This window comes from Odontesthes bonariensis, chromosome 17, assembly GCF_027942865.1.
Source record: "Odontesthes bonariensis isolate fOdoBon6 chromosome 17, fOdoBon6.hap1, whole genome shotgun sequence".
Classification (NCBI taxonomy): Eukaryota; Metazoa; Chordata; class Actinopteri; order Atheriniformes; family Atherinopsidae; genus Odontesthes; species Odontesthes bonariensis.
The window spans coordinates 1,237,488-1,813,867 of NC_134522.1; the positions used below are offsets into that span (position 1 = coordinate 1,237,488).

Here is a 576,380-nt window from a genome sequence, read left to right on the forward strand (position 1 = left end):
CTCCTCAGGTCGTGGAGTTCCCTGCAGCCACTGCTCGCTGCGCCGAGGAGGAGGAAGCACAGGGAAGACATTGTGATGCATCTCGGGGTGAAGGCTTATCTCAAGTGTCTCAGAAGTTTTCAGAGAAAACACTTCGTTGTGGGAGTTTTTTTGCTGAGGCCCATCTTCTGCTGGTGAACTCTGCTTCATCCTGACTCCGGCTCGGAGCGCCGTCTCTGGAGCTCCAGGAGGCCTCCGGCCGCCTCCAGCCTCCAGCCTCCAGCCTCCCTCTGACCTCTGACCCAGAGATGAGTGAATATTCAGACTACCGTTAAGAGGACCAGGGCGACTGATCTCTGGGTAGCCCGGGATGAGTCCCGGCCGGAGGGGGAATGTGAGCCGAGGGCCGCACAGGAGGAAAGGCAGAGTCAGCAAACAAGCTGCAGAACAAATAAGCCTCACGGACGCTTTGTTATTAAGGTCTCTTTCACGTGTGCGTGCGCTTAAACAGCATCCTGCACAGCTCTGTCATGTTTGGTGTCAGCCGTGCTTCTGCTGAGCCCTGAAAGTCCAGTTTGCACAGCGTTTCCTCCCTGTAACAGCAGCTTGGTAAATGTTGTGTGTGCTGCTGGTTTTCTGTCCCCCCCAATCCACTACCTGCCCTATAAAAACAAAAAGTTTAGTTTAGTTGAAGTTGAGAGTCTCCTGTCACATATAAACTTTGAATGAGGTCTCTGTGATGTCGCATGGCTGAGTTATGACAACTCCAAAACAGGGCAGTTTTTGGCATTTTTGGGTCGTTAAGTGCTTTTCAATCGATTTTCCCATTGAATTTTGGGCCTCTGTGAGGCCTCTACGAGGCCCAAAATTCCTGAGACAGGTCTTCTGTAGACAGCCATGTAATTTTTATCAAGGTCCTGTTTGAAATACAGCTTTTATGGCATTTTCAAAATGCATTTTGGGGCATTAAGTGCTTTTCAATCGATTTTCCCATTGAATTTTGGGCCTCTGCGAGTGTCTAATGCCTTCAGCTTAGGCACCCATAATAACACATCTTCCATTTCCCCAGACTGCGGCTGCACATCTCGTGCTCTTACTCCTGCCACACACTGATGTCAGACAGCTCATCAGGTGTTCTTAAAGACTCAGTAACGGTCTCTAAAACATCTCTATCTGCAAAGTGAAATTCACATCTCACCCTCAGGTTCTACAGAACCTTAATGGGACAGACCTCCAGGTTCAAAAACAGCGGCTGTGTTCCAAACTGCATACTTCTCCTACTACTCCTACTAACTTTATGAGTTAGTATGTGAGTTTGAGTAAGCGAGAAGTTCCCGGATGCATACTAGATTCTCTAAATGTTGGGTATGCATCATGAGGTTACTACTCATACTGAAACTACCCAAGATGCAACGTAACGTGACGTCGCCGATCGTCATTTCCTGTCAAAACGGCAGTTTCAAGCTAGCTACAACGAGGGTAGGTTCACTTCCTGTTTTCAAAACAAAAGCACCAATTGTATGGTAATGGCTTTCCCTATGATAAAAGGCAACGGGTATTTTATTTTGTGAAAATAACAGGAAGTGCATTTGCTCACTGCGGCTAGCTTTAGCAGCACCGAATTTGTGGGAACAAAATTGTAAACAGCCGGTATTTTGTCAGGTTTTCAAAACGTTGGGGATCTAAACGACTACTTTCTCACCTGAAAATGTTTCAAATGTTGCTAAAGTTTACAGAGTTTAGAGCTTAAGGGAAATCAGCTTCAGTCCGGCTGATTTCGGCTCGGGCAGGAGCGAAATGCATTGTGGGTAAACGCTCTGCATACTGTCTGATCGATGAGTATGTAGTCTGTAGTATGTAGTATGCAGTATGTAGTATGTAGTATGTAGTATGTAGTATGCAGTATGCAGTATGTAGTATATAGTATGTAGTATGCAGTATGTAGTATGTAGTATGTAGTATGCAGTATGTAGTATGCAGTATGTAGTATGTATGCGGTATGCAGTATGTAGTATGTAGTATGTAGTATGCAGTATGTAGTATGCAGTATGTAGTATGTAGTATGTAGTATGCAGTATGTAGTTTGTAGTATGTAGTATGTAGTATGCAGTATGCAGTATGTAGTATGTAGTATGTAGTACGCAGTATGTAGTATGTATGCGGTATGCAGTATGTAGTATGTAGTATGTAGTATGTAGTATGCAGTATGTAGTATGTAGTATGTAGTATGTAGTATGCAGTATGTAGTATGTAGTATGCAGTATGTAGTATGTAGTATGTAGTATGCAGTATGTAGTATGTAGTATGTAGTATGCAGTATGTAGTATGTAGTATGCAGTATGTAGTATGTAGTATGTAGTATGCAGTATGCAGTATGCAGTATGTAGTATGTAGTATGTAGTATGCAGTATGTAGTATGTAGTATGTAGTATGCAGTATGTAGTATGCAGTATGTAGTATGTAGTATGCAGTATGTAGTATGTAGTATGTAGTATGTAGTATGCAGTATGCAGTATGTAGTATGTAGTATGTAGTATGCAGTATGTAGTATGTATGCGGTATGCAGTATGTAGTATGTAGTATGTAGTATGTAGTATGCAGTATGTAGTATGTAGTATGTAGTATGTAGTATGCAGTATGTAGTATGTAGTATGCAGTATGTAGTATGTAGTATGTAGTATGCAGTATGTAGTATGTAGTATGTAGTATGTAGTATGCAGTATGTAGTATGTAGTATGCAGTATGTAGTATGCAGTATGTAGTATGTAGTATGTAGTATGCAGTATGTAGTATGTAGTATGTAGTATGCAGTATGTAGTATGTAGTATGCAGTATGTAGTATGTAGTATGTAGTATGTAGTATGTAGTATGCAGTATGCAGTATGCAGTATGTAGTATGTAGTATGCAGTATGTAGTATGTAGTATGTAGTATGTAGTATGCAGTATGCAGTATGTAGTATGTAGTATGTAGTATGCAGTATGTAGTATGTATGCGGTATGCAGTATGTAGTATGTAGTATGTAGTATGTAGTATGCAGTATGTAGTATGTAGTATGTAGTATGTAGTATGCAGTATGTAGTATGTAGTATGCAGTATGTAGTATGTAGTATGTAGTATGCAGTATGTAGTATGTAGTATGTAGTATGTAGTATGCAGTATGTAGTATGTAGTATGCAGTATGTAGTATGCAGTATGTAGTATGTAGTATGTAGTATGCAGTATGTAGTATGTAGTATGTAGTATGTAGTATGTAGTTTGTAGTATGCAGTATGTAATATGTAGTATGTAGTATGTAGTATGCAGTATGCAGTATGTAGTATTTAGTATGTAGTATGCAGTATGCAGTATGCAGTATGCAGTATGCAGTATGCACTATGTAGTATGTAGTATGCATTATGGAAGTATGCAGTATGAAGTATGTAGTATGCAGTATGCAGTATGTAGAATGCATTATGGAAGTATGCAGTACGTAGTATGTAGTATGCAGTATGTAGTATGTAGTATGTAGTATGTAGTATGCAGTATGTAGTATGCAGTATGCAGTATGTAGTATGTAGTATGTAGTATGTAGTATGCAGTATGCAATATGTAGTATGTAGTATGTAGTATGCAGTATGTAGCATGTAGTATGCAGTATGCAGTATGCAGTATGTAGTATGTAGTATGCGGTATGTAGTATCTAGTATGTAGTATGTAGTATGTAGTATGCAGTATGTAGTATGTAGTATGTAGTAAGCAGTATGTAGTATGCAGTATGCAGTATGCAGTATGTAGTATGTAGTATGCAGTATGCAGTATGCAGTATGCAGTATGGAGTATGCAGTATGTAGTATGCAGTATGCAGTATGCAGTATGTAGTATGCAGTATGCAGTATGTAGTATGTAGTATGCAGTATGCAGTATGCAGTATGCAGTATCTAGTATGTAGTATGCGGTATGTAGTATGTAGTATGTAGTATGTAGTATGTAGTATGTAGTATGCAGTATGCAGTATGCAGTATGTAGTATGTAGTATGCAGTATCTAGTATGTAGTATGCAGTATGTAGTATGTAGTATGCAGTATCTAGTATGTAGTATGCAGTATGCAGTAAGCAGTATGTAGTATGCAGTATGCAGTATGCAGTATGTAGTATGTAGTATGCAGTATCTAGTATGTAGTATGCGGTATGTAGTATGTAGTATGTAGTATGTAGTATGTAGTATGCAGTATGTAGTATGTAGTATGTAGTATGTAGTATGCAGTATGCAGTATGTAGTATGTAGTATGTAGTACGTAGTATGCCGTTTCAAACACAGCCACTCTCTCTTTCCCAGAGAAGTTACCCATCTGAACTCTAGATCCCCCCCGCCGCCCACAATGCATCATGATAGTCTTGGGACTGAACTATTAGCAACTTATCTCTACATCACGCAGGCCCTGCCTGGAACAGTTGTGCAATATTTAATATTTTATGGAACTGAAACAAACGATCTGAAGCTATATCTGTGGTCATTAATTGTATCTCTCAATTGTGTGCAACACAGTATTTATATGGAGCCTGACATGGTGCATTAATGTCATTTTAGTTACGGTGAATGTTGATGGAGGTGCTTGCATGTCTGGTTGGATGTAGCGTGGGTTAATTTGGCTTGTATAATTCCACAAAATTATTTATAAGACTAGTCAGGTGGAACTTTTGTTTTCGTTTTCGGTTTCTGTACATTCTTTTATGGGGGAGCAACATCTTTTCTGATGTTCGGTGAGGAAAGATGAAACAGACAGTGGAGCGAGGCTTCTACATAAAAACTACAGAAAGATGCTGATGTTAAAAGTGTGTTTGCACAACAAATGTTATGGCACTTTCATTCATATGGCAGCACATTTAAAATAAAGCTAAATGCTAAAAGCTATACGCTACTTTTGGATTCTGCGTACAAATGCGATTATTTAGGGAAATCATGAGATTAATTAGATTAAACATTTTAATCGTTGCCCAGCCCTAATAAAGATACAGCCCCATGACAATAGTGATTTATCATAGAAATGGTTGATAATGTATTATCAACCATAGAGACGTAGAGATAGCAGCGTCCATAGCAACCACCTTAACAACGGCACCAAACATTTTATTCTTACCTTATTTCAACGAGACACTAAAATCTTTTCGGCGAAACTAATAAACGAAAGATCGTCTACATTCTCTGAACGAAGATTCTGAAAATATTATGCATAGTTCTCGCTAGAAATGTCATCGAAATGCATACAAATGCAATTATTTACTTAAAATGTTGTGTTTTTCACAGAAAAAGGCCGACTGTCGGCCATTTTCTTTTTTTTGCTGAGGAAAACTTGATTGTCACGTGACCTGGTTGCAAGGCGATGTAAATAAATGGGCCGAATAAAACGTGGTGTTGTCACAATTTTGGGGTCCAAATTGTGACAACACAATCAGGGAAATCATGTCATTAATTAGATTAAACATTTTAATCGTTGCCCAGACGTAGTTTTAATATCACCAAGTAAAAGTTTTTGCTCAACATAGAGCAGCATTCACAGTCATGAATGTTGATAAATCAGTATTGAATGTGAGTGAATGTGAGTCCATCCCAGCGCTGATGGGACATGCAGCGAGCTTTGCTGTGTCGCTCAGAGCATGTTCAACCATTTTCTGGAAGCAGTTTCCAAGCGTAACTCCTCCTGGGAGCCATAAAACCAGACTCCAGAGGAGGAGGTGTCACGTCTAATCCCGCTGAAAGTGAAGCAAAGCTCTCCTGGCAGGGCTGTCACATCACAGTCTGATGTTTTAGATCTTTTTCCAGAAGGAACATGAGAGAAGACAGTTTTCAGCAGCCATCTGGGCCAGAAGGCGTCCACCAACAGGGGGAATGGAAGGCGTGTTAAAAGCACGCCAACACATGAGAGCGTTCAGGGGCAACAGCTGGACTGGATGCTGCAAAGTGCCCTGACGGCGCTCATGGGCATCATATGGAAGGGCTGAAGTTCTGACCATGGAGCTTTACTTTGTCTCCATCAGCACCTGGAGCTGATGAGAGCTCCACTGAGGGGTCTCTGATGAGCCCGGGCAGAACAAAGCGGCCGCTGGACCTCGTCCTGTCTGCAGAAACCACATCTGGGCTGATGTTTCTGCTGCTTCACGCTCCGGCTGCAACAAAAAGCTGGGCCAGCCTCAGCTTGAGGATCGGGAAGGACGTGATGTCTTCATTGTTACATGAAATGATGGACTCACATCTGCACTGGGGTCATCTCACAGCGTGTCCCTGTAACGTTTACATCTCTGCATCAAAGTCTGAGTCGTAACAAACGAGCAGTCTGAGCAAAACCTCACAGAGAAACGTTATTAAGAGCAGTTCTTCACAGAGGCATCTTCTAAACTACTGCCCCCTACAGGCAGCTGGAGGGAAACATCACCTCCAAATGTGTTTCCATTAGGGTCCCTCATCGGACGGCCCTGTGCTGCGTGTCGTTCCACAAAAGCCCTCCAAAGACTTTTTTTTAATAAAAAAAAAAAAAATTGTAAAAAAAAAATTTAATAAAAAAAAAAATTGTAAAAGAAAAAAATGTAAAAAAAAAGCTCCTGCCACCGTGTCCGTGTGGAAGTGCAACCAGCCACCATCTTCTAGCCGTGCAGTCTGGTCACGTGACCGTACTCGATCCCAGCGGCGGGACGGGTTAGCTTTAGCATTAGCAGTCGTAGCAAACAAACAAAGAAACAGATGAAAAATGTCAGAACCAACGGTGGGAAATGAAGACGCAGACGAGGCCTCATACTGAAAGCATGTTTACCTTACAAAGAGTGAGAAACAGCAGCTACATTATGTGTCTTCTGTGGCAACCAAAACAAACGCACATTTCAGCAGAAACTCAACATCTAACTTGAGGAAACATGTAGCGCTAAGTTTCCTAAACTCGTTTTTTCCCCCCATGGATAGGTGAATGTTTGTTTTTTAGGTTACATATGGGTTACATATGTTTTAAACATTTCCTAAGTCTCTTTTATTCTTTATTGAAGTTCTTGAATTTACCTGGATTATTTTAATTTAAACTATTTTGTAATTAATTAATTCATTTTAATTTATTTTATCAGTTGGATGAACTCTAATTTGCCTAAAGATGATTATTTAGTATTTTTGTCTGTCTGATTGAATGCTTGTGTTAACAAATAAATCAGACGTTACTCAACAGTTACTCAGTAGCCCACTTGAGTATTTTTTTCACCAAGCACTTTTTTACTCTTACTCAAGTAATTATTTGGATGACTACTTTTTACTTTTACTTGAGTCATTTTATTCTGAAGTAACAGGACTTTTACTTGAGTACAATTTTTGGCTGCTCTACCCACCTCTGCTAGTGTGAGATGTCATACAGCTTCATGTGAAAAGAGGCAAACTGTCCCTTTAGGAGGAGGTCGGAGGCAGCAGGATGTCCCAAGGTGCTGTTTACACATACGTATTTTGATAAACGCATGTTTTCTAACCTTCGTTTGCAAAAAAAACTAGGTGCACACAGCTCCGTTTTTAAAAAAAACACGTCTACATTGATCCGCATAAATACGCTATCAGGAGCTGTTAAATTACGCCAAGCCTGACGGTGGCAGTGTTAGAACAATGAGAATTCCACACAAGCCAATCGGAAGCCTAATAGAGAACCGCTGACAGGAAGAACTTCCGGATCCTTTTCAAGAAGAAAATATGGCGCCAGGCTAATGTGTGTGGACTGATAGCGAGACTGAGCTACTTTTATACGTTGCGCTGGACAATAAAACTGCTAAAGCCGTGAAAAATGTCTTTGTTGTTCAATACATTGTATGACTGTAATTTTCAAAATCACACAAGCGAGTATAGCTCTCAACAACAGAAATGCTGCTAGTACCTCCATGCTTGCCAGATAAACAATGGACGGAGAGAATGGCGTTTTCACGCTAGCATCCTGCCAACATGGCGGATAGGGGCGGGGCTTTGTACTATCACGACAACTCCTCATTCCATTCCCAAAACTCCGTTTTTGTCTCTTTCAACCAGTTTACACACAAACGCTAAACGGAGTTTTTAAAAAATCTCCACTTTTGCCGGAGTTTTTTTTTAGCTTCGTTTTAGGAGGAAAAAACTCCGTTTGTGTGTAAACGAAAGGCACAAACGAAGGGAAAGGTCTTCGTTTATCAAAATACCCGGGTATGTGTAAACAGCACCTAAAAGTCTTCTCGCAGCACTTAGCATGTAGCTCATAAGTGTTCCTGTCGTGTTTTGTTGTTGTTTTGAACACTTTTCATTGTGAAAGAAAGGTTTATTTCCATTCCATTAAATTCAGAATGGAACCAGATGTTAAAATCGCTCCCAACGATCACTATCATGTCCTTTTTAATGCAGGTAATAAAAAGCACAGCTCTGTATTTTCTTTCTTTCTTTTTTTTAATTTTCTTTTTTATTATTTTTAATATTATTATTTTTATTTATTTATTAATTTTTAAAAAAACATTTAAAAGAAATTTTAATTTAATTTTTTATTATTATATTTTTTCATTTTTTTCATTTTAATTTTTTAATTTTTTTAAATTATTATTATTGTTTATTTTTATATTTATTTATTTATTCTTTTTTTTTTTTTTTTTTTTTTTTTACAGCTCTGTATTTTCACGCTGCATCTGTTTGCATCAGCTGGGAGAGACTCCAGGATTCAGTGGGTAGAGACTCCAGGAGAAAATGGATGGATGTGCTCAGAACATGGAAACACTGGACGGCGTGGCTTTGTGACAGCTTGGCGTGGAGCTTCGGACTTGCAACATTTATCCAGATCTGCTCACAACATGTTATTCAGAGTGTGGGGTGTGTGAGCAGGAATAAAAACAGAGCAACACGTCTTTATTTCACTCATTCCTGGCTTCAGAATGAGCAGCCCGGCACTGACACTGCTGCTTGATCTCCTCATTATGTTTACACACAATTTTACACCAGCTTGTGCTGATTTGATTTGGACGCCGAGCAGCTGTTCCGCTCCGCGCTGCTGAGTACAACGTTGAGTTTTCTGATATTAAGTGGAACCGATTACAGCACAAACACGAACCAGATGGAAGAACAATTTTTCTCCCCGAACATTCGCTGCATCGAACCTGATAAATTGGCATTCGGTGAAATTCTGTTTCGCTTTAGTAGATTTTTATCTGTGCCTCGTTCTGATTTCATGTACCTGTTCTGAACCGCGATTGTGAACAAAATAGCATCAAGCTAATAAACGTGGCTGCCAGGAGTCTCAGAGGGCTCCACGTGGAGCGTCCAGCAGCCCGGCTGGCGGCGGGCCCACATCAGGATCTGATGCAGGCAGGCACTTCCCCTTCAGCCGGGCCGGCTGCCAGCTGGACCCGAGCTGCTGGACCCGGCCGAGGCTTTGATGGGGTAGAGTGAGCCCACGGGGCATTACAGAATGCACAAGAATGAAATAATGGGAGTGTCATGCTAACACACTTATTAGAATCAGGTTTCTCATGAGCTAAGTTTGGATCTTTCCTCTTTTTGTTCTGGTTCTCAGTGATGGGGCGGCTTACGGATCTGTGAGGAGGATTTCACTGATTTATCTGCAGCAAGGGGCTGGGCCGCGATTTAAATGTTTAATCTAATTAATCACATGATTTCCCTGATTAATCACGATTAATCGCGTTTGTACGCAGAATCCAAAAATGAATCCAAAAGTAGTGTATAGCCTTTAGCATTTAGTTTTATTTTAAATGTGCTGCCATATGAATGAAAGTGCCATAACATTTGTTGCGCAAACATGAAATGAAGAACTACATGGTTAGGTTTAGTAGTAGTTTAGGAATAGGACGGCACCCTGATGATTGTTGCGTTTTCCTTTGTTCCTGCTCTCCTTTCTGTTTCCGGTTTTGCTCTTTAGTTTTCTTGTACCCTGTTTTAATTTTGAAGAGTTGCTGGTTAAATCTGGTATAAAAACGTTTTTTCAGTTTCTGCGAATTCTTGGAATTAGTTCATCAGTATATATCACTGATGTTGTATTTGTAGTTTGTTGTTGTAATCATAGTGAGACATTTAGGATGAGCATGGTTTTGTGCTGGTTTTTGCCCTTTTTTAATTAAAAACCGATCCATTGTGCCTGCATCTCGCGCTGGCTAAAGGAGCTAGCGTGCGCTGGCTAAAGGAGCAAGCGTGCGCTGGCTAAAGGAGCAAGCGTGCGCTGGCTAAAGGAGCAAGCGTACGCTGGCTAAAGGAGCTAGCGTGCGCTGGCTAAAGGAGCTAGCGTGCTCTGGCTAAAGGAGATAGCGTGCGCTGGATAAAGGAGCTAGCGTGCTCTGGCTAAAGGAGATAGCGTGCGCTGGATAAAGGAGCTAGCGTGCTCTGGCTAAAGGAGATAGCGTGCACTGGCTAAAGGAGCTAGCGTGCGCTGGCTAAAGGAGCAAGCGTGCGCTGGCTAAAGGAGCAAGCGTGCGCTGGCTAAAGGAGCAAGCGTACGCTGGCTAAAGGAGCTAGCGTGCGCTGGCTAAAGGAGCTAGCGTGCTCTGGCTAAAGGAGATAGCGTGCGCTGGATAAAGGAGCTAGCGTGCTCTGGCTAAAGGAGATAGCGTGCGCTGGATAAAGGAGCTAGCGTGCTCTGGCTAAAGGAGATAGCGTGCGCTGGATAAAGGAGCTAGCGTGCGCTGGCTAAAGGAGATAGCGTGCGCTGGATAAAGGAGCTAGCGTGCTCTGGCTAAAGGAGATAGCGTGCGCTGGATAAAGGAGCTAGCGTGCTCTGGCTAAAGGAGATAGCGTGCGCTGGATAAAGGAGCTAGCGTGCACTGCGATCAAGTGTGAGGTGGTTTAAGCGGGCTGCGTTGCCAGGTTTAACATTTCCCCCTTTAGGAAACACCATTAAGCCTTAATTAATACTTAATAAAAATACTTGATACTACAAAAATGCAAACTTAATACAAATACTTAATACTGTGCAGTATTCACTGTGTGTTATTTGAAAAAAATTGTTGTTATTGTTACCATATTGTTATAAGCTACTATGGGAGTGCGAGCCGCACAATGAGGATCTCTGGTATATATTCTCCAGGTTTTCCTTTACTCTTTGCTGGTTCGTTGCCATTTACCATCAGTCTGTTAAAGCCTCCGTGACCTTCGGCCCTTCTTTGCCTCCTTCCCTTGCCTCCTTCCCTTGCCTCCTTCCCTTGCCTCCTTCCCTTGTCTCCTTCCCTTGTCTCCTTCCCTTGTCCTTCTGTAACCATGAATCTTGACTCAAGGTTTGCTTTAAAACAGACACACTGCATCAGAATATCCTTTTCCTGGATTATTGGAACTGCAAAAAACTGCAGACTTGTGTTCAAACGCAGCTTCTTTTAACGCCTCCTCAGAGACTTTTTCAAACAGCAATAAATCTAGAGACCCAGGACGAACTTCAGCGTCTCCACAGTGAGGAGTCATCGGTGGTGTTCGACAGGAAGTGGAACGGCAGCCGCTGCCTGGTGGCTGACGGACATCTTTAACTCGTAGAAAGTACCTGACCTGTTCTGGTTTTTCTAACTTTCTCTGCGTGTGATCACATCTGGAAAAGGGCCGTAATCCCTGCACAGATGTTGTCTTTAACCCGAGCAGGTGGGGGGTTTATCGGATCACACTGCGTTGATAATAAAGTTTTTAGAAAGGCTGCTTACGTCATTCTGTCAGGTTGGCGAGCGCGTGTCGACACATCTCATTTACGTCCATAAAATGGCGCTCTGCACTCTTTGAGAAGCAGAAATGGTTGGTGTTAGCGTCTGAGAGCCGACGTTTATGTGATAATCTGTGATAAATACAGCAAACTCCTTTCACACTGGCACACTTTTACCATTCAGCACCAAACTGAGAGAAAAGATGCAACAACTTAAAGACGCTTTCACATCAGTGAAGCTCTCAGACCAGGAAGGGCCGCCCTGCACCTCCTCTCTACACCTGGAGATCTCCAGGTTTGTAGACTCCATCGTCCTGTTTATTCAACTCCTGATCAGTAACCTGACAAATATCTGCTGTTGTTGGTGCGTCACAGTTGTGTTTTATCCAAGTCGCAAAGCAATAATCATTAGCAAAATACTGACCAAAATAATCCTGATTGGGTTAGGGCTGGGTTAGGGCTGGGTTAGGGTTGGGTTAGGGCTGGGTTAGGGTTGGGTTGGGTTAGGGCTGGGTTGGGTTGGGTTGGGCTGGGTTAGGGTTGGGTTGGGTTAGGGCTGGGTTGGGTTGGGTTGGGTTAGGGCTGGGTTGGGTTGGGTTGGGTTGGGTTAGGGCTGGGTTAGGGTTGGGTTGGGTTAGGGCTGGGTTGGGTTGGGTTGGGCTGGGTTAGGGTTGGGTTGGGTTGGGCTGGGTTAGGGTTGGGTTGGGCTGGGTTAGGGCTGGTTTAGGGTTAGGGTTAGGGTTGGGTTAGGGTTAGGGTTGGGTTAGGGTTAGGGTTGGGGTTAGGGCTGGTTTAGGTTCGGGCTGGGTTAGGGTTTGGTTAGGGCTGGTTTAGGGTTAGGGTTGGGTTAGGGCTGGGTTAGGGTTGGGGTTAGGGCTGGTTTAGGTTCGGGCTGGGTTAGGGCTGGGTTGGGGTTAGAGCTGGTTTAGGGTTAGGGTTGGGTTAGGGTTGGATTAGGGTTGGGGTTAGGGCTGGTTTAGGGCTGGGTTGGGGTTAGGGCTGGTTTAGGGCTGGGTTAGGGTTAGGGTTGTGTTAGGGCTGGGTTAGGGTTGTGTTAGGGCTGGGTTAGGGTTGTGTTAGGGCTGGGTTAGGGTTAGGGTTGTGTTAGGGCTGGGTTAGGGTTAGGGTTGTGTTAGGGCTGGGTTAGGGTTGGGTTGGGTTAGGGCTGGGTTGGGTTGGGTTGGGCTGGGTTAGGGTTGGGTTGGGTTGGGCTGGGTTAGGGCTGGTTTAGGGTTAGGGTTAGGGTTGGGTTAGGGTTAGGGTTGGGGTTAGGGCTGGTTTAGGTTCGGGCTGGGTTAGGGTTTGGTTAGGGCTGGTTTAGGGTTAGGGTTGGGTTAGGGCTGGGTTAGGGTTGGGGTTAGGGCTGGTTTAGGTTCGGGCTGGGTTAGGGCTGGGTTGGGGTTAGAGCTGGTTTAGGGTTAGGGTTGGGTTAGGGTTGGATTAGGGTTGGGGTTAGGGCTGGTTTAGGGCTGGGTTGGGGTTAGGGCTGGTTTAGGGCTGGGTTAGGGTTAGGGTTGTGTTAGGGCTGGGTTAGGGTTGTGTTAGGGCTGGGTTAGGGTTAGGGTTGTGTTAGGGCTGGGTTAGGGTTAGGGTTGTGTTAGGGCTGGGTTAGGGTTAGGGTTGGGGTTAGGGCTGGGTTAGGGTTAGGGTTTGGTTAGGGTTAGGGTTGTGTTAGGGCTGGTTTAGGGTTAGGGTTGGGTTAGGGTTAGGGTTGTGTTAGGGTTGGGTTAGGGCTGGTTTAGGTTCGGGCTGGGTTAGGGTTTGGTTAGGGTTAGGGTTGTGTTAGGGCTGGTTTAGGGTTAGGGTTAGGGTTGGGTTAGGGTTAGGGTTGTGTTAGGGTTGGGTTAGAGCTGGTTTAGGGTTAGGGTTGGGTTGGGGTTAGGGCTGGTTTAGGGCTGGTTTAGGGTTAGGGTTGGGTTGGGGATAGGGTTGTGTTAGGGCTGGGTTAGGGTTCTTAATGAGCTGTTTCCATGGGCTGGAACCAGGCAGAACGGGACCGTGACACGATGACAGCATCTAGTGACAGTTAGCAGACTTTAGCTTAACATCACATTAAGAAAAACTGTGCATGATCACATTCATGAACACATGGACAGTTTTCTGCTTACAGACGCTGTTCATAACGGCCGGATCGCTGATGAGATTAACTATGAAAATAAGTTAATTACGCTCGTAAAAGATTTCAACAACAATTTCATTCCTGGTCATGTGTTTTGAATAAGGAGTAATTCTGCTCACCACCTGCATGTGCAACTCACAGCTGGATGCTGCAGCCTGTGCCTGCTCTCTGAAGGGAGCTAACAGTCATTCTGGGAAACACTGGTCATAATGTTCAGTAGGATAATAGACAGCAGACGGCTCTGTTTTCAGGTCTTTAAACAGCTTATCATGCACACATTTCCACAAACACAGTTTGCATTATGTTCCTTTAATACAATATGTTTTCATAATAGATGGAAGAATAAGCATTCCTTCAGGCTAGTCAAAGAATTAACTAAATATACAAACTAAAGGTACCCTTTAGCTTTATTCTAAAAGCAAAGTTTCCATTTGCAAATGCAATCTGTGTTTTCAACCACACTCTGAGTGTCCGTGTGGTTGTGCATGAGCCACTCACAGCTGACTGGAGCTCCACAGGGAGCCTATAATCTGGCACAATATTAAAACAGCCACAAGTGATACACCCTGAAACAAGAGCTCAAAACCAGACGATGATGAAGAATTTACCAAAGGCAAATACCATCTATGTCATGGCTGTACACAAACATCTCATTTAAGGGGGAAGAATCCATCGGGATGTTGCTCAGAAATGTAATTTTTCACGCGTAGACTAAACAAACCAAAGCACGGGCGACAGAAAAGCCTCTTAAATAAGTGTTAGTCCAGTAAAATCCATAGTTTCCTGCAGGGATGATCAGTGGGTTTCAGTTCAGGAAAGTCGTGACAGCCGGTCCTCTGGGGTCTTAGAGTCAAAGCTTTAAAGCCCAGTTAAAGACGCTGGTTTGGAGCCAGTGACACCTGGTTTGAACCAACGGGATCCAGCTTGTGGTGCAGATGCTTCAGAGCAAAGATAAGAAAAGATGAGGTGCACTTTATTATCAATGAGTTGGTTCAGCTTAATGTCTAAGATCTTGGTTTATAATTGGTTTATCAGCATCGTTTGTACACTTAACCCACAAATATACTTGGGAAGACTTTGATTTTTTCCACTCCACACACTGGAAAAAATGCCCCTCCAAAAATAAGTAAAAAAACAACAAATAAAATACGTTTTTGCTTGAAATAAGCAAAAAAATCTGCCAATGGAACTAGTGAAAATCGGCTTGTCAAGATTTCTTGAAATAAAATGTGATATTTAGGACTTTTGAGATAAAAGTGATCTTGAAATTAGCTTAAAAACCTCTTCAAATGTAAAAAAAAAGCTTGTTTCATATGAAATCCGACTCAAAACAATTTGTTTTCACTTTATTATCCATCCTTTATTATGAGGTCAATGAGCTGGTTTAGCTTAATGTCTAAGATCTGCATTGTTCTTCCACTGAAGTTTTCACATCTTTTCCTGCTTCTCTACACTTGTGTTTGGATTGTCTGAACTCAGGCACTCGCTTTCTCACTCAGAATGAAGTTTGTACTGAGGGGCTGATGCCCTACGGTGGGTAAAGAATAAAACAGTAGCCCCAAATTACTTTAAAAAAACAGCATTATGGTTGTTTAGGCTGTGATTTTACCCATTTTAATTGGTTTATCAGCATCGTTTGTACAATTAACCCATTGAAACTTAAGCCGACTCGTGAGGATAAAAGTTAAATGTTGATTTCTTGAATATAGTCGTGCAGAAACAGTTTAATCATAAGTATTCTGAGACAAATCGATTAAAAAACGTTAGAGCAACATTGAAACCACCTCGATTGGAAAGGAAACCAACACAGAACCCTTTTTAGACCCACTTGTCCTCTAAAAAAATGGTGTTTTTAAACTGAATTAGTAAAGTTTTTATCTGTAATGGAGCTGTTTATCCATCTCTAACAGAAATACCTCGACATACTGAGGACACTCCTCACACGGCCACCTAATGCGCATCGTGCTGCTGAAATCTGGTTACAGGTGAAATGAGCCTCAGCATCCTCTGAACACTGGCTAAATATGTCAAACATTTTCTCTCTGCATACCAGAACTTTTTGAATACTTTCTGAACTGGTTTACATTAAAACAGGACAGATTTTCTCAGACTGTTAGACTTCACTCTGTAACTTTAACTGCTGCAACATCAGAAAATCCTCCTAAAATCCGCCACTTTTGTCATTTTATTCCTAGTTTTGACCGAACCAGAGTTTGATCCAATTCAACCCAACCTGGCGGCAGCGTTGCACTGGAAAAAATGCCCCTCCAAAAATAAGTAAAAAAAACAACAAATAAAAGAGGTTTTTGCTTGAAATAAGCAAAAAAATCTGCCAATGGAACTAGTGAAAATCGGTTTGTCAAGATTTCTTGAAATAAAATGTGATATTTAGGACTTTTGAGTTAAAAGTGATCTTGAAATTAGCTTAAAAACCTCTTCAAATAAAAAAAAAAAGCTTGTTTCATATGAAATCCAACTCAAAACAATTTGTTTTCAAGGCTTTTTCATTTAACAAGATATTCCAGATGTATTGTCTTCAAACAAGTCCCTACACTGGAAAAAAATCAAAGTCTTACCAAGTATATTTGTCTAATTTCTAGTCAAAATATCTCATTACACTTAATATGAGACTCAATTGCCTAACAAGTTCTATTTCAGCCAGATATAGGGACTTGTTTGAAGACGATACATCTGGAATATCTTGTTAAATGAAAAAGTCTTGAAAAAAAAACCAAGCTTTTTTTTTTACATTTGAAGAGGTTTTTAAGCTAATTTCAAAATCACTTTTATCTCAAAAGTCCTAAATATCACATTTTATTTCAAGAAATCTTGACAAACCGATTTTCACTAGTTCCATTGGCAGATTTTTTTGCTTATTTCAAGCAAAAACATCTTTTATTTGTTGTTTTTTTACTTCTTTTTGGAGGGGCATTTTTTCCAGTTTATATCTGGCTGAAATAGAACTTGTTAGGCAGTTGTGTCTCATATTAAATGTAATGAGATATTTTGACTAGAAATGAGACAAATATACTTGGTAAGACTTTGATTTTTTCCAGTGTGGGGCTGGCGCCTCTGACTCAGGTGGAGAGTTTCATTTCTCAGTCATGCATCCACAAATAAAAGGTGTATTTGCTTTTTCAGATTTGTAAGGACACAGAAGAGAACACCTTGTGACCTGCAATCAGAGCGCCGTCGCCGTTCTCTTTGTAGGTGACGGCGTCTCGTTGGTGTTTGGTCAGTCAACACTGGAAGCGCTGTGCAATCAAATCATTTGGGTGTTGCCGTTATTGTACGACTTGCATTTTAACGGCTATAGATTTTTCTTTTTTTCTCCTTTGACAAAGATTAGTTTTACATTTGTTCGTGTTTGTTTAGTTCTGGGATTGATGAACAGTTGTAGGAAAGTTTTACCAACGAGCAGAAAAATACAGCTGCTGAGGCAACCAGACAGTGAAATAACAGTGATTAGGTCCTATTTTAAAAAAAGCACTGGAGCTATTTTTGCTTTCTGTGAACACTGCTAATGACTAATATTACAAAGAGAAAGCGGTGAATGGAAAACACCAGTAAGACACTGGAGTTGGAAAATTACTGAACATGACTTGTAGTTTCTTATCCTTCATTCAGAGAAGAGGAGCTCGACACACATTTTTGCTGCTATTTTCATTAGTTCCATGAATCCTACAGAACATTTTCTATGTTTTTGTGTTATTTATTAAATTTGGATATTGATTAAGGAAGAAGAACAATAAAGGGGTCAAAAAAGCACTAAAGTTACACATCAAATCAAATCAAATTTATTTGTAGAATATTTCATGTACAAAACCATTCAAAGTGCTTTACATGAAATAAAAGCATTGCAGCAGGGAGTGGAAGAAGCATTAAAAATACTTAAAAGAATATAAAGAGAAACAAATAAAATTATTTAAATGAATTTAAAAACAAGCAACAGTCCAGATAAGTTCAAAGATGTCGTGCAGATTTCATGCATAGACACATGAGAACAGAAATGTTTTTCAGCTGGATTTAAAAATGTCTCCATTGTCTATATTATGTCTACACATGTGGCATAATATGATTATGTAGATAATTGCAGTAGTCCTTCAATCCACGGATATTTTCCTCAACAGGTGCACCCCAGGGCTTGGTATTGGGGCCCCTACTCTTTCCAGTGTACACCGCCTCCGTGAGTCCAGTCTTATACTCAGATAATAATAATAATAATAATAATAATAATAATAATAATAATAATAATAATAATATATTTTATTTATTAAAGAACTTTACATCAACTTAATGACCTCAGAGTACTACATTTTAAAACTAGCATTTAAAAAATAAATAAATAAACAAACAAGATTTTTCAGGTAAACTAAAGGCTTTTCTAAAAATGATGGCGTCTCATATTATCCAGGCGATGCCCAGCTGTACTGATGACCTCACAGTCTCTGCAGGAGTCTCTGCAGAGTTATCGACATGGATAAAGTAATGTCACCTTCAACTAAACCTCTTTATGTCTGAGCCAATAAGTCCATCCATCTTAATATCAATGTAAGATAAAAACTAGAAAAACCTAGAAAATCCTGAGAAACCTGGGTTGCCCTGACAACTGAATTGAACTGATGCTGCAAAGAAAACAGTGACTTTGTAATCCTGAAATAGATAAATATTCTATAAACATTTTTATAAATTGTAGAAACTTTTTATATTTTCATATTGTATAAACATTTTTATTGCTTTATCATTATTATTATTATTATTATTATTATTTATTAAAAATTAAAAAACAAACAAAAAACAACTCTTCATACTGTAGATTTGTACATAGCTATTGTTTATTCACTATTTTTTATTTTATTCTATTTTATTTGCTTGTTTTTACTTTAATTGTTTACATATCTTTTTACTGTATGCTGCTGCAACAATAATTTCCCAAATTGGGATGAAAAAAGTACTTATCTATCGATCGATCTATCTATCTATCTATCTATCTATCTATCTATCTATCTATCTATCTATCTATCTATCTATCTATCTATCTATATGTACGATTTACGATTAAACTGGGGTTTGCCTAAGCCTGAACATGTTCCTCACCTGTAAGTCGCTTTGATAAAAGTTTCTGCTAAAAGACCGTCTTCATTTCTACTGAAGTCAGAGTCCTCTGTTAGTGTCTCTCTGACTTTTAGATATCCAGAGCCAGCTGGCTCCAGCGACACATGAGCCATTTGAAATGCATTTTTAAGGTGGTAAATTTATTTTCGCTGCAGCTTTTGAGACAACGGTGAGTCCATCCATCCATCATCCTCCTCTTATCTGAGGTTGGGTCCCCGAGGCAACAGGTCCAGGAGGGAAACCCAGACATCCCTCAACGATCCTCCTCAGAGACCCCGAAATGTTCCAGAACCACAAAGGGAATAAAATCCCACCGGAGACTTCTGAGTTCTGGGTCTGCTTTCGATACTCTACTCCGAGCTCCCCCTGAATAGCGGAGCTCCTCCCTCCGGATGGTGGAGCTCTTCCCCCTGAATGGTAGAGCTCCTCCCCCTGGATGTTGGAGCCCCTCCCCCAGGATGGTGTAGCTCCTCCCTCCAGATGTTGGAGCTCCTCCCCCTGAATGGTGGAGCTCCTCCCCCCGGATGTTGTACCCCGATCCAGAGATACTGGATCCACTCAAAGGAGGATTGCTTATGTAAATTGTGATTTGGTGTTTGCAAAGATCCAGTCCATCATTTCTTGTGCCTTGTTTGTTTGTTTTGTTTGTTTCTTTATTTGTTTCAAATCTGTATACAGAATAGAGTTTAACAATTAGCTACAACACTACGATTTGAAAAGGGGATGGAGGAAGCTTTGCTTTTAATATTCCAACCCCTCACTCAACCACTCACAACAAAAAAATCACAAAATTCACAACAAAACAAACATAAAAACACAATTCACTACAATAACTCTCAACACAAACACAGGACAAAGACAGAGACACAGACAGGCCCAGACAAACTCCAACCCTATACCCCTCGCCCCACAGAATATACATGTGTATTTACATATACATACACACATATATACACATATACACACATAACATACACAAAATCCGTATATTAAGGAAAAAAATAAATAATAATGAACAAAATAAAAAATAGGAGGCGGGCCTCCTGAGCATCTCTTTTCTCGGTTGGTCATTTCTAAATACCTCAGCTTGGATCTTCACCAGGTCCATTTTATGTGCCTCTTGTTCATATTTCAGGATGTCCCTGCGTACTCAGAGTTACTGCAGAGAACAAAGAGGCCCGTCATGTTGGCTGCAACCCACAGCGCACCATGACGTAGCTGTTCAGTCTATACAACTTGATTTAACAATATTTTGACTAAGAGTAGTTGGTGCTTTTAGCCCTTATTTCAAAGAATCAACTATTTCCTTAAGACTGCTGTCTCTCCTTCCACTGCGGTCTAAAGTCAAACGTCCGGTTAAAGCAGTCAAAGAGTCGAAGCATTGAAGCACCTGCGTCCTTCTGTGGGAGAAGATTTAAAGACGGGGATCAGCTGGACGTCCATATTGGGGAGAATTTGTCATGATGAAGAGCCCTGGGCTGTGTTCCAAACCGCATACTTCTCCTACTACTCCTACTAACTGTTTGAGTTAGTATGCGAGTTTGAGTGAGCGAGACGTTCCCGGATTTATACTAGATTCTCTAAATGTTGGGTATGCATCATGAGGTTACTACTCATACTCAAACTACCCAAGATGCAACGTAACGTGACGTTGCCGATCGTCAAAACGTCAGTTTCAAGCTAGCTACAACGAGGGTAGGTTCACTTCCTGTTTTCAAAACAAAAGCACCAATTGTATCGTAATGGCTTTCCCTATGATAAAAGGCAACGGGTATTTTATTTTGTGAAAATAACCGGAAGTGCGTTAGCTCACTGCGGCTAGCTTTAGCAGCGCCGAATTCGTGGGAACAAAATTGTATACAGCCGGTATTTTGTCAGGTTTTCAACACGTTGGGGATCTAAACGACTACTTTCTCGCCTGAAAATGTTTCAAATGTTGCTAAAGTTTACAGAGTTTAGAGCTTAAGAGAAATCAGCTTCAGGCCGGCTGAATTTGGCTTGGGCAGGAGTGAAATGCATTGTGGGTAAACGCTCTGCATACTGTCTGATCGATCAGTATGCAGTATGCAGTATGCAGTGTGTAGTCTGTAGTATGCAGTATGTAGTATGCAGTGTGTAGTATGTAGTATGTAGTATGTAGCATGCAGTGTGTAGTATGCAGTGTGTAGTATGTAGTATGTAGTATGTAGTATGCAGTATGTAGAATGTAGTATGTAGAATGTAGTGTGTAGTATGCACTGTGTAGTATGTAGTATGTAGTATGTAGAATGTAGTATGTAGTATGTAATATGTAGTATGTAGAATGTAGTATGTAGAATGTAGCATGTAGTACACGGTTTCAAACACAGCCCTGCTCTTGCTTTGTTTCTGGTTATCTTTGTTTCTGGATATCTTTGTTTCTGGTTATCTTTGTTTCTGGATATCTTTATTTCTGGTTATCTTTGTTTCTGGTTATATTTGTTTCTGGTTATCTTTGTTTCTGGTTATCTTTGTTTCTGGTTATATTTGTTTCTGGTTATCTTTGTTTCTGGTTATCTTTGTTTCTGGTTATCTTTGTTTCTGGTTATCTTTGTTTCTGGTTATCTTTGTTTCTGGATATCTTTATTTCTGGTTATCTTTGTTTCTGGTTATATTTGTTTCTGGTTATCTTTGTTTCTGGTTATCTTTATTTCTGGTTATCTTTGTTTCTGGTTATCTTTGTTTCTGGTTATATTTGTTTCTGGTTATCTTTGTTTCTGGTTATCTTTGTTTCTGGTTATCTTTGTTTCTGGTTATATTTGTTTCTGGTTATCTTTGTTTCTGGTTATCTTTATTTCTGGTTATCTTTGTTTCTGTTTATCTTTGTTTCTGTTTATCTTTGTTTCTGGTTATCTTTGTTTCTGGTTATCTTTGTTTCTTGGTTATCTTTGTTTCTGGTTATCTTTGTTTCTGGTTATCTTTGTTTCTGGTTATCTTTGTTTCTGGTTATATTTGTTTCTGGTTATCTTTGTTTCTGGTTATCTTTGTTTCTGGTTATATTTGTTTCTGGTTATCTTTGTTTCTGGTTATCTTTGTTTCTGGTTATCTTTGTTTCTGGTTATCTTTGTTTCTGGTTATCTTTGTTTCTGGTTATCTTTATTTCTGGTTATCTTTGTTTCCGGTTATCTTTATTTCTGGTTATCTTTGTTTCTGGTTATCTTTATTTCTGGTTATCTTTGTTTCTGGTTATCTTTATTTCTGGTTATCTTTGTTTCTTGGTTATCTTTGTTTCTTGGTTATCTTTATTTCTGGTTGTCTTTGTTTCTGGTTATCTTTGTTTCTGGATATCTTTATTTCTGGTTATCTTTGTTTCTGGTTATCTTTGTTTCTGGTTATCTTTGTTTCTGGTTATATTTGTTTCTGGTTATCTTTGTTTCTGGTTATCTTTGTTTCTGGTTATCTTTGTTTCTGGTTGTCTTTGTTTCTGGTTATCTGTTTCTGGATATCTTTGTTTCTGGTTATATTTGTTTCTGGTTAGCTTTGTTTCTGGTTAGCTTTGTTTCTGGTTATCTTTGTTTCTGGTTATCTTTGTTTCTGGTTATCTTTCTTTCTGGTTATCCTTGTTTCTGGATATCTTTGTTTCTTGGTTATCTTTGTTTCTGGTTATCTTTGTTTCTGGATATCTTTGTTTCTGGTTATCTTTGTTTCTGGTTATCTTTGTTTCTGGTTATCTTTCTTTCTGGTTATCTTTGTTTCTGGTTATCTCTGTTTCTTGGTTATCTGCTTTTGTTGTCATTCTGAACGTGGTGTTTTGCACCTTCAGATGTTCTGGTTTAACAGTCCGTGACTTCTGACCGCTGTAACGCCTCAATCCAAGGAGAAAAAGTCCCTCTTTCCCCTGCTGCAAAGGTCTCGACCGTTGCGTGAAAGCAACTCGCCTCCCGCCCTCCGACTCTGACATGACGCTCAAATTGTATTCAGTTGTATCAGAAACCAATTTTACAGCAATAACTTTATTTTATGGACTAAATAAGTGTATGAGACGTAGCTGTGCATAATACGGATAGATTTATGGGCTTGACAAACCCATTTCATGCAGAGTGCTTTCTCTTGATCTTTATTACCACCAACTTTATGGTGTGGCCCGCTGCAGAAAGCACTAATGGTACCAGGGGGATGACTAAATGGCTCGGAGTTATTTCAGAGGTTAGAAGGTAAACGCAGGCTGTTTCTGCGTCGTCATACAAACACTCATTTTCAACATTCCTCCTACGTTTTCTTCCCTTCGTCCTCCTCGCAACTTTCCCATGTCCTGAACCTGCATTAATGATGCATTACTTTCAATTCCAGTGTTTAGCTTGACTCCCTTTACATTGAACGTGATTTATTTTCACAATTACATTCCACAGATGATGTCTGGGCCCTTTTACCGGAGTCTGGAATCGACTCAATTACGGAGCCATTTGGCAGAGCTATTTTGAGTTTTAGACTTCATCTGAAGGAGCAAATCAATTTTGCCCCTTTTGAAACAAATTCCAGCAATTGAAACACAACAACGCTGTCATTGCTTTTTAAAGACTGTTTTCTGACACGCCCCCTTAGCCGGGCGATGTTTTCAGGCTTTTAACTGGCTTTCATGACTTATCGCTGTAATCTGAAGGAGCTCTGATTGTTGTTTGGTTGAGATTAGTAATAAAACCAGCCTGGTTTCATGGTTATTAGAGTATAAACTGTTGCTGGGCTTATGAAAATAACTCCGTAGCTTAGATAAACATGTAATCCTGTGGGAATTTAACCCTGAAAGCACCAGCTGCAGATGCACTAACCAGCTTTGGGCTGTTTGACTGTGGAAGAGTCTTTTTCAGTTTGACCAGCTGCTGATGGAATCATCCAGCCTCAGTGTGGATGTGACTGAGAAGATATTAAAGACACAAAGGAAAGACAAAGACACGTCATTTGTTCCCATTCTGTGTGACCAACAGAGCACATTATCAGCAGTAAACTCGTCTCGTTGTTCTTTGTTTATCAGCATCTTTATTTTTCTGAATTTTGAGTCAAAATGAACCGAAAGCAGTCGAAGAAAATTAGACTTTCATTGCAAATCAAAAACAGAACTCTCAAATGTTAATGTCAACCTCACATGAACTTCTGTCCAATGTGTTTATTATTATTATTATTATTAATAATTATATCTAATTTAAATGACACACAAAATGTAAACAAGAGATTCCATGCAGTGTTAGTGTATAATAATAATAATAATAATAACAACAGAGTTATTACCATGTCTCAATGCCAAAGACATTGTTCTAACCAGAGGTGGGTAGTAACGAGTTACATTTACTTGACTAAGTTTTTGAAAACATTATACTTCTAGGAGTAGTTTTAAATCTCTATCATTTTTACTTTTACTTGAGTAGATGTGTGCAGCAGAAACTGTCCTCTTACTCCGCTACATTAGGCTACAATGAGCTGGTTACTTTTCTTCTTACCTCTTTGGTATTCAACTCAACCCACTACGCCACGGACCACCCCTGTTTTATTATTTATTTTATTTTGTAAAAGTCTGTCGCTCATAGGCTTTTATTTTGTAAAAGTCTGTTGCTCACAGGCTTTTATTTTGTAAAAGTCTGCTGCTGTCTGCTGTGGAACAGGAAAAGAAAGTAATCGGCGGATCCACCAAACATGGAGAAGGGTACGGAACTTTTACTCGGCCATTTTCATGTTAAAGTTCTTCCAGACGGCGGAGTCGACAGAACCAAAGTCATCTGTAAACACTGCCAAGTTGAATTGTCTTCTCAGCGTAGTAGTTCCAGTCTAAAATATCACTTAAAGGCAAAACACACAACTGATAGCAGCAAGTCATTCAAGGAAACAGACAGTGGAGCGAGGCTTCTACATAAAAACTACAGAAAGATGCTGATGTTAAAAGTGTGTTTGCACAACAAATGTTATGGCACTTTCATTCATATGGCAGCACATTTAAAATAAAGCTAAATGCTAAAAGCTATACACTACTTTTGGATTCATTTTTGGATTCTGCGTACAAATGAGATTAATCGTGATTAATCAGGGAAATCATGAGATTAATTAGATTAAACATTTTAATCGCTTCAAGGATCAGTTCAAGGTGTTACACAGACTTCATTTTTCAAGGGAGAAACTGGCGAGAATCCATCAGGGGGCTGATCCGACTGGCCCTAGATGTAAACAGGTGCTAGCTAACATACGCCATATGTTCTGGACCTGTCCCAGACTGAAAGACTTCTGGACTGAAATTTTCAGAACTTACTCATCCATTCATAAGAAAAATGTAGAGCCTGACCCTCTGGCAGCCATCTTTGGTGTGGCACCAGGAGAAGCACAACTAACGATCACTCAAGCGAAAGCAGTTGCATTCTCTTCATTGTTGGCCAGGAGATTAATCTTATTTAATTGGATAAAGGCAACACCCACAAACGCTGGATGGAGGAGGTGATGGCACACCTTAATAGCTGGGTTTCAGTTACGTCATCACGGGAGCGCGCAAATTTCAGTTGGTGGGCAGGAAGCTTGACTGCAGCATAGCAACAACATGGAGAATATGGAGATGAGTGAATATTGTAGTGGTTCTGAGCCGGCATATAGGGAAAGGTATTTGGCGTTAGTTGAGAAATACATTGGGCGTGACACATACTTAATGAAAATGTCCGAATTTTCGCAAAACCGGAACGATTTGCCGAAAATAGAGGCTGTGGACATGACGAGCTACCTGGTTCTCCAGACGTCTTACTACACCAAGCAACAGATGAAGGTCCACAAAAGTTTGGAGGCATACAACTATTACCACAGCGGATGGATCAGCAAACTGGGAGTAAAACGTCTACAGAATGATTGTGTTTTGGTGTTGGCCTGCAGGGTAAGTTTGTTTACTGTGTTGTTTATGGTGCATTATCCCAGTGGAAAATGCAGTGTGTAGTGCAGGGCTGGGCAGTAAAGCAGAACCTAACATGTTGAATGCCGAGCTGTGAATGTTGGCATTCATGTTTTGATAAAATGCCGAGATCCAAATATCCAAATGCTGACATTGTGTCTTTGTTAGCCTAATGCACAAGAGAGAGAGCGAGTCTGTTGTCATGTACTTGGGAGCTAATGTGCGCTGTTAGCACTTCGTGGATACTACTGAAACGTGAAGATTGTGACGACGTGAAAAATTTGTTTTGTTTAGATCAACCACTGTCAGAGATCGCATGAAACACCGATGTCTGTCTTAGCTCTGTGTTTGGGTAACCCAGCTTGACCGTCGGAGCCCAGTCCACTGACTCAGTAGCTAACAACGCGCTGGGGCAGCCTTCAAAACAAAGCCCAAACGTAGCCCGTATTACATTACTGTTGATTGGCATTTAACAACATAATACTTTACTGCACTACTACAAAACCGTTAGATTTCGCGCATACCTTTGACGAAGTGGTCACCGCAGACACGAGCATTTGCAGATTCAGCTCCTCCAGTCTGTAAACGTAGGTTAGCTATCCACTTTTTGCGGCGTTGTTCTGTGAGTTTTTTCCATTTCTCACCTCTATGGGCGATTACCTTCGGTCCTCGATAGTAACCCTCTCCCTTCTCTCGGTTAGACCGATTGCTACATCCAAAAACGGCACAAAACTGAGGCATTTAGGGCAAAAAGTGGCAGACAAAACACAGTGTTTTCAATGGGCTCCAGCTCAGGTTGCCCACCACTTAGGTTCGCGCGCTTAGAAAATACGGAAGTGACGTCAAGTGAAACCCTCCTATTTAGAACACCTTAGATATACGCTGCAGGGCAAAACAAACAGATTCTCTAAGATCTGGCAGCCTTTTATTTCTCATTTTGAACAGGAGCTCTCCTCTGCAACAGGAGCTCTCCTCTGCTCCAACATACCCCCCCCCCCGTTTTTTTTAAATTTTTTAATTTGTTTTAAAATCCATGTATTTATTTTTATTTTTAATATTCTTGTATTTGTGTTGTTATTTTCTATTTGTTTATTTATTTTAGAGTGTCTGGGCCACGTTGGTGGTGGTATGTTTGATGTTTTGTATGGGGTGATTTGTCTTGTTGTTGTCTGTCTGTAGTTGAGACAGATATTTGTGCGTGTATCTTGAGTTCTGTGGTTTTGTTGTTGATGTTTTGTTGTTTGTTGTTTGAATGGAAAAATGAATAAAAACACTTTGATTATTTAATCGCTGCCCAGCCCTAGTTTTTCTGTATCCAATGGAAGGTGTGAGCACTGATAGTCTGCATCTATTCTCGTCGGCCTTTTCTGTTCTGCTTCTCTGGAAGGGAGGGGAACGGCTTTCCCGCTGGCCTTGGCTTTACCTCGGTGTCCTCTGGGCTTGGGGGAAATGTCATTCACTGCTACTGTCCTCACCAGAAGATTTAGGAAGGGCCGGCGGGGGCCACGGCGCTGCTGAGGTGGTGCCGCACACAGTAGATGTCGCTCCGCTCGGCTGACACGTTTACAGTTTCCGCCTGGCAGTTGAGTCGGAGGCTGGCAGGATGGACGCACAGCCAGCTGACAGATATAGAGCCGCCCGGGACTGACCTCTCAGGCTACTTCCAACGTGGGAGGAAAGAGGAAAGAAGCCCCCCCACCCCCCACCTACAGCAGACCAGGAAGGTGAAAGCAGGTCTTGATGAAAATCACTTCCACATGGTTGGTGGCCTCCTCGCACAGGGTTACGCAGACATAATGGGGACTCTCACCACGGCTGGGGACAGATAACGACACAACACCTGCGCTACATTAAAACTGTCCGCTGAGGTCTTCACATGTCAGCCGTGGAAGTGCAGCCCAGGGACCAGCAGGACTGTGTCCTTTTGACCGTTCGTCAGCACACAGTGACACTGAATATCAGTAAATTGGTCCTCAGAGAGTGTTTCCTAATAATTTCACGACACCACCCAGAAACCAGTTTCTGTTTCACTGGTTATGTGACCGGGAGGCTCAGGTTTACTGTATGTGTGGTCCGTGGAGCTTTAGAATTAAAACCTGACATGAAAAATTACTAAAGTGCTAAAAACAAAACTTCAAACATCTTAATTATCTGGTTCAGTTTGGCTCAATCGCAGCTCAGAAGTTGAGCCATTTGGCTCCGCCCACACACGATACCCTTTACATACGTACGAGGTCGACAGGGTGGACGTGTGTGCCAAGTTTCATGACCTCACGATGACGATAAGGCTTTCAAACCACAAACGCCATCACACGATTTTCACCGCCTGGCCACGCCCACACCGTTCAGAGTTTGGAAAAGTTTCTCCATGATTTTCCCCCCATGTCTTAAGAGTAAGCTGGCCAAGTTTGGAGTCTGTAGCATTAAATCTGTAGGACGAGTTCGATCATATGCAAGGCGTGGAATCGGTCAAAAATGGCACCAAAACGCACTTTCCATCCAAAATGGCCGCCTTCCTGTGGACGTGGGACCATGGCGGCATGAGACTTTTTTGTCCGTCTGGGCATGATGAATGAGTGTACCGAATTTTGTCGTCCCATGCGAAACTAACCCCAATGCGGGGACCATTTTTAAGCATCGTAGGGGGCGCTACAGAGTCAATGAGCGACTCCCAAAAATATAAAGTTTAGATTCTTTCATGTCGTCGACTGGCAGGTGGCGCTCGCAAAATTTCAAGAGTTTTCGAGCACCTTTGTGTTATATGTGCGCATTCAGGCTGGCACCAGCATTAACTGTAGGAAGTTTGGGACAGATTGGATAATGTATGTGGGAGTTATAAGCGACTTCTTTTTTTGTGGCGAGTAATGGCGAGTCATCAAACTTTGAGGCGTCGCCACGGCAACGCCCTTTAAGTTTTGAAAAAATTGCCCCATGAATTCCCCCCCCATGTCTTAAAGCTGCGGTCGGCAACTTTTTTTTAGTCATATTAGCTTGAACTGTCATGGGATTCTGGAAGTAGAATATTAAATAGGCTGTTTAGGAAATATATCGAAATCTGTAGCTCCCTCTGAAGCCTGTAATCATGCTTGCAAAAACCGAGCGCTCCCGGCTGTTTTTAACCAATCACGTTAGGGTGGAGGAATCCTACCTGTCAGTCACAGCTTGTGCACACGCTGCTGAGCGTGAGTCTGCCCCAGCTTGTGTGCGCTCACACTGGTGTGAACTCACGTGCACAACCTCGTCCACAGAGGGGGAGGGGCCTGAGAGTTGTGTCAGTTCGAATTTTCCGACTTCAGACTCGCAATTTTGAAAACCTGCCGACTGCAGCTTTAAGAGTAACCTGGCCAAGTTTAAAGTCTGTAATATTAAATCTGTAGGACGAGTTCGGTATGAGGCCTCGTCTGCGTCTTCATTTCCCACCGTTGGTTCTGACATTTTTCATCTGTTTCTTTGTTTGTTTGCTACGACTGCTAATGCTAAAGCTAACCCGTCCCGCCGCTGAGATTGAGTACGGTCACGTGACCAGCCTGCACGGCTGCGTCTGATTGGTGGAACACAGTCAGGTGGTAGAGCCTTTGGTGGAAGTCTCTCTCTCTGTCAGAATAAAACATTAAAATGAGGCGTACGCGGGGGGGTAAAAATAATAAGTGAGTTTTCAGAAACTTACTTAAGTACATGTAACTCGTTATTACCCACCTCTGGTTATAGGAAGTATGATCCTCAACTCTCCTAAAACAAACAAAACAGCTTCTGCATTTACTGGTTCCTCCACTTCCTTTTTTTTATCATCCTCTTAACAGTTCTATTTAGCTGTGCATATGACACCTGAAAGTATTTTATCTGCATTCTTCACTTTTAAATTAATTAATTAATGATTTTTTTAATGGGTTTTTACTTTTTTTTTTTTTTTTATTATTATTATTATTATTATTATTATTTTTTTTTTTATTTTTTTTTTTTATTATTATTTTTATTTGTATTTATTTTTAACGATTTTATTGCCTTCTTGTGATTTTATGTAGCTGTGAAGCACTTTGAATTGCCTTGTGTTCGAATTGTGCTCTATAAATAAAATTGCCTTGCCTTAACAGCACTTAGCAGAGCAATAAGAAATAAATGGTAATAAAAAACCTAAGATTTCATTCAGCAAAGTAATGATAGGTTAATATAAGAATAGTTTTAAATGGCATAATAATTCTTCCCCTGAATAAGACCAGACTGAAGCACAATACGGATCTCACGGCTGATCTGGAGTGGTGTTTGAGGACTGAATGTGACTGATACACTGGAATAAAATCAAAGTCTTACCAAGTATATCTGTCTCATTTCTAGTTAAAATATCTCATTACACTTAATATGAGACACAACTGCCTAACAAGTTCTATTTCAGCCAGATATAGGGACTTGTTTTAATACAACACATCTGGAATATCTTGTTAAATGAAAAAGTCTTGAAAACAAATTGTTTTGAGTCGGATTTCACATGAAACAAGCTTTTTTTTCACATTTGAAGAGGTTTTTAAGCTAATTTCAAGATCACTTTTATCTCAAAAGTCCTAAATATCACATCTTATTTCAAGAAATCTTGACAAGAAGATTTTCACTAGTTCCATTGGCAGATTTTTTTTGCTTATTTCAAGCAAAAACGTCTTTTATTTGTTGTTTTTTTACTTATTTTTGGAGGGGCATTTTTTCCAGTGTAACCTGCAGGTCGGTCATAAAAGTCCCAAAGTGACACCAGAACTCGTGCTTAATTTGCTTTAAATTTACTCGGAAGACCGACTCAGTGACGCAGGAGTCCACACGGGAAGATAAAGGGAGGCCCCACTGCTGAAGGAAAAACACAAAATACAATAGTTTGCTAAATGATTCCTAGTCGGTGTTGGAATGAAGCCCGTAAGGAACAGGGCACCGTACTGTAAAACACAATGCTGCTGCCTCTGGGACAGGAAGCACTAAATACCTCAAAAGGACGATGAATCATAGGAATCCCGACGCATGTACAGCAGATAGGTTCTACTCGGTGTGACCACGTTTAAGGGTGACGGTCTCAGGAGCTCGGTCCATCAGAACGGCCGGAGATGAAGACTCAAACTGAACCAATGATCAGTCATTCAAAGTGAGCTCGACACAAACTTTAAAGGGACAGTTCGCCTCTTTAAAGGGACAGTTCTCCTCTTTAAAGGGACAGTTCTCCTCTTTAAAGGGACAGTTCTCCTCTTTAAAGGGACAGTACGTCTCTTTAAAGGGATAGTTTGCCTCTTTAAAGGGACAGTTCGCCTCTTTAAAGGGACAGTTCGCCTCTTTAAAGGGACAGTTCGCTTCTTTAAAGGGACAGTTTGCCTCTTTAAAGGGACAGTTCGCCTCTTTAAAGGGACAGTTCGCCTCTTCTGACATGAAGCTGTGTAACATCCCATATCAGCAACATCATTTCTGAACATCTTCTTACCCCCTGCTGCGTCCTGTGAGCAGAGTTCCAGCCTCGTTTTGGTGTTGATGAAGGTAGTCCGGCTAGTTGGCTGGGGTTTAAAAAATAAAGCGTTTTGCTTCTCAGAACAATATGCGTTCAACAGAGTAATACATTTGCATCACAAAATCGTTCTCCAGGAAAAAGTCAGAGCTCACAATCTCTTGGCCCTATTTTCTCTCCCTTCGTATCACTGCCTGCTGTGCAGACCGAGCAGCAGTTTCCTTTCCTTTCCTTTCCTTTCCTTTCCTTTCCTTTTGTTTCCTTTCCTTTCCTTTCCTTTCCTTTTGTTTCCTTTCCTTTCCTTTCCTTTCCTTTCCTTTCCTTTTGTTTCCTTTCCTTTCCTTTCCTTTTGTTTCCTTTCCTTTCCTTTCCTTTCCTTTTGTTTCCTTTCCTTTCCTTTCCTTTCCTTTCCTCTCCTTTCCTTTCCTTTCCTTTCCTTTTGTTTCCTTTCCTTTCCTTTCCTTTTGTTTCCTTTCCTTTCCTTTCCTTTCCTTTCCTCTCCTTTCCTTTCCTTTCCTTTCCTTTCCTCTCCTTTCCTTTTGTTTCCTTTCCTTTCCTTTCCTTTTGTTTCCTTTCCTTTCCTTTCCTTTCCTTTCCTTTTGTTTCCTTTTGTTTCCTTTCCTTTTGTTTCCTTTCCTTTCCTTTCCTTTCCTTTTGTTTCCTTGTCTTTCCTTTTGTTTCCTTTCCTTTTGTTTCCCTCTCTTTCCTTTCCTTTCCTTTCCTTTCCTTTCCTTTCCTTTCCTTTCCTCGCCTTTCCTTTTGTTTCCTTTCCTTTCCTTTCCTTTCCTTTTGTTTCCTTTCCTTTCCTTTCCTTTCCTTTCCTTTTGTTTCCTTTTGTTTCCTTGCCTTTTGTTTCCTTTCCTTTCCTTTCCTTTCCTTTCCTTTCCTTTTGTTTCCTTGTCTTTCCTTTTGTTTCCTTTCCTTTTGTTTCCCTCTCTTTCCTTTCCTTTCCTTTCCTTTTGTTTCCTTTCCTTTCCTTTTGTTTCCTTTTGTTTCCTTTCCTTTCCTTTCCTTTCCTTTCCTTTTGTTTCCTTTCCTTTCCTTTCCTTTCCTTTTGTTTCCTTTCCTTTCCTTTCCTTTTGTTTCCTTTCCTTTCCTTTCCTTTCCTTTCCTTTCCTTTCCTTTCCTTTCCTTTCCTCTCCTTTCCTTTCCTTTCCTTTCCTCTCCTTTCCTTTTGTTTCCTTTCCTTTCCTTTCCTTTTGTTTCCTTTCCTTTCCTTTCCTTTCCTTTCCTTTCCTTTTGTTTCCTTTTGTTTCCTTTCCTTTTGTTTCCTTTCCTTTCCTTTCCTTTCCTTTCCTTTTGTTTCCTTGTCTTTCCTTTTGTTTCCTTTCCTTTTGTTTCCTTTCCTTTCCTTTCCTTTCCTTTCCTTTCCTTTTGTTTCCTTGTCTTTCCTTTTGTTTCCTTTCCTTTTGTTTCCCTCTCTTTCCTTTCCTTTCCTTTCCTTTTGTTTCCTTTCCTTTCCTTTTGTTTCCTTTTGTTTCCTTTCCTTTCCTTTCCTTTCCTTTCCTTTTGTTTCCTTTCCTTTCCTTTCCTTTCCTTTTGTTTCCTTTCCTTTCCTTTCCTTTTGTTTCCTTTCCTTTCCTTTCCTTTCCTTTCCTTTCCTTTCCTTTCCTTTCCTCTCCTTTCCTTTCCTTTCCTTTCCTCTCCTTTCCTTTTGTTTCCTTTCCTTTCCTTTCCTTTTGTTTCCTTTCCTTTCCTTTCCTTTCCTTTCCTTTCCTTTCCTTTCCTTTTGTTTCCTTTTGTTTCCTTTCCTTTTGTTTCCTTTCCTTTCCTTTCCTTTCCTTTCCTTTTGTTTCCTTGTCTTTCCTTTTGTTTCCTTTCCTTTTGTTTCCCTCTCTTTCCTTTCCTTTCCTTTCCTTTCCTTTCCTTTCCTTTCCTTTCCTTTCCTCTCCTTTCCTTTTGTTTCCTTTCCTTTCCTTTCCTTTCCTTTTGTTTCCTTTCCTTTCCTTTCCTTTCCTTTCCTTTCCTTTCCTTTCCTTTTGTTTCCTTTCCTTTCCTTTTGTTTCCTTTCCTTTCCTTTCCTTTCCTTTCCTTTCCTTTTGTTTCCTTTTGTTTCCTTTCCTTTTGTTTCCTTTCCTTTCCTTTCCTTTCCTTTTGTTTCCTTGTCTTTCCTTTTGTTTCCTTTCCTTTTGTTTCCCTCTCTTTCCTTTCCTTTCCTTTCCTTTCCTTTCCTTTCCTTTCCTCTCCTTTCCTTTTGTTTCCTTTCCTTTCCTTTCCTTTTGTTTCCTTTCCTTTCCTTTCCTTTCCTTTCCTTTTGTTTCCTTTCCTTTCCTTTTGTTTCCTTTCCTTTCCTTTCCTTTCCTTTCCTTTCCTTTTGTTTCCTTTTGTTTCCTTTCCTTTTGTTTCCTTTCCTTTCCTTTCCTTTCCTTTTGTTTCCTTGTCTTTCCTTTTGTTTCCTTTCCTTTTGTTTCCCTCTCTTTCCTTTCCTTTCCTTTCCTTTTGTTTCCTTTTGTTTCCTTTCCTTTCTTTTCCTTTCCTTTCCTTTCCTTTCCTTTCCTTTCCTTTCCTTTCCTCTCCTTTCCTTTTGTTTCCTTTCCTTTCCTTTTGTTTCCTTTTGTTTCCTTTCCTTTCCTTTCCTTTCCTTTCCCTTCCTTTCCTTTCCTTTCCTTTCCTTTCCTTTTGTTTCCTTTCCTTTCCTTTCCTTTCCTTTTGTTTCCTTTCCTTTCCTTTCCTTTCCTTTCCTTTTGTTTCCTTTCCTTTCCTTTCCTTTCCTTTCCTTTTGTTTCCTTTTGTTTCCTTTCCTTTCCTTTCCTTTCCTTTCCTCTCCTTTCCTTTTGTTTCCTTTCCTTTCCTTTTGTTTCCTTTTGTTTCCTTTCCTTTCCTTTCCTTTCCCTTCCTTTCCTTTCCTTTCCTTTCCTTTTGTTTCCTTTCCTTTCCTTTCCTTTCCTTTTGTTTCCTTTCCTTTCCTTTCCTTTCCTTTTGTTTCCTTTCCTTTCCTTTCCTTTTGTTTCCTTTCCTTTCCTTTCCTTTCCTTTCCTTTCCTTTCCTCTCCTTTCCTTTCCTTTCCTTTCCTCTCCTTTCCTTTTGTTTCCTTTCCTTTCCTTTCCTTTTGTTTCCTTTCCTTTCCTTTCCTTTCCTTTCCTTTTGTTTCCTTTTGTTTCCTTTCCTTTTGTTTCCTTTCCTTTCCTTTCCTTTCCTTTCCTTTTGTTTCCTTTCCTTTTGTTTCCCTCTCTTTCCTTTCCTTTCCTTTCCTTTCCTTTCCTTTCCTTTCCTTTCCTTTCCTTTCCTCTCCTTTCCTTTTGTTTCCTTTCCTTTCCTTTTGTTTCCTTTTGTTTCCTTTCCTTTTGTTTCCTTTCCTTTCCTTTCCTTTCCTTTTGTTTCCTTTTGTTTCCTTTCCTTTCCTTTCCTTTCCTTTCCTCTCCTTTCCTTTTGTTTCCTTTCCTTTCCTTTCCTTTCCTTTTGTTTCCTTTCCTTTCCTTTTGTTTCCTTTTGTTTCCTTTCCTTTCCTTTCCTTTCCTTTCCTTTCCTCTCCTTTCCTTTCGTTTCCTTTCCTTTCCTTTTGTTTCCTTTCCTTTCCTTTCCTTTCCTTTTGTTTCCTTTTGTTTCCTTTCCTTTTGTTTCCTTTCCTTTCCTTTCCTTTCCTTTCCTTTTGTTTCCTTGTCTTTCCTTTTGTTTCTCTCTCTTTCCTTTCCTTTCCTTTCCTTTCCTTTCCTTTCCTTTTGTTTCCTTTTGTTTCCTTTTGTTTCCTTTTGTTTCCTTTCCTTTCCTTTCCTTTTGTTTCCTTGTCTTTCCTTTTGTTTCCTTTCCTTTTGTTTCCCTCTCTTTCCTTTCCTTTCCTTTCCTTTACCTGCTATGCAGACCGAGCAGCAAACAGCGTAACAGGCGCGGCTGTCGGCAGGCGGCAGCAGGCAGTGATACGAAGGGAGAGAAAATAGGGCCAAGAGATTGTGAGCTCTGACTTTTTCCTGGAGAACCATTTTGTGATGCAAATGTATTACTCTGTTGAACGCATATTGTTCTGAGAAGCAAAACGCTTTATTTTTTAAACCCCAGCCAACTAGCCGAACTACCTTCATCAACACCAAAACGAGGCTGGAACTCTGCTCACAGGACGCAGCAGGGGGTAAGAAGATGTTCAGAAATGATGTTGCTGATATGGGATGTTACACAGCTTCATGTCAGAAGAGGCGAACTGTCCCTTTAAAGAGGCGAACTGTCCCTTTAACGTGTTGGAAACTAGATGCCGTTGGGTGAACATAAAAACTGTTCAGAGGTTGTCGATGCCAGAGGTTCTCCAAACAAATATTACCCATAATTGCCTCTGGGGTACATTTAGCGTTTGTGTTATTTCACTATTACACAAGTTGGGGGTTTATTTTCTCTCTCGTTCAGTCAACTTGGATAATTTCTCGAAATATTCTGATTACACAAAATTGTTTCATGGCATTTATTGTTGAGCGCAGTCCAGGTGTGGGAGCGGGTTGGACTCTTTCTGTGCATTTCTGTAACAAACAAGTTGGCAGGTTCTGCTCCAGCACCTTTAAAAAGTTTGGATTAGCAGAACAAAGACCTTTCATGGTGTAGTAAGTCACCTCTCGTTGGGTTTCCATCAGCCTCGAAAAGCAAATGTTACACTAGGAAAAATCAAAGTCTTACCAAGTATATTTGTCTCATTTCTAGTCCAAATATCTCATTACACTTAAAATGAGACACAACTGCCTAACAAGTTCCATTTCAGCCAGATATAGGGACTTGTTTGAAGACAATACATCTGGAATATCTTGTTAAATGAAAAAGTCTTGAAAACAAATTGTTTTGAGTCGGATTTCATATGAAACAAGCTTTTTTTTTTTCATTTGAAGAGGTTTTTAAGCTAATTTCAAGATCACTTTTATCTCAAAAGTCCTAAATATCACATCTTATTTCCAGAAATCTTGACAAGCCGATTTTCACTAGTTCCATTGGCAGATTTATTTGCTTATTTCAAGCAAATTTTTTTTTATTTTTGGAGGGGCATTTTTTCCAGTGCTATTAAGCCCATATGGCGTAAATTTTTAATTTATCTGGACTGTTGCTTGTTTTTAAATTCATTGAAATTATTTTATTTGTTTCTCTTTTATTATTATTATTGTTAATAAAATTATTATTATTATTATTAAACTATCACATTTTATTTCAAGAAATCTTGACAAGCTGATTTTTACGACTTCCATTGGCAGATTTTTTTTTGCTTATTTCAAGCAAAAACGTCTTTTATTTGTTGTTTTTCTTAGTTATTTTTGGAGGGGCATTTTTTCCAGTATAATCAGATACTTTTCCACTAGGGCTGAGCGAGTTAACTCGTTATTATCGCGTTAACTCGTTAATTATTTAACGCCGATAAATATTTTATTGCGCATTAGCGCAGGTTTTATTATTGTAAAAGTCTGTTGAACGCATCACATTCACACAGTTACAGCAAACACCACGAAGCATGGAGGAATAAAATAAAGATAAACTAGCAGCTAACATCACCGCTACAGGTGTGAAGCTAACGGAGCTAACCGGCGCTACTTCCTGTTTTACTTGTTTCAACATAAAAGCACGTATTTCAAAATAAATTTTAAAAAACCAAACTCCTGCATTTTCAGCCAAGTTGAATTGTCTTCTCAGCGTAGTAGTTCCAGTCTAAAATATCACTTAAAGGCAAAACACACAACTAATAGCAGCAAGTCATTCAAGGACAGACAGTGGAGCGAGGCTTCTACATAAAAACTACAGAAAGATGCTGATGTTAAAAGTGTGTTTGCACAACAAATGTTATGGCACTTTCATTCATATGGCAGCACATTTAAAATAAAGCTAAATGCTAAAAGCTATACGCTACTTTTGGATTCATTTTTGGATTCTGCGTACAAATGCGATTAATCGCGATTAATCAGGGAAATCATGTGATTAATTAGATTAAACATTTTAATCGTTGCCCAGCCTCAGTTTCCACTGATAGTTCAGAGTAAATTAACTCGGCTGTGTGGCGTCACCAGGTTGTAAATCAGTAGAAGAAGTAGTTTTCCCAGCAGGAAACGTAACCTCGAGGAGTCAAAAACAACAACACCTGTGGTGGACATCCACCAGAGGAAGGTGAAGAGAGTTCTTCTTTAGGTGTGACTTTAATGGTTGTAATTCAGTAGAAGAAGACCAGAAACATCTGTTTAATTCTCATCAGGTCAGATAAGATTAACTGAATTGTTTCCAACTCAGGCCAATTTACATTCACCGTTTGATTTTCACGTTTTTAAATGTGAAAAAGAACAACAGTGGAATGCCTGTTATTTACAGTAAGTGGCAGCTGATTGGGTTTCATATGAAAAGGTTGATAAAAGGCACATTTTGTTCTCGTCTGGCAGGAAAAGACGTGCTCACGTTTCTCCAAACAGTCGTGAAATGAGTTTGTTTTATTATCCAGGCATCCCATCAACATCTCTCACATTGTTTTAGTGTTCGGGGGCTCGTTTCGTGACAGATTTCAGCATAAATCACCCTCACAGTCTCTGAATAACCAAAGTTATCCGACAGCAAAGAAATGAAAACAATACGTGGAATTCAAGGCTAACACATATCGTAATTACGTCCAAACCCCCCCAGCTGAAGGGAGGGTCCGGTGATGACTGAACCTCACAGCAAACAATGACCACATTTACACTCTGCTGCTCTTCGGCCGGGGCCAAGTTGTTATTATTTTTCTAATCTTGATGAATAGAAATTCTAACTTCGTATTTTCACAGAACTCGGTGTTGAGTCAGTGAGTAACTTTGCAAAAACAACGTCCATCTCCACAGTTTTCTCTGGACTCCCGCCAGCCCGACCCGGGATCAGATGTACAGCTGCGCATCGTCACTCAGCCGCCGACTGTGTGGGCCACATACCTGCAGATAAGCCGAGAGACAACAGCGAGCCGGCGTCCATCCGTGCGTCCGTCTGCGGAGTGTGTGGCGAATTTACAGGGACACAGAAGTTTGTTTCATTTGTTCTCACTAAACTCCCCAAATCCTTTCAAATTAAATCCTTTTCAGTTTCAGTTTATCCATCTATAGGTTACATGGCTGAAACAACACTGTCTGACTTTATAACTCAGGTATAAGTCAGATATAACTCGGCCATAAGCAGTGGTGTAGTCCAGGGTATACGGCGTATACCCACTTCTAAATCCCCCCTGGTGCGGCCAGTACTCGCTGCCAGCGCCTTCACTGATTGCACCGGTTAACTTTAGGCACGAGGACTGGTGAGATAATCACAGGCAGTGGGGCGGGAGATGTGCTGACCACCTCTGGAACACGATTGGACAACTCAGTTGCCTCTCCAGTAGATTGACAGGTATGTCTCTTAGAAAGATGCGAATGAGAAACGTCTTTGAAATGCGTGGCAGGTGTAGAGAGTGTGGTGCTGAAGCTACTTTAATGGAATTCATCATTTTGAGTTAAGTTTTAATGTGATTTCCAAATTGTTTTTTAAAGACTGCACATTTAGAGAAGAGATTTTGTTGCCAATTGTTACACTGTGTGAGTAGGCTAAAGTTATGAAAGGCTAACGTCACGTTAGCATGAAGCTATGTAGCACTCTGAAGTGGTACCTTGAGTTACGAGTGTCCCGACATACGAGTTGTTTTAGTTACGAGCCGTTATTCCGTCGCCGTTAGTTGGCCTGGTGAGTGAATCCGGCCGGCATCCCGCCTCCTACTCGTTCACACGGAAGCATCTCGTGTTTTGGGCTCGCATTTGTGCAGTTGTGTAGCCAAACTTTCAAAGTCCATTGGGAAGAAACACCCTGAAAAAATGCAACAGGTCGCGCTGCTGCGCTATATAATGACACAGAAACAGAAACATTCTGAAAGGCAGGATTAACCAAACCTCCTTGGACAGGTTTTTATTAGAGTTGAAAGTGAGGAAAGCGTGGCGAATAAGCCAAACGTCAGTGAAGATGATTAAAGGGGAACTGCGGTATTTTCAACATTAAGCCTCTTTTCTGAGTCATCTGCAATGTTTTAGAACCCCCCTCACCGCTTTTTTGATGTTTACTGCTGTCTCCGGTATTTGCCTAATTTTGATTCATCTCAACCTGCTTCAGAACAGCAAGTCATGTGCATGTCTAAAAAGGTCCGTAAAAGCACCATAGACGTCCGTTTTCAAAATAATCAACTCACCGGAGTGGTTACTGGTGTGCACTGGTAATCCAGATCAAATTTCGTTGCGAAAAGTTGCTTCTGTCGTGTTTTATTTGACATTTTGTACTGGATGTTCGTTGATATTACTCCGCCACCGCTAAGAAAATAGTGCGAGCATGAACGAGCTGCCAAATAAAACACGACAGAAGCAACTTTTCGCAACGAAATTTGATATGTATTACCAGTGCACACCAGTAACCACTCCGGTGAGTTGATGATTTTGAAAACGGACGTTCATGGTGCTTTTACGGACCTTTTTAGACATGCACATGACTTGCCGTTCTGAAGCAGGTTGAGATGAATCAAAATTAGGCAAATACCGGAGACAGCAGTAAACATCAAAAAAGCGGTGAGGGGGGTTCTAAAACATTACAGACGACTCAGAAAAGAGGCTTAATGTTGAAAATACCGCAGCTCCCCTTTAAGTTTCTTTTTTTTTTTTTTTTTTTTGAAGTGCAAACCTCCTCCACCAGCATCTTCTGCCAGTCCAAGCGTCTGGTCTCCAAGATAAATATACTTTATAAAATCAGTATATTTCTTTACATTCTCTTTTATCATATTGATTGTAAAAGTAAAACCAAAAAAAGCTCATAACATTTCTCTCCCCTGGAACACGTGTGGTTCCCTCCTAACGGCTACGTGACCACGCGCTCGGACACCATGGAGCCCGCCGGCCGCCCTGGAGCCCTCAGAAGGCGACACTGGACCCTAACAATGCTCTTTGTTCCCCTCCATCTTCAGTTAGAGTCTGATGTTGGCATCAGGAGGCAACAACCAAGTCACGTACACCATCCTCTGCTGTGTCGGGCTGTGCACGTGCACGTGTGCGTGCATGTGTGCGTGCACGTGTGTGTTCCTGGCTACTCAGGGAGTCGGTGACAGACTGATGAGTTCCTGACTACAAGACAAACGGTGAGCAGGCCGGCCATCCGCTCAGCTCCTCTCCTTCCCCTGGACCAGCAGCTTTCTTCCTGCATGACGCACTAAGCATGGCAAAGCACACACATGCACGCTGACGTGCACACGGTATTTGTTACATCTCAGCACAGACCATAAAAACTGAGTGAAATAAGGTCAGCTGTGCTCGTTCTGTTTGATTACATGCACCTCGAACCTGTCGGTCCACGAGTCCTTCAGTTAAAAAACAGAGCAGATTGAACCCTGATATTTCCGTAGCAACCTTTAACTTTCCTGGTTAGCAACAAGTTTAGGTTCCATCTTTAGGTTCACTAACCTTTGCCGAGTCAAACTGCAGGAAATGGCTTCCAAATGAAAGTGACGGCAGCACAAATGTCTCCGATCAGCTGGACTGCAGCTTTCTTTCTTTCTTTTTTTTTGTTCAAAGTTGCTTCTTTATCTCAACTATTTCAACTACACTTTATATTTTTATATTTTTATATTTTATATTTTTATATTTTTATATTTTTATATTTTATATTTTTGTATTTTATATTTTATATTTTTATATTTTTATATTTTTATATTTTATATTTTTATATTCTTATATTTTTATATTTTATATTTCTATATTTTTATATTTTTATATTTTTATATTTTATATTTTTATATTTTTATATTTTATATTTTTATATTTTTATATTTTTATATTTTTATATTTTATATTTTTAAACAGTTTTTTTAAGTTCTTAGATTGTTTTTAAAGTGTTTATTGTTGTATAAACATTTTTATTGCTTTATTGTGTCTGCTACTGGATGCTTGAATTTCTATCTATCTATCTATCTATCTATCTATCTATCTATCTATCTATCTATCTATCTATCTATCTATCTAGCTCATCAGCTGGGGAGGATTCTCACTTTTTGCTTGGGTTATATTAGCTTCAGCCTCACTCTTTCAGCTCATTACTCTGTATGCAATCACCAAGTCCATCATACCCTGGAAATTTTCACTCCATTGGGCAGGGAACAATAGAAAAAATATGACAACTAATTAGCTGAATTAGCAGGGCAGCTACAGCTGATAAACTTTGCCAGCGACAGTTGTCCTTTCAATGAGCAACTGCAATACCAATCAAAGCCATAATCAATCTGTAATCCTCTGTTTTCTCAGATCGTTTGTGGACGTATCGCTTCAGGCATTTGAGATTGAACAGAAAATCTGCCAATGTTATCACTGTAAACTGTATTTGAGCCGTGCATCAATCAGTTCATGAAAGCTTGCCTCTTCATTTAAGAACTACACTGTAAAAAAAGATCCTAATTTTTCAGACAATAACTCTAATTTTTATAAAGTAAATTTCTGTTTTTTTTAAATAATTTTTTACAGTTAATGCATATAATGATTCATTAAATGTATTTATCATTTTTTTAATGAAAAAGTACTATATAATTTTAATTGTATTTTTCAGTTTTATTCATTTACATATTTTTTATGTAAAATTACATTAATAATCTGTGTTTAAATGTGCAATTTGTTATTATAAATTATTATTGTTATCATTGCATTTGGTTTCATATTCAAACTTCAAAACGCTAATTCTGGATGTAAATATTTGAAACCTTTTTTAATATGGAAAATCTTTTGAGTGCACAAAGCTGTTAGAGAAGAGAGTTTTAAGGATCTTACACTTCTGGACACAATCATTAAAACTAAGGTGAGTAAACTGCAAGTCAGTGAATCTAACTTAAGTAAAATGAATAGCAAACAGAAATGTTGCAAACAAGGTCCCAAAAATTAACCACAAAATTACCACAACTGGGATAAACACATTTCTTTAAGCTCTTTGTTGTCTTTTCATTAAAATGACATCAATTTCCATGTTCTGAAATGTGTCATAAGAGGTAGGTTTATTCAGTATTACTTTAAATACATGACTGATTCAGTGTGCTTTACAGAGAAAATGTTGAACAATGATGTACAAACTACAATTCTTAAAACACAGAAACTCCCCAGAACCACTTATCCTTTTTTCACAAACTCAGGCATATGGGACACAAACTTTTGAAAGGGTTAGAATGTGAATTTGTAATGTCCATAGAAATCATGTCCTGTCCTGAGTGAGTCAGAGCCAAATCTACTGTGAAACATTTGAAAATACACAATAAAGTCTGCAGCCCTGTTATGTATCAGTACTGGAAGGAAAGCAGGAAAAATTCCCACATATTCAGTCAAACCTATGGACAATCAAAAGTCCTCAATTTACTAAATGTGGAAGAAACACTGTACATGGAAGCAACGAGAAAGAACCAGGGTTGAAGCTGGACCCAGCTTCTTTTGGATTGCCTTCCACTTAGATATAAATGTATTCAAACTAAATAATAATAATAATAAATAATTAAATGTTTTGTTTATTTTGTCATATGAAATAGTCAGCAGATGAAACAAAATACACACATTTATTTTAAAAAAAAGAAAGTAATTTCCCTTCTGTTACCATGAAACAAAATCCATTGGCTGTCTCATCCTGAGCATTTGAACGTGATTGGTTGACTTGACTGTCATCAAGGCTCATGGCCAATGACTTCTGTGCGCGCCTTTCCGTCAAATTTGAAAATACGAGCTACTGCCAGTGTTGCCAATTTAGCGACTTTGTCGCTAGATTTAGCGACTTTTGGCCACCTCTGGCGACAAAAAAAATAATCTAGTGACTTAGCGACTTTCGGGCTCAATCTGGCTGAATCTAGCGACAATTTAACTTGTTTTGTGAGTGACAAATCAGTTGCCCCGCGACACCATACAAGCCGAGACAGAAGCACTGCAGGACGGCGGCAACCCGGCATACTGTCATTTCCTGTCAAAACGGCAGTTTCAAGCTAGCTACAACGAGGGTAGGTTCACTTCCTGTTTTCAAAACAAAAGCACCTTTTTATCGTAATGGCTTTCCCTGTGATAAAAGGCAACGGGTATTTTATTTATATCGCCAATAGCGACTTCTTGTGATTTTTTTTTGGCAACACTGGCTACTGCTGGTAAATTGGATGCGCGATGCTCCTCAGTCGTTCACTAGTGCCCGTCATGTGAATTGTTTTACGACACGGATAACAGAGTAATGGACAAACAGTCGTGCGGAACCTGGTCCCAAAGAGAGGTTGAGTGAATTTAAACCCAACAAAAAAGACCGGGTAAGACAATATGCCTTGTATGGTGTGTGTATGTGTTGGGCGGGCTAATGAGCTAATGTGCTAACGTGCTAACCGCCATTAGCACATTAGCTATATCAACAGTTTTACAATGTATTAAGTAGCAAATTTCAGTGTGTGATGCTATCATGTCTGTCATGTACATACACGAAGTCGGCATTGTGTGTGTGTGTTTATTACTCAGTGTACTTGAAAAGCTAACCGTCATTAGCACAGTAACAGTTTGAATTTCAGTGTTGCTATTAATAAGAATTAGTAAGGTTTATGTTTAACATGCACATGATATATGTAATTCAGTATTGTAAGTATTTGTCAAGATCATGTTTTTTATTTTTTTCTCCAACAAAATATGCCTCTCTGTCTCTCTCCAGTCTAGTGAGATCAAGAACTGCTTGGAAAGACGGTGTGATGCTGTATTGGGGGCTTTTTAATATCAACAACTACACTTGATGTCTGCCTTCAACCTGGTAGTTATCACTCATACACACATATTTGCAACCAATATGAAGAGATTTATTCACTGGTGTTTATCATATTTGGTTTTGTATGAGATTTCTAATAATGTCTCAAACAAATGATAGACATTGGTAAGAAGCATGACACATATCCTAAAGATGTGAAGTATGACTGAATATTCTTTATGTCCAACTGTGTTTTACACAGCCATGGTCACACAGCGGGGCTCTACCCATGAGATCCATAATGATGCAGAACCAGAAGGGACAATGGAGCAAAAAGATGACCGGGTATAGATTTCAACATGCAAACAGGTAGGCAAACAGACCATGATCTACAGCAAATGCAATTTTGTTCTTATTAAATAGATTCCAAAACCTAATTCAGATTTATATGTATCGCATATTTATATGCGTTGTCCTTGTTCTGCTTGATCTGACTGCTGCTTTTGATACAGTGGACCATGAAATCCTGATTGCCCGTTTGGAGCAGTGGGTGGGCATCAGTGGCACTGCTCTGGAATGGTTCAGGTCCTACCTGTCACTTCGAACCTTTTGTGTTGGCGTTGGTGACTCTGTGTCGTCCACTGCCCCCCTCTCATATGGGGTACCACAAGGCTCTGTGCTTGGCCCTCTTTTATTCTCTCTCTATCTTCTCCCCCTTGGCTCTATTCTCAGGAAAAATGGCATTTCTTTTCACTGCTATGCGGATGACACGCAGATTTACGTCCCTCTTAAAAAGCCAGATGCCTACAGTAGTAAGCCATTGCTAGAATGCCTACATGACATTAAAGCCTGGATGTCTCTTAACTTTTTAAATTTTAATGAAAGAAAGACCGAAGTCATGGTCTTTGGTGGCGCTTCTGTGACCCCCCTGGTTGATCTGGGGTTGTTAGCACAGTACCAGAAGCCGATCATGACCAATTTGGGGGTAAAAGTGGACCCTGACCTTAAATTTGACAGCCAGAATAAATCTGTGGTCAAATCCAGTTTTTTCCAGTTGAGGCAGCTGGCCAAAATTAAACCAGTCCTTCAAAAACAGCACTTTGAAATAGTAATCCACGCCTTTGTGACCACCCGGCTGGATTACTGCAACGCACTTTATATGGGGGTTAGCGGGTCCTCCATTGCTCGTCTTCAACTGGTCCAAAATGCTGCCGCTCGTCTTTTAACCAGCACACGAAAGTATGAGCACATTTCACCCATTTTAGCCTCACTCCACTGGTTGCCTGTCCATTTTAGAATTCATTGTAAAACTCTTTTATTTGCTTTTAAAGCCTTGCATGGCCTTGCCCCACATTACCTTTCTGAGCTGCTCCACCCATACACTCCCAGCCGCTCTCTCAGGTCAGCTGACCAGCTGCTCCTGACCGAGCCCAGAGCCAGGCTAAAATCTAGAGGGCAACGAGCTTTTGCCGTTACAGCTCCAAAACTTTGGAACAATTTGCCCCTTCACGTCAGACAGGCCCCGTCACTGTCTCTTTTTAAGTCCCATCTTAAAACTCACCTCTTTTCTCTGGCTTTTAACCCCAGGTAGTGTGTTGATGGTATGTAGATGTGTTATGTGTGCATTATATCTTTATGTATTTTATTTTATTTTATTTTGGATTTGATTTAGTTTTTTAATGTGTTTTTTTCTGGCTGTACAGCACTTTGGAAACCTTGTGTTTGTTTAAAATGTGCTATATAAATAAAGTGGATTGGATTGGATTGGATTGGATGTATCGCAACTTCCCATATAGAAGTAACTGAAAGTGCATTAATCTAAATCATGCACAGTTTTACTCCAGTGTGTTATAAGCCAGCCAAAACATGGTGGAAGGCAGTGACAGCGCTGCTCTGAAAAAGTTTTGCTTCCATCACTTTTTTTATACCCAAGTTAGCGAGTTTGGCCCGTTTATCAAAATTGTGTAGGATCTGATGTAGATCCTGGTGTAAAAATCAGCATACAGGACATGTGATTTATAAAAGATGTGTATGTTGCTGATTTCGGTGTAAAACTGGTCATTTAAATATCACGCCCGATATATTCCTCCTTTAAAGGCCTCATCCTGCCCCCTTAAAAGAACACCTTCAATCATCCTTTTTAGCCATTTTAAAGCATTCTCTGTGGGTTTTTAATTGTGAAAATGAAGTAACCAGAAAAATGCCACATGAACATGTGAACAACACAAGCTTCTCAGCTAACGCAACGGAGGCGCACGGTACTTCCTGCGCTCCCTCAAAACATTAAATACACAATTAATCCATCAACTCCAAAACGCTCTCTTGTACAAGTTTTGACCTGCACATTCACCACGCTACGAAATAATCGTGTCGTAGTGTTATATAATTATATTATTAGTTATATAATGTTTTTGTTTCATAGTGGATTTCATATTACCTCCTCAACTGGGGTCGTCATAGCATGGCTGCTAGAGTTGGGCCATCTTGACATTTTCAGATCACCCTCAGGGAAAATCGCCAATGTTGATATGTTTGCATGGTTTTGATCTCTTTTCTCGATCCCTCAGTCAGCCACCAAAAACAATTGTCTGCATCTGGTCAATGGACCACGGTGTGGTTTTCCACACAGCAGCCATTTCACTTATGTGAAAGAATGACAACAGTTGCAGTACAGATTAGTGAGCGCTGCTGTCGGCGTGTTCTTAAAAATAGCCTGTTTGATTCTCGTGCTGGACATCGCGCTCACAGTCTTCTCACTGGAGAAGTTAGCGTTTCAATGATGTATACTTTTCTGAAAATAACAGATTTGTCATTGTCTGTCATCACCACAGCACTTTAGAATGGGAGCGGACGGATTTTAGGCTGTTTACATTCCACAAAACCACTTCTTTCTTTTTTTTTCACAGACAGCATGCCCATTCAAACATTCACCAAGGGTTTTGTTTACTTCAAGTAAGCCAACACAAGTAATACCTACACAATGTTCCTTTGAGTTATTGCTACAATAATTCACCATTATGGGCGTTTTGCCAAAAAAAAAAACATCCTGCTACTATCCTGTTTATCACAAGCAGTGTGTACTGAAACTGAGTTGATGTTTGATGTTTAGTCAGGTTGCATCGAAGGATGTCCGATGATTCTCTGTATCTTCTACAGATAATTTAAATGATGTAGTTTTAAAGCAGCTGATTGCAAGCGACTGGAAGGTGGACTTCTCATCATCTGCTACATTGCAACATAATTTCTGGTACAGAATCATTGCCCTGTGGTATGTTTTAATTTTCCTCATTATTGCATTGCATAGTTTGTTTTCTGACATAAATAAAACGGTACAGTGTTTGTACAGATTAAACTGAATTGTGGAATATACAAGCACCATGAATTCATGTTATACTCATTATGGACTGGAATAAGCAGATAGACCAATCAAGAAATGTCAGTTTTAGTTTTTCAAATCATCCTTGGGCTGGCTCTGATGGACTGTTTGTGAACAATTGCTTTATATTGTAAATTTAAAGATGAATACATTAAATAAAAGTGCTACAAAGGCAGTAATGTTGTGTTTATTACTTGAGTTGAAAGTCTTGTCGATTTATCAATTGCATTTATATTTCTCCATTATAATTTATGAGAAATTAGTCATTAAAAATTGTTTATTTGTAATAATTTTGGATATAATAAGTCTCTTAAATAACAATTTTTACACTGCAGAAAAGCAACTGATTTTCCTACAGTCAAAGTTTTTTAATTGTATTCATTTTTAAAAAATCTTTTAAATAACAATTTTTTTACAGTGGAAACAAGCAGTTTCACTATATTCAAATAGTTTGACCCTAATATGTTTGAAAAAATCTTTAAAATAAATTTTTTTGACTGCAGAAGCACATGCGATTTCCCTATATTTAAGTGTTTTAATTGTAATAATCTTGAAAAAATCCTTTAAAAAACAAATTTTCAATGTTGAAACACAAGCCGTATCCCTATATTAAAGGTTTTGATCGCAATCATTTTTGAAAAATCTCTTAAATAACAATTTTTTACTGTGGAAATACAAGTGTTTTCCCTACATTGAAAGTGTTTGATTGTAATAATTTTGAAAAAATCTTTAAAATAACATTTTTTAAATGTAAAAACGGAGAGTTTGTTCATAATAATACAGGAAAATTCTGTAAAAATACATTTTTTTGCTTTAGAAATGATCTAGAATCACATTTTTTTAAATATTTATAATTGTAATAAGTACAGACAAAACATTTACAATAAAGGTTTTTTTTGTAAAAATATTAATGAAAAAATCTGGAAAATTGATGCAAAATCACTTCATTTGAAATACGATATTTTACTTTAATTTTAAGGTTTTTGTTTGGCAGCCGCTGCTGCCAGTACTTTGACCGTTTTTTAACGTTTTTTTTTTTTACAGTGTAGCTGGTTAGCATCTTAATTTCTCTTGACTTATATGTGCTTAAAAGTAACCATCTTTCTAAATAGAAGTCAAGAACATTCAAAACGGTGAATTCAGCTTTGGAGCAAATAAACTATCAGTAGGTGGCGGAATAAGGAATATGGTCACAGTGGCTGTAATAAGCAGAGCAGAAGGAGTAGAAATCTTTAAAAAAAACTGACCATTTCTTTCCTGAAAGCAGAGACAGCGAGTTCAATTACCTCAGAAATTGTTTGCAAACTCTCTTTCGGTCAGATCGAAGCCGACACTGGAGTAAATATCATTTATTTATTTATTTATTTATTTAACCTGCAGGTTTCTAACATGTGGTTAAGAGAGTTAAGGAAACTCAGTGATGTCATCCTAAACCTAACCAAGAGGATTTCAACGTCTAAACCGTGAGTGCAAGTGGAAAAGGGCTCCGGGATAGGTCATGTGATCAGCTTCCCCGCCGTCTCATTGGCTGTGAGACGCTGCGTTTGGTCCAAACTTTTTGGAGGTGTTGCTGGGTTTTTTACTGAGTTCTGATGAAAACAAGCCGTTGATCTCAGGCTGCGTTGTGTTCTGCACTGGACAAAATGCCCCTCCCAAAATAAGTAAAAAAATAACAAATAAAAGACGTTTTTGCTTGAAATAAGCAAATAAATCTGCCAATGGAACTAGTGAAAATCGGCTTGTCAAGATTTCTTGAAATAAAATGTGATATTTAGGTCTTTTGAGATAAAAGTGATCTTGAAATTAGCTTAAAAACCTCTTCAAATGTAAATAAAACTAGAAAGCTGCAAGCAGCTGTGAGCGGGACCGAGGTGTGCGTACGTTGGGATGTGCGCACGTTGGGGCATGCGCTGGACGCTGGAGCCGCAGCTCTGCCCACACACACGATACCCTCTGCGTACGTACGAGCACATAATAACTCCAATGCGGAGGGGTTTTTGAAAATTTCTAGGGGGCGCCACTGAGCCATTTTGCTCAGCCCACACACGATACCCTTCACATACGAACGAGGTCATCAGGGTGGACGTGTGTGCCAAGTTTCATTAAGTTGCGATGATGATAAGGCTTTCAAATCACAAACGCCATCACACGATTGTCACCGCCTGGCCACGCCCACACCGTTCAGAGTTTGGAAAAGCTTCTCAAGAGTTTTCTTCCCCCCTAGCTTAAGAGTAACCTGGCCAAGTTTGAAGATTTTAGCATTAAATATGTAGGAGGAGTTTGATCAAATGCGAGGTGTGAAAAAAAAAGATGTTTCCAACCACCAGCAGGTGGCGCTATGGGTGGATGTCACTATGATAATATGTACGCGTTCAGGCTGGGTCCAGCATTCACCGTATGAAGTTTGGGACAGATTGGATAATGTATGTGGGAGTTATAAGCGACTTAATTTGTTGTGGCGAGTGATGGCGAGTCATCAAACTGTGAGGCGTCGCCACGCCCACGCCCTTTGAGGTTTGAAAAAGTTTCTCCATGAATTTTTCCCCCCATGTCTTAAGAGTAACCTGGCCAAGTTTGAAGTCTGTAGCATGAAATCTGTAGGACAAGTTCGATCTTATACAAGGTGTAGAATCGGTCAAAAATGGCACGAAAACGCACTTTCCATCCAAAATGGCCGACTTCCTGTGGACGTGGGACCATGGCGGCATGAGACTTTTTTGTGCGTCTGGGCATGATGAATGAGTGTACCGAATTTCGTCGTCCCACGCAAAACTAACCCCAATGTGTGGACCATTTTTAAGTACCCTAGGGGGCGCCACTGAGCCACTTTGCTCCTTCCACACACGATACCCTTCACATACGTACGAGGTGTTCAGGATGGACGTGTGTGCCAAGTTTCATGACGTTGTGATGATGATAAGGCTTTCAAATCACAAACACCATCACACGTTTTTCACCGCCTGGCCACGCCCGAATTGTTCAGAGTTTGGAAAAGTTACTCCATGAATTTTTGCCCCCATGTCTTAAGAGTAACCTGGCTAAGTTTGAAGCTTGTAGCATTAAATCTGTAGGAGGAGTTTTATAAAATGTGAGGTGTGGCAAAAAATGACATTTCCGACCACCAGCAGGTGGCGCTATAGGAGGATGTCACTATGATAATATGTACGCGTTCAACCTGGGTCCAGCATTCACTGTATGAAGTTTGGGACAGATTGGATAATGAGTGTGGAAGTTATAAGCGACTTAATTCTTCATGGCGAGTCATAACTTTGAGGCGTCGCCACGGCCACGCCCTTTGAGGTTTGAAAAAGTTTCTCCATGACTCTTTCCCCCCATGTCTTAAGAGTAATCTGGCCAAGTTTGAAGCTTGTAGCATTAAATCTGTAGGACGAGATCGATCAAATGCGAGATGTGGAAAAAAAGAGATGTTTCCAACCCCCAGCAGGTGGCGCTATAGGTGGATGTCGTTATGATAATATGTACGCGTTCAGGCTGGGTCCAGCATTCACCGTATGAAGTTTGGGACAGATTGGATAATGTATGTGGGAGTTATAAGCGACTTCATTTTTTGTGGCGAGTGATGGCGAGTCATCGAACTTTGAGGAGTTGCCACGCCCACGCCCTTTAAGTTTTGAAAAAGTTTCTCCATGAATTCCCCCCCCCATGTCTTAAGAGTAACCTGGCCAAGTTTGAAGTCTGTAGCATTAAATCTGTAGGACAAGTTCGATCTTAAGCAAGGCGTGGAATCGGCCAAAAATGGCACGAAAACGCACTTTCCATCCAAAATGGCCGCCTTCCTGTGTACGTGGGACCATGGCGGCCTGAGACTTTTTTGTGCGTCTTGGCATGATGAACAAGTGTACCGAATTTCGTCATCCCACGCGAAACTAATCCTATTGCGGGGACAATTTTTAACCATCGTAGGGGGCGCTACAGAGCCAATGAGCGACTACCAAAAATATAAAGTTTAGATTCTTTCATGTCGTCGACTGGCAGATGGCGCTCGCAAAATTTCCTGAGTTTTCGCATACCTTTTGCAAAGAATAAGAAAGAAAGAATAATAATAAACCTTACAGATACAATAGGGTCCTTGCAGTTTCACTGCTCGGTCCCTAATAACTAGAAAGCTGCAAGCAGCTGTGAGCGGGACCGAGGTGTGCGTACTTTGGGATGTACGCACGTTGGGGCATGCGCTGGACGCTGGAGCCGCAGCTCTGCCCACACACACGATACCCTCTGCGTACGTACGAGCACATAATAACTCCAATGCGGAGGGGTTTTTGAAAATTTCTAGGGGGCGCCACTGAGCCATTTTGCTCAGCCCACACACGATACCCTTCACATACGAACGAGGTCATCAGGGTGGACGTGTGTGCCAAGTTTCATTAAGTTGCGATGATGATAAGGCTTTCAAATCACAAACGCCATCACACGATTGTCACCGCCTGGCCACGCCCACACCGTTCAGAGTTTGGAAAAGCTTCTCAAGAGTTTTCTTCCCCCCTAGCTTAAGAGTAATCTGGCCAAGTTTGAAGCTTGTAGCATTAAATCTGTAGGACGAGATCGATCAAATGCGAGATGTGGAAAAAAAGAGATGTTTCCAACCCCCAGCAGGTGGCGCTATAGGTGGATGTCGTTATGATAATATGTACGCGTTCAGGCTGGGTCCAGCATTCACCGTATGAAGTTTGGGACAGATTGGATAATGTATGTGGGAGTTATAAGCGACTTCATTTTTTGTGGCGAGTGATGGCGAGTCATCGAACTTTGAGGAGTTGCCACGCCCACGCCCTTTAAGTTTTGAAAAAGTTTCTCCATGAATTCCTCCCCCCATGTCTTAAGAGTAACCTGGCCAAGTTTGAAGTCTGTAGCATTAAATCTGTAGGACAAGTTCGATCTTAAGCAAGGCGTGGAATCGGCCAAAAATGGCACGAAAACGCACTTTCCATCCAAAATGGCCGCCTTCCTGTGTACGTGGGACCATGGCGGCAAGAGACTTTTTTGTGCGTCTGGGCATGGTGAATGAGTGTACCGAATTTCATTGTCCTACGCGAAACTAACCCCATTGCGGGCACCATTTTTAAGCATCGTAGGGGGCGCTACAGAGCCAATGAGCAACTCCCAAAGATATAATGTTTAGATTCTTTCATGTCGTCGACTAGCACGTGGCGCTCGCAAAATTTCCTGAGTTTTCGCATACCTTTTGCAAAGAATAAGAAAGAAAGAAAGAAAGAATAATAATAATAACTAGAAAGCTGCAAGCAGCTGTGAGCGGGACCGAGGTGTGCGTACGTTGGGATGTGCACACGTTGGGGCATGCGCTGGACGCTGGAGCCGCAGCTCTGCCCACACACACGATACCCTCTGCGTACGTACGAGCACATAATAACTCCAATGCGGAGGGGTTTTTGAAAATTTCTAGGGGGCGCCACTGAGCCATTTTGCTCAGCCCACACACGATACCCTTCACATACGAACGAGGTCATCAGGGTGGACGTGTGTGCCAAGTTTCATTAAGTTGCGATGATGATAAGGCTTTCAAATCACAAACGCCATCACACGATTGTCACCGCCTGGCCACGCCCACACCGTTCAGAGTTTGGAAAAGCTTCTCAAGAGTTTTCTTCCCCCCTAGCTTAAGAGTAACCTGGCCAAGTTTGAAGATTTTAGCATTAAATATGTAGGAGGAGTTTGATCAAATGCGAGGTGTGAAAAAAAAAGATGTTTCCAACCACCAGCAGGTGGCGCTATGGGTGGATGTCACTATGATAATATGTACGCGTTCAGGCTGGGTCCAGCATTCACCGTATGAAGTTTGGGACAGATTGGATAATGTATGTGGGAGTTATAAGCAACTTAATTTGTTGTGGCGAGTGATGGCGAGTCATCAAACTTTGAGGCGTCGCCACGCCCACGCCCTTTGAGGTTTGAAAAAGTTTCTCCATGAATTTTTCCCCCCATGTCTTAAGAGTAACCTGGCCAAGTTTGAAGTCTGTAGCATTAAATCTGTAGGACAAGTTCGATCTTAAGCAAGGCGTGGAATCGGTCAAAAATGGCACGAAAACGCACTTTCCATCCAAAATGGCCGCCTTCCTGTGTACGTGGGACCATGGCGGCAAGAGACTTTTTTGTGCGTCTGGGCATGGTGAATGAGTGTACCGAATTTCATTGTCCTATGCGAAACTAATCCCATTGCGGGCACCATTTTTAAGCATCGTAGGGGGCGCTACAGAGCCAATGAGCAACTCCCAAAGATATAATGTTTAGATTCTTTCATGTCGTCGACTAGCACGTGGCGCTCGCAAAATTTCGTGAGTTTTCGCATACCTTTTGCAAAGAATAAGAAAGAAAGAAAGAAAGAATAATAATAATAATAATAAACCTTACAGATACAATAGGGTCCTTGCAGTTTCACTGCTCGGTCCCTAATAAACCTTACAGATACAATAGGGTCCTTGCAGTTTCACTGCTCGGTCCCTAATAATAATAAACCTTACAGATACAATAGGGTCCTTGCAGTTTCACTGCTCGGTCCCTAATAATAATAAACCTTACAGATACAATAGGGTCCTTGCAGTTTCACTGCTCGGTCCCTAATAATAAACCTTACAGATACAATAGGGTCCTTGCAGTTTCACTGCTCGGTCCCTAATAATAATAAACCTTACAGATACAATAGGGTCCTTGCAGTTTCACTGCTCGGTCCCTAATAAACCTTACAGATACAATAGGGTCCTTGCAGTTTCACTGCTCGGTCCCTAATAATAATAAACCTTACAGATACAATAGGGTCCTTGCAGTTTCACTGCTCGGTCCCTAATAATAAACCTTACAGATACAATAGGGTCCTTGCAGTTTCACTGCTCGGTCCCTAATAAACCTTACAGATACAATAGGGTCCTTGCAGTTTCACTGCTCGGTCCCTAATAAACCTTACAGATACAATAGGGTCCTTGCAGTTCCTGCTCGGTCCCTAATAAACCTTACAGATACAATAGGGTCCTTGCAGTTTCACTGCTCGGTCCCTAATAAACCTTACAGATACAATAGGGTCCTTGCAGTTTCACTGCTCGGTCCCTAATAATAAACCTTACAGATACAATAGGGTCCTTGCAGTTTCACTGCTCGGTCCCTAATAAACCTTACAGATACAATAGGGTCCTTGCAGTTTCACTGCTCGGTCCCTAAAAAGCTTGTTTCATATGATATGTGACTCAAAACAATTTGTTTTCAAGACTTTTTCATTTAACAAGATATTCCAGAAGTATTGTCTTCAAACAAGTCCCTATATCTGGCTGAAATGGAACTTGTTAGGCAGTTGTGTCTCATATTAAGTGTAATGAGATACTCAATGAGACAAATATACTTGGTAAGGCTTTGATTTTTTTTCCAGTGTGGTTGATTGAGGTCATTGTTACAGGACTCAGATTACTTTGTTTTTGTTTTTAAATTCATTTAAATGATTTTATTTGTTTCTCTTTATATTCTTTTATGTATTTTTAATGCTTCTTCCACTCCTGCTGCAATGCTTTTATTTTATGTGAAGCACTTTGAACTGTTTGTACATGAAATGTGCTATATAAATAAATTTGATTTGATTTGACTTTGTTTGTGGTAGCTGGTTGCCTCGTGTGTCTCTTCTGCTGAGTCCTGCACGTGTGCACAGAGGACGATGTTGCAGACATTCTCTGATATTTGCTTAACTTGAAGTTAAAACCAACTGGATAAACAGACATATATAAGTGTCTGTCAGCTGTTTGAGGCTCAAAGAAGCACCTGCAGGCCGAGCTCAGCTCCACAACCCGGTGATTCCTCTGATGCTTCGGCCCCACACAAACAGCCGGCTTTAAACTTGACTGATTTATCATCTATTATAAGATATTAAATAGATCCTACTGGACTCCCTCCAAACTGGCAAGACTGAAACTTAGAAATAGTGCTATATGTTGGAGATGTAATAGAAAGGTGGGAACTCTGGTGCACATGTTATATGAGTGTGACTAAACTAGTGACATGTGGAATGCAATCATTTTGTTCTTGAATGAGATGTTTTGGTACGCACTTGACCAGAAACACTTCATTGTGTCGTTTGGGACGGCTTCCAAATAATATTAAAATGTCAAAACGCTGAAAATTATGGTGTCATTTAGCTATGATAACAGGGTGCAGGATAACTTTACGCCACTGGAAATCTCCCATCCTGTCCACTTTTAAGGAGTGGATAGACTCAGGTTCTAAGCTCAATGGGAAGCTATGAGCGTGTCACCTTTAGAGTGGCTGGGAAGGAAGCTCTATTTAATGAAGTATAACTGCTGGATATGTAGGGATGACACTACCTACCTCTGCATATGTATATATATACATATATATATATATATATATATATATATGTATATATATATATATATCCCCTTAACGCCTGAATTTATATAGCTGTATATAAAAAAATGTTTTGTGTGTGTTTTAGCCTTTAAGTAGATGGTAAATAATGCTGAGATTATTAATTTCACTTTTGCACAAAACATAAATAGAAATTTTGGTATGTTGCAAATTTGCGACAACAGGCATCCTAGTCAATTTGGTGTGTTTGGTATGTAATTTGGTGTGTTTGGTATGTAATTTGGTATGTTGGGTATGTAATTTGGTATGTTTGGTATGTAATTTGGTGTGTTTGTTATGTAATTTGGTATGTTTGGTATGTAATTTGGTATGTTTGGTATGTAATTTGGTGTGTTTGGTATGTAATTTGGTGTGTTTGGTATGCAATTTGGTATGTTTGGTATGTAATTTGGTGTGTTTGGTATGCAATTTGGTGTGTTTGGTATGTAATTTGGTATGTTTGGTATGCAATGTGGTATGTTTGGTATGTAATTTGGTGTGTTTGGTATGTAATTTGGTATGTTTGGTATGTAATTTGGTATGTTTGGTATGTAATTTGGTGTGTTTGTTATGTAATTTGGTATGTTGGGTATGTAATTTGGTGTGTTTGGTATGTAATTTGGTGTGTTTGGTATGTAATTTGGTGTGTTTGGTATGCAATTTGGTGTGTTTGGTATGTAATTTGGTATGTTTGGTATGTAATTTGGTGTGTTTGGTATGTAATTTGGTATGTTTGGTATGTAATTTGGTATGTTTGGTATGTAATTTGGTGTGTTTGTTATGTAATTTGGTATGTTGGGTATGTAATTTGGTGTGTTTGGTATGTAATTTGGTATGTTGGGTATGAAATTTGGTATGTAATTTGGTATGTTTGGTATGTAATTTGGTGTGTTTGGTATGTAATTTGGTATGTTGGGTATGTAATTTGGTATGTTGGGTATGTAATTTGGTATGTTTGGTATGTAATTTGGTGTGTTGGGTGTGTAATTTGGTATGTTGGGTATGTAATTTGGTATGTTGGGTATGTAATTTGGTATGTTTGGTATGTAATTTGGTGTGTTTGGTATGTAATTTGGTATGTTGGGTATGTAATTTGGTGTGTTTGGTATGTAATTTGGTATGTTTGGTATGTAATTTGGTATGTTGGGTATGTAATTTGGTGTGTTTGGTATGTAATTTGGTATGTTGGGTATGTAATTTGGTGTGTTTGGTATGTAATTTGGTATGTTGGGTATGTAATTTGGTATGTTGGGTATGTAATTTGGTATGTTGGGTATGTAATTTGGTATGTTTGGTATGTAATTTGGTGTGTTTGGTATGTAATTTGGTATGTTGGGTATGTAATTTGGTGTGTTTGGTATGTTTGGTTTGTAATTTGGTATGTTTGGTATGTAATTTGGTGTGTTGGGTATGTAATTTGGTATGTTTGGTATGTAATTTGGTATGTTGGGTATGTAATTTGGTATGTTTGGTATGTAATTTGGTATGTTGCTTATTTGCGACACCAGACATAATGGTCAATAATAAGATAACAACAACACAACAATATAACAGTGAAAAAACAATGTTTTTTTTATTCACCCTTTTTTTTTTTTACATATTTATTTATATAAATCTGCAACAGGAAATAAGTCCGTCACTTTGCGGTCCCACTAGAAACAAGTGCTTGTCGAAGGTTCCTAGGTCCGTACTGAATATGGACTAACTGGCATTGGGGGAATAAAGATGCTATCTCAGCTGGTTGATTGAGTCAAACGGTTTGTAGCATATATGCGACAATAGGCGTTAAGGGGATATATATATATATATATATATATATATATATATATACATACATATAGTTTTTTTTTTTAGGTACAGGATATGTATGCTAGGTAGATTTCCTAGGGTGTTGTGTTTTTGTTTTGTTTATCTAGGTTTTGTGTTGTAAGTCTGGCTTCATGCGTATGTTGTTGCTGGACTGTAGTTTTTTTTTGTTTTATTTATGTTTGTTTGTAAAGAAAAAACAAGACTGAGCAGATACTGAAAAAGAATACATTGTTTGCTATTATCACCATGTAACTGTAATGTAACAGTTAGTTTTTTGCATCTGTCTGAAAAAAACATCAATAAAAAAAACTTTTAAAAAAAACTTGACTAATTTAGGCTTATTCGTGGCTTATGCAACTGAACCTAGGAATAAAACAGCCGCCCGGGTCCGGGGTCAGATGCAGAGGAGGTTCCTCACCTCTGAGGGATTTCCCAGGTTAGATTAAGGTCAAACAGAAGTTGGAAAAACTCTTTGAGATCGTGCATCTTCAGGTGAATCAGTGTCTTCTTTGGAAAAACGTACAACCAGCCGACCAGGTACAGTAAAATATTTTATTTAGAAATGATTATTCATTTTGAAAATAAGTTTAAGAAATCCAGTGATATATGTCAATAATTATTAATCAGGTTAAAGTGCAAAAATACATTTTTTGATATTATGCATCTGTACAAAAATAACATTGGAATGTGGTAGTTGGAAAGGAGGGAAACGTGTCGCTAACATGGCTTTGATCGTTTTCTCAGTTTGGGAAAAAGGAAAAAAAATATATTGCATACAAGAAAAGGTCCCTCTTTGGATTATAAGCTTCAGAACAAAGTATTTGTGCTGAGCAGCCCTGGGTTTTTTAAGGTCCATTTCACATTCCACACATCCACTGGGTGCTCTGCCAAGTCAGGCTCTGATAACTAAGCATACACTTCTCCACTAAGGCTTATTTCTGTATTATTTCTTCAAGAACTGGCTGGTGAAATATTTCATCCTCGAGGAATGTTGGGACTGAGACGGCAGGCTGAGATGAAAAAGTCTTTGGTTGTTTCTGTCTTTGGTGGCAGGTTTTTCTGTCCCCTCCGAGCTGCAGGAGTAAATCACTTGATCTTGGCCGGCTTCAGTTCCTTGACCTGCATGTGTAACGTTTTGTGGACGGCGAGCGTCCTGGACTGACAGAATCCCTTCCCGCACTCTTGACATTTGAAGGGTTTCTCTTTGGAATGGATGTACCTGCAGGGGAAAACACAGCAGAGCAGAGAGTTAGGATTTCACACAGAAAAATAAAACATTTGCTTGAGCATTTTCTGTGAAATGGGGGGGATTTTAATCAGTTATTCATCCCACACACACTGGAAAAAATGCCCGTCCAAAAATAAGTAAGAAAAACAACAAATAAAAGACGTTTTTGCTTGAAATAAGCAAAAAATCTGCCAATGGAACTAGTGAAAATCAGCTTATCAAGATTTCTTGAAATAAAATGTGATATTTAGGACTTTTGAGTTAAAAGTGATCTTGAAATTAGCTTAAAAACCTCTTCAAATGTAAAAAAAAAAAAAGCTTGTTTCATATGATATGTGACGAGCTTTTTTTTTTTTTTACATTTGAAGAGGTTTTTAAGCTAATTTCAAGATCACTTTTAACTCAAAAGTCCTAAATATCACATCTTATTTCAAGAAATTTTGACAAGCCGATTTTCACTAGTTCCATTGGCAGATTTTTTTTTGCTTATTTCAAGCAAAAACATCTTTTATTTGTTGTTTTTCTTACTTATTTTTGGAGGGGCATTTTTTTCCAGTGCTATTAAGCCCATATGGCGTAAATTTTTAATTTATCTGGACTGTTGCTTGTTTTTAAATTAATTTAAATTGTTTTATTTGTTTCTCTTTTATTATTATTATTATTATTATTATTATTATTATTAATAATAATAATAATAATAATAATAATAATAAAATTATTATTATTATCATTAAACTATTATTATCTCTTTATATTCTTTTATGTATTTTTAATGCTTCTTACACTCCCTGCTGCTATGCTTTTATTTTATGTGAAGCACCTTGAATTGCTCTGTACATCTGTACACCTCTGCTGAAAAAGGACAATCTTGACAAAACACAAATGAACAACTACAGGCCTATCTCAAATCTCCCATTTTTAAGTAAGATCATTGAAAAGGCGGTTTTTCAACAGCTTAATTACTTTTTAAAACAAAATAACTGCTATGACACCTTCCAGTCGGGTTTCAGACAGCACCACAGCACTGAGACTGCTCTGACCAAAGTGTTTAATGACATATGTCTGAATACAGACGGTGGAAAAATGTCAGTCTTAGTTTTACTAGATCTCAGTGCTGCATTTGATAGAGCTGACCACAATATATTACTGAAACGACTGGAAAACTGGGCGGGTCTTTCCGGAACTGTACTAAACTGGTTCAAAACATACTTAGAGAACAGGAAGTACTTTGTATCAATAGGTAACTTTACATCTGAGCACACAAGAGTCACATGTGGAGTTCCCCAAGGTTCCATCCTGGGACCTCTTCTGTTTAACATCTACATGCTCCCACTGGCACAGATTATAAAAAACAACTAAATAAACTACCATAGCTATGCAGATGACACGCAGATATATATTACAATGTCACCAGGAGACCGAGGCCCTGTACAGGCTCTTGGTAAATGCATTGAGGAGATTAATGACTAAAATTAATGACAAATAAACTTGCCTTACCTTGCTTTGCCTTGTACATGAAATGTGCTACAAATAAATTTGATTTAATTTGTTTTGATTTGATTTGATTTGATTTGATTTGATTTAATTTAATTTAATTTAATTTAATTTAATTTAATTTAATTTAATTTAATAAATCTGACTCTAAAGGCTTTGACGGTATCTGGGAACATGTTGGTGGTCTGCAGGGCTCTGAGGGGCTCGGGTTCTCACCTGTGGTCCCTGAGGTGGTCCTGCCGTCTGAAGGCCTTGTGGCAGATGTCGCACGTGTACGGCCTCTCGTCCGTGTGCGTCCTCTCGTGGATCAGGAGGTTGTAGGATTTGGTAAAGTGGCGGCCACAGAACTTGCAGACAAACTCCTTCTTGGTCTTGGAGGGCAGGCGGCCCCGGCTGGACTTCCGCTCGGGCGAGGACAGTTTGGTGACGTCCAGCAGGCAGCTCAGGCTGGCCGCGCTCTGGTGCTGAGCCGAGGCCTGCGCGGCGGCAGCGGCGGCGGCAGCGCCCGTCATGCTCAGATCCTCCACCTTCAGGTGGTCCTCCTGAGTGGCCGCCGCCGCCAGGTTGGCAAAGTCAAAGCGGGGTTTGTTCTTGGAGCCCTGCAGCAGCCCGGCGGACTCCAGCTTGGGCTGCAGGAGGTGAGGGAAGATGGGGATAGAGGCCATGGAGGAGAAGTGGGGCGGCAGCTTGGAGATGGTGCAGCGAGGCAGGCCCAGAGGCTGGTAGCCCAGCGTCCACTGGTGCAGGTGGATGGCGTGCAGGGCGCTGAAGCTGTAGATGCTGTGGAAAGGGTCCGCCGGCAGCTGGAGGCCCGTGGAGCTCTGGATTAGGGAGCAGTTGGCAAGCTGCAGGGACGGGTGGAGGGGCACCGGGGCCGGCAGGGTCTTGCTGCCCATGGCGGCTCCGCCTAACCCAGCAGGACGTCTGATGGAGACAGAGAAGAGAAGCAGGAGAGAATTTATACAAGAAACCAGCGATAAGTCAGAGAGAATTTATACAAGAAACCAGCGATAAGTCAAAGAGAATTTATACAAGAAACCAGCGATAAGTCAAAGAGAATTTATACAAGAAACCAGCGATAAGTCAAAGAGAATTCATACAAGAAACCAGCGATGTCAGAGAGAATTTATACAAGAAACCAGCGATAAGTCAGAGAGAATTTATACAAGAAACCAGCGATAAGTCAGAGAGAATTAATACAAGAAACCAGCGATAAGTCAGAGAGAATTTATACAAGAAACCAGCGATAAGTCAGAGAGAATTTATACAAGAAACCAGCGATAAGTCAGAGAGAATTTATACAAGAAACCAGCGATAAGTCAGAGAGAATTCATACAAGAAACCAGCGATAAGTCAGAGAGAATTCATAATAGAAACCAGCGATAAGTCAGAGAGAATTTATACAAGAAACCAGCGATAAGTCAGAGAGAATTTATACAAGAAACCAGCGATAAGTCAGAGAGAATTCATAATAGAAACCAGCGATAAGTCAGAGAGAATTTATACAAGAAACCAGCGATGTCAGAGAGAATTTATACAAGAAACCAGCGATGTCAGAGAGAATTTATACAAGAAACCAGCGATAAGTCAGAGAGAATTAATACAAGAAACCAGCGATAAGTCAGAGAGAATTTATACAAGAAACCAGCGATAAGTCAGAGAGAATTTATACAAGAAACCAGCGATAAGTCAGAGAGAATTTATACAAGAAACCAGCGATAAGTCAGAGAGAATTCATACAAGAAACCAGCGATAAGTCAGAGAGAATTAATACAAGAAACCAGCGATAAGTCAGAGAGAATTTATACAAGAAACCAGCGATAAGTCAGAGAGAATTTATACAAGAAACCAGCGATAAGTCAGAGAGAATTCATACAAGAAACCAGCGATAAGTCAGAGAGAATTCATAATAGAAACCAGCGATAAGTCAGAGAGAATTTATACAAGAAACCAGCGATAAATCAGAGAGAATTTATACAAGAAACCAGCGATAAATCAAAGAGAATTCATACAAGAAACCAGCGATAAGTCAGAGAGAATTTATACAAGAAACCAGTGATAAGTCAGAGAGAATTTATACAAGAAACCAGTGATAAGTCAGAGAGAATTTATACAAGAAACCAGCGATAAGTCAGAGAGAATTTATACAAGAAACCAGCGATAAGTCAGAGAGAATTTATACAAGAAACCAGCGATAAGTCAAAAATAATTCATACAAGAAACCAGCGATAAGTCAAAAAGAATTCATACAAGAAACCAGCGATAAGTCAGAGAGAATTCATACAAGAAACCAGTGATAAGTCAGAGAGAATTTATACAAGAAACCAGCGATAAGTCAGAGAGAATTTATACAAGAAACCAGCGATAAGTCAGAGAGAATTTATACAAGAAACCAGCGATAAGTCAGAGAGAATTTATACAAGAAACCAGCGATAAGTCAGAGAGAATTTATACAAGAAACCAGCGATAAGTCAAAAAGAATTCATACAAGAAACCAGCGATAAATCAGAGAGAATTTATACAAGAAACCAGCGATAAGTCAAAAAGAATTTATACAAGAAACCAGCGATAAGTCAGAGAGAATTCATACAAGAAACCAGCGATAAATCAGAGAGAATTCATACAAGAAACCAGCGATAAATCAGAGAGAATTTATACAAGAAATCAGCGATAAGTCAGAGAGCGGCAGGGATTCAGCAGACAGGTGTTAGATATGCAGATCACTGCTGTTCTTTCTATCAGAATACACATTCAGACCGGCTGACTGAGGAAGCCCATTTCCAGCCTATCAGGGCTGCACATGTGACCGGCCTCTGCTGTTGGATCCCCGCTGAGTGAAAACCATAATAAACACCTCATTGCTCCACCAGCTTCTCGTCCAACGTCCAAGTTTTTAATTCTTTGTCTTAGTTTCCATGTCTCAGGTTTGGAATTATGGAGAAAAAAAACTGATCGGCTGTGTTCCAAACCGCATACTTCTCCTACTACTCCTACTAACTTTCTGAGTTAGTAAGCGAGTTTGAGTAAGCGAGAAGTTCCCGGATGCATACTAGATTCTCTGAAATGTTGGGTATGCATCATGAGGTTACTACTCATACTCAAACTACCCAAGATGCAACGTAACGTGACGGCGCCGATCGTCATTTCCTGTCAAAACGGCAGTTTCAAGCTAGCTACAACGAGGGTAGGTTCACTTCCTGTTTTCAAAACAAAAGCACCAATTGTATCCTAATGGCTTTCCCTATGATAAAAGGTAACGGGTATTTTATTTTGTGAAAATAACCGGAAGTGCGTTAGCTCACTGCGGCTAGCTTTAGTAGCGCCGAATTCGTGGGAACAAAATTGTAAACAGCCGGTATTTTGTCAGGTTTTCAACACGTTGGGGATCTAAATGACTACTTTGGAGCGAAATGCATTGTGGGTAAACGCTCTGCACACTGTCTGATGGATGCAGAATGCAGTTTGGAACACAGACTGCATGTTTTCGTCTCTGCTGGTGGCACAAAGACAGATGTCGGTGTCTGGATGTCATGAATGTGTCAGCGAAGTTAAACCTAAAACAACTGCAGCATTAATCCAAACACACACACACTCTGAGAGTGTTTCCTGCTCCCAGAAACATGCCCGGGGCTGCCGAGGCCTGAGAGACAGAGAGGCAGCATTCATCATTCAGAGAAATACCTGCGAGCGGTTGCATCAGCTCTGATAAGACGCAGCAACAACAGACAATAAAGCATCTTTGTTTGAGGCTGAGAGGCTGTGAGGCAGGCTGCAGCAGCTCCAGGTTTCAGAGGAAACCCAGGGGCCACACCTCAGCTCAGACCTGTTCACTGACGCACGCTGCTGCACGTTCACAGGCTGGAGTCACTCGTGCACGCCCATCTGTGCGTGCACATGCAAACCTGACCACACGTCTGTCAGGTGGTTAACATGAGAAAGGTGTGAAAGTGTTCCTGCAGGTTTCAGGCACTCCTGTCCCGTCTCTCCACAACTGATTTACACTCATTCCTCTGAATCTTTGGGGTTTTATCGGCTTTAAAGTCTTTTTTCCTCAGTTTGAAATCCTCTGCAGACCAAAAATCTGCGTTTATTTAATCTGACAGAAATCATTAAGCACAGAAAAGCTTGCAGCTCATTCTGATGTCTTTCATTAACGTGTTCGCTGCCAACATTCGCTCTGTCTCAGTCCTGCTCCAACAGACTCAGTGATGGCACTTCTGAACTTCACTTTATATTCTTAAACTGTTTTTTTTAAATTCTTAGATTGTTTTTAAAGTGTTTATAATTGTATAAACATTTCTATTGCTTTATTATGTCTGCTGCTGGATGCTTGAATTTCCTTCAGGATCAATAAAGTATCTATCTATCTATCTATCCATCTATCTATCTATCTATCTATCTATCTATCTATCTATCTATCTATCTATCTATCTATCTATCTATCTATCTATCTATCTATCTATCTATCTATCTATCAATTATTTGGCATTATTATTATTGTTATTATCATCATTATTATTATTTTTATTTAATTTTAATTTTAATTTATTTATTATTTATTATTTATTATTTATTATTTATTATTTATTATTTATTATTTATTATTTATTATTATTTGACAGTTTGATGTCCTGGAGCCGCACATTAAGCAGAAAAACACCAACTTCTACAGTCTAAATAACTCTGAGTTCTTCTATAAAACGTCTCAAAGTAACGATCTTCTGGAGAACTTAAAGAACTGATGAAAGTCTGGGAGTTTGTAGGTAAAATGAATTGAATAAATGAGATAAACACAGAATGTTCAGGACGCCAATTCATCCGAACAAACTTTAATTCTTATATTTTATATATATTAAGATGAATTTTATGCTTTATAAAGCCGCAGCTTCAGTGTTCTTACTCGTAAAGATTAAGAGATTATTCTCAGGAATGAATATGAATAACATTACAAAGAATAATCAACAGTAATAACAATTAATCAACAATAAAAGTATTAAGACTTCCAAGTAATTTAGAAGAAACATCAAACGGAAAACTGGATGTTTTTATCTAATTTCACAGCTTTAAACACACTTTCTAACTTTATTTATTCCCATATTTGAGTACAACAAACTGCGTTAAAGGCAGCAAATTGAATTTATTTCCTTTTTTTTAAACACAGTTTCCTAAATTACTGAAATATTTTCCTGGAATGCAGATAAAGAAGTGTTTAATCTTTGGAAAACTGGATGTTTTTAGCTAATTTCACAGCTTTAAACACACTTTCTAACTTGACTTATTCACATATTTGAGAGCAACAAACTGCGTTAAAGGCAGCAAATTGAGTTTATTTCCTTTTTTTTAAACACGGTTTCCTAAATTACTGAAATATTTTCCTGGAAAATACATAAGGAAGTGGGAAACTGGATGTTTTTCTCTAATTTCGCAGCTTTAAACACACTTTCTAACTTGACTTATTCACATATTTGAGAGCAACAAACTGCGTTAAAGGCAGCAAATTGAGTTTATTTCCTTTTTTTTAAACACAGTTTCCTAAATTACTGAAATATTTTCCTGGAATGCAGATAAAGAAGCGTCCCAGATCAACATGGGTTAGTTTTTTTTAAGCTTGGGGAAAAGTTGGAGACACTTTTTTAGCAAAGGTGATTCCTCAGGAGGCTGAAATCAGGCCATTCGTCCCCTGAGCTCGGCTGATGGTTGTTAATGAGGGGCTCAAAGTGCCCCCCCGCCGGCTCCCCCTCTCTGATCATCACGCAGAAGTAATAGGAGGTCATTAGAGGAGATAAGTGCTCTGCTGCTGGGCCGCCGTTAACCCTTTGATGCCCGGCTGCATACCGGGGGACCCCAGCCGGCATGTGGCCCCTCCGCTCGGGTCCAGGCTGTGAGATCAGGCACCTGGGAGGGCTTTGTTGTCCAAAACAGAGTCCGTGGAAAGGAACGTGCACTTGGCAGCAGCTCGGCTGAAGTTTTATTAAGTTTTATTAAGTTTTACCGCTTTTAAGGCGAGACACTACAGTTCATTTTGTTTACACACAAAATGAAAAAAAAATTATGGAGGGATTTCAGGATATCTGCTTTCATTTCCTAGGAAATCAAAATATACTGTCCATAGCCTAAAAACATCGATTTTCGCCATATATTTTTATTATAATGTCACATAAATCAGGCCAGGAATGATTTATCAACAAATCCTTCTGTAAATATCTTCAGAATACTGCTAAGTGTATAACTGGAAAGTTTGGTGTTAGTAGGTGCTCCAGAGGCTGAGATATTGATACTGGAAAAATACAAAAAACTGATTTTGAGAAAACGGCATTTAAAGATTTAAGGCGAGACACTACAGTTGAATAGGGTAATATTTTAAAATAATAGATATCACCATGAAACTTCCTCAGTTGATTACTTATACAAGTATGAAAAAGAAATGTATTACAAGTTTTAGAAATTTGTATGTTTAATTATGCAAATTAGGCATTATCTCATTAAATATGCGCAAATTTGCATATATTTCCTGAAGATAGATCTGAACATATGATAAAGCCAGGTGCAAAATTCTGTTTTTATTTTGTTTACACACAAAATGAAAAGAAAATTTTGGAGGGATTTCAGGATATCTGCTTTCATTTCCTAGGAAATCAAAATATACTGCCCATAGCCTAAAAAAACATCGTTTTCGCCATATTTTTTTATTATAATGTCACATAAATCAGGCCAGGAGTGATTTATCAACAAATCCTTCTGTAAATATCTTCAGAATACTGCTAAGTGTATAACTGGAAAGTTTGTTGTTAGTAGGTGCTCCATAGGCTGAGATATTGATACTGGAAAAATACAAAAAAATGATTTTGAGAAAACGGCATTTAAAGATTTAAATAGGGGAATTCAATACTTTTGTATTGGAAAGAATTGCACAAAAACAGAATAAATGCTCAGGCCCTTAGTAATACTAATATAGAATAAAATTTCTTTATAGCAGGTTGAAAAAACACATGTTGAAGGAGTAGACTGGCCCAAAATCTCAAAATTGACCACTGCATGAAATTAAAAATCACTGTTTTTGCCCGCCGTGTCTCGCTTAAACCGACGAAATGCAAGAATAAAAAAGGGAAAATGACTCAAAATAATCACTCAAACAAGCTTCTTTCCGTCTGACGGATTAAAGTAAGTAATTAGAGTGAATATTAAATGATTTTACATGTTTTGAGGTAAAAGTCTGAGTCAGATTCCCCACTTTCCAGCCCCTCTGCTGCACACCCAGCAGAGCTTTCCTCAGGATCAGGGAAATCTGAAATCTGTGATCTGAAACCAGGATCACACCAGGGGTGTGGTCAGAAACTCAGAAAGTTTCGGCCCCTGACAGCAGCTCTGCAGTCAGCTTCCTCAGGCAGCTGTGAGCCTGCGAGCTGCAGCATTTACACGGGAGAAAATCAAAGTCTTACCAAGTATAAAATATCTCATTACACTTAATATGAGACACAACTGCCTAACAAGTTCTATTTCAGCCAGATATAGGGACTTGTTTGAAGACAATACATCTGGAATATCTTGTTAAATGAAAAAGTCTTGAAAACAAATTGTTTTGAGTCACATATCATATGAAACAAGCTTTTTTTTTTCATTTGAAGAGGTTTTTAAGCTAATTTCAAGATCACTTTTATCTCAAAAGTCCTAAATATCACATCTTATTTCAAGAAATCTTGACAAGCCGATTTTCACTAGTTCCATTGGCAGATTTTTTTGCTTATTTCAAGCAAAAACGTCTTTTATTTGTTGTTTTTCTCACTTATTTTGGGAGGAGCATTTTTTCCAGTGTGATTAATGCCACCGCTGCACCCAACATCAGCCGTGATGGAAGCTGGAGAACACCACGCTCTGCAGCATCCTCACTTTGTTTAGTTTTGATTCAGTTTGACTCAGTTTCATTCAGTTTAATTCAGTTTAATTCAGTTTGATTAACTCTGATTCAACACAGCTGAAAACTACGAGGAGCAGCGCCTGTAAACCAAACTTTCATGCTCCTGTTCACACATGATTCACTCGTGTTGTGCAGAGTGAGAGACGCTGGGAATACGTTAACAAATCGCTTTGTTACGGCGCTCATCAACAATCTGATTATTAATAAAAACACAAAACGTTACAGGATTACACGGCAGTCCGTGTTTTGGACTGTTTTTTTGTTCAAAATGATGTTTATCAGCCGTATGCGTTTGAATAAAGCTCCAAATCTGAAGCTTGAGTTTCAAAACTTAATCACATTTTAACTCCTGATTTTATCCGTTGTTCTTATTTCTGTCTTTTTTTTGTTTAAAATTTAAATCGTGCTTTTTAGTTTTACTGTTTTAATGCATCTGTAAAGCACTTTGAATCGCCCTGTTGTTGAATTGTGCTGCACAGATAAACTTGCCTTGAAAAACAGCTGCAGCAGAGCTGCTGACATGGTTAATAAATGCTTTATAACTCAGGCTAAACAGATCAGATTCAGCACAAACTATTATTGTTCCATAACCAGCAAAAAGTCCTGAATCTGCAGCATATTGATGAACATGTCTCATCAATAATCCTTCCTTCCTGCAGGACCCATCCACCCTACCCTAACCCACCCATGGTAGTGTGACCTCCAGCAGCTCAGGTGTGCAGAGAGCGCCTCACACTTCAGCCCTTAAAGCCTCCAAACTCCACTCAAAGCAGCCTGATTAATGAGCTAATGAAGCAGGGAGAGTGAGAGGATCCCAGCTGATCCCCCTTTTCTTCTGTCTGCCCAGATGTTTATTCACACGAGCCCCCAGCAGCACATATTTATCAGTTGGAAACAGCGGGTTTAATGAATAAAATCTAAATTAAATCAGCCTGCAGACACACTTTCAGTTCAAAACAGCCAGTGTGTGTTTGTGTGTTTAAATTAAATGAGTTTTAAGTACTTAGTGTGAGTGTGGAGGAGGAAAATATTCAGCATTTCACATCTTTAGGGGTAAATTAAGTGAGTTATTAAATATCTTGAACTTTTACGCAAAATAATCACCTGTTTAATTCTGCTTTAACTGCGTTAAAAGGTGGTAAAATATGCATGAAAAATACTTGCCTAAACTTTTAAAACTAAACTTTGCATGTTGCATTCGTTTAGTTTTATTTCTATGATTTAAAAAGTAAGAACTCACCAATATAAAAGCTGAGAAAGGGAAACTTTCTTCTGCCGCCGGACGGTCGGGATGTGGAAGCCCGCAGAGCAGCTGTGTGAGCCGGGATGGATGCGCCAGAGAGCCGGGATGGATGCGCCAGAGAGCCGGGACAGTGAGCCGGGATGGAGCCTCAGTGAGCCGGGATGGAGCCTCAGTGAGCCGGGATGGAGCCTCAGTGAGCCGGGATGGAGCCTCAGTGAGCCGGGATGGAGCCTCAGTGAGCCGGCCGCAGCGGCAGCATGTTCCTCGGGTCCGTGTGCGTGTGCGTGTCGGTGCGTGGTGCTGACGCCTCTGCGCTCCGCCACACTGGTGCGCGGTCTGCGCCGCCGCCGCCTCTTTATGGCCGCGCGGTCCAACACCTACTGGCGCGTCACTCGGCACAGCCCACCGGCCACACAGCGGGGCGCGCGCACGCGCCTCAGCTGAGTAAGAAATATAACAACAGAGCCTCTCACGCGCCGCACCTCCTTTAATGTGCCCGCGCTTCCCTCCGCGGCCGGTTGGATCACTTCTGATCCATCTCAGGCAGAAGAAGAAACTCACAAACCCGAAACTCTGAGGGACCCGAGAGGAGAAATGTTGGAGAACAGCGCCCTCTGTCGGCGCGGCACGTTACTGCAGGTTACTGCACCGGGGGAGTTTCTGCTTTATTCTGCACCACACGTCAAGGTTCTACGGAAGAGTATTAGGGCCAGGCATAAAAAAAAATATTCTTAAAGTCAACATGTCGAGATTAAAGTTGAAATATCTTAATCTCGTTTAATCTCGACATGTCGACTTTAATCTAAAATCAAAAAAAATAAATTAATTAATTAAAACATTTTTTAAAAATTTGAAAATTAAAAAAAATAGTAAATTAAAAAATAATAATAAAAAAATAAAAAATAAAATAAAATGATAATAATAACAATTTTTTGAAAAATTAAAAACCCATTAAAAATAATCATTAATTAATTGATTTAAAAGTGAAGAGTGCAGATAAAATACTTTCAGGTGTCATATGCACAGATAAATAGAACTGTTTTAACTTAAAACTTTAAACTTAGATGTAATTAAGTAAATGTTACTTAATTTCTTCAAAACTGTTATGTTTTATGGTGAGTAAAATTTTCTTGATTTTGCAGCATTAAATATTACTTAAATCATTTTTAAGAGTGCAAATACTTACAAAGGGTTTTTTAAGTGAATCTTACGAGTTGTCTTTTTCAGTGTACAGAGCAGCTGATCAGTCAGTTACAGCAGAAGAAAATCAACATGCCGATCATCATCAGCTGTAGACCCAAAATAATAGATTTCTGCAGTAAATCTGTCAGATTTTTACATGTAGTGGAGGACAATGCACTCTGACAATGTTTAAATCCAGGCTGAAAACAGTTCTATTTAGCTGTGCATATGACACCTGAAAGTATTTTATCTGCACTCTTTACTTTTAAATTAATTAAATTAAATTTTGATTATTGTTATTATTTTTTAATTTTTTAATTTAATTTTTTTTTTTTATTATTTATTTCTTTTTAATGATTTTATTGCCTTCTTGTGATTTTATGTAGCTGTGAAGCACTTTGAATTGCCTTGTGTACGAATTGTGCTCCATAAATAAAATTGCCTTGCCTTACAAAGATGAACCATAAATCAGATAAAAACCGGGACAGTCTGTGAAATACAAATGAAAACAAATCAAATAATCTATTTATCATCTTAAATTCATCCTTAAGTGAGGATGCGTCTAGTTTGCTCTCATTTAGCAGCAAATTGGATTCTGTTAAACAGATTGAATAAGCGTCTGAAGATGGAGAAGTCAGAGATGTTTTCATCCGGCTGCAGAGGTGGAGTCGGGCTCTTTAAATCTGACTTCTCCTTTCTCAGGATGGAGCTGATTGGGTGCAGATGTGCGACCCTCCACACCTGTCACTGCAACATGCCTCCAGCTTGATTTCTTCATCAGATGGTTGCCCCGCGCTCTCTTTTACTCAGATTTAAAACTCTGCATCCTGCAGAAACCTTCAGCCTGATGAGATAAAGCTTCTCTGAGATCCTGATGTCACCCCGGAGCTCCTCCGTCAGCATGTTGGTGGAAGGAACCAGAGTCTCAGAGATGTTTGTACCGGTGGAACAACAGCTGGAACAGTGGAAAAGATGCAAGTCAAGCAGTCAGATGTGCCTCCGTTTGGATTTAGAGTCAGATGTGGTGCTTAACACCCACACTGTAACACATTTCTGTATATTTACGGTAGATTTACAACAGTATCCGACTGTATTTTACAATAATTGTAAAATACTGTTGAATATTCATCCCTGACATGTAAACAATACCAGTAGATAACTGTAATTTAACAGCATAACACACTGGCATATACTGTAAAATTACCAAAACCCACAATTCTCCTACCATCATATTCTGTAATCCAAAATACGTTATTATACTGTTAAATAAATTCAATAAATTACGGGAGATGCGCCGTAAAATTACTAAAACACAGTTATCCTACCGTCATGTACTGTAATCCAAAAACACAGTATCATACTGTTTGATAAATAACAGTTTTGAAAAATATGGAATTTGTTTTTAGTGTTTTCCAGGTCTGGATAAGGATACTTGAAGGATTGTTTGCACCTCTTGGATCAGCAACCGTTTTAAAGCCTTTAGCTTTGTTTTTGAGACTCAACTATCAGCTGAGACACCATGGACGCATGCATGAAGTGTCTCTGAGTTCCTCCCAGCAGAGCTGCATGGCAGGTCAGTGTGAATGATGAAGACACTGTGAGGCCCTTTAGCCCCACTGAGGTTAAAACATGCTGAATAAGTCACATCTATCAGTCAGAAGTTACTCAAGACTAAATGCATAACCTGCTTTGTCTAGTTTTCTGTATTTTTTACTAAATTAATATCATATAAAGAAGAAGACTTTAGCTCCAACTCTAAATGTGCCAACTTTAATCACTTTGTGCAGCCGGAGTGTCGCCCCCTGCTGTTCACTGAGGAGAATTCATCCCACAGACACTTTGACAGCAGCTTTGCTTCTCTGACCATCTTTAACTAACGTTCTGTGGTTTTTCATGGTGTCTGCAGCAGGTAACCAGCCTGGGAGCGCCATGTAAGGTGCCTCTTCCACGCCACTCTCTGCACGCCATGGCAGGTCTGCGTTTCCCTCTCTAACCGATGAAGGCCCTCCATTGTTTTCCTGGCTTTTGATTTCCTGTGTCGCTCGCCTGTTTCCGTGTCGCTCGCCTGTTTCCGTCTCGTTCACCTGTTTCCGTGTCGCTTGCCTGTTTCCGTGTCGCTCGCCTGTTTCCGTGTCGCTCGCCTGTTTCCGTGTCGCTCGCCTGTTTCCGTGTCGCTCGCCTGTTTCCGTGTCGCTCGCCTGTTTCCTGTGTCGCTCGCCTGTTTCCGTGTCGCTCGCCTGTTTCCGTGTCGCTCGCCTGTTTCCGTCTCGTTCACCTGTTTCCGTGTCGCTTGCCTGTTTCCGTGTCGCTCGCCTGTTTCCGTGTCGCTCGCCTGTTTCCGTGTCGCTCGCCTGTTTCCGTGTCGCTCGCCTGTTTCCGTGTCGCTCGCCTGTTTCCGTCTCGCTCGCCTGTTTTCGTGTCGCTCGCCTGTTTCCGTGTCGCTCGCCTGTTTCCGTCTCGCTCGCCTGTTTCCGTCTCGCTCGCCTGTTTCCGTGCCGCTCACCTGTTTCCGTCTCGCTCGCCTGTTTCCGTCTCGCTCGCCTGTTTCCGTGCCGCTCGCCTGTTTCCGTCTCGCTCGCCTGTTTCCGTGCCGCTCGCCTGTTTCCGTGCCGCTCGCCTGTTTCCGTGCCGCTCGCCTGTTTCCGTGCCGCTCACCTGTTTCCGTGCCGCTCGCCTGTTTCCGTGCCGCTCGCCTGTTTCCGTGCCGCTCGCCTGTTTCCGTGCCGCTCGCTTGTTTCCGTGCCGCTCGCCTGTTTCCGTGTCGCTCGCCTGTTTCCGTCTCGCTCGCCTGTTTCCGTCTCGCTCGCCTGTTTCCGTCTCGCTCGCCTGTTTCCGTCTCGCTCGCCTGTTTCCATGCCGCTCGCCTGTTTCCGTCTCGCTCGCCTGTTTCCGTGCCGCTCGCCTGTTTCCGTGCCGCTCGCCTGTTTCCGTCTCGCTCGCCTGTTTCCGTGTCGCTCGCCTGTTTCCGTCTCGCTCGCCTGTTTCCGTCTCGCTTGCCTGTTTCCGTCTCGCTCGCCTGTTTCCGTGTCGCTCGCCTGTTTCCGTCTCGCTCGCCTGTTTCCGTCTCGCTCGCCTGTTTCCTGTGTCGCTCGCCTGTTTCCGTGTCGCTCGCCTGTTTCCGTCTCGCTCGCCTGTTTCCTGTGTCGCTCGCCTGTTTCCGTCTCGCTCGCCTGTTTCCTGTGTCGCTCGCCTGTTTCCGTGCCGCTCGCCTGTTTCCGTGCCGCTCGCCTGTTTCCGTGTCACTCGCCTGTTTCCGTGCCGCTCGCCTGTTTCCGTCTCGCTCGCCTGTTTCCGTCTCGCTCGCCTGTTTCCGTGCCGCTCGCCTGTTTCCGTGTCACTCGCCTGTTTCCGTGCCGCTCGCCTGTTTCCGTCTCGCTCGCCTGTTTCCTGTGTCGCTCGCCTGTTTCCGTGTCGCTCGCCTGTTTCCGTCTCGCTCGCCTGTTTCCGTCTCGCTCGCCTGTTTCCTGTGTCGCTCGCCTGTTTCCGTGCCGCTCGCCTGTTTCCGTGCCGCTCGCCTGTTTCCGTGTCACTCGCCTGTTTCCGTCTCGCTCGCCTGTTTCCGTGTCGCTCGCCTGTTTCCGTGCCGCTCGCCTGTTTCCGTGCCGCTCGCCTGTTTCCGTGTCACTCGCCTGTTTCCGTGCCGCTCGCCTGTTTCCGTCTCGCTCGCCTGTTTCCGTCTCGCTCGCCTGTTTCCTGTGTCGCTCGCCTGTTTCCGTGCCGCTCGCCTGTTTCCGTGTCGCTCGCCTGTTTCCGTCTCGCTCGCCTGTTTCCGTGTCGCTCGCCTGTTTCCGTGTCACTCGCCTGTTTCCGTGTCGCTCGCCTGTTTCCGTCTCGCTCGCCTGTTTCCGCGTCGCTCGCCTGTTTCCGTGCCGCTCGCCTGTTTCCGCGTCGCTCGCTTGTTTCTGTCTCGCTCGCTTGTTTCCATGTCGCTCGCCTGTTTCCGTGCCGCTCACCCGTTTCCGTCTCGCTCGCCTGTTTCCGTGTCGCTCGCTTGTTTCCGTCTCGCTCGCTTGTTTCCGTGTCGCTCGCCTGTTTCCGCGTCGCTCGCCTGTTTCCGTGCCGCTCGCCTGTTTCCGTGTCGCTCTTCCCGCCTTGTGCCGGTTCACCTGATGCGTCTCAGCACTGGTGTTGCACTCGCAGCCAGCTCGCTGTGAGAATGTGTAATTTTATGAGCACATGAAACCACAGAGGGTGGTTGTTCAGAGAAACCAAAACACTGTTGAGTCACACTGAAACTATTTGTGGTCAGAGCTGCTTTTGATTTGGACGAAATTAGGACAGCATGCAGGTGCTGTGGCGTGCACGCACGTAAACACCAGCGTGCACGGCGCTTAGCACCGCGGGCCCAGGGTTTAGGACTCTATGACTTCAACATTCCTGTCCTAACCGCTGCTGCTGGAGAGGAGGTTTTTACTGCCTTAGAAGTATTTTACACCGTTCTGTGGATTACAATGTGCAGCTTGGAGTTGGGAATCTTTGGGCTGAGGCAGTAAACTGGGATGCATGTTGCCAAGATGCTTGTGTGTATCTGCTGATTGGGATCTTAAAGAGTTTAATCAGACCTCAGACCAAAAAAGTGACCACTCGAGCAAATCAAGAGCTTCAGACGATGTGGAGATCCAAAGAAATATGCATTAATGCACTGGAAAAAATGCCCCTCCAAAAATAAGTAAGAAAAACAACAAATAAAAGACGTTTTTGCTGTAAATAAGCAAAAAAATCTGCCAATGGAACTAGTGAAAATCGACTTGTCAAGATTTCTTGAAATAAAATGTGATATTTAGGACTTTTGAGATAAAAGTGATCTTGAAATTAGCTTAAAAACCTCTTCAAATGTAAAAAAAAAAGCTTGTTTCATATGAAATCCGACTCAAAACAATTTGTTTTCAAGACTTTTTCATTTGCATTTATTCCAGATGTATTGTCTTCAAACAAGTCCCTATATCTGGCTGAAATAGTACTTGTTAGGCAGTTGTGTCTTATATTAAGTGTAATGACATATTTTGACTAGAAATGAGACAAATATACTTGGTAAGATTTAGATTTTTTCCAGTGTGGGAAATAGATCAGTAGAAGCATTTGTCACCAGACTACCAACTAAAGTAACCTGTCAGACGGTGAGTCAGGTGGGATGCATTACTGCAGGTTTTATATTGTGTGCCATATTTTAACTGCATGTTTGGTTTAATTCATTTTTTTATATTCTTTCTTTTTATTGTTTTTCTTTAGCAGTGTATAACATTATGCAAGGGGAATGGGAGTGGGGGGGAAACAAATAAAGAACAAAAAAGTGAAAAAGAACATGTTGGATCACCATGTTTCTACAGTTTGATCAATTTTCGACGTCAATGTGATGGTCCTTGTCCTGTCATTTTTATGTATTCGGTCCATTTCTCCCACTTACGGCAGTATTGATCTTCTCGAGTCCTTATTTTATAAGTCAGCTGTTCCATAATATGTATTTCGTACTTAACTTTCAACCAATCTTCCTGGGATGGTGGGTCTGTCTTGTACCATTTTCTTGTAATTGCCTTTTTACTAGGTGACTAACACAATTTTCAACACAACATTTTCCGTGATAACACCAAGATATAATAATGTACAAGACTTGGATACAACATAACCCAAAATTCTGCACATAACCAAATGAACATCTTCCCAGAATTTTGTGATTTTAGGACAGAGCCAGAACGTTTAATTCATTTTTAGGTATGTTTTGGATTTATTTATTATTGGTGTGGTTATTTTCTTTTAAGTTTACATGCATGTTTTGGAATGGCCCATTTATGATTTTTAGACAGTAATGCATCCCCAAAGGCTGCACCAGCCAATCGGCTGCTGTCGTTTACCGACACACATTTAGCCGTAGCCTGAAGGATCTGTGCACCGGAGAGAATTGTTCCTGTATTTTTTGAGCAGATTGTTGGCCATCTTTTCTGTTTTAGGTCCACACCACGCCAGCGGAGGCTCCCAGCGAAGTGGCGGCCGTGTGACGGATGGGGGCTGCCTTGGGTTCCAGGTCTATGGTGTCGCCAGGGGACGCTTCAAGGATCAGATTATTGGCTAAATTACAATCAGACTGAGCTGAGCAAGGGTAATTCTCCTTGGATATATGGCGGTGAATGAATGGGATCAGAGGCACAAAGCGTGTCATACCCCGGTATGATAGGTGGCGCTGTACCCATTCCAGCTGTTGCTAATAGAGCCACTTCCTGTTGACCTCTTCACCACCAACAGCAACAACAAACTCAGGCATTGGAGAAAGATGGAGAACGCAGAGCCAGATGAAGCTACGTCCCTCTACATTTGGTCTGTGATGAGCTGCTTGTTGCACAAACTCGATGCCCAACGGAGCATTCTCCATCGCGTTGTTTGTTTCTTTCTGACGGCCACAACAACAGGAATATCGTCTCCTTTGACTTCCGGGTCACGACCCCGGGAAAACATCTGGAGCATGCGCAGAACGCAAAGTCTGATTCACCACGTGCTTCAGCGTCTACAAGCAGGATTAGAGTGACTTTAAACCCAGTTATCTCGGGGTCTGAATCCGATCCGATCCGATCCAATTCTTAGTCAGATTAAGGTGTCTACATGAATTTAATAACTCAGTCTGATTGTAATTTAGCCAATAATCCGATCCGATCCAATTCTTAGTCAGACTAAGGTGTCTACATGAATTTAATAACTCAGTCTGATTGTAATTTAGCCAATAATCCGATCCTATCCAATTCTTAGTCAGATTAAGGTGTCTACATGCACTTAATAACTCAGTCTGATTGTAATTTAGCCAATAATCCGATCCGATCCAATTCTTAGTCAGATTAAGGTGTCTACATGAACTTAATAACTCAGTCTGATTGTAATTTAGCCAATAATCAGATCCGATCCAATTCTTAGTCAGATTAAGGTGTCTACATGCACTTAATAACTCAGTCTGATTGTAATTTAGCCAATAATCTGATCCGATCCAATTCTTAGTCAGATTGAGGTGTCTACATGCATTTAATAACTCAGTCTGATTGTAATTTAGCCAATAATCCGATCCGATCCAATTCTTAGTCAGATTGAGGTGTCTACATGCACTTAATAACTCAGTCTGATTGTAATTTAGCCAATAATCCGATCCGATCCAATTCTTAGTCAGATTGAGGTGTCTACATGCACTTAATAACTCAGTCTGATTGTAATTTAGCCAATAATCCGATCCAATTCTTAGTCAGATTAAGGTGTCTACATGCACTTAATAACTCAGTCTGATTGTAATTTAGCCAATAATCAGATCCGATCCAATTCATAGTCAGATTAAGGTGTCTACATGCACTTAATAACTCAGTCTGATTGTAATTTAGCCAATAATCCGATCCGATCCAATTCTTAGTCAGATTGAGGTGTCTACATGAACTTAATAACTCAGTCTGATTGTAATTTAGCCAATAATCCGATCCGATCCAATTCTTAGTCAGATTAAGGTGTCTACATGCACTTAATAACTCAGTCTGATTGTAATTTAGCCAATAATCTGATCCAATTCTTAGTCAGATTAAGGTGTCTACATGCACTTAATAACTCAGTCTGATTGTAATTTAGCCAATAATCCGATCCGATCCAATTCTTAGTCAGATTAAGGTGTCTACATGCACTTAATAACTCAGTCTGATTGTAATTTAGCCAATAATCCGATACGATCCAATTCTTAGTCAGATTAAGGTGTCTACATGCACTTAATAACTCAATCTGATTGTAATTTAGCCAATGATCTGATCCGATCCAATTCATAGTCAGATTAAGGTGTCTACATGCACTTAATAACTCAGTCTGATTGTAATTTAGCCAATAATCTGATCCGATCCAATTCTTAGTCAGATTAAGGTGTCTACATGCACTTAATAACTCAGTCTGATTGTAATTTAGCCAATAATCCGATCCGATCCAATTCTTAGTCAGATTAAGGTGTCTACATGCACTTAATAACTCAGTCTGATTGTAATTTAGCCAATAATCCGATACGATCCAATTCTTAGTCAGATTAAGGTGTCTACATGCACTTAATAACTCAATCTGATTGTAATTTAGCCAATAATCTGATCCGATCCAATTCATAGTCAGATTAAGGTGTCTACATGCACTTAATAACTCAGTCTGATTGTAATTTAGCCAATAATCCGATCCAATTCTTAGTCAGATTAAGGTGTCTACATGAATTTAATAACTCAGTCTGATTGTAATTTAGCCAATAATCCGATCCGATCCAATTCTTAGTCAGATTAAGGTGTCTACATGCACTTAATAACTCAATCTGATTGTAATTTTGCCAATAATCCGATCCAATCCAATTCTTAGTCAGATTAAGGTGTCTACATGAATTTAATAACTCAATCTGATTGTAATTTAGCCAATAATCCGATCCGATCCAATTCTTAGTCAGATTAAGGTGTCTACATGCACTTAATAACTCAGTCTGATTGTAATTTAGCCAATAATCCGATCCTATCCAATTCTTAGTCAGATTAAGGTGTCTACATGCACTTAATAACTCAGTCTGATTGTAATTTAGCCAATAATCCAATCCTTTCAGTGCCATGTGACCCCACTGAGTGGGATGGCGGTGGCCTCTGCAGGGTGATGCTCTCTAGTGCACTGAAACGTGAATCTTGGCCCCCAAAAAACCACTTGATACTGATCCAACGAAGGCCCGTCCAACAACCCGAAGGATCTGCTGGTGCTGGACACCCCCAGAGGTCTGTAATCCATGCTTTGACCCTATGACAGGGACCCACACCATCCCAAGCAGGTGGTTTTAATGTTGTGGCTGGTATCAGCGCTTGGGCAGAATAATAAACGATCCGTGTTGGGCTGGTGCGGAGGCCGTAAATCAAAGCTTTGCGATGTAGCGCGTCTCGTTACCAACAGCAGAAAGATGAAAGTATTGTTTTCAGTTTAACATTAACGCGTCCAGAAGCCGCTCTTCAATCTTCAATTATTCAGCCTTCACTCAGCGCAGGAGGTTTCCTGTGAAACTACAGTTTACTGAGGAGAAGCTCTGGCTTTGATGGAGAACCCGTTCCATGTATCATCGTCATATTTCCAGCTCGGTAATGAGAACCATGTGGAGAAGGCGCTCCGGCGCAGACTTACTGCTGCAGGTGTGCGTGGCGCTCCATTTGGGCTTTATATCACCCAACACCAGGTCCATCATCCATGTGAGTTCCCTTCAGTTTCAGTTTACTCCTGAATCCAACATTGGCCGAGGGGCCTTCATGTTGTCCTGGTGGAACACAGTAAAACCCAGCGAAACCAGCCCAATCAGAGATCTCTGAGCTGCCGACACATCAAACAGACGTGCACAGAGGTGGCACGCAGCACAGCTTCATCATGGAGATCAATCCCAGGGTTTAAAGGCTCGCGTTACAGCAAAAATCATGTTTTATGTTCATTATGAATGAGTCTGTGGGATATTTCATCATTTCAGCCGGAGAGTAGAAAGAAAGAAAGACAATAACAGAACACAGGTGGTGGTGAAAAGCTCCAAATATGGTTTAAATGGCCAACATCTCTGGTAAATGATGCTTAATGATTAACATGAAAGTCAGCCCAGAGTTCATCATCTGCAGAATCCTGGTTGCATCATGTACATCTGACCCAGAGGCGAACCAACATGCAGGAATGGCACACCACTTTAGGAACTTTATGCATCATTTAAACACATTTTAAGCTTCCAGTGTGCCGCGTTAGGCGTTCAGTCACAGCTAAAGGTCGGGAAGTCGTCCTGTCGCAGCAGAGAGGGCGGAGGACTTTATTCCATTGTATCTGGGAATGTCCACAGGTACTATCATTTTGGAAAAGAGTATTAGACCTGGCTCGCCAAATCATTGGTAAGGAGGTTTCTCTTAAGCCAAAATTATGCATATTAAATCTCTGCCCAGAGGGCTTCATTACCACCCAAAGAGTCAAATCTTTGTTGAACATTTGTTTCTTGGAAGTCAGACACGCCTTGTACTACAGCACAATGGTTGAGGGGATTGACCTTTTATGTTGCTTTAGAAAAGATAAGCTACTCAACAAAGAACAAACTTGACAAGTTTTGGAAAATATGGAATATTTTCTATAATTTTCTTGAGAATAACAATATGGATGTAGATGGTTGGATGGATGACAAATAGGACTTAGTTGTCTTTATTTGATTTATTTATTTAATCTCTGGTCTTTTTAGTTTTGTTTTTGTTTTTTTTATATTATAACGTAATCTTTATTTATGATTGTAGCGTGGATTTGTGTGAGTACAAACCATATGCTTGCTTTATTTATGCTTTATTACAAGTCCCCTTTCCCTATTTTGTTTTGTTTTATTATATTTTTTATGTACCTTCCTGTGCCATTGTGCTGTTTTGTATTGATCTCTCTATAAAATTAACAAAAATCTTAATAAATAAGTGTTTTAAAAAAAAAAGAGAGGGCGGAGGACCCGCAGAACTGCAGATATGCTGAGTAATTACACATGACTCCACCAGACCAGGTCAAGCTTTCTGAGAACATTCGGTTTCCCAGCATACCATCAGCCCCCGTTTCTCTTCCTCATTTTTTAAAGGTTTGTCACGCAGCTTTAAAGTGAGCGGATTCCTTCTCCCCAGCTGACATTTACAGTGTTTAACAGGCTGACGTTCTCTGGATAACCGGGGAACCTGTGATGGATCCGGTTCCTGACAGCGGGCGACGGTGCAACCCTTCCTCCTCCTCTGCTCGGTGACTAATCGAAGGGACCGAGCAGAGCTCATAGTGTTAGAAGGATCGCAGTCAGAGATATAAAGTGAAGTGTAGGTGGAGGCTGCTCTGGACAGTTTGCTGCAGGGGTGCGTTGCTCCTCTGGAATGCGTTCAGCCTGAATATGGTCCTCCTGGGCTGCTGCATAAACCAAGAATGTCTCTGCGCATACTTGCAGTAATCTGTCATCACTTGAGAAACCCGCTGGTATCACAATGTTTATTTTAGCTGCTACTTATTGCTCTGCATCACAAATGCAAAGCACTTAACACGTAATAAATAATGTTGCTCTTCTGAAACGTCGGTTTTCATGTTTCTGACGGTTCGGTGCAGATTTGAGCCTGAGAAGAAAGTAGTGAGGAGTGTTCTTAAAACCAAGTGACCACGAAGCCGACTGACTCTGCTGGTTTCTGCTCGTTTATCACAGAAAACACAAAAAAATCTCTGCTGTGGGGGAACTTTTATGCTACTGTAACCAACTGCTGTGTATTTACGGTGGATTTACAACAGTATCCGACTGTATTTGACAATAATTGTAAAATACTGTTGAATATTCATGCCTCACATGTAAATTAACAGTTAAATCAGTCGTTTAACAATACCAGCAGATAACTGTAATTTAACAAGATAGCGCCGAATTCGTGGGAACAAAATTGTGAACAGCCGGTATTTTGTCAGGTTTTCAACACGTTGGGGATCTAAACGACTACTTTCTCACCTGAAAATGTTTCAAATGTTGCTAAAGTTTACAGAGTTTAGAGCTTAAGGGAAATCAGCTTCAGGCCGGCTGATTTCGATATATGATATGTAGTATGTAGTATGCAGTATGCAGTATGTAGTATGTAGTATGCAGTATGCAGTATGTAGTATGCAGTATGCAGTATGTAGTATGCAGTATGTAGTATGTAGTATGCAGTATGTAGTATGTAGTATGCAGTATGCAGTATGTAGTATGTAGTATGCAGTATGTAGTATGCAGTATGTAGTATGTAGTATGTAGTATGCAGTATGTAGTATGCAGTATGCAGTATGCAGTATGTAGTATGCAGTATGTAGTATGTAGTATGTAGTATGCAGTATGTAGTATGCAGTATGTAGTATGTAGTATGCAGTATGTAGTATGCAGTATGCAGTATGCAGTATGTAGTATTCAGCATGTAGTATGTAGTATGCAGTATGTAGTATGTAGTATGCAGTATGCAGTATGTAGTATGCAGTATGCAGTATGTAGTATGTAGTATGCAGTATGCAGTATGCAGTATGTAGTATGCAGTATGTAGTATGTAGTATGCAGTATGTAGTATGTAGTATGCAGTATGCAGTATGTAGTATGTAGTATGCAGTATGTAGTATGCAGTATGTAGTATGTAGTATGCAGTATGTAGTATGTAGTATGCAGTATGTAGTATGCAGTATGCAGTATGCAGTATGTAGTATGCAGTATGTAGTATGCAGTACGTAGTATGCAGTATGTAGTATGTAGTATGCAGTATGCAGTATGCAGTATGTAGTATGCAGTATGTAGTATGCAGTATGTAGTATGTAGTATGCAGTATGTAGTATGTAGTATGTAGTATGCAGTATGTATTATGTAGTATGTAGTATGCAGTATGTAGTATGCAGTATGTAGTATGTAGTATGCAGTATGCAGTATGTAGTATGCACTATGTATTATGTAGTATGTAGTATGCAGTATGTAGTATGTAGTATGTAGTATGTAGTTTGTAATATGCAGTATGTAGTATGCAGTATGCAGTATGTAGTATGTAGTATGCAGTATGTAGTATGCAGTATGCAGTATGTAGTATGCAGTATGCAGTATGTAGTATGTAGTATGTAGTTTGTAATATGCAGTATGTAGTATGCAGTATGCAGTATGTAGTATGTAGTATGTAGTTTGTAATATGCAGTATGTAGTATGCAGTATGCAGTATGTAGTATGTAGTATGTAGTTTGTAATATGCAGTATGTAGTATGCAGTATGTAGTATGCAGTATGTAGTATGCAGTATGTAGTATGTAGTATGCAGTATGTAGTATGCAGTATGTAGTATGTAGTATGTAGTTTGTAATATGCAGTATGTAGTATGCAGTATGTAGTATGCAGTATGTTGTATGCAGTATGTAGTATGTAGTATGCAGTATGTAGTATGCAGTATGTAGTATGTAGTTTGTAATATGCAGTATGTAGTATGCAGTATGTAGTATGTAGTATGCAGTATGTAGTATGCAGTATGTAGTATGTAATATGCAGTATGCAGTATGCAGTATGTAGTATGCAGTATGTAGTATGTAGTATGCAGTATGCAGTATGTAGTATGTAGTATGCAGTATGTAGTATGCAGTATGCAGTATGTAGTATGTAGTATGCAGTATGCAGTATGTAGTATGCACTATGTATTATGTAGTATGTAGTATGCAGTATGTAGTATGTAGTATGTAGTATGTAGTTTGTAATATGCAGTATGTAGTATGCAGTATGCAGTATGTAGTATGTAGTATGCAGTATGTAGTATGCAGTATGCAGTATGTAGTATGCAGTATGCAGTATGTAGTATGTAGTATGTAGTTTGTAATATGCAGTATGTAGTATGCAGTATGCAGTATGTAGTATGTAGTATGTAGTTTGTAATATGCAGTATGTAGTATGCAGTATGCAGTATGTAGTATGTAGTATGTAGTTTGTAATATGCAGTATGTAGTATGCAGTATGTAGTATGCAGTATGTAGTATGCAGTATGTAGTATGTAGTATGCAGTATGTAGTATGCAGTATGTAGTATGTAGTATGTAGTTTGTAATATGCAGTATGTAGTATGCAGTATGTAGTATGCAGTATGTTGTATGCAGTATGTAGTATGTAGTATGCAGTATGTAGTATGCAGTATGTAGTATGTAGTTTGTAATATGCAGTATGTAGTATGCAGTATGTAGTATGTAGTATGCAGTATGTAGTATGCAGTATGTAGTATGTAATATGCAGTATGCAGTATGCAGTATGTAGTATGCAGTATGTAGTATGTAGTATGCAGTATGCAGTATGCAGTATGTAGTATGTAGTATGCAGTATGTAGTATGTAGTATGTAGTATGCAGTATGTAGTATGCAGTATGTAGTATGTAGTATGCAGTATGTAGTATGCAGTATGCAGTATGTAGTATGCAGTATGCAGTATGTAGTATGTAGTATGCAGTATGTAGTATGTAGTATGCAGTATGCAGTATGTAGTATGTATTATGCAGTATGTAGTATGCAGTATGCAGTATGTAGTATGTAGTATGCAGTATGTAGTATGCAGTATGTAGTATGCAGTATGTAGTATGTAGTATGCAGTATGTAGTATGCAGTATGTAGTATGCAGTATGTAGTATGCAGTATGCAGTATATAGCATGTAGTATGTAGTATGGAGTATGTAGTATGCAGTATGTAGTATGCAGTATGTAGTATGCAGCATGCAGTATGCAGTATGCAGTATGTAGTATGCAGCATGCAGTATGCAGTATGCAGTATGTAGCATGTAGTATGGAGTACAGTTTCTCTGCTGATGGAGGAGACATCAGAGGAATGAGGGCACCTGTGCTGCTGGATGCTCTCTGTGCAGCTCTGCAAGCCAAGCAGCCTTTCAACAAGTGCGCCCGTCCAACAGCTCGCATGTTTGCATCGTGTTTAGGTTCCTCATCAGGACTCAGAGTGAGCCTCATCTCGGAGATGGAATCCGTGGTCTCACACATGGACACGTTTTGTTCTCCCAGAAACAGCTGAATCCGATCCATGTGTCCTGACACGCCGCGGGGTGAATAAACCGCTAAGACGGGCCGATGCGTCCAGAGAACAGTAGTAAGGGTGTGTCAGACATTCCTCAAAAAGATGAGCCGGACAGGGAATAATATTTCCATGTTTCTCTTTTCCCACCAGAAGTCTCGAAAGCATTTGATGGTTTTTTTGAGTTTTTACAAAAGACAGAAGAAAAATATGAATCATGTCATGTAAATGCTCCTCTTCCCACGTCAAAAAAAATCACAGAACATTCTCAGAACTTGGCCTGGGAGAGACGTTTGAGCCTGTAAAACGCTTTATGGAAGAGGAGAGAGAAGATGCGTCGGGTGCCAGATAAAACAAAATGCTTGTGTGCTGATGGAGAAATGAGGGAGAATGAGCTAAACTCTGCACAGATCTGCAAAAAGTCTGAAAGAATTCAGACTTTTTCTCGCTTTGCGTTCAGCTCGCTCATCGTTAGCAGAAGCCGACCACAGCTGTGATGTGGCACCGAAGCTTTAACTGCACGATAAACTCTGATCGCATTTCACCGAGGCCGAACTGAAGATGTGACATTAGTGCAAACGCTTCATTACTGAGGCTGGAAATTCAAAGATTCCCCAGAGTCGAACATCCTGTGACCACAGATGCTCCCACTCTGCTTCCTGCTGTCCACCGACAGTTTAAAAACTCAGTTAACAAGGTTAAAAACTTAGTTAACAAGTTTAAAAACTCAGTTAACCTCAGTTAACAAGGTTAAAAACTCAGTTAACAAGTTTAAAAACTCAGTTAACAAGTTTAAAAACTCTGTTAACAGGTTTAAAAACTCAGTTAACAAGGTTAAAAACTCAGTTAACAAGTTTAAAAACTCAGTTAACAAGTTTAAAAACTCAGTTAACAAGTTTAAAAACTCAGTTAACAAGTTTAAAAACTCTGTTAACAGGTTTAAAAACTCAATTAACAAGTTTAAAAACTCAATTAACAAGGGTAAAAACTCAGTTAACAAGTTTAAAAACTCAATTAACAAGTTTAAAAACTCAGTTAACAAGTTTAAAAACTCTGTTAACAGGTTTAAAAACTCAGTTAACAAGGTTAAAAACTCAGTTAACAAGGTTAAAAACTCAGTTAACAAGTTTAAAAACTCTGTTAACAGGTTTAAAAACTCAGTTAACAAGGTTAAAAACTCAGTTAACAAGTTTAAAAACTCAGTTAACAAGGTTAAAAACTCAATTAACAAGGTTAAAAACTCAGTCAACAAGTTTAAAAACTCAGTTAACAAGTTTAAAAACTCAATTAACAAGGTTAAAAACTCAGTTAACAAGGTTAAAAACTCAATTAACAAGGTTAAAAACTCAGTTAACAAGTTTAAACACTCAGTTAACAAGTTTAAAAACTCAGTTAACAAGTTTAAAAACTCTGTTAACAGGTTTAAAAACTCAGTTAACAAGGTTAAAAACTCAGTTAACAAGTTTAAAAACTCAGTTAACAAGTTTAAAAACTCAGTTAACAAGTTTAAAAACTCTGTTAACAGGTTTAAAAACTCAATTAACAAGTTTAAAAACTCAATTAACAAGGGTAAAAACTCAGTTAACAAGTTTAAAAACTCAATTAACAAGTTTAAAAACTCAGTTAACAAGTTTAAAAACTCTGTTAACAGGTTTAAAAACTCAGTTAACAAGGTTAAAAACTCAGTTAACAAGGTTAAAAACTCAGTTAACAAGTTTAAAAACTCTGTTAACAGGTTTAAAAACTCAGTTAACAAGGTTAAAAACTCAGTTAACAAGTTTAAAAACTCAGTTAACAAGTTTAAAAACTCAATTAACAAGGTTAAAAACTCAGTTAACAAGTTTAAAAACTCAGTTAACAAGTTTAAAAACTCAATTAACAAGGTTAAAAACTCAGTTAACAAGGTTAAAAACTCAATTAACAAGGTTAAAAACTCAGTTAACAAGTTTAAACACTCAGTTAACAAGTTTAAAAACTCAATTAACAAGTTTAAAAACTCAGTTAACAAGTTTAAAAACTCAATTAACAAGTTTAAAAACTCAGTTAACAAGTTTAAAAACTCAGTTAACAAGTTTAAAAACTCAGTTAACAAGTTTAAAAACTCAATTAACAAGTTTAAAAACTCAGTTAACAAGTTTAAAAACTCAGTTAACAAGTTTAAAAACTCAGTTAACAAGTTTAAAAACTCAATTAACAAGTTTAAAAACTCAGTTAACAAGTTTAAACACTCACAAATGTTTGAATATTTCACTCACTTTCCTTATATTTAGCACATTTTCCTGACATTTCAGATGAAAATTAGCCTAAAATAACATTGTAAACATGTTTAAAGCTGAAATATAAACCTAAATGTTAAAATCTAAATACCTAACTCTATAGATATGATATTTAGATTTAGATTTAACACGTAGATTTAGATATTTAATGTCAGATTTTCTGCCGACCGGTGATTAATACAAAAAAACGCTCCTTTTTTCTTGATATTGATGAGCAGCTGGATGCTCGGTCATGATGAAGAATGCTCTTGAAGTAGCTGTGACTAAGTCTTAATCTACTTGTGGTCACCTCCTCCATCCTGTGGGGAGCTGAGTTCCTCCTCTTCCTGTTTCCTTTTCCATGGTTTGACCCCTTCATGACCCTTTTCTCTTTCCTTTCCTACCCTCCAGTGACTGTTCTCCTTTCTTATTTCACCATTTCTGCTGCATCTCACCTGTTCCTTATTCCTAATCGTCTCGGACCACCGGCTCACTTCACCAGCTTTTCTTCCCTGGTCAATCCTCAGATAAACTACTCAGTCCAGTGTTCTGCTTTATGCCCCTTTAGCTTTGTTTACGGTCATATACTGTAGAATACCAACAGTATTTTACAATAATTGTAAAATACTGTTGAATATTCATCCCTCACATGTAAATGAAGAGTTAAATCAGTCATTTAACAATACCAGCAGATAACTGTAATTTAACAGCATAAAACAGTATTTGTAATGAATTGATGTCCAAATCCAAAAATATGTTATTATACTGTTAAATAAATTACGGTAGATGCGCTGTAAAATCACTACAACACACTGGAAAAAATGCCCCTCCAAAAATAAGTAAAAAAACTACAAATAAAAGACGTTTTTGCTTGAAATAAGCAAAAAAATCTGCCAGTGGAACTAGTGAAAATCGGCTTGTCAAGATTTCTTGAAATAAAATGTGATATTTAGGACTTCTGAGTTAAAAGTGATCTTGAAATTAGCTTAAAAACCTCTTCAAATGTAAAAAAAAAAGCTTGTTTCATGTGATATGCGACACAAAACAATTTGTTTTAACTTAACAAGATATTCCAGATGTATTGTCTTCAAACAAGTCCCTATATCTGGCTGAAATAGAACTTGTTAGGCAGTTGTGTCTCATATTAAGTGTAATGAGATATTTGGACTAGAAATGAGACAAATATACTTGTAAGACTTTGATTTATTTCCAGTGTTGGTGCCATTGATCAGCATCAGCTCTTATTGGACATCAGGAGATTGGACTGAAGTTTCGGTGCAATCTGTTGGTTTCCTTAGCTCGGAAACTGTTTTTGAATTGGCTCTATATGAACGAATTGGATTATTTTATAAATAATTATGATTACAATGAATTGAATTCCAATTGGCTTGAATTGGACTTTATTATCTAAGTGCCTTAAGATGACATTTGTTGTATTTGGCGCCATATAAATAAAAATTAACTGACTTGAATTGAATATTTGTGGCCCAGGACAAAGTGTTGGTGCCCGTGTCACCCTGCAGCGTTCTCACGTGCACTTCATGGATCAACTTCAAACATTCAACGTGAAGCGCTGCCTGATGAAAGCTGCTGGAGAAAAGTTAGCTGCTGCAGTATACGTGCACTCATTCCCCGTTTCACTCCTCTGGATCAGAGTGGGAACAAATGTGGAGAAAACGAGGGACTAAACGCACTCCGGGGGGCCTGAAACCAGATCCCCTTTTACAGCCACTTGCAAAACAAGCTCTCGTTCTAATGCAACGCAGTGTTGATCAGAGCCCCGCTGAGCCAGCAGGCTGCAGAGGCATTTTTAATTGTTGCAGGTGGCCTGGCTCGCGGAGCGTAGCTGTGATGCTCAGGGATCTGCAAATAAAACTCCAAAGCATGCATGTGTGAACGGGTACACAAACAAGTGAGCCGGGTCCAAGACAGCTGCGTCTGGGACGGCCGTGCCAAGGTTCATAGCCTGAGCGAACAGCACGGCCTCTCAAAGCCTGGAGCCCCGGATCTGGGTCTGCAGAGAGCCACCGTGGGTTCACCTCCAGGGACCCCACTTCTTGTTGTCGTGACAACACGTTAGCGTGATAAAACGTCCGAGGTTCTGAAGTTCTGTGATGCACTGGAAAAAAATCTAAGTCTTACCAAGTATATTTCTCTCATTTCTAGTCCAAATGTCTCATTACACTTAATATGAGACACAACTGCCTAATAAGTTCTATTTCAGCCAGATATAGGGACTTGTTTGAAGACAATACATCTGGAATATCTTGTTAAATGAAAAAGTCTTGAAAACAAATAGTTTTGAGTCGGATTTCATATGAAACAAGCTTTTTTTTTACATTTGAAGAGGTTTTTAAGCTAATTTCAAGATCACTTTTATCTCAAAAGTCCTAAATATCACATCTTATTTCAAGAAATCTTGACAAGCTGATTTTCACTAGTTCCATTGGCAGATTTTTTGCTTATTTCAAGCAAAAACGTCTTTTATTTGCTGTTTTTTTACTTATTTTTGGAGGGGCATTTTTTCCAGTGTGCTGGGATGAGATGTGCGGTTGCTCTGGAAACATCCAGATGTGGAGCATCGGTAAAGCAAAAGGAATCCGTCAGATTCGGAGCAGATCGGGTGAATCTAACAGCAGCTCAGTGTAACTGTTACACAATCTGCTGAACACAACAGAAATCCTCCCGTTTGGTCTCACACCAGCGCTCAGAGTCTGCTGCCTGCTTCTGGACTCAGAGTGTCACTTTTAGTGGGTTTATCTTCATAGATGGAGGGAAACTGCACAGAAACACGAGTATTTAAAAGAATGGTGTGCAGGTCAACTTCCAGCCGGGTCCGGCCCAAAACTACTGATGTCGGTGTTTGGTTCTGTGACGTTTGAACTTTGTTTTTCACTTTCCAGCTTTGGGGTCGAAGGTCGAGGGATTTCATGGTGTATTCACCCACATGCACTCGGCGTTTCCCTCTCTCCTGGGTTTGGTTCTGCAGATACTAAGATGAGCCGGTCGGTGCCATCAGTCGCTTTCTTTAGTTTGAGTTTGAGTTTATTTATTTAAAGCAGGGACAATGCATATTAATGAACATATACATGTAAATATGCAAGATTATAGCCAATGGCTAATTTCCATCTTTAGTCCCTTTGGCAGAATGATGTCAACAACATAGGACAGTAAAATCAATAAAACAATAGTAACAACAATCAGAATAGTTAGCCTTCATGGCCAGTGTGAAAAGAGGGAATAAATTACAGAGAGAGAAAACCCAATAGGACAGAAAAGAAAAAAGAAAAGCAAGAACAATGAAGAGTTTAGTGGATCATGAAACACATATACATACATGTTTAGGCAGGATTGTGGCAACAGTGCTGTTCCTCCAGTAGCCGAGCTTTAAGATGTTCCGTAAAAGAGGTCAGAGGTCAGAGGTCAGAGTCGGGAGTTCACGTATTGTGTGTGGTGTTGAATCTTTGCCGTGATCTTCAGATCCTCTTCTGTTCGTCCCATATTCACCGTTTATCAGGAAAACGTTGGATTACAGCCGTCTCTCACTGTTGGGCTCATACCCAGAGGTGGGTAGTAACCAGTTCCTTTTACTTGAGTAAGTTTTTGAAAACATTGTACTTCTAGGAGTAGTTTTAAATCTCTATACTTTTTCCTTTAACTTGAGTAGATGTGTGCAGCAGAAACTGTCCTCTTACTCCGCTACATTAGGCTACAATGAGCTGGTTACTTTTCTTCTTACCTCTTTGGTATTCTACGCCTCATTATTTTTATCCCCCCGCGTACGCCTCATTTTAATGTTTTATTCTGACAGAGAGAGAGACTTCCGCCAAAGGCTCTACCACCTGACTGTGTTCCACCAATCAGACGCAGCCGTGCAGTCTGGTCACGTGACCGTACTCGATCTCAGCGGCGGGACGGGTTAGCTTTAGCATTAGCAGTCGTAGCAAACAAACAAAGAAACAGATGAAAAATGTCAGAACCAACGGTGGGAAATGAAGACGCAGACGAGGCCTCATACTGAAAGCATGTTTACCTTACAAAGAGTGAGAAACAGCAGCTACATTATGTGTCTTCTGTGGCAACCAAAACAAACGCACATTTCAGCAGTATATTTGTCTCATTTACAGTCAAAATATCTCATAACACTTAATATGAGACACAACTGCCTAACAAGTTCTATTTCAGCCAGATATAGGGACTTGTTTGAAGACAATACATCTGGAATATCTTGTTAAATGAAAAAGTCTTGAAAACAAATTGTTTTGAGTCATATTTCATATGAAACAAGCTTTTTTTTACATTTGAAGAGGTTTTTAAGCTAATTTCAAGATCACTTTTAACTCAAAAGTCCCAAATATCACATTTTATTTCAAGAAATCCATTGGCAGATTTTTTTGCTTATTTCAAGCAAAAACGTCTTTTATTTGTTGTTTTTCTTACTTATTTTTGGAGGGGCATTTTTTCCAGTGTATATATTAAATCTAATCAAGGCCTCAGATGAAATTATGTGTTATTATCTCTTCAATAATGTTCACATGCATATTTTTTTGTCTTCCACAATCAACATATTTGTTCCACCTCCCATCATCTGCCCCTGAGAGGGCCAGTCACTTTTCTGGGCCACTTTTTTGCCCCTGCCACGGACTGAAAGTGAAAGTAAACCTTAAAAACGTCCCAAACACCCTGAACACTGAGGAGCTGAGAGGTTTTTAGAATCCGTGCAGCCTGAGTTCAGGGAGGGAGTTCAGGGAGGGAGTTCAGGAGTCCGGCGTGACGGATCCTCAGATTGGCTGGTGTGGCGCCGGTCCAGCATGTGACCGTGATTCATCAGGAGGAGGCGGCGTGTTGTGTTTATTTCATGCGTTTCTGCAGGATCGGGTTGCTCCAAGTATGACGTGCAGAGTTATTTCTCCCAGTGATTTGTTTTCCGCTGCAAACTTCCCAGCGTGCACGGGAGATTTATTTTTTTGCCGTGACAGCACACTGTATGGAAATGATTTGAAAGAGCTCAACCAAATACATTAGTTCCACTCTGCGAGTCCCACATTAACGCACTGAACTCACATGTGCGTATGAACTCAACATTTCAGCAGATTGCTCGCGCTGAAAAGGAGTGAAATGATCTTTTCAGGCTTCAGACCGGCTTCTCCAAATCGCTGAATAAGTGTTCACCTCCACGTTATTACCTCCCACACACTGGAAAAAATGCCCCTCCAAAAATAAGTAAGAAAAACCGCAAATAAATAACGTTTTTGCTTGAAATAAGCAAAAAAATCTGCCAATGGAACTAGTGAAAATCGGCTTGTCAAGATTTCTTGAAATAAGATGTGATATTTAGGACTTTTGAGATAAAAGTGATGTTGAAATTAGCTTAAAAACATCTTCAAATGAAAAAAAAAAAGCTTGTTTCATATGAAATCCGACTCAAAACAATTTGTTTTCAAGACTTTTTCATTTAACAAGATATTCCAGATGTATTGTCTTCAAACAAGTCCCTATATCTGGCTGAAATAGAACCTGTTAGGCAGTTGTGTCTCATATTGAGTGTAATGAGATATTTGGACTAGAAATGAGACAAATATACTTGGTAAGACTTTGATTTATTTCCAGTGCAAGCATTCCTGTGAGCGTCCAAACTGCTTTCTGCACAACTTTCCCTCCCTGAGACGGTTCCAGAGGCCGTTTTTATTAGGAATCATTGGGAATAAATAAGCTTCCCACCTTTGTGTGCTACCTGCCTGGAGGTTGGAGGGTCCGGCCTGTTCTGCTGCTGCTGAAACGCACACTGCGTGATGAACAGCTTCCTTTTCCTGCCGTTCTGCAGCTGCTGCCGGGCCCGCGGCCCACCGGGGCCGTAAATCACAGCCTTTGTACTCCAGAACGAGCCTATCAGCCACAGGTGTGGGCTCCGCCTGGGGATTAGACAGCTCCGTGGTGGAAACGCTGAAAACTGGAGAGCAACCGGAGAGCAACAGCAGAAGTCCGCCAACAAAGGGAGAGAGAAGCGTTTTCTGATGCATTCTGCTCGGGATCGGGTTCACTTTAGATCAGATATACTCACTATTTATTTCACAAGAGCCACATTAGCATAGCAAAACCAAGGGAAGAGCAACTTTTACCACAACATACAAAGGCTGTGTTCGAAACCGCATAATGCATACTGCCTACTGCATACTGCATACTGCATACTGCATACTGCATACTGCATACTCCATACTCCATACTGCATACTGCATACTGCACACTCCATACTGCATACTGCATACTCCATACTGCCTACTGCATACTGCATACTGCATACTGCATACTGCATACTGCATACTCCATACTGCCTACTGCATACTGCATACTGCATACTGCATACTCCATACTCCATACTGCATACTGCACACTCCATACTGCATACTGCATACTCCATACTGCATACTCCATACTGCATACTGCATACTGCATACTGCATACTGCATACTCCATACTGCATACTGCATACTGCACACTCCATACTGCATACTGCATACTCCATACTGCATACTCCATACTGCATACTGCATACTGCATACTGCATACTGCATACTCCATACTGCATACTGCATACTCCATACTGCCTACTGCATACTGCATACTGCATACTGCATACTGCATACTGCATACTCCATACTGCCTACTGCATACTGCATACTGCATACTGCATACTCCATACTCCATACTGCATACTGCATACTCCATACTGCCTACTGCATACTGCATACTGCATACTGCATACTCCATACTCCATACTGCATACTGCACACTCCATACTGCATACTGCATACTCCATACTGCATACTCCATACTGCATACTGCATACTCCATACTGCATACTCCATACTGCATACTGCATACTCCATACTGCCTACTGCATACTGCATACTGCATACTCCATACTCCATACTGCATACTGCATACTGCATACTCCATACTGCATACTCCATACTGCATACTGCATACTCCATACTGCCTACTGCATACTGCATACTGCATACTCCATACTGCATACTGCATACTGCATACTGCATACTGCATACTCCATACTCCATACTGCATACTGCATACTGCATACTCCATACTCCATACTGCATACTGCACACTCCATACTGCATACTGCATACTCCATACTGCATACTCCATACTCCATACTGCATACTCCATACTGCCTACTGCATACTGCATACTGCATACTCCATACTCCATACTGCATACTGCACACTCCATACTGCATACTGCATACTCCATACTGCATACTGCATACTACATACTGCATACTCCATACTGCATACTGCATACTCCATACTGCATACTCCATACTGCATACTGCATACTCCATACTCCATACTGCATACTGCACACTCCATACTGCATACTCCATACTGCATACTGCATACTCCATACTGCATACTCCATACTGCATACTGCATACTCCATACTCCATACTGCATACTGCACACTCCATACTGCATACTGCATACTCCATACTGCATACTCCATACTGCATACTGCATACTCCATACTGCATACTGCATACTCCATACTCCATACTGCATACTGCACACTCCATACTACATACTACATACTCCATACTGCATACTGCATACTGCATACTCCATACTGCATACTGCATACTGCATACTGCATACTCCATACTGCATACTGCCTACTCCATACTGCATACTGCATACTCCATACTGCATACTGCCTACTCCATACTGCATACTGCATACTACATACTGCCTACTCCATACTGCATACTGCATACTCCATACTGCATACTCCATACTGCATACTGCCTACTGCATACTGCATACTGCATACTCCATACTGCCTACTGCATACTGCATACTGCATACTGCATACTGCATACTCCATACTGCATACTGCCTACTCCATACTGCATACTGCATACTACATACTGCCTACTCCATACTGCATACTGCATACTCCATACTGCATACTCCATACTGCATACTGCCTACTCCATACTGCATACTGATTACTGCATACTGCATACTCCATACTGCATACTATATACTGCATACTACATACTGCATACTGCACACTGCATACTGCATACTGCATACTGCATACTGCATACTGCCTACTGCATACTGCATACTCCATACTCCATACTGCATACTGCCTACTACATACTGCATACTACATACTACATACTACATACTGCATACTACATACTACATACTGCATACTGCATACTACATACTGCATACTGCATACTGCATACTGATTACTGCATACTGCATACTCCATACTGCATACTATATACTGCATACTACATACTGCATACTGCATACTGCAAACTACATACTACATACTGCATACTACATGCTGCATACTGCATACTACATACTGCATACTGCATACTGCATACTATATACTGCATACTACATACTGCACACTGCATACTGCATACTCCATACTGCATACTGCATACTACATACTGCATACTACATACTACATACTGCATACTGCATACTGCATACTGCCTACTGCATACTGCATACTGCATACTGCATACTACATACTACATACTGCATACTGCATACTACATACTGCATACTGCATACTGCATACTACATACTGCATACTGCATACTGCATACTCCATACTGCATACTATATACTGCATACTACATACTGCATACTGCATACTACATACTACATACTGCATACTACATACTATATACTGCATACTACATACTACATACTGCATACTGCATACTACATACTCCATACTCCATACTGCATACTGCACACTCCATACTGCATACTGCATACTCCATACTGCATACTCCATACTGCATACTGCATACTCCATACTGCATACTGCACACTCCATACTGCATACTGCATACTCCATACTGCATACTCCATACTGCATACTGCATACTCCATACTGCATACTCCATACTGCATACTCCATACTGCATACTCCATACTCCATACTGCATACTGCACACTCCATACTACATACTACATACTCCATACTGCATACTGCATACTGCATACTCCATACTGCATACTGCATACTGCATACTGCATACTGCATACTCCATACTGCATACTGCCTACTCCATACTGCATACTGCATACTCCATACTGCATACTGCCTACTCCATACTGCATACTGCATACTACATACTGCCTACTCCATACTGCATACTGCATACTCCATACTGCCTACTCCATACTGCATACTGCCTACTGCATACTGCATACTGCATACTCCATACTGCCTACTGCATACTGCATACTGCATACTGCATACTGCATACTCCATACTGCATACTGCCTACTCCATACTGCATACTGCATACTACATACTGCCTACTCCATACTGCATACTGCATACTCCATACTGCATACTCCATACTGCATACTGCCTACTGCATACTGCATACTGCATACTCCATACTGCACACTGCATACTGCATACTGCATACTGCATACTGCATACTGCCTACTGCATACTGCATACTCCATACTCCATACTGCATACTGCCTACTACATACTGCATACTACATACTACATACTGCATACTGCCTACTGCATACTGCATACTCCATACTCCATACTGCATACTGCCTACTACATACTGCATACTACATACTACATACTGCATACTGCATACTACATACTGCATACTGCATACTACATACTTCCATACTCATCGATCAGACAGTATGCAGAGCGTTTACCCACAATGCATTTCGCTCCTGCCCGAGCCGAAATCAGCCGGCCTGAAGCTGATTTCCCTTAAGCTCTAAACTCTGTAAACTTTAGCAACATTTGAAACATTTTCAGGTGAGAAAGTAGTCGTTTAGATCCCCAACGTGTTGAAAACCTGACAAAATACCGGCTGTTTACAATTTTGTTCCCACGAATTCGGCGCTACTAAAGCTAGCCGCAGTGAGCAACGCACTTCCTGTTATTTTCAAAAAATAAAATACCTGTTGCCTTTTATCATAGGGAAAGCCATTACCATACAATTGGTGCTTTTGTTTTGAAAACAGGAAGTGAACCTACCCTCGTTGTAGCTAGCTTGAAACTGCCGTTTTGACAGGAAATGACGATCGGCGACGTCACGTTACGTTGCATCTTGGGTAGTTTGAGTATGAGTAGTAACCTCATGATGCATACCCAACATTTCGGAGAATCTAGTATGCATCCGGGAACTTCTCGCTTACTCAAACTGGCATACTAACTCAGAAAGTTAGTAGGAGTAGTAGGAGAAGTATGCGGTTTGGAACACAGCCTAAGTCCCCTTTTTGCAAATATGCATTTCTACATATAAAACATCCCACAAAAAAAGAAACAACACAGCCAATACATTTTCTATTCAGACCACATTTACCTTAATACTGGGATGAGCAGAAGCTGGCGTGCATGTTCTCGACTTTCTTCATGTTGTATTTGTAGTTTGTTGATGTAATCGTAGTGAGACATTCAGGATGAGCATGGTTTTTGTGCTGGTTTTTGTGCTGGTTTTTGTGCTGGTTTTTGTGCTGGTTTCTGTGCTGGTTTTTGTGCTGGTTTTTGCCCTTTTTTATTTAAAAACTGATCCATTGTGCCTTCATCTCGCGCTGGCTAAAGGAGCTAGCGCGCACTAGCTAAAGGAGCTAGCGTGCTCTAGCTAAAGGAGCTAGCGTGCACTGGCTAAAGGAGCTAGCGTGCACTGGCTAAAGGAGCTAGCGTGCTGTAAGCGGGCTGCGTTGCCAGGTTTAACAGAGCCCCCTTTAGGAAACACCATTAAGCCTTAATTAATACTTAATAAAAATACTTAATACTGTGCAGTATTCGCTGTGTGTTATTTGAAAAAATGTATTGTTATTGTTAGCATATTGTTATAAGCTACTATGCGAGTGTGAGACGCACAATTAAAGCTTGAGGAGCCGCACAGTGAGTATCTGGTTTAGATGACTGGAACTGCTTAAGAACGGGTAATAATCAGAGAGTTTAGGTTCAGATTAACTGCTCTAAACTGTGGATCCTCCGTCCACTTCTAGCAGTTTCTTCCTGTTCGGGGTCACGGATGGTCGGGGCATTTCCCAGCTGTCACAGGGCAGGAGGCGGGGGGGCCGGTCAGAGAAGTGAGTCGTTTAAAGGTTTCCTCCATATAAACATCAAAAAGGCTTTGATGAGGAGGAAAAACAGCTCGATGCACACGCTGACGGACAGATTCACCCAGTTCAGGCTTCCTGATCGCCACATTTTCACTCATTACATATTCTTTCTGTGGTTAAGATGCTTCCTCACTCATGCTCCGTGTGTTTAGCTGTGCACCTTTTTAACTTTAATGTCTTCACGGTCGCAGGTGAACCCTGTAAGTTTGAGGGTAAAATCAGTCCAACATCAGATAAATGGCGGCCTCTGCCATCGGTTTCTGCTGAATAAAGCTGAATAAGACAGCAGAATAAAACTGAATATTTTTGCACCTCCAGCTTAAGCCTGTTAGAAATATATAATTCGGATAAATTCATTGATTATTTGTAGGGCTGGGCAAGTTAACTCGTTATTATCGCGTTAACGCATTAATTATTTTACGCCGATAAATGTTTTATCGCACATTAACGCATGTTTTTTTGTTTTTTTTACTTTTTTAAATTAAAAAAAAAAACATTTTGAGGGCTTTTGTGCCTTTAATGGAAAGTTCAGAGAGACAGGAAGTAGAGGGCAGAAAGAGGGGGAACAACATGCAGCACAGGGCCGTCCAATGCGAGAACTATAGCCTCTTGTACGTGGGCCATAGTCTAAAAGTCTGTTGCTCACAGGCTTTTATTCTGTAAAGGTCTGCTGCTCACAGGCTTTTATTTTGTAAAAGTCTGCTGCTGTCTGCTGTGGAACAGGAAAAGAAAGTAATCAGCGGATCCACCAAACATGGAGAAGGGTACGGAACTTTTACTCGGCCATTTTCATGTTGAAGTTCTTCCAGACGGCGGAGTCGACAGAACCAAAGTCATCTGTAAACACTGCCAAGTTGAATTGTCTTCTCAGCGTAGTAGTTCCAGTCTAAAATATCACTTAAAGGCAAAACACACAACTGATAGCAGCAAGTCATTCAAGGAAACAGACAGTGGAGCGAGGCTTCTACATAAAAACTACAGAAAGATGCTGATGTTAAAAGTGTGTTTGCACAACAAATGTTATGGCACTTTCATTCATATGGCAGCACATTTAAAATAAAGCTAAATGCTAAAAGCTATACGCTACTTTTGAATTCATTTTTGGATTCTGCGTACAAATGAGATTAATCGTGATTAATCAGGGAAATCACGTGATTAATTAGATTAAACATTTTAATCGTTGCAGTTCCACATGTTTGAATGCTTCGTGCTACGGCCCCCAGCTCAGATATCCAGATGCTTCTTTATTCAACTTGTGTTTTTAAATGTTTGCACGGCTGTAACAGCTTTCACTTGTTGGGTGCCACCACAGCTCAGCTCTGGGATAGAAGCTGTTTTTCAGCCTGTTTGTGATTTTGAGGATTCGGTAATGCCCCCCAGAAACAGGCTAATGTTCGGGGTGGGAACGGGTCTGCCAGAAACGCTGCGGAGAAGTCAGAGCGCCGTACAGTTGTTGGCTGGAGCGCAGCAGCAGCGCACATCTGGTCGGGTGGTGGTGGCAGGGTTTAAATGGAGGTTTGATTACAGAGATGAGATGCAGCTGCCGAGCTCCGGCACACCTGTTCCTTTTGGAGGCTCGCGGTGGAAAAAGACCTGAAGGAGCCCGTGTTATGCTCATTTATGGGTTAATAAATTTATTCTGGGGAGTTTACGAGGAGGAGCTGAGAGGCTTTAATGTTTGAAAGCGTTGCTTTTTCTTTTTCTCTTGCTAAAGTGCTGCATCATCCACCCCCCAGCGGCAGCCGAGATGAGCCAAATTAGATGTGAGGCCGACGTTAGATGAGCGCTTTTCATGGTGATGTCATCATGCACGTGATTAAAGAGCCACGCTGGAGGGAATTCAGCATCTTCTCTGGGAACGTCTCCTTTTGGTGTCAGCTTTTAAAGCTCCAACACTCTGAAACAAAAAGAGAAACAAAAGCTCCAACACTCTGAAACAAAAAGAGAAACAAAAGCTCCAACACTCTGAAACAAAAAGAGAAACAAAAGCTCCAACACTCTGAAACAAAAAGAGAAACAAAAGCTTCAACACTCTGAAACAAAAAGAGAAACAAAAGCTTCAACACTCTGAAACAAAAAGAGAAACAAAAGCAAGGCTTTTACGAGTAGATTTAGCTTTAAGGTGGTCTCCATGGCTGTGTTCCAAACCGCATACTTTTCCTACTACTCATACTAACTTTCTGAGATAGTATGCGAGTTTGAGTAAGCGAGAAGTTCCCGGATGCATACTAGATTCTCCTAAATGTTGGGTATGCATCATGAGGTTACTACTCATACTCAAACTACCCAAGATGCAACATAACGTGACGTCGCCGATCGTCATTTCCTGTCAAAACGGCAGTTTCAAGCCAGCTACAACGAGGGTAGGTTCACTTCCTGTTTTCAAAACAAAAGCACCAATTGTATGGTAATGGCTTTCCCTATGATAAAAGGCAACGGGTATTTTATTTTGTGAAAATAACAGGAAGTGCGTTAGCTCACTGCGGCTAGCTTTAGTAGCGCCGAATTCGTGGGAACAAAATTGTAAACAGCCGGTATTTTGTCAGGTTTTCAACACGTTGGGGATCTAAACGACTACTTTCTCACCTGAAAATGTTTCAAATGTTGCTAAAGTTTACAGAGTTTAGAGCTTAAAGCAATACTATGTAACATTTCTACCTTAAAATAACAGCTTTAAAAAATTGTGGGGCTAGAATGAGTTTTAATATTACGATTGGCCTGTCTCCTATGCCCTTCGGGGGTCTGAGTTGGAAAAACTGCGCTATGTAACTTTGCTGGAGCGGCCCGGGAGCTGAGCGGAAGTACTTCGACTTGCTTTCTGGCACACCTACCGCAAAAACAAATAGACCCCTCTCACGCTCCCAGGTACATTTGATTACTCTTACCTTCTCGGTCGACATAGCTTGCACCTTCTGACTCCTCGCCGGTTCGTTAACAAACGTGAAAGCGAAAGGGTGTTGTATTTACGACAGTGTAACCATACATTACCTCCAAGCCTGTAGGGGGAGCTCCATAGTGGGCTTTTTGAGAAGTTACATTGTATTGCTTTAAGGGAAATCAGCTTCAGGCCGACTGATTTCGGCTCAGGCAGGAGAGAAATGCATTGTGGGTAAACGCTCTGCATACTGTCTGATCGATCAATATGTAGTATGTAGTATGGAAGTATGCAAGTATGTAGTATGGAAGTATGTAGTATGGAAGTATGCAAGTATGTAGTATGGAAGTATGTAGTATGGAAGTATATAGTATGGAAGTATGCAAGTATGTAGTATGGAAGTATGTAGTATGTTTTATGCGGTTTCGAACACAGCCCATGTGAGGATTACTGACTCAGTTTCTAACGAACAATGTGACCCGACGACAAGAAAACTGGCTGCGAAGCCGATTGATCATTATTTCAGATCGATGTGGAGAAAGAAAACTGTCCATCCAATAAAAAGCTGCACCGCAGACCTTTGAATTCAGCAGAAACAGAGTTTGTGTATCTGGGTTTCTGCATTAAATGAGCACATATACTGAAGGGTTTCAGGACCACAGTGAGCCAGAAAACAGCAGATGGTCATAACATCTTCATTAATGTGAAGAGAACAACACGTCTCATAACAGTTGGGAGCGCTCCATGTTTACCACTGACCACAATTAATACAGAATTCAGCTGCACGTGTGCTGACGAGCACCAGAGGGCGGGAACACGTTACACGGTTTAAAATGGCTGCATTGGCTCCCCGTGCGTTTCAGGATTGATTTTAAGGTTCTTTTAGTGGTTTTTAAATGTCTTAATGGTCTCGGGCCTTCTTATCTATCTGATCTGCTTTTAAATTATGAGTCCTCGCGGACCCTGAGGTCCTCTGGTACCGGCCTTTTGGTTGTTCCTAAAGTTCGAACAAAAACTTATGGTGAGACCTCGTTCCACTGTTATGGACCTCGTCTGTGGAACAGCCTGCCAGAGAAGCTCAGGGCTGCAGAGAATGTTGATGTTTTTAAAAAGAGGCTCAAGACCTAGCTTTTTAGTTTAGCGTACAGCTGAATTTTATTTCATTTATTAATTTATTTGTATTTTTTTTTAGTTTACTTTTATCTATTCATCCATTATTTAAAATATCTATTTATTTTATTTTTATTTATTTATTTACTTATTTGTTTATTTATTATTAAATTATTTTATTATATACTTATTATACACTTATTTATCCAGTGTTTTTCCTCAGTGAGTTTATGCATGAATTGATTTGATTATTGATTTTATTATGTAAAGCACTTTGTGCTGCTTTTTAGTATGAAAGGTGCTATATAAATAAAGTTTGATTTGATTTGATTTGCAGCAGCGTCGCCTCTTCCTTCAGCAACAGCCTGCGAACCGGAAACTTCAGGAAACAACTCAAAGCAGATGCATCACTTCCATCTCACTCCAGCATCACCTGAGAGCGGTGATAACCGCTTAATGTGACGGATGTGGGAAACGCTGCACCGGGGAAGCTGCTGGAACTCTGAGCTGAGGAATAAAAACCAGCCGCACAGCATCTGAACTCATCACCACAACAGATGCACTGGAAAAAATCCCCTCCAAAAATAAGTAAGAAAAACAACAAATAAAAGACGTTTTTGCTTGAAATAAGCAAAAAAATCTGCCAATGGAACTAGTGAAAATCGGCTTGTCAAGATTTCTTGAAATAAGATGAGATATTTAGGACTTTTGAGATAAAAGTGATCTTGAAATTAGCTTAAAAACCTCTTCAAATGTAAAAAAAAAAAAAAGCTTGTTTCATATGATATGTGACTCAAAACAATTTGTTTTCAAGACTTTTTCACTTAACAAGATATTCCAGATGTATTGTCTTCAAACAAGTCCCTATATCTGGCTGAAATGGTGCTTGTTAGGCAGTTGTGTCTCATATTAAGTGTAATGAGATACTCAATGAGACAAATATACTTGGTAAGCTTTAGATTTTTTCCAGATACAGGGACTTGTTTGAAGACAATACATCTGGAATATCTTGTTAAATGAAAAAGTCTTGAAAACAAATTGTTTTGAGTCACATATCATATGAAACAAGCTTTTTTTTTTCATTTGAAGAGGTTTTTAAGCTAATTTCAAGATCACTTTTAACTCAAAAGTCCAAAATATCACATCTTATTTCAAGAAATCTTGAAAAGCCGATTTTCACTAGTTCCATTGGCAGATTTTTTTGCTTATTTCAAGCAGAAACGTCTTTTATTTGTCGTTTTTCTTACTTATTTTTGGAGGAGCATTTTTTCCATTGTAAAAGCTTTTTAAATCGGCTTTAAGTTCAGAGTCTGTAGGAGAATTCTGAAGGTTTGTGCCTCTCGAGCAGCTTCAGAATCGGGTTGTTCGTGTGATGTGGTGACGAAAGCAGCGTTTAATCAGCCTGCAGAGCAGCAGCCGGCGGAGGTGAGGCCGAGCAGAGGGGGGGTGTTAGGGGGGAAGCAGGCAGCCAAGCCCCCTTTTTGGACACCAGCGAGGGGAAAATTCACTGATGAAATGTGGCACGGGCCCCAGAATGCAATTTCAAGCTTCCACATCTGTGAGATAGATGAAACCAGGTTCCTAATTTTACAACCATGATGTCAGCGAGGATACGTGACAGCGCTCCATCAGGGCTCCGTGCACAGGTGGTCAGCGCGCACGTGCACCCGGCCCGACGTTTCTGCACCGGTTTGAGCCTTTTTCATCTGTTCATCAACATGTCCAGGAAACAATCTGCATTAAGTAATTACTCTGGCATTCCACCTCCTTTAAAACACAGAATCTGAGCGTTAAGGGAAATAAGTTCAGCAGGAAGAAGCTCTGAACTCCAAAGAAAAACTTTAACACTTTAAACTTTAAAAACTTTTAGCAGCTTCGTGGGCTGAAAACTCAGCTGATGGAATATCTAAACAGAACTACTATTTACCCAGAAAGTGACTTTTTGGTTTTTCTGTCTCCTTTTTCTGTGTTTTACTTTCTTTTCCTCAACTAACATGGGGGGGAAGGAATAATGGGTAACTAAGGTTCAGTCATTGAAGCAGTTCTGGCTTTAAAGGGACAGTTCGCCTCTTTAAAGGGACAGTTCGCCTCTTCTGACATGAAGCTGTGTAACATCCCATATCAGCAGCATCATTTCTGAACATCTTCTTACCCCCTGCTGCGTCCTGTGAGCAGAGTTCCAGCCTCGTTTTGGTGTTGATGAAGGTAGTCCGGCTAGTTGGCTGGGGTTTAAAAGATAAAGCGTTTTGCTTCTCAGAACAATATGCGTTCAACAGAGTAAAACATTTGCATCACAAAATGGTTCTCCAGGAAAAAGTCAGACCTCACAATCTCTTGGCCCTATTTTCTCTCCCTTCGTATCACACCATCAAGGTAGATGTACACTGTAAAGAATTTCCCTGTATAATAAAATGTTATTTTACAGTGCAACTAGTTATTTATCAAACAGTATAATACTGTTATTTTGGATTACAGTACATGACGGTAGGATAACTGTGTTTTAGTAATTTTACAGCGCATCTACCGTAATTTATTTAACAGAATAATAACGTATTTTGGATTTGGACATCAACTCATGACAAATACTGTTTTATGCTGTTAAATTACAGTTATCTAAATTGACTGATTTAACTGTTAATTTACATGTGAGGGATGAATATTCAACAGTATTTTACAATTATTGTAAATTGTTTCAGAGTTTCTTAATGTTCACCATAAATAGAGTTAAAGACGGGTGAACTAACGCTCTGGAACAATAAGCCACACTTCTTATTCAGGGTGATTAAATCAGATGATAAAACTTCTGAGTATTTTGTGGAAAGTTGTTTCCAAGCAGCCCAGCTCCATCAATCATCATCACAACCGTTAAGCTGCACTTCATCATCTCTGAGTCCAAACACGACTCCTGTTTCTGTTTTCAGACGCGTTGCTCTGAGCTTTCTGACTCTTCGACGTCTTCCTGCATGTTTTCCTTCTGCAGCCTCCACATTTCAGACCCAGCTGACTGGATAACCGCCGTCTTCTGCCACTCTCTGAGCTGAGTTACCGAGCTTTATAATCCTTCCCTTTGTTTCCTCTGACGGCTCTGTTCACTGGAAAAAATCAAAGTCTTACCAAGTATATTTGTCTCATTGAGTATCTCATTACACTTAATATGAGACACAACTGCCTAACAAGTTCCATTTCAGCCAGATATAGGGACTTGTTTGAAGACAATACATCTGGAATATCTTGTTAAATGAAAAAGTCTTGAAAACAAATTGTTTTGAGTCACATATCACATGAAACAAGCTTTTTTTTTCATTTGAAGAGGTTTTTAAGCTAATTTCAAGATCACTTTTATCTCAAAAGTCCTAAATATCACATTTTATTTCAAGAAATCTTGACAAGCCGATTTTTACTAGTTCCATTGGCAGATTTTTTTTTGCTTATTTCAAGCAAAAATGTCTTTTATTTGTTGTTTTTCTTACTTATTTTTGGAGGGGCATTTTTCCCAGTGTATTTGGGACTTTTGAGTTAAAAGTGATCTTGAAATTAGCTTAAAAACCTCTTCAAATGAAAAAAAAAGCTTGTTTCATATGATATGTGACTCAAAACAATTTGTTTTCAAGACTTTTTCATTTAACAAGATATTCCAGATGTATTGTCTTCAAACAAGTCCCTATATCTGGCTGAAATAGAACTTGTTAGGCAGTTGTGTCTCATATTAAGTGTAATGAGATATTTGGACTAGAAATGAGACAAATATACTTGGTAAGACTTTGATTTTTTTCCAGGACAATAAAAAGAACTCGCTTCATGGTGCATCACTGCAAACTGCTGTAAATTAGAAGATGATAGCCTCGGGCACGCCTGTAACAATGCAACACAGAGGTAAATGAGTCACGGCCTAAACAAACAAACCAACAGGTGTGATACCGTAAAAACCGTCCCGGGGCACAAACAGCAGCAGGACCACAAGCCGAGAGCTTCGCTGGAGTCTGAGGATGAGCTCAGACGGAGAAAAGTGTCGCATGCTGAATCACTTAGCTGCCAGCTCGCTGTGGTAAACACAAACAAAGGCTTTCAGTGGACATGTGCCCACGATTAGCTCCCATCGTTAACTCACGAGTCGGCTATCCAAACAACACGCTGCAAAAAAGCCAGCTTTCAAAAACAAGAAAGAAAAGTACAAAAAATTAGGTGTGTTTTGCTTAAAAATAGAAAATTATCTGCCAATGGAACAAGAAAATGTGGCATGTCAAGACTTTTTAAAACAAGTAAAATTATCTAATGTCAATTAACCCACAAATACCTTAGAGTTAGTGTATTTTAACTAATAATAAGTACATTTTTCTTGATTCTAATTAAATACACGTGGACTATTCTCTCAATATATTGAAAAATATTCTTGAATTAAGTAAATGCTAGAGCCATTATCTTGAGATAGTGGCATGCACTAAGGCCTTATGTTTCTTGAAACCAGCTTGGAAACTGTTGATAATCTAGCTTCAAGCATGTACAACTTACTCAAAACAGGTCATAAAATCTCCTAAACCTAAAAAAACTGCTTACTAAGAACTATCTTACAGGACAAAAAATAAGCAAATATCCCTTTGATCTGAGATATTTATGTTTACTTAGATTTCACTTTTTTGCAGTGCAGCAAGGCGAGCGTCCATTATGTCACCGAAAAGGTTGTTTTACAATCCGAGCGAACACTCGTTGTTGGTCATGATCCACGAGGCGCCTCGGGCTCGGCCGGATTGATGACGGCACCGGTGAAATGTTTGATGGAACCTGCAGCTGGCAGATTATAGGGCCCGAAAACAGGCCCGATACATAAACAGCTGGTACCGTACGCCTGGAAAAACGGGCTCAACGGGTCGTTTATGGCAGCACAAGGTGGTTTTAATGTTGTGGCTGATGAGTACACGGAGAAATCGTTGCTGTTTACGGCCCCATAAAGTTTTTCTGCTGAGGACACACCGACCCGAATACAGAACAGCTTCTATGGGCCATGGATCCGGTTCGTTGGCCTAAATTTATTTCTATTTAATGATGAAAAGCAGGACTGCGGGACAAACCTGCCATCTCCTCTGGTCCTTTACCTGCCATCTCCTCTGGTCCTTTACCTGCCATCTCCCCTGGTCCTTTACCTGCCATCTCCCCTGGTCCTTTACCTGCCATCTCCCCCGGTCCTTTACCTGCCATCTCCTCTGGTCCTTTACCTGCCATCTCCCCCGGTCCTTTACCTGCCATCTCCCCTGGTCCTTTACCTGCCATCTCCCCCGGTCCTTTACCTGCCATCTCCCCCGGTCCTTTACCTGCCATCTCCTCTGGTCCTTTACCTGCCATCTCCCCCGGTCCTTTACCTGCCATCTCCTCTGGTCCTTTACCTGCCATCTCCCCCGGTCCTTTACCTGCCATCTCCTCTGGTCCTTTACCTGCCATCTCCCCCGGTCCTTTACCTGCCATCTCCTCTGGTCCTTTACCTGCCATCTCCCCCGGTCCTTTACCTGCCATCTCCTCTGGTCATTTACCTGCCATCTCCCCTGGTCCTTTACCTGCCATCTCCTCTGGTCCTTTACCTGCCATCTCCCCTGGTCCTTTACCTGCCATCTCCCCTGGTCCTTTACCTGCCATCTCCTCCTGCCATCTCCCCCGGTCCTTTACCTGCCATCTCCTCTGGTCCTTTACCTGCCATCTCCCCTGGTCCTTTACCTGCCATCTCCCCTGGTCCTTTACCTGCCATCTCCCCCGGTCCTTTACCTGCCATCTCCTCTGGTCCTTTACCTGCCATCTCCCCCGGTCCTTTACCTGCCATCTCCCCCGGTCCTTTACCTGCCATCTCCCCTGGTCCTTTACCTGCCATCTCCCCCGGTCCTTTACCTGCCATCTCCTCTGGTCCTTTACCTGCCATCTCCTCTGGTCCTTTACCTGCCATCTCCCCCGGTCCTTTACCTGCCATCTCCTCTGGTCCTTTACCTGCCATCTCCCCCGGTCCTTTACCTGCCATCTCCCCCGGTCCTTTACCTGCCATCTCCTCTGGTCCTTTACCTGCCATCTCCTCTGGTCCTTTACCTGCCATCTCCTCTGGTCCTTTACCTGCCATCTCCCCCGGTCCTTTACCTGCCATCTCCTCTGGTCCTTTACCTGCCATCTCCCCCGGTCCTTTACCTGCCATCTCCTCTGGTCATTTACCTGCCATCTCCCCTGGTCCTTTACCTGCCATCTCCTCTGGTCCTTTACCTGCCATCTCCCCTGGTCCTTTACCTGCCATCTCCCCTGGTCCTTTACCTGCCATCTCCCCCGGTCCTTTACCTGCCATCTCCTCTGGTCCTTTACCTGCCATCTCCCCCGGTCCTTTACCTGCCATCTCCCCCGGTCCTTTACCTGCCATCTCCCCTGGTCCTTTACCTGCCATCTCCCCCGGTCCTTTACCTGCCATCTCCTCTGGTCCTTTACCTGCCATCTCCTCTGGTCCTTTACCTGCCATCTCCCCCGGTCCTTTACCTGCCATCTCCTCTGGTCCTTTACCTGCCATCTCCTCTGGTCCTTTACCTGCCATCTCCCCCGGTCCTTTACCTGCCATCTCCCCCGGTCCTTTACCTGCCATCTCCTCTGGTCCTTTACCTGCCATCTCCCCCGGTCCTTTACCTGCCATCTCCCCTGGTCCTTTACCTGCCATCTCCCCTGGTCCTTTACCTGCCATCTCCTCCTGCCATCTCCCCCGGTCCTTTACCTGCCATCTCCTCTGGTCCTTTACCTGCCATCTCCCCTGGTCCTTTACCTGCCATCTCCCCTGGTCCTTTACCTGCCATCTCCCCCGGTCCTTTACCTGCCATCTCCTCTGGTCCTTTACCTGCCATCTCCCCCGGTCCTTTACCTGCCATCTCCCCCGGTCCTTTACCTGCCATCTCCCCTGGTCCTTTACCTGCCATCTCCCCCGGTCCTTTACCTGCCATCTCCTCTGGTCCTTTACCTGCCATCTCCTCTGGTCCTTTACCTGCCATCTCCCCCGGTCCTTTACCTGCCATCTCCTCTGGTCCTTTACCTGCCATCTCCTCTGGTCCTTTACCTGCCATCTCCCCCGGTCCTTTACCTGCCATCTCCCCTGGTCCTTTACCTGCCATCTCCTCTGGTCCTTTACCTGCCATCTCCTCTGGTCCTTTACCTGCCATCTCCTCTGGTCCTTTACCTGCCATCTCCCCCGGTCCTTTACCTGCCATCTCCTCTGGTCCTTTACCTGCCATCTCCCCCGGTCCTTTACCTGCCATCTCCTCTGGTCATTTACCTGCCATCTCCCCTGGTCCTTTACCTGCCATCTCCCCCGGTCCTTTACCTGCCATCTCCCCCGGTCCTTTACCTGCCATCTCCCCTGGTCCTTTACCTGCCATCTCCCCTGGTCCTTTACCTGCCAACTACTCTGGTCCTTTACCTGCCATCTCCCCTGGTCCTTTACCTGCCAACTACTCTGGTCCTTTACCTGCCATCTCCCCTGGTCCTTTACCTGCCATCTCCTCCTGCCATCTCCCCCGGTCCTTTACCTGCCATCTCCTCTGGTCCTTTACCTGCCATCTCCCCTGGTCCTTTACCTGCCATCTCCCCTGGTCCTTTACCTGCCATCTCCCCCGGTCCTTTACCTGCCATCTCCTCTGGTCCTTTACCTGCCATCTCCCCCGGTCCTTTACCTGCCATCTCCCCCGGTCCTTTACCTGCCATCTCCCCTGGTCCTTTACCTGCCATCTCCCCCGGTCCTTTACCTGCCATCTCCTCTGGTCCTTTACCTGCCATCTCCTCTGGTCCTTTACCTGCCATCTCCCCCGGTCCTTTACCTGCCATCTCCTCTGGTCCTTTACCTGCCATCTCCTCTGGTCCTTTACCTGCCATCTCCCCCGGTCCTTTACCTGCCATCTCCCCTGGTCCTTTACCTGCCATCTCCTCTGGTCCTTTACCTGCCATCTCCTCTGGTCCTTTACCTGCCATCTCCTCTGGTCCTTTACCTGCCATCTCCCCCGGTCCTTTACCTGCCATCTCCTCTGGTCCTTTACCTGCCATCTCCCCCGGTCCTTTACCTGCCATCTCCTCTGGTCATTTACCTGCCATCTCCCCTGGTCCTTTACCTGCCATCTCCCCCGGTCCTTTACCTGCCATCTCCCCCGGTCCTTTACCTGCCATCCACAGACTCATTTACATAAACGTAAACAGGTTTATTTTCTAAATTAAACTCCTGATTCCTTGTTTTTTCTCTACATTTATTCCAAAAACAAATCACTGCCATTACCTACGATAACTCGATCTAATTTCTTTGAGGTATGTTTTACAAAACCAAACATTTTCTTATACACACACGTGCATAATTATCCTAATTAATTCATTATTAATTATCTGATGAGGTAACAGAGCATAAGGTTGGCAGGGTCACTTAAACACAGAAGTGTGTTTTGGTTCTGATTTTGATCTGGATCCAGTAGTTTTTCCTCCAGTCTTGGCAGCGGTTCGCCGTCTCCGGCTGCTCCCGTTCTGTGCCGGACGGATTCATTCGAAGGTCAGTTTAATTAAATAAATCAAGAAGTCTTGCTCCTCTGTTTACAGTCGCTGCACTCTCAGGGTTATGCTGTACAATCCAAAGCAGATACCATCTTTTCTTTGCTTTGGTTTCCTCCCACAGACCCTGGTGGACTGATTATGGATGTTCTGCAGGTGTGAGCGAAATGTAAATGTACTTTATTTCTACAGCCCTTTACAGACGATCCTTACGATGCACCAAAGTGTTTTACAGCAGGTAATAAATAAAGAGAAGAAGAAGTAAAAACAAATAAAAACAATAAAAGAACAGTGAAAGCAATAAAATACAACAAATAAGATAAAACAAGATAAAAGTGTCATCTCACTGGAAAAAAATCAAAGTGTTACCAAGTATAAAATATCTCATTACACTTAATATGAGACACAACTGCCTAACAAGTACCATTTCAGCCAGATATAGGGACTTGTTTGAAGACAATACATCTGGAATATCTTGTTAAATGAAAAAGTCTTGAAAACAAATTGTTTTGAGTCACATTTCATATGAAACAAGCTTTTTTTTTTACATTTGAAGAGGTTTTTAAGCTAATTTCAAGATCACTTTTATCTCAAAAGTCCCAAATATCACATTTTATTTCAAGAAATCTTGACAAGCTGATTTTCACTAGTTCCATTGGCAGATTTTTTTGCTTATTTCAAGCAAAAACGTCTTTTATTTGTTGTTTTTCTTACTTATAGATAGATAGATAAATACTTTATTCATCCCAATTTGGGAAATTATTGTGTTGCAGCAGCGTACAGTATAAAATATATGTAAACAATTAAAGTAAAAACAAGCCAATAGAATAGAATAAAAATAGAGAATAAACATTAGCTATAAACAAATCTACAGTCTGAAGAGTAGGGTAAATAATAATAATATTAATAATAATAAGCATCAGTAAACTAAATAAAAACAGATTTGTACATTTAACAATAAAGGTAAAAATAAATGTAACTGAGCAGACTGAACCAATGAGAAATATAGGGTATATGGATAAAATTATTTTTGGAGGGGCATTTTTTCCAGTGCGTACTACTGGGTATTAAAAGCTAAATAAGTAGGTTTTTGAAGAGGCCCAGGTCAGAAATAAGTACAATAATAATAAATAAATAATAATAATAATGATACGGTGTACCAAAGTGCTTTATAGCAGGTAATAAATAAAGAGAAGAATAAATAAAAACAATAAAAGAACAATAAAAGAACAGTAAAAGCAATAAAATATAACTAAATCGAATAACATAAAATAAGATAAAATAAGTGTCATCATACTACTGGGTATTAAAAGCAATCCTAAATAAGTAGGTTTTTAGCCTAGATTTGAAGAGATAGTTATCTTTATCTTTTATATATTTGTTATCTTCAAATAGATAGATTTAAAGATGGTTGTTATGATTTGTCCCGATGTAAGCCAGGATCTGACCCCATCAGAGGCTCATCAGCTGCTCAGAGGGCAGGCGGGATGAGCGGCTTCTCCTCCTGATGTAAACAGCTCGCAGTCAGGTGGGACTCAGAAGGAGAATGATGCCAGTGAGATGAAATGCATGAGAAACGCTCCCCCTGCTGTTACAGTGCTGAGAGAAGGCGAAGCCTTCGGGGCCGCTGGTCACATGACGGTGACGGCATGGCCTCTCACGGAGGTGTTTTACGAGAATTATAACGGCGTGCATGAAGGGGGTTAATTAGTAGGCAGTGGAGTCACAGGGCCGGCAGAGGAATGTCAGATGGAAGTTTGGTGATGAACTTTAAAACATGAGTCTGACTCTGGTTTACCTGGAAAACCTGCAGAGCGGGCTTTAATCCGCCTGGCGGGGTCCTCGCTGCAGAGCGGGCTTTAATCCGCCTGGCGGGGTCCTCGCTGCAGAGACGGTCGCTTTGGTGAGAGCCGTGAATCATCTTCATGGTCCAGGCTGCAGTTCAGGGCACAAACTGATGAAGAAGAGTTTGTTCTCATCGGGAGTCACTCGTCTGTCAGCAAATACGTTAATAGAGCAATAAAAAACTGCTAAACCTCTGTATAAATGATACTTTAGTTGTGAAAAGGTATAAATATTTGCATTATTTCTCACCAAAATAATAACTTTTCGCCTCTAAAGGAGTTAAAGAGGAGAAAACCAACACTTCCTATCAGGGAGTTTAATATAAAAAGCCTCAGATTGAACTCTGGATCATGTGGCAGAAACAAAGAGGTGGAACTCTGACTCTTTTCATGCTGAGTGAAAGAGTTGAAGGTGAGAAAACGGCGGGTTTTAAACAGTTTGCAAGTCCATGAAACTGGTCTGCTAGATTCTTGATATGTTTGGAAAGTTCAGACTAAATGCCATGTGAGAGAATCCGTCTGGCCTCTGCTGCTCCATCATGGTCTGTCTTTCTTAAAGGTTCATTTTCTTCTCTTCATCCTGTAGAATGCAGAATCTTGATTTAATAATTAAGTCATACACATATATGCTACAGTCTTTAAAGACTTTAAAGTTCTGATGCTGCTCTATAAAGCTCTGAAGGGTCCAGGACCAGAATGCATCAGGGACCTCCTGACCCAGTATGAACCTTCCAGACCCCTCAGCTCATCTGGATCCGGTCTTCCATCAGTTCCCAGAGTCAGAACCAGACATGGAGGAGCTGCATTCAGCTTCTATGCTCCACATGTCTGGAACAAACTCCCAGAAAGCCTCAGATCAGCTGAAACACTCAGTGTGTTTAAGTCCAGGCTGAAGACACACCTATTTTCAGCTCCAAATCTGAAGCTTGACTTTCCAAACTTAATCACATTTTAACTTCTGATTTTATCTATTGTTCTGATTTCTTTCTTTTTTGTTTAAAATTTAAATCCTGCTTTTTATTTCTACTGTTTTAATGTCTCTGTAAAGCACTTTGAGTCGCCTTGTTGTTGAATCGTGCTGCACAGATAAACTTGCCTTACTGCCAAAACGCACTTATTAAGTGTTTGGCTCAACTTACCCCAGAGCTACCATTTTGAGTTTATTAGTCCCCACAGCTAAAATGTTGTAGCTCATAGATACCACAGCTGATGTGTGAAACAAATCTAAAATTATCTGTTTTGGTCAAAACACAATTCTCTTGAAACTCATGATAGACTAAATTCACTTCTTTAGAAATAATGTCTTATCCGTGTGGTTCTTACCTTCACAGACTCCATGAAATGATGCCTTCCTGCTAAATATTTGGTCATTTTTTAACCTTTTTCTAGCAACAAGGGGTGGCTAAACTCAAAAGAAAAAGCTAAACCTCTGTATAAATGATCCTTTAGTTGTGAAAAGGTATAAATATTTGCATTATTTCTCACCAAAATAATAACTTTTCGCCTCTAAAGGAGTTAAAGAGGAGAAAACAAACATTTCCTCTCACAAAGTTTAACACAAAAAGCCTCAGAACTTTCTCCAACTCTCCTTCAGAGTTCTGATGAAGTCATCAGGACGTTCAGCTCATCTTCACTCAGAAACTAAATCAACAACCAACAAATCATTTTCAAACATCTGCAGAAGACCTGAAAGGATCATTTTATATTCAGAAAGCTCATAAAACAAACACACATCGTGCTCTGTGTGGTTTAAATGTCCCGACAGGATGTCAGTGGGACGAGGAAGGATTCGGGTTTGATTTCCTGTTGATGTGCTGCCATCTAGTGGACATAAAGGGGTACAGCCACCTCAGACAGCTTAGTTACTCAGTGTTCTTATGAGGAAAGAACTGCCAGCTCAGTGAGAAACAGAAGAAACACGGAGGAGAAACCGGTTTGAGGTGCGTTTCCTGAAGGAAAATGATGTGACGCATCATCACCAGAAGACGTCTGTGTCCTCATGTTGTTTAAAGAACTTTGAATAAGAACGCTGCAAACATGGCCGACTTGTATCCAAAAGTAGAGACAAAGGCTGTGTTCCAAACCTCCTACTTCTCCTACTACTCCTACTATTCCTACTAACTTTCTGAGTTAGTATGCGAGTTTGAGTAAGCGAGAAGTTCCCGGATGCATACTAGATTCTCCTAAATGTTGAGTATGCATCATGAGGTTACTACTCATACTCAAACTACCCAAGATGCAACGTAACGTGACGTCGCCGATCGTCATTTCCTGTCAAAACGACAGTTTCAAGCTAGCTACAACGAGGGTAGGTTCACTTCCTGTTTTCAAAACAAAAGCACCAATTGTATGGTAATGGCTTCCCCTATGATAAAAGGCAACGGGTATTTTATTTTGTGAAAATAACCGGAAGTGCGTTAGCTCACTGCGGCTAGCTTTAGTAGCGCCGAATTCGTGGGAACAAAATTGTAAACAGCCGGTATTTTGTCAGGTTTTCAACACGTTGGGGATCTAAACGACTACTTTCTCACCTGAAAATGTTTCAAATGTTGCTAAAGTTTACAGAGTTTAGAGCTTAAGGGAAATCAGCTTCAGGCCGGCTGATTTCGGCTCGGGCAGGAGCGAAATGCATTGTGGGTAAACGCTCTGCATACTGTCTGATCGATCAGTATGTAGTATGCAGTATGTAGTATGGAGTATGCAGTATGGAAGTATGTAGTATGGAAGTATGTAGTATGGAAGTATGCAGTATGTAGTATGGAAGTATGTAGTATGGAAGTATGAAGTATGTAGTATGGAAGTATGTAGTATGGAGTATGCAGTATGGAAGTATGAAGTATGGAAGTATGTAGTATGCAGTATGGACGTATGCAGTATGGAAGTATGCAGTATGGAAGTATGAAGTATGTAGTAGGCAGTATGTAGTATGGAAGTATGTAGTATGGAAGTATGCAGTATGGAAGTATGAAGTATGTAGTAGGCAGTATGGAAGTATGCAGTATGGAAGTATGTAGTAGGCAGTATGTAGTATGGAAGTATGCAGTATGTAGTAGGCAGTATGTAGTATGGAAGTATGAAGTATAGAAGTATGCAGTATGGAGTATGGAGTATGCAGTATGGAAGTATGAAGTATGTAGTAGGCAGTATGGAAGTATGCAGTATGGAAGTATGTAGTATGGAAGTATGTAGTATGGAGTATGCAGTATGGAAGTATGAAGTATGTAGTAGGCAGTATGGAAGTATGCAGTATGGAAGTATGTAGTATGCAGTATGGAAGTATGTAGTATGGAAGTATGTAGTATGGAGTATGCAGTATGGAAGTATGAAGTATGTAGTAGGCAGTATGGAAGTATGTAGTATGGAAGTATGTAGTATGTAGTATGCAGTATGGAAGTATGCAGTATGGAAGTATGTAGAATGGAAGTATGCAGTATGGAAGTATGTAGTATGGAAATATGTAGCATGTAGCATGTAGCATGTAGCATGCGGTTTCGAACACAGCCTTATTCTCTTCTAAGCATCAGGATAATCTTTTTTTTATTTTAGCGGCGACATCGGAGCGGCGCCGGCGGCGTTCTACTCGTGTTGACGTGGGAATCTCGCTTTGTGCAGAATGAGCAGCAGAAACCTTTTTCTTTTGAATATAGAATCAGGCCGACAGCTTTATGACCTTTTATTCTGAATCCAGTTTCCATTCAACGTTAGAAACCAGTTCATCAGAACCTTCAGGATCATGAGCGTCTCTCCACTAAGTTTAAAGTCTTAAAGTCGCCCTGATCGGGTTCCTCCATCACCCGATGACGCCTGAATCACAGACACTCAAACCCACATCACATCATCACTAACAAACAGGTTTTATTGTTACTTTAGGGTCCGTTTCGCTCGCTTTGAGAAGCTCCAATCTCCCCCTGAACTCGTTTTGGAGCAAAGAGGAAACAGTTCTCAGGCTGTGAAGTCCTAAAACATCCCAATATCTGTACAGGGAGGACCAACATCTGTTCAGGGAGGACTAACATCTGTACAGGGAGGACCAACATCTGTACAGGGAGGACCAACATCTGTTCAGGGAGGACCAACATCTGTACAGGGAGGACCAACATCTGTACAGGGAGGACAAACATCTGTACAGGGAGGAGCAACATCTGTACAGGGAGGACCAACATCTGTTCATGGAGGACAAACATCTGTACAGGGAGGAGCAACATCTGTACAGGGAGGACTAACTTCACGTCTCCACAGCATCATCAGAGCCACTGTTCCTCCTCTTCCTCTTCCCAGCGTCGCCCCCTGCTGGTCCATCACGGTACCCGACCGTCGGCCCTCCTTCGGTCCTCAGGAGAGACGGCGGCGGCGTCCCCGGGAGGCTGCGTCCCGGCGCCACCACCTGTCTGACGGTCACGTTCACCCTGGAGCTCTGGATGTACCTGGAGCAAACCGCCCAGTCTGCGTCCGACACCGGCTCCAGCACGCCGCCGCCGCCCTGCTGCAGCGAGGCCGCGCCGAGGTGCTCTAAAACCTCCGCCCGCTCCTGCGGCGCCGGGAGGATGCGCGGGACGGCGTGGTAGAGCAAGCGGCTCGGCCCCGACATCACCATCACGTCCCCGCTGTGCATGAACATGGCGGTGGGGGCGTCCGTTCTGCGGGCGCCGCCCAGCAGGAAGATGGCCGACTGTCCGAAGCTGTCGGAGAAGCAAACAAGGGTCAGGAAGCTGGAAGCTACGCTCTGAGCGGATGGAGACGCTACGCCCTGACCTGATGGAGACGCTACGCTCTGACCTGATGGAGACGCTACGCTCTGACCTGATGGAGACGCTACGCCCTGACCTGATGGAGACGCTACGCCCTGACCTGACGGAGACGCTACGCTCTGACCTGATGGAGACGCTACGCCCTGAGCTGATGGAGACGCTACGCTCTGACCTGATGGAGACGCTACGCTCTGACCTGATGGAGACGCTACGCCCTGACCTGATGGAGACGCTACGCTCTGACCTGATGGAGACGCTGCGTCCTGACCTGACGGAGACGCTACGCTCTGACCTGATGGAGACGCTACGCCCTGAGCTGATGGAGACGCTGCGTCCTGACCTGACGGAGACGCTACGCTCTGACCTGATGGAGACGCTACGCCCTGACCTGATGGAGACGCTACGCCCTGACCTGATGGAGAAGCTACGCTCTGACCTGACGGAGACGCTACGCCCTGACCTGATGGAGACGCTACGCTCTGACCTGATGGAAACGCTACGCCCTGACCTGATGGAGACGCTACGCTCTGACCTGATGGAGACGCTACGCCCTGAGCTGATGGAGAAGCTACGCTCTGACCTGATGGAGACGCTACGCCCTGAGCTGATGGAGAAGCTACGCTCTGACCTGATGGAGACGCTACGCTCTGACCTGATGGAGACGCTACGCCCTGAGCTGATGGAGAAGCTACGCTCTGACCTGATGGAGAAGCTATGCCCTGACCTGACGGAGACGCTACGCTCTGACCTGATGGAGACGCTACGCCCTGAGCTGATGGAGATGCTACGCCCTGACCTGATGGAGACGCTACGCCCTGACCTGATGGAGACGCTACGCTCTGACCTGATGGAGACGCTACGCCCTGACCTGATGGAGACGCTACGCTCTGACCTGATGGAGAAGCTACGCCCTGAGCTGATGGAGATGCTACGCTCTGACCTGATGGAGACGCTACGCCCTGACCTGATGGAGAAGCTACGCTCTGACCTGATGGAGACGCTACGCTCTGACCTGATGGAGACGCTACGCCCTAAGCTGATGGAGACGCTACGCCCTGAGCTGAAGGAGAAGCTACGCTCTGACCTGATGGAGACGCTACGCCCTGAGCTGATGGAGACGCTACACCCTGAGCTGATGGAGACGCTACGCCCTGACCTGATGGAGACGCTAAGCCCTGACCTGATGGAGACGCTACGCTCTGACCTGATGGAGACGCTACGCCCTGACCTGATGGAGACGCTACGCCCTGACGGAGACGCTACACCCTGACCTGATGTAGACGCTACGCCCTGAGCTGATGGAGACGCTACGCCCTGACCTGATGGAGACGCTACGCCCTGAGCTGATGGAGACGCTACGCTCTGACCTGATGTAGACGCTACGCCCTGACCTGATGGAGACGCTACGCTCTGACCTGATGGAGACGCTACGCCCTGACCTGATGGAGACGCTACGCCCTGACGGAGACGCTACGCTCTGACCTGATGGAGACGCTACGCCCTGACCTGATGGAGACGCTACGCCCTGACCTGATGGAGACGCTACGCTCTGACCTGATGTAGACACTACGCCCTGAGCTGATGTAGACGCTACGCCCTGAGCTGATGGAGAAGCTACGCCCTGAGCTGATGTAGACGCTACGCCCTGACCTGATGGAGACGCTACGCTCTGACCTGATGGAGACGCTACGCTCTGACCTGATGGAGACGCTACGCCCTGACCTGATGGAGACGCTACGCTCTGACCTGATGGAGACGCTACGCCCTGAGCTGATGGAGAAGCTACGCTCTGACCTGATGGAGACGCTACGCTCTTACCTGATGGAGATGCTACGCCCTGACCTGATGGAGAAGCTACGCCCTGACCTGATGGAGACGCTACGCCCTGAGCTGATGGAGAAGCTACGCTCTGACCTGATGGAGACGCTACGCCCTGACCTGATGGAGACGCTACGCTCTGACCTGATGGAAAAGCTACGCCCTGAGCTGATGGAGACGCTACGCTCTGACCTGATGGAGACGCTACGCCCTGAGCTGATGGAGAAGCTACGCTCTGACCTGATGGAGACGCTACGCTCTGACCTGATGGAGACGCTACGCCCTGAGCTGATGGAGAAGCTACGCTCTGACCTGATGGAGATGCTACGCCCTGAGCTGATGGAGACGCTACGCCCTGAGCTGAAGGAGAAGCTACGCTCTGACCTGATGGAGACGCTACGCTCTGACCTGATGGAGAAGCTACGCTCTGACCTGATGGAGACGCTACGCTCTGACCTGATGGAGACGCTACGCCCTGAGCTGATGGAGACGCTACACCCTGATGGAGACGCTCTGACCGGATGGAGACGCTACGCCCTGACCTGATGGAGACGCTACGCTCTGACCTGATGGAGACGCTACGCCCTGACGGAGAAGCTACGCTCTGACCTGATGGAGACGCTACGCCCTGAGCTGATGGAGAAGCTACGCCCTGAGCTGATGAGACGCTACGCCCTGACCTGATGGAGACGCTACGCTCTGACCTGATGGAGACGCTCTGACCTGATGGAGACGCTACGCCCTGACCTGATGGAGACGCTACGTCCTGAGCTGATGGAGAAGCTACGCTCTGACCTGATGGAGACGCTCTGACCTGATGGAGACGCTACGCCCTGACCTGATGGAGACGCTACGCCCTGACCTGACGGAGAAGCTACGCTCTGACCTGATGGAGACGCTACGCCCTGACCTGATGGAGAAGCTACGCTCTGACCTGATGGAGACGCTACGCCCTGACCTGATGGAGACGCTACGCTCTGACCTGATGTAGACGCTACGCCCTGAGCTGATGTAGACGCTACGCCCTGACCTGATGGAGACGCTACGCTCTGACCTGATGGAGATGCCCTGACCTGATGGAGACGCTCTGACCTGATGGAGACGCTACGCCCTGACCTGATGGAGAAGCTACGCTCTGACCTGATGGAGACGCTACGCCCTGAGCTGATGGAGAAGCTACGCCCTGAGCTGATGAGACGCTACGCTCTGACCTGATGGAGACGCTACGCCCTGACCTGATGGAGACGCTACGCCCTGACCTGATGGAGACGCTACGTCCTGAGCTGATGGAGAAGCTACGCTCTGACCTGATGGAGACGCTCTGACCTGATGGAGACGCTACGCCCTGACCTGACGGAGAAGCTACGCTCTGACCTGATGGAGACGCTACGCCCTGACCTGATGGAGAAGCTACGCTCTGACCTGATGGAGACGCTACGCCCTGACCTGATGGAGACGCTACGCTCTGACCTGATGGAGACGCTACGCCCTGACCTGATGGAGAAGCTACGCTCTGACCTGACGGAGAAGCTACGCTCTGACCTGATGGAGACGCTACGCTCTGACCTGATGGAGACACTACGCCCTGACCTGATGGAGACGCTACGCTCTGACCTGACGGAGAAGCTACGCTCTGACCTGATGGAGACGCTACGCCCTGACCTGATGGAGAAGCTACGCTCTGACCTGATGGAGAAGCTACGCCCTGACCTGATGGAGACGCTACGCTCTGACCTGATGGAGACGCTCTGACCTGATGGAGACGCTACGTTATGCCCTGATGGAGACGCTACGCCCTGACGGAGACGCTACGCCCTGACCTGATGGAGACGCTACGCCCTGACCTGATGGAGACGCTACGCTCTGACCTGATGGAGACGCTACGCTACGCCCTGATGGAGACGCTACGCCCTGAGCTGATGGAGACGCTACGCCCTGATGGAGACGCTAGGCTCTGACCTGATGGAGACGCTACACCCTGATGGAGACGCTCTGACCTGATGGAGACGCTACGCTCTGACCTGATGGAGATGCTACGCCCTGAGCTGATGGAGACGCTACGCCCTGAGCTGATGGAGACGCTACACCCTGATGGAGACGCTACGCTCTGACCTGATGGAGACGCTCTGACCTGATGGAGACGCTACGCCCTGACCTGATGGAGACGCTACGCCCTGACCTGACGGAGAAGCTACGCTCTGACCTGATGGAGACGCTACGCCCTGACCTGATGGAGAAGCTACGCTCTGACCTGATGGAGACGCTACGCCCTGACCTGATGGAGACGCTACGCTCTGACCTGATGGAGACGCTACGCCCTGACCTGATGGAGAAGCTACGCTCTGACCTGACGGAGAAGCTACGCTCTGACCTGATGGAGACGCTACGCTCTGACCTGATGGAGACGCTACGCCCTGACCTGATGGAGACGCTACGCTCTGACCTGACGGAGACGATACGCTCTGACCTGATGGAGACGCTACGCCCTGACCTGATGGAGAAGCTACGCTCTGACCTGATGGAGAAGCTATGCCCTGACCTGATGGAGACGCTACGCTCTGACCTGATGGAGACGCTCTGACCTGATGGAGACGCTACGTTATGCCCTGATGGAGACGCTACGCCCTGACGGAGACGCTACGCCCTGACCTGATGGAGACGCTACGCCCTGATGGAGACGCTACGCCCTGAGCTGATGGAGACGCTACGCCCTGATGGAGACGCTAGGCTCTGACCTGATGGAGACGCTACACCCTGATGGAGACGCTCTGACCTGATGGAGACGCTACGCTCTGACCTGATGGAGATGCTACGCCCTGAGCTGATGGAGACGCTACGCCCTGAGCTGATGGAGACGCTACACCCTGATGGAGACGCTACGCTCTGACCTGATGGAGACGCTACGCTCTGACCTGATGGAGATGCTACGCCCTGAGCTGATGGAGACGCTACGCCCTGAGCTGATGGAGACGCTACACCCTGATGGAGACGCTACGCTCTGACCTGATGGAGACGCTCTGACCTGATGGAGACGCTACGCCCTGACCTGATGGAGACGCTACGCCCTGACCTGACGGAGAAGCTACGCTCTGACCTGATGGAGACGCTACGCCCTGACCTGATGGAGACGCTCTGACCTGATGGAGACGCTACGCCCTGAACTGATGGAGACGCTACGCCCTGACCTGACGGAGAAGCTACGCTCTGACCTGATGGAGACGCTACGCTCTGACCTGATGGAGACGCTCTGACCTGATGGAGACGCTCTGACCTGATGGAGACGCTACGCCCTGACCTGATGGAGACGCTACGCCCTGACCTGACGGAGAAGCTACGCTCTGACCTGATGGAGACGCTACGCCCTGACCTGATGGAGAAGCTACGCTCTGACCTGATGGAGACGCTACGCCCTGACCTGATGGAGACGCTACGCTCTGACCTGATGGAGACGCTACGCCCTGACCTGATGGAGAAGCTACGCTCTGACCTGACGGAGAAGCTACGCTCTGACCTGATGGAGACGCTACGCTCTGACCTGATGGAGACGCTACGCCCTGACCTGATGGAGACGCTACGCTCTGACCTGACGGAGAAGCTACGCTCTGACCTGATGGAGACGCTACGCCCTGACCTGATGGAGAAGCTACGCTCTGACCTGATGGAGAAGCTACGCCCTGACCTGATGGAGACGCTCTGACCTGATGGAGAAGCTACGCCCTGACCTGATGGAGACGCTCTGACCTGATGGAGACGCTACGCCCTGACGGAGACGCTACGCCCTGACCTGATGGAGACGCTCTGACCTGATGGAGAAGCTACGCCCTGACCTGATGGAGACGCTCTGACCTGATGGAGACGCTACGCCCTGACGGAGACGCTACGCCCTGACGGAGACGCTACGCCCTGACCTGATGGAGACGCTACGCCCTGACCTGATGGAGACGCTACGCCCTGATGGAGACGCTACGCTACGCCCTGATGGAGACGCTACGCCCTGAGCTGATGGAGACGCTACGCCCTGATGGAGACGCTACGCTCTGACCTGATGGAGACGCTACACCCTGATGGAGACGCTCTGACCTGATGGAGACGCTACGCCCTGAGCTGATGGAGACGCTACGCCCTGATGGAGACGCTACGCTCTGACCTGATGGAGACGCTACACCCTGATGGAGACGCTCTGACCTGATGGAGACGCTACGCTCTGACCTGATGGAGACGCTACGCCCTGAGCTGATGGAGACGCTACACCCTGATGGAGACGCTCTGACCTGATGGAGACGCTACGCTCTGACCTGATGGAGACGCTACGCCCTGAGCTGATGGAGACGCTACACCCTGATGGAGACGCTCTGACCTGATGGAGACGCGACGCCCTGACCTGATGGAGACGCTACGCCCTGACCTGATGGAGACGCTACGCCCTGAGCTGATGGAGACGCTACGCCCTGACGGAGACGCTACGCCCTGATGGAGCACAAAGCAGCTCCGCACCTGAACGACAGCAGAGGCCGGGTGCGATCCAACTCCGACTCGTCCACGTGGATCCCCAGAGACGAGTCCGGTCGGTAGAAGTTGAGGATCGCAGCTTCGGAGCTGAACTCCGGGAAGCCGCAGGCGGCGCTGATCTGCACGGACAGCGAGTGGAGATCCGCCGGGAACGGAGTGTGACTGTTGGCCGAGTAAGTCTGAGAAGGGAAGAACGGAAGGTAAAGTTTGGGCCTGTTGCACAAGACCAACAGTGTTGCAACACGCTGTGGAAACCTAGGAAACAATTCTCTTTCAACACCTTTTCAGAAACAAATGAGCAGAGAGCCAGAGAAGCCGGAATAACCCCGAGGGGGCAGGGACTGAAAACAGGGTGAAGAAACAAGATGTCCGCCACCGTCCAATAAAACCATTAAACATGCGGGATCAATAAACCCTGAAAGGAGGTTTTTTTTTTTTTGTTAAATTTAGACTTAATTGTTTTTATCCAGATATTTCACATTGATTAAAAATAGTGTGAAGTATTAAGGAAGAATATACAGCCAACAGCAGGCAGATGAAGATGTATTCACTAATATTCACTGAAATTCACAAAAAAAAAATTCACGGATGTTCATGCCGTCCGTGCACTGCACAGCTTCCCATCATTTCAGAGCCAACGTTGGCTAAATGTGTTTAAAACGCAGAAATCCCTCTGACTCTGAAGCTGGAAGCTTTTTATTTATTTGGTTTATTTAAGCAGGAAATGGATCCCAGCGCCAGGTTTAACCCCTCGCCTGGTTTCAGTCTGAGTCGGAGGCTGACGGAGAGGACGGTCTGAAGGCGTCAGACTGCTGGTATGAACGGGTTAACGCATTGAATGTGCAGCTTTTTAAAGAAGTGGGAGGCCGTCCAGTGTTTGCTGCCTCTTCATGAGATCCCAGACCGACTCGGTGGTGTTGAAACTCTGACGAAAGGCCCATTTTTCTCTGTTGCTAAAGATGATTCTGCCTGTGTGTTTGTGCTGGTTATCGAGCTGCAGACTGAACCTGGAACCCGATCAGACACTGAAGGGATTCAGTGATGGATGATCTACATTCTTTGCTGTGTTACAATCCAAACAGATGTACTCAACATCTGCACAGAGCCCACCTTGGTGTCCCAGTTGTAGTGATACCCCAGAGTGACCCAGCGCAGCTTCTCCAGCAGAGTCTTGGGTTGTCTCTTTCCGGAGGAAGGAGAACTGTGGAGGAGACCAAAGAGAGGGCATTTTAGGAGGCCATTTTACCCCCAAAACATGCCAACAGTGGGGTGGAAGGACTTCTGCTTCCCTATGGCTCCCCCTGCTGGTTGGAAGTGAGATCAGCCACGTTTATTTCCAAAGATATAGGCTGTGTTCGAAACCGCATACTGCATACTACATACTACATACTGCATACTGCATACTCATCGATCAGACAGTATGCAGAGCGTTTACCCACAATGCATTTGGCTCCTGCCCGAGCCGAAATCAGCCGGCCTGAAGCTGATTTCTCTTAAGCTCTAAACTCTGTAAACTTTAGCAACATTTGAAACATTTTCAGGAGAGAAAGTAGTCGTTTAGATCCCCAACGTGTTGAAAACCTGACAAAATACCGGCTGTTTACAATTTTGTTCCCACGAATTCGGCGCTACTAAAGCTAGCCGCAGTGAGCTAACGCACTTCCTGTTATTTTCACAAAATAAAATACCCGTTGCCTTTTATCATAGGGAAAGCCATTACCATACAATTGGTGCTTTTGTTTTGAAAACAGGAAGTGAACCTACCCTCGTTGTAGCTAGCTTGAAACTGCCGTTTTGACAGGAAATGACGATCGGCGACGTTACGTTGCATTTTGGGTAGTTTGAGTATGAGTAGTAACCTCATGATGCATACCCAACATTTAGGAGAATCTAGCATGCATCCGGGAACTTCTCGCTAACTAAAACTCGCATACTAACTCAGAAAGTTAGTAGGAGTAGTAGGAGAAGTATGTGACACCCTCAGGTGGTTCGATTTTAGACGCATTGGGCCTTAAAGGGGAACCAGGTTTTACCCGAGCTCGTGCGCGCTCCTGCCCCAGATGTCCTGGGTGTCGGCGGGACACATGTGCATGTCCAGGTTGCAGATGTTCGGCTTCTGAGGGTAAGTCTTCAAACACTGTCTGACCCAAAAGGCTTGGGAGCCCCGCAGGAACGGATTGGAGATAAAGATGAACCCTAAAAAAACACACATTAATGTCGTTTACTGAGGAACAGAGCAAAGTTCCTCCATTCTTTACGCATTTCTATGAAAACAGGAACGACCTTCAGAAGCTTTAAAGATTATAGAATAGGGGTGGGCGAAAAAAATCGATTCATGTACATATCGCGATTTCTTTATGGGATGATTTTAAAAATCGATTTTTCTCCCCTGAATCGATTATATTACGTCATATCCGTGCCCACTCAAAACTTTATCAATTCATTACATTAAGGCGCCGTTTACACATACCCAGGTATTTTGAAAAACGCATATTTTCTAACCTTCGTTTTAAAAAAAAAAACCGTGCACACAGCCCCGTTTTTAAAAAAAACACGTCTACATTAATCCGGAAAAATACGCTATCAGGAGCTGTTAAATTACGCCAAGCCTGACGGTGGCAGTGTTAGAACAATGAGAATTCCACACAAGCCAATCAGAAGCCTAATAGAGAACCGCTGACAGGCAACTTTCTTCACAACATCAACAGAAGCGCGCATGTGAGTACTCTCACCCTGGATGTGCGGGCGTAGCAGTTCTGCTAGGGAAAGGAGTGAAAATCGTGACATCCTGAAATTTTCCCTCCATTCCTCCGGGACAACAAAGCCATTTTCAAAATTTTCCCACCATAAAGCAGTCCGTCCGGGTCTAATCCAGAATCGCCATCGCTGGCGGTGGTATGGCCGGGCTCTGTCTGCCAACAGAAGCTCCGCAATTGTTGCCCTCCGCGCCGTAATGCGCCTTTGTTGTTCAATACTTTGTAGGAGTGTAATTTTCAAAATCACACAAGCGAGTATAGCTCTCAACAAAATAAATGCTGCTAGTACCTCCATGCTTGCCAGATAAACAATGAATGGCGTTATCCTGCCACTATGGTGGATACGGGCGGGGCTCTGCACTATGACGACAACTCCGCATTCCATTCTGAAAACTCCGTTTTCGTCTTTCAACCAGTTTACACACAACCGCTAAACGGAGTTTTTAAAAAATCTCCACTTTTGCCGGAGTTTTTTTTTAGCTTCGTTTTCGGAGGAAAAAACTCCGTTTGTGTGTAAACGAAAGGCACAAACGAAGGGAAAGGTCTTCGTTTATCAAAATACCCGGGTATGTGTAAACGGCACCTAAGTTATGTTAAAACTAGCCCACATTTGTGCTGTGTGGACATTTCAATTCATTTTGTAACTGTAAACTTTAAAAAATGCTGTTCATGATAAGTACCTCTTTTTGTCTCAGTTGAAATAAATGTCATCGTGTTTATGGGAATGATGATTCAACTTGTTCGTTTTTTAAGGAGGAAGAAAATTGCAATTACACTGGAAAAAAATCAAAGTCTTACTAAGTATATTTGTCTCATTTCTAGTCCAAATATCTCATTACACTTAATATAAGACACAACTGCCTAACAAGCACCATTTCAGCCAGATATAGGGACTTGTTTGAAGACAATACATCTGGAATATCTTGTTAAATGAAAAAGTCTTGAAAACAAATTGTTTTGAGTCACATATCATATGAAACAAGCTTTTTTTTACATTTGAAGAGGTTTTTAAGCTAATTTCAAGATCACTTTTATCTCAAAAGTCCTAAATATCACATCTTATTTCAAGAAATCTGGACAAGCCGATTTTCACTAGTTCCATTGGCAGATTTTTTTGCTTATTTCAAGCAAAAACGTCTTTTATTTGTTGTTTTTTTACTTATTTTTGGAGGGGCATTTTTTCCTGTGTACTGATTATTTCGAATCGCAATTATCAAGAATCGTGATACAAATCGAATCGTGACCAAAGCATATCGTCCCACCCCTATTAATGAAAGTGTGAAAGAAACGAGGGCTGGATCAGGAGCATGACGCTCTGAATACATCCGTCTTTCTGTCAGAGGAAATATTAAACCCACTCACCTGGGTATCCCTGCAGGCCGAAGGCCCGCCAGTCCCTGACGGGCTTCAGTCCGACCCCGGCAGCCGCCTCGTCGCTCACCGCAGCAGGATCCAGTTCAGCTGGAAAAATCTTTCACACGCAGACATCCATCACTGATAGGAATGATGCAGCTGTGACATAATCAACTGGCTGTAAATAAGGAGCCGAACTCATGCGTAGAAATGTGCACGTGCAGGGCTCAGATTGGTGTTAAAAACAAAAGGATTGTCAGGATTATAGATCTTATCTTAGATTACAGATTCATTATAGATGAATAAAGTATTTTTTAGTTCTGGGCAACGATTAAAATGTTTAATCTAATTAATCTCATGATTTCCCTGATTAATCACGATTGATCGCATTTGTACGCAGAATCCAAAAATGAATCCAAAAGTAGTGTATAGCTTTTAGCATTTAGCTTTATTTTCACCGAAAATTATTATCGTTATTATTATTATCATCATTATTATTATTACATTACGGTCATTCTGCAGATGCTTTTATCCAAAGCGACTTACAATCAGTGTGTTCCACATCGGTAGGCAAAAGAACTTCAGCTCACAAGAAATCATAAGTGCATTTCCTTCCAAAACCAAACAGCTAAGAGCATAACTAGTGCTAGAGTAAGTGCGGTAAGTTAGGTACCGAGACAGCTGGGAAGACAATTTAGGAAACAAATAAGTGCGTAAGGAACTAGGACGAAACAGGTGATGTCCTAAGAGGGCGGATCAGGGTAGTGTTTCCTGAAGAGGTGGGTTTTCAGCCTGCGGCTATTATCATCATTATCATTATTATTATTATCATCATCATTATTATTATTATTATCAATCTTCTTCTTCTTATTATTATTATCATTATTATCATTATTGTCATCATCATTATTATTATTATTATTATCATTATTATTATTATTATTATTATCATCATTATCATTATTGTCATCATTATCATTATTATCATTATTGTCATCATTATCATTAATATTATTATTATTATTATTATTATTATTATAGCTCGTGAAACGCGGATCAGTAACTGTGGAAAAGCTTTTGGTGCCCCCGGTGGTCATCGGTGGTATTGTAGTTTGAGGCAGCGTTTCAGCTCTCATTTAAACCCGTTTTGTTCATCATATCAGTCTCCTCCGCAGCTTGACCCCTCTCACCTTGTCTCCCGGTACTCCGCGGCAGAAGTCGGTAACGTCCCTGAGGTCGGGCGGAGGCTCCCTCCTCTTGTAGAACTTGAATATTTTCCTGAAGGCGTCTTCTCCACTCTCCACCACGGAGGCCGCCATCTTGGCCATGACGTCACTGACCTTTAAACTGCAGCTACTTCCTGTTTAAAAAATTATTTTCCCGAGTAAGTTTACAAAACACGAGCAGCTGAAATTAAAAAAACAAACATTTTAAAAACAAGCACCTAAAACGAGGCTCTATATATAATATATTATATATATTAATATTTACATTACATCGTTTATCAGGCTTACGTATACACCATCACGTGACCCGCGTCATAGGTCAGAGGGCGAGTGAAGGACGAAACATGGCGGCGTCGTCGTCTAAGAAAGTGCTGGAGGTTTTCGTGTCTAAAATCCCGTGGACCGTGGCCAGCAGTGAGTCTGTTTTCAGCCTTTAATGAGTCTTTCTGTTTAGTTTTACCACCGGAACGTGATTCTGCCGCAAATGTCTCGAAGTTTCCTGTTTTTATTCGTCACGTAACACGATGTGAGGAGACACGCGTGACGTGAAAACATCAATACAGGCTGCATTTGTGCTTTTAATGTCCCTTCACCAGAGTTAGTTAAGTTCTGAGCAGCTTTAAAGTGAATATCTGCAGATGTTTCCATGGTAACAGCATGGTAACTACTTTTAGACGTGATAACGTTCATTATTTTGGGATTAGGATTTTTTTAAAAACTGAATTTCATGTATTAATTTGACTCTTTTGGTAACTGAAAACAGTTTTTTTTCTGTTATATTTCCTGATAACCCGTAGCATTCAAACCAATATGCTGTTTGTGTTCATCATGTAGAACTCCTGTTAGTTTCTGCTATTCAAGCCATAAACTCGGTTTGTGTTTGTTTTTCAGGGGAGATGAAGGAGTACTTCACACAGTTCGGCCCAGTGAAGAAGTGTCTTCTGCCATTTGTAAGTTTCACTCGTGTTAAAGAGATCAGACGTCGGCCAAAGTGCTCCCGTTCTTCTTCTTCTAATGTTTGGAAACCAGCAGCAGAAGCAGCAGAACACAGAGATTAGCCTCCTTATTCTGACCATTAATCCAGAAACTAGTCTTTGTCAATTATTTCAGACAGAATTCATCAAATTTTGTGGAATTTTGAGTAAAGCTGCTTTGTACAAAGTTGACAAACAGCCTCACATTTGTTGGTTTTTATATGATTTCTGGTTTATCTGTTCATGGAGCCTCTGGTTCGAAGCCCGAACAGCCTAAAGCTGTGTTCGAAACCGCATACTTCTCCTACTATTCCTACTAACTTTCTGAGTTAGTATGCGAGTTTGAGTAAGCAGAAGTTCCCGGATGCATACTAGATTCTCCTAAATGTTGGGTATGCATCATGAGGTTACTACTCATACTCAAACTACCCAAGATGCAACGTAACGTGACGTCGCCGATCGTCATTTCCTGTCAAAACGGCAGTTTCAAGCTAGCTACAACGAGGGTAGGTTCACTTCCTGTTTTCAAAACAAAAGCACCAATTGTATGGTAATGGCTTTCCCTATGATAAAAGGCAACGGGTATTTTATTTTGTGAAAATAACCGGAAGTGCGTTAGCTCACTGCGGCTAGCTTCAGTAGCGCCGAATTCATGGGAACAAAATTGTAAACAGCCGGTATTTTGTCCGGTTTTCAACACGTTGGGGATCTAAACGACTACTTTCTCTCCTGAAAATGTTTCAAATGTTGCTAAAGTTTACAGAGTTTAGAGCTTAAGGGAAATCAGCTTCAGGCCGGCTGATTTCAGCTCGGGCAGGAGCGAAATGCATTGTGGGTAAATGCTCTGCATACTGTCTGATCGATGAGTATGGAAGTATATAGTATGCAGTATGTAGTAGGGAAGTATGCGGTTTCGAACACAGCCTAGTTCTGACTGAAGGAGTGGCGTTCAGAAGGACTGATGCTGTGAGCTGACTCTGTGCTGAATGTGTGTGAAACAGGACAAGGAGACGGGCTTCCACCGAGGCTTCTGCTGGGTCGGGTTCTCCACAGAAGAAGGACTGAACAACGCTCTCCAGAAGGACCCGCATGTTCTGGAGGGAGCCAAGGTAAAACTGTCCGTTAGATTATTTTAACCTCCTGGAAGAGAAGCGGCAGTCGGCTGTTTCACTGTGTAACATTTTTCTTTCTTTAATCCAGTTCAGTAAAACATGCTGCTTTAACACGGCCAAACGGTTTAGTCTTTGATTTACAGCTCCCCATATATTCCCCATGCGTTCCCCATATTGTTTAAATTGTTCACCTTTAAGCTTAAATTTTGTCTTAAAACAAACCAAAACTGTACTCACTTGTAAAAATGTGAGAGTGAAGGAATGAGATGAAAGTTTGAACTGCACTGTTGTATTTATAGATTAATGTTCTTATGTAAATTAATGTCTATTTTAGGTCTTGTGTCAGCATAGAAAAGCCTAACCAGGGACGGGAGTTGTAAATTAGCACTTGTTGCTATACTCTGTATGCATCACACCAGCTACAAGCTTTGATTTGTAACCATGTCTGATTGTATTTTCCCTGTCAAATAAACGACTAAATAAAAATAAAATATGTTCTCATGTTCTTCATGTGTTCCTCATGTTCTCTGCTTTCAGCTCCAGGTTCAGAGGAACAGACGCCCATTTGCAGGACAGAAGCCCAACAAAGAAGGCGAGTCAGACTGAAGCTGCTGGTTCTGCTGGTTCTGCTGGTTCTGCTGGTTCTGCTGGTTCTGCTGGTTCTGCTGGTTCTGCTGGTTCTGCTGGGTGGAAGGACAGACTGACTCTGCTTTGCTTATACCAGCGGACCAACGTTTGTTGTGTACATATCTGCTCTGAAGAGTTTCAGTGAATTTGGGATTGAGCCTCATTGTCGGTCATCGTTTTAATGTTTTGTCCAGTAATGAAATCTTTATTTATTACCAGTTACACATCAATACTGCAAGTAAATTCCAGCTTGTAAGTTTGTGAAAACTTCCATGAAAAGATTTCAGCCAATAAAGATGTTGAATACGGTTTGTGGCTTCTCTTCACGTCATGTTTGAGTCACCATTTATATCTGCTTGTACACAGAAGAAGAGTAATTTTTCCCACCATAAAAGACCCGTAGAGGAAGAGTTCCGAAGCTGAAGAAGAAGAAGAAAGTGGAGGAAACAGCGGTTTTAGATGCAGTTTTTATGAAAAGTTTGAGGATCATACTTATTAAATAATGTGAAAACAGTCAAAGATGCTTGAATCAACCTCATGAAAAGTTAGAAAACATGATGAAAAGTTAGAAAACACAAATAAACGTTGGGTGTGAGCGGCTGCTTCTGGATGGAGACAGAAAGCTTTTTTTTTTATGGTCATAATGTCGACTCAATCCCACCCTGTGGGTTGTTATAGTTGGTGATGAAACAAGGTAATTGTCTTGTGTTATAATATTTTGAAATGATGTTAACTAACGAAGTAAACCAGTATTTATTTTTACATTTGCATTGATGGGTTTAAACATAAAAAATGTGAATTAAAAAGTAATAATATTATCTAAATACTAATGGGTGTCTTCAACATCACTTTGGTTGTTCTGGAACAATAAGTTCATTAAATTAGAATAAATTACTCATTTATAAATAGAATAATATAAATACTGTGTCTACACTTACATTAGGAGAAGGATTCTAGGAGCCCATGATTAAGAGCGGCCCAGAGAGGCCCTAATAAAATTATAACAATGGCAAAAAATAATATGACACTAAGTTATTAACCAACTTATAATCACAAATATATTTTATTTACAATTTACTGGTAACAATAACTTTATTTGTTTTGGAAACATTACGTTTATGTTTTGTATTTTTCAGGTAGCCTAATTAAGAGTTTAGAATCAGAGTATCAGTGTTGCAGCAAATAAATGAATTCCATTGGATTCCTCGTGCTCAGTGTTTACCTACCTCAACTGTCATGTTTTTATTTTTTCACAAATATGAGAACGATAGTCAGAAATACCATTAAAAATGCATAGTTTTATGTAAAATAACATCACAAATTTTCGCCGACCTCCTGGCCGACTGTTTGGGGGGGGGGGGGGGGGGGGGCAGTAAAAATTATTTTCATGGGGCCCAAAAACCCTAGCGGCGCCCCTGCTAACAGCTGTAACCGTGACGCACGTCTTAAGACGTAATCACAGCCGCCGGAAATGTAGTTTAAACTTGTCCTAACCGATACAACCCATAGCACAGCTTCCATCTACTGAAAACATCCGGAACACATTCCCAGAGGTACTGAGTGTATCCCGCCGCTTTCACACGTCCTCAGGGCTCAACAGTAACTGTAAATTCAGCCACTTTCAGCTCAGGTAGGAAATACATCTCCCAGAATTCCTTGCGGCCGCGTCAAAAAACTGGCGAAGAGGTCAAAAACAAAACCGGTAAGTGAGCGAGAGACGCGGCGCGTGCGGAGAAGCGGTAAGGTGGCAGTTTGTTCTGATTGTTCTGTTTGTGCCCGCGAGCGGTTCGGCGTGGCTCTGACCGTTGTCTCCCGCATACCCGCTACAGCACGCGCGCGTTACAAAAGATGTTGCGTAACACACATGCATAGGCAGTGTTTAGGTCACATCCGCCATATACTGTGCGGTACTGCGGTCCTGTGTGAACCGGGCACTTCTGTTGGGATTCACAGGTGGTCCTGTGTCTGGCTGCCTGGGGGTGAGTGCCGAAGTGAAGAGTGGGGTCTGTTAACTTAAATCATCTGTGGTGTGTCACTTAAAAGCACGCGAGTGTTCGCCCACGAACAGGCAAACTTTAAATTAGTCGTTTTTCTAATGCAACGCTGCGATGTCCACAGGTGAAGTGGAGTTTACTGTCATAAAATGACCTTTATCAGGGTTATTTTACCTTAACTGCGAGTTATAAAAAGGTAGAACGTTTTTAAGCTCTTTCAGTTCTGTCCACTGAATAATGACACAGTGTAATAATAATAATGTCATGTGTTGGTATCTGAGGCTGTATTTACCTCAGATAATTTTCTCATATTTCCTGATGACTTTACAATAGAAAGGGGGCGTTCTTTCTTTTTCCCAGGATAGATAAGCTTGTGGACTTTCAGAAATGATAAAGCCCACATTTTATTTCCCAGTGTTTTGCTGTGATATGTTTTTTTATTCTATTCTATTTGCTTGTTTTGCCTTTAATTGTTTACATATCTTCTATACTGTACGCTGTTGCAACACAATAATTTCCCAAATTGGGATGAATAAAGTATTTATCTATCTAACTGGACGTCCGGCTGGTGATGTTTAAGGTGTGGAGCAGCTGCCAGGTTGGCTGCAGACTCTGTTCTTCACTCTTATCCACACGTTCCTGTCGGCGTGACATTGTTCGGGCGGCCTTCACACAGTTATTTTCTCAGTAATCGCTCCGAACATTGAATGAAAGCTGCTTTTATCTCGTCCTGCAGTCCTCTGATGGCGGGCCGGCTCCTGAAAGTCTCCTCTCTGGCCTCGGCGGTGTTGGCCTCCTCCGGGTTTTACCTCTACAACAGACCGCTGGACCTCAACGACCTGAGCGTCGTCCGCTTCGGACGAGCCGCGGCCGCCGTGAGTGACCGCGCGTTTCTGACCCGTTTGGCTTTCAGATGCATCCTGAAACGGGTTTAAACGCTTTCGTGTTTGCTTTCAGACGGCGGTCATCAGCTACGACTACCTGACGGCTTTCAAACATGTGGAACACGGCACAGAGGAGTACTGGACGCTCAAGTCCGAGGTAAGGCCACCGCTCATCATCAGCAGGAAACCGTTTCATTTAATGAGTATATGTGTAGTGGCCATAAAAAACTAATTAAACTTAGGCTGTGTTCGAAACCGCCAACTACATACTGCATACCACATACTACGTACTACGTACTGCATACTACGTACTGCATACTACATACTGCATACTACGTACTACGTACTTGCAAACTGCATACCACATACTGCATACTACGTACTGCATACTGCATACTGCATACTACGTACTACGTACTGCATACTACATACTACATACTGCATACTACATACTGCATACTACGTACTACGTACTGCATACTACGTACTACGTACTACATACTACATACTACATACTTCCATACTGCATACTGCATACTACATACTGCATACTACATACTACGTACTGCATACTACGTACTACGTACTACATACTACATACTACATACTTCCATACTGCATACTGCATACTACATACTACATACTGCATACTGCATACTACATACTGCATACTACATACTACATACTACATACTGCATACTACATACTACATACTGCATACTGCATACTACATACTGCATACTACATACTACATACTGCATACTACATACTACGTACTGCATACTACGTACTACGTACTACATACTACATACTACATACTTCCATACTGCATACTGCATACTACATACTACATACTGCATACTGCATACTACATACTGCATACTACATACTACATACTGCATACTACGTACTGCATACTTCCATACTGCATACTACGTACTACGTACTGCATACTACATACTGCATACTACGTACTGCATACTACATACTACATACTACATACTTCCATACTGCATACTGCATACTGCATACTACATACTACATACTGCATACTACGTACTGCATACTACGTACTACATACTGCATACTGCATACTGCATACCACATACTGCATACCACATACTGCATACTACGTACTGCATACTACATACTACATACTACGTACTACGTACTGCATACTGCATACTACGTACTGCATACTGCATACCACATACTGCATACTACGTACTGCATACTTCCATACTGCATACTACGTACTACGTACTGCATACTACATACTACATACTGCATACTACGTACTGCATACTGCATACTGCATACTGCATACTACATACTACATACTGTATACTGCATACTACATACTGCATACTACGTACTACGTACTACATACTTCCATACTACATACTGCATACTACATATTTCCATTCTACATACTGCTTACTACATACTGCATACTACATACTACATACTCATCGATCAGACAGTATGCAGAGTGTTTACCCACAATGCATCTCGCTCCTGCTCGAGCTGAAATCAGCCGGCCTGAAGCTGATTTCCCTTAAGCTCTAAACTCTGTAAACTTTAGCAACATTTGAAACATTTTCAGGTGAGAAAGTAGTCGTTTAGATCCCCAACGTGTTGAAAACCTGACAAAATACCGGCTGTTTACAATTTTGTTCCCACGAATTCGGCGCTACTAAAGCTAGCCGCAGTGAGCAACGCACTTCCTGTTATTTTCACAAAATAAAATACCCGTTGCCTTTTATCATAGGGAAAGCCATTACCATACAATTGGTGCTTTTGTTTTGAAAACAGGAAGTGAACCTACCCTCGTTGTAGCTAGCTTAAAACTGCCGTTTTGACAGGAAATGACGATCGTCGACGTCACGTTACGTTGCATCTTGGGTAGTTTGAGTATGAGTAGTGACCTCATGATGCATACCCAACATTTCAGAGAATCTAGTATGCATCCGGGAACTTAAAAAAAGTTAAAGTTAGTAGGAGTAGTGGGAGAAGTATGCGGTTTCGAACACAGCCTAAAACCAAACAAAATCAAAAGACCACTGATGCACCATGGGGGATGTGGTTTAACGCAGGCAAAAGAAGATGAAAGTCCAAGATGAATTCTGGCGTTTTTCTGATTATTTATTTCCAAACAAACAAAAGAACAAAGAAAACCTGCTGCTCTCTCCTTTTTTCCCTGGTAAAAAAACATTGGCCCACCCAGGTGCATGCTGGGACTCCAGGTGCCCAGTGGGACCCAATTACCAAAAATATTCTAAACAAATAACTAACAAGGAATATTAGCAAAAAATCTAATCGAAATAAAGCGCTGAAATTAATCAAATAAAGTTAGTCATAATTAGCTAATTAAATTTACAACTAGAACCAAAAAACAAAAACTAACCTTACAAATAGCTCCTTCAATATGGTATATATTAATTTATAGGGATAGTTATATATATATATATATATATATATATATATATTTTTATATTTATATTTACAAGGATATGTGTGTAGTATATATTTATTTTTGCGATTATATATTTATGAAGTGTATATATGGCATATATTTATATAGGTGTATTGTAGTTGGGATATTTACAAATTGAAGAGTAGTTAAAAAGTGGTGTGAAACTAAAAAAGTATTGTACTTCTTCCGATTCCTTTTTCCAACAATGTGCGGTTTTGTTTTGTATTAGCACTTTATGTGATTGAATTTTTTTAATTTTTTTTAATTTCTACGTATAAATAGTTACATACATTTTCTTTTTTACACATGTTCGAAAATAAAAATCTATCAATCAAAAAAAAAAACAACTCTACATACAGATACAGATAGTTCCTCTGTTGATCCCAGAGGGAAACCGGTTAGCATGTTAGCTGTAAGCTAGCAGTAGATGCTAGCAAACAATGCTTTCTCATCAGCAGTGATGGAGCAAGCCGGAGATGTACACAGCGTAACTCGTAGTAACGCATGTGTACCGTTAATTACTGCCTTTAAACACTTTGGATATATTAACCTCATTAAACAGTTGTACTCTGAGACCATATTTATCAGAAACATGCCGATAATGGAACGTTAGCACGCCGAGAGCGGTACATGGCGTTCAATGTAGCAGCGTTTGTCATCTATGATCAGGTAAAAGTTTGATATTCAGACTTTAACTGCCTGAGTTGGCATCGGATTGATGAAACCGTGCAGGTGTGAATGAAAACATTACTGTTACAGTAACCGTGTGGACTGTGAGCTGCTGTGTGTATGAAGCAGTTTGAGTGGTGGGCAGGATCGTGTTGCATCAAAGTTTGTGCAGGTGTTTGTTAGAAGGTGGCGGCTCAGCCGGGCTCGCTCAGGTGGGCGCCGCAGTAAAGGTCAGAGACCAGCTGCTCCGGCTGCAGAGCGCTGCAGTGACCCCTGAAGAGCGGCGTTCAGCCCGGCTGGCCTCGCTCTCAGGCGGCTGGTTGGCCCCTCGGGCCCCGCCGGTCAGGCCCGGCTGCACATGCTGATTAGAATTAATGCAGAGAGGAGGCCCAATTATCCCCGAGCCGTAGAGGTGAGGCGGCAGAGCTGCAGGGTTAGTTTTCTGTTTAAGTTTTCTGTTGCGCGCTCAGAGGACGGCGGGGGGAGATGAACGTTCACCTTTACTTAGTCACGCTCTCATTCCAGGCAGTAAAAGAGTAAGAATCTGCGTTCTGTTGGTGCAAATATAAAACACACTGAGCACGAACATGGCGGCAGAATAAAGACGAGTAACAGAAACTCTGAAACCATTTTTATGGGTGCCAGTAAGTGCGTTCCTCACCGTATCATCATCATAAAGGAACAAAGAGTCCTCAGATGGAAACTTTGTGTCCTCTGACTTCATGCGTCTCAGATTCTCTTCTTTGATGAAGTCACTTCGCACTCTTCTGATTGCTGTTGCATGATGTGATAACGACGCACCTTCAAACGTCTCACAAAACAGCGTCCACATCAACTTCTTCTTCTTCTACTGTTAAACTTGTTAAACTTTCACCAAATGGAGACATTTTTAAATCCAGGTTAAAGACATTTCTGTTCTCATGTGTCTATGCATGAAATCTGCACGCTATCTTTGAACTTATCTGGACTGTTGCTTGTTTTTAAATTCATTTAAATGATTGTATTTGTTTCTCTTTATATTCTTTTATGTATTTTAATGCTTCTTCCACTCCCTGCTGCAATGCTTTTATTTTATGTGAAGACTTTGAACTGTTTTGTACATGAAATGTGCTACAAATAAATTTGAATTGATTTGATACGCCTTTTTATGGCGGTAACTCAGCTGTTCTCTTGTGCAGAAGGTCACGCTTCTGCCTCCCGGACACCTTCTGAAAAAAGATCTTTAACAGAGTCTCCTGACCCCAGATGTTGCAGGCTCACTGTTTGTAAGAGTCGAGCCCAGCGTTCTGCTCCGACTGAATCAGAAACGTTGGTTCTCTGTCGGTGTTTTGCTGTAAATGACTCGCTGCTATCGGCCGCCCTGCTCTCTAATGATCCGTTCACTCTTCCAGCTAAATTGGCCTAAATCTGATTTTCTTTTGATCCTGATACCGGTGCAGATCACGTGATCGCCCTCCCAGGTTCAGGGTAAATATGTGGATGGGCTCTGGCTCAGAAACGGGGCTGAAGATGCTCTCTGAGCTCCGACTCTAACCCGGTTAATGAGCCCTCGGGCCTGCATCTCATCTTCCTGCTCGTGCTGTTTGTGTTTCAGCCCGGCGTCCCTCAGCCGGCTGCTTTCAGCTCCTCTTTAAGAGCTCGACTCAAAAGCCACTCGAGCTGCCATTCTCCCAGCCTCAAAGGCTTCCGAACCGAGGGGCCATTCACCGCCAATTAGAGCGCATCGCAGAGCATGTATGGGAGCCCTGTGAGCCCAAACATGTCTGTCTTTATGTTAAATAACAGAGGAAGGACCGGATCCACTCAGCTGGGCTGAATGTTAAACATGTTGAACAGCAAAGCTCGCCTCCTGGAGCCTGGATGTCTCTTCCTGCCTGGTACATGGATGCTGGCCTTCCATCCCATCCTCTGTCGGTTCCTTTCCCAGCTTCAGTACCGGGTCTTCTGGGCGGGTTTCCACCCGCAGGTTTGTGAGGCAGTAAAAGTCCACCCTCTCACACTGGAAAAAATGCCCCTCCAAAAATAAGTAAGAAAAACAACAAATAAAAGACGTTTTTGCTTGAAATAAGCAAAAAAATCTGCCAATGGAACTAGTGAAAATCGGCTTGTCAAGATTTCTTGAAATAAGATGTGATATTTAGGACTTTTGAGATAAAAGTGATCTTGAAATTAGCTTAAAAACCTCTTCAAATGAAAAAAAAAGCTTGTTTCATGTGAAATCCGACTCAAAACAATTTGTTTTCAAGACTTTTTCATTTAACAAGATATTCCAGATGGTCGTTTTTCTGAATTAAAGCACCCTGATTATAGGAATGTAATTTCTGAAGCTGTTGCTCGTTATGAACTCAGATCTTTGTTCGGTCCGTGCGCCCTTCGGAGCTGCTGGTGCAACAGATTAAAGACAAAACAAGGAGAGAAATGAAAACAGTGGAAGAATAAAAGCAGCCTAAACACCGGCTGATGGAGACGGGTCCTTATCTCTGCCCTGATTACACAATCCCCTCCTTTTACCCCTTTTACCCCTTTTACCCCTCCTGCTGCTCAGTTCAGGCTTCTGTTAGAATCTCATTACAGGCCAGCAGCTGATGGGGAAGTTAGCTGTAGCTTACTTAGCTCGCATGAATAACGCATGAGTAACGTTTGAGGGGGTTCGATGCCTCGAATGTATAGATTTCAAACTACAGCAGTTCAAAATGCGACATTTAAAGTCTTTGATTTAAAGAGAAAAGATGCGTTCAGGTTCCTTTGTTTAAAGAGAAAAGATGCATTCAGAAAAAAATTCAACTTCAAAAAATTCAACTTCAGAAAATTCAACCTCAGAAAATTCAACTTCAAAAAATTCAGTGGAAAAAGAACCAGACTTAACATCCGGGTAAACAGGGAGAAGCAATCGATCCCTGTCTCAATTCATCCAACGGCAGCCAATCAGGTTCCGCTCCATTGGACAGATTGGCACAGAAAAACTTCCATAGAACTCCCAGATAACTGCAGGTCTGCTTCTGCTTCTGCTTCTGCTTCTGCTTCTGCTTCTGCTTCTGCTTCTGCTTCAGCTTCTGCTTCAGCTTCTGCTTCTGCTTCTGCTTCTGCTTCTGCTTCTGCTTCTGCTTCTGCTTCAGCTTCTGCTTCTGCTTCAGTTTCTGCTTCTGCTTCTGCTTCTGCTTCTGCTTCTGCTTCAGCTTCAGCTTCAGCTTCAGCTTCAGCTTCTGCTTCTGCTTCTGCTTCAGCTTCAGCTTCAGCTTCAGCTTCTGCTTCTGCTTCTGCTTCTGCTTCAGCTTCAGCTTCAGCTTCAGCTTCTGCTTCTGCTTCTGCTTCTGCTTCTGCTTCAGCTTCAGCTTCAGCTTCAGCTTCTGCTTCTGCTTCTGCTTCTGCTTCAGCTTCAGCTTCAGCTTCAGCTTCAGCTTCTGCTTCTGCTTCTGCTTCTGCTTCTGCTTCTGCTTCAGCTTCTGCTTCTGCTTCAGCTTCAGCTTCAGCTTCTGCTTCTGCTTCTGCTTCTGCTTCTGCTTCTGCTTCTGCTTCAGCTTCAGCTTCTGCTTCGGCTTCGGCTTCGGCTTCTGCTTCTCCTGCATCAAACCTTCAAACTTTCCTGCGTTTGATGGTTTGTTGTCAGACTGAACAGTTTTCCCTGCACCTCTCCCTCTGTTTTACTTTTTAAAGCGTCCTATCCAAAGCACTTTGAACCGCCTCGCTGTTGAGGACAAACACGCTGATGTGTAATGATCCCTTCGCTTCATTCGCTGCGGGAGGCAGAGCGGCTTCGGGGAAGCGGCCATTTTGAAGGCGGCTTTTCATGTTTGAGATGAAAAGCAGAAACAAAACGCCGATTCAGTCGGAACATCTGCGCGGTGTCGTGCACATTCTCCATCAGCTCCGCCTCGAGTTACAGATAAAGCGCCGCCTTTCACCCCCGTTAGGCTGGATGTGTTTCTGAGGAAATCAAAGGCTCGGCTTCTCATCGGCTTCTCTGCCTCTGAGCTCCTGTTTCTCCATCGTTTAGCTGACTCACTGACTCACAAACCTGCGCAGACCAAGCACACACGGACCAGACTTCCTGCTTAGTATGAGCAGAGCGAAGCTGTTTGTTCCTCAGACTGAACACACTCAGGAGGAAGCGGCTCTCAGCTTTAATTATCAGCTGCATTCGGACATCAGGTCCTCCTCGAATTTTGTTCTAATAACTGCCCTTCTCCAGGGGAACTGTTTCAGTTTGCATTCAAACTTCAAATTGCAATGGTTCCAGGAACTGAGGGCCGTGGTCCCTAGTTCCTGAAGGCCGTGGTCCCTAGTTCCCGAGGGCCGTGGTCCCTAGTTCCCGAGGGCCGTGGTCCCTAGTTCCTGAGGGCCGTGGTCCCTAGTTCCCGAGGGCCGTGCAAGTCCTGTAATAGGTCAAGTCAAGTCAAAGTCAAAGTCACCTTATTATTGCAATTTTACCTGCAGAATCTGATCTTAATAAAGTGAAAACACAAAGATATAAGTAACTGTCAGTAAACATCATTGGCCAATGTGTCCAACCTGTCCACCCCGTATCATATCAAGCTAACGTTAGCTAACTACCGACTAGGCTAACAGGATAATATTAGCTAATATGACGAGCACTCACTGGTCAGAACGGATCTTCAAATGACGAACAAAGTTGGAAGTTGTCGTCTGGCTGTCTGAGATGTTGATGCCGCATGTCTTGCACTGAGCTGTTCGTCTTTTGCCGTCAAAATGGTGATTACGAAAGCCGAAGACAACGACTCTCGGTCCCGCTGACATGTTGATGCATATCTGATATGAGTTTATTCTCTCCAATAAACACTAAGGTATGCAGAGAGGGCATGGCTGACTGACAGGGTAGGGATCCAATCAGGACGCCATTCTCAGCCTGCGCTCCCACCGGGTAATCCATGTTATTTTTTTAATTATTAATTTTATATTCAAACTGAAAACATGAACTGAATAATTCTCAAGTCATTCAAGTCATCGTGTCTCAAGTCAAGTGCCGAGTCTTTGACTTCCAAGTCCGAGTCGAGTTTTTTTTTGTCAAGTCACAAGTCATCAAAACAGCAACTCGAGTCCAAGTCGAAGCCCCTTTCACACTGAGGAAGAACCCGCGTTTAATTCGCGAATTTAGTGTGTCCGCTGTTCCTTTCACACTGACGACCCGGGCTGGCGCGTCAACTCGACTCGCCATTCAACCCGCGTCGGACCCTAGTCTTTTTGCCGAGCCGAATTTGATGTGAAAGTAATTGACGCGGGGTGGGCGTGGCGTACCACCACAAAGCAATTGCAAGTTTGAGACGTGGTTCCAGTGGTTGTCGAAAGTTTGTTACCTAGTTTCACAACAAAGTCGAAGGTTTGCCGCGACATCCGAAAATGCTTTCTCCACTCGTCGTCGTCAAAACTGTTCAGAGCATTGGACCGAAACACCAACCCTGGTGGTCTTGCCATCTTCCACACTCTTCTTGCAGACACTTTTGTGTTCAGAGCCCCGACAGCTAAACGTCTTCGTCGATTGCGTCGACGCTGTTCGCGTTCTTCTGCTTCAAATTGTCGAAGGATTTCCTCAACTTGGAGATTATAGTGCTCTTGTATTCTCCGCATATGTTCTTCGGCGGCATCCCACGTTGTGACCATCCACACCCTTTAAAATAACATCTCCATGAACTGCATATACAATTGCAAAAACAAGTCCTCAAGGTGTCCCGCCATCGTTGGTTTGAAACATTTGATGCAGACAGGTGTATTTAGGACAATTTGGACTCGCGATGGTAGCGGGTCTCAGTGTGAAAACAGCTAGTGACTCGAGTCCCCATCTCAAGAAGGATCTTAAAGAGAAACTTTCTACTGATGATGCTCAGCTGCCGTTCAGCTGTCCGCCAGCAGATGTCAGCGTTGGACCGCCACATCGGCCCTGCTCACAGGGAGGGGGCTCGGCTGGGATGAGTGGCCGCTGCCACTCCTGGAGTTCTCCCTCTTGTGAGGAACATGTAAATACCGGGTGGGGCCAGATAACTGCCGACCTTGACGAGCTCGTGGCAGCAGCTTATCAGCCGAAGAGGTCCGAGGCGGGAAAATCCTTCAGGGACGTGGAGAGGAGGGAGCGTTTAACATTTGCTTCCCAGCTGCCTGCTGTGGTTATATCATCGCTGACAAGCCGGCGTCCTGCAGCAGCAGCACCAACACGCCACACCAACACGCCACACCAACACGCCATTTCTCCTTGGCTGGCGTTTTCTGCCAGCCCCCCCCCTGCTCGGCGCCTCGGAGAACCAGACTTTCCACGTACTGTGTTTTTAAAGGAGGGGCCAAGAGAGGAGAACCTGGATTTAATTAGATAAAATACTCCACGTTTCACTTTAGAACAGTTTGATGTCAGATCCTCCAGATTTGAATTGATTTTCAGTTGCACAGAAACATCTTTGCAGCAGAGATGTGTCCAAAGGGCACGTCCAGGGGACGTGTTGTTTCCATGGTGATCCACCAAGTCAGCTCTCTGTTAGCGATGTGTTTGTTTGTTGCAGAGATGGGGACTCGAGTCGCTGTGACTTGGACTCGAGTCGACTCGAGTCGCTGCTGCTGTTCTTAAAATTTGATCTACTCGTTATTTGGTTTCCACTGTAATGAACTTTTTATGTAAAAGTCATCACTTAGTTTCCTTCAGATGGATATATTAAATAAAACACCAGAGAGTCAGTATTTTGGTTTTTGTAGCACGGGAGAAAACTCTGATAGTTCTTTAGTTTGATCGACAGTCTGACTCGCATCAGTCCAGTTGGTTTGACAGTATGCAGAGCGTTTACCCACAATGCATTTTGCTCCTGCCCGAGCCGAAATCAGCCGGCCTGAAGCTGATTTCCCTTAAGCTCTAAACTCTGTAAACTTTAGCAACATTTGAAACATTTTCAGGTGAGAAAGTAGTCGTTTAGATCCCCCACGTGTTGAAAACCTGACAAAATACCAGCTGTTTACAATTTTGTTCCCACGAATTCGGCGCTACTAAAGCTAGCCGCAGTGAGCTAACGCACTTCCGGTTATTTTCACAAAATAAAATACCCGTTGCCTTTTATCATAGGGAAAGCCATTACCATACAATTGGTGCTTTTGTTTTGAAAACAGGAAGTGAACCTACCCTCGTTGTAGCTAGCTTGAAACTGCCGTTTTGACAGGAAATGACGATCGGCGACGTCACGTTACGTTGCATCTTGGGTAGTTTGAGTATGAGTAGTAACCTCATGATGCATACCCAACATTTAGGAGAATCTAGTATGCATCCGGGAACTTCTCGCTTACTCAAACTCGCATACTTACTCAGAAAGTTAGTAGGAGTAGTAGGAGAAGTATGCGGTTTCGAACACAGCCAGTAAGATGACACAACATGTTGTGATGATCTTTGACCTCTCTGAGTTGTGGTGTAAACACTCTTCAGTATTTTTTTGTCTTCATCTCGTGTTGTTGTTGTTGTTGTTGCTGTGTTAGCTGCGTTACCATTCAGGATCCATCATGACGTCTCACCAGGTGAGTGTTCACACCTGCCCTGTTGCTGCTGGACCTAATCCACGCTCTGCAGACTTTGATCAAATGTTCCTTCTTATTAAATCCAAATGATTTCCAGGTGCTAAATGTGATGGTTCGTTGTTAACTGTTACGGTTTGTGGGAAGAATGTGGTTGAAGGACCCAAATGCTGGAGATAGATGCCGACAAAACATGAAAAGACGAGACTCATCAGAACACTAACGAAACTAGAACTGCAATAAGTGGTTGTAACGGCGAGGATCTGACAAAGACTGAAGATCTATGTAGAATAAATACTGTGGGGACAGTGACTGGTGAGCAGCTGGGAACATAGAACACAGGTGTGGCAGCGGAGCTAATGAGCCGAACAGGGAAACTGAGGAAAACTACTGGAGGAAGGTTGGAACAAGAACAAAACTGGCCTGAGACAAGACGAGACACAAAATGAAACGCACAGAAAAAAAGGAACAAAGACAAAACATTAGTATTATCCCCTAAAGACTGAAGAGACCCAGATAACTCAAGAACGCAAACAAACAAAGTTTCAAGCAAAATGCCGAAAAAGAACAAGAACAGAGGGCAACAAATCAATCAGACTGAGTTATTAAGTGCATGTAGACACCTTAATCTGACTAAGAATTGGATCGGATCGGATTATTGGCTAAATTACAATCAGACTGAGTTGTTAAGTGCATGTAGACACCTTAATCTGACTAAGAATTGGATTGGATGGGATTATTGGCTAAATTACAATCAGACTGAGTTGTTAAGTGCATGTAGACACCTTAATCTGACTAAGAATTGGATTGGATGGGATTATTGGCTAAATTACAATCAGACTGAGTTATTAAGTGCATGTAGACACCTTAATCTGACTAAGAATTGGATTGGATGGGATTATTGGCTAAATTACAATCAGACTGAGTTATTAAGTGCATGTAGACACCTTAATCTGACTAAGAATTGGATCGCATTATTGGCTAAATTACAATCAGACTGAGTTATTAAGTGCATGTAGACACCTTAGTCTGACTAAGAATTGGATCGGATCGGATTATTGGCTAAATTACAATCAGACTGAGCTGTTAAGTGCATGAAGACACCTTAATCTGACTAAGAATTGGATCGGATCGGATTATTGGCTAAATTACAATCAGACTGAGTTATTAAGTGCATGTAGACACCTTAATCTGACTAAGAATTGGATTGGATGGGATTATTGGCTAAATTACAATCAGACTGAGTTATTAAGTGCATGTAGACACCTTAGTCTGACTAAGAATTGGATCGGATCGGATTATTGGCTAAATTACAATCAGACTGAGTTGTTAAAGCAATACAATGTAACTTCTCAAAAAGCCCGCTCTGGAGCTCCCCCTACAGGCTTGGAGGTAATGTACGGTTACACTGTCGTAAATACAACACCCTTTCACTTTCACTTTTCACGTTTGTTGACGAACCGGCGAGGAGTCAGAAGGTGCAAGCTATGTTGACCAAGAAGGTAAGAGTAATCAAATGTACCTGGGAGCGTGAGAGGGGTCTATTTGTTTTTGCGGTAGGTGTGCCAGAAAGCAAGTCGCAGTACTTCCGCTCAGCTCCCGGGCCGCTCCAGCAAAGTTACATAGCGCAGTTTTTCCAACTCAGACCCCCGAAGGGCATAGGAGACAGGCCAATCGTAATATTAAAACTCATTCTAGCCACACAAATTTTTTCAAGCTGTTATTTTAAGGTAGAAATGTTACATAGTATTGCTTTAAGTGCATGTAGACACCTTAATCTGACTAAGAATTGGATCGGATCGGATTATTGGCTAAATTACAATCAGACTGAGTTATTAAGTGCATGTAGACACCTTAATCTGACTAAGAATTGGATCGGATCGGATTATTGGCTAAATCACAATCAGACTGAGTTATTAAGTGCATGTAGACACCTGAATCTGACTAAGAATTGGATCGGATCGGATTATTGGCTAAATTACAATCAGACTGAGTTATTAAGTGCATGTAGACACCTGAATCTGACTAAGAATTGGATCGGATCGGATTATTGGCTAAATCAAAATCAGACTGAGTTATTAAGTGCATGTAGACACCTGAATCTGACTAAGAATTGGATCGGATCGGATTCAGACCCCGAGATAACTGGGTTGAAAGTCACTCTAAACCTGCTTGTAGACGCTGAAGCACGTGGTGAATCAGACTTTGCGTTCTGCGCATGCTCCAGATGTTTTCCCGGGGTCGTGACCCGGAAGTCAAAGGAGACGATATTCCTGTTGTTGTCGCCGTCAGAAAGAAACAAACAACGCGATGGAGAATGCTCCGTTGGGCATCGAGTTTGTGCAACAAGCAGCTCATCACAGACCAAATGTAGAGGGACGTAGCTTCATCTGGCTCTGCGTTCTCCATCTTTCTCCAATGCCTGAGTTTGTTGTTGTTGTTGGTGGTGAAGAGGTCAACAGGAAGTGGCTCTATTAGCAACAGCTGGAATGGGTACAGCGCCACCTATCATACCGGGGTATGACACGCTTTGTGCCTCTGATCCCATTCATTCACCGCCAGATATCCAAGGAGAATTACCCTCGCTCAGCTCATTAGGGACCGAGCAGTGAAACTGCAAGGACCCTAATGTGGTTGGTTGGTTGGTTAGTTTCTTGGTTTCTTGGTTGGTTGGTTGGTTGGTTTCTTTTCTTTCTTTCTTTCTTTCTTTCTTTCTTAAAGGTGCTCGAAAACTCATGAAATTTTGCAAGCACCACCTGCCAGTCAACGACATGAAAAATCTGGACTTTATATTTTTGGGAGTCGCTCACTGACTCTGTAGCGCCCCCTCACTGGGGTTAGTTTCACGTGGGACAACAAAATTCGGTACACTCATTCATCATGCCCAGACGCACAAAAAAGTCTCATGCCTCCATGGTCCCACGTCCACAGGAAGGCGGCCATTTTGGATGGAAGGTGCGTTTTGGTGCCATTTTTGACCGATTCCACGCCTTGCATATGATCGAACTCGTCCTACAGATTTAATGCTATAGACCTCAAACTTGGTCAGGTTACTCTTAAGACACGGGGGGGGGAAAAATCATGGAGAAACTTTTTTCAAAACTCAAAGGCTGTGGCAACGCCTCAAAGTTCGATGACTCGCCATAATTACCCTTGCTCAACTAAGGAGCATAACCCAACTATAGCTATAATGGAATTAATCTCACCATGTAGACCCACTGACTGCTGGTCTGGTTTCTGCTGGTGTAATAAAGGTGTTTTGATCTGTAGCAAAACCTTCATCAACCAGATTTTAAATGTAGAATGAGGCCATCGAGCGGTTTATGGCTCATTTTATTCCAACCAAGGACCAACATTGTAATAACATTGTTGATGTTAGAATTTGCTTCGTGGTCTTTACGGCACTCGCGCTCAGTGTTCCACATCTCACTTCTTTCTACACTGAATTAATCATTTTCAAATAAAACTCATCTGATGTGATGAAAGCAGAGGGATATTCTTAGCATGCATGACTCGGATGCTGACTGGAGTCCAGGCATCGGGAGTTCAAACACGTCTCCGGATCCAATGTGAAAGCGTTGCTATTCGGAGCTGTTCCGCCCTACTATTACCACCCACCTTTGTTTTAGTCCAGGCTTTCTGTTGGCCTCCTAAATGTGTGATTTAAAAGCAGACGGCGTGCGGCCGCTATCTTTCCACATTACTGCAGTGAATGAAAATGAGTAAAAAGTGAAGATGGGTGCAGAAGGAGGAGGTTTCTGGGGAGAAAATCAAAAAGGTTTATAGATAATTATTCTAAAAGTGTGGCAAAACAAGCCTCTGGGTGACTTTTTTTCACTTTCAGAGGTTTAGTGAAATCATCACATTTACATTTTAAGCTTTTTTTTAACAGAAGAAAGTCGAGAACGAGCAGCAACATCCTGCCTGTGTTGGTTTATAGCATCAAAGTTTGGACTTTCACTCGGTGATCCTGTTGAACAGGGAAAGTTTGATGGTGGTGGATAAATGGGCCACAGAAAGGATTCGTGTTTCAGAGTGGAAGGACATTTCTGTACCCGTATAAATTATTTTGGATGTGTCTTATGTTCAATATAATTCCCTGACAAGGATTCACAGGCTGATTTTTGGCCAGTTTAACTGAAGAAAAACTGTTTTAACCTTTAAATTAGGGCTGGACAAGTTAACTCGTTATTAACGCGTTAACGCATTTATTATTTAACGCCGCTAAATATTTTATCGCGCATTAACGCATGTTTTTTTTTTTTAAATTTAAATTTATTATTTTTCTTTATTTTTTTTTAAAACAAACATTTTGGGGGGCTTTTGTGCCTTTAATGGATAGGAAATTTCAGAGAGACAGGAAGCAGGGGGCCGAGAGAGGGGGAACGACACGCAGCACAGGGCCCTCTGACGCGGGACTCGAAGCGGGTTTTTATTTTGGCTTCTATTCTGTGAAAGTCTGTTGCTCACAGGCTTTTATTCTGTAAAAGTCTGTTGCTCACAGGCTTTTATTTTGTAAAATTCTGTTGCTCACAGGCTTTTATTCTGTAAAAGTCTGTTGCTCACAGGCTTTTATTTTGTAAAGGTCTGCTGGTCACAGGCTTTTATTCTGTAAAAGTCTGTTGCTCACAGGCTTTTATTCTGTAAAAGTCTGTTGCTCACAGGCTTTTATTATTGTAAAAGTCTGTTGGTCACAGGCTTTTATTTTGTAAAAGTCTGTTGCTCACAGGCTTTTATTATTGTAAAAGTCTGTTGGTCACAGGCTTTTAATTTGTAAAAGTCTGTTGGTCACAGGCTTTTATTTTTGTAAAAGTCTGTTGGTCACAGGCTTTTATTCTGTAAAAGTCTGTTGCTCACAGGCTTTTATTCTGTAAAAGTCTGTTGCTCACAGGCTTTTATTTTGTAAAAGTCTGTTGCTCACAGGCTTTTATTTTGTAAAAGTCTGTTGCTCACAGGCTTTTATTCTGTAAAAGTCTGTTGCTCACAGGCTTTTATTTTGTAAAATTCTGTTGCTCACAGGCTTTTATTCTGTAAAAGTCTGTTGCTCACAGGCTTTTATTTTGTAAAGGTCTGCTGGTCACAGGCTTTTATTCTGTAAAAGTCTGTTGCTCACAGGCTTTTATTCTGTAAAAGTCTGTTGCTCACAGGCTTTTATTATTGTAAAAGTCTGTTGGTCACAGGCTTTTATTTTGTAAAAGTCTGTTGCTCACAGGCTTTTATTATTGTAAAAGTCTGTTGGTCACAGGCTTTTAATTTGTAAAAGTCTGTTGGTCACAGGCTTTTATTTTTGTAAAAGTCTGTTGGTCACAGGCTTTTATTCTGTAAAAGTCTGTTGCTCACAGGCTTTTATTCTGTAAAAGTCTGTTGCTCACAGGCTTTTAATTTGTAAAAGTCTGTTGCTCACAGGCTTTTATTTTGTAAAAGTCTGTTGCTCACAGGCTTTTATTATTGTAAAAGTCTGTTGGTCACAGGCTTTTAATTTGTAAAAGTCTGTTGCTCACAGGCTTTTATTTTTGTAAAAGTCTGTTGGTCACAGGCTTTTATTCTGTAAAAGTCTGTTGGTCACAGGCTTTTATTCTGTAAAAGTCTGTTGCTCACAGGCTTTTATTTTGTAAAAGTCTGTTGCTCACAGGCTTTTATTTTGTAAAAGTCTGCTGCTGTCTGCTGTGGAACAGGAAAAGAAAGTAATCGGCGGATCCACCAAACATGGAGAAGGGTACGGAACTTTTACTCGGCCATTTTCATGTTAAAGTTCTTCCAGACGGCGGAGTGGACAGAACCAAAGTCATCTGTAAACACTGCCAAGTTGAATTGTCTTCTCAGCGTAGTAGTTCCAGTCTAAAATATCACTTAAAGGCAAAACACACAACTGATAGCAGCAAGTCATTCAAGGAAACAGACAGTGGAGCGAGGCTTCTACATAAAAACTACAGAAAGATGCTGATGTTAAAAGTGTGTTTGCACAACAAATGTTATGGCACTTTCATTCATATGGCAGCACATTTAAAATAAAGCTAAATGCTAAAAGCTATACACTACTTTTGGATTCATTTTGGGATTCTGCGTACAAATGCGATTAATCGTGATTAATCAGGGAAATCATGTGATTAATTAGATTAAACATTTTAATCGTTGCCCAGCTCTGGTTTAAATTGATCTTTAAATTACTTCAAGAATCATAAAACGAAACTAAAACTAAAACAAAGTTTTCTCATCACTGTGTTCCCAGGATAGTGCGCGTTGAGCTCGGCTGATTCTCAGTGATCCTCATCCTTCTCGGGGAGTTTAGGAACAATTACCGAAGCATGACAATAAGATGCAGAGCATGAAATTAGCTGCAGCTCCGCTCCTCACTCTTCATCTTTCCCCCGCTCTCCGACTCTTCTACTGGTGTCGCAGCGTGCACGCTCAACTCCACCTGTGTTTTCCCACCGGGAAATAAACGGCCTTTTTACACTGGAAAAAATCAAAGTCTTACCAAGTATATTTGTCTCATTTCTAGTCAAAATATCTCATTACACTTAATATGAGACACAACTGCCTAACAGGTTCTATTTCAGCCAGATATAGCACTGGAAAAAATGCCCCTCCAAAAATAAGTAAGAAAAACAACAAATAAAAGACGTTTTTGCTTGAAATAAGCAAAAAAAATCTGCCAATGGAACTAGTGAAAATCGGCTTGTCAAGATTTTTTGAAATAAAATGTGATATTTAGGACTTTTGAGATAAAAGTGATCTTGAAATTAGCTTAAAAACCTCTTCAAATGTAAAAAAAAAAAGCTTGTTTCATATGATATGTGACTCAAAACAATTTGTTTTCAAGACTTTTTCACTTAACAAGATATTCCAGATGTATTGTATTAAAACAAGTCCCTATATCTGGCTGAAATAGAACTTGTTAGGCAGTTGTGTCTCATATTAAGTGTAATGAGATATTTTGACTAGAAATGAGACAAATATACTTGGTAAGACTTTGATTTTTTCCAGTGAGGGACTTAATTGAAGACAATACATCTGGAATATCTTGTTAAATGAAAAAGTCTTGAAAAAATTTTTTTTAAAGTCACATATCACATGAAACAAGCTTTTTTTTTTACATTTGAAGAGGTTTTTAAGCTAATTTCAAGATCACTTTTATCTCAAAAGTCCTAAATATCACATTTTATTTCAAGAAATCTGGACAAGCCGATTTTCACTAGTTCCATTGGCAGATTTTTTTGCTTATTTCAAGCAAAAACGTCTTTTATTTGTTGTTTTTTTCACTTATTTTTGGCGGCCCGAGCCGATTCCAGCAGCAGGATTCCTCCTGAATGCTGGGGCACTCGCAGACGAGCGTTATCGACTACAGAAGCTTAAATCTCAGCATAAACACGCTCCCCCCCCCCCCCCGTGACAGGCGGCGAGATGAGCCTCAGTGAACTGAGTAACGAGCTAATCATGAGCATCCCGCTAATAAATAGGTCTTGTTCATAGTCCAGTAATCCCGGTCATTTAGCCCTGGTGTGGCTGCGGAAATCAATTACTGCAGCTGGTCTCCCAGTTCAGCTGCGCACGGCACGTGCGCACTTTTAACTCCCATCGCACGCGGTCTGTTCTGGGTGTTTCTGTGCCATGCATCATGTTTATACGTTTTTAACTTATCTGTCAAACCACACTGGAAAAAAATCTAAATCTTACCAAGTATATTTGAGTCGGATTTCATATGAAACAAGCTTTTTTTTTACATTTGAAGAGGTTTTTAAGCTAATTTCAAGATCACTTTTAACTCAAAAGTCCTAAATATCACATCTTATTTCAAGAAATCTTGACAAGTCGATTTTCACTAGTTCCATTGGCAGATTTATTTGCTTATTTCAAGCAAAAACGTCTTTTATTTGCTGTTTTTTTTACTTATTTTTTCCAGTGCAGGGTTCATCGTACAGTTGTAAAAGAATAAGAGAAAAACCTGAAGGCGGTTGGGCTGATTGATCGCGTCGTTGCTGTGAGGATCTGTGTCGAACCGATTGAACCACTGTGTGTAATCTTCTGCATTTACTCTGCAACATGATGGGAGAGCTCAAAGAGAAGGGAGCGGGGGGGGTGCTCCCAGAAAACAATTTGCCATCTGTGCTTAATGGCATCTGAAGGCTGTCCGCCGACCGGGCGCCGCAGGGACCTGGCCCCGAGGCCCCGAGCTTTCACATAAAATACCCACAAACACCGAGTCCTCCTTAAACTGTTCTTTAAAAACGAAAAAACCAGAGGCATGTTGGTGAGATTTTAGCCTCGACAGCAGAAGAGATGAAGCAGATGGTGGTCTGAGCCACATTCATGCTGGAAAATCAGATTAATTTGGAATGACCTGAACGCTTCTCTTCTGGTTTTGGTGGATTGTTTCGCACGCCGGTTCCAGTCAGCAGCAGAATTATTCTCAGAGAAGTGTAGACTTCAGATAAATGTGAAGCTTGCTATCTGTGACAGAAGTTCTTCAAACTGTAGTCGGATGAAGATCACAGCCTGCTTCTGTGATGAACCCTTTTCCGTGGTCTGCCTGAACAATGCAAAAGATGTGTTCCTGAAGGCAGCACGTGTTGCTGTAAAACCTCAGCGAGCTTTTGACTTTGGCTGGATAAGATTGCCACCTTTCATCACTGGAAAAAAAGCCCCTCCAAAAATAAGTAAGAAAAACAACAAATAAAAGACGTTTTTGCTTGAAATAAGCAAAATAATCTGCCAATGGAACTAGTGAAAATCGGCTTGTCAAGATTTCTTGAAATAAAATGTGATATTTAGGACTTTTGAGTTAAAAGTGATCTTGAAATTAGCTTAAAAACCTCTTTAAATTAAAAAAAAAAAGCTAGTTTCATGTGAAATATGACTCAAAACAATTTGTTTTCAAGACTTTTTCATTTAACAAGATATTCCAGATGTATCGTCTTCAAACAAGTCCCTATATCTGGCTGAAATAGAACTTGTTAGGCAGTTGTGTCTCATATTAAGTGTAATGAGATATTTGGACTAGAAATGAGACAAATATACTTGGTAAGACTGATTTTTTTTCCAGTGATGTAGGTGACCTGGGTTCAAATCCCCTGCATGAAAGGTGCTACTTCCAGTAGGGGTCCTTAGGCAAGACCCCTGTTACCCTACCTGCCTACCTGTAAGGCGCTTTGGATAAAAGCGTCTGCCAAATGCATAAACATAAACATAAAGCATTGCTCATTGGGGCCCTGATCCAGAGCCTGGCTGCAGGGACTGGTTGCTGACAGCAGGCTGGATGCTCCTTTGGCTCTTTGGCTCTTTGCTCCATTTCTTCCAACAAAGATCTGGAACTCTGATGGCTCTGACCAGTGTGGTAGAAGATCAGAGAGGGAGGGGAGAGGTAGAGGAGCCTAGGTGCTGGTGGATTTTGTTGACCTTCTCATTGAAAAACAGGAGGAGAAATTTGCAGGTTTCGGAGGAGTAGAGGTGGGGGGGTAGGGAGTCAGGGGGGTTTAAAGATGCTGTTGAATTCGGTAAAAAGAGCCCTGGGCTGTGTTCCAAACCGCATACTTCTCCTACTACTCCTACTAACTTTCTGAGTTAGTATGCGAGTTTGAGTATGCGAGAAGTTCCCGGATGCATACTAGATTCTCCTAAATGTTGGGTATGCATCATGAGGTTACTACTCATACTCAAACTACCCAAGATGCAACGTAACGTGACGTCGCCGATCGTCATTTCCTGTCAAAACGGCAGTTTCAAGCTAGCTACAACGAGGGTAGGTTCACTTCCTGTTTTCAAAACAAAAGCACCAATTGTATGGTAATGGCTTTCCCTATGATAAAAGGCAACGGGTATTTTATTTTGTGAAAATAACAGGAAGTGCGTTAGCTCACTGCGGCTAGCTTTAGTAGCGCCGAATTCGTGGGAACAAAATAGTAAACAGCCGGTATTTTGTCAGGTTTTCAACACGTTGGGGATCTAAACGACTACTTTCTCACCTGAAAATGTTTCAAATGTTGCTAAAGTTTACAGAGTTTAGAGCTTAAGGGAAATCAGCTTCAGGCCGGCTGATTTCAGCGAATACTGGAGGAGTCCTCTAACGTTATAGAGGCAGCGGCGGGTAGTCGGGCGGTGTGCTGAGGAGATGGGACGCGTTCGCCAGCTATAGCAGAAGCATGGCGCGATAACAGCTCAAATGAAGATAATCGAACAAAAAGAGAGGGTTAAAATACTAGTTTGAGTTAGAAATACGGTCGCCATAGAAACACGATTTTTAAAAAAGAGTAGCGGCAACAAACACGCCAGCGTTCACTCAGAAGAGCTGCTGATGAACGAGGGTTCTGGGTGCAGCGCCGTCTGAGGGGTCAGAGGTCACGGGGGTCCAGCTTAGGCTCGCTCCCTGAAACTGCTCCAGATTCCCTGAATGCTTTCATGATATTCTGCTCTGCAGAGGCAGAAATACGCAGATCCCTTCCAGTCTTTCTCTGAGGAACTTTGTTTTAAACACATTTGTGGACAAACTGGAGCTCCTCTGAGCATCTCTGCTCCTCACAGACTCCAAATATTCACCCTTAATGTCCCTATAACAGCTGTTTTTGGATTGTGTTGCAGAATTGAAATGCTAAAGTGATTTTATATTCATTGATTTGAATATAAAATGTAGTTTAAATGGACGTATTAATTGGCTAATTAACTTGAGAAGACGAAACATCAAATATCTTAGTTTCTTACGCTCTGCAACGAGATAAAAGCATTTCTTTTTCCACATCGGAGATGGAAGATGCCGCTTTAGGGCCAGATCATGGTTATAATCAGCTGTTAGAAATAACATCATTCTTATTGTTATTCTTAATTTGTTTTTTGTTACTTGTTGCAGACCTTAAATGCAAAAATTGATGTTTATTATGAGACGAAACGTGAAATATTATTCTTATTTATTATTATCTATTATAATTTTTTATTATTATTATGTATTATTATTATTATTATTTTTTTTTAATTATTCTTATTTTTTATTATTTTTTTTTTATTCTTATTTGTTATTATTTATCTCAGACGGCTCCTTCAGATTTCCGGCTCCACCTGAACACGCTGTCCGGAGGTTTTGCTCCGCGCTGCAGTGCAGATCATCGCTGCTCGTCTGCAGACTCTCCATCGCTATCAGATCAGAGTCGGGCGTTTCCATGGCAGCGACTGAAGCTGCATGATGTGTGTCTGCTTTAGTTTCGGGTTTAACTGATTCTTATTCCATCCATTTGATTTTAGGTTTCCATCTTTGCTTCCTTTATCTCCACCCTGCTGCCTCCTTTCCTCTCCGCCTCTCCATCCTTTTCCTTCCCTTCCTGCCAGCTGTGAGCAGAGGATGATCGTGGTGAAACCCGGAGGCTTCGTGCCTCACGCTAACCCGTTAACGGCCCGGTTTGATTTACACCGCGCACGCGTGGAGGCGGTGGCCGGCCTCAGCCAATCCCTCGCCACCGTTTCCCCTCGGTCTCTCAAAGAGCAGCATCGCCATGGTGATGTCATCCTCAAGCTTTGATCCCAAACCGATGCAACGTTTTTCTTCAGCATGAGCTTCCAAACACGATCCCTCAGAACACGCCGCGGCTCGTTGGCGGCCGATGATCAGGCGGCGTGACGGCGATTCGATCTGCTGAGGGTTAAAAACCGTCTGAAAGGAAAATAATCGCCGAAGGCCCGAAACCAGATGCAGAGCTGGACAACTTCTCTGTGTGAGCCGTGCTGTTTGTGCACGTCGCGTGTGCACGTTTCCTGTAAAAACAGACGAGGCCTTCTTCTTCTCTAAGCATCCCGGCCTGCTCTGATTGGTCAGCGGCCTGAACAGGCCCCTCCCACCATCTCACTTCAGCTCAGATTTAATAATCTGAAAATGTTCGTTTAAGCATTAAAGTTATTATTTTCTATCAGTTTGTAAAGATAAATATATATAAAGATAATATAATGTATATATAACTAAAATATAAAATACCAGCTCCATCAATACCGATTGATTAATAAATAAACCGATGAAATGATCAATTTAGCACCAAAGTAATTAAGAATGCCAGTGAAATAAATTTAAAAAAGAAATAAATCAAATAAAATGATAAAAATGTTGTAAACAAATTATTTTTTATTTCAGAAGTGACATTTTTCAGTGAATGTGGGTTAATTTTATTCTAATTCCTTTAAATGAGGAGTTTTATTAGCTTAAAAGTTAAATGTGGACAGTTTACACTGCGCTGTCCTTAACTAAAGATTTACAGGTCTACAGTTTAACCTCTGCTAACCAGAATGTTTAACCTTTAATCATCCTGATTTAAAATACTTTTCTTAAATGGAATCAGGAGAATTTTAGCCTTTAATCGTATTTCACATGTTCATCCACCCATAGAAAACAGCTGTGAAGAAAACAGCTGCAGATGTTTCAGGCCTTTGGGCCTTTTTAAGGGATTTAATGTGTTAATTAAGAATTTATTCAACATATTATTATTTCACATTATATTAACTTATTATCGATATATGAACTTGTTACTATTATAATAGTATTAATCACAAACATGCTCTCTTATTTATTAATCAATTTCATTGAAAAGTACAATATTGGTTTTATATGACGGTTCAAGGCACATTTAATCAATATTTAAATACAAAGTTACAGTAAATTGTTGAATGTTAATCATCCAAAATGGCTCCAGATCATTTTCTTTTATATAAAAAACAATAGTTTTTTATTTCTTCTTCTAAATAAAAAGGTTTAGATCAGATGTAGAAAAACTGGATGCAGTTTTAATTTAAAAGCTGAAAATAAATACTTTTTCTTTTGTATTCTCTTTGCTCTGAAATAATCACAGCAGTTAATTCTAGTTGATTAATAACTTCAGGTATTTGGATTTATTTTGATTTAATTTAATTTGCAGTTTTTCATTCAAACCTTCTTTACATTCAAAGTACGAGTTAAAGACTTTGTAATTAATTGCTGCCTGGTCATCGTCTCAGTTCCGCCGGCTGGGTGTCTGCGAGCGCTTCACGTGCACTGCTACGTGCACTGCTGCGTGCACTGCTGCGTGCGCTCGGGCAGGGGAAGGTGGCGCTGCCGCCCTGGAAAGCTTTGGCTGCGTTTCCTGAGCAGAAAAAGACTCATCTGGGAGTCTCTGGTGGCTTGTTTCTGTCGCTGCTTTGTCATCATCGCCCAGATGACACTCGTGTCAAACGGCCCCGTGGGAGCCTGCTGTGTGTGTGTGTGCGTGCACGTGTGTGTGTGTGCACGTGTGTGGGGGGGTTACAGAGGTTAAGGGGAGCTAATTTCACGCCTTTTTATTTGCTCTGGTCTCAGGAGAGGAACTCTCTATAAGCATTATCACTTCCAGCTGGTTCAAATGGGACAGACGGGACACATGCACACACACGTGCACATACACACACACGTGCACACACACACACACACACACACACACACACACACTCTTTGTGTTCGTCCTGCTCCTGTTTCATCATGACGATGCCTCCGAGCACAAAGTCAGGTACATAAAGAAACTATTATTTTTTTCCCACAATGCTTTGGGGGGGATGGGCGAAAGGAACCCGGCGTTCGGGGCTCGGATTGATTGATTTTCACTGTCGCTGCAGCACATCCTCCTGCTTTGGAAGGCGGTTTGAAAACCAAAGGGACTAAAATCTGTTTTATGGCATTAAAACACCAGAAAATGAAAATAAAAACTAGGGCTGGGCAACGTTTAAAATGTTTAATCTAATTAATCACATGATTTCCCTGATTAATCACGATTAATCGCATTTGTACGCAGAATCCAAAAATGAATCCAAAAGTAGTGTATAGCTTTTAGCATTTAGCTTTATTTTAAATGTGCTGCCATATGAATGAAAGTGCCATAACATTTGTTGTGCAAACACACTTTTAACATCAGCATCTTTCTGTAGTTTTTATGTAGAAGCCTCGCTCCACTGTCTGTTTCCTTGAATGACTTGCTGCTATCAGTTGTGTGTTTTGCCTTTAAGTGATATTTTAGACTGGAACTACTACGCTGAGAAGACAATTCAACTTGGCAGAGTTTACAGATGACTTTGGTTCTGTCGACTCCGCCGTCTGGAAGAACTTTAACATGAAAATGGCCGAGTAAAAGTTCCGTACCCTTCTCCATGTTTGGTGGATCCGCCGATTACTTTCTTTTCCTGTTCCACAGCAGACAGCAGCAGACTTTTACAAAATAAAAGCCTGTGAGCAACAGACTTTTACAAAATAAAAGCCTGTGAGCAACAGACGTTTACAAAATAAAAGCCTGTGAACAACAGACTTTTACAAAATAAAAGCCTGTGAGCAACAGACTTTTACAAAATAAAAGCCAGTGAGCAGCAGACTTTTACAAAATAAAAGCCTGTGAGCAACAGACTTTTACAAAATAAAAGCCTGTGAGCAACAGACTTTTACAAAATAAAAGCCTGTGAGCAACAGACTTTTACAAAATAAAAGCCTGTGTGCAACAGCGCTTTTACAAAATAAAAAAAATAATAAAACCTGTGTTAATGCGCAATTAAATATGTCAATAAATTATATTAACAAATATTTAAATATTTAAAAAAATATTTTTATATATTTTTAAAAATATATTATAAAATATAAAAAATATATTATAAAATATAATTATAAAATATATTATATAACAAATATTTTAATATATTTGAAAAAATATATTCAAATATTTGTTAAATAATTAACGAGTTAACCCGCCGATTACTTTCTTTTCCTGTTCCACAGCAGACAGCGACAGACTTTTACAAAATAAAAGCCTGTGAGCAACAGACTTTTACAAAATAAAAGCCTGTGAGCAATAAAATTAAAAATTAAAATAAATAAATAAATAAATGAATAAAAAAACGGGTGGTCTTATTATTATTATTATTATTTTTTTATTATTAATAAAAAATATATATATATATTTTTTTTAAATAATTTTAAAAAATTGCAGTTTTACAGCAGCAGAGGAATAGTCCAAAAGGCTTTTATATATAGATATAAATAGATATCTTTCCAGCGTTTTACCTTTTCCTGCAGACGTGACGTATTTTCTTCCCTTCGCCCGTGTCTGCAGGTGCATCGGCGATCGGCCGAGCGTCTGCGGGACTTGTGCTGCGCCAACCGGGGGACCTTCATCAAAGTGGGGCAGCACCTGGGCGCCCTGGACTACCTGCTGCCCGAGGAGTACACCTCCACCCTGAAGGTGCTGCACAGCCGAGCCCCTCAGAGCAGCATGGAGGAGATCCAGCAGGTCATCAGAGAAGACCTGGGACAGGAGGTGAGGCTCCGCCCTTAGTGCTGCCTGTTGTGGCAACACAGGAAGGCGGCCATTTTGGATGGAAAGTGCGTTTTGGTGCCATTTTTGCCCAATTCCACGCCTTGCATATGATCGAACTTGTCCTACAGATTTAATGCTACAGACTTCAGACGTGGCCAGATTACTCTTAAGACATGGGGGAAATCATGGGGAAACTTTTTCAAAACTTAAAGGGCGTGGCCGTGGCGACGCTTCAAAGTCGCTTATAACTCCCACATACATTATCCAATCTGTCCCAAACTTCATACGGTGAATGCTGGAATCAGCCTGAACGCGTAAATATTATCATAGTGACATCCACCTATAGCGCCACCTACTGGTGGTTGGAAACATCTTTTTTTTTTTTTTTTCCACAACTCGCATTTGATCAAACTTGTCCTACAGATTTAATGCAAAAACCTTCAAACTTGGCCAGGTTACTCTTAAGACATGGGGGGAAAAAATCATGGAGAAGCTTTTTCAAACCTCAAAGGGCGTGGCCGTGGCGACGCCTCAAATTTATGACTCGCCATAAAAAATTAAGTTGCTTATAACTCCCACATACATTATCCAATCTGTCCCAAACTTCATACGGTGAATGCTGGACCCAGCCTGAACGCGCACATATAACATAGAGACATCCACCTACAGCGCCACCTGCTGGTCGTCGGAAACGTCTTTTTTTTTTTCACAAATCGCATTTTATCGAACTCCTCCTACAGATTTAATGGTAACAGCTCCAAACTTGGCCAGGTTACTCTTAAGCTAGGGGAAAAATCTTGTTCTTCTTGTAATTTAGCCAATAATCCGATCCTTTCAGTGCCATGTGACCCCACTGAGTGTTCGGGGGAAGGAAGTCGAATAAAGGTCTGAAGCTTTTATCTGAGAAAAAAAAACATCTGAGATATTATTAACACTATAAGTAATGATGATAAGAATGCATTTCTTCAGTTTGAAGGTGAGAACGCACACGCTTCACGTGCACTTTGTGGGCAGTGTTTGGTTTTATAAGCTGAAGAAGCTGTTAAAGCTGCTGTTGGCTCTCACACCGGTGGTTATGACAGCGTTTCAGGGCCCGCAGGAAGCCAAGCAATCATTTTTCGGATACATGGGTCCTCTTCCACAGCTGCTGTGTGCGAGTTAAAGACATAAAATCAGGGAAAATGTGCCTCTCATGCAGCAGATTCAGTCCCCGAATGCTCAAATGAAACAAAATATAGTAAAATAGGTTTTTCAGCAGGTCGACTCGACCTCTGCGAGCTCCATCAGACGGTTCCCGAGCCGCAGATTTACTCTGGTGGAGGATTTCTAAATATCTTCAATCAAGAAGCACTTTCCTCTGATTCACTGCTTAAAACACTTCTTCTGTCTGTTGTTATCAGGAATATTTGGAATTAAGAACCCAAAAAAAGGGGGTTTTAGTGGCTTTTTGTTGAAGCACGAAGGCGGGATTCATGATGCTTAAACGCTCGGCGGCGGGCGGGTTACACGCCTGGAAACAAAGTGACGCTCGGGAGATCAAACCCACGATTAGTCAGGTGGTTTGTTTGGCTCGTTGTGGCTTTAAAAACAAACTTTAATCACAAGATTTACGAGCAGTGCAGATCAGCAGATTTCAGTTCAGCAACACAAACCTAACCCCTCAGAGCACCAACACAAATGGCTCTGCTTTTCTTCCCACTGATGTATTTTCTGTGATTAAACTGGAGGAAAATCAAACAGGTAATTAAACATTTGGCGAGGAACCAGGAGTTTCTCTCAGAGCAGACGGACTCGATTCATTCCAACCTGACGCTGTACTTTAAACCTCCTGCTGAAACCCGAAAGATTCTGAAACCTTCTTGTAGTGGCGATTGTTTGTCAAACCAAACATCCTAAAAGTTCAAACAAGCCATGACTGAACTGGGGTTGGTTGGTTTGTACGCAGGCAAAAGAAGTCCAAAACTTGAAGATTGCGTTTGACGGTTTATTTATCCAGCTGACAAGCAAATAATACAGATCAAACTTTTCTTTGTTCTCTGCTGCTTCTCCTGCTCTGGTAAAAAAACAAAATAGGCTGTGTTCGAAACCGCATACTTCTCCTACTACTCATACTAACTTTCTGAGTTAGTATGCGAGTTTGAGTAAGCAGAAGTTCCCGGATGCATACTAGATTCTCCTAAATGTTGGGTATGCATCATGAGGTTACTACTCATACTCAAACTACCCAAGATGCAACGTAACGTGACGTCGCCGATCGTCATTTCCTGTCAAAACGGCAGTTTCAAGCTAGCTACAACGAGGGTAGGTTCACTTCCTGTTTTCAAAACAAAAGCACCAATTGTATGGTAATGGCTTTCCCTATGATAAAAGGCAACGGGTATTTTATTTTGTGAAAATAACTGGAAGTGCGTTAGCTCACTGCGGCTAGCTTTAGTAGCGCCGAATTCGTGGGAACAAAATTGTAAACAGCCGGTATTTTGTCAGGTTTTCAACACGTTGGGGATCTAAACGACTACTTTCTCACCTGAAAATGTTTCAAATGTTGCTAAAGTTTACAGAGTTTAGAGCTTAAGAGAAATCAGCTTCAGGCCGGCTGATTTCGGCTCGGGCAGGAGCGAAATGCATTGTGGGTAAACGCTCTGCATACTGTCTGATCGAGTAGTATGTAGTATGCAGTATGCAGTATGTAGTATGTAGTATGCAGTATGCGGTTTCGAACACAGCCTTAGGCCCCACCCCATTCCATACTGGTCCTATACCAGTCCCTATACTTCTAGGAAATGGACCCACAGTTCTTCCCGTCTAACTTAACACAAAGAAAGAAAAACCAAACAATTATTAACCTACAAATAAACTCTGTAAATAACCCCCCAAAATAAAAAGTAAACCAAGAATAAATTTAAACAAAATTCAAAGTAATGAAGATCAAATCAAATCAAATCAAATTTATTTGTAGCACATTTCATGTCCAAAACAGTTCAAAGTGCTTTACATAAAATAAAAGCATTGCAGCAGGGAGTGGAAGAAGCATTAAAAATACAAAAAAGAATATAAAGAGAAATAAATAAAATCATTTAAGTGAGTTTAAAAACCAGCAACAGTCCAGATAAGTTCAAAGATATCGTGCAGATTTCATGCATAGACACATGAGAACAGAAATGTCTTTAACCTGGATTTAAAAATGTCTCAATTTGGTGAAAGTTTAATCTCCACTGGCAGTTTGTTCCACTTGTTTGCAGCATAACAGCTAAATGCTGCTTCTCCATGTTTAGTCTGGACTCTGGACTGGACCAGCTGACCTGAGTCCTTGGATCTCAGAGCTCTGCTGGCTTTATATTCTCTGAACAGATCACAGATGTAAACCATCAGCAGGCTTTTAAAATCTATTCTGTGACTGACTGGAAGCCAGAGTAAAGATTTTAAAGCTGCTGTGATGTGTTCAGATCTCTTAGTCCGGGTTAAGATGAGGAGTAAATAGCTCCAACGCTTCTGAAGAAAAATCAGTTTTATTGTAACGATGAAACAGCCGTGTTTCATCAGGTTTCACCTGCATGACGGCAGGAAGCATTTCAGTCCACACGGGGTGAATAAACATGAAGATAAATCCCAAAATAAAGTGTAAAACACTGTATTTACATCAGAATGTAGGTGTTTATTTCATGCTTACACAGGCAGGAGGATCCTGGTTACACCAACAGTTAATGAGAACTAATAACCGCCTCTTTCAGAAAACCAAGCCGGGTTCTAAATGTGGCGTCTTCATCCTCCCAGCCTGCGTTTAGGCGCGTTTAGGCACGTTTCTGAGCATTTCTGAGCGTTTCTGAGCGTTTCTGAGCGTTTCTGAGCGTTTCTGAGCGTTTCTGAGCGTTTCTGAGCGTTTCTGAGCATTTCTGAGCGTTTTCTTTCGGCTCCTTCGTGCTTTTCCCGTTCAGGTGCTCTCGGGTCGGGCTTCTCGTGGGGCGTCATCACGCCTGAGAAGGCGGTGATAAAACGGCGGGATGAGTCGGCCCTCCTCCCTTCGGAGAGGCTGGGAAAGAAGCTGATGAGCTGCAGCTTTCCGTTCCGCTGCACACGCTTCTTTTTTCAAAGCGTGGATGCTCTGGCGTGTGGAGCCGTGCTGCTTTCAGCTCCATTTGTGGTGACACATGCATTCCCGCTGTGCACGGGCGCTGTAGTTCTGGCTGAAAGGCAGGCCCGAGCAATATGTTGTTTCCCCCCGCACCATCCTGGAAGAGTGGCAACGCTTAGCCGAGGCGTGACACGAGGACGCACCGGTGCATCGTGGGTATTTGGGGTCTTTTCAAAGTCGGGGGGTGTAGGTGTTGGGGACATCTGCGGTCACTGCGTTTCAGGAAGTGGAGGTGGGATCTGACACCGGACCAGAAACCAAAACATGAGCTGGTCACATGTTCTCTGACCACGTTAGTCAGACTGGTTAACGCTGCCTGGGATACTGGGAGCGTTTGGAAGCTGCTTGTTACGGTCAGGCTGGGAGATTCAAGTCATTTCTTTATGTGGATTACACCAAAATCTTGAGATTTATGCAGATTTGATTAAAAAGCTGCTGACAGATGTCTCACCTCTTGTCTGAGAGGTGAAGAAGATGTCCAGCTTTCCTGGATGGCCGATAGTATGAGAAGTAATGGAATATACATTACATCCCAAAAGCAACTCAGGGAACACCTGTAAGGGAAATATGCAGAAATGGATCTAAATATTTCATTTATCCTCAATAACAGCCATCAGTGGCAACTTTTCATGAAAACGAGTCGGATTTGACTTTACCTGGACTTCAGGGAGGCTGCAGAGAACAGGGGATGTTATTCCTGAGACCAGAGATCCTCATTGCGTGGCTCCTCAAGCTTTAATTGCCTTAATGCATTCTCACAATAATCTCGCGGGCCAGATATAATTGTACGGCGGGCCGGATGTGGCCCGCGGGCCTTGAGTTTGTAGAACTGGAGGCAGCCATCACCTCACATGTGAACTTAAAGCCCGAAGTCCTCCGCTCTGAAACCAATAATCTCATATTTACAGCGCATCCTCTATGAAGTCGTTACCGGACTCCTGGAGGTCCATCTCTCAGCCCCTCTGCTCGGGGAAGTCTTTCATTTCCTCTCCTTCCAGCTGGGGAAGCGGCAGACCGCCAGCAGCCGAGCGGCCCACCTTTCCGCCGCCGTCCAGCCGCGAGCCCTCGGGGGCCATTTTTATTTTTGCCACGACTCATTTCAGGGGAGGCGTGTCGCTGCGGGTCGGCCCTGCGGGAGCAGCGCCGCTCGCATGCATCTCCATGTTTACCGACTCCGCAGCTGAGCTGAGCGGCGTGCTAAACTTTCAAATTCTCCGTGTTTGGGCTCTCAGGGGCCCCACGGTGCTGCCCAAAGTGACGGCTCAGCTGAGGAATTACACGTTCTTTAACCCGCAGAAGCACTCCTGGCCCGTCGGGTCCCTTTGGACGCTTGTCAGCATGGACTCCGGTGGGTGCAGACGATCTCATTCCATTTAGCATATTTGCATAATGAATAACTCAGCTGGGCCCACACTGGATCCTGCGCCGCTTGTATAATTCATCATCTGATGGCGTTCCTCTGCAGGGCCCGTGTCCTGTCTGAACCCAACGGGCCGACATCGTGTCACAATTAGCCTCTTTCCAGCTGGGGAATGTTCCCTTCTGCAGCAGCTGGAGGTGTGGGCATGAGGCGAGGCGTCCGGGGGAGAGGAAGGCCGAGCGCCGCCTTTCACCGCCACGCCGCCGCCTCAGAGCCGCGTTCCATGGAAAAGAAATAGAAAAGAAAAAGACTTTATTCATCCCCCAATGGGGGAAATTCAAATTAGTCAAGCAACTCAAAAAATTATTAATATTTACAATGATTGTATATTGATAACAACAATAATAATACCAATTCTAGTAAAAAATACAACTACTTACTAATAATAATAAAAATAAATGACTAAATAAACAAATAAATTTTAAAAAATCCATGGATCGTATGCAGAGTTGTCAGGTTCTGATCGGGGAAAATCTCCAATAATGGGTTTATAAACCAGCAGAAACGGAGAACGTTTACTTCTCTCTGTTCTGAGTAACCGTCCCATAATCACTGGCTCACTTTTATCCAAACTAACAATCCTATCCAGTTTTATTTATAAAGCACTTTACAACAACCTCAGTCGCCCAAAGTGCTGTACAGAAAAATAAAAACAATAAATTAAAAGACATAAAACAGCTATTTAATTTAAAACAATAATAATACTAGAATATATAAAAATAATCATACATTGAACATCTCACATCGTGTGGAAAGCCAAGGAGAAGAGATGTGTTTTAAGAGGATTTAAAAACAGACGGAGAGGCTGGACGTTCCGCAGTTTCGGACAGAGGTGAGCGAGCCTTTCCACAGCAAAGCTCACCTCTGAGCTTCGCTTTGTTTTCGGCACACTCACGCCCAGCCAGCGTGTCCATGTGGGGCCCATAAGGTTTAAATTTGGGCTGCAGATGAGGGTCCCAGGTGGGTTTGTCCACAGTTTCCACGGTGGCCTCACCTGTGTTTGCCCACATGGGTTTCAAAGTGCAACTTGAAGGGTTAGGGTTACTCTAAGCCTTAAATGATTCCAAAGGCAATACAGATAAACACAAAGTAAAAGAATGTTCACATTCAAATTGGCTGAATGCAAAGTCCAACTAAAGCCACAGCAGCTTGAAACCCATGTGGGTGTACATAGGGCTGTGGCAGCTCGGAGAGGTAGGATGGTACGAGACCATTGAGGGATTTAAAAGTAAATAAAAGAATTTTAAAACTCATCCTAAAATGTACGGGCAGCCAGTGAAGTGAGTCTAAAATGGGGGAAATGTGCTCGTATTTACCAGTTAAAAAACGCGCGGCAGCATTTTGCTCCATCTGAAGACGGGCGATGGAGGAACTCCCACATAAAGAGCATCACAGTAATCCAGCCTCGTGGTCACAAAGATGTGAATTACTGTGTTTATTATGTTTTAGGTTTATGTCTTGGTTTTTGAGTTCATGTTTTGCCATGTGTCTTCCCCACAGTTTCTGTTCATTGTCCCCAGCTGCACTCACTCACCAATCACTCTCAGTTCACTATTTAGTTTCCAGGCTCCCCTTTCAGGTTGTGATTTCTTTCCCCGATCTCACCATTCCCTTGCCAGGCTACGACTTAAGCCTCCCTTAAGTCTTTTGTTTTGTTTTCTAGTCCCAGTTATATTCATGGTTTTGTTCCCACAGTCTCAGCCGCACTTTTTGTTAATCCCTGTGTTTTCTTGTAAATAAACCAAGTTTGCTTTACACCTCTGGAGTCCGCATCCGTGTCCTGCCAACCCGCCAACACCTGACAAGTGTTGCTGTGAAAGAATGGGTTTTATTTTGGCAAGCTGCCTCCAGTGGAAGAAACTCGATTTAAAGGGGAACTCCGGGGCATTTGAAGCGTGTTTCCATTGCTAGAGGTTGTCAAATACTGACAGTAGGACACAGAGAGGTGCAAATCTGCGCTCCCTGTGCGGCGATTGCGCTGTTCGCACACCCTGTCATGCGAGGCTAATACGTGGTGGCTAAGGGGCAAGCGCTAACCCTTCCACGTAAAACAACAACTTGCACACTGCAGAAACGTCACACCACTTTATAAACCATCCGACAATAAAGTCACAAGCCTTACCATCAAAACCATATGCATGGTTCTCACATTACTGGCATGGGGACGTTACAAAACAACTTTATAAACAGCATGTAACTCACCGGCTGGTTGTACGCTCGCGCATGTGAAAGCCCAAAAGAGTCGATGGAGAATAATCCCATATACAAAACAATTATATTCTGTAGAAAAACTGCGTTCAAGTATTTAAAACATTACAACAATACATGCCCAGTAATATTGTTGTAATGTTTTAAATACTTGAACGCAGTTTTTCTACAGAAGATAATTGTTTTGTATATGGGATTATCGTCCATCGACTCTTTTGGGCTTTCACATGCGCGCGCCTACCGACAGGAGGTAAGTGACATGCAGGAAGAGAGAAACTGATGCAGATGCCCTTCCATCTGCATCAGTTTCTCTCTTCCTGGACATTTTGGGATCATTATTTGTATTTCTCAATTCAACTTGTTGGGAAAATCGCATCGATTTGGAAACATTGCAGTCCAGTGGCGGGATGCCGTCACTTCGCGCGTAACGTAATCGGCACACTGGAAAAAATGCCCCTCCAATAATAAGTAAGAAAAACAATAAAAACAAAATTAAGCAAAAAAAATCTGCCAATGGAACTAGTGAAAATCAGCTTGTCAAGATTTCTTGAAATAAAATGTGATATTTAGGACTTTTGAGATAAAAGTGATCTTGAAATTAGCTTAAAAACCTCTTCAAATGTAAAAAAAAAAAGCTTGTTTCATGTGAAATCCGACTCAAAACAATTTGTTTTCAAGACTTTTTCATTTAACAAGATATTCCAGATGTATTGTCTTCAAACAAGTCCCTATATCTGGCTGAAATAGAACTTGTTAGGCAGTTGTGTCTCATATTAAGTGTAATTAAGTGACATTTTGACTAGAAATGAGAGAAATATACTTGGTAAGACTTAGATTTTTTTCCAGTGCATGCATTGTGGGAAATGTAGTTTTTGGTCACTGCACATATTTGACTTATTTGTTTTTGGACAATCAGACCTTTTAAGCTCTTGCGGGCCACATAAAATGACGTGGCGGGTCACATTTGGCCCGCGGGCCTCGGGTTTGACACATGCCGTAGACCGTGAGCTCACAGCTTTAGAGAATATTGATTTCACTTTACATTCCCGATGAAGCTTTGAATCATTATTGGGTTCGGCGGGCTCGTTAAGAGTTGTGGAGACCGGAGAGCTCCTCGAAGGTCCGTGGGCTCTCTGCCTGATTGAAGACGAGTCGAAGCCAACAGATCTTCACCAGGCGGCTTTTTCCTGTGTTTGTAGAGACGTTTGGTGTTCAGCCAATCACCATGCAGCTGTGAGGAAGAAAAGTTCCTGAACTCTGGAAGGATCTCCACTCAGATTCCACTTATCGTTCCCTTAGATCAGAGATACTCACTATTTATTTCTCAACAGCCACATTGGCAGCAAAATCAAGGGAGGAGCCACTTTTACCACAACATACTGAGTCCCCTTTTCTACATATAAAACATCCCACAAAAAAAGAAACAACACAGCCAATACATTTTCAATTCAGACCACATTTACCTTAATACTGGGATGAGCGGAAGCTGGCCTGCATGTCCTCGACTTTCTTCATGTTGTATTTGTAGTTTGTTGTTGTAATCATAGTGAGACATTTAGGATGAGCATGGTTTCTGTGCTGGAGCTATCGTGCACTGAATAAAGGAGCTAGCGTGCACTGCCTGAAGGAGCTATCGTGCACTGAATAAAGGAGCTAGCTTGCGCTGAATAAAGGAGCTAGCGTGCTCTGGCCAAAGGAGCTAGCGTGCGCTGGCTACAGGAGCTAGCGTGCTCTGCGGTCAGGTGTGACGGTGGTTTAAGCGGGCTGCGTTGCCAGGTTTAACAGTTCCCCCTTTAGGAAACACCATTAAGCCTTAATTAATACATAAGAAAAATACTGAATACTGTGCAGTATTCGCTGTGTGTTATTTGAAAAAATGTATTGTTATTGTTAGCATATTGTTATAAGCTACTATGAATGTGAGCCGCCAGTTAGAGCTTGAGGAGCCGCACAATGAGAATCACTGGTTTAGATGCTTATAACCATCTCCTGTTGGATTTGGTTTAATTTTAATGTCACAGATCTGTTTAAACTGGAAAATTACTCTTTTTCTTCTACCTTCTGGTGAAAGAAATTGTTTAAAAGAGGCTCAAGTGTTTGTGTAAAGACATCAAGGTCAGTTTTTTGTATTTCTCCTCATTACGGATTGAATAATTGATGCGGCGCGTTGGTGGAAGTTGTTTCCCCGAGGCCGCACGCCGTCTCCTTCCTCGCCGACACAACAGATCTGTATCCGTGAGGCCGGGCGGCCTCGGGGCGACTCGGAGGCTGCGGAGCTCACAATAAGTCTGCTCTAATAACGGAGGGTCCCTCGGGGACGTCTGTTTAACCTTCAAACCCACACACTAATTACTGTGTGTGTTCTGCGAGTCCACAGAGATGAGGGGGAGCTAATGAGAGACCACCTCCGCTCAGAGGGCTCGCTGGGTGCTGAGCGCTCGGTGCTGGGCTGTGAAAAGTGCCATAACATTTGTTGTGCAAACACACTTTTAACATCAGCATCTTTCTGTAGTTTTTATGTAGAAGCCTCGCTCCACTGTCTGTTTCCTTGAATGACTTGCTGCTATCAGTTGTGTGTTTTGCCTTTAAGTGATATTTTAGACTGGAACTACTACGCTGAGAAGACAATTCAACTTGGCTGTAAATGCAGAAGTTGTTTTAAAATTTATTTTGAAATACGTGCTTTTATGTTGAAACCAGTAAAAACAGGAAGTAGCGCCGGTTAGCTCCGTTAGCTTCACACCTGTAGCGGTGATGTTAGCTGCTAGTTTATCTTTATTTTATCACTCCATGCTTCGTGGTGTTTGCTGTAACTGTGTGAATGTGATGCATTCAACAGACTTTTACAATAATAAAACCTGCGTTAATGCACGATAAAATATTTATCGAAGTTAAATAATTAACGAGTTAACTTGATAATAACGAGTTAACTCGCCCAGCCCTATTAGAAAAACCCAGATGAAATCCAGAGGTTTACATCCTCCCAACAGACTGAATATGAACCCAAAGTCTGGGCAGACTTGTTTCATTAACTTCTCCTCTTTTAAAGAGAAAATGTGCCGATGTACAGTTCATTTGTTTTTAAGGTTCTTTTAGTTGTTTTTAAATGTCTTAATGTTCTCGGGCCTTCTCATCTATCTGATCTGCTTTTAAATTATGAGTCCTCACGGACCCTGAGGTCCTCTGGTACCGGCCTTTTAGTTGTTCCTAAAGTTCGAACAAAAACTTATGGTTAGACATCGTTCCACTATTATGTTGATGTTTTTAAAAAGAGGCTTACAGCTGAATTTTATTTAATTTATTATTTAATTTATTATATATATATATATATATTTTTTTTTTGTTTGTTTTTTTTGTTTTTTTTGTTTTGGTTTAGTTTACTTTTATCTATTCATCCATTATTTAAAATATCTATTTATTTATTTATTATTGTTATTATTATTATTATTTTTGTTTTGGTTTAGTTTACTTTTATCTATTCATCCATTATTTTAAATATTTATTTTTTTAATTATTTTTATTATATACTCATGATACACTTATTTAGCCAGTGTTTTTCCTCATGGGGATCTTCCACACCTTCCCTACTCGATTCTCCAGTCCAGATGCAGCGTTTTAGTGGCACGTTTGGGGAAAAATGTTGATGAACATTCGAGTTTCAACGATAATTGATCCTGTTTAACCGTTTTAATGGCATGTTATAAATGTTCCATGATACATAATCTGTTATTATTCAGAAAACAGATGGTTTCAGAGCATGCTTTAAAGCTGAGGTCTTAATGAGGTAAAGGAAGAAAACAGAAAGGCCTTCCTGATATCCACCCTGATGGTGTTAGTGTCTGAGGAACAACGTGCTGAGGTCTGACTCCAGGCTGAACGCCACTTTTCTCCCCTCCTGTTGTCTCCGTCCCTTTCTGTCCTGCAGCTGTCGGAGATATTCGTGTCCTTTGAGGAGAACCCTCAGGGGGCGGCCTCGTTAGCTCAGGTCCACAAAGCCGTGCTGCGCGACGGGAGGACGGTCGCCGTCAAGGTCCAGCACCCCAAAGTCCAGAGACAAAGCTCCAAGGACATCATGGTGATCGAGGTGAGTGTGGAGAAAGATTCTGAAAACACGAGCCTCAAACACGACATACTACATGCTGCATACTGCATACTGCATACTACATACTGCATACTGCATACTACATACTGCATACTACATACTACATACTGCATACTGCATACTACATACTGCATACTGCATACCGCATACTACATACTGCATACCGCATACTACATACTGCATACTGCATACTACATACTGCATACTACATACTACATACTGCATACTGCATACTACATACTACATACTGCATACTGCATACCGCATACTACATACTGCATACCGCATACTACATACTGCATACTGCATACTACATACTACATACTGCATACTGCATACCGCATACTACATACTACATACTGCATACTACATACTACATACTGCATACTACATACTGCATACTACATACTACATACTGCATACTACATACTACATACTGCATACTGCATACTACATACTACATACTGCATACTACATACTGCATACTACATACTACATACTGCATACTACATACTGCATACTACATACTACATACTGCATACTACATACTACATACTGCATACTGCATACTACATACTGCATACTACATACTGCATACTGCATACTACATACTGCATACTACATACTGCATACTGCATACTGCATACTACATACTGCATACTTCATACTACATACTGCATACTGCATACTGCATACTACATACTGCATACTACATACTACATACTGCATACTGCATACTACATACTGCATACTGCATACTGCATACTACATACTGCATACTTCATACTACATACTTCATACTACATACTACATACTGCATACTGCATACTGCATACTACATACTGCATAATGCATACTACATACTGCATACTACATACTGCATACTGCATACTACATACTTCATACTACATACTGCATACTTCATACTACATACTTCATACTACATACTACATACTGCATACTGCATACTTCATACTGCATACTACATACTGCATACTACATACTACATACTGCATACTACATACTACATACTGCATACTGCATACTACATACTGCATACTACATACTGCATAATGCATACTGCATACTGCATACTACATACTGCATACTGCATACTGCATACTACATACTGCATACTGCATACTTCATACTGCATACTTGGGTAGTTTGAGTATGAGTAGTAACCTCATGATGCATACCCAACATTTCAGAGAATCTAGTGTGCATCCGGGAACTTATGGCACACTAACTCAGAAAGTTAGTATGAGAAGTAGGAGTAGTAGGAGAAGTATGCGGTTTAGAACACAGCCTCTGTTTCCCTTTGCAGGTGTTGGTGAACGCCGTCCACTGGCTCTTCCCAGACTTTGCCTTCATGTGGTTGGTGGAGGAGGCCAAGAAGAACATGCCCCTGGAGCTGGACTTCCTGAACGAGGGACACAACGCCGAGAGGGTGGCCGACATGCTGGCGCATTTCCCCTTTCTCAAGGTACTTTTTTTTTTGTTTTCTGGACTCAAACCAAGCGTAAACATGCTGTACTCCTTTAAACCGTTTTATAAGTTGTTAAGTTAAAATGTTTCTTGCAGGGCTTTGTTTTCTTTTTCTTTTTGTTTTCTGAACTCAAACCGGGCGTAAACATGCTGAACTCCTTTAAACTGCCAGTTTTATTGTAAAGCAGCTTTATTTTATTTTAAACATTTATTTTAATAAGCTTATTTAAATATTTGAATAATAATAAAAATAATGAAAATAATTTTAATAATAATATGTTAATAAGCAGCTTCGCTGCCGGAGTTTAAAATGTTTTGTTTTTGTTTTCTGGACTCAAACCGGGCATAAACATGCTGAACTCCTTTAAACCGCCGGTTGTATTGTATAGCAGTTTTATTTTAAACATTTATTTTTATTTTTTATATTTTAACGGTTTTGTTTTCACCAAAAAATTTTGTTTTAAAATTTTTTTTATTTTATTTTATTTTATTTTAAACATTTATTTTAATAAGCTTATTTAAATATTTTAATAATTATAATTTTAATAAGCTTATTTAAATATTTTAATAATTATAATTTTAATAATAATATTTTAATCAGCAGCTTCGCTGCCGGAGTTTAAAATGTTTTGTTTTTGTTTTCTGGACTCAAACCGGGCGTAAACATGCTGAACTCCTTTATACCGCCGGTTTTATTGTAAAGCAGTTTAAAATGTTTCCCGGCGCAGTTAATGGAGGTCAGAGTCTCAGATCCTCCTTTGTGTCGCCCGTCTGCTCTTCTTCTTCCTCACAAAGCGTCTGCAGAATCCCATAAAACACATTTCCTTTGCTGGACAGAATTGGGCTTCATGTCCATTATCATTTAATTTCCTGGTGTCCTTTTCTCTTAATGCGTTTGTTTGAGAGCTTTTATTAGCCTGGGTGGATGTGAATTGGACGTCTTTCTTTTTTTAAACCCAGAGAGCTGAAGCGGCTTTTGTCCTTTTTCTGTCATTTGCATGTTTCTTCTTCTGCAGATTTTAATTACACGACGTTTAATAAAGACATGAAATATAAAAACAGCTCCATTATTAGGCTCCGGCTCTTTGTCTCTGAGTGAGAAACTAAGTGAACCCCTGATCCAGCAGCTGGTAGCAGCAGTGAGTGAGAAACTAAGTGAACTCCTGATCCAGCAGCTGGTAGCAGCAGTGAGGGAGAAACTAAGTGAACCCCTGATCCAGCAGCTGGTAGCAGCGGTGAGTGAGAAACTAAGTGAACCCCTGATCCAGCAGCTGGTAGCAGCGGTGAGTGAGAAACTGAGTGAACCCCTGATCCAGCAGCTGGTAGCAGCAGTGAGTGAGAAACTAAGTGAACCCCTGATCCAGCAGCTGGTAGCAGCATTGAGTGAGAAACTAAGTGAACCCCTGATCCAGCTGCTGGTAGCAGCAGTGAGTGAGAAACTAAGTGAACCCCTGATCCAGCAGCTGGTAGCAGCAGTGAGAAATTAAGTGAACCCCTGATCCAGCAGCTGGTAGCAGCAGTGAGAAACTAAGTGAACCCCTGATCCAGCAGCTGGTAGCAGCAGTGAGAAACTAAGTGAACCCCTGATCCAGCAGCTGGTAGCAGCAGTGTGTGAGAAACTAAGTGAACCCCTGATCCAGCAGCTGGTAGCAGCAGTGTGAGAAACTAAGTGAACCCCTGATCCAGCAGCTGGTAGCAGCAGTGAGTGAGAAACTAAGTGAACTCCTGATCCAGCAGCTGGTAGCAGCAGTGAGGGAGAAACTAAGTGAACTCCTGATCCAGCAGCTGGTAGCAGCAGTGAGGGAGAAACTAAGTGAACCCCTGATCCAGCAGCTGGTAGCAGCGGTGAGTGAGAAACTAAGTGAACCCCTGATCCAGCAGCTGGTAGCAGCGGTGAGTGAGAAACTGAGTGAACCCCTGATCCAGCAGCTGGTAGCAGCAGTGAGTGAGAAACTAAGTGAACCCCTGATCCAGCAGCTGGTAGCAGCATTGAGTGAGAAACTAAGTGAACCCCTGATCCAGCTGCTGGTAGCAGCAGTGAGTGAGAAACTAAGTGAACCCCTGATCCAGCAGCTGGTAGCAGCAGTGAGAAATTAAGTGAACCCCTGATCCAGCAGCTGGTAGCAGCAGTGAGAAACTAAGTGAACCCCTGATCCAGCAGCTGGTAGCAGCAGTGAGAAACTAAGTGAACCCCTGATCCAGCAGCTGGTAGCAGCAGTGTGTGAGAAACTAAGTGAACCCCTGATCCAGCAGCTGGTAGCAGCAGTGTGAGAAACTAAGTGAACCCCTGATCCGGCAGCTGGTAGCAGCAGTGAGAAACTAAGTGAACCCCTGATCCAGCAGCTGGTAGCAGCAGTGAGAAACTAAGTGAACCCCTGATCCAGCAGCTGGTAGCAGCAGTGAGAAACTGAGTGAACCCCTGATCCAGCAGCTGGTAGCAGCAGTGAGTGAGAAACTAAGTGAACCCCTGATCCAGCAGCTGGTAGCAGCAGTGAGAGAGAAACTAAGTGAACCCCTGATCCGGCAGCTGGTAGCAGCAGTGAGTGAGAAACTAAGTGAACCCCTGATCCAGCAGCTGGTAGCAGCAGTGAGTGAGAAACTAAGTGAACCCCTGATCCAGCAGCTGGTAGCAGCAGTGAGAGAGAAACTAAGTGAACCCCTGATCCAGCAGCTGGTAGCAGCAGTGAGTGAGAAACTGAGTGAACCCCTGATCCAGCAGCTGGTAGCAGCAGTGAGAAACTAAGTGAACCCCTGATCCAGCAGCTGGTAGCAGCAGTGAGAAACTAAGTGAACCCCTGATCCAGCAGCTGGTAGCAGCAGTGAGAAACTGAGTGAACCCCTGATCCAGCAGCTGGTAGCAGCAGTGAGAAACTAAGTGAACACCTGATCCAGCAGCTGGTAGCAGCAGTGAGAGAGAAACTAAGTGAACCCCTGATCCGGCAGCTGGTAGCAGCAGTGAGTGAGAAACTAAGTGAACCCCTGATCCAGCAGCTGGTAGCAGCAGTGAGTGAGAAACTAAGTGAACCCCTGATCCAGCAGCTGGTAGCAGCAGTGAGAAACTAAGCGAACCCCTGATCCAGCAGCTGGTAGCAGCAGTGTGTGAGAAACTAAGTGAACCCCTGATCCAGCAGCTGGTAGCAGCAGTGTGTGAGAAACTAAGTGAACCCCTGATCCAGCAGCTGGTAGCAGCAGTGAGTGAGAAACTAAGTGAACCCCTCATCCAGCAGCTGGTAGCAGCAGTGAGGGAGAAACTAAGTGAACCCCTGATCCAGCAGCTGGTAGCAGCAGTGAGTGAGAAACTAAGTGAACCCCTGATCCAGCAGCTGGTAGCAGCAGTGAGTGAGAAACTAAGTGAACCCCTGATCCAGCAGCTGGTAGCAGCAGTGAGTGAGAAACTAAGTGAACCCCTGATCCAGCAGCTGGTAGCAGCAGTGAGTGAGAAACTAAGTGAACCCCTGATCCAGCAGCTGGTAGCAGCAGTGAGAAACTAAGTGAACCCCTGATCCAGCAGCTGGTAGCAGCAGTGTGTGAGAAACTAAGTGAACCCCTGATCCAGCAGCTGGTAGCAGCAGTGTGTGAGAAACTAAGTGAACCCCTGATCCAGCAGCTGGTAGCAGCAGTGAGTGAGAAACTAAGTGAACCCCTCATCCAGCAGCTGGTAGCAGCAGTGAGAAACTAAGTGAACCCCTGATCCAGCAGCTGGTAGTAGCAGTGAGAAACTAAGTGAACCCCTGATCCAGCAGCTGGTAGCAGCAGTGTGTGAGAAACTAAGTGAACCCCTGATCCAGCAGCTGGTAGCAGCAGTGTGTGAGAAACTAAGTGAACCCCTGATCCAGCAGCTGGTAGCAGCAGTGTGTGAGAAACTAAGTGAACCCCTGATCCAGCAGCTGGTAGCAGCAGTGAGTGAGAAACTAAGTGAACCCCTGATCCAGCAGCTGGTAGCAGCAGTGAGAAACTAAGTGAACCCCTGATCCAGCAGCTGGTAGCAGCAGTGAGAAACTAAGTGAACCCCTGATCCAGCAGCTGGTAGCAGCAGTGTGTGAGAAACTAAGTGAACCCCTGATCCAGCAGCTGGTAGCAGCAGTGTGTGAGAAACTAAGTGAACCCCTGATCCAGCAGCTGGTAGCAGCAGTGAGTGAGAAACTAAGTGAACCCCTGATCCAGCAGCTGGTAGCAGCAGCAGTGAGAAACTAAGTGAACCCCTGATCCAGCAGCTGGTAGCAGCAGTGAGAAACTAAGTGAACCCCTGATCCAGCAGCTGGTAGCAGCAGTGTGTGAGAAACTAAGTGAACCCCTGATCCAGCAGCTGGTAGCAGCAGTGTGTGAGAAACTAAGTGAACCCCTGATCCAGCAGCTGGTAGCAGCAGTGAGTGAGAAACTAAGTGAACCCCTCATCCAGCAGCTGGTAGCAGCAGTGAGAAACTAAGTGAACCCCTGATCCAGCAGCTGGTAGTAGCAGTGAGAAACTAAGTGAACCCCTGATCCAGCAGCTGGTAGCAGCAGTGTGTGAGAAACTAAGTGAACCCCTGATCCAGCAGCTGGTAGCAGCAGTGAGTGAGAAACTAAGTGAACCCCTGATCCAGCAGCTGGTAGCAGCAGTGTGTGAGAAACTAAGTGAACCCCTGATCCAGCAGCTGGTAGCAGCAGTGTGTGAGAAACTAAGTGAACCCCTGATCCAGCAGCTGGTAGCAGCAGTGAGTGAGAAACTAAGTGAACCCCTGATCCAGCAGCTGGTAGCAGCAGTGAGAAACTAAGTGAACCCCTGATCCAGCAGCTGGTAGCAGCAGTGAGAAACTAAGTGAACCCCTGATCCAGCAGCTGGTAGCAGCAGTGTGTGAGAAACTAAGTGAACCCCTGATCCAGCAGCTGGTAGCAGCAGTGTGTGAGAAACTAAGTGAACCCCTGATCCAGCAGCTGGTAGCAGCAGTGAGTGAGAAACTAAGTGAACCCCTGATCCAGCAGCTGGTAGCAGCAGCAGTGAGAAACTAAGTGAACCCCTGATCCAGCAGCTGGTAGCAGCAGTGAGAAACTAAGTGAACCCCTCATCCAGCAGCTGGTAGCAGCAGTGTGTGAGAAACTAAGTGAACCCCTGATCCAGCAGCTGGTAGCAGCAGTGAGAAACTAAGTGAACCCCTGATCCAGCAGCTGGTAGCAGCAGTGAGAAACTAAGTGAACCCCTGACCTTTGCTCTCTCTGCAGGTTCCTGCGATCCACTGGGATCTCTCCACGAAGCGGATCCTCACCATGGACTTCGCAGAGGGGGGGCAGGTCAACGACAGAGACTACATGAAGGAACACGGCATCAATGTGAACGAGGTGATCGTTTGTCTCTCTGCAGCTTTGATGTGATGTGTTCCTCGAGCTTTTTAAAGATGTGTGACACATTATTTTCAGCTGAATACTTTCCCCCCGTCCCCTCTGAGGGCGGACGCGGCACAGACCCTCGGTTGCTCTGTTTGGTGATGCTGCCGCCTTACATCAGACGCACGTCGTCTTTGGTTCAGCTTCCAGGCGGGAAACTGTGTTATGATCACACGCTTCTGTTTTTAACCTCGTGGGTCACATGAACGGACATTCGCATCACAGCAGCCGGTCGCTCCTCAGGCCTTAAACAAACAGACAGTTTCTGCACAGATGTGTAACAGCAAGAAACACGAGTTACAAATGTGTTACAACATACTGCATATTGCATACTACATACTGCATACTACATACTGTATACTACATACTGCATACTACATACTACATACTGCATACTGCATACTACATACTGCATACTACATACTACATACTGCATACTACATACTACATACTACATACTGTATACTACATACTGCATACTACATACTACATACTGCATACTGCATACTACATACTGCATACTACATACTACATACTGCATACTACATACTACATACTGCATACTGCATACTACATACTGCATACTGCATACTGCATACTACATACTGCAAACTACATACTGCATACTGCATACTACATACTGCATACTGCATACTATATATTACATACTGCATACTACATACTACATACTGCATACTACATACTGCATACTGCATACTACATACTACATACTGCATACTGCATATGGCATACTACATATTGCATACTGCATACTACATACTGCATACTACATACTACGTACTACATACTACATACTGCATACTGCATACTACATACTACATACTACGTACTACATACTACATATTGCATACTGCATACTCCATACTGCATACTCCATACTACATACTGCATACTGCATACTACATACTGCATACTCCATACTACATACTACATACTGCACACTGCATACTACATACTACATACTACATACTGCATACTGCATACTCCATACTGCATACTACATACTACATACTGCATACTACATACTACATACTGCATACTGCATACTACATACTGCATACTACATACTGCATACTACATACTACATACTGCATACTACATACTACATACTGCATACTGCATACTACATACTGCATACTGCATACTGCATACTACATACTGCATACTGCATACTGCATACGGCATACTACATACTGCATACTACATACTGCATACTGCATACTACATACTACATACTGCATACTGCATACTATGTATTACATACTGCATACTACATACTACATACTGCATACTACATACTGCATACTACATACTGCATACTGCATACAGCATACTACATACTCCATACTACATACTACATACTACATACTGCATACTACATACTACATACTGCATACTGCATACTGCATACTACATACTGCATACTGCATACTACATACTGCATACTACATACTACATACTGCATACTGCATACTACATACTGCAAACTACATACTGCATACTGCATACTACATACTGCATACTGCATACTATATATTACATACTGCATACTACATACTACATACTGCATACTACATACTGCATACTGCATACTGCATACTACATACTACATACTGCATACTGCATATGGCATACTACATACTGCATACTGCATACTACATACTGCATACTACATACTACGTACTACATACTACATACTGCATACTCCATACTGCATACTCCATACTACATACTGCATACTGCATACTACATACTGCATACTCCATACTGCATACTGCATACTACATACTACATACTACATACTACATACTGCATACTGCATACTCCATACTGCATACTACATACTACATACTGCATACTGCATACTGCATACTCCATACTACATACTGCACACTGCATACTACATACTCCATACTCCATACTGCATACTGCATACTGCATACTACATACTACATACTCCATACTGCATACTGCATACTGCACACTGCACACTACATACTACATACTACATACTCCATACTGCATACTGCATACTCCATACTACATACTACATACTGCACACTGCACACTACATACTACATACTGCATACTGCATACTCCATACTGCATACTACATACTACATACTGCATACTGCATACTCCATACTACATACTACATACTGCATACTGCATACTCCATACTGCATACTACATACTGCATACTCCATACTGCATACTGCATACTGCATACTGCATACTGCACACTGCACACTGCACACTACATACTACATACTACATACTCCATACTCCATACTGCATACTGCATACTGCACACTGCACACTGCATACTACATACTACATACTCCATACTGCATACTGCACACTACATACTCCATACTCCATACTACATACTGCATACTGCATACTGCATACTGCATACTACAATACTACATACTGCATACTCCATACTCCATACTCCATACTGCATACTGCACACTGCACACTGCATACTACATACTACATACTCCATACTCCATACTGCATACTGCACACTGCACACTACATACTACATACTACATACTCCATACTCCATACTCCATACTGCATACTGCATACTGCACACTGCACACTACATACTACATACTACATACTCCATACTCCATACTGCATACTGCATACTGCACAGTGCACACTGCATACTACATACTACCTACTACATATTCCATACTCCATACTGCATACTGCATACTGCATACTGCACACTGCACACTACACACTCCATACTCCATACTCCATACTGCATACTGCATACTGCACACTGCATACTACATACTCCATACTGCATACTGCATACTGCACACTGCACACTCCATACTCCATACTCCATACTCCATACTGCACACTGCACACTACACACTCCATACTCCATACTCCATACTCCACACTGCACACTGCACACTGCACACTACATACTCCATACTGCATACTGCATACTGCACACTGCACACTGCACACTACACACTACACACTACATACTACATACTACACACTGCACACTGCACACTACATACTACATACTCCATACTCCATACTGCATACTGCATACTGCACAGTGCACACTGCATACTACATACTACCTACTACATACTCCATACTCCATACTGCATACTGCATACTGCATACTGCACACTGCACACTACACACTACACACTCCATACTCCATACTCCATACTGCATACTGCATACTGCACACTGCATACTACATACTCCATACTGCATACTGCATACTGCACACTGCACACTACACACTCCATACTCCATACTCCATACTCCATACTGCATACTGCATACTGCATACTGCACACTGCACACTACACACTCCATACTCCATACTCCATACTGCACACTGCACACTGCACACTGCACACTACATACTCCATACTGCATACTGCATACTGCACACTGCACACTGCACACTACACACTACACACTACATACTACATACTACACACTGCACACTGCACACTACATACTACATACTACATACTCCATACTCCATACTCCATACTCCATACTACATACTGCATACTGCATATTGCATACTACATACGAGCAGCTTTCGATCCTCAAACTTTCACCTGCAGCCAGCGATAGCTTCCAGTCTCCGCTGAGCTCAGATTAAAGCGAGCCCCACCCTGCAGGAAAACGATGTGCAGAGGTTAGATTTCTGCACTGGAAACACAAAGAGGCTGTAAGTTTGGGTCTTAAATCCCACGCCGGGCATTAGTGGAGCCGAGCGTTGGAACACTTCATGTCATCTGAACGGGCTTGTGTTGAGCAGAATCCGGATTTTAAGTCAGTGTTTTCTGTGTTTTCTGTGTTTTTTGTGTCCATTAGCCATCGGAGGAGCTCTAATTAGCGGCCATTAGTGTCTGCATGTTCCCCTCTCAGATAATTTCTTGGCTCTCTGCTAAATAAGTGTGTGTGTGTGGGTGCGTGTTGTTGCCTCTGTGAGGACCGCTTTCAGTTTAAAGTCCTCGTGGGGACGCTCGCTTCCAGCTGAACGCCTGTTTTCCTGTCAGCCGACGGCTCGGCGCGCTTTAATGAAGCTGTTGTTGCTTTTCTGTTGCATGAAGACACCTTTTTCAGGATGATTCCAGCCAGACGGAGGAAAAACGGAGCCACTCTTCCTCAGCAGGCAGCACGTTTCAGTCTGAATCATCTTTAAACAGAAACACAAAGCTCAGCCTTTTGTTTTCAATATTATTAAATTAAAAAAAATCAGTAAAAGTAACAAATAAGTCAAATTAAACAGTTAATTATAAAAAATAAATGAACAAACAATGAGCAAAGTGCACGTTTAAAACACGCACACATTCAAAGTGCACGTTTAAAACATGCACACTTCCAAAGTGCACGTTTAAAACACGCACGCATTCAAAGTGCACGTTAGACACATGCACACTTCCAAAGTGCACGTTAGACACATGCACACTTCCAAAGTGCACGTTTAAAACACGCACGCATTCAAAGTGCACGTTAAACACATGCACACTTCCAAAGTGCACGTTTAAAACACGCACGCATTCAAAGTGCACGTTTAAAACACGCACGCATTCAAAGTGCACGTTTAAAACATGCACACTTCCAAAGTGCACGTTTAAAACACACACGCATTCAAAGTGCACGTTAAACACATGCACGCATCCAAAGTGCACGTTTAAAACACGCACGCATCCGAAGTGCACGTTTAAAACACGCACGCATTCAAAGTGCACGTTTAAAACATGCACACTTCCAAAGTGCACGTTTAAAACACGCACGCATTCAAAGTGCACGTTTAAAACACGCACGCATTCAAAGTGCACGTTAAACACATGCACGCATCCAAAGTGCACGTTAAACACATGCACGCATTCAAAGTGCACGTTTAAAACATGCACGCATCCAAAGTGCACGTTTAAAACATGCACGCATTCAAAGTGCACATTTAAAACATGCACACTTCCAAAGTGCACGTTTAAAACATGCACACTTCCAAAGTGCATGTTAAAAACATTACATTTTAAAAAATCACAAGAGTAAAGGTAACAGGAGTGAATTAAACAGTTAATTATACAAAAATAAATTATAAAAAAATGGAGAAATTTACCTACAATGATTCACAAATCTGTTAAAAACTCAATGAGCACTAAAATGTTGACAGATATCAGTGTTTAAGTTGCTTTTATTTTATTCACACCAGCTCACTTTCACCTTTAAACACGATTCGTCATAATGAAACAGCGGTTTTCATGTCTCTGTCCCCACTTTGTTGGCATGAAATCAAACTGAAAACAAAGTATTTGTTGTTTTTTGTCATGAACTCCATGAATATTTGCTTTCTGTATTTCTTCGTCTCTAAAAACAGCTTCTTTAAAAAGCGTGTTAAGCTACTTTAATCATTTTAAAGTGAATCTGTGAGAGCAGCACGTATAAAAACCCCGCTGATGGATATTTAAGCAGACGTTTCCAACGGCAGCTGCTGGAATTAACGGCTGAGGACTGAAGGAAGAAGCCTGAATGAGGTCCCCATAATTACACTTCCACTCAGCTCCAGGTTTTCCTCTCGTGTTCGTGCTAATTTAATCTGCTGGATTCAGCCGGAGTGTTTAAAGCCAGCAGATGTGATTCGTGCTCAGTCAGAGAGTCGCAGGATGTCTGCATGAATCTGTGTGCGGACCCTCGGTGACCCCGTGACCCCCGACACGTTCTACCTGAGCCTTCCCATGATGCACCTGTGCTGGCTCAGAGTTTATTTTCATTTAGTCGTCTCAGATCTGCAAAGCTTCTCCAAAAGCACCAAAATAAAAGAATAAGAAATTCAACTAATAAGAGATAAAAGCAACTTAAACATTTTAGTGCTCATTGATTTCTGCAGACACGTTTTTAACAGATATGTGTATCATTGTATGTAAATGTCTCCATTTTTTTTTTTTATCAAATCAAATCAAATCAAATTTATTTATATAGCACATTTCATGTACAAACAATTCAAAGTGCTTTACATAAAATAAAAGCATTGCAGCAAGGAGTGGAAGAAGCATTAAAAATACATAAAAGAATATAAAGAGAAACAAATAAAATAATTTAAATTAATTTAAAAACAAGCAACAGTCTAGATTATCATTTATTTTTGTATAATTAACTGTTTAATTCACTTTTAAAATGATTAAAGTAGCTCAACACGCTTTTTAAAGAAGCTGTTTTTAGAGATGAAGAAATACAGAATTCAAATATTCATGGAATTCATGACAAAAACCAACAAATACTTTGTTTCTCAGTCTGATTTTATGCCAACAAAGTGGGACAGAGACATGAAGACCGCTGTTTTATTATGACGAATCGGGTTTAAAGGTGAAAGTGAGCCGGTGTGAGCGGCCGAATCTCTGAAGGAATGATTCCCCTGAAGGGTTTAATGGGTGAGGACACGATGGTTGAAGCAGCCGTTTAAAGCTTGTCATCTCTTCTTCGTTGGTGTGAAATCAGTTTGGGTCGAAGCTGACATCCATGTTTGTTTTTTCCCATCAGATCTCGGAGAATCTGGGTAAAATGTACAGCGAGATGATCTTTGTTCACGGCTTCGTCCACTGCGACCCGCACCCGGGGAACGTGTTGGTCCGGAAGTGTCCTCGCAGCCAGAGGACGGAGATCGTTCTGCTGGACCACGGCCTGTATCAGGTGCACGTTAAACACATGCACGCATCCAAAGTGCACGTTAAACACATGCACGCATCCAAAGTGCACGTTAAACACATGCACGCATCCAAAGTGCATGTTAAACACATGCACACTTCCAAAGTGCACGTTATAAAAAACACACAAACACACACACGCATCCAAAGTGCACGTTAAACACATGCACACTTTCAAAGTGCACGTTATAAAAAACACACAAACACACACACGCATCCAAAGTGCACGTTAAACACATGCACACTTTCAAAGTGCACGTTATAAAAAACACACAAACACACACACGCATCCAAAGTGCACGTTAAACACATGCACACTTTCAAAGTGCACGTTAAATACATGCACTTCCAAAAGTGCACGTTATAAAAACAAACACACGCACGCATCCAAAGTGCACGTTAAACGCATGCACACACACACACACACACACATACAAAGTGCACGTTAAACACACATGCACGCTTCCAAAGTGCACGTTAAACACATGCACACATCCAAAGTGCACGTTAAACACACGCACGCATCCAAAGTGCACGTTAAACACATGCACACACACATCTAGATGCACGTTAAACACATGCACGCACACATCCAAAGTGCACGTTAAACACACATGCACACATCCAAAGTGCACGTTAAACACATGCACGCACACATCCAAAGTGCACGTTAAACACACGCACGCATCCAAAGTGCACGTTAAACACATGCACACACACATCTAGATGCACGTTAAACACACATGCACGCACACATCCAAAGTGCACATTAAACACATGCACGCACACATCCAAAGTGCACATTAAACACACATGCACGCATCCAAAGTGCACGTTAAACACACACACAAAGTGCACGTTAAACACACATGCACACACACACACACATCCAAAGTGCACATTAAACACACATGCACACATCCAAAGTGCACGTTAAACACATGCACACATCCAAAGTGCACGTTAAACACATGCACGCACACATCCAAAGTGCACGTTAAACACATGCACGCACACATCCAAAGTGCACGTTAAACACTTTTATTGGAGCTTCTGCAGCATAAAAGCTTTTTGATAAACAACTCATTTGTTGTTCTCAGCAGAGTGCTGCCTTCTGTCTGAATGCAACCTTAATCATACAGGGCACACGTGCACGCTCATCCAGCACACACACACTCACACACACACACACGTGCACGCTCATCCAGCACACACACACACACACACACACACACACACACACACTTACAAATATCCACAGGCTAAACACGGCTCTTACATGACTTATTTACTGCTTCTTGAAACTGCACATACGTGCACTCACGCACGTGCACTCACACACGTGCACTCACTCACAGACTTCCCTTGGTCAATAATGGCCCCAATTTATTCTTAATGACTTCTGATTTCAACTGTCACTTTGGAGTAAAAACATTAATCCGACCAACACACACACACACTCAGTGTTATTACTGAAAGGTAGTGCACGTTGTGTGTGTGCACGTCGTGTGTGTGCACGTGTGTTTAAAGTGCTGCCATTTGTCTGGCACAGACATCTCAGTTGAGGTGATAAAAGCTGCTGAATGAGATGTCGGCGCAGTGAGGAAACATCCAGTTTTATTATTATTTCAACACATTTTATTAAGGTTGTGTAAATTACCAGAATTCAGAATTGGTTACAAAGAAAATGTAAACTCACATGTGTGATCAGCCCTCGTTTCTTTATAAATTTCCAGAGAAACATTAAATAGTTGCAAAGATTCTTTCTTAAGGACATCACATTCAGATCCTGTTCAGATTTTTGTTTTATTTTGTGTTTTTTCTGTTTTATTTTGTGTTTTTTCTGTTTTATTTTGTGTTTTTTCTGTTTTATTTTGTGTTTTTTCTGTTTTATTTTGTGGGTTTTTTTGTTTTATTTTGTGTTTTTTTTGTTTTATTTTGTGTTTTTTCTGTTTTATTTTGTGTTTTTCCTTTTTATTTTGTGTTTTTTCCTTTTTATTTTGTGTTTTTTCTGTTTTATTTTGTGTTTTTCCTTTTTATTTTGTGTTTTTTCCTTTTTATTTTGTGTTTTTTTTTGTTTTATTTTGTGTTTTTTTGTTTTATTTTGTGTTTTTTTGTTTTATTTTGTGTTTTATTTTGTGTTTTTTCTGTGTGTGTGTTTTTTCTGTTTTATTTGGTGGCTTTGGGGCAGATTTCCTCCTGTTCATCTGCTGGAGATAGTTCTTTAGGCCTGACACTTCTTCTTTTGTCCTCCACTTGTCCAGTTTCCTCAAATGTTTTAAGGACACACTGCACACCATGCTGAGATATGCCAAGTTTTCAGCTAACAGCTCTTTGGGAATCACCTTGTTGCTGCAGAAATCCTGTTTTCTGTCTGTCACACTGTGTTATCTTTGCTGTTTTTCACACATGCAGCTAAAGAAATGGGAACAAATCTTAATTCCAGTCTAAAACCCACAAAGAGCTTCTAGATTATTCATTTCTGGTGGCATAAAACAGTTTAATCATTTCATTTATATTAATTGTTCCATAATTAGTCATTAGATTATATCTTATGTTCCTTTTTTAAGCTTTAAATTGAATCTTATTTACTTCTTCTTGATGTTGAATAACATATAATTCTTATTATTGTCTGTTTTTTCCTACTTTTCTACTTTTAGACGTGATAAAGTTCATTATTTTGGGATTAGGATTTTTTTTAAACTGAATTTCTTATATTAATTTGACTCTTTTGGTAACTGAAAGCAGTTTTAACGTAAATGTACCAAAAAGTTGAAACTATGAAGCTGTTTTTCACAGATGCAGCTAAAGAAATGGGAACAAATGATGTGTCTCTGTGACAGGCTGCTGGGAACAAAGTGCCTAAAGATCCAGTTTAAAATGTGGACACAGCACTGGTTCATCCCTTGAGTTAGGAGCCTTTTTCCTGCCTGAATGGTTCATAGCTCAGAGTTAAGTGGCTTAACAAAGAAAAACTGGACTGAAAATGAGGAAAAAAGCAGAAAATGTCCAAATAAAAACTCTGAAAGAGCTTCAGGAAGCTGCAGAACTGCTGATCAGGACCTTGGAACAGGACTGTAAACTCAGCTTGTGTCTCGCTCTCTGCTTCAGGTCTTGCAGCCAGACTTCAGGATGGACTACTGCCGGCTGTGGATGTCTCTGATTAAAGGCGACATGTCGGGGGTGGAGCGCTACAGCCGCAGACTGGGAGCCGGGGATCTGTACCCGCTGTTCGCCTGCGTGCTGACGGCTCGGTCCTGGAACGCCGTGAACGCCGGCATCAGTTCTGTGCCCGTCACACACGCCGAGGTAAGATCTGCTGCGCTCGCTTTCTGCAGAAACATGAGCCGAAGCCTCAGAAAGGAAGCAGGACGCCGAGTTTCACATGTTTCAGACTCTGTCGCTGTTTCCTTCGCTGTGACTGGAGAATAACTGATGTCACACATCAAAATTACATTAATTCTGTCCAGAAACTCTCTGAATGTGTGCAAGTTGCCAGCAGGAAATCATCCAACTCAGCCGGGAGTTAAAGGGCATCTAAAGGGTTAATTTTTTTAAAATAATTGAAAACTTGGTAGTTATGATCAGAACTGAAGTGGAAGAAAAAAAGTGGAAAAAAAATACTTATATATGATGTTTTTAGGTCATTTTAAAAGGGGACAAAAATATCCTTTTTCAGAAATGAAGGAGTTTTTTTTTTTTTTTAAATCAGGCATAACAAAAAAATTAAAAATCCCTAAATCCATATATTAATATTTTTTCCGCTTTTTTTTTCATAGATCTTTTATTCCACCAGTTCTAATCATAACTACCAAGTTTGCAATTATTTTAAAAAATTTAACCCTTTAACTCATTGGCTGCCAGCCATTTTCAGTTCAGAGACACCCATACTGCCAAGTGTTTTTCAGTATTTTGACTGATTTTCCAAGACCCACAGAAAAGTGTGTCTTATGACTATGTACACACCGAAATGACCAAATGAAAGAGTAGACTCTCTTCTTTCATCAGGAAAAAAGTTTGTTTCTACCATTTTCAGTCTTTTAGTAATAGACAGTAGAACATAGGTTGGTTTCACCAAAAACAGCTGTTTGACCCAAAAAATGGAGAAAACGAGCTCTTTTTTTTTTGTGCATAGTGGCACTGCTGCCACCTAGCGGGTAATTTTGCCAGTATATTCTCTGTTTAGTGTTTACAAGCTTAAGATTTAGTGACGAACTCCGTTAGATTGTCCCCCAGCCCGCTCCGTTAAAAAACGCAATTGACGTCTATAGACGTCAATGGCACCGAAAGAGTTAAATACTGGTATATATGATGTAAACGCCAATTTCTGTTAAAAAAAACAAACAAAAAAAAATATAAGCTGTAATTTTGTAATCTGCCATTGCAGAAAAACTACAAAGATATAAAAACTGATGTTGTTGGTCATCAATGACATATCTCAGACCTAATATTCCCCATAGAATATTTCACTTTGCATACATTGAAAATACAGCAGTTTTTGTGTGTGTGTTTTAACAGAAATTGGTGTTTACCTCATATAGACTGGTATTTAAAGGGTTAATTTTTTAAAAAATGATTGAAAACTTGGTAGTTATGATCAGAACTAAAGTGGAATAAAAGATTTATGGAAAAATATTTATATTTGATGTTTATAGGTCGTTTTAAAAGGGGACAAAAATGTCCCTTTTCAGAGTTTTATTTAAAAAAAAAAATGTTGCTGATCATTGACATATCCCAGAACATAATTATCCCTACTCAATAATTCCACTTTGCATTCCATATTTTAAAAATACTGGCACCAAAAGGCTTAAAATTTGGGCTAAAAAGTTCAAATTGGCATCTAAAGGGTTAATTTTTTTTAAATAATTGAAAACTTGGTAGTTATGATCAGAACTGAAGTGGAATAAAAGATTTATGAAAAAAAAGTGGAAAAAATATATTAATATGATGTTTTTAGGTCGTTTTAAAAGGGGACAAAAATGTCCCTTTTCAGAAATTAAAGAGTTTTTTATTTAAACCAGGCATAACAAAAAAATTAAAAATACCTAAAAATCAATGTTGTTGCTAATCATTGACATATCCCAGACCATAATTATCCCTAATCAATAATTGCATTTTGTATTTCATATTTTGAAAATATTGGCACCAAAAGGCTTAAAATTTGGGCTAAAAAGTTCAAATTGGCATCTGAAGGGTTAATTTTTTTTAAATAATTTAAAACTTGGTAGTTATGATCAGAACTGAAGTGGAATAAAAGATTTATGGAAAAAAATATTAATATATGATGTTTGTAGGTCGTTTTAAAAGGGGACAAAAATGTCCCTTTTCAGAAATTAAAGAGTTTTTTTTCTACATATTGAAAAATTGCATTGTATCCGATTTGTGTTTGAAATTCGAAAATAATAGTCAAAAATGCATAACTGGACCAAATATGATGAGTATCACTATTTCCAGTGTGAAATGAGAGGATAAAGTACACCTCAAGTGGAGAAAAATGTCCCCTATCAGGGCCTACTGCAGCTGTTATGCTTTTTTTATGATCTTTATCTATTCTATGGCCTGATCGCACCCTTTTAGGATTCTTAAATTAAATCATTAGCAGTTTCATGCCTGAGTTTGCTGTTTCATTTATGAACGTGAAGCGTTTTATCTGCTCTTCTGTGAACCTGTTGGGCTTAAAGCTGGCCTGGAGTCAGCAGGGTGTGGTGAGATGCTCCTTTCTTGTTGTTTTTACAGTTTTTTGGGGTGTTTGCAGTGTGTGAAGCCTCAGGGAACACCTGTGGGATCACCTGGAAGCTGAAAAGTTCTGCTGGTCGTGTGGTGTGAGCGTTTATCTTACAGTAAAATGATCATTTCTGATGAGATCAGTTTGGGAGCTGGCCCTGTTTGCGTGTGCCTTCCTACCCACAGGTGTTCTACAACACCATCTGTCTGCATCAGAGTGTATTTATACCTCTCTTATGCAACGTTTTGAAGCTGGCAGAAGCACCACACAACAGTCTGCTTCAGCGTGCCGCCCCCTCACAGGACGGGCGGAACGTGGCAGGAAAACTCCGTCAGTACTTCTGAAAATCAATCCTGTATTTTTAGCTGTGGAGTTGATGTTGAGACGAAAATAATGCGAAAAACAGACAATAATAAGAATTATATTTTATTCAACATCAAGAAAAAGTAAATAAGATTCAATTTAATGACACAAAAACTTAAAAAAGGAATATAAGATATAATCTAATGACTAATTATGGAACAATTAATATAAATGAAATGATTAAACTGTTTTATGCCACCAGAAATGAATAATCTAGAAGCTCTTTGTGGGTTTTAGACTGGAATTAAGATTTGTTCCCATTTCTTTAGCTGCATGTGTGAAAAACAGCAAAGATAACACAGTGTGACAGACAGAAAACAGGATTTCTGCAGCAACAAGGTGATTCCCAAAGAGCTGTTAGCTGAAAACTTGGCATATCTCAGCATGGTGTGCAGTGTGTCCTTAAAACATTTGAGGAAACTGGACAAGTGGAGGACAGAAGAAGAAGTGTCAGGCCTAAAGAACTATCTACAGCAGATGAACAGGAGGAAATCTGCCCCAAAGCCACCAAATAAAACAGAAAAAACACAAAATAAAACAGAAAAAACACAAATAAAAAAAAAAGACAAAATAAACACAAAATAAAATAAAAAATAAAATAAAACACAAAAAAAAACTGGAGAAGTGAAGGACAAAAGAAGAAGTGTCAGGCCTAAATAACTATCTACAGCAGATGAACAGGAGGAAAAAGAAAACAGAAAAAACACAAAATAAAAAAAAAATAAAAAAGAATAAAACACAAAAAATAAAACATAAAAAATAAAACAAAAAAACACAAAATAAAACAGAAAAAATAAATAAAATAAAAACACTAAATAAAACAGAAAAAAATAAATAAAATAAAAACAAAATAAAACAAAATAAAACAAAAAAACAGGACACTGGACAAGTGAAGGACAAAAGAAGAAGTGTCAGGCCTAAAGAACTATCAGAAATGGGCTCCATGGAAGAGTGGCTGTCAGATCTGCCGCACATGTTCAGTCAAAGACTTGAATCCTTATCGGCCTGCGAGTCGGAAATGAATCCTTCAGATTTTTGTTGCTGAAACATTAGATGGTCACTGACCTTTTTGACATTTTGGAACCTTTAACTCGGATAAAAAGCATTCGGTCACTGTGTTTGTGTGTATTTTTTTATTCATTCTTTCATATTTACCTGTTTACGTGTCCACTGTGGTTTCTTCTACTTGAACACTTGAAAAGCTGAGACATTTCTCTGTTTCCTTGCCTCGTCTTTTCTTTCTCTTCTTTCTTTTCGACGCTCTTATGCACGGATCGTTTTAAAGCCCGGCTTCTAACCGGCCGTGATGCGTTCCATTAGCGGTAATGAAATCTCTCTTACGCAGCCGGTGCTGAGTGCTTTTAGAGCTGCCTTTCTTTCACATGCAGGAATATTTTATCTCTTTAATGAAGGCCCAAAACCTCTGGAAACAAAGCAATTAGTCAGAAACACAACCAGCCGGAGTTACTGCACATTCTGACACATTCGTGGAAACAGAAAAGCAGAATTAAAAACTCCGGGTGAAGAATTAATGAAGCATGTTCAGAGTTCTTCAGACCCTGAAATAGTTTGTGTAGAAACGATTGTGTTCAGTCCCAGTTCAGAGTCGGTTCGGACGGATTTACACGTCTCAGTTGGAGGCAGCTGTGTCTCCAACCTGCTCTCAGGCTGAAACGGGAACCCGACCGGCGACCGAACACGCTGGAGCTGACCGTTACAGTTTGACTAAAATCTGCAGAAACATTCTCCTCTTTCATTTCCCCTTCAAACAGCGTATGCCACCTTCGTGCGAGTCACTAACTGACATTTCCCTGACGTTTTCCTGTTTTTCGGACATTTTCTTGACGTTTTACTGACATTTTCCTGCAATAATTTGCTGAAAGACGAAGTTTCACGTTTGATTTCCTCTTATGTCGATGCCTGATGAGGAGCCCCCTAAATGGATCCGTGTTTAATCTTTCATTTACGTCTGAATGCAGATGGTCACAGCTCACCTGTTTCAGTGTCCATGAATCATTTTTTACTCCAGCATTGTAGACATGTGGAAAAACCTACTAATCACACATGTTCCTGTTAGACTGAGCTGGAAATGAGCTGGAAATGAGCTGGAAATGAGCACCCGTGCACCGTTCTGAGGTTCCATTCTAACGCGCGCCGTGTTTAACTAACCCTAACCGAGTAGATCTTAATGCCTAAAGCTAAACCAGCAGTGAAAGTCGAGCCCTAACCGAGACAAACTTGGTTCTTTGGGTCGTGTAAAAGCAAATAAAGCTGCTGGTTGAGATTCTTCCTCTGCGACTCTCAACACTCTGCCAGAAGAGAAATCACCGGGCGGATCCTTCCTCCCCCCCCAAATGAATCCCTTTGCCTTTTGCACAGCCTATTATTGCGCCACTCACAATACAATATGTCCTTATTGAAGCTTTCAGATGCAAATGAAGCAGCGTCACCTTCTCTGTGTCCTGCTGACAGCTGTGAGCCGGCTACCCGGCCGCCAGTAATTGCTGCTAATTGTTATTCCCCGAGCAGAGGACTGGTGGAGACCCGTCACCCCGTTATTTGGACTGGAGGGGGGGGGTGTCAGGAGCTTGGTAATTCTTGGCTTGGGTTTTTTTAAATGTAAAATAGAGGAAATGAAGAGGTGGAAGTGTGAGGGTCAAAGGAGGGTCGCGCTTATTTGAGGAAAATGAGTCAGAAGGGATTTAAGGGAACAACTGAATCTCTTTAAAGAGGACGTTGGCAGCAGATTCAGACGGGCTGGAGGCCCGTTTGTAAAGGAACGCCCTCTTTCTGGGGATACTGTTGTTTTGTCAGGGATTCATGGTGCTTTTGGAGTTATTAATGCATTAAAAATCCTAACACTGTGTCCTTAACTGGCTCTCCTGCTGCGTTCTCTGGTTTTAGAAACTGACCCGGCTGTTTGTAGCTGGTCGTGACCTCCGTTTATGGACACAAACGCTTCATGTTTTGAGCTTTTTTATGTTCCTGTGAGCTGCAGTTGCCCCTCATTCTGCTTTTTTCTGCCGCATTGTGTCCGTTTGCAGAAGCTGTTTGTTGTTGTGACTTTGGTGCTTTCAGGCTGAGTGCCGCTTTGTGCGGCTTTTTGAGGAACTTGAATAGAACTTAGCACTATTTAATGGTGCAGTGCGTTGGATTTAGTGACATCTTGCAGCTTTAATTGCAGATGATTTGCAGCTGATGTGTCCTCCCCCTCCTCACCCGTCCAATCCAAACATTAAGGAGAGGTTGCAGTGGCTGGGAGTAAAGCTGGTGTTTGTCTCTTCTGGGCTTCTGTAGGAACATGGCTGCAGGGTAAACGGCTCAGTTTAGGGGGATAAAAAAACTTATCAATTTGAATTAAACTCGAGACAACAATCCTTCTTGTAATCAGTCTACCGTCTTCTTAGGTGTTTTTAAAATGATCTAGATACTGCAGCAGTATCATTGATGACAGTGGCTGTGTTCCAAACCGCATACTTCTCCTACTACTCATACTAACTTTCTGAGTTAGTATGCGAGTTTGAGTAAGCAGAATTTCCCGGATGCATCCTAGATTCTCTGAAATGTTGGGGCTGCATCATGAGGTTACTACTCATACTCAAACTACCCAAGATGCAACGTAACGTGACGTCGCCGATCGTCATTTCCTGTCAAAACGCCAGTTTCAAGCTAGCTACAACGAGGGTAGGTTCACTTTCTGTTTTCAAAACAAAAGCACCAATTGTATGGTAATGGCTTTTCCTATGATAAAAGGCAACGGGTATTTTATTTTGTGAAAATAACCGGAAGTGCGTTGCTCACTGCGGCTAGCTTTAGTAGCGCCGAATTCGTGGGAACAAAATTGTAAACAGCTGGTATTTTGTCAGGTTTTCAACACGTTGGGGATCTAAACGACTACTTTCTCACCTGAAAATGTTTCAAATGTTGCTAAAGTTTACAGAGTTTAGAGCTTAAGAGAAATCAGCTTCAGGCCGGCTGATTTCGGCTCGGGCAGGAGCGAAATGCATTGTGGGTAAATGCTCTGCATACTGTCTGATCGAATGAGTATGCAGTATGTAGTATGTAGTATGTAGTATGCAGTATGTAGTAGGCGGTTTCGAACACAGCCATAGTCTCCGATGTAAATATCCACCCCCAGCTGTAGGGATGGGAAATCTTAAGAATTTAGCGATTCCGTCTCAATTATCGATATCTCTTATCAATTCTCATCCAGTTATAATCAGTACGAATTTAGTACAAATGGCTTTGGTTGCAGTAACACTTCATTTCAAGCCTCTTTCATTTTACTTTTCCTGCCTCTATGAAAGGGGCAGCTGCAGGTATGCAGGAGCCTCTGAGCCTTTTAGCTACAAAGCTAATAGCTGCTGTTCTATAGTTTTCAGTATCAGGAGGAGGAATGTTTGCAGATAAATATCGTATATAAAGGCAACAGAATCCCTGATGAACGACAAAGGTTACTGCAGAAGCAGTTTGCCGTTTAAAAGTAGGTTTGAGATCGTTGCAATCTCCAACTTGGCCACTAGATGTCAGTAAGTGTTCTATATTGTTGCTTAATGTTAAGCAGACCCAAAGACTGAGTAACGGATCTTATGAAGATGATATATGGAAGTTTTTCTGTGCCATCAGAGTCTGAATACGAATTTCTAATATTGAATTTTTACAGCATCAAAATCGAACTTTGAATTTTAAAAACCAACAGTGTAAAAAAAAAAAATCAACTTTAAAAAATTGTGGAAAAAAAATTAAACTTAAAAAAATTCAGATTTTGAAGTTTAATTTTTTTCCACTGAATTTTTTGTTAGATGTTGATTTTTTTTACATTGATTTTTGTTTTTAGAAATCGTTTTTTTTTTTTTTATACTGTTGGTTTTTCAAAATCAAAGTCCGATTTTGATGCTGTAAAAATTCAATATTAGAATTTCGATATTCAAACTCTGATGGCACAGAAAAACTTCCATAATGACAGAAAGACGCCAAACTCTGAAAACTTACAGAACTCAGAACCAAGCTGAAGCATTTCCATTAAATAAAGCGAGTTTCATGTCAACCTGACTGTGATTTAACATCTATCCGCCCGCCACGACCACCTGCCACACTCTGAAAAGCCACTTCCATGCACTGCATTAAATACACGTTTGTAGATATGAATGATCGGGGGTCCGGCTTTGGATTCCTCCAGCCTGTGCACGTGTGCTGCTGTGCATGTGACGGCGACATATTCAGAGCTGTCAGCTCAGATAAACGGAGATTTGAGCCTCGCAGAAGGAGACAGACAGCCAGTCAACACTCTGACACAGATAAACCGAGTCTCTGATGCCCACAGGAAGTGGTGAGAACACACGTCTGATTCGGCCACATTATCTCAGAGAGATTTATTTATTTATTTACCTACGCTGCGCTTTAATGACCAACAGACAGCGCCGATCCACATCACGGGTCAAAAGAGACGTCTCGCAGAATCACTCGTTACTTTGGGAGTGAAATAAGCCGGTAATATGGAGCTGATAGAAAACAAATGGACTTGTTGACAGGTATGTTGGACAGATTTCACTGGATGGAAAACCTTTCTGCCCGATTCCACCGGAGAAAAGTCGTGCAAATTCCTGAATTTTAAGAATTTTGTGATGCAGGCGACAATAAAGCCGTGAAATGTTAATCCAGTTTGCAGCTTCTACGACATCATAGCATCGTTTACTGGTGCGTAGCAAAGGTGTCATAGGTTGCATACTGCATACTACATACTGCATACTGCATACTACATACTACATACTGCATACTGCATACTACATACTGCATACTACATACTGCATACTACATACTGCATACTACATACTGCATACTGCATACTACATACTACATACTGCATACTGCATACTACATACTGCATACTACATACTGCATACTACATACTGCATACTACATACAACATACTGCATACTACATACTGCATACTGCATACTACATACTGCTTACTACATACTACATACTGCATACTGCATACTACATACTGCATACTGCATACTGCATACTACATACAACATACTGCATACTACATACTGCATACTGCATACTACATACTGCATACTACATACTGCATACTGCATACTACATACTACATACTGCATACTACATACTACATACTGCATACTGCATACTACATACTGCATACTACATACTACATACTGCATACTGCATACTACATACTCTATACTGCATACTACATACTGCATACTACATACTACATACTGCATACTGCATACTACATACTGAATACTGCATACTACATACTACATACTGCATACTGCATACTGCATACTACATACTGCATACTGAATATTACATACTACATACTGCATACTGCATACTACATACTGCATACTACATACTGCATACTGCATACTACATACTACATACTACATACTGCATACTGCATACTACATACTACATACTACATACTGCATACTACATACTGCATACTACATACTGCATACTGCATACTACATACTGCATACTACATACTACATACTGCATACTGAATATTACATACTACATACTGCATACTGCATACTACATACTGCATACTACATACTACATACTGCATACTACATACTACATACTGCATACTACATACTACATACTGCATACTGCATACTACATACTGCATACTACATACTACATACTGCATACTGCATACTACATACTGCATACTGCATACTACATACTGCATACTACATACTACATACTGCATACTGCATACTACATACTGAATACTGCATACTACATACTACATACTGCATACTGCATACTGCATACTACATACTGCTTACTACATACTACATACTGCTTACTACATACTGCATACTGCATACTACATACTTCCATACTACATACTCATCGATCAGACAGTATGCAGAGCGTTTACCCACAATGCATCTCGCTCCTGCCCGAGCCGAAATCAGCCGGCCTGAAGCTGATTTCCCTTAAGCTCTAAACTCTGTAAACTTTAGCAACATTTGAAACATTTTCAGGAGAGAAAGTAGTCGTTTAGATCCCCAACGTGTTGAAAACCTGACAAAATACCGGCTGTTTACCATTTTGTTCCCACGAATTCGGCGCTACTAAAGCTAGCCGCAGTGAGCAACGCACTTCCTGTTATTTTCACAAAATAAAATACCCGTTGCCTTTTATCATAGGGAAAGCCATTACCATACAATTGGTGCTTTTGTTTTGAAAACAGGAAGTGAACCTACCCTCGTTGTAGCTAGCTTGAAACTGCCGTTTTGACAGAAAATGACGATCGGCGACGTCACGTTACGTTGCATCTTGGGTAGTTTTAGTATGAGTAGTAACCTCATGATGCATACCCAACATTTAGGAGAATCTAGTATGCATCCGGGAACTTAAAAAAAGTTAAAGTTAGTATGAGTAGTAGGAGAAGTATGCGGTTTGGAACACAGCCATTGAGAATCGGTGTTCATGTACACATCTTATTGTTAATGATGGATCCAAACCAGCAGCTGGTCTCCTCCGTCTCATAAACAGATCAGCTGCAAACAAAACCTCGCGGTGTGGGAGAGAAACCGTCTGGAAGGTCTTTTTTCAAATGTTTCCATCATTCTTTCATGTCGCTGAGTAATTGCCGAGTTGATTCTCTGAAAGCAGAAGCAGGTGGTTGATAATGTGATTGGTCACATCAGTTCTGATTTGTAAAAGCTGTTTCCATCCCCGCTGATGAGCATCAATCCTTTTAAAAACAGTTTTTTAACGTCAGAATTCCACACATGGATGAAAACGTGCTGTTGGAAAACATAAAAACCCATCAGAACGTCCTCAGCTGTAGAAAGTTTACGCAGTTTTAATGTTTTAAATCCAAACGCGTTGTTTCTTCTTCTGCATTTGTTTGCAGTGGCTTTGTTTCCTGTAAGGTCTGAGCGTACGTTCACGCACAGATTGTTTTGCCCTCCGTCTTAAAGCAGCTGAAGGTCTGAATGGCTGTGAGCTGGCGGTCCACTTTGTTCCATGACTAATAGAGTAATTTGGGCCGGCTGATGTGCAGCAGCGAGAGGCCTTTGAAGTAGAGTGGAGTCAGACTCCGGCGCTCGCATTGCGGCTCGAGCCGCCGTCTTCAACATCAAAGGGAACGAATAGTTGCCATGGAGGTGAACGTCGCTCCCTTTCCTCGAATCATCATTTACAGCCAGTTTTTATTCGTGCGGCGGTCATCTGTGCACATCTTTCCCTCGTCTTGCTCTCAGCTCCTCTGGTCCTTTCTGACTGATCTGTACCTCACGTCCTTCCAGCTTCAGCGTTTTTAAACTATGGCTGGGCAACGATTAAAATGTTTAATCTAATTAATCACATGATTTCCCTGATTAATCACGATTAATCTCATTTGTACACAGAATCCCAAAAATGAATCCAAAAGTAGCGTATAGCATTTAGCTATATTTTAAATGTGCTGCCATATGAATGAAAGTGCCATAACATTTGTTGTGCAAACACACTTTTAACATCAGCATCTTTCTGTAGTTTTTATGTAGAAGCCTCGCTCCACTGTCTGTTTCCTTGAATGACTTGCTGCTATCAGTTGTGTGTTTTGCCTTTAAGTGATATTTTAGACTGGAACTACTACGCTGAGAAGACAATTCAACTTGGCAGAGTTTACAGATGACTTTGGTTCTGTCGACTCCGCCGTCTGGAAGAACTTTAACATGAAAATGGCCGAGTAAGGGGCGGTCGGTGGCGTAGTGGGTTAAGCAGGCGCCCCATGTACAGAGGCTTAGTCCTCAATGCAGCGGGCCCCGGTTCGACTCCCGCACCAAGTGGCCCTTTGCTGCATGTCTTCCCCCTCTCTCTGCCCCCTGCTTCCTGTCTCTCTCACACTGTCCTATAATTAAAGGCATAAAAAGCCCAAAAAAATACTTAAAAAAAAAAAAAGAAAAGAAAATGGCCGAGTAAAAGTTCCGTACCCTTCTCCATGTTTGGTGGATCCGCCGATTACTTTCTTTTCCTGTTCCACAGCAGACAGCAGCAGACTTTTACAAAATAAAAGCCTGTGAGCAGCAGACTTTTACAAAATAAAACAGGGGGGGTCCGTGGCGTAGTGGGCTGAGCAGGCGCCCCATGTGCAGAGGCTATAGTCCTCGCTGCAGCTGGCCCCGGTTCGAGTCCCGCATCGGACGGCTCTGTGCTGCGTGTTGTTCCCCCTCTCTCTGCAACCCGCTTCCTGTCTGTCTGAACTTTCCATTAAAGGCACAAAAGCCCCCCCCAAATTAAAAAAATAAATAAATAACTAAATAATACTTGCGTTAATGCGCGATAAAATATTCATTGCGCATTAAATAATTAACAAGTTAACGCGATAATAACGAGTTAACCCTATTTTAAACCAAACATCTCCAGTTCTGACTTTTTTTCCTGAAGTTTTCCTCTGGTCTCGGGTCCGTTTCCTGGGTTCCTTATTCTCCTCCGACAGCAGGTGTCTCCATGCGTCTGCTGCTTGAACTCATTCACAGACGAAGTCTGAACTTTTCTGCAGCAGAGTTCGGGTCCAACTACTTTTCCTTAAAGCGGCAGTCGGCAGGTTTTCAAAATTGCGAGTCTGAAGTCGGAAAATTCGAACTGACACAACTTTCAGGTCCCTCCCCCTCTGTGGACGAGGTTGTGCACGTGAGTTCACACCAGTGTGAGCGCACACAAGCTGGGGCAGACTCACGCTCAGCAGCGTGTGCACAAGCTGTGATTGACAGGTAGGATTCCTCCAACCTAACTTGATTGGTTAAAAACAGCCGGGAGCGCTCGGTTTTTGTAAGCATGATTACAGGCTTCAGAGGGAGCTACAGATTTCGTTATTTTTCCTAAACAGCCGATTTAATATTCTACTTCCAGAATCCCATGACAGTTCAAGCTAAGATGACTAAAAAAAAGTTGCCGACCGCAGCTTTAACCTCACCGAAGTTCAAAGGCAGATGGTGGGAGGATCTGCTCTCACACTCAGCTCTGATACTTCAGTTTTATACTTATATAAAATATATATCTATAGTTTTATACTTTTATCAGCTTTATTACACTCTGTTAGGAACCCTCCAAAAATGAGCCTCTTTTCCTTTTTCTCAGAAGAAAGCCAGTTTCTTTGCTCTCTGCTGGTTTTATGTCTGTTGGTTTGTCCATAATGTGGATTTCTAAGCTGTTAAATGGCCTTTTTTTCTATATTCTGACTCAACAAGTGTACATAAAAACCTTTGCATGTCATTTTATATCTAATTAAATATGAGAAAACCTACAGATAAGGCATTACAAGCTCCTTTATTATGGAATTGTTATGATTATTAGGAGGTTTCTGCATCGTATTCTCTGTCTGAGGTGTTTTCAGATGATCATGCATAGCATGGGGTAGGATAAGCTCTAAGGTGACAGTTGTGTCTCTGTTGGCAGGACGTGGAGATCCGGACCAACGCAGCTCTGTACCTGCCTCAGATCAGCGACCTGTTGAACAGAGTTCCCCGACAGATGCTGCTGCTGCTGAAGACCAACGACCTGCTGAGGGGCATCGAGACCACTTTACAAACCAGAGCCTCCTCCTCGTCCTTCATCAACATGTCGCGCTGCTGCATACGAGCCATGGCCAGGTCAGACCCCCCGAGCACCCCCCCCCCCCCCGCCGCCGCCGCCGCCTCTTTGGTCTGAGCCGATCTCAGATTTAACTTAACATGTTCTGTCACGTATGACGTTTAGAAAGCTGTTAATGTCTGATAAAAGGTGCATCATCATCATCATCACATAAACCTCTCAGACCGCAGCTATTGGGCTGTGTTCCAAACCGCATACTTCTCCTACTACTCCTACTAACCCGGATGCATACTAGATTCTCTGAAATGTTGGGTATGCATCATGAGGTTACTACTCATACTCAAACTACCCAAGATGCAACGTAACGTGACGTCGCCGATTGTCATTTCCTGTCAAAACGGCAGTTTCAAGTTAGCTACAACGAGGGTAGGTTCACTTCCTGTTTTCAAAACAAAAGCACCAATTGTATGGTAATGGCTTTCCCTATGATAAAAGGCAACGGGTATTTTATTTTGTGAAAATAACAGGAAGTGCGTTAGCTCACTGCGGCTAGCTTTAGTAGCGCCGAATTCGTGGGAACTAAATTGTAAACAGCCGGTATTTTGTCAGGTTTTCAACACGTTGGGGATCTAAACGACTACTTTCTCACCTGAAAATGTTTCAAATGTTGCTAAAGTTTACAGAGTTTAGAGCTTAAGAGAAATCAGCTTCAGGCCGGCTGATTTCGGCTCGGGCAGGAGCGCAATGCATTGTGGGTAAACGCTCTGCATACTGTCTGATCGATGAGTATGTAGTATGGAAGTATGCAGTATGTAGTATGCAGTATGTAGTATGCAGTTTGTAGTATGAAGTATGTAGTATGCAGTATGGAAATATGCAGTATGTAGTATAAGGTATGCAGTATAAGGTATGTAGTATGGAAGTATGTAGTATGCAGTATGCAGTATAAGGTATGTAGTATGGAAGTATGTAGTATGCAGTATGCAGTATAAGGTATGCAGTATAAGGTATGTAGTATGGAAGTATGTAGTATGCAGTATGCAGTATGTAGTATGGAAGTATGTAGTATGCAGTATGTAGTATGCAGTATGGAAGTATGTAGTATGCAGTATGCAGTATAAGGTATGTAGTATGCAGTATGTAGTATGCAGTATGGAAGTATGTAGTATGCAGAATGCAGTATGGAAGTATGCAGTATGTAGTATGGAAGTATGCAGTATGTAGTATGGAAGTATGCAGTATGTAGAATGCAGTATGGAAGTATGGAAGTATGCAGTATGAAAGTATGCAGTATGTAGTATGTAGTTTGCAGTATTGAAGTATGTAGTATGCAGTATGGAAGTATGCAGTATGTAGTATGTAGTATGCAGTATGTAGTATGGAGTATTGAAGTATGTAGTATGGAAGTATGCAGTATGTAGTATGGAAGTATGTAGTATGCAGTATGTAGTATGGAAGTATGCAGTATGTAGTATGGAAGTATGCAGTATGTAGTATGGAAGTATGTAGTATGCAGTATGTAGTATGGAAGTATGCAGTATGTAGTATGTAGTATGGAAGTATGCAGTATGTAGTATGGAAGTATGCAGTATGTAGTATGGAAGTATGTAGTATGCAGAATGCAGTATGGAAGTATGTAGTATGGAAGTATGCAGTATGTAGTATGCAGTATGTAGTATGTAGTATGCAGTATGTAGTATGCATTATGTAGTATTGAAGTATGTAGTATGCAGTATGGAAGTATGCAGTATTGAAGTATGTAGTATGCAGTATGGAAGTATGCAGTATGTAGTATGCAGTATGGAAGTATGCAGTATTGAAGTATGTAGTATGCAGTATGGAAGTATGCAGTATGGAAGTATGCAGTATGTAGTATGCAGTATGTAGTATGCAGTATGTAGTATGTAGTTTGCAGTATTGAAGTATGTAGTATGCAGTATGGAAGTATGCAGTATGTACTATGCAGTATGGAAGTATGCAGTATTGAAGTATGTAGTATGCAGTATGGAAGTATGCAGTATGTAGTATGCAGTATGTAGTATGCAGTATGCAGTATGTAGTATGCAGTATGTAGTATGCAGTATGTAGTATGGAGTATTGAAGTATGTAGTATGGAAGTATGCAGTATGTAGTATGGAAGTATGTAGTATGCAGTATGTAGTATGGAAGTATGCAATATGTAGTATGGAAGTATGCAGTATGTAGTATGGAAGTATGTAGTATGCAGTATGTAGTATGGAAGTATGCAGTATGTAGTATGGAAGTATGCAGTATGTAGTATGGAAGTATGCAGTATGTAGTATGTAGTATGGAAGTATGTAGTATGCAGTATGCAGTATAAGGTATGCAGTATAAGGTATGTAGTATGGAAGTATGCAGTATGTAGTATGGAAGTATGTAGTATGCAGTATGTAGTATGCAGTATGCAGTATAAGGTATGTAGTATGCAGTATGTAGTATGCAGTATGGAAGTATGTAGTATGCAGAATGCAGTATGGAAGTATGCAGTATGTAGTATGGAAGTATGCAGTATGTAGTATGGAAGTATGCAGTATGTAGAATGCAGTATGGAAGTATGGAAGTATGCAGTATGGAAGTATGCAGTATGTAGTGTGTAGTATGCAGTATTGAAGTATGTAGTATGCAGTATGGAAGTATGCAGTATTGAAGTATGTAGTATGCAGTATGGAAGTATGCAGTATGTAGTATGCAGTATGGAAGTATGCAGTATGTAGTATGTAGTATGTAGTATGCAGTATTGAAGTATGTAGTATGCAGTATGGAAGTATGCAGTATTGAAGTATGTAGTATGCAGTATGTAGTATGCAGTATGGAAGTATGCAGTATTGAAGTATGTAGTATGCAGTATGGAAGTATGCAGTATGTAGTATGTAGTATGCAGTATTGAAGTATGTAGTATGCAGTATGAAGTATGCAGTATGTAGTATGCAGTATGGAAGTATGCAGTATGTAGTATGTAGTATGCAGTATTGAAGTATGTAGTATGCAGTATGTAGTATGTAGTATGCAGTATTGAAGTATGTAGTATGTAGTATGTAGTATGGAAGTATGTAGTATGGAAGTATGCAGTATGTAGTATGGAAGTATGTAGTATGGAAGTATGCAGTATGTAGTATGTAGTATGGAAGTATGCAGTATGTAGTATGGAAGTATGCAGTATGTAGTATGGAAGTAAGTAGTATGCAGTATTGAAGTATGTAGTATGGAAGTATGTAGTATGCAGTATGTAGTATGTAGTATGCAGTATGTAGTATGTAGTATGCAGTATGTGGTTTCGAACACAGCCCGGTTATCCAACAGATTTGGGTCCCTCTGATGGATTCAGACTCCACAGTTACTGAGTATAAAAGGCCAATGTGATGATGTTTGAGTCATGAAAAGTGTCATTTCAGCCAGGAAGTAAATGTAAATATATTTTATTTCTACAGTCCTTTACAGACAATCCTTACGGTGTACCAAAGTGCTTTACAGCAGGTAATAAATAAAGAGAAGACGAAGTAAAAACAAGTAAAAACAATACAAGAACAGTGAAAGTAATAAAATGTGTTAGAGTCCAGCTCCCAGCTGATTGGCTGAGGGACGCACAGCTGGAGAAGTGCATCCTGTTAGATATGAAGCAGCTGTTTGGTAACACAGTCACCGTTTTCTGTGCTCCCAGCTGCTCGGTCTCTGACTCAAACTGTTCATGTGTCACAGCAACTTCTGCTTAATAATCTGACTCTGTATCAGCTGTCATCAGTGCGTAGAACTGACATGAAAGTGGTGCAATAAAGAAGGTCTGATGACTAAAGCTGCTCAGAGATGTAGAAACCGAACATCCAGGTGAGAAAGAGAGTCTGCAGGAAGTGTCAGTGCCGGATCCCAAAGCTCCGAACCGCTCGACTTACTGACACCCGCAGAAAGGATTAGTGCTGGTTACACAGAACGTGCAAATCTGCTGCTTCTGCTGTAAGCCCGGCTAATAGTTTGTTCCTCCTGCAAAGCAAAGCCGCAGTGGAGCTTTGGAGTTGTTGCAGTTTGTCTGTTTCACTACAAATTTACACCGAAAACCTGAAATCTGAAAGTCATCAGAGCTGGAGAGCGAGCCGAGGAGGAACCGGTTCCAGCTGGGTTCACCTCCACATTTATTCACAGCAACAGGTGGGCCGTGCAGACTGAACGTTTCAGTCGTTTCTTAATGATTTGAGCTTCTCAAAGAAAGGGAGATTCACACATCAGAGCAACGATATTAATGGAAATACTAAAAAGAGCTGTTCCTGCGAAACAGCTGTGAGAATGCTTATGAGCTGAATGGGGATAGCTGACCTTGCTAAAAAAAAGCTGAAAATAGTTCAATTTTAGCAGAAGTCAAGTGAATAAAACTTAAAATGTCTGCAGCAGTGTAATATAAGAGAGATGGGCTGTGTTCCAAACCGCATACTTCTCCTACTACTCCTACTAACTTTTTGAGTAAGTATGTGAGTTTGAGTAAGCAGAAGTTCCCGGATGCATCCTAGATTCTCCGAAATGTTGGGTATGCATCATGAGGTTACTACTCATACTCAAACTACCCAAGATGCAACGTAACGTGACGTCGCCGATCGTCATTTCCTGTCAAAACGGCAGTTTCAAGCTAGCTACACGAGGGTAGGTTCACTTCCTGTTTTCAAAACAAAAGCACCAATTGTATGGTAATGGCTTTCCCTATGATAAAAGGCAACGGGTATTTTATTTTGTGAAAATAACCGGAAGTGCGTTGCTCACTGCGGCTAGCTTTAGTAGCGCCGAATTCATGGGAACAAAATGGTAAACAGCCGGTATTTTGTCAGGTTTTCAACACGTTGGGGATCTAAACGACTACTTTCTCGGCAGTATGTAGTATGCAGAATGTAGTATGCAGTATGTAGTATGTAAGTATGTAGTATGCAGTATGTAGTATGTAAGTATGTAGTATGTAGTATGCAGTATGTAAGTATGTAGTATGCAGTATGTAGTATGCAGTATGCAGTATGTAAGTATGTAGTATGTAGTATGCAGTATGCAGTATGTAGTATGCAGTATGTAGTATGCAGTATGTAAGTATGTAGTATGTAGTATGCAGTATGCAAGTATGCAGTATGTAGTATGTAGTATGCAGTATGCAAGTATGCAGTATGTCAGTATGTAGTATGCAGTATGCAGTATGCAGTATGTAGTATGCAGTATGCAGTATGTAGTATGTAGTATGCAGTATGCAAGTATGCAGTATGTAGTATGTAGTATGCAGTATGCAGTATGCAGTATGTAAGTATGCAGTATGCAGTATGTAAGTATGCAGTATGTAATAGGCGGTTTCGAACACAGCCCATGTCCTCACAGTGATAGGTAAATAGGTGCGGCTTAACGAGAACACACCCAGCAGAACTGCAGGAGAAGGAGCAGAAAATGGGATACTCTGACCTCCTGTGAGAAAAGTTGAAGAGCCAGGAAAATAATTTGAAGACCGTCAGAAGCAGAAGGCTTAGAGGAACACGGCAATGTAGTTTTTATATCAGTGGAGTGAAAGATTTTTAAACGGCAGCAGGTTGAACACACTTTGTGTTTTGAGTTCTACCAAGCTGTACATTGGAGTTGGTGAGAGGATTTGAGAGATTGTTCTCGCTTCAAGGCTCATAGCTGAAATTCTGTAATTGTGAGATCTTTAGTAGTTACACTGGCTGAAAGACATTACATTTTAAGGTATAATTTGTCTCTTTACGCTCTTCTACTTCTTCTGCTCCAACAGGCACAGGAGGAGCAAGGCTCCGTCCCGGAGGCGGCGTCTGCAGATCACGCTGTCGGAGTCCGTCAGTCTGTGGAAGCTTTCCGTCTACGAACTCTTTCTGTGGCTCAGCGGCTCCCCGGCGGCGCGCTGGCTGACGGCGCTGCTGGCGTTCCTGCACTGAGACACATCTGGAACATCAGGCCGTTCCACATCTGGAACATCAGGCCGTTCCACAGAACACTCACACACTGATGCGGTCTGTAACTCTGCGGGACATAAAGTCTGTTCTTCAGGCTCAGCCAGACCCACAACCCTCCACTCAGCAGAGTTTTCATCGGTTATTTTTCACGACGGTGCCATCAAAGCAGAATTCATGGATCATTACACATTACACATTACACTCTGAGAAGAAGAAGAAGAAGAAGAAGAAGAATAAGAATAATAAGAAGAAGAAGGGAACCCCAGTATGTGTAACGTGTGATGGAGAACCAGCTGCTATTTATTCATAAAGTAAATTATTATTATTTCTGGAGAACGTGAGTGTGATCTGTTGTTGAAGGTTTGGGTGTCTGATCGCGCGCTGCCTTTAAACAGGCTGTGAGACCACGTGCACGCACCAACGTGCACTGAGCTGCAGAAGAAGAATGTTTTCTGTTTCCCACCTGAACCCGAGCGTTCTCCGGCCGCCGGTTTGTTCCTCAACATAATACCTCAGAAAGGATTTCCATCTCAGCAGTTCTCTGCTGATGCGCCTCAGTTCGTTTTGTTCGTTTGTTCGTTTGTTCGTGGTGTTTCGTAGCGATGGATCATGTTTACTGTCAGTCTGAGGTCACACGGCGTCTGTTCCTCGACCTTCAGAGCCTCCTGAGGCCGCTCTCAGGCGCTCGGCGACTGTTACGGCCTTATTTCAGCATCCAGCTTCTCTGGATCGGCCCACCACACGTTACCTCGTGATGTTCGTCTTTTAGGGCAGAATCGTAGCTCTCAGGGTCCCGACGGGGTCCTGTGAGGTGGGGTCCGGCGTCTGATTGGACCCCCGGCTCCTCAGGACTCTGTGGACGAGACGTATTTAAAGCAGCAGCCAGAAGAACAACGAGGCAAAACTAAAATTCTTTACCAGGCGCTCCAGCTCCATTATTTTTTCTGGAGCTTTAGGAAACACCCACAATGCAAAGCTCCAGCTGTGGCTCCAGCTGTGGTGACATCCGGTTAGGCTGTGGCGTATCCTTCAGCAGCCGGCTGTTCACTGATCATCTTTGGTCTCATTTGATGTTTTATTTCTGTAATCTTTGAGCTGGTGTCAGCTGTTTGCCAAACGGAGGGATGATGCATGAACAGAAAGCATGAATTAAAAAGGAAGCATCCATGTTTCAGGTGTTCGGTTTTTATTTCTGCTTCGGTTCTCAATGGTGCACCGGGTCAGAGCCTACAGAACCAGCCTTCATTTAAACTGCAGCACCACTTAAAGCAAAGAGACGTTAAAGGGACAGTTCGCCTCTTCTGACATGAAGCTGTGTAACATCCCATATCAGCAGCATCATTTCTGAACATCTTCTTACCCCCTGCTGCGTCCTGTGAGCAGAGTTCCAGCCTCGTTTTGGTGCTGATGAAGGTAGTCCGGCTAGTTGGCTGGGGTTTAAAAAATAAAGCGTTTCGCTTCTCAGAACAATATGCGTTCAACAGAGTAATACATTTGCATCACAAAATGGTTCTCCAGGAAAAAGTCAGACCTCACAATCTCTTGGCCCTATTTTCTCTCCAGCTAGTCCGGCTAGCGCCATGCATAAAATATATTTTATATATTTTATGAAAATATTATATTTTTATGTAATTTTATAAAATATCATATTATTTTAATATATTAAAATATATTATTATTTTAACAATAATAATATTATTATTGTTAAAATAATAATTAGTATGTCATTATTATTATTTTCCCTCCCTTCGTAAGAAGATGTTCATACATGATGTTGCTGATATGGGATGTCATACAGCTTCATGTCAAAAGAGGCGAACTATCCCTTTAAAAGAAGAGGGGAAACAAGGAGCCGTCCCAACATTTATGAGACATGTTGCTGCCATCAGATCATTTGAATAAAAGAGTAAAACACTTTTCTATGTTCTGATGTGAATAAAATGTTGGTTTGTTAGATTTTAAATCATTAAATTCTGTTTTTATTTATATTTATTTACAAAAGTTTAATTTTGTTTTGGATAATTCCACTTTTTATGTTTTTCTGTTTATTGATGTTTGTTGCCTTATAACTTAACTTTTTATCTTCATCGTTCTGTTGCTGTTTTTCGCTTGGCCCTATTTTCTCTCCCTTCGTATCACTGCCGACAGTGTTACGCTGTTTGCTGCTCGGTCTGCACAGCAGGTAAACAGAAGGAAAGAAAAGGAAAGACAAGACAAGACAAGGCAAGGCAAGGAAAGAAAAGAAAGAGAAGGAAAGGAAAGGAAAGGAAACAAAAGAACTACCTTCATCAACACCAAAACGAGGCTGGAACTCTGCTCACAGGACGCAGCAGGGGGTAAGAAGATGTTCAGAAATGATGTTGCTGATATGGGATGTTACACAGCTTCATGTCAGAAGAGGCGAACTGTCCCTTTAAGCTCCGGCACAGCGGCGTCCGGTCGGTTACTTTGGGATGGTTTATGCACCGACGCTCACAGGTGCTGCTTAGCTGTTCCATCGGTTCTGTTCTCACTGTGTTGGTTTTCAACAAAGTAAATGTAAAAAGCCGTCCTTCAGTGAAATAAAACGATTAAAAAACGAGCGTCAAATCAAATCAAATTTATTTGTAGCACATTTCATGTCCAAAACAGTTCAAAGTCTTCACATAAAATAAAAGCATTGCAGCAGGGAGTGGAAGAAGCATTAAAATACATTAAAGAATATAAAGAGAAACAAATAAAATAATTTAAATTAATTTAAAAACAAGCAACAGTCCAGATAAGTTCAAAGACATCGTGCAGATTTCATGCATAGACACATGAGAACAGAAATGTTTTTAACCTGGATTTAAAAATGTCTCCATTTGGTGAAAGTTTCATCTCCACTGGCAGTTACACCAACCGAGACCCGATGGGATTCAAACCGAACTGGGGTTGAAGGCCGAGGTAAAAAGGTGAGTTTGTAAAAGACTTTACGGACTCTGCAGGCGGGTTAATCCAGAGTCTGTGGGCTGATCCTGCCGGCTGTTGCCTGCTGGAGGACCTGCAGATGTTAGCAGCTAAGTTTCTCTAATAAAATGTAATTTACTGTCTATCTCAGGTTTTAACTAGGGCTGGGCGAGTTAACTCGTTGATTATTTAACGCCGATAGATATTTTATCGCGCATTAATGCAGGTTTTATGTTTTTTATTTAAAAAAAAAACATTGTTTTGGAGGGCTTTTGTGCCTTTAATGAAAAATTCAGAGAGACAGGAAGCAGGGGGCAGAGAGAGGGGGAACAACACGCAGCACAGGCCCGTCCGATGCGGGACTGGAACCGGGGCCAGCTGCAGCGAGGACTATAGCCTCTGTACATGGGGCGCCTGCTCAGCCCACTACGCCACGGACCCCCCCTGTTTTATAGGCTTTTATTTTGTAAAAGTCTGTTGCTGTCTGCTGCGGAACCGGAAAAGAAAGTAATCGGCGAATCCACAAAACATGGAGAAGGGTACGGCATTTTTGGATTTTGCGTAGAAAAATCACGGTTAATCAGGGAAATCATGTGATTAATTAGATTAAAATAGAGCTGGGCGAGTTAACTCGTTATTATCGAGTTGCTTCCAGGCTCGTGTTTAGCTGCAGCTAATGGAGCGTCTCCTCGGCCAATCGGTGAAGACTTTAAACTCGTTTAAAACCTGGATCTGTAGCTGGTGCTCGAGCAGTTGTGCTAACATTACCCCCACAGACGGACTCCCAGATGGATTCATGTGTTTCAGCGAGACGACTGAAGCATCCGATGTTCCAAAAACAGTTTTCTCTCTGCCGCACGGCTGTTTGTGGTGTTATTAACCTAATTTACAGGGATGTCGGGCTCTGCAGGTCACTCTCACGTCATTGTGCGGCTCATTCTGAGTCAGACACCATTTGTAATCGTTGTGAACAATCAGCAAAGGGCCACAAGCTTTTTGTTGGTTTAATGGAACCCAAATTGAGTCTATTTGTGGGGAAATTGTAGGAAAATCACCGTCGGCTCACCGGTTCTTTCTGTTGTCAGTCACTGCGGAGGTGACACATGAGAGGCCGTGCACGTGAGAGGCCGTGCACGTGCAGCCGCAGTGGGTTGGCTTAATTACCTCAGAGGTGCACAGAAAATCCAGATTAGGAGTACGGCCACGCTGTGAGGAATTACCGCGGCCCAGCGGGGCTTCGAGTTACAAGCTAATGGCAGCAGGATCGTAATGACTTCACAACGTTCTCATGTCTGCCAGGTGGAAAGTTTCCCGTTTAGCTTCAGATGAAGCTGATGGGGAAATTCAGAGGCTTTTTGGTCTTCCCTCTGATTTAAACCTGACTGTCTGCTGCAGGGACACAGATTAGGGGAGTTCCAAACTGCCAAAAGGGACATTTTTGTCCCCTTTTAAAACGACCTAAAAACATCATATATTAATATTTTTTTCCATCCCTAAAAATCAATGTTGTTGCTAATCATTGACATATCCCAGACCATAATTATCCCTACTCAATAATTCCACTTTGCATTCCATATTTTGAAAATACTGGCACCTAAAGGCTTAAAATTTGGGCTAAAAAGTTCCAATTGGCATCTAAAGGGTTAATATTTTGAAAATAATTGAAAACTTGGTAGTGAGTTAACTTGGTAGAACTCAAGTGGAATAAAAGATTTATGGGAAAAAAAGTGGAAAAAATATTAATATAAAATGTTTTTAAAAGGGGACAAAAAGGGCCCTTTTCAGAAATTAAGTTGTGTTTTAAATCAGGTATGAGGGTTAGGAGTGTTCCAACAAGGGTACCTCACCATTCGATTCGATTATGGGAGCTTTGATTCTTCGATTCTAATGATTGTCGATATGATTTGATTATTGGTGCCACGATTCTTTGATTATTGCTATTTTTAATTATTTTTTTTCCATACAAGATGGATTTTGTCTTCATCTGTGCCTACATTTGTAAATAAATAGCCTATCAATTCACTCAATTCCTCTAAAACTACAGTCAATAAGTAATTTTGTTTAACATTTGACACAAAATATTTTCTTTTATGACTGTTCTGTAAACATTTTCACTTTGACCTACTTAACTGTGACCAGGGAAAGCTCCAATTGCACCAGAGTCCCCTCTATTAACGTAAAACACTGAAAGGCCCGTGTTCTCCTGCCGTCAGTGACACGTAGATCTGAGTGTCATCTGCATAGTTGTGGTAGGACACAGTATAGCTGCGTATTAGCTGGCCTAATGGAAGCATGTACAGATTGAACATTAGGGGTCCCAGGATTGACCCCTGGGGAACCCCACAGGTCATAGCCATTTGACCTGAATAATTCAACTTATTCAGTCTGGAATATAGATGGGATAACAAAAAGCTGCCATATTCCAAGGTAACAAATTGCATTCTCTTCACTCATCCCTCAAATTTTAAGAACATGACTCACCAACTTCCATCTGTTCTTGTCCGACGCTGTTACAGAAATGAAGGATTTCAGCCTGAGCTCGGCTGAACTCTGAACAGTCCTGATAAAACAAACCACTTCCAGCTTGTTGTTTTCATTCAGCCCGACTCTGAATATCAGCTTCTCCTTTCCTGCCTCGCATGTTATTATCCTCCAGCAGCCAATCTGAAACGCACTCATTCTGCTGATAATTTGCCCCTCTGTTGCACCTCCTTCAGCCAAAGTGCATAATTGCATAAATGTCCGAGAGGGGGGGGGGGGGGGCTGTTGGTGGACGCTGTGGACACCCCGGCCCCTGTAACGGGGAGGTTAACAGAACTGTGCTTTTTTTCCAGGGGAATTTGATTTTAGTTTTTAGTTTTGTTGGGAAACCCTCTCATTTTAAACAGCTGAATCCTCTCTGTGGCTCATTTCTTCTTATGAAACCCACGTTTTACCAGAGGAGTGAGCCCACAGTACTGTGTTTGTGTGAGAGTGGGATCATCCATCTGGATCACACAGAGCCACCCAGGACTGCCACTGTTAATAAGAGCAGCTCTCTCTTTCTCCGCCCTCTGTGAAAGTGGTCTGGAGGAGGATTAAAGGTCACAAACCGAGCAGAGACAACATTAAAGTGAGTAATTCCACCTTAACGTGGGGGCAGACTAACTAGCTCCATCTGAGGGGTGGCATCCATCCCCACACAGAGCCATAAACCTGCTGAATCATGAACCAGAAAACAGAAAACCTGCCCAGAAAGAGCTGGAAGGACCCAACAAAGAGCCCAAAGGGTTGACATTCTGGGATTTTTCTTCATTAATTTACTCAAATAGTGGCCTAAAATGAACAGAAACACACATTTAATTATAATTTCTTGTATAACAATTCATTTCCAACCACATTTGTATGATTTTGACAGCCATATTAAGTATTTTATGTGGTTTTTGAAGCATTTTGGTCATGAGACACACTTTCTGAAGGTAATATAATAAGAATTATATGTTAGTCAACATCAAGAAAAAGTAAATAAGATTCAATTTAATGACAGAAAAGCTTAAAAAAGGAAAATAAGATTTAATCTAATGACTAATTATGGAACAATTAACATAAATGAAAGGATTAAACTGGTTTATGCCACCAGAAATGAATAATCTAGAAGCTCTTTGTGGGTTTTAGACTGGAATTAAGATTTGTTCCCATTTCTTTATCTGCATGTGTGAAAAACAGCTTCATAGTTTCAATTTATTTTGTACATTTACGTTAAAACTGCCCCGCGACCCGACCAACAGATTCAGCGGTATAGATAATGGATGGACGTTAAAACTGCTTTCAGTTACCAAAAGAGTCAAATTAATATATGAAATTCAGTTTTAAAAAAGTCATAATCCCAAAATAATGAATGTTATCACGTCTAAAAGTAGAAAAGTAAGAAAAAAACAGACAATAATAAGAATTATATGTTATTCAACATTAAGAAAAAGTAATTAGAACCCACAGGGGGTCAGAACCCTTTGACCAAACTCAGCCTGAGCGCTTCCAGCTGAGTTTTCTGTCCTTTATGATGATAAAGATGTTTTTCTCACGCTGCATTGGGCTCTGAAGGCCGACCTGAAGACGACTTCTACGCTCCCGTTGGGTAATCTGCTGGAGAAACGTCGGGCCGGTGGGCGCCTCGGTGTGGGCGGCGGCGTGTCACTGCGCCTCCGTTCCACCGTGTTCGGGGTAATAAACGAGGTGTCACAGCGGATTGGCCCACGCTGCTCAGACCACACTTTTTCTCCTGACAGGAAGTTCGCTCACTCCGGCCTGGTGCTAACGCCGTCTCAGTTCCACCCCGGCTGGTATTTTCTCCTGATTAAAAATCCAATATGCCCCTCAGAGCCGCCCACCCCCGGCCTGATGGATGTGATGCAGCTCGTTTGATTTGAAATTTATCGTGGAATAAATCATCGTGACTTCTTCTGTCTTTGTGAGGAAGCCGGTGGAATTGATTCCAGCTCCACTTTCGGCCGTCTTCATCACACTTACACAAGGGAGGGTTCGCCGCTCTTTGTCTTTATTTTGAGGATTTCTGAGCAAACTGATGCAGATTGATAGTTTCCAGATGATGCTGCGTTCACTGAGCTCCGTACCTTTCCTCTCTTTGGTGCCTCAAACCCAAACGGTTTGACTCCTGATTTCCCTGAAAGTTTCTGGTTGTCATGGTTTTTAGGATGTTATTTGACCCACATGCAAAGATTCTCTCAGGATATATAAGATGGAAAATAAATAAAGTTTATTATACAAAGATAGTATGAAGAGTCTCTTTGTCCGGGGAAGCTGGGGATGAGGTCGGAGTTATTTGGGTTCTGCAGTGGGAAGTGGAAAAGGAGAGTTCCAGAATGTTTTAGCCAGGAAGATTTTGTGAATGGACGACTTACAGGTGGTGAAATGGAAGTCTGCCAGGGAGAGGTGAGAGGAAGCCAGGGGCTCGGGTCCAAGGGAGGTTTCAGGTGAGTTCCAGAGAGTCATTGGCTGTGTTCCAAACCGCATACTACTCCTACTTCTCCTACTAACTTTCTGAGTTAGTAAGCGAGTTTGAGTAAGCAGAAGTTCCCGGATGCATACTAGATTCTCCTAAATGTTGGGTATGCATCATGAGGTTACTACTCATACTCAAAGTACCCAAGATGCAACGTAACGTGACGTCGCCGATCGTCATTTCCTGTCAAAACGGCAGTTTCAAGCTAGCTACAACGAGGGTAGGTTCACTTCCTGTTTTCAAAACAAAAGCACCAATTGTATGGTAATGGCTTTCCCTATGATAAAAGGCAACGGGTATTTTATTTTGTTAAAATAACCGGAAGTGCGTTGCTCACTGCGGCTAGCTTTAGTAGCGCCGAATTCGTGGGAACTAAATTCTAAATAGCTGATATTTTGTCAGGTTTTCAACACGTTGGGGATCTAAACGACTACTTTCTCTCCTGAAAATGTTTCAAATGTTGCTAAAGTTTACAGAGTTTAGAGCTTAAGAGAAATCAGCTTCAGGCCGGCTGATTTCGGCTCGGGCAGGAGTGAAATGCATTGTGGGTAAATGCTATGCATACTGTCTGATCGATGAGTATGTAGTATGGAAGTATGTAGTATGTAGTATGGAAGTATGTAGTATGCAGTATGGAAGTATGTAGTATGCAGTATGTAGTATGCAGTATGGAAGTATGTAGTATGCAGTATGTAGTATGTAGTATGTAGTATGCAGTATGGAAGTATGTAGTATGAAGTATGCAGTATGGAAGTATGCAGTATGGAAGCATGTAGTATGTAGTATGGAAGTATGTAGTATGGAAGTATGTAGTATGCAGTATGAAGTATGCAGTATGCAGTATGGAAGTATGCAGTATGGAAGCATGTAGTATGCAGTATGGAAGTATGTAGTATGCAGTATGGAAGTATGTAGTATGGAAGTATGTAGTATGGAAGTATGTAGTATGCAGTATGTAGTATGCAGTATGGAAGTATGTAGTATGCAGTATGGAAGTATGTAGTATGTAGTATGCAGTATGGAAGTATGTAGTATGTAGTATGCCGTATGCAGTATGGAAGTATGCAGTATGGAAGTATGTAGTATGGAAGTATGTAGTATGCAGTATGGAAGTATGTAGTATGCAGTATGGAAGTATGTAGTATGTAGTATGCAGTATGGAAGTATGTAGTATGCCGTATGCAGTATGGAAGTATGCAGTATGAAAGTATGTAGTATGGAAGTATGTAGTATGCAGTATGTAGTATGTAGTATGCAGTATGGAAGTATGTAGTATGTAGTATGCAGTATGGAAGTATGTAGTATGCAGTATGGAAGTATGCAGTATGGAAGTATGTAGTATGTAGTATGCAGTATGGAAGTATGTAGTATGCAGTATGCAGTATGGAAGTATGTAGCCTAAGTCCCCTTTTGCAAATACGCATTTCTACATATAAAACATCCCACAAAAAAAGAAACAACACAGCCAATACATTTTCTATTCAGACCACATTTACCTTAATACTGGGATGAGCAGAAGCTGGCGTGCATGTCCTCGACTTTCTTCATGTTGTATTTGTAGTTTGTTGTTGTAATCATAGTGAGACATTCAGGATGAGCATGGTTTCTGTACTGGTTTCTGTGCTGGTTTCTGTACTGGTTTCTGTGCTGGTTTCTGTGCTGGTTTCTGTGCTGGTTTCTGTGCTGGTTTCTGTGCTGGTTTCTGTGCTGGTTTCTGTGCTGGTTTCTGTGCTGGTTTCTGTGCTGGTTTCTGTGCTGGTTTTTGTGCTGGTTTCTGTGCTGGTTTCTGTGCTGGTTTCTGTGCTGGTTTCTGTGCTGGTTTCTGTGCTGGTTTCTGTGCTGGTTTCTGTGCTGGTTTCTGTGCTGGTTTTTGTGCTGGTTTCTGTGCTGGTTTCTGTGCTGGTTTCTGTGCTGGTTTCTGTGCTGGTTTCTGTGCTGGTTTTTGTGCTGGTTTCTGTGCTGGTTTCTGTGCTGGTTTCTGTGCTGGTTTCTGTGCTGGTTTCTGTGCTGGTTTCTGTGCTGGTTTCTGTGCTGGTTTTTGTGCTGGTTTCTGCCCTTTTTTAATTAAAAACTGATCCATTGTGCCTGCATCTAAAGGAGCTAGCGTGCACTAAGCGGGCTGCGTTGCCAGTTTTAACAGTTCCCCCTTTAGGAAACACCATTAAGCCTTAATTAATACTTAATAAAAATACTTAAGACTACAAAAACGTAAACTTAATAAAAATACTTAATACTGTGCAGTATTCGCTGTGTGTTATTTGAAAAAAATGTATTGTTATTGTTAGCATATTGTTATAAGCTACTATGCGAGTGCGAGCCGCTCAATGAGGATCTCTGCTTTAGTGTGAGTTAGAGTCCAGAACTCAGCTGGCAGGAGACGTTTCATACCTCCGTGACAGAGTGCCTCGCTGCATTTCCTTTTGGCCGTCACATCTGCAGAGGCGGTCCGTCTAATTTCACAGCTGACAGTCGGCGACCACACAAGCTCAAACTGTGAGTGTGAGTAACCATGTTTTTTTTTAACTTTGTTTATTAATATTTTTTCACAGTAGAACACAGGAACACTCAGAAAAGAATCCCATCCCCATAAAGTAAAAAAATAATTAAAAAATACAAAGATAAATCACAATAAAAAATGATAAATAGATGAGTAAATCTATTTAAAAACAGAGAAAAACAAACGAACAAACAAGCAAACAAAAAACAGAGATACAGTACATACAGAATAAAAAACTACATTCAATAAGTGAGAAACAGCAGGAACACTCAGAACAGAATCCCATCCCCATAAAGTTAAAAAAAAAATAATTAAATAATACAATTTAAAAAAATAAATAAATTAATACATAGATAAATCACAATAAAAAATTATGAATAGATTAGTCAATCTAAGACAGTATATGTAAAGCATGTTGTAAAAGAATACATATAAATATAAAAAGGAAAGAATGGTACAGAAAACAAACAAACAAACAAACAAGCAAGCAAAAAATTCATTGTATTCGCTGCCGCCTGCCGCGCCTGTTACGGTGTTTGCTGCTCGGTCTGCACAGCAGGCAGTGATATGAAGGGAGAGAAAATAGGGCCAAGAGATTGTGAGGTCTGACTTTTTCCTGGAGAACCATTTTGTGATGCAAATGTATTACTCTGTTGAACGCATATTGTTCTGAGAAGCAAAACGCTTTATTTTTTAAACCCCAGCCAACTAGCCGGACTACCTTCATCAACACCAAAACGAGGCTGGAACTCTGCTCACAGGACGCAGCAGGGGGTAAGAAGATGTTCAGAAATGATGCTGCTGATATGGGATGTTACACAGCTTCATGTCAGAAGAGGCGAACTGTCCCTTTAAAGTGTTGATTTTGAAGTTAACACGGAAAAAAAAAGTCACACTTTTAGGAACCGTTCAAACCGTAAACACCGGATGGTGTAACCATGTTTTTAATACCGTTTGGTCTCAGGTATCTGAGAACCGAACATCTGGAAACCAACAGCCTGCAACTCGCTCAATTAGCTGTAAAAACGGGGAACAGATCTGATGAACAGCTCAGGTTTTCTTCTGTCTGCAGTGAAATAAAAGTCAGGATATCGTTGCTGTTCCTTCCCGTATCTTTCCTATGAGGCGGTGTTCCTGCAGCCCAGGTGTGAGCGTCAGGCTGATGAACGACGGCGGAGACGCAACAATCAGAGGGAATGATATCAGAAAGGCGTTTGTTGAGCTGGCAGATGACTGGAATGAAAAGTGAAGCCGTGTCATTGGCTGATTAGCTTGATGCAGAACTACAGAGTCGCGTTTCTGGCTGTGAGCACAGATGAAACCCACACTGGAAAAAATCTAAATCTTACCAAGTTTCTCATTGAGTATCTCATTACACTTAATATGAGACACAACTGCCTAACAAGCACCATTTCAGCCAGATATAGGGACTTGTTTGAAGACAATACATCTGGAATATCTTGTTAAATGAAAAAGTCTTGAAAACAAATTGTTTTGAGTCACATATCATATGAAACAAGCTTTTTTTTTTTTTTACATTTGAAGAGGTTTTTAAGCTAATTTCAAGATGACTTTTATCTCAAAAGTCCTAAATATCACATCTTATTTCAAGAAATCTTGACAAGCCGATTTTCACTAGTTCCATTGGCAGATTTATTTTGCTTATTTCAAGCAAAAACGTCTTTTATTTGTTGTTTTTCTTAGTTATTTTTGGTGGGGCATTTTTTCCAGTGTAACCTTTAAAACCCGGATGCTCCTGGTTCAGATCGGGGTTCTAACATGGCGGCCGGACTCCGGTTTGATCCGAGGTGTGAAATGTGTGTTCTGCGGCGTGCATTAAACATGTCGCGTCCCAGAACACAAACACGCATCATTCCAGGGGAAACGACGGTGGTTCAGATCGTGTCAGACATCTCTCAGCTGAGCCATCCGGACAGAAAAAGCTCTTCAAAGCAGAAGCAAATCAAACAATATTTGCATGAAATTGAGTCGTCTGTGCTGTGTTTCATGCATGCTGAAGTGCTCCGTGTGAGTCAGACAACATGAGCAGATTTATAGAGTTTTTATCTTTCATTTCATGACTTTGGGTCAGATTTCCTGGTCTTGTTTGTTCTGTTTCTTCTTCTTTGTGTTCTTTGGAGTTCTGGGTCTGAGTCAGGATTTATTCTCCATCTATATTGGTTTATTATTAATGTTTCTAGTCTCTCTATTTTGTGATTTGCTTTAGTTTTATATTTATCTGACTCAGTCTCAGTCTCATTTGCCTTTTGTTTCACATCCAGTTTGGTTACAAACACACCTGCCTCCACTTAACTTGTCGTCGGTCCCTTCAGTCTTCAGGCTTCGAGTTAATAAAACCTTCAGTTAGTTTTCCGTCTGCCTGATTTACCGCCACCACCCACCGGTCTACGTCAGGTTGAGTTGAAGTGACTCTGTTCATGGAGCTGGTAGTTACGAATTTCTGTGTATTTATGGTGTATTTACAACAGTATCCGACTGTATTTGACAATAATTGTAAAATACTGTTGAATATTCATCCCTCACGTGTAAATTAACAGTTAAATTAGTTATTTAACAATACCAGCAGATAACTGTTATTTAACCCTCCTGTTGTCCTGTTTAACCCTCCTGTTGTCCTGTTTAACCCTCCTGTTGTCCTGTTTAACCCTCCTGTTGTCCTGTTTAACCGTCCTGTTGTCCTGCGGGTCCAAAGTGAGCCACCACCATGTTTAGCTGTAGAAAAAATACCTTAAACTATCTTTTTCCAACTTGTTGGGACTGTTATGACTTTTCCTAAAGGGACCCCATCATTAGAAAAAGTCAGACTTTATTTTTGTTTATGTCTCCATGTGGGCTGTACACCACTAGGGTACAAAGATTGTCTTATGGGTCATTTTTGACCCGTGAATTATAAAAACATTTAAACACCAGAAAAAAGTTCACTGTTTTTTTCCCTTTCAATATAATTAATTCAGAAGTAATTACTTCACATTTATATAGGAGCAATAATAAACCTTTATTATGTCAAAGAAAACTGAGAAAACAAGAAAACTGTTGGTCCAACTGACCAAAAAAAAGAAAAGTGTAATCCTGAAAACTGCTGATTGTCTTTTTGTATTTTGTAACAAAAAAACATGATAAAAAATGTATTGAATTGAGTTGAATAGATAAATAACAGGTGGTTTCATCATACAAAATAGATTTTAGATTTAAAATTCAATTAAGTTGCTTTATTTTGGGGCTTTGGTAGGGCGGCTCATTTCTGACCCGTAGGACAAAGGGAGTAAACACAATGTTAAGACCGCACAAAGGGTTAACAGCATAAAACAATGTAATGAATTGATGTCCAAATCCAAAATACGTTATTATACTATTAAATAAATTACGGTAGATGCGCTGTAAAATTACTAAAACACAGTTATCCTACCGTCATGTACTGTACTCCAAAAAAACAGTATTATACTGTTTGATAAATAACAGTAGTTGCACTGTAAAATAACTACAACACCTACCGTTATCCTACGGTCATATACTGTAATCCAAAGTGCTGTACATAAAAATAAAAAATAAAAATAAAATAATAAAATACAAGAATGAATTAAAAGACACACAACAGCTATATAATTTAAAATAATAATACTAAAATAAAATAAAAAATAAATCCAAAATACGTTATTAAACTGTTAAATAAATAACAGTAGTTGCACTGTAAAATAAGAGTAAAATACTGGGACGCCAGTATTTTACTGTTATTTTACAGGGAAATTCTTTAATGTCGGCAGGTTTGTGATGTGACTTTAACATTTTGGTGTGTTTTCACAGCTGTCGGCCGGTTTAACAGGAACACACGTTATTCATCTGAGCTCTCACACAGCTCCATCATGCAGGGATCTTAAATGCACTGCAGATTATATGTATTCACATCCAGCTCAGCTGAGCTGTTGTCCTCCCTGTGCAGAGGCACATCTTCCTCCTCCAGGGGCAATTATCCCCCACGCCGACTGTTCTCCACAATGACGCTGCTTTCTGTGGAAATCATTGATATTTCGGCCATGTGAGCTCTCAAACATAATCTCTGCCTCTCCTGCGTAATGGACATTTTTCAATCGATGCGCTGTGACGCTGCTCTTTGGTTCAGAGGAACAAAGGAAAACGATCCAGCGTCGGGTCTGAAACTCGCCTGGGTCTTTGTTCCGTCTCAGTCTCAGTGGACGATGAAATGTGACTCGTGTGGAGGGGAAGTCTTCATACCTGGCTTCATATTTACCCGGGACATCAGTTTAGCTCAGTTCTGTTTGTGCCAAACTATCAATCCTGAACAGGTGTTTAACATTGTTTAACGCCGATAAATATTTTATCGTGCATTAACGCATTTTTTTTTTTTTTACAATTTAAAAAAATTAAAAAATTATTTTGAGGGCTTTTGTGCCTTTAATGGAAAGTTCAGAGAGACAGGAAGCAGGGGGCCGAGAGAGGGGGAACGACACGCAGCACAGGGCCATCTTTCCCCCAGAAAATGATGTAATCGTATCGAACCGTATCATATCACACCGTATCGTATCGAACCGTATTGTATGGAATCGAATCGCATCGAACTGTATCGCGTTGCATCGTATCATATCGTATCGTATCGTTTTGTATCGTATCGTTTTGTATCTTATCGTATGGTTTTGTATCTTATCATATCGTATCGTTTTGAATCGAATCGTATCATATCGTATCTTATCGTATCAAATCGTTTTGTATCGTATCGAATCGTTTTGAATCGAATCGTATTGTATCGTATCGATTCGTTTTGAATCGTATTGTATCTTATTGTATCGAATCGTTTTGTATCGTATCGTATTGAATCGTTTTGAATCGAATCGTATCGCATTGTTTTGAATCGATTCATATCCAATCATATCATATTGTATCTTATCGTATTGTATCCTATCGTATTGAATCGTATCGTATCGAATTGTATCGAATCGTATCGTATCGAATCGAATCGCATCATTGGCTGAATATCGTGTTTCATACCGTATCGTGACATTAGTGTATCGACAATGTGTAGAAATGTAATAATTCTCTGAAAGCTGACTTTGTTCTCAGGGTTATTGTAGTTACACTTTGAATTATCAAAGAAAAATAAATCTTTTAGTGGATTATCCTTTAATCGAGCCTCTCAAACGGTGAAGCTTTTGATCCGATTTAAAGTTTGTTTGGGGCTCTATATCAGCCGGTTTGCTCAACCGTGGTGCTGCTCCCCAAAATGGTAGAACTCACCATGGAAACCAAGTGACTCATCAGATCAATACGTTCCACCTGCAGACCACACTTGTCCGGGCCCCGTACTCGGACCCATCGGATCTGAGCACAATAGCAAGCTCACGCCGTAAGAATGGACACGATTGATTTAAACTCACCGAGCAGCTTTTGATTAAAGGAGGAAACCTGCAGAGCCGGAGCGATAACAGCAGCTCCAAACTCAGAGGTCTCTCAGTGAGGTGGCAGAACTCACCACACCTGCCCTGAAGGGAAGTCACCATTTGAAACATTCTGCATGATACAGTCTTAAAGGAAACATTCTGCTTTTGATTTGCAGATTTTAACGTTTTCTTCAGTAGATGCTGATTATTTCTGTAAATTTTGCACCTCCGGATCCAAACGGAGAAAAGAAGAACAGGAAACCCAACTTCAGCTGTATGATTGGGCAGTTTGTGCTGCATTTGAGCTGTTCTGCTGAAGTAATTACATCTTTTAATTTTTAAATTGGGTTTTGATCCGCATGGTTTAATCTTTACACCACTACCAGGTGCTTCTATGTGTAATTACAAATTCAGCCATCTGAATCGTGGTAATAACAAGAGTTTACAGTCTTTTTTCCCTTTAACTTCTTCCAGTTTTATCCTGCGAAATAAACGAACCGTTCTGAACCGACCCGTACCGGACTGCATAGTGGAAACTGGGCTATACTGGATGTTTCTGCTGTTTCCGACCAGCTGGTCCTGCTCAGACTCTCTGTGATCTCAGAGGCTGACGCTCGACAACCTCTGAAGGGAACTCATTTCAGCCTCTTGTCCCAACAATCTAATTTGTTGTTATCATTTTTTTTTTTTTTTACTCCGAAGACTTTGACCCCACACGAGTTTTGGAATGTAGATCGATTGGTAAATCTGAAGCTTTGCCTTCTGGCTCGGCCTCTTCCCAACGGTCCGCTGAATGGTCCAATCACTGCTGACATGCTGTAACCACAGATTCCTCAGCCCGAGGCCTCCTTTCACAGGCTGCTGTTGATTATCGATGACTATTGCACCTGGAAACTACAACAGTACAGGAAATTTACTGAGATAATTGGTAAAAACTCCGGCTGTGCCGGTGTGTGACACTGTTGGTGTGGGACTTATGGGAGTGAATTAACACGGCCGTGTAATCACTCTGCATTACGGAGCAGCTCAATAAACTGACACTGCAGCTCATTGGCATGTCAAGCTGCTCCTGTCGATATGTTTTTCAGCCAGATACCGAGCACACGAACTAACCCCGCGCACACGGCCTCCCTGTGGGCAAGCGTGACTTATATACTCTGAAGTGCAGGAGATAACACGGCGCTGTGATCAATAGCACTTTAGTTGCGGCGCCCTCAGGATAGATGCTGTCAGAGGGCAGTAAAAAATCCCGGAGAGTTGAGACTCTCTTCTCTGTTTATTTGGCCCGATCGTCATCAGCGTCGCTGTCGCTCAGGGCTCCAAATCCATCTTTCTGAGAGCCGCCACCAAGAAGACATTTCAAATCTGCAGGAAGATCCCCTCAGAGCTCAGGTTTCATGTCACGGCGGCGGAAGCGTCAGCATGTGGTTTACGGAGAGGCCGAACAAAGACGTTTTCTCTGCAACAAACAGAATAAATTCAGACTTAGGCTGTGTTCGAAACCGCATACTTCTCCTACTACTCATACTGACTTTTTTCCCGGATGCATACTAGATTCTCTGAAATGTTGGGTATGCATCATGAGGTTACTACTCATACTCAAACTACCCAAGATGCAACGTAACGTGACGTCGCCGATCGTCATTTCCTGTCAAAACGGCAGTTTCAAGCTAGCTACAACGAGTGTAGGTTCACTTCCTGTTTTCAAAACAAAAGCACCAATTGTATGGTAATGGCTTTCCCTATGATAAAAGGCAACGGGTATTTTATTTTGTGAAAATAACCGGAAGTGCGTTGCTCACTGCGGCTAGCTTTAGTAGCGCCGAATTCGGTGAATTGTAAACAGCCGGTATTTTGTCAGGTTTTCAACACGTTGGGGATCTAAACGACTACTTTCTCACCTGAAAATGTTTCAAATGTTGCTAAAGTTTACAGAGTTTAGAGCTTAAGAGAAATCAGCTTCAGGCCGGCTGATTTCGGCTCGGGCAGGAGCGAAATGCATTGTGGGTAAACGCTCTGCATACTGTCTGATCGATGAGTAGGCAGTATGTAGTATGGAAGTATGGAAGTATGTAGTATGCAGTATGTAGTATGCAGTATGAGTATGCAGTATGTAGTATGTAGTATGCAGTATGTAGTATGAGTATGTAGTATGAGTATGTAGTATGTAGTATGTAGTATGCAGTATGCAGTATGAGTATGTAGTATGTAGTATGTAGTATGCAGTATGAGTATGTAGTATGCAGTATGCAGTATGAGTATGTAGTATGTAGTATGTAGTATGCAGTATGCAGTATGAGTATGTAGTATGTAGTATGTAGTATGCAGTATGAGTATGTAGTATGTAGTATGTAGTATGCAGTATGTAGTATGCAGTATGCAGTATTAGTATGCAGTATGAGTATGTAGTATGCAGTATGTAGTATGCAGTATGTAGTATGCAGTATGCAGTATGTAGTATGCAGTATGTAGTATGCAGTTTCGAACACAGACTCAGTCCCATCATTCATTCATCCACTTTCACCGGCGGTCTATTTCTATTCATGAGTTATGTTAAACACTGAGAAACCACCGGCGCAGGCTGTCAGCGCCACAAAAACATTTTGTGGGATGCAGCAAACAATGACCTCAGTCCTGCGAGGCTCAAACCTTCCGAATCTGAGCGAAGACGTCTGGAGATTACTTCGATCAGCGTGGTGACGCAGTGAGTGACAAAAGGACGAGTTTTTGAAGAGGAGGTGGTGAAAAGGTTTGTTTGTGACGTCCAGGGAATAACACGACGTTAATGAGGTTAATGTCGGATGTTTCAGCTCCTCAGTAGGTGTTAAAACTCAATAAATCCAACAATGCATGACATGTAACACTGTGTGTGAGAAACTAAGTGAACCCCTGATCCAGCAGCTGGTAGCAGCAGTGTGAAAATAACAAAGTGAACCCCTGATCCAGCAGCTGGTAGCAGCAGTGTGTGAGAAACTAAGTGAACCCCTGATCCAGCAGCTGGTAGCAGCAGTGTGAAAATAACTAAGTGAACCCCTGATCCAGCAGCTGGTAGCAGCAGTGTGTGAGAAACTAAGTGAACCCCTGATCCAAACAGGGCAGAGTCAGCTGTTGCCCCCACATCCTTTTATGTGTGATGCTGTGGTGACGGCGCAGTAAACATTAATGGACCTGTCTTTGCACGGTGATAAAAGCGATGTGTACTTTCACACTTTTGCTGCTTGAGTCCTTTTTTACCCTGAAAAGCTGCTTCACTTCATCTCGACTGCTCTCCACAGGTGTTAGGAAAGCTATAATCTTGTAGAGCCGATAGATAACGACTCATGAGATGCTTGTACTCTGCGACGTGTGAGGATCATCGGGTTCCCTTTCCTCTGCAGAGACGGAATAATCAGGATGTGCAGCAGCCACTTAAACGCTGTCAGAGATGAATTCCAACGGGCCAACTTCCATTAGAGTCTGTGCTGGGCTCTTCAGCTGACGCTGCCGGTGATTTATTCAGATGAGTGGATGTTCTACATGCCAGCGCATCGAGTCTGAGCTTTCAATATTCATTTAACGAGCGCACCTGGAGGCTCTGCGAGGTTCTGCGAGGCCACATGGTCGCATGGAGGTAACATGGAGGTCGCATGGTGGTCGCATGGAGGTCGCATGGAGTTCGCATGGAGGTCTTATGGAGGTAACATGGTGGTCGCATGGAGGTCGCATGGAGGTCGCATGGAGGTCGCATGGTGGTCGCATGGTGGTCGCATGGTGGTCATATGGAGGTCGCATGGAGGTCGCATGGAGGTCACATGGTGGTGGCATGGAGGTCGCATGGTGGTGGCATGGAGGTCACATGGAGGTCGCATGGTGGTTACATGGTGGTCATATGGAGGTCGCATGGTGGTCATATGGAGGTCGCATGGAGGTCGCATGGAGGTCACATGGAGGTCGCATGGTGGTTACATGGTGGTCATATGGAGGTCGCATGGTGGTCATATGGAGGTCGCATGGTGGTCATATGGAGGTCGCATGGAGGTCACATGGAGGTCGCATGGTGGTGGCATGGAGGTCACATGGAGGTCGCATGGTGGTTACATGGTGGTCATATGGAGGTCGCATGGTGGTCATATGGAGGTCGCATGGAGGTCGCATGGTGGTCACATGGAGGTCGCATGGTGGTGGCATGGAGGTCGCATGGAGGTAACATGGTGGTAACATGGAGGTCGCATGGTGGTCACATGGAGGTCACATGGTGGTGGCATGGAGGTCGCATGGTGGTCACATGGTGGTGGCATGGAGGTCGCATGGAGGTCGCATGGTGGTGGCATGGAGGTCGCATGGAGGTCGCATGGTGGTGGCATGGAGGTCGCATGGAGGTCGCATGGTGGTGGCATGGAGGTCGCATGGAGGTAACATGGTGGTAACATGGAGGTCGCATGGTGGTCACATGGAGGTCACATGGTGGTGGCATGGAGGTCGCATGGTGGTGGCATGGAGGTCGCATGGAGGTCGCATGGTGGTGGCATGGAGGTCGCATGGAGGTAACATGGAGGTGGCATGGAGGTCGGATGGAGGTCGCATGGAGTTAACATGGAGGTCGCATGGAGGTCGCATGGTGGTGGCATGGTGGTCGCATGGAGGTCGCATGGAGTTAACATGGAGGTCGCATGGAGGTCGCATGGTGGTCGCATGGAGGTCGCATGGAGTTAACATGGAGGTCGCATGGAGGTCGCATGGTGGTCACATGGTGGTCGCATGGAGGTAACATGGAGGTGGCATGGAGGTCGGATGGAGGTAACATGGTGGTCGCATGGTGGTGGCATGGAGGTCGCATGGTGGTGGCATGGAGGTCACATGGAGGTCGCATGGTGGTTACATGGTGGTCATATGGAGGTCGCATGGTGGTCATATGGAGGTCGCATGGAGGTCGCATGGAGGTCACATGGAGGTCGCATGGTGGTTACATGGTGGTCATATGGAGGTCGCATGGTGGTCATATGGAGGTCGCATGGTGGTCATATGGAGGTCGCATGGAGGTCACATGGAGGTCGCATGGTGGTGGCATGGAGGTCACATGGAGGTCGCATGGTGGTTACATGGTGGTCATATGGAGGTCGCATGGTGGTCATATGGAGGTCGCATGGAGGTCGCATGGAGGTCACATGGAGGTCGCATGGTGGTTACATGGTGGTCATATGGAGGTCGCATGGTGGTCATATGGAGGTCGCATGGTGGTCATATGGAGGTGGCATGGAGGTCGGATGGAGGTAACATGGTGGTCGCATGGTGGTGGCATGGAGGTCGCATGGTGGTGGCATGGAGGTCACATGGAGGTCGCATGGTGGTTACATGGTGGTCATATGGAGGTCGCATGGTGGTCATATGGAGGTCGCATGGAGGTCGCATGGAGGTCACATGGAGGTCGCATGGTGGTTACATGGTGGTCATATGGAGGTCGCATGGTGGTCATATGGAGGTCGCATGGAGGTCGCATGGTGGTCACATGGAGGTCGCATGGTGGTGGCATGGAGGTCGCATGGAGGTAACATGGTGGTAACATGGAGGTCGCATGGTGGTCACATGGAGGTCACATGGTGGTGGCATGGAGGTCGCATGGTGGTCACATGGTGGTGGCATGGAGGTCGCATGGAGGTCGCATGGTGGTGGCATGGAGGTCGCATGGAGGTCGCATGGTGGTGGCATGGAGGTCGCATGGAGGTCGCATGGTGGTGGCATGGAGGTCGCATGGAGGTAACATGGTGGTAACATGGAGGTCGCATGGTGGTCACATGGAGGTCACATGGTGGTGGCATGGAGGTCGCATGGTGGTGGCATGGAGGTCGCATGGAGGTCGCATGGTGGTGGCATGGAGGTCGCATGGAGGTAACATGGAGGTGGCATGGAGGTCGGATGGAGGTCGCATGGAGTTAACATGGAGGTCGCATGGAGGTCGCATGGTGGTGGCATGGTGGTCGCATGGAGGTCGCATGGAGTTAACATGGAGGTCGCATGGAGGTCGCATGGTGGTCGCATGGAGGTCGCATGGAGTTAACATGGAGGTCGCATGGAGGTCGCATGGTGGTCACATGGTGGTCGCATGGAGGTAACATGGAGGTGGCATGGTGGTGGCATGGAGGTCGCATGGTGGTAACATGGAGGTCGCATGGTGGTGGCATGGAGGTCGCATGGTGGTAACATGGAGGTCGCATGGTGGTCGCATGGTGGTCGCATGGTGGTGGCATGGAGGTCGCATGGTGGTGGCATGGAGGTCGGATGGAGGTAACATGGTGGTCGCATGGTGGTGGCATGGAGGTCGCATGGTGGTAACATGGAGGTCGCATGGTGGTCGCATGGAGGTCGCATGGTGGTAACATGGAGGTCGCATGGAGGTAACATGGAGGTCGCATGGAGGTCGCATGGTGGTGGCATGGAGGTCGCATGGTGGTTACATGGAGGTCGCATGGAGGTCGCATGGTGGTAACATGGAGGTCGCCTGGAGGTCGCATGGAGGTCGCATGGAGGTCGCATGGTGGTAACATGGAGGTAACATGTTGGTGGCATGGAGGTCGCATGGTGGTAACATGGAGGTCGCATGGAGGTAACATGGAGGTCGCATGGAGGTCGCATAGTGGTGGCATGGAGGTCGCATGGTGGTTACATGGAGGTCGCATGGAGGTCGCATGGTGGTAACATGGAGGTCGCATGGAGGTCGCATGGAGGTCGCATGGTGGTAACATGGAGGTAACATGGTGGTGGCATGGAGGTCGCATGGAGGTAACATGGTGGTCGCATGGAGGTCGCATGGTGGTGGCATGGAGGTCGCATGGAGGTAACATGGAGGTGGCATGGAGGTCGGATGGAGGTAACATGGTGGTCGCATGGTGGTGGCATGGAGGTCGCATGGTGGTTACATGGAGGTCGCATGGTGGTCGCATGGAGGTCGCATGGTGGTAACATGGAGGTCGCATGGTGGTCGCATGGAGGTCGCATGGAGGTCGCATGGTGGTAACATGGAGGTCGCATGGTGGTAACATGGAGGTCGCATGGAGGTAACATGGAGGTCGCATGGAGGTCGCATGGTGGTGGCATGGAGGTCGCATGGTGGTTACATGGAGGTCGCATGGAGGTCGCATGGTGGTAACATGGAGGTCGCATGGAGGTCGCATGGAGGTTGCATGGAGGTCACATGGTGGTGGCATGGAGGTCGCATGGTGGTGGCATGGAGGTCGCATGGAGGTCGCATGGAGGTCGCATGGAGGTCGCATGGTGGTGGCATGGAGGTCGCATGGAGGTAACATGGTGGTCGCATGGAGGTCGCATGGAGTTAACATGGAGGTCGCATGGTGGTCACATGGAGGTCGCATGGAGGTAACATGGAGGTGGCATGGAGGTAACATGGTGGTCGCATGGTGGTGAAATGGAGGTCGCATGGTGGTAACATGGAGGTCGCATGGTGGTCGCATGGAGGTCGCATGGTGGTAACATGGAGGTCGTATGGTGGTAACATGGAGGTCGCACAGAGGTCGTATGGTGGTGGCATGGAGGTCGCATGGATGTCGCATGGAGGTCGCATGGTGGTAACATGGAGGTCGCATGGTGGTCGCATGGTGGTAACATGGAGGTCGCATGGAGGTCGCATGGAGGTCGCATGGTGGTAACATGGAGGTCGCATGGAGGTCGCATGGAGTTAACATGGAGGTCGCATGGAGGTCGCATGGAGTTAACATGGAGGTCGCATGGAGGTCGCATGGTGGTCACATGGAGGTCGCATGGTGGTCGCATGGAGGTCGCATGGTGGTAACATGGAGGTCGCATGGTGGTTACATGGAGGTCGCATGGTGGTCGCATGGAGGTCGCATGGTGGTAACATGGAGGTCGCATGGTGGTAACATGGAGGTCGCATGGAGGTAACATGGAGGTCGCATGGAGGTCGCATGGTGGTGGCATGGAGGTCGCATGGTGGTTACATGGAGGTCGCATGGAGGTCGCATGGTGGTAACATGGAGGTCGCATGGAGGTCGCATGGAGGTCGCATGGTGGTAACATGGAGGTAACAAGTTGGTGGCATGGAGGTCGCATGGAGGTAACATGTTGGTCGCATGGAGGTCGCATGGTGGTGGCATGGAGGTCGCATGGAGGTAACATGGAGGTCGCATGGAGGTCGCATGGTGGTGGCATGGAGGTCGCATGGTGGTTACATGGAGGTCGCATGGAGGTCGCATGGTGGTAACATGGAGGTCGCATGGAGGTCGCATGGAGGTCGCATGGAGGTCGCATGGTGGTAACATGGAGGTCGCATGGAGGTCGCATGGTGGTCACATGGAGGTCGCATGGTGGTCGCATGGAGGTCGCATGGTGGTAACATGGAGGTCGCATGGTGGTTACATGGAGGTCGCATGGTGGTCGCATGGAGGTCGCATGGTGGTAACATGGAGGTCGCATGGTGGTAACATGGAGGTCGCATGGAGGTAACATGGAGGTCGCATGGAGGTCGCATGGTGGTGGCATGGAGGTCGCATGGTGGTTACATGGAGGTAACATGTTGGTGGCATGGAGGTCGCATGGAGGTAACATGTTGGTCGCATGGAGGTCGCATGGTAGTGGCATGGAGGTCGCATGGAGGTAACATGGAGGTCGCATGGAGGTCGCATGGTGGTGGCATGGAGGTCGCATGGTGGTTACATGGAGGTCGCATGGAGGTAACATGGAGGTCGCATGGAGGTCGCATGGAGGTCGCATGGTGGTAACATGGAGGTAACATGGTGGTGGCATGGAGGTCGCATGGAGGTAACATGTTGGTCGCATGGAGGTCGCATGGTGGTGGCATGGAGGTCGCATGGAGGTAACATGGAGGTGGCATGGAGGTCGGATGGAGGTAACATGGAGGTGGCATGGAGGTCGGATGGAGGTAACATGGTGGTCGCATGGTGGTGGCATGGAGGTCGCATGGTGGTTACATGGAGGTCGCATGGTGGTCGCATGGAGGTCGCATGGTGGTAACATGGAGGTCGCATGGTGGTCGCATGGAGGTCGCATGGTGGTAACATGGAGGTCGCATGGTGGTAACATGGAGGTCGCATGGAGGTAACATGGAGGTCGCATGGAGGTCGCATGGTGGTGGCATGGAGGTCGCATGGTGGTTACATGGAGGTCGCATGGAGGTCGCATGGTGGTAACATGGAGGTCGCATGGAGGTCGCATGGAGGTCACATGGTGGTGGCATGGAGGTCGCATGGTGGTGGCATGGAGGTCGCATGGAGGTAACATGGTGGTCGCATGGAGGTCGCATGGAGTTAACATGGAGGTCGCATGGAGGTCGCATGGTGGTCACATGGAGGTCGCATGGAGGTAACATGGTGGTGGCATGGAGGTCGCATGGAGGTAACATGGTGGTCGCATGGAGGTCGCATGGAGTTAACATGGAGGTCGCATGGAGGTCGCATGGTGGTCACATGGAGGTCGCATGGAGGTAACATGGTGGTGGCATGGAGGTCGCATGGAGGTAACATGGTGGTGGCATGGAGGTCGCATGGTGGTGGCATGGAGGTCGCATGGAGGTAACATGGTGGTCGCATGGAGGTCGCATGGAGTTAACATGGAGGTCGCATGGAGGTCGCATGGTGGTCACATGGAGGTCGCATGGAGGTAACATGGTGGTGGCATGGAGGTCGCATGGAGGTAACATGGTGGTCGCATGGAGGTCGCATGGAGTTAACATGGAGGTCGCATGGAGGTCGCATGGTGGTCACATGGAGGTCGCATGGAGGTAACATGGTGGTGGCATGGAGGTCGCATGGAGGTAACATGGTGGTCGCATGGAGGTCGTATGGAGTTAACATGGAGGTCGCATGGAGGTCGCATGGAGGTCACATGGAGGTCGCATGGAGGTAACATGGTGGTCGCATGGTGGTGGCATGGAGGTCGCATGGTGGTCGCATGGAGGTCGCATGGTGGTCGCATGGAGGTCGCATGGAGGTCGTATGGTGGTAACATGGAGGTCGCATGGTGGTCGCATGGAGGTCGCATGGAGGTCGTATGGTGGTAACATGGAGGTCGCACAGAGGTCGTATGGTGGTGGCATGGAGGTCGCATGGATGTCGCATGGAGGTCGCATGGTGGTAACATGGAGGTCGCATGGTGGTCGCATGGTGGTAACATGGAGGTCGCATGGAGGTCGCATGGAGGTCGCATGGTGGTAACATGGAGGTCGCATGGAGGTCGCATGGAGGTCGCATGGTGGTAACATGGAGGTCGCATGGAGGTCGCATGGTGGTAACATGGAGGTCGCATGGAGGTCGCATGGTGGTAACATGGAGGTCGCACAGAGGTCGTATGGTGGTGGCATGGAGGTCGCATGGATGTCGCATGGAGGTCGCATGGTGGTAACATGGAGGTCGCATGGTGGTCGCATGGTGGTAACATGGAGGTCGCATGGAGGTCGCATGGAGGTCGCATGGTGGTAACATGGAGGTCGCATGGAGGTCGCATGGAGTTAACATGGAGGTCGCATGGAGGTCGCATGGAGTTAACATGGAGGTCGCATGGAGGTCGCATGGTGGTCACATGGAGGTCGCATGGTGGTCGCATGGAGGTCGCATGGTGGTAACATGGAGGTCGCATGGTGGTAACATGGAGGTCGCATGGAGGTAACATGGAGGTCGCATGGAGGTCGCATGGTGGTGGCATGGAGGTCGCATGGTGGTTACATGGAGGTCGCATGGAGGTCGCATGGTGGTAACATGGAGGTCGCATGGAGGTCGCATGGAGGTCGCATGGTGGTAACATGGAGGTAACATGTTGGTGGCATGGAGGTCGCATGGAGGTAACATGTTGGTCGCATGGAGGTCGCATGGTGGTGGCATGGAGGTCGCATGGAGGTAACATGGAGGTCGCATGGAGGTCGCATGGTGGTGGCATGGAGGTCGCATGGTGGTTACATGGAGGTCGCATGGAGGTCGCATGGTGGTCGCATGGAGGTCGCATGGAGGTCGCATGGAGGTCGCATGGAGGTAACATGGAGGTAACATGGTGGTGGCATGGAGGTCGCATGGAGGTAACATGTTGGTCGCATGGAGGTCGCATGGTGGTGGCATGGAGGTCGCATGGAGGTAACATGGAGGTGGCATGGAGGTCGGATGGAGGTAACATGGTGGTCGCATGGTGGTGGCATGGAGGTCGCATGGTGGTTACATGGAGGTCGCATGGTGGTCGCATGGAGGTCGCATGGTGGTAACATGGAGGTCGCATGGTGGTCGCATGGAGGTCGCATGGTGGTAACATGGAGGTCGCATGGTGGTAACATGGAGGTCGCATGGAGGTAACATGGAGGTCGCATGGAGGTCGCATGGTGGTGGCATGGAGGTCGCATGGTGGTTACATGGAGGTCGCATGGAGGTCGCATGGTGGTAACATGGAGGTCGCATGGAGGTCGCATGGAGGTCACATGGTGGTGGCATGGAGGTCGCATGGTGGTGGCATGGAGGTCGCATGGAGGTAACATGGTGGTCGCATGGAGGTAACATGGAGGTCGCATGGTGGTCGCATGGTGGTCACATGGAGGTCGCATGGAGGTAACATGGTGGTGGCATGGAGGTCGCATGGAGGTAACATGGTGGTCGCATGGAGGTCGCATGGAGTTAACATGGAGGTCGCATGGAGGTCGCATGGTGGTCACATGGAGGTCGCATGGAGGTAACATGGTGGTGGCATGGAGGTCGCATGGAGGTAACATGGTGGTGGCATGGAGGTCGCATGGTGGTGGCATGGAGGTCGCATGGAGGTAACATGGTGGTCGCATGGAGGTCGCATGGAGTTAACATGGAGGTCGCATGGAGGTCGCATGGTGGTCACATGGAGGTCGCATGGAGGTAACATGGTGGTGGCATGGAGGTCGCATGGAGGTAACATGGTGGTCGCATGGAGGTCGCATGGAGTTAACATGGAGGTCGCATGGAGGTCGCATGGTGGTCACATGGAGGTCGCATGGAGGTAACATGGTGGTGGCATGGAGGTCGCATGGAGGTAACATGGTGGTCGCATGGAGGTCGTATGGAGTTAACATGGAGGTCGCATGGAGGTCGCATGGAGGTCACATGGAGGTCGCATGGAGGTAACATGGTGGTCGCATGGTGGTGGCATGGAGGTCGCATGGTGGTCGCATGGAGGTCGCATGGTGGTCGCATGGAGGTCGCATGGAGGTCGTATGGTGGTAACATGGAGGTCGCATGGTGGTCGCATGGAGGTCGCATGGAGGTCGTATGGTGGTAACATGGAGGTCGCACAGAGGTCGTATGGTGGTGGCATGGAGGTCGCATGGATGTCGCATGGAGGTCGCATGGTGGTAACATGGAGGTCGCATGGTGGTCGCATGGTGGTAACATGGAGGTCGCATGGAGGTCGCATGGAGGTCGCATGGTGGTAACATGGAGGTCGCATGGAGGTCGCATGGAGGTCGCATGGTGGTAACATGGAGGTCGCATGGAGGTCGCATGGTGGTAACATGGAGGTCGCATGGAGGTCGCATGGTGGTAACATGGAGGTCGCATGGAGGTCGCATGGTGGTAACATGGTGGTGGCATGGTTGTTACATGGAGGTCGCATGGAGGTCGCATGCCAGAGAGCCCGAGCTAGCTCCCACAGACTCGATGGGTCCCACACAGTTTTTGGGATGTCTGGGATCCATCCCTTGAGGGGGGGGTCTCTGTCATGTCACCAGATGTTTTGGTAAATTAAGTTTGTTTACCATGTCATTTTGTTAAGTTTTAGGTTCAGGTCTTGGGTTTCGTTTTGCCATGCCACCTATTTCCTCTGTCCTTCTCCTGCCTTTCCATCAGCTTAACTTCCCTCACCTGTGTTTTCCCCATCAGCTGCACTCAATCACCTTCCACAGTATTTAGTCTCCAGGTTTGTCCATGCTCAGAGCCAGATCCTCATTCGTCACTCGTCACCTGTCACTCCAAAGTTAATTACCTTTCTTGCATTCATAGTCATGTTTTGTTTTTGTCACAGTTTAGTTTTTGATATCCGGCTCAGCCGCGCTTTTTGTTAAAACCTTTTCTGAAAATAAACCGAGTTGTGTTTTTCGAAAGCATCCGCATCCTTCCTCACACCCACCCCACCTGACATCTGTGAACTTGGCTGACCTTTCAAAGATTAAAATGATGTGACTGACCAGCTGTTTCCGGTCTGAGCCGACAAACGATAAACAGGGACTTCCCAGATGTGATGTGAGATGAAAGGAATTCCTGAAGAAGAGCTCTCTCTGTTTTCCTCTTGTGGATGTCCACCACAGCTGTTGTTGTTGTTTTTTACTGCTCAAGGTTTGTTTCCTGTTAGGACAACTACTACTTCTTCTGAATTACAATCATAAACAGCTAACTGACACCATGCAGAGAGTTTATTCACCGTCACGTTTTTTTTTAGTGGCTTCAGATTAGCTTTGCTGATGAATTTAAACCTGACTAATATCATCCAACTTGCTCAGCTGTCTGAAAACAGAAACAGAAAAATATAAGGACTTCTCCATCTCTGGGTTCTTTCCATCTTTATATCTTTTGATCTTTAATTATTTTACCAGTGAGGTTCAGAAAGATCTCTGCACAAAGAGAAAAACTGCACTTAGATGCATGAATTCTGGATTTCTAACTGCGATGAACCCTTGTTGAAACATGAATTCTTTCTTTTCAATGTGCAATCAGCCCGTCTTTAATGCTTCATTCACTCTCAGATACGGTCACATGCTGCCTCCCAGCAGTTTAGTCAGTGTTAACTCCGCTGTGAGAGACAGTCAGGACTGTAAAATGTTAAATTATTGTGGGCAGAAGCAGTCAGAGATGAGCTAAAAAGTCCAGCTAAAATAGGTTAACATTTTGAGCTGAGTCATGGACAAAACATAAAGAGTAGGAACTGTTCAGACCTGCAGGAGTGAAGCTGTTCAGACAACAGTTGGATCAGGGGCGTGGCTACTAATAAATGCAGGTGGTGATTTAAAAAAAGCATATATCTGCAAAGTTTATAGTTTTTCATTTATTTTTTTGTTATTGTGTCCCCCCCCCCCCCCCCCCCCTCCATAACCTTAACCACTTGCTGCTGAAAAAAAAGGCGATTTTCACATTTTCGGATGTTCTTGTTGTATATAATGATCTGAAATGTAGACTTAATGAAGGTAATAAACAGCTGGAGTTGGCTGGATGTCTTGCCCCAAGTATCTACTTGAATTTAAACCCTCAATGGAGAATGTGGAGCATGTTAAACAAAAGCTATGGCATCCTGGTCCAAAAAAAACAAAAAACAAACAAAATTGATGGTCATGATTTATACTGGTGTGACCATATTTTATAACCGAATTGAATTATTACTATTATTATTGTTATTATTATTATTATGCTTGGAGTTATAGTAGTGTTTTTTTCTTTTCAGGTATTGTTTTCTGCCCCCCCAGATGAGCTAACTGCCCATCCACACATGCCGTTCTGCCCAAACCTCTGAGTTAGAGGCTCTTTTTCAAGGTTAATGTAGAGAAGGAAGATTGATGAAATCCCAAAAAGTGAAACTGTAGTCGTGCAGAGAGCCTTCACGCTCCTGTTTTCCCTCGCAGTAAAAGCACTTTAAATGCCCTGCAGCAGTTTGAGAGGTTTATGTAAACAATCTAATTGCCAGAAAACATTTTAACGACACTAATATTAATGATAATGCTGAAATAAATTAACGGGAATTCCTAAAAGCTAAAATGCTGCCAGCAACAATGAGTGAAGAGGCCAAGAGAGAACACCATTCATTAACGCGTTTCCATGGCGACACGCTCGTCCTTAATCAAGTGTGCACATGACGAGCTGCACAGAATAATAACTCAGATTTTATCCTACATATTACATTAATATTAATACCGCTGATGTTCCCAACACAACTCACGCTGCAGCGAAGGGGATTTGGGCCAAACTTCATCATTTTCTGTTGCCAAACCGAACCAAACAGTCAGTGATGGGTAACCGTCTGCAGAGGAGCTCTGAAGCGCCACTGGAAACACGAGGAAGGTTAAAAAAAGTTGCCCAAAACAAAGATATTTGCAGTTTAAGAGCCTGATTAATATCTGAGCCCAACTTAACCTAATTTCCTGTATTGTAAATAAACATCTGGCATATGTAAGAACTAGAGCTGGGCGAGTTAACTCGTTATTATCGCGTTAACTCGCTAATTATTTAACGCCGAAAAATATTTTATCGCGTATTAACGCAGGTTTTATTATTGTAAAAGTCTGTTGAACGCATCACATTCACACAGTTACAGCAAACACCACGAAGCATGGAGGAATAAAATAAAGCTAAACTAGCAGCTAACATCACCGCTACAGGTGTGAAGCTCACGGAGCTAACCGGCGCTACTTCCTGTTTTACTTGTTTCAACATAAAAGCACTTATTTCAAATTAATTTTAAAAAAACTCCTGCATTTACAACCAAGTTGAATTGTCTTCTCAGCGTAGTAGTTCCAGTCTAAAATATCACTTAAAGGCAAAACACACAACTGATAGCAGCAAGTCATTCAAGGAAACAGACAGTGGAGCGAGGCTTCTACATAAAAACTACAGAAAGATGCTGATGTTAAAAGTGTGTTTGCACAACAAATGTTATGGCACTTTCATTCATATGGCAGCACATTTAAAATAAAGCTAAATGCTAAAAGCTATACGCTACTTTTGGATTCATTTTTGGATTCTGCGTACAAATGCGATTAATCGTGATTAATCAGCGAAATCATGTGATTAATTAGATTAAACATTTTAATCGTTGCCCAGCCCTATTGTTTACCTTACAAAGAGTGAGAAACAGCAGCTACATTATGTGTCTTCTGTGTCAACCAAAACAAACGCACATTTCAGCAGAAACTCAACATCTAACCTGAGGAAACATGTAGCGCTAAGTTTCCTAAACTCGTTTTTCCCCCATGGATAGGTGAATGTTTGTTTTTTAGGTTACATATGGGTTACATATGTTTTACACATTTCCTAAGTCTCTTTGATTTTTTTTTTTGAAGTTCTTGAATTTACCTGGATTATTTTTAATTTAAGCTATTTTGTAATTAATTAATTCATTTTAACTTATTTGATCAATTGGATGAACTCTAATCTGCCTAAAGATGATTATTTAGTATTTTTGTCTGTCTGATTGAATGCTTGTGTTAACAAATAAATCAGACGTTACTCAACAGTTACTCAGTACTTGAGTAGTTTTTTCACCAAGCACTTTTTAACTCTTACTCAAGTAATTATTTGGATGAATACTTTTTACTTTTACTTGAGTACAATTTTTGGATTTTGCGTACAAATGCGATTAATCAGGGAAATCATGTGATTAATTAGATTAAACATTTTAATCGTTGCCCAGCCCTAGTAAGAACACAAAGATCCACGACTGGATCCACCATCACACCTCCTGCCTCCACACTACGATCTCCGGTGTTGGTCCCTGGAAAAATATGCAGTTATGGAAGAATAAAGGCTCAAAAGATTGTTGTGCTTCTGGTGACGTTTCCACATGCAGGGACGGATTTACTCACCAAACTAAAGCTACTTTATTCCTGCTTTGTAACCATTACTTATCGAAGACTATTTGTAGCTCATTGTTTTTAATGAGTTTTCCCTCAGCCAACTCAAACTAAATGCCCGGCTACACATTTCTGTCTACATGAAAACAAACAGATACTTTTTCTGGTGAAAACCACCTCGTTCTCAAAGTTCTCCGACTTCATTTGGCACCAGAACGCTCAACGATGGCCTCAGGTTCTGTTTCATGAAGCGGTGCACTCCATAATATGTTCTGATCTCTCTCATTTAATGCAGAATGTGGCTGGAAGCGGCTTTGAAAAGTGCTTTGAGTGGCCAACAGGACTAGAAAAGTGTTATACTATTCCATTTTTTTTTTTTTTTTTTGCTTTTCTTCCCAACATTATCTTTGAGTTTTCAACATGTTTCCAAAACACACATATATTCAGAAATAAGAGTGCTCTCATATACAAGGAGATATCAGGTGCAAAGTTATTACACATTAAATTAATTTAAATGATTTTATTTGTTTCTCTTTATATTCTTTTATGTATTTTAATGCTTCTTCCACTCCCTGCAGCAATACTTTTATTTTATGTAAAGCACTTTGAATTTGTACTATTTGTACATGAAATGTGCTATATAGATAAATTTGATTTGATTTATCCAACATTCAAATTGTCCTTCCTTGCAAGTCAGATATTTATGAGTATATAATATAGAGCAACACTTAGTACAAGTATAAAAACAAAAAGAAAAGAAAAAAAAAAGAAAAGAAACAACAACCAGAACAATAAACGTTTCTCTATCTTGTCAAGAATAAGCCCATATTATTTCGCTATTGTACCTATATGTCCATATACTGTCTATTTGTGATATTGTTATGTTTTTGTTTTTTACTATTTGTGATTTTAATGTGTTTTTATCTACTTTATGTACAGTGACCTTGAGTGTCCAAAAAGGCGCCTTCTAAAATTTAATTTATTATATTATTATTATTTTTATATGGTTCAAAAATACAGATTCAGATGTACAATCCATACAGAATAAAAAAAAAAAAAAATGAAATATCAAAAGAAAATAGATCACAGAAAGGACTACCAACAACTCCGCCTCTACGTCTTCGTTACCCACATTACTTAAATCTACACTCTCCATATATTCTATAAAAGGACCATAAATGTTTTGAAATAGTGATATTTTCCCTTTTTATAATGTAAGTTATCTTCTCCATAGGTACAGTTTATTATTCCATTATTAGTCCATTTATAGAAGGAAAGCTTTCCTGTTTCTGACGGCAGCTCCAGCTCAGGTGGAAGTGCTGTTGATGCTCTGTAACACTCAGTAAACTCTATTATTCTCCAGTTTTGCTTTGTGGCTGAGGTTCACAGCGCTAGTCAGCCTGTAGTCTGTGTTTCCATTGTTGTTGTCATGCCCATTCATCATCTGGCACACAAAAAAATAACATCCAATTGGTCTCGTTTAGTTTTCTTCCTCACACACACAATTTGACGCTCGCGGCTTCATTTGAAATGCTTTGTGTCTGCCCTCCAATTTCTTCTTTGATTAAAAACAACGAGAAAAACGCTCATAAACGCGTTTATAAACGCAGAATTCTGCGTGCGAAGCTGACAAGATTACATGCGAGAGCCTTAATAAAGGTTTGAGTGCAGAACACGGAGGGTGTCTGAGCAGAGATAAAGGCCATCACAGCAGAGAGGAAGCGCCACAACAAGCTTATTAGCAGCTGCCAAGATAACGGGAGACTCGGTTCACTGCGAGGCTGGAATGAACTCCAAGTGAGGAGCTGACATGTGTGAGATATGTTGATGAGGTGGAGAGATGCATCTCTGCAGCTCATTGGTGAAAACCGACACATTTACCGTTAGAAAGGTCAGAAAGCGACGTTTTTATTTCCTATATCATCACAAAGATCCGTCAGCGCTCTACATCATGAAGCTCCGGGACAGACCATGGCTGTGTTCGAAACCGCATAGTACATACTGCATACTACATACTGCATACTGCATACTACATACAGCATACTGCATACTGCATACTACATACTGCATACTACATACTGCATACTGCATACTACATACTGCATACTACATACTGCATACTGCATACTACATACTGCATACTGCATACTACATACTACATACTTCCATACTGCATACTGCATACTGATCGATCAGACAGTATGCAGAGCGTTTACCCACAATGCATTTCGCTCCTTCCCGAGCCGAAATCAGCCGGCCTGAAGCTGATTTCTCTTAAGCTCTAAACTCTGTAAACTTTAGCAACATTTGAAACATTTTCAGGAGAGAAAGTAGTCGTTTAGATCCCCAACGTGTTGAAAACCTGACAAAATACCGGCTGTTTACAATTTAGTTCCCACGAATTCGGCGCTACTAAAGCTAGCCGCAGTGAGCAACGCACTTCCTGTTATTTTCACAAAATAAAATACCCGTTGCCTTTTATCATAGGGGAAGCCATTACCATACAATTGGTGCTTTTGTTTTGAAAACAGGAAGTGAACCTACCCTCGTTGTAGCTAGCTTGAAACTGCCGTTTTGACAGGAAATGACGATCGGCGACGTCACGTTACGTTGCATCTTGGGTAGTTTGAGTATGAGTAGTAACCTCATGATGCATACCCAACATTTCAGAGAATCTAGTATGCATCAGGGAACTTCTGCTTACTCAAACTCGCATACTAACTCAGAAAGTTAGTATGAGTAGTACGAGAAGTATGCGGTTTCGAACAATATCTCATTTGTATACTTAAAAGAGATTTAGAGACTTAAAAACTTAGTCACTTAAAAGACTTAAAGGCCTTTCCCGGACGACTACAAATCAGGCTTTGGTCACTCTTACATTTGTGGACTGCTGTTTGACTGCTGTTAGCTTGTTTTTTTGGAGCCAGAAATGACGTCCACGATGGGTGGGATGAACCATCGACAGACCCTCACACGTTTAATTCTCCCTGTTTGGAACCCTTAAGTGGCCATTCGAGGAACTGCAGCTTTCATTATTTCCACCCCTGAGGTTTCTCCTCAGTCTGACCGCACTCTGAACCCTCCGACTCGTTCACAAACTCCGGTTTATTTGTGTGAAACACAGTTTGAAGTTTGGAATATGCTGAACGGTGTGTCGGCTTCGGGTCCAGGTGGAACGCAGCTTTGTTTTCCCACACAGAGAATTAGAGAGAATTACTGAAGACGTCGAGGTAACTTAATCCCAGCGGGTGACAGGTGTGCTATTGAAAGGTGTAACGTGAAAGAGTGGGTGTGGATAAACAGGCAATGCCCTGGAAGAAAGGAGCTCAAACAAACGTCCGCCTGATCTGTTGTGAGCAGTGCTGTTGATTCAGCTGTATTTACTGTGTGGACACTAGTGTCTATATACACATTTAGTTTGGTTTTTAACCACTAAATCTTAAAGGGGAGCAGCTTCTGATCATGGAAACATGATGAGAAACTGTAATGTTTCAGTAAAATAGTGTAACGATGACTAAAATAAAGTAAATCTTCTTTTGGATTGGGTTTTAATTCGATTGCAGAGATTATGAAACCAAAACCATGTTTTTTTATGTCAACTTCATCTGTGTTGCTGTAAAATCTCAGTGAACTTTTCTATAACACATTAAAACACATGAAAAAACATGAATAAACACATGAAAAAACACATGAAACTCCTCCAGATTCCCTGAATGCTTTCATGATATTCTGCTCTGCAGAGGGAGAAATATGCAGATCCCTTCCAGCATTTCTCTGAGGAACTTTGTTTTAAACACATTTGTGGACAAACTGGAGCTCCTCTGAACATCTCTACCTGTCGTGGAAGCTGCCTTAAGACCAGATCATGGTTTTAATCTGTTCATATTTTCCATCCATCCCAACTTTTCCCTGGGAATGTGTTGCAGGCACGTTAGGTTTTTGTAATGAGATAAAATCACTTTGTTTTAATAGCATTTTTTCATAATGTCCTAACTTTTTCTCTGATCTGGGGTTGGAGCTGCAGTAATGATAAAATAATGTGAATTAAATTCTCCATCATGAGCCCAACAGCATTGCGTCGTCCTCATAAATCTGACCTGGTGACATTTAGAGTAAAAGGGATGGAGGTAACAGCCCTTCTTTGTTTAGATTTTCTCAAAACAAAAATGTTTGGCATTAAAATAATGGCATTATGATAATAAAATAAAAGGTGGTGGAAGAAATGTTCAGCGCTTACATCCAACGAGAGAGCTAAAAAAGGAGCCAGTTCAGCACCTTGGACAGCGCTCACTGATTCAGCTGCTGAAAATGAAGAAAACACATGAAAACACATAAAACACATGACAACACATGAGAAAACACATGAAAAAACACATAACACACATGAAAATACATGAAAAACACATAAAAACACATAAAACACATGACAACACATAAAAACACATGAAAACACATAAAAACACATGAAAACACATGAAAAAACACATGAAAACACATGAAAAAACATATAAAAACATATAAAACACATGAAAACACATGAAAACACATGAAAAAACACATAAAACACATGAAAAACACATGAAAACACATGCAAAAACACATGAAAACACACATAAAAACATAAAACACATGAAAACACATAAAAATACATGAAAACACATGAAAAAACACATGACAACACATGAGAAAACACATGAAAAAACACATAAAACACATGAAAATACATGAAAAACACATAAAAACACATAAAACACATGAAAACACATGAAAACACACATAAAAACACATAAAACACATAAAAAACACATGAAAAAACACATGAAATCACATGAAAAAACATATAAAAACATATAAAACACATAAAACACATGAAAACACACATGAAAACACATAAAACACATGAAAAAACACATAAAACACATGAAAAAACACACGAAAACACACATAAAAACACATAAAACATATTAAAACACATGAAAATACATAAAAACATATAAAACACATGAACACACATGAAAACACATAAAAACACATGAAAACACACATAAAAACACAAAACACATGAAAAAACACATAAAAACACATGAAAACACATAAAACACATGAAAAACACATGAAAAACACATGAAAACACATGAAAAACACATGAAAACATACATAAAAACACATGAAAACATATAAAACACATAAAAACACGTGAAAACACATGAAAAAACGCATGAAAACACATAAAAACACACTTAAAACACATGAAAAAGGAGCCAGTTCAGCACCTTGGACAGCGCTCTCTGCTTTAGCTGCAGAAGATGGACGAAAGGCTCAGATTGTCCTGAAATATTCCAACAGAAGGAACGTAGGCGGCATTCAGAGCTCAGGAGACGCTGCAGGTAAAAGTGTCTCATGGCAGTTATTAAAAAAGAATAAAGACTGTATGCATCACTCAATATTTCTTTTAAAGAACAGAGACATTCAGAGCAATCATGTTAAGAAAAAATGTGTCATGTTGTGTCATTATTCTGCAGACGAATAATGGGAAGAAAAAAAAAGAGAAAAGGTCTTTTCTTTCCTCAAAAGCCAGTTTTCTATTCAACAGAATATTTTATAAGTTCACAAAGTCCTAGTGTGAATATACCTGCATGTGTCCTCTTAATGGGGTGTTTTCTTTCTTTCCACTTTCATTTTTATTGGGTTTTCACTAGGGCTGGGCAACGATTAAAATGTTTAATCTGATTAATCACATGATTTCCCTGATTAATCGCGATTAATCGCATTTGTACGCAGAATCCAAAAATGAATCCAAAAGTAGCGTATAGCTTTTAGCATTTAGCTTTATTTTAAATGTGCTGCCATATAAATGAAAGTGCCATAACATTTGTTGTGCAAACACACTTTTAACATCAGCATCTTTCTGTAGTTTTTATGTAGAAGCCTCGCTCCACTGTCTGTTTCCTTGAATGACTTGCTGCTATCAGTTGTGTGTTTTGCCTTTAAGTGATATTTTAGACTGGAACTACTACGCTGAGAAGACAATTCAACTTGGCAGTGTTTACAGATGACTTTGGTTCTGTCGACTCCGCCGTCTGGAAGAACTTTAACATGAAAATGGCCGAGTAAAAGTTCCGTACCCTTCTCCATGTTTGGTGGATCCGCCGATTACTTTCTTTTCCTGTTCCACAGCAGACAGCAGCAGACTTTTACAAAATAAAAGCCTGTGAGCAACAGACTTTTACAAAATAAAAGCCTGTGAGCAGCAGACTTTTACAAAATAAAAGCCTGTGAGCGACAGACTTTTACAAAATAAAAGCCTGTGAGCAGCAGACTTTTACAAAATAAAAGCCTGTGAGCAACAGACTTTTACAAAATAAAAGCCTGTGAGCAACAAACTTTTACAAAATAAAATAAATGATAAAACAGGGGCGGTCCGTGGCGTAGTGGGTTGAGCAGGCCCCCCATGTACAGAGGCTACAGTCCTCGCTGCAGCTGGCCCTGGTTCGAGTCCCGCATCAGACGGCCCTTTGCTGCGTGTTGTTCCCCCTCTCTCTGCCCCTTGCTTCCTGTCTCTCTGAACTTTCCCTTAAAGCTGCGGTCGGCAACTTTTTTTTAGTCATATTAGCTTGAACTGTCATGGGATTCTGGAAGTAGAATATTAAATAGGCTGTTTAGGAAAAATAACGAAATCTGTAGCTCCCTCTGAAGCCTGTAATCATGCTTGCAAAAACCGAGCGCTCCCGGCTGTTTTTAACCAATCACGTTAGGGTGGAGGAATCCTACCTGTCAATCACAGCTTGTGCACACGCTGCTGAGCGTGAGTCTGCTCCAGCTTGTGTGCGCTCACACTGGTGTGAACTCACGTGCACAACCTCGTCCACAGAGGGGGAGGGACCTGAAAGTTGTGTCAGTTCGAATTTTCCGACTTTAGACTCGAATTTTGAAAACCTGCCGACGGCAGCTTTAAAGGCACAAAAGTCCCCCCTATTTTAAATTTTTTAAATTTAAATTATTATTATTTTTTAAATAAATAAATAATTAGCGTTAATGTGCGATAAAATATGTATCGGCGTTAAATATAAAATGTAAAAGTTCCGTACCCTTCTCCATGTTTGGTGGATCCGCCGATTACTTTCTTTTCCTGTTCCACAGCAGACAGCAGCAGACTTTTACAAAATAAAAGCCTGTGAGCAGCAGACTTTTACAAAATAAAAGCCTATAGCTAAAAGCTATACACTACTTTTGGATTAATTTTGGGATTTTGCGTACAAATGCGAGTAATTGTGATTAATCAGGGAAATCATGTGATTAATTAGATTAAACATTTTAATCGTTGCCCAGCCTTAGAACAAATATAATTGACTGAATTCTGCAGATAAAGTTAATCTGCTGGTTTGTTTTGTCTCTAAGGAAACAGTTTGAATAGTAAATTAAATGTTTATAAAGCCACATTCAGGAGCCCCGTTATGTCTCTTTGTCACTCTTCTCTGATATGCCACATGCATATTTATGTTGCTTTATGAGTCCTCCTCAGTTCACGTGTTTCTGCTTCAGTTTATGTTGCAACAGCTCGTGAAAGGTGATGATGAATCAGCTGTTTCAGAAAGAGGCCGCAGCCTCCCTGCTCAGATGTGACAGCCACCCCATAACTCGGTTTCACCTCCAACAGGCAGAAACACCAGAAATGAAATGACAGTTTCAGTTTGAAGGAAAGAAAAAAGTGTTTCCGTGCGCGTGTGCCCCTCCTTTTCCCCAGTCATGCGCCTTTAAATGGCGTGTGCTGAGTGCTGAGTGGAGGGCGGACCCGGGTGGCGCGCGCGTGCGCGTCGTGTGTATGTGCGTGCGTGCGTGAGCGTGTGCGCGCCTCTTGCCCGCAGCCGCCTGCGAGTCACACGGAGCAAACAGCGGCTCTTGTGCGTCTGATGCGCCGCGGTGGACGCACCTGTGAGGAGCCAGAAAAACCCAGCCCGGTCCCCGCCTGGCGCTCCCCGCCCCGCCGCGCAGCCAGCGCCGGACACACCGCTGGATTTTACCGCTCCGCGGAGAGTTGGCAGCTGGATTTTTTTTAGCAGGTGGACACTTTTTGGAGGTCTGCTGAACTGAGGTCAGTGGTCTGGTGTCTTTGTGGTCCAACCTGTTCGTAGGTGTGCGCGCTGAGCGCTTTCAGAGCTGAGTGTTTGGGGGCAGAAACGGGAGCGCGTTCCGGGGGGATGTGTGACAGAACAGCCGCGGACAGGTATCACGGGACTTTTCTTTTTTTTTTTAAAGGAGTTTAAAAGGATGAATGATTCCAGCTGAAAGTGGAGCTGGAGGCGCGGGTCTCCTTGAAGGAATGGCGGCGTTTTTGGGGGGATTCAAACCGAATTTCTGCTGTGTTGGCCTCCCGTTGGATCCCTCTGTGACAGGCGGGTGTAGAATTACAGACCTCCGCGCTCCCCTTATGTTCACTACAACAGTTCTAATTGATTTTATTTCTCATTTGGTAACGTTTTTCTGCGTTTAAAACGCGTCTTTGAGCCTGTTTTTGTTGTGAATGTGAGCAGAAGTGGCCCCGCGCGGAAGGCTTTTTCCTTCACCTTGTTTTTTTTTTTAGGAGGATGAATAATGAAGAAGATGAAGGGCAGGTGTCCGGTGTCCGCGCGCATTGTTCTCCTCCTGCAGCCTCATGTTAAAAATGTCAAACAATTGCGCTGAGGCGACGCGCGCGCGCCCCTACTGCCCCGCAAAACGCGCCTAATAGACTCTTTAAATATGGATGAATATTTTTCATGTAACCGGAGCTCGACGCGCGGCTCGGTCTGTGACCTTGTGTGAGATGGACGCGCGCAGCAGCGCCACATTCCTCCATCATGCCGCTGTTTTTCCTCCACATCCACCAGGTTACCCCCCCCCCCTCCCTTTAAAGCCGGATGGCACGCGGCTCATTTTTGGGGCAAAAAGGACACCAAAAACATTTTTCTTTTATTTTCCGAATAAAAAAGAATAAAGAATAAAACGAAATGAAGCAGCGCGGCCGCGTTCCGACCCGCTGTTCGGGGAGATGAGGCGGGTGTGTTTTACTATGATGAGTCGGCTCCCCTGTGGATCAAATGGCGTCCACGGGGACCGCGGGAGCTGCTGTCTTCCAGCTGACAACTTTTCTGTTCATCATTCTGCATCTGAAAAAGCTCCACTTTGGGCCTTTTCTGCAGAATCTCCCTTAAAAAAATCAATTTTCTTCTTGCTTAAAGTGTGTTTGACGCGCACACTGCGACACGCTGTCCCCGTTTCTGCGGGTTTCCTGCGGGAGGGAAATAAAAGGCGGTGCGCCACAGAGATCATCCACCTGCTGAGGTGGGCAGGACGGAACCTCAGGCCTCCGTCTGCAGCCTGCCTGGCGGCTCTGAGACCCTCCACCAGCCTCACGGACCGGGAACACTTCTCATGTCTGACTCTGAGGAGGATTTTTCCTCCATCACATTTCCGTCTGTCTGACTGGAGGAGTTAATAGGATTAGACGGTTTTTGTCGTGCATGTATGCAGGGGGAATTCCTAATCAGAAAATCCAAAATGGGCTTCAGGATGGGCGTGACCCGCGTGCCAGGGAATGCGTCTGTTTCTTCTTCTCCTCCGTTGAGGCCTAAAGGTGTTCCGTCACCTGCTTTAAAAACAGAAATGTGTGAAATATTTGGTGTTTTCTCCCTGAAAACAGAGATGATTCAGCTGCACCTCTGATCTGATTAAATGTTAAATGAGCTGCTTTCACACAGAAATAAATAAAATAAAAAATAGCCCCCGCTCGGCTTAATTTCCCTCTCGTTTTCTTGCTCGGGGTGGGGGTAGTTGGGGGCAGGATGGAGGCTGTTTGGGGTAATTTGGCTGTCCTGATTTTTTTCTTCTTTTTTTTTATGGGGGTTTGGCAGCCGATTAACTGCGCTGACAAATCAGGCGCAGAAAGCCAAGGGCTCTCAAGGTAACAGTAATTCCTCTGGGCGGGGAGAGCCACATATTACGCAGGATTTTTAGAGAAATGCTCCTTTCTTTCTTTCATTCTGTCGTTTTCCGCTTAATTTATCCTCCTTTTTCTCTTCCTTAAATCAGAGATGTGCAGAAGTGTGTGGCGCTGCAGAACCAAAAAACTGTTTTTAATTTGTCTCCTTTTAATTTAGGGATTTAATTCTGTTTTTCACAAACTTTATTTAAAAAAACACAAAAACCTTTTTTTTTTAAGAGAAATAACGCGCAGAATGAAATGAATCCTGGAGGAAAAAGAAAGTGTGATGTTACATAAAGTCTGACGGGGGGGGGGGGGGGGGGGGGGGGGGGCTGTGGGTGTGTTCTGGTTAATGCGTGTGCGTCCAGGATTTGGCTCGTGCACGTGTGGTGTTGTCGTTTGTGTCCAGTCATTAGTGAGGCGTGAACAATCAAGCTTTTTTTTTCTTGTTGGTGTGTGTGCGCGCACACGTGCTGATGTGCATGCAGATGTTGGAAGCGGCGCGTGTTTGAGGTGTTTGTGGGGGGGCTCTGTGGCTGGTGATGTAATGCCATGAAGGGTGCTGCAGCAGAACCTCACAGCCCGGAGAAGGCGTGTCCTGCCTGCTGGAGACCAGCACGGCGCCCACGCTGCACAGAAAAACACACACGCACACTTTCTACGCCCTTTTTTTACTCCATTTTTATTTATTTTATTTTGCAGATTAACAGAAATACAAAATACTTCCTGACAGATATATGTAAATAAATGTGAAGATATCAGAATAATTCTTTATTTTCTGTTTTTTTTTTAAATGCAGGATTTATTTCCATTAATCTAAAAATACTTTTTTATTAATTTTTTTTATTATTAAAAAACAAGTCTGTGTGAAAATAAACGGCCTCAGTCCAGAGAAGACTGATTAAATCTGGAGCTTCACTTTCTATTATTGCTGATATTTAAATGTTTTCACTTCTAAATAAATAGTTTCTTCTAAAAAATAACAAAACTAAACTGAAAATATTCTGATAATCTCAGACACCATCAGCTGGTTTTATTTCACAGTCTGACTGTTGTTCAGAAGCTTCTGGAAGGTTTATTTCAGCAAAGGATTTGAAGGCCCGATAATTGTTCACATGTAATGATGTGCAAAAGTCTTGAGCCACCTCTTATTTTTAAAATAGGAAGCAGAGATTCACTGAAACATGAACATAAACCCAGTTTATAAGGTAAAAAAACAGAGTTTGTTCAGTTCTGAGCAGCTTTAAAGTGAATCAAAGTAAAACTGAGTCATCGGAAACATCTAAAGTATAACCTTATTACAGGCATATAATGCACCTTTTTGTTAAACTCCATCAAACTCTGAGTGAATACAGGACCTGTGATTACAGGAATAATCAGAGTTTTAATCATCAAAAATAGCAAAAAATGAAAAACAAAAGTCCTGATTGAGCCTCAATTCTTCATATATTTCCATTAAAAACAGGAAGCAGCTGCAGAGATTCACTGAAACATGTTCCAACATGAACATAAACCCAGAATCTGAGGCAGAACCAGAGTTAGTTCAGTTCTGAGCAGCTTTAAAGTGAATATCTGCAGATGTTTCCATGGTAACAGCTGCAGAGATTCACTGAAACATGTTCCAACATGAACATAAACCCAGAATCTGAGGCAGAACCAGAGTTAGTTCAGTTCTGAGCAGCTTTAAAGTGAATATCTGCAGATGTTTCCATGGTAACAGCTGCAGAGATTCACTGAAACGTGTTCCAACATGAACATAAACCCAGAATCTGAGGCAGAACCAGAGTTAGTTCAGTTCTGAGCAACTTTAAAGTGAATATCTGCAGATGTTTCCATGGTAACAGCTGCAGAGATTCACTGAAACATGTTCCAACATGAACATAAACCCAGAATCTGAGGCAGAACCAGAGTTAGTTCAGTTCTGAGCAGCTTTAAAGTGAATATCTGCAGATGTTTCCATGGTAACAGCTGCAGAGATTCACTGAAACATGTTCCAACATGAACATAAACCCAGAATCTGAGGCAGAACCAGAGTTAGTTCAGTTCTGAGCAGCTTTAAAGTGAATATCTGCAGATGTTTCCATGGTAACAGCTGCAGAGATTCCCTGAAACATGTTCCAACATGAACATAAACCCAGAATCTGAGGCAGAAGCAGAGTTAGTTCAGTTCTGAGCAGCTTTAAAGTGAATATCTGCAGATGTTTCCATGGTAACAGCTGCAGAGATTCACTGAAACATGTTCCAACATGAACATAAACCCAGAATCTGAGTCAGAACCAGAGTTAGTTCAGTTCTGAGCAGCTTTAAAGTGAATATCTGCAGATGTTTCCATGGTAACAGCTGCAGAGATTCACTGAAACATGTTCCAACATGAACATAAACCCAGAATCTGAGGCAGAAGCAGAGTTAGTTCAGTTCTGAGCAGCTTTAAAGTGAATATCTGCTCTGAGCTCCTTTCCTTTCTTTAAGGAGTCTTCAGGAATAGTTTTTATGACAAGTTTTCAGCTACCAGCTCTTTGGGAATCACCTTGTTGCTGCAGAAATCCTGTTTTCTGTCTGTCACACTGTGTTATCTTTGCTGTTTTTCACACATGCAGCTAAAGAAATGGGAACAAATCTTAATTCCAGTCTAAAACCCACAAAGAGCTTCTAGATTATTCATTTCTGCTGGCATAAAACAGTTTAATCATTTCATTTATATTAATTGTTCCACAATTAGTCATTAGATTATATCTTATATTCCTTTTTTAAGCTTTAAATTGAATCTTATTTACTTTTTCTTGATGTTGAATAACATATAATTCTTATTATTGTCTGTTTTTTCCTACTTTTAGACGTGATAACGATCATTATTTTGGGATTAGGATTTTTTTTAAACTGAATTTCTTATATTAATTTGACTCTTTTGGTAACTGAAAGCAGTTTTAACGTAAATGTACCAAAAAGTTGAAACTATGAAGCTGTTTTTCACAGATGCAGCTAAAGAAATGGGAACAAATGATGTGTCTCTGTGACAGGCTGCTGGGAACAAAGAGCCTAAAGATCCAGTTTAAAATGTGGACACAGCACTGGTTCATCCCTTGAGTTAGAAGCCTTTTTCCTGCCTGAATGCTTCACAGCTCAGGGTTAAGTGGCTTAACAAAGAAAAACTGGACTGAAAATGAGGGAAAAAAGCAGAAAATGTCCAAAGATAAACTCTGAAAGAGCTTCAGGAAGCTGCAGAACTGCTGATCAGGACACTTTAAAGAAGGAAACAGGAAGAAATGAGGAGTTTTGTACATCACTGTGTGGCTGTATGATTTAATGATTTTATTTTTATGACTACATAATGATAATGTTCTTTATCTGTGTGTTTGAGTCGCTGGACTCTCCTGTCTGTTGTTCATCTTCTTGCTGAGCAGCTTCGTGCAGTTTCCACTCAGAAAAAAGTGACTTTTTGGTGAAGTAACTGTCATAATTTCTACCTTGTATTTTTAAGATTCAGTAAGAACTCGAGCTTCTTAGGTAAAATTAAACATTTTATTAACGTAACACATGAATTATGGGGGAAGAGTAAGTTTTACTCGTTTGCCCTATGAAAAACAAGTAGACTTTACTTAAAGCTGCAGTCTGCAGGATTTGTTGTTGTCATACGTAAAGTCCTACTTTTTGGCATTTTAAGAGTTTACATGATCTATCAGAACGCTTGAAGTTGGAAACGGTGACCTCCGTAGTCGCAAAATGCAAGAAATGCTTATTTTTTAACCGAAAAATAAAAAGTTATTCAACTTCCTGTCCCGCCCCATCAAAACACATGAGAACTCGTGCACGTCTACGTGCACGCCAGATGCGCGTACACGACTCCTCATTCATCACCTCACCTGTCATTTGCGATCATGGAAGACACAGTAAGTAGAGTAGCCCGTAATGAAGTTCAATAGTCCAGATAAATAAGCGTGGGGACGAGCCTACCTTGTATCGCGCGTGCACAATCGGTGATTGACAGGCAGCAGAGCCCAGCTCGTAACCTGATTGGTTACCTTTTACCGGTCCGGTCTGCAATTTTGTAAACAAACCTGCTGGCTTTGGAGGGACCTAGTGGGACATATAGGGGACCTAGAGAACTCATTTTTTTTGTATTGGGGTATTTAATGTACTACTTTCAGAATCCCCGGACAGTTCCAGGCATTATGATTGAAAAAGAGTTGCAGACTGCAGCTTTAAGGCGAGACACTACAGGTGAATAGGGTAATATTTTAAAATAATAGATATCACCATGAAACTTCCTCAGTTGATTACTTATACGAAAAAAAATGTATTACAAGTTTTAGAAATTTGTATGTTTAATTTAGCAAATTAGGCATTATCTCATTAAATATGCGCACATTTGCATATATTTCAGGAAGATAGATCTGAACATATGATAAAGCCAGGTGCAAAATTATTTTTTCATTTTGTTTACACACAAAATGAAAAGAAAATTATGGAGGGATTTCCGGATATCTGCTTTCATTTCCTAGGAAATCAAAATATACTGCCCATAGCCTAAAAAACATCGATTTTCGCCATATTTTTTTAATATAATGTGACATAAATCAGGCCAGGAATGATTTATCAACAAATCCTTCTGTAAATATCTTCAGAATACTGCTAAGTGTATAACTGGAAAGTTTGGTGTTAGTAGGTGCTCCATAGGCTGAGATATTGATACTGGAAAAATACAAAAATTTTGAAATTTGAGAAAACTGCATTTAAAGATTTAAATAGGGGGAATTCATTTTGGTCAATTTGGGCGAAACGTATTGCCGCGATTGAACAAAATGTGATTAAATAAACATTTTAATTTATGTTTTCAACGTTTTCTTTATAGCAGGTTGAAAGAACACATATTGAAGGAGTAGACTGGCCCAAAATCTCAAAATTGACTACTGCATGAAAATTTTTTGCCTGCCGTGTCTCACCTTAATTTAAACTTAAAACTTAGATGTAATTAAGTCAATCAATCAATCAAACTTTATTTATATAGCCCTTTACAATAGCCAACTGGTACTCAAAATGCTTTACAACAGGATAAAAACAACAAAACATAAAACACGATTCAGAAATGGTAAAAGTGCTAAAAGTGCTGCAGGGCATTAAAAGCCTTCCACAACTGCAATAAAATGAATAAAATTTGTATAAAATTAAAAAAGAGCGGATCGAATGGATGCATAGTGGCCAGTCTAAAAATGTGGGTCTTAAGCTTCGATTTAAAAGTAAATTAAGTATATTACTATATAAGTATATTAAGTAAATGTTACTTAATATCTTCACAACTGTTACGTTTTATGGTAAGCAGGGGCGATTTTAGGATCTGGTCTTTAGGGGGGCCCAGCCCCCAGTGCTCACAGAGGCACATTATTTCTCACTAATTGAGGCGAACTCGTACATTTATACATTCTGGAGCCGTATTAGCTAGTAGCTTACTTAGTAGTTAATTAGTAGCTTTGAGTAGTGTTTTCCCTACAACATTCAATTTTGACCTCTTCATTTCAAAAGACTGTGGCTTGACAGGGATAACAGAGCCTGAGACAAATATTGAAGATAACGCAACATTTATTTTTGGAGTAAAGAGTTAAAACAAAAACAAATGCTAGAAAATAAATAAAATGGTCACTAAAATAATGCATCCTTGAGCAAAAAAAAAAATTTGTTTTTGCATAATATAGGGGGGTGCCGAGCTATCTCACAGTAGGGCCTTGGCACCACTAAAAATACCCTAGCCTCGCCCCTGCTGGTGAGTAAAATTTACTTGATGTTGCAGCATTAAATCTTACTTAAATCATTTGAGTTTTTGAAGTAAATCTTATGAGTTGTTTTTTTCAGTGCACACAGAATAATGTTACTCATGTCACCCACTCACTTCCATCACAGAACGCGCACATATGAGCCCAAAATGGAGGCTTGATGCCATGAAGGTTTGTGTCTGATGTGAGGAGGAGTGTCGGGATGTTTCATGGGATGCATGAGTGGATGATGTGACAAACTGCAGCCTGTTCTGAGATCTTATCTCTGAGCCGTGGAGGACATTTTGTCACTGCGTCTGGACAGCGTCGCCGCGTGCGTGTGCGCGCGTGTGCGTGTGTGTGTGTGTTTGTGCGACCGGCGTGTGATCCGAGGCACCTGCTGCAAAATTACCGGCAAGTGGCATCCATTTAAACACAAGGGGCCCGCCGGTGCTTTTATTTTTGCATTTACGCAGGCGCGCGCACGGTCCGCGCACACTCCGTGCGGCTGTTAATGGGATCCAGAGTGCTGCTGCCTTTTGTGCGGACCGGTCCCTGTGGGGTTCGTCAAAAGGAGCCTTTTCACGGGGAACAATGATCCGTGCCGTTTAGCCTTTTAACCCCCGCACGCTGCAACAAAGGACGCACGCGCGCGCGCGCGCGCACACACACACACACACACACACACGCACAATGAGGCGATCTGGAAATGATGTCTGCGTTGGTAAACACAAGTGCACGGTGTGTGTGCGTGTGTTCAGATGTGTGTCTGATAAGCTGCAGCTTTACAGGCCCGTTGAATTATTTCACATTTCCATGTTTCACATCAGATTCCTGCACTTTTAATGAGAAGCACGCACATAAAACAGGGAAAATATATCAAATGTAAGAGCATGTGAACACATTTCAGATGATGCACAGGCAGCAGTTAATCTGTGCTTTAAGGAGGGGAAAAAAAACATGTTTTTAATTCTTAAAAAGATAAAAGAATTAAAGGTAAAGTCTGCTGAATTGTTCTGTAAAAGAGGAGGTGCTGATGTCAGAGCTGGACTCTGCTGATTAGCTGATATTTTTTTCTTTTAGCAGACGCTGATAAGCAGCTCAGGATGAGCAGATCTGACCCTGCAGCAGCGGAGAAAAGGCCTGCCGAGCTTAGATAAAGGCTTCCAACAAAGGAAGGAATCCCAGGATGTTTCTGCAGGGAATCTGCAGAGCACGAAAAATCTAGATCAACCCGAACGCTGCAGCTCGGCTTAATTAAACGCACACGGCTCATTTTAATGCAACATTTAGGATCATTTACTTCATGAGTTGGACGCAGAATACATATATATATATATTTTAAAGACATTCATCCTGTTTGGAAATAAACACAAAGCTATTCTGTTTTATTTAGTCAGTTTTACATGAAAAAGATGAATTATCATAAACATCTGCAGCAAACCTGCAAGGCTGAAACTGCTGCTAAATTCAAAGAAAGGAAAGATGAAAAAGTGCACGTTCGTTTTAAATGAGGGCAGCTTTAAACAGAATACAGAAAAATAAATGATATAATAATAATATAATTCAAGTAAAACCTTTGAAATTAATAAAAAAAATGGCAGAAAATACAGATGAAGGGCAGAGAAAATAAAGATAGAACAGAAATCAGATATAATCTGATCTAAAGAGGCCTTTAGGCTGCAGGAAATATGGACTTTATACGGTCTTACATGTTATTATTTATCTGTTTTAGCTCTTTTTAAGTGTGGAAATGTAACTATATTAAATATAGAACATTGTTAAAGCATTTTCAAAATGATGATTTTCTAATTGTTAGAAATTGTGTGTCTAGAAATGAGAAATTTAACGTCTAATATTAAAAACAGATGCTATAAACTGACCACTCACAGGTGTAAAGACCTATAAGAATGGATCTTTTTTTCCAATAACAGCCAGGTTTCCAGATGTTGATGCTACAACATGGAAACATGGACCCATCCCAACCTTTTTTAAACATGTTTCAGGTTAAAGATGAACTGATATCTTTCATAAAATAGTTAAAAAAAATCTATGAAAAATCTCTGTTCTGCTGTGACTAAATTATTAATATGTGAGTTTTGTAAGTTACCGTTTGTACACTCAGAAATCTGTCCGGGCGGATCGTTGTACTACGGTGGCCGACACGTGCAAACGCCGAAACAAATCCAACAGTAAAATGCTGCAAGAGAAAAATGCGGCAATAACAAAAACGACCGGAGCACACGCGCTGCAGAAACGCTGCAAACCCCAAAACACACGCAAGAGAGAAACGCTGCAAACCCCAAAACACATGCGAGAGAGAAACGTTGCGAACCCCAAAACACATGCGAGAGAGAAACGCTGCAAACATCAAAACACACGCAAGAGAGAAACGCTGCAAACCCCAAAACACATGCAAGAGAGAAACGCTGCGAACCCCAAAACACATGCAAGAGAGAAACGCTGCGAACCCCAAAACACATGCAAGAGAGAAACGCTGCGAACCCCAAAACACATGCAAGAGAGAAACGCTGCAAACATCAAAACACACGCAAGAGAGAAACGCTGCAAACATCAAAACACATGCAAGAGAGAAACGCTGCCCATTCACAAATGTTACCTTTTTTAAGAATACTTACCACCACCATCAAACTCTAAGTATTCATTATGACAGTGAAAAATGCTCCACAGATTCTGATCCAGCCATTTACAGGCCTTAGATTCCATCATACTTGATTTTGGCCTTGCTGTGTGAATTTTCAAAGTATATACCTTCTTTCTGTGTATTTGCTGGGCATACTTGTCATACTAGACACAGCTATGTTATAACTAATTCTTTTTAACTTTTCCATCTTCTGCTTTGGGATGGCACGAGCCACTACAACCCTGAACGCATAATATGGGCTTCCCCTGTTTTAAAAGTCAGCAGCCGCCACTGATTCACTGATGCTCTGAGCAGAGATGAGCATTCACTGATACTCTGAACAGAGATGAGCATTCACTGATACTCTAAACGAGCCTGACGGCTGATTCTCGGCCCCAAAAAGATCAATCAGTCAGATGCAGCTGATTCAGACCAGAGAAGAAGACTGTAGCTCTGAGGTCAATACGTCCTGCCACGTCCTGCTATCTGCTACATCCTGCTACATCCTGCTACATCCTGCTACTTCTTGCTACTTCTTGCTACTTCCTGCTACATCCTGCTACATCCTGCTACTTCTTGCTACTTCCTGCTACATCCTGCTACTTCTTGCTACTTCTTGCTACTTCCTGCTACATCCTGCTACATCCTGCTACTTCTTGCTACTTTCTGCTACATCCTGCTACATCCTGCTACATCCTGCTACTTCTTGCTACTTCCTGCTACATCCTGCTACATCCTGCTACATCCTGCAACAACCTGCTACATCCTTCTACATCCTGCTACATCCTGCTACATCCTGCTACATCCTGCTACTTCTTGCTACTTCCTGCTACATCCTGCTACATCCTGCTACTTCTTGCTACTTCTTGCTACTTCCTGCTACATCCTGCTACATCCTGCTACTTCTTGCTACTTCTTGCTACTTCCTGCTACATCCTGCTACATCCTGCTACATCCTGCTACTTCTTGCTACTTCTTGCTACATCTTGCTACATCCTGCTACACCCTGCTATCTGCTACATCCTGATACATCCTGCTACCTCCTGCTACATCCTGCTACATCCTGCTACTTCTTGCTACTTCTTGCTACTTCCTGCTACATCCTGCTACATCCTGCTACTTCTTGCTACTTCTTGCTACTTCCTGCTACATCCTGCTACATCCTGCTACACCCTGCTATCTGCTACATCCTGCTACATCCTGCTACATCCTGCTACTTCTTGCTACTTCTTGCTACTTCCTGCTACATCCTGCTACATCCTGCTACTTCTTGCTACTTCTTGCTACTTCCTGCTACATCCTGCTACATCCTGCTACACCCTGCTATCTGCTACATCCTGATACATCCTGCTACCTCCTGCTACATCCTGCTATCTGCTACATCCTGCTACATCCTGCGATCTGCTACATCCTGCTACATCCTACTACCTCCTCCTACGTCCTGCTACATCTTGCTACATCCTGCTACATCCTGCTGCGTCCTGCACCTTCCAGAGATCTCACGGCCTGTTTGCCACTGCATTTATTCATTTTATCACAGGACCACAGCCACAGTTTTTATGTAGAAGGCTTCTGACAGAAGCCCCCAAATTTTTATTTTTACATTTTTATTTCTAAATGAAAAAATAAAACAATAAATAAACATGCGTTAATGCGCGATAAGACATTTATCTGCGTTAAATAATTAATGCGTTAACGCGATAATAATGAGTTAACTCGCCCAGCCATAATAATTTCTAAGTTGATGCAATTATTGCTTTATTCAGTCAGAGGTTATAATAATGCAAAAAAATTAAAGTTGGGTTAGAGGCAGCAGGATGAAACTGAGAATGGTCTGAAAGATTCTCCACAAAGAAGAAAGAGAAACAGATTTTTGGAGCTTTTTGCAAATGAATCAGAAATAAAAGATGGAAACATCCGGTTGGTCGAAGCATTCGGAGCCCTCACCGGTTGGTCGAAGCATTCGGAGCCCTCACCGGTTGGTCGAAGCATTCGAAGCCCTCACCGGTTGGTCGAAGCGTTCGGAGCCCTCACCGGTTATTCGAATCATTCGGAGCCCTCACCGGTTATTCGAAGCATTCGGAGCCCTCACCGGTTATTCGAAGCATTCGGAGCCCTCACCGGTTATTCGAAGCATTCGGAGCCCTCACCGGTTGGTCGAAGCATTCGGAGCCCTCACCGGTTGGTCGAAGCATTCGGAGCCCTCACCGGTTATTCGAAGCATTCGGAGCCCTCACCGGTTATTCGAAGCATTCGGGGCCCTCACCGGTTATTCGACGCATTCGGAGCCCTCACCGGTTGGTCGAATCGTTCGGAGCCCTCACCGGTTATTCGAATCGTTCAGAGCCCTCACCGGTTATTCGAAGCATCCGGAGCCCTCACCGGTTGGTCAAAGCATTCGGAGCCCTCACCGGTTATTCGAAGCATTCGGAGCCCTCACCGGTTGGTCGAAGCATCCGGAGCCCTCACCGGTTGGTCGAAGCATTCGGAGCCCTCACCGGTTGGTCGAAGCATTCGAAGCCCTCACCGGTTGGTCGAAGCGTTCGGAGCCCTCACCGGTTATTCGAATCATTCGGAGCCCTCACCGGTTGGTCGAAGCATTCGGAGCCCTCACCAGTTGGTCGAAGCATTCGGAGCCCTCACCGGTTATTCGACGCATTCGGAGCCCTCACCGGTTTGTTAAAGTGGCTTTGGCAGCAGCGAAAGAGTCGAGTCTTCTTTGGAAAGATTTTCCAGGCTTGGAACGCCTTTCCTTTGGGAGTTTTCCCACTGCTTCCACCAGACTCTGGCTGATTCAGCTCCCTGTTGGTTGTATTAACGTTCCTCTGACCTTCACATAAACCGTTGGGAAACCTCACAACACCAAACGTTGATGAGGTGAAATAAAACAACAGTTATAACTCAGCGTTTGGCTTTTTCATATTTAACCCATCACGCTCTGCACTGAAAAAAGTTACTTTTTGGTAAAGTAAACTCCATTAGAGTAATAATTTCTACCTTTTATTTTTAAGATTCAGTAAGAACTGGAGCTTCTTAAGTAAAATTAAACATTTTATTAACGTAATACATGAATTATGGGGAAAGAGTAAGTTTTACTTAGGTTTCCTCATACAATTTAAATGTTTAATAGTTGTATGTACATAAACCTAGAAATACTACATAAACTTTACTCTGAAAGTGTATAGTTAAAATCTACTAAGTTACTTCATAACAGCAAATACTACAGATATATAAAATTTACTTAAAATTTTGAGTAAAATGATATTCCTGCCTATGAAAAACAAGTAGACTTTACTTAATTTGTTTAAATAAATACAACTTAAAACTTAGATGTAATTAAGTAAATTACTTAATATCTTCAAAACTGTTATGTTTTATGGTAAGTAAAATTGACTTGATATTGCAGCATTAAATATTACTTAAATCATTTGAGTGCAAATACTTACAAAGGGTTTTTTAAGTAAATCTTATGAGTTGTTTTTTTCAGTGTGTGCAAAGTTCTGGGAACATTGATCGAACTCTTTGGAATTATTTCTAATTTCCCCTCATTCACGACTTGTCTCCTGACGCAGAAAAACTGAATCCTCTGACCTTCGTGTCATCAGATCGGAGGATCTTGTGTCTCATGGTGTCTTTCTGGCATCTTTTTTTTGCACCTTTTTACTACACATGTAGCTAATGTTAGCCAGCAGGCTAATTACTGTGTGTAGGATGCAGCGAGATCGAGTAGCATAAACTGCAGATGGAAACCTCCCACGTTCTCTGCCCAGGTGTGTCAGAGGAGCTGCGGTGCAGTGTTTGCTTGGTCTGATGGTGGAGAGAGTGTCTCTGGATAAGAATAGCTTGTTCTAAAGCAGCGGTTCCCAAATTTTCCACAGCCACGTACCCCTTCAGACATCTGACCTCCAGCCATGTACCCGCTACTCTGTAAGCCCCCCCACCATCACCACACACACAGCATATAACACATCAGAAATCACTTAAATTATTATTTTATTCTTCACCAAACAGGTCAATTTCTACCAGCATTTCCAGTGAGCAACACTAATTAATCCACCAAACATTTCTACATTTCTAGAACATATTCAGTTGTAAATCTGGTTATAAGTCAGTTATATTGGGCTGAATTTCAGAAAGTCTGAGTCTTAAATAATCCTCCACACAAAGTCTCGCTCTCCATTTTGTTTTCAAAATCGTTAGGGCTGAGAATCCACTCTCACACAAGTACGTGGTGGCACATTTTCGCCTTTTTGACGAGGTTGTTAGCTTGGCGCGCCACAGGCGCATCGCTAGCATCCCGGTCAAAGGTCGACGTTGAAGGTGAAGAATAACGTGGAAAGTGCACCTTTGACTGTGGGCTGACTTGTGGTAGAAGTTGATGTCCCTCTGGAAGGGAAATTTATCCTTTCTAGCCATTTTCGGCGGTTAGCCTGGCGGCGGCCGGCGGGAGACGGTGTATTTATTTCGGCAGTGCAATTAATTCGCTGACCACTGGAGGATAGCTATATCTATGCATGGCAGTATCTTGTGTTTTTGGCACTGTGAACAGGTACTCCAGTATGTCTATTTATACGCCAGTTTAAAAATGTAATCAGGCTCTTTGCAAACCATGTTTTTTTTGCATTTTTTCGTGTACCCCCTACGTCACGTTGCGTACCCCTGAGGGTATGCGTACCACAGTTTGGGAAACACTGTTCTAAAGTTATGGAAACACAACAGTTCTTATTGTCATGATTTAAGCAGTTTAAGCATCTCTTTTCCCTTGAGGCTTATGGTTATGGAGGTCTGACAGAGTCCACGTTTCACAGTAGAACGACTGAACATGATGATTTACCGAGTTGTGTGTAGCCATTTTATCAGTCAGAGGTCAGAGGCAGGAGATCTGGCCGGACTCGAATGCACAGACAAGCTGAATGAGTTATACAAAAATCCCTGTGAAGGTGGCACTAAAACCTCCCGAAGGCCTCCCCGTACCTTCTGCTGAGCAGGTTTCTTTTACAGCGACAGCAGAAGTGAAGGCTGAGAACAAACAGGAGTTGGTGATCACCCATGTGATTGCTGCTCTATAAATAAATGAACAGGAACTCTATATCCAGTCGGTACTAACCCAGTTAGTAGCTGATTGTTATCGTCAGCTCACTCAGCTCCGAGGCTTATTTCCCCTCAGATAGACTTCACCGTGGAAGGAGACGGGATATTCAACTTAAAATCCAACAGAAATGGCACTAGCTAAATCATAAATCATGCTAACTGTGTTTAGCCAGGTTTCCAGGAAGAGACGTTGCCTCTCCACCTTTATAGACACCAAAAACATGGACAATATGTTTTAATTTGAGCCTGCGGGATAATCTGCTTAAAGTAGAACAAAAGAAGAGAAAACATTGTTCCCCAGTTTTATTGTTAGAGATCTATTAATTTGGCAGAAAACGAGCAGGGTGGAGATGTGAATGTGAGAGATTCATAGGCCTCCTTCTTCTGTCTGAACTCGCAGAGAGAGCTCAGTTTACCTAAAGATCTGATTAAGAATATATTCTGTTTGAGATAACTGGGTCTGTTTTAAGGTTGTTTTTATTCCGGCTGGATTCGAAATCGGATTAATCGTGTAAACACCTTGCTGTTTGATTTGGAAAATGTTTGGGCTCATTCCTGAATTTTAGCCTTAAACATCAACAGACGCGCAGATATTTTGGTATTTATCCGCTTTCACCAGCCAGAACCGTCACAGCCCTGCAGGAAAAACCGTCTTTTTTCTCAGGTTTTACTTCACTTGAAGGAATTTGAAATGCCGACAGAACAAAGTCGATGTGCTTCAGCAACAAAGGAATGTGAAAAATAATTTTACATTTTGAACATATAAACACACTGTAACGAATTGCTGTATATTTACGATGGATTTACAACAGTATCCGACTGTATTTTACAATAATTGTAAAATAATATTTGACTATTGTTGAATATATTATTATATATATGTATATATATATATATATATATAATATTGTGATATATAATGTTATAATTATTATATTATAATATAATATATATATAAAATAATATTTGAATATTGTTGAATATATGTTGATTATTCATCCCTCACATAAATCAGTCATTTAACAATACCAGCAGATAACTGTAATTTAACAGCATAAAACAGTATTTGTAATGAATTGATGTCCAAATCCAAAATACGTTATTATACTGTTAATAACACTTTACAACAACCTCAGCTGACCTAAGAAACAGAAAAATAAAAACAAAAAATTAAAAGAATAATTACATGTATTTTAAAAGAATAAAATACAAGAATAAATTAAAAGACACACAACAGTTATATACTTTAAAACAATAATAATACTAAAATAAATAAAAAAATAAATAAAAAATTAATCCAAAAAACAGTATTACTGTTAAATACTGTTAAATAAATAACAGTAGCTGGCGTCCCTGCTGTCAGTATTTTACTGTTACTTTACAGGGAAATTCTTTACTGTGCACATACGAGTTTAAAAATATGTCGGAGAGCTTTTCATCATTAATATATGTGGTGCCTGATATTAAATGGCTGTATAATGTTATTACATCGGCTCTCTGCTTGTTTTTCTGAACCTCTTTATTCAACAAGATTCAGCAGAAAGCTGTCTCTCCAGGCTGGTCATCAGATAAAGGCAGTCTGCCTGCCTGACTGATAGTCATGCTCTGCCATGAGAATAATGAGACTAATTTACCCGGCAGATGACCGATAACTCCCAACAACCTTTGTGGAGGAGGGAAAAAACGCAGCTATTTCACAGGCACTTGTGTGCAGGAGTGCCGGCTGCCTGCAGCACTCTGTTTGTTAGCTGAGAGCCGTCCACAGACGCACAGCCCACCACTTCTTCTTCAGAAACATATGCATCCCACATCATGGCTGCTATTACCTCTGATTGCAGTGGGTGGAAAGACTCTTTCCAGTGTTTTTATGCTCTCTTTTTTTAATTCACTCCAATAGATAGATTCTTGAAATGTAATAATCTGTCCAGGACACGCTGGCTGACAGATGCTACCTCAACATGCAGCTAACAGTTTAAAGCTCAAATCATTTGCTCGAGTAAAAATGCAGAATTAATCTGAGATGAGCTAAAGAGACCAGATTACGCTCATTTACAGGTTCATCATACTATGTTTGGGGCTGTATAAACATCTGTTTGAAACGTTGCGTTAGGTTCCTGTGCCCCACAAGGACCAGTCTTTTCTGAGTTAGCTTGGTACTTTAGGTCAATTTGACTTTATGTGGCATGAGTTGGAGTGATAAATGGTAATCTCGAAGCAGTGGTTGTTGGTTAGAAACAGGGGCGTGGCTATGGGGGGGCTGGGGGGGGGGGGGGGGGGGGGGGGGGGGGGGGGGCACTAACCCCCCAGGAACAAGTCTTGCCCCCCTGAGAAATGCCCTGTCCATCCAAAGAAAACTGGCCAGAAAAAAGGCCACGATTTATTATCTCTGTTTGTGTCTTGTATTGATAGAATAAATGCAGGTGGTGATTTAAAAAAAGCATATATCTGCAAAGTTTATAGCTTTATTTATTTTTTTGTTATCGTGTTTCCCCCCCTCCGTAACCTTAACCCCTTGCTGCTGGAAAAAAAAGGTGATTTTCACATTTTCGGATGTTTTTGTTGTATATAATGATCTGAAATGTAGACTTAATGAAGGTAATAAAAAAAAAAAATAAATAAACCTTCATAAAAAAATTCCACACTGTTAACAAAATTGACGGTCATGATTTATGCTAGTGTGACCATATTTTCATTACCGAATTGAATTATTACTATTATTACTATTATCATTATTATTATTATTATTATTATTATGCTTGAAGTTGTAGTAGAAGTTTTCCACCGATTTTTTCAGGTATTGTTTTCTGCCCCCCCAGATGAGCTAACTGCCCACCCACACATGCCATTCTGGTCACACCTCTGGTTAGAAATCCTGTTTGCCTTTTACCAGCGTGGATTGTGTCACCATGTCGGATGATTTTAAAACTTGGTGGTAGTTTTATCTTCAGAGCGGTTTGAAGCACCTTTGATGGTTATCTGCCCTGAAAGGGGTGGGATGTATCTGATGTCCAGTTCTGACGGGTTTCTCTCTACAACAGACGCCACAGTTCTTATTTCCTGCAGGAATGCTGGAAGAACAGCTTTAATTCAACAGTTTAAGCTTTTGCACATCAAGTCTGTGTTTGTTCACATGCATTCTTTAAATTATTATGTCATCACATGTTATGGCTAGAAATGCACGATCAACTTTTTTCACCTCCGATACCGATATCTGAGGTTTAGTATCGGCCGATACAATATCTGAGGTTTAGTATCGGCCGATACGATATCTGAGGTTTAGTATCTACAGATATCTGAGGTTTAGTATCTACCGATATCTGAGGTTTAGTATCTACAGATATCTGAGGTTTAGTATCTACAGATATCTGAGGTTTAGTATCTACAGATATCTGAGGTTTAGTATCTACAGATATCTGAGGTTTAGTATCTACAGATATCTGAGGTTTAGTATCTACCGATATCTGAGGTTTAGTATCTACAGATATCTGAGGTTTAGTATCTACCGATATCTGAGGTTTAGTATCTACAGATATCTGAGGTTTAGTATCTACAGATATCTGAGGTTTAGTATTGGCCGATATCGATACGATATCTGAGGTTTAGTATCTTCCGATATCTGAGGTTTAGTATCTACCGATATCTGAGGTTTAGTATCTACCGATATCGATACGTTATCTGAGGTTTAGTATTGGCCGATATCGATACTTTATCTGAGGTTTAGTATTGGCCGATATCGATCCGATATCTGAGGTTTAGTATCTTCCGTTATCTGAGGTTTAGTATCTACCGATATCTGAGGTTTAGTATCGGCCGATATCTGAGGTTTAGTATCTACCGATATCGATACGTTATCTGAGGTTTAGTATTGGCCGATACCGATCCGACATCTGAGGTTTAGTATTGGCCGATATCGATCCGATATCTGAGGTTTAGTATCTTCCGATATCTGAGGTTTAGTATCTACCGATATCCGAGGTTTAGTATCGGCCAATATCTGAGGTTTAGTATCTACCGATATCGATCCGTTATCTGTGGTTTAGTATTGGCCGATACCGATCCGATATCTGAGGTTTAGTATTGGCCAATATCTGAGGTTTAGTATCTACCAATATCGATACGTTATCTGAGGTTTAGTATTGGCCGATATCGATACGTTATCTGAGGTTTAGTATTGGCCGATATCGATACGTTATCTGAGGTTTAGTTCCGGCCGATATCAATACGTTATCTGAGGTTTAGTATTGGCCGATATCGGTGCGATATCTGAGGTTTAGTATTGGCCGATATTGATCCGATATCTGAGGTTTAGTATTTTTGGATTTTACGTACAAATGCGATTAATCGTGATTAATCAGGGAAATCATGTGATTAATTAAATTAAACATTTGAATCGTTGCCCAGCTCTAGTTTTATTTCTTAGAACAATGTGTCATAAAGCAGGATAACTGAGTTTTCTCTAAAGTTATTTTCTGTTTGTTGGTCTTTTTGTTGTCAATGACCAAACGACTCGGCTCAGTGTGCGAAAAGTTCGAATGTTGAAAAGTGTCTTATTAACTTTTCACCGTGTGCACCCTTTGAGAAATTAGCTCACATGTTGATGCCAACTTCAGCTGGAAACATATTTTCCATGTCACGTTCTGAAATTTTAGACCCCAGGATGTGTGTTGTGATGGTAAAGTCAGTGCTGATGGGCCTTTTCTAACCCCCTGCCTCTTTTATTCCCCAACAGGGATGGAACTGAGAGAAGCCCAGGGATCTGCTGCCAGCTCCACTTCCCAGCTGACAAAATGAAAGAGGAAATTCCCCTCGTCCTGAAAACCAGAGAAGTTCATTCCATCAGAAATTACACCAAAAGTCCTGACTTTACCCAAGAGTAGAAAAAGTCTACTGAAACGCCTCCTCTTCTCTCTGCTTAAAGGACTCTTCTGTACTATCACTGCCTTGCAGCAACTGGACAATTTATTGTTATTTACCTTAAGACTGTTAATCACGACGACTGTTATCCTCCCAGAGCCCTTTTCCCTTTAAAAGCGTATTTTTATAAGAAATATTTATCTGAAATATCTCTCTACACGTATTGTGGATAAAACTGTGGATTCAACCTGAAATCTGAAGCCGATTTAAGTTCCCCCGCCGACACTTTCTTGGATTAATTAATCGTTTGCAGCTATGGAGCTTATAGGTTTTTCTATCAGGCTGCACTTATTCCTCAGCACATGTCTGGGATTAGAGTTTATGGGCACGCCGGGTCAGTGGGCACGCTACCTCCGCTGGGACGCCAGCACCCGCGGTGACCTCAGCTTCCAGTTCAAGACGGAGGCCTCAGAGTCGCTGCTGCTGTACTTCGACGATGGAGGCTACTGTGACTTTCTGCAGCTTTCGGTGGTGGAAGGCCGGCTGCAGCTGCGTTTTAGCATCGACTGCGCTGAGACAAGCATCGTGTCCGACAGACGGGTGGACGACGGCAGCTGGCACGCCGCCACGCTCAGCAGGTATAACCTGCGCACGGTGCTGGTTCTGGACGGCAAGGCCAAAGCGGACGAGGTGCAGCCGCAGCGTCAGTTCATGAAAATAGTCAGCGACCTGTTCCTGGGTGGAGTGCCTCAGGATATCCGCAACGGTGCACTTACACTGCCTACTGTGCTTACCATGCAGCCCTTCAGGGGAACAATTACAGACCTCAAATATGGCAACTCGCAGCCCCTGTTTCTGGGAAGCCTTAAGGTGCCGCTGGAGTCCGAGGGGCGGTGCACGGTGAATCCGTGCGAGAACGGCGGCACGTGCATAGTGTTGGACGGAGAGCCGGTCTGCGACTGCTCCAAAACGGAATACAAGGGCCGCTTCTGCAGCGAAGGTAAGAAACGTCTCCGCAGTGTTCGGTTCTGACGTCCGTCATGCAATCTGTGAAGCAGCAAATCAACCGGTTAAGATGCAAAGACCGCCTTAAGAAAGCATTTTAACACCATGGCTGTGTTCGAAACCGCATACTACATACTACATACTACATACTACATACTCATCGATCAGACAGTATGCAGAGCGTTTACCCACAATGCATTTGGCTCCTGCCCGAGGCGAAATCAGCCGGCCTGAAGCTGATTTCTCTTAAGCTCTAAACTCTGTAAACTTTAGCAACATTTGAAACATTTTCAGGCGAGAAAGTAGTCGTTTAGATCCCCAACGTGTTGAAAACCTGACAAAATACCGGCTGTTTACAACTTTGTTCCCACGAATTTGGCGCTACTAAAGCTAGCCGCAGTGAGCTAACGCACTTCCTGTTATCTTCACAAAATAAAATACCCGTTGCCTTTTATCATAGGGAAAGCCATTACCATACAATTGGTGCTTTTGTTTTGAAAACAGGAAGTGAACCTACCCTCGTTTAGCTAGCTTGAAACTGTCGTTTTGACAGGAAATGACGATCGGCGACGTCACTTTATGTTGCATCTTGGGTAGTTTGAGTATGAGTAGTAACCTCATGATGCATACCCAACATTTCGGAGAATCTAGTATGCATCTGGGAAAAAAGTCAGTAGGAGTAGTATGAGTAGGAGGAGAAGTATGCGGTTTCGAACACAGCCCATGACTGGGATTCCTCTGTCATTTTTATTGACATTTAAAGAGGAGCACGTGACTGAAAACCGAGTTGTTGATTGAGCTGTTTTTTATTTGTTTAAAAGAAAACTTGATGCACATAAAAACAACTTTGTTGACCTGCGAAGATGTGTCCTTGCAGAAGAAAGTTCAAGATAAAGAATGTCCAGAAACATATGCAGCCTGTGATCCAACGATAAATTGTGGGGAGGTAGCCAAAGCTGTACAATCATTTTTTTGGTCAGACCGGCAAGCCAGAGTTTTCTAGACCTTTCACTCATACAAATGTGAGAGTCATCATCCAGAAGGTGTAGAGCAGGTTCCATGGGCAGCTTAAAGTTTCTTATATCTGACACTGTATTTTGGGAGCAAAACATAAGAATGGCAAGGCAATGGCAAGGCAATTTTATTTATAGAGCACAATTCATACACAGGGCAATTCAAAGTGCTTTACAGCTACATAAAATCACAAGAAGGCAATAAAACCATTAAAAAGGAATAAAAGAAAATAAAAGAAAGAAATTAAAAAAGAAAGAAATTTAAAACCCATTAAAATAATTAATAAATAATAATAAATAATTAATTAATTAAAAAGTGAAGAGTGCAGATAAAATACTTTCAGGTGTCACATGCACAGCTAAACAGAACTGTTTTCAGCCTGGATTTAAACATTGTCAGAGATGAGGCCTGTCTCACATCTTCTGGGAGACTGTTCCAGATTTTAGGAGCATAAAACTGAAACGCAGCCTCACCTTGTTTAGTCCTGACTCTGGGCCCCAGCAGGAGACTTCTCCCTGAGGTTCTCAGAGCCCGAGGTGGTTCATATGGCTCTAACATGGCAGAGATGTACTTTGGCGCTTGACCGTGAAGAGACTTGTACACAAGCAGAGCTGTTTTAAAGTCTATTCTCTGAGCGACAGGAAGCCAGTGCAGAGACCTGAGCACTGGACTAATATGGTCGTATTTCCTGGTTCTAGTCAGGACTCGAGCAGCAGCGTTCTGGGTGTACTGCAGCTGTCTTACAGCCCGTTTAGAGCCCAGTGAGCAGGCCGTTACAGCAGTCTAACCTGCTGGAGACAAACGCATGGATCAGTCTCTCTAAGTCTGGTTTAGACACTATTCCTTTGATTCTGGCAATGTTTTTTAGATGGTAAAAAGCTGCTGATGTTACAGATTTAATGTGGCTGTTAAAGTTCAGGTCTGAGTCCAATATTACCCCAAGATTTCTAACTTGATAGTTAGGTTTTAGAGAGAGAGTCTCAAGGTGACTGATAACACTTGTGTGTGGTCGAAGATGAGAAAAACTTTTAATGAATTAATTATTTTTCCACTTATGTTTTCTCCGTCGTTTCCTCGAAATGAGAATCAGAAACATCAAAGGAAATCTGCAGGGTCAAAAAGGGAATTAGCTTGGTCCAGTGAAAACACATGAATTATGTCACCTGGCAGGAATGTCGGGGACGTATATATCAACCTGAAGGATTTGGGCTTGTTTTCCTCATAACTTAAACCTGTCTGGGTGCTTTTCCTGCCATCACCCCCCCCTATCTCTGCATCTGATGCGCGTGTGCTGACGCTGGCGTTCCTGTGGTGTAAAATCAGAAAGCTAATCTAAGCACAGTTAACCATTGTCGCACAGGTTAATGGCATCGGTCCTGCAGGCAGCGATAAGGACGCCTCTGGAGAGAATGGGGGCCTCCTGAGCCCCCTTTTCTCTGCCCAATCACAAGATGGCAGGTGTTTCTGTATCGCATCCTTTTGTGCTGAGAATTCTGCCGGAGCCGTGTGTTTCAATTGCTCTGCAGCTGGTAGACTAAAATTGATTTCTATTAAAAGAAAAGCCCTTTACTCCCCTTTACTCCCCTTTACTCCCCTTTACTCCCCCCCCACATGTTTCCTCCCTGCAGGCCTCAAAATGAGGGACTTTCATCTGCTTTTATAGCAAAAAGTTCCTGTCGTTTAATGAATCCTGAGCTGGCATTGTGGAAATAATGAACATCCAATCATTGCTGCACATGAAATGGATTCGGGCGCCTCTTTTTATGCCAGTTCTTTGAAAAAACTTGTACCGAATTATTCACAATCAATACACATTCTTCAGGCTTTCCAAAGCAGCTGCTTCCAGCTGCTGAGGAGACGCGATAATCTGACTCCTTTTAATGTAATCGATGCCACTTTGGTGAGAAAGTTTCTGTTTGATTCATTCAGATTGATGGCTCATTTGTTCTTTTTCCTCCCTCCATTCCTCACTTTGGAGAGATTCTCTTAAGGCGAAACACTACAGGTGAATAGGGTAATATTTTAAAAATAATAGATATCACCATGAAACTTCCTTCCATGTATTACATGTTTTAGAAATTTGTATGTTTAATTATGCAAATTAGGCATTATCTCATTAAATATGCGCGCATTTGCATATATTTCCGGAAGATAGATCTGAACATATGATAAAGCCAGGTGCAAAATTCTTTTTTCATTTTGTTTACACACAAAATGAAAAGAAAATTATGGAGGGATTTCAGGATATCTGCTTTCATCTCCTAGGAAATCAAAATATACTGCCCATAGCCTAAAAAAACATCAATTTTCGCCATATTTTTTTATTATAATGTCACATAAATCAGGCCAGGAATGATTTATCAACAAATCCTTCTGTAAATATCTTCAGAATACTGCTCAGTGTATAACTGGAAAGTTTGGTGTTAGTAGGTGCTCCATAGGCTGAGATATTGATACTGGAAAAATACAAAAAACAGATTTTGAGAAAACAGCATTTAAAGATTTAAATAGGGGAATTCATTTTGGTAAATTTGGGCGAAACGTACTGCCGCGCTTAAACAAAATGTGATGAAATAAACATTTAAATAACACATATTGAAGAAGTAGACTGGCCCAAAATCTAAAAATTGACTACTGCATGAAAAATCCCTGTTTTTGCCTGCCGTGTCTCGCCTTAAACTCTCACAAATATGGAATTTGCATCCCATTTGGGCCGAAGCCAAAAAACCCCGATGCACGGACAAAAGGCCGTAAATCTGGAATCTGAAGATTAGTTTCTTTTTTTTTTATCGGTGGGGGGAGGAATCGGGGCTTTTCCTTTCAGAGACATTTAAATGTGTTTAGTTATATTTCACTGCTGAGAATAAAGCAGGAAACCCACCTATCCTGTCCTGATGCCTCCTCCTTATTTACCTGTAAAGTTTAATGTTAGGGGGGTTTTATTTGTTCTTTTATGAACAAACCTTTTCTGATTCTTTGGGTTTTTACTCCTAACCACTTCTGTGACTGAGACTGAATAGAAGACTAAAAGAAAAGGAGAAAATTGGCCTTTTTCTATAGATATCGGTAGACTGATACCTCCATCTGGAAAAAATGCCCCTCCAAAAATAAGTAAAAAAAACAACAAATAAAAAAACGTTTTTGCTTGAAATAAGCAAAAAAATCTGCCAATGGAACTAGAGAAAATTGGCTTGTCGAGATTTCTTGAAATAAGATGTGATATTTAGGACTTTTGAGATAAAAGTGATCTTGAAATTAGCTTAAAAACCTCTTCAAATGTAAAAAAAAAAGCTTGTTTCATATGATATGTGACTCAAAACAATTTGTTTTCAAAACTTTTTCATTTAACAAGATATTCCAGATGTGTTGTCTTCAAACAAGTCCCTATATCTGGCTGAAATAGAACTTGTTAGGCAGTTGTGTCTTATATTAAGTGTAATGAGATATTTTAACTAGAAATGAGACAAATATACTTGGTAAGATTTAGATTTTTTCCAGTGCTCCTGTCTGTTGTGTCCGGATCAGCATGGCTGGTTCTGACCGGTTTCCTCACATCTGTGGTAGAGATGGAGGATCCTCAGTCTGACCTGGCAGGACATTAGCTTCACAACATGAAACTGAGGCCTCGGAAAGCTCGTCTTAATGGTCTGAGCTGAGCTACAGATGCAGCGTATGGATGCATGGTGGGTTCATCCTCTGGAGAACATGAAAACATGATTTCAGAGGTGAAAATTAGCCTCGTCACGCTTAAAAAGCCCAGAGATTTATCCTGTAGGACAGGGCTATTCAAATGGCGGCCCGCGGGCCACATGCGGCCCAGAAGCAACATCCGAGGGGCCCAACTTTAGGTTCAGCCAAAAAAAGCAGAGAAACACCATGAAAAACACAGTTCGCGAAAATGAGTCTCAATTTTCCTACAGTAGATCAGAAAAGGAATAGCCTAGCAACACACAACCAACCCACAAGGCAGCGCGCTGTTTTGAAAGTTCCTGTTCCATGTTAGCAACTCAACTCCAACTGAAAAAGTTCGTCTCTCTCAACCCTCAAACGGAAAATTTACGATGAAAACCGTCGTTTTAACGGACAGATACCGTTTTATTTTACCACCAACGCCAAACGGTTCTTTTTTCTTCAGTTAAACGCACCTTGTGATGTGCTACGGTCAGAAATACGACCAGAATGTTACAGAATGAGACGACATTTTGTGACCAAAATATTCTTTTTAGTATTTTAAAGTGAAAAACAGCATCGCTGTTACCTCAGGTTCTATTTATTTAGAGAAGTTTTTAATGCACTTTTTGATGTTTATGTGTTTTACAAAAATACAAAGAGGGGAAATGATGAATAAACCTCACATGTTATTTCTTTATATTTGTGTTGGTTTGAAATCTGTCTTCACCTCCTCCTTACTGACGGCTGAAAATGTCCGGCCCAGCTTAAGGTCTCGGGTTTAAAATCTGGCCCAACTGAATTTGTAATTGAATAGCCCTGCTGTAGGCTGTAGGATCATTGGAAACATCCGGCGTGGAATAAAGTTTAGTTTGAACTCACAGCTGACAGGCCGGATGTCTCAGTTCATGATGGCAGAGTTTCAGGGGTGCTTCACTTTAAAATGCTGTGAGGAAGAAGCATATGTGAAGAGGGAAGTTTGACCAAAACCTCTGGGAATCATCTTTATATATTTATAAAAGATTATCCGCAGCAAACCTCGGACCCTAAAGAAAATAAGAGTAACAAATATCCAGATTTCCTACATTTCCCATGAGTCACTTTAGTTGTTTAAACAGCATTAAACACGAGCTTTGTAAGATGATTTAATTTAATTTAGGGACTCTTTTCAGAGGGTGTTCCGACTTATAGACGTGGTGGTCTTAAAACAGACGTGCACGGCCCTGAGCGTGACTCAGGAGGGCTTCCATGTGACCGCGCTGGTGACCTTGGGAGGATGACGGCTGCTTTTCCCAACAGCCTCCACGCTGGGAGCCGTTCCCGCCGCTCATCTATGCCTGGCTCCCTGCCTCCCGCCATGATTTTTAACATGAATTCAAATGAATTTTTCCAAAGTTAACGACTATAAATATTTTGGTCAGTTATTGTACACTGGAAAAAATGCCCCTCCAAAAATAAGTAAAAAAAAAACAAATAAAAGACGTTTTTGCTTGAAATAAGCAAAAAGAATCTGCCAATGGAACTAGTGAAAATCGGCTTGTTGAGATTTCTTGAAATAAAATGTGATATTTAGGACTTTTGAGATAAAAGTGATCTTGAAATTAGCTTAAAAACCTCTTCAAATGTAAAAAAAAAAGCTTGTTTCATATGATATGTGACTCAAAACAATTTGTTTTCAAGACTTTTTCATTTAACAAGATATTCCAGATGTATTGTCTTCAAACAAGTCCCTATATCTGGCTGAAATAGAACTTGTTAGGCAGTTGTATCTTATATTAAGTGTAATGAGATATTTGGACTAGAAATGAGACAAATATATTTGGTGGAGGCAACCGTTCACCATCCAACAGATAATGAATCACAGCATCTCTGTCTTTACACACCGGATTATAAGAATTTATAACTTTTTTTTAACTCACCCTAAAGATAAAAGTCTATCAGGACAAACGTTTTATTTAAAATAAAGAGCTTCTATAATAAAAACGAGGTGTTTCCAGCAGTAAATGTGGACTCACTGATGTGAAAAATCCTTTTTTTAATGCTATGCAGCTGCAGTAACTGACACAATAAGAGATGAATGAATAAATAAATGGATAATAAGACTGTGTAATTACTGATCTGAGTTTAAAACCCGCTGATGCCGGTTATCAGCTGATCAATCCGAGCTCCCTGAATTCAACGGCTGCCAGGCTTCCTGCGGCGAATCTTCTTTTCAAGTGATGAACGCTTCCGTGGCAGCGGAACTGAAGCCTTAACCTCAAGTTTTAATAAGGTTTTGGTAAAGATCATATTTCCTGTCGTGACTCGTGCTCCATTAGAAACGTTTGTGTTGCTTCAGAAAACTTGACTTTAAGCTAATAAAACGCAGTTTTTGATCATACAGAGTAACTTTAAAGGCATCTGAGACGACTCGTATTCATTATTGGGCGCTACGAATGTCTATCAAATGGCGTCTGGTTCTTCCCATGCTGCTTTGCGCTCGATTCATAGCCAATTGTATCACTTATACCAGATGACGTATGTAGAGCGACAGAAATTCGACCGAATGAAATCTTTCAACGCCAAACGTTGCTCTTTTTTAAAAGTAAACTTGCGCTTTAAGCTACTTAAAACACTTTCTAAGGCTGCATCGAACGGTAACGTTGTGTCCGCTGCCATGTTGGATTAACACTCTACAAGCTTCGGTGTCGCGCATAGACGTCGTCATCGTTTTGCTGCCCCCCCCCCCCCCCCGTTCTGTGATTGGTTCCCTAACTCAGGCGAAAATAAGGGCGGTGGTTTCCAGGCTGCCTTTCTAGTGTGAATGAAATCGCGCGCAAAGCAGCATGGGAATTCCCAGGCTACAATTTTATCACATTAAATGGTTTTATAAACCAAAGTATCTAAATTCAGATTTATTTATCTGTAATGGAGCCACTTTAACTTGAGTAAAACGTAGTAAGTAAAATAATTTTTTTTATAAAAAATGTAAATTTTAAAATTAAAATAAAATTTTTAAATAAAATTTTAAATAATTTAATTTTAATTTTAATAAAAAAAATTTAATTTTACGTCACGTTACGTTGCATCTTGGGTAGTTTGAGTATGAGTAGTAACCATCCGGGAACTTCTCGCTTACTAACTCAAAAAGTTAGTAGGAGTAGTAGGAGTAGTATGAGAAGTATGCGGTTTCGAACACAGCCATGGTCACACTTTCTGATATTATAGGAACAGGCTCCTTTAAATGCTCAGATTGATTTCCGGGTCACAGCCAGATGGACGGATGATCAGGGACAGATTAGATGAATGAGATGCGCCCTCAGCTTGTTTCTGATGTATCTGGGCCGGTGCTGCGGATGCTCGACCGGTTTTACGAGGAGATTTCCTGGCTGCTGCGGTGATGATGCTGATGAAAACGAGCAGTGAGGACTCAGCGTATTATAGCGTTTATGACACGCAGAACTGAATCAGTTCAGCCAGCCGCAGTGATCCGGCACATCGTGATTCATCCCTCTAAGTAATCCACTTTGAGCTCTAGTCCCCTCACCTTTTGAGCAGTGAATAAAAATCAGAGTCATAGTCGTTGAACTTTACGTTCACTGATGAATAAATAAGTTTCCCCAGGTGCAGCCCAATCGATCTGTTCAGAATTAGTGTTTAAAGACCTTTCTGAGGCCTCTGATGCAGTAATTGTATCGGATTTAATGCCTGAAAGTATCCGGCTGGAAGTCATACCTGCGAGGGCTTGACTGTGGACTTTATTAAATATTTATGGCTTCTCTATCTTCATCTGATGCTCGAAACGGCGCAATACAGGGGAGGAAATTGTCAAAGGAAGTAGGTCAAGATAGAGAATAAAGTGACCGAGCGGATTCTGATCAGAGCGAGCGGCTCAGCACCAGAGGTGGGTAGAGCAGCCAAAACTGTACTCAAGTAAAAGTAAAAAGTAGCCATCCAAATAATTACTTGAGTAAGAGGTGACAAAACTACTCAAGTACTGAGTAACTGTTGAGTAACGTCTGATTTATTTGTTAACACAAGCATTCAATCAGACAGACAAAAATACTAAATAATCATCTTTAGGCAAATTACAGTTCATCCAATTGATAAAATAAATTAAAATGAATGAATTAATTACAAAAAAGCTTAAATTAAAATAATCCAGGTAAATTCAAGAACTTCAATAAAAAATCAAAGAGACTTAGGAAATGTTTAAAACATGTGTAACCCATATGGAACCTAAAAAACAAACATTCACCTATCCATGGGGGAAAAAACGAGTTTAGGAAACTTAGCGCTACATGTTTCCTCAAGTTAGATGTTGAGTTTCTGCTGAAATGTGCGTTTGTTTTGGTTGACACAGAAGACACATAATGTAGCTGCTGTTTCTCACTCTTTGTAAGGTAAACATGCTTTCAGTATGAGGCCTCGTCTGCGTCTTCATTTCCCACCGTTGGTTCTGACATTTTTCATCTGTTTCTTTCTTTGTTAGCTACGACTGCTAATGCTAAAGCTAACCCGTCCCGCCGCTGAGATCGAGTATGGTCACGTGACCAGACCGCACGGCTGCGTCTGATTGGTGGAACACAGTCAGGTGGTAGAGCCTTTGGAGGAAGTCTCTCTCTCTGTCAGAATAAAACATTAAAATGAGGCGTACGCGGGGGGATAAAAATAATGAGGCGTAGAATACATTCTTTGAACGAAGATTCTGAAAATATTATGCATAGTTCTTGCTAGAAATGCCACCGAAATGCATACAAATGCAGATTATTTCTTAAAATGTTGTGTTTTTCACAGAAAAAGGCCGACAGTCGGCCATTTTCTTTTTTCTTTCGCTGAGGGAAACTTGATAGTCACGTGACTTGGTTGCAAGGCGATGTAAATGAATGGGCCAAATTGTCACTTTTGGGGGCCAAATTGTCACACTTTTGGGGGCCGAATTGTCACACTTTTGGAGGCCAAATTGTCACACTTTTGAGGGCCAAATTGTCACACTTTTGGGGGCCAAATTGTCACAATTTTGGTGGCCAAATTGTCACTTTTGGGGGCCAAATTGTCACACTTTTGGGGGCCAAATTGTCACACTTTTGGGGGCCAAATTGTCACACTTTTGGGGGCCAAATTGTCACTTTTGGGGGCCAAATTGTCACACTTTTGGGGGCCAAATTGTCACTTTTGGGGGCCAAATTGTCACACTTTTGGAGGCCAAATTGTCACACTTTTGGGGGCCGAATTGTCACACTTTTGGAGGCCAAATTGTCACACTTTTGAGGGCCAAATTGTCACACTTTTGGGGGCCAAATTGTCACAATTTTGGTGGCCAAATTGTCACTTTTGGGGGCCAAATTGTCACACTTTTGGGGGCCAAATTGTCACACTTTTGGGGGCCAAATTGTCACTTTTGGGGGCCAAATTGTCACACTTTTGGAGGCCAAATTGTCACACTTTTGGGGGCCGAATTGTCACACTTTTGGGGGCCAAATTATCACACTTTTGGGGGCCAAATTATCACTTTTGGGGGCCAAATTGTCACTTTTGGGGGCCAAATTGTCACACTTTTGGGGGCCAAATTGTCACTTTTGGGGGCCAAATTGTCACTTTTGGGGGCCAAATTGTCACACTTTTGGGGGCCGAATTGTCACTTTTGGGGGCCAAATTGTCACTTTTGGGGGCCAAATTGTCACACTTTTGGGGGCCAAATTGTCACACTTTTGGGGGCCAAATTGTCACTTTTGGGGGCCAAATTGTCACTTTTGGGGGCCAAATTGTCACACTTTTGGGGGCCAAATTGTCACACTTTTGGGGGCCAAATTGTCACTTTTGGGGGCCAAATTGTCACACTTTTGGAGGCCAAATTGTCACACTTTTGGGGGCCAAATTGTCACTTTTGGGGGCCGAATTGTCACACTTTTGGAGGCCAAATTGTCACACTTTTGGGGGCCAAATTGTCACACTTTTGGGGGCCAAATTGTGACAACACCACGTTTTCCCTTGTGGACCAACGTAGCTGTTACGTTTTTCTGTGAGACTGGGTTGGATTGGACCAATTATTGGTCACATTCACCATATTTATGTTTATGATGCTTCAGTCTGACACAGACACGTTGTTCGTGTCGTCATCTTTATTACCACGTTTCAATCTTTTGACGTGCGTGCATTAGCGTGCACGTGGGAACACATGCACACATGCACACACTTTTAATCTGCTCTAATCTCCTTCTGTCAAGAGTCAGTAGCATGGAAATGTCGACCAGATCAACGGGTTCATAAATGACACAAAAGAATAAAGATAATCCTAACGTGCGCACGCACACGTGCACACTCCTGGATGACCACTCAACCAGTTTGTTCCACAGCCGTCCGTTTCCAGTTTGAACTGAATTAATATCTAATGCATATCAGATCAACTTCCATCTGCTAACACGCTAACATGCTCAATTAGTCTCAAAGCTCAGAACATTTAATGCATCTCAAGTCAATTACTTTTAACTTCATTTTCCAGCCACTTCAATTAGGATCGGCCTAACTAAACACACTCTTCGGGTTTTAAGGACGATCGTTGTCCATCTTCTCTTTGCCTCCCGCCTCACTGATCTGTTGGCGTGTTGGTAAATCTCTTTGTCTTAAAGGTGAAATTCACTTTATTTCCTTATAACACACCAGAGGAGTGTGTTTGGGACTTATTGCTGTAAAGGAAACATTTAAACTGGAATCTGTCAGCGTTCGTGGAGCAAAGAGGAAAAAAATCAAAGTCTTACCAAGTATATTTGTCTCATTGAGTATCTCATTACACTTAATATAAGACACAACTGCCTAACAAGTTCTATTTCAGCCAGATATAGGGACTTGTTTTAATACAATACATCTGGAATATCTTGTTAAATGAAAAAGTCTTGAAAACAAATTGTTTTGAGTCACATATCATATGAAACAAGCTTTTTTTTTCATTTGAAGAGGTTTTTAAGCTAATTTCAAGATCACTTTTATCTCAAAAGTCCTGAATATCACATTTTATTTCAAGAAATCTTGACAAGCAGATTTTCACTAGTTCCATTGGCAGATTTTTTTTGCTTATTTCAAGCAAAAACGTCTTTTATTTGTTCTCTGAAGCTCTCTGAAGCTCATGCAAATGGCTGTGCGAGCTGCCGGCCTTTTGCATGGACTGAAGTGTGTAATCAGTTGCATGCCGGTCAACATGCAAGTAACAAGAGTGTTTCTAACGCTGGCTTTGTGTGCTTGTTTTTTTCTGGCTCCTCTGGCTCCAGCGGTCGGATACAAAATCCCAGGTGAGTTTACATGAAAACTTCTCAGATATGGATCATGTGACCAGCAGAGTTTCACCTTTCTATGTGAACATGGGGATCATTTCCATCTTGTAGCATCTTGTACGTTAGCTCAGCCTTCAGCGCTCTGAAGCTTTTCTTGGTCTTTCCCCCTGAAATGCAGCCAGTAACAGCTCCACATCTGTGAGGCCAAACTTTGCTTCCAATGAAGTATTTATGCTCGAAACTCAGAACATTTAGTTTGACACGTGAAACCAAAGATAAAGTTTAAATTCAGCAGAAACAGCTGATTGTGAATAAGTTCATTATGTCAGAGCTGATTCACACAAGCTTTATTAGCCTGAAGCTAACATAAATACCCTCAACTTTTTCCAACATGCGACCTCAGAATGTTTCTGATCAGTCAGCCAGGCTTCACTCTGAATGAAGAGTTGTGTATTTATTAGGGTTGGGCGAGTTAACTCGTTATTATCGCATTAACTAGTTAATTATTTAAATAATAAATAATATTTATTAGTAGTATTAATTATTATTAATAATAATACATAAATATTTATTGATAATAATAATAACAAATAATAAATAAAATAAATATTTTATTGCGCATTAACGCAGGTTTTATTATTGTAAAAGTCTGTTGAATGCATCACATTCACACAGTTACAGCAAACACCACGAAGTATGGAGTGATAAAATAAAGATAAACTAGCAGCTAACATCACCGCTACAGGTGTGACGCTAACGGAGCTAACCGGCGCTACTTCCTGTTTTACTCTTTTAACATAAAAGCACGTATTTCAAAATAAATTTTTAAAAAAAACTCCTGCATTTACAGCCAAGTTGAATTGTCTTCTCAGCGTAGTAGTTCCAGTCTAAAATATCACTTAAAGGCAAAACACACAACTGATAGCAGCAAGTCATTCAAGGAAACAGACAGTGGAGCGAGGCTTCTACATAAAAACTACAGAAAGATGCTGATGTTAAAAGTGTGTTTGCACAACAAATGTTATGGCACTTTCATTCATATGGCAGCACATTTAAAATAAAGCTAAATGCTAAAGGCTACACACTACTTTTGGATTCATTTTTGGATTCTGCGTACAAATGAGATTAATCGTGATTAATCAGGGAAATCATGTGATTAATTAGATTAAACATTTTAATCATTGCTCAGCCCTAATAAATAAATATGTATATATATATATATATATATATATATAAAGATATAGCCACATGACAATAATGACCTTATCATAGAAATGGTTGATAATGTATTATCAACCATAGAGACGTAGAGATAGCAGCGTCCATAGCAACCACCTTAACAACGGTACCAAACGTTTTATTCTTACCTTTTGTTGCGGCGAACACCCATCCTCATCAGCTGTCTGAGCATAAGCATGCAGCTCACCTGCGTGCAATCAAGAATAACGAGGGGAGACTAACTTCCTGGTTTGAGTGCAGGGACAGCAGCTCTAAATAAAAGAGTCTGCCTTCCTACGCGGGCAGGAAAAAAAGAGCTGTGCAACACTTGTATCAAGGAACAAAGAACTGAACATACAGCCGGTAAGCTCACGTTGAAACCTTTGTGGCGAATGTATGGCACTTGCTGTGCTGACGAGGCGTTGAGACATGGGGGAAATGTTTGTGTTTGTAGCATGGTTTAGCTTGTGAAACTCACATGGTGTTTTGTGAGAATGTTGGCTGGTGAGAACGGGTTAAAGTCTGCATCTTTTTTCTAGCAAATGGTGATTGGAATGGACTTGGAGTGTTCCACTGCTAAAGTGTAGTTTCATGGGTTGGATGGTTGTGGATATGTATATTTGAAACGCGTTGGAATTTACTGACTGGTAATTCATTACTGTTCGGGGATTCATGTAGCCTATTGGATTTAGTAATCTGCTTAATTCAACATGGCTCCCGTGGTTATGTTTTAATATTTGGTGCATTTTCATAATTAATTTGAAAAGTAGTTTGTCTTAACTAAGTGCCTTAACTTAAGGTAAAACCATAGTCTATTTTCATACATGTGTTTAATGCTAAATTTCTTAGAACAACCTTTTTCAACAATGTGCAATATAATAAATGTTTGTTTTGCTTGGGTTTTAAGGTTTTTCACCTAACTGAATGTTTGGCTGAAAATATCACAAGAGGAAAATAAAAGGAAAGAAACGGAACAACAGTCTGGTCATTGAGTGGAACCCAGTTTAATGTTCAGCCTGGTACAACCTTTCAAGTGGGGAAAAGCACAGTAAAAAAGCGTAACACTTGACAGTGAAAAACCGCGTCGAGCTGGATGACGAAGCTCCATCCAGCCAGACTGTAGCCCCAGCCCGCCTGCCGCTGAGCCCACACCCAGCCCCAGCCCGCCTGCCACGGAGAAGCCCACCAACGTTCCTCCCAGAGCTTAAAATGGCCGAGTCAAAGTCTCTGCAGCAGTTAAAGAGAGAGAGAATGACCGCCAAACAGCGGTTTACCCGGCAAGCAAACTCACTTTTGAAGTCTTGCAAGAAAATGTCGGCAGAAGAACTGATGGAAGCCTTCAGCATGGTCGCACTTGCTGCGGAGAAGATAATGGAGGCAAACGAGGAAGTGGATATCTTCACTGAGGAAGCAGGGCTCGAAGCTACTGTTGAAGCAAACATCAAAGCAGATGTGAGTAAAACAACAGAGGACTGTGAACAGAAGCTGGAGGAAGTGGAGGCTGTTGTCCAGAAGACTCTGTGGCAAAGTTTTGGCTGTGCCGAACTCTCTCTTGCACTAGAGGCAGCTGAAAAGGAGTGTAAGCGACTGACTGCAAGCAGATCTGACCTGAAGCTGGAGGTGTATGATCTAATGCTTGGAAACATTGAGCGGCTGGTGAAAGCTGTGAAAGAAACCATGCGCCAATGGACTCGGTGGGTCCCAGAAGAGGAGCGGCTTGATTTCCAGGAGCGCATCAGGAGTGTGGAAGGCTCACTGCTGGAGTTAACCTCTGAGAAAGCTGGTCTACTGCAGTCAAAGCTCGAAAACAAGCCCTCAGAGGAAACGCCACACCAGTCACCTGCCATCAGGCTAAAACCAACGGCGCTCCCACAGTTTGATGGCAACAAGCGCAACTTCTATCTCTGGAGGAAAGAATGGGAGGCACTCCAAAGGCAAGGGGAACCGACCGGCTCCAAGGAGGTCAGGAAGTTCCAGCTGTTGGGCAGCCTGGAGGAGAAAGTAGCGAGGGATCTTCGCCTGTCAACATATGGAACGGCGGAGGAGATCTTCCGCGTCCTCGAAAACAGGTTCGGAAATAAGACAGCAATTGCACTGGAAATCATTGAGGAGCTACAGGCGCTGTCACCAGTGAAAGGTCACCAACCCAGGAAGATTGTGGATTTAATACAAATTGTGGAAAAGGCCCTGTATGACCTCAGTGGGCTGGGAAACACTGGCGCTCTGAAAAACCCACTCGTCACAAAGTCCCTGGAAAGTAAGCTGCCAGAGGGCCTAAAGAAGGAGTGGCTGGTCCATGTGTCAGAAGGAGAAGAAGATGCCTCCCCTGAAGACAGGTTCGACATGCTCCTCAAGTTCCTGAGAAGTCAGGAGAAGATTTACGAGCAGCTGGACCAACTGAAGGGTGAGGAACCCAGCAGGAGAGAGGCAAGAGTCCCCCAACAGCATGCACGCACAAAGACCACCAACTCCCAGAGCTCCCAAGCATCCTGTATTGTCTGTGGAGAGAGGGGCCACAGAAAGAAACTCTACTACTGCAAGAAATTCAAAACCCTCAAAGTACCTGAGAAGAAGGAAGCAGTTGAGAGGATTGGTGCATGTGGGAGGTGTCTCGATGTCCACGATGATTATGCAGAGTGCAAGACCACCTTCCTGTGTAAGAACGAGGGGTGTAAGGGCGCTCAAGGCACGGGTCATCACTTCTACCTCTGTCCCAAGGCTGGAAGCAAAGGAGATGGGCCACGGAGGCCAAAGCCCAGTCCATCGAGAGGTGTATGGAAAAAGGGCACCGAGACACAGGAAGAGTTCCTGACAAGCCTGCCCCCCGACCTTGCTCAACAGTGTCGGAACGTGTTCTGCAACTCTGTCGCCAAGACATTCAGTTCAGCTGGGCCAGAGAGGAGTCTGCTAGCAGAAAATGGTCTTGAAGAGTTCCCTGTCATAATGATGATCCTGGAAGTCACTGCAAATGCTGGCCAGAAGATTGGGACGTTGATAGACTTGGCGTCCGACACGAACTATATCACCCATGAGGCTGCTGGTGAGCTGAATTTGAGGAGTGAGGATGTGACGCTCATAGTCCATGGAGTCGGTGGGATGCAAGTGACAGTGGAGACTAAGCGCTACCTCCTGAAGATCCGGGTCACAACTTCGAAGGGAACCCTCAGATCCCACCAGCTCGTGTGTTACGGGCTGGACAGAATCGCAGAGGTCAATCGCCGTGCGTCGCCCAAAACTCTGCAAAAACTATTCCCCGATGTCCCTCTTCATGAGCTGGTCCGTCCCACCAAAATCAAGCTGCTCATCAGCCACAAGGAAGGCCAACTCGTCCCTCAGAAGGTGCGATCTGTCGGTGACCTTGTCCTGTGGGATGGTCCCCTTGGGAAAACAGTCGGTGGCACTCATCCAGATCTCCTGGAAGAGGTTAAAGTCACAGCACATGGTGCCAGAGCCCACTTTGCGCGCTCCATGCGCACAGCAGCTGTGGAGTACAGAGAAATAATCAACAACGTCTCAACGCAGCCACCTCAACTCACCCAAGCTATGACGTCCGCCGCCATCCGAGACTTCATGGACTGGTGGAAGTGGGACAGCATAGGGGCCATGTGCGAGCCCAGGTGCGGCGGCTGCAGATGTGGAAATTGCCAGCCTGGAGGGAAGGAGATGTCAATCTCTGAAGAGCGGGAACTGGAGCAAATAAAGAGTGGGCTGACGTACACCACTGGAGATCGCCACAGCGAGAAACCACACTGGCATGCCAGATACCCCTGGGTGGAAGATCCAGTAACATTGCCGAACAACAGGAGGGCTGTTGAAGCAACATTCCTGAGGACAGAGAAGCAGTTGGCAAAGGAGCCAAAATGGAAGGCGGCCTACAAAGTGCAAGTAGATGAGATGGTCGAGCGGAGAGCTGCTGTTAAACTGTCCAAAGAAAATTTGGCAAACTGGACTGGACCCGTGTGGTACATCAGCCACTTGATTGCCCCGAATCCTCACTCTGTGACTACACCAGTCCGTCTTGTCTGGAACAGTAGTCAGAAGTTCAAGGGCCAGAGCCTGAATGATTTACTCCTCAAAGGTCCAGACGTCCTCAATAACATTCGTGCTGTCCTCATCCGATTCCGGCAAGGTGTCTTTGCTGCACTTGGGGACATCAAAAAAATGTACAATTCTGTATGGCTTGAGGACCAAGAAGTACATCTCCATCGCTTTCTGTGGAGAGACTCTGGGGAGGAGGACATCCAGGAATATGCCGTCACCAGGGTTAACATTGGCGATAAGCCAGCAGGCTGTATCGCACAAGTCGCCATGCGGGAGACAGCTAGTCTGCCCATGTTCCACCATCTTGCAGAAGAGCGTCGAGTGCTGGAGCAAGACGCATATGTTGATGACATCTTGACCTCGCATAATGACCTGCACCAGCTCAAGCAAGTAACGGCCAATGTTGAGCATATCCTAGAAGCGGGTGGATTCCACCTGAAGCCATGGGTCTACTCAGGCCAAAGTGGGAGGTCAGAGTCAGGTGACTCCCAGGAGAAAGAACCCTCAGTGATGGTCCTCCCAAACCAACTCGCAAAGGAGAACAACAAAGCCCTGGGTCTTGGATATGATCCAGAGAGTGACAAGCTTCACTTGATGGTGGCTGTGAACTTCTCTAAAAAGAAAAAGAAAATGAGGCTTGGAAGAAACCTGTCAAAGGAGGAAGTCAGGGCCCAGGTGCCAAATCCACTCACCCGGCGAGAGCTCCTCAGTCAAGTCTCTGGACTGTATGATCCCCTTGGCCTTGCGACACCGGTCAAACAGAAGGGAGCCATCCTGGTGAGAAGAGCATTTCAGGAAGCAAAGGTCAACTACAGTCCACCAGAGGATACATGGGATGCACCTTTGTCCGAGGGCCTCCGGGAAGACGCCATCTGCCTTCTTGAAGACTACGCTGAGCTCAGCCAGTTGAAATTCGCCAGAGCCTTGACGCCACCAGACCCTTATGCCAAGCCCTGCGGTATCACCTTCTCCGATGGCAGCGAGCGATCTTACGGTGCTGTACTCTACCTACGGTGGGAAATGCCACATGACGTGACCCTACGACTGGTCGAAGCCAAAGCCAGGTTGACACCTTTAGACCACAAGGGCGACGCTGTCAAGGCTGAGGTCTGCGGGGCCGTCTATGCTTCTCGTCTGAAGAAGCACTTCCAGAAGCATTGCAGCATATGCGTGGAGAAGTGGTATCACCTGGTTGACAGCCAGACAGTCCTGGGCGCCATCCAACGTGAGAGCTATGGCTATCAAACGTTTTTTGCCAATAGAATTGGAGAAATCCAGGGCAGCACAAATGTCCAAGACTGGTGGTGGATCCCCGGGCCTCTTAATGTCGCAGATATTATCTCAAGAGGGGCAAGCCCGAAGGAGTTGGATGAAGGCACGGAATGGCAGCGGGGTCCCAAGTTTCTAAGTCTGCCAAAGAGTGAGTGGCCAATGAAGTCCGCAAAAGATGTTGCTGTGGAAGCCAGAGAGAACCTTATGCGGATCCAGAAGAAGGCATTCGTCGCTGCTCTGACCCGAGCTGGAGCAAAGAAAGAAGCCAAACTGCAACCGATCTCAAGTTCCGCCGATATGCACAGGCCTCCTGCTGGAGCTGCAGTCACAAACCTGGTGAAAATCCAGCGATTCAGCAGCCTAACCAGACTGGTAAAGTCTTTCGCACTGGTCTGGAGGGCAGCAAAGAAGTTTCTCCATGGTCAAGTCCGGGGAAAACCAAAGTGGGAGGCAGTCCCATTGGCCGGTATAGTCACTGTGGCCGAGAGAGAGGATGCCTTCCGAGACCTCTGCCTTGCGGCCCAAGAAGGGGCTACCTTTCCCAGCACTATGACGGATAGGCTGGTCGCTTACAGGGACGAGGCCAGTGGGCTGTTACTGTGCGGTGGCAGGATCCAGCACTTCAAGGAAGCTGGCCAGGCTGTTCCACTGATCCCCTTCAACACCTGGCTGGGGACTCTACTGGCACGCCAAAGTCACCAGGAAGGCCATGAAGGAGTTGCTGGGACTTTACTCAGAATGCGGCAGAAGGCTTGGGTCGTGCAAGGCAGGAGGCTGGCTCAAAAAGTCATCAACCACTGCGTCCACTGCAAAAAGGCCAGGGCTCAAGTCTGCCAACAAGTGATGGGTGACCTGCCAGTGGAAAGATCAAGACCTGCTGCACCGTTCCAGTTTATCTCCGTTGACCTGTTTGGACCGTACCTGGTTAGAGATGATGTTAGAAGAAGAGTCTCTATGAAGGTCTGGGGGGTCGTCTTCTGCTGTATGGCAAGCCGGGCCCTGCACATTGACCTTGTCAACAGCATGTCCACAGAGAGCTTCCTCATGGCCTACCAAAGGTTTACTGCCATCAGAGGTCACCCAACCAAGGTCTGGTCGGACCCTGGAACTAACTTTGTCGGTGCAAAGTCTCTGCTGGAGGACTTGTACAGCTTCTTGAGTAGCCAGGATACATCAAACCTGGAGGAATATGCTGTGAAGAACGGGACAAACTGGACATGGAAAGTGCTCCCTGCTGATTCACCGCATCGAAATGGAGCTGCGGAAGCTGCCGTAAGGGTCGCCAAGAGAGCTCTTCAAAGTTTGAGTAACTTGACAAACCTCACCTTCAGTGAGTTCCTCACAGCCCTCCAGATGGCAGCCAACTTGGCCAATGAGCGGCCCATTGACGCAAGAGCGCAAAGTCGGGAGGACTGTGTTCAGTACGTGACACCAAACTCACTCCTTCTAGGCCGAGCATCCCCTGGCGGTGATGTCAAGACCTTTGATTTTCAGAACTACCCCTACAAGCGGCTCCGAGAGATCCAAAACCAGGTCAACGAGTTCTGGAGAGCATGGTGCCAGCTTGCGGGCCCAAACCTGTTCGTCAGGTCCAAGTGGCACACCACGGAAAGAAATGTCTCCATTGGCGATGTTGTTTGGCTTTGTGATCAGAATGCCTTGCGGGGGCAGTTTAGACTTGGCCGAGTCGTGACTGTAGCTCCCGACTCAAAGGGCATTGTTAGAGATGTTGAAGTACTTGTCACCCCAGGCAGCTGTACGTATTCAGCGGTTCACTCCTCAGTTTCTGGTGACCGTAAAACGAGACTCAATGGTGTGATACTGCGCAGAGATGTTAGGCGGCTTGTAGTTCTGTTGCCTGTAGAAGAGCAGTGATCCTAGCATTAAAAGCTGTTCGCCTTTTTAGGTTGCAACCTTCCTGTCCAAATACAGAAAGCTTGAGTGGGAGGTGTTGCGGCGAACACCCATCCTCATCAGCTGTCTGAGCATAAGCATGCAGCTCACCTGCGTGCAATCAAGAATAACGAGGGGAGACTAACTTCCTGGTTTGAGTGCAGGGACAGCAGCTCTAAATAAAAGAGTCTGCCTTCCTACGCGGGCAGGAAAAAAAGAGCTGTGCAACACTTGTATCAAGGAACAAAGAACTGAACATACAGCCGGTAAGCTCACGTTGAAACCTTTGTGGCGAATGTATGGCACTTGCTGTGCTGACGAGGCGTTGAGACATGGGGGAAATGTTTGTGTTTGTAGCATGGTTTAGCTTGTGAAACTCACATGGTGTTTTGTGAGAATGTTGGCTGGTGAGAACGGGTTAAAGTCTGCATCTTTTTTCTAGCAAATGGTGATTGGAATGGACTTGGAGTGTTCCACTGCTAAAGTGTAGTTTCATGGGTTGGATGGTTGTGGATATGTATATTTGAAACGCGTTGGAATTTACTGACTGGTAATTCATTACTGTTCGGGGATTCATGTAGCCTATTGGATTTAGTAATCTGCTTAATTCAACATGGCTCCCGTGGTTATGTTTTAATATTTGGTGCATTTTCATAATTAATTTGAAAAGTAGTTTGTCTTAACTAAGTGCCTTAACTTAAGGTAAAACCATAGTCTATTTTCATACATGTGTTTAATGCTAAATTTCTTAGAACAACCTTTTTCAACAATGTGCAATATAATAAATGTTTGTTTTGCTTGGGTTTTAAGGTTTTTCACCTAACTGAATGTTTGGCTGAAAATATCACAAGAGGAAAATAAAAGGAAAGAAACGGAACAACAGTCTGGTCATTGAGTGGAACCCAGTTTAATGTTCAGCCTGGTACAACCTTTCAAGTGGGGAAAAGCACAGTAAAAAAGCGTAACACTTGACACCTTTTTTCAAGGAGACACTAAAATCTTTTCGGCGAAACTAATAAACGTAAGATCGTCTACATTCTCTGAACGAAGATTCTGTAAATATTATGCATAGTTCTCGCTAGAAATTCCATCGAAATGCATACAAATGCAGATGCTTTTCACCGAAAATAGGCTGACAGTCGGCCATTTTCTTGAAACTTGATGGTCACGTGACCTGGTTGCACATGCGATTAATCGTGATTAATCAGGGAAATCATGTGATTAATTAGATTAAACATTTTAATCGTTGCCCAGCCCTAATATTTACACATCAGACTCACTTGTTATGGAGCTGAACTTGTTTTCGCTGGTCAGTTATGGCAGGTAGAGGCTGAGCTGAGCTTACATGTGTGGATTTATCTCTTCATGAAGAAGCCTCCTGCTCAGGAAGCTTTGTGACTCCAGTGGGTTCAGATGTCATGCTTTTCCTCTTGAAGCATGTTTCATCACAATACCCGAGTGTATTGTCACTAAGTGTTCTCCTTCCTTCTTTTCTTCTCCAGGCCTTGCACATATGATGGCAGAACAAGGTACGCCCCTCTTTACTTCTTCTTCTTTTTACCGTTTCTTTTAAGATTTCACTTGCTTTGCTGTTGGTGTGGACTGTGCATGGAATTGATTTTATTCTTCTGTAATGAGCCGATAAAACACTTTAATCGGATTATTCTGTTTTAATTCAACAAATTCTCAAAGCCATTTTTTTTCTTCTTATAGTTTCAACAATTTTTATTGATTTTTCACAATGAATTATCGAACAGTAACAATAATGAAATAAATTAAGTAATAAATAAGTACATTTAGATATCTTAAGAAATATACATGTACAGTATATATTTAAAAAGGATAAATAAAATAAATAAATGTGTAATAACAATAATAACAATAGTAGTAATAATAATGATAATAAGGGTAAAATAGAGTAAAGTAAGATTAATTAAAAGATAAAATAACTACAAAAAAATGAATAAGTAAATAAATAAAATAAAGTAAATAATAATAATAATAATAATAGTTTGAAGCTTTTGTAATCTAGAAATATTATAATATTATAATTATATAATATTATATTATTCTATCATAAAGGGTGGAAATCTGACCCTTTTTTTCTTCTTATAAAATATAAATTTAAATGACAGATAAACCATTCATCAGGTCACAGTTGGTGGTTAACTTAAAAAACTTTGAGCCTTTTTTTGCTTATGGGAGAGATATGTTCTTAGTCTCCAGGGTAACGGTCAGTTTGGTCATTAGATTTAGATTTCCGTCCCATATGAGTAACAAAATGGGTCAAAGTGCACAAGAAAATGTGAAAAATATCTTATTTTTCACATTTTAAAACTTAAAAATTCACAGCTGAAAGTATCTCATTAATATTTGTCTCCTAACTCTGTTTTATCTGTTAAGCTGTTAAGCCATAAACGATTAAATCTGGTAGAAACCGATCAGAAAAGATGCTCCAGAGTGGAAGATTAAAATCAGTTCTCATCTGAAACTCAGTCTGATATTTGAATGAAGGCTGAAAAGTTGAAGATTTTCAGTTCAAGTTCAATTCTTTTTGCTTAAAAAACAGAATATTTCAAACTTTTTCCCGCTGATTCGTCACAAAGCAGAACAGCTGACATCACGTTGTGTTTCTTATCTGATTAAAAACGGACACAAACTGCTGAACTCACATGAACAGTAATCTGAAGATGGTATGTATTAATTATCAGCACGTTTATTAAAGCAACAACACAAATGTCCAGAGGTAATTAAAATCCTGATGAGGCTCGTGATCTTTATCAGTCGCCTGAAATCATCGGCTGATGCAGACTGTCTAAAAATATTAAATAGTTGGTTGGAATCCTCCTTAAATCCACGTTTAAATGCAAAAATGAAGCTTTTATAACTGCATAATGTTGCAGCTTATGTTCTTACAGAGTAAAAACTTTCATGTCAAAGAAGGAAAAAAAGTTGTTTTTTTATTTTCTATGAACTGACACTGTAAAATATGAACTTTGTACACATATATATATATATATATATATATATATATATATATATATATATATATATATATATATGAAGCACTGTCAACAGTGACCACAGAACTGAGATCGAGTTCATACTGAAACCAGAATAATTCCATCATAGTTAAACCAGGGGAGGCTTTTTGAAAGCTAACAGACATTTGTTCACTTTTTAGCTGCTGGATCAGGGGTTCACTTAGTTTCTCACTGCTGCTACCAGCTGCTGGATCAGAGGTTCACTTAGTTTCTCACTGCTGCTACCAGCTGCTGGATCAGAGGTTCACTTAGTTTCTCACTGCAGCTACCAGCTGCTGGATCAGAGGTTCACTTAGTTTCTCAGTCACTGCTGCTACCAGCTGCTGGATCAGGGGTTCACTTAGTTTCTCACTCACTGCTGCTACCAGCTGCTGGATCAGGGGTTCACTTAGTTTCTCACTCACTGCTGCTACCAGCTGCTGGATCAGAGGTTCACTTAGTTTCTCAGTCACTGCTGCTACCAGCTGCTGGATCAGAGGTTCACTTAGTTTCTCAGTCACTGCTGCTACCAGCTGCTGGATCAGGGGTTCACTTAGTTTCTCCCTCACTGCTGCTACCAGCTGCTGGATCAGGGGTTCACTTAGTTTCTCACTCACTGCTGCTACCAGCTGCTGGATCAGGGGTTCACTTAGTTTCTCACTCACTGCTGCTACCAGCTGCTGGATCAGGGGTTCACTTAGTTTCTCACACACTGCTGCTGCCAGCTGCTGGATCAGGGGTTCACTTAGTTTCTCACTCACTGCTGCTGCCAGCTGCTGGATCAGGGGTTCACTTAGTTTCTCACTCACTGCTGCTACCAGCTGCTGGATCAGGGGTTCACTTAGTTTCTCACTGCTGCTACCAGCTGCTGGATCAGGGGTTCACTTAGTTTCTCACTGCTGCTACCAGCTACTGGATCAGGGGTTCACTTAGTTTCTCACTGCTGCTACCAGCTGCTGGATCAGGGGTTCACTTAGTTTCTCACTCACTGCTGCTACCAGCTGCTGGATCAGGGGTTCACTTAGTTTCTCACTCACTGCTGCTACCAGCTGCTGGATCAGGGGTTCACTTAGTTTCTCACTCACTGCTGCTACCAGCTGCCGGATCAGGGGTTCACTTAGTTTCTCACACACTGCAGCTACCAGCTGCTGGATCAGGGGTTCACTTAGTTTCTCACTCACTGCTGCTACCAGCTGCTGGATCAGGGGTTCACTTAGTTTCTCACTCACTGCTGCTACCAGCTGCTGGATCAGGGGTTCACTTAGTTTCTCACTGCTGCTACCAGCTGCTGGATCAGGGGTTCACTTAGTTTCTCACTCACTGCTGCTACCAGCTGCTGGATCAGGGGTTCACTTAGTTTCTCACTCACTGCTGCTACCAGCTGCTGGATCAGGGGTTCACTTAGTTTCTCACGTACTGCTGCTACCAGCTGCTGGATCAGGGGTTCACTTAGTTTCTCACTCACTGCAGCTACCAGCTGCTGGATCAGGGGTTCACTTAGTTTCCCACACACTGCTGCTACCAGCTGCTGGATCAGGGGTTCACTTAGTTCCTCACTGCTGCTACCAGCTGCTGGATCAGGGGTTCACTTAGTTTCTCACTCACTGCTGCTACCAGCTGCTGGATCAGGGGTTCACTTAGTTTCTCACACACTGCTGCTACCAGCTGCCGGATCAGGGGTTCACTTAGTTTCTCATCATCACTTCTGTGGTTGCTGCTCTGGATGCGGTTGCATGTTTGGAGTGTTTTTAGACGTTTAAATGCATCCAGGTTACTCTGTATTAATGAACTCTCATAACCTGATATGTTGGCTGTTTCCTGGACTCTAAACTTACCTTTCCTCCTCCTTTTTCCTCCCTCTCCGGGCTCTCTCGGCTGTGGACTCTCCGCCTCCTGCCGCTCTTCTAGCTAAAAGCAAAGGTACAGCTTTTTCGAAATCTTTGGTTTTCCACCTGTATGAAACGCGCCGCTTGCTCTGTGAGTGTTTGGGAGTGTTTGATGTGTTAATGTGTTTACTCGTCTGTGTTCGGTGTCTCCTCTGTAATGCTTTCACAGCCAGGGTGCTCGTATTAAGCGAGTAATTAAGCCGACTGCAGATGAAAGCGAGGGAGAAAGCAGAGCTTTGTGTTTCCTGACTCTGTGTGTGTGCGGTGTTTGTTAAAAGGCCTTCGGTGTGTGCTGGAATGATGCAGAATAAACTGTCTCAGCGGATCAGTTCTCACAACAGGCCTCTCCAGCCTCAGTAAAGCGGGGAGTCTTCTCAGCATTTCTCACATTACATCCTTCTCGACAGACTTTCCTCTTTTGGCATTGTAAAGAGGAAAGAAAATGAAACCTCTCAGTTGGTTTCATTCATACCTCTCAGGTCGCACTCTTTGTTCAGTTAAAATCATTCACATCACATTCTGTTTCCGTTACTTCAGGTGTTCCTCAGGGCGCTGTCCTGGGTCCCCTGTTGATTATTGTTTATTGTCTACCTTCACCCTCTTGGTTACATTTTTCGCAAGTATCATATTCAGTTTCATTACTACGCGGATGACACCCAGCTCTACCTCTCAGCTAAGCCTAAGGCTGTGTTCCAAACCGCATACTTCTCCTACTACTCCTACTACTCATACTGACTTTTTTCACAAGACATTCAGCTATTACCAATTGTTTCAACTTTTTCAAATCTTCAGCCAATTTTGAAATATGACAGTTTCAAAAACACAAATACTTTGCTCCTTCTTGATTTTTTGGAATGAGACATTCAGCATTGTGTGCTGATAAGTTTAAAATTTTTCAGTTTTTTCAAACAAATTCCTCTAAATTTCATACAGTTTAACTTACAGAAACAAATTATACCTTAAAATGTAGGAAACATTGTCCTCTTTCAGCCAATGAAACTACTAAAGAGCTCACATTTACAGAATTTCAGCTATGAGCCTTAAACCGAGATCAACCTCTCAAATTCTCTGACTAACTCCAATGTTAAGTTTGGTAGTTCACAAAAATCACAAAATCCCTTCAACCAATACCTCAGCAACAGTTTTTACTGCTAAAATTGAACTATTTTCAGCTTTTTTAGCATGGTCAGCTATCCCCATTCAGCTCATAAGCATTCTCACTGCTGTTTCGCAGGAACAGCTCTTTCTAGTTAACTTTATTTTTTATCTATTAGTTATGTATTTTAAATTGTGTTTGTTTTTATGTAAGGTGACCTTGAGTGCCTGTGAAAGGCGCCTATAAATAAAATGTATTATTATTATTATTATTTAGTTCCTCAGCTGTACACAGATTTATAATTCACTCTCTCTGTTATGGGCCAGCAGTGCTCAAACCTTAGAGGAACATCCATCTTAAAGTAACTTTTTTTAAACAAAGATCATTTAGACACCCTGAATGCTTCATATGAAGGATGCTCACATCAGTTTCCGTAACATACAGAACTGACACCAGAATGAAATGAACACTGAACTTAGCCTCCATAGAGTAGAATAGAATAGAAAAATACTTCATTCATCCCCCAATGGGGGAAATTCAAATTAGTCAAGTAGCTCCGCCCAACCTGAACAAACTACCACAGACAGCAAGCAGAAAAGGCTCGGATGTGAGCCGAACGTCCCGTATTTATGAGGCAGATGTGAACATGTGGTGATATTTTATACTTTTCAAAGCTCGGACACATTCTGCTGTGAGGCCATGTTGGAATAAGTCGTGCGGCTCCTGTCTGATCACGACCTAATTCCTCAGATTTGAACTTAATTACATCTTTCACATCTGTAGTCACTGTAAAATCCAGTTTTCCAACCCGGAGTAAAGCAGTTAAAGTGCACAGGCCACCTCATAATGCTTGTGTTTAACGAACACAGACGGCTTTAGCGTGAATGTGCCGTATAATTCTGTGTTCGAAACCACATACTACATACTACGCCGAATTCGTGGGAACAAAATTGTAAACAGCCGGTATTTTGTCAGGTTTTCAACACGTTGGGGATCTAAACGACTACTTTCTCGCCTGAAAATGTTTCAAATGTTGCTAAAGTTTACAGAGTTTAGAGCTTAAGAGAAATCAGCTTCAGGCCGGCTGATTTCGGCTCGGGTGGGAGCGAAATGCATTGTGGGTAAACGCTCTGCATGCTGTCTGATCGAAGAGTATGTAGTATATAGTATTCAGCATGTAGTATGTAGTATGCAGTATGCAGTATGTAGTATGCAGTATGCAGTATGCGGTATGCAGTATGCAGTATGCAGTATGCAGTATGTAGTATGTAGTATGCAGTATGCAGTATGTAGTATGCAGTATGCAGTATGCAGTATGCAGTATGCAGTATGTAGTATGCAGTATGCAGTATGTAGTATGTAGTATGTAGTATGCAGTATGCAGTATGCAGTATGTAGTATGCGGTATGCAGTATGTAGTATGCAGTATGCAGTATGTAGTATGCAGTATGCGGTATGCGGTATGCGGTATGCAGTATGTAGTATGCAGTATGCAGTATGCAGTATGCTTTGGTGTGCACCTTTAATGGTTTCCCCCGTTCACCACACAGGCTCCTGTGAGCTCCCGGTGGTTCCCTCTCCCTCGCCACCTGTCTTCTTCCTTTCTTCCCCGTCACTGTGTCTAATCCCTCGGTGAAACGGTCGACATTATTAGGCTCCCTGTTGTCTCCTGCCAGCCAGACGAGAATTCTCCGTTCTGGCTGTATTTGCATGTCAGCTCGCTGGTGGCAGAGCAGCAGATAACAGGAAACTGGAGTCATATTTTACTGTCACCAGCTGAAATTAAATGCTTCACACGCACTTTCAGATATCTCTTTGTTGAATGATTTTTTGTTTTTAATATTCTCTCCGTCTTTGCTTTCTTATCTGTCGCTGCTTCCCCTCCACCTGCTATCTCTGCTGCCTTTTCATCTACACTCCTCATTCATTCTCTAATTAGTCGACCTTTTTTTTCGCCTTTCCTCAACCTCCAGCAGCTCTCTCTGAAATCAATACCAGTTTCAGTTCGTGTCAGTTTTGATGAGCTTCACTCTCGGTTTGTGTTTGCTGTCTTAATGCAACTTGTTATCCCTCTGGTCTAAACGCACCTGCTGCACGATCGGCTTCAGTGCAACATTTTCCTTCAGTCTTCCACTTCTTCGGTTTTTACTTTGGAGATGATCAGGACCAGAAAAAACGCCTCATATGAACAACGACGGACAAAATGCAAAAGCTAGTGTGTGGAAAACTAAGCCTGAAGGTCCCACCTGGTGCCCAGGTCCTGTGGCTGCAGAACAGCCCAGATCATCAGCCCTCCACCACAGCTGGTGTGAGGTGTTTGTGCTGATATGCACTATGAGCAAACATCTCCACTTTGGTCTGTCCAAAGGACATTGTTCCAGAAGTCTTGTGATTCTCTAAGATAATTTCACACACTTCCTTTCTACATCTTGTATGTGATGGCACAGAGTAATACAGTGATACTCATTATTTTTTTCACAAGAGCCACATTGGCAGCAAAATCAAGGGAAGAGCCAATTTTACCACAACATACTAAAGTCCCCTTTTTGCAAATATGCATTTCTACATATAAAACATCCCACAAAAAAAGAGACAACACAGCCGATACATTTTCAATTCAGACCACATTTACCTTAATACTGGGATGAGCGGAAGCTGGCCTGCATGTCCTCGACTTTCTTCATGTTGTATTTGTAGTTTGTTGTTGTATCATAGTGAGACATTCAGGATGAGCATGGTTTTTGTGCTGGTTTTTGTGCTGGTTTTTGCCCTTTTTTAATTAAAACCGATCCATTGTGCCTGCATCTGGCGCTGGCTAAAGTAGCTAGCGTGCTCTGGCTAAAGTAGCTAGCGTGCACTGGCTAAAGGAGCTAGCGTGCACTGGCTAAAGGAGCTAGCGTGCACTGGCTAAAGGAGCTAGTGTGCACTGGCCAAAGGAGCTAGCGTGCACTGGCTAAAGGAGCTAGCGTGCGCTGTGGTTTAAGCGGGCTGCGTTGCCAGGTTTAACATTTCCCCCTTTAGGAAACACCATTAAGCCTTAATTAATACTTAATAAAAATACTTAATACTACAAAAACGCAAACTTAATACAAATACCTAATACTGTGCAGTATTCGCTGTATGTCATTTGAAAAAAATGTATTGTCATTGTTACCATATTGTTATAAGCTACTATGCGTGTGAGCCGCACAATGAGTATCTCTGCTGTAATATGACACGTTTGGTTGTCCATCTGAAGTCACGTTACCTGATAAGGATCAGAAGAATGTTTATGTTCTGATATTTAAACCCAAAGAATAGAAAGGGAGGCACATGATTCTGTTGCTGAACATGTGAGAATTAGGACAAAGGACGAGATGAATGCTGCTGAGATGCCTTTAGTTCCAAATATCGTAACTCATCCTGTCTTTGTTTCACGTCTTGTAGCATCAGTGGGAGCCTCTAAGGTGATCTGCTGGTGTTTGTTTTAAGCTTTATGAGCTGCTCTACGTCTCAGTGCTCTGTCCTGACACCACGTACGGTGTCAACTGTTTCCCACTGAAGCCTTTTAGTCGTTAAATTATTAAAAATGGCCGAACGGTCAGATTAATCCTAAACCGATGGAGCCTCTGCTGGTGAGGTTACGAGTAAACATTTCACTGGGTTGTAGGTTCAGCTTTAATCTTCTTCGGAAAGCTTTACGACTCTTCTGTGTGTGATTACTGGTAAATAAACAGGTGTTTGTTTGTTTGTGTGGGGAAAAAGGAACAGAACCTGAACTCTTAAACTCTTTTTACTCTGACATTTGCTCATTAGAGATCTTATAATAATAATAATAATAATAATAATAATAATAATAATAAAGAAATGATAAAAGAAACTGAAATACAATTTAAATCCCCCTTTCAAAATGATGCAGAAAATAAATGAAGCAGCTCATGAGCACATCAGTGATTGGGTGGGGTTGTGGGGGTTGTGGGGGTTGGGGGTGGTGGACAGTTGGGTCTTCTCCGCCTGAATGGCTGCTGGTAAGTGAGCCAGACGCTCAGGTTGGGGATAGCCCAGTATCAGTGACAGACGGGATGAGCTGGTTGGGTTTGCTGAGGGGAAGCAGCTCTTCTGCGCCTGGTTACGACCGGTTCAAATCAATTTAACGGTTTCAGATCAGGTACGCAGAAGTCTAGGTCAGTGCTGCACCCACAGAAATGAACAGTGGAGTCCATTTTTATGCAGATCTTCTCTAATGGATCACAGTGATCATAGCAGCTCTGTCTGCAGGCCTCAGTGCCTCCTCTGCAGATGGTGCGATTCCCAGCCAGACCTCCCAACACAGCGTGTAATACAGCGTGGTTCACAGAGCAAATATTCACAATGTGGACAAAAAAATTAAAAATAGTGTTCAGTGAATAAATTCTACCCAGTTTTTCCCACTGTTTCCCTACGCTTACCTGAAGGGATGTGACTACATCACCGTTGTTGATATGTTACCATGTGATACTCTGTACATTCAACTTCCAGAGTCACTCTCTGGCAAATGGTTTGGAGTTAAATGCATCTCATGATTTCAGACCGTCTATTATGACACTAATATATATTGTTCTTATATATATTATATAATGTATATTTTGGAGATATGAACAAACATGTGTCACAGGTTTGATTGTGAGACTGGGCTGCTGGTTCTCTTTATTAGGGACCGAGGAACACTATTGTATCTCTAAGGTTTCTTCTTTCTTTCTTTCTTTCTTTCTTTCTTTCTTTCTTTCTTTCTTTCTTTCTTTCTTTCTTTGCAAAAGTCATTCAAGGAAACAGACAGTGGAGCGAGGCTTCTACATAAAAACTACAGAAAGATGCTGATGTTAAAAGTGTGTTTGCACAACAAATGTTATGGCACTTTCATTCATATGGCAGCACATTTAAAATAAAGCTAAATGCTAAAAGCTATACACTACTTTTGGATTCATTTTTGGATTCTGCGTACAAATGCGATTAATCGTGATTAATCAGGGATTTTTGATAAAAACAAAAAGAAACTTTCATTTGCAGTGAGATTAAAAAGCAGGATGAGTAGGTGTAGACATGGTGAGTCACTGGGAACAAATGTGCAGTGTTGTGCTCTCTGTTTCGTCTGGCTCGGTTGTTTTCGTTGCCACTGCTGTGTGTTGGCAGACATTGTGTGCCAGGAAGGCACGGCACGGCATGGCGCCGCGGAGCAGCTCGCCAACAGTGGCTGTGGTCTGGATCACATGACCAGGTGTCACTGTGGTCCACGTTCAACATGCGTTTGTTTAGTATGATTCACAGTACAGCTGATGTTTGTGCTCTGATACTCGTGCATGATATCTATGAACAGACTCAGTTTAATCAGTGAGACACAACAGAACGACAGCAGAAAACAACCGGCTGCACACACTGAGAGGCGTCTGTGAGAGTGGGCACGTTTCCAGACTGGACGCTTATTTCTGGTTGGTCGATTCATCAGGAAACAGTTCAAACCTGCTAAATGCAGTGTTGTCTGAATCCAGGGTTAACACTGTGAGGTGGAAATGTATCAGCTCTGTAGAGGACTGGGGCTGTGTTCGAAACCGCATACTACTGCCACTACTCCTACTAACTTTAACTTTTTTTAAGTTCATACTAGATTCTCTGAAATGTTGGGTATGCATCATGAGGTTACTACTCATACTCAAACTACCCAAGATGCAACGTAACGTGACGTCGCCGATCGTCATTTCCTGTCAAAACGGCAGTTTCAAGCTAGCTACAACGAGGGTAGGTTCACTTCCTGTTTTCAAAACAAAAGCACCAATTGTATGGTAATGGCTTTCCCTATGATAAAAGGCAACGGGTATTTTATTTTGTGAAAATAACAGGAAGTGCGTTGCTCACTGCGGCTAGCTTTAGTAGCGCCGAATTCGTGGGAACAAAATTGTAAACAGCCGGTATTTTGTCAGGTTTTCAACACGTTGGGGATCTAAACGACTACTTTCTCACCTGAAAATGTTTCAAATGTTGCTAAAGTTTACAGAGTTTAGAGCTTAAGAGAAATCAGCTTCAGGCCGGCTGATTTCGGCTCGGGCAGGAGCGAAATGCATTGTGGGTAAACGCTCTGCATACTGTCTGATCGATGAGTATGTAGTATGCAGTATGTAGTTTGTAGTACGCAGAATGTAGTACGTTGTATGTAATATGCGGTATGCAGTATGCAGTATGTAATAGGCAGTATGCAGTATGTAGTATGCAGTATGTAGTATGTAGTATGCAGTATGTAGTATGTAGTATGCAGTGTGCAGTATGCAGTATGCAGTATGCAGTATGCAGTATGTAATAGGCAGTATGCAGTATGTAGTATGCAGTATGCAGTATGTAGTATGTAGTATGCAGTATGCAGTATGCAGTATGTAGTATGCAGTATGTAGTATGTAGTATGTAGTATGCAGTATGCAGTATGCAGTATGCAGTATGCAGTATGTAGTATGCAGTATGTAGTATGTAGTATGCAGTATGCAGTATGTAGTATGCAGTATGTAGTATGTAGTATGCAATATGCAGTATGTAGTATGTAGTATGTAGTATGCAGTATGCAGTATGTAGTATGTAGTATGTAGTATGCAGTATGCAGTATGTAGTATGCAGTATGTAATATGCAGTATGCAGTATGTAGTATGTAGTATGCAGTATGTAGTATGCAGTATGCAGTATGTAGTATGTAGTATGCAGTATGTAGTATGTAGTATGTAGTATGCAGTATGCAGTATGTAGTATGTAGTATGCAGTATGTAATATGCAGTATGCAGTATGCAGTATGTAGTATGTAGTATGCAGTATGTAGTATGTAGTATGTAGTATGCAGTATGCAGTATGTAGTATGCAGTATGTAGTATGTAGTATGCGGTTTCGAGGCCCCTGAAATCCCTGTTCCATCATCATGGAGAAGGTTCACAGTTTCACTTTAACCACACAGGGAAAAGAGGTTTCCATCACAGTAAAGACTCTCTGATAAATGCCCCAAAGCAGCTTATCTTTGTCCAAAAGCTGCCGTTTTAACCCTCTTTTTGACTTGTTTTTCCGTCTTTGTAAGTTTCCTAACTGAATATAGTGATTATACGTGTTCTGCTCCGCCGTAAAGATGCTAACGCTCCCGGTGTGTGAAGCAGGAGATCAGTGTTTCCTGGGGAGCGACGATGAACCCACTCGATGGGTAATGAAATGTGGCGACATTATGCGAGTAGTATGCTAATCAGCTAATCAGGTTTGATTGCACGATAGAGGTGTGTTCTCCCGCTAACCTCGAGGAGGCTGATAATCAGGAGATGATGAGCGCTGGGAATTCTCTGCTTCCCACCACCAGCTCCTCTCTGTAACACACTGCAGGCAGCAGGTGTATCTGTGTGTCATTTAAACCTCTGTAGATACCTCGGTTAACACAGACTCCATCCTTGATTGGCTTCGTGGCCTTACACTGAAATGTCCTTTGTGTTGAATCAGCCAATCAGGACGAGCTTGATTGTAGGTGAAGTTTATTTAAATGAAAGTCGGGCTCGATGTCGGGTTTTTATTTGTTTTTTTGTAGTTGATTGGAAGTGTCGGGTTTCTTTTATCAGAATAAACATTTCCTTGTTTTCCCTCTCTGTCTGAGCTCAGAAACAGACGCGATGCTGTGAGAAAAAGTTAATTTGTAGAGCGTTTCACTGGAAAAAATCAAAGTCTTACCAAGTATATTTTACTCATTTCTGGTAAAAGTATCTCATTACACTTAATATGAGACACAACTGCCTAACAAGTTCTATTTCAGCCAGATATAGGGACTTGTTTGAAGACAATACATCTGGAATATCTTGTTAAATGAAAAAGTCTTGAAAACAAATTGTTTTGAGTCGGATTTCATGTGAAACAAGCTTTTTTTTTTACATTTGAAGAGGTTTTTAAGCTAATTTCAAGATCACTTTTATCTCAAAAGTCCTAAATATCACATCTTATTTCAAGAAATCTTGACAAGCCGATTTTCACTAGTTCCATTGGCAGATTTTTTTTGCTTATTTCAAGCAGAAACGTCTTTTATTTGTTGTTTTTTTACTTATTTTTGGAGGAGCATTTTTTCCCAGTGTTCAAATCCTCTCAGGACACGTTGGCCGACAAAGATCCCTGAGAAAAGGAGGCCGGCTCAGTCTCTCAAGCAGCACAGCTTCCAGATGTTTAAAGGAAACGTTGTTTTCACAGAAAAAAAAGTTTTAAGAGGACACAAAGAGAGAAGTTCTGCAGCAGGCTGTGTAATGTCATAAAAGGCGGTAACAATACGGATGAATAATGATGAACAGAATAAAGAATCAGATGCTACATCAACTTATGTCACAAGATTTAAAAGTTAATTCTGAATCATCAAACCGGTGGATTCTAAAGGAAAAACATCAGGACATCTATCTGTGAGCTGAAGTTCCACCAAAGAATCATAAAGTCAATGTTTTGGGAGTTAAAATGATAAATTCCAGACCTGAATTTAATGGGAACGTTTTGGAAGGAGCGGAAGGAAGAGATGAAGCTGTTTACAGTCGCATAAAATCTTTAGCTGCTTCTATTTTTGCAGAACACAGATGTATAATATCAGATGATTTCCTCAACAACCAAGTCAAATATTCATCTAATTTCTTTCATTTGGCTCTTTTTATCTATATTATGACTTATAAACCGCACCAGATCACGTCTAATTACTCAGAAAGTAACAGGAAGCTACGAGTTACTGCAGACAGACACAGTGATTTTAATCCTTTAAGGCGAGACACCACAGGTGAATAGGGTAATATTTTAAAATAATAGATATCACCATGAAACTTCCTCAGTTGATTACTTATACAAGTATGAAAAAAATGTATTACAAGTTTTAGAAATTTGTATGTTAAATTAGGCATTATCTCATTAAATATGCACAAATTTGCATATATTTCCGGAAGATAGATCTGAACATATGATAAAGTCAGGTGCAAAATTCTTTTTTCATTTTGTTTACACACAAGATGAAAAGAAAATTATGGAGGGATTTCCGGATATCTGCTTTCATTTCCTAGGAAATCAAAATATACTGTCAATAGCCTAAAAGACATCAATTTTCGCCATATTTTTTTACTATAATGTCACATAAATCAGGCCAGGAATGATTTATCAACAAATCCTTCTATAAATATCTTAAGAATACTGCTAAGTGTATAACTGGAAAGTTTGGTGTTAGTAGGTGCTCCATAGGCTGAGATAATACGAAAAACTGATTTTGAGAAAACAGCATTTAAAGATTTAAATAGGGGAATTCATTTTGGTAAATTTGGGCGAAATAAAACATATTGAAGGAGTAGACTGGCCCAAAATCAAAAAATTGACCACTGCATGAAAAATCACTGGTTTTGCCTGCCGTGTCTCGCCTTAAACTAAAAACTAAAAAATACTGTATATAGCTAATGTTTATTCACTTTTTAATTTTTTAATTTTTATTTATTTTTATTTATTAAAATTTTTTTCATTATTTTCATTTAATTTTATTCTATTCTATTTTTATTCTATTCTATTTGCTTGCTTTTACTTTAATTGTTTACATATCTTTTACTGTACGCTGCTGCAACACAACAATTTCCCAAATTGGGATGAATAAAGTATCTATCAAGCTATCTATCTATCTATCTATCTATCTATCTATCTATCTATCTATCTATCTATCTATCTATCTATCTATCTATCTATCTATCTATCTATCTATCTATCTAACTAAAGCATCCAACTACCTTCCATAATGATAAAAACCAAACAGTTTTCACAGTTAAACGATCAAGCCATCCCACCCGCGGCCTCTTACCATCTGCTTTTGTTGTTTCTTCTCTCATTTAGTCCAGAAATGAGCATTTATTTGGTTTAACTTGGACATCCGTCCTTAATGTTGGCAGCTATTCTGAGATTTTTCTTTATGGTGCCACAAAACAAAGGCCAGACTCCCCGGCCGGTTTCAGAGTCCCACACATCATCACATCTGTACAGCGAATGCACACATCCTTTAAAATGATCGATGGAGCGCTCCTCCGGGCTTTTGAAAGGTCAACAAGCACACCTTCACACTAAATATCTATTTAGGATCAATGTTTGGATTTTCTGTGAGTGTTTGTATTTATTATTCACACTTTGGACTTTACCTTGACCGCACAATTACCCATGAGGCAGTGGGTCAAAGTTGGAACAAAGTGTGAACAAAGTGTGGCGTCTCCACGGGCAGACGCCTCCGTTTCTGACTCATTTATGTATTTTTAATGCTTCTTCCACTCCCTGCTGCAATGCTTTTATTTTATGTGAAGCACTTTGAATTGTTTGTACATGAAATGTGCTACAAATAAATTTGATTTGATTTGATAAAGAAGAAAATGTGCCTTTGACTTTTGACAAATTTTGACAAATTGACTTTGTTTGGAGTAAAGGTGAGAGTGAAGTTCAGAAAAGGTTCAGCCATAACCTCTTCAACAGTTTACCGACAGAAAAACCACGACTCATATTAATTACCAGCTGTTGATAGCTCGTTCTATCTGATAGAAACGATAAAGTTGCTCAGATCGAGATTATGGCTGGGCAACGATTAAAACGTTTAATCTAATTAATCACATGATTTCCCTGATTAATCACGATTAATCGCATTTGTACGCAGAATCCAAAAATGAATCCAAAAGTAGCGTATAGCTTTTAGCATTTAGCTTTATTTTAAATGTGCTGCCATATGAATGAAAGTGCCATAACATTTGTTGTGCAAACACACTTTTAACATCAGCATCTTTCTGTAGTTTTTATGTAGAAGCCTCGCTCCACTGTCTGTTTCCTTGAATGACTTGCTGCTATCAGTTGTGTGTTTTGCCTTTAAGTGATATTTTAGGCTGGAACTACTACGCTGAGAAGACAATTCAACTTGGCAGTGTTTACAGATGACTTTGGTTCTGTCGACTCCGCCGTCTGGAAGAACTTTAAAATTAAAATGGCCGAGTAAAAGTTCCGTACCCTTCTCCATGTTTGGTGGATCCGCCGATTACTTTCTTTTCCTGTTCCACAGCAGACAGCAGCAGACTTTTACAAAATAAAAGCCTGTGAGCAACAGACTTTTACAGAATAAAAGCCTGTGACCAACAGACTTTTACAAAATAAAAGCCTGTGAGCAGCAGACTTTTACAAAATAAAAGCCTGTGACCAACAGACTTTTACAAAATAAAAGCCTGTGACCAACAGACTTTTACAAAATAAAAGCCTGTGAGCGACAGACTTTTACAAAATTAAAGCCTGTGAGCAACAGACTTTTACAAAATAAAAGCCTGTGAGCGACAGACTTACAATAATAAAATAAATAATAAAACAGGGGTGATCCGTGGCGTAGTGGGCTGAGCAGGCGCCCCATGTACAGAGGCTACAGTCCTCGCTGCAGCTTATTTCTAATTTTATTCTTTCATGTTATTGTTGAGTGTCGTACTTTGAGAGTGAAGTTTAACTCGAGTCAAATACCTTGTTTGTTTACTCAAACCTGGGCAATAAAGCTGATTCTGATTCTGGCCCTGGTTCGAGTCCCACATCGGACGGCCCTGTGCTGCGTGTTGTTCCCCCTCTCTCTGCCCCCTGCTTCCTGTCTCTCTGAACTTTTTTTTATTTTTTTTTTAAATAAATATTTAAATAAATATTTTAATAAATATTTTAATATTTTAAAAATATTTAAATAAATATTTTTAAATTAATAAAACCTGCGTTAATGCGCGATAAAAGATGTATCGGTGTTAAATAATTAGCCCTAATCGAGATCTTTTCATCAAACAAAAACGAGGGACTGTTGATTCTTTTCTCTCACAGATGTGTAGAATCAAAGCGACCACATTTTGTAGCCAGTTGTCACAAGATGCCGCTCAGACGGTGGAGCAGGGCGCTACAGCATCGCTGCACGGACCCTCACGGTGTTCAGCCGGAGATGTCAAAGTGCCCTGAGGCCAACACATTTACACATTTCAGCTGCAGAGCGCTCCCCAGACGACATTTCAAAGCGGAGGTTGTGGGGGAGTGAGAACACGCTTCAGGGGGAAGAAAAACATGGCGTCGATCTGGGAAACGATTAAATCCAGATTCCTAGCGACAACATTTCTCACCCCCCAGAGGGGATTGACACGGGTAGCGAAGATAGAGGAAGAGGAGGATGCAGGAGGAAAGAGAGAGATTATGAGCGCCAGTGTGCCGGTTATCTTAATTAAATGGAAGTGCATTTCATCCTCCTCCTATTGATTCCCGCCAGGAGCAGTGTGGCTTATTGTGTGTGTTTCAAAGTCTGCTCTGAGACGCAGGTTCGGCGGCTCTATTTTTTACTGTCGCAGTCCACAAACTACTGAGAGTCTCATTAAAGCTCAGCTGCCAGACTCCATTTGGCTCTTTTGTTTTAATGCCACGGAGCCACGTGCACAGAAACATGAAATGTGATACGCATGAATGTGTTTTTTGTGTGTTTGTCTGCTTTCCTGCTTATTCGTGTGCTCGAGCCGTCCCTCCTGCCCTCCCTCCATCTGCTTTCATTCTGGAAAGTTAATGTTAACAGTTTTGTCAAGCGACTTGTGCCCCAGGCAACGCTGCTTAAGTACATCTTTTGCAATTTTACTGACCTGCTTTCTGGCATGGGCTTTTTCCCATTACTGGGAATGACATTTCATTTAGACCACATCATTCATCTTTCCCACTCCACACTCTGGGCCGTTCTCCCCCTCCCGTCTTTTATTTTCCAACCTTTCTCACCATGTCTCTCTGCATTCCTGCCATGTTAATTCTATTTTGCACCACTTATTTTCCAACCTTCCTCTTCGTGTGTATAGTGACCCTCGGTCTTGTTTTACTGTTCTTTGAAGGACGTATTATTATTATTTCCCAGCTTTAGTGGACCTCAGTAAGACCGATGCAGGCAAATACTGACAGTTCTGCAATTTTAAAGCTGCTGTGATGTCTTTAGGTTTTGGTTTTGGCAACACATTTTCTTGCTTAGGTTTTGGGAGTCCTGTACAGAGTCCTGCACAGAGTCCTGTACAGAGTCCTGTACAGAGTCCTGTATATAGTCCTGTACAGAGTCCTGTATATAGTCCTGTATAGAGTCCTGTACAGAGTCCTGTACAGAGTCCTGTATAGAGTCCTGTACAGAGTCCTGTACAGAGTCCTGTATAGAGTCCTGTACAGAGTCCTGTACAGAGTCCTGTACAGAGTCCTGTACAGAGTCCTGTACAGAGTCCTGTATATAGTCCTGTACAGAGTCCTGTATATAGTCCTGTACAGAGTCCTGTATAGAGTCCTGTATAGAGTCCTGTACAGAGTCCTGTACAGAGTCCTGTACAGAGTCCTGTACAGAGTCCTGTATATAGTCCTGTACAGAGTCCTGTATATAGTCCTGTATAGAGTCCTGTACAGAGTCCTGTATAGAGTCCTGTATAGAGTCCTGCACAGAGTCCTGTATAGAGTCCTGTACAGAGTCCTGTATAGAGTCCTGTATAGAGTCCTGTACAGAGTCCTGTATAGAGTCCTGTATAGAGTCCTGTATAGAGTCCTGTACAGAGTCCTGTACAGAGTCCTGTATAGAGTCCTGTACAGAGTCCTGTATATAGTCCTATATAGAGTCCTGTACAGAGTCCTGTATAGAGTCCTGTATAGAGTCCTGTATAGAGTCCTGTACAGAGTCCTGTACAGAGTCCTGTACAGAGTCCTGTACAGAGTCCTGTATAGAGTCCTGTACAGAGTCCTGTACAGAGTCCTGTACAGAGTCCTGTATATAGTCCTGTACAGAGTCCTGTACAGAGTCCTGTACAGAGTCCTGTATAGAGTCCTGTACAGAGTCCTGTACAGAGTCCTGTACAGAGTCCTGTATAGAGTCCTGTACAGAGTCCTGTATAGAGTCCTGTACAGAGTCCTGTATAGAGTCCTGTATAGAGTCCTGTATAGAGTCCTGTATATAGTCCTGTATATAGTCCTGTACAGAGTCCTGTACAGAGTCCTGTACAGAGTCCTGTACAGAGTCCTGTACAGAGTCCTGTATAGAGTCCTGTACAGAGTCCTGCACAGAGTCCTGTATATAGTCCTGTATAGAGTCCTGTACAGAGTCCTGTATATAGTCCTGTATAGAGTCCTGTACAGAGTCCTGTATATAGTCCTGTATAGAGTCCTGTACAGAGTCCTGTACAGAGTCCTGTATAGAGTCCTGTACAGAGTCCTGCACAGAGTCCTGTATATAGTCCTGTATAGAGTCCTGTACAGAGTCCTGTACAGAGTCCTGTATAGAGTCCTGTACAGAGTCCTGTACAGAGTCCTGTATAGAGTCCTGTATAGAGTCCTGTACAGAGTCCTGTATAGAGTCCTGTATAGAGTCCTGTATATAGTCCTGTATAGAGTCCTGTATAGAGTCCTGTACAGAGTCCTGTACAGAGTCCTGTATAGAGTCCTGTATAGAGTCCTGTACAGAGTCCTGTATATAGTCCTGTATAGAGTCCTGTATATAGTCCTGTATAGAGTCCTGTATATAGTCCTGTATAGAGTCCTGTATAGAGTCCTGCACAGAGTCCTGTATAGAGTCTAAGATGCTAAGAAGATGCTAACATTCTCTTTGTGCTAACATACCAAATGGAGGGGTAGGGCCAACGAGGAAAATCTAATACGCCCCAGTGCCCACAGCATCAGATTATCCTTTTAGTTTTTTAAACAAAGCCATCGTCACCACCTTTCTGTTGCTTTGTACCCACCAGCCCTTTGGCATCTGCCACATCTGCACTCTGTGTTTGATGCTTCTCCTGGAAAGTCTTTGAAGTGCTCTGAGAAACCGATTCATTATTGTTCCACTGCTGATACATTTGTTTTCGCTCTGCATCTATTCTGTATCTGCCGGGAGGCTCCTTGGATAAGCAGTGTGGAATTATATAACAGGAGTTTGATGAGTGCTGTATTCCACCGCAGTATTCTGCACGGAAACGTGCCGGCTGTGTTCACTGCGACTCCTACAGAACCGCGGTCAGAGCTCTATGAATATCTTACCCAGCCGATCTTGTATCAGCAAAAGAGATGAAGGCAATGATTCACTCAACGGGAAAAAGGCACATTTACTGAGGTTAATATCTGATTCTGAGCAGAAAGACGGAGCTGTTTGAGTTCCTGGCAGCGCACCAAGCTTTGGTTTGCATACATTTTCTTCATTCTTAGGCACTTGACAGTCAGAATGTGCGTTCTCCATCTTTTTCGGCTTTTGCATTGTTCCACACGGCTGAGCTCCCAACGACTTCCAGCGATCATTCGATTGCTTTTACCCGACCATAACCGCAGCAATCATGGGGTTATGGCAGAGAAATAGTGGACTTTTGAAGAGAGAAAGACTCTCTGCTCTTTTGTATTCTGTAGCTCCGACGGGCCGCTATCAAAAGCATTCGACCCCGGAGAGGAATTATCTCTTTATGGATTGTGAGATGAAGAATAAAACCTGAAGAAGCAGGGTTTCAGTGTTGAAGGTGACCTCTACAAATTAAAGGATTGGTGCTATCAGATCGGGGGGAACTGAACACATGGAAGAGGTGAATACCTATCACTGATTGGTCTCGCTCCCCGATTACTCCATTTTACGTAATTCAGCCGACTAAACATTCCCTTTAGCTTTTGAAATGAATGCAAAGTCCTCCAGGGGAGATGAGTGGAAACTATTGGTGTTGTGTTGAAATAAGACCTTTTTCTTATTACGTACCTCTGGCTGTGCACTGGGCCCACTAAGCTTTTAAACATTATTTGCCCTGATAAGAGGAGGCCATTGTGTCTCATCATTTTAAGCAGCTGGCTTTGATGCCACAAAAGCTGTGAAGACTTATTTTTCCGGAGGCTATTACAGAGTTGATTTGCATCAGTATATCAGGATTCTTTTGCTGCCAAGCAATGAAAATTTGCTGCTCAGATACACAGAAGATTTAGTCAATTATTCAAACCTGTCAAGTGATGTTTAGTTTCACTAAATAGTTGGTAGAAGTCTTTCATTTCTTTTCTTTTCCTTTCCTTTCCTTTCCTTTCCTTTTCCTTCCCCCCTTTCTTTTCTTTTCCTTTCCTTTCCTCTCCTCTCCTTTCCTTTCCTTTCCTTTCCTTTCCTTTCTTTTCCTTTCCTTTCCTTTTCTTTCTTTTCCTTTCCTTTCCTTTCCTCTCCTCTCATTTCCTTTCCTTTCTTTTCCTTTCCTTTCCTTTCCTTTCCTTTCCTTTTCCTTCCCCCTTTCTTTTCTTTTCCTTTCCTTTCCTCTCCTCTCCTTTCCTTTCCTTTCCTTTCCTTTCCTTTCCTTTTATTTCCCTTCCCCCTTTCTTTTCATTTCTTTTCATTTCCTTTCCTTTCCTTTCCTTTCCTTTTCCTTCCCCCCTTTCTTTTCATTTCCTTTCCTTTCCTTTCCTTTCCTTTTCTTTCCCTTCCCCCCTTTCCTTTCCTTTCCTTTCCTTTCCTTTCCTTTCCTTTCCTCTCCTTTCCTTTCCTTTCCTTTCCTTTCCTTTCCTTTCCTTTCCCCCCTTTCATCTCCTTTCCTTTCCTTTCCTTTCCTTTCCTTTCCTTTCCTTTCCTTCCTTTCCTTTCCTTCCCTTTCCTTTCCCCCCTTTCATCTCCTTTCCTTTCCTCTCCTTTCCTTTCCTTTCCTTTCCTTTCCTTTCCTTTCCTTTCCTTTCCCCCCTTTCATCTCCTTTCCTTTCCTTTCCTTTCCTTTCCTTTCCTTTCCTTTCCTTTCCTTTCCTTTCCTTTCCTTTCCTTTCCTTTCCTTTCCCCCCTTTCATCTCCTTTCCTTTCCTTTCCTTTCCTTTCCTTTCCTTTCCTTTCCTTTCCTTTCCTTTCCTTTCCTTTCCTTTCCTTTCCTTTCCCCCCTTTCATCTCCTTTCCTTTCCTTTCCTTTCCTTTCCTCTCCTTTCCTTTCCTTTCCTTTCCTTTCCTTTCCTTTCCTTTCCTTTCCTTTCCTTTCCTTTTCTTTCCCTTCCCCCCCTTTCCTTTCCTTTCATTTCCTTTCCTTTCCTCTCCTTTCCTTTCCTTTCCTTTCCTTTCCTTTCCTTTTCTTTCCTTTCCTTTCCTTTCCTTTCCTTTCCTTTCCCCCCTTTCATCTCCTTTCCTTTCCTTTCCTTTCCTTTCCTTTCCTTTCCTTTCCTTTCCTTCCACTTAACCCTTTCCTTTCCTTCAATGCCCCACATGTGTGCTTGCTTGTGGCTTCAGTCTAAATTATTTGAGAAATCACAGTGAAATTTATTACCTAAGCACATGATGCACATCACTCAAAAATACACAAATATTTCAGTTATGAGCATTTTAATTTGAGCAGTTTCTCACCACAGATTGTTGATAAGAAATTCATTTGATTCTGTTATTGTCGTGTAGTGTTGTGTATTGTAGTGTATTGTAGTATAAAATAGTGTAGTGTCATGTTGTGTATTGTAGTATAGTATAGTGTAGTGTATCATAGTGTATTGTATTGTAGTGTATTGTAGTATAGTGTAGCATAGTGTAGTATGGTGTATGATAGAATATTATAGTGTCATGTTGTGCAGTGTAGTGTATTATAGTATATTGTAGTATAGTGTAGTATAGTGTATTGTATTGTAGTGTATTGTAGTGTATTATAGTGTATTGTAGTGTAGTGTAGTATAGTGTTGTGTATTGTAGTGTATTGTAGTATAGTATAGTGTATTGTAGTGGGGTGTAGTGTATTGTAGTATAATATAGTGTAGTGTATTGTAATGTATTGTAGTATAGTGTCATGTTGTGTCATGTTGTGCAGTGTATTTGTTGTATTATAGTGTATAATAGTGTCACGTTGTGTATTGTAGTGTATTGTAGTGTAGTATAGTGTCATGTAGAGTCATGTTGTGCAGTGTAGTTGTTGTAGTGTTGGGCCAGCCGCCTGCTGCCTTGAAAGCCGTTAGGTGTGTGTGCCCGCTGGCCTCGGCTCTGCTGTGGGTGTGTTTCACGGTTGGTGAGGTAATACAGCGTGAACATGAGAGCTGGAACCAGCCAAGCCTGGGACCTTTTCCAAGGCAGCGCACATATATAAAGACAGCGTCACTGGCGGCTCGCCAGGCTGAAGGCGTTTCCTTCCTGACTCATATCTGCAGTTTTCATTACAGGAAAATGAGCATGTGTGTGCCACTGAATGGCTGAATGTTCAAACTGTTCACAGAAATAATATCATTTCAGTTTCATTCACTTTGGTGTGTGTCACACAGATTTTTCATTAAACTTACAAGTAACACCTTTAAAAGTAAAACAATTAGGACTGGGCGAGTTAACTCGTTATTATCGTTAAAGTTAACGTGTTGATTATTTAACGCCGATTTTAGCGCGCATTAACACACGTTTTTTATCTTTTATTTAAAAAAAAAAAATTTTAAGGGACTTTTGTGCCTTTAATTGAAAGTTCAGAGAGACAGGAAGCAGAGAGAGGGGGAACAACACGCAGCACAGGGCCGTCCGATGCGGGACTTGAACCGGGGCCAGCTGCAGCGAGGACTATAGCCTTCAGGAATATTCTGGACTCGCGATTCAGGACTCGCGATTCAGGACTCGCGATTCAGGACGCGTGATTCAGGACTCGTGATTCAGGACTCGCGATTCAGGACGCGTGATTCAGGACTCGTGATTCAGGACTCGTGATTCAGGACTCGTGATTCAGGACTCGTGATTCAGGACTCGTGATTCAGGACGCGTGATTCAGGACTCGTGATTCAGGACGCGTGATTCAGGACTCGTGATTCAGGACTCGTGATTCAGGACTCGTGATTCAGGACGCGTGATTCAGGACTCGTGATTCAGGACTCGTGATTCAGGACTCGTGATTCTGGACTCGCGATTTAGGACTCGTGATTCAGGACTCGTGATTCAGGACTCGTGATTCAGGACTCGTGATTCTGGACTCGTGATTCAGGACTCGTGATTCAGGACTCGTGATTCAGGACTCGTGATTCAGGACTCGTGATTCTGGACTCGCGATTTAGGACTCGTGATTCAGGACTCGTGATTCAGGACTCGTGACTCAGGACTCGTGATTCAGGACTCGTGACTCAGGACTCATGAATCTCCCTCCCGGCTTTATTTTGAAGGAAACGGGAGTTCATTCATTCTCTACATAATTATTTTATTCTAATGGTGCAGTGTTGAATGTTAGAATATTATAATAATAATAATAATAATATATTATTATTTTTACACTATTGTTTAGGTTATTTAAATGTTCTATTTGTTTCATACATTTTATTATATTTTTGCACTGTTTCGCACTGAATGTTAATTTATTGGCTGTTTGGGTTATTTGAATTTATTTAGAGAGAAAGAAAGAAAAAGAAATGTTTCGCCTTGGAGACTTCTTGATTTTTAGCCTGTTTCACAATGATTTGGGACGTGGTTTGGAACTTGTTTGTACATTCCGTGGCGCGCACTCTGGGTGATTGATTCAAGTGACTCGAAAATTCACTTTAGTGAGTGACTCATACAAACTCGAGTCAGTGAAAGGAATCGAGTATCCATCACGAGGCAGTAGTCCTAACGCCTTCTCATGCTGATTCAGAAACTGTGTGGAAGTGACTCACATCAAGCCCCTGTCTGCTGTCAAGTATCTCTGCTTTTTTATTAAGTGAATACGCTTTGAGTGTGTTTATGCCCTTACACATGTCATATTGCATATGCAGTCAACATGCCCACAGGACGGATGTGGCAGCTGCACTGTCACCAGTTCAATCTCTGTTTGCAGTAAAAAAACCTTTTGGGAGCCCCAGAAACCAGCCGGTCCAAGTCAAACTGCAGAAATAAACATGTTTAGACTCCGGTAGGAAAAAAATGACTCTTAACCCCTTAACGCTTATTGTCGCATATATGCTACAAACCGTTTGACTCAATCAACCAGCTGAGATAGCATCTTTATTCCCCCAATGCTGGTTAGTCCATATTCACTAAGGACCTAGGAACCTTTATATAAATAAATATGTAAAAAAAAAGAAGGGTGAATAAAAAAACATTGTTTTTTCACTGTTATATTGCTGTGTTGTTGTTATCTTAATATTGACCATTATGCCTGGTGTCGCAAATAAGCAACATACCAAAATTTCCATTTATTTTTTGTGCAAAAGTGAAATTAATAATCTCAGCATTATTTACCATCTACTTAAAGGCTAAAACACACACAAAACATTGTTTTTATATACAGCTATATAAATTCAGGGTTAAGGGGTTAAAAAAAATGGTTTTGGTCTTTATTCCTCAACTGTTGGGTGAAGCTCACTCGTTTAATGATAGTAGAACTTAAATATGTATGCCTTGGAAAATACTTAACAGGGTTCAGAAAGAACGAGACAAACTGGCTGGTTGAAGACAAAGCAGTAAATCGGAAGTCTACGCACAATGCACGAGTTGTTTCACAGACATGAATAAACATCTCAGCATCCGGTGAGAAGGTGGGTTTCATGTAAGAGGCCCTACTGAACGAGATGTCTGGAGGCTGTATTTAAAAGAGACTTTACAGTTTTCTTACCTGCGCCCTGCCTATTGGTCGGCATCTGCACACCCTGAGCAGATAGATAGATAGATAGATAGATAGATAGATAGATAGATAGATAGATAGATAGATAGATAGATAGATACTTTATTAATCCCGAGGGAAATTTAAGGATCCAGTAGCTTATACAGAATACACTGATTACGAATCAGAATACAAAAAACAACACACAACCACAGACAACACAGCATACTAACATCACAGATCACAGTTCACATACACAAAACAAGGAATGAACAAAAATGTACCAGAAGAGGAGTGGGATGCTTGTGTTGAATGTGCGGATAGAGCAAAAGCAAAAACAAAGTGTGTCCATGATAAAGTGTGAGCAGTGCAAATGGCTAATAAATAGGACAAAGATGGGAAATGGCGGCAGATGACTGAGTCACAGCAGAGAAATACACCACCACACACTTCTAGTGGGTATTGAAATGTGATAAAGATGCTTTGAACTTACTTGGAGATAAACGCTGAGGCGGCTCAGATCCATTTTATTTCCGGCTGCAGGAACCCATCAGTGACTTCAGCTGTTCTGTTCGTTTAAAACGACTGAGCTGCACAAACTGACTTCTTTGAGGGACTGCTAGATAAACATCAACCAATGGTTGAACAACAGTTATTTAAAACTCAACTCCAATAAGACCGAAACATTAATCGTTGCACCAGATCACACAATCCCTGAGATCAAGCAGTTCATTGATAAGGATCTAGGCTGATCTATTAAAGGGACAGTTCGCCTCTTTTGACATGAAGCTGTGTAACATCCCATATCAGCAGCATCATTTCTGAACATCTTCTTACCCCCTGCTGCGTCCTGTGAGCAGAGTTCCAGCCTCGTTTTGGTGTTGATGAAGGTAGTCCGGCTAGTTGGCTGGGGTTTAAAAAATAAAGCGTTTTGCTTCTCAGAACAATATGCGTTCAACAGAGTAATACATTTGCATCACAAAATGGTTCTCCAGGAAAAAGTCAGAGCTCACAATCTCTTGGCCCTATTTTCTCTCCCTTCATATTACAGTATTATACTGTTAAAATAGATAAGAGTAGTTGCACTGTAAAATAACCACACCTACCATTATTCTACGCAGTGGCGTAAATTCAGCCAAAGCTAAGGTACGGCAAGGTCACTATAGTCACATGACTACAGTATCAATCAATAAATATACATGCTAATAATCACCACAAAAGTCTGCTATGTAGCTTATCTGTGTGCAAATGCAGTCTCACTCACACCCCGCTAGCATAACAATGGACTCGTCTCCGTCTCCCTGTTAGCATTAGCATTAGCTTTAGCCTCGTTAACAGCCTGAATCCCGCTTCACTACCTGGTCCTCTTTCCTCCGCCGCTGGGGCAACATTGGACGCCCTTTTTTTGGGTGATAAATAAATCTAAAGTTTTCTGCTTCCTTTTCATATTTTACATTAAATTAGCAAACAACAAATCCCGCTAATAACATCAGCTTTGACCTCCAGGCTCCGTCATCTCATGGGAGGGAGGGGGGGGGGCTGGAGGGGGGGGCTGGGTGGGGGGGCTGGGGGGGGGGGGGGGGGGGGGGGGGGGGGCTGGGAGGTACCACATTTCAAAAGGGGATACAAGTGTTGGGGAAGATGATACTTAGATCAATTGATTGTGTTGTTCAGAATTTCAATTGTAGTTCATTTATATGTATTAAATGATAGAATAATCAATACAAATTGACACAGAGTAAAAAAAAGAAAACGAACATTTACATTTTCCCCTGGAGGTGTGGCAGCTGCCATAATTCAATTCAATTAAATTAATTTTATTTATATAGCGCCAAATACAACAAATGTCATCTCAAGGCACTTAGATAATAAAGTCCAATTCAGGCCAATTGGAATTCAATTAATTGTAATCATAATTATTTATAAAATAATCCATTTGTTCATATAGAGCCAATTCAAAAACAGTTTCCTAGCTAAGGAAACCAACAGATTGCGCTGAAGACATACCCAATTGACGCCCATTATTCTACGGTCATATACTGTAATCCAAAAAACGGTAATATACTGTTAAAATAAATAACAGTAGTTGCACTGTAAAATAGCCACACCTCCTATAATTCTACGGTCATATACTGTATTTTACCGTTATTTTACAGTTACTTTACTGCGTCCTGTCATGTTGCATCAGTGCCAGCTGCCATCATCAGCCCCACTTGGTTCGTCCTCTCATTATTCTGTCCTCGCTGAGATCTCGGGGGTCGTATCACATCATCATCTCTGGCCCGCAGTCGGAGGGCAGCGACAGAGGCCGACACTCCTCAGACATTATCTTCATTTCACCATCCTGCGGGGCTGACTTCCTCTTCTTTGTTGAACTCCAGCTTTCAGTGAGTGCTCGTGCACACAAACAGGGACGCGGCGCCGGGTGGCAAAGGTTGATTGATGCACACAGACAAATGTGGTAAATTAGCTCAATTGCAGTGGGAAATCTGCAATCAGTGCATCAGTGCTCGCCTCCCCTCCAACCCTTCCCACACCCCTTCCACTGGATGGATGTTCTCATTTGCAATAAAGTGAATTTTAAAGAAGTCCATTGATCCCGGGTCTGATTTAATTACTGTCACCTCTCCATACTGCAAACCAAACAACACTCTATTTAGATCTAATCTTTGTGTCTGTGAGGGAGGAAACAATGGGAAATTGAATGTTCTCCTCACAGTTACTGATATATATATATATATATATATATAAATATATATATATATATTTTGATCAGCCCTTTAGATATTTTAAATACACCCACTTAATAAACTGAAGAAATATTTAAAAACAAAAACAAACCCCCATTTTTCTGTTTTTTTCTCTGTTAATTGTGAAGTAATTTACACCTTTTATTTAACACAAGTTCAAAGAAATTATTTTCAGAATAGAAACAAATGTAGAACCTGCTGCAGCAACATTCAGAAAAAGTTGTTCTGGAGTCACAGAAAGACAGAAAGTTTACAGAATCTACAGCAGAGATCCTCATTGTGCGGCTCCTCAAGCTCTAACTGGCGGCTCGCACTCGCATAGTAGCTTATAACAATATGCTGACAATAACAATACATTTTTTCAAATAACACACAGCGAATACTGCACAGTATTAAGTATTTGTATTAAGTTTCCGTTTTTGTAGTATTAAGTATTTTATTAAGTATTAATTAAGACTTAATGGTGTTTCCTAAAGGGGGCTCTGTTAAACCTGCAACGCAGCCCGCTTAAACCACCTCACACTTGAGCGCAGAGCACGCTAGCTCCTTTAGCCAGTGCATGCTAGCTCCTTTAGCCAGAGCACGCTAGCTCCTTTAGCCAGCGCACGCTAGCTCCTTTAGCCAGTGCACGCTAGCTCCTTTAGCCAGTGCATGCTAGCTCCTTTAGCCAGCGCGAGATGCAGGCACAATGGATCGGTTTTTAATTACAAAAGGACAAAAACCAAATGAAAACCAGCATGAAGACGCCAGAATAACAAACATCTCAACTAGGGTTGCCAACTCCCTGAAAAATAAATAAGGGACACCTCATTAGAAGGGCCGGCCGACCCGATTGCCCTCCCCCTTCCTGGCCTGGTGAATTTTTTAGCCCCTTTTTTGTGAGTGAAACGATTTTTTAACTATTTAACTCGAACCTGAATTGAATTAGATGCATAGTTTTTGAGTGACATGAACACATGGAAAACAAATTATTATTCAGGAATTCACTTTAATACAAAATAACAAAATTAACTGAATAAAATAAGTATCTTTCTTAAAGGAGAAGTTCATTTTTTTTAAACCTGGTCCTTATTTCTGGCATAAAATACGTTCACCGATAACAGTTTGGTGGAAAGTCGGCGTCCTTCTGAAGATATTTAGATCTCTGGAGATCAGTTTATATCCGTTTATTATCTGTCTTTATTTCACCGATACTTTACGACCAATGAATGAATGAACGCGTACTATTGCACTGTTAACTGTTAGCTGTTAGCTGTTAGCTCAGAGCTGCCGTGTTGTTGTTATTTTGTAGCAGTGTGGTGCAAAAAGTCTACATTAAGTGGTTTCAGAGGGTTACATGGTTCTGTAAAAGCATTCAGAAAACAATACAGCAATGTACTGATATTAGAAAACGCACTTTGTACTTTTGAATACTTAAGTATTTTTAAAAGTAAGTTCTTCAGTATTTTAACTTGAGTAAAAGTTTGAACTTGTAGTTGAGTAAGATTTGACCATGAGTATCAATACTTTGACTCAAGTATTTTAGTTGAGTACTTTGTCTCCCACTGCTTAAAGTAATGCATGCTGCCTTGTTGTCTTCCGCTATCTTCTCCGCGAGCAACAGTACCTCCTCGACCAATGAGCTGACAGCGTATTCTCAGGTGTGAATATGCTGTCAGCTCATTGGTCACAGAGCAGGACAGGGTCTGGGAACAAGCTTACCGTACATTTTCATATAAAGCCCCGTTATTCATTTCCATTGGCATGATACTGACTATTGTTAGTCTCACAGTAATACGGGACAATTCCGTTTTTCAAGGGACGGTTGGCAACCCAAATTACAACAGAAGAGCAGAGTCACAGAAGCTAACTAAGATGATGGCATTGCCTGAATTCCCTCTGTCTGCTGCTGTGTTGAGATAAATCTGTGCAGCTACACGACTTCATGCTCTGGTTCTGTTGAGGAGTGAGATCGGCTGAGGAGGTGAGGTGGCCAAAGCAGCGTCCACTGCACCGATCCTGGGGCTGAACAGTTGTCCTGAACTAAGGAATCCTTTAAAGACGTTCTCTGCCACGTCTTCAGTGAATCCTTCAGGTTAAAATGTCAGTTAAAGGGAAAGCTTGAGTGCTTTCTCAGGCTGGTCCCCGGATAGTTTTCCCGCCTCTCTGGCCACCATCTTACATAAATACGAGCGTGTGAACATGAATCCATTTCCTGTTAAGAGGCTCTCTGTGGGAGTGAACCTGCAGCAGCACTCTGTAAACCCACACATGCAGCTGCTCGGTTCCTCAGACGGGGTTCGGCTGGTTTTACTGAGTGAACAGGTTCTGATGAACACCTCACCTGACTGAATCAGATGATAAAGGTGTGTTTTCATGTGTGTGTGCACAGCAGATTACTGCGGTGGCCCCTGCTATCTTTACCGGCCAGATGCTCGCTGTGACAACTCAGAGAGGGGGAGCTGTTATCTCTTTCCCTCCAGATCCTGCACCCCCATCCCCCCCACTCTCTGCTCTCCGGCCCCCTCACATTTCATCCTTTTTTTTCTGCTTTTTTTCCTCTCATTCCCATAAATGCACAACTGTTCATTATCGATCTTCTTGTTTTTCCAAGTGTGATGCAAAGATTAAAAACGGCATCATTCGTATAGACCGCGATCAGAGGGTGGTTTGTTATTTTTATTGTATTTTTTTAGATTGGCAGCTAGGGTAGATGCCGAGCTAATCGGGAACAGTGTGGTTAGGCTAGTGAGACCGAATCCTGTCTTCCAACTCATTGCATTCTTTGGTGGTAGAAGTATCGGCATCGGTACTCGGTATCGGCAAGTACTCAGATCCAAGTATCGGTATCGTATCGGTTTGAAAAAAAGTGGTATCGCTGCATCCCTACCTAGAAGTATATATATTTTTCAAAAACTTACTCAAGTAGGCTGAACAACAGCAGACTGGGAAACATGTTGGACCCAAAGCCTGGTCACCTTAGTACCAAATGGGTCTAATTCTGAAAAGAAAGGCCCGAAATGATAGACAAAAATAACGCATTTTTTATTCTTTGAGACCCAGCATGACTTTTGAAGATAGAAGCATTTCTGTCATGTCTCCACAATGTTAGTCTTTTGCAGAATTAAAGTCAAGTTAAATTTATTTATGAAGCACATATTCAAACACACCATAGGGCTGTTCACCAAGAAGCAAACAAGGCAACGCAAAGACCAAGGCTGTGTTCAAAACCGCATACTTCTCCTACTTCTCATACTAACTTTAACTTTTTTAAGTTCCCGGATGCATACTAGATTCTCTGAAATGTTGGGTATGCATCATGAGGTTACTACTCATACTCAAACTACCCAAGATGCAACGTAACGTGACGTCGCCGATCGTCATTTCCTGTCAAAACGGCAGTTTCAAGCTAGCTACAACGAGGGTAGGTTCACTTCCTGTTTTCAAAACAAAAGCACCAATTGTATGGTAATGGCTTTCCCTATGATAAAAGGCAACGGGTATTTTATTTTGTGAAAATAACCGGAAGTGCGTTGCTCACTGTGGCTAGCGTTAGTAGCGCCGAATTCGTGGGAACAAAATTGTAAACAGCCGGTATTTTGTCAGGTTTTCAACACGTTGGGGATCTAAACGACTACTTTCTCTCCTGAAAATGTTTCAAATGTTGCTAAAGTTTACAGAGTTTAGAGCTTAAGGGAAATCAGCTTCAGGCCGGCTGATTTCAGCTCGGGCAGGAGCGAAATGCATTGTGGGTAAGCGCTCTGCATACTGTCTGATCAATGAGTATGTAGTATGCGGTTTGGAACACAGCCTCACATAAGAGACAGAAACCTTCACAAAAATGAATACATAAAAGCAGGATAGTAAGTGGAAGCAAAGATGAAGGAATTGAACTGTCAGGAATTAAAAGCCAAGAAATGAAAGTATGTTTTAAGACTTCTTCCTGCCACCATGCCGGGGGAATCGGATCGATCTTTTTTGGGCCGCAAAGATAAGAAATAACAGCTGCTGAGTCTGCAGAGATTTATTTTTAACACGCAGTAAAAATGTTGGAGGTTCTCTTTTATGGGAAGCCACAACGTTCTGCCCACCAAACCAGCAGGTGGTTGGGATGCTTTAACCTCAGTAAATAAGTCAAAGTACGATTTAAAGTTAAAAGGTAGAAGGTCAGACTTTGGTTTTGTCTGTAACTTAGCTCCATCTGGACTTTTTTCTGCCTTTTATAACTAGTAATTACTTCATTTATGACAATTTCAACAGACTGTTGTGTGTGGGCATGCAGTTATTTTCTTGTCTTTATGCATAAAAGCAAAAAATGGCGTCTGGATCGGATTGAATAGATTATGTTTCTTCACAGTAACTTCTTCCCAGTTTCCAGTCGGCAGCTCCGTGGTTAGCCTCAGTGTGATGGTGCTTTCCAATTATTGCTTGACTGGACAGCCCTGCAGACGTGTTAAACAGGGATTAGGTGGTGTTTAATAATTAATGCAAGCTGTGGTGGACCTTTGTGCGATAAGCTTGGCTTTCTGAGATAAAAGTTTATTTTAGATAAGACCACAGGAGTCAACCCTGACCTTGACCACACTAAGTAGTCGGAGTTTTGGGCATGTCACGTCCAATTGTTGCCTCTATCTCCTTGAGTTTACACTGGAAAAAATCTAAATCTTACCAAGTATATTTTTCTCATTGAGTATCTCATTACGCTTAATATAAGACACAACTGCCTAACAAGTTCTATTTCAGCCAGATATAGGGACTTGTTTGAAGACAATACATCTGGAATATCTTGTTAAGTGAAAAAGTCTTGAAAACATCTTGTTTTGAGTCGGATTTCATATGAAACAAGCTTTTTTTATATATTTTAAGCTAATTTCAAGATCACTTTTATCTCAAAAGTCCTAAATATCTCATCTTATTTCAAGAAATCTTGACAAGCCGATTTTCACTAGTTCCATTGGCAGATTTATTTGCTTATTTCAAGCAAAAACGTCTTTTATTTGTTGTCTTATTTACTTATTTTTGGAGGGGCATTTTTTCCAGTGTAGGTCAGAGTATGTGCCGATCTCCACTTTTTTTACATGGCCAACAGAGTATCGATGCTAATGTTGTTCACTGGCCTTTTTTACGTTTGCCATAAATGTGTTGGTATTTGTCGACAATATAAATGAGTTGGGGAAGGGAATGGACTATGGTGGGCATTTCTACATAATCCCGTGCTGAACCAGCAGAAAACATCACTGATTTTGGACGAGACTACATCCAACCCCCTTTTTTTGTAGGACAACTTTAAGAATAAAGTGGTTACTGTTGCAGAATTCAGTGATCGTTTTTTGAGTGAGCTGCTTCGGCTGCACATTGAGTGGAAGACAAATCATCTGTCACTGAATTATTTCAGGTTGTCCTCCCAAAAATGACTCCATGGGTCCTTTGCTAATGTCGTCCAAAACCAACTCTAGTGGTCATGAGAGCAACTGCGTTTAAAGTGTAACAACTGTATCCGTGAGGGTTTTGGTCACCTTGTAAAAAGAATGTATTATAGCCCTTCCCGGGATTGTTTTCTGACCCCTACCAAGTCATTTCTGTTGTGTAAACCCAAACAGTGTTGTTGTGTTGGTGGGATGTAACTGAGGAGGGAAAGTACAGTTGGTATTGGTTGGTCTTGAACTTGTGTCGCATAGTTATAGGGGCACCAATGATTGAGAGAGATGTGTGTAACCATGCTATCCAACCCTCGTCCTGCCTCCCGAAGAGAACGTCTTTTTTTTGGACTTTAGAGGGCTCCATCTATTGTCGTATTCAAGGATTTGAATAGGGCTGAGCAATTTAATCGATACTGCGATGTATATCGATATTTTGTTTCCCGATAAAGTATCGATTTTTCGGCCACGAGTATCGATTTTTTTTGTGAAAACACAGAACATTAATATAATACAATACAATGCCAGGGGGTCACATTATACAAAACAGTGATGAATTAGTTCATAAAAAAGTTGTATAAAGTGCACAGCTCTCACGTTTGTTTCTGTTTGTCTGGCGGTGTTGTCCTTCCGGTTCAAAGGTCGGACCACCGGTCCAATCAGAGACGATTCATGTCAAATCACACTGTCCCTCTTTTTCAGAAAATGATGTAAGAGTATCGAATCGTATTGTATCGTATCGAATCGTATCGTATCGTATAGAATCATATCGAATCGTATCCTATCGAATCGTATCGGATTGTATCGTATCGAATTGAATCGTTTCAAATCGTATCATATCGTTTCAAATTGTACCGCATAGTATCGTATTGTATCGAATCGTATCGAATCGTTGGCTGAATATCGTGTATCGTATCATGAGATGTTTTTGGAAAATGATAAAGCAACTATACCACCTGTACTTTTCATAAATGCAGGTCACTGTCACAGTGCATTTTGTTTTGTTCTTCTTGTGTTCTGCATTTTCATATGAATGGAGAATTTTTATTTGTAAAGCTGCTGTGTGGATGTGATTGTTTTTGAGAACAAAGGAGGAAAAGCTGTCAAAATACTGGGGCTCATATGGACCAAGTCTCAGAAAATACTTACTCTACTGAGGATGCACATGTGGACATGCACTTACTTCTCTGATAGTTTCAAAATAAAGGACCGCATCTAAGTACACTGGCTTCAGAAGAAAGAGGACCCGCTTCACCTCATTGGACGAGTCGGATTGTACCATTTACTGCTAAATGCTGACGAGTGAGGGCTTGTCGAAGGCCAGCAGGCTCCATCTTAGCTTTAGCTTGAGGGTTGCTGTTATAAAACAAGGAGCTGAAGCCCCTCGTATCTGAATATCCACGAACCTTAATGAAAATATCCTTTTTTTGTCTTTGTGCTACAACAGAGGAGTGAAGTGAAAGCATTGTTTCAAGGGGAAAATGGTGGTAAAAAAGGGCGAAAATGAGCCAATCAAGGCAGAGAATGTGTGCCGTTACACACCAGTAACTCCCGCTTTAATGCCACCCCAACCCCCAACTGTTCAGTACCCCCCCCCCCCCCACACACACACACACACACTCACTCATTTTAAAGGACAAAACACACAATGGGCTTCATTTGTCATCCATTCTTTTTTTACACGCATCACCACCCGTAGCGTATGAGTTTCACCCACACAATCTCACACACTGTCCGAGTGATAAATACGTGATATTTTGCTCTTTTAGCTTTACATTTATGAACTGTAAACATTTCATAACAACAAACCCGACTGCCGATGTTTGTCTGGTTAAATGATTGATTTTCTGTGGAGCCTCTCGTACTGTAGTCACGTTAAGATCAGAAAAGATGCCTGGAGCACTGTCTGAATACTGACTTTTTCTCATATTTAGATAGAAAAAGCAGATTTCTCCTTAAATGTTCTGTCGTGTTGATTGTTTTTGAGGCTATTGGCCTGTTTTGTTGGTCTGAGGACTTGATTTGATGGTGGTGCCGGCATCTTAGAGTTCTATATCCCAAATTACCACGTAGATTTGGTCATTTGTTTTTTTTTATGACTTGAACTTTATTAGTTTTCCATAAAGAAAAAAGTTCCAGATTAACATAACACAAACTTTAGCATTGGTAAATCTTCTGGACTCTCCGTAGCATGTGCCAATATAATAATAAAGATTACTTAATAGAAAGAAAATTACTTAATAAAAAGAAAAAGAGTAAAAATAAATAAATAATAATAATAATAATAATAATAATAACTAAATAAATAAAAGATTTGGTCATTTGTAAATGCTGAGGCGAACCAGAATATTTACCACAATATTTCAAAAATGTTGTAAGCTCTTTAAAAAAAATGAAATGCACAGAGACTGGGGGATAACTCTTCTGCTCCCTGTGGTTTGAAATCTTACTTAACATGGCTGAACCATGGATGTATTATATTATTATAATATATATGTATGATATATATATAATCCATGAGCTGAACACTCTGTGATGTTAATTTCATTGGGAACTACTGGTGACAGGAACGCAAAATGGCGTGCATTTAAAAGACAGACGGAGGTGCTTTCTGTACACTGAAAAAAATGCCCCTCCAAGAATAAGTAAGAAAAACAACAAATAAAAGACGTTTTTGCTTGAAATAAGCAAAAAAATCTGCCAATGGAACTAGTGAAAATCGGCTTGTCCAGATTTCTTGAAATAAAATGTGATATTTAGGACTTTTGAGCTAAAAGTGATCTTGAAATTTGCTTAAAAACCTCTTCAAATGTAAAAAAATGTGAAATATGACTCAAAACAATTTGTTTTCAAGACTTTTTCATTTAACAAGATATTCCAGATGTATTGTCTTCAAACAAGTCCCTATATCTGGCTGAAATAGAACTTGTTAGGCAGTTGTGTCTCATATTAAGTGTAATGAGATATTTGGACTAGAAATGAGACAAATATACTTGGTAAGATTTTGATTTTTTTCCAGTGTAAGATGCTGAATCCAGTGAGGAAGTGCCGTAAAGTCCAATTACATTAGGCCTCAAAGATATAAGGTTTTATATATCACCCTTTTCTGAAAAAACACCAGGATGGTGACACATAAATGCTGAACTTGATGTGTCAGTTTACACACTCCAGGTCTTATAAACAGACTATTGGGGAAACATTGAGAACCAAAGAAATCCAAATAATAAAACTAGGCAAGAAAGCTCAGTGTTTTTATGAGAGATAAGATTATAATGCCTTATTATGTGCATTCATTCTGTGACAAAACCACCCTTCAAAATCTTGATCAGATTAAATCTTTTCTGGACACACTTCCAAACCTTTTATTTATCTAAAAATGTGTCATTTAAAAAAAATAAAGAAAAAATTCCAACCTTTATCCAACCTTACCCCTAACCCCGGACTCGTGAAGCTTGGAGCGGGTTGTGAGGGGAGGGGGGGGGCTGATGGCAATGTGATTATTAGCGCTCCTTGGGGGCTTTTGTCTGGGCCCCATGAGAGAAAGAGGTTAACGCCACTTAGCCCCAGGAAGGCCTGTCAGTGCTCATTGTGTCGCGTTATTGCTCCCCCGCTGGGATCTGAAATCACTCGCTGTTTTTGTCAACCTACAGACGACGCCGCCATAAAACACCATAAAACATCATAAAACACCATAAAACACCATAAAACACCATAAAACCTAAACTCGTGCAACAGAAACTCTAAAAGTGGAACAGACTTAAGTCAGAACACAGAAAAAATCAATATATAAATATATAAAATAATATAGAATATATAAAATATCAACTGGAGCCTAAGATCTGGAAATAAATGTGAAACTTTTTCACATTTATTCAAGAATTTTCACTTCTATGTCCTCTGGTTTTAAGTAGAATTAAAACAACATAGAGTGTATGCAGAGCCTGCGTTTCTTATTATCTCGTGATGATTTTTACCATTCAAAGTGGTGTTTTTTTTTCTTTTACGTCACAAATAGCTGCAGCTGTGTGTAATAATCATACATAAAGCCAAGCTGCTGCACCGATTCATTTCCCTTTGCAGGGTTCTACCTGTAATCAGAGACGATAGTCTCTTTAATTTGGATTCAGCAGCTTTTGATCTGATCCTAATTCTGATAAAAAATGCTTCTTAAATGCACAAATGATCGATCAGGGAGCTTTTTTACATGGATTCGTGGTTAAAAATGGGAGTGAAAGTCAGACTCGTGCATTTTCCTTGTTGTGTTTTGCACATTTGGGCCACCGTAGTTCTTAAGAATGAGCTGGTTTCTGAGTCTCTGAGGTTTTATTTTACTTAAGAGGGAATCATACTTTAAAGAAGCAAAAATGTGTTTAATAAGAGACACACGAACATCGTCATTTAAAGACAAACTGCAGACACAGAAGCACATCTGGACTGAAAACTGCAACTGTTTTGGGAATGTAAATTAACAGTTAAATCAGTCGTTTAATAATACCAGCAGATAGCTGTAATTTAACAGCATAAAACAGTATTTGTAATCAATTGATGTCCAAATCCAAAATACGTTATTTTACTGTTAAATAAATTACGGTAGATGCGCTGTAAAATTACTAAAACTGGGCGGGTCTCTCCGGAACTGTACTAAACTGGTTCAAAACGTAGTTAGAGAACAGGAAGTACTTTGTGTCAATAGGTAACTTTACATCTGAGCACACAAGAGTCACATGTGGAGTTCCCCAAGGTTCCATCCTGGGACCTCTTCTGTTTAACATCTACATGCTCCCACTGGCACAGATTATAAAAAACAACTAAATAAACTACCACAGCTATGCAGATGACACGCAGATATATATTACAAAGTCACCAGGAGACCGAGGCCCTGTACAGGCTCTTGGTAAATGCATTGAGGAGATTAATGACTAAAATTAATGACATAAAACACAGTTATCCTACCGTCATGTACTGTAATCCAAAAAACAGTAATATACTGTTAAAATAAATAACTGTAAAATAACAGTAAAATACTGGCGTCTGCTGCCAGTATTTTACTGTTATTTTACAGGGAAATTCTTTACTGTGTTGCCATGTTGGCGTGAACATTCCACTTTGACAGCCTCTGTGATGATGAAATCCGATTATAGGAAAGCAGGTTGGAGCAGGTTTGCCGTCACTTTCACATCCATAATCACTCCTGTAATTCTGTTTAATCTGAATAGTCTTAATCATAACATATTGCTTTGCTAAAAAGACCGATGCATCCATCAGGAGCCTGAGAGCCAGACGCCGCCGTGCAGACGGCGTCCACGCCGGAGCGTCTCCTCATCAGGCCACGGCGTGCAGGCAGCATTAGCCCTGCCACATCTCATTTTACCAGACGTCCACTCCAGCATGCGGGGGCAACCATCGTACAACTGTCCCTCAGAAATGAGTTTAGTGTTGTGATTAATGCGGCCGTGTGTCATCTGTACCCATCTAAATGCAATTACGTGTCTGCGTTAAAGGACAAACTGTCCATCAGCCGAGCATGATTACGAATCAGAGAGAAAGTGTGACTGGCAGAGGAAGAAGAGCCGGAACAAACGGGGGGAAGCAGAGAGGGAAAACAAAGAGTTTCAGACACGATTCAAAGTCTTTGAGGCCGAATAAAGAGTCCAGTCCGACCCAGCTGGGTTCAAATCAATAAGTATAATAAAGAAAGATGAGGAAAGGTTCCAGACATTCAACGATAAAACGGAGCTTCCCTGCACTGCATGTGCTCATCATCAGTAACAGAATTATAAAATCTTATTTTTATGGCTGGGCAACAATTAAAATGTTTAATCTAATTAATCACGATTAATCGCATTTGTACGCAGAATCCAAAAATGAATCCAAAAGTAGCGAAAATAGCAAAATACCGGCTATTTACAATTTTGTTCCCACGAATTCGGCGCTACTAAAGCTAGCCGCAGTGAGCTAACGCACTTCCGGTTATTTTCACAAAATAAAATACCCGTTGCCTTTTATCATAGGGAAAGCCATTACCATACAATCGGTGCTTTTGTTTTGAAAACAGGAAGTGAACCTACCCTCGTTGTAGCTAGCTTGAAACTGCCGTTTTGACAGGAAATGACGATCGGCGACGTCACGTTACGTTGCATCTTGGGTAGTTTGAGTATGAGTAGTAACCTCATGATGCACACCCAACATTTCAGAGAATCTAGTATGCATCCGGGAACTTCTCGCTTACTAACTCAGAAAGTTAGTAGGAGTAGTAGGAGAAGTATGCGGTTTGGAACACAGCGCAGGAGTTTTTATTTATTTATTTTGAAATACGTGCTTTTATGTTGAAACGAGTAAAACAGGAAGTAGCGCCGGTTAGCTCTGTTAGCTTCACACCTGTAGCGGTGATGTTAGCTGCTAGTTTATCTTTATTTTATTCCTCCATGCTTCGTGGTGTTTGCTGTAACTGTGTGAATGTGATGCGTTCAACAGACTTTTACAATAATAAAACCTGCATTAATGCGCGATGAAATATTTATCGGCGTTAAATAATTAACGAGTTAACTCGCCCAGCTCTAGTTATTTTATGGAAGGAAAAGTCTGCATTTTGGTTGAATTCTGTCAGCATCAACTGTGTTCATGCAGGAATAAAACAATCTTCTGATTGATGTTCATGCTCCTGTTTACATGGTGGCACAGAAGAAGGTTCCTGGTTCTGATCTCAGCTGGTTCGTTCTGTCCGGGGTTTGCATGTTCTCCCAAACATGCATGTTTGGATTGATTCCTGACTCTGAAATGACCAGAGTAGTGAGTAGTGTGGATGGTTGTTCGTCTGGTTTTCCTCTGTTTTAATGGCTGCTGGTTCCCCGACTCGCCCAATGGGTTAGTTGGACTCAAGGTTTTGGGACTTTGGTGTTTTATCGTCTCCCCTCCAACATTATAGCACATGTACTGTTCCGGTTAGTCGTTTTTTTTGCCTTTTTCCTCCCCGCTTGCATTGAGATGAGATAAAACCTGTTTCCTCCTGCTATCCTCACTGAAACTGTGAGGTTCTGAACAGGAATTAAGCACCAAAACAAAGATAGGAACGGATGTGTTTCCCTTTCTTTGTTGTGCCAGAACACCAGCAGCCGCTCAGCAGCCTCTCACCCCGGACCCCCGGACCCCCGAACAGCCGTCCTGGATCGCTCTTAAAGGAGAGAGAGAGCTGCTTTTGTCTGTTTCCTTGATCAAAGAATCAAAACAAATCACATCCTCATCTTTTATACTTTATCCTCTCACTCTAAGACACCCCCCACCACCCCTCCCACCCCTCCCACCCCATCCTCCCGTAACCATGGCGACCGTCAGCTGAGAAATGGCAACGGTGGTCCTTCATTAGGTATCAACACAGGCTCCGACAGCCCAGATAATAGCCAATAAGGGGGAGTGTGTGTGTGTGTGTGTGTGTGTGTGTGTGCGCGCGCGTGCGCGTGCACGTGCACGTTGGGGATGGGGGTGTTTGGGGATGTGGCATTATGTCGGCAGTAAATGAAAAGCCTGCAGGGATGAAGCCAACCTCAGCGTCATGCTTCAGAGACTTACGTTCGGTGTGTGTGTTCGCTGTGTGTGTGCGTGTGTGTGTTCAGTGTGTGTGTTCTGTGTGTGTGTGTGTGTGTGTGTGTGTGTGTGTGTGTGTGTATGTGTGTTCGGTGTGTGTCTGTGTGTGTGTGTGTGTGTGTGTTCAGTGTGTGTGTGTGTGTGCGTGTGTGTTCAGTGTGTGTGTGTGTGTGTGTGTGTGTGTTCAGTGTGTGTGTGTGTTCGGTGTGTGTCTGTGTGTGTGTGTGTTCTGTGTGTGTGTGTGTGTGTGTGTTCGGTGTGTGTGTGTGTGCGTTCGCTGTGTGTGTTCGCTGTGTGTGTGCATGTGAGAGTGGACGGGATCATCCCTCACTCGCACATATGTGGGAAAATATGCACGTGTGACTGTCCACACGTGCACGCATGGATGCTTCGTGTCCACATGCATATAACCCATCACACACACACACACACAGACACACTCAGACTCAGAATTACACAGAATAACTCTCAGTTTATCCACTGTGCACGTGAAGAATCTCTGATTCAGAGCGCACGTGTGGCATAAAACAGACAAAAAAATAACTTTTTAAGAATAAAAACTGGCAAAAGAAAACGAGAAAAATAAAAAATGGCCAAATAAAAACGTGCATCCGTCCATATTCGGGGGTCTCTGTGTCCCAGGTGTCATTGGACGAGAGGCGGGGTCCAGAATATTCATGATTAAGAAGCGAATATTGATTATGGATCAATGGCAGAATCAAAAATAAAGTAGTTATTGTACACGTGACATTTTTGGGTTACTTTAATTTATCGAGCTGGTTTGTTTATCATGCTGTAAAATATTGTTTTAGGCCTTTAAATGATTTATTTTAATGAATAATTGAAGTGTTTTTCACAGTGTGGGACCTTAAAGTAAAGAAGCCTTTGTCTGGATGGGACTCAGGTTCCTACCTGCCTTGTTGCAGGAGCTCCTGGGGCAACATGGGGCAACATGGGGCAACATGGGGCAACGGAACCTTCTGATCTGAGCGAAATGATAATCCAATGCAACCTTAATTATTTAATTTAATGATTTCCTTTAGCTTTGGAAACGCTGGAACATTCTCTTTGAGGAAAAGGAACTAATTATGTCCCAAAGTTCCTTGCGGCTGCAGTTTTTATAGCGATTATTTTCATCATGATTCATCTGGGTAAACATAAGGATGAGTGGGCAGCCTTTCTCTCCTTCTCCGCTTATAAACTTTGATGATAAATAAATATTAGCTCTCATTTGATGACGTGATTTTCCTGTAACAACATGATGAGATGCATTAGATGAAGTACCTGAAGCTCTGTCTGTAGAATATTTACTGACCGTCGGTAGTTTCAGAGCTGCAGAGCCTCATCGGGGTCAATGGGGTCGGATTCTCCTAAAAACCAGGATGTTTTCCACAAAATGAAGAAAAAGAGCTCAGGAAAAGACGAAAGGAGGCTTCTATGCTTCACTGTTGTCCAGAAGTAAGTTGACTGTGTGCTATCTAGAGTTTATTAAAAATAAAAATCTATAAAACCCTATTTCATTCACAGCTTAAGTTAGTGGAGAATAAAGAATCAGGAAATCAGGGCGACAGACCAGTTGAAAAATGAATCCAAAAGTAGTGTGTAGCCTTTAGCATTTAGCTTTATTTTAAATGTGCTGCCATATGAATGAAAGTGCCATAACATTTGTTGTGCAAACACACTTTTAACATCAGCATCTTTCTGTAGTTTTTATGTAGAAGCCTCGCTCCACTGTCTGTTTCCTTGAATGACTTGCTGCTATCAGTTGTGTGTTTTGCCTTTAAGTGATATTTCAGACTGGAACTACTACGCTGAGAAGACAATTCAACTTGGCTGTAAATGCAGGAGGTTTTTTTACATTTATTTTGAAATACATGCTTTTATTTTGAAACAAGTAAAACAGGAAGTAGCGCCGGTTAGCTCCGTTAGCTTCACACCTGTAGCGGTGATGTTACCTGCTAGTTTATCTTTATTTTATTCCTCCATGCTTCGTGGTGTTTGCCAGAGAAGTCACACATGTGCAAGTCTCAAGTCTTAGCTTTCAAGTCCCAAGTAATTTTTTCTTGGGCAAGTCAAAGTCACCTTATTATTGCAATTTTACCTGCAGAATCTGATCTTAATAAAGTGAAAACACAAGATATAAGTAACTGTCAGTAAACATCATTGGCCAATGTGTCCAACCTGTCCACCCCGTATCATATCAAGCTAACGTTAGCTAACTACCGACTAGGCTAACAGGATAATATTAGCTAATATGACAGCGCTTACTGGTCAGAATGGATCTTCTAATGACGAACAAAGTTGGAAGTTATGCTAGATGCTTAACACTCAAGTTATCATGTCTCAAGTCAAGTCAAGTGCCGAGTCTTCAACTTCCAAGTCCGAGTCGAGTCTCAAGTCTTTTGTTTTTTGTCAAGTCAAGTCACAAGTCATCAAAACAGCGACTCGAGTCGACTCGAGTCCAAGTCACAGTGACTCGAGTCCCCCTCTCTGGTGTTTGCTGTAACTGTGTGAATGTCATGCGTTCAACAGACTTTTACAATAATAAAACCTGTGTTAATGCGCAATAAAATATTTATATTAAATAATAATTAAGAAGTTAACGCGATAATAACGAGTTAACTCGCCCAGCCGAGTTAAAACGTGTGATTTCAACCATTTGTCCTGTTGATGTGCACACATGCACGTCACTGGTGTGCACGGCAGACTAAATGACAGAAAATGTTCAAAATAAATCAGCTTTACTTGTCGTGTCAGACAGTAAAAAGTTACTTTATCAAACTGACTTTTTCATTTTTAGGACAGAGTCCAGACAGCTTAGAGAGACGAGTTAAAACCGTCTGTCGGTACAAACGTGGTCACAGAGTTGGATGATTGGTGGGAGATGGACCGGTTGGTGGTCCTGGTGAGGGGAAATGAGGCGACCTCATCACAAAGCCATGGTTACAGGAACAACTACAGATCACCTTTGTTGCATTTTGAAGCTTTCAAACAGTTCAGGGAAGCGAGATGAATCAGAGAAAGGACGCGATAGAGTAGCTGAGCTATGGAAGTGTCAGCACTACATTGTGGGGACGTCAGTCGCCATTTTTAAACTTAAACAGGGTCAGTGGGACTTCCAAAACCTTCAGGGTTCTTACAGGCCGGAGTATTCTGGAACAGTGTAGAGAATTTCCCTGTAAAATAACAGTAAAATACAGGCGTCCCAGTATTTTACTGTTATTTTACAGTGCAACTACTGTTATTTATCAAACAGTATATTACTGTTTTTTTGGATTACAGTACATGACGGTAGGATAACTGTGTTTTAGGCAAGGCAAGTTTATTTGTCATTAATTTTGGTCATTAATCTCCTCAATGCATTTACCAAGAGCCTGTACAGGGCCTCGGTCTCCTGGTGACTTTGTAATATATATCTGCGTGTCATCTGCATAGCTGTGGTAGTTTATTTAGTTGTTTTTTATAATCTATGCCAGTGGGAGCATGTAGATGTTAAACAGAAGAGGTCCCAGGATGGAACCTTGGGGAACTCCACATGTGACTCTTGTGTGCTCAGATGTAAAGTTACCTATTGACACAAAGTACTTCCTGTTCTCTAAGTATGTTTTGAACCAGTTTAGTACAAATCTGGAAAAGACCCGCCCATTTTAGTAATTTTACAGCGCATCTACCGTCATTTATTTAACAGTATAATAACATATTTTGGATTTGGACAGCAATTCATTACAAATACTGTTTTATGCTGTTAAATTACAGTTATCTGCTGGTATTGTTAAATGACTGATTTAACTGTTAATTTACATGTGAGGGATAAATATTCAACAGTATTTTACAATTATTGTATACAATAATAATTTATATATACAATAATAATAATACAATAATAATTGTAAAATAATTACTTTCTTTTCCGGTTCAGCAGCAGGCAGCAACAGACTTTTACAATAATAAAGTAGCATTTTACAATTATTGTAAAATACAGTTGGATACTGTTGTAAATCCACCGTAAATATACAGAAATTCGTTACAGTGAAGCTAAAATGTAGCAAAAGGAACATAAAAGGAAAACGTGCTAATGTGGACGTTCCCTGACTATTAGTCTCAGAACCATACATCAAAATGGCAGCGCCTCCTCCTGATGCCTCAGTGGTTCCACCCCCCCCCCCCCCCCCCCCAACACACTCTCAGGTTTGGTGCAGACACCCCAACGCACCACTGGTCAAGCCACTGAACAAATGGAAATCCACCAGCGTGCTGAAATTACTGATGGTTATCTCCAGCACCCCCCCCCCCCCCCCCGGTCTGCTCTCCTCTGCCTCAGTCAGTGTTCAGGGAGGAGGATTACTCCTTTAAAAACCTCTCACTCTGTCCTCTGCATGCTGTGATCACACTGGATAAAATGCCCCTCCAAAAACAAGTAAGAAAAACAACAAATAAAAGACGTTTTTGCTTGAAATAAGCAAAAAAATCTGCAAATGGAACTAGTGAAAATCGGCTTGTCAAGATTTCTTGAAATAAGATGTGATATTTGGGACTTTTGAGATAAAAGTGATCTTGAAATTAGCTTAAAAACCTCTTCAAATGTAAAAAAAAGCTTGTTTCATATGAAATGTGACTCAAAACAATTTGTTTTCAAGACTTTTTCATTTAACAAGATATTCCAGATGTATTGTCTTCAAACAAGTCCCTATATCTGGCTGAAATGGTGCTTGTTAGGCAGTTGTGTCTCATATTAAGTGTAATGAGATATTTTGACTTAAATGAGACAAATATACTTGGTAAGATTTAGATTTTTTCCAGTGCGTTTAGGTTCATAACAGCGGTTTATAATAAAGATCCATAAGGTACAACTCTGGATTAGCTGCAGTGAGACGGAAATCACTGAGAAAAATGTTCTTTTATCATTAAAATGAACAGATCACAACTGTAGCCACCTTAAAAGAAACACACTCTCAGTAAAGCGGAAACATTAAACTGTCAGCTGCTTAAATTAATACTGTTTTATATATGATAATATTTATTTTGTAAAGATTAGGGCTGGGCAACGATTAAAATGTTTAATCTAATTAATCACATGATTTCCCTGATTAATCATGATTAATCGCATTTGTAGCATTTGTACTTTCTTTTCCGGTTCCACAGCAGACAGCAACAGACTTTTACAAAAATAAAAGCCTGTGAGCAACAGAATTTTACAATAATAAAATAAATAATTAAACAGGAGAGGTCCGTGGCGTAGTTGGTTGAGCAGGCGCCCCATGTACAGAGGCTATAGTCCTCGCTGCAGCTGGCCCTGTGCTGCGTGTTGTTCCCCCTCTCTCTGCCCCCTGCTTCCTGTCTCTCTGAACTTTCCATTAAAGGCACAAAAGCCCCAAAAAAGTTTTTAAATTAAAATAAAATAAAAATGCATTAATGCGCGACAAAATAATTATCGGCGTTAAATAATTAGCGCGTTAACGCGATAATAACGAGTTAACTCGCCCAACCCTAGTAAAGATAATACAGACTTCCAGTGGTAGTGGCCTCTCCTGAAGTATTAAAGGTGTAATAAACTGAATCTGTACACGGAATAAAAAGTGGGAAAGATCTGTTGAAGACATGGGCTGTGTTCGAAACCGCCTACTACATACTACATACTCATCGATCAGACAGTATGCAGAGCGTTTACCTACAATGCATTTCGCTCCTGCCCGAGCCGAAATCAGCCGGCCTGAAGCTGATTTCCCTTAAGCTCTAAACTCTGTAAACTTTAGCAACATTTGAAACATTTTCAGGTGAGAAAGTAGTCGTTTAGATCCCCAACGTGTTGAAAACCTGACAAAATACCGGCTGTTTACAATTTTGTTCCCATGAATTCGGCGCTACTAAAGCTAGCCGCAGTGAGCAACGCACTTCCTGTTATTTTCACAAAATAAAATACCCGTGGCCTTTTATCATAGGGAAAGCCATTACCATACAATTGGTGCTTTTGTTTTGAAAACAGGAAGTGAACCTACCCTCGTTGTAGCTAGCTTGAAACTGCCGTTTTGACAGGAAATGACGATCGGCGACGTCACGTTACGTTGCATCTTGGGTAGTTTGAGTATGAGTAGTAACCTCATGATGCATACCCAACATTTAGGAGAATCTAGTATGCATCCGGGAACTTAAAAAAAGTTAAAGTTAGTATGAGCAGTGGGAGTAGTGGGAGAAGTATGCGGTTTCGAACACAGCCATAGAGAATGACAGAGCTGAGGTCCTGCTTCCAGATCCAGGCCGATAAACGCTGTGGAGGCAGAAGTGATAGAAAAGTTATGGGCTGAAGGAAGAAGTTGAAAAGATGTGGGGATCTCTGACGGATGAACTGAAAGGTGCTTCAGCACTCTGAAGGTGAACTCTGGTTCTGACGGTCAGCTGAAGCTCTTCCGGTTCTGACGGTCAGCTGAAGCTTTTCCTCTCTCTGTGTGGGATGGCGGCGTTACGTCGTCTGAACGAGCTTATGTCGTGTTCACCGTCTCCACAGCTGCGATTATCCAGCTGGAGCTCTGAGTGGAACCTGCCTGACTGGCAGGAACATAAACTGCGTCAGTGTTTCCACAGAAGAACAGAAAACACTCGCAGTCCACCGCTTTTCTGTCACTTTAAGCTTAAATCAAATGAAACGGACACACAGTTGCTTTTAATTCCAGCAGTGAAATCGTGTCGCAGCAGATTTCATAAAGGAAAATGATTGAAGGAAGAGTTTGTTCTCTGTGTTTTACGTTCTAGGTGTTTCCTCTGGAATTAATCTGGATTTAGGGCTTTATTTCCTGGCATCTGGAAACAGCTGCTGCTCCTGCTTGTAAACTAGTTGTCCCGTTGGCATGGTTACGCGTCACAACAGATTATCTCTCAACCAGCGAAATGCGCACAGAAATCTGTGTTTATTTTTAGGGTTTCTTGATGATTTGCCTCTGAGTTTGAACCTCGATGAGTTCATAACGAGCTCTATGAAAGCGAGCCACACAAAAGTTACAGATGCATCCTGGGTAACTTGTTCTCATTCAGGAACAAAGCTTTAGGGTTAAGCATTGCTTTTAATTTGATTGCTTTTAAAATCTATTCTGTGACTGACTGGAAGCCAGAGTAAAGATTTTAAAGCTGCTGTGATGTGTTCAGATCTCTTAGTCCGGGTTAAAACTCCAGCAGCAGCGTTCTGGATGAGCTGCAGATGTTTAATGCTCTTTTTGGGAAGTCCAGTTAAAAGAGCGTTACAGTGATGGAGTCTGCTGGAGATGAATGCATGGATGAGTTTCTCCTGGTCTGTTTGGGAGAGGAAACCTTTAACTCTGTTGATGTTTCTGAGGTGGTAAAAAGCTGCCTTGGTGACAGCTTTGATGTGGCTGCTGAAAGTCAGATCTGAGTCTATCAACACTCCGAGGTTACCAACTCGGTCAGTGATCGTAAGGTCCCGAGTCGCAAGATATTTACCAACGCTGACCCTCTTCTCTTTGCTACCAAACACAATGATCTCAGTTTGGTCTTCATTTAATTGTAGAAAATTCTCTCTCATCCAGGTGTTTACTTCCTCCAGACACTGACACAGTACGTCTGCTGGGCTGCAGTCGCCATGGTGACAGAGACACATAAAGTTGTGTATCGTCGGCATAACTGTGATAATTGATGTTAAAATTCTGCAATATCTGACCCAAAGGGAGCATATACAAGTTAAACAGAAGAGGTCCAAGAATTGACCCCTGGGGGACTCCACAAGTCATGGCCACTCGCTCAGATTCATAGCTGCCAATTGTAACAAAATAACTCCGGCCTTCCCGTTTTGAAATTCCAAAATGGGCAAGTGGCAACATTGGTTTTTGGAATCCCCGAGGTCTGCAGATTCCAAAAATGTATAGGTCAACAAATCCCACAAAAGTACATTTTAAGCAAAAAAAAATCTGCCAATGGAACTAGAGAAAATCGGCTTGACAAGATTTCTTGAAATAAGATGTGATATTTAGTCAGGTTCACTGTGTACAAAAATGTACTTTTGTGGGAATTTTTGGGGGATTTGTTGACCTATACATTTTTGGAATCTGCAGACCTCGGGGATTCCAAAAACCAATGTTGCCACTTGAACAGACACCTGTATGGCGGCCATTTTGAAATGTCAAAACGGGCGCCATAAAATACAAAATTTCAGCTACCTTGGCATCTAAACAACCTAAAAACTCAATTTAACATGCCGAGCCTATGTTTTATTTAGGACATTTGAGATAAAAGTGATCTTGAAATTAGCTTAAAAACCTCTTCAAATGAAAAAAAAAAAGCTTGTTTCATATGAAATGTGACTCAAAACAATTTGTTTTCAAGACTTTTTCATTTAACAAGATATTCCAGATGTATTGTCTTCAAACAAGTCCCTGTATCTGGCTGAAATGGTGCTTGTTAGGCAGTTGTGTCTCATATTAAGTGTAATGAGATACTCAATGAGACAAATATACTTGGTAAGACTTTGATTTTTTCCAGTGCACCAACGCTGACCCTCTTCTCTTTGCTCCCAAACAGAATTATCTCATTTGATTGTAGAAAATTCTCTCTCATCCAGGTGTTTATTTCCTCCAGACAGAAACAGACGTGCTGCCCGTAGGAGTGCGTTGTTGTTGTTTGTTTCTGTGACGGACGGCACACCTCGCCCCGCTTTGAATCTAAAAAGGTTGAAGGAATCCAGGTTTCATTCTGTGTTTAAATCAGCTGAAAGTCTGTAACCTGTGCGTCTGCTCTGGAATCCCAGACTTAATCTCCCAGCCGCCCTGCTTTGTTGCCGTCGGAGCCCCAGAAGCCATCACGTCGTCCCTATGAGCTCATAACGCACTCACTGGGGCGCATAATCACTTCTGCAGCGCGTCCGCACCTGCATTGATGTTTTTCTGACTTCAGGCATTTGAATCTGAGATCAAAACACATCTGAGACAGAGGAAGAGGTCGGCCTCAACTTTTATTCTATACTATTTATATGCAAATGGTCTATAAATACATACAGAGAAAGTTTTTACAGGGGGGGGGGGGGGCGCTTTGAAAAGGAAGCCGGCCTCACGTTTGAAGAGGAATTCGAGGAAATCTTGTGTTTCTGCCTTTTTAACTGGAATATACAGCAGCACATGTTTGGTCGATGCTATTCGTCTTCCTGATGTTCCTCTTTCAGTGCATCACCAGTTCACTGCATGTCAGGTCGGGTGGGTGCGAGGAAGGATGCGGATTCTTCAAAAACAAAACTTGATTTATTTTCAAAAATAAGTTTTAACAAAAAGCGCGACTAAGCCGGATACCAAAAACTAAACTGTGACAAAAACAAAACATGACTATGGCTTGGAATACTAGAAAGGTGCTTAACTTCGTTGTGATCTGGCAATGAACATGAACAAACTGGGAAACAGAGGCTGTGTTCCAAACCACATACATCCATACTGCATACTCATCGATCAGACAGTATGCAGAGCGTTTACCCACAATGCATTTCGCTCCTGCCCGAGCTGAAATCAGCCAGCCTGAAGCTGATTTCCCTTAAGCTCTAAACTCTGTAAACTTTAGCAACATTTGAAACATTTTCAGGAGAGAAAGTAGTCGTTTAGATCCCCAACGTGTTGAAAACCTGACAAAATACCGGCTATTTACAATTTTGTTCCCACGAATTCGGCGCTACTAAAGCTAGCCGCAGTGAGCTAACGCACTTCCTCTTATTTTTACAAAATAAAATACCCGTTGCCTTTTATCATAGGGGAAGCCATTACCATACAATTGGTGCTTTTGTTTTGAAAACAGGAAGTGAACCTACCCTCGTTGTCGCTAGCTTGAAACTGCCGTTTTGACAGAAAATGAGGATCGGCGACGTCACGTTACGTTGCATCTTGGGTAGTTTGAGTATGAGTAGTAACCTCATGATGCATACCCAACATTTAGGAGAATCTAGTATGCATCCGGGAACTTCTCGCTTACTCAAACTCGCATACTAACTCAGAAAGTTAGTAGGAGTAGTAGGAGAAGTAGGCGGTTTCGAACACAGCCTAAATACTGTGGAGGGTGAGTGAGTGCAGCTGATGGGGAAAACACAGGTGAAGGAAGTGAAGCTGATGGCAGGAGAAAGACTGAGGAAAAAGGTGGCATCGCATGGCAAAGCTAAACCCAAGACCTGAACCTAAAACTTAAGCTGACTCAACGTTAATAATTCAGTCATGCGTGTTCAAACAGGTAACGCTCACCTTAAAGTCACAATCATATTGTATTTATCTATATTTTATTCATACACTGGAAAAAAAATCAAAGTCTTACCAAGTATATTTGTCTCATTTCTAGTCAAAATATCTCATTACACTTAATATGAGACACAACTGCCTAACAAGTTCTATTTCAGCCAGATATAGGGACTTGTTTGAAGACAATACATCTGGAATATCTTGTTAAATGAAAAAGTCTTGAAAACAAATTGTTTTGAGTCATATTTCATATGAAACAAGCTTTTCTTTTACATTTGAAGAGGGTTTTAAGCTAATTTCAAGATCACTTTTATCTCAAAAGTCCTAAATATCACATTTTATTTGAAGAAAAATCTTGACAAGCCGATTTTCACTAGTTCCATTGGCAGATTTATTTGCTTATTTCAAGCAAAAACGTCTTTTATTTGTTGTTTTTCTTACTTATTTTTGGAGGGGCATTTTTTCCAGTGTAGTTAAAATGACAGAAGAGCATTTAAAGGTCAGGTCAGAGGCTAAATGAAGCTTCCTGCATCCAGTGAGAAGAAAATAATTGTAAAAGAAGTGAAGAACACGTGTCTGAGACAGCATTTCTCTGGTCTTATTTAGTGGATTCCTTATGTTTGTGCTAATGGAAACCAAATGTGTTGGTTTGAGGAAGCCGGCTGCTAAATGACGGATTAGTCGGGGCTCTGTTTGACCTTCTGTCTCTTCACTGCTTCGCTTCACTTCTCCAAACTCTCTGTTCTCTGTTCCATATTCATGTAGAAATCACTGAGGAAGACTCTAAGCCGAGCGGGACGACATGACGATATGAAACGCTAATCTGAATCTGTGAATAGTTTATATATCGCTATGGATTCACACGTGTAAACAATTCTGTGACATCAAGCTTATTGTGAAGCGAGCCACAAATCCTGTTTATCACAGACGGATCCTCTTAAATATTCATGCTCTCCTCGCTAATAGGTGTTTAAATTAAACTTTTATGTTCTCATCGTTCTTCTGAAACATTACAACCGTGCATGGAGTTAGTATTTGTCATGTGATGTAGTTTATGGTCTCCAAAGGGAACTTACACTGGAAAAAATCTAAATCTTACCAAGTATATTTGTTTCATTGAGTATCTCATTACACTTAATATGAGACACAACTGCCTAACAAGTACCATTTCAGCCAGATATAGGGACTTGTTTGAAGACAATACATCTGGAATATCTTGTTAAATGAAAAAGTCTTGAAAACAAATTGTTTTGAGTCACATATCATATGAAACAAGCTTTTTTTTTTTTACATTTGAAGAGGTTTTTAAGCTAATTTCAAGATCACTTTTATCTCAAAAGTCCTAAATATCACATTTTATTTCAAGAAATCTTGACAAGCCGATTTTCACTAGTTCCATTGGCAGATTTGTTTGCTTAAAAAAATGTAAGTCGCAGTGAGCTAACGCACTTCCGGTTATTTTCACAAAATAAAATACCCGTTGCCTTTTATCATAGGGAAAGCCATTACCATACAATTGGTGCTTTTGTTTTGAAAACAGGAAGTGAACCTACCCTCGTTGTAGCTAGCTTGAAACTGCCGTTTTGACAGGAAATGACGATCGGCGACGTCACGTTACGTTGCATCTTGGGTAGTTTGAGTATGAGTAGTATCCTCATGATGCATACCCAACATTTCAGAGAATCTAGTATGCATCCGGGAACTTCTCGCTTACTCAAACTCGCATACTAACTCAAAAAGTTAGTATGAGTAGTATGAGAAGTATGAGAAGTATGCGGTTTCTCCCGGTATGATAGGTGGTGCTGTACCCAATCTTCGAATAACAGTCGAATAATTATTATTATTATTTATTATTTTAAATTATATAGCTGTTGTGTGTCTTTTAATTTATTCTTGTATTTTATTCTTTTAATGTTTTTTTTCTTCTGTACAGCACTTTGGTCAACTGAGGTAGTTGTAAAGTGCTTTATAAATAAAATTGGATTGGATTGGATTACAGTATATGACCGTAGAATAATGGTAGGTGTTGTAGTTATTTTACAGTGCAATAAATAAACACTGTTATTTATTTTAACAGTATAATACTGTTTTTTTTTTTGGATTACAGTACATGACGGTAGGATAACTGTGTTTTAGGCAAGGCAAGTTTATTTGTCATTAATTTTGGTCATTAATCTCCTCAATGCATTTACCAAGAGCCTGTACAGGGCCTCGGTCTCCTGGTGACTTTGTAATATATATCTGCGTGTCATCTGCATAGCTATGGTAGTTTATTTAGTTGTTTTTTATAATCTGTGCCAGTGGGAGCATGTAGATGTTAAACAGAAGAGGTCCCAGGATGGAACCTTGGGGAACTCCACATGTGACTCTTGTGTGCTCAGATGTAAAGTTACCTATTGATACAAAGTACTTCCTGTTCTCTAAGTATGTTTTAAACCAGTTTAGTACAGTTCTGGAAAAGACCCGCCCAGTTTTAGTAATTTTACAGCGCATCTACCGTCATTTATCTAACAGTATAATAACATATTTTGGGATTTGGACATCAATTCATTACAAATACTGTTTTATGCTGTTAAATTACAGTTGTCTGCTGGTATTATTAAATGACTGATTTAACTGTTAATTTACATGTGAGGGATGAATATTCAACAGTATTTTACAATTATTGTAAAATACAGTCGGATACTGTTGTAAATCCACCGTAAATATACAGAAAATCGTTACAGTGAACATAGACGTCTTTACAGTCACAGCCTCACCTCCCCAACTTTACTGCAGTCAGCAGCCTTTAATTGAAAAGATTGAGGGAATTAATGAAATATTGTAATATCAGAAGATGAAAAAGGATCTGACACATTTAAATTAGCTGGCTGCCGGGCAGCGTGGTGATCACAGCCTTTTGGTCTGATACTAAAGTGAAATAATTCATTTGAAACCTTGTGATGAAATGTAGCTGTGCTGTTATATGGATATCCACCAGCTAAAGAGGGCTTCATGGTTTTTGTTTTAGTTTCTGACAATAGTTGCTGTTTTAAAATGACCTGACGGGGCAGTTTTCGGGGTTCTGGCGCTGCTTTGTTCCACAGTTTAAAACACTTTAACAGTGGCTGTATTCTTTCAGACACAGGGAAGTAAAATATAAATGTAAATGAAGTTAATTTCTACAGGCCTTTACAGACAATCATTACGGTGTTCCAAAGTGCTTTACAGCAGGTGATAAATAAAGAGAAGAAGAAGTAAAAACAAATAAAAACAATAAAAGAACAGTGAAAGCAATAAAATACAACAAAATCGAATAAGATAAAATAAGATAAAAATGTCATCATACTACTGGGTATTAAAAGCAATCCTAAATAAGTAGGTTTTTAGCCTAGATTGTAACGAATTTCTGTATATTTACGGTGGATTTACAACAGTATCCGACTGTATTCGACAATAATTGTAAAATACTGTTGGATATTCATCCCTCACATGTAAATTAACAGTTAAATCAGTCATTTAATAATACCAGCAGATAACTGTAATTTAACAGCATAAAACAGTATTTGTAATGAGTTGATGTCCAAATCCCAAAATACATTATTATACTGTTAAATAAATTACGGTAGATGCGCTGTAAAATTACTAAAACGCAGTTATCCTACCGTCATGTACTGTAATACAAAAAAACAGTATTATACTGTTTGATAAATAACAGTAGTTGCACTGTAAAATAACAGTAAAATACTGGCAGCAGTATTTAACTGTTATTTTACAGGGTTAAAAGTTAAAAGTGATCATGAAATTAACTTAAAAACCTCTTCAAATGAAAAAAAAAGCTTGTTTCATATGATATGTGACTCAAAACAATTTGTTTTCAAGACTTTTTCACTTAACAAGATATTCCAGATGTATTGTCTTCAAACAAGTCCCTATATCTGGCTGAAATAGAACTTATTAGGCAGTTGTGTCTTATATTAAGTGTAGGCAGTCTTGTCTATCAAGTGTAATGAGATACTCAATGAGACAAATATACTTGGTAAGATTTAGATTTTTCCCAGTGCACTTCAGATCCTCAGAGTAAAAGTAAAGTTTCTGTTAAATAATCATTTAGCGGCATGTTTCTCTGGCTGAGCAGCTCCAAAGTTTCCACTCAAACTGTCTGGAAGTAATATTAGTTTAACACTTCTTACAAGTGGAGCTGTTATCTGAAGAGCTGTGGGTGGTGTGAGAAGGCGGCCATTTTGTGCCTTTCTGCTGGTTTTTGTCCACTTCTTACGACGGTGCTTCGCCTGAGTCCCCGTCTTTGAAGTTGCGGTTTTGAACAGCTGCATTTGATATGCCGCTGGTGCGCGGCGTCTCACTCGGCTCTAATTTACGGTCCCTACCCCGAGAGGAAGGAAGAATCCAGCAATCACATTGGTATTCAGCACAACCCGAGATAATGCCTCGGCTGCGTCTCATTATTCTCACTGCAGCTCTGAGCTCCTTCTCCGCTGTAGCACCATCAGGTGTAAGACTCCTTCAGATGAATGCAGCTATGGCTGTTTTCTCTATTAAAACAGCTGTCTCCAGATGTTTGACGACACGCCCATCACATGCACATTCAGCATCAGTCAAAAGCCTGAAGAGTCCTAATTTGTTCACACTTGTATTTCATTTTCAGAGGAGTGTTTTTTCTTTAAATCAAGTCACAAAGATTAACCTATACGAGTCGGGGCTGTACGGGTAATTTACATGAGCTACGGGGAACTGAAACATGAAGGGATAGCAGCCCGAGGAGAGGTTATTATGGGCTGGATGGAGGAAACGGCAGATGGAAGCTAACCAGAAGCCACGAGCTCCCAGAGTAAATGTACTCAAGTAAAAGTACCGTTACTTCAGAATAATATGACTCAAGTAAAAGTAGTCATCCAAATAATTACTTGCACTGGAAAAAATGCGCCTCCAAGAATAAGTAAGAAAAACAACAAATAAAAGACGTTTTTGCTTGAAATAAGCAAAAAAAATCTGCCAATGGAACTAGTGAAAATCGGCTTGTCAAGATTTCTTGAAATAAGATGTGATATTTAGGACTTTTGAGATAAAAGTGATCTTGAAATTAGCTTAAAAACCTCTTCAAATGTAAAAAAAAAAGCTTGTTTCATATGAAATCCGACTCAAAACAATTTGTTTTGGTAAAATGGCCGAGTAAAAGTTCCGTACCCTTCTCCATGTTTGGTGGATCCGCCGATTACTTTCTTTTCCTGTTCCGCAGCAGACAGCAGCAGACTTTTACAAAATAAAAGCCTGTGAGCAACAGACCTTTCCAAAATAAAGGCCTGTGAGCAGCAGACTTTTACAATAATAAAATAAATAATAAAACAGGGATGGTCCGTGGCGTAGTGGGTTGAGCAGGCGCCCCATGTACAGAGGCTACAGTCCTCGCTGCAGCTGGCCCCGGTTCGAGTCCTGCATCGGACGGCCCTGTGCTGCGTGTCGTTCCCCCTCTCTCTGCCCCCTGTCTCTCTGAACTTTCCTATCCATTAAAGGCACAAAAGCCCCCAAAAAATGTTTTTATTAAAATTAATTTATTTTAGTTAAATTAAAAAAATGTATTATTATTTTTTTTAATTAAAATATTTCTAAATTTTAAAAAATAAATTTAAAATAAGTTTAAAATATTTTTGTAAAATTTTTAAATAAAGAAAAATAAAAACTGCGCGATAAAATATTTATCGGCGTTAAATAACTAGCGAGTTAACGCGATAATAACGAGTTAACTCGCCCAGCCCTACTTAAAAGTGGAAGGTCAGTCAGAGTGAGAAGAATATCGTGGAGTGAATCTTGGAAGGATGAGGCCCAGAAGGAAAAAGGAGGAAGCCGTGATTATTTTTAATGCTGTTTTTCAGGAGAAAATACTCTCAAACCGGGCAGGAACTGCAGTTAATGAAACAAGAATAGAGACAGATGGGAACGCTGTTGGAAGAGTTAAGAGTTAATTAAGAGTCCGATCTGAGAAACTTCTGACCGTCAGGAAATCTGTCGGCACAAAATGGCCGCCGCACACCGGCTTCATCAAAGTCACACATGGGGAAAGCTGCAGGAAAACGCACACATCATAAATCAAAGCGTGGATCAGTTATTTATGATGCGATGACTTATTTATCGCTGGTTCACATTCGGACCGCAGCTATTAGCCCGGTGCCGCTGAGGCCTGTCGCACATTAAAGATTCATACCACACATTTCACGTTATTAATTGATCGGCGCTTTCGGGTCGTTCATCATCACAGAGTTAACAGTCACTTAAAGCTGTCAGAGCCGGTAATATCCGAGCTGGAGAAAGATTCCTTAAAGAGGCTCATCAGCAGCTTTCTGTTGGAGGGCAGATGGATGGGTTCATACCTCCTTCACAGGATGTTATTATGAAAAGTGTGAAGGAGAGGAAGTGCCTGAATATGGAACTTCCTGGTTGGGGTTAGGAATGAAAATGACCCGTCGCTGTCTCCTTATTTGATGCCATTTTGGGTCTTTATTTCCAGAATGAACAAACACCCCGTTGGGGCATTTTTGGGAGGCAGTTTCCATGTTTGGCTTCGTTTGGGCCGCCTCAAACTGTCCTCGTGTCCCAGTCTGATTGTGGTATGAATGATTCCACCTGTTCCCGGTTAACCCTGTGTGTATAAGCGTCTCCCCTCGTCTTGTGCCAGCGTGTCGTATTTGTTGGTCTCTCTTGCCATTCCAAGCCATAGTTTAAGCCTCGATCTAAGTCACCGTTTTGGTTGAATCCTCTTTTAGAGAGTTTTGTGTTCTCGTTAAATTTTGATATCATAGCTTTGCTGAAGATTAAGACTAAGTTTCATAGCTTCCTTGTTTTTCCTCCAAGTGGAGTGACCTTTTGTTTGATTAATATTCCATAGCATAGTGCCTACGTTTTTCCAGGAGAGGTTTTTTGTTTTCCTCCGTAGTGATTTTTGGTTAAAAATAACGTTTGATAGTCCTTTGCGTTTTCTCCTCCTTTTAGTGGAGTGATTTAGCCTGGCTGACGCGTCCACAATCTTGATGAGATGGTGGTCTGGGAACTGTGCATTTTCTCGTATTTGAGGCGAGGTTTACGAATGCCTAGAGCCGTTTATTGGGCGCTACGTGTCGCGAGGTTGGGGGTGTGGAGGGAGGACACGGATGCGGACTTTTCTAAAGAACAAGGTAAATTTATTAAACAAAAACAAATTTATTAAACAAAAACAAGGTACCAACATAAAACGCGGCTGAGCCGGAAAAAACGTAGCTGTGGACAAAAACAAAACAAAGAACTTAACACGGCATGGATAAATACTTAGCTGGAAAGAACGACGTGGAACATGGTAGCATGGCATTGGTTTACCAACTTGACTTTAAGCAAAGATCCGGCAAAACTGAAAGGGGAGGCAGGAAACTAAATAGGGAGTGAGTGCAGCTGAGGGAAAAAACACAGGTGAAGTGAGTGAAACTGATAAACAGAGTGCAGGGAAACTAAAATGGCAAAAACTAAACATGGAGTGACACAAACATAACCTAAAACATGAAACTAAAAACATGAGTCCATGGGTGTGACACTACGAATGTCTATCAAATGGCGTCTGGTTCTTCCCATGCTGCTTTGCGCACGATTCATAGCCAATTGTATCACCTATACCAGATGACGACAGAAATTCGACGAGGAAGAAGAAGAAAAAAAAGTAAAATAAAAGTAAACTTGCGTTCTAAGCTACTTAAAACACTTTCTAAGGCTGCATCGAACGGTAACGTTGTGTCCGCTGCCATGTTGGATTAACACTCTACAAGCTTCGGTGTCGCGCATAGACGTCGTCATCGTCTTGCTGCCTTTGCAGTGAGAATGAAATCGCACGCAAAGCAGCATGGGAATTCCCAGGCTAAGAGTGATTGTTATTTCTATAGATTTCATAGATATACCTGCTCACTTTTCTGAACCAACAAGAAAGCACTTTGTGATCTTCTTTCACTCTCATCAAACATACAGTTACTGCAGAAACAGTTTAAAAAGTTTGGCCAAAATGGATCTTCCATCTATCCATTTTCTTATGGATCCATTTATTTGGAGCTGTGTTGCTCAAAGCTTCAGAGATGGTTGATCAACACACATTATGACAGATACTCGTGTAGAACAAATATCAGTAAATATTAGATATAGACGCCATCATTGTGGAAAAACACCTAAAATCTCTCTTCATACAGACCAGAATGTTCAACTGCACGCTGCTGGAAAACTGTCGATTTAAAACTAGTGCTGGGCAACGATTAAAATGTTTAATCTAATTAATCACATGATTTCCCTGATTAATCACGATTAATCGCATTTGTACGCAGAATCCAAAAATGAATCCAAAAGTAGCGTATAGCTTTTAGCATTTAGCTTTATTTTAAATGTGCTGCCATATGAATGAAAGTGCCATAACATTTGTTGTGCAAACACACTTTTAACATCAGCATCTTTCTGTAGTTTTTATGTAGAAGCCTCGCTCCACTGTCTGTTTCCTTGAATGACTTGCTGCTATCAGTTGTGTGTTTTGCCTTTAAGTGATATTTTAGACTGGAACTACTACGCTGAGAAGACAATTCAACTTGGCAGAGTTTACAGATGACTTTGGTTCTGTCGACTCCGCCGTCTGGAAGAACTTTAACATGAAAATGGCCGAGTAAAAGTTCCGTACCCTTCTCCATGTTTGGTGGATCCGCCGATTACTTTCTTTTCCTGTTCCACAGCAGACAGCAGCAGACTTTTACAAAATAAAAGCCTGTGAGCAGCAGACTTTTACAGAATAAAAGCCTGTGAGCGGCAGACTTTTACAAAATAAAAGCCTGTGAGCAACAGACTTTTACAAAATAAAAGCCTGTGAGCAACAGAGTTTTACAAAATAAAAGCCTGTGAGCAGCAGACTTTTACAAAATAAAAGCCTGTGAGCAGCAGACTTTTACAAAATAAAAGCCTGTGAGCAGCAGACTTTTACAAAATAAAAGCCTGTGAGCGACAGACTTTTACAAAATAAAAGCCTGTGAGCAACAGACTTTTACAAAATAAAAGCTGTGTTAATGTGCGATAAAATATTTATCGGTGTTAAATAATTAGGAAGTTAACGCGATAATAACGAGTTGTCTCGCCCAGCCCTATTTAAAATAAAGAAATAAAAAAGCACTATTTTTCCTTCTTTGCTCTGGAGTGTGCACAGATAACAGATATTTACCGTGGCCGTCGCTCTACCTTCCGCCTCCTCCTCCTCTGACATCTTAATGGACGACCCCTCGCAGGACTCGCTCAGGCTCGTCCATCAAACCGAGGCCGCAAATAGAACAGCTTACGGGTGCCATTAAAACCATTACGGGGCGATAACAATCTCCTCACCTCGTCCTCATTTCGGCCATAAAAGAAGTTATATTCATCCTCAGTTCATTACTATTCCATCTTTCAACAAAATGGCCGTGGCTGCCTTTCTTTAATCTTGTGTTGAATTTTTCTTTTTCGATGGATCTCCACCTCCTGATATTAACAGAATGCATGTGACTCCATAGAGAAGCAGGCTGTGCTCTCATTCTCGCCCTGCAGGGAAACCAGATGCAGTTTGGTGTGAATTTCTTATATATTTCCCAAAAATATCAGGACTTTTGATTGAAATTGCTTCAGCTCCATAAGCCGTAAGCCTGAGATGAGCCGACTGCTCGCTGGGGGGAGTTCACCTCCCGTTGGTATACGCTGATCTGTGCCCTCAGCACTCGGATCACAGAACTATTCTCGGTGCTTTTTTTTGACAGTGTGCTGATTTGTCATGACATGTGGACGTAAAGAAAGATGAAAACGATAAGCTAGCAGAGCTGTTTCTGACAATTTCCAAGGGTCTGGTCCTTTAAAATCCTTCCACCCACTGGCAGGAGATAACAGGTTTACAAGCTCGAGTCACACTACACATAAGTGTTGGTGTTTGGGTTAAAAGGCTTCGGTCAGAGGTGGATAGAGCAGACAAAAACTGTACTGTTACTTCAGAATAATATGTAAAAGTAAAAAGTCGTCATCCAAATAATTACTTGAGTAAGAGTAAAAAAGTGCTCGGTGAAAAAACTACTCAAGTACTGAGTAACTGTTGAGTAACGTCTGATTTATTTGTTAACACAAGCATTCAATCAGACAGACAAAAATACTAAATAATCATCTTTAGGCAAATTAGAGTTCATCCAATTGATGAAATTAATTAAAATTAATTAATTAATTACAAAATAGCTTAAATTAAAATAATCCAGGTAAATTCAAGAACTTCAATAAAAAATTAAATCTGTAGGACGAGTTCGATCATATGCAAGGCGTGGAATCAGTCAAAACTCTCACGAAAACGCACTTTCCATCCAAAATGGCCGCCTTCCTGTGGACGTGGGACCATTGCGGTATGAGACTTTTTTGTGCGTCTGGGCATGATGAATGAGTGTACCGAATTTCGTCGTCCCACGGGAAACTAACCCCAATGCGGGGACCATTTTTAAGCATCGTAGGGGGCGCTACAGAGTCAATGAGCGACTCCCAAAAACATAAAGTTTAGATTCTTTCATGTCGTCGACAGGCAGGTGGCGCTCGCAAAATTTCCTGAGTTTTCGAGCAACTTTTGCAAAGAATCGGAAAGAAAGAAAGAATATTCCTTACAGATACAATAGGGTCCTTGCAGTTTCACTGCTCGGCCCCTAATAAAAGAGACTTAGGAAATGTGTAAAACATATGTAACCCATATGTAACCTAAAAAACAAACATTCACCTATCCATGGGGGAAAACGAGTTTAGGAAACTTAGCGCTACATGTTTCCTCAAGTTAGATGTTGAGTTTCTGCTGAAATGTGCGTTTGTTTTGGTTGCCACAGAAGACACATAATGTAGCTGCTGTTTCTCACTCTTTGTAAGGTAAACATGCTTTCAGTATGAGGCCTCGTCTGCGTCTTCATTTCCACCGTTGGTTCTGACATTTTTCATCTGTTTCTTTGTTTGTTTGCTACGACTGCTAATGCTAAAGCTAACCCGTCCCGCCGCTGAGATCGAGTACGGTCACGTGACCAGACCGCACGGCTGCGTCTGATTGGTGGAACACAGTCAGGTGGTAGAGCCTTTGGAGGAAGTCTCTCTCTCTGTCAGAATACAACATTAAAATGAGGTGTACGCGGGGGGATAAAAATAATGAGGCGTAGAATACCAAAGAGGTAAGAAGAAAAGTAACCAGCTCATTGTAGCCTAATGTAGCGGAGTAAGAGGACAGTTTCTGCTGCACACATCTACTCAAGTAAAAGTAAAAAGTATAGACATTTAAAACTACTCCTAGAAGTTTAATGTTTTCAAAAACTTACTCAAGTAGAAGTTACCGATGTGAAAGGATGTTTTAACCTTAACAGAAAAAGTGTAAAACGTGTCTTTCGGCTGCTGTTTTCTGTGCAATATGGTGTAAAATGTGTGTGATATATAACCAGGTAGGCTTTCTGTAATTCTCTAACCGTGTATTTTGCAACATATGGACCTAATCATGCAAATTAATTCTAAGCCTGACCATATAATTTAAGTGCCTCACTCTAACCATTTGTGGGTGAGTGCAGCAGAAAACTAAGGAATTATGAGTAAGGGATGTAGAAAAGTCTCAAAAAAAGATATGAAGTGTGGATGTGAACACTTATGAAGACATATAGAGAAAATGCAGTAATAAAAAGTAAAAAAAATACAGTTTTTGAACCTTTATCTCGATACCGACGCAGGTATTTCACAATCTGTCATGAGACGCGGGTAGATTTTAGCCCACACACGATCTTTTCCTCATCCTAACCCTAATCAAGAAGCTGTGATGCATAAATTTATTAATATTATTGTTAATAATATTATTATTACTAATATTTTCAATGAAAACATTAGTCAATTAACAATGAAATTATAGTGAAATTACAAACTAAATAGTTATTATACTATTAATTTATCAGTAATTCAAAATATTTTTTTACGCTTTTTTTAAAAAGTTTTAAAGTTGAATTTTACAGTTTATTCCATTGAATAAAAGACAAATATTTGTGAAATTACGATACATTTGTGAACATATTTTAACAATTCCGTCTTGTCAATAGATATATGTATTTCTAATGGGGTTTTTTTGTAAAAGAACAGAAATATTGCGTGTTTTCACAATGAAATTATAGTGAAATTACAAATTAAATAGTTATTTTGCTATTAATTTATCAGTAATTTAAAATTATTTTTTTAACTTTTTTTTAGATGCGGGTAGATTTTAGCCCACACGTGATCTTTTCCTCATCCTGACCAGGTACATTTGATTCCTAACCCTAATAAAGAAGCTGTGATGCCTAAAACTGATAGAAAACAGTGGATTCAATGAAAATAAGCCCCCTTTTCCTTTTCTTAAATACGACAGATGTTTAGACTTGAGAACTTGTTTAGTGACACAACACTTTATCCCTTTTTACCCAGTAAAATGATTCTCATCATCACCTACAACCATGACTAAATGACCCACATGTGTTTTGGTGTGAAACCTGACTGTCCTGGTTCATAAATACTCAGCCTGAGACCATTTATCTGAGGATAAAATGGCTTCCACAGACTGTGTCACCCTGTCTGACCCTGTTTTTTGTCACACTTTCCTGTTATTGAGAAACCGAAGCGCAGGGTTTAGCTCCACTTAGCTCCACATCCCTTTAATGCACTCCTCTGTTTCACTGTTTTGTGCTTTCCAGTCTGTCGGGCAGCTAAACTGTCAGACTGTTTCCACCGCTCTGCCACAAACTGACACTTCCACACATGCTGGTACAGTTAAAAGCTGCTGCTCTGCAGTCCTGAGCGACTCGAGTTGTTCTGTTTCATCTTTAATGACCGGCCTGGGTCTGCTCATTCACTCAGTAACACAGCTTACTGAGTGAGTCTCACCATTTATTACGTATTTATTAGTAATTATTCAGAATGAAAGCAGGCAGAAAAGGACAAGAAATGCAGGCAGATGTATAATAACTAAGGCTGGGCAACGATTAAAATGTTTAATCTAATTAATCACATGATTTCCCTGATTAATCACGATTAATCGCATTTGTACGCAGAATCCAAAAATGAATCCAAAAGTAGTGTATAGCTTTTAGCATTTAGCTTTATTTTAAATGTGCTGCCATATGAATGAAAGTGCCATAACATTTGTTGTGCAAACACACTTTTAACATCAGCATCTTTCTGTAGTTTTTATGTAGAAGCCTCGCTCCACTGTCTGTTTCCTTGAATGACTTGCTGCTATCAGTTGTGTGTTTTGCCTTTAAGTGATATTTTAGACTGGAACTACTACGCTGAGAAGACAATTCAACTTGGCAGTGTTTACAGATGACTTTGGTTCTGTCGACTCCGCCGTCTGGAAGAACTTTAACATGAAAATGGCCGAGTAAAAGTTCCGTACCCTTCTCCATGTTTGGTGGATCCGCCGATTACTTTCTTTTCCTGTTCCTCAGCAGACAGCAACAGACTTTTACAAAATAAAAGCCTGTGAGCAGCAGACTTTTACAAAATAAAAGCCTGTGAGCAACAGACTTTTACAAAATAAAAGCCTGTGAGCAACAGACTTTTACAAAATAAAAGCCTGTGAGCAACAGACTTTTACAAAATAAAAGCCTGTGAGCAGCAGACTTTTACAATAATAAAAGCCTATAAAACAGTGGTGGTTTGTGGCGTAGTGGGTTGAGGAGGCGCCCCATGTACAAGAGACTATAGTCCTCGCTGCAGCTATCCCTGTGCTGCATGTTGTTCCCCCTCTCTCTGCCCCCTGCTTCCTGTCTCTCTGAACTTTCCATTAAAGGCACAAAAGCCCCCCCCCCAAAATTTGTTTTTATAAATAAATTTAAAAAAAATATGCGTTAATGCGCGCTAAAATAATTATCGGCGTTTTGATATGATATGACAAAACGGCAGTTTCAAGCTAGACGAGGGTAGGTTCACTTCCTGTTTTCAAAACAAAAGCACCAATTGTATGGTAATGGATTTCTCTATGATAAAAGGCAACGGGTATTTTATTTTGTGAAAATAACCGGAAGTGCGTTGCTCACTGCAGCTAGCTTTAGTAGCGCCGAATTCGTGGGAACAAAATTGTAAACAGCCGGTATTTTGTCAGGTTTTTAACACGTTGGGGATCTAAACGACTACTTTCTCACCTGAAAAGGTTTCAAATGTTGCTAAAGTTTACAGAGTTTAGAGCTTAAGGCCCAATCCCATTTCACCCCTTGGCCCTACCCCTCCGTTTTGCGCGTTCACGTGTAGGGGTAAGGGGGAGGGCTTTGTACCCCTCGAAACGGAGTGGTTCGGCTAGGCTGACTACGTTTGGAGGGGTATGATATATTTCCCAGAGTACAACGCGCATCAACATCATATGAACGACTGGAACGGATATTGGTATGAAGAGATTTATTATACAAGGGATAACAAAAAATTGGGGTACATTCTCAAACAAAACAATAACATCTTAACAGGTCATTTTATGTTGTGGTTTAATCTGCAATAATTTGTAGGATGACCCGTCAGCTGGAAAGAAAAACATGGAAAGATCAGGCTTTCATCCTCCCAAACCAACACATTGATAGCACACACAATGCAGTGCATTTATTTATGTCATCAAATCTGAACCAGTTACAAAGAAAACCGCTTCAAAAACCCATGAGCTGCATGTTTATCCCAAACGGAACGAGGCGCATAACAAAGGCTAAACGCTAGCTTATGCTTTCAGCTAGGTTAGCCAGGTTAGGATACTACTCCGATCAATAAATCAGCAAATCCAACGAGACAAGCAAATTGTTTCTATATTACACAATATCACAAATGTACAGTTAGAAGCACTTTCAAACACACACACACATTATCATATGCACACGCCGGCTCTGGAAGCTACCAGATGCTCACTCACACACGTTATTTGCATTAATTTCTCATTCTACATAAGATCCAGCAATGCTCCCAGATGTCGAAGACGCCTTCGCCTGATGGCACTCCGTCGATTCGACGCAGATATTTCTAAAAATATCCGAATAGCCCAGGAGAGCGCGAACACCACAGCAGCCGGCACGTTTGTTTACTTCTGGCTAAAGCTGTCGCTTTTGGTTACGTAACAACTGACGGCGCGGACTAATGACGTACGTGAGTGTGAAGGGCTGTCCCAATACTTTGGGGTTACGTTTCAAGCCCTACGCCTTACTGCTCCGTTTGAAGGGACGAGGGGTAGGGATAGACAAATAGAAATGTGATTGGTGTTGATGAAGGTAGTCCGGCTAGTTGGCTGGGGTTTAAAAAATAAAGCGTTTTGCTTTTCAGAACAATATTCGTTCAACAGAGTAATACATTTGCATCACAAAAAGGTTCTCCAGGAAAAAGTCAGACCTCACCATCTCTTGGCCCTATTTTCTCTCCCTTCGTATCACTGCCTGCTGTCATACAGCTTCATGTCAAAAGAGGCGAAATTATTGGTGAGTTAACGCGATAATAACGAGTTAACTCGGCCAGCCCTAATAATTAATAGATAATGTTGATTTTTAGCCAATAATTTGGTTTTCAGACGTTTGGACACATTAATGTATCATTTAAATCCTGCGTTTTCCAATCAGAGGAGGACCACTCAGCCCACTGAGTAACAATTCTGACCGAATTCTGAATGAATCGAGCCTTTTCTCAGAGGAACTCCTGCTCCAAAACGTGCAAAAATAAGGCAAAAAATAGATGTTTTCTCCAGGTTTGGGTTTCTACTTTAACATGTGACGATTTAAAGGAGACGCATAAGAAACGAGAAGCAAAAGCTGGTGAGATGAAGGTGTTTTCCATCCAAAGGCTGCAAAGAAGCCCAGAAAATGCATTTTTTTTGCATTTTGATCGCCCTAAACTAGGTCCTGTATGGAAACTACAATAGTTACACTGCTCAAATCTGGACAGAATTATTCTAAAGAGGCTATAGATTCATTAAAACCTTGTTTGGGATTTGTGAAACCTTTTACTGATTTGTGCAAATGCAGAACATGGCCATTTTACTGCTTTTTTTTTGCATTTTTTTGATCTGTGCTTTACTGACCTGCAGCTCTTGCTGCTTTCTGGCTCAGATTTCAGTGTTTTTCTGCTTAAGAGACGGCGAGTTAATTGAAGATGATATCGCAGATAACGACTCCCGACCGGAGCATTTTTCCGTGTTATCCCTCGGCTCTATCCGATGCCCTCTCCCTGTTTTCTCTCCCCTCCCCTTCCACCAAGGTCGTAAATACAGTTCATCTCTGTCTTTCCCCCCTTTTTTCGTCTGCTTTCTGCCTGATGACGAGCGTAACCGCTGTGTCGCAGTGTCTCTGTGACAGCCAATTTCACTGGAAGATTAGGCCTTTGATGCCGTTATGTGATATCTCTCAGCAGCATTCCTCCCCGTCGCACGGCCAACCGTCTCTGGAGGTTCTTATTATTCATCTTCTTTCTTATTTTAGATGAATTTCACATTGTTATCCTTTGACATTTGCTCCTTCTTACTCTTCTGAATAGTTCTGTAATCATAAAGGGACATTTTTTTCTTTCCTTTAAGGCGAGACACTACAGGTGAATAGGGTAATATTTTAAAATAATAGATATCACCATGGAACTTCATCAGTTGATTACTTATACAAGTATGAAAAAAAATGTATTACAAGTTTTCTAAATTTGTATGTTTAATTATGCAAATTAGGTATTATCTCATTAAATATGCACATATTTGCATATATTTCAGGAAGATATATCTGAACATATGATAAAGCCAGGTGCAAAATCATTTTTTCATTTTGTTTACACACAAATTGAAAAGAAAATTATGGAGGGATTTCAGGATATCTGCTTTCATATCCTAGGAAATCAAAATATACTGCCCATAGCCTAAAAAACATCGATTTTTGCTATATTATTTGATTATAATGTCACATAAATCAGGCCAGGACTTTTACAAAATAAAAGCCTGTGAGCAACAGATTTTTACAATAATAAAAGCATGTGATCAACAGACTTTTACAAAAATAAAAGCCTGTGAGCAACAGACTTTTACAAAAATAAAAGCCTGTGAGCAACAGACTTTTACAAAATAAAAGCCCGTGATCAACAGACTTTTACAAAATAAAAGCATGTGAGCAACAGATTTTTACAATAATAAAATAAATAATAAAACAGGGGTGGTTTGTGGCTGTGCTGCGTGTTGTTCCCCCTCTCTCTGCCCCCTGCTTCCTGTCTCTCTGAACTTTCCATGAAAGGCACAAAAGGCCCCCCCCAAATTATAATTTTTTCAATTTAAAAAAAAAAGAAAAGCGCGATAAAATAATTGTTGGCGATAAATAATCGATGCGTTAACGCGATAATAACTCACCCAGCCCTCGTCTTTATGTATCTGAAGGATTGATAAGCGTGTCTGGCTTCCCATCAGTCATCAGGAAGACACATTTTTACCATTTTCTGGAAAACTAAATGTGTCACTTTTTCCAGCCACAGGAGACCATCCTTCTGGCTCCGCCGGACCGGGATGGTTTGGGAGGAACTTATAGATTATGCATCTGATGCCAAACCACACGGTTTCCCCTGAACAGATATTTAATTTGCCAAGCCGTGCCGAGTGGCTTATAATCACAGAAAAGTTAAAAGTATAAAGAGGGAAAAGGCGACAGGGCTTAGCACAGACTTAAATTCTGATATTCAGGCTTAAAGATTCTGAAGAATAGTTTCCTGCTGGAGTCAAACAGTCTCCTTTGGAAATGTTTAACACGTTGACGTCACGCTGTTCGTACTGAAAGGTTTCCCATGTCTCTTCTTCTTCTTCTTCTTCTCACCACAGCCAGGGAGGAGAACGTGGCCACCTTCCGCGGCTCAGAGTACTTCTGCTACGATCTCTCCCAGAACCCCATCCAGAGCAGCAGCGACGAGATCACGCTCTCCTTCAAGACATGGCAGCGGAACGGCCTCATCCTGCACACCGGCAAGTCCGCCGACTACGTCAACCTGGCGCTGAAGGACGGAGCCGTCTCCCTCGTTATCAACCTGGGCTCCGGGGCCTTCGAGGCCATCGTGGAGCCGGTCAACGGCAAGTTCAACGACAACTCGTGGCACGATGTCAAAGTGACCCGCAACCTCCGACAGGTAAGGCAGAGAGGTGTTTGACCATTTCCTAGGAACTGCAGTGTTAGGGCTGACCGTTTCCTAGCAGCAGTGTTAGTGTTAGGGCTGACCGTTTCCTAGGAGCAGCAGTGTTAGGGCTGACCGTTTCCTAGGAGCAGCAGTGTTAGGGCTGACCGTTTCCTAGGAGCAGCAGTGTTAGGGCTGGGCTGACTGTTTCCTAGGAGCAGCAGTGTTAGGGCTGGGCTGACTGTTTCCTAGGAGCAGCAGTGTTAGGGTTGACTGTTTCCTAGGAGCAGCAGTGTTAGGGCTGACTGTTTCCTAGGAGCAGCAGTGTTAGGGCTGACTGTTTCCTAGGAGCAGCAGTGTTAGGGCTGACCGTTTCCTAGGAGCAGCAGTGTTAGGGCTGGGCTGACTGTTTCCTAGGAGCAGCAGTGTTAGGGTTGACTGTTTCCAAGGAGCAGCAGTGTTAGGGCTGACCGTTTCCTAGGAGCAGCAGTGTTGGGGCTGACCGTTTCCTAGGAGCAGCAGTGTTAGGGCTGACCGTTTCCAAGGAGCAGCAGTGTTGGGGCTGACCGTTTCCTAGGAGCAGCAGTGTTAGGGCTGGGCTGACTGTTTCCTAGGAGCAGCAGTGTTAGGGTTGACTGTTTCCTAGGAGCAGCAGTGTTAGGGCTGACTGTTTCCTAGGAGCAGCAGTGTTAGGGCTGACCGTTTCCTAGGAGCAGCAGTGTTAGGGCTGACCGTTTCCTAGGAGCAGCAGTGTTAGGGCTGGGCTGACTGTTTCCTAGGAGCAGCAGTGTTAGGGTTGACTGTTTCCTAGGAGCAGCAGTGTTAGGGCTGACTGTTTCCTAGGAGCAGCAGTGTTAGGGCTGACCGTTTCCTAGGAGCAGCAGTGTTAGGGCTGACCGTTTCCTAGGTACAGCAGTGTTAGGGCTGACCTTTTCCTAGGAGCAGTAGTGTTAGGGCTGACCGTTTCCTAGCAGCAGCAGTGTTAGGGCTGACCGTTTCCTAGGTACAACAGTGTTAGGGCTGACCGTTTCCAAGGAGCAGCAGTGTTAGGGCTGACCGTTTCCTAGGTGCAGCAGTGTTAGGGCTGACCGTTTCCTAGGTACAGCAGTGTTAGGGCTGACCGTTTCCTAGGTGCAGCAGTGTTAGGGCTGACCGTTTCCTAGGTACAGCAGTGTTAGGGCTGACCGTTTCCTAGGAGCAGCAGTGTTAGGGCTGGGCTGACTGTTTCCTAGGAGCAGCAGTGTTAGGGCTGGGCTGACTGTTTCCTAGGAGCAGCAGTGTTAGGGCTGGGCTGACTGTTTCCTAGGAGCAGCAGTGTTAGGGTTGACTGTTTCCTAGGAGCAGCAGTGTTAGGGCTGACTGTTTCCTAGGAGCAGCAGTGTTAGGGCTGACCGTTTCCTAGGAGCAGCAGTGTTAGGGCTGACCGTTTCCTAGGAGCAGCAGTGTTAGGGCTGGGCTGACTGTTTCCTAGGAGCAGCAGTGTTAGGGTTGACTGTTTCCTAGGAGCAGCAGTGTTAGGGCTGACTGTTTCCTAGGAGCAGCAGTGTTAGGGCTGACCGTTTCCTAGGAGCAGCAGTGTTAGGGCTGACCGTTTCCTAGGTACAGCAGTGTTAGGGCTGACCTTTTCCTAGGAGCAGTAGTGTTAGGGCTGACCGTTTCCTAGCAGCAGCAGTGTTAGGGCTGACCGTTTCCTAGGTACAACAGTGTTAGGGCTGACCGTTTCCAAGGAGCAGCAGTGTTAGGGCTGACCGTTTCCTAGGTGCAGCAGTGTTAGGGCTGACCGTTTCCTAGGTACAGCAGTGTTAGGGCTGACCGCTTCCTAGGTGCAGCAGTGTTAGGGCTGACCGTTTCCTAGGTGCAGCAGTGTTAGGGCTGACCGTTTCCTAGGAGCAGCAGTGTTAGGGCTGGGCTGACTGTTTCCTAGGAGCAGCAGTGTTAGGGCTGGGCTGACTGTTTCCTAGGAGCAGCAGTGTTAGGGCTGGGCTGACTGTTTCCTAGGAGCAGCAGTGTTAGGGTTGACTGTTTCCTAGGAGCAGCAGTGTTAGGGCTGACTGTTTCCTAGGAGCAGCAGTGTTAGGGCTGACCGTTTCCTAGGAGCAGCAGTGTTAGGGCTGACCGTTTCCTAGGAGCAGCAGTGTTAGGGCTGGGCTGACTGTTTCCTAGGAGCAGCAGTGTTAGGGTTGACTGTTTCCTAGGAGCAGCAGTGTTAGGGCTGACTGTTTCCTAGGAGCAGCAGTGTTAGGGCTGACCGTTTCCTAGGAGCAGCAGTGTTAGGGCTGACCGTTTCCTAGGTACAGCAGTGTTAGGGCTGACCTTTTCCTAGGAGCAGTAGTGTTAGGGCTGACCGTTTCCTATCAGCAGCAGTGTTAGGGCTGACCGTTTCCTAGGTACAACAGTGTTAGGGCTGACCGTTTCCAAGGAGCAGCAGTGTTAGGGCTGACCGTTTCCTAGGTGCAGCAGTGTTAGGGCTGACCGTTTCCTAGGTACAGCAGTGTTAGGGCTGACCGCTTCCTAGGTGCAGCAGTGTTAGGGCTGACCGTTTCCTAGGTGCAGCAGTGTTAGGGCTGACCGTTTCCTAGGAGCAGCAGTGTTAGGGCTGGGCTGACTGTTTCCTAGGAGCAGCAGTGTTAGGGCTGACCGTTTCCTAGGAGCAGCAGTGTTAGGGCTGACCGTTTCCTAGGAGCAGCAGTGTTAGGGCAGACCGTTTCCTAGGAGCAGCAGTGTTAGGGCTGACCGTTTTCTAGGTGCAGCAGTGTTAGGGCTGACCGTTTCCTAGGAGCAGCAGTGTTAGGGCTGGGCTGACTGTTTCCTAGGAGCAGCAGTGTTAGGGTTGACTGTTTCCTAGGAGCAGCAGTGTTAGGGCTGACTGTTTCCTAGGAGCAGCAGTGTTAGGGCTGACCGTTTCCTAGGAGCAGCAGTGTTAGGGCTGACCGTTTCCTAGGTACAGCAGTGTTAGGGCTGACCTTTTCCTAGGAGCAGTAGTGTTAGGGCTGACCGTTTCCTAGCAGCAGCAGTGTTAGGGCTGACCGTTTCCTAGGTACAACAGTGTTATGGCTGACCGTTTCCAAGGAGCAGCAGTGTTAGGGCTGACCGTTTCCTAGGTGCAGCAGTGTTACGGCTGACCGTTTCCTAGGTACAGCAGTGTTAGGGCTGACCGTTTCCTAGGTGCAGCAGTGTTAGGGCTGACCGTTTCCTAGGTACAGCAGTGTTAGGGCTGACCGCTTCCTAGGTGCAGCAGTGTTAGGGCTGACCGTTTCCTAGGTGCAGCAGTGTTAGGGCTGACCGTTTCCTAGGAGCAGCAGTGTTAGGGCTGGGCTGACTGTTTCCTAGGAGCAGCAGTGTTAGGGCTGACCGTTTCCTAGGAGCAGCAGTGTTAGGGCTGACTGTTTCCTAGGAGCAGCAGTGTTAGGGCTGACCGTTTCCTAGGAGCAGCAGTGTTAGGGCTGACCGTTTCCTAGGTACAGCAGTGTTAGGGCTGACCTTTTCCTAGGAGCAGTAGTGTTAGGGCTGACCGTTTCCTAGCAGCAGCAGTGTTAGGGCTGACCGTTTCCTAGGTACAACAGTGTTAGGGCTGACCGTTTCCAAGGAGCAGCAGTGTTAGGGCTGACCGTTTCCTAGGTGCAGCAGTGTTAGGGCTGACCGTTTCCTAGGTACAGCAGTGTTAGGGCTGACCGTTTCCTAGGTGCAGCAGTGTTAGGGCTGACCGTTTCCTAGGTACAGCAGTGTTAGGGCTGACCGTTTCCTAGGAGCAGCAGTGTTAGGGCTGGGCTGACTGTTTCCTAGGAGCAGCAGTGTTAGGGCTGGGCTGACTGTTTCCTAGGAGCAGCAGTGTTAGGGCTGGGCTGACTGTTTCCTAGGAGCAGCAGTGTTAGGGTTGACTGTTTCCTAGGAGCAGCAGTGTTAGGGCTGACTGTTTCCTAGGAGCAGCAGTGTTAGGGCTGACCGTTTCCTAGGAGCAGCAGTGTTAGGGCTGACCGTTTCCTAGGAGCAGCAGTGTTAGGGCTGGGCTGACTGTTTCCTAGGAGCAGCAGTGTTAGGGTTGACTGTTTCCTAGGAGCAGCAGTGTTAGGGCTGACTGTTTCCTAGGAGCAGCAGTGTTAGGGCTGACCGTTTCCTAGGAGCAGCAGTGTTAGGGCTGACCGTTTCCTAGGTACAGCAGTGTTAGGGCTGACCTTTTCCTAGGAGCAGTAGTGTTAGGGCTGACCGTTTCCTAGCAGCAGCAGTGTTAGGGCTGACCGTTTCCTAGGTACAACAGTGTTAGGGCTGACCGTTTCCAAGGAGCAGCAGTGTTAGGGCTGACCGTTTCCTAGGTGCAGCAGTGTTAGGGCTGACCGTTTCCTAGGTACAGCAGTGTTAGGGCTGACCGCTTCCTAGGTGCAGCAGTGTTAGGGCTGACCGTTTCCTAGGTGCAGCAGTGTTAGGGCTGACCGTTTCCTAGGAGCAGCAGTGTTAGGGCTGGGCTGACTGTTTCCTAGGAGCAGCAGTGTTAGGGCTGGGCTGACTGTTTCCTAGGAGCAGCAGTGTTAGGGCTGGGCTGACTGTTTCCTAGGAGCAGCAGTGTTAGGGTTGACTGTTTCCTAGGAGCAGCAGTGTTAGGGCTGACTGTTTCCTAGGAGCAGCAGTGTTAGGGCTGACCGTTTCCTAGGAGCAGCAGTGTTAGGGCTGACCGTTTCCTAGGAGCAGCAGTGTTAGGGCTGGGCTGACTGTTTCCTAGGAGCAGCAGTGTTAGGGTTGACTGTTTCCTAGGAGCAGCAGTGTTAGGGCTGACTGTTTCCTAGGAGCAGCAGTGTTAGGGCTGACCGTTTCCTAGGAGCAGCAGTGTTAGGGCTGACCGTTTCCTAGGTACAGCAGTGTTAGGGCTGACCTTTTCCTAGGAGCAGTAGTGTTAGGGCTGACCGTTTCCTAGCAGCAGCAGTGTTAGGGCTGACCGTTTCCTAGGTACAACAGTGTTAGGGCTGACCGTTTCCAAGGAGCAGCAGTGTTAGGGCTGACCGTTTCCTAGGTGCAGCAGTGTTAGGGCTGACCGTTTCCTAGGTACAGCAGTGTTAGGGCTGACCGCTTCCTAGGTGCAGCAGTGTTAGGGCTGACCGTTTCCTAGGTGCAGCAGTGTTAGGGCTGACCGTTTCCTAGGAGCAGCAGTGTTAGGGCTGGGCTGACTGTTTCCTAGGAGCAGCAGTGTTAGGGCTGACCGTTTCCTAGGAGCAGCAGTGTTAGGGCTGACCGTTTCCTAGGAGCAGCAGTGTTAGGGCAGACCGTTTCCTAGGAGCAGCAGTGTTAGGGCTGACCGTTTTCTAGGTGCAGCAGTGTTAGGGCTGACCGTTTCCTAGGAGCAGCAGTGTTAGGGCTGGGCTGACTGTTTCCTAGGAGCAGCAGTGTTAGGGTTGACTGTTTCCTAGGAGCAGCAGTGTTAGGGCTGACTGTTTCCTAGGAGCAGCAGTGTTAGGGCTGACCGTTTCCTAGGAGCAGCAGTGTTAGGGCTGACCGTTTCCTAGGTACAGCAGTGTTAGGGCTGACCTTTTCCTAGGAGCAGTAGTGTTAGGGCTGACCGTTTCCTAGCAGCAGCAGTGTTAGGGCTGACCGTTTCCTAGGTACAACAGTGTTAGGGCTGACCGTTTCCAAGGAGCAGCAGTGTTAGGGCTGACCGTTTCCTAGGTGCAGCAGTGTTACGGCTGACCGTTTCCTAGGTACAGCAGTGTTAGGGCTGACCGTTTCCTAGGTGCAGCAGTGTTAGGGCTGACCGTTTCCTAGGTACAGCAGTGTTAGGGCTGACCGCTTCCTAGGTGCAGCAGTGTTAGGGCTGACCGTTTCCTAGGTGCAGCAGTGTTAGGGCTGACCGTTTCCTAGGAGCAGCAGTGTTAGGGCTGGGCTGACTGTTTCCTAGGAGCAGCAGTGTTAGGGCTGACCGTTTCCTAGGAGCAGCAGTGTTAGGGCTGACCGTTTCCTAGGAGCAGCAGTGTTAGGGCAGACCGTTTCCTAGGAGCAGCAGTGTTAGGGCTGACCGTTTCCTAGGTGCAGCAGTGTTAGGGCTGACCGTTTCCTAGGAGCAGCAGTGTTAGGGCTGACCGCTTCCTAGGTGCAGCAGTGTTAGGGCTGACCGTTTCCTAGGTGCAGCAGTGTTAGGGCTGACCGTTTCCTAGGAGCAGCAGTGTTAGGGCTGACCGCTTCCTAGGTGCAGCAGTGTTAGGGCTGACCGTTTCCTAGGTGCAGCAGTGTTAGGGCTGACCGTTTCCTAGGAGCAGCAGTGTTAGGGCAGACCGTTTCCTAGGAGCAGCAGTGTTAGGGCTGACCGTTTCCTAGGTGCAGCAGTGTTAGGGCTGACCGTTTCCTAGGAGCAGCAGTGTTAGGGCTGACCGTTTCCTAGGAGCAGCAGTGTTAGGGCTGACCGTTTCCTAGGAGCAGCAGTGTTAGGGCTGACCGTTTCCAAGGAGCAGCAGTGTTAGGACTGACCGTTTCCTAGGAGCAGCAGTGTTGGGGCTGACTGTTTCCAAGGAGCAGCAGTGTTGGGGCTGACCGTTTCCTAGGAGCAGCAGTGTTGGGGCTGACTGTTTCCAAGGAGCAGCATTGTTAGGGCTGACCGTTTCCTAGGAGCAGCAGTGTCGGGGCTGACCGTTTCCAAGGAGCAGCAGTGTCGGGGCTGACCGTTTCCAAGGAGCAGCAGTGTTAGGGCTGCTGGCTTTCTGAGCGTCAGCTTGCTAATGGACGGAAGGAGAGCCGACTCTGCTGGTGGAACAGTTTTATCCCTTTAAACTCTCCCACGGCTCATCTCTGCAAAGACAGTTTAAAGTTGTTTAAATTCAACAAAGACTGAAGATTTTTCTCTTCCAAACGCTCGTTAAGTTTTATTGAACTCATTTAAGGTTAGATTATTTGCATTTAGAAAGATTTAAAGTTGGAAAACTGACTCGACTGCAGCTTATTGGCTCTGTTGGGTGGTTTCAGATCCACCCAGGATGCACATGTGTAGCCCGACCTACTTAGTTGAACCGATAATAATGAGATCATTTCATATGTTTCCACGTTTGGTTGTAAATAAAACACTGGTTTATGATCAGCTATTTTAGGATCAGGGTGTCACAAATCGACCTAATTCTCCCGTCTTCTCTGCTCTTCTACATCACATTACATCTACATCAAATTCTTTTTCTGTTTGTTTATTTGTTTTGTTTTGTTTTTTAATGCTAGTTTTAAAATGTAGCACTCTGAAGTCATTAAGTTGATGTAAAGTGCCTTATAAATAAACCTGACAAAATACCGGCTGTTTACAATTTTGTTCCCACGAATTCGGCGCTACTAAAGCTAGCCGCAGTGAGCAACGCACTTCCGGTTATTTTCACAAAATAAAATACCCGTTGCCTTTTATCATAGGGAAAGCCATTACCATACAATTGGTGCTTTTGTTTTGAAAACAGGAAGTGAACCTATCCTCGTTGTAGCTAGCTTGAAACTGCCGTTTTGACAGGAAATGACGATCGGCGACGTCACGTTACGTTGCATCTTGGGTAGTTTGAGTATGAGTAGTAACCTCATGATGCATACCCAACATTTCAGAGAATCTAGTATGCATCCGGGAACTTAAAAAAAGTTAAAGTTAGTAGGAGTAGGAGAAGTAGGCGGTTTCGAACACAGCCATTGTCTTCCCCACAGTTTCTGTCTGATCATTAGTTCATTCCCCTCACCTGTTTGTCCCCAGCTGTCACTAATCACTCCCAGTTCCCTGTTTAGTTTCCAGTCTCCCCTGTTCTTTTGTGATATACCTACCTTGATACCTTGATTTTCACCCCTTCATGCCACGATTAAGCTAAGTGTTCTTTCATATATCATGCCAAGTCTTTTGTTTAGCCATGTTTATGTCTTTTATTCCACAGTTCAGGGTTTTGTTATCCGGCTCAAAAACCAGCCGCACCTTTTGTTTAACTTTTTTTTTTTTTGTGAAATGAACCCAGTTTGTTTTTTACCCCTCTGAGTCCGCATCCGTGTCCTACCTCACCACCTGCCCTGACACCCAGGGCTTTGTTTGTAACTGAAACGCCTGGAACACAACCAGGGTAGATTGGCATGTGTTGGGAAGCTTTTTCTCCCCTTCTGGTGATGAATAAAGCCTAACTGAGTGGCTAACTGAGTGGCTAACTGAGTGGCTAACTGAGTGGCTAACTGAGTGGCTAACTGAGTGGCTAACTGAGTGGCTAACTGAGTGGCTAACTGGGTGGCTAACTGGGTGGCTAACTGGGTGGCTAACTGGGACTCAACCTGCCACGCATCTCCTGCAAGGCATCTTTATTTATATAGCACATTTCATACCACAGGCAACTCAATGTGCTTTACATAAAGACAAGGCATTTAAAAGAACAGCACAAAAACAAGCAATTTAAAGAGAATAAAAATTAAAACACACAGTTTTAAGAGGGGAAAAAGAAAAATATAAACTCAACCATAAGCACACGGAAAGGGAAATGTTTTTAACCTGGATTTAAAAGTGCTTACAGTTGGGGCTGTAGAGGGAAGAAACTGTTATTTTACCATCCTTGTTGCACATTTCATGACTTAATTTCTCCGTCTGTCTTCGTGCAGACGTCCACATGTTGGTGTTTTGTTTGATTTGCTTTGTTATTAACAGCCTCTTTCTTGTTCTTTTATTGCCTTTCCCATCTCACCTTTGGGCAAAGCAAACAGCCAGTGGATACGACATGATAAACAAACTCCACTGCATGGTAGATATATCACTCTCATTATCACTCCTTGGTTTGCGGTGCACTTTTTGGGTTTGGAGCTTTGCCAGCGTTCAGTCTGCTTTACATTTCTGTCACTCTGCCCTCCACCGGCTTCTTCCACTCTCAGGTTTTTCTGCCTTCCTGCTGGGGTCTGATTAGTTCCAGAAGCTGGAAATCAGGTGTGTGACATGAGTGCACAAAAAAAGTGTCTGTGGGGGAGAACGTGCGACCACCGGCCCGGCGCAGCTTTCCTGAGCCCGGGGTTAACCTGAGGAGTGCGTGCTGAGCAGGTTGTGTCACATGGAGACGACTGAGCTCTTCAGCCTTCAGCCTGATAAGCTCCTCTGGGAGCATAGTTTTCTGCTGAAATGAAGAACTCATAAAACTTACATTGGCCAATGTGTCCAACCTGTCCACCCTGTATCATATCAAGCTAACGTTAGCTAACTACCGACTAGGCTAACAGGATAAAATTAGCTAATTTGACGAGCACTTACTGGTCAGAATGGATCTTCAAATGACGAACAAAGTTGGAAGTTGTCGTCTGGCTGTCTGAGATGTTGATGCCGCATGTCTTGCACTGAGCTGTTCGTCTTTTGCCGTCAAAATGGTGATTACGAAAGCCGAAGACAACGACTCTCGGTCCCGCTGACATGTTGATGCATATCTGATATGAGTTTATTCTCTCCAATAAACACTAAGGTATGCAGAGAGGGCATGGCTGATTGACAGGGTAGGGATCCAATCATTCTCAGCCTGCGCTCCTACCGGGTAATCCATGTTATTTTTTAAATTAATTTATTAATTTTATATTCAAACTGAAAACATGAACTGAATAACTCTCAAGTCATTCAAGTCATTGTGTCTCAAGTCAAGTCAAGTGCCGAGTCTTTAACCTCCAAGTCCGAGTCGAGTCTCAAGTCTTTTATTTTTTGTCAAGTCACAAGTCATCAAAACAGCGACTCGAGTCCCCGTCTCTGGGGTACAGTACATCCGTCCATCCATAAATAACTTTGAAATTTATCAGAATGTATTCTTTTTATTTTCACATTTCAATTTAATTTCACTTTATGCAATGTAAAACTGTCCATTCTCCACCAACTTTAAAACCGCATACATGAAAATAACACTCATGACAGAAATGATAACAATGGCATTGTTGACTTGGACGTCAGACACACGTTGGATAGTTTTGTCTGTAAAATCTACATTACAAAGGTTGTGATTGGCTGTCAGAGCTCTCTGCAGTTTGAAAAAAATATAGATTTTATTTCAAGGATACTAAAAAATGGCTAGATAAAATCTTCGTTGAATACTAAAGGAAACAGAGAAACCCTCACATTTAAAAAAAAAAAACACAACAACTAGCCTTCTGAAAAAATACTAAATAATTATTTAAACATTAATATTTAGGCTACTTGAGTACATATATGTACCTTTTGGACCCTCAAAAAGGTACATATATGTACATATGTATACATATATATACATCAGGGGACAAAACAGGACTCGTACTGTACCCCTATTTCTGAGAGTGTGTTTGTTAACACGAACTAAGATGAAGGGAATCCTCCTTAAATCTGACTCTCATCTTCATTCATGCCATCGTTTGTGTGAGGTAACCCCATCTGCAGGAGTTAGTAACTCTGATGGTACTCAGGTCCACAAAGTGAGAAACATTCACCTGTGGAGACACGAATGAATCCGTGCTTTAGATCAGGGATCCGTTCAGAACTTTCCCCACAATGTGACCCAAAGATCGGAGCATTTAACAGCCGACAGGCTGCCCCAGTGTCCAATAACGAGCCTGTATGACAGTAACAGCTTCACAGTCATGTGTGAGACTGATATTTCTCATAAAAATTAGGGCTGGGCAACAATTAAAATGTTTAATCTAATTAATCACATGATTTCCCTGATTAATCACGATTAATCACATTTGTATGCAGAATCCAAAAATGAATCCAAAAGTAGCGTATAGCTTTTAGCATTTAGCTTTATTTTAAATGTGCTGCCATATGAATGAAAGTGCCATAACATTTGTTGTGCAAACACACTTTTAACATCAGCATCTTTCTGTAGTTTTTATGTAGAAGCCTCGCTCCACTGTCTGTTTCCTTGAATGACTTGCTGCTATCAGTTGTGTGTTTTGCCTTTAAGTGATATTTTAGACTGGAACTACTACGCTGAGAAGACAATTCAACTTGGCTGAAAATGCAGGATTATTATTTTTTTTAAATTTATTTTGAAATACGTGCTTTTATGTTGAAACGAGTAAAACAGGAAGTAGCGCCGGTTAGCTCTGTGAGCTTCCCTGTGTGAATGTGATGCATTCAACAGACTTTTACAATAATAAAACCTGCGTTAATGCGCGATAAAATATTTATTTAAATTAATTTATTTAAATAATTAACGAGTTAACTCGCCCAGTCCTAATAAATTCTGCATTTTTTTTTTATCAGCATAGCATAAAAAACATGCTTAAAATTGGAAAAGAAGCCATCGATTCGATGAATTTTAGTATGAAAATAACACTGGTGACTGTTTAAGCTGCTGAGACTAACGGTGATAAAGATGTCAGAGCTTCTTCTTCCTGTATTTCCTGCTGTGAAACTCTGCTTCCTGTCACTCTTTGTTTGTTTCACGCATGTTGAACTATGTTTACTTGTGTTTTCTCCTTCTGTTTTCAACTAAAGAAAATCAAAAACGAGTGAATTCCTCCAGCATTTTCTTTCTTTCTTTTACACTTTACACACTACGTATCTCTCAGCTGATTCTCTTTGCACTGAAGGATCAACTCACTCAAAAATACAGAAAATCACGAGCCTGGTGTCGGCTCTTTTTAATCCAGGACAGATTTAAAACTCCTCCAAACCCGAGTGGGCTTTAAAGGAAACTCTGTAGTCCGGCTTTGATCCTTTAAAAACCTCCAAATCCTCACCGTTCCTTCCTCTTTATCAGGTGACCATATCAGTGGACGGGATCCTGACCACCACAGGCTACACCCAGGAGGACTACACCATGCTGGGCTCGGACGACTTCTTCTACGTGGGCGGGAGCCCCAGCACAGCCGACCTGCCCGGATCTCCAGTCAGCAACAACTTCATGGGCTGTCTGAAGGAGGTGAAGTACCCTGCTGGTTGTTTGCAGTTCGTTGGGGGGTTATTGAACTCTAAAGACTTTCTGTGAATCTCTAAAAGTCTTTAGAGGTGCATCAAGGTGAGTGAAGGTTCTGTTTGTCTCCTGGACCGATGTGTTTCTGAGGTTTAAGGTTGGTGCAGTAGTCAGTTTAAATGCTCCAAATACCCCCCAGCTGGTCTTCAAAGCTTCACAGGTTCGCTGCTTGTTGCTGAGCACATGGAGTGGGGTCACATGGCCCTGAAAGGATCAGATTATTGGCTAAATTACAATGAGAATGAGTTGAACAAGGGTAATTATCCTTGGATATATGGCGGTGAATGAATGGGATCATAGGCACAAAGCGTGGCTGTGTTCGAAACTGCATACTACATACTACATACTTCCATACTACATACTCATCGATCAGACAGTATGCAGAGCGTTTACCCACAATGCATCTCGCTCCTGCCCGAGCCGAAATCAGCCGGCCTGAAGCTGATTTCCCTTAAGCTCTAAACTCTGTAAACTTTAGCAACATTTGAAACATTTTCAGGTGAGAAAGTAGTCGTTTAGATCCCCAACGTGTTGAAAACCTGACAAAATACCGGCTGTTTACTATTTTGTTCCCACGAATTCGGCGCTACTAAAGCTAGCCGCAGTGAGCTAACGCACTTCCTGTTATTTTCACAAAATAAAATACCCGTTGCCTTTTATCATAGGGAAAGCCATTACTATACAATTGGTGCTTTTGTTTTGAAAACAGGAAGTGAACCTACCCTCGTTGTAGCTAGCTTGAAACTGCCGTTTTGACAGGAAATGACGATCGGCGACGTCACGTTACGTTGCATCTTGGGTAGTTTTAGTATGAGTAGTAACCTCATGATGCATACTCAACATTTCGGAGAATCTAGTATGCATCCGGGAACTTCTGCTTACTCAAACTCGCATACTAACTCAGAAAGTTAGTAGGAGTAGTAGGAGAAGTATGCGGTTTCGAACTCAGCGCATGTCTTACCCCGGTATGATAGGTGGCGCTGTACCCATTCTTCGGATAACAGTAATCAGAGAAACTTTCTGAGCTTTTCTGGCAGCCGCTGTCAGCACACTGCCCACCGCTGGATATCTGCACACAGCTGTTATTCCAGATGATGAGGGCATCTAAATATAAACCCGCGGTGCGTCACTGCATCCTCATTATTTGGTGACATTATGTTTCTCTGCAGTTAAGGGACAACGCTGGAGAAGATGCACAAGTTATGGTTTGTCCATTAAAATAAAACAAAGTAAGAATAAATGAGCTGCAGTTTGTGAATAACTGCTTCCAGTTAGATGTTTCAGATGGTTTTAAAATGGACTCCAGTCAGATTATCCTGATAACGCTGCCAACATTTAAAGAATCTTTCTTCACAAACCGTCTCTCCCGCTGATGTCCGACCAGAAAAACAAGCTGACGACGTGCTTATTTCCTGAGGTGATGAGGTACAGTTGGCGGTCAATTCTCCACTCAAAGCTTAGAAAATACAATAAGTCTTATACCACAGGGCCAGCAGCAAAGATGAGGTCTAACCTACAGATGAACCCTGACATAATGGTTTAAAACCAGCAGAGGGTTTGTGCAAACTTTGAACGAACATTCTGACTTTAAATGTTCAGAATAAACACATTTTGTCGGATTTGATCATTTTCAAACAATCGCTGACCCTCGTCAGATCCCCAAACTTTCCTTTTTCTTTCCATTTACCCAAACCTTTAGAAACATTCTGCTTTAGATCCATTTCGTTTTGAACATTCGTGTTCAGATAGAGTCAGTGTTTGTGGTTCTGATCCAGTTTGTGCACATCTTCCTGCTGGGATCTTTATTCTGTTGTAATCTCTGAACAAAGCCTGTAATAAAATATAAAAACAATTAAAAAAAACTTCCCCTCATATCGATCATGCACACAGAAACAAAAAGTTTGCAGAACAAACAGTTATTTATACGGAAGCATATTGCTGCCACTCTACGAAAAAAAAAGGAGGCTCAGTATCATGTAATTACGTGAAAACTTTATTGTTATAACAATATCTTTTTCACGTTTTAACAATATATTTATCAAGTTATAACGTGAAAATATCTCATCTTGAAATAACGTGATAAATATATTGTTAAAACGTGAAAAAGATATTGTTATAACAATAAACTTTTCACGTAATTACATGATACTGAACCTCTTTTTTTTTTTCGTAGTGGCAGCAATATGCTTCCGTAATTTTATCCTCTTTTTTACTTTCATTTCATGCCGTTAAATTTCAGCATTTCCTCAGCAGAGCAGCTGACTGTAAAAGTAACTTTTAAAGGGTATTTTGTCTCGATGCCAATTCAGAGAACGTAAGAGTTGACTCACCGAGTTAACCCACAGCACACACCCACACTCGAGCTGATGATGTCATGTCTTAGCACATAACTGGAGCCAGTCGAGTGCACTGTGACCACAGGGGCTTGGATTTCTGTCACAGCATCATATGGCTGCAGGGAGATGGAGGAAGTGGCGCAGTAGCCATTTAATCCCCCTCTGGCCTACTTCCTGCTCTGTGGCATGCTGGGCCTGTTTGCAACATTCCCTGCACCACCCACTCCTGTCAAGCATGTGCACTGACTCACACATCCACGGAAAAATTAGGGAGACGCACACTCGAGCATGCACGTCATGTTTGAGTCCCTGTTTCTGCATCACGAGGCACAAAATCAAAGGTAAAAGGTGGTGTCACACAACAAATGAGGTTTTTAACTTACAATGAAACACAAGCTGAAATCAGTGCACGAGCATGCATGTTACCATCGGCCCAGCCTTTAAGAGAGCACATGTTAGATATATGTAGTTATTTAAAGGTGACATATTCAGTAAAACTCCTTCTTCCTGTTCCTGGGAGCATATATCAGGGCGTCTGAGGTGTAAAACTCCTTCTTCCTGTTCCTGGGAGCATATATCAGGGCGTCTGAGGTGTAAAACTCCTTCTTCCTGTTCCTGGGAGCATATATCAGGGCGTCTGAGGTGTAAAACTCCTTCTTCCTGTTCCTGGGAGCATATATCAGGGCGTCTGAGGTGTAAAACTCCTTCTTCCTGTTCCTGGGAGCATATATCAGGGCGTCTGAGGTGTAAAACTCCTTCTTCCTGTTCCTGGGAGCATATATCAGGGCGTCTGAGGTGTAAAACTCCTTCTTCCTGTTCCTGGGAGCATATATCAGGGCGTCTGAGGTGTAAAACTCCTTCTTCCTGTTCCTGGGAGCATATATCAGGGCGTCTGAGGTGTAAAACTCCTTCTTCCTGTTCCTGGGAGCATATATCAGGGCGTCTGAGGTGTAAAACTCCTTCTTCCTGTTCCTGGGAGCATATATCAGGGCGTCTGAAGTGTAAAACTCCTTCTTCCTGTTCCTGGGAGCATATATCAGGGCGTCTGAGGTGTAAAACTCCTTCTTCCTGTTCCTGGGAGCATATATCAGGGCGTCTGAGGTGTAAAACTCCTTCTTCCTGTTCCTGGGAGCATATATCAGGGCGTCTGAAGTGTAAAACTCCTTCTTCCTGTTCCTGGGAGCATATATCAGGGCGTCTGAAGTGTAAAACTCCTTCTTCCTGTTCCTGGGAGCATATATCAGGGCGTCTGAGGTGTAAAACTCCTTCTTCCTGTTCCTGGGAGCATATATCAGGGCGTCTGAGGTGTAAAACTCCTTCCTGTTCCTGGGAGCATATATCAGGGCGTCTGAGGTGTAAAACTCCTTCTTCCTGTTCCTGGGAGCATATATCAGGGCGTCTGAGGTGTAAAACTCCTTCTTCCTGTTCCTGGGAGCATATATCAGGGCGTCTGAGGTGTAAAACTCCTTCTTCCTGTTCCTGGGAGCATATATCAGGGCGTCTGAGGTGTAAAACTTCTTCCTGTTCCTGGGAACATATATCAGGGCGTCTGAGGTGTAAAACTTCTTCTTCCTGTTTCTGGGAACATATATCAGGGCGTCTGAAGTGTAAAACTCCTTCTTCCTGTTTCTGGGAACATATATCAGGGCGTCTGAAGTGTAAAACTCCTTCTTCCTGTTTCTGGGAACATATATCAGGGCGTCTGAGGTGTAAAACTCCTTCTTCCTGTTCCTGGGAGCATATATCAGGGCGTCTGAGGTGTAAACTCCTTCTTCCTGTTCCTGGGAGCGTATATCAGGGCGTCTGAGGTGTAAACTCCTTCTTCCTGTTCCTGGGAGCATATATCAGGGCGTCTGAGGTGTAAACTCCTTCTTCCTGTTCCTGGGAGCATATATCAGGGCGTCTGAGGTGTAAAACTCCTTCTTCCTGTTCCTGGGAGCATATATCAGGGCGTCTGAGGTGTAAAACTCCTTCTTCCTGTTCCTGGGAACATATATCAGGGCGTCTGAGGTGTAAAACTTCTTCTTCCTGTTTCTGGGAACATATATCAGGGCGTCTGAAGTGTAAAACTCCTTCTTCCTGTTCCTGGGAGCATATATCAGGGCGTCTGTGGTGTAAAACTCCTTCTTCCTGTTCCTGGGAGCATATATCAGGGCGTCTGAGGTGTAAAACTCCTTCTTCCTGTTCCTGGGAGCATATATCAGGGCGTCTGAGGTGTAAAACTCCTTCTTCCTGTTCCTGGGAGCATATATCAGGGCGTCTGAGGTGTAAAACTCCTTCTTCCTGTTCCTGGGAGCATATATCAGGGCGTCTGAGGTGTAAAACTCCTTCTTCCTGTTCCTGGGAGCATATATCAGGGCGTCTGAGGTGTAAAACTCCTTCTTCCTGTTCCTGGGAGCACATATCAGGGCGTCTGAGGTGTAAAACTCCTTCTTCCTGTTCCTGGGAGCATATATCAGGGCGTCTGAGGTGTAAAACTCCTTCTTCCTGTTCCTGGGAGCATATATCAGGGCGTCTGAGGTGTAAAACTCCTTCTTCCTGTTCCTGGGAGCACATATCAGGGCGTCTGAGGTGTAAAACTCCTTCTTCCTGTTCCTGGGAGCATATATCAGGGCGTCTGAGGTGTAAAACTCCTTCTTCCTGTTCCTGGGAGCATATATCAGGGCGTCTGAGGTGTAAAACTCCTTCTTCCTGTTCCTGGGAACATATATCAGGGCGTCTGAGGTGTAAAACTCCTTCTTCCTGTTTCTGGGAACATATATCAGGGCGTCTGAAGTGTAAAACTCCTTCTTCCTGTTCCTGGGAGCATATATCAGGGCGTCTGAGGTGTAAAACTTCTTCTTCCTGTTCCTGGGAGCATATATCAGGGCGTCTGAGGTGTAAAACTCCTTCTTCCTGTTCCTGGGAGCATATATCAGGGCGTCTGAGGTGTAAAACTTCTTCTTCCTGTTTCTGGGAACATATATCAGGGCGTCTGAAGTGTAAAACTCCTTCTTCCTGTTCCTGGGAGCATATATCAGGGCGTCTGAGGTGTAAAACTCCTTCTTCCTGTTCCTGGGAGCATATATCAGGGCGTCTGAGGTGTAAAACTCCTTCTTCCTGTTCCTGGGAGCATATATCAGGGCGTCTGAGGTGTAAAACTCCTTCTTCCTGTTCCTGGGAGCACATATCAGGGCGTCTGAGGTGTAAAACTCCTTCTTCCTGTTCCTGGGAGCATATATCAGGGCGTCTGAGGTGTAAAACTCCTTCTTCCTGTTCCTGGGAGCATATATCAGGGCGTCTGAGGTGTAAAACTCCTTCTTCCTGTTCCTGGGAACATATATCAGGGCGTCTGAGGTGTAAAACTTCTTCTTCCTGTTTCTGGGAACATATATCAGGGCGTCTGAAGTGTAAAACTCCTTCTTCCTGTTCCTGGGAGCATATATCAGGGCGTCTGAGGTGTAAAACTTCTTCTTCCTGTTCCTGGGAGCATATATCAGGGCGTCTGAGGTGTAAAACTCCTTCTTCCTGTTCCTGGGAGCATATATCAGGGCGTCTGAGGTGTAAAACTTCTTCTTCCTGTTTCTGGGAACATATATCAGGGCGTCTGAAGTGTAAAACTCCTTCTTCCTGTTCCTGGGAGCATATATCAGGGCGTCTGAGGTGTAAAACTCCTTCTTCCTGTTCCTGGGAGCATATATCAGGGCGTCTGAGGTGTAAACTCCTTCTTCCTGTTCCTGGGAGCATATATCAGGGCGTCTGAGGTGTAAAACTCCTTCTTCCTGTTCCTGGGAGCATATATCAGGGCGTCTGAGGTGTAAAACTCCTTCTTCCTGTTCCTGGGAACATATATCAGGGCGTCTGAGGTGTAAAACTTCTTCTTCCTGTTTCTGGGAACATATATCAGGGCGTCTGAAGTGTAAAACTCCTTCTTCCTGTTCCTGGGAGCATATATCAGGGCGTCTGTGGTGTAAAACTCCTTCTTCCTGTTCCTGGGAGCGTATATCAGGGCGTCTGAGGTGTAAAACTTCTTCTTCCTGTTCCTGGGAGCATATATCAGGGCGTCTGAGGTGTAAAACTCCTTCTTCCTGTTCCTGGGAGCATATATCAGGGCGTCTGAGGTGTAAAACTCCTTCTTCCTGTTCCTGGGAGCACATATCAGGGCGTCTGAGGTGTAAAACTCCTTCTTCCTGTTCCTGGGAGCATATATCAGGGCGTCTGAGGTGTAAAACTCCTTCTTCCTGTTCCTGGGAGCATATATCAGGGCGTCTGAGGTGTAAAACTCCTTCTTCCTGTTCCTGGGAACATATATCAGGGCGTCTGAGGTGTAAAACTCCTTCTTCCTGTTCCTGGGAGCATATATCAGGGCGTCTGAGGTGTAAAACTTCTTCTTCCTGTTCCTGGGAGCATATATCAGGGCGTCTGAGGTGTAAAACTCCTTCTTCCTGTTCCTGGGAGCATATATCAGGGCGTCTGAGGTCACCAGCAGGTGTAAAACTCTGGTATTTATTTAGTTCCCCTTTGTTTGAAATAGATATATGGATGGATGGATAGATAGATAGATTGATAGACATGCGACTCGACATTGTCAGATTTAGCTGAATCAGCCAATAACAGCTCCTACTTATGACATCATATGTGATATATACTGCTTTTATGAAGCTTATATGAAGCTACATATGCATTAATCCACCTTCTTATCTCAGCCCCACCCACCCACACATCTGCAGCACCCACCCACACATCTGCAGCACCCACCCACACATCTGCCCCACCCACCCACACATCTGCCGCCCCCCCCCCCCCACCATTAGGGCTAATTTGCCTGCTGCCGATGCTCTTGTCCTCGCCATCCACCGAGCAGCATTATGGATAAATGTTTTGTTACCATGGCACCGGGTGCTGGTTGCCATTGGTAGCTCCTTCTTCTGGCTGGCCCGTGATTATTACGCCTTTCATAACCAGTAATTACAAAAGAAAGCCTACATCTCAAAAACCTACAAAACACATAATGGCCTACAATGACACATAATTGCTGTAATTGCCGTTGTCATTACACCTCCATCAGCCACTCGCATGGCGGCTCCTGGCGGCGCTTGTGTACCGTCGCCAACAAAGAAACACAAAGGATCGCATGAGCCACAGTAACGTCATTTTCCGCCATCATTTAGTCACTTCCACTGTAGCTTCTGTACCAGTCAGTTGTTTTCACACCACATGGTAAATGATGCCAGGACTCGTCTCTTTTCTGGTTCCCACAGTGCTGGAACTGGATACTGCATACTACATACTGTATACTACATACTACATACTGTATACTACATACTACATACTGTATACTACATACTGCATACTGCATACTGCATACTTCCATACTACATACTACATACTACATACTGCATACTACATACTGCATACTGCATACTACATACTACATACTGCATACTGCATACTGCATACTACATACTGCATACTGCATACTGCATACTTCCATACTACATACTACATACTCATCGATCAGACAGTATGCAGAGCATTTACCCAAAATGCATTTCGCTCCTGCCCGAGCCGAAATCAGCCGGCCTGAAGCTGATTTCTCTTAAGCTCTAAACTCTGTAAACTTTAGCAACATTTGAAACATTTTCAGGAGAGAAAGTAGTCGTTTAGATCCCCAACGTGTTGAAAACCTGACAAAATACCGGCTGTTTACAATTTTGTTCCCACAAATTCGGTGCTACTAAAGCTAGCCGTAGTGAGCAACGCACTTCCAGTTATTTTCACAAAATAAAATACCCGTTGCCTTTTATCATAGGGAAAGCCATTACCATACAATTGGTGCTTTTGTTTTGAAAACAGGAAGTGAACCTACCCTCGTTGTAGCTAGCTTGAAACTGCCGTTTTGACAGGAAATGACGATCGGCAACGTCACGTTACGTTGCATCTTGGGTAGTTTGAGTATGAGTAGTAACCTCATGATGCATACCCAACATTTCGGAGAATCTAGGATGCATCCGGGAACTTAAAACAAGTTAAAGTTAGTAGGAGAAGTATGCGGTTTCGAACACAGCCTATGTGACGCCTACACAGATTACCCACAATGCACTTGTTTCCTCTACAGTTCCATTTACCTTTTGTTTACAATATAAAAGGGAAAGAACTGACATTCTGGTGGGTCTGAAACTCTGATCAGGACCAGAACTTCCAGAGAGTAGAAGGAAAAGGTGAAAACTGAGCAGGGTGGGGAGGTCAGTAGTTCATGAGCTCCTGATTTTAACATTTAACCACATTTCAAGATAAAACATTATTGTTCATTTATAGGATTAATATTCATCAGGAAGGTTTTTTTTACAGTAAAATTATTTTTAGTTATTTTAAACACATTTTAAAGATATTTTCTGGAAAAAAAGGAACTAATTTAGATTTTTTTTAAATTGATGTTATTTAAAGATTTTCTTTTAAATTAAAATCTGGTGTTGGTGGAGGAGGGGGAGGAGGGGGGCGGGACTCAGCTCATGATGTCCTGCTCTCTCAAAGGAAATTCTGCCACCTTGTGGACAGGAGTGCACACTGCAGGAGCTTTAACGTTGCAGAACACTCCTTGGTGTCTCGTGTCAACACCACGTGACCGCTGATACTACAAGGCCTGCATCGACAGGGAGGTGCTCCTTACAAGTGTTTCTACATGAGGATTATGTGGATATTTGGATATTTCTGCCCCGCACACAACCGTTTGACTCAGTGACTCACAGATGATGCAGATGGAACATTAATATTTACTTTCTGTTTTAGTAGCAAGATTAAGATAAAGAAAATGGAAATGATATAAAATTGTTATATTATTATTAATATAATTGAGCTTTGTTATCGTTTAGTTTTGCTATTATGATACAATATCCTGAAAATACAAGACTTTTGATGCATTAAATTGGTAAATTAAAAAAAAAAAAAGAAGATCATCTCTTTTTTGCATGGTAAACAAATAAAACAGGAAATAGAATTTCTAGTTTACTTTCTGTTTTAGTTGCAAGATTGAGATAAAGAAAATGGAAGCAGAAATCTGTCGTTAATCACCTGTTTCACTCGAAAACAAGCCAACACTGAATGAATAATGACCGTTTAAAAGCATTATTGTTTATTTATAGGATTAATATTCATCAGGAGTAAAATTCTGTTATTTTAAACACATTTTAAAGATATTTTCTGGGAAAAAAGGGAACTAATTTAGGAAATAGAATTTAAATTTGTGAATAGATAATAGATTTGACACTAAAATGAAAATTTAAACTCTATTTTTATTTATTAAAGTCCTGAGGATGAACTTTGCATCCGTCCAGTAATTTATTTATTTATTTATTTGTTGTTGTCTGAAGCTCGACAAATATCAGCTTTTTTTAGTCGCGTGTCTTGTGGGAATTCTCGGTGAGCGATGACACCAGAATCTATATTGGCCGGCAATCTAGAAAGGTAATTTCAAGCCTCAGTCATATTGTGTTGCAGTGCTGGTTTCCACAGCCTGATAAGGGTGTGTGTGTGTGTGTGTGTGTGTGTGTGTGTGTGTGTGTGTGTAATGGTGTGTTTCGTGGAAGCCTGGTGGAGGAGATAATGCAGTGATGGATTTCTTTCATCCAACCATTGTCAGACATTTCCACTCACACACACTCACACTTCATATTTCCACACGTGTCGGTGTGCATGCATGCGTTCTGCATGTGTCTGCGCTCTGATTGGCCGTCCCTCGGCCTGATATCGGCCCCGGCTCGTGCTCCATCCTCATGTTAACCTGCAGCCTGCGTCTGCAGCGCGCTGATAAAGCTCCTTTTCGCTGTTATTGTTCAGAGGTGGCAGCAACCTGAAAGTGACTCGTCAAATTGTCAGCTACACCCTCCGTTTCTACCCCCCCCTCCACTCCAGAAACACTTACAGAAAACCAGGAAGTCTTTTTTTCCAGCACTGGAGGTAAATGTGTACAGTAAATACACAAAGAGACGCATCATTTAATGCTTAACCCTCATAGGGTCCTCGGCCTGCTGGGTCTGGTGGACCCATTGCTTTTTGGGGCTTTTAATTCAACATAATCAAACCTTTTTTTGTTAAAATACTCTGCAGATGTTTACTCCATCCCAATTGCAAGTATTATAAACAACACATATGTTAAATTTTTTCCCTTTACCTTTGTTATATTAAATTGATGAATAAAAATGCCACTCGTTTTTGTTAATTGTCTTATTAAAATCACATCTGCATCCAAAGAGTTGGATGTAAATCAGTTTTTATATTTAAAAATATATTCTATACGTGTGAGTTGTATTTTTATGGAGGAATGAAACTGGCAAAAATAAGAATATGTAAATGTCTCAGAACATAAATTAATCCGGCAATAAATACCACAAGTATTTTAGATGTACAAAATGCAACATTAACTGATATTTATCTTTAATTGTTTGATTTAGTATTAATTTGCTAATTAGTATTAATTTTCATTTTTAATCAGTTTTAATCATTACTTTAATTCTTTAATTTATTTTGTCTCTTTTTATTTTAATTAGACATTTTCTAAATATATTTTCCTCTTTTTTTAAAAATGTATTTCCCAAAGTGTTTTTACATTTCTGTATTTATCTTAAATTCCTGAATATTCATTGACGTATTTATTTATTATTGTATTATTTTGTTTTCCTACAAATAGAAAGAGAATGTTATAAATCTTATCTTTGTGGATTCAACATGTTTATCACCTGACCTGTGTGGGCTGGTTTAGGTCCAAACTGGTCTCACAGAAACAGGTGAAATAAACACAACCTTCTTAATGACCCCTCAAGGACACGTCGTGTGTTTAAAACCACGGAGACGACCTTCTGTGGGGTTATTCAGATGTTAAAATGTATTAAAGCTTGACTGATGATAATAAAAAGCAAAAAAAACATGAAAATAACAGGATTTCTGTGGAGTTTGGACCTCTCAGAGCAGACACGGCTGAAGTCCACATTTTAGTCTCTGTGTGTTCACGTTCCAGTGCAAGTTGACTTTATTAGTACCCATAGGTAGATTTGTTCTGCAGAAAATGTGGATTTAAACCTTTCAAACTGCCTGCAGAACGTCCAGTTCCACCCATGCTCTGCCAGGCCTTCAGTTAGCCTGAGAGGAGCTAACGGTGGCTAACTCTGTTCATGCTTTTTCTTGGTGTTGGGTGATTGGTTGCCCTTCTGGGAAGCTGCTGTTGCGTTACGTCGAGGCTCGTTGCTTTCGGTGTTGGTGGTGAGAGGGATAACGTGCAGAACACGTGGGAACAAACCTCCTGCTCAGCTCTGGATGCTTTTCAGGATCTCTGTGATATTCTGCCGGGTTCCTTTTTCCTGGAGCTTCTCCAGTTCCTGTGGTGAAAGTAGCTTCCTTTTGACTGATGTCGGAGTGGTGGATGTTGGTCCTGGGGTTAGTTTCAGGGTTAGTCGTATCCTTCAACATCTGCCTAATTCGAGTGACAACCGAGCAGATTCCTGTCACATTTTCAGTCCATTTGTTTGTGAAGAGGGGGGATGGAGCTCCTCAAGGGTAAGAGGAGGGAAGGCAGCACTCGAGGTGATGGAACACTCTAAAGAGTTTCCCTGTAAAATAACAGTAAAATACTGGCAGCAGGGACACCAGTATTTTACAGTGTACTGTTATTTATTTTAACAGTATATTACCGTTTTTTGGATTTTTTTAAAATTTATTTTAGTATTATTATTGTTTTAAATGATATAGCTGTTGTGTGTCTTTTAATTTATTCTTGTATTTTGTTCTTTTTATTTTTTTGTTTTTATTTTTCTGTACAGCACTTTGGTCAACTGAGGTTGTTGTAAAATGCTTTATAAATAAAATTGGATTGGATTTGATTACAGTATATGACCGTAGAATTATGGTAGGTGTTGTAGTTATTTTACAGTGCAAATACTGTTATTTATCAAACAGTATAATACTGTTTTTTGGATTACAGTACATGACGGTGGGATAACTGTGTTTTATTTGTCATTAATTTTAGTCATTAATCTCCTCAATGCATTTACCAAGAGCCTGTACAGGGCCTCGGTCTCCTGGTGACTTTGTAATGTATATCTGCGTGTCATCTGCATATCTATGGTAGTTTATTTTTAATTTTTTTTTATAATCTGTGCCAGTGGGAGCATGTAGATGTTAAACAGAAGAGGTCCCAGGATGGAACCTTGGGGAACTCCACATGTGACTCTTGTGTGCTCAGATGTAAAGTTACCTATTGATACAAAGTACTTCCTGTTCTCTAAGTATGTTTTGAACCAGTTTTAGTACTTTTACAGCGCATCTATCGTAATTTATTTAACAGTATAATAACGTAATTTGGGATTTGGACATGAATTCATTACAAATACTGTTTTATGCTGTTAAATTAGTTATCTGCTGGTATTGTTAACCCCTTAACGCCTGAATTTATATAGCTGTATATAAAAAAATGTTTTGTGTGTGTTTTAGCCTTTAAGTAGATGGTAAATAATGCTGAGATTATTAATTTCACTTTTGCACAAAAAATAAATAGAAATTTTGGTATGTTGCTTATTTGCAACACCAGACATAATGGTCAATAATAAGATAACAACAACACAGTAATATAACAGTGAAAAAACAATGTTTTTTCATTCACCCTTTTTTTTTTTTTTTTTACATATTTATTTATATAAAGGTTCCTAGGTCCGTAGTGAATATGGACTAACCGGCATTGGGGGAATAAAGATGCTATCTCAGCTGGTTGATTGAGTCAAACGGTTTGTAGCATATATGCGACAATAAGCGTTTAACTGTTAATTTACATGTGAGGGATGAATGTTCAACAGTATTTTACAATTATTGTCAAATACAGTCGGATACTGTTGTAAATCCACCGTAAATACACAGCAGTTCGTTACAGTGTGGGATCAAGAGAAGAATATCTGTAAGAAAAAGAAAGAGGAAAAGCCTGCTTTGTGTCCAGTCCCTGAGCACCTTGAGGGATGAGTTGATTTCCCGTCAAATCTGCCGGTGGATCATCGATAATCTCCGCCGGGCCCCTCGGTCTGAGGACCAGGAGCAGAGACGTTACTATAAAACAGAAAAACAAATGGAGGAGAAGGGTGTGTTTGTTTCTCTCTGCCCAGAGAATTAAAGGAGTAAAAAAAAAAAAGGCCTTCAATTTTCCACTTGAGCAGATTTCAATTTGCACACACATCCCCCTCCATGGCTCCATCCTGCCGGTGTTCCTGACAGCGTTTAGGCTGCCGGGATGAAAGATGGCTCCCTCTCAATCATTTGTTTTCCGGCGGCGGCGGCGGGAGGCGCCTCCAATAAGAAGCTGTGTCTGTTTCCAGCAGATGTGTCGGGGCAGCAGATCAGGTTTAACCGTGTGGGAGTAGATGGAGGCTGATACTCTGGCTCTGCACTTCATTTGTCACCCAAGGCTTTAATGGAAACAGAAATCTGTCGTTAATCACCTGTTTCACTCAAAAACAAGCCAACAATGACCATTTAAAAGCATTATCGGTCATTTTTTAGGATCAATATTCATCAGGAAGTTTTTTTAACTGAAAAATTCTGTTATTTTAAACGCATTTTAAAGATATTTTCTGTCATTTGAAAGTGAAAAAGGGAACTAATTTAGAATATTTTTAATTGATGTTATTTTACAGATTTTCTTCTAAATTAAAATCTGGATTATAATAAGTTTATGTACTAAGTATAAAAAATGTAAAACAATAAAATAAGTTCTGAACATCTACAGTGTTGAGTTATTTCAACATGATTCAGGGTAGATTAAACTATTTTTAACATATAAATGGCCAAAATATCATCATTAATATTTACTTTCTGTTTTAGTAGCAAGATTAAGATAAAGAAAATGGCAATAATAATAAAAAAATATATAATTATTAATATAATTCAGCTTTGTTATCGTTTAGTTTTGCTTTTATGATACAATATCCTGAAAATACAAGACTTTTGATTGATTAAATTGGTAAATGAATAAAAGAAGATCATCTCTTTTTTCATGGTAAACAAATAAAACAGGAAATAGAATTTAAATTTGTGAATAAATGATAAATTTGACACTAAAACCGAACCGGTGGTTACTGAAAGGTCAGAAATTCTTCTTTATGGCGGCTGATGTGGTCCGGTCCACAAACTCCGCCCCTCACAGCCTGGACGTTACTGTCAGCGTAACAAACAGATGTTTCACAGCTCATTACAGTCACAACCTTTGGAAATGAGGATCAGTATTTGGGTTGAAACAGATGTTACTGAGGCCTCCCTTCCAGCCAAAAACAGCTGGACAAGGAGAAGGTCCTCCATGGTGGGGATGAAAGCGCATGAACCATATTCAGAAGGGTTTTAGTTTGAAAATGAAGTTTGAAAGAAGGTTACGGAGTTTCTTCTTCTGTGGAGCTGGAGTTCATCCCGCTGACACCGGGAGACTCGTAATGCGAGCCGGAGTGATGGCTGACATTTACACGAAGTCCTGCTTTGTGTCGGTTAAATGTTCAGGAGAAGACGGCGAAGCCTCGCAGGGACGAGCGAGACAACCTTTTAAAATCCCCCAACAAAGACGCATTCTGAGGCTGTTAAGAGAATCTGTAATGAGCAGCGGCGTCTCGTTCGGTCTGAGGACGATCAAAGGCTTCTCTGCTAAGTAAAAGCTGCGTTACAGGAGTGTAAAAGAGGAGGAATAAAAGCCTGGATAACCATCTCTGACTGCAGCGTTCTGATGTTTGAAATATTCCAAGAATGAAAAACATAAAACAGCTGAAATCTGTAGATGATGATCGATAAAACACAACTGATGCTTTTGTATATTTGTAAAAATCAACTCAACAATTTGCCATAAAATAACCTTTTTGTTGCTGTTTTACCGAGTTATGCTGAGACGTGGAAGTGAGACGTTGACGTGAGACGTGAAAGTGAGACGTGGAAGTGAGACGTTGACGTGAGACGTTGACGTGAGACGTTGACGTAAGACATTGACGTGAGACGAGGAAGTGAGACGTTGACGTGAGACGTTGACGTGAGACGTTGACGTGAGAAGTGGAAGTGAGACGTTGACGTGAGACGTTGACGTGAGACGTTGACGTGAGACGTTGACGTGAGACGTTGACGTGAGACGTTGACGTAAGACGTTGACGTGAGACGAGGAAGTGAGACGTTGACGTGAGACGTTGACGTGAGACGTTGACGTGAGACGTTGACGTGAGACGTTGACGTGAGACGAGGAAGTGAGACGTTGACGTGAGACGTGGAAGTGAGACGTGGAAGTGAGACGTTGACGTGAGACGTTGACGTGAGACGTTGACGTGAGACGTTGACGTAAGACGTTGACGTGAGACGAGGAAGTGAGACGTTGACGTGAGACGTTGACGTGAGACGTGGAAGTGAGATGTTGACGTGAGACGTTGACGTGAGACGTTGACGTAAGACGTTGACGTGAGACGAGGAAGTGAGACGTTGACGTTAGACGTTGACGTGAGACGAGGAAGTGAGACGTTGACGTGAGACGTTGACGTAAGACGTTGACGTGAGACGAGGAAGTGAGACGTTGACGTGAGACGTTGACGTGAGACGAGGAAGTGAGACGTTGACGTGAGACGTGGAAGTGAGACGAGGAAGTGAAACGTGGAAGTGAGACGTTGACGTGAGACGTTGACGTGAGACGTTGACGTGAGACGAGGAAGTGAGACGTTGACGTGAGACATGGAAGTGAGACGTTGACGTGAGACGTTGACGTGAGACGAGGAAGTGAGACGTTGACGTGAGACGTTGACGTGAGACGAGGAAGTGAGACGTTGACGTGAGACGTTGACGTGAGACGAGGAAGTGAGACGAGGAAGTGAGACGTTGACGTGAGACGAGGAAGTGAGAAGTTGACGTGAGACGTTGACGTGAGACGTGGAAGTGAGACGTTGACGTGAGACGTTGACGTAAGACGTTGACGTGAGACGAGGAAGTGAGACGTTGACGTGAGACGTTGACGTGAGACGAGGAAGTGAGACGTTGACGTGAGACGTGGAAGTGAGACGTGGAAGTGAGACGTTGACGTGAGACGTTGACGTGAGACGTTGATGTGAGACGTTGACGTGAGACGTTGACGTGAGACGTTGACGTAAGACGTTGACGTGAGACGAGGAAGTGAGACGTTGACGTTAGACGTTGACGTGAGACGAGGAAGTGAGACGTTGACGTGAGACGTTGACGTGAGACGAGGAAGTGAGACGTTGACGTGAGACGTTGACGTGAGACGTTGACGTGAGACGTTGACGTGAGACGTTGACGTAAGACGTTGACGTGAGACGAGGAAGTGAGACGTTGACGTTAGACGTTGACGTGAGACGAGGAAGTGAGACATTGACGTGAGACGTTGACGTGAGACGTTGACGTGAGACGTTGACGTGAGACGAGGAAGTGAGACGTTGACGTGAGACGTTGACGTGAGACGAGGAAGTGAGACGTTGACGTGAGACGTGGAAGTGAGACGAGGAAGTGAAACGTGGAAGTGAGACGTTGACGTGAGACGTTGACGTGAGACGAGGAAGTGAGACGTTGACGTGAGACGAGGAAGTGAGACGTTGACGTGAGACATGGAAGTGAGACATTGACGTGAGACGTTGACGTGAGACGTTGACGTGAGACGAGGAAGTGAGACGTTGACGTGAGACGTTGACGTGAGACGTTGACGTGAGACGAGGAAGTGAGACGTTGACGTGAGACGTTGACGTGAGACGTTGACGTGAGACGTGGGAGTGAGACGTGCTAACGGACGTGCTAACGGACGTGCTAACGGCAGAGGATACTGAAGGATAAACCCTGATGTTTTGGCTTCATTTTGTTCCACTGTGTGGGGAAATATTTCCAGAGTTTTTCTCTCTAAAACCGATCGTAGCTTCATATTTATAATATTTATTCTCCTTCTGATGAGAATTATCACAGATTAGAGAGACTTGGAATGATAAAGCCTTTTCTACACTGGTTAGTGTGCTGCCATCAGAGTTTTGAAGGTGATACGTCATCGCAGGAAAACTGTCAGAGCAAAGGAGGGATGGCGGCAGGATGAGAAAGAAAGACACTTTTTAAAGCAGCTGTCTAACCGTCCTTCATAATAAATCAATTACAGGCTGCCTGCACAGCCCGGCCAAACTTCCATTTATTATTATCCTCTCATTAAGCATTTTAGGCACAAAGTGGCACTTTAACAGAAAGCAGAGAAAGTGTGGAGAGAAACCTCTGGGTGACGGGTACATGGGTCATTTTATTCTCTCCTATTCTACAGAACAGGGTCCACAGACCTGAGAGGATCCTGTCGTGGTCCAGAGTCTGAGGCTGTGTTCGAAACCGCATACTGCATACTACATACTACATACTACATACTACATTCTACATACTACATACTACATACTACATTCTACATACTACATACTGCATACTACATGCTACATACTGCATACTACATACTACATTCTACATACTACATACTGCATACTACATACTACATACTGCATACTACATACTGCATACTACATTCTACATACTACATACTACATACTGCATACTACATGCTACATACTGCATACTACATACTACATACTGCATACTACATACTGCATACTACATTCTACATACTACATACTACATTCTACATACTACATACTGCATACTACATACTGCATACTACATTCTACATACTACATACTACATTCTACATGCTACATACTGCATACTGCATACTACATACTGCATACTACATACTGCATACTACATTCTACATACTACATACTACATACTGCATACTACATACTGCATACTACATTCTACATACTACATACTACATTCTACATACTGCATACTACATGCTACATACTACATACTGCATACTACATACTACATACTGCATACTACATTCTACATACTACATACTACATTCTACATACTACATACTGCATACTACATGCTACATACTGCATACTACATACTACATACTGCATACTACATACTGCATACTACATTCTACATACTGCATACTACATTCTACATACTACATACTACATTCTACATACTACATACTACATACTGCATACTACATACTGCATACTACATACTACATACTGCATACTACATACTGCATACTACAAACTGCATACTACATACTGCATACTGCATACTACATACTGCATACTACATTCTACATACTGCATACTACATACTGCATACTGCATACTACATACTACATACTGCATACTACATACTTCATACTACATACTGCATACTACATACTGCATACTACATACTGCATACTACAATACTACATATTGCATACTGATCGATCAGACAGTATGCAGAGCGTTTACCCACAATGCATTTCGCTCCTGCCCGAGCAGAAATCAGCCGGCCTGAAGCTGATTTCTCTTAAGCTCTAAACTCTGTAAACTTTAGCAACATTTGAAACATTTTCAGGCGAGAAAGTAGTCGTTTAGATCCCCAACGTGTTGAAAACCTGACAAAATACCGGCTGTTTACAATTTTGTTCCCACGAATTCGGCGCTACTAAAGCTAGCCGCAGTGAGCAACGCACTTCCTGTTATTTTCACAAAATAAAATACCCGTTGCCTTTTATCATAGGGAAAGCCATTACGGTACAATTGGTGCTTTTGTTTTGAAAACAGGAAGTGAACCTACCCTCGTTGTAGCTAGCTTGAAACGGCCGTTTTGACAGGAAATGACGATCGGCGACGTCACGTTACGTTGCATCTTGGGTAGTTTGAGTATGAGTAGTAACCTCATGATGCATACCCAACATTTAGGAGAATCTAGTATGCATCCGGGAACTTAAAAAAAGTTAAAGTTAGTATGAGTAGTAGGAGAAGTATTCGGTTTGGAACACAGCCTGAGTTCAGTTTCAGACGATATAAAAAGTGTCTCTTGAAGTTCTTTACTGCATGGCAGAGGTAAAGAACGGTTAATCACAGCATTGATCGGTTAATCAGAGCATTGATCGGTTAATCAGAGCATTGATCAGTGAATCGGAGCATTGATCGGTTAATCACAGCATTGATCAGTTAATCAGAGCATTGATCAGTGAATCGGAGCATTGATCGGTTAATCACAGCATTGATCGGTTAATCAGAGCATTGATCAGTTAATCAGAGCATTGATCAGTGAATCGGAGCATTGATCAGTTAATCAGAGCATTGATCAGTGAATCGGAGCATTGATCGGTTAATCAGAGCATTGATTAGTGAATCGGAGCATTGATCAGTTAATCAGAGCATTGATCAGTTAATCAGAGCATTGATCAGTTAATCAGAGCATTGATCAGTTAATCAGAGCATTGATCAGTTAATCAGAGCATTGATTGGTTAATCAAGTCAAAGTCAAGTCAAATTTATTTATAAAGCACATTTAAAACAACCACAGTTGACCAAAGTGCTGAACAGAAGTAAAATCAAATAAAACAAAACAACAATAAAAAAGAATTAAAAACCACAGGGAATATTGATCATTGATCGGTTAATCAGAGCATTGATCAGTGAATCAGAGCATTGATCGGTTAATCACAGCATTGATTGGTTAATCAGAGCATTGATCGGTTAATCAGAGCATTGATCAGTGAATCAGAGCATTGATCGGTTAATCACAGCATTGATTGGTTAATCAGAGCATTGATTGGTCAATCACAGCATTGATCAGTGAATCAGAGCATTGATCGGTTAATCAGAGCATTGATCGGTTAATCAGAGCATTGATCGGTTAATCAGAGCATTGATCAGTGAATCAGAGCATTGATCGGTTAATCACAGCATTGATCAGTTAATCAGAGCATTGATCGGTTAATCACAGCATTGATCAGTGAATCAGAGCATTGATCGGTTAATCAGAGCATTGATCGGTTAATCAGAGCATTGATCGGTTAATCACAGCATTGATCAGTTAATCAGAGCATTGATCGGTTAATCAGAGCATTGATCGGTTAATCAGAGCATTGATCGGTTAATCACAGCGTTAATCAGAGCATTGATCGGTTAATCAGAGCATTGATCGGTTAATCACAGCATTGACTGGTTAATCAGAGCATTGATCAGTGAATCAGAGCATTGATCGGTTAATCAGAGCATTGATCGGTTAATCAGAGCATTGATCGGTTAATCAGAGCATTGATCGGTTAATCACAGCGTTAATCAGAGCATTGATCGGTTAATCAGAGCATTGATTGGTTAATCAGAGCATTGATCGGTTAATCACAGCATTGATCGGTTAATCACAGCATTGATCGGTTAATCAGAGCATTGATCGGTTAATCACAGCATTGATCGGTTAATCAGAGCATTGATCAGTGAATCAGAGAATTGATCGGTTAATCAGAGCATTGATCAGTGAATCGGAGAATTGATCGGTTAATCGGAGCATTGATCGGTTAATCGGAGCATTGATCGGTTAATCGGAGCATTGATCGGTTAATCAGTTAATCAGAGCATTGATCGGTTAATCAGAGCATTGATCAGTGAATCGGAGAATTGATCGGTTAATCGGAGCATTGATCGGTTAATCGGAGCATTGATCGGTTAATCGGAGCATTGATCAGTGAATCGGAGCATTGATCGGTTAATCAGAGCATTGATCAGTTAATCAGAGCATTGATCAGTTAATCAGAGCATTGATCAGTTAATCAGAGCATTGATCGGTTAATCAGAGCATTGATCAGTGAATCAGAGCATTGATCAGTTAATCAGAGCATTGATCAGTTAATCAGAGCATTGATCAGTTAATCGGAGCATTGATCGGTTAATCGGAGCATTGATCAGTGAATCGGAGCATTGATCGGTTAATCAGAGCATTGATCAGTTAATCAGAGCATTGATCAGTTAATCAGAGCATTGATCAGTTAATCAGAGCATTGATCGGTTAATCAGAGCATTGATCAAAGCTGTGATAATTCTCTTATTTCTTCTTTTCGTTGTGAAAATGCTGTTTTATTGAAACGTTTTTCTCGGCTTTGACGCAGTATCGCAGCTGAATAACCAAAGCCCCCCCCCTTGTCACAGGTGGTGTACAAAAACAACGACATCCGTCTGGAGCTGTCCCGAATGGCTCGACTCCTGGACTCCAAGATGAAGATCCAGGGCGAGGTGTCCTACCAGTGCGAGAACGTGGCCACGCTGGACCCCATTTCCTTCGAGATGCCCGAGGCCTACATCAGCCTCCCCAAGTGGAACACCAAGCGGATGGGATCCATCTCCTTCGACTTCCGCACCACCGAGCCCAACGGCCTCATCCTGTTCACCCACGGCAAACCGCAGGAGCGCAAGGACGCCGCCCGCAGCCAGAAGAACACCAAGGTCAGTGCGTACACTGGAAAAAATCAAAGTCTTACCAAGTATATTTGTCTCATTGAGTAGCTCATTACACTTAATATGAGACACAACTGCCTAACAAGTTCTATTTCAGCCAGATATAGGGACTTGTTTGAAGACAATACATCTGGAATATCTTGTTAAATGAAAAAGTCTTGAAAACAAATTGTTTTGAGTCATATTTCACATGAAACAAGCTTTTTTTTTTTACATTTGAAGAGGTTTTTAAGCTAATTTCAAGATCACTTTTATCTCAAAAGTCCTAAATATCACATTTTATTTCAAGAAATCTTGACAAGCCGATTTTCACTAGTTCCATTGGCAGATTTTTTTTTGCTCATTTCAAGCAAAAACGTCTTTTATTTGTTGTTTTTCTTACTTATTTTTGGAGGGGCATTTTTTCCAGTGTAACCCTCAAAGTCTTCTTTTAAATTCAACTCTGGTGTAAAGCGATGTCGTGCTCATGATGTCTAAAGGTCAGTGGAAGGAAAGTGGCCTGTGTTCAGATATCTCAGAGCTGTGTTTTCCTCTCACTTACCTGCATATCGTCAGAAAGATCAGAAGCGGACCTGCTTAGATTTACGCCCTGGGCGAAACCAACACAACAACATATTATATTATTTGTATTATTAGGAACCGAGCAGTGAAACTGCAAGGACCCTTTTGTGTCTGTACGGTTTCTTATTATTCCGTCTTTCCGTCCAATTCTTTGCAAAAGATGCTTGAAAACTTGAAATTTTGCGAGCGCCACCTGCCAGTCGACGACATGAAAGAATCTAAACTTTATATTTTTGGGAGTCGCTCATTGACTCTGTAGCGCCCCCTACGATGCTTAAAAATGGCCCCCGCATTGGGGTTAGTTTCACGTGGGACGACGAAATTCGGTACACTCATTCATCATGCCCAGACGCACAAAAAAGTCTCATGCCGCCATGGTCCTGAGAAAGATGAATGCTGACCTTCCATCTCTTGTCCAGGTGGATTTCTTTGCCGTGGAGCTCCTGGATGGCAGCCTGTACCTGCTGCTGGATATGGGCTCAGGGACCATCAAGGTGAAGGCCACCCAGACGAAGGTGAACGACGGGGGCTGGTACCATGTGGACATCCAGAGAGACGGACGCTCAGGTCAGTGAAGCTCAAACAGAATTCAGACTTTTTTTTCTCCTCAGAAATAGAAAGAGTTAATGAACAATGTCGTCAGGACTAGTTTTCTCCAGCTGCGTCTCCTGGCCAAAGTTAAAATGCACTGAAATAAACAACTCATAAGATTTACTTTAAAAACCCTTTGTAAGTATTTGCACTCAAATGATTTAAGTAATATTTAATGCTTCAATATCAATTAAATTTTACTCACCATAAAACATAACAGTTTTGAAGATATTAAGTAACATTTACTTAATTACATCTAAGTTTTAAGTTATATTCATTTAAACAAATTAAGTAAAGTCTACTTGTTTTTCATGGGCAGGAACATCATTTTACTCAAAATTTTAAGTAAATTTTATATATCTGTAGTATTTGCTGTTATGGAGTAACTTAGTAGATTTTAACGATACACTTTCAGAGTAAAGTTTATGTAGTATTTCTAGGTTTATGTACATACAACTATTAAACATTTAAATTGTATGAGGAAACCTAAGTAAAACTTACCCTTCCCCCATAATTCATGTATTACGTTAATAAAATGTTTAATTTTACTTAAGAAGCTCGAGTTCTTACTGAATCTTAAACATACAAGGTAGAAATTATGACAGTTACTCTAATAGAGTTTACTTCATCAAAAAGTGACTTTTTTCAGTGTGTTTTTAAGTGGTCATGACCTTGAGAAAGCCATCCATGCCCTAATAAGTTCAAGGTCAGACTATTGCGATGCCCTTTATGTGGGCGTCTCCCAGTCTTCTCTCAGCCGCCTTCAGCTGGTGCAGAACGCTGCTGCCCGTCTTTAACCAACACCAACAGACGTGTGCACATCACTCCTGTTTTTTTTTTTTTTTTTAAATATATATTTTATTTATTTTTTATTATTATTATTATTATTATTATTATTATTATTATTATTATTTACTTATTTATTTATTTTTATTTTTTTTATTTATTTATTTATATATATATATATTTTTATCACTCCTGTTCTTAACTCTCTCCATTGGCTTCCTGTCCTTTATAGAACTGATTTTAAACTTTTAATGTTGGTTTTTAAAGCTCTGGCAGCTGGGATGCCAGAGCTTTACTGTTATTTATTTTAACAGTATAATACTGTTTTTTTGGATTACAGTACATGACGGTAGGATAACTGTGTTTTAGTAATTTTACAGCGCATCTACCGTAATTTACTTAACAGTATAATAACGTATTTTGGATTTGGACATCAATTCATTACAAAAACTGTTTTATGCTGTTAAATTACAGTTATCTAAATTGACTGATTTAACTTTTAATTTACATGTGAGGGATGAATATTCTACAGTATTTTACAATTATTGTAAAATAATTTACGATTAATTTACTAATTAATTTACTATTTAATTTATTATTATTGTAAAATAATAATATTATAAAATAGTTTTACAATTATTGTCAAATACAGTCGGATACTGTTGTAAATCCACCGTAAATATACAGCAATTCGTTACAGTGTGGGCTAAAAAGCTACTTATTTAGGATTGCTTTTAATACCCAGTAATATGATGGCACTTTTATCTTATTTTATCTTATTTTGTTGTATTTTATTGCTTTCACTGTTCTTTTTTTGTTTTTATTTGTTTTTACTTCTTCTTCTCTTTATTTATTACCTGTTTTAAAGCACTCTGGTACACCGTAAGGATCGTCTGTAAAGGGCTGAATAAATAAACAACATTTACATGTAAGAAATCAGCACTCTCGCCGGCCGTATCTCGGCGTGCACGAGCGCAGAAATGATCCGGCATCCATCGTGTTTGATGGAGCGCTGAATAAGCTTTGCCTTTAATCCGCTGCGTCACCTGACGCCTGCAGATGTGAGGGAAGACTCGTCCAACACAAAATACCGGCGCGATTTGAGAGCTGCCGTCTGTGCCGGTGATAAAAACAATTACTTCCCAGCCTGCTCGTCTCCTGGCGCTGCTGTTGGTCACTTGCCAAGAGCTTGAGGTATTATTGAGATACCCGTTTTGTTCACTGAGCAAATGTCCTTCAACGTGATTGATTGGAGTTTGGACTCATAAACTGCGTGAAAGAGAAATATAATCCTGCACAGCACTTTTTCTTCTTCTCCTGCTGGATTTCAGGGCAGAAAAGATGCCAACATCCAAAGTTTCAAGTTGAGTTAAGTTTTCATGAATTGTACCTTTAAAAAAAAAAGACTTAAACCAAAAACCTTTTTTCAGTTCTAATCAGAATCCAAAGTACCAAAGCTGGCTGGAAGCTCAGGAACAGAACCAGTTAAAGTTAATGGGTGGACAGCTCCCCCAGTCCGTGGGTCAAAGTGGACCTGAGCAAGATTCTGTACCAAAAGCTGATTATGTGTTCATTGGTGCGAACCAGTAGAGACCAAATCTACACTTTTTGGTTTGCAAACAGACTCCTAAATGTGTGCATTAATGGGAAAGACAATCTTTTTAATGAGGTCTCTCTTTAAATGTGTGCATTAATGGGAAAGACAATCTTTTTAATGAGGTCTCTCTTTAAATGTGTGAAGAAGTTACAATGAAGAGACTTTAAATCACAAAACTGAAGAAAATGTAATCAATCACACAAAATAAAAGGATAAATAACAACATGTACAGCAGCCCCCAAAACATTTACACCTAAGTTTTTAGTAAAAAAAATAAATTTAACTAGTTTTGTTCAATAAAGTATAGAAATGTTGATGTTAGATCCATTAAAACACACAATTTTAGAGTATATATGCCAGTTTAAGGCCAGTTATAGTCCTGTTGCACCCCACTAAGAGTAACTACAGAAGTGTGATAAACCAAATCAAAAAAACCTTTGAAGGAAAGGCACCACAGCCAGGCAGATTAGCACTTTAAGCTAACATTCACTCTGGCTACAGCACAGAAAACTAAAGATCCCGGACACGCCCACATCTGGTTGCAGGCCAGCCTCTGTGCTGCAGAAACTTGGGTTAAGGAAAATAAGGTTTTTACTGTTCTGAAATAAATACAAGTGCAAGTTAAAATCTAGAAAATAAGGTGCAGAAATAACCATGATGAGTAATCTGCAGTGATGAGTTGTGAATCCTCTGCAGGACTCACCAGGCTTGGATTATATCCACCCCTACCCAAGTTTTTTTTTTTTTTTTACTTTATCAACAATTACATACATAACAAAACTGTTTAGCCAGGGGAAGAAGAAAAAAAAAAAATATATATATATATATATATATAACAGTATAAATGTACAAAGAAACGTATGGAAACATCATGCATAAAAAATGCATCACTGTAGAGAAAAACATTATTTAAATAAAACTTTTTCCAAAATAAAGCGTGTTTTTAAAGCCTTAGGCATTTCTAAACCATTGATGTCGGTGTTGTATTGATATAGTTCTTTAAAAACTAGTGTAAAATTTGGTTTGCTGCCAGTCCATTTCCTTTTGTGGATATGAAATTTATTAAGTTGTAAAAAAAAAATTTTTTTTTTCAATAATATTGTGTACATTCAACCAAAACATTTGACAATATAAACAATGAAACAATAAATGTTCAATAGATTCATCATACAAGCCACAGAAATCACAAGAGTATTTAATATCAATCTTTCTCATGTTTTTTTTGCTGGATCTATTTTGTGTATAATTTTATTTATTTATTTATTTATTTTTATTTCTCCTTTTAGATCAAGCCTAATGAGATATGACCCCACATATTGTTAGTAAGGTACATGGCCAACTGGGATTTTGAAACTCAGACTTTTTGTGTATAATTTTGAAAGATACTTCCTTGATCTTATTGTTTAGACAGAATTTATTACTGATCAACCACATTTTTTTCCATTCCACATCTCTACAAAGAGATTTTACCCCTACCCAAGTGAGCCCACATCCTGAAGTGCACCTAACCTGTGTTCTCTGTGCGTCAGGCACCATCTCAGTGAACAGCAGGAGGACCCCGTTCACAGCCAGCGGGGAGAGCGAGATCCTGGACCTGGAGGGCGACATGTACCTGGGGGGGCTTCCCAACGACCGCACCAACCTCATCCTTCCCACCGAGCTCTGGACGGCGATGCTCAACTACGGCTACGTGGGCTGCATCCGCGACCTGTTCATCGACGGCCGCAGCAAAGACATCCGGCAGATCGCCGAGGCGCAAAACGGCGCCGGCATCAAACCCTCGTGCAACAAGCAGCCGGGCAAGCAGTGCGAGAGCTACCCGTGCAAGAACCGCGGGGCCTGCAAGGAGGGCTGGAACCGGTTCATCTGCGACTGCACCGGCACCGGCTTCTGGTCGCGCACCTGCGAGAGAGGTAAACGTTTGGCTGTGCTGGTTCTGTGCGCTCTTAACCTTAGAACAGACCGATCTCCAAAGCAGTGTGACACACAAACACCTCATCCTGACTGAAAGCGAGCGAAACTGACGCAATACGACGACGAAATTTCGCGAGGGCGTCCTGATATGCAGATTTTATTGGTTCAGAAAGTATTCACTTGAAATTCAGGCTGTGTTCGAAACCACCTACTCCATACTACATACTCATCGATCAGACAGTATGCAGAGCGTTTACCCACAATGCATTTCGCTCCTGCCCGAGCTGAAATCAGCCGGCCTGAAGCTGATTTCCCTTAAGCTCTAAACTCTGTAAACTTTAGCAACATTTGAAACATTTTCAGGTGAGAAAGTAGTCGTTTAGATCCCCAACGTGTTGAAAACCTGACAAAATACCGGCTGTTTACAAGTTTGTTCCCACGAATTCGGCGCTACTAAAGCTAGCCGCAGTGAGCTAACGCACTTCCGGTTATTTTCACAAAATAAAATACCCGTTGCCTTTTATCATAGGGAAAGCCATTACCATACAATTGGTGCTTTTGTTTTGAAAACAGGAAGTAAACCTACCCTCGTTGTAGCTAGCTTGAAACTGCCGTTTTGACAGGAAATGACGATCGGCGACGTCACGTTACGTTGCATCTTGGGTAGTTTGAGTATGAGTAGTAACCTCATGATGCATACCCAACATTTCGGAGAATCTAGTATGCATCCGGGAACTTCTCGCTTACTCAAACTCGCTTACTAACTCAGAAAGTTAGTATGAGTAGCAGGAGAAGTATGCGTTTCCGAACACAGCCAGAGACCGAGGAGCACCTGTAGCAGTCTTTCTTTTTCGTTTCCGCAGCAGACACCAACAGACTTTTACAAAAATAAAACATGCGCTAATGCGCGATAAAATATTTATCGGCGTTAAATAATTAACAAGTTAACGCGATAATAACGAGTTAACACGCCCAGCCCTAATATTTATGTATGCAGACGGTTCAGGACTCGTCACCAAAGATTTGTAACATGCAGAAGGTCTTTGTTAAGCCGAGCTACGACGGTTCAGTAGTTTTTAATGACTAAACCTAACAAACTGAGAGCAAAAGTGCATAAAGAAACTCAAATCTACCAACAAACCCCTGCAGCCTCCTAAGTCTGACCGTATAAAAGCATGCTTACATGCTCCTGACACATCTCCGGTTAATGTGTGGAGAGTTCAGAGTTATGAGTCTCTTTATAAAACCTCCTCACAGATGCAGTGGGGCAACGACTGATTACCACAGCACAAAAACGTCCAGCATTGCAACATTCCTCCTCCTCTTCGTCGTCTCACCGCTGTCTGATTCAGCTGCTGAGCTCACTGTAGATATTTCTTGAAAAGAGACGCAAAAGAACCTCTAATCCATTCACTGCTGACACACATGTTTATTTTCCACATGTAAATCTGTCTCGTACCCACCACGGAGCGTCTCTCAGGGACGTTTCCACAGAGCTGAAATGCATCCCAGAGAGAATATTCAGTTACGGACTCTTTGTTGGCAGACTCGTGCAGTTTGGAGCTTATGTTAAGCTGCACCGGCATCCAATGAGGTTTACTTTTAAAAGATAAAGTTGCTGCAGTGACACAGACCAGCATTTATTGGATCCCCTCCATCTGAGGAGACAAAAAAAATTATAACCGGGTTGGTCATCGTATGGCTGCTCGTGCAGTTTGAAACATTCTTAATGACTTTTAGGCACATTTGACCGGTTGAAATAAAGATGAAGGCTGTGTTCGAAACCGCATACTTCTCCTGCTACTCCTACTAACTTTCTGAGTTAGTAAGCGAGTTTTAGTAAGCGAGAAGTTCCCGGATGCATACTAGATTCTCTGAAATGTTGGGTGTGCATCATGAGGTTACTACTCATACTCAAACTACCCAAGATGCAACGTAACGTGACGTCGCCGATCGTCATTTCCTGTCAAAACGGCAGTTTCAAGCTAGCTACAACAAGGGTAGGTTCACTTCCTGTTTTCAAAACAAAAGCACCAATTGTATGGTAATGGCTTTCCCTATGATAAAAGGCAACTGGTATTTTATTTTGTGAAAATAACCGGAAGTGCGTTAGCTCACTGCGGCTAGCTTTAGTAGCGCCGAATTCGTGGGAACAAAATTGTAAACAGCCGGTATTTTGTCAGGTTTTCAACACGTTGGGGATCTAAACGACTACTTTCTCTCCTGAAAATGTTTCAAATGTTGCTAAAGTTTACAGAGTTTAGAGCTTAAGGAAAATCAGCTTCAGGCCGGCTGGGAGGAGCGAAATGCATTGTGGGTAAACGCTCTGCATACTGTCTGATCGATCAGTATGCAGAATGTAGTATGCGGTTTCGAACACAGCCAAAACCTCTGAGGGGTCCTCGTTCTCCATTAAAATTCAGCGAATGAACAGAAGTTCCTCAGGATTCATTGCTCCATCAATTATTTTTAGGGCTGGGTGAGTAAACTCGTTATTATCGCGCTAACTTATTAATTATTTAACGCCGATAAATATTTTATTGCGCATTAACGCAGGTTTTATTATTGTAAAAGTCTGTTGAATGCATCACATTCACACAGTTACAGCAAACACCACGAAGCATGGAGTGATAAAATAAAGATAAACTAGCAGCTAACATCACCGCTACAGGTGTGAAGCTAACGGAGCTAACCGTGTTATCAAAACAGCAAGAGTCGACTTAAGTCCAAGTCACAGTGACTCGAGTCCCATCTCTGGTAAAAAGTAACGTAGGTTAGAGAGTGTGTGTGCGGTATTACACAAGCATAAAGGTCATAAAGGTCTGAATTTGGGATTAAGTTTGGTGAGGGTCAGATGAAGTGGTATTGGGGCCTTGTTATGCCTCCTCGGTGCAGGGTAATGAAGGCTTATAAGTCCCTCCACCCTTTGGATGCCAACCCGCCGTTGGTCGTTGGCTCTGACTTCAAACAGTTTGTCCAATGAAATAAAGACCTAATGAGTCCAGTAATGGAGCTGAGGATATATATCGCTGCTCTTATAAAGAAATAAATCACAATTCGTACTCGTGATATGAACCCATTCTCTTTTCGGTCTAATTACCTTGATTTATAGGACGTAGATTGGGTCCAACTTAGAGGAGCATCACACCTGTGGTTCAAGTCATAGAAATAGTAATAGTTCCTGGTCATCTTTATCATCATTACTCTGTATTTATTTATTTAAGTTCCCTGAACTTTATGGATGCTGCCTGATCCAATTCTTTTTGTGTGAAATCTGGAGTTTATATCTCATCTGGCCAATACGAAAGAAGGAGTTTGAACTCTTTTGTTTTACATTCAAGTTTTGGTCAATAGAAATATGTGTAAAAGTAGGAAACCCTTTTGGTTTTAACAGCAGTTTTAACAAAGTTAACCAACGACTGGGCTCGTAGTTTTTGGTGTGTTGCCAGGCAGGGTTCACACATCTCCATCTCGGTTATTGGAAGAGGAATTTTGAGGAATTTTTGCACTCCAGCACTGGAAGAAGCTGGGACACATCAGCTCAGGCAAAGTAAACGGAGAGCTGTCTGAACCGGGTTCCTTTGCTGGGTTCTTTTCACGGACCTTCGGTGCTTTAATGCACTGGAAAAAATGCCCCTCCAAAAGTAAGAAAAACAACAAATAAAAGACGTTTTTGCTTGAAATAAGCAAAAAAAATCTGCCAATGGAACTAGTGAAAATCGGCTTGTCAAGATTTCTTGAAATAAAATGTGATATTTAGGACTTTTGAGATAAAAGTGATCTTGAAATTAGCTTAAAAACCTCTTCAAATGAAAAAAAAAAGCTTGTTTCATATGATATGTGACTCAAAACAATTTGTTTTCAAGACTTTTTCATTTAACAAGATATTCCAGATGTATCGTCTTCAAACAAGTCCCTATATCTGGCTGAAATAGAGCTTGTTAGGCAGTTGTGTCTCATATTAAGTGTAATGAGATACTCAATGAGACAAATATACTTGGTAAGACTTTGATTTTTTTCCAGTGTGGGGCTGTTTTTGGAAGGATTTAATCTGTATTTGCTGCATTGGTGAGGCTGTTAGAACAGATTAAAGGTCAGGTGTTGTGTTTTTAATGCCGATGCAAGCCATACAGAATATTTATCAGCATTTTGGATACATGAACGTGTGCAGGTTGCTTTTTGTCTACTTTCTCCAAACATGCAGAGCCCATTAACTCCGGCAGTAGTCATGTTAGGAGGCTCCAGCAGCTTCACTGAGGCTGAGCAGCAGCAGCGAGCCGAGTGCTGGAGATGGAGGCAACGACCAATTTGCATATATATAGATCATATGGAATGAACAAAAGGTGTAGAGTTACATCTCAGCTATTTTAAGGCATGGAGGGATTACTGTTAAAGAAAAAAATAGATATGTAAGAAGAGAGATAAGATTTAAAGGGTTTAATCGGTTTAAAACAATAATACTAATAAGTTCCTGTTTCTCTTTATTATTATTATTCCGCCAGTTTTTGGCACCTAACTACTCCTGCATACTTTCAGCTGTTTCTACAATTTTGTTATAAAAACGTTCAGCTCTTTCGGCACATTCCTGCTACCATTTTTGGTGTTTGTAACTTTTACACTTTTTAAGATATTCAACTTTTATTCAAATTTTTCCTTCATTCAAATGAATAGAAACTGCTTTCAGCTCTTCCAAATCATCTCCCTCTTTCCAACCTAACTATATCTGCATGCTTTCAGCTAGAGACACCATTCAAACTTTAAATGGGTCACAAGACATTCAGCTATTACCAATTGTTTCAGCTTTTTCAAATCTTCAGCCAATTTTGAAATATGACAGTTTCAAAAACATGAACATTTTGCTCCTTCTTGATTTTTATGAATGAGCACACAGTTCAGTGCGTGCTGATCAGTTTCAAATATTTCAGTTCTTTCAAACAAATTCCTCTAACTTTCATACAGTTTAACTTAGAGAAATAAATTATACCTTAAAATGTAGGAAGAATTGTCCTCTTTCAGCCAATGTAACTACTAAAGAGCTCACATTTACAGAATTTCAGCTATGAGCCTTGAACCAAAATCAACCTCTCAAATTCTCTGACTAACTCCAATGTTAAGTTTGGTAGTTCACAAAAATCACAAAATTCCTTCAACCAATACCTCAGCAACCGTTTTTACTGCTAATTTTCAGCTTTTGTAGCACGGTCAGCTATCCCCATTCAGCTCATAAGCATTCTCATGCTGTTTGGCAGGAACAGCTCTTTCTGTTTAACTGTTTAAGTTTGTCTGAAGTCTGTTCCTGAAGAAGGGGGATGAAGGTCTTCTTCGGGTTGGTTCTAACACGACAGCGTCAGTCAATCTGAAGTGAATCAATCCTTTGGGCACACTCTGCTGAGACCATCCAACATGCAGGTCATTACACACCGACGCAGCTGCATCCAAGAAATATGACGTGTCAGAGCTAATCTGACAGCCCACATCAGACATGTAATGAGAACCTAAATTGTGTTTATTACAGCACTCCTTAAATGTGACACCTTGTCAATTAGACATCAGTCACAGCCGCCCTGCTCTGACCAAACTCAGCCGTTTAGTTCATGTGCAGATGGTGAACACACTGGAGAAAATGCCCCTCCAAAAATAAGTAAAAAAACAACAAATAAAAGACGTTTTTGCTTGAAATAAGCAAAAAAATCTGCCAATGGAACTAGTGAAAATCGGCTTGTCAAGATTTCTTGAAATAAAATGTGATATTTTAGCCTGGGAATTCCCATGCTGCTTTGCGCTCGATTTCATTCTCACTGCAAAGGCAGCCTGGAAACCACCGCCCTTATTTTTGCTAGAGTTTGGGAACCAATCACAGAACGGGGGGGGCAGCAAGACGATGACAACGTCTATGCGCTACACCGAAGCTTGTAGAGCGTTAATCCAACATGACAGCGGACACAACGTTACCGTTCGATGCAGCCTTAGAAAGTGTTTCGGAGTAGATTCACCCTGGGGTCATTTGAACCGTGACATCCAGCCAAGTAGCCCACCCGCAGTTTTTTTGATATTGGCTGAACATCAGCTGAGTTACAGAGTTATCCCGAATAGCTTAGTACAAGCGCTAACGGACCCTGGTCCGTATCTCCAAAATGACCACACTAAAATCACATGTCATGACACCAAACTTCTACAGTAGTACAAATATGGTCTGTACTCACAAAACGATGCATTTGGAAGTTTGTACATAGTCCAGGAGTTTATTATTATCAACAACACAAGCCTGATAGCTTTTCTGCTGCTAAAGCTTCGTTAACGTCACTTCTGGGAGCTGGGAGCTTCAAAGTAAGATGAGGGTTGATCTACTACTGTAGACAACAAAGCAAGGCTGCTCAATTTCTCCATTATTAAAATAAATTCACAACTCTACAACATAAAAATTCATGTAGAATATAGCATATAGGCCTACTTTGTTGTCAATTTAAGTAGCTTAGAGCGCAAGTTTACTTTTATTTTCCATTTTTTTCTTCTTCCTCGTCGAATTTCTGTCGTCATCTGGTATAAGTGATACAATTGGCTATGAATCGCGCGCAAAGCAGCATGGGAAGAAACTGACGTCATTTGATAGACATTCGTAGCGCCCAATAAACGGCTCTAGGCATTCGTAAACCACGCCTCAAATACGAGAAAATGCACACCTAGTTCCCAGACCACCATCTCATCGAGATTGTGGACGCGTCAGCCAGGCTAGTGATATTTAGGACTTTTGAGATAAAAGTGATCTTGAAGTTAGCTTAAAAACCTCTTGAAATGTAAAAAAAAAGCTTGTTTCATATGATTTGTGACTCAAAACAATTTGTTTTCAAGACTTTCTCATTTAACAAGATATTCCAGATGTATCGTCTTCAAACAAGTCTCTATATCTGGCTGAAATAGAACTTGTTAGGCAGTTGTGTCTCATATTAAGTGTAATGAGATATTTGGACTAGAAATGAGACAAATATACTTGGTAAGACTTTTTTCCAGTGCACGCAGGTTCACAAAGAAAAGACGCGATTTAAGTCTTCTTCTTTCTAAAATCTGGTGATTAAGAAATATTACCTCGTGCAAATACTGTGAGAATAAGATTGTCTGTCGATATGTATAGTTCCTCGGACACAACTCGTCCAAATAAAACACACAAAGCTGCTGACACTTAGTTCATCCCACGGTAAAAATGTCCATGATGTCATTCTTTATGCTGCTGCTCAAACCCTGTGACCAGAGGTGAGGAGTGAAGTTGGAGCGGTAAAGTGAAAGTTTAATTTTTTTTTTTAGCTTGGCCACTTGGAGGTCATGGCTTGAAGAGGCCGAGATGCAACCCTGAGATTCCCAAACAAAGACACTCTGCACCTCAACATCCTGTCACTGAACACTGGGGCTGTAGCGTTACACTAATCTCACGATACGATACACTTACATCGTTTTCTGGGGGTAAAAAAGGGACAGTGTGATTTGACATGAATCGTCGCTGAAGGCATTGTATTGTATTACCTTAATGTTCTGTGTTTTCACTAATTGTAACGTCTTTGATTTTTCAATAAAGTTTGCTTTAAAAAAAAAAAAAAAAAAATCGATACTCGCGGCTGAAAAATCGATCTTTATCGGGAAACGAAATATCGATATATATATCGCAGTATCGATAAAATTGCTCAGCCCTACTGAACACCAGAAACGGGCTCAGTGACAGCAGCTCTGACGTGTGCTCCAACACACACCGTTAAAGTGTTTACCAAGGAAATGCCAAAGCTTTCAAACCATTCTTACAACATATATTCATCCACAGATTAAACACCTGTGAAATCTGATAAGATCCAATGCGACAGCTCTGCCTCATATTCTCTTACAAAGCATCTGTGTGTTGCAGTTTCTGCTGACACTCCAAAAGGTGACACTTCTGCCACATGTTTCCTCTTTAAATCCCGGTGGATGATGTCGTACTGGACTGTATTACACTTAAACGTGTTCCTAACGTTGCATGTTGTAGTTATTTGTGTAACTGTTGAAGATCTGGTGGGACATTAAGTCCTTTTTATTAAATCTTTGTTCTGCCCTCACATTTTTCTCTCATACCGATGGACTTTGTCTCCACCTGGTGGCCATTAGGGGGCACTACAGCAGCCTAATCACGCAGTTAAACTGAGCAAAGGGACGTTTAGAGGACACGAAATGCCACAGCACATTATTAGATCATTTATCATATTAAGTTATTGTGACAGGAAAAATAATCACATCTGATTGATGCCACCAGAATGCGAGAAAATAAAAGCGGGTCCTGCTGAAGGCTGGATGAAGTGAAACAGAGATCATGATATCCTGCGGCGTTGACAGCATATTTGATGGGATCTGGAGCACGGAAGACCTTAAAGCAACCTCCAGAAATAACCTTTTTTATTCTCCCTTAAGGTGTAGAATTGGCATTAGGTGCGATCTTTTCTTTTTTCCGGATGCTGGCAGTAGAAAGATCAATAAGTAAAGATGGGCTCTTTGTGTGCGGTGATCTTTGCATGCGAGACAAAAGCTTTAAGTTTTAGTTAATTATCTCTGAGAACTCTAAAGATAGGACTGCACGTGGGCAGCCATGCATGCGTATCACATCCAGAACCCTCTGATTTCTGATGAAGGTTAAATCCTCACCGATGGACGCATTGAAGGGACTCTGACCGTGCAATGAATAAAGCTAAACACGTGTAAATGAACTCTTTTTCTCATTAATTGTTTGTGTGACAGACGCAGAGAGAGTTTACAGAATGAATTGCAGCATTTTGTAGCTTTACTGCTAATTTCCAACATCTTGAGGGGCATTTATAATAAGATGTTTACAGACTGAATTAAACTGCGGTTGACCTTGTAACATAACGGACATACGCACACATATCCATACAGCTCCCATTAAAAACATGCTAACTCGGGCTGGGTGAGTTAACTCGTTATTATCGCGTTAACTCGCTAATTATTTAACGCCGATAAATATTTTATCTCGCATTAACGCAGGTTTTATTATTGTAAAAGTCTGTTGAATGCATCACATTCACACAGTTACAGCAAACACCACGAAGCATGGAGGAACAAAATAAATATTAAACTAGCAGCTAACATCACCGCTACAGGTCTGAAGTTAATGGAGCTACTTCCTGTTTTACTCATTTCAACATAAAAGCACGTATTTCAAAATAAATGTAAAAAAAACTCTTGCATTTTCAGCCAAGTTGAATTGTCTTCTCAGCGTAGTAGTTCCAGCCTAAAATATCACTTAAAGGCAAAACACACAACTGATAGCAGCAAGTCATTCAAGGAAACAGACAGTGGAGCGAGGCTTCTACATAAAAACTACAGAAAGATGCTGATGTTAAAAGTGTGTTTGCACAACAAATGTTATGGCACTTTCATTCATATGGCTGCACATTTAGAATAAAGCTAAATGCTAAAAGCTATACGCTACTTTTGGATTCATTTTTGGATTCTGCGTACAAATGCGATTAATCGTAATTAATCAGGGAAATCATGTGATTAATTAGATTAAAGAGCACAGGCTAACTCCTAAGTTAGCACAGGCTAACTCCAGGTTAGCACAGGCTAACTCCAGGTTAGCACAGGCTAACTCCTAGGTTAGCACAGGCTAACTCTAGGTTAGCACAGGCTAACTCTAGGTTAGCACAGGCTAACTCCAGGTTAGCACAGGCTAACTCCTCTCTGCTGCTGGCTTCCTCCCACAGAGGCCTCCATCCTCTCCTACGACGGCAGCATGTACATGAAGGTGGTGATGCCGACCATCATGCACACCGAGGCCGAGGACGTGTCCCTGCGCTTCCGCTCCCAGCGGGCCTACGGCCTCCTCATGGCCACCACCTCCCAGGACTCCGCTGACACGCTCCGGCTGGAGTTGGACGGGAGTCGCGTTAAGCTCACAGTCAACTTAGGTATCGTATGTCTCACCCACCTCCCATCTGCCTCCACCTCCCACCGTCACCGTGAAATGGTTTAACGCTGAGCGGTAACGTCTCCGGTCCTCTGCTTTCCCTCTCTGTGACATCACCCCCTCATCCCTGTGATCTTCTACGGTTTCTGCCAGATTAAGAACATACTGTAGATTAAACTGTTGATATTTTTGCATGGACACAAATATTAGTGAATACAGGTGTTAACTGATAACTAATTAGGCTGTGTTCGAAACCGCATACTGCATACTACATACTACATACTACATACTGCATACTGCATACTACATACTGCATACTACATACTACCTACTACATACCGCATACTACATACTGCATACTACATACTGCATACTGCATACTACATACTGCATACTGCATATCGCATACTACATACTGCATACTGCATACTACATACTGCATACTACATACTGCATACTACATACCGCATACTACATACTGCATACTACGTACTGCATACTGCATACTACATACCGCATACTACATACTGCATACTACGTACTGCATACTGCATACTACATACCGCATACTGCATACTACATACCGCATACTGCATACTGCATACTGCATACCGCATACTACATACTGCATACTACATACCGCATACTGCATACTACATACCGCATACTGCATACTACATACCGCATACTGCATACTGCATACCGCATACTACATACTGCATACTGCATACTGCATACCGCATACTACATACTGCATACTACATACCGCATACTACATACCGCATACTACATACCGCATACTACATACCGCATACTGCATACCGCATACTACATACCGCATACTACATACCGCATACTGCATACCGCATACTGCATACCGCATACCGCATACTACATACCGCATACTACATACCGCATACTATATACCGCATACTACATACCGCATACTACATACTACACACTACATACTGCATACTGCATACTACATACTACATACTACATACTGCATACTACATACCGCATACTACATACCGCATACTACATACTGCATACTACGTACCGCATACTGCATACTACATACCGCATACTGCATACTACATACTACATACCGCATACTGCATACTGCATACTACATACCGCATACTGCATACTACATACTACATACTGCATACTGCATACTACATACCGCATACTACATACCGCATACTACATACTGCATACTGCATACTACATACTACATACCGCATACTATATACCGCATACTACATACTGCATACTACATACCACATACTACATACTGCATACTACATACTGCATACTGCATACTACATACTACATACTACATACTACATACTGCATACTACATACCGCATACTACATACCGCATACTACATACCGCATACTACATACCGCATACTACATACCGCATACTACATACCGCATACTACATACCGCATACTACATACTACATACTGCATACCGCATACTACATACCGCATACCGCCTACTACATACCGCATACTACATACCGCATACTACATACCGCATACTACATACTACATACTGCATACCGCATACTACATACCGCATACTACATACCGCATACTACATACTGCATACTACATACCGCATACCACATACTGCATACCGCATACTGCATACCGCATACTACATACCGCATACTACATACTGCATACTGCATACTACATACCGCATACTACATACTACATACCGCATACCACATACTACATTCTACATACCGCATACCACATACTGCATACTGCATACTACATACCGCATACTACATACTGCATACTACATACTGCATACTGCATACTGCATACTACATACCGCATACTACATACCGCATACTACATACTGCATACTGCATACTACATACTGCATACTGCATACTACATACCGCATACTACATACTGCATACTGCATACTACATACCGCATACTACATACTGCATACTACATACCGCATACTACATACTGCATACTACATACTGCATACTACATACCGCATACTACATACCGCATACTACATACTGCATACTGCATACTACATACCGCATACTACATACCGCATACTACATACTGCATACTGCATACTACATACTGCATACTGCATACTACATACCGCATACTACATACTGCATACTGCATACTACATACCGCATACTACATACTGCATACTACATACCGCATACTACATACTGCATACTACATACCGCATACTACATACCGCATACTACATACTATATATTGCATACTACATACTACATACAACGTACTACATACTGCATACTACATACCGCATACTACATACCGCATACTACATACTATATATTGCATACTACATACTACATACAACATACTACATACTGCATACTACATACTACATACTGCATACTACATACTGCATACTATATACTACATACTATATACTACATACTACATACAACATAGTACATACTGCATACTACATACTACATACAACATAGTACATACTGCATACTACATACTACATACTACATACTGCATACTACCCTCGTTGTAGCTAGCTTGAAACTGCCGTTTTGACAGGAAATGAAGATCAGCGACGTCACGTTACGTTGCATCTTGGGTAGTTTGAGTATGAGTAGAATAGAATAGAAAAATACTTTGTTTATAGTAGTAACCTCATGATGCATATCCAACATTTCGGAGAATCTAGTATGCATCCGGGATCTTCTCGCTGACTAAAACTGGCATACTAACTCAAAAAGTTAGTAGGAGTAGTATCCGGTTTCGAACACAGCGTAAATGTTTGTGAATGTGTGTTAACTGGATAACTTCTTAGACTCATATTTGAAGCAGGAAGCCATCTTTCTGTCAGAAGTTGCAGCACAATAAGCAGAACACATGTACAGACTCAGATGTAGCTCCTAACTTATGAGTTTCGGTGCATCCGACGGCAGAATATTCCTCAGTTTTCTCACTAACCTCAGCTTTGTGTCTGACATGAAGCCATTTCTCTCACCCTCCTGTTATTCTGTGTGTCTTTCGTTTGCTAACGATGGTACCTTTAACCGAACTGTGTGCTTTTTCAGCATCTTGTTCTTTTTTTCGTTTACCCCGTCAGCTCCATTTCTCCATCATGCTTTGTCAAAAGATGGTATTCACCCCTTCAAAGGCCTTAAGCCTGCGGCCCGTCAGGCGAACAGCCCGAGAACAGAGCCCAGCTAAACCTGCAGCTGGCTGCGACCCCACTGCTTCCAAACACCAACTCCAATTTTATTTTTAACGCTGAAAACAACCAGACGATCAAATCTAGCCACAAACCTAGAGTAATTTGAATTAAACGTAAGAATTCTAGCAGAGTTCACAGACTTTAGCTGGTTTACTCATCACATTTAGATCAAAGTTTCGCTGTTTGCATTAATAAATGTAAAACATATCCGGAACTTGAGTAAAAATACTGCCCCACAGGCCCGTTTTGTTAGCGTATAAACACTCAGACTCAGCCTCCGAAGCAGCTCAGCGCCACAGAAAGACGTAGCGTAGCGTCTGGGGATCCTGTGCCTCTGCACGGTGCTGGTGCTGATTGGATCGCGGCTGTTTGCTCCCACTTTTCTGTTGCGGTTGACGACACATGAAACCACCAGCCACATGGCGACCAGCCCACGCTGTTGTTGTGGTCTCAGACCACGTAATTTCACAAAATTCTCTTAGATGTAACTTTCTTTTGCTGTTTGAAATAAAATCAAACTGTATTTCTGACTTTTCCTCACGTGAAAAACACTTAAAACAGTCAAAACCGTCAGCGTTGGGTTGGAAAAGCCAAGTTGCTGGTCCAATAAGTGGCCATTTTACTATTAAAAACTCTTGTTAGTGACAAAATAAAACCAATCTTTTTACCTTTGTTCTGTACTCAATGATGTAATGTTCCATGTTACCACGATTATTTGGCGGAAAGTTTAAATGTAAACACCCAGAGGAATGAAATGGCCGCCCTCCTGCATGTGTACGTCCCCGGAAGGGTGGACTTTTTGTTTTTGGATGTCTGCAGCAGTAACCTTGAAGGATGCAATTTCATCTGTCATTTATTCTTCCCCATCTAGACTGTATCAGGATAAACTGTAACTCCAGTAAGTTAACACTCAAGTTTCATTTTGCTCTCTATGTTGATGGTATATTGTTGATTGTTTGTTTTTGTTTTTCTGCACCAACTTCCACCTTTTCTTGATATTATAAAGTGGAGTTTGAGGAGTTCAGAACAGACTTTTTTAACACTAAACTCTGTTTTTCTGCTTAGCTAAGTGAAGCCTTTCTGACGCCGTCAGTGAGAGACGACATAATGTGCCTTCAGATATATTTTTATTCTGTTTTCTACGGTAATTAGGATTAAAAACACACCTCTAATGATGACTTTATGGAATGAGAGCGTATTTAGAGCGCCACCTCGTCCAGAAAAACAGATCTTGGATAAAACGTTGGTCTCAGTAACCGAGACTCTCACACAGAGTTTGGTCGAGCTCGTCAGGATTTAAAACCTTAACCTGGACCCATTTTAAAGCTGAACTTTGTACCTTTTATCGAACTTTTAAACCACTCGTTTATTATATGAGACAGAAAGCATTAGGAGCTGGTGTGTAGCATCTTAATGCACCAATAGAAATAAGTTAGTAAGAAAATAATGCATCTAACCAGTTGACAAACAACTGACCAAAGAGAAGATTGATTAATCAACGACAGTAAAAAAAAAGTGATTTTCATGTCATTTATTACAATGTAAAGGCTGTAATTCTCATGATTTAATGACACTCTTTCACACCAACAGAAATAAGAATCTCATTTGTTACGAGCTCATATTTTTCTTAATAAGATCGTTGATTAAGAATTCATCTTGTAGGAAACTTGAGATCCAGAGTTGGACTATTTTCAGCATTGTTAAAGTACTTAAAGGTGTTTAAATGAGATCACGTTCTCGATGGAGAATCGGAGAGCTCTCTCTGCTGCTTTACAACTGCTTTGCACTCATAACGAGCCCATAGAGACCTTTGCTTCACCGGCTTGTTGTAATGATGAGTCTGAACATGTTGGTTCACTCAGAATGTGTGAGATAGACACGAATAACTCCTTAAAAAGTGAATAGTGAAGTAAATAATGCGAGATAATCAATGTTTTTCTTCACAGATCCACAAATAAAATTGTCCCACTCCAATAATATTACTGATCATATCCTTTTGGACACATTATAGAGGATCTCCAGCCCGTAATTAACAGAAATATTTTGGATTTTTGTGCTGCCCTTTTTGTCTTTAAGTACTATTAAAGATGATTAGTTTTAGATTAAGATCAACTACCCATAACTACCCATAGAAATTAAGTGTTGAGCTTTGGTTTTGGACTCGCATCCTTCAAAATGAACCAGTATCAGACTGTATAACAAAGGAAAGAGCAAAGTTACTGGGATTCCCTGGTCTATACATTTGATGGCAGATAACCAACGTCCCATTTATAGAAACAACTTATTTTCACTACAGAAGCCATGTTAAAAAATGTTATTACACAGTTATTACCGTGTCAGACTGCATTCAACTGAATTGTTTCATTTAAAAAATGCTTTATCCTCAAAATTGCCCCTAAATATGCCCCCAAACTGTCTAATAACGTAAAAGATAAATGCTCATACTTCATGTCTATCCGCTTATGGAAGCCATATGGAATGAGAGCTAAGTGCAGATGTAGTTGTTGGGTTGAGTTCAGATGCTTTTGTTTTGTAATTAACAGTTAATAAATGAGAGAGAAACTAAAAAGGTAGGTAAAGATCTCTATGAGCCTGTGATGAGGAAAAGCAGTTCTCTGTAGCTTAGTCCTCGACTGTATGATATGAGCAGATGTAAACTATTTTTTGTATTTTCACTGTGTAAATGACTGTCTTGACCAAACCTTTGTTTCCCAAATGAACGAAGTCTCTTCTCAAACTCTTTTTTCGTGGCCGTTTGCTCGGCTGCTTGTAGAATTTGTACCCGATAACTTTGAGACCAACCGGTGGGCAAACAAAGGTTTGGTTTGAGGCTCAGCGTGTCCTTAACTTTGTGACTGACCACTGTTCTCAGGCAAGGGACCGGAGACCCTGTATGCCGGGCAAAAGCTCAATGATAATGAATGGCACACAGTGCGCGTGGTACGTCGTGGAAAAACCTACAAGCTAACGGTTGACGATGATGTAGCAGAAGGTACTTACTCGCACCAACTGGAAATGTTCTCAGTGCTGGGGTGTGTTGCCAGTAATGATTGATAGCGTGATAGGAACCAATGCAGCTATGAAACAGTTAGCCACAATTTGCATTCATCTAATACTGTTAATGTAATTTTCTCCTTAAATCAGCCCTTTTGTGTTTAGTGTCAGACAGTGTTCTCTTTTCTTTTGGTTTTTTTTGTCTTTCTTTTCAACCCATCCCCTGCACCCTCCCCATCTCCAGGCCAAATGGTGGGTGACCACACCCGGCTGGAGTTCCACAACATTGAAACGGGCGTCATGACGGAGCGCCAGTTCGTTTCCAGCATCCCGTCCAGTTTCATTGGTCACCTGCAGAGCCTTAGGTACAGTTTCCTATGAAATATGTTCACTGGAAAAAATGCCCCTCCAAATATAAGTAAAAACTAAGACCTAGTGAAAATCGGCTTGTCAAGATTTCTTGAAATAAGATGTGATATTTAGGACTTTTGAGATAAAAGTGATCTTGAAATTAGCTTAAAAACCTCTTCAAATGAAAAAAAAAAGCTTGTTTCATATGATATGTGACTCAAAACAATTTTTTTTCAAGACTTTTTCACTTAACAAGATATTCCAGATGTATTGTCTTCAAACAAGTCCCTATATCTGGCTGAAATAGAACTTGTTAGGCAGTTGTGTCTCATATTAAGTGTAATGAGATATTTTGACTAGAAATGAGACAAATATACTTGGTAAGACTTTGATTTTTTCCAGTGTGGATGGATGTTTTTTTGAAAGTAGGGATGATGTAATCCATCTGGCAGTTTGAAGTGGGACTCTTCTGCCCCCCAGTGGCTGAAACGGTCAACGTCTCCGGCTCTTTTCCAGACTGAAGCGCAGGATTTCAGCCGCCTGTTTCTCTTCCTCTCCACAGATTTAACGGCATGCTCTACATTGACTTGTGCAAGAATGGCGACATCGATTATTGTGAGCTCAACGCTCGCTTTGGGGTCCGTTCCATCATCGCCGACCCCGTCACCTTCAAATCTAAGAGCAGCTACCTGAGCCTGGCCACCCTGCAGGCCTACACATCCATGCACCTCTTCTTCCAGTTCAAGACCACCTCCCCAGATGGCTTCATCCTCTTCAACTCCGGAGATGGCAACGACTTTATCGCCGTAGAACTGGTTAAAGGGTGAGGACGCATTTCAACCTCTTACACATTGAAACTCTGGAGAATTAGCAGTGGGATTTGTGGTAATGGAATAAAGAATAAACATCTGTATGTGTGGCTCCTTTAAGCTTTACAGATGTTTTATAGTGAGGTTTAGCTTCCCGTTTAGTAGGTTTTAGAGGTTTAGTACTATGTAGGATAAACAGGATTAACACTAAATTAAAGCTGCTCTACATCCAACTGTTAATGAACAGTTTATAGTCTAATTTAGAATTTCAATTACAGGCCTCAGTGCATCCCTGTGTTGTTGTCCATCGGTCCAAATGCTCAGTTACTAAACCATTGTGCTAGTCATGTGTTCACAGGTTAAATCAATCCCTTGCCTAACCATTAGAAAACATGTTAAAGGGTATAGTTTTTATCCTGTGGCAGGGTAGGTCCTATTTAGCTTGGCAGGGTTGTGGCTTGTTTACAGTCAGAGGTATTAAAAAGGCAATGTGATCCAAATGTAAAAGCTTTTAAAGACTTTAAAAACGTTCAGCCGCCGCTGGCACTTCTAGGAAAATGTTTAACAAGATTATATTAAAAATAACTGGATTCCAAAACTAGGGGAAGCTATAAGTATATAACAAAGTGTTTTCAGGGCACTCTTTCCTAAGTTTGTGTTCAATTAAATTCAATTCATTTTTATTTATATAGTGCCAAATACAACAAATGTCATCTCAAGGCACTTAGATAATAAAGTCCAATTCAAGCCAATTGGAATTCAAATAATTGTAATCATAATTATTCATAAAATAATCCAATTCGTTCATATAGAGCCAATTCAAAAACAGTTTCCTAGCTAAGGAAACCAACAGATTGCACCGAAACTTGTCTTCTGTGTTACCAGGGATGCAGCGATACCACTTCAAGCCGATACCGAGTACCGATGCCGATACTTCTACCACCAAAAAAATGCAATGAATTGGAAGACAGGTTTCAATCTCACAAGCATCTACCCTAGCTGCCAATCTAAAAAAATACAACAAAAATGACAAACCACCCTCTGATCGCGGTCTTCATGCAATAAATTGGTACCGGTTAACTTTAACGAGTACGATACCCGATTCCAGTATCTGTATCGGTGCATCTCTAGAAATGACTTTTAATAGGAATGATAGTCAAGTTGAATTCTTAAAGAAAAAAAGAAAACTCTCAGAGAGAAGTGCTGGGAAAAAAAAAAATTACACACTTGGTATTTATACCTAAGTTCCGAAACAGAAAGTAGTTCTGCAAAATTTTGTATGAAGTGTGTTATCATCTGTGAACAGCGCCTACTTTAAACTGCAGCATTTTGGTAGTAACAGGTGGTGGTTTGGGGGGTGAAATGTATTCTTACGCCTTCATTTTGTCATGTTTTGGTATTGAACGTTTTATTTGGGGTTCTTTGGGGTTTTTTTGTTGTTTTTTTAAATTGGGCTTTTTTCGGGAGTGGTCAGACCAAGAAGTAAATGTATATTAAAGCTTGGGGAGTTTTTTTGCGGGGCTTTAGATAACGAAGCAATGTGGATGTAATGATATCGACGCTTTCTAATTCACGGCGTGCACATGTCATGGAAGATTGAAACAAGGAAATAGCATTTATTGTCTTCACTGTAAAAGGGGTGGTGTATAAAGTGTAACTGTAACATATTGTATATTTAGAAAAAAAGAGAGAAGTGCTGGAAAGATCTCTTAAAAGACTAAACCTGCTCGATCTGCAAAAGATCCGATTGATCAGACTCTCGAAAGCCAACCAGCGTCCTCACCACAAAATTCAGCATTTACCAGCGAACATCTAAAAAAAAAAGCCGGATTCAGACAATATGATAACAGTCCAAAACACACAGCGGACTTCAGTGGTGAAACCAGAGGGTCAGTATAGAGGCAGGAGTATGTATGCAGTAAATAACAAAGAGAACAAAGTTCTGTGATAAAAGATGTTGAATGAGCGCCTGCTGGTTGATAGAAGCCAGTTTGCTGACCTTTCAAGCATGAACTTTAAAGACAGAAAGCTGAGGATGCCATCAGATTTCTGTAACTCTCAACAAATCTTCTCTTGCAGATACATCCACTATGTTTTTGATCTTGGAAATGGGCCCAACCTCATAAAGGGGAAAAGCGAAAGGGCCTTAAATGACAATCAGTGGCACAATGTGGCCATCACCCGAGACAACAGCAACACGTACACCCTGAAAGTGGACGCTACCACCACGAGTCAGAGCATCAACGGGGCCAAGAACCTGGACCTGAAAGGTATGACATCTGGCACATGGCTGTAGGCGTTTCTATTTTTCCAGAGTCAAATATCAGGAGCACCAGACCTCTATGCTTTCTGTTGTCATTGCCAGTTTTGCCAGTTTCACAACGGTGTTTGGTCTGTTGTTCTGCCACTGTCCAGTTTTACGTTGCCTCGCATCGAATCGCTTCCAACATCTCAGGGTTCGAAGTCTAATTTAGAATATGGCTACATGTTACAAAAACTGCTTTTAGAGGACGAGACTTGCAGATGTAAATCAAGTTCAATGTGCACATTGTGCTTAAAGGTCCAGCATATAGTATGATATAGTGAAAATCGAGTGGTACGAATTTTTAATTGTAACTAATTCAAATGGAAACCAACCAAACACTGGTGAAGCCAACTGTAGACCAAGGCTGTGTTCGAAACCGCATACTTCTCCTACTTCTCCTACTACTCATACTAACTTTTAGAGTTAGTATGCGAGATTGAGTAAGCGAGAAGTTCCCGGATGCATACTAGATTCTCTGAAATGTTGGGTATGCATCATGAGGTTACTACTCATACTCAAACTACCCAAGATGCAACGTAACGTGACGTCGCCGATCGTCATTTCCGGTCGAAACGTCAGTTTCAAGCTAGCTACAATGAGGGTAGGTTCACTTCCTGTTTTATAAACAAAAGCACCAATTGTATCGTAATGGCTTTCCCTATGATAAAAGGCAACGGGTATTTTATTTTGTGAAAATAAACGGAAGAACCGGAAGTTGCTCAAGATGGCTGCTCTGGTCTAACACTGCTTATGAGAGCAGAGCCAAGATGGATGCCCTGGTCTAACACTGCTTATGAGAGCAGAGCCAAGATGGATGCCCTGGTCTAACACTGCTTATGAGCCCAGAGCCAACAGGGCTGCTCTGGTCTAACACTGCTTATGAGAGCAGAGCCAAGATGGATGCCCTGGTCTAACACTGCTTATGAGCCCAGAGCCAACAGGGCTGCTCTGGTCTAACACTGCTTATGAGAGCAGAGCCAAGATGGATGCCCTGGTCTAACACTGCTTATGAGAGCAGAGCCAAGATGGATGCCCTGCTCTAACACTGCTTATGAGAGCAGAGCCAAGATGGATGCCCTGGTCTAACATTGCTTATGAAAGCAGAGCCAAGATGGCTGCTCTGTACTAATACTGCTTATGAGAGCAGAGCCAAGATGGATGCCCTGGTCTAACACTGCTTATGAGAGCAGAGCCAAGATGGATGCCCTGGTCTAACACTGCTTATGAGAGCAGAGCCAACAGGGCTGCTCTGGTCTAACGCTGATTATGAGAGCAGAGCCAAGATGGCTGCTCTGTACTAATACTGCTTATGAGAGCAGAGCCAAGATGGCTGCTCTGACATTTTCTAGTTGTATATTGTTGTTGTTTTGAGCCATTGTAGAAAGACATCAGTGTTGATGTACTTTCCTTCTACATCAGTCAGTTTCCATCCAACGAGTGAGAATAGTACACCGTGACAGCTAGATTTCGATTTATTTCAGAATTGTATCTTAGATTTGATCACTTTGGCTGATAAACGCACCTATAAAACCCTTTATTCAGATTCTCCCGCTCTGTTTGTGTACTTTCTGCCCTTTTAGGGGATCTGTTCATCGCAGGACTGGGTCCAGGCATGTATGGCAGCCTGCCTAAACTGGTGGCTTCCAGAGAAGGCTTTCAGGGTTGCTTGGCGTCGGTGGACCTCAACGGTCGCCTCCCGGATCTCCTCAATGACGCCTTGTTTCGCAGCGGGCAGATTGAACGTGGATGTGAAGGTACACCGTCCCTCAGATCTCAGCCCGATTTAGACTACTCCAACTCCAACTCCAACTCCAGCTCCAGCAGCCCCTTCTTCCTGCTCAATGCTAACAGTAGCTCTTCAGCCCTGCATCCATACGGAAGTCACTCCATCCTTTTAACCGTGTTCGTTGCCTCGCTTCCTCACTGCTAAGTCAAACCAAACATCCAACGCTTCCTCATCTGCATCACCACATTTTATCGGCCACATTGGCCATCCATCGACAATCAAAGTCACAACAAGAGCAGTTTTTTTTTAATTAATGATCCACAGGTGCTCTGTTTATGTCTCTTTTCATATGTTTTTGTACAGTTTTTTTGTGTTTGTTTTCCTGAGTTATGTGAATGTGAATGTGTCTTTAAAATACAAAAGATAAGTAAAAGTACTATAGTGACTGAAATCTGGTTTAAGAGCTCTGGCACAATATCGCAGACTGATACACTCATATTTAAAGCAAAAGTCTACACTTAAGCATGTTTCTGAAACAAAATTAATTTACCCTTCACTAAACCCGGCCTCCCAATGTACCTTACAGATACCTTACAGCAGATACCTTACAGGAGGTACCTTACAGATACCTTACAGCTCCAGTTAGATACCTTACAGATACCTTACAGCAGATACCTTACAGATACCTTACAGCAGATACCTTACAGATACCTTACAGCTCCAGTTAGATACCTTACAGATACCTTACAGCAGATACCTTACAGATACCTTACAGCAGATACCTTACAGGAGGTACCTTACAGATACCTTACAGCTCCAGTTAGATACCTTACAGCAGATACCTTACAGATACCTTACAGCTCCAGTTAGATACCTTACAGATGGGGCAGCCGTGGCCTAGTGGTTAGGGAGGTGGACTTAAGATCAGAGGGTTGCAAGTTCAAGTCCCGCCATTACCTCTCCCTATACCTCTATTCATGGCTGAAGTGCCCTTGAGCAAGGCACCTAACCCCACATTGCTCCAGGGCCTGTAACCAATACCCTGTATCTAAATAGATGTAAGTCGCTTTGGATAAAAAGCGTCAGCTAAGTGTAATGTAATGTAATGTGATGTACAGATACCTTACAGATACCTTACAGCAGATACCTTACAACAGATACCTTACAGCTCCAGTTAGATACCTTACAGCAGATACCTTACAGCTCCAGTTAGATACCTTACAGCAGATACCTTACAGCTCCAGTTAGATAGCTTACAGCAGATACCTTACAGCTCCAGTTAGATACCTTACAGCTCCAGTTAGATACCTTACAGCAGATACCTTACAGCAGATACCTTACAACAGATACCTTACAGCAGATACCTTACAGATACCTTACAGCTCCAGTTAGATACCTTACAGATACCTTACAGCAGATACCTTACAGCTCCAGTTAGATACCTTACAGCAGATACCTTACAGCAGATACCTTACAGCAGATACCTTACAACAGATACCTTACAGCAGATACCTTACAGCTCCAGTTAGATACCTTACAGATACCTTACAGCTCCAGTTAGATACCTTACAGATACCTTACATCAGATACCTTACAGATACCTTACAGCAGATACCTTACAGGAGGTACCTTACAGATACCTTACAGCTCCAGTTAGATACCTTACAGATACCTTACAGCTCCAGTTAGATACCTTACAGCAGATACCTTACAGATACCTTACAGCTCCAGTTAGATACCTTACAGCTCCAGTTAGATACCTTACAGCAGATACCTTACAGCAGATACCTTACAACAGATACCTTACAGCAGATACCTTACAGATACCTTACAGCTCCAGTTAGATGCCTTACAGATACCTTACAGCTCCAGTTAGATACCTTACAGATACCTTACAGCAGATACCTTACAGGAGGTACCTTACAGATACCTTACAGCTCCAGTTAGATACCTTACAGATACCTTACAGCAGATACCTTACAGGAGGTACCTTACAGATACCTTACAGCTCCAGTTAGATACCTTACAGATACCTTACATCAGATACCTTACAGATACCTTACAGCAGATACCTTACAGGAGGTACCTTACAGATACCTTACAGCTCCAGTTAGATACCTTACAGATACCTTACAGCAGATACCTTACAGGAGGTACCTTACAGATACCTTACAGCTCCAGTTAGATACCTTACAGATACCTTACAGCTCCAGTTAGATACCTTACAGCAGATACCTTACAGATACCTTACAGCTCCAGTTAGATACCTTACAGCAGATACCTTACAGCTCCAGTTAGATACCTTACAGCAGATACCTTACAGCAGATACCTTACAGATACCTTACAGCAGATACCTTACAGCAGATCCTTTCCCCAGTGGGGACAATTAAACTGGAACGCTCCCTGAATCTGGGAATTCTGAATTGGATTGTTTATTGTCTCTTTCATCAGTTCATTAAATCAGTCACAGCTATCCAGCCTTTATCAGTGAAGACATCGTTGTGGGTGTTTAAATGCGGACAATTCAGCGATAGATGTCGACTCTTTGGCTCCGTCATAGTTGTTCTAAATGAAGACTTGAGAGAAATTTCTTATAGTAAGACTCGTCAGGGGATATTTACACATTTCATGTAAAAAGAGGCCTGATCACGCTCCACCCAACATTACACATCAACACTGCCAAGTGTTTCATTGGATGCTAAATGGGTGAATTATCTACGTTTGGCCTTGATTGGCTGAATTATGTCGTTAACATATCATGCAAGACAGATCTTATAAAAAAAAAAACCTAGAAGGTACTTTTTGAACAGCAAATTGATTGATTTAATAGGTTTGAAGATGTTTTCACCATTTGAATCAGGGATCAGTAGGGATGGGAATCGAAAACCGGTTCTTGTTGAGAACCGGTTTCCAGTGTTTCAATTCCTTGGAATTGTTTGGCGATTTTTGCAAACGATTCCCTTATCGATTCCAGTGGGCGCGAATGACGTCACCACGCAACGTTGCGTGGCGAGTCCGGCGCAGCCAGCAGTCAACAGTAACCATGGCGCCCAAGCGGTACAACCGCTCGACAGTTTGATTACACATCCCTAAAAAAGACGACAACAGGGCAACTTGCAAAGTGAATATTTCACCAAAGGGAGGAAATACTACCAACATGCAATAACTATGAATGAATGATTAACGTTGGTGAATCTGAACCCAGCAACGTTAGCAACGTTAGCATGTCCTCTGCTAACACTGCAGGTAACTAACTAACAAACAAACACTGTCTATCATGTTAGCTCCATTTGCCTGATTGTAAAAGCTGCTGTTAGTAACGGTTAAGGTTAAATGAATGCCTTCTCAGGCATTACATTTAGATGAAATCATGAGAGACAGAGCCTGACTGGCTCAGAGCCAGAGGCTGGTGGTACTACCCCCAGTTCACCTCTACCTCCAGCTTCTCCTTTCACCAGAGCAGGAAGAGTTAAATTACCCAGGCCAGGATAGACCAATGTGGACCTCACCGTTGTTGGGTTTGTGAGGTCATGACTCATGTTACTTCTAAACTAAACAAAGTTGATGCTAATCGACCGGTTTGTTGTCCTTTTTCTCCAAATGAGAATCGATAAGGGAACCGACAAAGAACCGAATCGTTAAGCAGAATCGAAAATGGAATTGGAATCGTAAAAATCTTATCAATTCCCGTCCCTAGAGGATCAGTGGTATTTTGATGTGTAGTTTTACCTCCGGCCATGAAATCTGCATCAGGCCATATCTGGACTCTGGTCCACGCAGTTTGTTCACAAAGCAAAACTTGCCAAAGGTTTCGATGTTCTGTGTCACCTTCCGACTGTTCGCGCCTTTTTGTGCTGAATGAAGTCGAAACATTTTGCACGAACGAGCAGACGTGACTGTGGACAAAATGTTTCCATCTTTTTGTGCAGTTTTGTGGCTGTTTTTTTTGTCATCCTCTGAAGGTTCTGGGCCTCATCCACAACCTCTTCCTGTCTGCATGGAAACCAGTTTTTCCTTACGCCATCAGTTGGACATTGATTGTAACACATGTTGTTTTTTTTACATTTACTCACATGTTGGACCAATGAATGTGTTAGTCTGCATTTCATTCTAATCAAACAGAAAATAACTGTATGTGTAACTGTTCTGTGTGACAATCTGAATGGGCTTGGTAACAATGTCATTCATTGTACTGTATGCTCTGTGACAAAGAGATGGTTGATCAATTTATTTTTCCAAATAAAATCTCATCAATCGCAGTTTGGTTGTCCATTGCATTCTGATGTTTCATTTTACGTGTGCTTGTATGATTTATTTAGTTTGTTTTTTAGCAGTACATCACGATCAGCTCGTCGGTCATTCGGCTGTTATCTTGTTAAGTTTGTGTTTCATTACGAGTCTTCATCAAATCAAACTGTTTTGGGTTTATTCAGCCGGTGAGCATCTTTTTCCTGCAAACACGTCTTAAAGGGACAGTTCGCCTCTTCTGACATGAAGCTGTGTAACATCCCATATCAGCAGCATCATTTCTGAACATCTTCTTACCCCCTGCTGCGTCCTGTGAGCAGAGTTCCAGCCTCGTTTTGGTGTTGATGAAGGTAGTCCGGCTAGTTGGCTGGGGTTTAAAAAATAAAGCGTTTTGCTTCTCAAAACAATATGCGTTCAACAGAGTAATACATTTGCATCACAAAATGGTTCTCCGGGAAAAAGTCAGACCTTACAATCACTTGGCCCTATTTTCTCTCCCTTCGTATCACTGCCTGCTGTGCAGACCGAGCAGCAAACACTGTAACAGGCGCGGCTGTCGGCAGGCGACTTTCCTTTCCTTTAATTTCCTTTCCTTTCTTTTTGTTTCCCTCTTTCCTTTTGTCTCCTTCTCTTTCGTTACCTTTCGTTTCGTTTCCTTTTGTTTCCTTTTGTTTCCTTTCCTTTCTTTCCTTTTCTTTTGTTTCCTTTCCTTTCCTTTTGTTGCTGCCTGCTGTGCAGACCGAGCAGCAAACAGCGTAACAGGCGCGGCTGTCGGCAGGCAGCAGCAGGCAGTGATACGAAGGGAGAGAAAATAGGGCCAAGAGATTGTGAGTTCTGACTTTTTCCTGGAGAACCATTTTGTGATGCAAATGTATTACTCTGTGGAACGCATATTGTTCTGAGAAGCAAAAGGCTTTATCTTTTAAACCCCAGCCAACTAGCCGGACTACCTTCATCAACACCAAAACGAGGCTGGAACTCTGCTCACAGGACGCAGCAGGGGGTAAGAAGATGTTCAGAAATGATGCTGCTGATATGGGATGTTACACAGCTTCATGTCCAAAGAGGCGAACTATCCCTTTAAGGTGTGCAGCAGTGGGGGGGGGTGGGCGTCGCTTTTATAAATCTTTACTGGCCCCTAAGTTGCCACCAATCAAATTTGGCATGAAATACAAAGATTTGATGCTTCTTTACAGATTAAATGAAGTTGATGAAAGAAAGCATGATGTGTTTTCATTTGTCTGCAGTGAGATGATTGTCTTTTATTAATTCGTGCTTTTTTTTTTTATTTGCCTTTTCCATACCATCGCAGTGAGTTTTGATTTGCATCGTATCAAAGTCAGTTCACCGTAAATAAGATGACGGTTCAGGTTGCTGCACTAAACTGTTCGGCCACTAGATGGTGATACTGCGCTGCTGCAAACACTGAACAGATCATCAGCTGTTCTATTTTCCATTAAATCCTGAACCAGATCAGGGATTCAGTTTCAAAAACAGAGCAAGTTTGCATCTAAAACTTCTGCTTTTGGCTCCATTCCATCCTTCAACTCATCATCAGCTCAAAGCCACTTGCATCATTTCACAAGGTAAGTCTCCACATGTTTTATTTATTTAAGTAGTTGATGAGGGCTGACAGCTGCATTTATGTATAATATATAATAAAATATATTATATATAATAATTTATTAAATATAATTTATAACATATATATAATATATATCATTGTGTTTAAATTATTATTAATAAATTATTATATATATTATATAGTATATAATAATATATAATGTATATTATTGTGGCGGAAGACATCATGGAGGAACACAATGACACTTAACATGACCTGTAACTGAGAAACATCAGCCCTTTTAAACTGAAAATGTTACTTTGAAATGCATGTTTGCTGTTATTTTACAGCTCTTTGATTCATTTTAGCTGCATTTTGGATTTCTATTGGTATCTACTAACGTTAAGTTACAGCAACAATAAAGAGCAAAAATTGTTCTTTATTAAAAGTAAAACTAAATCGAGGCCAGCTTTTGAAATAAATTAGAAAAAAATAAAGTAACGTGTTGATTTAAGTGGCAGTGGGTCATCTCACAGATTCAGCATCACCATTTAAATAGTTGATAAAAAATCATTCCAGACCTGCTGAGGAGAAGTAAACTTAAATTAAATCGTTCTTGGCGCCTAACCGGCCGCCCTCCAGCATACAATGAAGCCAGTTTAACAGGCTTAAATGAATTAATCCAGTTAAAATGTGTCAGGGTGTGGTTTGGGGAAGGACACGAATGCGGACTTCAGAAGAAAGGTTGGTTTAATTAAGGCAGAAATATCAATGGAACAAATAAATACTTAGCTCTGGCCTGAACAGGTTGTGGCATGGCATGGCATGACGGGCAGGTGACAAACACAAAGATCCGACAAACAGACAGGGGAGACAAGAGACTAAATAGAGGGCTGGGAGTGATTGGAGAGTGAGTACAGCTGGTGACAATGACTAACGGGTGCCCTGAATGAACTAATGATGTGAATGAACCAAAGACCAGAGTGAGGGGGAAAAACAATAACAAGACTGAAACTCAAAACCTGGGCATAAACTGAACACCTAAAACATAAAACTTAACACATGAGTCCATGGACGTGACAAAAATGAATCAAAGCACAGCCAGGTAAATGAATAAAACAAGCTCACAAATACAGCGCAGACATGTCAGAATTTTACAACTGTTGTGTAAATCTGGCTCAACGTCTTCTCACTGGAACATTTTGTTCATAAATAAAGGGAATGGAAATAAAATGGCTGGTTTATAAATACTAAATGATAATAGTTCTTGTTGGTTTAACAGGCTGCTGTAATTTACAGATTCACAATGCATTTAAAAGGGGACATTTTAGGTCGGGAGGAGAATGTTCGAGTTTGGCCTGTGGGCCATGTTTACACTAGCCTGGCAACGCCATCCTACGTACTTCCGCCCAAAGATTTTGGCTCCGCACATGGTCTGGCCGAATCCCCCTACCTCGGTTCGCTCAGTGTTTTGCCAATCAGCAAACAGTTGCGAGTGGTGACGCAGAACTCGCGCGCGGAGTCCATTGTAGTCCATATAATTGTAGTTCAACCGCAGCGGAAATAAACATGGCGACGGAAGAAAGCTAGAAGCTATCCATGAAGTTGTCTCAACTCTGGAGAGCATTACACAATTAAAACAAGAGCAAGAGGAATGCCTCGTCAATTTTGTTAGTGGCAAGGATGTCGTAGCTCTCCTTCCAACTGGCTTTGGGAAAAGTTTGATTTATCAAATGGTACCGGTATAATGAAAGCGGATGTGGGAAGCGTGATTCGCGAGCAAGCATGAACCTCGGCGCATAACCTACGTCCTTTCTAAACATTACTGATTGGTTATGGGAACTCCAATGAATTTAAGTTGCTGAGTAAGGTCCCACCCTCCATGGAAACGGATTCCTCTTGGGTTTTTCCAGACTGTTTGATGGAGTCAACAGTCGGCTTTCGCCCAGGCTATGTTTACACTGAAAAAAAATCTAAATCTTACCAAGTATATTTGTCTCATTGAGTATCTCATTACACTTAATATGAGACACAACTGCCTAACAAGTTCTATTTCAGCCAGATATAGGGACTTGTTTTAATACAATACATCTGGAATATCTTGTTAAATGAAAAAGTCTTGAAAACAAATTGTTTTGAGTCGGATTTCATATGAAACAAGCTTTTTATTTTCATTTGAAGAGGTTTTTAAGCCAATTTCAAGATCACTTTTATCTCAAAAGTCCTAAATATCACATCTTATTTCAAGAAATCTTGACAAGCCGATTTTCACTAGTTCCATTGGCAGATTTTTTTGCTTATTTCAAGCAAAAACGTCTTTTATTTGTTGTTTTTTTTACTTATTTTTGGAGGGGCATTTTTTCCAGTGTAGTCGTGGATTGGTGATTGTTAAAGCAGATGTTGTTTGTCTCTGTGTGTCCGGCTGTGGGGATCGTTGGACTCGCACAGGTCCCAGCACCACCTGTCAGGAAGACTCCTGCGCTAACATGGGCATCTGCATCCAGCAGTGGGAGAACTACACCTGCGACTGCTCCATGACCTCCTACACCGGAACGCAATGCAACGACCGTGAGTCACTCGCACATCTAACGCCACACACCAGGGACGGAGAAGCAGATTAAACCATCAGTTACTGGGAATAATACATTATTAATAAGCAGGCTTTTAAAATCTATTCTGTGACTGACTGGAAGCCAGAGTAAAGATTTTAAAGCTGCTGTGATGTCTTTAGGTTTTGGCAGCACATTTTCTTGTTCAGGTTTTGGAAGCACATTTTCTTGTTTTGGTTTTGGAAGCACATTTTCTTGTTTAGGTTTTGGAAGCACATTTTCTTGTTTTGGTTTTGGAAGCACATTTTCTTGTTTAGGTTTTGGAAGCACATTTTCTTGTTTTGGTTTTGGAAGCACATTTTCTTGTTTAGGTTTTGGAAGCACATTTTCTTGTTTAGGTTTTGGAAGCACATTTTCTTGTTTTGGTTTTGGAAGCACATTTTCTTGTTTAGGTTTTGGAAGCACATTTTCTTGTTTAGGTTTTGGAAGTTTCCTCCACCACTGGCACCCTCTATACTTTCATTACCCCCTACCCGAACCAGGGTTTGCATCCCATTCCTGCTTTTCTTACCTCTTTTATTTCTTCCCCTACCCGAACCGGGGTTTGCGTCCCCGCCCCGCTGTGACTGGTGTGCAGTTGGTGAGAGGCTGAGGTATCTGACTTATCGCACTTACTCTAGCACTAGTTTTGCTCTTAGCTGTTTGGTATTGGAAGGAAATGCACTTATGATTTCTTGTGACCTGAAGTTCTTTTGCCAACCGATGTTGAACGCACTTATTGTAAGTCGCTTTGGTTAAAAGCGTCTGCAAAATGACCGTAATGTAATGTAAATGTAATGGAAGCACATTTTCTTGTTTATCAAATCAAATTTATTTATATAGCACATTTCATGTCCAAAACAATTCAAAGTGCTTCACATAAAATAAAAGCATTGCAGCAGGGAGTGGAAGAAGCTTTAAAAATACATAAAAGAATATAAAGAGAAACAAATAAAATTATTTCAGAGGTTTTAATGTCGTGTTTCTGAGCGGCTCCACGGGAAAAGTCATCCAAAATACTTTCCTCTTCTTCAACCTTTGTCTGTAACTCTGCACTCACAGGTTACTACAACTGTTACATTTATTAATCCAGAGCTCCAGGAATGGAATGAATCTTTGCTCCCATTGAAACATTCGTATGATGATATTTGGATGGCTCTGATGAGTTAATGAGCAGTTTGGGAGCTTTAAGACTGGATTTGCACTTTACCAGATATGTTGGGCCAAATATTCGTGTTGAATTCCTCCAGTTTGGTAGGGCGGAATCTGAGAAATCAGCCCGTTATTCTGTATTCTGAGCCGGGCATAACTTCCCTTTCCTCCTCTGCTCTTTGCCCATTAACTCTAATGGCACCTTATCACTTGGAAATGTGCTCATCCGTATCATCCATCGCTTCCTCCAATAATGAAATGGGAAAGATGCTGATTACAGTTGGTTATGGCATCCATCAAAGGGGCTGGCCGTTGCACATGTCTCAATGAGAATTTCATCAGTCGTCCGTTTGAAATCACATTTCAGGGCCCCGGAGAGTCCTGGTGACTCACCCTGATACTCCGTCATCATCCTTACTCAGTAAAGCAGCTATTATATGATCCATAAGATCTGTGCAAATGGTTGTTTTTCATAACCAGCTCTTAACCCAGCTGAAAGCTGTTTGCAGTAACTGTTCACAATCACTGGGACAGTTTCTCTTAAATGGAAACTTCTCACTTAACAAAGCTTTTAGGGTTCTCAATCAACGATCAAATGACCCGTTAATACACATATTTTGGGCTCTCTTTAAGCTCTAAGCTTCTATCAGCTCTTTACTCACCTCAGTTTGCTTGACTTGTGTTTCCTTTTTATTCTGTAACTTTCTGCTTTGGGTCACTCGTGTGCACCTTCGGCCTTCCCTTCACACCTGTGTTGAGTTGATCGCTCACTCACTCATTTTATATTTACCTCCAGATTGGGCTTTTCTTTTCCCTTTTTCTCAGGTTCTGAATATCCTGTTTGCTGTGGGATATTGTTTGGATATTTTTTAGGGCTGGGCGAGTTAACTGGTTATTATCGCGTTAACTCGATATTATCGCGGTAACTCGTTATTATCGCGTCAACTCGATATTATCACGTTAACCCGATATTATCACGTTAACCCGATATTATCAGGTTAACTCGTTATTATCACGTTAACTCGTTATTATCGCGTTAACTCGTTATTATCACGTTAACTCGTTATTATCGCGTTAACTCGTTATTATCGCGTTAACTCGTTATTATCGCGTTAACTCGATATTATCAGGTTAACTCGTTATTATCACGTTAACTCGTTATTAGCGCGTTAACTCGTTATTATTTTTATTCTGTAAAAGTCTGTTGCTCACAGGCTTTTATTCTGTAAAAGGCTGTCGCTCACAGGCTTTTATTTTGTAAAAGTCTGCTGCTGTCTGCTGTGGAACAGGAAAAGAAAGTAATCGGCGGATCCACCAAACATGGAGAAGGGTACAGAACTTTTACTCGGCCATTTTCATTTTAAAGTTCTTCCAGACGGCGGAGTGGACAGAACCAAAGTCATCTGTAAACACTGCCAAGTTGAATTGTCTTCTCAGCGTAGTAGTTCCAGTCTAAAATATCACTTAAAGGCAAAACACACAACTGATAGCAGCAAGTCATTCAAGGAAACAGACAGTGGAGCGAGGCTTCTACATAAAAACTACAGAAAGATGCTGATGTTAAAAGTGTGTTTGCACAACAAATGTTATGGCACTTTCATTGATATGGCAGCACATTTAAAATAAAGCTAAATGCTAAAAGCTATACACTACTTTTGGATTCATTTTTGGATTCTGCGTACAAATGCGATTAATCGTGATTAATCAGGGAAATCATGTGATTAATTAGATTAAACATTTTAATCGTTGCCTAGCCCTAGTTTTTTGTCTGCTCTGGATATAAAGTGTGTCTGGTTTAGTTTGAATACTGACATTATGCAATCCAGTGTGTGTGCATCTGTGAGCTGATACTGCGAGCTTGGATGCATTTACACTTCTTACCACTAGAGGGCAGACCACAATCGCCATCATAAAGGTTTGCCCAAAGAGAGCCTCTGAGGATTGTGGGAAGCTGTGTGCACACATACAGATCAGACACCCGTTTGCATGCTTTAGGCTGAATGCTCTAACACAGTGAGTAGCCACCTTCAGCTTCTCTGCATCCTGTCCGCGGTTTCATTGTTTTCCCATTCGTGTCGGGAAGCTCTTTGGCTGCATGTGTATGTTTGTGTGCCTGCTGATTGATGCAGTTTGGATCCAGTAGGATTAATTTGGATGAATCGAACATTGATTTATAACTAAAGCTCAATGGGGTGGTGTTTTTCTGCAGTCTGGGCTCTGCTCTTCAGCTAAATGCATCAAAACTTAATGTTACGTTCTGTTTTTTTATGATTTTATATGAAAGCCTCTGCAACTTTTGGAGTAAGGGATGCACATTTACAGAGTATATCCTGTAGTTCAGAGTCTGCCAGCACAGATACAATGTGGGACTCTTAATGCTCACAGACTGATGCATGAATGCAGTTGGGACCCTTCAGATATTCCTTTGAAACAGGCAGCTGTCTCTCCGTTAACATGGGGTTGCATCATCACTGGCACACTAAAAATTGACTTTACAATTTATTGTGCCTCAGGTTTGTTAAGTTTACATCCATATCCGCTCACTGCAGAAAAAAACAACAACAGTGTGGTAACCATCACCCTTCAGGTAATGAAGGTCCGGGCACAAAAAAATCTAATTTAAATTTTTAATTTAAATGAAAAAATAAATAAATAAATAAATAAAACCTGCATTCATGCAAAACCTGCATGCAAAACCTCATGCATGATAAAATATCAACGTATCGACGTTAAATAATTAGCAAGTTAACTCGCCCAGCCCTAGTTTATTTACAATCAAAACAGTGGATACCAAAAACTACACTGTGAAAAAAAACAAAAGACTTGACTTGAGTTGAGTTGACTTGGCGTGGTGTGGCGTGAAGGGGTCAAGACGGAGTAAGGAGCAAGGATCTGACAAAGTTTATGGGGAAACCTGGAAACTAAATACTGAGGAGGGTGATTGGTGAGTGAGTGCAGCTGAGGAGAAAACTACAGGTGAAGTGAATGAGCAAACAGAAACTGATCTCGTTTTTTCGGCCCCTACCCACAGCTCGTGACCATAGGTGAGGGTAGGATCTCATTCTTTCGGTCACTACCCACAGCTCGTGACCATAGGTGAGGATAGGATCTTGTTCTTTCTGTCACTACCCACAGCTTGTGACCATAGGTGAGGATAGGATCTCGTTCTTTCGGTCACTACCCACAGCTCGTGACTATAGGTGAGGATAGGATCTCGTTCTTTCGGTCACTACCCAAAGCTCGTGGCCATAGGTGAGGATAGGATCTCGTTCTTTCGGTCACTACCCACAGCTCGTGACTATAGGTGAGGATAGGAACTCGTTCTTTCGGTCACTACCCAAAGCTCGTGGCCATAGGTGAGGATAGGAACTCGTTCTTTCGGTCACTACCCAAAGCTCGTGACCACAGGTGAGGGTAGGATCTCGTTCTTTCGGTCACTACCCACAGCTCGTGGCCATAGGTGAGGATAGGATCTCGTTCTTTCGGTCACTACCCACAGCTCGTGGCCATAGGTGAGGATAGGATCTCGTTCTTTCGGTCACTACCCACAGCTTGTGACCATAGGTGAGGATAGGAACTCATTCTTTCGGTCACTACCCACAGCTTGTGACCATAGGTGAGGATAGGAACTCGTTCTTTCGGTCACTACCCACAGCTCGTGACCATAGGTGAGGGTAGGATCTCGTTCTTTCGGTCACTACCCACAACTTGTGACCATAAGTGAGGGTAGGATCTCGTTCTTTCGGTCACTACCCACAGCTCGTGACCATAGGTGAGGGTAGGATCTCGTTCTTTCGGTCACTACCCACAACTTGTGACCATAGGTGAGGGTAGGATCTCGTTCTTTCGGTCCCTACCCACAGCTCGTGGCCATAGGTGAGGGTAGGATCTCGTTCTTTCGGTCACTACCCACAGCTCGTGGCCATAGGTGAGGATAGGATCTCGTTCTTTCGGTCACTACCCACAGCTCGTGGCCATAGGTGAGGATAGGATCTCGTTCTTTCGGTCACTACCCACAGCTCGTGGCCATAGGTGAGGATAGGATCTCGTTCTTTCGGTCACTACCCACAGCTCGTGACCACAGGTGAGGGTAGGATCTCGTTCTTTCGGTCACTACCCACAGCTCGTGGCCATAGGTGAGGATAGGATCTCGTTCTTTCGGTCACTACCCACAGCTCGTGGCCATAGGTGAGGATAGGATCTCGTTCTTTCGGTCACTACCCACAGCTCGTGACCACAGGTGAGGGTAGGATCTCGTTCTTTCGGTCACTACCCACAGCTCGTGGCCATAGGTGAGGATAGGATCTCGTTCTTTCGGTCACTACCCACAGCTCGTGGCCATAGGTGAGGATAGGATCTCGTTCTTTCGGTCACTACCCACAGCTTGTGACCATAGGTGAGGATAGGAACTCATTCTTTCGGTCACTACCCACAGCTTGTGACCATAGGTGAGGATAGGAACTCGTTCTTTCGGTCACTACCCACAGCTCGTGACCATTGGTGAGGGTAGGATCTCGTTCTTTCGGTCACTACCCACAACTTGTGACCATAAGTGAGGGTAGGATCTCGTTCTTTCGGTCACTACCCACAGCTCGTGACCATAGGTGAGGGTAGGATCTCGTTCTTTCGGTCACTACCCACAACTTGTGACCATAGGTGAGGGTAGGATCTCGTTCTTTCGGTCCCTACCCACAGCTCGTGGCCATAGGTGAGGGTAGGATCTCGTTCTTTCGGTCACTACCCACAGCTCGTGGCCATAGGTGAGGATAGGATCTCGTTCTTTCGGTCACTACCCACAGCTCGTGGCCATAGGTGAGGATAGGATCTCGTTCTTTCGGTCACTACCCACAGCTCGTGGCCATAGGTGAGGATAGGATCTCGTTCTTTCGGTCACTACCCACAGCTCGTGACCACAGGTGAGGGTAGAATCTCGTTCTTTCGGTCACTACCCACAGCTCGTGGCCATAGGTGAGGATAGGATCTCGTTCTTTCGGTCACTACCCACAACTTGTGACCATAGCTGAGGATAGGAACTCGTTCTTTCGGTCACTACCCACAGCTCGTGACCATAGGTGAGGATAGGAACTCGTTCTTTCGGTCACTACCCACAGCTCGTGACCATAGGTGAGGATAGGATCTCGTTCTTTCGGTCACTACCCACAGCTCGTGGCCATAGGTGAGGATAGGATCTCGTTCTTTCGGTCACTACCCACAGCTCGTGACCACAGGTGAGGGTAGGATCTCGTTCTTTCGGTCACTACCCACAGCTCGTGGCCATAGGTGAGGATAGGATCTCGTTCTTTCGGTCACTACCCACAGCTCGTGGCCATAGGTGAGGATAGGATCTCGTTCTTTCGGTCACTACCCACAGCTCGTGACCACAGGTGAGGGTAGGATCTCGTTCTTTCGGTCACTACCCACAGCTCGTGGCCATAGGTGAGGATAGGAACTCGTTCTTTCGGTCACTACCCACAGCTCGTGGCCATAGGTGAGGATAGGATCTCGTTCTTTCGGTCACTACCCACAGCTCGTGGCCATAGGTGAGGATAGGATCTCGTTCTTTCGGTCACTACCCACAGCTCGTGGCCATAGGTGAGGATAGGATCTCGTTCTTTCGGTCACTACCCACAGCTCGTGACCACAGGTGAGGGTAGGATCTCGTTCTTTCGGTCACTACCCACAGCTCGTGGCCATAGGTGAGGATAGGATCTCGTTCTTTCGGTCACTACCCACAGCTCGTGACCACAGGTGAGGGTAGGATCTCGTTCTTTCGGTCACTACCCACAGCTCGTGACCACAGGTGAGGGTAGGATCTCGTTCTTTCGGTCACTACCCACAGCTCGTGGCCATAGGTGAGGGTAGGATCTCGTTCTTTCGGTCACTACCCACAGCTCGTGGCCATAGGTGAGGATAGTATCTCGTTCTTTCGGTCACTACCCACAGCTCGTGACCATAGGTGAGGATAGGATCTCGTTCTTTCGGTCACTACCCACAGCTCGTGGCCATAGGTGAGGGTAGGATCTCGTTCTTTCGGTCACTACCCACAGCTCGTGGCCATAGGTGAGGATAGGATCTCGTTCTTTCGGTCACTACCCACAGCTCGTGACCATAGGTGAGAGTAGGAACATAGATTGACCGGTAAATCGAGAGCTTTGCCTTCTGGCTCAGCTCCTTCTTCACCACGACGGGCCGGTGCAGAGCACGCATCACTGCAGATGCCGCACCGATCCGTCTGTCAATCTCCTGCTCCATTCGTCCCTCACTCGTGAACAAGACCCCGAGATACTTGAACTCCTCCACTTGGGAAAGGATCTCATTCCCGACCCGGAGAGAGCATTCCACCCTTTTCCGGCCGAGGACCATGGTCTCAGATTTGGAGGTGCTGATTCTCATCCCAGCCACTTCACACTCGGCTGCGAACCGCTCCAGTGAGAGCTGAAGGTCACGGCCCGACGACGCCTACAGAACCACATCGTCCGCAAAAAGCAGAGACCCGATTCTGAGGTCGCCCAAACGGACCCCCTCAACGCCCTGGCTGCGCCTAGAAACTCTGTCCATAAAGATTATGAACAGAATCGGTGACAAAGGGCAGCCTTTGTCAAACTAAAACATGGGCAAAAACCCCATGGACATGACAGTTTGTGTTTGGATAATTCTGCTAACAAACAAACAGCCTTTACCTCGCGGAATTCTGACTTAAACATTGTTTTTGTCTTTGTACCATTCATTAAACCTGTCATACTCTACAGCTAATGTGAGCATTAGAGCTGACATCACCAGAACATTTCATTTTAGGGTTTCAGTAATGACAGCAAACACACAAACTGCTCGACATAGACTTTATGGACTGGACTGAACAGGTGATGTTAAAGTTAAAACATTAAGTTTGAGAGTTAAAGAGGTTTTACAGTGCAGTAAATTTTTTACAGTGTTCGTAAAGGGACGGATCATTTTGAAACATACTTTAAAATGACCTTTATATCCCTGGTGAATCTCTCTGAAATCCATCTACCTTACAAGGTAACAAGAAGGCAAAAACAGTCGATACGTTTGTTGTAGACGACATTTCCCAAGATAAATAAAGTTTCCCCCGGGACGAGCAGGGCGGAGCGTGTTGAGGGTGGATTGGCCCTGAAGGGTTCATATCCATCATCAGTCTCTGACAAGGTTTACGGTGAGGAGACCAACAGAAGATGGACTGGCACAGCCAGGCAGTAAACTGCACGTCACGACTGAGCTGTGGCTGAAAAATGGCTGTGAAAGGAACACAGGAAGTATGAAAGGCCTGTGGGACCAGAGTAATTCATGGCTTTGTGAATGGAGAGAGATGGGAATGAGCTACTGTCTGTTGGCAGAGGGGAAGAGGAATCTCCCAATGAAGTTATACGACTCCATCAATTGAAAGTCAGTTCAGCTCTACTGTGGGTTTCCCTCCATAAACCAAACCTTTCCACTTTATCGTTCACACCTATGTAATGTGCACTCTCAGTCCTCCAGTTCACGATGCTTTTTGATGCTCATGAACAATATAATGTGAGATGTACCATGGCCGTCGCACCCGTGGGGGATGGGGGTGTTTCGACACCCCCATTTTTACAGTAAGATGATTTCATCCCCCCCACATTTTCCAAAAGTAAACCCGTTTGCCCCATGGATGTATTATATTAACGGTTTGCCCACCCTCGTAATGCACCAACGTACAATGTGTTTTAAAGATTCTGTACTCTCTTTAGAATAATTCCATCCAGAATTGAGCAGTCTAACTGTTGTAGTTTCCATACAGGACCTAGTTTAGGGCAATCAAAAAGCAGTAAAATGGCCCTGTTCTGCATTTTCACAAATCAGAAAAAGTTTTCACAAATCCCAAAAAAGGTTTTAATTAATCTATAGCCTCTTTAGCATAATTCTATCCAGATTTGGGCAGTGTAACTATTGTAGCTTCCATACAGGACCCAGTTTAGGGTGATCAAAATGCAAAAATGCAGTGAAATGGCCCTTTATGCCCATCCATTTAATTCGCGAATTGGATGCCAACTTCAGTGTTGTGTCTATGGGCTTGATGTGGCGCTCATGTGCCCCCCCTGGAACGCCCCCCACATTTAAAATCACTGCTCCACCCCTGAGATGTACCATCCAGTAGGTTAGGTTACAAAAGCTGCTGAAGTGTTCGAAAGGATCGACTTTAAAACCGATCCCATTAAATGTTGGGGTTTTACTTTTGAACGAGCAACAAGTTACTGAAAGGTTGCTGAAGTTAAGGTGAGGAAAGGCCAGATAAACATGGGTTAGGGCTTGTAAAAGCTGGTAAAAAACCTTTGGACAGTGTCCACTTCCTTGTTTTCTCCAAGTTCCACTGGCTGTTTTGCTTGTTGTTTGGTTTGGTGCAAGTACAGGAACTAAGTACTCCAACCTCTTTGTTAGGTTTACGAAAGGATTTAAAATGGCTGAAATCTGAAGGCGACCTTCTGCATTGATGAACGTCACCAGCAGAGTGGGAGTGGGCCGGTCCTGATGAGGGCGGTCTGACACTGGACAAGGTCTTTATCATCAGATACATTGTGTGTTTCCCAAAGTGTCTAAAGCCGCATTCCCACTGTAGGAACCTTCTGCAGTTCCTGTAACCTTTTCAGGAACGAGGCCGTTTTTTCCCGCATTCGCACATACAGGAACTAGGGACCACGGCCTTCAGGAACTAGGGACCACGGCCTTCAGGAACTAGGGATCACGGCCTTCAGGAACTAGGGACCACGGCCCTCAGGAACTAGGGACCACGGCCCTCAGGAACTAGGGACCACGGCCTTCAGGAACTAGGGACCACGGCCCTCTGGAACTAGGGACCACGGCCCTCAGGAACTAGGGACCACGGCCTTCAGGAACTAGGGACCACGGCCCTCAGGAACTAGGGACCACGGCCTTACGGAACTAGGGACCACGGCCCTCAGGAACTAGGGACCACGGCCTTCAGGAACTAGGGACCACGGCCTTCAGGAACTAGGGACCACGGCCCTCTGGAACTAGGGACCATGGCCTTCAGGAACTAGGGACCACGGCCCTCTGGAACTAGGGACCACTGCCCTCAGGAACTAGGGACCACGGCCCTCAGGAACTAGGGACCACGGCCTTCAGGAACTAGGGACCACGGCCCTCAGGAACTAGGGACCACGGCCCTCAGGAACTAGGGACCACGGCCCTCAGGAACTAGGGACCATCTCCCTCAGGAACTAGGGACCACGGCCCTCAGGAACTAGGGACCACGGCCTTACGGAACTAGGGACCACGGCCCTCTGGAACTAGGGACCATGGCCTTCAGGAACTAGGGACCATCTCCCTCAGGAACTAGGGACCACGGCCCTCAGGAACTAGGGACCACGGCCTTCAGGAACTAGGGACCACGGCCCTCAGGAACTAGGGACCATGGCCTTCTGGAACTAGGGACCACGGCCCTCAGGAACTAGGGACCACGGCCCTCAGGAACTAGGGACCACGGCCATCTGGAACTAGGGACCACGGCCCTCAGGAACTAGGGACCACGGCCCTCAGGAACTAGGGACCACGGCCCTCAGGAACTAGGGACCACGGCCTTCAGGAACTAGGGACCACGGCCTTCAGGAACTAGGGACCACGGCCTTCAGGAACTAGGGACCACGGCCCTCTGGAACTAGGGACCATGGCCTTCAGGAACTAGGGACCACGGCCCTCTGGAACTAGGGACCACGGCCCTCAGGAACTAGGGACCACGGCCTTCAGGAATTAGGGACCACGGCCTTCAGGAACTAGGGACCACGGCCTTCAGGAACTAGGGACCACGGCCTTCAGGAACTAGGGACCACGGCCTTCAGGAACTAGGGACCACGGCCCTCAGGAACTAGGGACCACGGCCCTCAGGAACTAGGGACCACGGCCTTCAGGAACTAGGGACCACGGCCCTCAGGAACTAGGGACCATCGCCCTCAGGAACTAGGGACCACGGCCCTCAGGAACTAGGGACCACGGCCTTCAGGAACTAGGGACCACGGCCCTCAGGAACTAGGGACCATCGCCCTCAGGAACTAGGGACCACGGCCCTCAGGAACTAGGGACCACGGCCCTAGTTCCATCCTTCGTCTCCTGACCCTCTCTGTGAGCTCTTCCAGCCTCCATGTTAGACGCCCGATGTGATCGTCCATGATTAATATCACCGTCATGCAGACCATAGCTGTGTTCGAAACCGCATACTGCATACTTCCATACTACATACTACATACTCATCGATCAGACAGTATGTAGAGCGTTTACCCACAATGCATCTCGCTCCTGCCCGAGCCGAAATCAGCCGGCCTGAAGCTGATTTCCCTTAAGCTCTAAACTCTGTAAACTTTAGCAACATTTGAAACATTTTCAGGTGAGAAAGTAGTCGTTTAGATCCCCAACGTGTTGAAGACCTGACAAAATACCGGCTGTTTACAATTTTGTTCCCATGAATTCGGCGCTACTAAAGCTAGCTGAAGTGAGCTAACGCACTTCCTGTTATTTTCACAAAATAAAATACCAGTTGCCTTTTATCATAGGGAAAGCCTTTACCATACAATTGGTGCTTTTGTTTTGAAAACAGGAAGTGAACCTACCCTCGTTGTAGCTAGCTTGAAACTGCCATTTTGACAGGAAATGACGATCGGCAACGTCACGTTACGTTGCATCTTGGGTAGTTTGAGTATGAGTAGTAACCTCATGATGCATACCCAACATTTTGGAGAATCTAGTATGCATCCGGGAACTTCTCGCTTACTCAAACTTGCATACTAACTCAAAAAGTTAGTAGGAGTAGTAGGAGAAGTATGCGGTTTCGAACACAGACCATGAACACGTTGGCCTCCCCGCTGTCCATGTTAGCTTCTTGGTGGTGTTTTCTTCTTCTCTCCTTACTTTTACCCGGTTTTGTTTTGTTCTGTTTTGTTGTTGAATGTGGCGCTAAAGTAACACGTCGCTGTCGCAGACGGCTGCGTCTTATCAGTCCCCATCAGGTCCGACTCATGTGGGAATGCAAACTGAAACAGTTCCCCTGGGGAAGGGCAGTTATCAGAACGGAATTCGAGGAGGACCGTTCTTAGAACAGCTCTGTCCGAATGCAGCTTTAGAGTACAGAAGGTATACTGTATAACCGTGTATAACTGGAGGACCTGCGGCAGGTGGGAGGGCTTCGTTGGTGTGGAATGCTGCTCAGACAGCTCTGTTTTTGGCAGAAAATGTGGGCTCAGATGATGTATATATTTCAGAAGCACAGCAGACAGAGCCGTTGTATTTCTTTTAAACAGCAAGTCTAAAAACAATAACTTCAACAGAATTCGCTTTCTTGTGGAAATCACTGAGATGTACGCTGTGCTGAGCTGATGGCGCACGGCATCATAAAACCTTTCTGCCCTCATTCTCAGCATCGGGAGCTCTGGGCTTTGATAAACCCTCATCCCCGTGCACGGTGAGTGTGTGTGTGTGCTCAGCTTTTCCTTCATGTGGAACAGCAGCCTTTGTAATTCCCTTATTGTTCGCCTTTAGTTATCCTGCTGATGAAACGCTTTGTGCTGCTGCTTTCTGCTCACATGGAAGTCGAATGCTTGCATAAACACATGATATATTTGATGTTTTCTTTGGTTTTTTGCATTCATCATCAGCCAGGGGAGGACCGGCTTCCTTTATTAAAGGACTCTCAAGTCAAAGCTGAGGGAGAGTTTGCTTATAGGGAAGTAAAACTGCTCTGAGGTCACATGTTGGTGGACAACGTGGGTTCAAACTCTCACAAATTCAGCTTCTATCTGGCCTGCAAACTGTGAAGATATCATGTTTATATGGGACAATGTGTGCTGGATGAATTCTAAACAAACAAAGTGGATGCATTTACAGATTAAAGGGGAACTCCGGGGCATTTGAAGCGAATTTCCATTGCTAGAGGTTGTCAAATACTGACGGTAGGACACAAACAGGTGCAAATCTGCGCTCCCTGTGCGGAGATTGCGCTGTTTGCGCAGCCTGTCATGCTAACCAAATACGTGGTGGCTAAGGGGCAAGCGCTAACCCTTCCACGTAAAACAACAACTTGCACACTGCAGAAACGTCACACCACTTTATAACCCATCCGACAATAAAGTCACAAGCCTTACCATCAAAACCATATGCATGGTTCTCACATTACTGGCATGGGGACGTTACAAAAGAACTTTATAAACAGCATGTAACTCACCGGCTGGTTGTAGGCTCGCGCATGTGAAAGCCCAAAAGAGTCGATGGACGATAATCCCATATACAAAACAATTATATTCTCTAGAAAAACTGTGTTCAAGTATTTAAAACATTACAACAATACATGCCCAGTAATAATATAAGATTATTTTGATTTAGTATTTATACTATTTTGGTTAATTATTTATATTTCAAGAAAACATTTTTTATTCTTATGTTGAATTCAACTGAGGTTAAAAAAAAGAGAGAGAAGGCCTGAGAATTTTATGTTCAAGTTATGGATATTAAATAAAATGATTTTCATGTAATAACCACTGTGTTGCTCTACTTTTGGAGAATCATCGCACGCGTTGTATGTGTGAGGGGGTACTCAGGCCAAAAAAGTTTGGGAAACACTGCTTTAAAGCATTTACTGGTAAAATCCAGTTCCTGAGACTAGATTCTGTGCATCATTGAGCCGAAAGTAAAAGCACAAAAGAGTTAAAAATCATTGTAATACTGCTGTTTAGAAACCTTCTTTAAATGATGTTTTCCTGAATGAACTCACCAAATGAGCTGGTCAGTTTCAGGGAGCTGACTGGCAGGTAATCAGAGCGATCGGCAGGGTGACAGAGGGTCTATTTTCTCCTTCACTGACCTTTATATCTGCCCTGCTGATGCTGGAGCGTGCATTGATCTTCAGAGGCCAACGCTCCGACCATCAGCACCAAAAGCTTCCAGGAGGCTGCAGAACTGCCCCCCCCACCTCCACTCCTGCTGTTTGTGACGGCAGCACCAGCAGATAAAGCTTAAAGTCAACACAACGTCCTCAGCCTGCAGATAGCTGGGGCTGGTGAAGGAGAGGCCGGTGTGACCCGGTTTATCTGGGCGTAAAGCTGGAGGCGAATAAGCTTCGTTAACACACTGTCGATAAGTGAGGATAATGTGTTTGTTGCCCTTCACCTTGGCAGGTTTCCTCAGCTGCTGTTGGTGTAATCTTTGGCCCCTCGCTGTTCCACCTCACATAAATCTGGAGCAGGAGGTGAAATATAAAGCGGTGGTGGTGGTGGGGCTGGCGTTCCTCGGTGGGGGGGGGGCAGCCATGCATCATGTTGGACAGCTTCATTTTAACAGAGCAATGCTGCGTCTGAGGGTTCTGGAGATTAGAGAGGCTCATAATTTCTGAGGGCCATGCTTTATGTTAATGTGACGGGCCTCGCTGTGTGTTTCTGCTGAGGCACAAAGTCTTTGTGCCTCTTAATTTTCCTTTAATGGAACTTTTGTGTTTGTTTCATCGGCCGCCTCTCAGACTTTAGCCGCCCTGAATTAACCTGCCTCTGAAGCAGAGGACGTCCTCAGATTGTTTCTCACAGATAAAAACCCAAGGACAACTTCTCTGGAAGCCAGAGATGGGATTTCAAGATCCGGAATGATTATCCGAGAGAAAGAAGACTCGTTGTGCAGGTCACACAGTTGTTTCTGCCTGAATAACAAAAGATAAACTCTGATTACACCAGGAAGTAGCCTGGGACACAAATTAAATAAACACTTCAAAAACTGCAGCGAGATGGTGTTAGAGTCACTGCTAGTTAAGCGACTGCTAGTTAGTGACTATTAGTAACTGTCAATTAGTGACTGCTAGTGAGTGTTAGTTAGTGACTGCTAGTCAGTGACTGTTAGTTAATGACTGTTAGTTAAGTCGCTGTTAGTGACTGCTAGTTAGTGACTGTTAGTGACTGTTAGTGACTGTTAGTTAGTGACTGTTAGTTAGTGACTGTTAGTGACTGTTAGTGACTGTTAGTTAGTGACTGTTAGTGACTGTTAGTTAAGTCGCTGTTAGTGACTGCTAGTTAGTGACTGTTAGTTAATGACTGTTAGTTAAGTCGCTGTTAGTTAGTGACTGCTAGTTAATGACTGTTAGTTAAGTCGCTGTTAGTTAGTGACTGTTAGTTTATGACTGTTAGTTAAGTCGCTGTTAGTGACTGCTAGTTAGTGACTGCTAGTTAGTGACTGCTAGTTAATGACTGTTAGTTAAGTCGCTGTTAGTTAGTGACTGTTAGTTTATGACTGTTAGTTAAGTCGCTGTTAGTTAGTGACTGTCAGTTAATGACTGTTAGTTAAGTCGCTGTTAGTTAAGTCGCTGTTAGTTAAGTCGCTGTTAGTTAGTGACTGTTAGTTAAAGCAATACTATGTAACATTTCTACCTTAAAATAACAGCTTGAAAAAATTTGTGTGGCTAGAATGAGTTTTAATATTACGATTGGCCTGTCTCCTATGCCCTTCGGGGGTCTGAGTTGGAAAAACTGCGCTATGTAACTTTGCTGGACCGGCCCGGGAGCTGAGCGGAAGTACTTCGACTTGCTTTCTGGCACACCTACCGCAAAAACAAATAGACCCCTCTCACGCTCCCAGGTACATTTGATCACTCTTACCTTCTCGTTCGACATAGCTTGCACCTTCTGACTCCTCGCCGGTTCGTCAACAAACGTGAAAGTGAAAGGGTGTTGTATTTACGACAGTGTAACCGTACATTACCTCCAAGCCTGTAGGGGGAGCTCCATAGTGGGCTTTTTGAGAAGTTACATTGTATTGCTTTAATGACTGTTAGTTAAGTCGCTGTTAGTTAGTGACTGTTAGTGACTGTTAGTTAGTGACTGCTAGTTAGTGACTGTTATTGACTGTTAGTTAGTGACTGCTAGTTAGTGACTGTTAGTTAATGACTGTTAGTTAAGTCGCTGTTAGTGACTGTTAGTTAGTGACAGTTAGTGACTGTTAGTGACTGTTAGTTAATGACTGTTAGTTAATGACTCTTAGTTAAGTCGCTGTTAGTGACTGTTAGTTAGTGACAGTTAGTTAGTGACTGCTAATTAGTGACTGTTAGTTAGTGACTGTTAGTGAATGACTGTTAGTTAATGACTGTTAGTGACAGTTAGTTAGTGACAGTTAGTTAGTGACTGTTAGTGACTGTTAGTGACTGTTAGTTAGTGACTGCTAGTTAGTGATTGTTAGTTAGTGACTGTTAGTTAGTGACTGTTAGTTAGTGACTGCTAGTTAATGATTGTTAGTTAGTGACAGTTAGTTATTGATTGTTAGTTAGTGACAGTTAGTTAGTGATTGTTAGTTAGTGACTGTTAGTTAGTGATTGTTAGTTAGTGACAGTTAGTTAGTGATTGTTAGTTAGTGACTGTTAGTTAGTGATTGTTAGTTAGTGACTGTTTGCATGTAGCACGCCCTGGTTAATGTTAAAACCATCATGGTCAGGGCTGAATTATTTTCTTTTTATTACCCCACTGTCATCTTAATGGATGCCATTTTAATGCTGCACATTCTGGACATTATTGTAATGTAATCAGTGGGAATAATTCCCTGGGAGGAACAAAAGATCTGTCGGGTCATTTTAGGGCAGAAGGAAGTCTCAATTTGTTCCATAATAAAGTCGCAGAATTACATCCTGACGCCAACACATAAACACCGACTCTGTGTTAGTTTCAAGACGCATTTTTCCATGATTAAATAAGCTCACCAGGTGAAAACGGCACCAAACTCGCTGTTTAAAACCAACGGCAAAAGTCTCTAACTTTCAAAAGCTCAAAGTTTTGTCATTTTCTGTGAGTTTCATTGAACCTGTGAAACTTTAGGACTTTTTTTTATTCATATATTTTACATTTTTTTGCTCCCCCAAAGATCAAAAATCAGAATAAAAGCAGAGAAACAGTCCTCGGGGGCAGTACAGTGATTACTTCTGCAGAAAAAGCAAAGCAAATGTTTAAATACATTCAAATGTACAGCGAAGCACGGTTGTATCATCAGGTTAACCTTTCTGCTGTGAAATGGCTTCAGACACTGAAATGATGCAACATCTTGAAATAGTGTTGGACGAGTTATTCCTTTTCAGTCTATTTGCGTTACAATATTCCACATATGTGATAACAAACGTTTGGCTGATGGGAGGAGATGCAGAAAACAAACTGAAGATGTATTTTAATCTGGGTTCCTCAGTCTTCTACAGGACTGTTGGGCCTTTCATGCAGCCGACATGATGTTCGGCTTCCTCACTTCATCCCCTCAAGAGAAATAAAAGTCAAAGGTCTTCCGTGCTGCAGCCATCAAAGTTTGCTCTCCATGTTCCCATCACCCGGGAGTCAAAGTGAATCTTTGAGCTGAGCCACACAGAAATACGTTCCACACCTGCACATGGAGGTCATTTCAAAGTGTTAGAAAAGTCCTCAAATTAAATGTTTCATGATATAATGAGTAAAATCCCTCTGTATTAGGCTCTCAGTATGGAACATGTGTTGAACAAATAATGCAAGATATAGGAATACAGACAAAAATCTTTATAAAAACTTTTGTGTTTGATTTCAGTGCAAAGAATTCAAATAAGTAGGGCTGGGCGAGTTAACTCGTTATTATCGTTATAACGCCGATAAATATTTGATCGCGCATTAACGCAGGTTTTATTTTTTATTTATTTATTTTTTAATTAAATTTTTTTTTTTTACTTTTTTTTTCAGGCTTTTATTTTGTAAAAGTCTGTTGCTCACAGGCTTTTATTTTGTAAAAGTCTGCTGCTATCTGCTGCGGAACAGGAAAAGAAAGTAATCGGCGGATCCACCAAACATGGAGAAGGGTACGGAACTTTTACTCGGCCATTTTCATGTTAAAGTTCTTCCAGACGGCGGAGTCGACAGAACCAAAGTCATCTGTAAACACTGCCAAGTTGAATTGTCTTCTCAGCGTAGTAGTTCCAGTCTAAAATATCACTTAAAGGCAAAACACACAACTGATAGCAGCAAGTCATTCAAGGAAACAGACAGTGGAGCGAGGCTTCTACATAAAAACTACAGAAAGATGCTGATGTTAAAAGTGTGTTTGCACAACAAATGTTATGGCACTTTCATTCATATGGCAGCACATTTAAAATAAAGCTAAATGCTAAAAGCTATACGCTACTTTTGGATTCATTTTTGGATTCTGCGTACAAATGCGATTAATCGTGATTAATCAGGGAAATCATGTGATTAATTAGATTAAACATTTTAATCGTTGCCCAGCCCTAGAAATAAGTGTAATATTTGTTGAGCCCCATTAGCGGTGTACAAACAGCATCTAATACACACATCAGTCACAGCCCATGCTCTCTTTGAGCTCAAAAGCAAAGGATTCTAACCCCTAACCCTGAAACAACACTGCAGGATATTTGGTTGTATTTCTCTGTGTCGGCAGATTTTGTGGTTGTGCTTTTCCACGTGGTGACATCACAGCTTGATTGGAGGTTAACTTAATCCATGGCATCTCATGAGGGGGGTTTGGTGGCAGCAGCCCCCCAAATGAAGACGTTCCCGAGGCTGCTGATGATAAGGAATTAGTTTTTGTGCCTCTCATTAATCGGATCATTTAGAATCAGTGCCGGAGCGTGAAAAACTGAGCCAACAGTGTGAAACCGCAGCGTAATTAGCTGTGAAGTCGTCGTATAATGTGGTTTCTGCCTGTCCCACTCAAGGAAGTTTCAGCAGTCGGAAACATTTCTGACCTCAACGCAGAGTCAGAAATTCCCCTTTTTGTGACATCTACAGATGTTTGTTTCATTTTGAAAAGGAGTGCGTTTCTCGCTCGGCTCCCGGTCGCTCTTTGATAAGATGGCAGCCCGTAAGCCGCTCCTCTTTATCCTCCGTGCGCTCTTTTCTTGGAGCATTAACCGGATGTGTTCTTCCTTTCACGCCCTGCCTCGCGGGGAACAATCTCCGCCTTTGTGGTTGTCCTCGGTTCTCCGGCTCATCCTCAGATCCACTCGCCTCCACGTTCCCGCGTCCTCGCCGGCTCTCTTTCACCTTTCTTTTACCTCTGCTATCCCAGCGGCCCCCTGAACACCCCCTTTAGCTCCGCCCCACCCTTCCTCTTCCTGATGCCGTGGCTGCTCTGGCATCCAGATCACTGCTGCCGTCTCCATTAAAAGGCGAGCGTCTCCGGACCGAGCTCACATCAAAGGAAGGGGAACGCTGACGTGGACTAAGACAAACCGAAGGGAAATTCCTTTTTTCTGACAGACTGGGATTCGTTGGATATTTTTTCCTTCTGGAGCATTAAGTGGATGTACATTGTCTCTGTGCAAGTGGATCAAACAGTGGACGGATGTCCTTTTCTGAGGCTTTTGAGAAGAATTCCCCCTGATATTTTTCTGAGGAATGCAGGGATGGAGAAGCACTGGAAAAAATCAAAGTCTTACCAAGTATATTTGTCTCATTTCTAGTCAAGTCAAGCTTTTTTTTTTTTCATTTGAAGAGGTTTTTAAGCTAATTTCAAGATCACTTTTATCTCAAAAGTCCTAAATATCACATCTTATTTCAAGAAATCTTGACAAGCCGATTTTCACTAGTTCCATTGGCAGATTTTTTTGCTTATTTCAAGCAAAAAAATCTTTTATTTGTTGTTTTTCTTACATATTTTTGGCGGGGCATTTTTTCCAGAGCAGGATTTCTACCTGCACTGGAAAAAAATCAAAGTCTCACCAAGTATATTTGTCTCATTTCTAGTCAAAATATCTCATTACACTTAATATGAGACACAACTGCCTAACAAGTTCTATTTCAGCCAGATATAGGGACTTGTTTGAAGACGATACATCTGGAATATCTTGTTAAATGAAAAAGTCTTGAAAACAAATTGTTTTGAGTCACATATCATATGAAACAAGCTTTTTTTTTTTTACATTTGAAGAGGTTTTTAAGCTAATTTCAAGATCACTTTTATCTCAAAAGTCCTAAATATCACATCTTATTTCAGGAAATCTTGACAAGCCGATTTTCACTAGTTCCATTGGCAGATTTTTTTGCTTATTTCAAGCAAAAACGTCTTTTATTTGTTGTTTTTTTACTTATTTTTGGAGGGGCATTTTTTCCAGTGAGGCAGATTTCTGCATCAACCGAGCCTCAACTCCTGCAGAGAGGAGGATGCTGGAGGTGTTCGTGCACCTCGACTCTCTGTGGGTCATAAACTCTGGTTGTACTCATACATCTTCCTACGGTTGGCTGAGTTAAACCAGCTGTCTTTCCTTCGGATGAATGTGAGGTGTTTGGGAATATCAGCGATGGACTGACTGCTGGTTCACATCCATTTTCTTTTGCATTTTGCCACCATGTGCCCCATTAGTGCTTTTTCCCTGTGGGCTCAGATAAAGAGGGCTTCCTTTCACGTACCCGGACTGGTCGTCCTCTACCAGAGTGCCTGGATAGGGTGGCTGATTCTGGGATTTATGGCCGTGTCTGCAAAGCAGAGCTCGGCTGCTCCAGGCCGGCTGGTGAACTCTGTGAGCGCCGCCAGATCTCAGGCGGCAGCGACTTCGTACGCCTTCTCTGACAGGCATGTGGCGAGGCCACCCGTCTCCATATTCAGGTCCCCTGCGAATCTTAAGGGTAGTCACGGTGAGTTCCAACACTTTCTGCTGGAATCTGAGTGCGCTTCAGTAAATTAAATCAAACACGGTGAAGAAATAAGTTCCCTCTCTTAAGCTCGAACCATAAAATCTGCCAAAACATCCAGAGATGGGACCAAGTCACACATGTGCAAGTCTCAAGTCTTAGCTTTCAAGTCTCAAGTAAGTCCCAAGTCATTTTTTCTTGGGCAAGTCAAGTCAAAGTCAAGTCACCTTATTATTGCAGTTTTACCTGCAGAATCTGATCTTAATAAAGTGAAAACACAAAGATATAAGTAACTGTCAGTAAACATCATTGGCCAATGTGTCCAACCTGTCCACCCCGTATCATATCAAGCTAACGTTAGCTAACTACCGGCTAGGCTAACGGGATAATATTAGCTAATTTGACGAGCACTTACTGGTCAGAATGGATCTTCAAATGACGAACAAAGTTGGAAGTTGTCGTCTGGCTGTCTGAGATGTTGATGCCGCATGTCTTGCACTGAGCTGTTCGTCTTTTGCTGTCAAAATGGTGATTACGAAAGCCGAAGACAACGACTCTCGGTCCCGCTGACATGTTGATGCATATCTGATATGAGTTTATTCTCTCCAGTAAACACTAAGGTATGCAGAGAGGGCATGGCTGACTGACAGGGTAGGGATCCAATCATGACGCCATTCTCAGCCTGCGCTCCTACCGGGTAATCCATGTTATTTTTTAAATTAAGTTATTAATTTTATATTCAAACTGAAAACATGAACTGAATAACTCTCAAGTCATTCAAGTCATCGTGTCTCAAGTCAAGTGAAGTGCCGAGTCTTTAACTTCCAAGTCCGAGTCGAGTCTCAAGTCTTTTATTTTTTGTCAAGTCAAGTCACAAGTCATCAAAACAGCGACTCGAGTCCACATCTCTGTTAACTTGTTACTTATTTAACGCTGATAAATATTTTATCGGGCATTAACGCAGGTTTTATTATTGTAAAAGTCTGTTGAATGCATCACATTCACACAGTTACAGCAAACACCACGAAGCATGGAGTGATAAAATAAAGATAAACTAGCAGCTAGCATCACCGCTACAGGTGTGAAGCTCACGGAGCTAACCGGCGCTACTTCCTGTTTTTACTGGTTTCAACATAAAAGCATGTATTTCAAAATAAATGTAAAAAAAAAACTTCTGCATTTACAGCCAAGTTGAATTGTCTTCTCAGCGTAGTAGTTCCAGTCTGAAATATCACTTAAAGGCAAAACACACAACTGATAGCAGCAAGTCATTCAAGGAAACAGACAGTGGAGCGAGGCTTCTACATAAAAACTACAGAAAGATGCTGATGTTAAAAGTGTGTTTGCACAACAAATGTTATGGCACTTTCATTCATATGGCAGCACATTTAAAATAAAGCTAAATGCTAAAGGCTATACACTACTTTTGGATTCATTTTTGGATTCTGCGTACAAATGCGATTAATCAGGGAAATCATGTGATTAATTAGATTAAACATTTTAATCGCTGCCCAGCCCTAATACATCTGTGATGTCACAGGTAGGAAACTGAGACAATAGTTCCTGAGGTGGAGGCAGAATCAGAACTTAAAAATGGGCTTTTGTTGGTATTATTGGTCAGCTGTTTTTCTCTCATATAAAGTAATTTCAGAGCCTCTTCCCTGGGACCAACTACCACTAACCAAAATCTATGTATATAAATTAACTAAAAAAATGCCCTTCCCACAGAAACATTTAAATAATTATAGCATTTCAGTATATTCAGATCATCAAATTAAGTTTGAGCTGGAGATGCCATTTAACCCCCATATGAAAAATAATGGGACCACTTTTTGTTGTACTCATTAATTCTATTTAGCAATCTGTATGATAATCTTTCTAAGGCAGCAAGTTTGCCCAGGGATCTATACCTATATTACTTGTGTTTTTGGTCGTGCCACATGGCCGATTCCTTTTTGCGAGCATTGAGCTGAACACATCGCTGCAGTTCTGCTGATCCTGAAGCCCCCAGTTTGAGCTCTGAAGCCCCCAGTTTGAGCTCTGAAGCCCCCAGTTTGAGCTCTGAAGCCCCCAGTTTGAGCTCTGCAGCTCGATGTGAAACAGGACGGTCGCAGCACACAATGCTGCATTGTGCGCCTCGTCCTCAGGAGCGAAAACACCATATTTCTCTTTGGGATTCTGCATGTGAGCAGTTGTATGGAATGATGAAGGAGAGGGGGGGGGGACATGTGACTGAAACTGGCACTCCTGTACAGCATTAGCATATTATAGTTTTTCAGCGGGCACAAGTGGGGATGCGATGCTTTTTATCAGGGCTCTAATTTGCACAGGCTAAAGCAGCTTGGGTGAAGCGACAGGAGGGGCTCCTGGGCTCCTGCAACAAAGTGCTATTGTGGCGGCCATTATCAGCCGCGGCCAAGAATCACCTCATCCGGCAGGGCCCGCTCATTAGCATGAGCTGGCCTGTGTTTCTGCATACATGTGTGTGTCAGACGGTGTTTATTTGCTTTGGCCCGGTGAAATCATACGGGCCCAGCACAGCTCCCTGTGGCTCGCACAGAACACAGCAAATAAAACCCGGGAGCTTCGTTCCTCCGGCATCACAAAGCAGAAATAAGCACGAGCCAAAAGCCAGCAACAAAAGCTTGTGAATTCTATTTAAAAAAAGGCAAGAAACAGCATTTTACAAACTGAGATCATTCTGTTTGGGAGCAAAGAGAAGAGGGTCAGCGTTGGTAAATATCTTGAGACTCGGGACCTTACAATCTATTGCTGTGCTGCATACTGCATACTGCATACTGCATACAGCATACTACATACTGCATACTGCATACTGCATCCTACATACAGCATACTACATACTGCTTACTGCATACTGCATCCTACATACAGCATACTGCATACTGCATACTGCATACTGCATCCTACATACTGCATACTGCATACTACATACAGCATACTGCATACTGCATACTGCATACTGCATCCTACATACAGCATACTACATACTGCATACTACATACTGCATCCTACATACAGCATACTGCATACCGCATACTGCATACTGCATACTGCATCCTACATACAGCATACTACATACTGCATACTGCATACTGCATCCTACATACAGCATACTGCATACCGCATACTGCATACTACATACTGCATACTGCATACTGCATACTGCATCCTACATACAGCATACTGCATACCGCATACTGCATCCTACATACAGCATACTACTTACCGCATACTGCATACTGCATCCTACATACAGCATATTGCATACTGCATACTGCATCCTACATACAGCATACTACATACTGCATACTGCATACTGCATACTGCATACTGCATCCTACATACTGCATACTACATACAGCATACTGCATCCTACATACAGCATACTACATACTGCATACTGCATACTGCATACTGCATACTACATACTGCATCCTACATACAGCATACTGCATACTGCATACTACATACTCTATACTACATACAGCATACTACATACTGCATACTACATACTGCATACTGCATACTGCATACTGCATCCTACATACAGCATACTGCATACAGCATACTACATACTGCATACTACATACTACATACTGCATACTGCATACTACATACTGCATACTGCATACTACATACTGCATCCTACATACAGCATACTGCATACAGCATACTACATACTGCATACTACATACTGCATACTGCATACTGCATACTACATACTACATACTGCATACTGCATACTACATACTGCATACTACATACTGCATACTACATACTGCATCCTATATACAGCATACTGCATACTACATACTGCATACTACATACTCTATACTACATACTGCATACTACATACTGCATACTGCATACTACATATTGCATACTGCATACTACATACTTTATCCTACATACTGCATACTGCAAACTACATACTTCCATACTGCATACTACATACTGCATACTACATACTGCATACTGCATACTACATACTTCATACTACATACTACATACTGCATACTTCCATACTGCATACTCATCGATCAGACAGTATGCAGAGCGTTTACCCACAATGCATCTCGCTCCTGCCCGAGCTGAAATCAGCCGGCCTGAAGCTGATTTCCCTTAAGCTCTAAACTCTGTAAACTTTAGCAACATTTGAAACATTTTCAGGTGAGAAAGTAGTCGTTTAGATCCCCAACGTGTTGAAAACCTGACAAAATACCGGCTGTTTACAATTTTGTTCCCACGAATTCAGCGCTACTAAAGCTAGCCGCAGTGAGCTAACGCACTTCCGGTTATTTTCACAAAATAAAACACCCGTTGCCTTTTATCATAGGGAAAGCCATTACCATACAATTGGTGCTTTTGTTTTGAAAACAGGAAGTGAACCTACCCTCGTTGTAGCTACAACCAGCAGCAAAAGCTTGTGAATCTTATTCAAAAAGGCAAGAAACAGCATTTTACAAACTGGGATCGTTCTGTTTTTGGTTCTTCGTGGTCAGGACACCTTCATGTCGGGTGTCAACCCCCTTTACCATCATTTACTGACACACAGGGAACATCTGCATGTTGCCAATGGGTAAAAGACAGACATCCCAAGTCTCCCGGCAGTTCCGGGAGACTCCCTGAGATTGATAGTTAATCACGGATGCCCGCGATAAAATATGCCGGATTTTAGACTATAGGAGGGAGTGTTTTTTTTTTTTCAATGCGAGTGAGAGCGTGCAGGCAACACAATAACTCGTGCACCCTGCACGTTTCGACTGCGCAGGCACGAGAGAGAGAGGGGTGTGAAACCGGTGCGTAGCCTATCTGTCCGAAGCGATGCTCTGTTCAAAGAGCATTCAAGGCGACTGCTTGTCAGAGGGCGCGCTGATTGGTTTAGTCAGCAAAATAAGCCAATAAGGTTATTTAGTTAACTATCTATATCCAGCCTGTCTAAGCCTTTTAAAAAAATCCCAAATTTAATATGTTGATAAATAGGCAAAATTGGAGACCCCCAAAATTAAATATGCGCGGGGGGTGTTCGATAAGCATCTCCCTGAAATGAGTTTTTGGAACTTGGGATGTCTGAAAAGATATCAGGAAAACGTTCTACGGTGCTCAATTAGGAACAAGTGACACATATAAAGGAGTTCTGAGGTCTGAGTCTGAGACTGTTTTCTTTATTTCAGTGTCTTTATTTACACTTTCTGTTCTACTCCTGCACGGCTTCATTGAAACAGAATGTGAAGAACAGACAAACATTGTGGTTAGGCGTTAAAATAGACATTAAATTGCATTTTAATCCGGCCGTTGCCACGGCGATGCTTCCCTACAATTGTCTACGTCTACATGCACAGAGATGTTTAGACCTCCCCTCCAAACAGGACACTGCGTTGTCAATTCTTGGACCTCTTCTGTTTAACTTGTATATGCTCCCTTTGGGTCAGATATTACAAAACTTTATGCAGACGATACACAACTTTATGTGTCTCTGTCGCCATGGCGACTGCAGCCCAGCAGACGTACTGTGTCAGTGTCTGGAGGAAGTAAACACCTGGATGAGAGAGAATTTTCTACAATTAAATGAAGACCAAACTGAGATCATTCTGTTTGGGAGCAAAGAGAAGAGGGTCAGCGTTGGTAAATATCTTGAGACTCGGGCCCTTACAATCACTGACCAAGTTGGTAACCTCGGAGTGTTGATAGACTCAGATCTGACTTTCAGCAGCCACATCAAAGCTGTCACCAAGGCAGCTTTTTACCACCTCAGAAACATCAACAGAATTAAAGGTTTCCTCTCCCAAAAAGACCAGGAGAAACTCATCCATGCATTCATCTCCAGCAGACTCCATCACTGTAACGCTCTTTTAACTGGACTTCCCAAAAAGAGCATTAAACATCTGCAGCTCATCCAGAACGCTGCTGCTGGAGTTTTAACCCGGACTAAGAGATCTGAACACATCACACCAGCTTTAAAATCTTTACTCTGGCTTCCAGTCAGTCACAGAATAGATTTTAAAAGCCTGCTGATGGTTTACATCTGTGATCTGTTCAGAGAATATAAAGCCAGCAGAGCTCTTAGATCCAAGGACTCAGGTCAGCTGGTCCAGTCCAGAGTCCAGACTAAACATGGAGAAGCAGCATTTAGCTGTTATGCTGCAAACAAGTGGAACAAACTGCCAGTGGAGATTAAACTTTCACCAAATGGAGACATTTTTAAATCCAGGTTAAAGACATTTCTGTTCTCATGTGTCTATGCATGAAATCTGCACGATGTCTTTGAACTTATCTGGACTGTTGCTTGTTTTTAAATCCATTTAAATTATTTTATTTGTTTCTATTTATATTCTTTTTTGTATTTTAATGCTTCTTCCACTCCCTGCTGCAATGCTTTCATTTTATGTAAAGCACTTTGAATTGTTTTGTACATGAAATGTGCTACAAATAAATTTGATTTGATTTGATACATCCCACTAAAAACGTCTACAGATCCAGAATGGATTCTAACTTTTCCACGTGCATTAAGACCTAAATGATTCACACAAAGATGATAAAAATGGACAAAACAGAGAGACTTCAGGGCGCTACAGTCACCAACGTAAACTAGCTTTAACTCAGCCCAAAATCAATTTATCAAACCGGTAAACCAGGTGACTGCTGCTGCATTTAAAGACGCTTGCTATGCTCATTTATCGGCTCGTAGTCTTATTTTGTGGATCTACTGTGATCTCTTGCGGTAAACCTAACCAAGTAATAATAATAATAATACATTTAATTTTTTAAAAAGCGTCTTTCTCAACACTCAAGGACACTTTACAACACACTAAAAACAGTCATATTTACCCCCGTCTGCTCTGAATGGTCAGAAATGGCACAGAACAAAGCAGCCGGCCTTTGTTCGCGGTGGCCAAACAGTCCACAAGGCAGCCATTGTGCACATGAGGTCATTGAGAAAAGGAAGAAAAACCTGGAATACAATCATTTCAGGCAGATCTCTGTGGGAAACAGCAATCCTCCTCCCCAGACACACCGTAAAGCATCTTGTCCAGAGTTATTATGACACAGTAATGGTGTTCTACTTCCTCATTCAGGGATTCTTCAGAAACCTCAGCCAGGGCAGATAGATTGAAAGGCAAACTTTAACCTTTGACCTGTCCTTTAGATGCTCCTCCTGTAAAATGTAAAACTTTAAACACATTGCCCTCTAAAAACATGTTCAAGGCTGATTTCTTTATTTTCTAAAACGTCTCTTTACTCCTCTGACCTTTAAAGTTTTAAGTCTTTATATGAATTCTCATTAAAGGGGGTTTGTCCAGGATCATTAGTTAGAAAAGGTTGAGATTAACTGCAAGATCTTACTCATAAGAACTGTGGCTGTGTTCCAAACCGCATACTTCTCCTACTACTCCTACTAACTTTCTGAGTTAGTAAGCGAGTTTTAGTAAGCAGAAGTTCCCGGATGCATACTAGATTCTCCGAAATGTTGGGTATGCATCATGAGGTTACTACTCATACTCAAACTACCCAAGATGCAACGTAACGTGACGTCGCCGATCGTCATTTCCTGTCAAAACAGCAGTTTCAAGCTAGCTACAACGAGGGTAGGTTCACTTCCTGTTTTCAAAACAAAAGCACCAATTGTATCCTAATGGCTTTCCCTATGTTAAAAGGCAACGGTTATTTTATTTTGTGAAAATAACCGGAAGTGCGTTGCTCGCTGCGGCTAGCTTTAGTAGCGCCGAATTCGTGGGAACAAAATTGTAAACAGCCGGTATTTTGTCAGGTTTTCAACACGTTGGGGATCTAAACGACTACTTTCTCACCTGAAAAGGTTTCAAATGTTGCTAAAGTTTACAGAGTTTAGAGCTTAAGAGAAATCAGCTTCAGGCCGGCTGACTTCGGCTCGGGCAGGAGCGAAATGCATTGTGGGTAAACGCTCTGCATACTGTCTGATCGATGAGTATGCAGTATGGAAGTATGGAGTATGTAGTATGCCGTATGTAGTATGTAGTATGGAGTATGTAGTATGGAAGTATGTAGTATGCCGTATGTAGTATGTAGTATGCAGTATGAAGTATGTAGTATGTAGTATGCCGTATGTAGTATGTAGTATGTAGTATGCAGTATGGAAGTATGTAGTATGTAGTATGCCGTATGTAGTATGTAGTATGGAGTATGTAGTATGGAAGTATGTAGTATGCCGTATGTAGTATGTAGTATGGAGTATGTAGTATGGAAGTATGTAGTATGCCGTATGTAGTATGTAGTATGCAGTATGAAGTATGTAGTATGTAGTATGCCGTATGTAGTATGTAGTATGTAGTATGCAGTATGGAAGTATGTAGTATGAAGTATGTAGTATGCAGTATGTAGTATGGAAGTATGTAGTATGCAGTATGCAATATGGAAGTATGTAGTATGCAATATGGAAGTATGTAGTATGCAGTATGGAAGTATGTAGTATGCAGTATGCAGTATGGAAGTATGTAGTATGAAGTATGTAGTATGCAGTATGTAGTATGGAAGTATGTAGTATGCAGTATGCAATATGGAAGTATGTAGTATGCAGTATGGAAGTATGTAGTATGCAGTATGTAGTATGTAGTATGCCGTATGTAGTATGTAGTATGTAGTATGCAATATGGAAGTATGTAGTATGCAGTATGGAAGTATGTAGTATGCAGTATGCAGTATGCAGTATGCAGTATGGAAGTATGTAGTATGAAGTATGTAGTATGCAGTATGTAGTATGGAAGTATGTAGTATGCAGTATGCAATATGGAAGTATGTAGTATGCAGTATGGAAGTATGTAGTATGCAGTATGCAGTATGGAAGTATGTAGTATGAAGTATGTAGTATGCAGTATGCAGTATGTAGTATGGAAGTATGCAGTATGGAAGTATGTAGTATGCAGTATGCAGTATGTAGTATGGAAGTATGTAGTATGCAGTATGCAGTATGTAGTATGGAAGTATGTAGTATGTAGTATGCAGTATGTAGTATGGAAGTATGTAGTATGCAGTATGCAGTATGTAGTATGGAAGTATGTAGTATGCAGTATGCAGTATGTAGTATGCGGTTTCGAACACAGCCCGAGTCTTTCAGGAAGACCAACAGCTGTTATAGGCAGGTTTATCTGTACGGCACAATTCATCAACAAGGTGATTCAAAGTGCTTTACAGAGACATTAAAACAGTAGAAATAAAAAGCAGGATTTAAATTTTAAACAAAAAAGAGAGAAATAAGAACAATAGATAGAATCAGTAGTTAAAATGTGATTAAGTTTGGAAGGAGAGTGATCACCATCCCCTGCAGAAATGGGACGCGGCCCTTCTTCTTCCAGTTCAGCTTCAGACTCATGCTTTCTCCCTCTGCTCTGTTCAGCCGGCACCACCTACATCTTCGGCAAAGGAGGAGGTCTCATCACGTTCAACTGGCCGGCCAACGAGAGGCCGAGCACCAGGACGGACAGGCTGACGGTGGGCTTCAGCACCTCCCTGAAAGACGGCATCCTGGTCCGGATCGACAGCGCGCCGGGCCTGGGGGATTACCTCATGCTGCACATAGTGAGTTCTCTCAGACGTTTCACTTTCTTCTGTGTTCTGGTTTCCAGTATATTTGTCTCATTTCTAGTCAAAATATCTCATTACACTTGATATAAGACACAACTGCCTAACAAGTTCTATTTCAGCCAGATATAGGGACTTGTTTTAAGACAATACATCTGGAATATCTTGTTAAATGAAAAATTCTTGAAAACAAATTGTTTTGAGTCACATATCACATGAAACAAGCTTTTTTTTTTACATTTGAAGAGGTTTTTAAGCTAATTTTAAGATCACTTTTATCTCAAAAATCCTAAATATCACATCTTATTTCAAGAAATCTTGACAAGCTGATTTCCACTAGTTCCATTGGCAGATTTTTTTGCTTATTTCAAGCAAAAACGTCTTTTATTTGTTGTTTTTCTTACTTATTTTTGGAGGGGCATTTTTTCCAGTGTAGTTAAGATGTGATTAAGTTTTGAAACTCAAGCTTCAGATTTGGAGCTTTATTTGCTTTATTATTTAGTCTTCAGCCTGGACTTAAACACACTGAGTGTTGTCCGCACTGCTCTGTTGAGAGGTTCTATATTTCATTAGTTCCAACACTATTAATCAGTATATCAACGTCTCCGTCTTCTCGTTCCAGCAACAAGGTAAAATCGGCGTGACCTTCAACATCGGCACCGTGGACATCAGCGTGCAGGAGAGCAGCACCCCGGTGAATGATGGGAAGTATCACGTTGTCCGCTTCACCAGGAACGGCGGCAACGCCACGCTGCAGGTGGACAACTGGTCCATCAACGAGCATTTCCCCACAGGTACGACACCCAGTGGCGATTCTAGAGTCTGTGGGGGCCCCAAGCAAAAAAATCAAAGCAAAGCCAAAATCAATCAACATCGAATCCAATCGGAATTTTGATATGCAGTCGCGTAGCGCTCTATGATCCTTGATAGGTTGTCTACGTTGGCACTTGATATTCGCCTGTTGCTATTTATCTACCGGGTGTAGCTGGCCATCCAATAATAATTGTGTTCATTTAAAGATTCGTTGCGACAAGTAAAGCTGTTCATGATATCGATTTCATAAGTATGGTTTTTATTTTCCACTAGCCCTGAATTTCCGATGAACGTTGCCAACAATCGCAAACACTCTGAGGGGCTAGTTCTCCGCGAACATAGCCTACAGTGGAACCTGACGTGAGTTTGGCGAAGTCAACAATGCAATTATGGAATTATAGAACGGCATGTTAACTAGACAATCTTTGACTAAATCATTTAAATTTAACTGTTCAAAGAAAACATGTTCACCACGAACGTTCGCCACAGTTTGAGACAGTTTATAAAGTAACTAGACAATCTTTGATTGAATGCACCTCAGCTCTCGGGGGGCCCCCTAGTGGCTCGGGGCTCCAAGCAGTTGCCTGTTGACAAGGTGCGCCTCTGACGACACCAAAGCCCATCACCAGAGTGTCCCAGTTTGTGTTAAATGAGGGGGTGGAAGTCACTGGGCAGCATCTGCTTCAGAGGACCAACTTTATTAAAGTCTCCTTTAACTTTGAGCGACTTTAAAACAGTCCGCGTCATCTTTGGTTTATAACATCGTGGCATTTATGTGCCAGAATTAATTTCCTGTTCTTTTTTAAAAACCTTTTTTCAACTCCTTTTTTCTTAAAGCCATGAAGTGAGTTAACACTTTAAGTGCTTTAAGCAGGAGTTTGTAATCTGTGAACTCTGGAGACCTCTGTTGGTCTCCAGCTGGAACTGCAGCATCCAGTCCGAGGCTCGGCCCTGCTTGTGGGTCTGAATACGTCTGAATATGTCTGAATATGTCACAATATGTCTGAATGTGTCACAATATCTCTGAATATGTCTGAATGTGTCTGAATATGTCGTCAGCCTGATTGTGCAGCAGATCAGTTGGTCTGATTATTGATCTTTGTGGGTTAGAGGCAAAAGTGCCTTCTTTTTCTCTCCTTATGACCATGAGTTTTAATCCTGATGCATATGCCTGGAACAAACCCTATAAAGTGGAGTCTCTTGTCCCATATAAACTTTGAATGAGGTCTCTGTGAAGTCGTATGGCTGAGTGAGGCCTCCAAAACAGGGCAGTTTTTGTCATTTTTTGTCATTTTTGGTTCGTTAAGTGCTTTTCAATTGATTTTCCCCATTGAATTTTGCACGCTTTATGGTGCAAAAGAAAGAGTTGCAGTGGCTGGTAGATTATTTTGTATTTGTTTTTCCAGTTTATGATCAACTCACAGCCTGGCAGAGGATGTTTGATTGATTTGTGCTCCCACACTGCCCTTTGTTTCTCTGAGCCATGCCATGACAGCCAGCTGTATTCTCTATTTTCCACTTTGACCTGCATGCACAGACAGTGGAGGAAGCACGAGCACTTAAAGGGACAGTCCAGAGTTTAGAGAACAAATACAATCGTGTGAAAAAAGAACCTCTTTCAAGGTTCTACATATCAAAACATCACCAGAAAATCCCCTGGTCCTGATCAGGTATTAAAATGACACAATACAACAGAGATGGGACAGTCACACATGTGCAAGTCTCTTGAAGCAGCCTGACACAGACTGTCTATTGTACCCCAGCATGTAGAAAAAAAGGTGAATATATGTACCTTTAGGTCCAATAATTAACCCTAGGGGGTACATCAGTATAGATTGTACCTCAGGGGACGAAAAAGGACTCGTACTGTACCCCTATTTCTGAGAGTGTGTGGTTAGAGGTCAATAGTAACATGTGGGATGATGCAGAGAGCCTCCCTAAAGCATGTGAGCGACTAATGAAGTCACCCAGAGACAAATCATAAGCTGAATGTAGAAGGAACACGGGGGCCGGTGTTTATGGGAGTAAAACGTGTTGAAATGGAAAGATTTTCTGGATATTTTTTCGTTTTGACTCTGTGTTAACTACCATCTAAAAGAAATACTTTCGGCCTTTATGTTTCCGCCACTTTGCGGGGACATGCCACTTCTCCTCAGTTCCCATTTGCCCTCTCACGTCTTTGTGAGTAAATGAGATCCATGAGCGCTCATGCTGCCCAGTGAACCGTTGGGAAGGTTTGGCTTCGTCCCTTTTGTGCAGGTCATTGTATGGAGTTTGTTTTCCTCCTGTTGTTCCTGTTCTGTCTCATTATAGTAATCTGAGCTCAGATGCGTGAACAGGACTTTTCTCAGAACCGTATAATGCACCCCAGCTGCAGTATAATTACTGCTTCTCCTAATTATATCTGTCTAACTCAGGGCTCGCTCTGCTTTTATTCTGATTACGATCTGATTACGTTCTTATTCAGATTAATTCTCACTGAGCAAACCCACTTGTTTACTGCCGTGCAGTTACATTAAATCACAGACCTCCATATATGATGCCACTGTTAGAAACATCATTTCTGAACATCTTCTTACCCCCTGCTGCGTCCTGTGAGCAGAGTTCCAGCTGAGTTTTGGTGTTGATGAAGGTAGTCCGGCTAGTTGGCTGGGGTTTAAAAAATAAAGCGTTTTGCTTCTCAGAACAATATGCGTTCAACAGAGTAATACATTTGCATCACAAAATGGTTCTCCAGGAAAAAGTTAGACCTCACATCTCTTGGCCCTATTTTCTCTCCCTTCGTATCACTGCCTGCTGCCGCCTGCCGACAGCCGCGCCTGTTACGCTGTTTGCTGCTCGGAAGCAGGGGACTGCTCGCTCTGCACTTCGGTCTGCACAGCAGGTAAACAGAAGGAAACGAAAGGAAAGGAAAGAAAAGGAAACAAAAGGAAAAGAAACAAAGAAAATTAAAGGAAAGGAAACAAAAGGAAAGGAAAGGAAAGGAAAGGAAAGGAAAGGAAAGGAAACAAAAGGAAAGGAAAGGAAAGGAAAGGAAAGGAAAGGAAAGGAAAGGAAAGGAAACAAAAGGAAAAGAAACAAAGAAAATGAAAGGAAAGGAAACAAAAGGAAAAGAAACAAAGGAAAGGAAAGGAAACAAAAGGAAAGGAAAGGAAACAAAAGGAAAAGAAACAAAGGAAAGGAAAGGAAACAAAAGGAAAGGAAAGGAAAGGAAACAAAAGGAAAAGAAACAAAGGAAAGGAAACAAAAGGAAAGGAAAGGAAAGGAAAGGAAAGGAAACAAAAGGAAAAGAAACAAAGAAAATGAAAGGAAAGGAAACAAAAGGAAAAGAAACAAAGGAAATGAAACAAAAGGAAAGGAAAGGAAAGGAAACAAAAGGAAAAGAAACAAAGGAAAGGAAAGGAAACAAAAGGAAAGGAAAGGAAAGGAAACAAAAGGAAAAGAAACAAAGAAAATGAAAGGAAAGGAAACAAAAGGAAAAGAAACAAAGGAAAGGAAAGGAAACAAAAGGAAAGGAAAGGAAAGGAAAAGAAACAAAGGAAAGGAAACAAAAGGAAAAGAAACAAAGGAAAGGAAAGGAAACAAAAGGAAAGGAAAGGAAAGGAAAAGAAACAAAGGAAAGGAAACAAAAGGAAAAGAAACAAAGGAAAGGAAAGGAAACAAAAGGAAAGGAAAGGAAAGGAAACAAAAGGAAAAGAAACAAAGAAAATGAAAGGAAAGGAAACAAAAGAAAAGGAAAGGAAAGGAAACAAAAGGAAAAGAAATAAAGGAAATGAAAGGAAAGGAAACAAAAGGAAACGAAAGGAAAGGAAACAAAAGGAAAAGAAATAAAGGAAAGGAAAGGAAACAAAAGGAAAGGAAAGGAAACAAAAGGAAAAGAAATAAAGGAAAGGAAAGGAAACAAAAGGAAAGGAAAGGAAACAAAAGGAAAAGAAACAAAGAAAATGAAAGGAAAGGAAACAAAAGAAAAGGAAAGGAAAGGAAACAAAAGATAAGGAAAGGAAAGGAAACAAAAGGAAAAGAAAGGAAACAAAACGAAACGAAAGGAAAGGAAAGAGAAGGAAAGGAAACAAAAGAAAAGGAAAGAGAAGGAAACAAAAGGAAAGGAAAGAGAAGGAAACAAAAGGAAAGGAAAGGAAAGGAAACAAAAGGAAAAGAAACAAAGGAAAGGAAAGGAAACAAAAGGAAAGGAAAGGAAAGGAAAGGAAAGGAAAGGAAAGGAAACAAAAGGAAAAGAAAGGAAACAAAACGAAACGAAAGGAAAGGAAAGAGAAGGAAAGGAAACAAAAGAAAAGGAAAGGAAAGGAAAGGAAAGGAAACAAAAGGAAATGAAAGGAAAGGAAACAAAAGATAAGGAAAGGAAACAAAAGGAAAAGAAACAAAGGAAATGAAAGGAAAGGAAACAAAAGGAAATGAAAGGAAAGGAAACAAAAGATAAGGAAAGGAAACAAAAGGAAAAGAAACAAAGGAAATGAAAGGAAAGGAAACAAAAGGAAACGAAAGGAAACAAAACGAAACGAAAGGAAAGGAAAGAGAAGGAAAGGAAACAAAAGAAAAGGAAAGGAAAGGAAACAAAAGGAAACGAAAGGAAACAAAACGAAACGAAAGGAAAGGAAAGAGAAGGAAAGGAAACAAAGGAAATGAAAGGAAAGGAAACAAAAGGAAACGAAAGGAAACGAAACGAAAGGAAAGGAAAGAGAAGGAAAGGAAACAAAAGAAAAGGAAAGGAAACAAAACGAAACGAAAGGAAAGGAAAGAGAAGGAAAGGAAACAAAAGAAAAGGAAAGGAAAGGAAAGGAAAGGAAAGGAAAGGAAAGGAAAGGAAAGGAAAGGAAAGGAAAGGAATCAAAGGAAAGGAAAGCCGCCTGCCGACAGCCGCGCCTGTTACGGTGTTTGCTGCTCGGTCTGCACAGCAGGCAGTGATACGAAGGGAGAGAAAATAGGGCCAAGAGATTGTGAGGTCTGACTTTTTCCTGGAGAACCATTTTGTGATGCAAATGTATTACTCTGTTGAACGCATATTGTTCTGAGAAGCAAAACGCTTTATTTTTTAAACCCCAGCCAACTAGCCGGACTACCTTCATCAACACCAAAACGAGGCTGGAACTCTGCTCACAGGACGCAGCAGGGGGTAAGAAGATGTTCAGAAATGATGCTGCTGATATGGGATGTTACACAGCTTCATGTCAGAAGAGGCGAACTGTCCCTTTAAGAGTACGAACAAATTACTCATTTAGCTGATTCTGTGCTGAGAAAGTATTGATCATAAGAAATATGGAGCAGAGATGTTGGGTCTGGGGGGAAAAGTTGTGTTTTCTGTTGATGACATCATGATCCTGATGATGAATAAATGTCTTTATTAATGTCTTCTCAAACTTTAAAGGGAACAGCGACGTCGAACGCTACCAAATGGCCAATAAGAAGATTCCTTTCAAATATGTCAGACCAGTGGAAGAATGGCTGCAGGAGAAAGGTAATTCAACACCGTGTGTTCGTGTTGCATTAATGAGAGGTTTAAATCAATAACTGTGGAACTGTGGGAGTTACATGATGGAAAAGCCATGAAACTGGTGGCTCTTGCTTTTTTTAGATGTTGACTTTATCTGGATACTGAAAATATAAATGTATTTTATTTATACAGCCCTTTACAGACAATCCTAATAATAAATAAAGAGAAGAATGAGTAAAAGCAAATAAAAACAATAAAAGAACAGTGAAAGCAATAAAATACAACAAAATCGAATAAGATAAAATAAGATACACTGGAAAAAATGCCCCTCCAAAAATAAGTAAAAAAAACAACAAATAAAAGACGTTTTTTGCTTGAAATAAGCAAAAAAATCTGCCAATGGAACTAGTGAAAATCGGCTTGTCAAGGTTTCTTGAAATAAGATGTGATATTTAGGACTTTTGAGATAAAAGTGATCTTGAAATTAGCTTAAAAACCTCTTTAAATGTAAAAAAAAAAGCTTGTTTCATATGATATGTGACTCAAAACAATTTGTTTTCAAGACTTTTTCACTTAACAAGATATTCCAGATGTATTGTATTAAAACAAGTCCCTATATCTGGCTGAAATAGAACTTGTTAGGCAGTTGTGTCTCATATTAAGTGTAATGAGATATTTGGACTAGAAATGAGACAAATATACTTGGTAAGACTTTGATTTTTTCCAGTGTAAAAGTGTCATCGTACTACTGCTGGGTATTAAAAGCCATCCTAAATAAGTACACTGGAAATAATCTAAATCTTACCAAGTATATTTTTCTCATTGAGTATCTCATTACACTTAATATCAGACACAACTGCCTAACAAGTTCTATTTCAGTCAGATATAGGGACTTGTTTTAATACAATACATCTGGAATATCTTGTTAAATGAAAAAGTCTTGAAAACAAATTGTTTTGAGTCACATATCATATGAAACAAGCTTTTTTTTCATTTGAAGAGGTTTTTAATCTAATTTCAAGATCACTTTTATCTCAAAAGTCCTAAATATCACATCTTATTTCAAGAAATCTTGACAAGCCGATTTTCACTAGTTCCATTGGCAGATTTTTTTGCTTATTTCAAGCAAAAAACGTCTTTTATTTGTTGTTTTTTTTACTTATTTTTGGAGGGGCATTTTTTCCAGTGTAGGTTTTTAGCCCAGATTTGTAGAGGCCCAGGTCAGAAATAAGACTAAAGACTGTAGAAGCTGCTTTCCTATGAAAGCTTCTCACTCTGGATGTCTTCTCCAGGACGCCAGCTCACCATTTTCAACACTCAGGCCACGGTCACGGTCGGCGGCAGCGATCGAAGTCGACCCTTTCAGGGTCAGCTGTCGGGCCTTTATTACAACGGCCTGAAGGTGCTGAGCATGGCGGCCGAAGGCAGCCCGAACATCAAGATCAACGGCAGCGTGAGGCTGGTGGGCGACGTGCCCGGTGGGGCGGGGTCAGCCAGGACCACCGCCATGTCCCCAGAGATGTCAACTACCTTCATAGAGACCACCACCATGATGTCCACCACGACCACGCGGAAACACCGGTCCTCCTCAACTGTACAGGTAGGAATATATAGCCCAAAGGGCCAGAAAACACTTTGAATTAAAACAATGTGTTATACATGATGTATAATATTAAAAAAGGAAAGGAAAGGAAAGAGAAGGAAACAAAACGAAACGAAATGAAAGGAAAGGAAAGAAAGGAAAGCAAAGGAAAGGAAAGAAACAAAAGGAAAGGAAAGAGATGGAAAGGAAACAAAAGGAAAGGAAAGAGAAGGAAAGGAAACAAAAGGAAAGGAAAGAGAAGGAAAGGATACAAAAGGAAAGAAAAGGAAAGAGAAGGAAACGAAACAAAACGAAATGATAGGAAACAAAAGAAAAGGACAGGAAAGGAAAGAAGAAAAGCAAAGGAAAGGAAGGAAAAGAAACAAAAGGAAAGGAAACAAAAGGAAAGGAAAGAGAAGGAAACGAAACGAAAGGAAAGGAAATGAAAGGAAAAACGAAAAGCATCTTTATATTGTGAACATGATTGAATGAGAAAGCATTCAAACCGTTACACTTGCACCACCGTATGTCCCGGCTGCTCTGAGCTTCTTCTTTGGTGTGGACGACATGTTGACCGTCCAATGAAGACGGATCTTTGTCTGTATGTTAAAACCAGGGCTGGGCAACCATTAAAATGTTTCACCTAATTAATCATGATTTCCCTGATTAATCACGATTAATCGCATTTGTACGCAGAATCCAAAACTGAATCCAAAAGTAGTGTATAGCTTTTAGCATTTAGCTTTATTTTAAATGTGCTGCTATTTGAATGAAAGTGCCATAACATTTGTTGTGCAAACACACTTTTAACATCAGCATCTTTCTGTAGTTTTTATGTAGAAGCCTTGTCAGATCTTTGTGTTGTCAGATCTTTGTGTTGTCAGATCTTTATGTTCTCAGATCTTTGTGTTGTCAGATCTTTGTGTTTTCAGATCTTTGTGTTGTCAGATCTTTGTGTTGTCAGATCTTTGTGTGGTCAGATCTTTGTGTTTTCAGATCTTTGTGTGGTCAGATCTTTGTGTTTTCAGATCTTTGTGTGGTCAGATCTTTGTGTTTTCAGATCTTTGTGTGGTCAGATCTTTGTGTTATCAGATCTTTGTGTGGTCAGATCTTTGTGTTATCAGATCTTTGTGTGGTCAGATCTTTGTGTGGTCAGATCTTTGTGTTGTCAGATCTTTGTGTTGTCAGATCTTTGTGTTGTCAGATCTTTGTGTTGTCAGATCTTTGTGTCCTCAGATCTTTGTGTTGTCAGATCTTTGTGTTATCAGATCTTTGTGTTGTCAGATCTTTGTGTTGTCAGATCTTTGTGTTGTCAGATCTTTGTGTTTTCAGATCTTTGTGTGGTCAGATCTTTGTGTTTTCAGATCTTTGTGTGGTCAGATCTTTGTGTTATCAGATCTTTGTGTTATCAGATCTTTATGTTGTCAGATCTTTGTGTTGTCAGATCTTTGTGTTTTCAGATCTTTGTGTGGTCAGATCTTTGTGTTATCAGATCTTTGTGTTGTCAGATCTTTGTGTTGTCAGATCTTTGTGTTTTCAGATCTTTGTGTGGTCAGATCTTTGTGTTATCAGATCTTTGTGTTGTCAGATCTTTGTGTTGTCAGATCTTTGTGTTGTCAGATCTTTGTGTCGTCAGATCTTTGTGTTGTCAGATCTTTGTGTTGTCAGATCTTTGTGTCGTCAGATCTTTGTGTTGTCAGATCTTTGTGTTGTCAGATCTTTGTGTTGTCAGATCTTTGTGTGGTCAGATCTTTATGTTCTCAGATCTTTGTGTTATCAGATCTTTGTGTTGTCAGATCTTTGTGTGGTCAGATCTTTGTGTTGTCAGATCTTTGTGTTGTCAGATCTTTGTGTGGTCAGATCTTTGTGTTGTCAGATCTTTGTGTTGTCAGATCTTTATGTTCTCAGATCTTTGTGTTGTCAGATCTTTGTGTTCTCAGATCTTTGTGTTGTCAGATCTTTGTGTTGTCAGATCTTTGTGTTGTCAGATCTTTATGTTCTCAGATCTTTGTGTCGTCAGATCTTTGTGTCGTCAGATCTTTGTGTTGTCAGATCTTTGTGTTGTCAGATCTTTGTGTTGTCAGATCTTTGTGTTGTCAGATCTTTGTGTCGTCAGATCTTTGTGTTGTCAGATCTTTGTGTTGTCAGATCTTTGTGTTGTCAGATCTTTGTGTTGTCAGATCTTTATGTTCTCAGATCTTTGTGTTGTCAGATCTTTGTGTTGTCAGATCTTTATGTTCTCAGATCTTTGTGTTGTCAGATCTTTGTGTTTTCAGATCTTTATGTTCTCAGATCTTTGTGTTGTCAGATCTTTGTGTTGTCAGATCTTTGTGTTGTCAGATCTTTGTGTTGTCAGATCTTTGTGTTGTCAGATCTTTATGTTGTCAGATCTTTGTGTTGTCAGATCTTTGTGTGGTCAGATCTTTGTGTTATCAGATCTTTGTGTTGTCAGATCTTTATGTTCTCAGATCTTTGTGTTGTCAGATCTTTGTGTTGTCAGATCTTTGTGTTGTCAGATCTTTATGTTCTCAGATCTTTGTGTTGTCAGATCTTTGTGTTATCAGATCTTTGTGTTGTCAGATCTTTGTGTTGTCAGATCTTTATGTTGTCAGATCTTTGTGTTATCAGATCTTTGTGTGGTCAGATCTTTGTGTGGTCAGATCTTTGTGTTGTCAGATCTTTGTGTTGTCAGATCTTTGTGTTGTCAGATCTTTGTGTTGTCAGATCTTTATGTTCTCAGATCTTTATGTTGTCAGATCTTTGTGTGGTCAGATCTTTGTGTTGTCAGATCTTTGTGTTATCAGATCTTTGTGTTGTCAGATCTTTATGTTGTCAGATCTTTGTGTGGTCAGATCTTTGTGTTGTCAGATCTTTGTGTTATCAGATCTTTGTGTTGTCAGATCTTTATGTTCTCAGATCTTTGTGTTGTCAGATCTTTGTGTTGTCAGATCTTTGTGTTGCCAGATCTTTGTGTTGTCAGATCTTTGTGTTGTCAGATCTTTGTGTTCTCAGATCTTTGTGTTGTCAGATCTTTGTGTTGTCAGATCTTTGTGTTGTCAGATCTTTATGTTCTCAGATCTTTGTGTTGTCAGATCTTTGTGTTGTCAGATCTTTGTGTTGCCAGATCTTTGTGTTGCCAGATCTTTGTGTTCTCAGATCTTTGTGTTGTCAGATCTTTGTGTTGTCAGATCTTTGTGTTGTCAGATCTTTGTGTCGTCAGATCTTTATGTTGTCAGATCTTTGTGTTGTCAGATCTTTGTGTTGTCAGATCTTTGTGTTGTCAGATCTTTGTGTTGTCAGATCTTTATGTTGTCAGATCTTTGTGTTGTCAGATCTTTGTGTTGTCAGATCTTTGTGTTGTCAGATCTTTATGTTGTCAGATCTTTGTGTTATCAGATCTTTTTGTTGTCAGATCTTTGTGTTGTCAGATCTTTGTGTTCTCAGATCTTTGTGTTCTCAGATCTTTGTGTTGTCAGATCTTTGTGTTGTCAGATCTTTTTGTTGTCAGATCTTTTTGTTGACAGATCTTTGTGTTGTCAGATCTTTGTGTTGTCAGATCTTTGTGTTGTCAGATCTTTATGATGTCAGATCTTTGTGTTATCAGATCTTTGTGTTCTCAGATCTTTGTGTTGTCAGATCTTTGTGTTGTCAGATCTTTGTGTTGTCAGATCTTTGTGTTATCAGATCTTTGTGTTGTCAGATCTTTGTGTTGTCAGATCTTTATGTTCTCAGATCTTTGTGTTGTCAGATCTTTGTGTTGTCAGATCTTTGTGTTGCCAGATCTTTGTGTTGTCAGATCTTTGTGTTGTCAGATCTTTATGTTCTCAGATCTTTGTGTTGTCAGATCTTTGTGTTGTCAGATCTTTGTGTTGCCAGATCTTTGTGTTGTCAGATCTTTGTGTTGTCAGATCTTTGTGTTGTCAGATCTTTGTGTTGTCAGATCTTTATGTTGTCAGATCTTTGTGTTGTCAGATCTTTGTGTTGTCAGATCTTTGTGTTGTCAGATCTTTATGTTCTCAGATCTTTGTGTTGTCAGATCTTTGTGTTGTCAGATCTTTGTGTTGCCAGATCTTTGTGTTGTCAGATCTTTGTGTCGTCAGATCTTTGTGTTGTCAGATCTTTGTGTTGTCAGATCTTTGTGTGGTCAGATCTTTGTGTTGTCAGATCTTTGTGTTGTCAGATCTTTATGTTGTCAGATCTTTGTGTTATCAGATCTTTGTGTTGTCAGATCTTTATGTTGTCAGATCTTTGTGTGGTCAGATCTTTGTGTTGTCAGATCTTTGTGTTGTCAGATCTTTGTGTGGTCAGATCTTTGTGTTGTCAGATCTTTGTGTTGTCAGATCTTTGTGTGGTCAGATCTTTGTGTGGTCAGATCTTTGTGTGGTCAGATCTTTGTGTTGTCAGATCTTTGTGTTGCCAGATCTTTGTGTTGTCAGATCTTTGTGTTGCCAGATCTTTGTGTTGTCAGATCTTTGTGTTGTCAGATCTTTGTGTTGTCAGATCTTTATGTTCTAACTCATCCTCTACGTCTGATCTGTGTGTGTTTCTGTTTCTGCTTGACCTTCGGCGTGGATGCCACCTGTCATGGCCGACATTCTGCCCCTGAAGCACGCGGCAGACGACATCGTGTCCTCTGCGGAGTGTTCGAGCGACGACGAAGACCTGGAGGAGTGTGAAACGATCCAAGCAGGTGGGCTAGGTTAGTTTGCATTTGCTTGCTTTCTCTGTGCTTTCACCCATCTGCACCGAGGATCGGGGCATCCTTAAAGCATCCCACCCCATGGTTAGACAAAGTGTAACCTCGTAAAACACCCAGTGCAGTTGCTGTGTGTGAACCCAAACTGAAACCTATTCAAGCTGTTCATCGGTGTGAAACATCAGAGTGGGAACGATATGATGAGCTACACTTGCACATGGGGTCTTTCATGGTGGGTAACATGGTTAGAAGAAGCATACAAATGTTGGCAGCTGGGAGGAACAATAAGAGCTAATTCATGCCAAATCTGTATGATGCTTAACCATGTTCTCTGCACTGATGCTGCATCGTGTTTGGGATCATCGCTGTTGCCACTCACCGCTCCTGACTTTCAGTTACAAACTGTTTCTTTATTTGTTTTTCAGCTAAAATAAATGTTGTCTTCAGATTCCATCTAAGTATCTTTGGTTGTCATCTGTGTTTGGTTCTTCCACGTTAGGAGGCTTGCTTTGGTACATGTGATAGAGAACAGATATCATTGAATTTCTGTGTACAGGTTTTTCCTTGTTTGGGTCATACTTTTGCTTTTAGGTGTACTCGTTATTCTGTCTTTTTTTGTATCCAAATACTAAAAAAAAAAAATCTAAAAGACAACTTCAGAAAATCATTTTGAAAGGATTCGGGAATCTCCTCAATTTGGAAACTGTTTTTTTAAAGGGATCAGCGAGCAGTCGTGTTCTCATGATGGGGCTAAATCATCTCTATCTCTAAGATGTACGATGATTATTTTTAGTTCTTTAACAGTAAAACCCGTCTAAATGCTGATATTCACCCAGAAATCAAATCCAGTGGCTTGAAAGTAAAACATCTGGCTGTGAATAGCATCAGTTTTATGCCGATCTGCTCTCTTGAAGGTCATTCCCGAATCTTTTCAAATAAAATGTGAAACACTGTCGTGTAAAATGGGTTTCAAACGGTGCCGTGTAGCCTGAGATCAATGGGGATTTGTGAAGAAAGACAAAGACAGGGCCCCAGTCATCCAATCATGTGTTTACACAGAAATTCACACCATTCTAACCCTAACATCACTTTGACGGCTGCATGTTTGGATTCATTTGATTATTTATTTGCTCTTTTGAGAAGTCGATGCTGTTTACCATTGTTTTGTCTTTTTCTTAAAGGTGCCATGGCATGAAAATAAATGGAGGCTTTTATATATTTTTATAGGCTTTGGTGGTCCCCTAATACTGTATCTGAGGTTTTTTCCCCAAAATTCTGCCTTGGTGCAGAATTACAGCCAGTCCCAAAAATGAGCTTTCCTTAGGATCCTCAGAATGAGCTGTTTAGGGTCTGCAGCTTTAAATGCAAATTAGGAGGAGAAAGGCGGGGCAAAGATTGCTCTGTTTGCAAAGATGCATGTAGCTACGCTAGTCATTTCAATCAGGGGAAAGGCAGATATCGTGCGCGCCATAACACCAACAGCAGGACGGCTATCAAAACAACAAATAAGTACACAACACTTGCGTTACTGTAAATGAGGTGTCGACTTGCATACCTCATGCTGTTTACTGTTACATTAGCGACAGTGACTGAGCTATTAGCCGCAGAGCTAACGACACAGACAGACTGACCGTTTTGACTCTGGAACCATGAATGAATCATTATCCTGATGAAATGCACTGAATTTGTGGATTCATTCTTCTTCAGGAAGCTTGAAGTAGGGGGTTTTGGTCTAAAATGAGCGAGCTAACCATCTCATGGGCATGCAAACACCTCCAACAGCCCAGTTGATGCTATTAGCTGCATAGCTAGCGATACAGCCACTTTCTTGTGGTAATGAGCTATGTAACTATACTGTACATACAGGAAAGCAACACAATTACAGAACGTTAAATTACTTACTTGTCCGAGGTCTGTAGTTGGGCCAAAGAGAGTTGGTACTGATCCAGGGTTCATTTTCAGACGTTCGGCAAGGCCAGCTCGGTATTGGCCCAAGTTCTGGAAACATTCGTCGGTGAAATATTTGGCGCACACACAAATCTCTTCGGTTCTGTCGTCACTTTCCCAGAAAAAACTAAATCTGTCCACTGGCTCTTTAGAGGTTCTGATGCAGGAGCTCTAAACAGATTTTTTACATCCATGTACAGAGCAATGAGCTGGCCAAAGAGCTGTGGGCGGGGAAAGGCAGTTTGGGCATAGCCATATATGGGCTCTGGGGGGAAATAACCTCCATGTCATAAGAGGCGGCTTTCCCGATCAGGCCATCTGCATGGTCACATTACCAGAGAGAATCATTTCCAGGGCATGGTTTAGGTCAGGGATGGGCAACTTCCATGATAAAGAGGGCCAACATTTTTTCAGCACTATCATTGGAGGGCCATAATTAAAACATTTTTTTTTTTTTTTTTTTTTTAATGGGATGGGCCGCCAGTTGCCCATCCCTGGTTTAGGTCTATCGTCATTTTTAGCCACTGGGGGACCGCAGGCAGGCTAGGAGAACTCATATTAATGTTAAACAACCTTAAAAAGTGAAAATTTCATGCCATGGCTCCTTTAATTTCCTCACAGAGAAATCATCCCCATCGGTTCGCCCAATCGTTCCAGATTGCACTCCTTGTGTTTTGACCTCATCGTGTGTGGCATGGTGTCCCGGTGGGTGAAAACTGTTCCCATCCATGTTCTGGGTTCCACCAAGCTTGGTACCCAGAAGTTTTTTCCTTTTTCAAAGCTAAAAAACCCAACATTTTCATGCCATCTACTGTTCATCTATCCATCCTGAACACAGATAGTTTGTAACAAAGGGCGGAAGCTGTGTTGAACGCTCCGCCCTCTCAGTCGCTGACCTTCTACAGACTTCCACCCAAAGGCTGTATTACACTCCAATGTTTTGTAGATGGCATGAAAAGTTCTATCATTTGTTCTTCATCACGGATGCTTTTATCATTTCTTTGCACGCTTTCGTATCCCCATTTACCCCCCTGCTTTCCACTTGGTTGTTTTGTCTGCATTTAAGTAGTTCAGCCATTTTTTTGCGGTCGTAGCGTCATCAAATCCTCTGTTTTCACCACACATCGTCTTTATTTTGTCCCTGTGGCCGTCTGGTTTATCTGGAGAAGTTATCAAGTGATTCTGTTCTCTGTTGTAAATCCTTCTGTCCTCGATTCCTTTCAGGTTATTTCACAAGATGGCACCTTAAAATAGACTCTTAGATTATTTAGTGGCAGCAGAAGGATTCAAAAAGCGAGAAAAAAATCGCAAAGTTTCAATACTTACATGTGTTTAAGATTAGATCAAATATACCCATGAATGATGACAGCAATCTTTCCCAATAATTCCCAGTTACGCTCACACAAATCAGCAGTTCAGCCTTCAGTACCTTATTAAACACCTTGTTAAACAACTTATTAAACACTTTATTACCTTGTTAAACACTTTATTACCTTATTAAACACCTTGTTAAACAACTTATTAAACACCTTATTACCTTATTAAACATCTTATTAAACACCTTATTTAACAACTTAATAAAGACCTTATTAAACACCTTATTAAAACTGTGCTGTTAAGTCTGGAGGAAATATTTTCAGAATCATCAGCTTTAAAATGTGGAAATATAGATAACAATAAGATTTGAGATGAAATAAAGAAAATAAAGGATTATGATAAAGAACATAAACCCGGTTTATAAACCTGCTCAGAGTTTTACATAATTTCAAAGACCAGTTTTGAATAGTTGATGAGGTTCGACAGTTTATAGATGTTTAAATATTATATATTAAGACATAATTCAAAGCTTCCTGTAACCATCAGCCTCTGTTTGTTTTCATATGAGTGTAGAATAGTCAGACATGTGCCATCTTATGAAATTCCTCTGATTGTTTTTACCTACATGGGACAACAAACATGTAGACAGCATACTGAGTCATTTCTCAGAGCACCTGCAGGTTTGAAGCTGATATCCTTCCTGTTTTTATCATAAAACACCTTCATACATGACCTCTGAGAGGTGGAGGTGCAGCCGAGCATCCAAACTAAAGGTTCCTTCCACCTTAAGAACCGATCCTCCGCAGTATAACATCTGCGGCCATGAGAGTTTCTGACTGTACATTTTTTATCTGCAGAATTGAACACCTTTGAACATGATGTCTGCATCTTTTCCTTTGGTTCCTATTTGAAGGAGAATTTGCCTTTTCAGCAGAGTTGATGCACATAAGTGGGGATGGAAACAGCTAAAAGCCACAGACACAGCATTAGCATCAGCTAACATGCTAACAGTGTTCTTGTGTGAGAGGATGCATGTGAACAGACACAGCATTAGCATCAGCTAACACGCTAACAGTGTGTGTCTTTGTGTGAGAGGATGCATGTGAACAGACACGGCATTAGCATCAGCTAACATGCTAACAGTGTGTGTCCTTGTGTGACAGGATGCATGTGAACAGACACAGCATTAGCATCAGCTAACACGCTAACAGTGTGTGCCTTTGTGTGAGAGGATGCATGTGAACAGACACAGCATTAGCATCAGCTAACACTCTAACAGTGTGTGTCCTTGTGTGAGAGGATGCATGTGAACAGACACAGCAGTATCATCAGCTAACATGCTAACAGTGTGTGTCTTTGTGTGGGAGGATGCATGTGAACAGACACAGCATTAGCATCAGCTAACACGCTAACAGTGTGTGTCCTTGTGTGAGAGGATGCATGTGAACAGACACAGCAGTATCATCAGCTAACATGCTAACAGTGTGTGTCTTTGTGTGAGAGGATGCATGTGAACAGACACAGCATTAGCATCAGCTAACACGCTAACAGTGTGTGTCCATGTGTGAGAGGATGCATGTGAACAGACACAGCATTAGCATCAGCTAACACGCTAACAGTGTGTGTCTTTGTGTGAGAGGCTGCATGTGAACAGACACAGCAGTATCATCAGCTAACATGCTAACAGTGTGTGTCTTTGTGTGGGAGGATGCATGTGAACAGACACAGCAGTATCATCAGCTAACATGCTAACAGTGTGTGTCTTTGTGTGGGAGGATGCATGTGAACAGACACAGCATTAGCATCAGCTAACACGCTAACAGTGTGTGTCTTTGTGTGAGAGGATGCATGTGAACAGACACAGCAGTATCATCAGCTAACATGCTAACAGTGTGTGTCCTTGTGTGGGAGGATGCATGTGAACAGACACAGCAGTATCATCAGCTAACATGCTAACAGTGTGTGTCCTTGTGTGGGAGGATGCATGTGAACAGACACAGCATTAGCATTAGCTAACACGCTAACAGTGTGTGTCCTTGTGTGAGAGGATGCATGTGAACAGACACAGCATTAGCATCAGCTAACACGCTAACAGTGTGTGTCTTTGTGTGAGAGGATGCATGTGAACAGACACAGCATTAGCATTAGCATCAGCTAACACGCTAACAGTGTGTGTCTTTGTGTGGGAGGATGCATGTGAACAGACACAGCATTAGCATTAGCATCAGCTAACATGCTAACAGTGTGTGTCCTTGTGTATGAACTGACTCTTGAACCGTGTGACGAACATAAAAAAGTTGCCACAGCTGTCTGCAGATGTTGGATAGCAAAGGAAATTCTCTTGATCATGTCGGTGAGTTTTGGCCGTTTTCAGTGAACCAGGATGTGTTCTGTCGGGTTTAAATCCGAACCAGTTCCACCCCCTCGTATGCATCAACTCTGTTTGAAAAAGGCAAAGTCACCAACTATTTCTCCACCTTTTCTGATGCTTTTTTAATAATTTTTGACCTTTTTAGCTCCAGTCTTTACAGTCTTTGTAATGCAAAGGATATCAGCTCTGATCCTCAGTATCCCACTAACTCTGAATAACTCACATTTTCACGATAAGTGCAACATCATTTTTGTAGTTTTTCATTTTTGTTCATCTTCCCTGCTATCAGTTAGCGTGAAGCTGTGTCCCAATGACGTACGACAAACTGAATCTGATGCACTTTAGCGCGTGTGTGGCGGATAAATGATTCATGGGGGGAAATGAATTCCAAACACAGAAGCTGTTGCATCATCCCAGAACACGCCGTCGCTGTTTGTTTTATGGGATTGGGACACAGCGTCCGCCCACTTTTCCCTCCTGACGTCGGTCAGCCCTACCTGCGCCCCCCCCCCCCCTAGTTTGCTGTGTTTGTTTCTTTTCTACTTTCCCTAAATGCAACTTACTTTGAGCATGCATCAAACATCCTGCAGTACGACTAAACCAAACCAAACGATAACGGTAATAACCCATCCTCAGCCAGTACCGTCTCCCTCTGATGTACACCCAGACTGCACGGCCGGTTCACGTTTAAAGACTAACACCACAGCCTCTCTCAGCGGTGTCTGTTTTCTATTGTGTGCATCTGGTTGTAGTGTGTGCAAAAAAAATTTTAAATGGCTTTGTTCTTTCATCTTAACATTTTTCATTTGATAGCTCAAACTGGTCATATATTCTTTTTTAATCCGGCTGCCTGCTGGCAGTTTGGTTCTGATTATGTTTTTGTTTTTTTGGAGTATGTTTTTTTTTTTTTTCCTCTCTCTCTTATCAGATAAGATCTAAATCAGAGTGTGAAATAAATACCTTTCATATAATTTGACTTTTCTTTGGATTTGGAACTCCTTCAGCGACTAGCTTGTGTGTTTAGCTTCCAGCGGCGTGCGCTCTCCTGGCAAAAACTGAGCGTAAAAAAAAGTTAAAAAACCCAAATCTAGGCTAAAAACCTACTTATTTAGGATTGCTTTTAGTATGATGACACTTTTTTCTTATTTTATCTTATTTGATTTTGTTGTATTTTATTGCTTTCACTGTTCTTTTATTGTTTTTATTTATTCTTCTCTTTATTTATTACCTGCTGTAAAGCACTTTGGTACACCGTATTATTATTATTATTTATTTATTTATTATTATTATACTTATTTCTGACCTGGACCTACTTATTTAGGATTGCGTTTAATATCCAGTAGTATGATGACACTTTTATCTTATTTGATTTTGTTGTATTTTATGGCTTTCACTGTTCTTTTATTGTTTTTATTTGTTTTTACTTCTTCTTCTCTTTATTTATTAGCTGCTGTAAAGCACTTTGGTTACACCATACGGATTGTCTGTAAAGGGCTGTAGAAATAAAATACATTTATATTTACATGCAAAAAGCCCACAAATTAGCAGGTGAAGCAGTTCCACATCCACTTCTCACGTGACGATTTTAATACTTTTTAAACCTCTTTTTGACTAAAAACGATTTTGCTAAATAATAATTTTGACTGTAAAAAATGAATTGCATGGCTAAGAAGTTGCAGTTTAGGGTTTGTAAGACATGTCAGTGTTAGAGTTCTGTTTTTTTCTGTAGATGGGCATGTATATTGCTCATTGTTTGTATATCCCCATCCCTTCCTTACAGCCAAAAGCTCTAATGCCGCCCGACCGCTTCGTACTGCCTTTACATGGACATGGCAACTGACTTACACTGTCACCCTCATCACCCTCATCTCCTCCGTAGTATGTTCATAGGTCCCACCCCTTCTTCACCTCCTCCTCCCTCGTCTTTAGAAATACTGAACTATAAAGTCATCCATCCATTCTACACTAAAGAACAAATTAAGCAAAAAAACTGTAACATGAATAGATTTTAGGTACCACAGAAAGTCTCTCGCAACGAAAAGATGAAGAAACGCAATTTTTTTTGTAAAGAAAAGACAAAATTATTTAGCAGGAAAAAAGCAAAACATAAAAAACAGAATTATGGTGTTTCTTTTTCTGTTATGTGGTGTGGATGTATGTGCTGTTGCCTCCCTGTACCGTCATGTTTTAAAGATTTAACAACACAAGCTACAGTGGATAAAATGATCTGTAACGGTACCGAGTGGCTATCCAACATTCTTACACAGCTTTTCCTTTCTAAATTCTTTTCCTCTTGCCTAAATCATGCGGGCAATTTGTCGATGTAAGTTGACGACACACTCTATGTTTTTCTCTTCCCTGTTTAACTGGTTTTTAAAGATGCAGTTTGTAAAATGAGAACATTTAAAGAGATTTCTGAGGATAATGAAGCTGCACTGGAAAAAAAATGCCCCTCCAAAAATAAGTAAGAAAAACAACAAATAAAAGACGTTTTTGCTTGAAATAAGCAAAAAAATCTGCCAATGGAACTAGTGAAAATCGGCTTGTCAAGATTTCTTGAAATAAAATGTGATATTTAGGACTTTTGAGATAAAAGTGATCTTGAAATTAGCTTAAAAACCTCTTCAAATGTAAAAAAAAAAAGCTTGTTTCATATGAAATATGACTCAAAACAATTTGTTTTCAAGACTTTTTCACTTAACAAGATATTCCAGATGTATTGTATTAAAACAAGTCCCTATATCTGGCTGAAATAGAACTTGTTAGGCAGTTGTGTCTTATATTAAGTGTAATGAGATATTTGGACTAGAAATTAGACAAATATACTTGGTAAGATTTAGATTTTTTCCAGTGTAGTCTTAGATTTGTCCCTTTTATTGCACCGTACTACCTGCAGAACATAAGCAATGCATAAAAAATCTGATCTGATTAGTTCTGAAGCTTTCAAACTGCATCTTTGATCAAACTTTAGCGGAATAAAAAGTCTGTGTTCGATCCTGAATGGAGATGTCTGTGGTTAGTTGTATGTTACATGACATGTTGTACTGAGTGATGTGGAATGTGCATGATCTGTAGAAGTGGACACGTTTGTGCCCGAGTGTGAGCGGCACTTTGAATGTTCACTCCTGTGACATCAGCATGCACTGGAAAAAATGCCCCTCCAAAAATAAGTAAAAAAAAACAAATAAAAGACGTTTTTGCTTGAAATAAGCAAAAAAAATCTGCCAATGGAACTAGTGAAAATCGGCTTGTCAACATTTGTTGAAATAAGATGTGATATTTAGGACTTTTGAGTTAAAAGTGATCTTGAAATTAGCTTAAAAACCTCTTCAAATGAAAGAAAAAGCTTGTTTCATATGAAATGTGACTCAAAACAATTTGTTTTCAAGACTTTTTCATTTAACAAGATATTCCAGATGTATTGTCTTCAAACAAGTCCCTATATCTGGCTGAAATAGAACTTGTTAGGCAGTTGTGTCTGATATTAAGTGTAATGAGATATTTGGATTAGAAATTAGACAAATATACTTGGTAAGACTTTGATTTTTTCCAGTGTGTTCTTCTGATAAATTAGAGATTTTCTGTGGTGACGGAGCTGCAGTCATGACAAAATCCAACGTTTTCCAGCACGACGCCCAGGAGAAAGCAGCCGATAGAAATGGGAGACCTGTGAAAAAGCCTCTCTGCGTTCTGATTAATCTGCGAGCATGCGTGATACCGTTATTATGACCGCATGAATGGGCCTCATTCATAGAACTTACACGAATGTGGCCCCGGTTTGTTTACATACAACATGTGCAGATCAGTGTTCGGAGGCCTGCTCAACTTGTTCGTGGGCACAAGGAATTGTGACTCTGATTCTAATTGTTTGGGCGCTAATTTATTCTGAAAGTGTGCCAATTCTAGGTAAGATTAGATCGCATTGAATAATTCAAAGTAATGCAAAGTTTTTGTAGCATTTCATGACTCAGCTCTGCATCTGAGAACTCTCTGAGCTACAACCACTGAAAACTTCAGAGGCTTCAGAGGATCAGGGAGTCACAGAGCAACGACACGGTTTAAATTCCGACTGGGGCAGAAATCTGCTGCTTGGACACGACAACATTCACTTTATATTTTGGATATTACTTGTAATTTTATCTGAATTATTCCCTGAACGCTCACTGATCGAGCGTGGGCATCTTAACCCCGTTTTACCATCCCAACACCAGGAAAACTCCTCACTTTGTGGTAACTGCATCCCCACACTTGGTGTTTGTTGGCTCCAAGCTTTTGGCATTTTTTCAGATTAAACACAGCGGTTCAGTTATATTTACGTGTTTCTTGTGTAAACACGAGGTTACGCAGGCTGCCCACCTCCGAAAAAAGCCCACTTTGGTGTGACGGGTCAGCAGATGTGGCTTTATCACAGCAGTGGCCAGCATTCTGCTTAAGCTCTGCTTGTGTTTTAACTTCAAATTAAATAAGAATTGAATGAAAAATAGATTTAATTCATCCCAAAATTGTACAAATGTTTTTGTTTGAATTCAAAGTTGTTGGGGAGGGACATTGAAATGTTATTCTTTCTTTGTCCCAGGTTAAAGAGTGAGTCACTGACAAACTATGAAGGATTATTATTATGATTATGATTATGATTATGATTATTAACCTTTATTTATCCAGGTGATCCCATTGAGACACGAGATACAGTAAAATCCAAGCAAATAAAGACATTGAATGAATAAAAACAGGACAGTTATTTCTGCCGTCTGGCATCCATGTTAGGTTTTTTTCTGCTTGTTCATTCGTATGTTGGAACCTTTGAGTGACAGTTGCGTCTAAAGCTGCTGTCAGCGGTGCCAAAGAACAGCAAATATGTATCCCAGAGGGCGTTATGACACAACGAATAAGTACGCCGTCTCAGATCTGTAAGCTTTCAGAAGAAATACGTCAAACTTTCCATAAAAAGTTTGTTTTAATAGAATAGAATAGAAAAATACTTTATTCATCCCCCAATGGGGGAAATTCAAATTAGTCAAGTAGCTCAAAAACATTATTAATATTTACAATGATTGTATATTAACAACAACAATAATAATACCAATTCTAATAAAAATACTACTACTAACTAATAATATAATTGATTGATTTTGTTTTATTATTAATATTTATTTGTTTATTTAGTCATTTATTGTTATTATTAGTTAGTAGTAGTATTTTTTACTGGAATTGATATTATTATTGTTGTTGTTGGTACAATCATTGTAAATATTTAGAAAAATGTTGAGCTACTTGACTAATTTGAATTTCCCCATTGGGGGATGAATAAAGTGTTTTTCTTCTATTCTATTCTAATAATAATTATAATAAATGACTAAATAAAAAATAATAATAAAAAAAAAAAAGCATCAGGTGTAATAAAGCATTATGAAGCATCAGGTGGCTGGATGGGCCCTTTGCTAAAATTTCAAATATAGGCAACTAGTGCCAAAAAAAATCCTTTTATTCATTAAAAAATATTGAGATCATATAAATGACTCTAATAAGCACACCGACTCTGTTCGGCTCCCTGCTCCCTTCTCAAGCCTTTGAAATGGAGTTAGCTCAGAGTTAGCATTCAGTGCTGTGATGGTGGTGGTGTTGTTGTTGTTGTTGTTTTTGTTGTTGTTGTTGTTGTTGTTGTTGCATGCCCTGTTCGTCTGCTCGGGTGTAATAAAGTTGGAACGCTTTCAGTGTTTCCTACTAATACAACATCCGGTCTTTCTCCACATCCAGGAGCTGAGTTAGTCACCAGATTACTTGAGGATCCATTAGCGCACCCCTCTGTAGCTCCTCGTGCACCCTTCATTCCCACTCCCTCAACCCACCACCCACCCCTCACCATTAATGAGACCACCAAAGAGTCCCTGTCCAAGGCCACTGAGGCGGGGGTCCCTTGCTTGCCGGATCGAGGCAGCGATGATTGTGATGATGATGGCTTGGTGATATCGGGGTATGGCTCTGGGAAAGCGTTCAAGTCTTACCTGCCCCAACTGATGATGATGAAGATTTTTACCCAACCTTCTCCTTGGTAACCAATGAGACCTTCCCCACATCACGCTTTTCATGGTGACTACAAAGCAAACGTGCCAAGGACTTTTAGACCTAACAAACCTTCCATCTCCAGACGCAGTAGGACTACCACCATACCTGTAACCGCCGACCAGAGCCGCACCACTACCACCTCTGCCTCCACCGCAACCCTCCACCATTCTCCGGCCGTACAGCCGGCTGGCAAAACGAGTAACCGCGAGTTTAAACCCCAGCCCGACCTAGTGTTGCTTCCATTGCCCACATCCTTTGAGGTAGACGGCACCGAGCTGAGGGGCCCATTAATAACCTTCCCCAATGTCCCGTAATATACCCACAGCACTCCCCACAGAGCCAGGCGTCAGGCGAGTCCCGGGGCCCTCGGAAGTGGTCCGCGAATCAAGCAGCACCACCGGGATGGTCATCGGAATAGTGGCGGCCGCAGCCCTGTGCATCCTCATCCTCCTGTACGCCATGTATAAGTACAGGAACAGGGATGAAGGCTCCTACCAGGTGGACGAGAGCCGGAACTACATTACCAACTCAGCTGTGCAGAGCAATGGCGCTGTCACGAAGGACAAGCAGCAGAACGCGAAAGGCAGCAACAAGAGACAGAAAAACAAGGACAAGGAGTATTACGTGTGACTGTGAGACTTTCGTGAACACGAGAGAACCAAGAGAGAAGGCACTGAGAGAACTTTTCTCATCGGTTTTCCTTGTGAGGAGCTATGACAAATGATGGTATAAACATGGAACTTGAATAAATCTATACTGTGCTGAGTAGTTGAACTGATATGTACTGTAACATAAAGCACACTTACTGTTAAGCAAGAAGCTTAACGACAAGGTTAAATAGCAACTTTAGAAAACCTTACACTTCTATCTGGTCAGAGACATTGTCAGTATAGAAATATTTCACAGCATCATTCTCCGAAGTGACTTTTAGAGCTATGTGATCCTTGGCATTAAACAATTTTTTTGTGAAATTGTCAGTTACAAAAGGCTCATTAATCTTATACATTTCCAGCATGTAAGCAACATGTAGTGCTTAACAAAGAAAGAGGGGGGGTCTGGCACACAAATCGTTGTAAAAGTACAAAGGACTCTTGTATCGAAAAATATTACAAATTTTTATGGTTTATAAATAATATAAGTGTGGTGTCTTACTTGTTTTTTTTTTTGCTTAAAGCAAAAGAAAAAAAAAGAACAACGAGAAAAGAAAAAACTATTTCTGTGTATAAAAAGAAATTCAAGTGAGCAAAATTTGCCGACATGCAGACCCCATACCGTCTGTTTGCTCTGGCATCTAATTCACCACAATTATTCTCATTGTCTGACGGACACAGTGACTCTCTTTGTGGAAAGAATTCGCCAGTTCTCTTGGTAAGAAGAAGCGCCTGATTGTAAAATGCATGCCATCCTAATTCCACAGTAAGGTACAGTACAGTAAAAGTCCAGTATAGAGTGTTCGGCTTGGACCACGTCCTGTTTGACGCAGAAACAGTTCCTTCATCATCAGACCAGACTGCCCCCCCCCCCTCAGAAGTGTCACAGAAAAGGTCTGTTTTTGGTGCACAGCCAGTGGTGGTTTTATCTCTTTGCAGAACTGTGTTTGTTGGTTCATTGCCTATCATTCTCTTTTCTATGGAGGGGTCGGGAAGAAGACAAAAATGCAGTACTCCCAACACTGTTAACAAATGTGTATACAGAAATAAATCAAAAATGTTCGAAAGTTGTGAATTCTATCTGCTGTCAAAAAAAAAGAGAAATTTGTTTACATATTTTATTACATGCTATCTGTTGTACTTTGTAGGTAGTAAATTGTACATATACCATGACAGTTGTAATTTTTAGTACCTCTATTGTACAGACTGAAAGATATGATTTATCGACAGATTTCATGACAAAAATCTATTATTATTATTATCTGTTAATTTACACAAAGAAATACTTTAACCAGAATGTGGAGAATCATATTGATATTCATGAAGAATAAAAAAATGTATTGTTAGCCTAGAAATCTACACAGATGTTTCTAAAGTTGCATGAATATTTAACTACTTGCAGTTGTCCGACAAATACAAGGTGCCCTTCCTTCTCTACCATCGCCTGGGGTGCTCCAGTTTTTTGTTTTTGTTTGTTTGTACTTTTTATAGCGAGTCGGAGAGAGAGAATAAGGTTAAAACTATGACGGAGAGACGGGGAAAGCAAAGAGCTGCAAAGGATGGGGGTTCACTGTCCAAAGGGACCGGTCACCTCGAGTCATTGGCATCGCCTCTTTATCATCGGTTTCATCTCGTTTTGATGATACTTTAAATGCCCATTTTTCTTTTTCCGTTATCTGTCATTGATGATGTGGAGATGCTTTTCTCAGAAATCACTTTTTTTTTTTGTCACAATTGTTACTTTTCATAACTTTTTTTCATCAGTTTGATAATAAATAAAACTTTGTTTTTTTCTCTGAAATAATGCTGAAGTCGTTGGTTAAATTAAGTTAAATGATTCCGGCTACGTGGCTACGTGCAAGACTCAATACTGAGATTATAGTTTTTACAAACAGGATATCCCACATATAGTCTGAATATTGGCTCAACAGCATTGCATCCCCAGTCATAACTTACCCAAAATCTTAATTATATTCCTCAACACACACAGCAAAGCCCACCAGGGTATCTCCTGCACCCTGTTCCACCCTGGAAAAAATGCCCCTCCAAAAATAAGTAAAAAAACATCAAATAAAAGACGTTTTTGCTTGAAATAAGCAAAAAAGATCTGCCAATGGAACTAGTGAAAATCTGCTTGTCCAGATTTCTTGAAATAAAATGTGATATTTGGGACTTTTGAGATAAAAGTGACCTTGAAATTAGCTTAAAAACCTCTTCAAATTAAAAAAAGCTTGTTTCATATGAAATGTGACTCAAAACAATTTGTTTTCAAGACTTTTTCATTTAACAAGATATTCCAGATGTATTGTCTTCAAACAAGTCCCTATATCTGGCTGAAATAGAACTTGTTAGGTAGTTGTGTCTCATATTAAGTGTAATGAGATATTTGGACTAGAAATGAGACAAATATACTTGGTAAGACTTTGATTTTTTTCCAGTGCAGGGTTTCAGATCTTCGGACGGAACCGAGAAACCTGATTTTAGCACAAACCCAGAACAAGCTCAAGTCTCCAAGAGCAGCATCATCCCCAGAAAACGTGCAGTACACACATTTATCCAGATGTTCGAAACATAAAGTTTCACGATCCAGAGTTGGAAAATGTGTTGGCAGTGTGACACGACAGGAGCCATCAAACTGTGTGTGTGTGTGTGTGTGTGTGTGTGTCTGTGACGATGTGTAGTTTCCTAACCCTAACCATGTACCCTGTAACGTGTAAATGTAACCATGCGCATTCATTCTAACCCTAAACATGTACCTGTAACCTTTAACCCAAAATGATTGAGCCTGAGAGCTGAATAAAAATAAAACAAGAAGTGGCGAATGGGAATGGAAAAGGGAATGATGGGACTTTAACTCCTGACGGATTCCAAAGCCCCTTCACTGTGGACCTCATTACATCGTGACCCTGGATGTCGTGGCATCCCATGGGAGCTGGGACTTCAAGCAGAAGGGTTCTTGGTTCAAATCCCACTAAATTGACCCTAGGAGTGAGCGTGAGCGTGCATGGTTGTTTGTCTCTGCGACCTGTCCAGGTGTACCTGCCTCTCGGAGTAAACGGGTTTAGAATATGAATGATGAAGAAGCTGGATTACAGCAGAGAACCGAAGAAGGGAAACAAAAGTAGATGTTAAAGGTAGGGTAGGAGATCCTGGATTTTGAGTCCAGCGAAGCTGCATTTTGAAAATACACAGGTCAAAAGTCCCTTTCTTCACTTTTCCCCCGAAGCCACGCCTCTAGAGTACATGAACGCGCAATGCTTGTTCACGAGCACGAAGGTGCACGAGCGCTGTTCTGACAGCAAGCATCGATTGGTTTGGCTAACTTTTGCTAACTTTTTCTCATGGCGGATTTACAGGTAAGAAAATACCTTTCAACATCGTAAAGAACTGTTTAATAATGCTAGGTGCTAGCCAAGCTGGCTCTAGTTTAGCTTCCTGCCAAGCTTCTGGACGCGTAATTAGTTCACGAAGAAGGGTACGTGCACGGGGGGGGGGCAGATTGCAGTTTGATAGACGCATCAGAATCCAATCATCATTAACAGTCCGTTCAGTATGATTGGATAGTGTTTTTCCTGGATTGTTCGTCCTAGGGGCCACTAAAACTTTTCATTAATTGGTTGCAATGGGGGTGTGAAGAGTATTTCAAGCAATATGTAAAAAAATGTTCCAGAAAAAGAACCCCTACCCCACCTTTAAGTTTTAATGTAAACCGCAGCGGACCACCAACGGTTTGTTATGAAACTGCGCCACAGTAGAACATAACATCACAGTTAAGGCATGTTGATGTAAAAAGATTTGTTAAGAGTTTCCTACTTTTCTACTTTTAGACGTGATAACGTTCATTATTTTGGCATTAGGATTTTTTAAAAACTGAATTTCATATATTGATTTGACTCTTTTGGTAACTGAAAGCAGTTTTAACGTAAATGTACAAAGAAAAAAAAAGTTGAAACTATGAAGCTGTTTTTCACAGATGCAGCTAAAGAAATGGGAACAAATGATGTGTCTCTGTGACAGGCTGCTGGGAACAAAGTGCCTAAAGATCCAGTTTAAAACGGCTTCTTTGCTCAGTTGGACACAACACTGGTTCATCCCTTGAGTTAGGAGCCTTTTTCCTGCCTGAATGGTTCATAGAGTTAAGTGGCTTAACAAAGAAAAACTGGACTGAAAAAAGGAAAAAAGCAGAAAATGTCCAAATAAAAACGACGAAAAACCTTCAGAAAGTGTTGAAACTGTTGCTGAAGATCACTTAAGCTGCTTGGATGCAGAATATAAAGAAATAAGAGGTGTCTCATGACCAAAATGCTTCAAAAACCACATAAAATACTTAATATGGCTGTCAAAATCATACAAATGTAGTTGGAAATTAATTGTTATACAAGAAATTATAATTAAATGTCTGTTTCTGTTCATTTTAGGCCACTATTTGAGTAACAAACCCTAACAAAGAACTTAACACATTCCTCTGAAGATGCTCATGTAAGGACTGGACTGAAGATGAGGGAATAAGCAGAAAATGTCCAAAGAAAAACTAGATTAGTAGAATAAACCATTTTGTATCCATTTGTGTAACTGGTGCCCGTAAACTGGAATATTTGCCTCATTATTTGGGACTTGGAACTGGAGAAATCTGTAGCTGTGGGTGCTGTTTGAAGGTACACAATTGAAAAATTGAGGATTCTACTTATGCAATAACAGACTACGACATGTTTATTAACCACCTCAGAAGAGAAAACGATGAGAAGAATAGAATTGGAGGTTAGGTGAGGACAGAAACTAAGAATAAACACTGCAAAGTGATGCCGAACTTTAATGTGTTGATGGCATTTGAGATGGTTGCTATCTTCAATTTGACCACTAGATGTCAGTAAGTTTTTCACATTGCCGCTTTCCTCTGCTTGAGTCTTGCCACCATCATCCCATCCCACCACTGAGTGCAGGCTGTGGGACCAGGTTGGCATATAATCATGGAGACTGTGGGGAAGAGGAAATGCTGGATTTAAAGCCCGTTGAAACCTGTTTTCTCTTTAACAAACACGATTTGTGACTAAATAAAGCAACAATAAGCATTCAGCTGTATCAGAAGTATCTGTATCTGCTGATTGATCAGATATCGTACAAGGCAAGGCAATTTTATTTATAGAGCACAATTCATACACAGGGCAATTCAAAGTGCTTTACAGCTACATAAAATCACAAGAAGGCAATAAAACCATTAAAAAGGAATAAAAAAATAAAAGAAAGAAATTAAAAAAGAAAGAAATTTAAAACCCATTAAAATAATCATTAAGTAATTAAAAAGTGAAGAGTGCAGATAAAATACTTTCAGGTGTCATATGCACAGCTAAATAGAACTGTTTTCGGCCTGGATTTAAACATTGTCAGAGTTGAGGCCTGTCTCACATCTTCTGGGAGACTGTTCCAGACTTTAGGAGCATAAAACTGAAACGCAGCCTCACCTTGTTTAGTCCTGACTCTGGGCACCAGCAGGAGACCCCTCCCTGAGGCAGGAGACCCCTCCCTGAGGTTCTCAGAGCCCGAGGTGGTTCATATGGCTCTAACATGGCAGAGATGTACTTTGGCGCTTGACCGTGAAGAGACTTGTACACAAGCAGAGCTGTTTTAAAGTCTATTCTCTGAGCGACAGGAAGCCAGTGCAGAGACCTGAGCACTGGACTAATATGGTCGTATTTCCTGGTTCTAGTCAGGACTCGAGCAGCAGCGTTCTGGATGTACTGCAGCTGTCTTACAGCCCGTTTAGAGCCCAGTGAGCAGGCCGTTACAGTAGTCTAACCTGCTGGAGACAAACGCATGGATCAGTCTCTCTAAGTCTGCTTTAGACACTATTCCTTTGATTCTGGCAATGTTTTTTAGATGGTAAAAAGCTGCTGATGTTACAGATTTAATGTGGCTGTTAAAGTTCAGGTCTGAGTCCAATGTTAGGTTTTAGAGAGAGAGTCTCAAGGTGACTGATAACACTTTCTCTTTGTTTCTGTTGGCCACAGACAATGATTTCAGTTTTGTCTGAGTTTAGCTGGAGGAAATTGTTTTGCATCCACACACTGACCTGTTTGATGCAGCGACACAGTGTATCTACAGGCCCGTGTTCTCCTGCCGTCAGTGACACGTAGATCTGAGTGTCATCTGCATAATTGTGGTAGGACACATTATAGCTGCATATTAGCTGGCCTAGTGGAAGCATGTACAGATTGAACAATACGGGTCCCAGGATTGACCCCTGGGGAACCCCACAGGTCATAGCCATTTGGTCTGAGACACAGTTACCAATTTCAACAAAATATTTCCTGTCCTCCAGATAGGACTTGAACCAGTTTAAAGCACGACCAGAGATTCCCACCCAGTCTTCTAACCTCTGTAATAAGACCAGAATACCACTTTCTAACCTTAAATCAGAAAACTTTGATCTTATTCTGGACCCCCCTGAAGGACGTAGGCTCCCAACTTAGTAACATGTAAAGTCCGCTGCCCACACAAATCCAAATAAAGTAAGAAAAAAGACTTCTCTGTAGGTGATCCAGGTCAGTGGCCACAGAGAGACCTTTGAAATCCGCTGGAAGTGCATGAATCACTTTGTGGCTACGATACGCCTCACTTGCATCAGGGGCAGTCTGTTCCTCAACACTGTGGATTCTGTATCAACCGCATAAGAGAGCCGAAATCATTCCCAGCGTGGTGACAATTAGAACAAGTTAGTTACAAAGGTCCAGAACTTTTCATCCTGATACATTAGATTCATTTCAACCCTGATTTTTAGATCATTGAAACTCTGTTTAGGGTTAGGGTTAGGTTAGGTTAGGTTAGGTTAGGTTATGTTAGGGTTAGGTTAGGTTAGGTTAGGTTAGGGTTAGGTTAGGTTAGGTTAGGTTAGGTTAGGTTAGGTTAGGTTAGGGTTAGGTTAGGTTAGGTTAGGTTAGGGTTAGGTTAGGTTAGGTTAGGTTAGGTTAGGTTAGGTTAGGTTATGTTAGGGTTAGGTTAGGTTAGGTTAGGTTAGGGTTAGGTTAGGTTAGGTTAGGTTAGGTTAGGTTAGGTTAGGTTAGGGTTAGGTTAGGTTGGGTTAGGTTAGGGTTAGATTAGGTTGTTGTTGGGTTGGGTTAGGTTAGGTTAAGTTAGGGTTAGGTTGGGTTGGGTTGGGTTAGGTTAGGTTAGGTTAGGTTAAGACCAGCTGCTGAAATCTATACATTTGAATTAATTCAACATGTCAACAGTTTGTCATGTGTGTGGCTTCATGGTGCTCCAGATGTTTTCAGTGAGTTTCAGCTCCGGATATGCTGATGTGAGACTTTAAGCAGGTTCAGCATTAATGGACAGATGTGTGCTAACGGTCCTCCATAATATCCCAGATGCGTGGAATCACATGTCTCCTCTTTAATGTGTGGCTTTGTAGTATTCCTCATGCGAAACAGGGTTTATATGCATATCATTATCTAAAATGTACTAATCTTCCTACCTTTTTTTGGAAATGTTTTTTATGTCCAGTGAGGTTTGGAAGCCCTCTCTGATCAGAAATGTTGAATCATCCACTTCTCACTCACATGTGGCTCTGCTGTTTTGTGTGGGACATCCAGATCCAGCATTTTTAACCTCTTAGCTTACGGTGTACAACACTGTTTCCCATTTTCAGTGTCTTTGGCTGTGTTCGAAACCGCATACGGCATACTTCCATACTACATACTCATCGATCAGACGGTATGCAGAGCGTTTACCCACAATGCATTTTGCTCCTGCCCGGCCTGAAGCTGATTTCTCTTAAGCTCTAAACTCTGTAAACTTTAGCAACATTTGAAACATTTTCAGGAGAGAAAGTAGTCGTTTAGATCCCCAACGATTTGAAAACCTGACAAAATACCGGCTGTTTACAAATTTGTTCCCACGAATTCGGCGCTACTAAAGCTAGCCGCAGTTAGCAACGCACTTCCGGTTATTTTCACAAAATAAAATACCCGTTGCCTTTTATCATAGGGAAAGCCATTACCATACAATTGGTGCTTTTGTTTTGAAAACAGGAAGTGAACCTACCCTCGTTGTAGCTAGCTTGAAACTGCCGTTTTGACAGGAAATGACGATCGGCGACGTCACGTTACGTTGCATCTTGGGTAGTTTGAGTATGAGTAGTAACCTCATGATGCATACCCAACATTTCAGAGAATCTAGTATGCATCCAGGAACTTCTCGCTTACTCAAACTCGCATACTAACTCAGAAAGTTAGTAGGAGTAGTAGGAGAAGTATGCGGTTCCGAACACAGCCTTTGACTGACATGTTAGCAAACATTAGCTCTTCTTTAATAAAACCTCAGCATAACTTTAACCTGTTATTGTTCTCCGGAGAGTCGAGTCTTATCTACGTACATGAACGATTACTGGATCCCAAATGCAGCTCTGTGAGGCTTTAATGCTCCTCTGGTAAAAAAGAGAAAAGAGAGAGGGGGAAACCATTCCAGAAAGCTGGTGAACAGCATGTAGAAAAAGTGCCGTACAGTCTGCTGGGAGCCAGGAAACGGGATGGAGGAGGATTCGAACCTTGGCAGAGCCCTGGTGCCTGTAATGGCTCCAGCATGCACCATATTTTGAGGACTCTGTATTCTCGTGAGGCGTGGACTCACATAATTTCCCTTTTTTTTACTTCTCAAATGACTTGTCGTGACAACCCGCAGTTTGGAAACCAGGAAGACGAGTTGGGGTTTAAAGGTTTGATGATTTGTGTGGCGTGAACTCGCTTCAACCTCGCACTCTTAACTATGTTGGCACGGCTTTTTATGGCTTTGTAAGTGAGAAAACGTCCTGAAATACAACTTGATTGTTCCCGCAGAGGGTTCAGGCAGCTAAATGTACCATAAAGCTTTCTCTACACAGTCCAGAGTTTTGCTGGGAACATTGGCGAGAGACCAGTGTTGTAACTCAATATGATATTAAAGAATGTGACACGTTTAACACGGAGCAATAGGAGTTTGCATGTTATTTAGATCTCAACCAAGAGTGGAAACCCAACATTTCTCCCCGTTGTCCTTGTCGGACACCCCAGTAGGTAACGCTTGTTTGACCAGTAATGGTAAAAACAACAAACTAATAAGACTCCTGTTGAAAAGGGATTACACCACAGTTCCATACGTGGTCTCATACTGGAACAAATACTTGGAACACACTGACTGGAAGAAGATCTGGCTCTTACCCAACAGATACCTGTTTACTAATAAAGTCAGAGAAGTTTCATTTAAGTTAATTCATAGATTTTATCCATCCAATGATCATATTCACTGTAACGAACTGCTGTATATTTACGGTGGATTGTGTGTATGTTATATGATTGCTGGGAGCGCTTTCAGGCCAGGATGGACTCCCAGGAGCAGCACTCATAGTCCGGCTGCTGCTTTCAGGCAAAACTCTGAAGCTCCAGCCAGCACTGACCAGGAAGGAAAGAAGCCCGGGGAGGGAAAGAAGCCCGGGGAAGGAAAGAAGCCCGGGGAAGGAAAGAAGCCCGGGGAAGGAAAGAAGCCCGGGGAAGGAAAGAAGCCCGGGGAAGGAAAGAAGCCCGAGGAAGGAAAGAAGCCCGAGGAAGGAAAGAAGCCCGAGGAGGGAAAGAAGCCCGAGGAAGGAAAGAAGCCCGAGGAAGGAAAGAAGCCCGGGGAGGGAAAGAAGCCCGAGGAAGGAAAGAAGCCCGGGGAAGGAAAGAAGCCCGGGGAAGGAAAGAAGCCCGAGGAAGGAAAGAAGCCCGGGGAGGGAAAGAAGCCCGGGGAAGGAAAGAAGCCCAAGGAAGGAAAGAAGCCAGAGGAAGGAAAGAAGCCCGAGGAAGGAAAGAAGCCCGAGGAAGGAAAGAAGCCCGAGGAAGAAATGAACCCTGCTCATCCATCGAGCAGCATGGAAAACAGAAATCCATGCCCTCCGGCCGGCTTGTTTACAACCAAAACAAACACATAAAGTCTTCTGGCTGGAGGTCAGTGAGTCCCTGCATCTGCATCTCTGTTTCCAACTTCTTCTTTGTTAATCCGAGCTGTGTTAAAACTGGGTCATGTCAAGCTGTTCATAGATCAAATATCCTGGTTTCTTTCCTTTTTTTTGTCCCATCTTGATGCTGTACGTGACTCATGAAAAACCACCATCCTCCAGCACTCATTCACACTCCATAAAAGTGAGCAAAAACATGTGATTTAAAGCAAAAACCGGAGCTATGTTCCAGATCTGTTTAACAAAGTAAAAGCATATGGTCTTAGCTGACAGACTTCCAAACAATAACACCTCATTCATGGGAAAATGATTCAAATCTGAGCCCATTATGATTCTGCTCGAGTTCTGTTTAGACCAAGTGCTCTTTTCTTTTAAAACGTGCACGCAGACACCCACATGCGAGTGTTTTTCCTGTGGTTCTGGCTAATTTGTCTCTTTCTTCCCGGCTTTGTTGGCTGTCACACGTCCAGCTTTGCTGGGCGTCTGGCTGGACTCTGTGTGCTTTACGGATAAGAGGAACAGCAGCTTTCTTGTAGGCACCGGGCGGGATTGCCCAGAATTCATCACAAAAGCTTTCCTTTCTAAAATCAGCGATCCAGGGGAAAAAAACGCTACTGTCCACGATTTGTTGTCGCGAGTATCAGATGACGGAGGAGGGTGGAGAATGAGCAGAGAATGGAAAAAGAGGTCATAGTTGTGTGGAAGAATTCCTGTGAAAAGAACCGGGTGGGTGCTTCTCTCCACTTCTCTTCATGCTCGTCCAGCTTCTCTTTTCTCCTTGGACTAACTGCTGGTTGTAAAATAACAAAAGTTCAGCTCAGTGGGAACGCGGGGTCGGCCAGGGGAGACTTTCAGAAGCCTCTCCGGGGCCTCTGGGTTCATATCTCCATCTGTGCTGGGGGCATATTTCATGCTTTCTTACATGTACTATATATGAAGAATCTAAATGTGCACAGTGAAGAATTTCCCTGTAAAATACTGGCAGCAGTGACGCCAGTATTAACCCTGCGGCTCTGTCCTGAAACTGCCTCGGAGGCCTCTCAGCACACCCTGCAGCTGGGATCCTGCCTGCTGTGGCGGACTCCGGCCTCTGTGGCTCTTGAGCTGTCGTGGAGAATGACCCGACTGCATCCCCAGTATTTAAAGCGTTTTTTTAATTTATTTTTTTATTTTTGTATTTATTTAGTCATTTATTATTATTATTATTATTATTATTATTAGTTATTAATTGTATTTTTATTAGAAATGGTATTGTTATTGTTGTTGTTAATATAAAATCATTGTAAATATTAATCATTTTTTGAGTTACTTGACTATTTTAATGGGTTTTTAATTATTATTATTATTTTTAATTTTTTTAAATTTCTTTATTTTATTTTTTTATTTCTTTTTAATGATTTTATTGACTTCTTGTGATTTTATGTAGCTGTGAAGCACTTTGAATTGCCCTGTGTATGAATTGTGCTCTATAAATAAAATTGCCTTGCCTAATTTGAATTTCCCCCATTGGGGGATGAATAAAGTATTTTTCTATTCTATTCTATGAATCCATGGCTGATCATTCAGATGACAAATCTGACAGATCCGGACTATGAGGAGTTCTTTCTATCATGACATCGTGAGGACTCAGAAGGTCACAGGGTGGGCTCTTGATGATTTCAGATAGACCTTTATCTGTCCCATAAAGGGGAAATTCCAATTAGTTGATTTTGTTAAGAAACAGAAATATAAACTGTCCACTCATTCAGGCTTTGGAGCATCTCCACATTCTTATGGGAAATTTTTTTGTCCCCTTATGGCCACTGTATTTAGAATCCGATGCAGAAACTAGGGCCGGGCAACGATTAAAATGTTTAATCTAATTAATCACGTGATTTCCCTGATTAATCACGATTAATCGCATTTGTACGCAGAATCCAAAAATGAATCCAAAAGTAGCGTATAGCTTTTAGCATTTAGCTTTATTTTAAATGTGCTGCCATATGAATGAAAGTGCCATAACATTTGTTGTGCAAACACACTTTTAACATCAGCATCTTTCTGTAGTTTTTATGTAGAAGCCTCGCTCCACTGTCTGTTTCCTTGAATGACTTGCTGCTATCAGTTGTGTGTTTTGCCTTTAAGTGATATTTTAGACTGGAACTACTACGCTGAGAAGACAATTCAACTTGGCAGTGTTTACAGATGACTTTGGTTCTGTCGACTCCGCCGTCTGGAAGAACTTTAAAATGAAAAAATGGCCGAGTAAAAGTTCCGTACCCTTCTCCAGGTTTGGTGGATCCAAAGATTACTTTCTTTTCCTGTTCCACAGCAGACAGCAGCAGACTTTTACAAAATAAAAGCCTGTGAGCAGCAGACTTTTACAAAATAAAAGCCTGTGAGCAGCAGACTTTTACAAAATAAAAGCCTGTGAGCAACAGACTTTTACAAAATAAAAGCCTGTGAGCAACAGACCTTTACAAAATAAAAGCCTGTGAGCAGCAGACTTTTACAATAATAAAATAAATAATAAAACCTGAGTTAATGCGCGATAAAATATTTAAATAATAATAATTATAATAATAATAATTTAAATAATTAACAAGTTAACGCGATAATAACGAGTTAACTCGCCCAGCCCCTAGAAATTACACTGAAAAGTAAGTGAACCTATCACCAGAAACAGCAGTAAACACAGAGACAGGGTGTGCAACAGTTTCATAAGCAAAGATTTATTTTCCATTTATGTTATTTCTCTGTTTGGACATATAAAAATAAACATTACACTAAACACAGATGGAAAAGCACGGCAGACAAAAATGGAAATCAGAGCCGTCTGCGTGAGTTTATGAGACAAAAAGGAATTTTAGTCGACTGACGATGAAAACAGATGCGATGAATCCGTGTCGTGATGACCAGGTGCTGTTCATTATCCAACCAGAGACTGAGCCAGCAACTCTTTCGTCCAAGGTTTTCATTTGTACACCTCTGTCACTGTGACCAGAGCAAACCATCCGTTCTGAAGAAATTCTGTCATTTTGAGAGCACATGATGCAGTGTGTGAGAAATGAGCTTTAACTAACTTTAAACTAAAGCTGTGCAGCGTAAATCCAGCCACAGGCTACCTGCCTAAAGGCTTCGCACAGCACAGGAGCAAAGAAAGTAAACGTGTGATCAGAAAACAGTTCAGTATGAAGAGGAGTTTCCTCCTAAACAAGTTAGTGACCTCTGAATGTGATGCCATGCATCTCCTCACTGCGTGTAAGCATGAATTATGACTAACTGTGTGTAACTGGAAGCTAAGCATACACTGACCTGTAAAAAAAAAAAAAGCAGATTTAATGTGGCTTTGATGATAGATCCTTAGATAAAAGTGAAAAAAAGATTATCTGAGTGACACTTTGCTGAGTCACGAACTCTTCGTCTTCCAAGGGGAACCAAAGAGCTCAGCAGCCGGCTGACAGATGTGTTATCTACACCCTGGGTCTGAGGAAGGCTGTGTTCCAAACCGCATACTTCTCCTACTACTCCTACTACTCCTACTAACTTTAACTTTTTTTAAGTTCCCGGATGCATACTAGATTCTCTGAAATGTTGGGTATGCATCATGAGGTTACTACTCATACTCAAACTACCCAAGATGCAACGTAACGTGACGTCGCCGATCGTCATTTCCTGTCAAAACGGCAGTTTCAAGCTAGCTACAACGAGGGTAGGTTCACTTCCTGTTTTCAAAACAAAAGCACCAATTGTATGGTAATGGCTTTCCCTATGATAAAAGGCAACGGGTATTTTATTTTGTGAAAATAACCGGAAGTACGTTAGCTCACTGCGGCTAGCTTTAGTAGCGCCGAATTCGTGGGAACAAAATTGTAAACAGCCGGTATTTTGTCAGGTTTTCAACACGTTGGGGATCTAAACGACTACTTTCTCACCTGAAAATGTTTCAAATGTTGCTAAAGTTTACAGAGTTTAGAGCTTAAGAGAAATCAGCTTCAGGCCGGCTGATTTCAGCTCGGGCAGGAGCGAAATGCATTGTGGGTAAACGCTCTGCATACTGTCTGATCGATGAGTATGTAGTATGTAGTATGTAGTATGCAGTATGCAAGTATGTAGTATGTAGTATGTAGTATGTAGTATGTGGTTTCGAACACAGCCGAAGACTCTATTTGCTGCCAGACAGCCGAGCTCCTCACTTTATCTCCCTTCTGAGGAAGCTCCCGACCATCGTTGAGGATTCGAACACAGATCAGCTGCTACAACGTTAGAATCACTGCATATTCTGTCTGTCAGTCTCCATTTTATCCCCATTTGTGAGCAAGATACTGAGATACTTAAACCAGGAGTGGGCGACCCGCCTTTTCCCAACAGGACTGCAACAGCACCACATCATCTGCAAAAAACAAAGATGCAGTCTGAAGCCAACTGAACCGGAAACCCTGTGTAAACAATCTGAAAGAGAGCAGCCTGAGTGGAGTCCAACATCCACTGGAAACGAGTCTGACCTACTGCCAGCAAAGCAAAGCAAACAAAGCCCTGAGTCTGGTTGGACGGCGCCGGCACCGCTCCTGCACCCAACAGGATGCACCTGAACCACCTTCAGCAGCTTCGTACAACTCACACACGCCTTCCAGAAACTGACCAAACTAAATGTTTACTCTTTTTCATTCAGTAAGATGCACATGCAGTTGCATGCACTTCTGCACCGAACTGTTATCCCACTGTTGATGTAAATAAGTTGAAGCTACAAACAGTTCATCATGCCTTAAGTCCAGTCATCTTTCTAAATACTGAAGCCAGCACAGAGTCTCTTTGTGACTACTAACCAGAACTCATTCAGAGGCCTGATGAGGGGAAAGTTGGCCCAATAATAATAATCGTTAAAAAGAATTTTTAACTGATAAAACTCTCAAATAAAAGTGAAAGGCAGCACAGACAACGTGCCGTTTTCTCCTGTTTTCCATAAAAAGCCTTCAGGTTTCAGAAATGAGACACTAATCAGTGGAATCAAATCGAGTTATGGAAGTTATGGAAGCTGTAAACTTTTCACAGAGCTGTGCAGTGCATTCAGTTTGCTGTGACTTTAACTAGCTAGACTTATTCAAATGCATTTCCAGGAACATCAGACCGACTGCATCTGTAATCCATCTGCATCCAAAGGGAATGATGGTTAACTGCACAGAGTCTTTGTTTGTTGCATTTTTTTTACTTATTTGACTAAACTTGCTAGACAAAAAGCTGTGAATGTGTTCTCATGTGGTGGATTATCGGGCCGGGACACGATGATAGTGAGACTAACTCACTGTAAACACCGGTGTTATCCTCCGGTGGTGAACTTCTCTAATCTCGCTCATGTGAAGGACTTCAATCATAGTTTATTGTATATCATAGTTCAATCATAGTTTATGGTAACGAAATATGTACTGGAACCATATTTCGTTACCATATTGCTATATGTGTAATGACAATAAACTATGATTGATTGATTGATTGATGTGGAATACTATGCTTACATTAAAACTTTGTATTGAGTCCAGTGTTTGAGCGCTTTACCCACCGCTTATTGTGAGATTTTAAAGCTCTGGTAGGACTTTAAACACGAGACAAACACAGAAAGGTTCATGGCTGCGAGCACAGGGACGCTCACATACGATTCTTGGGTAAAATCATTTCCAGCTACTTTATTTAATCCCTTCTGTTTACGGTAGAAGAGCAAGGGGGGAGAAAGAACCCCTTAAAAGGTGCCCGAGTAAAAGAATAGATAAAGTAAATGCATAAAAAGCACCCTGCATGTACCCAGGCTGAATGGGAGGAGACCCTCAGACACAGATGCACACTTAAACGTTACTGTCTGTGCAGCACAAACCAAAGTAACACAAGTCAAACGGCCCAGAGCAACAAGTTCGATGCACCTGGACGGTTCCTTTTAACTGATCTGCAGCCAGAGCTCCAAGCAAAGATAAATTAGACTGAAGTAAAGGCTTATTTCATTCAGGAGTTTTAGTAGCTGTTACGTTCTGTGATCATATCGGTTCATTCCAATAACTTCAGTACACTGGAAAAAAATCTAAATCTTACCAAGTATATTTGTCTCATTGAGTATCCCATTACACTTAATATGAGACACAACTGCCTAACAAGCACCATTTCAGCCAGATATAGGGACTTGTTTGAAGACAATACATCTGGAATATCTTGTAAAGTGAAAAATTCTCCAAAACAAATTGTTTTGAGTCATATCTCACATGAAACAAGCTTTTTTTTTACATTTGAAGAGGTTTTTAAGCTAATTTCAAGATCACTTTTATCTCAAAAGTCCTAAATATCACATCTTATTTCAAGAAATCTTGACACGCTGATTTTCACTAGTTCCATTGGCAGATTTTTTTGCTTATTTCAAGAAAAAACGTCTTTTATTTGCTGTTTTTTTACTTATTTTTGGAGGGGCTTTTTTCCAGTGTAACAGAAAGACTTCCAGAGTCACTGAAGTCTCAAATGCTTTCAGTAAATTATCATTCACTACAAGTGAAGATGAATAATACTATCTATGATTATTCGGGTTTGTTTAAACATTTTGATTTAAGTCCAAAGTGTTCTCTGGACCTTCTGGGATGAATGAGCCCTGTGGCCCCCGTGTTGTTCCAACAGGGGGAATAAGAGTATGACACAGCTGTAAATCCTCAGAGAAATGAGGGAGACAGGGCTGCCCCTAACAAAGACAAAGCTCTTCTCAGGAAACTCACATGACATCTGGGATGAAGTATGACAGAGAGAATGTGGAAAAAAAACTATGTGTGTGTTGTTTAAGTCAGCTGGAGGATGGGTTTTATTGGCCTGATGCAGCAACAACTGAGCTTTCTGTTCGTTAGAATAAAGGTCACGTCAGCTGTAAATCAAATAATGCTAATCCGAAAAGACAAATGTCACCGTGGAGCTGAAGGGTTTGAGAAGAAAAACTCAAAGGAAAGCCTGATAGAATCTATCTGGTGTTTGATTCTCAAAGAGTGGAGTCAGAGCTGCAGGCGATCGTTAAAAAATAACGATATCAATGCCGAGCAAAGCAGGAGCCGGAGAGCAGGTGGCCGTTTCCAACAGAGAAATGTTCAGCAAGGCCTTCAGAAGCTGCAAAAAGGCCACATAAAGTCTGCTTTGAGTCTTTGTTACACACAGAAAATTCTAAATGAATGAACCCAAAAGGAAAGAAGAAGTAGTTGAGAGTTGAGTCGTCAGCGCAGTGCGTATAACTCGTAGGCTGTGTTCGAAACCGCATACTTCTCCTACTACTCCTACTAACTTTAACTTTTTTTAAGTTCCCGGATGCATACTAGATTCTCTGAAATGTTGGGTATGCATCATGAGGTTACTACTCATACTCAAACTACCCAAGATGCAACGTAACGTGACGTCGCCGATCGTCATTTCCTGTCAAAACGGCAGTTTCAAGCTAGCTACAACGAGGGTAGGTTCACTTCCTGTTTTCAAAACAAAAGCACCAATTGTATGGTAATGGCTTTCCCTATGATAAAAGGCAACGGGTATTTTATTTTGTGAAAATAACAGGAAGTGCGTTAGCTCACTGCGGCTAGCTTTAGTAGCGCCGAATTCGTGGGAACAAAATTGTAAACAGCCGGTATTTTGTCAGGTTTTCAACACGTTGGGGATCTAAACGACTACTTTCTCACCTGAAAATGTTTCAAATGTTGCTAAAGTTTACAGAGTTTAGAGCTTAAGAGAAATCAGCTTCAGGCCGGCTGATTTCGGCTCGGGCAGGAGCGAATTGCATTGTGGGTAAACGCTCTGCATACTGTCTGATCGATGAGTATGCAGTATGGAAGTATGTCGTATGTAGTATGCAGTATGTAGTATGTAGTATGCAGTATGCAGTATGCAGTATGCAGTATGCAGTATGTAGTATGTAGTATGCAGTATGCAGTATGCAGTATGCAGTATGTAGTATGCAGTATGCAGTATGCAGTATGTAGTATGCAGTATGCAGTATGCAGTATGCAGTATGTAGTATGTAGTATGTAGTATGCAGTATGCAGTATGCAGTATGTAGTATGCAGTATGCAGTATGCAGTATGTAGTATGTAGTATGCAGTATGCAGTATGCAGTATGCAGTATGTAGTATGCAGTATGCAGTATGTAGTATGCAGTATGTAGTATGTAGTAGGCGGTTTCGAACACAGCCATAGTCAGTGCGGACATCATGTCCAAAAATAAACCCTAACCCCTCAATCTATCATGTAGGCTATTTCTAAATCGGGATATTGTGTTTTTTTTTATTTCAATTTCATTTGCAGATCATGTAAAAGGCCTAAGAACAGACGAAGCTCACACCCTGCCCGCTTCACTTGTTCCACCTCATTAACTTTGTGGATGCGGATCATCAGATTCTCAGGTCGCAGAAAGCTGATGTCAACGGCAAAAAATAAGTCATTCTGCAGTTCCAGAACATAATTCTTTGCAGCTCGATGGCGGGATCAAAATGTCATCATGACACAGCTTTTTTTTCCCCAAAAGCCAAAAGATCTGGGCTCCAGCCTGAAAACCAAAAAGGCACGTGTCCTCCTCTGGGCTCAACTCGACTACTCCTACCGCCGACCGTAGCTCTGTTCCAACCATCGGCGCACATCCTTCAGGTTGTAAAAAAAGGGTCCCTTCCGACCCAGGTAGGAAATCTTTCTCTGGTGCACGATGCACACCCGTTCGTTGGACACGCCGTAGGCCACGTTGGCGTTGTTGTCCATGCAGTCGGCCACCAACTGGCACTGCGGCGGCAGGGAGAAGTGCTCGATGAGCTGCCGCGCCGCGCCCATTCTCTCCTCCAGGTTCTGGTGCTTCCGGAAACTGAAAGAGCAAGGCCCCATGGGAGGGGCCACCCAGCCGTCGGACGGGTGAGCCTCGTCAATGTACACCAACAGGAAATCAGCCACATCGCAAAAGTCTTCCACTAGCTGCCGAAAAGCTGGCAGGTGGCTGACAAAGGGGGGTCAGGTGGCAGAGCCAAAGTTGACCACCAGGGGGCGATCCAATGACTCGAAATCCAGAAGGTGGCACTCGTCCCCGGTCTGGGTCCTATTAGACATATTAGTGATGGTGCTGCTCCACCGGGGCCCGTCGGGAACCTTCACCACCTTGGAGTTTGGTGCCTCAGAGCCCAGTTTCACCTGAGGAAGTAAAAAATACTGACGTTTACTTCTCATGGTCTCAGACAGTGAGATTCAATCACAACATGCTTCACAACAGACTTCAACATGTTTTCAATCTGCTTTCAGTCACATTTATCTGATAGATTCCATTTTGTTCCAGGAAATAAACTGGAATCTATCTGAGAAATCAGCTTTCTTTACACAAAAGAGTTCAATGGAGCACCCCAGGGGTCTGTGCTCGGGCCGATACTTTCCACTTTGTACACGTCTCCATGCTTAGATCATATCATGAGGCAGCATGGTGTAGATTTCCATAACTATGCAGATAGCACTCGTGCATATTTATTAGGGCTGGGCAGCGATTAAAATGTTTAATCTAATTAATCACATGATTTCCCTGATTAATCACGATTAATCGCATTTGTACGCAGAATCCAAAAATGAATCCAAAAGTAGCGTATAGCTTTTAGCATTTAGCTTTATTTTAAATGTGCTGCCATGTGAATGAAAGTGCCATAACATTTGTTGTGCAAACACACTTTTAACATCAGCATCTTTCTGTAGTTTTTATGTAGAAGCCTCGCTCCACTGTCTGTTTCCTTGAATGACTTGCTGCTATCAGTTGTGTGTTTTGCCTTTAAGTGATATTTTAGACTGGAACTACTACGCTGAGAAGACAATTCAACTTGGCAGTGTTTACAGATGACTTTGGTTCTGTCGACTCCGCCGTCTGGAAGAACTTTAAAATGAAAATGGCCGAGTAAAAGTTCCTGGCCCCGGTTCGAGTCGCACATCGGACGGCCCTGTGCCGCATGTCGTTCTCCCTCTCTCTACTTCCTGTCTCTCTGAACTTTCCTATCCATTAAAAATTGTTTTTATAAATTTAAAAATTTTAAAATTTTAAATATTAAAAAATGTATAAATTAAACCTGTGTTAATGCGCGAAAAAATATTTATCAGCGTTAAATAATTAACGAGTTAACTCGCCCAGCCCTAATATTTATGAAACCAATCAGTTGTGAGACCACATGCTTGTCTCAAAGACATAAAGGCCCAATTCCTTTTTATTCTAAATCCATAGAAAACTGAGCTTATTGTCTTTGACAGAAAGCATCTGAAGAGCAGCTCTCTAACGGTGTCGTTACTCTGGAAGGCATCACTTTGGCCTCCATTACAACTGTGAAGTTATTTATACATAAACAGTCTTTAGGAACACCTTTTTTCTGAGTAATGTTGAAAATCATTTGGAACATCCTGCCTCAGAGTAACATGAGTTTTTATTGTCGTAAAGTTATACTCATATTTGAGAGGAAAGCTGTGGCAGCATCAAGCCTGAGAGCTTTTATTACAGCTGCTGAAAGTAGATCCGACTACAAAGATCCATCAGAAACTGACCACAGGTCATTTTTAAGTGTATCATCTTTAAATAGATTCCCCTGGCACACAAAGCTCCTCTCTGGATGTGTTCATATCTGTCATTTATCACCATAAAGTCTGGCAAGCTGCTGTTAACATACAGTTAACGGCAGCTGTAACGGCAGCTGTTAACATAGAGTTAACGGCAGCTGTAACGGCAGCTGTTAACATAGAGTTAACGGCAGCTGTTAACATAGAGTTAACGGCAGCTGTTAACATAGAGTTAATGGCAACTGTTAACATACAGTTAACGGCAGCTGTAACGGCATGCAGTTAACATACAGTTAAGGGCAGCTGTAACGGCATGTTGTTACATACAGTTAACGGCAGGTGTAACGGCAGCTGTAATGGCAGCTGTAATGGGATGTTGTTACATACAGTTAATGGCAGCTGTAACGGCAGCTGTAACGGCATGCTGTTACATACAGTTAACGGCAGGTGTAACGGCAGCTGTAACGGCATGTCTTTACATACAGTTAACGGCAGGTGTAACGGCAGCTGTAATGGCATGTTGTTGCATACAGTTAACGGCAGCTGTAACGGCATGTTGTTACATACAGTTAACGGCAGCTGTAATGGCATGTTGTTACATACAGTTAACGGCAGGTGTAACGGCAGCTGTAACGGCATGTTTTACATACAGTTAACAGCAGGTGTAACGGCAGCTGTAATGGCATGTTGTTACATACAGTTAACGGCAGCTGTTACATACAGTTAACGGCAGGTGTAACGGCAGCTGTTTACATACAGTTAACGGCAGCTGTAACGGCAGCTGTAACGGCATGTTGTTAACATACAGTTAACGGCAGGTGTAACGGCAGCTGTAACGGCATGTTTTACATACAGTTAACGGCAGGTGTAACGGCAGCTGTAATGGCATGTTGTTACATACAGTTAACGGCAGCTGTTACATACAGTTAACGGCAGGTGTAACGGCAGCTGTTTACATACAGTTAACGGCAGCTGTAACGGCAGCTGTAACGGCATGTTGTTAACATAATGTTAACGGCAGCTGTAACGGCATGCTGTTAACATACAGTTAACGGCAGCTGTAACGGCATGCTGTTAACATACAGTTAACGGCAGCTGTAACGGCATGTTGTTACATACAGTTAACGGCAGCTGTAACGGCAGTTGTAACTGCAGCTGTTTACATACAGTTAACGGCAGCTGTAACGGCATGTTGTTACATACAGTTCACGGCAGGTGTAACGGCAGCTGTAACGGCATGTCTTTACATACAGTTAACGGCAGCTGTAACGGCATGTTGTTACATAATGTTAACGGCAGCTGTAACGGCATGCTGTTAACATACAGTTAACGGCATATGTTAACGGCAGCTGTAACGGCATGCTGTTAACATACAGTTAACGGCAGCTGTAACGGCAGCTGTAACGGCATGTTGTTGCATACAGTTAACGGCAGCTGTAACGGCAGCTGTTAACATACAGTTAACAGCAGCAGGATTTGATTTGCAGAGTTCACGTGGCAGATGATTTGAACATCAACCCTTCGGAGGAGGCTGTGGTAATCAGGCCTCCATGCTGGACTGCATCCGCTGTGCCTGTGTGGGATGCAGAGAAGGTTGAATGGTTGAATTTCAAGATCACAGGCATGAGAGAGAGAGAACCAGAAGGGACATTAGAAGAGCCGAAACAACCCAAACACCACTGAGATGTTGGGGAAGAACTGGCAGGGCAGCGCACAGCATGTGCACAATCTCCTCCAAGACTGCCAACTCTGACAGCCTCATTAATCTGGTGAGAGCGAAGCATGTGCAGCTCTGTTGTCAAAGCAAAAGGCAGCTTCCTCACCAGATCCGACAGTCTGGATGGTTTTATGACTTCTCTGTTTTCTGTTCAGCAAAAAGAACAAGAAAACCATCCGAACTTCCTGTTTGATCCGGCTGCAAATGCAGAGCAACTGCCTCTCCAGAATCAGTCGATCCTAATCAAAGAATAAGAAAATATTGACTTTGGAGATTAACGAAGGAGAGTGTCTATCAAGAAATTGCTTGGGGGCAAAACAGGGTTAGTGATCTTCGAGGGGACTCACTGGAAATATGTTACACAAGTAAGGACATGATAACTGAGAAATACCAAAGACAAAACTCTCCTGCTCCATCATCTGTTTCACACTCAGAGGAAGTTCCCAATGTTCATAAACCTGATTTAAAATGTATCTAATCAGTCCATACAGGTGCAATAAAGTCAGAAAAACAGTATCTGACAGGAAGCACCAGGGCGTCCACACGTTTCTAAAAGTCTGTTTAAAGTCCCTTAAAAACATGCAACTGGGGCAGACAAAAAACAATAAAACATGTTAGTTTGGCCTTCGCTACAGATTAATAAAAAAAGTTTGCTGGATTGTTTTTTACAGTGTAAATAAATCTGACCGTCTGACCGAATAAAATCAGTTAATGATTTCAAACCCAGAAGCAGATGTTACATTCAGTCCAACCGGTGCCAGATTGTGTGGAAATAATTAAACTCTGGTGCAAAAGGTTAAATCCAAAGTTAAACAGTGCATGTGGTGCAGTAATAATTTACCAGTGAGACTTTCTGACTTTATAATGAGTCATACGATAGAAAAAGAAGAGGAAAAATCTGCGTGAGCGGACACTAAATCTGCAGTTTTAATAGTTCAAGGACTGAATGTTACACATGGACACGGAGAAAAGCAATTTCTTTTCCTTTAATAAAAATCCTCTCACTTTGAATTTAAGAGCAGTTGCATGAGTGTAAATACAAGGACGCCAGAGTCCTCCACCTCAGCCCATCTGGGCAGAGTTTAACCGTGCATGTGGATGCAGTGATTTCTTTTAAGCTATATTCCAACATGCATGAATACACATGTAAAAAAAAAACTACTATCCAACAATAACTAAAAAATTAATGAAAAAGAGAATAAAAAGAAACAAAGCAGAGATCTAATCAATAAAGATGGATCAGGCATAGAAAGAGCTTTAATCCTATAATCACAGTGAGGTCAGAATCACCTTAAAACAGGTGCTGAGACTGATAAAAACTTTTAAACAGTTGGCTGACTAACAATGTCACATGTGCCATTTTTATGTAAGAAAGACAGATTTGCCTTTAGACAAATCCTTTATTTGTGTTCACATTCACAACAAATGGTATTTATTATTTATAAAGGTTATATCTATTAGATTATTAATAGGCTTACAGTGTAATAGTGGCAATAATCTGACTGACAATTCCAATTATATGCAGAATAGATTCTAACCACAGATCCATCACAGGTCCAGAATCCTCCTTTTTCTGCTTCCAAACAGCAAACAGAGAGTATAGCTGAGAGGTCAATGAAATAAGTATCGTTGTGTGTCCAGATCGCTCCAATTCTGACCAACTGATGATAGTTTACAGACAGATACTAAAGCAGAGAGCTTAAAGATGTAAAAACTTGAACTCTCTCATCTTTTATGGAGCGAAGTCAAAAGAATGCGCTGCTGGACTCCACATGCTGCCAAGATACAAAAAAAAGGAGCTGCTGGGAACATCCTACATGGAGCATAAATCAGTTTCATCCTGTTATCATCCTGTTATCATCCATGAATCTGATAATCTGTCCACGCAGGAGGTCCAGTCGGTGTTTTAACCCTCCTGTTGTCCTGCGGGTCCAAAGTGAGCCACCACCATGTTTAGCTGTAGAAAAAATACCTTAAACTATCTTTTTCCAACTTGAAATGTTATGACTTTTCCTAAAGGGACCCCATCATTAGAAAAAGTCAGACTTTATTTTTGTTGATGTTTCCATGTGGGCTGTACACCACTAAGGTACAAAGATTGTCTTATGGGTCATTTTTGACCCGTGAATTATAAAAACATTTAAACAGCTGAAAAAAGTTCACAGTTTTTTTCCCTTTCAATATAATTAATTCAGAAGTAATTACTTCACATTTATATAAAAGCAATAATAAACCTTTATTATGTAAAAGAAAACTGAGAAAACAAGAAAACTGTTGGTCCAACTGACCAAAAACAAAAAAAAGTGTAATCCTGAAAACTGGTGATTGTCTTTTTGTATTGCGTAACAAAAAATACATGATAAAAAATGTATTGAATTGAGTTGAATAGATAAATAACAGGTGGTTTCATCATACAAAATAGATTTTGGATTCAAAATTCAATTAAGTTGCTTTATTTTGGGGCTTTGGTAGGGCGGCTCATTTCTGACCCGTAGGACAAAGAGAGTAAACACAATGTTAAGACCGCACAAAGGGTTAAACAGGTCTGTTTTTAATGCTCAGCTGTCTGAGGTCACACAACGACTTGATAATGAACTCAACAAATCATAATTTTATGCTTCTAAACTCTATTCTTAAATTCCTAACTTGGTGGGGGACCTTTCTGAAGTGAAGTCTGACCAATCACAGCCCTGCTGCTGCTGTGTTCTCCATGCTAAAGTCATCCATCATCAATCCACAGCTTTAACGCACCTGGTGGTGTGGAGGTGTTTTAGAGCAACATTTGCTGCTGGGAGGACTTTATTTCAACCCCTGCTCTGCTCTGTAAATGCATCCCCTGCAGAATAAGACCTGAGACCTGAGAATCAGAGGAAAAACGGAGCATTAAAATGTTTAATCTAATTAATCTCATGATTTCCCTGATTAATCGCGATTAATCGCATTTGTACGCAGAATCCCAAAATGAATCCAAAAGTAGTGTATAGCTTTTAGCATTTAGCTTTATTTTAAATGTGCTGCCATATGAATGAAAGTGCCATAACATTTGTTGTGCAAACACACTTTTAACATCAGCATCTTTCTGTAGTTTTTATGTAGAAGCCTCGCTCCACTGTCTGTTTCCTTGAATGACTTGCTGCTATCAGTTGTGTGTTTTGCCTTTAAGTGATATTTTAGACTGGAACTACTACGCTGAGAAGACAATTCAACTTGGCAGTGTTTACAGATGACTTTGGTTCTGTCGACTCCGCCGTCTGGAAGAACTTTAACATGAAAATGGCCGAGTAAAAGTTCCGTACCCTTCTCCATGTTTGGTGGATCCGCCGATTACTTTCTTTTCCTGTTCCACAGCAGACAGCAGCAGACTTTTACAAAATAAAAGCCTGTGAGCAACAGACTTTTACAAAATAAAAGCCTGTGAGCAACAGACTTTTACAATAATAAAAGCCTGTGAGCAACAGACTTTTACAAAATAAAAGCCTGTGAGCAACAGACTTTTACAATAATAAAAGCCTGTGAGCAACAGACTTTTACAATAATAAAATAAATAATAAAACAGGGGTGGTCCGTGGCGTAGTTGGTTGAGCAGGCGCCCCATGTACAGAGGCTACAGTCCTCGCTGCAGCTTATTTCAAATTTTATTCTTTCATATTATTGTTGAGTTTTGTACTTTGAGAGTGAAGTTTAACTGGAGTCAAATTCCTTGTTTGTTTACTCAAACCTGGCCAATAAAGCTGATTCTGATTCTGGCCCCGGTTCGAGTCCCGCATCGGACGGCCCTGTGCTGCGTGTCGTTCCCCCTCTCTCTGAACTTTCCATTAAAGTTTTTTTTAAATTTTCCAAAATATAAAAAAAATTTAAAAATTAAATATGCGTTAATGCGCGATAAAATATTTATCGGCGTTAAATAATTAATGCGTTAACGCGACAATAACGAGTTAACTCGCACAGCCGAACTGAACTTTCCTATCCATTAAACGCACAAAAATTTTGTTTTTTTCAATTTTCCAAAATTTAAAAAAATAAAACATGCGTTAATGCGCGATAAAATATTTATCGGCGTTAAAATAATTAATGCGTTAACGCGACAATAACGATTTTAATAAAGCGCACAATACGGAACATAATGCGATCTGATTCATCACATAAAGTAACTCCAGTTAAACGTGTTTAACGCCGCGAAAATAAAAATATAAATGAGTCAAAGTGAAGGGTTCATCTCTGGCTGGTGTCGGCGGAGATGTGCGCAGGTGGTGCAGGCTGCACCTCCACTCCTGGCACAGATTACCGAGCTGCGCCACTGCGCCCATTCACAACTCCAAACTGGTTACAACAAGTTCTGCTGGGCGGAATAACACGAGACTTCTGGCCCAAACCGGGTCCTACGGTGGGGTCCGACACACTTTGAGGGGCCTGCGGAAGCTTACCTGCTTGTAGGCGTCCAGCAGGAAGCCGTTCCAGACGGAGCGCAGCCCGGCGGAGGTCAGCATGCGGCGCCACTCTCCGCAGCCGGCGGAGCGCGAGCAGCTGAGCAGCGACACGACGCGCTTCACCAGCACCACGGAGTCGTACAGCGCCAGGAACAGACAGTTGGAGAAGAAGCCGGGCAGGATCTGGAGTGTGACGAGCAGGTCTTCGCTGGCCGTGCGCATCTTCCCCGCGTTCATGCACCGATTCAGCAGAGAAGCGTCTCTATCCTCAGCGCGGTCTCACGGAGATTCATGCGCCCTGCATAGCACCTCATCTGCCCCGAGGATTGCGCCGGGCGTGCACCATGGAGCCGACTAACAGTGCGTGAGAGGTGTCCAGCTTTATACGCAGCGCTGCAGATTTCCACGGATTGCCACTTATCTGTGGAAAGGATGGTCTCTGGAGTTAATGTTAAGCCTCGCAGCTTATCTTTGCAACAAGATCCTGACGTCAGATGCGCGGCACGCTCTGTGTCTCCTCCTTCACCCCCCCCCCCCCCCCCCTCAGCCGGGTGCGCGCTGACTTTATGAAGACACAAATCAATGTTTCCCCTCCTCTTTCCCCTCTGTTTGTGCAGGAACATAACGGAAGAAAAAGATGAAAAGATAATGTGATTTTGGTTGGATAATATAACCTGAATATAGCCTGATTTTTGCTTCTTTTGAAAAGGTTTCCCACAATAATCCCTCCTCCCTGTGCTTCTATCAGCTGCTGATGAATGAGGGGTCAGAGGTCACGGGGGTCCAGCTTAGGTTCGCTCCCTCGTCCTTTACACTGAAACTCCTCCAGATTCCCTGAATGCATTAAAGGGACAGTTCGCCTCTTTGGACATGAAGCTGTGTAACATCCCATATCAGCAACATCATTTCTGAACATCTTCTTACCCCCTGCTGCGTCCTGTGAGCAGAGTTCCAGCCTCGCTTTGAATTCAATTCATTGTAATCATAATTATTTAAAAAAAATAATCCAATTCGTTCATATAGAGCCAATTCAAACACTGGAAAAAAATCAAAGTCTCACCAAGTATGTTTGTCTCATTTCTAGTCCAAATATCTCATTACACTTAATAAAAGTGATCTTGAAATTAGCTTAAAAACCTCTTCAAATGAAAAAAAAGCTTGTTTCAAATGAAATCCGACTCAAACAATTTGCTTTCAAGACTTTTTCATTTAACAAGATATTCCAGATGTATTGTATTAAAACAAGTCTCTATATCTGGCTGAAATAGAACTTGTTAGGCAGTTGTGTCTCATATTAAGTGTAATGAGATATTTGGACTAGAAATGAGACAAATATACTTGGTAAGACTTTGATTTTTTCCAGTGTGTGTTTGTCCTGCAGTGTTGTTGCCGTGGAAACGCGTGACACTTCCCTCCTTTTGTGCCAATCAAAGCGCCACGTTAGCGATGTCGCAGATCAGCGTGTGTTTAAGTTAACCGCTGACCTTCAGCTGGTGTAAATGTCGCTTCGCTCGTGTTTATCAAACTGTCGAGGCGTGATGTCTGACTGTTGGATGGAGTCCTGAGAGCGAACTACCATTTAGAATAAGTGCAACGGGAGGAAGTCCCTCTCACCAACACATTAAAGGGACAGTTCGCCTCTTCTGACATGAAGCTGTATGACATCCCATATCAGCAGCATCATTTCTGAACATCTTCTTACCCCCTGCTGCGTCCTGTGAGCAGAGTTCCAGCCTCGTTTTGGTGTTGATGAAGGTAGTCCGGCTAGTTGGCTGGGGTTTAAAAAATAAAGCGTTTTGCTTCTCAGAACAATATGCGTTCAACAGAGTAATACATTTGCATCACAAAATGGTTCTCCAGGAAAAAGTCAGACCTCACAATCTCTTGGCCCTATTTTCTCTCCCTTCGTATCACTGCCTGCTGCCGCCTGCCGACAGCCGCGCCTGTTACGCTGTTTGCTGCTCGGTCTGCTTGCTGTATGTGGAAGAAGTCTGATTTCTGAGGCCTTCAGCTGAGCTCATACCTTCTATTTATGTGAATCTGTGTTGCAGTGATGAACTCAAACAGCGTGTAAGACACCTCCAGCATCTTTCATTCAGTGTAAACTCTGCTGAATGTACTCGATATGGAGTAAATATTTAAACACACAGACCTACTTCCATAACATAATTTGGGATGCTGTTTAATATGTAAATGTGAACAGAGCACAGTGACGACGAGTAAATCATCTGAACACTCTTAGTTTGAATAAAAGGATAAAGACAAAATCAATCAAATGTTTTTTAAATATGTTTAATGCAAATTTAATTAATTGTCTTTGTTTCCCACAGAACCTGCGTTTGTAATATGTGCAGAATCTGTTTTTCTCTTACTCAAATAAAAAAGTTGGATTACAGTGTGTTCAGTATTCACAATTAAATATCCCATAATACTGCATTTAACCCTTTAGAATTTATCCTACAGGATCCACCGCTGTTCACCTTCCCCAGGAGAGGTTTCAGAGGAGGCCTCAGGGGGCGGAGCCAGGAGTCTGTATCCTCAGGAGATGTGGAAATATGTTGGTGTTCCCCCCAAAGAAGGGCTGGAGAGAGGGAGGAGAGAGGGAGGTCTGTGGATCTCTGATTAGATAGATAGATAGATAGATAGATAGATAGATAGATAGATAGATAGATAGATAGATAGATGGATGGATGGATGGATAGATAGATAGATAGATAGATAGATAGATAGATAGATAGATAGATAGATAGATAGATAGATAGATAGATAGATAGATAGATAGATAGATAGATAGATAGATAGATAGATAGATGGATGGATGGATGGATGATTAAATGGATGGATGGATGGACAGATAGATAGATAGATAGATAGATAGATAGATAGATAGATAGATAGATAGATAGATAGATAGATAGATAGATAGATAGATGATTACATGGATGGATGGATGGATGGATGGATGGATGGACAGATAGAAGAATGTGTCACGCCCATGGGATTTTCCCCATGTTTTTAGTTTCATGTTCATGTTTTATTTATCATGTTTTAGGTTGTTTATGTTTTGTTTTTCAGTTCACAGTTTACCATTGTCTTCCCCACAGTTTCTGTTTGCTCATTAGTTGTCACTCACGTCACCTGTTTGTGCCCAGCTGCACCCAGTCACTAATCACTCCCAGTTCCCTGTTTAGTTTCCAGTCTCCCCTGTTCTTTTGTGAAATACTTACCTACCTTGTTACTTGATTTTCACCCCTTCACGCCACGACGCCACGATTAAGCTAAGTGTTTTTTTCCATGTTTCATGCCAACTCTTTTGTTTTTGTTAGTCAGTTATACAGTATTCATGGTTGATATCCGGCTCAGTCGCGCTTTTGTTTAACTTTCTCTTACCTCACCCACCACAAACCTGACAGATGGATGGATAATTAAATATATGGATGGAGGGATAATTGGACAGATGGATGGATGGATGGATAGTTTGATGGATGAATGGATAAATGGATAAATGGATGGATGGATAGATGGATGGATGGCTTTGTTCTTTTTTTAAAGAGATTATTAAACCTGTTCTTTAAATCTTAACTTCCTATTTATTCCCACAAATTGAGAAAGAAAGTAGAAAAGCAGCTGTTTTTGATAAAACATTAATAAAGGTAGTATTACATCCCCATCACTGCGTCCTGATGAAATTAATCTAGATATACGTTTCTATTTCCATGTTAATGTTATGTTCAAAGTAAAGGAATTTCACAGGAACTTAAAATTATTCTGAAATGCAGCAAAATGCTGTTGCAAACCCACGATGAATCCCTTACAGCGTATCACATTTCACACATCTTTTACGCTCCACTGCTGGTATCTGTGCAGTTCTGCCAACAAATAGGCTTCCTTTGTGCAGGCTTCTCAGGGTTTGAACAGCCGCTTCCTGGAAGTAACAAGCAAGCCATGATCCTAAGTGCGGCATGGCTTATCATATGATTTGACCCAAACCTAAAAAACCACCAAAACTAAAAACCATAAATCCCCAGAGTTGTACATTTGCTTCACTAAATACTCCTGCCTGGGAACTCTGCCAGCATTTAATCTGTGAGTTTAACTGAATTCAGCTGTCAGAGTAACGTGTAGCTCTGTGTTCTGTGTCTCGCCTTTCATTAAGAGTTCATTTTCGTAATGTACAATGTGGGTTACTGACAATTTGCCACATGCTGAAAAGTAACTGCGTAGAATAATGAGGCCCTGGGAGATGCCAGAAAGGAGTAGAAAAGTATAATAGACAACCATGCCAATGAAAGACCTCATTTGTGTAATGGAAAAATTAAATCAACCACAAAAGACACTCTATGGGGTGATAGAAGATGCAGTAATACCAAAAAAAGTGATAATAGATTGGTCACACTGAAAAAAAAGAGCATTTTGGATGTTATTTTCCACGTTAAAGAGCAGCAGCACATGAGAACTAGGTCAGAGAGCTGTCATCCCTCCAAGACCCTCAATTTTCACAAGGATGTAGTTCATTAAATTCCTAAAACAATAATTTTATGGACGACTGGATCTCAGGATTTTCATCTTTTGAAAATGAGTTGTTTAGTAGCTGCATCAACATTAAACTATAATGAGCACAGACAGAGGAGAGAACCACACTTGGAACAAATTACATAACAAAATGTTTCTTTTTTTGCTGCTGCTTTGATAACAATAATGCTCTGAAAGTTTGGTTGTTGAAGTCATTGTTGAACACCTTAATTCTAAACTCGGCCACAACAGTTTTGGCCATTAAAAAAGAAAGTTGCCTCGCCAAGGAAACCAACAGATTCTCTCAAAGTTTCTCTTTGATTGAGTCTACCGTCCTGAGCTGCACGAGGCGCCTGTGGAGAGAAAAAACTCCCTTTGAACAGGAAGAAACCTCCATCAGAACCAGAACCAGGAAGGGTGTGAAGGCTCTGCCTCCCAAACTGGCAGCTGGTTCCACAGAGAGGGGCCTGATAACTGAAGGCTCTGCCTCCCAAACTGGCAGCTGGTTCCACAGAGAGGGGCCTGATAACTGAAGGCTGTGCCTCCCAAACTGGCAGCTGGTTCGACAGAGAGGGGCCTGATAACTGAAGGCTCTGCCTCCCAAACTGGCAGCTGGTTCCACAGAGAGGGGCCTGATAACTGAAGGCTCTGCCTCCCAAACTGGCAGCTGGTTCCACAGAGAGGGGCCTGATAACTGAAGGCTGTGCCTCCCAAACTGGCAGCTGGTTCCACAGAGAGGAGCCTGATAACTGAAGGCTCTGCCTCCCAAACTGGCAGCTGGTTCCACAGAGAGGGGCCTGATAACTGAAGGCTCTGCCTCCCAAACTGGCAGCTGGTTCCACAGAGAGGGGCCTGATAACTGAAGGCCAATGGAAATGAATAACAGGGCGCTTTATGTGAAAATGTACGGTAAACTTGTTCCCAGGCCCTGTCCTGCTCTGTGACCAATGAGCTGACAGCATATTGACACACAAGTATGATGATACAGAATACACTCATCCCATTGGTCGAGGAGGTATTGTTGCTCGCGGAGAAGATGGCGGACGACACAAAGCAAACAGAAAGTTTTCTACAGACTTTCTGTTTGCTCTAAAAATGTGCACTATTACAGGATGAATGTTCTGCTTTCTATCTATTGTTTTATATTAATGTGTACAGTTTTAATTTAAGCAGGACAGGTTTCTGTTTAATAAAGATACTGATATTATTGAATTAATAAACAGTTATTTTTTTATTAAAGTGAATTGCTGGATAATAATTTGTGTTCCTTGTGTTAACGTCACTCAAAAATATGCATCTAATTCAATTCAGGTTCGAGTCAAATAGTTAAAAAAAAATCACTTCACTCACAAAAAAATGGGCTAAAAAATTCACCAGGAAGAGTGAAGGCAACTGGGTCGGCCGGCCCTGACAATGAGGGGTCCTTTATTTATTTTTCAGGGAGCTACGAGTGAGCCCATCCGGGATCCCCAAACAAGCTTCCCTACCGGTGGACTGATCTTTAGTGTTCCTGTAGTGAGTTTCAGCAGCCTGAGAGTCCACTTCAGTTGGCTGCCTAATCCCAATGCCTCTCAGAGTCAGATCCATTTCAGGTGCCTATGCAATGTCCCGGGGACATAGTCCCGATGGCCTTTAAGGCTTTAAACAGGCCTTTGGATTGGCACAATTACACTAGCAACTGTAAAATGTATGCCCCCCCCCCCCCCCCCCTGTCAAAGCAGGAATGCAGACACTGAGGGTCTTTTCTTTACAACAGAGAATAGGAGATTAGGCTCCTTGTTCTGTTGATAATCAAACAACATCTCTTTGTACGTATCCACAGGAGTAATAAGCGAATGGAGGTCAGTACACAGAAATATGTCAGCACACGTGCTCACTCACACAAATGTAGTTAATGCTCTGGAATATTTACCATTAAGTTTGAATGTTGAATGATGAGAAACTTGGGGCCTTGGTGGAAGATCTCCAGATCAAGAAGTCCAGAGAGAATGCTGCAGATACTCCAGAACATCTCCGGAACATTTTAGACAGATTTGAACTAACATAGTTGTGAAAAAAGTAATCATATCAACTAGACCTCGTAGCCTTTTTGACATATTTGGAGAGCAAACATCCTCTTTGAATAAAGGTGATATTCATTAACTGAAGAATAGAAAGGAAAATGTTATTTTTCGAACATTTACTCCAATCTCACCAGGTGAAATATTCTTATATTGTTAAGTATCCACTTGGCCTTAAAACGTTAAAGAAACTCCCTCTTGTTGGTGTTTTTGTCATTTATATTGGTTTGCTGTGCAAGGCAATCCTTAAATGAACCTTTTTAAGCCATTTCTTCTTGTTAGACTACTGAGGATCATTATTACTCTCTTGGAATGTTGATTGAATTATTTTGAATAACTAAGAGATGTTATTCTAGCAGACTCATGTGCATCCACAACTTTTATTCTCTAGGATAGACGTTGGGCTCTATATTGTGGCATGATCAAAATGTCTTAACATATGAAATTCTCATTTTACGGATGGGTGTTCTTACTTTGTACATCAGATTTATCTGTTTTGGGGTATTTTAGTGTGTAAATGTATCAGCATCTTCAGTAATGCGGACGCTGTATCACTGATGATGGAGCAGACCTTAGCAGTATATATATTCCAGCCCTCACATGAGATCCCCAGACCACCTCCTCCTCTGTTATCAATTATAATGTATTGTATATTCTTATTGCTCTTTATTGCCCTTGCAGCTTGACATACCAGTTTTATTGCATTACCATCCCTACATACTTGGATGGTAGAACGCCCTCTATCATTCTGTGATGCCAGCAGGATGAATAAACTATTCACAAAGCTGGAACCATCATTGGTCAGAACCTGGGGAGGAAGAAGAGGTCACTGAACACATTGCTCCATCGTGTACAGTCCATCCCACCCCCTCCATAACTCACCACAGAAACAGCAGAGCTGATTCCTCTAAAGTCTGATCTATCTATCTATACAGACATCTATCTATCTATCTATCTATCTATCTATCTATCTATCTATCTATACAGACATCTATCTATCTATACAGACATCTATCTATCTATCTATCTATACATCTATCTATCTATCTAGACATCCTCGTAACCAGAGTCTGAAAAATCTTACTTATATTTCTCTTTGTTATCAACTTTTTCCCAGGTATGGTTCACCTTCTCAGTATAGCACCTGTTCTGGGAATGTATTAACTGGAATATTTCATAGCTTTTTTACCAAAGCCTGATGTGTACTCAGCAAATAGAGCATAGGCCAATATATCTAAAAATAGACACCGACTTGGTACTCTGTTATATCAAAGCCCTTTTCACCTGCTAACATCTGGAAACACCTGTTTACCGACTGTAACCTCAAACATAGAGGAAGAGCAGTGGTCCCACTACTGGCTTCCCTGAACTGCTTGCTCAAGTGTCCTTGGGCAAGCTACTGAACCCCAAGTTGTCTACTGATGCATCTGCGTGTGAGTCAGTGGGTCTACATGGTGAGATTAATTCCATTATAGCTATAGTTGGGTTATGCTCCTTATCTGAGCAAGGGTAATTCTCCTTGGATATCTGGCGGTGAATGAATGGGATCAGAGCCACAAAGCGTGTCATACCCCGGTATGATAGGTGGCGCTGTACCCATTCCAGCTGTTGCTAATAGAGCCACTTCCTGTTGACCTCTTCACCACCAACAACAACAACAAACTCAGGCATTGGAGAAAGATGGAGAACGCAGAGCCAGATGAAGCTACATCCCTCTACATTTGGTCTGTGATGAGCTGCTTGTTGCACAAACTCGATGCCCAACGGAGCATTCTCCATCGCGTTGTTTGTTTCTTTCTGACGGCGACAACAAAAGGAATATCGTCTCCTTTGACTTCCGGGTCACGACCCCGGGAAAACATCTGGAGCATGCGCAGAACGCAAAGTCTGATTCACCACGTGCTTCAGCGTCTACAAGCAGGTTTAAAGTGACTTTCAGCCCAGTTATCTCGGGGTCTGAATCCGATCCGATCCAATTCTTAGTCAGATTAAGGTGTCTACATGCACTTAATAACTCAGTCTGATTGTAATTTAGCCAATAATCCGATCCGATCCAATTCTTAGTCAGATTAAGGTGTCTATATGCACTTAATAACTCAGTCTGATTGTAATTTAGCCAATAATCCGATCCGATCCAATTCTTAGTCAGATTAAGGTGTCTATATGCACTTAATAACTCAGTCTGATTGTAATTTAGCCAATAATCCGATCCAATTCTTAGTCAGATTAAGGTGTCTATATGCACTTAATAACTCAGTCTGATTGTAATTTAGCCAATAATCGGATCCGATCCAATTCTTAGTCAGATTAAGGTGTCTACATGCACTTAATAACTCAGTCTGATTGTAATTTAGCCAATAATCCGATCCAATCCAATTCTTAGTCAGATTAAGGTGTCTATATGCACTTAATAACTCAGTCTGATTGTAATTTAGCCAATAATCCGATCCAATTCTTAGTCAGATTAAGGTGTCTACATGCACTTAATAACTCTATCTGATTGTAATTTAGCCAATAATTCAATCCGATCCAATTCTTAGTCAGATTAAGGTGTCTACATGAACTTAATAACTCAGTCTGATTGTAATTTAGCCAATAGTCCGATCTAATTCTTAGTCAGATTAAGGTGTCTACATGCACTTAATAACACAGTCTGATTGTAATTTAGCCAATAATCTGATCCGATCCAATTCTTGATCAGATTAAGGTGTCTATATGCACTTAATAACTCAGTCTGATTGTAATTTAGCCAATAATCCGATCCAATTCTTAGTCAGATTAAGGTGTCTACATGCACTTAATAACTCTATCTGATTGTAATTTAGCCAATAATTCAATCCAATCCACTTCTTAGTCAGATTAAGGTATCTACATGAACTTAATAACTCAGTCTGATTGTAATTTAGCCAATAGTCCGATCCAATTCTTAGTCAGATTAAGGTGTCTACATGCACTTAATAACACAGTCTGATTGTAATTTAGCCAATAATCCGATCCAATCCAATTCTTAGTCAGATTAAGGTGTCTATATGCACTTAATAACACAGTCTGATTGTAATTTAGCCAATAATCCGATCCAATTCTTAGTCAGATTAAGGTGTCTACATGCACTTAATAACTCTATCTGATTGTAATTTAGCCAATAATCCGATCCGATCCAATTCTTAGTCAGATTAAGGTGTCTACATGCACTTAATAACTCAATCTGATTGTAATTTAGCCAATAATCCGATCCTTTCAGTGCCATGTAACCCCTGTAACAATATATAGACGAAGCTGTGCTGTAGGAATGTGTGTCAGTGGGTGAATGTGGGCTAAAAGTGCCATATAAGCATTCCGTTTACCATTTTACCATAGAGACACCTCACATGCAGAAAGAGACTGATGGATTTTACCATATATATATATAAGAGAGCTGGCAGCTTCTTCAGTCCTGCTGTGTGAGGCTGACATACACAGTCCAACGGTACTCTGGGTAATTATCCACGACTGTCATGGATACGGATCCCTTCATCTCGCTGTAGCTCACAGGCTTGTTCTCTCAGAGGTGGTGATGGTACCTGAGAGCGAGGAATTTAAATGTAGGATTATGTTGTCAGAGAGTTTTTAAAAAACGAGGGCTGGGCGAGTTAACTCGTTAATTATTTAACGCCGATAAATATTTTATCGCGCATTAACGGAGTTTTTAATTTTTTTATTTATTTTAATTTTGTAAAAGTCTGTTGCTCACAGGCTTTTATTTTGTAAAAGTCTGTTGGTCACAGGCTTTTATTTTGTAAAAGTCTGTTGCTGTCTGCTGTGGAACAGGAAAAGAAAGTAATCAGCGGATCCACCAAACATGGAGAAGGGTACGGAACTTTTACTCGGCCATTTTCATGTTAAAGTTCTTCCAGACGGCGGAGTCGACAGAACCAAAGTCATCTGTAAACACTGCCAAGTTGAATTGTCTTCTCAGCGTAGTAGTTCCAGTCTAAAATATCACTTAAAGGCAAAACACACAACTGATAGCAGCAAGTCATTCAAGGAAACAGACAGTGGAGCGAGGCTTCTACATAAAAACTACAGAAAGATGCTGATGTTAAAAGTGTGTTTGCACAACAAATGTTATGGCACTTTCATTCATATGGCAGCACATTTAAAATAAAGCTAAATGCTAAAAGCTATACACTACTTTTGGATTCATTTTTGGATTCTGCGTACAAATAAGATTAATTGTGATTAATCAGGGAAATCATGTGATTAATTAGATTAAAGATGTCAATCGTTGCCCAGCCCTAAAAAAAAAAACTATAAAAAAACCAAAAAGTATATCTCTCTCTCTCTCACACACACTCAAATTACCTCCACAGATGTGACATTTTGAAAAGTTTCCCCATTATAATAAGAATCCGCTGCCATAATATTCACAAAAAGACAGCACACGTTAAACACAAAACGTTGAAAAGATGGTGCAACGTGAAAAATACGTTTATTTTGAGTGGTTGTTGTTCCCCAGTACCACATGAAGGAAACTTTCTCTTCATCTTATCTTGGCTGCAGGTGCTTTCTGGGTCTACATTCCTCACCTGTGCCTGTTTCCTGTGGGTGTTCAGGGAAAAATGGATATGAAATGCTAGGCTACAAGCAAACAGCAGCAGATGAAATCTCCTTGACAGAACAGAAGAACACGCTCTCTGGGCAGTGATATTTTGAGTATCCAACTGGCCATTTTGGATCTTTTTTAACTCCTGATCATTGTGGCTCTCTGGGAGACATCCAGAAGGCAGTCTAATGCTGCGTGTACACCAAGGGTGACCTACGCTGCCTGGTAGCGGAGGTAGCTGGAGAAGCTTCGCTTGAGAATTCGCTTTGGTAGCTTTGTTCGCTCGTGACGTCACATTTAGAATGTTCAAGGAGGAAAGAGAGGGCAGGGACACGAATAAACGTGTTGTTATTTACAATTTTTTATACAAGATATACATCACGTTACAAATTATGTAAAACTACATTAGGTACACCTGAGAAGAGCAGGAATAGCACAGGCAGCTGTGAAAATAAACTAAATTTGAAATAAAATCCAAAATAAATTTGAAATAAAACTTAATTGTCAGGTTTTGGGGTTGGGGGTGAAGGTGGGAAAGGTAGGACACGGATGCGGATTTCAAAAGTAAAAGCTGATTTATTAACAAAAAACAAAGTTCAAACTAAAGCACGGCTGAGCCGGATTCAAAAACATAACTGGGAAAAAACAAACAAAAGATTTTCATGGCATGGAATAATTAAATACTTAGCTTAAAACGAGGGTACAGCAGATAACAAGACGGGCAGGTCAGGTTGGGACAGACAGGTCATGAATACTAACAAAGAACCAACAAACAGACAGGGGAGACAAGAGACTAAATAGAGGGCTGGGAGTGATTGGAGAGTGAGTGCAGCTGGAGACAATGGACAGGTGAGGGGAATGAACTAATTACCTGAGTGAGGGAAGTGAGGGGAAAAACAATGGCAAAACTAAAAACTCAAAACCAAGACATGAACTGAACACAAAAACGTAACTTAAAACATGATATTAAGTCCATGGGCGTGACATTAATTGCAGTGAGAAAGGTATGCGTGGGGTTACTACACTATTGTATGGAAGCACTCGACATGGCAATTGCAACAGTCTCAGGATTAAATGACTATTGTTTGGATAGGAACCAAACTAATGGCCAAAGAACCAGTTAAAAATAAATTTTTCAGTAGCCATGTTTAAAGGACGTAGGAACTAGGAACCAAAGTTTACACGTCTGTTTCCGCGAACCCCGCGGATTGTCGGACCCCTAAAATCTGTGGATTGTCATTGGTTTTCGCCGAACCGCGTCATAGCTCATTACCATAATATTAGCTTGACTTTAATCGCTGGAATTCGCTCAGTTCGCTCAGTTCGCTCACCCGCCATAGAGAAATAATGATTTCCGGCGCTCAGTTAGCGTAGGTCGCTCTTGGTGTACACAAGGCATAACCGTATGTCCACGCCAACCCAACTTGTTCCTTTCAATGCATTGAGCCCCTACCGGACCATTACGATCCCCTCATCCTATCCCTAGAGATAAGCCTTTCAGAGGAAGCTCGTATCAGTCGCTTGTATCTGAGACCTCATGATTTTGTTCCCTGTTAACAGTTGTTGGTTTTAGGTGTGGGTTGGAAGGTATTTGTGTGGTGAATCGATATCTTTGCCTCTACAGATGTTTCTCCAATCGCCCGCTAATGAAACTCACTTCTAACCCAGAGTGGACGATCCAACGTTTTCTGACCAGAACTTCATGAAATGGTCGTCACTATCATTGATTGACTCCTGCCTTTCCAAGTGCGTACAACTGACTGGTCTTTACCTGAGGGAGGGGCAACATGCAGGATTTGTTGACAGTGTAGTTATGCAATGTTAGATAAAGTTATCCTTGAAAAAGAGGATGTGTTGTGGGAGCTCTGTGCTAATTTCGTGTTGTTTTTCACCAGATTACTTTCAACTAACCTCCAGCTGCAATATTGAAATCCATTAGTTTTAGATTAAATATGAAATTTAAAAGATGATTTTGAATAAAATGCTTACAACAATGAGAGTTTATTTTGGGGCTGAACTGTAAATCACTGCTGGACTTTTATTTTGGTTGTTTTGTCCGCTGCTACAGTGAAAAAACGTGTTGGCCGGAGCCAACGGGATCGATAAATGTGTCTCAGTGCTCTGAACTCTATTACAAGCCCCATCACTCAAATCCTTGGCTGGGCAAATATGTAACAATGAGTAAGTCTGTGCAGGTTGTATAACCTTATATAATGTTACGAAAGATGGGGCCAGACTTGAGTTCATTCACATGGCGTTGGCTGTGTGTTTGGCTGCATTTTGACCTTGTTGGTCTCTAGTTTGTCTCTTTGGCAGACTTATTTACACAGCGCACTCGTTTCAACAATAGCGGGCCGGGGGGGTCACACACATGCTATTTCCAAATGTGGTTATTGTACTCCTCTCACTATCTCTCTTTTATTTAACATGAAAACCACTCTTGAATAAAATAAAGGTGTTAGCTAAAAGCACAACGCTGCAACATCAGATGGTCCACAGAACCTTTCGCCCAACCTGGATCTACCCTCCAATGTCACCGAGAGCCTTCGAACTAAACAGTCCTCAGTTATTGTTGAGTAATAACAAAATATAAAATATAAAAGTAAAAATATAAAAAGAATATATAATATATAAAAAAATTATATAATATAAAAAAATATATAAAATAGTATAGTAATTTAAAAAGTAATAACCAGGGGTGAAAAGAGTACCAAAAAAATCTACTCAGGTAAAAGTACTGTTACCTTGATGAAATTTTTCTTAAGTAAAAGTAAAAAGTAGCTCATCTAAAATTTACTCGTAGTAAAAGTTACTTAGTTTCTTATTTTTTTAGTTCTTTAAAAGCAGGTTGTTCAACCACAGCAAATGGATGAAGGCCTTCACAAATGAAGTCAATCAGAACCTTGTCAACTTTTGCTTGCGGCACACGTTTGGTTCCACCCACTTGCTTTGGGGTTTTTTCTGGTTCCAGGGTTCGCTTCCGTGGTGCCACGAGGTCAGTGTAGACCATACTCTTTGATTTCATTTTAAATGGAAACTGCGGTATTTTCAACATTAAGTCTCTTTTATGAGTCGTCTGCAATGTTTTAGAACCCCCCTCACCGCTTTTTTGATGTTTACTGCTGTCTCCAAAAAGGTCCGTAAAAGCACCATAAACGTCCGTTTTCAAAATCATCAACTCACCGGAGTGGTTACTGGTGTGCACTGGTAATCCATATCAAATTTCGTGGCGAAAAGTTGCTTCTGTCGTGTTTTATTTGGCAGCTCGTTCATGCTCGCACTATTTTCTTAGCGGTGGCGGAGTAATATCAACGAACATCCAGTACAAAATGTCAAATAAAACACGACAGAAGCAACTTTTCGCCACGAAGTTTGATATGGATTACCAGTGCACACCAGTAACCACTCCGGTGAGTTGATTAATTTGAAAACGGACGTTTATGGTGCTTTTACGGACCTTTTAGGACATGCACATGACTTGCCATTCTGAAGCAGGTTGAGATGAATCAAAATTGGGCAAATACCGGAGACAGCAGTAAACATCAAAAAAGCAGTGAGGGGGGTTCTAAAACATTGCAGACGACTCAGAAAAGAAGCTTAATGTTGAAAATCCCGCAGTTCTCCTTTAAAGAGACCCAATAATAGAACAACACTAGAAGATTTTTTTTTATTAGCCAAAACTTAATAGCTTTTTGGTGCATTTTTCAATGTGTTATAATACACTCATAAGCAATGGTCAACGCATATCATAGCAATATTAGCATAAATTTGTGTGAAATTAAGGAATGAGTTAAATTTGATTGTTTAAAATGAATCTTACTAGCTTACTACCAAGTTAGCTAACGTGAACTAGCGCTATAAAGCTGGCTGCTAACACTGACGTTAACATACCATGATTGAGTAAAGTTATTAATTGAATGGATCAATGATTAATTGCATGTAACGTTATTTAGCTTCACGTGAGGTTATCTGACCTGTACATGCTTGTGCAGAGTTTTTTGTAGGTGGATAGTTTTGTCTCTTTCGGTTAGTATAATACATCCATGCTTTCGGCATACAAAGTTTACACTGCATGATGAAATTGTTGTCATTCGCGGACTTGAACTCAAATAAGTCCTTTAAGTATGGCCAGGGATTGGCCTCACGTTCTCCATGCGTGTTTCTGTGTTCCAAATTCGACCCTTCTCCATCGATACATCGATTTTTTTATTTTTTTATTATTATTATTATTATTATTATTTATTTTTTAAATTTTTTTTTTGCTTTGTAACAGAAGTTATTTAAAATGTAGTGAAGTAAAATACTTCCAACAATATTTACTTAGGTAAAAGTAAAATGACTGATTTTAAAAATTACAAAAAAAACTACTCGATTACAGTAACGAGAGTAAATGTAATTCGTTACTTTCCACCTCTGGTAATAACTTATTCAGTAAACATGAATGAGCAGTAGACCAGCTCTTGCTTTTCATGGTTACCCTTACAGAACGGGTTTATCGAGCTTCAGTTAAACTTTCAGTTTTATTCAAATGGTTTGAGCGGAATAATAAAGAAACCAACTCTAAACCAACTGATTTTAAATGATCGATTTAAGGATGATTTGAGTAGATTAGTTCAATCTATTGCATGAACATGCCTGAAGGTATGAAAGTATGATTTAGAACAAAGTCAGTGAACCACCTGGTGTTAGATTATCTGTGAGTTATGACATGCTGAGACTCTGCCAGTTTGTTGGAGTATCAGTATGTCGAATACTATCAGTCCCAGATCTACTTTAGGATGTCAAAGATACACTTTTTATGGAAAGTAGGAAATACTTTGCTCATTTTTTATGCTGCTGAAGACATTAGTGGTGACTCTGAAACAACAGAGATCCATCTATCTGTCTATCCATCTATCCATTTATCCATCCATCCATCCATCCATCTATCTATCCATCCATCCATATATCCATCCATCGATCTATCCGTCCATCCATCTATCCATCCATCCATCCATCCATCCATCCATCCATCCATCCAGCCATCCATCCATCTATCCTTCCATCCATCCATCCATCCATCCATCCATCTATCCATCTATCCTTCCATCCATCCATCCATCCATCTATCCATCCATCTATCCATCCATCCATCCATCCATCTATCCTTCCATCCATCCATCCATCTATCCATCCATCCATCCATCCATCCATCCATCCATCCATCCATCCATCGATCTATCCGTCCATCCATCTATCTATCCATCCATCCATCCTTCCATCCATCCATCCATCCATCCATCCATCCATCCATCCATCTATCCATCCATCCATCCATCCATCTATCCTTCCATCCATCCATCCATCCATCTATCCATCCATCTATCCATCCATCCATCCATCCATCTATCCTTCCATCCATCCATCCATCTATCCATCCATCCATCCATCCATCCATCCATCAAACCATTCATCTAGCCATCTATCTATCTATCAGTCCTTCCATCTGTCCATCCATATATCCATCCGTCCGTCCATCCATCTACCCATCAATCCATATATTTAATTATCCACCCATCCATCCATCCATCTGTCCTTCCATCCATACATTCATTCATCTATCTATCTATCTATCTATCTATCTATCTATCTATCTATCTATCTATCTATCTATCTATCTATCTATCTATCCATCCATCCATCCATCCATCCATCCATCCATCCATCCATCTGTCCTTCCATCCATACATTCATTCATCTATCTATCTATCTATCTATCTATCTATCTATCTATCTATCTATCTATCTATCTATCTATCTATCTATCTATCAGTCCATCCTTCTGTCCATCATCCATCCATCCGCCCAATTCTCCATTCATCCATAGTTTTAGCTTCACCAACCCTTTTAACCACTCTGTACCTGTCAGCTGATTCAGGTGACCCCTGGTTTGAGAAAATTATTAGTTTGAGCAATAAATCCTCTGAACACAGCCAAGAGATAAAGTGATTATCATTCCAAACTAACACGTTAGCCACCAGAGCGTAAATATCTGGAGCTGCTGAGGGCGTCTGATGAGCACCCAACATCCCAAAGGAACTCCTTTAGTTGCTGTTTGGATTCCTGATCTCTGAGCTTTAGTGATTTAGTTTTACTCTGACTTTTGGTCTCTGAGTTTACTTATGTTATTTCCTGTTATGGATCCTGATCATTTGGTCCCTTCTGTTAGTTTCCTGTGTTCCACCTGCTTTCTGTTGCTGGTTAGCTCTCAGCTGTGGTCAGTCCCTCGGTTTATAATCTGCCTGCTGTCCTTCCTGTACTGTTGGACTGTCTGTGGTAGTCTAATCTGTTCAATGTGAGCCTGAACATTTGTTTAACATTTCATGAGTCATCGATGTGTCATTATATCAGGCCGTTACTGAATCACTTAACTGGCAGCATATAAAGCCCCTGCATGCTGTCACACTGCCCACATTATCACAGTTATACACTGGAAAAAATGCCCCTCCAAAAATAAGTAAGAAAAACAACAAATAAAAGACGTTTTTGCTTGAAATAAGCAAAAAAATCTGCCAATGGAACTAGTGAAAATCAGCTTGTCAAGATTTCTTGAAATAAAATGTGATATTTAGGACTTTTGAGATAAAAGTGATCTTGAAATTAGCTTAAAAACCTCTTTAAATGTAAAAAAAAGGCTTGTTTCATATGAAATGTGACTCAAAACAATTTGCTTTCAAGACTTTTTCATTTAACAAGATATTCCAGATGTATTGTCTTCAAACAAGTCCCTATATCTGGCTGAAATAGCACTTGTTAGGCAGTTGTGTCTCATATTAATGAGATATTTTGACTAGAAATGAGACAAATATACTTGGTAAGACTTTGATTTTTTCCAGTTTATATGTCAGGATTCCTTTTTTTTCCATTTCAGAAGACTGAAAAGAATTTCTAAATCTAACAAAATCAGCTACAAGATGATGAGTTTTAGTAAAAAACAGACTTTTGCTGCTAAGTTTTCGTCCCCTCCAACTTTCTCAGATACAGCTGAACGTCAACACAGCCGACCACATTTAGGTGGAGTCCAAAAGTCCAACATTTTTAAACACGAAAATAGCTTTGAAGAGTCAGCATTGTTCTTCTTTTTTACGAGAGCTCAGATTTCTCCGTTTTGTATCCTACCAGAAAAATCAAAAGATGTTTGGATTTGGGTGACTCATCAAAATGAGTCTGCAGTCATGGGAAACATTAGAGCCGAGTCTAAGAGATAATACTGTTATCCTGAAGAAAAAAAAGCTTATAAGCTTAATTTCAGGGTTATACGAAAGGTTTCCGAACAGTTCGTGGTAGTTGGATCCAGTTGTAGCCCAAGCAGGGAAAGACAACAATGAGCAGGCGTTAGACAAAGGATAAAGCCTCGTCATGTTGGACTTTAGAGCCTCAGCGTAAAGGCCGAATTCACCGACCTAAACTCGTACTGAACCGTCCAACATGGAAGAAGCTACCTGGGCATTTGTTTTGGGCCGACTTTAGCAGCAAATCTGAGGAAATGCACACTTCTTAGTTAGTTTGTAAGGCCTCTGGTTCCAAAAGAATTCAAATTCAAACTCTGTTCTAGTAAAGTTGACAAAAAAAACTACCGTATGCACCTTGGCAGAGGCTGATACAGGTATTGACCCGTCTGGAAGTGCAGACGGACAGCAAACAGCCAAATAAATAGAGACAAACGGTGATCTACAAAGCAGACAGGAAATCAACAAGACGGTTCTAGTTATTTAATCTCCTTTAATCTGATTTATTTGATTTAATGTCTGGTCAGTGTGTCCTTCACAGGTTATCTCTTGAAAGGGTCTGGCCAAAAAAAAAACAAAAAAACTGATGATCAGCATGAGTTAATGTCATGTGAATTGCAACACATTTCAGTGTTACATAAGAATCCTTAGTTTCACACATGATGTAAATTCTGTGTCAATTCAGTTTTACAATAAAAAAGGCTAAAGGGATTATAGGCTGACCAGACACAAGCAAAAAGCTGCTAACATCTGGAATGGTTCATTTTAAAAACAGGTTATTAATATTAATATTTTATATTCCTGTTTGTGTTCCACATGTTTCAAAATAAAAGCAATAACCGTACACTGGAAAAAATGCCCCTCCAAAAATAAGTTAAAAAACAACAAATAAAAGACGTTTCTGCTTGAAATAAGCAAAAAAATCTGCCAATGGAACTAGTGAAAATCGGCTTGTCAAGATTTCTTGAAATAAAATGTGATATTTAGGACTTTTGAGTTAAAAGTGATCTTGAAATTAACTTAAAAACCTCTTCAAATGTAAAAAAAAAAAGCTTGTTTCATATGATATGTGACTCAAAACAATTTGTTTTCAAGACTTTTTCATTTAACAAGATATTCCAGATGTATTGTCTTCAAACAAGTCCCTATATCTGGCTGAAATAGTGCTTGTTAGGCAGTTGTGTCTTATATTAAGTGTAATGAGATATTTTGACTAGAAATGAGACAAATGTACTTGGTAAGACTTTGATTTTTTCCAGTGTACAGATGTCGAATACATAAATGAGATGACAGATGCTATCTTAATGATTTTATAAAAGGCTTTTTGTTGGCTCACATTAGCTGATATTTCTGTGAATAACAGGACAGTTATTGGAACATTTTCACCATGTTTGCAGGACAATGCTGCCCTCTAGTGACATAAATCTTAATTTCCTTCCAAAGACAGTGGATCAAATCAAATCAAATCAAATTTATTTGTAGCACATTTCATGTACAAACAATTCAAAGTGCTTTACATGAAATAAAAGCATTGCAGCAGGGAGTGGAAGAAGCATTAAAAATACATAAAAGAATATAAAGAGAGACAATTAAAATAATTGAAATGAATTTAAAAACGGCCGCAGATATTGGACAATCTTCATTATTTCACACTTTGTTTCACTCCTCCACAAAGCAGACTAACTTTGTCTCACTTTGACTTCAGTATTTTCCAGATAAAAAGAAAGCTGAGGAAACGACAACGGCAACAACATGCAAACATGCAAATAACTTCATTTATCCCCGAGGGGCAAATTAAAAGCTCAAAAAGAGACACAACCCAAAAACACACACTGTACAGCCACATTCAGCACATCAGTGATAAACTATGAGTGCTTTGCTTATAAGACCCAGGCCTGCTCTCACCCCTCCGTCTTTTCCTTTTTGTGTATGAACTCTTAACTTTGATGTGAATTAGTGTTTTTGTTTTTTTGTTTTTATGTCAGATTTCTGCGTGTTATATCCATTTGTCATGGTGTATTGTCTGTATGTTTATTTCTTTATTTATTTATTTTATGATACCTGCCTTAGGACAACGGATGAAATTTAGCAACTGTGCTAATTCTGGCATATTTACATTGATGTTCTGCTGATGTGTTGATTAATGTGCATTGTCCTAATCAAATAAATATTAATACATAAAATAAAGTGCATTTAGATTTGTGTTCCAAAGTCTTACAGTTTATGTCACAGACATAGAAAAGCCACTGGAACTCAGGAGGCAGGACATGGGAGGGCTCCTGCAGAATCCTGCTGAGTCAGCTGATCATACGGGAAGTGAGAGTTGGAGACTCCCCGATGATCTTTGAGCAGACCTTAAATCCTTTGCTGCAGTCAGCGGGCGGTTCCTGTTTGCAGGGCGAAGGAGGGGAACCAGCTGGTGAGAGAAAAGGTCAGAGTGTCCTTGTTGATCCCAGATGAGTTCAGCTTCTTTCTGAGCAGCTACCGTCTCTGATGGCAGGATCTCCCAGATGTTTATATTCCTCCAGATGTTCATATTCCTCCAGATGTTTATATTCCTCCACTATCTCCTGTAGTGGCGGCGGCCTCGGCTATCTGTCTCTGTTTGGGGGGAAAAGGTTACAACCACCTCCTTGTTTATGTTGAGCTTCCACATTTCTGAGGGCTACAAGTATTTATAAGTTGTGAAGGATTTTGTGTTTATTTCGGATTTTTGCTTCATTATTCTTCTATTTTTTTACTTTATTGGATGCAATTCTGTTTTTTTTGTCTTTTGTCTTTTTACTATTATTTTTCTTCTTCCTTCAGTATTTGTAAAAATATAGGTTGATGGGTAGCTTAATTTTTTTCAACAGGACAGGCTTAAATATAAGCATTACGCTTCAGCCTGTAGGCCTTTTCAGTCACTTAAAAAATGCTATGATTGTACTGAACACATTTGTTGTTTACTGTGTGACTGAATAAAACATACAGCCAATGTCATACAGCTTCATGTCAAAAGAGGCGAACTATCCCTTTAAATGCTGCAAACACAAAAACAAGTGTTACCAAATCATACCATTAAAGAGTTTCGAGTCATTTGTAAGTCTACTTTATTAGAAGTTATATTATAAATTAACGTTTTGTTGTATCAGCTCCTTGTTTAAAGTTTAAAGCTTTTGTACACGTCGTGTACACATTCATATTGTAAAACTATATCTGCTGTTAGTTACAGGAGTTGTTGAGTAAAGTATTTAAAACACTCACTGGAACCATTTTCTGGGTTTGATCTGTCATTCAACCAATGATTGCAGCTCAAAGATGACCATTTTTGGTTGATTAATCTGTGTAAAAATAAGCGACCAATTGAAATGCGCGGTGGGAGGGGCTACAGTTCATCATGTTGCAAGGCAATTTTATTTGTAGAGCACAATTCGTACACAAGGTAATTCAAAGTGCTTCACAGCTACATAAAATCACAAGAAGGCAATAAAATCATTAAAAATAAATAATAATTTCTCTGTGTGGCTCCAAGACTGTAAATTTGAGGAAATTTGGAAGAAATGGAAAATGTATATTCTCCCGAGATGCCCAACCTATGTTTAACAAGAACGAAGCAAATTAACATATTGCCTGTATGTTTTAGTTTTTTTTATTTTATTTATTTATTTTCCTTTTGTGGTTTTATTTTTATATTTCACCTCATGTTCTGTTCTAATTATAAAAAAAGTATGTAAGGATGTAACCTGTGATAATAGTATGATTGACATGTAACGATCCTAAATAAAGACAAAATTTAAAATAAATAAATAAATTAAAAAATTAAATAAAAAAAATAAATAATAATAATAATAAATAAATAATTAAAAAACATTAAAAATAATCATTAATGAATTAATTTAAAAGTGAAGAGTGCAGATAAAATACTTTCAGGTGTCATGTGCACAGCTAAATAGAACTGTTTTTCAGCCTGTATTTAAACATTGTCAGAGTTGAGGCCTGTCATTAAGCTTCCTTTTGCCGACAATTAAGTCCTAAAAATTCTGAAGTTTCTTCTCTTTTATGTTAGAGTATTTTATTTATTTATTTGTTTGTTTTAGCAGAACTATTCAGAGTTTCCGGGTGCCCGGGAATGCAGCATTCTTGATACTTTATTCATCCCACAATGGGGGAAATTCAAATTAGTCAAGTAGCTCAAAAAATTATTAGTATTTACAATGATTGTATATTAACAACAACAACAACAATAATAATACAAATTCTAATAAAAATACTACCACTAACTAACTAATAATAATAAATGACAAAATAAAAAAATAAGAATAATAAAAAATTAAAAAAAAAAAAAAAAGTAGACTACCATTTTATTTAAGAAATCAGTTTAATTTCCATAATGCTGCCTATCATGGAAAAACATTAATTAAAATTTAATTAAAATTTAAATTTAAAAAAATCATATTTACAATGATTGCATATTAACAACAACAACAGCTTCCTTTTGCCGACAATTAAGTCTGATAAATTCTGAAGTTTCTTCTATTTTATATTAGAGTATTTTATTGATTTATTTATTTGTTTTAGCAGAAATATGCAGAGTTTCCGGGTGTCCTGGAATATCCAACAGCCAATAAGAACGCCAGACGCGCGGCCGTTGATTTTCTTGTGGGCGTACGTCAAACCGACGTCACACCGACGCCAATCACTCGCTCCTCTCAGTCAAGCTTGGTTGCAGCGCAGGAGAAGGAACTGCCGCTGTCTGTCTTAAAGGTATGACTGAAGCGGAGGAAATGCTAACGGGTCGGTTTGCCAAAGTTTTCCGGGCTGTTGTTAGACTGTTGCTCCGCATGGTTATTGCCCCGGAGCTCGTTGAAGCTAGTTAGCAAGCAAGCAGGACGTAAAACTCGGGTTTGACCACAACTTGACAGCTTATGAGCTAACCGCTAACAGCTAGCATGCTAATGTTGAGCTAACTGCTAGCATGCTAATGTTGAGCAGATGAATGAGCTGTTAGCATGCTAATGTTGAGCTAACAGCTAGCATGCTAATGTTGAGCAGATGAATGAGCTGTGTGGGTTTCCCTGCCCCCGTCGCCTTTACGCCTCTCCTCGGATGGGCGTGAGACCTTTATGACTTTATGACTTAGCTGCTGGCCGTGGCTAAAATAAACTCGGGGGATCAGCATGAGGCGGCATTTTATTTTAGCTCCATGTTGCCAAAAAGGAGCTGAAAGTGGCAGCAGGCACAAAGCTAACAGCGGTGCTAGCTTGGTAGCAGAGAAGTGGTTTTAAAACTTCTTCGGGTAGCTGCCACTGCTTTGGCCTCAGTTTGGTTGAGTTGTCTCCGTTTAAGCTTGGACAGGGACACTCGGGGCTCACTGAACACATACATGGCGTCAGATTATTTGATCACTTTTGGTCAAATTTAGCAAGAAACCACTCCGACTGCAGCTTTGTATGAGATAACAGCAGAGCTGTTGTAATAGTTTGCACAAGATTGCACAACTATTTCGAATAAAGTGCTGTTGGAGTCACTAAACTTGTGTGCAGAATTTGTAAAAAAAAAGAAAAAAGGCAATTCAGTTTCTGTTGGAGGCTGATTCTTCCTCTAAAATATCTCACTGTGGAACACAGTTTGTGTTTGAGGCTGTTAAAGTCAAATGGTCTGCACTTGTGTACTACATTTCAATCACTTTATTACAGACAGTCCCCCAGTTCAAGCACTTATCACCACACTAGGTGTTCCTCAGAAACATCTGTGGCTGCCAAAGGCTGCCATTGGAAAAAGTGTCAACTTCTCCAATAAATGATCATGGCAGCACATTTTTCCGACCTGTTATTTTGGTGCCAGCAGTTAGATTCTTATCACCAGTGGTACCAGATATCAGGCCTCACTCAGTGGGGTCACATGGCTCTGAAAGGATCGGATTATTGGCTAAATTACAATCAGACTGAGTTATTAAGTGCATGTAGACTGCATGTATCCAATTCTTAGTCAGATTAAGGTGTCTACATGCACTTAATAACTCAATCTTATTGTAATTTAGCCAATAATCCGATCCGGTCCAGTTCTTTGTCAGATTAAGGTGTCTACATGCACTTAATAACTCAATCTTATTGTAATTTAGCCAATAATCCGATCCGATCCAGTTCTTAGTCAGATTAAGGTGTCTACATGCACTTAATAACTCAATCTTATTGTAATTTAGCCAATAATCCGATCCAGTTCTTAGTCAGATTAAGGTGTCTACATGCACTTAATAACTCAATCTTATTGTAATTTAGCCAATAATCCGATCCAGTTCTTAGTCAGATTAAGGTGTCTACATGCACTTAATAACTCAATCTTATTGTAATTTAGCCAATAATCCAATCCGATCCAGTTCTTAGTCAGATTAAGGTGTCTACATGCACTTAATAACTCAGTCTGATTGTAATTTAGCCAATTATCAGATCCTTTCAGAGCCATGTGACCCCACTGAGTGGTTTCTGTCCAATCAGATTTGATCAGATCAGCTGACTTTTGGTCACTTCTGGATCCAGAACGATTCAGATGATCATATAGTAAAAAAAAACTGCCTCCTGTAGTCATTTCTGGAGCACTTTTCCTTAACCTAACTGGCAAATGTGATGAAGTTAAGTTCAGGAGAAATTTGTGAGGTCTTTGGAAGAGACAAAGTGAAAATAATATTTCACAAAAAAACTCTTTTAGAGACTTTGTTCAATAGGTTTTTATCGTATTTATCTGGGGAGATATCATATGTATCGTAACCTAGAGTCTAACAATGACTCATATGCTGTAAAGATGGATCACTGAAAGGAGCTTTTTAAATGGACGATGTCGTCAGTTTTTAGTTCAGAAGTGTTTTTATCTCTTTTAGGAGCTCAGCAGCTGAGAATAAAACCATCTGTAAATCAAAACTCGCAGTTTAGAAACGTGTTCATGTGTTTATTAGTCACGCACACAGGATGTGGTGTACGTGCACAGATGTGATATCCATTATTTATGCTGTAAATTATGAGCTGGAATTTTTCAAATGACTTCACAGAACAAGGAAGCGTGTCGTGTCGCTCTCTGCAGAGTTGTTTCCGTCTGACCACTCAGCAGTCTGTAGTGGAATGGAAAAATACTTTTAATGGGGGAAATTCAAATTAGTCAAGTAGCTCCAAAAAATATTAATATTTACAATGATTGTATATTAACAATAACAATAATAATAGCAATTATAATAAAAATACTACTACTAACTAACTAATAATAATAATAATAATAAATGACTAAATAGAAAAATAAATAATAATAAAAAAAATTATTAAAAAAAAGTAGACTACCATTTTATTTAAAAAATCTGTTTAATTTCCATAGTGCTGCCTATCATGGAAAACATTAATTGAAATTTAATTAAAATTAAAATAAAAAAATATTCATATTTACAATGATTGTATATTAACAAAAACAATAATAATACCAATTCTAATAAAAATACTACTACTAACAAATAATAATAATAATAATGACTAAATAAAACAATTAAAATAATAAAAATGTAATAATAATAATAATTTTAAAAAAAGTAGGCTACCATTTTATTTAAGAAATCAGTATCATTTCCATGGTTCTGCCTGTCATGGAAAAGCTTTAAACAAATAGAGCCGTATTGTCCCATTTACTGGAAAAGTGCCAGGTCATTTCACTCAGTTTGGAAGCAAAAAAAAAGGCTCCATTATCATAAACTCAATACTTCAAACAGACCAGGGTCTGATGTCATCTGCTGTTTATGATAATGGGACATGAAGTTTTCCAGTCGAGGAGTCCAAACATGTCAGAAATATTCAGAAAAGCTATCATTAAATTATTAAAGTATCATTAAAGTAAATACTTTACAAATATTACTATACAAAAGCTTTAAACTTTAAACAAGGAGCTGATACAACAAAACGTTAATTTACAATATAACTTCTAATAAAGTAGACTTACAAATTACTCAAAACTCTTTAATGGACTGAGTTGGTCACACTTCCAATTACAGGTTCCCAAATTTCTTGGTAATTACGAGTTAAACCACAACTTGCCACAAAACTGATCTCAACATTTTCCTGTAAATTACCCTTTTTAAATAAAACAATTTCATTCTATCATTCTATTTTTCATAAGCACATAAAAATCCTTGGTAATTTCGTCTTTACACTTTAAATCGAATTCTCACCAGCTGTTAATTCTATGTAAACTCAAACACAAATTTAAGTGACATACTCGCTTTTTTAATCATACCCAATGGGTATGGGTTCTGATCGAATGACATTAAGAGTGAAAAGGTAACAGCATTCCTTAATAACCGTGTTATTATTATTATTACTTTACAGCACAGCAACTTGGAAGATATTATAATATTTGTGTCATTTCACCCGCTGATTTGGGATTGTTTTAATCAGATGAAGCCAGTTCCTGGTTTGTGTGTTTGAGCCTGATTTACAGCTCATTCACTGTAAAATGTTCTGTTTCTAACAGCCTCTGAACAGCTGTGGGAAGGTGGGGGAGGAGAGGGGAAGACTTGAGATTGTGGACGTTTGTGTGTTTTGGTTTCTGAATATTTCAACATCTGTTGTTGAGGCTACAGAGCTCAGAGATAAGAGCCGTGGTGGGTAAGCAGCCTCTGTGCTGGAGAGCTTTATGACCTTATAACCACTTCAGGAAGAATGGTTTGGAATGGTGGACCCTCACCCCCCACCACCGCCTGCTCTCAGGAGCAGAGGGCCTTTTAGAAACTAAACCTTGTATGAAATAGGTGGCTGTAAACTGGGTTCTGACATTTGGTCGGTTCAGAGGCGTCGTGCTGCTGGTGTCTGCAGAGTGAAATCTTATCAGGCTTTGAGATGTGGGTGTTTCTGTAGCCCGGGAACACTTTCAGTGAGCTCCCTGTGAACATGGAATATCTGTTATTCCATGAAGCTGTGGAACGTCCCCAGAGGAGCAAACTGAGCTGGCAGGGTGTCCTCTGGCCAGACTGGGTGTTCCTGTCCTAGGTGTGTTGTGTCCCAGGTGTGTGGTGTCCCAGGTGTTCCTGTCCCAGGTGTGTTGTGTCCCAGGTGTGTGGTGTCCCAGGTGTTCCTGTCCTAGGTGTGTTGTGTCCCAGGTGTGTGGTGTCCCAGGTGTGGAGTGTCCCAGGTGTCCCTTACCTAGGTGTGTGGTGTCCCAAGTTTGGGGTGTCCTAGGTGTTCCTCTCCTAGGTGTGTTGTGTCCCAGGTGTGTTGTGTCCCAGGTGTGTGGTGTCCCAGGTGTGGAGTGTCCCAGGTGTCCCTTTCCTAGGTGTGTGGTGTCCCAGGTGTGTGGTGTCCCAAGTTTGGGGTGTCCTAGGTGTTCCTGTCCTAGGTGTGGGGTGTCCCAAGTTTGGGGTGTCCTAGGTGTTCCTGTCCTAGGTGTGTAGTGTCCCAGTCGTGGGGTGTCCCAGGTGTTCCTGTCCTAGGTTTAGGGTGTCCCAAGTTTGGGGTGTCCCTTTCTTAGATGTGGTGTCCCAGTCGTGGGGTGTCCCAAGTTTAGGGTGTCCCAGGTGTTCCTGTCCTAGGTGTGTAGTGTCCCAGTCGTGGGGTGTCCCAGGTGTTCCTGTCCTAGGTGTGTGGTGTCCCAGTCGTGGTGTGTCCCAGGTGTTCCTGTCCTAGGTTTAGGGTGTCCCAAGTTTGGGGTGTCCCAGGTGTCCCTTTCCTAGGTGTGTGGTGTCCCAAGTTTGGGGTGTCCTAGGTGTTCCTGTCCTAGGTGTGTGGTGTCCCAAGTTTGGGGTGTCCCAGGTGTTCCTGTCCTAGGTGTGTTGTGTCCCAGGTGTGTTGTGTCCCAGGTGTGTTGTGTCCCAGGTGTGTGGTGTCCCAGGTGTCCCTTTCCTAGGTGTGTGGGTGTTCCTGTCCTAGGTGTGTGGTGTCCCAGTCGTGGGGTGTCCCAGGTGTTCCTGTCCTAGGTTTAGGGTGTCCCAAGTTTGGGGTGTCCCTTTCTTAGATGTGTGGTGTCCCAGTCGTGGGGTGTCCCAGGTGTTCCTGTCCTAGGTTTAGGGTGTCCCAAGTTTGGGGTGTCCCTTTCTTAGATGTGTGGTGTCCCAGTCGTGGGGTGTCCCAAGTTTAGGGTGTCCCAGGTGTTCCTGTCCTAGGTGTGTGGTGTCCCAGTCGTGGGGTGTCCCAGGTGTTCCTGTCCTAGGTTTAGGGTGTCCCAAGTTTGGGGTGTCCCAGGTGTCCCTTTCCTAGGTGTGTGGTGTCCCAGGTGTGTGGTGTCCCAAGTTTGGGGTGTCCCAGGTGTTCCTGTCCTAGGTGTGTTGTGTCCCAGGTGTGTTGTGTCCCAGGTGTGTGGTGTCCCAGGTGTGGAGTGTCCCAGGTGTCCCTTTCCTAGGTGTGTGGTGTCCCAGGTGTGTGGTGTCCCAAGTTTGGGGTGTCCTAGGTGTTCCTGTCCTAGGTGTGTGGTGTCCCAAGTTTGGGGTGTCCCAGGTGTTCCTGTCCTAGGTGTGTTGTGTCCCAGGTGTGTTGTGTCCCAGGTGTGTGGTGTCCCAGGTGTTCCTGTCCCAGGTGTCCCTTTCCTAGGTGTGTGGTGTCCCAGGTGTGTGGTGTCCCAAGTTTGGGGTGTCCTAGGTGTTCCTGTCCTAGGTGTGGGGTGTCCCAAGTTTAGGGTGTCCCAGATGTTCCTGTCCTAGGTGTGTTGTGTCCCAGGTGTGTGGTGTCCCAGGTGTAGAGTGTCCCAGGTGTTCCTGTCCTAGGTGTGGGGTGTCCCAGGTGTTCCTGTCCTAGGTGTGTTGTGTCCCAGGTGTGTGGTGTCCCAGGTGTGGAGTGTCCCAGGTGTTCCTGTCCTAGGTGTGGGGTGTCCCAGGTGTTCCTGTCCTAGGTGTGTTGTGTCCCAGGTGTGTGGTGTCCCAGGTGTGGAGTGTCCCAGGTATTCCTGTCCTAGGTTTAGGGTGTCCCAAGTTTGGGGTGTCCCTGTCCTAGGTGTGTTGTGTCCCAGGTGTGTTGTGTCCCAGGTGTGTGGTGTCCCAGGTGTGGAGTGTCCCAGGTGTTCCTGTCCTAGGTTTAGGGTGTCCCAAGTTTGGGGTGTCCCTGTCCTAGGTGTGTGGTGTCCCAGGTGTGTGGTGTCCCAGGTGTGGAGTGTCCCAGGTGTTCCTGTCCTAGGTGTGGGGTGTCCCAGGTGTTCCTGTCCTAGGTGTGTTGTGTCCCAGGTGTGTGGTGTCCCAGGTGTGGGGTGTCCCAGGTGTTCCTGTCCTAGGTTTAGGGTGTCCCAAGTTTGGGGTGTCCCTGTCCTAGGTGTGTTGTGTCCCAGGTGTGTGGTGTCCCAAGTTTGGGGTGTCCTAGGTGTGTGGTGTCCCAGTCGTGGAGTGTCCCAGGTGTTCCTGTCCTAGGTTTAGGGTGTCCCAAGTTTGGGGTGTCCCAGGTGTTCCTGTCCTAGGTGTGTTGTGTCCCAGGTGTGTTGTGTCCCAGGTGTGTTGTGTCCCAGGTGTGTGGTGTCCCAGGTGTGTGGTGTCCCAGGTGTCCCTTTCCTAGGTGTGTGGTGTCCCAGGTGTGTGGTGTCCCAAGTTTGGGGTGTCCCAGGTGTTCCTGTCCTAGGTGTGGGGTGTCCTAGGTGTTCCTGTCCTAGGTGTGTGGTGTCCCAGTCGTGGGGTGTCCCAGGTGTTCCTGTCCCAGGTGTGTGGTGTCCCAAGTTTGGGGTGTCCTAGGTGTTCCTGTCCCAGGTGTGTGGTGTCCCAGTCGTGGGGTGTCCACAGCACTGAATTGGTTGAAAGTGGTTCCACTTTCAGGTTATTCAGACTTCCAGGAACCCAGAGCCTGAAAGGAGTCTGATTGAAACCTTGTTTTATAACTTCTGGTGTCACACCACCTGTTTCCTGTCTGCATGTCCAGAAGAGGGACGCCTCCGCTGTCCTTCTTCCTCTGTTGTTTTTTTGTTGGTAGTATCCAAGCCGAACAGAACCTCTGAGTTTGGTGTAATCTCTCTGCCGGTTCCAAACAGTAACCAAAGTAACCAAACAGCCGTGTTCGTCTGTCAGATCTAAATGTGACCTGTTTGTGCTCCCTCAGCCCAGTCGTCCTGCCAGCATCATGGGAAAGAAGAGTCGAGTAAAGACTCAGAAGTCGGGCTCCGGGGCCAGTACGGTGGTGTCCCCAAAGGAGATGATGAACCTGATCTCCGAGCTGCTGCAGAGTACGTTCTTTCTACTTAATGTACAAAACTCATTTCCAGAAAACTGAACTGATCTCTTCCTGAGAAACATTTGCTGAACTTATTGATGGCACCCTCACCTGTCAGCAGGTAACCTGCTGGTTGGAGCAGCTTCCAGAACGCCGTTCCTGTAGATTCTGTAAACTTTCTTTAAACTTTCTTTAAACTTCCTGTGACTCCAGAACAACTTTCACTGAGTGCTGCTGCGTCAGATTCTGAGTTTTTTCCAAGCGTTGAGCATCAGCTGACAGGGACTGCTGTAATATTCAGGTGTCATGCTGACACGTACATCTACCCTCACCGTTTACTCACAGTGGAGATGTTTTGTTTTCCCAGAATGCAGCAGTGCGGCGCCCTCTGCTGGTAAGGAGTGGGAGGAGTACATGCAGATCAGAGGCTTGGTGGAGAAGATCAGAAAGAAACAGAAAGGTGAGCCGTTCACACCTGAGTCTTTCTCCTTTTCCCTGATCCCACAGAGGTTCAGGGTTCGTACGGTCATGAAAAACCTGGAAAAGTCATGGAATTTTAAAATGGTCATTTCCAGGCCTGAAAAAGTGCTTGAAAAAAATAAAATCGCAAAAGTTTTGGAAAAGTAATGGAAATTTGTAACATTCATATTTTCAGGTCGTTCATTTATGCTGAGTTTGAAATAATGTATATGCTTTAAAAAGAAATACTCGCAAATTATAAGCAGGCATACGCTGAATACTACTGAAAAGTTCGTTGGCCATAGCAACCATAGACGGCCAGCAATCGGATAAACCAATGAAGTGAATCAATCCTGTGAATGAAACCTGCACTCACCCATTATGAAGTTAACTCTGCCAGCCTTTCCATAACCTGCTCAGCCAACTCCTTGACGTCGGGTATGGTTGCTAACATTACGGCGGCTAGTATTAGCAACGAGGCTGCTAGGCTTGCTAAATCGGTAAGCATTGGGCTACTGAAGAAAGCTAGTCTTTTTAGCTACGTTATATTATCATCTTTCTTGTCGGCTATAACCTTTGTTTACGGCCACTGGCCCTAACCTGACGCCCTAGCTGTCAAATCACCGGAAGTTTTCACCGGAAGTACTGGCGCACACACAAAAGCTCTCTCCAGACATATCATTCTTTCATTCCGCCCAGATGAAATTTAATGCCACTCTTCGAAAATCGGCGAAATTTAAGACATTTTAAGACCTTAAAAAAGTATTTTTTTATTTAAGACTTTTTAATACTTTTTAAGGCTCCGCGGAGATCCTGTAATGGCGGTATGGACAGATCCACTTGAGGGATGGGGGCAGGGGGCGCAATCGTAACACGCACCTGCTTCTGAACTTGAATCTATAAATGTTTATTCTTTTAATCAAACTATTGTCTCTCATTCATTTGTGTCATTTGAGATAATACTGTATGCTTTGGAATTCTCATTGTTAGTTTTAATACAACATTTGATCACTTTTTGATGTATACACCGAGTTTTCACCAAATGTTTGGGTCATGGAAATTTTGTTTAAAGTCATGGAAAAGTCTTGGAAAAGTCATGGAAATCTTTTGGTCAAAATGTGTATGAACCCTGGAGGTTATAACACCACCGTATCATGCTCTGTGTTTCCAAACAGGCGTGTCCACTCTGTTTGAGGGCAACAGGGAGGACTGCTTTGCGGATCTGCTGGCCTGGGCTCAGGAGAACGGGGCGTCCTGCGACGGCTTCACCGTGGCCGACTTCGGGACGGAGGGCTACGGCCTGCGGGCCACCAGAGACATCAAGGTGGAGCTGGCTGTGTGACCTCTGACAGCTTATCTGAAGCCGCTGCATTGGATCTGTGGGTGTAATTATGTTTATTTATGTTAATGTGTGCACAGGCGGAGGAGCTGTTCCTCTGGATTCCCAGGAAGATGCTGATGACGGTGGAATCATCCCAGAACTCTGTGCTGGGTAAGAACGAGGAGCTCGGAGGAGGGATTAAAATGGTTTTTGCTTTCACTAAAGAGTTAAAATGAAAACATCAACAACAAAGTCCAAGTATTTAGACATGTTGACATTTCTAGGAACTTGGGCTGGGCAGCGATTTTAAAATGTTTAATCTAATTAATCACATGATTTCCCTGATTAATCACGATTAATCACATTTGTACGCAGAATCCAAAAATGAATCCAAAAGTAGCGTATAGCTTTTAGCTTTATTTTAAATGTGCTGCCATATGAATGAAAGTGCCATAACATTTGTTGTGCAAACACACTTTTAACATCAGCATCTTTCTGTAGTTTTTATGTAGAAGCCTCGCTCCACTGTCTGTTTCCTTGAATGACTTGCTGCTATCAGTTGTGTGTTTTGCCTTTAAGTGATATTTTAGACTGGAACTACTACGCTGAGAAGACAATTCAACTTGGCAGTATTTACAGATGACTTTGGTTCTCCTCCCCTTTCCTTTCCTTTCCTTTGATTCCCTTTTAATTTCCTTTCCTGTCCTTTTAGTTTATTTTCAATTCCTTTCCTCCCCTTCCATTTCCTTTTCCTTTCCTTCCATTTCCTTTCAATTTTCCTTTCCTTTCCTTTCAATTTCCCTTTCAATTTTCCTTTCCTTTCCTTTCCTTTCAATTTTCCTTTCCTTTCCTTTCCTTTCCTTTTAATTCATTTCCCTTTCCTTTCCTCTCCTTTCCTTTTAATTCATTTTCCTTTCCTTCCCTTTCCTTTCCTCTCCTTTCCTTTTAATTCATTTTCCTTTACTTTACTTTCCTTTTCCTTCCCCTTTCCTTTCCTTTCCTTGGTTCTGTCGACTCCGCCGTCTGGAAGAACTTTAACATGAAAATGGCCGAGTAAAAGTTCCGTACCCTTCTCCATGTTTGGTGGATCCGCCGATTACTTTCTTTTCCTGTTCCACAGCAGCAGACTTTTACAAAATAAAAGCCTGTGAGCAACAGACTTTTACAAAATAAAAGCCTGTGAGCAACAGACATTTACAAAATAAAAGCCAAAATAAAAACCCGGTTCGAGTCCCGCATCAGACGGCCCTGTGCTGCGTGTCGTTCCCCCTCTCTCTGCCCCCTGCTTCCTGTCGTTAATGCACGATAAAATATTTATCGTCGTTAAATAATTGATAGGTTAACGGAATAATAACGAGTTAACTCGCCCAGCCCTACTAGGAACTTGAACCCTGGTTCAGCGCCTGCCTGTAGTCTGGGCCCCTCATACATCACCAGGATGAGTTTCCTTCCTTAAAGCTGGAAACCTGTTTATTACCCGCCCTGCTTTATGAAGCAGCTTTCTCTGTGTTTGCCGCTCGAACCAAAGATAACGGGCGGCTCAGATCTCTCTTTGTGAACCAGGCTTTTCTTTTAATTGTTTTATGAACAGAGAGGTGTGGTGCAGATAAGACAGTTTATGATCCATAAAAGATGTGAAAGATCCCTCTGTGTCTCAGGTCCTCTGTACAGCCAGGACCGGATCCTGCAGGCCATGGGCAACGTGACGCTGGCCCTCCACCTGCTGTGCGAGCGGGCCGACCCCGCTTCGTTCTGGCTGCCGTACATCCGCACCCTTCCCCAAGAGTACGACACGCCGCTGTACTACCAGCAGGAGGACGTGCAGCTGCTGCTGGGCACGCAGGCCGTGCAGGACGTCCTGAGCCAGTACAAGAACACGGCACGCCAGTACGCCTACTTCTACAAGCTGGTGCAGGTACGCAGACACACACCAACCCTGCATTTACGTGCCGATCGGGTTACTTATTGGTACGTTTTTAAATGTTTTTACATGTTTTTACATGTTTTTACGTGGTATCTACAGCAGAAATTCGAGCTTGGAGAAAATTATTCCAGCTGTTTGCTTCACTGTCACATTCAAACGTGTCACAGGGGTTGTTCCACTTCAGACTGGGTCTGTGTTCGAAACCGCATACTTCTCCTACTACTCCTACTACTCCTACTAACTTTCTGAGTTAGTATGCGAGTTTGAGTAAGCGAGAAGTTCCCGGATGCATACTAGATTCTCTGAAATGTTGGGTATGCATCATGAGGTTACTACTCATACTCAAACTACCCAAGATGCAACGTAACGTGACGTCGCCGATCGTCATTTCCTGTCAAAACGGCAGTTTCAAGCTAGCTACAACGAGGGTAGGTTCACTTCCTGTTTTCAAAACAAAAGCACCAATTGTATCATAATGGCTTTCCCTATGATAAAAGGCAACGGGTATTTTATTTTGTGAAAAAGGGCCGTGGTCCCTAGTTCCCGAGGGCCGCGGTCCCTAGTTCCCGAGAGCCGTGGTCCCTAGTTCCCGAGGGCCGCGGTCCCTAGTTCTTGAGGGCCGTGGTCCCTAGTTCCCGAGGGCCGTGGTCCCTAGTTCCCGAGGGCCGTGGTCCCTAGTTCCTGAGGGCCATGGTCCCTAGTTCCTGAAAGCTGTGGTCCCTAGTTCCTGAGAGCCGTGGTCCCTAGTTCCTGAGGGCCGTGGTCCCTAGTTCCTGAGAGCCGTGGTCCCTAGTTCCTGAGGGCCGTGGTCCCTAGTTCCCGAGGGCCGTGGTCCCTAGTTCCCGAGGGCCGTGGTCCCTAGTTCCTGAGAGCTGTGGTCCCTAGTTCCTGAGAGCTGTGGTCCCTAGTTCCTGAGGGCCGTGGTCCCTAGTTCCTGAGAGCTGTGGTCCCTAGTTCCTGAGAGCTGTGGTCCCTAGTTCCTGAGAGCTGTGGTCCCTAGTTCCTGAGGGCCGTGGTCCCTAGTTCCTGAGAGCCGTGGTCCCTAGTTCCTGAGAGCTGTGGTCCCTAGTTCCTGAGAGCTGTGGTCCCTAGTTCCTGAGAGCCGTGGTCCCTAGTTCCTGAGGGCCGTGGTCCCTAGTTCCTGAGAGCCGTGGTCCCTAGTTCCCGAGGGCCGTGGTCCCTAGTTCCCGAGGGCCGTGGTCCCTAGTTCCCGAGGGCAGTGGTCCCTAGTTCCCGAGGGCCGTGGTCCCTAGTTCCCGAGGGCCGTGGTCCCTAGTTCCCGAGGGCCGTGGTCCCTAGTTCCCGAGGGCGGTGGTCCCTAGTTCCTTAGGGCTGTGGTCCCTAGTTCCCGAGGGCCGTGGTCCCTAGTTCCCGAGGGCCGTGGTCCCTAGTTCCCGAGGGTCGTGGTCCCTAGTTCCCGAGGGTCGTGGTCCCTAGTTCCCGAGGGCCGTGGTCCCTAGTTCCCGAGGGCCGTGGTCCCTAGTTCCCGAGGGCCGTGGTCCCTAGTTCCCGAGGGCCGTGGTCCCTAGTTCCTGAGAGCTGTGGTCCCTAGTTCCTGAGGGCTGTGGTCCCTAGTTCCTGAGAGCTGTGGTCCCTAGTTCCTGAGAGCTGTGGTCCCTAGTTCCTGAGAGCTGTGGTCCCTGGTTCCTGAGGGCTGTGGTCCCTGGTTCCCGAGGGCAGTGGTCCCTGGTTCCTGAGAGCTGTGGTCCCTAGTTCCTGAAGGCCGTGGTCCCTAGTTCCTGAGAGCCGTGGTCCCTAGTTCCTGAGGGCCGTGGTCCCTAGTTCCTGAGGGCCGTGGTCCCTAGTTCCTGAAGGCCGTGGTCCCTAGTTCCTGAGAGCTGTGGTCCCTAGTTCCTGAGGGCCGTGGTCCCTAGTTCCTGAAGGCCGTGGTCCCTAGTTCCTGAGAGCCGTGGTCCCTAGTTCCTGAGAGCTGTGGTCCCTAGTTCCTGAGGGCCGTGGTCCCTAGTTCCTGAGGGCCGTGGTTCCTGAGGGCCGTGGTCCCTAGTTCCTGAGAGCCGTGGTCCCTAGTTCCTGAGGGCCGTGGTCCCTAGTTCCTGAGGGCCGTGGTCCCTAGTTCCTGAAGGCCGTGGTCCCTAGTTCCTGAGAGCCGTGGTCCCTGGTTCCTGAGGGCCGTGGTCCCTAGTTCCCGAGGGCCGTGGTCCCTAGTTCCCGAGGGCCGTGGTCCCTAGTTCCTGAGAGCTGTGGTCCCTAGTTCCTGAGGGCTGTGGTCCCTAGTTCCTGAGAGCTGTGGTCCCTAGTTCCTGAGAGCTGTGGTCCCTAGTTCCTGAGAGCTGTGGTCCCTGGTTCCTGAGGGCTGTGGTCCCTGGTTCCCGAGGGCAGTGGTCCCTGGTTCCTGAGAGCTGTGGTCCCTAGTTCCTGAGGGCCGTGGTTCCTGAAGGCCGTGGTCCCTAGTTCCTGAGAGCTGTGGTCCCTAGTTCCTGAGGGCCGTGGTCCCTAGTTCCTGAAGGCCGTGGTCCCTAGTTCCTGAGAGCCGTGGTCCCTAGTTCCTGAGGGCCGTGGTCCCTAGTTCCTGAGGGCCGTGGTTCCTGAGGGCCGTGGTCCCTAGTTCCTGAGGGCCGTGGTCCCTAGTTCCTGAAGGCCGTGGTCCCTAGTTCCTGAGAGCCGTGGTCCCTGGTTCCTGAGGGCCGTGGTCCCTAGTTCCTGAGGGCCGTGGTCCCTAGTTCCCGAGGGCTGTGGTCCCTAGTTCCTGAGGGCCGTGGTCCCTAGTGGAAATAGCCATATTCCCGGGCCTCTCTGGCCCATCTCTCCCAGAACCGGTGACGTAAATGCAGACTGGAAGAATCCAGTCTTGTCCCTGCAATTCTCCCCATTGACCAGCAGGTGGAGACATCGGACCACTCCAGAGACAGGAGGCTGAACCACGGATGAACTCATCCCCACAGCCGCACACACAGGGATCGCGGGCCCTGATAGTTTTTTCTGCTTTTTGACTTTAATTAGCATTTAAACCTCTTTGGGGCGTAATGTGATGGAAGACAAACGCAATCTTCCATATTGACACCAGCGGTCCCCCTCTTCTGCAATCTGGAAACGGATTTAGTTTAACTTTACAAACGATCACAAGACTTTTTCTGTCCGGTTCGATGTACCAACAAATGTAATGAGATACAGAGACGGTGAATATATGATGAAATATTGGTTAACAGGCTCTGACAACAGATAAGTGGGATGGTAATCTGAAAATATGCTAATGTCCCATTATTAATCCAAAGCATGCTGGAGCAGCAGCTCGGCTTTGATCGCATCTTTTCTCTGAAGTCCGCCTCTTCGTCTGATATCAAAGACACAACAGAAGAAGAGTTTCTCAGAGAATTCACTTTTTTTCTTCTTTTTTTTTTGTCGGCTGCTAATTGTTTTTGTTTTAATGGGATGAAAAACTACTGTTTGCATAGAAATCACCAGGTCTGTTTCTGATGGAAATGATGCCTTCGGTGGCATGTTGGAGCATTTTATTACCTTTTTATTTTTCATGATTTTTCACTTCACAACCAGAAGGGGAAAGTTGCCTTCCTCTGAACACATTTTTCATCCTTGTCCTGTTGGAGCTTTAGTCTCCAAATACTCAATTAAAGGGACAGTTCGCCTCTTCTGACATGAAGCTGTGTAACATCCCATATCAGCAACATCATTTCTGAACATCTTCTTACCCCCTGCTGCGTCCTGTGAGCAGAGTTCCAGCCTCGTTTTGGTGTTGATGAAGGTAGTCCGGCTAGTTGGCTGGGGTTTAAAAAATAAAGCGTTTTGCTTCTCAGAACAATATGCGTTCAAAAGAGTAATACATTTGCATCACAAAATTGTTCTCCAGGAAAAAATGCTTGGTGCTATTTTCTCTCCCTTCGTGTCTGACTTTATCCTGGAGAACCATTTTGTGATGCAAATGTGACGCAAACAGCAGACGTAAACAAAAAGATTCAGACTTCTTTTCACTTGGTTAGGTTTGGGCAACACAATAGTAGGCAGTTAAACCTCCTGATTATGTTCAACCGGCACAAAATATTGCTTAGATTTACGCAGTTAAACCTGTTGGTTACGTTAAGGCATTTTAAGCCATTATGTTATGTTTAAATAACACAAAGCCCTGGTTAGGTTTATTCACTTACAGTTAAACCTCTCTTAAATCCTTCTGTTAGGTTTAGGAGAGACCAGTGTTTCCCACAGATGTGAAGGCAATGTGTGGTGGTGGGCCCGGGGGGGTGTTAAAAAATAAAAATTCTTCTAAATAATTCCTTTGTTAATAATAAAATACCACCCCCCCCCCACTGTCAGAGATCTGTAATGTGACATATATGTCATTGGGAGTTAAGAACCTGGATAATTTCTCCATCAAGGAAAATTATGGGGGACGTAAGGATGTGTGACACCTGTGTCACGGAGGGTGACACAGGTGCGGCTTATCTGCAGATTTTCACATCTTCATTGTAAACAAATTAATAACATAGATAATTACACTGGTGGGACTGTACAGCTGTTTCAGACTGACACCTCCGGTTCAGGCTGCTCCTCATCCTCAACACGCACGTCTCTTTTTCAATCGCGGAAAATATTTTTCAATACTCATCTGGATTGAAGCAGCAAACATTCAGTGTAAGAGTTTAAAAACCTACTTTATTTAATTCACAGCTGCTAGTGTTTTGACCTCGACAACCCAACTATATTTTCTTTTCTTTTTTTTTACGGCAAACTTGCGACTAGTTAACTTTATAAAGAAGACGTAATCGCTTGTTTGCTATGGGACGGGACGGGACGGGACAACATTTTATTCAAAATATAAAATATTTTTATAGGACTTTTTAATGTGTGGTTTTATAAAAGTGCACGTGATACCAACCTTTCGTGAATTTCGCCAGCCGTCTTCTTTCGGTTGAGCTAATCTAACGCGACGCTGAAGCTAGCAAGCTTCCACACTTCCAGGGATGATCTCGCTGATGGAGACGCACGCGGTGTGCACGGAGGGGAGGGGCTGTGTGTGTGTGTGTGTGTGTGTGTGTGTGTGTGTGTGTGTAGGCTATGCGAGAGAGACGCGTGACTGACAGAGACGGAGGGAGAGCAGGGAAAGGAAATGCAGCTTAACGAATACGAGTATTTTTTAAATAGCGTTAAAAAAAAATAATAATAACGAAACGTAATATGTGGCGGCCGGTGTTGAATCTGTGGCGCACCGCCACGAATTAGTCTATGTGTGGGAAACACTGGAGACAATGTCCTGGTTAGATTCGCCAGTTACAATTTGGCGTTAGACTTTAGCCAATTAAACCTCTTGGTTATGTTGAGGCTCTTAAGCATTTTTGTTAGGTTTAGGAAAATTCCCGCCACGGTTAGGTTGAGACACTTGAACCTTAACGCATATTGTTTTGAGTAGCAAAACGCTTTATTTTTTTACACCTTAACTCAACTATCCCTTTTAAAACCTGATTTTAGTCCATAGAACTGCTTTTAGGGTCTCATTAATCAGAGCAGAAGCTTACCTGCCATGGTCAAAACTATGTAAATGTTAAGTGATTGATTGGTTGGAGCTCAGGAGGAAGAGTTAGGGTCAGTGGTTCAAACCCCGGCTTGAAAAGGTTGAAATCCAGGTTGAAATGCTTTTTTAATCGGTTTATACACGTCAAACAAATGATTAATTTGAGCTTTACGGACACCCACAGCTCAAACGATGCAGTACGCCCCACGCTGCCATACCACAGGCTTCTTATTAGTTCCCATGCAAGAAAGCTGGTGTTTGGGGATGTTGGCGCACGCTATAACGGGTCAGTCTGTGTCAGCGGTCATTTACACGTCCAAAACATCGGGTAGATGGAGAGACGGGACCAGGCGGTGGGGGCGGGGAAGTGAAGGGAGGTACATTCAGGTCAATTCGATTCAAAGCCAATGTGACAAGCTAATTTTCCAGCCCGGTCATCTGAGGAGGAGGAGAGGAGCTGTGGACGAAACGGGGAGGAGGTGTGTGTGCTGTGAGAGGAGATGAATCAAAGATGAGACGCACACACACCTCTGTAAAGCCTCTGTGAGGATGTATGGGAACTGCAGCCTCAGTCAGTAAAAGACTTGAGTTTGGAGTTGGTGCATAGCTGTGGTAGTTTATTTTCTTGTTTTTTATAATCTGTGCCAGTGGGAGCATGTAGATGTTAAACAGAAGAGGTCCCAGGATGGAACCCTGGGGAACTCCACATGTGATTCCTGTCTGCTCAGATGTAAAGTTACCTATTGACACAAAGTACTTCCTGTTCTCTAAGCATGTTTCGAACCAGTTTAGTATAGTTCCGGAAAGAAAGACTTTGTTTTGGAGTTGGTGGTGCTGTGACAGATACTGATCTTCATAAAAAAATCGGACTGGTCTTTAACGAGAAGACATGTGGTGAGCAAGCATTGCTGTGGCATCAGTGTTTCTTCATGTGATCAAATCTGCACGAAGGTCTGCGTTCAGTTCCTTCAGAGAGAGCTCCAGTCGTGTGAAAAGAAAGGTTTTACACATCAAAGCCTGATAGAGGAGGATCAGGGGTTCACTTAGTTTCTCACTCACTGCTGCTACCAGCTGCTGGATCAGGGGTTCACTTAGTTTCTCACTCACTGCTGCTACCAGCTGCTGGATCAGGGGTTCACTTAGTTTCTCACTCACTGCAGCTACCAGCTGCTGGATCAGGGGTTCACTTAGTTTCTCACACACTGCAGCTACCAGCTGCTGGATCAGGGGTTCACTTAGTTTCTCACACACTGCTGCTACCAGCTGCTGGATCAGGGGTTCACTTAGTTTCTCACTCACTGCTGCTACCAGCTGCTGGATCAGGGGTTCACTTAGTTTCTCACTCACTGCAGCTACCAGCTGCTGGATCAGGGGTTCACTTAGTTTCTCACACACTGCAGCTACCAGCTGCTGGATCAGGGGTTCACTTAGTTTCTCACTCACTGCTGCTACCAGCTGCTGGATCAGGGGTTCACTTAGTTTCTCACTCACTGCAGCTACCAGCTGCTGGATCAGGGGTTCACTTAGTTTCTCACACACTGCAGCTACCAGCTGCTGGATCAGGGGTTCACTTAGTTTCTCACTCACTGCTGCTACCAGCTGCTGGATCAGGGGTTCACTTAGTTTCTCACACACTGCTGCTACCAGCTGCTGGATCAGGGGTTCACTTAGTTTCTCACTCACTGCTGCTACCAGCTGCTGGATCAGGGGTTCACTTAGTTTCTCACTCACTGCTGCTACCAGCTGCTGGATCAGGGGTTCACTTAGTTTCTCACTGCTGCTACCAGCTGCTGGATCAGGGGTTCACTTAGTTTCTCACACACTGCTGCTACCAGCTGCTGGATCAGGGGTTCACTTAGTTTCTCACACACTGCAGCTACCAGCTGCTGGATAAAGACGCAGTGGAACATTTCATGTGTTCATCTGAAGTTGGATTCACTGAGTTTTAACACCTGCTGAGGGTTCACTTTCTTTTTCACAGGACTAGATTTTTGTGGAGGAACAAAGTGAAGATTTCTTCTTCTTTCTTTTTTCTTTTTTTTCCTTCTTTCTTTATTTTCTTTCTTTTTTCTTCCTTTTTGTCTTTCTTTTTTTTGTTCCTTTTTTTTCTTTCTTTCTTTTTTTCTTTTTTTTTTCTTTCTTTTCTCTTCCTTTTTTCTTTCTTTCTTTTTTTTCTTCTTTCTTTTTTCTTCCTTTTTGTCTTTCTTTTTTTTCTTCCTTTTTTTTCTTTCTTTCTTTTTTTTCTTCTTTCTTTTTTCTTCCTTTTTGTCTTTCTTTTTTTTCTTCCTTTTTTTTCTTTTTTCTTTTTTTTCCTTCTTTCTTTATTTTCTTTCTTTTTTCTTCCTTTTTGTCTTTCTTTTTTTTGTTCCTTTTTTTCTTTCTTTCTTTTTTTCTTTTTTTTTTCTTTCTTTCTTTTTTTTCTTCTTTCTTTTTTCTTCCTTTTTGTCTTTCTTTTTTTTCTTCCTTTTTTTTCTTTCTTTCTTTTTTTTCTTCTTTCTTTTTTCTTCCTTTTTGTCTTTCTTTTTTTCTTCCTTTTTTTTCTTTCTTTCTTTATTTTCTTCTTTCTTTTTTCTTCCTTTTTTTTCTTTCTTTCTTTTTTTCTTCTTTCTTTTTTTCTTCCTTTTTGTCTTTCTTTTTTTTCTTTCTTTCCTTTTTTTCTTTTCTTTTTTCTTTCATTTTTTCTTTCTTTTTTCTTCCTTTTTGTCTTTCTTTTTTTCTTTCATTTTTTCTTTCTTTCTTTCTTTTTTTTCTCCTCTTTCCTTTCTTCTTCTTTTTTTTTCTTTTTTTTTTCTTCCTTTTTGTCTTTCTTTTTTGTCTTTCTTTCTTTTTTTTCTTTCTTTTTTTTCTCTTTCCTTCTTTTTTTTTCTTTCTTTTTTTTTCTTCTTCTCTGCTCCTTCAGCTCAGGACAGTTTGCAAATGGCTGCGGTCGGTGGCGGCTGTGGCTTTAAATGAAGGAACCAGCGGCATCCGTGCACACGCGTGCACACACGTGCACACACGTGCACACACGTGCACACACTGATTCCAGCCCAAATTGATGAGGCAGATTTATGACGGCCGCTGGCCACAACAAATTAAGCTGACAGTGATGTATGTGGGGGGTCGAGTGTCACGCCGCACCAGCAGACCACACACACGGGCACACGCCGCCGCGGTGGCCCCCTACTCCCAGGCCTTCTTGTTAGGCGTCCCTGTCAGGCAGCCCCCCTCCAGCATACCTGCATAATGAAACTCTTCACGCTGATTTGTGTTTTCTTCCCTTCTCCCCTGTTTTTCCCCCGTCCTCCCTCCATCCACAGACTCATCCCGCTGCCAGCAAGCTGCCCCTGAAGGACAGCTTCACGTTTGACGACTACAGGTCAGTGAGCGGGTGGCGTTTAACCATCGGTTCTGTGTTTAAAACGTACAGAAGAGATGGGGGCGGTTTGAAATGTTTGCTAACACCTGGACGCTAAGAGTAAAGCTAAATGTCAGTAAAGACACCAGTGTTGGAGCCTCTGAACTCCCAGAATGCATTGGAGTAACGAGCCGGCGTTGGTTGTGTGCGACAGGTGGGCCGTGTCCTCTGTGATGACCCGGCAGAACCAGATCCCCACCGAGGACGGCAGCCGGGTCACTCTGGCCCTCATCCCTCTCTGGGACATGTGCAACCACACAAATGGACTGGTGAGGTCTACATGTCACACTCCAACACACACAATCACAGATATGGGCTGTGTTCAAAACTGCATACTGCATACTATATACTGCATACTACAAACTGCATACTACATACTACATACTGCATACTGCATACTACATACTGCATACTATATACTGCATACTACATACTGCATACTTACATACTGCATACTACATTCTGCATACTACATACTCCATACTGCATACTACATACTGCATACTTACATACTGCATACTACATTCTGCATACTACATACTCCATACTGCATACTTCATACTGCATACTATATACTGCATACTACAAACTGCATACTGCATACTTACATACTGCATACTACATTCTGCATACTACATTCTGCATACTACAAACTGCATACCACATTCTGCATACTGCATACTACATACTGCATACTGCATACTACATACTATATACTGCATACTGCATACTTACATACTGCATACTTACATACTGCATACTACATACTACATACTACATTCTGCATACTACATTCTGCATACTACATACTCCATACTGCATACTGCATACTACAAACTGCATACTGCATACTACTACATACTGCATACTACATACTGCATACTACTACATACTGCATACTGCATACTACAAACTGCATACTGCATACTGCATACTACTACATACTGCATACTACTACATACTGCATACTGCATACTACATACTGCATACTGCATACTACTACATACTGCATACTGCATACTACTACATACTGCATACTGCATACTACTACATACTGCATACTGCATACTACTACATACTACATACTACATACTGCATACTACAAACTGCATACTGCATACTACTACATACTGCATACTGTATACTACTACATACTGCATACTGCATACTACTACAAACTGCATACTGCATACTACATACTGCATACTGCATACTACATACTACATACTGCATACTGCATACTACATACTGCATACTACATACTGCATACTACATACTACATACTGCATACTACATACTACATACTGCATACTACATACTGCATACTACATACTACATACTGCATACTACATACGGCATACTACTACATACAACATACTGCATACTACATACTGCCTACTGCATACTGCATACTACATACTACATACTGCATACTACATACTGCATACTGCATACTGCATACTACATACTGCATACTACATACTGCATACTACATACTGCATACTGCATACTACATACTGCATACTACATACTGCATACTACATACTGCATACTGCATACTACATACTGCATACTACATACTGCATACTGCATACTACATACTACAAACTGCATACTTCCATACTGCATACTCATCGATCAGACAGTATGCAGAGCGTTTACCCACAATGCATTTCGCTCGGCGACGTTACGTTGCATCTTGGGTAGTTTGAGTATGAGTAGTAACCTCTTGATGCATACCCAACATTTCAGAGAATCTAGTATGCATCCGGGAACTTCTCTCTTACTAAAACTCGCATACTAACTCAGAAAGATAGTATGAGTAGTGGGAAAAGTAAGCGGTTTCGAACACAGCCATGGTTTCAACCTCAATGTGAAGAAATTAGACTTCATTAAGGTTTCTGAGATAACGTGAAACCTTGAGAGAAAACAGGATGTTTCTATGGTTGCCACACGTGTAAAATATTCACACCACTTCACAGTTTTAGGGCTGTTGCAGCTAAAAGTAAAACAAGAGTAATGCCATCACACAACTGGACCCTGATGAGCAGAGCTGCATGGGAGATGTTGAGGCTGGAGGATGGGGGTGGTGGTGCCAGCTGTGGGGCTCCCTACAGAGAAGAGAAGTCCCTGACGGATGATCAGCTCCAAAACAAAGAATCCTTTCCCTCTGCCAACAGAATTGTGTCCATGTTGATTTAGAACACCATTAGATATGAAATAAGTCGGGGTTCTGGTTACCTTTTTGAAGCTAATTTATGTTGTCCCCACAGATCACAACTGGCTACAACCTGGAGGACGATCGCTGTGAGTGCGTGGCGCTGCAGGACTACAAGGAGGACGAACAGGTGAGGAGAAGCTGCCTCTCAGCACGTACCGTGTGAAGTAAAACCAGGCCGAAAGGTTGGAGAAAGGATAGCATAACGCAGCCCCTTTACAAGCATCGGTCTGATATCTGTTTTAACTGGATAAACTGGACCGTGGAGATGCTGCAAAATAAAACTTTCATTTAGGAATCGATAGAAAATACTATCTGGGGCAATAAAAAAACATTGATTCTCATAAGGGACCCAATCTGCTTTATAAAGACTGTTAAAAAAAAAATCAAAAATATTCGTTTGTGGCCAAAATTCCACCCAATAATGAATTCTGTTAAAAATATAGAAGTTAAAAATATTTAGTTAAAGGGGAAAATCAGACAAAACCCACGTTTTGATTGGAAAAAATGCCAAAAATTACAGTTTGACCTGAAAAACAGCAAAGATTCAGATATTCACTTTAAAGCTGCTCAGAACTGAACTAACTCTGGTTCTGCCTCAGATTCTGGGTTTATCTTCATGTTGGAACATGTTTCAGTGAATCTCGGCAGCTGTTACCATGGAAACATCTGCAGATATTCACTTTAAAGCTGCTCAGAACTGAACTAACTCTGGTTCTGCCTCAGATTCTGGGTTTATATCCACGTTTGAACATGTTTTGGGTTAAAGAAATGAGCCGCTGTCCATGATTCCAACGATGGTGATCTTCTCTCTCTCCTCAGATCTACATCTTCTACGGCACAAGATCCAACGCCGAGTTTGTCATCCACAACGGCTTCTTCTTTCAGGACAACGCCCACGACAGAGTGAAGATCAAACTGGGCGTCAGTAAGAGCGAGCGCCTGTACGCCATGAAGGCCGAGGTTCTGGCCCGAGCCGGCATTCCAGCGTAAGTTCTGCTTTTTCGCACACATCCCGACCTGCTTTATCTCTGCTTTCTACACTCTGAAGCTCTTAATGTGGGTCGAAGGCGGCTTCGGGCTCTCCACCAACTCCACGCACCTTTCAGAAAGCTGCGTTTTGTAGACGTTTCAACCAATTAGAGCTCACTTTGGCGTAATTGAAGCATAAATGTTGCAGCGAGTCTCCCCCACCCCACCCAGTATCAGTTTGCCATCCTCCCCAACACTTTCATCACCAAGAAGCTTAATCATTTTATCATTAGCCTCTTAATTTTATGCAGGCATTTTTAATCAGGCGCCTTTAATCTCTTATTGATGACGGGCTAAATCTCAACAGTGGAAATTAACTGAAACAATCCCCCTTGTTGCCGTGGCGTTGTCTCTTAAAGCGACAGATTCGCTCGTAGATCCTTTTCAAAGCAGAGAGCAGCAGATTGGCCTCGTGGACACGTGTAGATGCGGCGTTATCAGCAGAAACGCAACCTTCAAACGCTCTGCGGCGCTTCCTGCTGCTCTGCGGCCGGACCGAGGGCCGTGGTCCCTAGTTCCCGAGGGCCATGGTCCCTAGTTCCCGAGGGCCGGGGTCCCTAGTTGCTGAGGGCCGTGGTCCCTAGTTCCTGAGGGACGTGGTCCCTAGTTCCCGAGGGACGTGGTCCCTAGTTCCCGAGGGACGGGGTCCCTAGTTCCCGAGGGACGTGGTCCCTAGTTCCCGAGGGCCGTGGTCCCTAGTTCCCGAGGGCCGGGGTCCCTAGTTCCCGAGGGACGTGGTCCCTAGTTCCCGAGGGACGTGGTCCCTAGTTCCTGTATGTCCGAATGAGGAAAAAAAACGGCCCCGTTCCTGAAAAGGTTCTAGGAACTGCAGAAGGTTCCTACAGGGGGAATGCGCCTATTGATGACAGTGTTCCTGCTCTTCATTGTTTTCTTCTCCACTTTTGTAGTTGTAGAGTAGCGGTAACCTTCACGTAGCAGCGACACCTCTGTGACGGGGAAAATTGCAACTACTGGCGCATCAACTTGACGAAATCGTGATGTCATCAACACCGCTTGCGCTAGCAGACGTGGCAACCATGCTAGAGGCTTTAGTTCAGACTTCCTGGAGAACCTGGAACGACCTCAGTTTAAGAGAATCTGTCGCCTTGCTGTTTGAAAATAGATTAAAAAGGAGAACGTTTTTTTTGTGTGTGTGTCTAAAATTAGTATTTTTTTTGTTTTAATAACTCCTACTTGGAGAATCCTGAGTTGAAGTGATGCCACAGTTTTAGACTCACGGATGATGGAACCATTCTGTGTCTCTGATTAGTCCTCAATGCTTCTTTTTTTTGCTCCAATCACAGTTTTATGATTAAAATTAATCTCAGTGAAGCTCACAGTTCAGAATGTTTTCAGCGCTGCTGTCATATTACTGTCAGAAAGTCTTTGAGGTCTTATGGTTTAAAGTTGTCGATTTTTTTTTTTTTGGGACTTTTTCATTGTAGGTTAGTTATAGTTAGTTATAGTTATAACTATAACTACATAGATAATGTAAATTATCCATATACCCTATATTTCTTATTGGTTCAGTGTGCTCAGTTAAATTTATTTTTTTACCTTTATTGTTAAATGTACAAATCTGTTTTTATTTTATTTAGTTTTCTGATGTTCATTATTATTATTGTTATTATTATTACTATTAATATTATGTACCCTACTACTCTCCATACTGTAGATTTGTATATTGCTAATGTTTATTCTCTATTTTTATTCTCTCTATTCTAATTCGATTCTATTTATTCTATTTGCTTGTTAAATGTACGCTGCTGCTGCAACGCAATCATTTCCCAAATTAGGATGAATAAAGTATCTATCTATCTATCTATCTATCTATCTATCTATCTATCTATCTATAGTTAGTTATAGTTCGTAGTTAGTCAGCATCGTGACTGAAGAAACTGTTAAAACGAGCTCAGAGCTCCGTTCAATCACTGGATTTTTGAGGCTGAAGAACAACAGGAGATATTTGCTGAGTCATGAATCAGAAGGAGCTGAGTCGGCATGTCTCACTTATGTAAAAACGTCTGAAATCTTCTCATTTCTTCCCCTGTTGGATAAAAGCTTTTCAGTAATCCTTTAAAGTGTGCACCTCAGGTTTGTGTGTAACGTGTCGGTGTGTCTCACTTTCAGCTCCTGCATATTCGCCCTGCACTGCAACGAGCCCCCCATCTCAGCCCAGCTCCTGGCCTTCCTAAGAGTCTTCTGCATGACCGAGGGTAAGGAACCCCCAGCGCACAGCCGGGGCGGGACGCTCCCCTGAGAGCGCCGTCGAGCGGCTGCTTCCTCTGCTGCAGGTGGAGGTGGAGGAGGGGTGGAGCGAGGCCTGTCCGTTCCCGAGTCGGCTAATTGATGGAGGCAGGCCACCAGATGTGTGGAAGCAGCGATCCGCTGTGGGGTTTGCAATATTCATCGGCTTGTATGCAGAAAGGCAGCGGCGTCGTAAATCCCCCGTCACACAGGGCCACATCCTCCTCATCCTCCTCCTCATCCTCCTCCTCATCCTCCTCCTCCTCACTTCCAGGACCCCGCCTGATCCATTATTCACATTTCAGCTGCGTGTTAATTTTTAAAAACGGGCCTTGATGCCTTCGGATATATGTGAGAGGATATCAGCTCTCACATGTGTGCGAGTGTGTCAACATGTCTTAACAGATGTGACGTGATGGAAAAGGGAGCTCACACGAGCGCTTCTCCTCTTTCATGTCGGAGAGACGAGGCTGCGCACAGATGCTCCGTAACTTCCTGACATGATACCACGTAAAGCCCGACACGGAAGGTCACCGCTGGCTGTTTATCGGCTCTGAGAGGGATCTTTAAAGCTTTAAAAGCTGTTCCTCGTTCAGATAAATTCAGAGAAGAATAACCCAGATGGGCCCTGCTTTCTCTTCCTGTTCAAATGGTTCAAACCCAGCGTGGCGTTGTTTAGTTGTTAGTTGTCATTATTTACTCAGGTTGCTCGTTACTTACTCACGTTGATCACGTCTCCCTGTAAAGTTGGTCACGTTTTGCTGTAAAGTTGATTCTTGGTTTGTTTTGACCTTGTGATGAAAAGCGGCTTCATTACTGTGAAATAAAACCGGCCGTCGGCCCGCAGGCTCACTCCTTATCGCCATGACATCATCACGGTGAATGCTTTTGGTGCAGCCCGAGAGATTCTGACTGTTGTCTCGTTTTCAGAGGAGCTGAAGGACTACCTGCTCGGGGATCGCACCATCAACAAGATATTCACGTTGGGCAACAGCGAGTTCCCCGTCAGCTGGGACAACGAGATCAAGCTGTGGACCTTCCTGGAGACCAGAGCCGCTCTGCTGCTCAAGACCTACAAGACCACGTCTGAGGTCAGCCGGCAGGTTAACCCTACCTTACCCTACCCTACCCTAACCTTACCCTACCTTAACCTAACCTTAACCTAACCCTACCCTAACCCTAACCCTACCCTACCCTAACTCTAACCCTACCCTACCCTAACTTTAACCTTACCCTACCCTAACTCTAACCCTATCCCTAACCTTAAAGACATGGTAGGTAATCCTGTTCAGAAACACATTTTGTAATACTGGGTGAAATGGTCCGTCTATCCTGAGAGAAATCTATACAAGATGTATTTAGAAAAAGGGACGAAAATAATCAGACCTCTGTGGCAGCTGCAGGACTGAGAAAAAGCTGACCAATCCGAGATCAAAACCAATCAGATGCCTCTGCTTTCTGCCTACGCCCCCCTCTGCCGGCTCCCTGCTCCATGTGCGCATGCGGTTCCACCGGCTTTGGATGAAGCACTGACGGAATGGGGAGGGGGGTAGAGGAGTGGACACTTTCGAATCTTGCTAGCTCTCTTGCTAGCTCTCTAGGATTACCTACCATAGCTTTAACTCTTACATCTAACCCTTCCCTTACCCTTACCCTAACTTTAAACCCAACCCTTACCCCTACCCTAACTCGAACCCTACCCTTACCTTAACTCTAACCCTAACCTTACCCTACCCTAACTCTAACCCAACCCTACCCTTACCTTAACTCTAACCCTAACCTTACCCTACCCTAACTCTAACCCAACCCTAACCCTTACCCTTACCTTAACTCTAACCCTATTCTAACTCTAACCCTTACCCTACCCTAACTCGAACCCTACCCTTACCTTAACTCTAACCCTAACCTTACCCTACCCTAACTCTAACCCAACCCTACCCTTACCTTAACTCTAACCCTAACCTTACCCTACCCTAACTCTAACCCTTACCCTACCCTAACTCTAACCCAACCCTAACCCTTACCTTAACTCTAACCCTAACCTTACCCTATCCTAACTCTAACCCTTACCCTACCCTAACTCTAACCCAACCCTTACCCTACCCTAACTCTAACCCTTACCCTACCCTAACTCTAACCCAACCCTTACCCTACCCTAACCCTTACCCTACTCTAACTCTAACCCAACCCTTACCCTACCCTAACTCTAACCCTAACCCTTACCCTACCCTAACTCTAACCCAACCCTTACCCTACCCTAACTCTAACCCTAACCCTTACCCTACCCTAACTCTAACCCTAACCCTTACCCTACCCTAACTCTAACCCAACCCTTACCCTACCCTAACCCTTACCCTACTCTAACTCTAACCCAACCCTTACCCTACCCTAACTCTAACCCTATCCTTACCTTAACTCTAACCCAACCCTTACCCTACCCTAACCCTAACCCTTACCCTACTCTAACTCTAACCCAACCCTTACCCTACCCTAACTCTAACCCTATCCTTACCTTAACTCTAACCCAACCCTTGCCCAGTGGAGCCCAGTGGAGTTCAAACTAGACACAGTGAAGCAGCTTTTAGCTGTTATGCTGCACACAACTGGAACAAACTACCAGCAGAACTGAAATCAGTCCCAACTGTAAGCACTTTTAAATCCAGGTTAAAAACATTTCTCTTTTGGTGTGCTTATGGTTGAGTTTATATCTTTCTTTTTCCCCTCTTCTTTGATTGCTTTTAACTGTGTTTTTTAATTTTTATTCTATTTTATTTTATTTTTTGTCTTTAAATTGCTGCTTTATGCTGTTCTTTTAAATGCCTTGTCTTTATGTAAAGCACATTGAGTTGCCTGTGGTATGAAATGCGCTATATAAATAAAGATGCCTTGCCTACCCTTACCCTTACCCTACCCTAACTCTAACCCTAACCTTACCCTTACCCTTACCCTACCCTAACTCTAACCCTAACCTTACCCTACCCTAACTCTAACCCTAACCTTACCCTTACCCTTACCCTACCCTACCCTAACTCTAACCCTAACCTTACCCTTACCCTTACCCTACCCTAACTCTAACCCTAACCTTACCCTTACCCTACCCTACCCTAACTCTAACCCCAACCTTACCCTTACCCTTACCCTACCCTACCCTAACTCTAACCCCAACCTTACCCTTACCCTTACCCTACCCTAACTCTAACCCTAACCTTACCCTTACCCTTACCCTACCATAACCTTACCCTTACTCTAACCCTAACCAGGCGCGTCATTTCTGCTGGGGACGGTGGGGACGCATCCCCGGCACTTTGTCTGACGAGCAGATTTGTCCCCACCACTTTAAAAAAGTAGAGAAAGTGCAAACGCCACTTTTGGTGCAGAAGCTGAATTGGTGAGCTGTGCATCATGCATGTAACAGACTTGTATGAGGGGTTGCTGCTCGTTCACTCTTGCCCGTCGTTTCATAGCCGGGCAATGTTTGAAAACTTTCAGGGCGAGGGCTGTTTGTAGCCAGGCTCCTGATGCGCTCTTGCTTGGTCGAGGTTTGTCTGAGATTTGTTGGTGTGTCAAGGTTTGTGCAATAACCGAAATCGTGTCTTGTACTAAAATGCGGATTTTGAAATACGAATAGGGCCTACTCTTAAGTTTGTCCCAACCCAGGATGTTTCCGACGGCCTAAACAAGACCGCGCAGATGGCTTTTAACTTTTAATATGGGGACAATATCGCGTCAATACGCATCATCGAATGCAATGCCTATTATTATCATGAAACCTCAATTCGGAAGTAATGGGCCTAGCTTGTACACAGCACTTTTCAAACCTTACTCAAGTTTATGGTAATTGTCCCCAGCACTTCTGAAATCAAACTGACGCCCATGACCCTAACCCTACCCTTACTCTAACTCTTACCGTACCCTTACCGTACCCTAACCCTTACCCCAACCCTTACCCTACCCTTACTCTAACTCTTACCGTACCCTTACCGTACTGTAACCCTTACCCCAACCCTTACCCTACCCGTACCCTAACCTTACCCTAACCCAACCCTTACCCTACCCTAACCCTTACACTAACCCAACCCTTACCGTACCCTTACCCTACCCCAGGGATTTCCAAAGTCGGTCCTCGAGGGCCGCTGTCCTGCAGGTTTTAGGTGTTGCCCTGCTTCAACACACCTGATTCAGATCAAGACGACATTAACAGGCTTGTGCAGAACTTAACAATCTGTTGAAGAGATCCATTTAATCTCAATCAAGTGTGTTGAAGCAGGGCAACATCTAAAACCTGCAGGACAGCGGCCCTCGAGGACCGACTTTGGACATCCCTGCCCTTACCCTAACCTTACCCTAACCCTAACCCTTTGGGACCAGTTCTGCTTGCATGATAGTTTTGGTTGATCATTGCATTAACTCCCTGAAACCTTGTTTTATTTCGCCCCGCAGGAGGACCGCGCCGTGCTGGAGAAGCCGGACCTGTGTCTCCACTCCCGCCTGGCCATCCAGCTCCGCCTGGCGGAGAAGCAGATCCTGGAGAAGGCGTCGGCCAGCGGCCGGGCCAAACGTCTGCAATTCCAGGAGAAGCTGGAGGAGGGCGCTCCGCTGCCGCGCTTCGAGGAGAGCGACATCGCTTTGTTGGAAAACAACGACGCGGACGCGAAGCTTCCCATAATCCTGCGTAAGCTGGAGGAGGTGGAGGAGGGCCAGGTGGAGGAGGAGCCCCTGCTGAACGGGGGGAAGGCCATCTACGGCGTGGGTTTGGATGCTAACGGGGAGACGGAGCGGGAGGAGACTCGGAAAGCTTTGGACCAGGAGGGTCAAACGGAGGCGGCTCGCCTAAGTGCCAATCGAACTGACGACAGTGCCAAAGAGAACAGTGAATAAACGTGTTCCCCTCACTGCCACAGCTCACGCTATTTATTTATTTTTGTGTCTCCGGAGTGACTCAGAAATATAGAAGCTGAAAATGTTGAGCCCAGCGTGGCGTTGTTTAGTTGTTCCGCCGCCGAGCTCTCGGCCTTCTTTTGCAGAAGTTTTGATTTAAAAAAAAATGATCTTTTTGGTTTAAGTTTGACGCGTAGGTTTGCATCGGAGCGGCAGCCAGCGGGTAGTGGAGCGAGCGGAGGGAGGTCTGCAGAGCCGGACGCCCCCCCAGCGGTCCGTCTCCATGTGTGCAGCATGCTTTTAAGTTGACAATCTCCTTCTCCGGTGCTCTGAGACGTGCTGCCGTGCAGAGATCATCACTGCCCCCCCATCCCGTTTTGGAGTGAAACTCGGTAAAAAAGACTTTGGTCTCTGAATGGAAAATGCTTTCTCTTTGTGAATGTATTGTGGAGGTGTCGAAGCCATAAACAGCACTGAGGACTGTGTGAAACAGGAACGTGTGTTCTGACACTTTTTCTTCTTTTTTTTTTTTTTTAACTGTTCAACATGACACTTTGTATGAAAAACAAGGACTGTCTTCTGGTTTTTATTGCCCATCAGACTCTGAGAAGCGGGACGAAAACGGCCTTAATCTGCAGCAGGTTCCACCTTTTAGATTTAAAACGCTCCAAATCTTTTAGATTTTAAAATAAGCTTTCAAATATGTTGGACAGGAAGGAACAAACCGTCACCTTCCTAAAATAATCGCCTACGTAATTTTTTGGCATCAAAGGTGTGGTCCAAAAAAATGTCTGAGTCATTTATTTAATCTTAGTTTTTATGAAAAACAATAAGTGTTCTTATTCAATTCAATTCAAATTCAAAAATACTTTATTTATCCCAGAGGGAAATTAAATGTTGATGTAACTATTAAATCAAGGATTATTATGTTATTATTTTAATTATTTAATTATTATAATTATTATTATATTTAATTGTTTAATTAAATCAAGCATCATCCTTTGATACATACTTACTGACTGAAATTATTATTTTAATGCAATAATTTAACTTTGGGGGGGAGTTTTTTGTGTTTCCTGAAAAATCTGAAAAATTTACTTATGCGATTATTTTAGGAAGGTGACAAAACACTGTCCCAGGTAGAGTTTTACCCGTTTATTTTCTGAGTGTGAAGCATTGGTGAAACTGAGCAGCTGTTACAGCTGCAGGGTCCCGTGAGTCCAGATGACTTCGCCGTCTTTAAACTCTTTTTTTTTATTAGAGCAGAGCGGCAGTCTGGAACCGCTTTAAGCTTGGTCGAGTAGTTCAGACTCTAAATGCTCCGATGCTTCCTTAATCATCTCTTTTATCAAAGGACACGACTTTCCCAGCCGCGCTCGGTTAGTTTATGGATAAATATGAGGACGATGGATAAACTCTGAGGTTTTCCACGAGGCCAAGGAAAAGATCCGAATGGGCTGATTCCCAGTTTCTGCTTTACTGGGATGAACTGAAACTTGGGTGTGTTTGTTTCATCCAGTTTCTGTTTGCATTCACATGTTTTACATCAACAAAGTCTGAAGACTTTAGTTTTTATGAAGACGTCCTGAACGTATCACCAGCACCACGCAGCCTCCTGAACACCGTCAGCGTGGCGCAGCAGCGAGGAGTCCCACCCGGGCTTTAACCAGGCGGGATAATCTGAGAGTTTTCACCATTTCCAACCAGTGAAGCTGCTTTTCTGTGTCCTGCTGCTGATGGAAAACATGGTGAGAGGGTAAGTCTGGGATGGGAGCTCCACCTTCCCAGGACCTGTGCCTAGCACCGTTGCTGCCTGCTTACTTTTCTGTTTTGTTTGGCCTAAAATGGTGAAATGTGGTGGAAAAGGGAAGAGATGAGGAGCTGAGATCTGACCGCCTGCAACACTGAACAACTTGTTTTTTTGGCCAGTTTATTCTACAGATGAAAATATTTTCAGAGTAATGTGGAGGGAGTTTAATGAGTCACTGCGTTTTAAATAAAGAAATACGTTTTAATCCTGAAACGCTTTGAGTATTTTATTTGGACTGCTTTACTCTCGGTGGACGGCTGATAAAATCGTGGTTCTGAACATTAGAATTTGACTAATATGATTTTAGATATTAATATATTAATATCCTATCTTTGAGCGTGAAGCAGTCCGCAGCCGGCCAGCCAGCAGACAGCCAGCAGCCAGCCAGCAGCCAGCCAGATGCCGGTCCGCAGCCAGCCAGCAGCCAGCAGCAGCCAGCAGCAGCAGCCAGCCAGCAGCAGCCAGCAGCAGCCAGCCAGCAGCAGCCAGCCAGCAGCCAGCCAGCAGCCAGCCAGCAGCCAGCCAGCAGCAGCCAGCCAGCAGCAGCCAGCCAGCAGCCAGCCAGCAGCCAGCCAGCAGCAGCCAGCCAGCAGCAGCCAGCCAGCAGCCAGCCAGCAGCCAGCCAGCAGCCAGCCAGCCAGCAGCCAGCCAGCAGACAGCCAGATGCCGGTCCGCAGCCAGCCAGCAGCCAGCAGCAGCCAGCAGCAGCAGCCAGCCAGCAGCAGCCAGCAGCAGCCAGCCAGCAGCAGCCAGCCAGCAGCCAGCCAGCAGCCAGCCAGCAGCCAGCCAGCAGCCAGCCAGATGCCGGTCCGCAGCCAGCCAGCAGCCAGCAGCAGCCAGCAGCAGCAGCCAGCCAGCAGCAGCCAGCCAGCAGCCAGCCAGCAGCCAGCCAGCAGCCAGCCAGCAGCAGCCAGCCAGCAGCAGCCAGCCAGCAGCCAGCCAGCAGCCAGCCAGCAGCAGCCAGCCAGCAGCAGCCAGCCAGCAGCCAGCCAGCAGCCAGCCAGCAGCAGCCAGCCAGCAGCAGCCAGCCAGCAGCCAGCCAGCAGCCAGCCAGCAGCAGCCAGCCAGCAGCAGCCAGCCAGCAGCCAGCCAGCCAGCCAGCAGCCAGCCAGCAGACAGCCAGCAGACAGCCAGCAGCCAGCCAGCAGCCAGCCAGCAGACAGCCAGATGCCGGTCCGCAGCCGTTCCGCACCCGGCCCGCAGCCGGCCCGCACCCGGCCCGCACCCGGCCCGCAGCCGGCCAGCAGCCGGCCAGCAGCCGGCCAGCAGCCGGCCCGCAGCCAGCCCGCAGCCGGCCCGCAGCCGTACGAAGATGTCAGTAACTGATGTAAAAGTTTTGCAGGGTAAGAATCCCTCATAACAAATTTGAGTCCAGAAGGAAAACCTTCTGAGTAGCTGTTAGCTCTGCAGGCTCATCATGGATCCTGATTCTCCAAACTGAGAGAGTTCTAGCTGCTGTTTAATGGCGGTGACACTAAACACTCCTTTAACATCCTAAATACTGCTTTAACATCCTAAATACTCCTTTAACATCCTAAATACTCCTTTAACATCCTAAACACTCCTTTAACATCCTAAACACTCCTTTAACATCCTAAACACTCCTTTAACATCCTAAATACTCCTTTAACATCCTAAACACTCCTTTAACATCCTAAATACTGCTTTAACATCCTAAATACTCCTTTAACATCCTAAATACTCCTTTAACATCCTAAACACTCCTTTAACATCATAAACACTCCTTTAACATCCTAAACACTCCTTTAACATCCTAAATACTCCTTTAACATCCTAAACACTCCTTTAACATCCTAAATACTCCTTTAACATCCTAAACACTCCTTTAACATCCTAAACACTCCTTTAACATCCTAAACACTCCTTTAACATCCTAAACACTCCTTTAACATCCTAAATACTCCTTTAACATCCTAAACACTCCTTTAACATCCTAAACACTCCTTTAACATCCTAAATACTCCTTTAACATCCTAAACACTCCTTTAACATCCTAAATACTCCTTTAACATCCTAAACACTCCTTTAACATCCTAAACACTCCTTTAACATCCTAAACACTCCTTTAACATCCTAAACACTCCTTTAACATCCTAAACACTCCTTTAACATCCTAAACACTCCTTTAACATCCTAAACACTCCTTTAACATCCTAAACACTCCTTTAACATCCTAAACACTCCTTTAACATCCTAAACACTCCTTTAACATCCTAAATACTCCTTTAACATCCTAAACACTCCTTTAACATCCTAAATACTCCTTTAACATCCTAAACACAACACTCCTTTAACATCCTAAACACTGCTTTAACATCCTAAACACAACACTCCTTTAACATCCTAAACACTGCTTTAACATCCTAAACACAACACTCCTTTAACATCCTAAACACTCCTTTAACATCCTAAATACTCCTTTAACATCCTAAACACTCCTTTAACATCCTAAACACTCCTTTAACATCCTAAACACTCCTTTAACATCCTAAACACTCCTTTCACATCCTAAACACTCCTTTAACATCCTAAACACTCCTTTAACATCCTAAATACTCCTTTAACATCCTAAACACTCCTTTAACATCCTAAATACTCCTTTAACATCCTAAACACTCCTTTAACATCCTAAATACTCCTTTAACATCCTAAATACTCCTTTAACATCCTAAATACTCCTTTAACATCCTAAACACTCCTTTAACATCCTAAATACTCCTTTAACATCCTAAACACTCCTTTAACATCCTAAATACTCCTTTAACATCCTAAACACTCCTTTAACATCCTAAATACTCCTTTAACATCCTAAACACTCCTTTAACATCCTAAACACTCCTTTAACATCCTAAATACTCCTTTAACATCCTAAACACTCCTTTAACATCCTAAATACTCATTTAACATCCTAAATACTCCTTTAACATCCTAAACACTCCTTTAACATCCTAAATACTCCTTTAACATCCTAAACACTCCTTTAACATCCTAAACACTCCTTTAACATCCTAAATACTCCTTTAACATCCTAAATACTCCTTTAACATCCTAAACACTCCTTTAACATCCTAAATACTCCTTTAACATCCTAAATACTCCTTTAACATCCTAAATACTCCTTTAACATCCTAAACACTCCTTTAACATCCTAAATACTCCTTTAACATCCTAAACACAACACTCCTTTAACATCCTAAACACTCCTTTAACATCCTAAACACTCCTTTAACATCCTAAATACTCCTTTAACATCCTAAACACAACACTCCTTTAACATCCTAAACACTCCTTTAACATCCTAAACACTCCTTTAACATCCTAAATACTCCTTTAACATCCTAAATACTCCTTTAACATCCTAAACACTCCTTTAACATCCTAAACACTCCTTTAACATCCTAAACACTCCATTAACATCCTAAACACTCCTTTAACATCCTAAACACTCCTTTAACATCCTAAATACTCATTTAACATCCTAAATACTCCTTTAACATCCTAAACACTCCTTTAACATCCTAAACACTCCATTAACATCCTAAACACTCATTTAACATCCTAAACACTCCTTTAACATCCTAAATACTCCTTTAACATCCTAAATACATCCTAAACACTCCTTTAACATCCTAAATACATCCTAAACACTCCTTTAACATCCTAAATACTCCTTTAACATCCTAAATACTCCTTTAATATCCTAAACACTCCTTTAACATCCTAAATACTCCTTTAACATCCTAAATGTCCTCTCCACTAAAGTTTAATGTGAGAACTCCCCATGCCTGTATACAGAATGATCCCCACCATCCTGCTCCTCTTCTGAGCATTAATCTGACTTCTGCTGCATGCGTCTGAGTGTTTCCATGACAGCCGCGCAACCTTTTGCTTGCGTCTGCGTGCACGTGAGTTGGAGTGAGACGGAGGTTCTTGCAGCCCAGATGCCCCAGAGGGAGGGAGGTGGCTCTTGGCTCCTGGACGGGCCCGTTGTGTTCAACAGATGAAACATCATCACATCTCCCGAAGCTTCTCCTCCAGAGACCAGGTCACCATCCATCCTCCCTCCCCCTCCTCCCTCTCTTGGGGGGGGGGGGGATTTTGAGCGTATTCCCCCTGTCTTTTGCCCCCTGGCCCTATTAGGAATTTATAAAAGAAACATTATCTTGAATCATTTAATTCGGAGCAATTAAATTTTGAAGTGCAGTATTTATAATTCATGGCTGAAAAAGATAAAAGCCCTTTAATCCTTGAATATATTATTATAATGGGCGGTGCAGAGTGAGGCATGTCCACTATTGTTAGTAGTCGATGCGTCGGAGCTGAGAGCAGAACTGGGACCGGCAGCTTCAAAGATGGCAGGAATAAGAATAACGCCGTCTGTATTATTGCAGAGTCAGCAGCTTTACAGGTTTACAGTTTTAAAGGTTTATAGCTTTACAGGTTTACAGTTTTACAGTTTTAAAGGTTTACAGATTTACAGGTTTACAGGTTTACAGCTTTACAGCTTTACAGGTTTACAGCTTTACAGGTTTACAGCTTTACAGTTTTACATGTTTACAGGTTTACAGCTTTAAAGGTTTACAGCTTTACAGCTTTACAGGTTTACAGGTTTACAGTTTTAAAGGTTTACAGGTTTACAGCTTTACAGCTTTACAGCTTTAAAGGTTTACAGCTTTACAGCTTTACAGGTTTACAGCTTTACAGCTTTAAAGGTTTACAGGTTTACAGGTTTACAGGTTTACAGGTTTACAGCTTTACAGCTTTACAGCTTTAAAGGTTTACAGCTTTACAGCTTTACAGGTTTACAGCTTTACAGCTTTAAAGGTTTACAGGTTTACAGGTTTACAGGTTTAAAGGTTTACAGCTTTACAGGTTTAAAGCTTTACAGCTTTACAGCTTTAAATGTTTACAGGTTTAAATGTTTACAGTTTTAAATGTTTACAGCTTTACAGCTTTACAGCTTTACAGCTTTAAATGTTTACAGGTTTACAGCTTTACAGGTTTACAGCTTTACAGTTTTACATGTTTACAGGTTTACAGGTTTACAGCTTTACAGGTTTACAGCTTTACAGCTTTAAAGGTTTACAGGTTTACAGGTTTAAAGGTTTACAGCTTTACAGGTTTAAAGCTTTACAGCTTTACAGCTTTACAGCTTTACAGCTTTAAATGTTTACAGGTTTAAATGTTTACAGTTTTAAATGTTTACAGGTTTACAGCTTTACAGCTTTAAATGTTTACAGGTTTACAGGTTTACAGCTTTAAAGGTTTACAGGTTTACAGGTTTAAAGGTTTACAGCTTTACAGGTTTACAGTTTTAAAGGTTTACAGGTTTAAAGGTTTACAGCTTTACAGGTTTACAGTTTTAAAGGTTTACAGGTTTAAAGGTTTACAGCTTTACAGGTTTACAGTTTTAAAGGTTTACAGGTTTAAAGGTTTACAGCTTTACAGGTTTACAGTTTTAAAGGTTTACAGGTTTACAGGTTTAAAGGTTTACAGGTTTACAGCTTTAAAGGTTTACAGGTTTACAGCTTTAAAGGTTTACAGGTTTACAGCTTTAAAGGTTTACAGGTTTACAGGTTTAAAGCTTTACAGCTTTACAGGTTTACAGTTTTACAGTTTTACAGTTTTACAGCTTTACAGGTTTACAGCTTTAAAGGTTTACAGGTTTACAGGTTTAAAGGTTTACAGCTTTACAGCTTTAAAGGTTTACAGGTTTACAGTTTTACAGTTTTAAAGGTTTACAGTTTTACAGTTTTAAAGGTTTACAGCTTTACAGGTTTACAGCTTTACAGCTTTAAAGGTTTACAGGTTTACAGGTTTAAAGGTTTACAGCTTTACAGGTTTAAAGCTTTACAGCTTTACAGCTTTAAATGTTTACAGGTTTAAATGTTTACAGTTTTAAATGTTTACAGGTTTACAGCTTTACAGCTTTAAATGTTTACAGGTTTACAGGTTTACAGCTTTAAAGGTTTACAGGTTTACAGTTTTAAAGGTTTACAGGTTTAAAGGTTTACAGCTTTACAGGTTTACAGTTTTAAAGGTTTACAGGTTTACAGCTTTAAAGGTTTACAGGTTTACAGCTTTAAAGGTTTACAGGTTTACAGGTTTAAAGGTTTACAGGTTTACAGGTTTAAAGGTTTACAGCTTTACAGGTTTACAGCTTTAAAGGTTTACAGGTTTACAGCTTTAAAGGTTTACAGGTTTACAGGTTTAAAGGTTTACAGCTTTACAGCTTTAAAGGTTTACAGGTTTACAGGTTTAAAGCTTTACAGCTTTACAGGTTTACAGTTTTACAGTTTTACAGCTTTACAGGTTTACAGCTTTAAAGGTTTACAGGTTTACAGGTTTAAAGGTTTACAGCTTTACAGCTTTAAAGGTTTACAGGTTTACAGTTTTACAGTTTTAAAGGTTTACAGTTTTACAGTTTTAAAGGTTTACAGCTTTACAGGTTTACAGTTTTAAAGGTTTACAGCTTTACAGGTTTACAGTTTTAAAGGTTTACAGCTTTACAGGTTTACAGTTTTAAAGGTTTACAGGTTTACAGGTTTACAGGTTTACAGCTTTACAGTTTTACAGTTTTAAAGGTTTACAGCTTTAAAGGTTTACAGTTTTACAGCTTTAAAGGTTTACAGGTTTACAGCTTTACAGGTTTACAGCTTTAAAGGTTTACAGGTGTTTCAAACTCTTTGTTTGCATCCCGCTCAGCTGGAAGCCTCCATAACCTCTGATAAATATGTCAAACTTTGAAATAGAGAACCTCTACGGTGTCCCAGGAGGTCGGATAAACCACAAGCTGCAGGCCAACATCGGCTCACACTGGAAAAATCAAAGTCTTACCAAATATATTTGTCTCATTGAGTATCTCATTACACTTAATATGAGACACAACTGCCTAACAAGTTCTATTTCAGCCAGATATAGGGACTTGTTTTAATACAATACATCTGGAATATCTTGTTAAATGAAAAAGTCTTGAAAACAAATTGTTTTGAGTCACATATCATATGAAACAAGCTTTTTTTTTTTTTTTCATGTGATATGTGACTCAAAACAATTTGTTTTCAAGACTTTTACATTTAGCAAGATATTCCAGATGTATTGTCTTCAAACAAGTCCCTATATCTGGCTGAAATAGAACTTGTTAGGCAGTTGTGTCTCATATTAAGTGTAATGAGATATTTGGACTAGAAATGAGACAAATACACTTGGTAAGACTTTGATTTTTTTCACTTAAGCACTTTAAGTTTGATTTTCAGCCAATAAATCAGCACCAGATGCTGAATTATTCCCTTTTTCTTGACTGAACAGAGTCTCTCTGGAAGGCAGTTCTCACCACATTCCCCTTCAGCCTGATGGAATCGGCTCTTCCTGAGCAGACTCAGACTCTGTTGCCGTGGTAACAGTTTGCTCAGGTCCTGTGGTTGAGCTCTCAGCATCTGTGCAGCAGGCCCAGCTGTCCACAGGCAGGCTGCAGAAAGGTCGGTGTGGTGGGGACCTCAGCGGAGGGCCAGCTCTGCAGAACCGGCCTCAGAGAGAGGAACCACAGCTGGAAATAATCTGTGACACGGTTGGCTTTGGCCACACTGAGATTCTGCTGAAAAAGCTTCACCAGGTGATCTAAACTGTAGATAAATGTGAAAAAAACTACTTTTAACTGTGGGGGGGAAGTAAATAGACCCAGAAATAACCAAGCCACGCCCACTTTATTTATAACGCACGTTAAAACCAGCAGCCGCCGACCGAAGGGCTGCAAATAGGAATAAAACATAAGATGCAGATACAGTATAAGATAAATAAAAAGACAAAACACAAATAAAATCATCTTTTTTTTTTTCTAAAAACCCTCTGAGAAGAAACACTCGGTTTGGTTCAGTTTCACTCGAACAGCTGCAGAAACTGTTTATTTCACATCTGCTGGAGTTCATTTTGACCAAAAATGTTCTGTTAACTGTTCGGGGTCAGAGCCATTTGTTGCATATTTGATGTAACATTAAACCTTTTAACTGAGATGTGTTTAAATACTGTGAAAATGTGTTCAGTTCTATTTTCCCTCCAAGCAGCCGGACTCCCTGGAACCTTTAAAGTGTCCTGATCAGCAGTTCTGCAGCTTCCTGAAGCTCTCTCAGAGCCTAAAACCCACAAAGAGCTTCTAGATTATTCATTTCTGGTGGCATAAAACAGTTTAATCATTTCATTTATATTAATTGTTCCATAATTAGTCATTAGATTATATCTTATATTCCTTTTTTAAGCTTTAAATTGAATCTTATTTACTTTTTCTTGATGTTGAATAACATATAATTCTTATTATTGTCTGTTTTTTTCCTACTTTTCTACTTTTAGACGTGATAACATTCATTATTTTGGGATTAGGATTTTTTTTAAACTGAATTTCTTCTATTAATTTGACTCTTTTGGTAACTGAAAGCAGTTTTAACGTAAATGTACAAAAAAGTTTGGACATTTTCTGCTTCTTCCCTCATCTTCTGTCCAGTCCTTCCTTCAGATTTGGAGTCAGATGAGCAACAAAAAAATATTTTATTTGATTTTTTTTCATTAATTTACTCAAATAGTGGCCTAAAATGAACAGAAACACACATTTAATTATAATTTCTTGTATAACAATTAATTTCCGACCACATTTGTATGACTGACAGCCATATTAAGTATTTTATGTGGGTTTTTTTAAGCATTTTGGTCATGAGACACCTCTTATTTCTTTATATTTTGCATCCAAGCAGCTTAAGTGATCTTCAGCAATAGTTTCAACACTTTCTGAAGGTTTTTCATCGTTTTTATTTGGACATTTTCTGCTGTTTTCCTCATTTTCAGTCCAGTTTTTCTTTGTTAAGCCACTTAACTCTGAGCTATGAAGCATTCAGGCAGGAAAAAGGCTCCTAACTCAAGGGATGAACCAGTGTTGGGTCCAACTTAGCAAAGAAGCCGTTTTAAACTGGATCTTTAGGCACTTTGTTCCCAGCAGCCTGTCACAGAGACACATCATTTGTTCCCATTTCTTTAGCTGCATCTGTGAAAAACAGCAAAATGTACAGATTAGTGGAAAAAAAAAGCCAAAAATGAGCAACAAATAGATTATTTATCTAATTAGAGAAACCCAGCGAG

At 41.9% G+C, this 576,380-nt stretch overlaps 9 protein-coding genes across 17 annotated transcripts; 6 read left to right on the forward strand and 3 right to left on the reverse strand.

Annotated features, from left to right (window-relative positions):
* Window positions 1-57,936: 57,936 nt before the first annotated feature.
* On the reverse strand, window positions 57,937-69,625 carry osr1 (odd-skipped related transcription factor 1). The gene is made up of 3 exons (XM_075447645.1): window positions 69,276-69,625; window positions 60,337-61,044; window positions 57,937-58,617 (listed from the first exon to the last, which is right to left on the reverse strand). The coding sequence occupies exons 2-3, from the start codon at window positions 61,014-61,016 to the stop codon at window positions 58,485-58,487; spliced, it is 813 nt and encodes a 270-aa protein (XP_075303760.1). The 5' UTR covers window positions 61,017-61,044; window positions 69,276-69,625; the 3' UTR covers window positions 57,937-58,484.
* A 46,979-nt stretch (window positions 69,626-116,604) lies between these two features.
* Window positions 116,605-129,278, reverse strand: alkbh1 (alkB homolog 1, histone H2A dioxygenase). The gene is made up of 6 exons (XM_075447850.1): window positions 129,141-129,278; window positions 127,960-128,068; window positions 125,875-126,037; window positions 124,952-125,042; window positions 123,827-124,020; window positions 116,605-117,445 (listed from the first exon to the last, which is right to left on the reverse strand). Exons 1-6 carry the CDS (start codon window positions 129,276-129,278, stop codon window positions 116,992-116,994), a joined length of 1,149 nt encoding a protein of 382 aa, XP_075303965.1. The 3' UTR covers window positions 116,605-116,991.
* A 218-nt stretch (window positions 129,279-129,496) lies between these two features.
* Window positions 129,497-132,198, forward strand: slirp (SRA stem-loop interacting RNA binding protein). The gene is made up of 4 exons (XM_075447747.1): window positions 129,497-129,590; window positions 130,068-130,126; window positions 131,152-131,259; window positions 131,800-132,198. The coding sequence occupies exons 1-4, from the start codon at window positions 129,521-129,523 to the stop codon at window positions 131,866-131,868; spliced, it is 306 nt and encodes a 101-aa protein (XP_075303862.1). The 5' UTR covers window positions 129,497-129,520; the 3' UTR covers window positions 131,869-132,198.
* Window positions 132,199-133,379: 1,181 nt separating this feature from the next.
* On the forward strand, window positions 133,380-209,891 carry adck1 (aarF domain containing kinase 1). 4 transcript variants are annotated; one of them, XM_075447543.1, is made up of 11 exons: window positions 133,380-133,442; window positions 134,620-134,758; window positions 134,841-134,924; window positions 160,478-160,681; window positions 172,364-172,522; window positions 173,868-174,026; window positions 179,228-179,344; window positions 185,960-186,109; window positions 189,235-189,432; window positions 202,646-202,839; window positions 208,545-209,891. In XM_075447543.1, exons 2-11 carry the CDS (start codon window positions 134,627-134,629, stop codon window positions 208,702-208,704), a joined length of 1,557 nt encoding a protein of 518 aa, XP_075303658.1. In that variant the 5' UTR covers window positions 133,380-133,442; window positions 134,620-134,626; the 3' UTR covers window positions 208,705-209,891. The 4 variants fall into 4 exon arrangements, with proteins under 4 accessions (XP_075303658.1, XP_075303656.1, XP_075303655.1 ...); XM_075447541.1 differs by lacking the exon at window positions 133,380-133,442 and adding an exon at window positions 133,564-133,591; XM_075447540.1 differs by lacking the exon at window positions 133,380-133,442 and adding an exon at window positions 133,590-133,628.
* A 39,047-nt stretch (window positions 209,892-248,938) lies between these two features.
* On the forward strand, window positions 248,939-361,314 carry LOC142366608 (neurexin-3a-like). Its single transcript, XM_075448556.1, has 5 exons — window positions 248,939-249,171; window positions 269,249-270,373; window positions 282,306-282,326; window positions 292,235-292,261; window positions 360,992-361,314. The coding sequence occupies exons 2-5, from the start codon at window positions 269,689-269,691 to the stop codon at window positions 361,312-361,314; spliced, it is 1,056 nt and encodes a 351-aa protein (XP_075304671.1). The 5' UTR covers window positions 248,939-249,171; window positions 269,249-269,688.
* On the forward strand, window positions 283,700-291,670 carry LOC142366227 (uncharacterized). Of its 2 annotated transcripts, none has more exons than XM_075448054.1 (2): window positions 283,700-283,889; window positions 284,434-291,063. In XM_075448054.1, exon 2 carries the CDS (start codon window positions 284,736-284,738, stop codon window positions 290,712-290,714), a length of 5,979 nt encoding a protein of 1,992 aa, XP_075304169.1. In that variant the 5' UTR covers window positions 283,700-283,889; window positions 284,434-284,735; the 3' UTR covers window positions 290,715-291,063. The 2 variants fall into 2 exon arrangements, 1 of the variants encoding a protein (XP_075304169.1); XR_012766751.1 differs by lacking the exon at window positions 283,700-283,889 and adding an exon at window positions 291,543-291,670 and having other exon boundaries at window positions 283,948-290,998.
* LOC142366229 (neurexin-3a-like) lies at window positions 360,993-487,006 on the forward strand. 5 transcript variants are annotated; one of them, XR_012766752.1, is made up of 20 exons: window positions 360,993-361,293; window positions 372,948-373,109; window positions 394,537-394,830; window positions 395,823-395,970; window positions 399,907-400,290; window positions 410,029-410,232; window positions 414,340-414,366; window positions 416,341-416,460; window positions 416,707-416,827; window positions 417,376-417,636; window positions 419,702-419,892; window positions 421,508-421,681; window positions 429,915-430,034; window positions 460,205-460,386; window positions 461,012-461,183; window positions 466,586-466,675; window positions 467,944-468,251; window positions 472,842-472,932; window positions 480,345-480,887; window positions 484,319-484,411. XR_012766752.1 is itself a non-coding variant. In XM_075448055.1 (19 exons), the coding sequence occupies exons 2-19, from the start codon at window positions 373,008-373,010 to the stop codon at window positions 485,255-485,257; spliced, it is 3,294 nt and encodes a 1,097-aa protein (XP_075304170.1). In that variant the 5' UTR covers window positions 360,993-361,293; window positions 372,948-373,007; the 3' UTR covers window positions 485,258-487,006. The 5 variants fall into 5 exon arrangements, 3 of the variants coding, with proteins under 3 accessions (XP_075304170.1, XP_075304171.1, XP_075304172.1); XR_012766753.1 differs by having other exon boundaries at window positions 472,842-472,923; XM_075448055.1 differs by lacking the exons at window positions 480,345-480,887; window positions 484,319-484,411 and adding an exon at window positions 484,953-487,006.
* Window positions 487,007-503,246: 16,240 nt separating this feature from the next.
* Window positions 503,247-512,434, reverse strand: dio2 (iodothyronine deiodinase 2). Its single transcript, XM_075447690.1, has 2 exons — window positions 511,919-512,434; window positions 503,247-504,388 (listed from the first exon to the last, which is right to left on the reverse strand). Exons 1-2 carry the CDS (start codon window positions 512,156-512,158, stop codon window positions 503,813-503,815), a joined length of 816 nt encoding a protein of 271 aa, XP_075303805.1. The 5' UTR covers window positions 512,159-512,434; the 3' UTR covers window positions 503,247-503,812.
* A 22,564-nt stretch (window positions 512,435-534,998) lies between these two features.
* Window positions 534,999-565,922, forward strand: setd3 (SET domain containing 3, actin histidine methyltransferase). The gene is made up of 13 exons (XM_075448130.1): window positions 534,999-535,089; window positions 542,358-542,481; window positions 542,836-542,928; window positions 544,103-544,251; window positions 544,347-544,419; window positions 545,907-546,163; window positions 554,954-555,012; window positions 555,206-555,320; window positions 557,325-557,399; window positions 558,092-558,258; window positions 560,432-560,517; window positions 561,479-561,639; window positions 564,989-565,922. The coding sequence occupies exons 2-13, from the start codon at window positions 542,379-542,381 to the stop codon at window positions 565,424-565,426; spliced, it is 1,776 nt and encodes a 591-aa protein (XP_075304245.1). The 5' UTR covers window positions 534,999-535,089; window positions 542,358-542,378; the 3' UTR covers window positions 565,427-565,922.
* Window positions 565,923-576,380: the final 10,458 nt, after the last annotated feature.

Excerpts from the sequence above, each read along its gene's own strand:
- osr1 (XM_075447645.1), bottom strand. The coding sequence starts at position 61,016 with ATGGGCAGCAAGACCCTGCCGGCCCCGGTGCCCCTCCACCCGTCCCTG. Across the intron at positions 58,618-60,336 it reads GACCACCTCAGGGACCACAG|GTACATCCATTCCAAAGAGA; the intron begins GTGAGAACCCGA and ends TTTCCCCTGCAG.
- alkbh1 (XM_075447850.1), bottom strand. The coding sequence starts at position 129,278 with ATGGCCAAGATGGCGGCCTCCGTGGTGGAGAGTGGAGAAGACGCCTTC. Across the intron at positions 125,043-125,874 it reads AGGAGCGCGCACGAGCTCGG|TTCTCCTTCCTCCGGAAAGA; the intron begins GTAAAACCTGGT and ends TCTCCTCCACAG. Across the intron at positions 124,021-124,951 it reads ACTACAACTGGGACACCAAG|ACTTACTCGGCCAACAGTCA; the intron begins GTGGGCTCTGTG and ends TTCCCTTCTCAG.
- slirp (XM_075447747.1), top strand. The coding sequence starts at position 129,521 with ATGGCGGCGTCGTCGTCTAAGAAAGTGCTGGAGGTTTTCGTGTCTAAA. Across the intron at positions 130,127-131,151 it reads AGAAGTGTCTTCTGCCATTT|GACAAGGAGACGGGCTTCCA; the intron begins GTAAGTTTCACT and ends TGTGTGAAACAG. Across the intron at positions 131,260-131,799 it reads ATGTTCTGGAGGGAGCCAAG|CTCCAGGTTCAGAGGAACAG; the intron begins GTAAAACTGTCC and ends CTCTGCTTTCAG.
- adck1 (XM_075447543.1), top strand. The coding sequence starts at position 134,627 with ATGGCGGGCCGGCTCCTGAAAGTCTCCTCTCTGGCCTCGGCGGTGTTG. Across the intron at positions 134,925-160,477 it reads ACTGGACGCTCAAGTCCGAG|GTGCATCGGCGATCGGCCGA; the intron begins GTAAGGCCACCG and ends CCGTGTCTGCAG. Across the intron at positions 172,523-173,867 it reads AGGACATCATGGTGATCGAG|GTGTTGGTGAACGCCGTCCA; the intron begins GTGAGTGTGGAG and ends TTCCCTTTGCAG.
- LOC142366608 (XM_075448556.1), top strand. The coding sequence starts at position 269,689 with ATGGAGCTTATAGGTTTTTCTATCAGGCTGCACTTATTCCTCAGCACA. Across the intron at positions 270,374-282,305 it reads GGGCCGCTTCTGCAGCGAAG|CGGTCGGATACAAAATCCCA; the intron begins GTAAGAAACGTC and ends CTCTGGCTCCAG. Across the intron at positions 282,327-292,234 it reads GGTCGGATACAAAATCCCAG|GCCTTGCACATATGATGGCA; the intron begins GTGAGTTTACAT and ends TTTCTTCTCCAG.
- LOC142366227 (XM_075448054.1), top strand. The coding sequence starts at position 284,736 with ATGGCCGAGTCAAAGTCTCTGCAGCAGTTAAAGAGAGAGAGAATGACC.
- LOC142366229 (XM_075448055.1), top strand. The coding sequence starts at position 373,008 with ATGCTGGGCTCGGACGACTTCTTCTACGTGGGCGGGAGCCCCAGCACA. Across the intron at positions 410,233-414,339 it reads TAAGCTCACAGTCAACTTAG|ACTGTATCAGGATAAACTGT; the intron begins GTATCGTATGTC and ends TTCCCCATCTAG. Across the intron at positions 460,387-461,011 it reads ATTACCTCATGCTGCACATA|CAACAAGGTAAAATCGGCGT; the intron begins GTGAGTTCTCTC and ends TTCTCGTTCCAG.
- setd3 (XM_075448130.1), top strand. The coding sequence starts at position 542,379 with ATGGGAAAGAAGAGTCGAGTAAAGACTCAGAAGTCGGGCTCCGGGGCC. Across the intron at positions 544,420-545,906 it reads ATCCCAGAACTCTGTGCTGG|GTCCTCTGTACAGCCAGGAC; the intron begins GTAAGAACGAGG and ends TCTGTGTCTCAG. Across the intron at positions 558,259-560,431 it reads GCCCGAGCCGGCATTCCAGC|CTCCTGCATATTCGCCCTGC; the intron begins GTAAGTTCTGCT and ends TCTCACTTTCAG.